Here is a 576,716-nt window from a genome sequence, read left to right as displayed (position 1 = left end):
AAGTGATGGAACTCCTGGAGCACCTGGCGAGCGAGGTCGTGTACCACGCCCCCAAGAATCCCGCGGCTTTCCTGGCGAACGCACTGCGGGACATGCTCGAAGCCAGGACCGGAGACGAGCCGGTCGAGTGCATGTTCGTTTCTGAAGAGAGCCTGAGGGCGTGTTTCCGACTCATGGACCCCTTGGGCACGGGCCAGATCAGCTGGAAGCAGGCGACATCCGTCCTCGAACTCATCGGCCTCAGGGACGTCCCGGTTCCGATTCTGATCCAGGGACCAGTCGACGAAGACCTCTTCGTGAGGATGACCAAAGAAGCGTTGGCGCTGAGGCTGCCTCTGTCGTGAATTCGGACTGATTCGCGCAGGCCTTAGAGCACCTTTGTCTGTACGGTTGTGACCCCCCCCCCCCTCCAGAAGAAGACTGAAATCGCGTCCAGTTAATAAAAGCCACTGGTTATGTGTCAACTGGTTCTTCATTATTAGAAGTCGAAACACGGGTGCTCAACCTTTAGGAGAGTGCGGGCCACTTCACTGATTCGAAAATGTGTTGCGGAACACGCAAGTGCTCTGCAACTGTGTGAGCTGGTCACTCAAGTGGCTTGTAATTATTTTGCCGTGGGTCGCTTAAATGATTTGGGAATGTGCCGCGGGCCAGTTAAGCCCTGTGGGAATGTGCCGTGGGCCATTCGATCTGGAACTGTGCCACGAGTAAATTGAGTGATGCGGAACTGCATCGCGGGCCGCTTGCAACTGCTCTGGAACTGTGCCACACGTCACTTAAGTGATCTGTAAATATGTGATGGGTCACTCAAGTGATTTTTAAATGCACCTAGGGTCACTGAAGTGATCTTTCATTGTGTTGCGGGCCACTCGAGCGAAGTGGAACTATAGCACGGGCCACTTAAGTGATCTGGGAATGTGGCACGGGCCACTTCAGTCATGTGGGAAAGTGCCGCGAGCCGTTGGAGTGATCTAGAACTGTGCCACGAATAACTTATGTAATATGTATATGTAATTATAGTAATATGTATTATAGTAATATGTAACTGCCCCGTGGGTTTCTTGGAACTGTATCACACGTCACTTAAAAGTGATCTGTAAATAAGGCGCGGGTCACTTGAGTGATATGGAACTATAGCACGAGGACTTGAGTGATCTTCGAATGTGTCACGGATGACACGTCACTCAAGTGATCAGTAAATATGTCGCTCACGGGTCACTCGAGTGATTCGAATGCCGTGGGGCATTTGAGTAATCTAGAACTGTGCCATGAGCATCTTGAGCGATGTGAAACTGCCCGCCCCGCGGGCTGCTTGGAACTGTGTTATGCGGCACTTATATATATATAAGTGATCTGTAAATACGTCACGAGTCACTCGAGTGATTTGTAAATGTGCCGTGGGTCACTTGAGTGATCTGCAAATGTGCCGCGGGTCACTTAAGTAATCTTTCAATGTGCTGCGGGCAACGAGCGATCTTTAAATGGTCCGCGGATCACTTAAGTGGCCTGGAAATGTGCCGTGGGTCACTTGAGTGATGTAGAGCTGTTGCACGGGCCACTCAAGTGCTAGGTAAATGTGCTACGGCCCGTTTAAGTGCTCTGGTACTGCACGGCGGGTCGCTTAAGTGATCTATAAATGTGCCGCTTAGTTAAACTTTACAAGATTAGGTTTGAGGTCGCGGGCAACATCAGATGACTCCGAGGGGCCACGTTCGGCCCGTGGGCCTTAAGTTGAGCATATATGAGTTGAAATACCGTAATTTCACACAACTACGGTCCAAACGCCCGTGCTCACTAAAACATCGATAACCGAAATGCCAACAACATCCGATGGACTGTTTAATCACTAAAGCAAAGAGCATAGATAGTGTGATATGGAGATGTTGGTGATTACGACGCCCTCTATCCGATACTTTCTCGCGAATCAGCTGCTATTATAAAAAAAATAATAGAAAATTGCACTTTACTCTCAACCAGGGCCGTCTTAATAGTATCATGGGCGCCCGGGCCAAGTGGTTTTTTGGAGGCCCTATATGGTAAATCCTAGAAAATTTCAACTGGATTTCATTTTTGTGAGGCCCCTCTTCTCTTGAGGGTCCCGGGCCGTGCCCGGGTGGGCCCATGCGTTAAGCCGGCACTGCTCTCAACTGTGGTCCAACCATTTTTATGGACCACAAGCTTCCGCTCGCGTGGATTTGGTAATCTGAAAATTACTCGTCGATACATGGGGAGGAATCATTCAAATGTTACATGGGGGGGAGGGGGGGGGGGAGGAGAAGGAGGGAATCACAACATTTGAACCCCTCAAGAACCCCTTGAAGTGAAAATGCAATAATCGTGTCTTCTAGCGTGTATTTTTTTTTTTTTTTATGGAAGGGTGCTCAACCTTCTGGAGAGTGCGGGTCACTTCATTGGTTCGGAAATGTGCTGCGCGCCTCCTAACTGATATGAAAATATGTCGCGAGCCACACCGATCCAGAGGGGGGCGATCGCCCTTCCTATAAGAGGAGGATTTTTTTTTTATTACAAACAACAAATTACAAGATACATGTACAAAATGCAATACATTAATACAAATACAACGCCCAACGAGGTGGCTGAGAAAAAGGTGCCCATAAAAATATGGATGTCATACATTTCTAAAATACAGCAAACCAAATAAAAATGCCATCACAAACATTATAAACAATATATACACGTGATAAAATATTATACAATGCCCATAAAGGATATTACGGTTGTCTTATTCTAAGTATGGACAGAGCTTCTCGATTTACCCCAACATGTTTATCGTATTTCTTTTTAAACGTGTCAATTGTGTTACAATTTACTACCTCCGGGGGTAAGCTATTCCATTTATTAACAACCCTATTGGAGAAAAATTCCCTGCGACACCATAACCTCGCATTGTCCCTTACCAATCGATACTGGCGTCCCCTGGTAAAAGCAGTCGATTGGCGGTGTTCATGGTCCCTCCTCTCCATCCCGTTAAAAATTTTGAACACTTCGATCATATCTCCTCGACACCTGCGTTCATCCAATGTAAACATATTCAAAAATTAAGTCTCTCTTCATAACTCAAGCCCTGTGTGCCAATAAGGACACGCGTAGCTCTTCTCTGCACCCCTTCAACCAAGTCTATGTCCCTCTGTATGCATGGTCTCCAAAACCTTACAGCATACTCCAGTCCATTACGAACTAAGCCTCGGAAAAGCGGAAGAATGACTTTAGGAGACCGCGATGAGACCTTTTTGAAAATGAGACCAAGCATTATATTCGTTTTTTTTGACCACCGCTGAACAATGTTCAGAAAACCTAAGTCACTCGTCAATGAGAATTCCCAAATCGGTGACACTAGTTGTATCCGGGATAGTGACACCATTCAACTCGTAAGAGAACCGTGGGTTGTTCGAACCAAAATGAGCGACCATGCACTTATCAACGCTAAACGTCATGATCCATTCATTTGCCCATGCTGTAATTCTGTTTAAGTTGGTCTGGAGCAACTCCCTATCGCTTTCATTCCCGATTACCCCCCCATTAGCTTCACATCATCTGCGAATTTGCTAGTAATCCCATCGATACCCTGATCGAGTTTATCGACAAAAAGTGAAAAAAGTATGAGACCAAGGACACTTCCTTGAAGAACTCCACTTGTGACACCTGTCCAATACAAACCAAATACAAACAAGTGATCTGGAAATGTGTGACCGCTGTTCTGGACCACGATAAGGAGCGGGTTATGTGATCGAGAAATCTCGTGATGTGCAACTGAAACATTTAGTAAATGTGTCGCGAGCCGCTTAAGTTATCTTAGAAAAATGTCACGTTCCATCAGCTGCGAATAAAGCCAAGGTGATATCTCCAGCAATAAATGAAGTGCAGGTGGGACATCACCACAGTGTGGTAAATGAAGCTGAGGGGCAGGTGCTGATGTAGGGCGATATGTTGGGAGGAGCGATCTATTTGTTTAAGTTCGTTGAAACGTCACGCTTATTTTACGGGACAGATAAGTTTTTTTTCCGCCCTCCTGTTTTCGCTCTTGGGAGGGGCGATCGCCACCATCACCCCCCCCCCCGGATCCGCGCATGCATGAGCGTATCATTCAATTTCGATTGTTGGAACGGAGAAATAGAGGTGTAATCCTTTAAGTTTTTGAACGAAATACATTGGGTTTTTTGACAAACACACAACAACCATTGTGTTTTTCAGAGTTTCGCAACCGTTCTTCGGAAAGTTTCCCTCGACTTTTTGAAATCTCTTGAATTCTCAAGACGTTTCTCAACCTCGGCAAAGACCCCAATTTCACGCACTGCCTGTAATCAACAGGTGGCGCAATGAAAAGAAAATCCCACATCGCACTCCCATTCACAACTGCGTCGAATTTATAAGAAAACAATCGAAGCCGGATCGCGTCATTAATTCTCTCTTTTCGGCTGAACAATCGACAACGAACCATGGTGTCGAAAACGCGAGTTTCATTCTCCGTGTTTATAGTGGTGTCTATTGGTGTCTTGGTCCGTCCTGGTTCTTCCGACGTCGACGACGTGTGTACCCCGTACGCGAAAAGCGTCAACGAATTCGGATCTCTGCTCATGCGCGAGTACACGAAGACCGAGGACGGCAACATCTTCCTGTCGCCCTTCAGCGTTTACGTCTCCACGGCCATGATGGCCGCCGGTGCCAGGGGCAACTCCCAGAGGCAGATCCAACAAGCCTTCGGTGTGCCCTCCTCGTCCAGCAGCAGTGGCGACGTCGGCGAGGGTCTGCTGACGTGGGAGGACGTGAAGGAGTCCACGAAGAGGATCGTCGAGGCGGTAGCGGAGTCCCGAGGTGAAGACGGGGAGAACACCTTCGGGATCGCCAACGCGATGTTCGTGGACAAATCCGTGGACGTCAGCGAGAGATACGCGGCGGAAATCAGTGATTTCTTCAAGGCTTTCGTCAAGCAAATGGACTTCAAGAACAACAGGGAACTGGCAAAGGATGAGATCAACCAGTTCATCTCGGAAGTCACCCGGGATATGATCCCGGAGATGTTGTTCAGACCGCTGAACCCGCAGCTGAGGATGATGCTGCTGAACGCTATCTACTTCCGAGGGAGCTGGACGTATGAGTTCGATAAGAACTCGACTCACGACGCGGTTTTTGCCGTTACGCCTGGGACGGGAAAAAAGGTGAGCCCGATTCTGTCAATCACGTCAACAAGAGGTATATTTACGGACAGGGCCGTCTTTAGAGTATTATGGGCCCCCGGACCAAGTGATTTTTCTGAGGCACTACCTGGCAAATTCTCGAAAATTTCAACCGGTTCTCATTTTTGTGAGGCCCCCGGACCGTGCCCGGGTAGTCCCATGCGTTAAGACGGCACTGTTTACGGATGGGGAGGGGGCTTAGTGGGCCACCCGGGGCGGCAAGTTCTTAGGATCAGAGATATATATTGAACAGGGAGGTTGGTCAAGAAAATTAGAGTAGAATGGGAGAAGCGTGGAAAAATGTCTATAAATAGCCCATAGGCAGTGCCGTCTTAATGCATGGGCCTATCCATGCACGGCCCTGGAGACCTCGGGATAAAAGAGGCCACACAACAATATGATTCTGGTTGAAATTTTCAAGACTAAGCATGTAAATTTGAATGGCCTTGCACATGGATGGTAAACCCATCAATACGCGCTTGCCGAGGGACTTTTTCAGTATGTGACAAAGCGAGTGACCTACAGAGTTTGCACGCATATGAGTGACCAAAAGAGTGCCCTTAGAGAGTAAGGGACTAGGTTAGCGAGCGACCGAAAGTAAGGCCTAGAGAGTTTCCGAGCATGTGAGTGACCAAAGCAGTGACCTAGAGTGTGAAGGAACAGGATGGGAGCGGCCCAAAAAGTGCGTGGGCATGTTAGTGTACGCAAAAGAATATTCTAGAGAGTTTGAGCATGGGAGTGACCTATATAGAAAGCGAGGGAAACAGTCAGTGAACGCCAAAAGAGTGTGACCTAAAGGGTGAGAGACGATGTCGGTGAGTGACTAAAAGAGCGATTTAAAGCAGCGGTTCTCAACCTTTAGAATCCCATGGTCCGTTTGAATTATATTTTCAGTGGAAGGACTGGATATAAACACGACTTTTGTCGTCCACTCACCTGGTCCCTCGCTTTCTATACCAATCTTTTGGTCGTTCACATGCTTGCACAGTAATTAGGTCATTCAAAAGCTTGCACAGTAATTAGGTCATTCAAAAGCTTGCACAATAATTTGGTCATTCAAAAGATTGCACACTGTTTTGGTCACTCATATGCTTACAAACACTCTAGGTCACTCTTTCGGCAGCTCACTGACCTGATCCCTCGCTCTCTGGGTCAATCGTTTGGTCATTCATAACCTTGCACACTGCTTTGGTCACTCACATGCTTCCACACTGTTTTGGTCACTCACATGCTTGCACAATAATTTGGTCGTTCACATGCTTGCACAATAATTTGATCACTCACAAGCATGCAAACACTCTAGGTCACTCTTTTGGCTGCTGGTCCCTCGCCTCTGTGGGTCACTCTTTCGGTCGTTCACATGCTTGCAGATACTCTAGGTCATTTTTCTGACTGCCCACTGACCTGATCCCTCGCTCTCTAGGTCAATCGTTTGGTCATCCACAAGCTTGCACATGGTTTCTGGTCACTTCCATGCTTGCACATTCTCTGGGTCACTCTTTTGGTCACTGCCATGCTTGCAAGTTTCCTATGAGTTACTTACCCCGACCCGGAGGTTCATACGGAGGTTCAGCATTAATTTTCTCAATTACAAAAAAAATTACATATGTTAAAAAATGTATACATTCTATCCCTGGGAGCACCATTGGCCCCCCCGAGGTTAACAATTCACCTTACAAAACAATTTACTTCACATTACAATTAAAATGACAAAACAAAAGATAACTACTACTATTACAGCTTACATTATACCTCGGGCAGCACCATTAACATCACGCGAGCAGGAATTCGATGGCCACGAGGTTATTACATTAGGACATCATTACTGCTTTAATAAATATACATTAATATACATGCGTCTTATTAGTCTCCCAAATGTTGAATATATGATCCATTCATATTACCTGACATCGACTGGAACATACACTGACGCAAACCAGTTCGAAATAATATAAATTTATTCAAATAATATGTTATGAATAAATAAAATTCCTATAATAACATGAATATATTCAAATATTAAAATGAACAAAATTTTAGCATGTGGCTATACACACAACACTTGCCATATGCACATTGTTATATTTATATTGCTATATGCATGTATACTGATAATATTTACACGCTATCCTGAGCCATATTTAAATATATATATATTGGAATGTTAGTGCTTGTGAAGGTTATCTTCTCTCTCTGGCTTTCCCAATATTCGCATTGATATATATGAGATGTTGGGTGGTGCCACTACCTTTGTTGCAGAAAATGCACATCATCCATGAAACCTAGCTTGAGCAATTCCTGTAGCACCATGTTGCGTGAGTAATTGATTTATATAAAAGTCTCCTTGAATTCTTGTGGTGCTAATCTTAGGGAAGATAGCGTATGTGACCCTTCCTTTGTTGCTATCATCCCAATATTCTTGCCACTTTTTAATGTTTTCGTGGTGTTCTTTAACCCAATGTAGTTTTGTATTAAATTTTTTAAAGCTCTTCTGCATTATTAGCATTCTGTAGTTTTTGTAATTTGGATTAGCGATTGCACATAAAGTTTATTTTGAATCTGTATAGATGTGGGCCTCGTATTTTTCATTTCCAAGGATATGTTTTGCCACATTGTATATTGCTAATAATTCTGCCAAAAAGGACGGTACTATTGTCTGACAATCTGTACATTTTTTCCGATGTTCTTTTGTTTTCATGATAGTACGTGTACGCACAGCCCACTCTGCTTAACATTTTGGAGCCATCTGTACAAAATGAACGTATGTTATTGTCCTTATAGTATTTTCGTCCCTTTCAATCTTGATTCTATTCCATGGTGGAATATTAGAGCAGTCTGGCTCTTGTATTTGAGAGTTTGTCCTTCAAATTGTGTAGACTCTTTCAATTTACTGATGTTATACCATTTTATTCGATTTTTCAGAGTAATGTTGATTGGAGGTATTCCTGCTAGTGTGAACAATGCCTCGTACGAAACCGTCGAATAGCATTTCGTTATATCTAACAAGAATTGCCTTTGTATTTGAAGAAGTTTGTTATTATGTGTTGTTTTGTCTTCAAACCATACTTCGTATAACCATAAATTATTTTATTTTCTATGTCTTCCAAATAAATCTTCTTTAAAACTTCCGGCTTCGTACCCCATGTTGCCCGCGAGTTTCTTTTCAATTCGTGATGTTTTTTTCCTTTGATATAGTGCAGATGATCACCCCATGTGAAATTCCGGTTCAGTATTACTCCCATGTATTTTAAAGCTGGTTTTGTATAATGGGAAAATTGGCCAATCTGATTGACGGGAGGCTTTTAGTTTTCCTCTTTTCTTTACAAATCGAAAACACGCACTTTTCTTTGTTGAATTTTAGTCCAAAGATGTCAGCCCGTTCTTGAGTTTTCATGAGTATATGTCTTGTCTTTTTTATAAAGTGTTTGGGGGGCACTGCCGCAGAGACCATTATCAAAATATCATCGGTAAAGGCCTGTATGTTGACATCTTTTCCAGGGTTGATTTTCAAGGGTTCGTTGATAGCCAGATTCTATAATGTCGGCCCTAGGACCGACCCCTGAGGCACCCCAGTGTTGCATTTATGTATTTTCCCATTCTCATTAACGATAGATCTGTCCGTCAGATAACTATAGAGGTATATGCTGAATGTCAATCCTTGATATAATGTGTTTAAGAGGAGTTATCTTCAATGCGTTGAATGCATTGATTATATCAAGTGATATTAGACAAACGATTCGATCTCGCCTGAAGTTGCTTTTGACTATATCTTTGACATTTTGGAGGGCGTCAATAGCTCCTTTTCCTTTTCGGAACCCATATTGATTGTGCTGAAATATTCCGTTCTTCTGTACATAAAATTCGAACCGGTTACCTGTACATGTTTCAAATATATCTTGCCGATATCTGTTAAGAGGCAAATAGGCCTAAAATTAAAAGCTTTTTCCTGGCCTATGATTATCTTTGGGATATATACAGCTTTTCCTTCTTTCCATAGCTGTGGGAATATTCCTTTCTGTACGATATTGTTAAATAATGAGATCAGGTTTTTTTTTCCTGTATAATATAATTTCCATATTGATTTCGTAATGCCGTCTGGACCTGGTGCCGCGTCTTTTCCTATAACCTTGAAGATTATATCGATTTCTTGCACTCCGATGGGTTTACACTGTTCAGAGTCTTGTACAGAATCTGTCTGAGGATTTTCATTCTGATCTTCCGTTTTGGTTTATGAAGTAATGGGAATTCAGCTCGTCAATAAGATCCTCTAGGCTGTCAACTGTTCTTCCCGTAGGTAGCACCGCCTTCTTCATATATCCTTGGGTAACGGTTTCTTGTTCATCAGTATTCCATATCCTTGAGAATACTCATTACTTTTGGTTATATATCTGATGTATGCTTTAAAAGAATTGTTTTTAGTTTCTTTGATCAGTTTCTTGTATTTGTTGTATTCTGCTTTATACAGAAGTAGAAGTCGGTTTCTCTCTTCCACGTTTTTAATCTTTTGACATCTTCTACGCAGTGCTCGTACTTTACTTCTTTGTATTTGCAAATTGCTGCTCCACCACGGAGTTTGTCTATTCTTGTTTATTGTAGATGATTGACATGTTTTAATAACTGCTCTATGCATGTTTTGTACGTATTGTTCAAGATCAGCATCATCTCCCACTCCTATGTGTTGCTCCCACGTATGTTCGATTTTTTGCATGAAGACTTGATTATTAATATTCAAGTTTATTAATATTTGCAAGTTTCCTATATCAATCTCTTTGTCGTCCACTGACCTGGTCCCTCGCGGTCTCTTGGTCAGTCTTTTGATTTTTCACATGCTTGCACAATGTTTTGGTCACTAGAATGCTTGCCAACACTCTAGTCACTCTTTTGGCTGTTGGTCCCTCGCTCTCATTTGCCGCCCTGGGCCATAGCCCCTTAAGCCCCCCCCCCCTGTAAATATGCCACAGGTCTCAAATTATGTCTTCTTTTCCCCCCCCCCCTGTCATTCTAGGTCAAAATGATGTGGAAGGAAAACCCACAATTCCCGTATTATTCCGACGACTACGGCGACAAGTACCTGATGATGCCGTACGCGGGAGGAGACACCGCAGCGATATTCGTGTTGCCAAAATTAGAGGACCAACTTCCAGACATGTCGAAGATCTCGGTGTGTGACGTCCTCGGCAACATGGACCTCGGCCACCCGGTCGACCTGGGCATCGTCGCGATCCCCCGTTTCAAGTTCGAACACAAGAAAGAGCTGGTCGACGTTCTCGCGGATATCGGGATCAAAGACGTCTTCGACCTGAATACAGCCGACTTCTCCGGGATCACCGGCAAGAACGACCTTCACGCGTCCCGCGTGGTCCACAAAGCCCACATTCAAGTCGACGAGGTGGGCAGCGAGGCCGCCGCGGCGACCGTTGACTTAATGTCTTTCAGGTCCATAGGGTCCTGGAAACCGCAGTTCTTTGCAGATCGGCCTTTCCTGTTCTACATCGTCGACCTGAAGAATAGCATAGTGATGTTCGCGGGGCGAGTCGTTGATCCGATGCCCTGAGGACGGACCATACGTCCGGGTCTCCGCGCACGACCGACTTCCTGGCTGTAGATAAACAAGAACTAGATGGGCATATCTGTTTGAATTGAACTGCCTGTTACTCCCATTTGCATTACGCGAGCTCTCGATTTCTGCAGCTTATTCATTACTATTAAATATTTATGAATGTAAACTATTTTTGAAACTTATGTGTTCACTTTTCCCAGGTAATTCGAAGCCGGGAGGAGCGGTAATGGGGCAACCCCTGTCTACTCGTAACTAAATTTTTGTCCCCTTTCTAAAGTTTCTGTCCCTCCCGCTCTCATCCGATGGCTTGTGCCCCTACCCCCCCCCCTCTTATCTCAATTTCTGCCCTAATAACCGCTCTAATTTGAATTCCTTCCTTCTATCTATCTTATCTGAAGTTCTCTTCCCCCCCCCCCAACCACTCCAATGTTAATCTCTCATAGAGTTTATATTACTGGAGGGAACATCCAGCCGCCGCGACGGCAGTGACATCAAACGCAAGGAAATCACGTGACTCGGTGAAAACAAACTTCCCGCCTGGAAATTTGCCCCGCCCATAGAAATGTACAGTTCGGTCTCTAAATATTGAGTTTGAAAGATTAAAAAAAAAAGATAGAGAACTCATCTAAAGATGAAAAAAGATTAAATTATTTCTTTCATCAATTCTGGAATTTTCTGTCATTAATGCTGAAATAATTAATTCTTTCATTAATGCAAAAATTATTTCTTTCATTGATTCTAAAATTATGTCTCATTAATTCTGGAATTACCTCTTTCATTAATTTTGGAATTATCACTTTCATCATTGCTGAAATTATCTCTTTCATTAATTCTAGAATTTCTTCTTTCATTAATTTTGGAATTATTTCTTACCTAAATTCTGAAATTATCGCTTTCATTAATTTCGGAACTATTTCTTACGTTAATTCTCGAATTATCACTTTCATTAGTTTTGGAATTATCACTTTCATCAATCTGAAATTATCTTTCATTAGTGTTTGAATTATATCGTTCCTTAATTCTGGAATTATCTCTTTCCTTAATTCTGGAATTATCACTTTCATCAATCTGAAATTATCTTTCATTAGTTCTCTTTCCTTAATTCTGAATTATCTCTTTCCTTAATTCTGGAATTATATTTCATTTATTCCCGAATTATCTTCCATTAATTCAGGAGTTATCGCTTTTTCTTTCATTAATTTGGAATTATCTCTGTCATTTATTCTAGAGCCTAGTGTCTTTCATCAATGCTGAAATTATCTTTTTCTTTAATTCTGGAATTATCTTTTTCTTTAATTCTGGAATTATCTTTTTCTTTAATTCTGGAATTATCTTTTTCTTTAATTCTGGAATTATCTTTTTCTTTAATTCTGGAATTATCTTTTTCTTTAATTCTGGAATTATCTTTTTCTTTAATTCTGGAATTATCTTTTTCTTTAATTCTGGAATTATCTTTAATTAATTTTATTATCATTTTTATCAATGCTGAAATTATCTCATATTAATTCTAGAATATTTTCTTTCATTAATTCAGGAATTATCTCTTTCATTAATTCTAGAATTATCTCTTTCATTAATTCTAGAATTATCTCTTTCATTAATTCTAGAATTATCTCTTTCATTAATTTTGGAATTATCTCATCGATGCCGAAATTATCTCTTTCATTTATTGTTTTAAATTCCTGTGGATGCCATAAGAAAATAACGGGAGATTGTGTTTGTTTTCACCGAGTCACGTGATCTTCCGACGAATGATGTTGCGGGACACCGTTCTCAGCACTGCCAAGGCGGAGACCGCTGACGTCATACTCTCTCCAGCAATATAAGCTGGATGGAATCTCCGCCATCCGCTGTTATCTCAAGTTCTAACCCCCCCCCCCCTTCCATTCCACTCTTATCTGGATTTCTGTGCTGTTCCCGCTGTTTAGTGTAAAATAGTCTACATTAAATTTCTTCCGCTGTTTTCTCATTTGAGTTTTTGTCCTTACCCGCCTCTCGCGTCTAAATTTCTGCTCCTTTCCTTGCTCTTTTCATAATTTCTGTTGCTGTCTCCTGAATTGCCTCTATCCATTCTTTTCATAATTTCTCTCCCTGTCCGCTATTCGGGTTTTCCTAGGAGCAGGTTTCCTGTGCCGCGCGCAACGTGATTCGCCCAGCGCGACACGCCGTCCACTCACCAATAAGAAAAGCAGCATGGCTGTTTTCCTACAGAGCGCAATACGCCTGACGACAGCGCTTTACGTCGGGCGTGATTGGCCGACTGTTTATGGAGGAGTCAAAATGCGTCGTGCGCCGCGGTTTTGCCGATATTCTCTTCACTCTAGTGTGTTTTCGTTCCCTTCCCTTCAAACCGGAGCATGCAGACGACAGAATAGCTGATGCCAAAGCCATATACTTTACATAGCCGCCCTGATCTGACGCGCCTCGCTAGGAAAACACAAACGCGTAGCGTGATTATGTAACACGTTTCTGTCTGTGCGAAATAGTCTAATTCGATTCGCGCTGCGCAACGAACCTATTCCTAGGAAAACCCGGCTTTATCGCAATTTCTGCTCCTTTCCTTGCCCTTTTTTTGAGAAATTTCTGTTCTTCCCGCTCACACATGAATTTGTGCTGCTCCCTCTATCCTTTGTTCGACTGCTTGAAAAAATTTCCCTGATCTTTTCCAAATTTCTGACCCATACGTACCCCCTTCCTGCCGTCTTCTGAACCTTTACCCTCCCCTCCCCTTCGTTAATTTCTGATCATTTTCTCAACTGGCGCCTCTTATCCTTGCTCTTACTTTGAAGTCCTACCTTTCTTGTTTTCAACTAAATTTCTGCCTTTTCTGAAGTTTTGACCAGCCCCGCCCCCATTTTTCTCTGTCCTATTTTTCCATTTCGTAGTTACAAAGTGTAATTTACGAGTAATAAACCCGACAACGCTCTTCTTCACTGTAATAGGAGCATATAGGAAAAGGAAGCGGACTCTCTTATGCTAAGATGGCACTGCATAAATCCAGGGCAATCTTAACGCATGGGCCTATCCAGAATGTCCATAGGGGTCTTACATGATGAGATCTGGCACTATGTCTTCGGGAATTAGTAAATATGTAAGCTATTATTTCTAGTAATGCATTTGGTTAGGTCCATGATGTTGAGATGCGTATGGATCTCACCCTCTTCCCTCCCCCCCCCCACAAAAAAAACTACATAGTAAGGGTCTCGTTCCTAGTTGAGGTGGGTGGTGGGGGGGGGGTGTACGGGCAAAAAATGGTTAAGAAATACTAGATAACATCATCGAAAGCAAGTGGCATTCCCGGGGGCGTCTGTTTTAGACTTCGGACAGACCTTTTAAACATATGTACCCACCATCGGCCCAGGAGAGGGGACTTGTGACTTTCACGGACCCCTTGTCAATAACATGTATAAAAGCCATTATTCCATTACAAAATATTATTCAATTATGTACAGTATATAACAATAATTTGTTTTCTCATGGACCACCCGAAATCTCTCCAAGAACCCCTGGTTAAGACCCTAGGATATTGTGTGGGCGTTCCGGAAATTGAATGCCCTCGCAGAAGGTATTGAATTTTGGACGTACTTTTGATCCGCTGTTTGAACATTTCATGGAATTCGCTCTGCAGGGCTTCGCCGTTGATCTCCGAGGCCCGGCGGTGAGGACCACATCTCATCATCGCTGATGAAGCAGCACCGTTATTACTTAGACGATAGTAATGACCACGTATCATCATCATCACTGTGTTGTAATCCGATGGCAAGGTCCCTATTTGGGTATCCGCAGCCGCCATTTCGATCCCTTTTTCTGGATCACTTCAATTTTTAATCCCAGCGAGAAAAATTATATATAAAAAAAAGAGCGACACACGCGACGACACACTCATCACGTGATCTTCAATTTCATCATCACCTCGTCAGCCCCGAATCTCGTAAACATATTGCTCGGAAGCCGACATAACATGCAAGTCTCCGAAAAAAATCAAGGGATCCTTGTAATGACGGAACACTTTTCGCCTGCCATTTACAAGTTTCGAAGCTGCCATGCATGGCCCCCACATCCTGAAACAGGGCCCCTAGGCTGGGATTTTTTACGGGCCCTCCGACCAGACTTTCACTGGGCCCCCTTTATGATGAATTTATAGCGTGAAAAACAAAAAAATGATTAAAATCCTCCCGGGCCCCAGGGCTGGAGCCTTGTCAGCCCACCCCTTGTGGGGGCCATGCTGCCATGACCATAAATGTAACGTATGTTACGGGACATATTCTAAACAGAGATATGCTGGGACTCATGCTGCTACCTGTCGGGCAAAAACAAAACAATTTGTTCTAATTCTCCGGATGATGTAGAATTTGTCATCTTTAGTAATTATTCTTTGGGAAAGATCACAAACTGTTTTCTTATCGCAAAAATGTATTTACAATAATAACCCCAGAAGGCATGAAATGCACTTACACTGGAAAAGGTGGGACAAATGAACGTGCCTGGCAACCCTGACAAGAAACCTGCGACTCCTGCTGCCACCTATCAAACAAAAAAGAAAACTGGTTTTTTTAGGTGAAGCATGGATGTGTTCGATGTGGAAGGTCCGCATCAGAAATAGGAGTTTTGCATGTTTGGTGCAAAGAGATATTGATTACAAATTTACTTACCTTCACAGGAGCTAGAAACTTACCCCCCCCCCCAACAAGGAATCCCTTTAAAGGGCCCAAAAATGCCCTCCTCAAAAAGTTTTGAATAAATTACCACTAATAATGCACATTTAAAAAATATGCACAAAATGCAGAATTATTATGGGTCACTCAAAAATTGCAAAAATTAACATTTTCAACATCAATAAAGGCCAAGAATGAAATTAAAAATCCTGCAACCCTCAAAGTCTTACAGCGACGTCATTCAAACAACACAAGATTGGATACAGCCGAGGTGCTGGCTGTATCAGCACCTCCTACAAAATATAAGGCCTCTTTAGAGTGTCTGCCATAAACGTCACTCGGGCTACCTAGCAAGTTTGCCACATTTTAAAACACAGCGTCCTATTTCGTTTCTTCTTATTTTGGCGTAGAATCTTCCTGATTGGCTCACAAATACCGCATGGTGATTGGATGTGGGGCCATAGAAATCGCCAATTCTGAGCCTGATCATTTCTTCTCCTTACAACGATGCATTTACAGGAGAAGCACGTATCGAACAGTGCTCTGATGATCGTACAGTAGAGCCGATCTAACCGAACTAGCGGCATGAAGCTAGGCATCGTTCCGTACCCAGTCGGACTCACTCTAACTGAAATATTGTAGGGTTTAAATTATATTTAATCTAATTTTGTAATTCTACCCCCAAACGACTTGACTAAATTCCCATAATGGCACTTGAACTGAAGAAGCAACCGATATGTTTCTTTCATGGACACTCGTTATCCCCGGGCAACAAAGCATGGTCCACCATGGCGGAAACCTTTAGCAACCAGAAGGTTCGACCAGCGGTACAGAGCCAAGCTGCCGTCAAATACCTCGCTAGAATTGCTGAGCATTTCACCCTTTGGAGACGAGTCCATCCACGGAACATGTCGGGTCACTTCAAGACTCACTCGTGCCCTGCTGATGACATTCTAGAGAAAGCCTTCCTGGTCTACCTGGAACTCCGGAGACAGCCGAAAGATGGCAGCACGCTCCAGCTAGAGCTTGCAATCCGGCAGAACTTCGTTCAACTCCTCCGAGCCGACAGCAGCTGCTTTTTCAACCAGCCGTCGCGCAAGGTAGTTGCAGAAAACTACTACACGAGGATAAACGAAGCAATCTACCAAATTGTCCGGAAGCGGGACAAAATCCCGGAGTTCCTCGTACCCGCCCCAGCGAAGGTGATCCCCCCAAAAAGCAGTGGTGAAAATCAAGCTGCAAAAGACAACAACACGCCTCAAGGACTGAACGTCCCCGCAGATCTCGCACAACCAGGCAAAGCCCCTGAACGATCTGCGGACAAACCGGGAACCAAGACCGGAGAGAAAGGCGAAGAAACCACCGTTAAAGCCTCCCCGGACTCCCATCCGACGGCGGCACCGGTTCAAACTGACCAATCGCACGCTTCTCCAGAAGACGAAGCCCCGCCCACAACGGTCGGCGATCAAGACGGCCAGAAGCAGCCGGTTCCTGAGCGAAGCAGGCCCTCGCTACTGATCCGGTGCGGTCGACGATGGCGCACGGTGGCGAAAAAAATTAAGGACACATGCAACGCCGCGTGTGAAGTGAAATTCTCGCGTGGCGATTACAAAATCAATTTTTCGGACTCTAACGACCGTGACAGAATAATCGAGTTCCTGTCCAAAGAGGAAATACCAATTCTCAGGCAGTCCGCTCAAGCTGCGGACATTTTCAGCGTAATCTTACGCGGACTCGATTCAGCAATACCAGCTGAAGAAATACTTCAGGAACTTACTGATGAGGGCTTCAAGCCGATCAGAGTGACCCCAATAAGATCACGAAGACGAAGGATTCGGTCCAAAATCCTACCCTTATGGAAAGTCGACCTGCCCAACAGCGACGAATCCAAAGAAATATTTGGACTCAAGCAACTTCTCCTAGTTGCTATTTCTGTCGAGAAGCACCGACGGAATCCAAATCGAAAGTCTCCGACACTTTGCTTTCGCTGCTTAAATTGGGGTCACTCTGGTGTCTCGTGTGAGCTCCCTCAAAGATGTATGTTTTGTCCCGGTTCCCATGACCGGAAGCAATGTCCCAAAAAGCGTGGAATTGATCCCCCTGAATGCTGCAATTGTGGTGAAAACCATCCAAGCACCTCGAGAAAGTGCAAAGTGTTCAAAAGTGAACTTGCAAAAATGAAGGGGAACCTCGAACACCAGGAAAATCCCACGTCAGACGCCGAGACCATACATCCCGCGATTTTTCGAAGATCAGGGAAAAATTTCAAAAATCCAAAATATATCCCGAGGAAAGTTTGGGAAAGCTTCCTAACCCACAAGAACTCGAACCTTCAGAAAAAAGCTGCCACAGGCAATTCGAACCTCCCCGCTGACAGCAGTGATGACAAGCCACCTGCATCTACGGACTTGGTGAAGGAAACCAGCGGAGCAGAAAAACACAAGTCCCAGCCTACGGACTTTAGCCACCCTATCGAGAAGGATGACAACTCGAGGCTCCAAGGCGTGAAGAAAAAGACTCCGCCCCGACCCAGAACCGATGGCACTGGGCATGAGTGCTCCCCGGGCCCATCCGGACCTTATGACGGCAGCGCAAGTGCCACCTCCTCCGACCAAGTAGAAGCTGACGAAGCTCGTAAGCCCGCCTCCCCGGCCTCTGTCTACTCGCCCTCGACATCGTCAACGTCCTCGGACTCGGACTCTGAATCGTCCGCCAGTCTCGACTCAGCACGGGACTTATTCGACTTTGCCAAGGCATGCATTCAGGATTCTGTCCAGCAATGCTCAAAGAAAGAGAGACGAGCAACTCTGCAGAAATTTTTGAAAGAGGCAGATCGCATTCTCGGCAGATAACCGAAGAGAATGAAGGAGCAAAGAAGCAGCTCCCATAACTAGCAACATTAGCGTTGCATATTCTATCTTTTTCTTCATTTCATCTTCCCATCCTTTTCGAGAATATTTTCTAAAAAATTCCCATAAAAATTTCAAAACTTAAAAACTTTCAAAAAAAAAAAAAAAAAAAAAAATATATATATTTTATTTTTTCTCTTCTCCATCTATCGCTACGAACTTTTTTAATATGACTAATTCTATTCCTCTTTTTCTTCACCTTCTAATTAATAATTTTTAATAAATTGTATTTTTGTGTATTTTCATTCCTTTTCAGCCAATCCCTGACAAGCAACTCTTCCGACCAATGAGGATGAGACACGACGAACCAAGATGGCGTCGCAGAAGCAGTCCACTTTACTTTTCCTGCCGAAAATATTAATAAGTAATATGACTAATAAGTTCGGAAAGACATGTTTGATTTTTCCTGGTTAATTAATTTAAATTAATTAACGTTGACATGCTCCCTAATTCTGACATACCACACGCACTTCACAATCCACATACATTTGCACCCTTGCCTTTCTCTTCACAGTGGTCCCCCGCGGGCCGGTTCAGAAGGCGGCAGATGTCTGAAAACAGATAGGCCCCGCCAGAAATCTTTTTAACTTTGAACTTTGAACTTTGAACTTTGAACTTTAACTTTGAACTTTGAATATTCTGAGGGAAAACGGACTACTTACTGACGTCACAAGCAGCGTGCGGAGGCCTTCTATCTCTATGGTGCTGGCTGTATGGGGGGGGGAATTCCCTGCTCGTGCCAGTATCATCGTTGGGAGGAAAAGAAATCATCGGGCTCATAATTGGCGATTTCTATGCCCCACATCCAATCTCTATGCTATATTTGTGAGCCAATCAGGAAGATTATACGCCAAAATAAAGAAATGGAGAAACGAAATAGGATGCTGTGTTTCAAAATGTGGCAAACTTGCTAGGTAGTCTTAATGACGGCGCAATGGTGGTCGAGTGGTCATAGTGACGGACTCTCATCGCGAGGACCCGGGTTCGAACCCCACCGTCACCATAGTGGTGGTCGGCTGAAGTTGGTTTTCTGTGGTTTCCAACTTCAAGGCGCGAATGCGAGCCAATCTCCCCGTTAAAAAGTCTCGCCACAGAGAGCAACAGGCCTACAAACAGCACAAATGTAATTCAATTATAACACTTCCCTTCTGAAATATAGATGGCAGCACTGAAAAATCAAACACAACACTACATATGCACTCAGACTGTTAAGCCCCGTTCACATGTACAATAAAACAGGGAAGTTCCCGGTAACGGGGATTTCCGCTACAAACCGTTCACATGACGCTAAGTTTATGCCGATAATCCCCCCCCCTTCTTTCCGGAAGTCGTCACTGGTTACTTACGTTGACAGAGTGGGAGCCATGTTCTGGTTTGGTGGTGGCGGTGGTTACGTAGGTTGAACGGAAGCGATTGATTCAAGATGGTTGACGAAGGAGCTTATAGCAGTTTTCGCGGCGCAAAGGATTATGGGATACAAGGTCGGTGTCGACCTCCAATCCACCCCCAAGTAAGATGTGCTTTTTTTTTTTATGAGCCTCTCTCCCACCTTTTTCTTCCCTACGAGGGGAAAAAAGTTGTCATGCCGGTAATTACCACCAAAGCGACCCCCAATCTTGCACATGTGAACGGGGCTTTAGGTACACATACAGTTACACCTCCGGCACAACTCACTAGGTAGTAAATCGCCCATAAATGGTGATAGACCCGAGTTGCGCTCGGTTTGAAAGAAAGAAAGAAAAGAAAGTCTTAATGGCGTTTATGACAAACAGTGCAGAGGCCTTCTATCTCTAGAAGGTGCTGATCAGCACCTCCTAGATACAGCACAGACAGAGAAAGAGAGGGAAAAAGGGGGGAAAACAACCAGAGTTTCTAGGGGGAAAAAAGCTGGAGAAAAGAGGGAAAAAAGTTTTCATAAGATAAAGAACCCGAGAGATAAGTAGCCAACTTTCCCATTCTAAATAATTTTTTGTAGCTTTAATAATTGCATTATGCCGCTAATTTTTTGTTTTTATGTGTTTCTGGGTGAGATGAAATTTACTCTTTAAACTTTTTCATAGTTTTTTGAGGATGACACCTTTGGACCCTTTCCTTGTGAGACAAATGGAGCAGCTTACGATATAATGAGAATCCTACGTGGTCGTTTGCTCTTAGAAAAAGGGGATGCGGTTCCAACGTTACATTGTTAATTTATATACTATTTTTGTCATATTTCAATAGTACATACATATAGATATTTGTTTTAAATTCTACAACAGTCATATCAATATGTTGAAAGCCAATAATGATCCAACAATGATGTTGAAAGCCAATAATGATCCAACAATGATGTTGAAAGCCAATAATGATCCAACAATGATGTTGAAAGCCAATAATGATCCAACAATTATGTTGAAAGCTATATGTAATAGCGCATATAGTTTCTACTAATTTAAATGAAAACCTTGTGCAGCTCGAGCTGCACAGATTTTAAAAGGAAAAATGGTCCAATGTGCTCTGAGCAAAGGCAGAAGATCGGTATTCTCATATGTGGACGGATTGGTTGTCTTAGCACAGGGGCAGGAGCTGTCGAAAGGAAGGAAACGCGAAAGTATGGAGGACCCAAGTTCACTTCTACAAATCGTGACAAGAAGGAAAAAGTTCTGAACATTGATTTTACTGCCGGAATCATAGCTGTCACGAAAGAAATTAATGAGTTCTGTGTTACGGACCGCGTAGTTGGAATATACGCAAACAATATCCTTCGATTTGTAACGGATCTATTTGCTAAAGATCTGGTTGGACAGATGAACGTCGTGACCGTTGAAAGTATCCGAAAACTTTGCCGGAGAACTATGCTTGTATGCTGATATCGCTTGCAGTACGTACGATCACTTCCGATGACGATACTGTGCCACCGCTTCTTGGTATTTGCGATACGCCTCACTCTAATCGTGGTCTGGGTCTCAAATTGGAAGGAGCCTTCGTTGGTGAGGTAAGTCACATGATGTCTGTCTCTCGGAATGATTTCTCCACATTATGAAAAGTTATCGTAGAGATTGTGCCTGGGGATGATGTTTGAGGATCAATGAATGGTTCCACTTTTTCTTTTCTCCTCCCTGCAAGGACTTTTGGTCCTGGAGCAAGACTCCGAAGCAGCAACAAAAGAATGTGACGATGATGTCTTTCCCGATACGTAAGATCCACCAGTAACTGTCCACTAGATTGGATGGACTGTGATGTTTCATGGGAATATTTTTCTTCATATCACTGTAATCATTTTTTCTTTTTGCTTCTGTCCCGCCCATTTAACAGAACTGTGATGTTTGTCATGTTGTTCTGTCCTGACAATTTCCACTCGATGTTAAACACTTGCTGTCATCTCTGCTGAGTGCTTGCTTGTGCCATGTATGTTTTCTTTCAGGTGGCAGAAGAGCTGAAGCGAGTGATTGGCAGTCGACATGCCACGAGTCCACGGGACAGTGAGCAATGATGACATGGACAGACACGAGCTGCTGGAAGGGGACGGACGTTTGGTTCCATTCTGTTGCTCCTTTGGGCGATGAGTGGCGTTCTTTCGTGGGCTGGTGGAGCCGAGGGCCGCCGAGATGTTTCTGCTGGGTCGGAGATCTGGTGGTGCGATACTGGCAGGCGGTCCACCTGTGCTCCTTCTTAGCCGATGAAGGTTTCCAGGAGCTTCCTGGAGTGTGGCTGCTGCTGCTTGGAATGGAGTGGGGTCCAGGTGGGGGCGGACCAGGTAGCTTGCGAGTCGGGGGATGTTCAGGTGTGTTCTTTCAACATGGCCCAGCCGCAAGGAAATCCGCTTATATCCCTCAAGGGACAGAGCGGGGACCATTATTAGTGTTATGTTATATTCACATTAATCCTAGAATACTTACACAAAAAAAGGATATAAAACTGCATATTAACTGCCCATAACTATACTAACTGCCTATAAGTATTCTAGGGTTAAACAGAGTTCAGCTAATCGCTGAACGACAACTCATACGGTGCCTATGCGTACTTTATTATGAGACCGTGTAAGTTTCGGGACGATTAGACTCAATTCGGGTAGACAAACAGCTGCTTATTGTGTAAAGTATCCCATTAAAAAATAAATTGGCGTTTGTAAACTTCATAATTTTATTCACAATAATGTACAGTGAAACCTGTACGAGATGGAACGTCAAAGGGACTGAAATAATATTCCCTTTTAGACAAATTCCCGTTTTATAAAGGTGCAAATCAACGCACTCATCATTGTACGGACATTTTGATTCAGTTTGAGACAGGTTTCCGTCTCACACAGCGTCCGTCTTAGACAGGTTTCATTGTATAATTAAAATATAATAAAATTAGTATTATTTTCATAAATATTCTTTGCTTTTATGGTCAATTAATGGAATTTCATTTTTGCTCAGAAAGCAATGGTAGCGCACTGCGAGGGTATACGCAGAACCTTCCTTTGGAGGAGGGACGCGATAAGGGATTGAAGAGAGAGAGAAGGGCTGTGTAAATTTCAAGTTTTTCCGCAAAAGTAGCAGTCTACGTTGAAAGAAAATTTACCAAAAATATTTTTAAAAATATTTCAATATTTTTAGTTTTCGATAAACAATTTGTGATTGGGGGACACCCCCCCCCCTCCCGCTGCAATAGGGCCTCAGGGGTGGCAAAATGCTTCGCACCCGGGTGGCAGGTAAGCTCGAGCCACCCTGCTTCTAACCTATGTATAATCCGTTTCAGGTTAACTTTGCAATGAAGGGGAAGCTACGAGGGAACCGCATCACTCGTTGCTATGACAACGAAAGCCGCTTAGCCAATGTATCGATGCGCGGCCTCGGTAAGGTATGGCCGATTCTCGCCAATCTCACTGAGAAAGATCTTTTTTTTTTTTACGTGTTAAAATTTCGAAAAACATAGTAATATTTTTCTGCAATATGTATTTCTCCCTTCCCTCGGCTGGAATTTATTTATAAAAAAGAATTCCAACACCCATAATATGAAAGCAACGTATAATTTTAAAACACTGTATACATTAACCCGTGGCTCTCAAAAAAGCTTGGGGATTTTTAATTTTTGTTTCTTCAATTTTTATGGAAAAAATTAACGTTAGAAACGTTAAATGAAATTTTTGAGGCCAATCAAAAAGAAAAATTAATTAATTAAGAATAAGCGGATTAACTCTGTTTTCACACGTGTATAAATGCAGGAATAGCACCAAATAATAATAATGTTAGTCCTGCACCGTGTATTATGGTATGGGGCGGTATTGGATATCACTCTCGCACTCCTCTAGTACGCATTGCCGGTACTTTAAAAAGCCAGCGCTACATCTCCGAGGTGTTGGAGCCACTTGTCCTTCCTTACCTTCAGGGCTTGCCCACAGCCATATTACAACAGGATAATGCGCGACCACACGTCGCACGCATTGTCCAAAGGTTATTCGTCAATCGCCAGATTGAATTGCTTCCCTGTCCAGCTCGCTCTCCGGATCTTTCGCCGATAGAAAACATGTGGTCCATGGTTGCTCAACGATTGACCCAGATTACATCCCCAGCTGCCACACCAGATCAACTTTGGCAACGCGTGGAAGCTGCTTGGTCTGCTGTACCCCAAGAACACATCCAAAGTCTCTTTGAATCAATGCCGAGGCGTGTGGCAGCGGTGATCTCCAACAATGGCGGCTACTCTGGCTACTGATTTTGGCAGGAACCACACTTCACAGAAGTCTATAAATTTAATCATTTGATGCTTGGTCAACATGTTATCTACAAAATAAATATTGTTGCGATATCTCTTGTCTTTCTTGGTGTTGCAATTTGGGTGGCCAGCAGTGTAAAATACGTGGAACAATCACAAATCGGTGAAAAATAGGGAGTGAGAAACTGATGTATTCGGATTGAATTTTTTGTGAAAATAAATTGAAAAGGAGTCGACTTTTTTTTTTTTGGAAAAAATAGCTTGAAACAGCGATTGAAGGGGTTTTTGTTTTTTTTTGTTCTGTGGATGAGCTGCAATTCGCTTAGTTTGACCCCATTTTATACGTTGTCGGAATCCTAGGCACCGAATCTTGGGGGAGGAGACCAAAGAAATAGAATTTCATGGAGGAAAAACGCCACGGGGAAAAGTCAGCTTTTATTGTGGCATAACCAGTGCCGTCTTAACGCATGGGCCCACCCGAGCACGGCCCGGGGGCCTCAAGTGAAGAAGGGCCTCACAGGAATCAAAACTGGCTGAAATTTTCGAAAATCCGTTAGGTAGGGTCTCTGGAAAATCACTTGGCCCGGGGGCCCACGATGCTGTTAAGACGGCCCTGGACATAACTTCAAAATTTCTTAAGGGAAAATTTTGTTTTTAGCGCAAGATGGTGCCGAATTGAAGAATTTCGGCATTTTTGTAGCAGAATGTGCACACGAGGGAAAATTGTCAAGTGTAGCAGACGTCTGAAATTGCAGCAGTTTGTAGCAGATTTTCCACTCCCGTGGACAATGTGTGTGTGCGTGTGTGTGTATACCCAAGGGCGTAGCGGGGGTGGGGGGGACTTGGGGGTCTGGTCCCCCCCCCCCTGAAATGTGAGAAAATGACCGAAAAAAGGGAAAAAGATGGCCAAATCCATTGTTCTGTCACTTTGATCCCCCCCCCCCGAAATGAAAGTGGTCCCCCCCCCGAACGAAATTTCTGGCTACGCCCCTGTGTATACCGACGATGATCGGACAAAAAGCCATTACATGGAGTGAGCATGGGCGCCCAAAGTCATCTGATGTGTGTGGTCCGCGCGACTTCAAACCTCAAAAGATTGTAGGTGTAAAGGGGGGCCTTAATTTTGTAAAAATGAACTAAGCGTCACCGTTCCAGAGCATTTAAGTGTCCCGCGGTATATTTACAGATGACTTGAGTGTGAATCTTTTTCTTTCAAACCGAGCACAACTCAGATCTATCTCCATCTATGGACAATTTACAACCACTTGAGTGAACCGCGGCACAGTTCCGGATCACTCATTACTTACCTCAAGTAACCAGCGACACTGTTCCAAATTAATTACGCTGTCCGCGACACGCACGTTTCACATATCAATGAAATACCCCGCACTCTCTTAAAAGTTGAACACCCATAAGAAGCTTATTGTAGGCATTTCGAGCCAATACAAAGACCCTTCAGACTTCCGTATAAATCGACGAACGCGAGGTTCGAGAAATGGAAAATCGTTCAGACGAAAAACCACCACAACGTTTGGACTCGTGAATACGAAGCGACTCGATACCTTCTGAAGGACATGCAAAGCTCTCTTCTAGTTCCAGTTGGAAAAGCGCCGACGAATCTTTTGAAAATGCCACATGCGTAAGTGGAATTTTTAATACTTTTCATTTTCATTTACTGGGGCTCTATGGGATTTGTCTCTCAATCTCAGCTCTTGAAAAAACTTTCCTCTTCCAGGACGATCCAGAACTGCCCACGAATCAGCAAGATCTGCTGGGAGACGGACGGTGAGAGCGAACTCAGGCTATCCGAGCGATTGGAGCTGGCCTTGGCCTCCGAAGAGCCGATAATAGTCATCTACGTCCATCACCTCGGCGAGACCATCCTAACGTGGCTGAAGATCAAGTCCGTCCTCGCCCACGCTGGGACATTGATGTGCCTCGGCTCTCTGGGGTGCAGCCTCGCGTTCCCGCCGAGCGCGTCGCACAACATAGCGTTGCCACTGTGCGTTTTCGGCGCTTCGTTTCAGACCTTCCCTATGTGGGCTTTCCGCAGGGATCCGCTCTTCAAATACAGGCCCGTGAAGGTTGATCAGGACAAGCAGCTCAAGGTCGTCGACGGCAAGACCGGAGACTGTAACAAGCCGTATTCGCTGATCCTCGTCAGGCAACCGTCGTGTTCCGAGTGCAAGGTCAACTACTTGATGTCCGCCTGCGCCATTGGCCTATGCGCTTGGAATATCTATAACGCATTCCTCCGTTGATACTTTTGTGTTGTTCGTATTTTCAATAAAGTAGAATCGTTTCATTTGATTCCCACAGTTCTTCCATGCACAGAGTCTGTAATGCAACGTTTCTCAATAGGGGTGACGCGGAGCCCTAAGGTTTTTCACGAGAAGTTGCGAGATTTTCCGCGAGAAATAAAAATTGCAAGAAATTTGTGATGTTCTAGGGCAGTGGTTCTCAAACTTTTGTCTTCTGCAGCTCCCGTGTCCTAGTGAACATACACCCGTGACTGCCCAGAATGGTTAACAAACAGAGAACCCCCTTAAAATTATTAAATAGGCAAACAGAAAAAGGGACAGCTCACTGTGGCGCCACAAGGAGCCGTAACGTACACCTGAGAACCACTGCTCTACGGCATCGTTTCTCAACCTTTTTATCTAAGGCGGCCGAAGATATCTTCAGCCGTGAATGGAGCTGAGGTAGTTATCTTCAGCCATAAATGAAGCGGAGGCAGATATCTTCAGCTGCGAATGGGAGGCAGGCGAATTCCGGGCGACGTGTCGGAGAAGCGACTTATTGTGTAGATGCATTGGATCATCCCAAATTTTACGGAGCAGACAAATGTATCACATATTATTTGGCTCTTGAGAGGGGCGTTCGCCCTCATCGGCGCCCTCTGGATGTCCACTTGATTGAGGATCATTGATCAATTTTGTCGCACCACGGTCATTTTCTGCACACGAGGGCTAATTAGACCGGGACCTACAATTTATTGCCGATTCCGAACGGCAGGCTTGTTTTTTTATACTCATCGAGAGGTTGGTGCGCTAACCCCTCGATGGGGGAACTCCCTGCGGTAGCAATTTTTTCTGTTCTCATGTCGCAGTTTCTGTTGTACCCGTGTGTCAGGAACGTTTTCTGACAATGACCAACCCGCGACACCTTTAAACATGCTTTGGTACTTTAGACGAGTATCTTATCGACCGGGCTACCGCGCCCCCTTGATTGAGGAGACCCACGAAATATATCTTTTATTGGGGCCTACCAAAGATCCCAGCCCATGGATCTTTGGTGGTCATGTGTCTTTGATGTTCTGGAGCCCTGTTCTTAGCTGGAAATAACACCTTACATTGAGGAAAGTGATTTTCTGGATGTTATGCCAAAACGAATTGTTGGCAAGAAAAGTTGTCTCCTCTGGAAATCGAGCCCGCGTCCTCTTGCCCTTCATTTCCCCCAACATTATTTCCTTCAGCGCACTTGCCCGGTATGCAAGAGGAGTCGGGTTCGATTCCCAGAAGAGACAAACACCTTTTTTGTTTGTCTCTTCTTCCGCGGATCTGTCTATACACCAAAGTCGATCAGGATGCCCACGGACCACATAGCACAGGTGTCTTTAACGCATTGCGAGCAGGTCCCATTTGGCCCCCCGGAGCTGTCCTGGCCCGCTGATAATTCTCAAAAAATGGTTGAAAACATTTAAAAAAGGATTAATTCTAGAATAAATGAAAGAAATGATTCCGGAACAAATTCATGTAAACTCGGAATTAATGAAAAAATAATTATTTTCAAAACAAATAATTTGCGAAAAAAAACTATTTCGGAAATGATCGAAATTGTTAATAAATAAAAGAATGAATTTCTTCAATTATTTTTGTGTCTGTTCAACTCTGGGGACCTCCTATTACGATGTCACTAAGTTACTTGAGTTGGTGGCCTACGGGCTTCGTGGAATGTTCCAATTTGACCCTCAGTGTCTGAAAGGTTGAAGATCCCTGACATAGCGGCTAGACAAGACCAAGGGTTTTGAACATATGGATCGTAACCCAAACATGGTCATGGGGCTTCCAAGATGGGTCATACAATTATGCTTACACAGTCCTGTTATAAATGCATTTATTGAATCACTGGTGTCACTGATTTCGAAAAACAAACAGTTCCATATGTCGTGAAACTTATCTTTTACTGATTTTGGATCACGGCTGGAAAAAGGTTAAGAACCCCTGAGCTATACAATAAATACTGAATTGTCAGCCACGAACTGCTAATATCATGATCAAGTTTAACGAACAGATCAGCGATCTTATAATTACAATAAGTTATCCACACAGCATACAAGAACTCAACTTACACAATACTTTAATATCTCATAGTTTCTATTACACATATTGCGGATAAATGACACGAATGATTAATGAATGTGGGTATCAAAATGAAGCAATAACTATGAATAGAAACTTCAGCTAAATGTAGGCATAATTACAGAAGGTAAAAAAAATAAAAACTTTTAATAAAACTTACGAATACAAATTGGTACGATTGCTCTCATACACGTATATCATCATACGTATTAATGAAAAATTATGTACATAACTCAGTTAACTGTTTATCACACCGCTAACAAATGGTAACAGAATCATGTTATATAATAAAACTTACACCCGAAACCAAAAGATTTAGACACTTATGTACATAACAAATGGATAAGCTACGAATATCGTCACGAACTGGTCGATCCAGGTTGAACAGCAGATGCTGATGACCGTTGATACTCACTCGCTTTACGCAGTCTAGCAGCCCTGCTCTTCATCAGGTAGAAATATAGAGATGAGCACATGACTCGTAGGAGAATTGCAATTTTAGGTAGGATACCAGACAGAACTAGCTCGGAACTCCTGGAGACTATGCATTCAAGGATGGCGTCAGCAGCTTCTTTCGGGTTCATTCCAGATGCTGTGGTTTGATCCATCACTAATGGTACAAAAAACATTTAAAAATTTGTGAGATTTAAAAGATTTAATACCATAGAAACATGTTTAGAACTGCAGGTTGACCATAATTATTTGGAATGTAAAGAAATCAATATCTTATGGTTACGAGAATGTCATTAAGTAACAAATTGATGTGATATATCTTAGAGACAGGGCCATAGTGTGCCTTCTTGGGGCCCCAAGGCAGACTTCTTCTGGGGGGAGCCCTTGAAAAGGGTAATTAATGTGCAAAATAAATGAACATTATATGTTGTGGGGTCCCATTCGGCAATGGCTCGGTTGCCCCAGCCTAGTTATGGATCTGCTCAGAGAAGTAGCAAATACTTTGAAAGAATGTTAATAGATGACAGCATTATCCAGCTTTATGATATTTATTTCATATCAACTTGTAGCATTCGCAAGCATGTATAATTCAGTTTCAAAATGGTGCTCAATGATTGTACGACAGAGGATCCCCATGCTTTGTGGACAAAAGGACTTGATGCAAAAAAATAATCACAAAGAAATATTTCCTGTTTACAGAGAGAAGTGTTTATCACATAAATCAGTGCACAATTGGATCGAGAAACTTTCTTAAGGCAATTTCAAAATTTTGTGACAATGATCGAAGCAGGCATCCCAATTTGATTGAAACAGAACCAATAGTGCAACAGGTGGAGGAACTGATTCGGGCTGATCGACATACAGCTGGCTCAAAACAAGACACAGTTCAAAAATTTGGTTGGAAACTTCAACATCAACCTTACAGAACCAGACTTAACCCCAAGCGATTTTATATGTTTAGTCCACTAAAAAACCATCTTCGAGGCAAACACTTTACAGATAATGAAGAAGTTCACAATGAATTCCTAATGTGGCAGAGACAGCAACCCACAGAATTTTATGCAGCTGGTATTGGGGCACTGATAAAACGATGGCACAAATGCATAAATACTGGTGGAGATTATGTTGAGAAATAAAAACTGTTTTGAAGTGATTATCTCTGCAAGTTATTTTTTTAATCACCTTTTGTGAATTACTTAATGACTCTCCTATGTATTATTTAGATGATGAATAAAATCTGTTCCGATAATACAAAAATTTAGAAGCAAGAAAGTGCAAAAAATATAGAGCATGGGAAGTACAACTTCGACCCCCAAGAGGATTCATCCAGACCATGAGAGTTGTTCTTAACAAAAAGATCAATCTACACAACATGATGATAGCACCAGTTTGTCGGAACAGGGAATTTGGTTGCAGCCATTTAAACCCATGCAGTTTGGACTCGATAATGAGACTGCATCCAATCACATTTGATTGTATCCATATTCACTAAAAATTCTTAGATTTTTTTCTGACTTGATTAAAATGTGATTCAGACATGTGTGTGTATATCTGACATGCGTAATCATCTTCCTCAGTCGACTTATATGCTCCTCCAAATGGCAGTGTCCAAACAGCCAGCATCTGAACAGCCTGGGTCTAAATTTCCCAGCACCCAAACATAATGTACTGCCAGTTTGTGTTGCCATGAGCTGCAGCCATTTCGGACACTTGGTTTGCAGACTGAAAAGATAATGCAACCCTGATTTAGAGTATCATGCTACATATGTGTGTTGATAACAATGTTACAGTAACTTTACCCGTTACTGTCCGGAGAGGTCTCTAAATGTGAAAAATGTTAAATTTTTAACCTTTATCTGTGATCATCATAGGCGGTAGGCTGCAGTGATCATGGCCAATCCATCCAGTCTTGATTTTTGCCAAGCTTTCCCGGGTTCCGGAATGGCATAATATTTAAATATGTAAATCTTGGTAGAGTGATGTAATTGTTTTTGTTTGTATCAATTGTATTGTTGATCAATTGTTTTGTAATTCATTCACCTCGATGTCAAATGGTTCGATAGTGGAAATCTATAGATCAATCTACTACTGATCTGAAGAGATTATCACTCCAGGGAGACAACAAATCCTTTAGTGAATTCAGGAACATTCCTAGGTGCAGATTGCATTGCCTACGTGTCATTAGACATGTAAAAAAGAATTCTCTATTACATGAAGTACCCACAATTATCAGCATGTTTTACGTTTCTTCTAATGGAAATATTTCCATGTAGATTCTTGGGTTCCTTTGCATGTGTATGTGTGTGCCGATTAGCAGGGGAAGGTGACATGCTAAGCACAAACTCCCTGAGAATCACAGCACATCTGTCGATGTGGAAAAGAGGACTATTTTCCTGACTCCCAAAAAATGTCATCAGTTGGCAAGATAATTTAGAATTGAAATATTTTGCTAAAACTCTAATTTTAAAAGCTTTAAAATATTGAGTCTGGAAGAAATTAAATTTAGAAATTAATTGTAAATGTCAGTTTAATCGTTGGAATAAAAATTGATATGGTAAAAAAGATATTTTGTATTTCCTTATGTCGCCTGCAAGTAATTCTTTAAACAATGTTAAACCAACCGGAAATGCAATAAATGAGCTTTATTGCAAACTCAGTTTTCCGTACAGTGACAGTCAGCTGAAGTAGGTTTTCTACAGTTTTCCAACTTTGAGGTGAGAACTGGTCTCACATTTAAAAAAGTATTTCTGCAGAGAACAGGAAGCCCTGCAACATGATGCATATGTCATATGAAAATTCAAGCGCATTTACTATCTTCACTTCACAGTATGGAAGACAGATGGCTGCACCTGCAGAACAATGAAACAAGTGCAATTCTCGCAACATAAACACATTAGGGGGGTCACACATACGCTCAGAACAAGCATTCCAACGTGTACCGATTCGTTAGAAATTCCGCAGAAGAGTGCATGTACGGTTTAGTAGTATACAAATGAATAGGAATAACAGTGAAGTTTATTCCATTTAGAGAAACTCAAATGGAAAATAGTAGTCCAGGGAAAATAGACCCTCAAAGAACAAGTAGTCCTTTGAGGGTCACAAAGTGGGTGTATGTGTATGTCCATTTTTGTTTATTTATTATGTATTTTTGTCTTGTCATCTGTCTTTCCTTTGTATTTTGTAATGTGTTCTGTTCTGTCCAATTAAAAAAAATATATATATTACTAGGAAAAGAAAAATGAGAACTCACTTCCATATTGCGAACCATCACTTGTGACCGCATTGACAGAAAGATTCGTCTGCACATAGCCGGGACTGACAACACATATGTGGATGTTCGTGTGGCCAAGTTCAGACTTGAGTGTATCAAAGAATGCTTGCATCGCATGTTTCGATGCCGAATCTATAATTCATTAATAGATACGGGTTCTGAACACTAAATATAAGCACCATAACGAAACAAATCACATAATTAATACTCACTGAAAAACGTTGCATCAAACACAGATGCAGTGGAACCACTCAATAATGGACACTATGAGACCAAAATTTTTGTCCGCTAACAGAGAATGTTTGGTTAACATGTAGCAAAATGCATTGAGGCCCTGTTCCATAGACACAAAAAAAGTGTCCATTACTGGGAGACGTTAGCTAACAAGGAGTGTCCGTTATGAAGGTCCCACTGCATTACTCATTTTGTATGAGAGAACACCATAAACTAGGGCTGCAACTAGGATATTTGTCTGAAGGTCCCTCACCTTCTACTATGAAACTCTATATAGATCTATAAAACTTTTTTTTTCTTTGCATTGTTATGAAATAAAACCAATTTTTTTTACAGTATAGTCCCTATAATACGAGTCTTGAAACTGACATTCTGGATAATCTGAGGTGTTAGAATTTTCAAAATTCTTTTCAAAACCTGTTTTTCACAAAGGCTGAGTTTTGTTTCATTTTTCTCACAAATGCAAGTAATTGCACAGACTGGGGTCTCCGTTAGATCCCAGGCCCATCTACAGTAAAATTTATAGTGCAAACAAAATTAATATCATAGCCCTCTTGGGCCTGGAACCCCTGTCAGTATTCCTTAACCAGTCTAAGGGGCTTGGCAGTTGTGTAATGAATTAAGCCGTTTAATTAAGGTGAAAAAATAGGTCAAAGTAAGACACCCCCTGCTTCTAAGAGAGTCATTTTCTTTTACTTTTCAAATAATCCAAGTTTTCAGCAATCTGAGGTGATCTTGGTCCTGTTTACTTCGAATTATCGAGGAAATGTTAGACGTCGACCAGGGCAAGGTCAGCCACGCGCCACTACAGCAACTGATGACCGGTATGTACGGTTAACAGCCCGTCGAAACAGAACAGAGAAAGCTACTCAGCTGCAAAGACGGTTGCTCTTGGCAGCAGGACGAAGGGTGTCCAGCCAAACAGTACGTAATCGGCTTCATGAGGGAGGGCTCTATGCACGTAGGCCAATGGTCTGCATTCCGTTGACCCCATGCCACCGTGCGGCCCGAAGAAGATGGGCTGCTGAACATCGAGATTGGGAGCAACATGATTGGAGCCAAGTGCTGTTTACAGACGAGTCCCGATTCAGTCTGGAGTGGGACACCCGGCGTGTTCTGGTATGGAGGGACAGGGGCATTCGAAATAACCCCGCATTCGTTCGTGAAAGGTCACAATACAGACGAGCTGGTTGGATGGTATGGGGTGGAATCAGCATAGGCTGATGTACGGACCTGCATATCATTCGGAATGGCACTTTGACGGCCCGAAGGTATGCAGACGAGATACTGCGACCTCATGTCATCCCTTACGCTGGAGCCATTGGAGATTCTTTGGTTTTCCAGGATGATAATGCCCGACCACATAGAGCTCGTCTGGTGGAGAACATGCTTGAAGCTGAAACAATACAGCGTATGGAATGGCCAGAATGCTCTCCTGACCTGAATCCTAAATTTTGGTGTCCCCCCCTCCCAAAACTGCTGCCGGGAACAGTTTCAGTCCTGCCGCATACATCGCGGATGCTGTTGGAGTCGCCAGAAGTGTTGTTGCAAGGCTGTGGAATCGATTCCAAGAAACAGGAAATGTTAGACGTCGACCAGGGCAAGGTCGGCCACGCGCCACTACAGCAACTGATGACAGCTACGGACGACGCATTGCTGCGTGACCAAGGACGCCTGTTACTGTCCGAGACTTGCAGATTGCACCTCTTGAGGAGTGGAACAGTATTCCCCAAAGTCTGATCGATAACCTCATCGCATCCATGGCAAACAGGTGTGCAGCAGTCTTAGCTGTTCGAGGAGACCACACGCCCTATTAAAACTCATGCATCATGTCTAAACAGTACTTTTTTTTTATCGTTTACATGTAACCAAATTGTTACCCTAAATCATCTTTTCATGTTTTTTCCATATTTTCAAAGAATTAAAGCTTAATTCCAAATTTTTTTAAGTCTTTTTTCTGTATTGCGCATTGATACGCGTGTACTATCCATTGTATGCCAATACGTGGCTGTCTCTCACGGTTTTCTTCACTTTTTTGCTTGCTCCCCTATTTGTTTTGAGCAGTGTATTTGCTAATATCTAACAGTAGGGTTACCAGATATCCTCCTTTTTGATGTTATCTTAAACGTTCACCTATGTTTCAGAAAATTTGTCCCTTTGTCTACTTTTTCACGTTTTAGGAATTCTTTTTCTTCTTCCTAATGAAATTTTTTTCACTTTAAAATATTTTGTCTTTTCATTGGGATGAGCGTTTTTGTGTTTTTTTTCCTTTTACCAAATAGCCATTGAAATTTTCAGAATTTTTGTTTTTGCTATCTTCAGAGGTTTTGTTTTAGTTCTAGGAAAAATTACTGTTGTGGCCAATTTTATTGGTCAGAATAGTGGTGCTATCTGTTACAAAAATTGGGAAAAGTGGCATCACTAAATATACGCACGAAGGTGTCCTCTCAGTTTTCGAATCAAGTAACCCTACCTAACAGTCCAAGTTTGAATACAGTGTTGTCTGATTTTTTAGATGCTGCCATCTATATTCATAAAATATTTGTTGCACTGGGGTGTAAAAGACCCTGATGCAGGCCTGCTGGAACAGTATTCAAAAGCTGGAAGAAAACTCTCCTTGAATGACAAGGAGAGCTGCAACAGGCCATTTCAGCAAATGGAAAGAATATTTGGATACAATTTAAACCGCAGGAAATCACCCTGCTGTGATAAGACAAGAATTAGAATGTGGTAAAAAAATAACATTTTGTAAAATCCATAACAAAATAAACACACTTACATGAAGAACGAAATGGAATAGCAATTTTCCCTTGTATGCTGCTAATGGCAACAACGTGGCCACTGTTTTGTTCAATCATCGATGGTAATAAAGCTGTAAGGAGAAAACCTAATTAATACTCTTACTATTACACACTACAATTATAGCTCTAAAATTGATATTGTGACAGGGCGGACTGTTGAGAAAGCTCTAATCTGTATTTTCTCTTTTTCTAAATATGGGAGACGGATGGTAGCATCAGTATTGCATGAAACAAGCCTAACTCTCATCACATATAAGGCTACACATACACACACACAAAGCATTCCTACATGCAGCAATTCATTATTGATTCCGCAGTAGAATGCGTACAAGGTGCATGTGCGATAAAGTAGTATTGATGCTCTGGTTGCTTGTTAAACAGGGGTAAAAAAAATTGATCTCTTCATTACAAGTTTTGCTTCACTAAAACCACATCTCATAGGACAGAATGGGAGTCGCCATAGGTGTAAAGTTATTGGAAATGTTGGGAGGGCTCAAACCCAATATTTCTTTAGGTACATATGGAGATGTTGGCAAATATATATTGGGAGGCTCAGGCCCATGGACTATATACACGTTTATGCCTATGAAGCTTATAGTTATACAGGGTGATTCAAAATTCAATGTACAAACTTTTAAGGGAGGTAGAAAACACCAAAACAGATTTTTCCATAGGAATGTATCACTTTTTGTTTTTTATGCATAACTGTGGATGGTAAGAACTTTGAGCACTTGTTGTGAAGCAATGTATACACGTACCATCCTCATGTAAAGTATAACTAAATAAAGAGACTTTCCACCAGGGGCGGCTTGTGAGGGAAGCGCGACAGTGTGTGATCCCCTTGAAATTTCAAGTCATTAATTAATAATTCAAATGGATTTGGTACCGACTTAATAATATTGATTTTTTTTTTTCAAATGAATGTTTAAATTAGAAAAGAAATATTTTCAAAAGGCACTGATACAAAATTGTAACGTAAAGTACAGGTCATATGATCAAGGTTTGGCAGAGCTTTCCATGGAAAGATACATGTTCTTTCCTCTTTAGGCACTTTCCGTCATGCGGCCAAACGAGATACCCTTATCACTGAGGAACATATGAGGGGAGAAAGAGGATAGTTAACACAAGTTATTACACTCGTTTTGGACACACACAAAAAAAAATGTGCCCCGATGTTGATGCTGCCATCTATCAGCTATCGTTTAAATCTGTTGTATCTTTTGCATTTTTTAAAATTTGAATATATTTGAATATAAAAAAGTAATTATATGCTTAGAAAACTTAATCATTAAAATATAATAAATCTTTTAAATTAGAATAATAAGAGTATGAATTTTTGCAATTTGCAAAAAAAACCATTGCCGATGGCAACTGCTGGACCTAAATAATGGTTTCCGACATTGTTAAGATATCAATAAGGCTCATTGAGTTTTGAATCACTCTGTATAACATCAACTTGACATATATTCAGTTATATCTACTGTACTTGTCGGTGGAAGATTCGGTTGAATTCCTGCTGAGAACCACAGCTATTTAAACTAGAATCATCTCATTTTTGAGCCAGCCCCGAAAAAAAAACCAACATTCTTCAGCAATATGATTTCGTGAGAAGAAAAATCATTTGTAATGATTAATGTGTCTATGTCACAACTGTGTGAAACCTCTCTATCCTCTTTTCTCACAATTAAACCAGGGATCTTGTGATAAGGAATGATTCAGTTATCATTACAAGTTGAAAAATATCTACTTATTTACATTAAATGAAATAACTGAGTAGGTTCTCATTTTAGTTGTCAAAAGATTATTGAGTTAATAAACGAAATCAGTCAAACAGAAATAGATGTAAAAAAGCTAATGTTAAAGTACAATCTAAGCATAATGAAATGAATGAGAAATAAAATAGAATTCATCTATTAACGTACCTTTCGTGAGAGCGACCGGTCCAAAATAGTTAGTAACCATAACTCGTAAATCCACCTCAAGATCTGTTTCAAGGGCTTCACCACGGGAACTTATGCCACCGTTGTTAATTAAAATGTCAATCCTGCCATGCACCTGCAAAGCTTCAGCCGCTTTTTTTGGGATTTCCTTAAGTTCTTCAAGGTCGAGTAAAACTATAGCTGGCTCATGGCCAGAATGATGCTGCATACATGAAAATTGTAATGAAACTGATTACAACATGCCATAAACAAAGTTAAATCGGTTCATAAGCCTAAAAAAGTGTCAAAGTATCTTCTCAGCGCGAATCCTTACTTACTATCTACACATAATGGTGATTATTGTAATTAATGACTTGCCTGAGACATCAGATCATTTTTCACCCGCTCTAGAGCATCTTTTCTTCGTGCTGCCAAAATCACTTTACATCCAGCTTTGTAGAACTCATGGGCGAGAGCTATACTTTCAAAAAAACAGAATTTGATCAACTTTACAAATGCAAAAAAAAAAAATTTTACAAAATATTCTTGTAAAGACTAAAACGAAATGTGGGCTACAATAAGATATACAGGGTGTTCTGTTAATTCATTGACAAACCCAGAGGGTTGTTAATGAACATCAAGAGGAACAAAAATTGTAATGGAGCATAGTGTTGCAAACCCTGCTGAGAGGGTGAAAATTGTGAAAAATACATGCAGGTTTCGACGTCACGCTGGAACAACAAAAAGTACAATAACCACACAAAAAAATTTATTTCATTATTGTTTATTATAAGAGTTGTTGAAATTGACGGCTGCTAACATCATTGCACAGTCTAAAATGGCATAAAAAAGATTCCCAGATGTGCATATAAAAGCATACCAGGTATGCTTTTATACAGACGATACTCATCAAAACAGACAACTGTTACATGAGTATCATCTGTACAAAAGCATACCTGGTATCTTCGAGCACGCGCTTCCAAGAATCGTTTTTATGTCATTGTAGACTGTACAATGACGTCAGCAGCAGCCATTTCTAAAAACTCTTTTAATAATAAATCAAATAAATTTTTTTGAAGTTATTACTTTTTGTCATTCCAGTGTGATGTCGATGACCTGCATGCATTTTTCACGATTTTCACCCTCTCAACATAGTTTGCGACACCATGTTCCATCGTAATTTTTGTTCCTCTTGATGTCTATTGACAACCCTGAGTTTGTCATGTCCATGGGTAAAATATGGAAAATTAATACTCTTTTGGTTGTGCGACATTGTACTAGCGAATCTAATGCATATGAGCAAACATTCATAAAAACGTTAAGTGAATTGAATAGCATATGATGACAAGCTTCTTGAAACGTGTATCTTTGAATTGTACAAAATGAGTACCAGATAAAAGCAAACACCATAATAAAGCATCTCTTTCCTCAGTTCGCATAGGAAAACTGTCTAATTTCAGAATGTTTTGCAATTGCATTAGATAAATATCTCTATAACATCGAAATTACCGCTACCGTAGAACATTTATATTTTAGGATTTAAGAGCCATAACAAGATGAGAGAAGTCATGAAATTTCAACGCTGTGAGATAAACTGTTTAGGTGCAATCGCATGTCAAAGTACCTTTGCGGTCAAAATTACCACTTCCGTCGTTCTATTATTAAAGAAACAATGCATGCTTTATTCCAGTCAATACAATTTATTTGCTATTAACCCTCAACTGCCACGAGTGTGCAGCGTCGTCTTAACGCATGGCCCAAGGGCCTCAAGAGAAGAGGGGCCTCACAAAAATGAGAGGTAATTGATGTTTTCGAGAATTTTCCAGGTAGGGCCTCAGAAAAACCAATTGGCCCAGGGCCTATGGTGCTCTTAAGATGACCCTGTGAGTGTGTATATATATATGCCTTACGGAGTCTATGCATTAACTGTCACAGGCATATTTATATGGTTTTACAGCATGTGATATAGGATTTCCTATATCACGGAAAAAAATATATCACTGAAGTGCAGATCATTTAAGATTTCATCGGCAGTAAAGTGGTTAAATAGCTCAAATATTTAAATAAATTTTATTTGTTAATGTGTACAGAGCGGAATATATTCTGCTTCTTACCTTCTCCTAATCCTGAACTAGCCCCGGTGATCAAAACAACTTTATCCTGAAGTGCACGGCTCTTGAAAACTTTGTTCTTGAAATGGGACCTGTAAAGGTGATACACCAGCCAGGGAAACGCCAAAGGGAGCGCTATTCCTCCGATCACCAAGCGAGCCCAATGAGACATCGTAGAGCTTAAAACCTGCAGAGAAATATGTTCGGTCTATTATCAAAATTAATTCATCAATATAAAAAAACCAATTATATTGCAGAAAGAACGATCAAATAATTTATATCCTAGAAGCAGATAAATCCTTATAACAATATAGTTCTCTCCTGTGCCTTGAATATCGTTATACAGTGAAACACCTATATAACAACACTCCGATACTCAAGGGACTAGGAAAAATGTCTTGTTATAAAAGAGTTATCTTTATATATTGGGGATATATATACATATAAACACTATGAAAAGTGCATTAGAACCTAAAAGTCATACCGTTATATGAGCTATTGTCGTTAAAGAGTGAATCATTACATAGAATTTTCACTGTATAGCAGGGGTGAAAAGCTTTTCAGTCCATGGGCCAAACATGCCTCAAGGTCATTAGGGAAAATATTTTATCTTTACTCTTTTTCTCGATCAAACGTTGAACCTGATGGCAACCTCCACAGTTGTAGACAAGTAACTTACTGGAATATTACAAACCCACAGCGGTCGAAGAGGTACCACTCCATTCAAATAAGTGCTTTAAGGTAAATTTTTGTTGTTAATTGAATAATTCTCACCTAAACATCACTAGTCAGATCACTCAGTGTTGGCTAGAGGTCGTTAGACTTCAAGGAGCCTGTTGATCCGGTGTGATCAGTAGACATTACTCCTGACACGATCAACGGACTGTTTGTTGTGAAGTGACATCACTCCCCAGTGCTACCGCATTGCAGCTCCACCGTGATAAAAGAAATCCTGAATATATGCAAATCAGCAATGCGATCAATGGTGATTGGTCTGCTCTTTGTTATGAAAGGCAGTTCTTCCACTTGTAATTCTGTTTTACTTGAAATCAGCCATACTCCAATACTCGCTGGTTAACTCCACCTGGAGAGTTAGGATGCCATAGTTTGGAATGTCCCTGTAATCCTCAAAGTTTCTGAACTCCTATTAGGCTGCTTATTCATCATGTAAGCCCTACCAAGGTAAAAAAACGGACGAGGACTTCAATATCCAGATACAATGAACTGACTCCTGGTGAATGGAGATATGGGCCGACGACTTGTTGATATCAATCTTTGCCAAAATTTGTAAAACTTCTAAATTGAATTTTTAAACATTGTGTAAATTAAACCTAAAGTGTAATTAAGTTCTAATTCTCGACTCTTGTTGTGTTTGCTCACGATGCTTATTTTATTTTTAATGCCAGTTATAGCAAATCATCAAATTACCACCACGCCACTCAGGTGGGCCAAACATGCTGCTGCTACTACTGCTATTTAATAGTACATACACCTCGTACATATTCCTCTACGGAATTTCTAACAAATTGGTACATGTTCGAATGTGCGACCTGAGACATTAAGTTTGTTTCTGTATAATGCTTGTTATGTGTAGTGCTGCCATCAATTTTTCTAACTATGAGTGAAGTGTAATAATTGAATATTTGTATCCATTGTAGGCCTATTGCTCTCTCTCTGTGACGAGACTTTTTAACGGGAGATTGGTGCCTCGTAGTTAGGAACCGCGCAAAACTTCAGCCGACCACCACTGCGGTGACATTGGAGTTCGAACCAGTGTCCTCGCGATACAAGTCTGTCACTATGACTACTCGGCCACCACAGCGGCTAGACATGGTATATTTCTGCTTAGTTGAATTTTTTAAATCAAGAATTAAGATTATTTACATGACATATAAATTATGTTATGACTCCAATATCAATAATTAACTATATTCATCTCACTTTTGCCAAACATACAGTATAGGGTTTTTGTTGAATTGCATTCATACTAACTGTGCCCATCGTTTTAATGCGTCTGACAATTTTTCACCGATTTTACCTATAGTTGGCAACTTCACTTGCCTCTGACAATTGCTTTGGGGCCATTCAAGTTTACGCAAGCAGATTTTCAGCCATTTTTGAACCCCCCCCCCCCTCCCCCTTGTCAGCAAAACACTGACTCCCCCCCCCCCCCGTCAGCAGCTTAGAATATTTCATATCTTCAAAAAAGGGGTGGTTGATGACGTAAGCAACCTTCAACCCCCCCCCCCTCCCCTTGTCATCAAAAGTCAGCAAATACGAAACCCCCCCTCGATGCTGACGTAATACTTGAATGACCCCTTTATTACAATTTTTTTTTTTTTTTTTTTGCTCTGAATGACAACTTTACCTGTCATTGAAACATTTTCGAGTTGTAACTGCCAACTTTAGTTGCCTTTGACAATTGTTTTGGCTGTAATTGTCATCTTTACTTGCCTTGTTTACATTTTTTTGGCGATATCCCGTATCTTTATGAAAAATATACACACACATATGTATGGCCAGTCTAGGTATTTATCACATTGTGTGTATTGATACTTTCCACGGAAACAACTCTTACGGGCCGTATTTGGCCCGCGGGCCGGAAAACGCGCACCTTAGTACAGGGATTTCAATGTAACAACGCAACGCCGAAGCTATTGCGGTTAAGGCCTAGAAAACTACTTTAACCAACACAAGTTAATACCAATGGAAAAAGAGTAAGAATTTTTAAATAATTTTACAAAAACAGATCGAATAATTAATTATAATTATCATTTCAAAATAATTATAATTCTATATACAGTCTAAATAATTTGTTATTAAACCTCCTCAAAAAAAAACTTACCCACAGGACGTTTGTGTTGTTTTGGGCGGCATCAGCTGATTTTTCAAACACAGAGTCTTGCATCATTACCATCGATATAATATCGATACAATTCAAAATATTTACAGAAATAACAATCGTTATTAACAAAATAATTGGAAATTAACAACCCTCTTTTCACAAAATTGAATTATTTTAAGCTCCTCAAAAGACTCGCGCAAGTTGGTAGAAGAAAAATAAAAAGGCGGTTATCGCAGTTATCATATTTATGTTATCTATTCATTGTCTTGACCTTGATTTTTTTTTTCCTCTCGAGAAGATTATCAATATTATTTAATAACAAGGAACAATATCAGGAACAAACGAAATAATTATGATGGTCTTTGGGTTGTTTGATTGTTTTCGAAAAGAAAATAGTTGTGAAAACAACAAGCAGGTTTACGTGAGATTATGTTTTAGTAAGCTGACCATATTTCATCGAGAAAAATGCGGAGATTTGGGATTTTCAATACGGGAAAATACAAGAAATCGCTAGAGATACGTAAGGGGCCGTTCAAGTATTACGTAAGCAAATTTTTAGCCATTTTTGACATCCCCCCCCCCGTCAGCAAAATTTCGTCATCAGCTCTGCCCCTCTGAATCTTAACTTATATTTTCATAAACGGTGGTTGATGACGTAAGCATTATCCAACCCCCCCTTCCCCCCCTTGTCATCAAAAGTCAGCAAATCGGAAACCCTCTCCCCCATCTATGATGACGTAATACTTGAATGGCCCCCTGAATTTCAAGAATAAAAAGTCCAAATTGCGCCAAAAAAAAATTGCAAATCAAAAATTTTGAGTTTTATTCACAAAAAATAAAATATTTCACGTCAACAATTTTGCGTTCAGCAGCAAAAAAAAAAATAATAATAATAAATAAAAATTGCACGTAAAAAATTTCGCGCATTCATCCTTAAAAATTTTTCTCAAATCAAAAATTTTGCATTCATTTTCAAAAAAAAATTTCATTCTTCTACAAAAGTATTTTTCAAATCAAAATTTTTGCTTTCACAAAAAAAATTGCATTCACTTCAAAAAACAAATTTGCATTCACTTCAAAAAACAAATTTGCATTCACTTCAAAAAACAAATTTGCATTCACTTCAAAAAACAAATTTGCATTCACTTCAAAAGACAAATTTGCATTCACTTCAAAAAACAAATTTGCATTCACTTCAAAAAAAAAATTTATTCTTCTACAAAAATATTTTTCAAATCAAAATTTTTGCATTCACTTCAAAAAAATTGCATTCACTTAAAAAACTTTTTGTACTCACTTCAAAAAAATTGCATTCACTTCAAAAAACAAATTTGCATTCACTTCAAAAAAAAATTTTATTCTTCTACAAAAATATTTTTCAAATCAAAATTTTTGCATTCACTTTCAAAAAGCTTGCATTCACTTTAAAAAAAAATTCGCATTCACTTCAAAAAATGCATGCATTCATTTCAAAAAATGTTTGCATTCACTTCAAAAAAAATTTTTATTCTCCTACAAAAGTATTTTTCAAATAAAAAATTTTGCATTCACTTTCAAAAAAATTTTTAAAACAAAATATTTCCAAATTAAATATTTCGCATAAATTCGCAAAATCAAATGAAAGAATTTTGCATTCATTTGCAAAAATATTTTTCAACTAAAATTTATTAACAGAAAAAACTGCAATTAGAAAATTTTGACTTTATCTACAAAAATTTAAGTAAAATATTTTTCAGCTGAAATCGTATTTATTCGTGGAAAATAATTTCAAAAACCAAAAGTTTTGAATTAATTCGCAAAAGCACATTTTTTGAATCAAAAATTTTGTCTCCACTGGCAACAATATTTCTCATAACAAAAATTTTTGCATTCACCCACAAAGAAATTTTCAAACAAAAATTTCGCATTTGTTCACAAAAGTATTTTTTGAATTCAAAATTTTTATTCCTCTACAAAAATATTTTTCAAATGAAAAATTTATCATTCACTTTTAAAAAAAAATTTCAAATCAGAAATTTTGCATTCACTGCTAAAAACCTTTTCCAAACAAAAAATTTCGCTTTCATCCGCAGAAATGTTTCTCAAATTAAATACTATTTTGCATTCATTCACAAAAAAATTCAACTCAAAAATTTTGCATTCATGCAAATTTGTTTTTCAAATCAAAGAATTTTGCATTCATTTCAAAAAATATTTTTTAACTAAAATTTTGCATGTATTCGCAGAAAAAGATTACAAATCAAAAATTCTGCATTCAATTGCAAAAATACTTTTCGAATCGAAAATTTTGTATTCATCCTAAAAAATAATTTTTGACCAAAATATTTTGTATTCACCCGCAAAAGTATTTTTCAATCAAAAATTACGCGCTCTTCCCACTAAAAAAATTAACTTGAAAATTTTGCTTTCATTGGCAAAAATTTTGCCTTCGTCTGCAAAAGTATTTTTCAATTCAAAAATTTTGCATTCATTCGCATAAAAATTGCACGGCATATGTCTTATACGGTAGTCAAATTCGTCCCAAACTTTTACGAGCATGTTTGCATCCACTGCGAGTGGATTTCTGTGGACTACGTGCGAAACTCTCGGATGCGGTCCACATTCTCGTCTGACATGCGGAGACGGCCAGGGGATTTCCCTTTACACAGACAACTCGCGTCTCGGAATTGTTTATACCAGCGGTTCTCAACCGGTACTCCGCGGAGCCCTTGGGGCTCCGTGTGCGCTTCCCAGGGGCTCCGCGGCCACTCGAGAATAATAAAATAAATCAATAAATTTGATTAACAAACAAAAAAAGAGGCCTAAAGGATGCCGCAATATAAATAATATACTAAAAGGGGCTCCTAGTGTTAAACAGGGCTCCGCCAGAGAAATTATTCACTGAAAAGGGCTCCGCGAGTCAGAAAAGGTTGAGAACCGCTGGTTTATACCATTGCCTAATGCTCTGAGCGGTAGGAAGTTCAACACCAGGGTATTGTCGACGAAAAGCACGATGAAGAGAGTTGTTACTGACTTACACTTCGCGAAGCTTAGAACACAAAACGATTTCTGTTGTGCAGTCGCCATCTTGACAAACACTGAAGTGGTGGCCGAAGGAAGAGCGTTAGCGCTACCTGTCGGCAACAGCGTGAAACCATGGGCGGAGATACGGAGGCGATCCCCCAGCGTCAAAGGTGAAGGTGGAGTCGACTGATCTAATGTATATATGTATATATGAACTGACGTCATCATCATCGTGCCCCCCCTCCAGCAATAATGCCCTCCCCCAGACTTCCAAGTCTATCTCCGCCTATGCGTGAATATATATATATATATATACTAGGGGGGCTCTACCCCCCCCCTTCCGCCTTTGGCGGCCAACCCCCCCCCCCCCCCCACTTCTCTTCACAACATATCTTGTTCATTTCGTCCAACTTCATCAGCGTGCTATGGAAAGAGACGTGTGAAAGCACCAGCTTACTGAAGAAGCGAATTTTAATAAAAATAATGATAAAGCAACAAAAAAACAAATGAGATTCATCAAGCACACCCAGAAACTGGGGCCCCAGATTCAATTCGCTGAATTTTAGTGGGGCCCACACTGGATATATCTCGGGCTACCGATGTGTTGCAAATTTTACAATGTTAAACAACAAAAATCAATGAGATACATCCAAGTGCCCCGAATTAGAACCTATCAACATTCCCATGGAGCACTGACCTAGAAGCTTGTCGGACACACCCCTGTAATGGGCCACGAAAATTTTTCATTTTTTTCAATTTTGCAACGAATAAAAAAAATCCAGGGCCCCACATCCAGGAGCGGGAACACGATACGCAGATTTTTAGTGGGGAATCCAGACTGGATTTATCTCGGTCTTCCGCTGTTGCAAATTGTATAATGTTAAAAAACAAAAAGAATCAGATTCATCCAGAGCAACCTGTAAACATGGGGGCCCCCGACTTGGAAGCTTGTCGGTCATCCCCCGCTGCGATTGCCGTGAAACATTTTCATTTGTATTCGTTTTACCAACGAATAAAATCCAAGGCCCCCAACCAATTACCCGGGACACCAATTCGCATACTTTTAGTGGGGCCCCAGACTGGCTTGATCTCGGGCATCCGCTGTTGCAAATTCTACAACAGAAAAGAATGGGATTCATCCAGGGCCCCCAAAATGAAACCTGTAAACATGGGGCCCCGACTTGGAAGCTTGTCGGTCATTCCCCGGTGCGAATGCCATGAAAATGAAAACTTTTAACTTTCCCATGAAGGTATACGTACAATCCCCCCCGGGTACCCCGACCCTGTGTGTTGGGAGCGCTGTTGTTATATGTATATTATACATATACATACCTCTCGGCATGACCCCCCCCCTCCACAAGGGCAGGGCTGACAGGACCAGAACGATTCTTATCACTTTTTGATTTTTCACACTATAAATTAACCACAGAGGGGCCCTGAAAAGCTGGTTTGGGGGCTCGCCATCTAAATTCCAGCCTAAGGGCCCTGCTGTAGGATATGGGAGCCTCTCGGTACATGCACATAACATGGTCCCGATGGGTCAAATGGGTCCCAATATGTGCTAGAGTTAAATGAATACTTGACCCAAAATCGTAACCGACTTCCGTAACACAAAAACGTAACAGATTTGCGTCACTCAAAAACTTCACCCACTTCCGTCACGCGGTTGCTTAGCAACAGGCCCTTTTCGAGTTTGTGGTTTTATATTATAGAGTAGATTATATATATATATATTTCCCTCTTTCTACCTATACACTATTCGATCAAAACGGGTTAAAAGCTGAATAGTTATGATTTTTTTTTTAAATCGGATGATTCTTTTTGAAACACCCTGTATATTCATAGTAATAATTGTATTTATATGTCTGAAATGTATGTCTGAAATATGGGAGGAGATACAATGCCTCTCGCCCCCCATGTTAGGGGCAGAGCTGAATGATCTATTGTGGCATCTCTGTATGAATTAACATAATCTTCATCGTGCCCCGCCCCATCCTCATCAGGCTTATCTAAAGTCTATCATTAAAATCAAAACGGAAGTTTGAGAACCACTGCAGTAAAGAATAAATAATACTTGAAGTAGGTATAGATGCCTCGTTGAAAATGAAATGGGCCATTCTAATGATAATCCACAATAATTCTTTTGATGATAATCCACAATTTTCGGTAATACAGTCGAATCTCATTTTAACGAATACCATTATAGCGAAAATCTCGTTTTAACGAACACTTTTTCTAATCCCTCAGATAAGTTTACAACGAAGTGATTTCTCCGGTCTCTTGGAGCTCGTTATAACGGGATTCGACTGTATTAAAAATTAGAAAACAGGTAGTTACCATTCTCGCACATAGGTATCTCTCCCATTTTTACACACTCTCTAGGTCACTCCCATGCTAACACAATCAGGCGCTCACTGTCTAATCATACTCCAAGTCACTCTTTTGATTATTCACATGCTTGCACACTGTTTTGGTCACTCGCATGCTTGCACATGCTGTAGGTTACTCTTTCTGTCACACATCGGCCTGATCCCTCGCTCTCTAGGTCACTCTTATCGTCACTCACACTTTCTTAGCCACTGACTGACCAATACCCTCTCCCGACAAAGGGGGAGCCGACAGGGCTCTAGCCCTGGGGCCCGAGACCGTTATCATTTTTTTTTTTTGCTTTTTCACGCTATAAATTAACTACAGAAGAGGCTCGTGAAAAATCTGACCGGAGGAACGCAAAATATCCCATCCTAGGGGCCCCCGCTGCAGGATGTGGGGGCCCATGGACTGATCTAATCCCTCGCTCTTTAGACACGGGTTGATTTATAGTTTTACCGCCCGTGAGCTATAACCCGCTTAACCCCCCCCCCCGCTTAACCCCCCCCCCCCGCTTCTCCTCCTGTGAATACGCCACAACGGTTTTTCGGTAAGTCGCTAACATTTTTGATCACCAAAATTTTGTAGACACTCGGAACAAAAAAAAACTTATTTCACTGTATTCAATCAATTTTTAATGATTTTTTTCTATACTTTTGTTCATGATGGATCTTTCGAGCATGATGTAATTTCGTCGTTAGTTAGTTCTGACGAAATACGCGTGCATTAATTTGACCTTGATTAGACTTAGACGCGCCAAATCGAGAAGTAGACTGTTCTTCCCACAAGGCCACTCATTTGAAATTGCCATTTACAAACATGTAATACAATTTGTTTCATCGTTGGTGCACCCTGCCGTTAAACGTCTCAAACAGATGTCCAAACAAATTGAGGTATTGACGTATGTGGATTGCATCTGTTAATTCAATTAATTTTTCCTATTGCCTTAATTTTTCCTATTTCCGTTGCCGACGGCACATAAAATAAATGTGGGAACGTCGCCTGAACACTCTTCTTGTTTGGCGTCTAAAAAGGTAAGGTGTTACTAATTTTTTTTTTTTTTTTGGCTAAAATCCCTAGCCAAATGCTCAGTGATCATATACCGATGCACCCTCCCCTCTCCGAAAATAATAATTGCATGCTCAGGGTGCATGGTTGTTCCTTACAACCATTGAGCATCCGCTCAACCACGACTCTGCCGGTACTACAATACCCTCACTGAAGCTATGGCACTTGTGCAGTGCTTCCTCAAACTAGGGCCGTATGGCCTCCTTGTGGGTCCTGGTAAAAACCGTCCTGGTCGATATTAGTTTCAGCCAGTTTCGACCATTTCAAGTGGTCCAAACTCAGACGCCATCAAATTTTTTTTCCTAAAAAAGTTACCTGATACTGCCTTAACAGCTCAATTAAATTAAAGACTGAAGAAATGAAGTATGAATATTTGAATGTCAAATCAACATCCTAACTATCACTGTACAAGTTGTATTGAAGGAAATCACCCTGATATCATGCATAAACTTGCCGTAAGGGTGCTCTTCTTTTGGTGATGGGTACAGGCAGTGCTCGCGACTAGAAAAAAGTTGAAGAGACCTCTGCTTTACCGAATAAAATTCAAGATTATTATTTATAACACAGGGAAGGTTGACAATTTGACCAGGACACTGGCAAAAATGGTTATAGCAGCCAAATATGGTCTTGAAATTGATTTAGTAATAATTTCAAATGTTTATCCTATTATTTTTATTTTATTAAAATCATTAAATAATCAAATGATATAAATAGTCTAGTAGTTGTAGAATCTGCTGTCAGAGCTACAACTAGAGACAAAAATTTGCTCTATCACCGTGTGTTAGGGCCAATTTTGGCAATCCTCCCCCCCCCCCCATAAATTTGGACAGAAAAACTGTAAAATCAGTGCCCTTCCTGATCCAGTGACCGGGGCACGGGGATCCCCCCCCCCCGCCGTCTTATAGTTGCGATCTTACCTGCTGTGCGAAAAGGGTCGTATGATATTATAGCACCTCTATAAGAAACTACTCGTTAAAAAATTAGTAACGGAAAAATTGGTTGCTGTTTGTTTCGACCATTTGAAGGCATCTATAGTAGTAAACCACTCAAAATGGTCAAAGCTGACCACCAACCAGGACGATTGAAACAGGTTTTCTGTATGGTTAGAACCACACTTGGTCACAATGAATACAACCCTGCTTTTAAAAAAAAACCATATTCTGATGCTTGTTAACGGTAAAAACCGATCTTAATTTTAAATTTAATATGAAAACACCAAATAGAGTTACATAAAACTACATCAGTACAGTACTATTTCAATGTACTTCAATACTTTGACCACTTTTAGCCGGTTAAAATCATTTTTAGCCAGTGGCCTGGTAAAAGCCAATTTTGTCCGGCTAAAATTACAACCCTGGATCCTGTGATATCCTACAGGTGCCGCGGGTGAAATCAAGTGAAAGATGAGCCCCGAAATATGGTCAAGGAGGCCACAGAAAGCTGCGAAAAAAAAAAAAGTCGGATGTGAAGACCTAAAGCCTTTAAGGCTGATATTACGCTATTGCTAGAATACCTTTTTAACGCATTCTTCCTCCCCCCACCCCAATATTTCTAGATTAACAGTACAGTAAAACCCCTCTTAACGGGCACTCCTGAGATGCGGTCACCTCTCTTTCAAGGCCAAATAGTATTATTTCCCCAATAATATTTATTTTGTAACAAAAGTATGCATTTCAAACCCCTTATTAACGGCCACCCTCTTTTACGGACGAATTTTTGTTTTGTCTCGCCGATGAGCGCAAAAGAGAGGTTTTACTGTTCTTTTGAACATTATCCCCTGAAGTATTTTTCCGAAAAAGGAGCACAACCTCGCACGACCTGCGTCAGACCGGGAAGCAAGAAAGGATCCCCTTTCGCACAGCTGCTGATGCGAGCGCGCAAATGTTTTCGGATTGGGCAACCGCCCGTGGGGAAAACGCTCGCCGTACATTCGTGATGCCTCTGTGGTACTTCCGTTTTCAGCTCCGTAAATGAAAGGCATGTTTGCTTTTTCAGTATTACTAAAGTGCGTCATTATCTCGTACGTTACAACTGTTTCACGCTGGAATTACTTCACAGCGCTGGCGTCCGCACCTTTTATTCACGGTGACGCATACGGTTTCTTCTTCTTCCCCAGGTTACATTTGAATACATGGTGTTTTTCTCCCGATAAATTTCAACAGGAATGCCGTTTTAACGTTTGCGGAGCGGCCGTTTCGGAACGCGATCGCGTGTTTGCGTTTCATGTTAGACAATGCATTCTTCGATGCTAATTGTTTGAATTGGTGTGTACTATCACCTCTCAAAGTTATTCCCATCTTTTCCGAATCACCCTGTATAAAAACATGTATTAATTGTACATTATTATATACCTAGTAATTAATATATTATTATAATAGTATATATATTAATTATATACCCTTTTTATTCTCAGATTATTTTCATACGTAAACTTATGTTAATTGCATATTGTACATCCCAGGAAAATATTTTATAATTAAATACAGTCCACGCTGCTTAATGAGATCACATCTGGACTCGGGGTTTCAGAAAACAATTACCGAATGTGATAACTATATCCGAAAAAATCCCGTTTGCAAGTACGGCGACTATGCATCCCGTTTGGTTAAATGGGTCGTATAGCGATCAGCCATTGGTAAAACGTGGCAACTTTCCTACATAATTGCTTGCAATACAGGGTGGGCAAAAAGTCCGTAGAAACTTCAAAAATTCATAAAAACTGGAAAAATAGCCGAAATAAAAAACGGTTTGGAGGGTTAGCATCACTAGGTCACTGGAATTCAGAAAAAAAAGGACTCAAAAACAGCCGATAGGTGGAGCTGACGTACAAAAGTCAAAGAAAAGATACGCAAATAATGAACAGAATGCCTCCAGATGTTTTATTATAGCAGTATGTGTTCCACATGACAGGGGATAACACATTGCAGCACAAATCCAGCAACGGCAGAGTGCAGCAGGTCCACACACACACGGTTTACAACGGTGAACTGATTGTGGATTAGGAGCGCAAGTTCTTATTCAACCGTCTCATTTGCATATTACCACCGAAGTCGTTCGTACCAGCGCCACCTATCGGCTGTTTTTTAGCTATTCCTCCCCCAGTCTTAAAAAACTTCCCGTGACCTAACGATGCTAACCCTGCAAATCATTTTTTATTACGGTTATTTTTCTTGTTTTCATTCGTTTGTACGGACTTTTTGCCCACCCTGTATGTTTTTATTTTCTTTTTATTCTAGAACGAGACTAAGCTAAACTCCTGCACTTATTTTGTTCAGCCATTGAGAGGTGTTAGAATGAAACGGTCTAATATATTATAATAAATTACTTCTTTTGATGTATAATACGTTCCATAGATCCCTTAAGAAAGCCTCTCGGAAAAAGAAATTTGAACGTGGTCAACTGAAAGAAGAAATTGGGTCCCAATTTCTTCCATTTTCCCGTTTCTATTTCCAGTTTCTTTCACCCTCTCGAAAGAAACTAAACCTTGGTTCCAGAGCCCTTGAACGATCCACGGCACATTTCCAGAAGATCACCCAAGTAACCTGCGGCACTTAATCAAGTGACCCGCTATACCCTTTCAAATCAATGAAATAGGCCCACACTCTCCACCAGAAGGTTGAGCAACTTGTATATATTGATTCTTTATATTTTACCTAAATTTTCTTTAAAGGAGTCTTGGTGATGAAGGCTTTTGCGAGTTTGTGTGTCTCAGTCCTGGGAATAATCTTGACATCAGCTCAGAAGTCCAACATACCGGGTGAGAATAATAAATGGTATCTATTAGCAAATACTGTATTTTTTTAATAGGTATAACCGGAATCGTAAGGACGGTCGTTTGACTCGTATGACGATGTTAATGTGTGAATAATCAAAAATAGGTTATAATTTATGCAAAAATAAAAAAAATATATATATACATGGATGCTTTTCACTCTTGAGACTTTATGCTGACTTTAACTGATGATATGCTATAATCCGCACAGCCTACATTCTGGCCCTGGACCTTGAATAGCGTGACTTTTTTGGCAACCTCTCCTTTCTAAACTGACTCCCATATAAGATATGTAAATCGGATTTTAAAAAAATTCAGTGAACAGACAGGTCCCTATTCCAGCCGCGAACCATGAAATGCTTTGAACACTGAAGAGCCGGGATGCACCACCTCGTGGTCATTCAGAAAAGATGGGAAAAACTTTAAGAGGTGATAAGTACACACCAATACAAACAACTGTCATCAAAGAATGCATGGTCTGACATTCGAACGCGCTAGCGCGTTTCGAAACTGCCGCTCCGTAAACGTTGAAACGGCATTCCTGTTGAAATTTATGGAGACTAAAACGAGACCATGCATGCAAATGCAACCTGGGGAAGAAGAAACCGTATGCCAATCTGCGTCACCGTGAATAAAAGGTGCGGACGCCAGCCCTATGAAATTATTCCAGCGTGAAGTTATTCCAACAGTTGTAACGTACCGGATAACTTCACAGGGCTGGCACCCGTGCCTTTCATTCACCGTGAAGCAGATTTTCATGCGGTTTCTTCTTCTTCCCCAGGTTGCATTTGCATGCATGGTGTTCTTTTTCTCCCGATGAATTTCAACAGGAATGCCGTTTTAACGTTTGCTGAGAGGCCGTTTCGAAACGCGATAGCGCGTTTGCGTTTCATGTTAGACCATGCATTCTTTGATGACAATTGTTTGGTGTGTACTATCACCTCTTAAAGTTTTCCCCATGTTTTCTGAATCACCCTGTATGCTGCTCACAAATGGGTTCCATCCTGCTCGTGAAGGATGTTATCCCCCCCCCCCCCCAATAGCCTTTGGTAGCCATATCGGTTATGCTTCCTTGAAAAGGTTGTGCACGGGGCCGTCTTAACGCAAAGGCCGAACCGGGGCCCTCATAAAAATGAAATCTAATAAAAAATTTCGAGAATAATCAAGCATTCGAATTGGTAGGCAGGCATTGCTGGTCAGTTGGGGTGGGAGCCTCAGAAAAACACTTCACCCGGTAATCGCATGGTGCTCTTAAGATAGCCCTGGTTGTGCACCCTCCTGCTCAAAAGCGATATTGTTTATTATTTAAGATTGGATTGTTGTGCGCCATGCTTACGTGCACATTATTAATTGTTATTATTATCATATTATATATATATATGCATACACATATTATCATATAAATTATATTATCAGTATATACGTGCTGTTACAACAGCACGTTTTGTTTTGATGATTTGATCACGTGGTTATTTTGATGATTTTTCCAGATATCGAGCCTGAATTTTTGGACGAACTTTTGACTGATAAGAGATACGATGAATTCAGTGTTCGTAAGTATAAATTTTCCGACGGTTGCATGAACTATGCTATCAAAAACAATAATTTTTCTTCAACGGGGATAAACCATACGTCCCGTCCCACCGTTTTTCAAAAAACGGTGTTCAAACTTATTCCGCTTTGAATTATGACCAAAGATGCATATTTCTTTTTCCCAATAATTGTAGTGATCCAATTTCCTTTTCCGTTACAGTAATGGGAATAAGAAACTCTTCCCTCGTCGATCCAGACTCAGGTAAGATACGATGAGGATATGATACATTTTCAGTGCAGTAATTAAAGTCGCTTATTATAGGTCTCTTCCAACGACGAGAATGGGCTCGGATACGTCACGTGATCCCAAGAATCAATTAAGCAACTTGTTCAAATCGCATTGTATTTGAATTCTAAGCAAATTTTTCTCGTTCTCTCAGTACTGTTTTGACATACTTAAAAATTGACTTGCAGCGCCAAAACAAAACTAAAGTTTAGCGACAAGTAGTGATTACAGTATACTGTTTTTTTTTTTTTGAAACCGAGCACAACTCAGGTCTATCGCCACGGGCAATTTACTACCTAGTGAGTTGTGCCGGAAGTGTAAGTGTGTGTACCTAATAGTCTGAGTGCGTATCTAGTGTTGTGTATGATTTTTCAGTGCTGCCATCTATATCTCAGAAGTGAAGTGAGTGATGTGAAGTGACTGAATATTTGTACTGTTTGTAGGACTGTTGCTCTCTGTGGCGAGACTTTTTAACGGGGAGATCGGCTCGCATTTGCGCCTCAAAGTTGGGTTACAGTATACTGTTTTTTGGAATCTTTTGTTGGGAAGAATTCTCCCCAACAACATAGACCAGAAGTGCACAACCTCCGACCCACGAGTTAAATTGGCTCGCCATATTTCCTTCATAAAAATGCGGAAATAGGAGATCCATACGTGATATCGCCAATTATTGCAAAAAAATTGTCAAAGGCAAGTAAAGTTGTCAATTAAAGCCAGAAAATTATCAAAGGCAAGTAAAGTTGTCAATTGAAGCTAAAAAAATTATTAAATTCAAGTAAAAATGCCGAAAGGCTTTTGACTTGCTTTGCCTTTCTTTTACTTGCTTTGCGAAAATCGCCAATGGCGGGAAATAGAGGGCCGCAGAGTTATAATGGGTGAGTCACTGAAAAAACGTGCATGATTGGCAAATATGCGAGTTGAATGCGTTTATATGACTATAATTTTTTATGATAGAGTCATAATTATAGGATAATAATAGGATAATTTAAGAGTCTTTAAGTAAACCTTGCTTTAAGTAGGAGCGAAGAAACATGACATTTCCTAGAAAAAGTTGGGACGGCCGAAATTATACGGGACTGTCCCGTAAAATATAAGTCATATTACACAAGTTTCTGGCTCACGGTCAATCAAGCCAGTTACAAGGTTGTGTAACCCCTGCTGTAGACCCCTTTCTTCAGGGGAGCGTCCCCGAGTCCAATCTGGTTGTTGGAGGATTATACCATAACATCAACTGCATTGACTTTTTCTTACCCGTTGCTTAATTTACAGGAAATAAGTCAGAACCATTCCCTCTCATGCATGAAGGTAAGAAATCATTATCTTTTTTTAAACGAATAAAAAGCGATGAGATAAAATCATGATTATATAGTTAACTAAATTGTCTCATAAATTATTTACATGCGAGTATGTGATCATAAAACAAAACTTTACCCGTCGTAGGATTGAAGTTTGGGGACATCTTGGAAGATGAGAGTGCTGAACACGGAGAAGAAGTGATTACCTATTCCTAGATGGTTTCTAATACTAATATGAATAATTACTTTTGTTTTCCATGGAACTAAACAATATATAGTAATATTAAATAAATATCTAGTTTAATCTAGTCTTTTATCCTTTCATTCTCCAGTCACATGAAAGTATTTTTAAAAAAGTCTTCCCACAGAAAGCAAGCAAAGCACCTTCAAAACGCAAGTTCGGGCATAAGCAACTTCCTCTTTTAATATGGAAGACAAAAAAAAGATGGCAGCACATAACGCTGATATCATAAATACGTCAGGACTACACGCATATACACACCACACACTTAACATTTTCTTTCAACATATCAAGAAGTTGTAGCTTCCGAATTCAGAAGACATGTGACAACATTATTTGAGCCGCTGTGGTGGTCGAGTGGTCATAGTGACGGACTGGCATCGTGAGGACCCGGATTCAAACCCTGCAGGCGACACGGTCGGCTGAAGTTGATTTCCTGTAGTTCCCAACTTCGAGGCACAAATATTCAATCATTACACTTCATTGACTTAAATTCTGAAATATAGATTAAAAATCATGCGAAACACTAAATACGCACTCGGACTGTTAGGTACACACACTTGCACTTCCAGCAAAACTCGCTAGGTAGTAAATTATCCATGGCGATAGACCTGAGTTATGCTCGGTTTGAAAAAAAAAAAAAGAAAACCATTATTTGAAGCATAAAAAGCATTCCTCTGAAACAAACTTATCATTAGGTACAGTCGCGGATCCAGGAAGATGTGTCGGGAGGGGCCAATTGTGCAACTTCGTTGCATCATCCCGTATTTTACGGACAGAAAAAGGTTCCCGATATTATTCGGCTCTTGGAAGGGGTCAATCGTTCCTATGCCCATCCCCCCCCCCGTACGTGAACAAAGGCTGACATCTTAGCTGCTAATGAAGCTGAAGTAAATATCTTCATATCTAAATGGAGCGAAGGCAGACATCCTCAACTGTGAATGGAGTGGAAGCATGCATTTTCAGCTGCTATTCAAAGGGAGGCAGACATCTTCAGCTGTGAACGAGCCGGGGCAGATATCTTCAGCTTCGAATGGAGCGAATGCAGACATCCTCAGCTGTCAATAGATTGGAAGCAGGCATCTTCAGCTGCTGATGAAGCTGATTCAGATATCTTCAGCAGTGAATAAAGCCGAGGCAAGTGAATCCTGCGCGATATGCCGGAAAAGTGACTTATTGTAAAGGTGCATTGCATCATCCCGTATTTTACGGGACAGAAAAATTTCCGTTACTGTATAGTATTTGACTCTCAGGAGGGGTTATCGCCCCCTCTGGGTACGCGCTTGATTAGGTAGACAACACATACACCCACATTCCGGCATGTACCAATGCATTGGAAGTTTCCCTGAGGAATATTTACGAGTTGCATTTTGCGGTTTAGTAACAGTATTAGCAAAATGTGTACGAGTTGCATGTACAATTTCGTAGCATATAATTAAGAAACCTTACATTTTGACACGTGTAGGGAGGAAATATAGCGTCCCGTGATTGGTCGCAATGAATGACAAAGAAAACAATACGTCACTTTCGAAAAACAGTGATTTCTTTTTTCTTTCTTTGCCTACCGTTCTTTTCGCTTTCTCGCGTGGTGTTACGGAAATTTTCTTCAAATTATATCTTATTTCAAAAATTTCGCTGTTTAATTTTCTTTTAAATTCATCAAAAGAAAGTGCCTGCAACCACGCGAGAAAGTAGAAAGCACGATAGTCAAAGTATAAAATAGAACCGCCATTCCTATATACTTTCGTCTAAAACTTCACCAAGAACACCGCCAATGGGAACGTATCGCCACCGTTCTCCCTCCCCCCCCCCCCAACCCCCACTGCGACCGATCTAGATTTCTTCCTTACTCGTATAGATGTATAGTTTGTTAATAAGCTTTCCGGCACGCGCCAATTTGTTCGAAATTCCCTCTAGTAATTGTTACGAGAAGCGTGTTCGGTTTAGTCTCGTGAAAATAATTCAAACTTGTATCAAAAAATTTCAGGAACGTCAGGGTCTTCGTTTCGACAAGAATAAAAGCTTGAAATGGCAAAATGGGATAGTCCCTTACGTGATATCTGAATCATACAGTAAGTGATTACTGACAGTGACTATTTCGATTGAACCTGGAGGAATTTTTAGCACCCAAAGAGAGACTGAAATCTAGACACGTGTTTCTCTCCTTGTAGGTGAAAGCGCAACGAAGAAAATTCTTGATGCCATCAATATATGGAATTCGAAAGTTAAATGCGTGAAATTCGTGCCACGAGGACAGGAAACCGCTTACGTGATGTTCTTCTCGGGAAGAGGGTAAGTTGCACGTTGAACATTGAATATCATTCTCAAACTCCAATGCATTATTGTTTTCAATGGTAATTTATTTCCAATACACATTTTTAATACGTTGTTACTCCCCTTTTAGCTCGCTTACTTACGTCTAGAAACTTTTTTTTAAAGCCGTTTAATGTAATTTCCTACTGTTTCACTTCAGCAAAGGTGTTCAATGTGCGTTTCTGTGCAGCCTAACACATTTGTATTCAGGTGCTATCATCTGTCTCAGTGGTCGTCATCATCCCCCACAGCTCCCTTGCCATGACAAGTAGTAGTCAAGTAGTCTCCAAAGTAGTCTCAAAAATAGACCATTCAAAACTCTGAGTAGGCAAACATCAATGCCAACAGCTCACCGCGACATCCTTGACAGAGGTTTGCGACGCCCACTAGGAGCCCAGATGCACACTTTGAGAAACGTTGATCCATCCTCCGATCAGAAGCGAGAAACTAGTTCAGCTAACAAAATTAAGACGAAACTGAAGGTGACTCCAATTCCGAAGTTGTTGGGTTTTTTTTTGGGAGGGGCAGCATCGCTTTAGAGTTATACCTCCATTTTAGTCACCACCAGCTTGCGTTCCATTAGATATGCGTAAAAAGCTTGTGTTGCGTATCTCCTATGAATGTGTTAGAGGTGCATACATCCTTTATAATGAATAAGAGGCTTGCACAGCTCTTTCCCCAGTATGCATTTAAGGTATACACGCCCCTTGAAATGCGTTGGAGCTTCGCCTCACTATTATGAATCTGTTCAAGCCGTACGTACCCTTTGATATGCAGGAGGCTTACTTTCTCTTAAGAACGCGCGGGTGCACGTAGGCATTGAAATGTGTCGGAGGAGGAGGAAAGTTTAATTCTCTCCCCTTTTGATGATAGGTACAGGCAGAGTGCTCGCGACTAGAAAAATGTGGAATACCTCTGAGTTATACGTACGGATTGAAATGCGCAGGAGTCTCTTCCAAATCCCAAGAAATGCGATGTGAGACTTGGAAATCCCCCCAGAGATGCATAGGAAGCTTACGCACCCCTAGAAATACGTGTAAGACATGTGTATTCTAAGAAATGTATAAGAAACTTGCCGATCCTGAAAAGACGTCGCGTTATGCACTGTCGCTGAGCTCTATCTCTCGTTTGTCAATTGGATAACAGGTTGTAATGATTTGCGATGCAAGCAACGCAATACGTACTTGTGGTGATCCGTCGCTGGTCGGTACATCAAATATACTGTACTTGCGTTGCGTTGCGCTTCTTAGATTTTTTTTATAGCAAAGACTGTGGCGCTGCGATCGCTAATGCTTTGAATGTGGATGGGGTGGGGGAGGAAAAGAAGAAAAGCAAAAAGTGTCCGGGCGTATTTATTTATTACCCCTCGGCCGAAGCAAGGCTTGAAGCACAAGAGGCTTGCGCATCCCCAGAGATCCGTAAGAGGCTTGTGCATCCTCCAAAATCCGTAAGAGGCTTGTGCATCCCAAGAGATCCGTAAAAGGCTTGTGCATCCTCCAAAATCCGTAAGAGGCTTGTGCATCCCCAGAAATTTAGAGGCTTGTGCATCCCATGCATTCCCAGAAATCGAAAGGCTTGTGCATCCCCCGAAATCCGTAAGAGGCTTGTGCATCATTCGAAATCCGTAAGAGGCTTGTGCATCCCATGCATTCCCAGAAATCGAAAGGCTTGTGCATCACTCGAAATCCGTAAGAGGCTTGTGCATCCCCAGAAATTGAGAGGCTTGTGCATCCCGTGCATCCCCAGAAATCTAGAGGCTTGTGCATCCCCCGAAATCGTGAGGCTTGTGCATCCCCCGAAATCGTGAGGCTTGTGCATCCCCAGAAATCGAGAGGCTTGTGCATCACTCGAAATCCGTAAGAGGCTTGTGCATCCCCAGAAATTGAGAGGCTTGTGCATCCCCAGAAATTGAGAGGCTTGTGCATCCCCAGAAATTGAGAGGCTTGTGCATCCCCAGAAATTGAGAGGCTTGTGCATCCCCAGAAATTGAGAGGCTTGTGCATCCCCAGAAATTGAGAGGCTTGTGCATCCCCAGAAATTGAGAGGCTTGTGCATCCCGTGCATTCCCAGAAATCGAGAGGCTTGTGCATCCCCAGAAATCGAGAGGCTTGTGCATCCCGTGCATCCCCAGAAATCGAGAGGCTTGTGCATCCCCCGAAATTCGTAAGAGGCTTGTGCATCCCCCGAAATTCGTAAGAGGCTTGTGCATCCCCCGAAATTCGTAAGAGGCTTGTGCATCCCAAGAAATCGAGAGGCTTGTGCATCCCCCGAAATTCGTAAGAGGCTTGTGCATCCCCCGAAATTCGTAAGAGGCTTGTGCATCCCCCGAAATTCGTAAGAGGCTTGTGCATCCCAAGAAATCGAGAGGCTTGTGCATCCCCCGAAATTCGTAAGAGGCTTGTGCATCCCAAGAAATCGAGAGGCTTGTGCATCCCCCGAAATTCGTAAGAGGCTTGTGCATCCCAAGAAATCGAGAGGCTTGTGCATCCCAAGAAATCGAGAGGCTTGTGCATCCCCCGAAATTCGTAAGAGGCTTGTGCATCCCAAGAAATCGAGAGGCTTGTGCATCCCCCGAAATTCGTAAGAGGCTTGTGCATCCCAAGAAATCGAGAGGCTTGTGCATCCCCAGAGATCGAGAGGCTTATGCATCCCCCGAAATCGAGACTTGTGCATCCCCAGAAATCGAGACTTGTGCATCCTCATAAATGCGAAGGAAACTCGTATACCAATTCGTATTACTGAGCACAATAATCGACGCTTTTCAATCTTTGTCTTTTTACCCGTTCTTTACCCACACTACTGATTATTTTTTATTACCACAAGGGGGGTGGGGCACGCGCAATATTGTTTTACAGCAATATTCTGATTCGATCGTATTGATTTCGTTTCAGATGTTATTCGATTGTTGGTCGCAATGGTCATCAACAGCCGATATCTCTGAGTGATCCGGGCTGTATCTGGACGGGAACCATCCTCCACGAGATGGAACATGCGATCGGAATCTCTCACGAGCAAAACAGATGGGATAGAGACAGCCACATAAGGATCCTGTGGGGGAACATTCCCCAAAGTAAGACATTTTGTGTTCTTAAAGACGGAAACTTTAAACCCGGAAATTTCACCCCTGGAATTTCGCCTGTTCTCTGACCGTATGAACGGAAAAGTGAGTGACTGTAAGTTAATGACCAAGTAAGTGACCAAATGATCAAATAAGTTGGACATTTAACCCTGACATTTGGCCTACCCTGGGCATATGAATGACATATGAGTCCAAGTGAGTTGTACATTCAGCCCCAAATATTTTACACCCGACATTTCGCCCTTGTATAAACATCATGTGGGTTATGTCACTCACTTGGTCATACAGTAACTCACACACTCATACGGTCACTCACTTGCTCACTCATACGCACTTGGCCATCCATCCGATCACTCACTCTGTCAGGCATACGGTCACTCACTCACTTGGTTATTCACCCACCCACTCACTTTGCTTCTCATCAAAGAAAACATCCTCATCCCATTTAGCATCGAAAGATACACGCTTTTTGGCCTATTCACGTCGCTTTTGTCTGCGCCATTTTATAAAAGGGAAGGTTTTCATTTTAGAGTTTTACATAACTAGACATTTTTGAAAAAAAAAAATTATCACACATTAGGCACAGTTCGACGTATGCAAAAAGCAAGTTTTGTTCCTTCTGAATTACATCAGAGAGATTTTTTTTTCTACGTAAAATCTGTGAATAATCGTCTTTTTGTGACGAATGATAAGAAAAAGAAGCCTTTTGCGCAAACTTTCAGTCCATAATTTTCGGGCCCATTTGCGAAACTGTAAGCAACAGTCTTCAATCTCTTTTGATTCGCTCCAGCAAATTCCATGACCAGGCATCGCAGTAGTTTCACCGAGAGCAAGCTTTTCACGATGTCCAATAAATACGTTGTTTTCTTCTTCTTCTTCACATTTTCTGAAAAAAGTTCGATTTCATTGCTCATGACTGATCAAAACAGTCTCTGATGGATGGTCCGCCAACAAGAGAAAAAATGAAAATTTCTTCGACGGCAGAAAACGCGTGTCTTCAGAGACGCCCTTACGGGTGTGCGACAGTTGCGGTCACACTTACGGCAACAATAATTTTTTTTTCATAAATTCTGAATTTTCATCCATTCTGGAATTCTGAATTTCCATCCATTCTGGGAATCTGAATTTCCATCCATTCTGGGAATCTGAATTTCCATCCATTCTGGGAATCTGAATTTCCATCCATTCTGGGAATCTGAATTTCCATCCATTCTGGGAATCTGAATTTTCATCCATTCTGGGAATCTGAATTTTCATCCATTCCGGAAATGTGCATTTTCACCCTGGAATTATTTTCTTTCATGAATTCTGAATTTCCATCCAATCTGGAATTCTGAATTTCCATCCAATCTGGAATTCTGAATTTCCATCCAATCTGGAATTCTGAATTTCCATCCATTCTGTAATTATGGATTTCCATCCAATCTGGAATTCTGAATTTTCATCTATTCTGGAATTCTGAATTTTCATCCATTCTGGAATTCTGAATTTTCATCCATTCCGGAAATGTGCATTTTCACCCTGGAATTATTTTCTTTCATGAATTCTGAATTTCCATCCAATCTGGAATTCTGAATTTCCATCCAATCTGGAATTCTGAATTTCCATCCAATCTGGAATTCTGAATTTCCATCCAATCTGGAATTCTGAATTTTCATCTATTCTGGAATTCTGAATTTTCATCCATTCTGGAATTCTGAATTTTCATCCATTCCGGAAATGTGCATTTTCACCCTGGAATTATTTTCTTTCATGAATTCTGAATTTCCATCCAATCTGGAATTCTGAATTTCCATCCATTCTGTAATTCTGGATTTCCATCCAATCTGTAATTCTGGATTTCCATCCAATCTGGAATTCTGAATTTCCATCCATTCTGTAATTCTGGATTTCCATCCAATCTGGAATTCTGAATTTTCATCCATTCTGGAATTCTGAATTTCCATCCATTCTGGAATTCTGAATTTTGATCCAGAAAGAAATAATTCTGGAATACAAGATATACAGAAGACTGGATGTTGTGAAGATATTTATTATTTGAGATGTTAATTTTTTAAGGAAGGAAAAAACTCATCTCTGCCTCTACCGGGAGTCGAACCCGGGTCCCTCGATTATATACGCTCGCATATATACGCTCTAGCGAAGGAAAATCTCTATCTCCTCTGTAGCTTAGTGGTCAGAGCACTCGTCCGGCAATCGAGGGACCCGGGTTCGACTCCCGGTAGAGGCAGAGGTGAGTTTTTTCCTTCCTTAAAAAATTAACATCTCAAATAATAAATATCTTCACAACATCCAGTCTTCTGTATATCTTGTATTAACAAGTAGAGAGCGACATTCATGTCATAATTCTGGAATACTGGATTTCCATCTTTCCTAGAATTACGAATTTCCATCCATTCTGGGAATCTGAATTTTGATCCAGAAAGAAATAATTCTGGAAATCCGCATTTTTCACCCTGGAATTATTTTCTTTCATGAATTCTGAATTTCTATCCATTCTGTAATTATGAATTTTCATCCATTCCGGAAATGTGCATTTTCACCCTGGAATTATATTCTTTCATGAATTCTGAATTCTTACATCCATTGTGGAACTCTGAATTTTCTCCCCCAATTAATTTCCTTATTTTTGATGTATAAATTTTTGTATGTCCACTCCTCCCTCCCACAGAATATGCGAAATCCGAAATTGTCAAAACACGCCTCGGACTCCCACAATTATTTTCCCACCGGGCCCCGCGTCTCGTAAGGGCACCCCTGCGTGTCCTTATACTTTTTTTTTTCCAGGTATTAAGACATTTACTATAATTTCAAAAAAAAAAAAAAAAAATTCAGAAAAGTACAGCGCCCATCAAAATTATTTTCAGTGCCATGTTTAGTTGTCCCCCCTCCCCCACCCCTGCAGATATCACTCCACTCTAAACTTTTCATGCATCTACAAGCACAAGTTTTAACGATACGGTGGTTTTTCGGTTTCCTTAAGCACTTTACGATCAAGGACGTAATATTGCGGCCAAACGCCAGTGAAATAACTTAAAAAAAAAAGTTCTCTCTGCTCATTTTGCCTCCCCTCATCATTCTGCTAACTATTTTTAAACTATTTTGCAACCCTACGAAAAAAAAAAAGTAGATATTTTTACCTCCTTGAAATATATCCTTCTACTATATACATGTAGGAGCGAAAGAGAACGGGTAGGTGAGGGTGAAAAGAGAAATCTACTTACCAATTCTATCTTAAAGAAGTAGTGCAGTATAGGGGTCATTCAAGTATTACGTCAGCATCCGGGGGGGGGGGGTTGGATTTGCTGACTTTTGATGATAAGGGGTGGGGTTGAAGGTTGCTTACGTCATCAACCACCCCTTTTTGTAGATATGAAATATTCTAAGCTGCTTACGAAATTTTGCTGACGGAAGGAGGGTCAGTGTTTCGCTGACTTTTGCTGACAAGGGGGTCAAAAATGGTTGAAAATCTGCTTACGTAATACTTGAATGGCCCCATAATAGAAAAGTATATAGGAGCCGTTCAAGTATTACGTAAGCAAATTTTTAGCCATTTTTGACCCCTCCCCCTCCCTGTCAGCAAAAGTCAGCAAAACGCTGACCTTCCCCACCCCCCCCCCCCCGTCAGCAAAATTTCGTCATCGGCTCCGCCCCTCTGAATCCAAACTCATATTTTCATAAAGGGTGGCTGATGACGTAAGCATTATCCACACCCCCCCTCCCCCCTTGTCATTAAAAGTCAGCAAATCGGACAGCCCCCCCCCACCATCGATGATGACGTAATACTTGAACGGCCCCATATCTTATGCTTATCTATTATACTTGTGCTTTCCTTACATTTATTTGTTTTTTCTAACTTTCTACTTTTTTCCTTTCCTTCTACTTCCTTTCTCTAAACATGCGGTTAAGTTAGGACAAGGTTGCCATACTCATCACCGATTCGTCAAACAGAGATCATCCAAATTTCTTGCCAATAGCTTGTAAGCGAAGGGGTAAAACTGTTTTGCTACCGCCTTTTATATATTGATGCCTTTTCTCTCTCTCTGTTGTGTTCTTCCAGAATGGAGGTCTCAGTACAAGAAAACAAATCCGAAAGAATACGGCCTGCAAAGGAACTACGACTTCTACTCCGTGATGCATTATGGCGTGGAAGCTCCTGGAGGTTCGCACAAGAAAGCTTACCAAGTACTCAACAACGGAATCGATGAGAAACGCATCGGTCAAAGGGACAACTTCTCTGAAACTGACCTAAACAAAATAAACGATCTTTACTGTTGATCTTCTATTCATTTTTTCCAAATACAAAAAAAATCGTATTGCATCATTCGAGGCCAAAGTCTGTAAAGCAGCGAAGGGCCTTCCCCCCCCCCCGCCCCGCCCCGCCTATTGCTGTAGATTGTGCCGCTGTGGTGGTCGAGTGGTTATAGTGACCCAGAAGACCTATCGAAAGACCTCGTCATCCCGCTGCTTGTTAGCGGTTGAGATACCGCGAATGAATTATCTGCAAGCATGTGAACGACCAAAAGAGTGACCCACAGAGGCGAGGGACCAGCAGCCAAAAGAGTGACCTAGAGAGTTTGCATACTTGTGAGTGATCAAATTATTGTGCAAGCATGTGAACAACCAAATTATTGTGCATGCATGTGAATCGAGCTGTGGATCGAGATGTGAATCGAGCTGTGGATCGAGATGTGAATCGAGCTGTGGATCGAGATGTGAATTTGCCGCTGTGGTGGTCGAGTGGTTATAGTGACGGACTCGCGATGCGAGGATCCGGGTTCGAACCCAACAGTGGTGGTCGGTTGAAGTTGGTTTTCTGTGGTTCCCAACTTCAAGGCGCAAATGCGAGCCGATCTCCCCGTTAAAAAGACTCGCCACAGAGAGCAACAGGCCTACAACGTTACAAATATTCAATCATTACACTTCACTCACAACTAGAAGTATAGATGGCAGCACTGAAATCTCATACACAACACTAGCTACACACTCAGACCGTTAGGTGTACACACTCACTTTGTTCCAGACTCTGCCACGAAGCTGGGCTGGAAGAGATCTCGGCAACGGGATAAGTCCGGTGGCAGAGACCCTGGCGTTCATTCATTCATGCTGTAGATTGTGGCTTTTTACGTAAATCAGATTTGAGATCCGATTGATGGAGGCCAAAAAATTAACGAGGTCTCGAGAGTATAACAAATGACTTTTCTCGTTCACTTTTCTCTTTCGAAACAATATGTAACCCCACCCCCTCCTACATAGGCGGAAATTACGGTCTTGCCGCCTGTGGAATATACAGGGTGCTTCAAAAAGAATAACCCGATTTGTAATGCGTATATTATTACGAAAAATATTGAGCACAGACACTTAAGATTAATTTTATATTACGATCATAAAGTTTTTTTTACAAATCAAAATAAAGGTTCTCAGTATGTGTCCACCTTTGGATGCACGGCATATGTCTGTACCAGTGTTTCCCAAAGTGGGAAATATCGCCCCCTGGTGGGCGATGGAATGGTTCAGGGGGGGGGGCGATAGAACCTACTGCTTTAACATTAGATCCTATGGGTTTACTTGAGTTGCGATGAGAGGAAAAAATTTCTGATGAAGGGGACGATGGAACAAAAAGTTTGGGAGACTATGGTCTATACCAGTGATTCCCAACGTGGGCGTTAACTCCCCCGGGGGCGATGGAATGTTCCAGGGGGACGGTAGAAGCTACGAGTATAACATAGGATCCTATGGGTTAGATTGCGTTGTTGGGGGCGCTGGGAGAAAAAAATTTCTGAAGAAGGGGGCGATGGGACAAAAAAGGTTGGGAAACTATGGTCTATACCAGTGTTTCTTAACCTTTTTAAGCTCATGGCCCCCTATACATCACATTTTTTCTCGTGGCCCCCCCTATCCAATCCAGGGCCCCCCTCTACCGTCATCCAAGAGTGAGATACTTTCTATTTTTTTATTATGAATATGGAACTTTAATAAATCAAATCAATCTTTGGAATTCCGGATAAGAACGGATTGAAATGGTGGATTATCATCTCTCCCAGGAGTCAAATTATAAGGCAAAAAATGGTAAGTGTAAAATTCGGTACGATCCAACGATAAATAATAATAATGCAGGATAATCCGACCTACACATCAACCGTTGCTCTGGCGGCCCTCCATACTTAGCTGGAAGTAACATCTTACATATGAAAATCATAGTACCAGATCCCATATAGTGCGGTCCCCCTCCCTCCACTATAGACATGAAGACCCGGCCCACATAGACCCAAGGGTTAAGATGCCCCTGGTTCTATGGACGGATCTGATGATTTCTGAAAGTAGTAATATTTTTCAACCGTTTCATTTTTAAAGCTTTTTCTCTTCACAGCTCTCTATAACTCCCTTCACCACCTGTCGTGGATCAACTTTCTTCTGATTTCCTCCTGTGGCCCCCTAGAATATCCCAGGACCACAAGGGGGCCATATGGCCCCAGGTTGAGAACCACTGGTCTATACCATAGTTTCCCAAAGTTTTTGTTCTATATCACCCCCTTCATAAATATTTTTCTCCCATCGGCCCCAACTCAAGTGAACTTTACCACCTTTCTGCCATCCTAGGCTGGTATTTTTTATCACTCACACCTCAAATTTGCCGCCATGAACCCGCTCAGCGCACACGCCCCATCCCCCGTAAATGCGCCTCTGTCTCTGTTTCGGTCGCTCATATGCTTGCACACTATCTCTAAGTCACTCCCTGCTCTATTTCATCGCTTTCTAGGTCACTCTTATGGTCATTCACATGCTTGCAAACTGTTCTCTAAGTCAGTGTTCTTCGATATTTTTCTACTGGCGGACCGGACCGGTGACATCCAAGGGTGTTCAGGAAAGCGGGCCACTTCATTGTTTTGAAAACGTGTCGCCACTTAATTAGATGATCTGGCAATGAGCCGCGTGTCACTTAAGTCAGCGTTTCTCAATCTATGGCCCGCGGACCTAGGTGGTCCGTAGGCAGGCTTCATACAATTAATTCACTCGTTGTAATTGATGTTTGTATGGGTTCAAATAAAATTATGCCTCCATGCTTAGATTCGCCATACATCATCGAAGAGATTGCAGAAAACTGCAATCCTAGATACGGGATATCACGAAATTTTGCCGAAAATTGAAATTTATTGCTTTAAATACACTTTGCTAATTGCTGCTGAAATTGTTGAAGGGTGCGGAAATCGCAGTAAACACGAATGTATTCCACGGAGAATGATACATTCAAATGATCGGGTGACCATATTTCATTGAGACTAATAAAATTCGGTTAACTGGGATCTTAAATAATAGTCCGCAAAATATACGGGACATGCCAATTGTCATCAAATATGTTGTCACAAGTAGGCACAATCACCAATCGTAATTGAAATTCCCAAAAAAAATCGAAGACTAAATGTTAAAATTGACAAATATAAGAAATGAATATTGCCATAATTATCATGGCATAATTTACATATTATGAAAACGCTGTGCCTTCACGACTTTAGTAAGTACGTATTATAAATTGAAATAAGTATCATTGAAAAAACGGGACGGTATGAAAAAAATAGGAACAACGCAAATTACTGGAATGTCCCGTAATACGGGATACAAGTGGTCCGTTAAATTGTTTCAAACATTTTACTGGTCCTTCTTTTCAGGAAGATTGAGAAACACTGGAAACACTGACTTCAAAGTGACCTTCAATGTGCTGTGTGCATGGGCGAAGATACAGGGATCTCTAAATGTGCTATGATGATCTGTAAAAATGTCACGAGGCACAAGTTAAAACACGTTTTTCCAAATCCCCTACTGTTCATAGGCACCCTAGTTTCCACAGGTTCACATTGGCATCTGATAATTATTTACCAAGATTCGGTAATAAATTTGGGTAATAGTTCCCGGTTCTCAGCGAAAAATTTGCATCTGTGGCCTCCAGGCACTTAAACGTTGACGACCACTGCTCTAAAATATCTGTATTCATGGGACCACTAAGGTCTGTCAGGGCAAGCGAACCGCTTATCTACCCAGGATCGGAACTACATACTATTTTGGGTGTGCCGTCTGTGGGCTATACAATTTTGCCGTCCTTTTCCCATGGTGCTGTAACCCCCTCGGCCCCCACCCACTCCTGTAAATGCACCTCTGCCTGTTAGTTACTCTTTCTGTCATTCACGTGTTTGCGTACTCTCTTTTCCTCTCCCATGCTCACTCACGCTCTACGAAGGGCCGTCTCAAGAACATCATGTGCCCCTCGGGCAAAGTGGTTTTACTGAAATTGTAGAAAATTTCAACCAGATCTCACTTTTGTGAGGCCCCCTCTTCTCTTGAGGCCCCTGGGCCGTGAAGCCCTGGGCCGTGAGCCCATACGTTAAGACGGCACTGACTCTACGTCACACTTTTGGCCATTCACGTGCTTGCACACTCAGGGGCGTCGGAAATGTTTCGAACCTGTGGGTGCTCGTCTTGAGCTTTATATTGGAAATTACGATTTGTCAATCAATTCTGGGGGTGCTCAGACCCGAGCCACAAATTACCGTGGGTGCTCGAGCACCCACAGCACCCCCGGCTCCGACACCACTGTGCACACTGTTTTGGTCACTCACGTGTTTCTACACTCCCTAAACCACGCTTTCGGTAGCTCACAGACCTCGCTCTCTGTGTCGCTCTTTTGGTCACTTCCATGCTCACGCACTCTATAGTTCCCTCTTTTGGTCATTCACATGCTTGCATGATCTCTCGCTCTCTAGGTCGCTCTTTTCCTAACTAACATTTTCATATATTCTTTAGGTCACTATTTTGGTCACATGCTGACCTGATTCCTGACTTTCTAGGTCACTCTTCACATGCGACACAGGCTCTACACCAGGCATCTTCAATCCGTTGCCCGCGAGCACCACGGTACTCTTTGAAGAACCCAGAGTGCTCGATACTCGTGCCCAATTTCTTGATCAACGTCCCAATTGAACACCTTTGTACAAATTACATTAAAACATTAAAATCACATTGATTTCAGGCATACGTATGTCGTAAAAGTGCTCTTCTTTTGATGATGGACACTGGCAGTGCTCGCAACTAGGAAAAGGTTGAAGATCCCTGCTGTACAAACTCACTCACCTAGGTCCCCGCTGTTTAGGTCACTCTTTTGGTCGTCCACATGCTTGCACACGCTCTAGGTTACTCTTTCGGTTATCCACACTGTTGCACACTCTTTTGATCATCCACGTGATTGCAAACTCTCTAGGTCAGTGGTTCCCTACCTTTGCGAGGAGCCCGCGGCCCGGTTTGATTAATTTTTTTGTGAGTTGAAAGCCCAGTCAAACACACGACCAACAGAAAATGAATGAGGAAAAATGAAACGGCTAATCACTCGCGGCCCGATATGAATGATGTCACGGCCCGACGGTCACTGCTCCGGGTCATTAGGTCATTCGTTTGCCCTCACTAGGCAGAGGTGGATTCATGACCTTCTTTTATTCTACTAGCTTTCCCGGCCACTATCATTTCTCAAAGTTGCCTCCCTGGGCTATAGCCCACTAGGCGCCCCCCCCTAAATGCACCACTGGCCGTAGCCAGTGTGAATTTCGCCTCCCCCGGGTGATTTTGAATTAGTGGTTAATGGAAGAATTTATAGCTTCTTCCGAGGGGCCGTCTTGAAAGAATCATGGGCCTCCAAGGTAACTGATTTTTCTGAGGCCCCTGCCTGAATATAATGAATCGCTCAAAAATCTTCATACTTAATCTCGAAAATCTTTACGAGATCATCATGAGACCCCCCCCCCCCCTTCCGGGCAGTGCCTCGGTGGGTCCATGCGTTATTAATGGCACTTCTTCTTTTATGGCTCAGCATCCGGGACATTACATGCACCCACCATGGTGTTCGCGAGCACCGCAGTAGTCAATGCTTATGCGAGATTTCGTGCTTGCGAGCACTTAATCGACTCTTCAATTTGAATACCTGTAAAAACTGCATTCAGGAAGTACGATGAAATGCATATTTCAAGTAAACGTGGCCTTGAGGCATACACGCTATACTTATTTAAATTATTTCGTCAAAATTATTGTTTGAGATCACGGGCCACATCATATTAAGGAAAGAGATAATTCCAAAACTAATGAAAGAAAAATTATAGAATTAAAGATATAATTCTAGAATTAATTAAAGAGATAATTCCAGAATTAATTAAAGAGATAATTCCAGAATTAATTAAAGAGATAATTCCAGAATTAATTAAAGAGATAATTCTAGAATGAATTAAAGAGATAATTCTAGAATGAATTAAAGAGATAATTCCAGAATCAATGAAAGAGGTAATTTCAGTATTAATGAAGTGATAATTCCAAAATAATTGAAAGTGGTACTTCTAAAATCGATGGAATTCGAGAATAAATGAAAGATAATTCCAGAATTAAGGAAAGATAATTCCAGAATTAAGGAAAGATAATTCCAGAATTAAGGAAAGATAATTCCAGAATTAAGGAAAGATAATTCCAGAATTAAGGAAAGATAATTCCAGAATTAAGGAAAGATAATTCCAGAATTAAGGAAAGATAATTCCAGAATTAAGGAAAGATAATTCTACAATTAAGGGGAAAAAAAGAGTTAATTCCAAAATTAATGAAAGTGATAATTCCAAAATTAATGAAAAAGCGGTAATTCTAGAATTAAGGTAAGAGATAATTCCTAAATTAATAATTCAAAATTAATGAAAGAGATAATTCTGGAATTAATGAGATATAATTTCAGAATCAATGAAAGAAATAGTTCCAGTATTAATAAAAGAAATAATTTCAGTATTAATGAAAGAAATAATAATTAATGAAGGAAAATTCCAGAATTGATAAAAGAAAACTTCCAGAATTAATGAAGGAAATAATTTCAGGATTGGTGAAAGAGATAATTCCAAAATTAATATTTCAAAATTAATTAAAGAGATAATTCGAGAATTAATGAGATATAATTTCAGAATTAATGAGATATAATTTCAGAATTAATGAAAGAAATAGTTCCAGTATTAATACACTGTTCCATTCATAATATTGGTGCTGCCATCTTATCTGAAAAATACTAACTATATATGTGGTGATGACGGTTTTTTTTAAAAAAGCAGAATACTTCATTCAGTGTGGTTCCTTGTGAGTGAAGCCAAAAAACTGAACTAGGTGTTTCAATTCACGGTTCAGCTATTTTTTCGGTACATAAGGAGGTGCCCAAAACAAATAGCCTTGTTAGAAGCAGACGACAAGTGAAAAGCGAGTTTCTCATTTTTTTTTTAATTTAACTACTGCTGCTGCCATCTTATTTTTAAAATAATAACTATTCATATGGTGAAGCTTATTTTTTAAAAAAAAGCAGAAAACTTTATTCACTTTGGTTCCTTGTAGTAGAAACCCATGAACTGAACTGGATGCCCTAATACACCGTTCAGTTATTTTTCTGGTACATCAGGAGGCGCCCAAAACAAATAGCTTTGGTAGAAGCAGACGACACGTGAAAAATAAGTTTTCCTCTTTTTTATTCTACTACTGCTGCTGTCATCTTACAGAACAAATACCAACTATATATAAGGTGAGCTCATTTAAAAAAAGCAGATTACTTCATTCAGCTGGTCAACGCCTTCTAGAGCAAGGCCAAGGGCGTAGCAAGGCGGGGGTGGGACCGGGGGGACTTGGGGGTCTGGTCCCCCCCCCCCGAAATGTGAGAAAATGACCAAAAAAAGGGAAAAAGATGGCCAAATCCATTGTTCTGTCACTTTGGTCCCCCCACCCCCGAACGAAATTTCTGGCTACGCCCCTGAGCAAGGCTTCAGCTGCTTTAGAAGGTATTGGTCAGACTGGATTGTCCTCCATTAATTTTCTTTCATTAATTCTGAAATTTTCTTTCATTAATTCTGGAATTTTCTTTCATTAATTCTGGAATTTTCTTTCATTAATTCTGGAATTATATCCTTTATTAATTATTATTTCTTTCATTACTTCTGGAATAATTGCTTTCATCAATTCTGGATTTGTTTATTTCATTAATGCTGAAATGTTCTCACATATCCACAATAGAGGTTCTTGGAGGTGGGGATGGTTGTGGTGGTCGGGGATCTCCTTTCGCGGGCCGTGGGGGTCTTATGGCGGGGCCTTGTCGCAGGTGTCGGGATGGAGGGGGAGTCGCACTCGCGGTGCCACCCTGACTTTGTCGAGCGGTGATGTACCCGATGATTGGAGGTTTGGGTGGGGGGGGGGATGTGGTAGTGCTGCTTGGGGGTTGGCGGGGTTGTCCTGGGGATGTTGGTCCGACCCAGGTGTGCTTTCCCGGCCGGCTTGCCAGTTTGAGTTTCCTCCTGCACGCCTACGATCTCACGACCAATAAGTTTATATCACAAAAGCGACAGAGCCTGGGTGCGCTCGGTTTTAAACTAAACTAAACTATTACGTCAGCATCGGAAAGTTTTGGATTTGCTGACTTTTGATGACGGGGGTAGGGGAGTTTGCAGGTTGCTTACGTCATCAACCACCTTTTTTTGGAGGTATGAAATATTCTAAGCTGCTGACGAAATTTTTCTGACAAGGGGAAGAGGAACGGCCGTCTTTAAGGCATCATGCCCCCCCCCCGGGCCAAGCAATTTTTCTGAAGCCCTACCTGGTCCATTTTAACTGGTTCTTGTTTTTTTGAGGCCCCCGGACCTTTGTACGGGTTGGCCCATGCGTTTTGACGGCACTAGGGGGAGGGGGTCACTGTTTTGTTGACGTTTGCTGACAAGAGGAGGGAGAGGGTCAAAATTGGCTGAAAATCCGCTGACGTAATCATGGCCCCCACATCCTGGAGCAAGGGCCGCTAGGCTGGAATTTTTTGCGGGGCCCCGTCTGACTTTTCGCGGGCCTTTCTATAGTTAATTTACATCGTAAAAAAGCAAAAAATTATGAGAATTTTCCCGGGTCCCAGCCGTGTCAGCCCAATACCTTCTAAAGCAGAAGGTGCTATAGAAGGTGTTGGTCAGCCCCGGTCTTGTAGGGCCATGGACGTAATACTTGAATGGGCCCTGAACAGTAAATATGAAGAGAAATACGGGTTATATGGTCACGAAAAATTTTACTTTTACAGTAATTTTCCTGTTGATGGTCGTCTGTCGCTGCCTCCTCGTCGGGATAAACTAGAAATGTTTTGTATTGATTGTGTATGTATATATGTACATGGAGGAAACAAAGCTCGATGGGAGGAAAGAATAAGGAATGTATCATAACCTCCTTGGTGTACGTACGTGCGTGAAAAATGAAAGTGGGGTTGTGTTTACTATATGAGGGGACATTGGCGCAATTATGATCGAAGGTTCGTTAAACTTTCCCCAATTTTTCACGCCAATCTACAATTTGCACTTTTTTTAAAATTGAATTATACTGTTGTCCATAACAATTTCAAAATTGCATAGTAAAGGTAAATAATGGGCCACTAGAGGATAATTAGTGAGTCATCATTTCAACTTGATGTCATATATTTTTTTTATAAGGCTTGTAGCCCAAGGTGGCAAAATTTTCATAGTCCTACAGCAGGGCTGGAAGAATTGAAAAAAAAAAAAATGTATGCGCCAACCAAATTCCTTAGGACGCCATTGAATAACCAAACGAGTGACGAAGAACCTGTGCAAGCATGTTAGGGACCAAAACAGTGTGCATACATATGAATGGCGAGAAGAGTAACCTAGAGAGCAAGTTACTAGATCAGTGAATGGCGAAAGAGTGATAGCAAGCTTCTAGGTCAGCAAAGGACCAAAAGAGTGACGTAGAGTGTGTGCAAGCTTGTGAGTGACCATTCAGTGGGCAAGCATGCAAATAACTCAAAGAAAGTGAAGACCAGGTTAGTGAGCATCCAAAATTGTGATCTAGTGAGTGTGAGACCATGGGAATGACCTTGAGAGTGAGATTCACAGTCAGTGAGTGACTGAAAGAGTGATCAATAAAGTTTGCTAGCGTATGAGCAACCAAAAGAGTGATTTAGATACATACTTATGGGAGAAGGTGTGCTGAGCAGGCCAGTGTCATATTTTCCCCCTATCTGTGACATTTCGAACTGATCTATTTTTCTTGGTGGCGAATTTGAGGAATCAATTGTCAAGAAAATTCGACTAAAATGAAAGAAGGGCAGCAAAGTTTGTGGGAACAGCTGTCGTATGGTCCGCCACTTGGCGATTATTTGGCGCCACACATGTCTGATGGCCTGACGAAGAGTCGCCAAGGCCGTCAGACACTACGTACGCCGAAAAAAAAGCGTGCAAAACATAATAGAAACCACCAAGCATAAAAATATAAAAAAATATCAGTTAAAAAAAAATTACACCTGACCCATTTTTTTAATAATAAAAAGATCGGGGCATAAGGAATTCCGGGCATAAATATTCCATGCATTAAAACTAAAACCCGGACCCTTTTTTTTAAATAAACGGATCCGGGCATGTTGAATAAATAAATAAATATTCTATGCATTAAAACTAAAACCCGGACCCTTTTTTTTAAATAAACGGATCCGCCGGGCATGTTGAATAAATAAATATTTATGCATTAAAATTAAAACCCGGACCCTTTTCTTTAAGTAAACGGGTCCGGGCATGAAAAATTCTGTAGGTTCATTTTAAATAATAAACCGATAAAACAGAAGGCATGGCAATGGATGAATAACTAATAAATACAACGAAATAATAAAATGGTATGATACAACCTGAGCAGTAGATAATCCAAATAACTAGAGCTACAGAAGGGAGGAATAATAATGAGAGAGAGAGAGACGCGCTGGAAATGGAACAACGGCTGCTTAGAATTTTTGAAAAAACGCGGTGAACAAAAGAAAAATCCTGTTTGTTGAAGCTAGCGCCATCTAGTATCACCCAACGAAACCGGAAAAGTGTTAAAAAATACAGCAACCCAGAGAAGCATTATGACGGTCTTGGCGACTTATCGCGAGAAAAAAGTCGCCAAAGTCGTGGCGGACCATACTGCATCTGTTCCAGTTTGTGTAACTCGCACAGTTGTATATAGGGCGACGGCAAGATTGTCCAATCGCATTGTAAGTTTATCTGCAGTCTCACGCTTCTCTGTTTGTCAGTAGACTCCGCCTGGGAAATTGACAGCCTCTGGTCTAGCTTTGCCATCATTGACTTTTCCTGACATCCACCCTGACCGTTGCTTGATTGTAAGGCTACAGAACGCAAAGGATTGGTTGATGGGTGATGATCTACTGGCTTGAGATTGTATCTATTGCCAGGACTAGACAATACTAGCAGTTTTCAATCAAAATTTGTCAAAATTGAAATGTTTAAATAAATTCTGTTAATTAAAATCAATATTTTAAGTTTGTAATCTCGACTTTAATTGCTTCATTGTACTTAAGATCCTGGTTGTGACAAGTGGTCAAGTGATTAAGTTTATCTCCCCTTCTCCCCCACCCCCCCTGAGCGTGATATTTTCGCTGCAATTTTGCCTTTATTATTCATTTATCTGCTCTGTGTAACTTTTTCCCCGCTGCAACACAGCATCACATTTTCCTTCCCATCTGCAGCATTTCGAACTGACCTGTTTTTCTTTGAATCCTCCTTCCCATGTAATCTTTTCCATCTACTCCAAAACAAAATTGTAAGAGAAGTAGTTAATGACAGTTTTCATCATTGTTTATATCCCCTAGCAGCATTCTTTCATATGCAAATATTTTATTGCTTGCAACGTTTTAATATCTTGTATGAATTTTATTCGATCAGGTGAAAAAATATGGTGAATGAGCATAATCTCACACACATCGTCGTCACTTGCTCTCTAAGGTGCAATGACTGTTACGTACAGTGCTGAAGTAGCCACCAGCAGGGGTTTCGGGTGTTTCTGGAAGCTTTTGTTCAGGTTTGTATATCTCTTATCAAGTCTTTTATGTCTGTGCATCAGAAATGTTTGATGTGAATACTTTTTATAAATCGCCATGTTTTTGAGCCACTCACTTTGAATCCAAATAACTTCTAACAATACATGGGAAGACAGCTTTCAATACCTCATTGGTAAGATTGAAGTTTTTAGTGGTGAGAGTTGGATCTTTACAGGACATCATTGGACAACAGAGTACTAAAATTGTCTTGCCACGTCCCAAAAAATCGTGTAGCTTAGGACCTGTGTACTTTCCCATCATGTAATGTGCTGTTCATTTCATCTTTGCAAGTTCTACATGAACATAGCGGCATAAAAGCCAATAAGGAACATTTAAAAAATAAATCATTGTCCAGAAGCTGAAAATTTTTCAGTTTTTCTCAGGAAAAAAATTTATGTGAGAATCTTGCGTGATAGAAGGGAAACTTCTAGGTTTTTTGTTATAAGTCTGATTTGACATGACTAGATTCACCTCGCCTCACATCTATCTTTTACTGGTTGCAAGATATTGAAGCATGGGACACCACTCCAGCTCTAATCCAATTTCCTTTTCTTCCAAACTGTGTGCATCACTCATCTACTATCTCTAAAGGGGTTGTTCTGTGATTCCAGCGGTGTCATGGGGTAGGAAAAGGGGTAATAAACTGTCTTTGTCCAACACAAACCACAAAATGGTTCATTCAATCATTTTCAAGGGAAAGAAAAACGTACATTATTTCCATTCCTCTGTTTCACTTTTATCATTGAGGGAAAGGTGGTCATTTCCGCACCTCCATTTCACTTTTTTCGACATAAATCTGAAAATTCACTACCCTGCCTAAAGAAGTTCCACTTTAGTAATGGGAGATACGTGATGGGATGAAACCATCGAAAAGAATTTGAGAAGAAGTGACTTTTGGGTTTGGGGATACACCGGAAATTCCAAAGTCACTAATGCTCAACGTCAAATGCTTTATCAGGAGCTTATCTAAAATAGGCATTTTATCAAATTTACTATCTCTGGGTATTTTTATTATCTGTCATATAAGGAAGACCCCAGATACATTATTGTCTACCTTCAACATTCCTGCGGAAAGCTGAATCAGTGCTTTGGAAATAATGTCATAATCTGTCCATGCATGAAATGAACGATCCACATTAAGCCATCAGAAAATTCTGGGTTTTCATTGACCTGCTTTGGGGCAGTTGATGGCTCTGTCTCGTAACTCTATTGGCAAATGTTGCTTCTAGACTGCAATGAATTTATGCACTCTTGGATCCCCAGTCTATGCAAGTTCAGCAAACAACAACAAGGAAACACACAGAAACAGTTTTTCACTTAAAGATCCATTAATAACCATTTAAGTTTTAACATTTTTTTTTTTAATATTAAAAAACATTGTTTGAAGACAAATATTCACAATAATGAAGGACCCGACACATTTCTGCAGTCAGAGTTGCCGTTATCAAAAGTTTTGACTAGAATTATGCATAACTCAATCTTAAACTTCTGCAATGAAACATCCAAACATCCATTGTAATGTCCATGTTGGGCCATCTATTGGCTAAGACTTGACAAATCATAAAATAGTTCAGTCACTGCATAACATATCAATTAGACGACAGCCAAGTATGATGCAACATGGAAATCACAATGAATCTTCATTGTAGAAGTTTAATATTGACAGATACAAATCATTTTAACCCTTGATAACGGCACCCAAGAGTGCTAAAACATGACTGGTTCTTTGTAATAGTGAATACTTATTTGTCTTCAAACATTACTTTTAATTGAAAATGTTTTCAGTCGTAATAATAGTCAAGTGTATTGGAAAATCATTGTTCTGCTATCCTATGTTGCATGATGTCTTTATGGATATTACTTCGGATTTGATTACTTCACGAATTCGAAAGTTGTTTTAATGCTTTCTCATTGCTTTAACATAGTTTGATTGCTGTGAGTTTATTGCCTTGAAAATTACCAATGCATAGTAAAAGTCACCAAGTATTTTATACCTTTACAGGTGGCGAGGCAGCATATATAAGCTTCTTTGGCCAGATCTGTGTTTGTACTTGTCCTTGTATTATTTCTTAAGCATAATCTACCGGTTGGCTCTGTCTGAAGATCAAAAACGGTACGTTCATATCATTCCTGTGCATCAAACTTTCTTTCCCACAACACAAAATTAATTGCTTGTTTCAGTTCCGAATGTTGCGATCCGATATGCAAATCGGATGCTGGCAACACTGATCTGCTGTGATGACATCATTATCGCGAGCCACCTATATAAAGGAAAATCTTCCTCTGCACACACACACACACACACACTTCAGTTCTGCCTTCAACTCAATATCACAGCACTTTGCTCTTGTGAAGAAATGTCTTAACTTTTAACTGTTTTTAATGTTAATAGTTGTTTATACAGCAGAGTCTTGCTTATCCAACATAAAGGGGCCGGCATAACGTAGGATAAGCAAAAATGTCAGATAATAGGGAAGGGTTAAGAAAAAGCCTATTAAACATTGAATTATGTTTAAAATAAACTGAACTTACAGTTACAGAACATTCTGAAGTTAAATACAGTACTTAAATGGTTCAGTCCTTTGATGATTTAAAGAAATTTTTGACTGTTGTCTACTTTCCTGACGAGTGTCGTTTTTTCACTGCCAAGTCTCATCTTTGCCAGTCAGCATCTTTGCATCACCATTATGTCGATTCCTGTAGCTTCTTCTTGTTGCTCAGTGTATTTGATTGCAGTTTCTAGACATAACTCTGTCATTATGTGAAATTCTGAGAGGCTCAACAGTGGGTGCTTGATTTCAATTGTCAATTTTGCTGTCATCACAATTGACAAGAGCAAAAATTTCTTCATCAGTTATTTCATACTGATCATCATTCTTCATCCAACTTTCGATTTCTTGCCAAAATTCATCCTCACATCCAGGGATATGTTTCATTAAAGGTAGAATGGTTTCTTCGGCTTCATCTGTGCTTTCTGTTTCCATACTTTCATCATCTCAAAGCATTTTTCTTACATACACTTGTAACAGACAATAAACTGATTTGCATACAATGATAAACTGCACTTCACTGAGTAGTGAGATGTGACAATGAGTAAGTGACGGTGGGGCGAATGACAGATGTGTGAGTCATAGTGTAGACAAGCGTGGACCACTGTAATTGGGGTAATTAGCTGCGGTAAAGTTGGGAGCAAAAAAATTGACTATGCTCATGCTCACAACTTGCAGCTCTTGTTGCCAGTTGATGTGTTTTTGTTTTTATTTTGTGTGTGTGTATTGTGGAATAGGATAAGTGAAGGTCTTATAAACGAGATTACTGTATACTGAAAACACACACTATATCAATACAATAAAAAAAAATTAGTTCTTCACCACATATTGATAATCAATATTGAGCCAGATTCAAACAAAGATGACAAAAGTAAAAGACACACAAGATTAGATGTTAATTACGACAGCCAAATATCACATTTCATTAAATCACAGCTATTAGTGACGCATGTGGATAAATTGCCTAATAATAGCACTATCATGAGTGGGTACCGTTATTCAATATGTTGCTGTTCAAAAAAAAAAAATTAGGGTAGGCTGTGTCATAACACTGCTGCAAGCTTTTAACATGGATATGTTGTGCTTGGCATCACAAGCTTAATGTGAGTTGTCGCTATTGCATTAGATCAGGAAATGATATTTCATTTTCCAGAGGGAATAACCAAATTTGCCAAACAGCCAGCATCAATTCAGCCTTTTGACATCTGAGATTGATGAGATGACATGTATCTGCTTTGACCATATGTCCCATACTGGTTGGAGATGATTGGCGACTTGATGCTAATCGCGATGGCTTACAAAATGTCGTTTTATGCACTGGGAAAAATCCCTACAATTTTACTTTTCTTTTATATTACATGTTTTTCAAAAATCCCTTCTGCATTTATTTTTGTAAAAAATTTGGATCCACTCAAAAACCTCTCTAATTCTCATTCTCCAAAGTTGGCCGCTATGCAATAGTTGCATTTGTAATTCTGAAGGTTTTACCTCTAATGAAAATAAAGTTGCAAATAAATTTTAATTATATTCTCACTAATGAATCGCTGCAGAAGATTGAAAAAGACGCACCACACCAATTTTGACAGAAAGTTGTTTTGGCTACTGTGGAGAGAAAGGAAGAATCTTTCCCTTTTTGCATGGGTGGGCGTCATAGAAAAGTGATAAATGTCACGGTGAAAAGGCCATAATAAGAGATACATTATGAATGCAGATTTTGTTGTCTATTGCAGGAGTTCCATGGGTTCCCAAACTTTTTCCACCCGCGTTGACCCACTTTCCTTAATCAATACTTTTCTGCGGCTCCCCTGAGCAGTTTAACAAAAAAATCTCATCGAAAAACCTTTGTCAGGGCTGCATCTCCACGGTGCTCCTGACAAAGGTCAGAGGCACTGTTTGAGACCCATTTGGGGGGGGGGGTCGGGGGGGCAGCTTTCTCTTCAATAATTTTCTTCAAAGCCTTTAGAAGTTTTCTAGCTGCCTCCTGGTCGGCAGAGGCTTGATCGCCAGTGATTTTTACATTGTGTGATCTGAATCGTTTCTTAAACCTATGAAACCAACCTTTACTTGCATAAAATTCTGATGAAATAGAGGTTTCGCCAGTCCTTTCCTTATGGAAGAGTTACATTTTTTGCCTTTTGTGTTAAAATATTACAATCAATTGGAATACCTTTTTGTATCAGTCTTGTACCCACAAAAACAGCATTTTTTGTACGTGAAACATATGGATCCTGTAGGCACTGCAAAGTTTTGACTGCCATGGGTGCAGCTACATATACGGCTGAACGAATTTCAGATTCCGTTTTCTGGATATATCTCACCGTAGATTCGTTGATTCCATAATGGTGGACCACAGCAGGTATTGATTTACTTTCGCTAGGCATAGTTTTCGTCAATATATCCAATTTTTCTTGTCAAGTTCACTTATATTTGCCTTTTCAAAGCATTATCAGTAGCACTAGAAGAATGAGCCGTCCTAAACAAGCATAACTCAAATTTTGCAAACAAAACATGTGAATGATGATTGCTGAGTGTGGTCAAAAACAAATTTTCCAATAAAGGGAAAAAACCGCGAATTATGGGGGGGAGGGGGAAGCCGACTGTATATATATATATATGTTTGAGTACATGAGTACATGTTTGCATACATTGAGTACATGTTCTTTGCCCCCCTGAAAAAAGTTGAAATGACGGCCCTGTGAGAACCCCTGGTCTATTACCTTAACAATGATTAAGTTCAAGTGAATAAAGCTGATTAGTTGCCATGGAAACAATGTGTATTAGATTAAGAAGACAATAACATCAAAGACTTAACATTATCCCACTCATCTCTAACTCAGATGTCATTCTTTTATGTATGGCACCATGCAAAATGCAGTCGATGCTCGTTATAACAACCCCCTGTTATAGCGACCATTCCATTGGACCAGTAGGACAAGTCGCAAATGTTTTTAAAGAACGACTATTATATATATGTTTTATTCTCAATATAACGACCCTCCCAATATAACATCAGTTTTCGACAAGACAAGGGGAGGTGTTATAGCGAGCGTCGACTGTATAATATTTTATACATCTGTAAATTACGAGTATTAAAAAAAATCTTTTTTGTAAAATCTTTTTCAGATTTTTTGAAAAAGTTTCATTGTACTGTAGTACATACGGTGATTTGATTCCAGTATCTTTTGTTCTTGGGTTTTATGTGGCGCTTGTTGTGAAACGTTGGTGGGATTCTTTCAATTGTATTCCGTGGCCGGACTCCTTGGCATTTTTTGTCAGCGCTTTTCTCCATGGCCAGGTATTTATCTTCTTTTTTTTTTTTGCATTATTATAAAATTTAATATTTAGTATTTTTGCAAAATATAATACATAATGAAAATGTATTTAAATTCATGAATATGAATACAATGAAACATTTTTATGCAGTCACCTGGGCAGCTCGATCACCACACAGCTGTGGCACTAGTGGGTCTAGAGCAGTGGTTCTCAACCTTTGTGAGCCTGCGGCCCAGTTTCATTCATTTTTCTGAGTTGAAAGCTCAGTCAAACACACGACCAACAGAAAATGAATGAGGAGGAAAAAGGAAACGGCTAATCACTCGCAGCCCAGTATGAATGATGTCAGGGCCCGGCGGTTGAGAAACGCTGGTCTAGAGCTCGCTGTTGGGAAGTGTGATTTTTTTTTTTTTACACTGTGAATAAGGTGACCATATGTCTCCCATTGTCCGGGACAGTCGCGGTTTTTTTGTTTGTTCCGACTTTTTTTTGAAAAGAAATATACCCCAGTTTTTTCTATTTTTTTGGTCAAAGTTTTCTTGAATTTGTTATTTAATCAAGAACATTGATACAAATAATTTTCAGTAGATTTATTGAATGTAATTTCATATTCGCATTTCTCTTGGGGGGAGTGATCACCTTCCCCCAGAGATCCGCACCTAAGCTGTGGTGGGCGAGTGGTCATAATGACGGACTCGCATTGCGAGGTCCCGGGTTCAAACCCCACTGGTGCCACAGTGGTAGTCAGCTGAAGTTGGTTTTCTGGGGTTCCCAATTTAGAGGCGTGAGTTGATCTCCCAGTGGAAAAAGTCTCAGTGCAGAGAACAAGAAGCCTGAAAATGGTACAAATATTCAACAATCACATTTCACTCTCTTCAGAAATATAGATGGCAGCACTGAAAAAGCCATATGCAACACTGGATATGCACTCAGACAGTTAAGTACACATACTTCCAGCCCAACTCACTGGGTATTTAATTGCCCATAGATGGCGATAGACTTGAGTTGTGCTCAGTTCGAAAGAAAGTCACCTGGGTAGTTGTTCTGTTTTTCAGCAATGAGCTATAGTGTGCATATATGCATGCATTTCTAATAGAGAAGTATCATCTTTGACCGATCCTTATGAAATCTTGCATGTAGCAAGCAGAACATAACTTAAACAATGGATTACTGTAAATTTCTTTTTAAAATTGAAAATGCCAAAACTTGTCAGAGTACTGTCAATACAAGCAATTTGTTCTATCCTCATGATAGAACTTAAGAGAAGCCATTTTTTCTCACCTGTAGGGAAGAAAAACTAGCACTATTGAATAGCATGCTCCTCGTAAATATTCCTCTAATGAACTTCTAACGAATTGGTACATAAACTATGCATTGTTTATGCAGTTGGAGGAGTTGTGTCTGTGGTGTATTGGATTGAACACTTGCCTGGACTGCATTAGGTCCTGGATTTGATTCCTGGGAGAGACAAAGAACTTTTCTTTCCGAAGTTCATTCCAGCACTAATATGCAGAAGATTGCTTTCTTTGAATTGGTACTCGTCCGAATATACATGTCATGTGTATGTGCGTACCGTACCGAAGATGAAGTTTGTCACTGAGGAATGCTTGTTATATATTGAATGTCACCTGTCTTCCAAATGCAGGACCAACAACGTGGCAAGGTAGTTTTGTCGTGTATTCATGTGTGAATTTTAAATTTTCTGGGTTCTATTGCTGCCATCGTTGTGCGGTGGTAGTGACGGACTCACATTTTTAGTCTCCTGAACTGAGTCCCGGGTTCACACCCCGCCAGCGACACAGTAGCTGTCAGCTGGAAATTGATTTTCTGTGGTTCCCAACTTTGAGATATGTGTGAACCAATCCTTCTGTTAAAAAGTCTCATCACAGACCCACAATGGTACAAATATTCAATCATCACACTTTGCTCGTAGTTTGCAAAATAGATGGCAGCACTAAAAGTTCATGCATGGAGGGACATTATCTTCAGTGTAAATCTCCTTATACAGGTTGTTAGCTTCGGTCCTAATGAGACATAAAATAGAATATACTCAATCAATATATCAATTCTTTTTTTCTTTTTTTTTGGTATATAGCAGGGATGCTTAACCTAAGGCCCATGGGCCGAATGCAACCCGCGAAGAGGTTCCATCTGACCCATGAAAGGTGTTCTGGTAAAGTATCCATATACACGCAACACAATAGATGCATAGGCTGACCATATTTCCTTTATAAAAAATAAGGGAAATTGTGATGCTTACAGGTTATCACAAATTATTGCTAGAAAAAAATTGTCTTGGGCAAGTAAAGTTGCAAATTGTGGCCAAAAAATTGTGAAAAGCAAGTAAAGTTGCAAATTGTGGCCAAAAAAATAATCAAAAAGTAATAATTAATACTTATTCATGAAAACAATCTTAATTCTTGATCTCAATAATTCAAATGAGCCTTGTTGAAAATAAGGAAAACAAACAGGAAATTTTATGGAAAAAGTTAAGATAACCAAAATTACTGAATGTGTCCTGTGAAATACAGGTCACCCTACATGTATGTTTCTGGCCCATGAGTGGCAGAATCACTACTACATAACCATACGTGCTCACATTCCTCTATGGAATTTCTAACGAATTGGTGCATGCCGGAATGTGCATGTACGTGTTGCAAACTTAACGTGAAGTTTGCTCCTGTGTAATGATGCTTGTTATGTCTCGTGCTGCAATTTGCCATCAATATTCCTAACGGGCAGAATTACTGCATATCTGGTCCATGGACTGAAAAGGTTGTGCACCCCTTTATATTATTTAATTTACCAATTTCATGAATTTTTCTGTCTACACTTGGAAGGGAGAAAAGTGTCTCACTATAAACCAGTGAAAACTCCACTCTCACAATTCATTGAAGTAGATCGCCATTACTTTAATGGACTGAGTAGTGTAAGACTATGAAGGTATTTTTAAATATATGTGCTAATATACATTATATCATACTTTATGCATTAACTTCACCCAGGCAGTATCAGATCATTTTTGTCAGTTGTCAAATAAATGGATGTCAGTCATGTTAGCAATGTATTTGTTCCATTAATTTTTTATTTATTTACTATGTTATTATTTTATGAATTGACGGATTTTGTAAAAAAATTAATGTAAATGAATTATTCCATATAGAAATTAAGATTACTTTCCACATTTACTGAATATTTTTTGTTGTAATTCTCAGGATGACAGAGGTCGTTTAATGCGTAGAAGTATCATGCGCTACGCAAACCTTGCTTTTATCTTCACCCTGACATGCATTAGTCCCTGTGTCAAAAAAAGGTTTCCCACCATGGATCATTTAGTTGAAGCCGGTTAGTGAAGATCATGTTCTTATATCATTTTTTGTTTTATAAAGGTGCAGAATATTACTTCTTACAGTAGCCTCTTGTTTCATTGTGCCCTGTTATAATGTTCATTGGGATATTATACACGTTTTATTGGAAGAGCTGTTAAAAATTTAATTAACATCAAAATCTAAAAATTTTTATTGGTTATGTAGTGCATGCTGCTTAATGTGATCACGTTTGTACTCAGGTTTCTGATAACAATAACTGATTGATAACTATGTCCAAAAGAAATTCAAGAGAGTATGTAATGGTCATATGTCCAATTTGATTGTACGGGACAACTCAGTTTTTCTTTTTCCACATAACTGGTTGCAAAATGTTCAATCGTGTACTTTTCATTTTTTCACATTGTTCTAAAACAATATATCTTTGCTTCAAGCCAAAATCCTGCATTTATCATCATTATTTAGCCATTGTGAGGAGTTGGAATAAGATTGTTTAATGTGTTTTATGAATTACAATAACTTTTTTAATCTACAGTATGTTCCCTGGGAAACTCTTTCGGCCGAGTAACTGGGAGTCTGGTTAAATGAAAGAAATTGACCAAGAACTGAATGAAGGGGTTTTTTTTAACACTAACATTTGTCTCCACTATAGATAGGCCATTGTAAAAGTAACTTCATACAAACAGATTATAGCTGCTACTACTGTTTCCAATAGGGTATTGTGAACAACGTGTGTGTGTGTGTGTTTGTTCACAAGGGAGAAGGTGCACGTTCTGATCTCCAACATTGTCTTGCAAGTTGATAATGATGACTTACAGGAGAGGGAATGGGTCTGGTTTAATCTTAGCTTCAAAATGCATTTTAAAAAATTTTTGACAAAAATAAATATTATTCCCAAACAGTAATGCTAATAAATAGCAATGACATTAATAAATAGCATTGAAGATACTGCAAAGCCGGTGGCAATTTGGCTTGTCTTACAATGCTATGTCTCATTGATTCCATGGATTGACTGACTCTCTCGTGTTGTCCACAGAAACAGGGAAAATAGTGTTAGGGACATTATGTGTGCAATTAATGTGTGATGAGGGCAGTGTGTCTCCAGGACTATTGTAAGAGAGGAGCCAAATCTGGAGCAAAGGAGAAAAAAGAATTGCAGAAAAATTTACAAAAAATGTTTAGTCTGTAAAATTCAAACTATAAATGCATTGGATGGAATAATTTGCAGATAAAACTGCACCTTTTGATGCATTTCATCTAGGTGGGAGTTTTTGGGGTAGTTTTACTGATGTTGCTTATGCCTTGGAGGGACACCAGACCAGTGTCACGGATGAAAATTTCGTCTGGAGCCGCCCCGAATGTGTTCAATCACACACACACACAGTTCATCATATTTATTTGAATTCAGACCTACTCAGGTTGGCATAATGTTGGGTTTGTGGTCTCTATTTTTTTTTCTGAGTCTATATGTTTCCTGATTAAAAATATTTTTATACAATGACAGTTACTTAAAAATATGTGATTTTATGTCAAGAAAATGACTCAATTGAAAATTTGTGGCTCACGATGGAATAAATAAAATATGCTTTCTAAGAAATTTTCAGTGAGTAGTTTCATTGATCAGTCCTTTCTCTTATCGATAAAATTTGGTTTGGATGATTTTTTTCTTGACCCACAGTACATGAAATTTTCTTTCTGTATATTATGCCGAATTGACTTCAGGAAAAAAGTTTCCATTAAGAGACAACAAACTTTTCTTTCAAAATTCACCTCAGCATAATATCCAAAAAGTCTCTTGATTAAAGTTAGTTTTGGTTTGTTGAACTTGAGGTTTTAATATAACTATTGGTTCATTCTCAGGTATTCTTCTTCCCAATGAAAAGAAAATCTTTGAGCAGATGAAAAATACCACTTCACATTCCACATACTGGATGCCTCTAGTATGGGCTTCTAGTATCGCCACTAGAGCACGCAAAGAAGGCAGAATCAGAGATGACTTTGCTTTAAAGACCGTTGTTGATGTGAGTAGAGTTATATATATATATAGGGTGATCCAAAAGTCACAAGACTTTTCAAAACTTAACAACTTCTTAAATATATACAATGGAAAGGTGCGGTTTTCACAGAAATGCTTAGGATTTTATTTTTCATAATAAAAAAAATCGGAATAGTTCCGTTTTTTTCAACAGATGGTGCTATTGTATAATGTCAAAAAGCACTTAACATGCATTTCATAGACAGATGAGTTCATTGCGTAACATCCGCACAAGGATGTTGCTCAGATTTTTTTCAGATTAAGATTTTGTTGTGAGAAATGTTTCTGTTCAAAAGTGTGACATCATCCTTGATCTGTAGACATTCTGTCTTTGCGAGAAAAGCCTTATTAGTTAAACTGCAGTTTAACTAATAAGGCTTAACTAAAAACCTTTTGTTAAACTGCAGTGTCATCTGTTGAACAAAATCATAACTATTCCAATTTTTTTATTATGAAAAATAAAATCCTAGGCGTTCCTAAGCATATCTGTGAAAACTGCATCTTTCTATTGTACATATTTAAAAAGTTAAGTTTTCAAAAGTCTTGCGACTTTTGGATCACCCTGTATATTTTGTCTAGTCTAAGGCTCTGGTTGTTAGTTTTCATTAAGTTCTGTATTTCTCTTCATGTTCGATCCCAAAAACATGCCACATTGAAATATTTCAAATGATGTTTTTTCGATGAGAATTTAGTTTTCGATCTTGTACTAGTAGAGCTTCTGTTTTCTGGGACAGAATGTAGTAGATGTCATTCAATTAACATCCCAAAGCATTCATTAACCTTTTACCGGCCGAATTCAGATTCCAACTGATTTTGATTTTTTTTTTTTGTTAATTTCTCCTTCTGATTTTTTAGTTAAGAGATATCAATCGAGAAATTGAAGAAAAAAAATTTCCCTATGCGTTTTCTTGAATGTTCCCAATTGGGAACATTGGCCGGATCTGACTAAACATAATTTTCGCAGTGAAGCCATCTTACAGGATGATGCAAAATTTGTCATAATTTAATAAATTTATTTAAAAAATTAAAGAATATACATATAGAACTTTAAAAATGATGGAAATAAATTTCTCTCGAATATACTCAAAAGGCATGTATATTTGGATTATAGTAAAGAGCTTATGATGAGCTGAAATGCTGGTCTAAAATTCACAAAAGAATACATACACACGGGTTTCGGTTTTTGTATGGATCCCTTGGTAAGTTAAAAGATATTATTTAAAAATATAAAGAGAGAGAAAATATTATTTACAACTCTGGTACCTAAAGGCACAGGCTCCGATGACTGCTTACTAGCATATACTTATTTTATATGGAAAACCACATTGTTTGAGCAAATCATCCAAATTTTAAATCCAAAGCAAATCGGTTTTCCTCATATAAGCATCTTACTTGAATGATGAGCGTAATACGGTACTATTGATTCATCGATGCTTAGTTTATCATAGAACAACCCAAACCAAATGTGTGTGAATTTTTCATTTAATTCATCATAGATAGTCAACTTATTACCGGGTTGTAAGAAAGAGTTATCCATCAAATGGAAGTTATTTTTTATGTCTAAAGTTATTTCTCAGCATAACAGTGGGGACGATCGGTACTGCTGTGTCTACTGAAAGTACCCCAGTAATAATTTTCACTTGGTATTCTGTGATACCCATTTAGCAAAACCAATCCAAAAAACTTTGCGATTTTTTCCCACTCAATTTTCAAATTCGATCCATGTTGTGCGACATAAATATTTATCATCTCAGCCAAGTAACTGAGGTACTCTTGCGATAAAAATTTGAAAAAAATATCAATCGAGTTGGCTTGCACTTAGCTCAGGAAACTTATGACTGATTGCTTCAGTAGGTTCACTTATATTTTTGTCGAATGCAGTACTTTTTTTCCACTTCGGTTGCATGAATTTTAGTTTTTTGGCACTTGACACATGATGTTTTCTTATTTTTTGACTGGGTAATTATCTGATCTTTGAAAGGCAATTTTGATGTAGAAGGCATGTTGATAGGATCTGCAAATTCACCCACAAATGAACTACGTGGTGATCTTAAAACACAGATATCCACAAACACCTGCAGGAACGACCGGGCCGAGCATGTTGTCATCGATATCTTCCTTATCTGTAACCCGCTCATTTTCATCAGGCAGTAGCTGGCACATTTCGAATTCTTCATCAGAGAGATGTGATATATCAGAATCCCCCAAACTCAGTCTAATAAGCTACTAGTATAACAAAAAAGATGGTAAAAAGAAGTGTAGAAAATCACAAGACCAGATATCAACTGAGAACTGAAAGACCAACATACCAACAAAATATCGCAGAGGGAAGGCGAGGGGGGGGGGGCAAGGTGAGTCACAGAAAAAAGGGGGTGCTGCATGTAAACATCGGAATGTGAAATTTGATACTTTTCCTTCCTTTTGAGACACACCAGAGAGAGGGAAAAAGCAATAAATTGTTTTTGAGGAATGCCACTCCTCTGCATTGCACTTAGAATAGTCAGTAGTGGCCAATGTTCCCAATTGGGAACAATCGCAGGAAAAGTTCCCTGGAATTCGAACAAAATTTTTTTTTGTCTCATTGAGCATTTCTTATCATTCTTGGCAATATTCTACAATTAAAAAAAAAATTGAGATGCATGTATGTTTACAAAAACTATTTTAATAATTAAAACATAAACTTACAGATATTTTGCCTTGAAAATGGGTGATTTTAGAATAATAAATTGATATGATAAAAGCTGAATCGAATAACTTTTGTCTTTTCTAAATTAAGTTCAGAACCTTATATGTTCAGGGAAAAAAAATCAGTTATTTTCGTGAAAGAGAAATATTTTTTTTGAATTAATCAAAAGTATGTTCCCAATTGGGAACATTGGCCGTTAAAAGGTTAAAGGATTTACAGTTACCTTTGCATGTCTATAGCAGAAAATTAATGATAAGTTAAAGAGAACATGCAAATGTCATTCTCTGCACATTATTACAATATTATTCAGACTCCTTTCTTTTCAAAGAATATATTCAATAAATTTATCGTAGTTATCAAATAGATCACCTTAGCAAATAATTTCTTTTACGTATTTAATTTATACTGTTGAAATCTTTCTCCGTATGTGTAAATACCATCTGCACATAAGAACATATCTAGACTCTTGAAGTAAAAATTGTCAAATGGGTAAACATATTGAAAAGGAAGTCTCCCCCACCCCCTCCCCCATGGGATTCACTGTACTTTTTAATTCAATATGATATAGTGATGATATAGTTGAATTTTGGATATTTGGTGATATGTTTGTTATTTCTTGCTATGGCAAATATTGCTATTAATTTTTTTCCCCATTACTCATTTAGGCTCTTGCACATTATCGATCCTTGTGTGGTGGTCTCTTCAATTATGACTGGATAAGCATTCCTCTAGTTTATACTCAGGTAAATGTCATGCTACATGTATTTTTCTATATTATTGTTTTCCAAAGTGAACAATGGAATGGGGGGAACAGAAGCTATGGGTAAAGCATAAGATCCTATGGGTTAGCTTAAGTTGAATGGGGGGAATAAGAACAAAAAAATTGAAGGAGGCGTAGAACCAAAAAGTTTTGGAAAACTCTGATCCACATTATTTAATTAAATTTTATTTAAATATGTGTAAAAAAAAACTCTTCAAAAAATTTTTTTAAATTTTTTTAAGTTATCAAAATTTTACAGTCAAGGGAAATCATAAAACAAATATCAGAAATTATTATATGCCAACAAGTTTCTAATCCAAATCATACATGATAATTCTTCATGGCATAATGGAAAGAGCATTATATTTAATTTCTTTCAGGTCGTGACACTAGTTGTGTACACATTTTTCGTGGCCACTTTGATGGGAAGACAGTATCTCGATCCGTCCCAAGGATACAAGGGTTATGAAGTTGATTTGTACATTCCGATATTCAACTTCTTGCAGTTTTTCTTTTACATGGGATGGCTAAAGGTAATCCTGATTCCATCGCAAATCCTTAATTCAGGAATTGTGAAAAGAAAGCAATGTGTTTCAATGTCAAACTTGATATTAAATTACGTGTTTTCTTCTTGTCACAAATAAATGCCTATCTCTTGCAGTTTTTCACTGCGATAATAATGCTGTGTAATTTTTTGGTTTAAGGTAGCGGAAACACTGGTCAATCCTTTTGGTGAGGACGATGATGATTTTGAAGTCAATTGGGTGATTGACAGGGATATTCAGGTAGTCTATGCATTTACTATTGTTATCACGTGCTCAAACATTTATCTTCCCCCACATCTCACTAGTATTGCACAAAAATAATTTCCTAAATCATTGTTTCCCATTTTGGAATAGTTTATCGCTATATTTCTTATTTTGCATATTTGAATCGTTTTAGGTCTCTTACTTGATTGTAGATGAAATGCATCAAGAGCATCCAGAACTCCTGAAAGATCAGTATTGGGATGAAGTTATGCCTGATTTGCCTTACACAGCAGCTGCCATGCCTTTCTACTCTGAGCCACCGCAAGGCTCTGCTGCTTCATTAGTGCAAGTTTTGATCTTTTGTACTCTCAATGGTTAATTTATTAATAGGTTAATCAAAAATTATTTTGTTATCAACTCTAAAATATATTACATGCATATAGTAGTTCATGTTCATTATATTAACTGCTTTCTGTAATTCTTTTAAGAGAAGGTATACAGGGTGTTTCAAAACTCATGGCACTTACATTAGGGAGAAGGTGATAGAAGACAACTATGCAAGCACAAATCTCTGTATGACCCATGCGTGGAACTCAAGTGGTAAAGCACTAGAGGGTGTTTTCCATTGAACACAGTATTGTTACAGATGGCAGCACGATCGCAAAACAAGCACAACTCAACAACAAAAATATATCAGGGCCACCCATACACTCATAACACACATTCCAGCATGTGCTGATTCGTTAGAAATTACATAGAGTAATAAAATATGTACGAGGTGGATGTACAGTTAAATAGTAGTAGTAGTGAATGCAATAAATATGCTGTTCACAACATGTCATTTGTGCTGTGGATCACCGACAAGATGGATGCATACAAATACAACGCCACAACAGACAAAATGCCCAACGAGGTGGCTGATAAAAAGATGCCCATAAAAATATGGATGTCATATATTTCAAAAATACAGCAACCCAATTAAAAATGCAATTAACATAAATTATAAACAAATCAGGAGAAGGCAACATGTGCATTATATGTACTGAGGCTTCAGATGGCAATGCCAAGGAAACCCAAAGATTGTACCAAGAACTTTTCTGACAAGACGTGTCATTAGGGATAATCTTTCAGCGTTTCTATCAACCTTTTACCAGACCTTGTTGCCCAGATTTCTGTAGCTGCTGGTATCATATGAGGCATGCCTGGTGTTTTTTCCAATGTTCAGTGGTCACTACATTGATGGTGTAAAGCTTGGATCACTGTTGAGCAGTTGCTGTGATGTCTCTGTGTAATTGCAAGTTTGTTGGATAAAAACATTTTTGTTAAATTCATTGGTCCTTCATCTTCCTTTCATTCTGTCTCTGTCTTCCTTATTTCCTCATCATTTCGTGACACAGTGTGTACTGTTCTCTAGCACTAAACCCCCGTAAGTTCTATGCATAAGTTTTGTGGTGATTTTTTGCTCACCTAGTTTTGTTCTATCACAACTGTAACATATATGCCATGAGTTTTGAAACACCCTGTATACAATACATAATTTGCCTGCTCCAGCTGAGATTTTTTTTATGCATTTACATTAGAGTAGAAAACAATTATGTCTCCCTCTTTTGAGGTTGAAACCCCAGACTACCACCCCCACCCACCCAAGAAAATCCTGCTTACACCACTGAAAAGTAGATCAGTTTTTTATTTTTTACTATTTCAGTATGATTTTCCTTCTTTAGATGTTTTTCCTCTCCAAATAACAACACTGTTTTTTCTGAGACACATTTGCCTGGGTGAATCGCTCTGTACAAATTGATAGAAATACCAGCTCAGAAAAGTTGTTGTGATTACTTGTCTTCAATATACATGGTTCATGAATCATAGAATAAAATAGGCTTCGTAACATCAGTAACAGAACTCAGCTAATGTTTATCAATTATTTTAGTTTGAATATCCGGGGTGAATGTAACCATGTTATTCTGAGATGAAAAATTCTTGTGGTTTGTTCTGTCTTCCCACAAAATATGAATTTTTTTTTTAATGTTCTTGTTCCCTGTATAGCATTTGGATCAAAAGAATAAAATTCCAGACTTATTTAAGAGTATGACACCCCGTCGCATTTTAAAAAACACTCTGAATTACTTTGAAAGTGTTCCTTTATGAAGCAAATTTTCAGCATGTGTCCACAATGCATTTTGTTTTTTGTATCAACAGTTATGTTCCTATGGATTGTTCTATTACTCTCATATACCCAGGGCCATAGGTCCCAGAACCTAGGGGCTGAGGCAATTTAAGCTCCCTCCCCAATAAATTTTATAAGTGGGCTGAGCCCCCCCCCCCATAGTTTCTGGGGAAAAAACAATGCATTGTACCTGCCTCCTCTCCTGCGTACGTGCTTGAGTCCTGTATATACTGGATGCCCAGCAAGTTTCAGCCCCCTCCAATGTTTTCTTCATGCCGGCGCCTCTGCCCAGGACAGAGTGGTGGATGATAACATCTACTTTCAGAGACTCTGTTCCAGATCAATTGAATCTATGAATATTCCGATAGCATATTCATATTTTAAAGAGTTTTTCTTTATATTTAGAGCGTTATATTTTGGTATTCATTTTATAGGGTTCCTGCTCATGAAGCAGAATTTGTTCCACTTGATGCATTAATGGAAAATCCAGAAGATGAAGCATTAGAAGAAATAAAAGTATGGCTTTTAACTTTCACTCCCCCAGTGTATTGAAATCTCAATGAGTTGTGCTTGTTTCATGGTCTTGTTGGTGCTGCCACCTGTCCTCCATACTTTAAAGTGAAGATTGCATAAAATGCTTGAATTTCATGATATGCAATTATCACATTGTAGGCCTGCCTGCTATCTGCTGAGAGATTTTTTGCAAATGGGAGACCTACTTGTATTTGTCCCTTGAAATTGGAAAACTACAGAAAACCAACTTCAGCCAACCACCACTGTGCCTGCACAATGCCTACGTGACCACAGAGTGGCTATGCATTGCTAATGCTCTCCTGAGACATATGAAAAATAAAATTATAGAATGCCGCTGTTCAGTATCTGATAAACTATCTTTACTTCAGAAAATGGAAGACAGCATGCATACGGAACAAGCGCGACTCTACAACATAGATACGTTAGGGCCACACATTCATGCAGAACACACTTTCCGGCATATGCCAATTCATTAGAAATTCCGAAGAGGAATGTGTACGAGGTACATGTACACGGTTAATTAGTGTAGTAGTATCTAATAAACTGTAGGTCGTAGTCTAATTAGCTGTCATGTACAAAAAATGACTGATGTTTGACAAGAGTAATCAAAATAGCAATAATTCCTTAAATATGTGGTGCTAAAATTCATTAAAAACTGTTTGGACACATTTATGATTCGAGAATAAAAATTATCTCGTGCTTGTCATATATCGAAGCTTAATTTCTTTTTTATTCAGGTCAATGCCGGCCCAAATAAACCAATTCCAGTTAGTGCAAGTGAAGAGAGAAGCCGGAAAGGGGCTAATCTTTACACCAGCTCACAAAGCAGCATTTCAACTGGATTTGGACGCTCATTTCACCCACATTCCCAACAACAAAGATCGGTGCTATCGCTACTTCACCGTCTGTTTTCCCGTGACAGTGGTGCTATAGGTAGGTTTGATTACTATTTTTTAATCATTTGTATATATACTCAGTGGCCAAAAAATTACGAACACTCCTCACTCAAACTTCAACTTGTCCATACAGCACGTGCTCCGACCTAATAAACCGTATTTGCTGATAAAACGCTTTCTCCTGGTCGGAAGCACCAGTTAGCATTCCAATTTGCCTGTTCATGGAGAAAACAAGATCTAACTGACTTTGAACGCGACATGATTGTGAGCGCCAGAAAGGGTGGTTCCAATATCTTCGAAGCCACTAACCTTCTTGGTTTTTCTCATACGACATTATCTCGAGTCTTCAGAAAATGACAGCTAAGCCAAAAAACTTTGAGAGGAAAGTCAAATAGTGGACGGAAATCGCTTGTGAACAAAAAAGGTGCCAGACGACTGACACACATTGTGTGCAGCAACAGAAGAGCTGCAAGACAACAAATTTCAGTGCAAAGCATATTCGTACGCTCTACAAGATGGATCTTAAAACGAATTGATTTTAATAGCTAGTGACCAACAAGTCTTTTCGATTTTGCTGCAAAACCAAAGTGAATAGTTTTTGTGTGCTTGAGAACGTCAAAATTGGATACTTGATGAGTGGAAGAATGCTGTCTGGTCTTACGAGTCAAGATTTCTTCTCCGTGACTTTGATGACAGGATCCGTGTGTGACACAAGCAGCACGAAGCCATGGATCCTGCATGCCACATGACAACTGTTCAAGCGTGCGGCAGCAGAAACATGGTCTGCCAAGTGTTTTCCAGTTATACTCTTGGTCCCTCATTTCCTTTGGAAACATTCGTCAATGTCAACGCCTACCTCCACATCGTTGCTGACCATGTGCACCCATTTATGGCCATAATGTTTCCTGATGATGATGGCTATTTCTAACAGGACAATGCACCCTCCCATGGGGCTGGCATTATCTCAGTTTGGTTTGAGGAACATGATTCAGAGTTTCAATTGCTTCAATGGCTCCCTCAGTCAACCGATCTCAACCCAATTGAGCATTTGTGGGATGAGGTTAAAAGGTCTGTTAAAAGCTCCGAAACACCACCTTCTAATCTGAGGGAATTAAGAGCTGCCATTTTGTTAGCATGGGCTAATATTCCTCCTCAATAGTTTCAGCAACTTGTAGAGTCCATCCCTTAAAAAAATCTGCTGTCATCAAAGCCAGAGAAGGTCCCACATGTTGTTAGTAGTGAGTAGCAAGGTGTTCCTAATTTTTTGTACACTGGGTGTACATACGTGAACAATCTGGCATATAAGATAATTTCAACCAAAATAATGTTGCTGCTGTCATTATTGAAATAATTTATGCATAATAAAAAAAATGTGTGAAATTAATGTTAATTAAAAATGCAGGGAGCAATATTTCTCTCCAAAGTGGTCAGAGCAAGCCAATGAGAAAGGAAAGCAATGATGCAACACCATCTAGTCCACCATCACCATCGGATTCCAGAAGCCAGCTGCAGGGCTTTCCAGTAAGTGCTGTGCTTTGATCATTAAACTTTGATTGTTTTTCCCTCAGAGGATCCCCCCCCCCCATCCTAGTGTTTAATTTTTTATCAATATTATTTTCCAGGATGATATTTTCCATCTTTCTGATCTATCTCTTGCTGAGTCGAGAGCCACAAGTGGTGTTCAAAGCCCAGGGAACATTTTCTGGAATTTTCCTGTTCCAGATTTTTTCAGTCGACTAAAACCAGAGCAGCATAATGTAGCTTCGCGTCATCTCCATAGTAAAGCTGGCAGTCCTCGGAAACTCGACTCATCTGATGATGAACAATCACGAAATAATATCGCTTTAAAGAAGCGCAGGACTCAGAGTTTCAAGCAGTTTTTCAGGGCAGCCGGGAAACTGAGAAGCTCCCAGAAATCTCTGATTGAATCTTATCGCTCAAGAAGAAGCTCAACATGCACCGTAAGTTAGAGTTAATTTGAGTCTATTAGTGTTAATTGGTTAATTAATTTTTATCATTGAATGTTAATTTTTACGGTTGTAGTAGAGTTCTTTTTAAGTCTTAGTAAAATCTGAACAATATATTTTTGCTTCTATAAATTTTGAAATAAATTTTCATATATACAGACAAATGCAGATGACACAGAATCTATAATATCGGATATGAATACTATAGGGAATAATAGAAGTGGTCACCTCAACTCTACTGCTCTTACTCCAGAACGCCTTAGCAAAAGTTCCATTGATTTAGGTAATTATACATTGTTAGTGGTGTATCATGTTTTTTTTTATTGTTAATAAATTCTTATTGAAGTTATTTATCGTAATTTCATTTATTATTTAAAATTTAAATTTACCACCTCATATTAGAAATGTTACATAATCAACAAACCATGAACATGTTATGCACAGAAGGACAACTGTGAATGGAAAGCAATTTTTTTTTTTTTTTTTTTTTTTTTTTTTTTGCAGTGTAAGCATTATTTTTTTCTTGTTAAGGAAAATTAACTTTCTATAAAAATGTCCTTTTACAATTTTGCTCAAATATACACCCACTTACACAAAAATCTCCTACAAGTGATATTGTATACATATATACCTCTTCACTAATACAGTAAAACCTTGTTAAGTCGTCACTCCGGTTAAGTCGTTGTTTTTCTTCAGGCCCTTCCAGCTTTCATAGACAACAGTTTTATTAAACCGTTTTACTCATCGCTAATTTTGCTTAACTTGTCACCATGAAAAAGTTTGATAGAGAGGAACAGATTATTTTTATGGCACCCACTAAAAAAATGGCTTTGTTAACAGCATTGCCATATGCTTAAAAGTTACCATAAAAGCCTATGTACCAAAACAGGACCGTTTAAGTAACAAAAGTTACGCTGGGTGAAGTTCATTTGTCGACTAAGGTTTTTGAAACATTAGGGACTGTTCGAGCTAGACCTGATTTCAGTATAGACCCCCCACTAATTTAGGGCTTCAAATTTGATTACCTTGTAGTTGTATCATGAACTACTGATGAAAAATTAAAACACTAAAATTAAATTTCATGTATATGTGAAATTAATGTGCAATAGAGTTCTGTTGTGAAGAAAAGCTACCTATCCTTACAGTTGCTCTGATTAGTCTAAAATAAAAATTTCTGGTATAAATCAAAGTGTACCAGTATATTTAGCACAATATAAAGTGGTTAGTGGTTATATTGACGGACTCGCGATGCGAGGATCCAGGTTTGAACCCCACAGTGGTGGTCGGCTGAAGTTGGTTTTCTGTGGTTCCCAACTTCAAGGCGCAAATGCGAGCCGATCTGCCCGTTAAAAAGTCTCGCCACACGGAGCAACAGTCCTACAATGATAAATCATTCACTCATAGTTAGAAAAACTGGTGGCAGATGGCAGCACTACACATAACAAGCATTACAGAGAAACAAAAAAAACTTCACATCAGGTTTCACTACACGTACACGCACATTCCCGCATGTACCGATTCGTTGGGGGTTCCGCGGGGGGGGGGGGGTGTGTGGGTGGGGTGCATGTGTGGTGTAGCAGTAGTAGGTAGGGCCTCCAAAAAATGGCTCGGGGATCCATGATGTTCTTAAGTCAGCCACCTCGTTGGGCAATTTGCCTGTTGTGGCATTGTATTTGTATTTGTATTGTATTTGTATAAGTTAAGTAATAAAAGATCAAAAAAGCCAAAAGATTTCTATTATTTTTTCTTTTGCTACCTATAAATTTTATTAATATTGTAATTTTGATTCATATTTTAATGTTATATTAGTTTAAATTTATATAATTTTCACAATATTGCACATTGAAACTGATGGCACTTCACTTAAGTCGTCATAATTTTTCGATAACATGAGGTGATGACTTATAGAGGTTTTACTGTATTAATAGAAATATGAAAAATAAATAAATAGTGAGAACTATGTATTCATCAGCATTTTAGTGCTAAGAATTGATAATTTCATGACACCCATAATGTAATAATTTTTTTTTCCTATTTTTGCCATTTTTTCCACTGTCCTGGCAAAAACCCAAAGATTCTAAAATTTATGAATTTTTTCTTTCTTTCAAAAACAAAAAAAAACTTTCAATTCTGCTTTGCAAACTTCGCATTCCATGCGAATTTAAGCAGTAATTTATCCCCCAAATGCAGGATCACCATTGCACCCTGTCATAAAAATATATTTCAATGTGTATATATATTTTTTTCAATAATTCACACTAGTTTTTTCCAAGAATTAAAATTTGTAATTCCAAAGTAAATTTTAATTAGAATAAAAATTCCAGGTAAAGTTAAACAGCGAAGCAGTGAGACGATTCAAAATCTAGAAGAAAAACAAGAGGAAGACGGCAATGTTTTTGAAATGGATGAGGAGTCCACCCCTCCTGCAGTCGAAGGAAAAAGTGTTAAACCAATACTCGAGAGAGAGCTGAGTACTCATACACTCATCGCCTCTGATGATGATGATAGAAGCAGCAACTCTTCATCCAATGATGTCACAGAGAGGATCAATCCACAATTCGAAGGGAGTTTACCGACAGGTACTTTCGATGGTTCTCTCGACGACAAAAAGATCATGAAGAAAGACCCTCCAGAAATTGCCTTCCCAAGCAATCGTCCGAAACGAGCCGTTAGTTTGTTAGTCCAAGGTGCCGGCTTGTACAATGGCCTCCACAACATACACAGTCACAGAAAACAACGCTCGCAAGAGGTGATAAGCGCTATTGACAGTTCACACAGTCCTCCTGGCAATAGGAAGTTGAATCTGTTTCTGAGGAAAGATTTTTTTAACAGAAAGTCTGGCAAAGTTGCCGTTGCCAGCAGAAATGAGACGTCAGCGATTCCTGTGATAAACAATGAAAATCACAGTGCACTGGGAGCTTCTTTGCAGCAAAATGATTGTAAAAGTTATGTTGATGGCTATCAGTGTTCAACCAATGTTTGAACTAGAGTATATGCATCATTGATCATGTAGGTGTGTGTGTATGTTTCAGGTATTGGTTAAACAAATTTTCAGCGCTTTTTTTTTCTCTTCTAGCTTTTATTGCGATTTGTGCGTTTTAAAAATTCTATTTTGTGAAGAAAAATTATGATAGTTTTTTTTACATAAGCTTCTATTGGCTTTGCGTAGATTTATCTATTATGGAAGTGCTGTGATGAGTCTCTTAGTCTTCTCAGAATCATTATGTGATACATTCCATTTTTGTAATCTTGTTGCTGTTTCCCCCCAATAACATTGCTTTATGGAATACTTCGTTAAATTATTGTATCATATATATCTAACCATTTCCATTGAATTTATATGGATTAGTGATTGCCTCTGACTAAATATCAAAGTGCTTTGATGCTTTTGTAGGAAATTGAAAACAGTACTGAGAGAGAGAATATAAATTATCGGTTATATTGTAGTCAAAATTTTTATGCTCTCCCAGAACCACTGACTGTGAATTTGCTGAATACAATCAATGTGGTATTTTTTTGTTTTTGTTTCAAAATTGTTTCTGATAAACTTGTTGCAAAAGGAATTCCCTCTTTTCTAAAATCATCAGTTTTATTCTTCTTTTCCCGTCCAGTTATTTCATACTTGTCAAGTCTCCCAAATTTTCTGGGAAAGCTCCTGAATATCTACTCCATTTTCTGGACTCCCGAAAAAACGAAAATCCTGTCGAACCCCACTTATAACGAAAATCCTGTCGAACCCCACTTATAACGAATAAAAATTTTGGTCATTCCCCATAGGAGGCTCGATTGATAGATTGTATTGGCTATGGGGCCTTGGAGTTTGTTATAAAATGGTTTGATGAATACTTTCAGTAAATTTACTGTCAGTAGTTCAGGGGACATAGTTCATATCCCGATAGTTTGTGTATATATATATATTTGCATCCAAATTTTATATATTTCCTGCATTGTGACAAGTACATTCCACTACAAAATGAACCGTAGGCGAAGTAAAGTTAATAATTAATTCTGATTTTTTTCCTGATTGTTGTTTCTCATAATGTGATTTTAAGTAGTGGATGTTGCATTCTTGAATACCTAATATCAGTTATTGTTCTCAGCCTTTCCTACTTTAAGCACAAACTAGAGAAATAAGTATATTCATAGGTAGATGAAATTGGTGCTTCTGTCAAATTTTTATATTCAAGTATGTCTGTGAATGGGCTACTTATTTTGGCCAAATGTAGTTAGTTTTTGTTTTTTAATTTATTATTTTATTTTTATTGTACTTTTTTTTTATAATCATTGTGCAATAATTGTAATCATTTTTGAAAATTTTGTAAGTAGATTTTTAAATTTAATTTTAATAATTTATCAGTAGCAGTTGCGTTGGACCTGTTTTTTTACTTCAGCTACTGATTTCATAAACTGTGATTATTGTTATTTGTTTGAACATATAATTTTTTTTTTCAAATTTCAAAATCAGAATAGAGGTTACCATAATTTCCTGTGTATAATCAACGTCAGAATGAAATCCACAGATGTGCCAATTTCACTTCTTTGAGAAAGAAAAGTGTCTTAATATAATTCTCATATGCAGATTTCATTCACCAATATTAAAATAATAAGGAAAGTAAGGGTCTGTTGGGATCATATGCAGGAAAATGTGGTAAGTTTTGTATATTTTAAAGACTCTCTAATCTTGTGCTTATAATCTTGCATTTGACCACATATGTGCAGTGAAACCTCCCTACAACGATACTCTATATAGCAAATCCGTCTACGATATTCTTTCAAGTCCTGTTTGGAATTGTCTATACTCCAATGCAGTGGTGTCAAACTGGCAGCCCCCAAAGGAACTATTGGCTGCCCACGACATCCCAATAAGATCCTAACAATATTAGTTCGTTTTTTTTTTTAAATTTAAAAAAATTCAAATTCATGTCAAAAAATTATGAAACAGAATTAATCACTAGTGACAGCCACTGCTTATATGATATCAGCTACACATTTGAAAAAAATGTCAAGCATTTTAGTGACGGTTCCTTGAGTTAAGGAATTGATGATAAATGCTGCAAGAAATGTCTGTCATAAATATGTTCAAGTATTTCTCATATTTTTTATACTGAGAGACGTATTGTAGTCAGAATAATAGCAGCAATAGGTGATAATTTGTGTGACCAGTTAGAAGTAATAGCCTTGAATATACTGTGTTTTTCAATAGCCCTCATTGAAACTTCAGGTATTCAAGACATGGTTCAAATGACTGTTTCCTTCAAGCTTGTGATGGCAATATGAACATCAGTAAAGAATTTTTAGTAATATATCCTGTTCGTTAAACCACAAAAGGGGAAGATATTTCTGATGTCATAGCAAAATGTATCAAATTATGCACTTAGAAAAAATATCAACTTCCTTTGAACAAACTCATAGCAGTGAGAAAAATGATACGACAGCAATTGCTGACAAAAATGTAAGTTTTGCTTCAAGACTTACAGCAAATTTGAAGGAAATGTATTGAAACAATTCTGTTTAAGTGCAATTTTTCCATTACGTCATTTATCAGCAGGTCCTTTGCTGCAAAGAGTTGGAAATAAGCAGTAGCATTCTTAAGCCTGTGACGAACACTTTGAACTTCACCTTATTCAGAGGCCTCAAGCATCACTAATTTCTTAATTATTTTGAAAGTGAATTCGAGAGGCATCCTCATTACTAAGAAATATTTTGGTTGTCTTGTCTTGAGAGGTTCTAAAAAACATTCTACTTTCGAACGATGTAAAACTGTTCTTAGAAATGAATGATTCAGATGTTTCGTTTCATGAGGATAAAACATGAGTGTGATATCTAGCATTCTTAATTGATATTGCAGGACATTTGAAGGACTTTAATATCCAATTAGAAGGGAAAAATCAGCTAATAACACATATTTTTTATGCACTGACAAGTTTTTATGTGTAATCAATTTTTATGTGTAAATTAGATTAGCTCAAAAGACATTTAGAAGAGAATATTAACAACTATTTTCCCGTGTGTCAACAGTTGATCAATAAAAATCATGGTTGGTAGATGGAATAAATTTTATGGTTTATTTATATATAAATATATATATATATAATTGTTCTTTAACTTCCTTCAATTAACAGTTTTTAAATGTTTATGTATATTTTTTATTATTACTCAAAAGTTTTTTAATTACTATTCAACAAAATTTTAATTACTAACTAACCAATTTTTTATTTACTAATTTTTAATAATTGGCAGCCCACACTTCAGATGTACTGTATTTTAACATGCAGAGGAGAAATCCTGATTTTTTTTGAATGAAATTCGGAAAAAAGTGGAAAAGATACATCTGTAATACTATCTATGCATAAAGAACCCCCTCCTATTCTTGGGACCCAATTTTTGGCAAAAAGAGGTTCCTTACCAGGGCCACAACTGGGCCGGGGGCGGAGAGAGAGAGAAGGCAGGTCTGGTGCCCCGGACATTGGATCCGAGGAAGTGCGAATTCCATCCTCTCACCTATCCTTCAACATTACAAGGGTCACCAAATTGCGTATTTGCCCCCTTTCTAATCAAGCATCTAGTTACAGTCCTGTTCCTTCTAAACATTAAAATACTTTAATTTTAAAGCAAATGGTTCAAGTGAGTTTGACACCCTTGCTTTAATGTTAAACTGCTGCCTCTCAATCTAATGAAAATCCTTCTACAACAATATTTTTTCTTGGTCTGCTGAGTATCATTATATCAAGGTTTCACTGTATAGTGTGGCATATTAGATTCGTGATGGAGTGCAGTGAAGGTTTCTTTCTTTGAAGTGATGAAACATGAAAATATTCTGCTCATACAAGCATATATACAGGGTGTTTATAATGAAAGTTCCTATACTCTATAATGATATAGAGTCAAATACAATCACGTCCGTATACTGCCAAAAATATCTTAATGAGACCATGGGAGAGATTCATGTAACAAAAAAAAGTTCAATTTTCCACCACCAGGTGAAAAGTGACACTTTTTATTGCATTTTCTTTTCTTTCCTTTTTTTGCATAAATCTCTCTCCATTGGTCTCATTAAGATATGTGGAAAATTTAGCAGTATTCTGATAAGTTAGTTTATTTTATAATTATAAACACCCTGTATATGAGGTGTAGGAAACATTATAAAACAACTTCTAATGCCTTTATTTCTTGGGTGGAAAAACAAAAATTTATTTAAATTAGATTAATGCTTTCTCATTAAATTGAAAACCTGCAAACATTATAAAGTTTACAAACAAATAGGGAATCTTGTTTTGGGAGAAAACTGCATTTTTATGAAATAGACTATAATTCAGGCCTGCATTACTCCAGGCCATCCAGTAATCCAGCATTTTCAGGCAGTGTCTTGCATGGAAGAGGGAAACATGTCACTGGATGTTTATGTGCGGAAGTTTATATTATGTAATTTTCAGTAAAAAAGCTGCATTGCGCAAAATCACAGAAAAGTTTTCATAAAAAACGCTAAGGCTTTATATAATATAATTTTCTTTCAAGAACTGAAAAAAATACAAATTTCTTAAATACTGGGTTCAAACCGAGGATCCTTGGAGGGACTTCAAAGGGTCTGAGTTTTTGGATGAGACAGGGGGTCTGTGACTATTTTAGTGACTCTAGGAGGTGTCTGTGGAACATCAAAAAGTCGAGAACCCCCATGTTCTATACGTTTAACACGTCAGCACTGTCTGAAGAAGTTTCAGGGCCTGGAGATTCGCTAGGATCCCTGTGAGCCTCAATTTAAAAGAAAACTCAATTAAAGGTGGGGTGATTTAGCATCTACAAAGGTATACATTGAATGAAAATTCAGAATTAAAAAAGTAACAATTTCCAAATTTTTGACAATTCAGGATTGTTTAGAATACAGAATATTGTTAAAAATTCAGATTTCCCATAATTTGGCATTGCTCGTTCCTGAGCCCGTATAGAAGGAGGGACTTTTTTGCCCTTAAACTTGCCTTTCCCCAATATGGGAATGAATTTTTGTTCAAAAATTCATTCCCAAGTCGAAAAATTGTTTCCTTTATACTTAAGTATGTAACGTTCATACAAAAAATGTCATAAAAGTTAATTAAAATCCCTTAAAGTTAATGAAAAAAATTATTAAATAGACTGCGTGTTTGGATTTGCGGCAGTAAAAATAATTTTTGAAGTTTTATAAGCTGCAGCTTTATCATCGTAATTCATATGTGTGTGTTTTTTTTTAACTACTTCCCAGTATGTAACCCAATCTTCATCCGATATGTAATCATAATGCTGGATTATAATGAGAAGCTACTGCAATTTCTGTCCAGAGAAGCAACCTGTTGTTTATAGCTTGTTAAATTTTGAAAAAAAGAAGTGTTATACGGTATCCACTTGTAGAAATTTGGTGCTAATGTTTTCTCAAATTAACATAAATGTAATAGTGAAGTTCGCTGATAGTTGCCTTATTTCGCTTTTTTCCTCGGTTAGGGTAATTTGTATTGCTCTTGATTTCTTACTGATAAATAATGTTTGGTTCCCATGACACACGTCTAGCAATTTATGAATGACTTCTTCCAGGGCTTGACAAATCCCAGTGCGTCTCATGGTGACATAAAAACATTTATTGGTGCCTAAATTTTTCTTTGTGTAGTTACTAAATTAGAGTCTGAGAACTGCACAAAATGCTTGTACTGTATATCAGCAGTGCTGTCTTAATGCATGGGCCCACTCGGGTACCTCAAGAGAAGAGGGGGCCCCTCACAAAAATGAGAACAGGTTGAAATTTTCAAAGAAAAATTGCTTGACCCAGGGGCCCATGATGCTCTTAAGACTGTCCTGTATATCAGCATATCTACCAACATGAGAGAGGGTCACTATGCTCTGGAAAAGTCAAAAGAAATATTATTTTAGACCTGTTTTTCTCGAGTAATAAATTTTTTGTCTCCAAAACAAATTATTCTGGCTCCTAGGTTTTTTCTTACAATTTGTCAAGCCCTAGCTTCTTCGAACTTGTTCATCCAATCCTGGCATATCCTTCAGCAGGAAGAAGGGGGAGCGGGAGGTAAAAAGGACTGGAAAACCAAAAAAATCCTCAAATTGTAAAATGTGCTTGTAATGCAAATCCGAACCCAAGGTAGCTTTCCATGTAACGGATTGATTTTTGAAGCACATATCCCCCGCCCCCATCTCTTTTGGTGGGAATTGCAAAGCAGAGACATACATGCTGGTCTCACAACTTGTGATCCAGCAAATCGATGAACTGACAAAACACATCATGGGAACCTCACTTAACCAGAATTTCTTTTCGACCACAATGTCTTTTCTTATGATGCTTCTGATTATAACATTTATCCTTATGAGTTTTTCTCTCGATGAATTCAAACTGCTGTGATCTGTACAGAAACAATACATAATTTTTTTTTTCTCCCATTTCGAACTTTTCATACAAAGAACTATTTTGACAATTGGAATAAGCATTAGAAGAAAATGTAATTTTGTTTGCTGTTGAGAACTATCTTTATATAAAATGTGTCATATAAAATAAATCATATTCACATGGTGACATTTTTGCAGATCATGCCATTTATATATATATATTATAGATGTCTATACGTGCTTTTTGAATGTTCAGATATATATGATATTTATTGGACGTTTAGATGTTTACTTCTCATCTGTCACACACTAATGTTCATGCCATTGCTCAAAAATATGTGTTGTTATAAAGAAGAAATGTCTATTTTTGTTTCCTGGATGTTGATATTTTTCATGAATATGCGTTCTGCCAGGTTAATGAAATTCACAGCCAAACTAATGAATGTTCATTATGCATTTCAAGTCACACACATGTTTATTTATTTTGATTATATGTATTTAATAGTCATCAAAATTTTCTGCCTATAATATGTCGAGCGTTTCCCTATTCTGATCAGGTTTTTGAGGCCAGTATCTGATAAATAAAAGTTTTTCACTCTACTAAGCTATTGTAGACTAGAGTTTGCCCCTCAATGTTTCAAGAACTCCAATGATTGACAGCAGCAAGAGATGTTTGCTCATCTTTGAGACTTTTGAGGTCTAAGCGGATGTTTGTGCATCGACTCAGCTTGGATGGAACTACCCTGTTGTGATTGGTCATTAATCGCTGAATGTGGGTGACTGATTGAGTTCACTATCTGTCAGTCGAATAAATACATCATTTTTCTATATAGTCTTCTTTTTTGATGCACTTGGGCCAGAAGTTTGTGAATTTGTATAATCTTCAGAAAAGAAGGTTTTCCAGTTCATCACAAACCATGTACGTATAGGCACCATTTCTCGCTCAACCATGTAGACACTGTTTCTCACTCTTCTTTGTCCTTATACAAGTTGACGACCTCATAAAGCATCTTTGAGTTGTCCAAAAAAATGGGTATCCCAGTACCTGAAAATCCAAGTGGATAACGATTTCAACATACAGCTGGCTATGTAAGAGTGTGCATTTTCATTCACCAACAAGATAAATTTCAGCGTTTGGTGCAAATTACTATATCCAGTCATACATGTTTTTATGTGGTAGAGTACTGTATTGTGTTGTGCAAGCCTCTGTTGAATTTCAGCTACTGACACAACCCCACTGACTTCGCAGTGGTGGCCAGCTGAAGAGCTGAAGTTGGTTTCCTGTGGTTCCGAACTTTGGGGCATGAGTGTGAGTCGATCTTCCCATTAAAAAGTCTTGTTACAGAGAACAAAAGACCTACCATGGTACAAATATTCAATCATTACTTTTCACTCATTGTTAGAAAAATAGGTGGCAGCACTAAAATTCAAGTATTCTGACTGGTAGGTACACATTCGACACAACTTATTTGGTAGTAAATTACCCATGGCGATAGACCGGAGTTGTACTTGGTTTGCAAGAAGAAGGTTCTTAGTACACCTTCCAACTACAGAAATTATATCGCTGCTCTTTGTTCTTCTTTAATGCATACTGCCAGCATAGTGGCCAGGTCTGTGAATGGCACAGAAGCAAGGAAAATGATGCCATCAAGATAAAACACGACCAGACTTTATGCATGCATGCACAGGAGACAGGCTTAAAGATTTCATATTTCAAAACTTCCAATAATTTTTTCAGTTGCCATCTTCAGAGAATACATATCTATATATGAGCACTATCACTCTTGGGTTGGTTACCAAATCTTTATGATTATTTAAGGGGTGGATTGGCACCACTATTCCACACAATATGCTGATTTTTGCCATATTATGAAAAATTTTAATTATTGCTCATTTTCCCAATATGGATGGGGCAAATAAATTTTTATACAACAGATCTTTTTTTACTTCGCTTTAGAGTATAAAAGGGATTCCAATTTTTTTTACACGATTATTATGCCTGTAACCCATGTAAAATATGCTTATCAAATTGAGCAGATTGCGATGATTGTTTGTGGAAAAATGAGAATATTTACTGCAAAAATGACTTCAAAGTCTTTATCCATGTTCATTCGGGATGGCAGCATAGTGTTTGTATGTAATAAGCTGTGAAATTTTGATAAAAAAAAAGAATTATACGCTCTCTCTCTTACTCTAAACCAAAAAGCTGTTGTGATGATTGTAAAAAATTGTCCAAATGATGTTTACGCTTCAACAAATTGCAAAAAATTAGCAGTTGTATGTATTTTTCCCCCGATCATAAATGTTGTCTATAGCTATTTTGCAAAAGATTATTTTTTTGTATCGAAACCGATTGTATACAGATTGTCTATTCGAATGTTGAACATATTAAGCCAGAAAGGATTTATGAAGAAAGCGTTAATGAATGAGCATGTGTGTAGCTTCAGTATGTTGTGTGTCCCGTTTAAGTCCAGAATCATGCAGTTGATGTTGTAAATAGATCTACAGTGTCAGTCATTTCATTTGCTGAAGAACAAACACCACATTATGGTTTTTATTGGAGTTCGAGTTGTTGCAGAACAAATTTAATCAGTCATTCAAAAAATAGATGACCTATTATTAGTCCATTGATGCCCATGTATATGATTACGGGAAAAGTATTTTCAACCATATAAGTTATCTTTTGAAACTGGATTAGAATCATATTCCGAGTATTGAAGGTTTTTGATGGCCATGTTCAAATTGGCTTCTAACCAAAGTATGTTCAAGTTCAACCTCCCGATCAGATTACTGCAACAAAACGATGGTGACTGACAGCACTTTGAAGTTGTGTACTTGTATTTAATTTTATTATATACTGTTAGTTTTTGCGCACATGTATTATCAAAGCTGTGATGAGAGTTATAAGGTTTATTCATATTACTGTGTTATATTGATTTAATTTTTGTTTTTCTTGTGTATAGAAAAGCCGGATTCGTCCCTGTTTTGGGTATCTTACACATATATCAGTTGTCTGTATTATAATTATTCGACAGGAATTTGTATTATCGCTTTGTATAGCCTTTCTTCTTATTTAGTACATCAAGACGTGACAAATCCTAAATCACCATGGTGACTAGAAAACCACTTAGAATTTTTTTATGTGTGATTGCTAAATTGGGCAACACGTCTTTTATTGGGGGAAGGAGATATATTAAGTCTCGGGAAAACTCGAAAAAAAACAATTATTTGATTTAAAATCATTATTTTGAAGATTCTCAAGAATTATTTTTCTTGACCAAAAACTGCTTGGCTCCTAAAAAACTCAGCTGGTGCCCAGTTTTTGGGGTTTTTTTTTTCAATTTGTCAGTCCTTTTTGTACACATGATTTAAATAAAGAATCGTAAAGTAATTTACATGATAATCATATCTTGTTGATTCAGTCTTTTAGTGTTGCGCTCGTCATTTTTCTCTTTATTCAAGTTTGTGTATCACCCCGAGTACACAGTATTACAATTAGTAGTGGACATTTGTTTGTATAATTAAAGTATTAGTTTGATTATGATATGTTGCAATGACAAATCGGAAATCATTTTTGTTTTTTTTTTATTTTGCTTTTGTATATGTTTGTGAATTTGTATATGATGAAAAGTTCCTGAAATTACAAGTTAGTGATTCCATTTGTGATTGAATTAAAGTACATGGTTTGAATACCAAGACTGCATAGAATAACAATCATCAGCCTGAGGGGTAATGTTCTGAACCTTCTGTGATTGGCTGACCTTCACTATAATTGAAATGTACTCATTTCTAGTCAATGCATATTTAATTTTACTTTTTTTTGTTTTGGAATGTTAACTATTTTGATTTGTTATTTTAGCAAAATGCATAGTGTGTCTGAAACGTTTGCTGAATAACCAGATCCTTTAAATTCAACTCATGTGATATTTGTACATATTTGGGTGCTGTTAAGAACATCCCTATGCAGGGTCGAAACTGATAAGTACTGCCCCCCCCCCCACCTCACTGGGAGTCGCTGTATTATATGATTCTCATGGAGCCTTGCTTTTCTCAGCATACTCGGATTGGACCAGACTCCCAACATTCAAAAAACTGGTGTGTGTGTCCCGATTTTTTATTTAGCATGCCCACTAATGCAGGGGAATATGGTACGTACCCTTGGTGATTTCTTTCCTCTCCCCCACCAATCAAAGAACTCATATCTGCATATGCATCCCAGTGGGAGACAAGAAGGGGTGCTAGTCTATGCTGTCACAATTGTTTGGCCATTATCTGTCTTAAGGGCCTCTGCATAGCAAATTTATAGTGTAGAGACAGAAAAGAAATATTCGCCAAATGTTTCAGACACAGCTCATGTCTTTTGTTTTACCTTTATATTCCTATGTGAACACTCATTTTTTGCATTTATACATATGTGCGTGTGTATTTTGTTTTTTTTAAATTATTTGTATTTCGTATGCATGTGCTCAATATTATTGGCCGATGTGTGATGAGGTATTTGGAATCGAAGAAATAGATTCTTATTGCTGTTCGAAGAAAACATTGGAAAGAAACTGAATGGTATAGAGATTGTGGGGACATTCAAGGCTTTACCCGAAATCCACCCATTATAAATTTTATATACTAAGCTATAGTGACGTAAAAAGTTTTATTGGCCTTTTTTCTTGAAGGTCTGTTCAGGGCAGAAATCGGTCTATACTAGGTCTAATTTAGTTTCAGAAGTGATGTAGCAGCTCGCCTGTGCCAGAATAACTGATTTTAAAAGCAGTGGAGCAAATTTTACAACAATGATTCATATCAGTTTTTAAAATTGGATTGTTCGCATGGGAAATGAAGGGAAAAAATTATATCCGAGCAGCGTTACATCTATATTGATGTATCTCATATATGATAAGGTAAAGCTTCCAGAATGATATCACAACTCTATAGTTGCAGATAGTTCTTATCTGCCGGTAGTGTAATGATATAACTGTCTATACAAAAAATGTGGTGTGATGATGATACTAAAAAATAGAATATATATATATTTATGAAATTTTTTTCAGAAATGTAGAGGGCACTACAACTTTTATCGTTCGAAAATTGCAATATTTTTTTCAAGTGTTGCGTGTGTTTTGTTTAACATATTTCATGCAATATGTTTTTTGTATATTTGATGGCATGAATCGTTTTGTGATGCTGTCGTTAATTTTTTTTACCCTCACCGCCAAAAAAATCGAGGCTTTTATTGTTATTAATTTGTTTTTTATAAGCATTTGAATTGCTTGTATGAAGCGAGGCTTTTTTTTCCCTTCTCGCATTTAGCAATAAAACTGATATTATTGGATTTTTTTACTTGCCTTCTATGTTTATCGTGTACGCATATCTAATATCGCTCTCATATCTAATATACGAGTATGATGATCATTTTTATTTGTAACAGTTCTTGTAGTGTTTTATATATATATATATATATACAAATTTTGTACCGGTTTTCAGTAGTGGTCTTCGTCCACTATTTTCAAGGCCGCAGCTAGAGGTAAGCAGGCAGGTTTCGTGCCCCGGGCGTTGGACCAGAGGGGGCACAAATTTCATTCTCAAACCTTACCTTCAACATTACAAGGGGGCTCCAAAATGTGCACTTGCCCTGGGTGACCAAGCATCTAGTTGCGGCCCTAACTGTTTCGAATCAAACACATGTTCATGCTGAGCTTACATTAACTGCTGAAGCCAGACGACTAACTGACTTACTTGTTTGGAAAGTCAGGGAAATGAAAAATAGGGTAAATATAAAATATTTGGCAGAAGACAAACACACACAGAGGAAAATATGCAAATATTTGATAGAAGTCTGGGAAATTCTGTGAAGAGAAAAAAGTGAAAACATTTGGGAAATTAAGATTATTATATTTCTTTCTTCCCGAGTTTTTGTCAGGAAAGAGTCAGGAAAATTTCGAGTTACGATCATGGAGAGTCAGAGCATTTTTTGATTTTTGGTCAGGAAGATTTTTGAGGTTTTGGTCGGAGGTGGAAAGGAAATTTTTCGGTCAGGGAAAGTAAGGAAATTTTTTTATTTTTTTGGTCAGGAAGATTTTTAAGGTTTTGATCAGGGTAATTTTTAAGTTTGGTCAGGGAAACTTTCGGGTTTTGATCAGGGAAAGTCAGTAAGATTTTTGAATTTGTGTCAGAGAAAATGAAAATTTTTTAGTTTTAGTCGTAAAAGTAAGGAAGATTTTCGAGGTTTTAATCAGACGAATTTTTGAGTTTTGGTGGGGGGTGGGGGAAGGAGATTCTTTGGTTTTGATTCAGGGAAAGTAAGGAAAATTTCCAATTTTTGGTCTGCAAAGTCAGTAAGATTTTTAAGGTTTTCATCAGAGAAAGTTAGGAAGATTTTTGAATTTGGGTCAGAGAGAAATTATTCAGCTTCGGTGAGGGAAAGTAAGGAAAATTTTTCATTTCATTCAGGAAAGTCCGGAAGATTTTTTGAGTTTGTCTGGCAAATTTTTGAATTTTAGTCGGGAAATTCGGGAAGATTTTTTGGGTTTTTGGTCAGGGTAATTTTGGAGTTCCGATTAAGGAAAGTGGTGAAAATTTCTAGTCATATACTCTGAGGTCAAGCACCAATCGATAAAGAATCTCATCGATGAAAGGTCAATGATGGACATTTCAACTGAAGCTCCGTTTCAGTTTATGTTACTATAGAAGTTCCCTGCCTGCCATAGAATATTAATGAATATTATAGAATATTAATGCCGAGAAGCAACAACCACACCCACTTTCTTGACTGAATGGCCAGTCCAAAAACGCAGTTGTGTAATTCTGAGATGTTCACCACATGGCTGGTTATGTGACGGTCAAAATAGAGTGTCATGTGGCGGGGTGTTCCATTTTTTTATGCACCGAGATAATCTGTCACAACACTTTCATCTGGCGTTTGCAAATGAAACAGATGCGTACAGGGATTCATTTTCGGTCATTTCTAATTATGTAATGCCGTAGGGATAACGAAAGATAATAATCCTGTGAATAATAACCGCGATCAGTTTCACATGCCACTCAAATTAACTTCTTGCAGGTGTCTCTCTCTCTCTCTCTCTCTCGAGATTCTTCGAGAAGGTTGGTAAACTTTTGGATCCCACCTCCTGTGTTTGGGGCGATTTGCTGGTCACGTGAGGGGTCATACAAGAAACACGTGATCGGCGAATGCATTCATTAACTCCGTTCGTCTTTAAGGATTATTCTTGAAGTCAGGGGATCGCGTACATGTGTAATCAGTGATTCCTCCTCGACTAAAACGAGCTTTCTTGGTAATGTAGGATGATGGACGGGCCATGAAAAAAAAAAAAAAAAAAGAACCTCGAACCCCATCAATTTGTTGCGCTGCAAGGTTGTTATTTTTTTTTTTTTGGCCCGACCTTTCTGGGAATGATGGCCCTGGGCGTTATTTAGGATGAGGTTAAAATAATTACGAACAGATTCGGAGTCGATGCACATTTGAACGTGATGATGAGCTGCTTCTCCTTCGAGCCCAAGAAATACCAGACCCCGTTCTCCATCAAAGAAATAACATGTTCCTAAATATCGTCTCGAGTGTCGTAAGCCATTGCCGAGTACCTTTTTTTTTAAACTTCCTAACAAGAGCTAAGTTTTTAAACTTAAAAACAAGAGTCATTTGGCCCGGTTGGTGTATGTGTGTGGCACTTACGTTAGCCTATGCCAAAATCTTCTGCATGTTTCTGATGACATTCATTGAGATGGCGGTCTCATTAGTATACAGCGTTAATTTCAGTTTGGGATCTGCTGAAGGCGGGGGGGGGGATGATGGTATAGACAGTGTCCGACAAACAGGTCACAACTAGAAACGAAAATTTACTTTGTCAGACCAGACAAAGCCCGTTCTCTGTCCCCTTCCGGGATATCAGCCCTTTACCCGTGTGGACCGAGCCATGCTGGGGGAGGAGTGCCGCTAGAGAATCGCCAGCGAGCGCCCTCTCCTGACACCCCAATCCTCTGTCTAAGTCCTAGCTGCAAGCATGCCGCCTGTTCCTTTGGTTCTTGCACCCCCCCCCCCCCACCATTGCAGCGTCATCCCCACTCCGGAACAAGCCCGAACACCGACCGCAAGGTCTTCCGGCCACACACCCCAGCGAACTGGTCCCGCAATTCCCCAGGTCGCTTTATTGGCAATGTAAATTTAAAATTTACTCCGTTGCCCATGGCCAGTTATCCATTTTTGCGCCCACCTGTTAATTTGAATATTCAAAATAACGGGTGGGTTAAAAAATAGATTAAACTCGGGCTAACGCTCTCTTCAGGGCCGTCTTAAGAGCATCATGGGGCCCCAGAGCCAAGAGATTTTTCTGAGGCCCCTCCCAGCAAATTCTCAAATTTCAACTGGTTCTCATGATTGTGAGCCCACCCCCCTCCCACTCTTGAGGCCCCCAGGCCCATGCGTGGAGGCAGCACTGCCTCTCTTAGCTTCGGCCCTCGCCTTGACGCATGAGCCCACCTGTTTTGGAGAACTGCATAACGATGAAATCTGGAACTATGATTTTTGAAAATTACAATAAAAGTCCGTTATAATGAGTATGGCTCTGTGGGTGCTTGGCTTTAGCGTTATATGACAAATTTTTATTTCTGAATGAATTCTGAGGGTGCCCGCACCCCCGGTTCCAACGCCACTGTATGGCTTATAATGACAATCTCGATATAACGAGTGCTTTGCAGGTGATTGTCAAAGAGCTAATGTTACAAAAAAACTCCCGTTATAACGACAATTTTTCCGTGATTGTGAGCCGTCTTTATAACGGACTTCTACTGTATTATGCGAATTAGTAGGCTGTACTTCCGTCTGCGTAGAGTGCACCACAACATCACTTTTCGCGGGTGTTGCATGAAATTATGACGGCCACACCATCAAAATGTCCGGTATGAGGTCCTCGCTCCAGGATGCGAGGAGGGGTTCTGAGAGAAACACACTCGTAAACTTTAGTATGGTCTCGAAACTGTGCAGTTTTTCAACTACCTTCATAAGCTTTATAGCTACCTTTAATTTTACGTAAGTACTGCTAGTCTAGTAGTAGTGCCTTGAAATAGCCGGATGACTCTTCCACCATCTTTAACTCTCTAAGCGGCACAGCGGAAATCACTAAATCCAGGGGCGTAGCCAGAAATTTCGTTCGGGGGGGGGGGGACCAAAGTGACAGAACAATGGATTTGGCCACGAATAAAGCCGCCCGCTTTTCGTTTGCCGAAATAATTGTACCATCAATATAAATACGCGGAATATGAAACAACCTAAACCAAAATAGTGATAAACTATGTATTTTAACACAAACTTGTCGACATTTTGAAACTTTTTCATCGATTTCCAGCAACCCTGATGCAGAAGTGTAAAATAGGCGGTGAAAGGGTTAAAATAAAATTTCTCTCTAAGAATATTATGCTTTGTTTTTTTTTTTCTCCTCCTCATCCGGTGATTTCAGTGAATTTCTGTAGCTGCGGGGTACATGAAACGGATAGACATCCCCCAAACGCCGCCGCTGCTACTTTGAATAAGAGGAATTGGATAAGAAAGTCTTATCTTTAATAACATTCTTTGATCCTAGGGATGGTAATTGGTGCCAGAATCGAGAGCGGGAAATTCCAGGACGTTCCAGAAATTATACACGCGCTTTTCTTGAAGATTCCGTTACTACTTCTCCATCGTAACCAGTCTTGCGCAATTTTCTTTTTTTCCTTCCTCATCATTCAGTTCTGAGAAATGAATAAATCTGGTTTTCTTGACGGGTATAAAATAAAATTCAAGAAACAGGGTTCCCTTTCCTTTTCTCCTCTTAGTCCGCGACGTTTCTTGGCACGACGATCAACCAAGATTGCCCAACCTGCAAATCTCTCAGACAAGCATGTGGTGTTGTGGCTGCGAAAAGATGACATGATGCAACCAACGTCACAGGTGAGAGAACTTGGCTGCAACATTCCCTCCTCTACCGGTAATTATAGGGAGTGAAAAGAAGATTGTTTCATGAAAATGGCCAAAAAAAAAAAAGAAAGAAACGTCAGGTGTGTGCCACGTGGTTTTTAAAGGAAGCTGCTATCTTTAGGAATTCCTAGATGGAAACGGGAAGGAAGCAACGACTTTCTTTAAGACGTGTTCCGCTGCTGAGGTAAGGAATAAACACATTAGATTTCAATCGGTTAATGACAACGAGTTCATTGAATGGACTCTCAGTTCAATTAGGAAGGGAGTTACCGCTTCTGAGTACCCATCATTGTCAGCTACAACTCTTCAAAAGAAGACAAAAAGCCACGTGATTGGCAGTTTTCCGGGAACATTTTGTTGCCATCAATGAGAAGATATCTTCGTGGTGATTCTGGGAACTTGAAGGATACCAAATAACCATCGTAGATCCCGACTTTTCGAAGTTGAAGTTTCTTTTTGGACAACGAGATTCGGATTTTGCGACAAGATCTAGAACTCTTGGTTCAGCTGATGAAGAATAAAAAGAAACGAGAATACTAATTACTTTAGCAACATAGTAACTCCTATACATTCGTTTCCCGCCCCCCTTCTTTTGGTACGCGTATCACAGCTCAGTTTACGAGCAGATGACATGATGTCGTAATTGACCCGACGACCCACTGACACGAATAGTCTGTGATCTCTCAAAAAACACGCCCAGGCGTGTCTTGTTCCCTGTAATGCAAGTGTTTTGTCACATTCATATTCGGCCTATCTTCCTATTTCTCAAGACCTTAAAGAGCGATTAGAGATATTTAGCTCATTTCCATACCACCGATGACCCTCGCAGAGAAGATCGGATTAGAATGAAATACAGGATATATTCTGATTCATCGCTTCTTTTAGTGCACGTTCACCATCATTCAATGAATGTTAATATTGGTATTTATGTGCTTTTGGGGTATCATTCCCAGTGATTTGTTGCATCAGCATAGTAAATTGTGTCAATATCTTCTGACCTTGAAGCCAAAGATCAGAGTAGGAAATTGCTACAGATATCAATCAAAAATAAGTTGCCGATTGTTTTTCCGTGTCTTTGGTAAATTAAAGAGAAAACAAAGAGGAATCTGTTTCTAGAACATTTCGAAAAGAAATATCCAGATTTATGACTTCCTTATTAGAAGGCAATACGTCCATTTCAAATATTTATTTTCTTGTTTTTGTTTTTTTTTGTATCATTTATTCCAGCATTAGGGAACGATTGTCCATGTCTTACGTAATAATAAAGAGTGCACGTAATATTACACGTAATGATCCGCTCGGTTCTAATTCATTCAATTATGTGATACGATATTATCATGTTTTTCTGGTCCTAAATTCGGATCAGGGAAAAAAAAAATCCTTCCCGTCTCTAGGAAGCCATTCCCAGTTTCATGTAATCCTTGAAACAATTCGATAATCTCACGGAATCCTTGACGAATCCAGTCGAAAAATTCTTTTCTAGCTCTGAAGGGAAAATTCTTGAAAGACTCGATTCAGTCACTTGGTTTCCTTGAGAATTCGATCCGGTTTCGAGCAATGGTATGGTGATGTCACATATCGTATAAAAGCCTTTTTCACAAGCTTCAAAACAAGACCAACCTCAGATCTGTATCTGGGGAGAGTCTCTCGTAAATCACCCCTAAATAACGAATTTCCGATGTTTTCTAAATCAATTTTTGATCACATTGTTCCTTTTCTGGCAAACAAAGGCCGTTGTTCGCTTGTTCCAGTGGCATTCGACAAGGGAACGAATAAGAGAGCATATCACCGGCCATTTTGAGGTCACAGACCTGTTTTTTTTTTTCCTTTCACAGCCCCAAAATGGACGCCAACTGTCCCCTCCTCCTCATTTTTTATTTGTAAAAGTCTACTACTTGTACTATAAAAATATACAATAATTTCCGCTTCGTTTGAATACATATACGTACATGTGTTCTCGTTTCACCTGACGGATGCATCATGGGAGGAACGAGCAGTTTTCTCTACTTTCTTCCCACGAACCAGAAAATACATAATAATACCACAAAAAAAAAGCACTGGGTTTTTTTTTTTCTCTCTTTTCTTTCAAATGCATATATAAAAGGTAGGATATTCTAATGGTGGCTGGATGGACGGTGTTGGTACGATCCAGTTCCTTGCTGTTTTAACCGGTGCAAACTGGATTCTAATACACAGGTTGAACTTATCTGAGGGTTCTTTTTATTTTCTTTTTCCCCCAGAAAAAAAAGAACGGGGTTTATTTTTCTTCTTTCTTTCTTAAAAGAGCGGAGAGTCATAAGCTGGTACATTCTGCAACGCAACAAAGGAAATTCTCATGGAAGATACTAGTGTATTTATTGGCATGATGGCTATGAACGTGGCGGTAAGAAGAGAAGAAAAGCCTGTTATCCGTTTTAAGGGAAGGAAAATGGTATTTGCATCAACAGGGCTGATTTTGTTCAGGGTCATAACTAGGATTTTTGCCACCCGGACCAAACATGATTCATCAATTCGATAATTTTGTAACCGCCTATAACTGCCGCCCCCCCCCCTCTAAATTTTGCCACACGAGGCAGTTGCCCCCTCCCGCATCCCTCTAGTTCCAGGGCCCTGTTTTGTTACCCAAAAATTAAATAGGGTTATCACAGAACTGCAGAGTATTCTGAATTGAACTAAAAGCTCATCCATGATGTTTCTGAAAATATATGGTTTCACGGCATAGGCGTCGGAAGTGTTGCGAACCTGTGAGTGCTCGTCTTGAGCTCTATATAGGAAATTTAGATTTCTGTATAAATTCTTAGGGCGCTCGAGCACCCACTGCTCCCCCTCCCGGCTCCGACGTCACTGGTTTCGGGCACGCCAGTATTTAGGGTCTCACGCTTCCATGCCTAATCCAGCTTAAAGGAGATTCAAGTTATAGCATATTTCAAAATATTTTTAGAACGGGAAATTTGCTGTTATTGAAATTTCGCCCACACATTGTACATGCCTAAATACATCCATGGGTGCAGGTTTCTGTGAGACTTTTGGAGTGATATGTTATGGCAGTTTAAAAACAATGGGTGATTGTGCTTCTTTGTTTTCGTTAAGATTGTCTAAAAGACTCGAAAATATTGTTTTTCGAGATTAGGGGGTCATTCAAGTATTACGTCAGCATCGAGAGGGGGGTTTCGGATTTGCTGACTTTTGATGACAAGGGGGGGGGGAGGGGGGGGGGTTTGAAGGTTGATTACGTCATCAACCACCCCTTTTGAAGATATGAAATACTCTAAGCTGCTGACGAAATTTTGCTGACAGGGGGGGAGAGGGTTTAAGTTAGGTATTCATAGGGCTATCCTTAAAGACATTTTCGTCTAAACTTTAAGAATCGTAAATTGGTATTCGAAGCGATGCCAGGAAATGGACATTATCAAAACTAAACTTAAGAAATTTTTGTTAATATACTTTTAAAATCATCGTGGGATGGAGTTTTGTTATGAGTTATTAGTGTTAGGCTATCCCAATGCTATCAATCAGGGGCGTACCAACACCACCACCAATAGAAGAAGGCCTCCGCTCGAAGCTTGTGACGTCATGCAAGAAGGCCATTTCACCTATAGCCATTGGATATACTGCAAAAAAAGGTAAAGATATCGCATGCGTCAGCCTGCTATATCCAATAGTTGTAATTGAAATGTCGTTCTTCAGTGACGTCACGTGAAAAGTCGGGCTGGGGGGGTGGGCCGAAAAATATCCCAGCCTAGGGGTCCCGCTCCAGGATGTGGGGGCCATGGTGTTGGGCGTACGCGGGATCGACCTTCTAGGGACGGGGAGGGAGCAAAAGTAATTTCTTTCAGAGAAATACAGTTAAAAACTTTCAAAAAGCGCATTTAAATTAACAGAAATATAAAAATAGCATATATAAAAGTACAGAATTTTCTTTCAAAATTTAAAAAAGAAATTACGAAAAACATTTGATGTATTTTTAGTTTCTGGTCAGCTAGAGGGGGGGGGGGGTTTCGAGTTCACTCTACCCCCTCCCTCCCCTCCAGCGTAGGCCACTTCCACATCTATGACTGAAATCTACTGCCAAAACCTGAACTTCACAAAAAAGAGTAGCGATATATAGGGCTAGCAAAAAACCAGAACGAGACTTAGCGATTCCACGATTTCCAAAGATCATGATGCTTTCTAGGTCCAATTTATTCACGGGAGTAAGTTGGCCATTCACCCAGGGCTCTCCATAAATTAAGAGCACCAAATTTTAGCAACCAAATTTGCTGATTGGTCAGATATTTCATTCTAGATGGCCAGTATGCAGGTGTGAAGGGTGCGATCGCACGGGGCCACAAAATGTCGAGGGCCGTAAAAATCACCGAAATCACTGTGGATCAGTGCGCCTCGTCCCTCTCCACCATCTTTGAATGGGGAGGGGCGGGAGCTTTATTTTTGACAGGATCCCAAGCCAAGACTTTTAGCTCTGACTCCTTAGACTAATATTTAAACTATTATAAACTATAAATTTCAAGAAAATTTGTATTTTTATGTATAAGACCTAACTTATGTAAAACACCTAAGGCTCCAGAGCAGTGTCGTCTTAAAGTATGGGCTCGCCTAGACACGACCCGGGGGTCTGAAGTGCAGAGGGGCCTCACGAAAATTCAATCTGGTTAATATTTTCGACAGTAAGAATGTAAATTAGTAAACGGGCATTTTTAACCACGTAAGGGCCTCAAAAAAATCACTTTACTGGGGGTGGGGGGCATAATGCTCTTGAAACGGCCCTGCCCCAGAGCCCTGCCAGCCTTTTCTCCGGGGGTGCCATGGTCTTAACAACACCATGTGCCTTCGGAAAAAGAGATTCTCTGAACACTTCTCCTTATTAGACTTATCATATTAGACTTTTCACACTTGAAAGAGAGAGAGAGTATCAGGCCATCCCAATTCAAAATATTTTTTCCACCTGAACCACACCCAGTGGGCCTATGCCCACGTGTTAAGACGGCCCTCCACTCTGGAATCTCCTCGAAAAGTTATTTGACGGGCCCAAACTCCGAGTATTTTAAAGGGTCGCCCATAAATTGATTATCGGTGCACGTATAGGGCAAAAATTAGTCAATCTTGCAGATTGACTAATTTTTGCCCTAATCCTTCATCTCTCGTGGGCTGGGGAAGCGGCATGCTCGTATATATTAAAAAGGGCCGCAAAACTGTTCTCTCACCGGGCCGCCAAATGACCAAGTCCGGGCATGGCTGTTTACTAAGTCTCAGCAGTAAAATTTCGATTCTGGTTTAGTCTATGACCCCAGGTCTCAATCTAACGCTTTAACCATTCTCCACCAAAGTCCTAGTTTTGATAGAGAATTCAAATTTCAACTTGGACAAGGATGTTAGTATCAGTAGCTACTGCATCTGTTGAGACGGAAAATGGAAAATGGGCCGTTGCAAAGTAGGAAAAGAAACCAATTTATATCTCACGACATAAGGAGACCATTCATTTGAAGTAGAATCTTAGCACATATTTCTTAAAATAGCAACACACTTACGATATCCAGACTGTCTCTTTGTTTATTCAAAATAACGGAACACAGATCTTTACATTCACCTTATAACGTAAATCACTAAAATAAATCACTCTCGCAGGTACTGAGGCGAGAATAATCGTCATAAATCCAGCACCAAGGGTAGTTCATTCACCCCCCTCCCCCTTTTTTTTTGGCATTCGAGCCTACAGCAAGAACTGATCCATAAATACAATAGCAAATACGCATTTAGAAAAGCAACCTTAAACCTCAGCATCGTGAACCCATCTCTGACGAGTTGATCAATTCTGATATCAATAGAAGGCCCAATAAGTTATCGAGTAGTTAGGGCTCGACATTGACTTGACGGGTCTCTGGGTGAAGCAGATATTAGGAAGTCAAAAATGTTTGATTAATCGATGCTTATACCCAGGCCGGACTTTAAAGAAAATCAGGTGCGAAGCAGTTCTGTCTTAAGAGCATCATGGGCCCCCGGGCCAAGTGATTTTTCTGGGGCCCTACCTGACAAATTCTCGAAAAATTCAACTACTTCTCATTTTCCTGAGGCCCACTTCTCTTGAGGCCCTCGCGTTAAGGTCCCATGCGTTAAGACGGCACTGGTACGCAAGGGCGCGGCCGCACCGGGCCACTAAATTTCAGGGGTCGCAGCAAAACGGGATAAAACTGATTTGATTACATTTTGACTTTAAAAAATGACTTTAATTTACGTTTCGACTTAAGAAAGCGATAGCTTAAAAATGTTGTCCAAGACTGAATTCAGACATCTATGACCTAAAATTCAGACATCGAACCTTCCGGTCTAGGGTTGTGACAGAACCTGTTTTAAAGGGCTGTTTTTGCACCGGGCAGCAAAATACTTAATCCCGTCCCTGCTTATACTGCGAATTTCTTCGAGTTCGAGAGACCCTGGACAAACACTCCACTTACCCATTAAATAATCGGGCCTAACTTGTTCTAAACGTATTCTGCATCTTCCGGTCTGAAGGACTATTTCAAGGTCCGTGAAATATAACCTTCACCTTAAATTTTTATTGTTTATTATTAAGTACGCATTTCTCTGTCTGTCTAACCTACTTATAAGCCGTAGAAATATTTCCAGTAACGCCCTGATTAGATAAAATGGTAAGGCGTTTTGAATGTTTCCCAACGCCGTTTAATTATATATCAAAGAAAATCCGCATCACCTTCATTATAACTTATGCGGTAGAAAACTGACATTCAAAGAATACAATTTATTCAACGCGATAGGAAAAGGGGATATAATGATGTACTCCCAATGATATTTCATTCAACGTAGTTGAGAAAAGCTTCTACTTGAAACGATATTACGATGATGTAATTTCAGAAAAGTAATAGGAAATTCTGATTAAAATATCGTGAAATAGATTACGTTGGCAAATTGACTTATAACGAAATTTCATGCAGGGAAAAAATAATTTAAATGAGACTTTTTTAAAGCATCGAAAGGCAATTTAAAAAATGAATAGAAAGTTGTAAAAACTAAGAAAATAAATTATATGAACAAAATTTAATGAAGCAAAAAAAAAAAAAAAAAAAAAAGAATGTGAAGAAATCAAGGAAACAGTTATTTTCCGGATATTATGCTGAGGTGAGCTCGGAAAAAAAAGTCATCACGTCTCCGCCGGGACTCGAACCCAGGCCCTCTTGCATACCGGGCAAGCATGCTACCATCTACACCACTGGAGACACATGAATCTGCCTTCCTAATTTCACGCACTGTGTCGTGAGGAGCTGAAGTAGAGGAGCTGACACCCTAAAAATACAGGGTGTTTCAAAAAGAATCATTCGATTTAAAAAAATCATAACTATTCAGCTTTTTAATGCGTTGTGATCGAATAATGTATAGGTAGAAAGAGGGAAATCTCGAGTTTCACGCTGTTGCCGATAGGTAGCGCTAACGCTCTTCCTTCGGCCGCCACTTCAGTGTTTGTCAAGATGGCGACTGCACCACAGAAATCGTTTTGTGTTCTATGTGAGTCCGTAACAATTGTTAATCGTGCTTTCCGTCGACAATACCCTGGTGTTGAACTTCCTACTGCTCAGAGCATTACGCGATGGTATAAACAATTCCGAGACACGGGTTGTCTGTGTAAAGGGAAATCCCCTGGCCGTCACAGCATGTCAGACGATAATGTGGACCGCATCCGACAGAGTTTCGCACGTAGTCTACAGAAATCCCCTCGCAGTGGATGCAAACATGCTCGCAAAAGTGAGAGTAGACTACCGTGTAGACATATGCCGTGCATCCCAAGGTAGACATATTGAGCACCTTTAATTTGGTTTTTAAAATAACTTTATGATTAGAGCCCTTTAATTTAAAATTAATTTTAAGTGTCTATGTTCAAAATATTTTTCGTAATAATATACGCATTTCAAATCGGGTGATTCTTTTTTGAAACACCCTGTAGTGGAATAGACTATTTTGAAAAATTAAGAAAAATTAAATATTTGAAGTAAAGAATTTTTGAAAATTGAGAGAAAAATCGATTCGTGGAAGTAAAAAATTTTTAAAACATCAAGAAAAAACTCGGTTATAACGACATCGAAGATTTCATAAAATTTTGTCGTTATAACCGAGTTTGACGTTTTTAAGACAGTTCTTGGCGAAAAATATAATCAGAGGCAATCAAATATTGTGCATGTAGTTTGTATTATGATTTGGTTGGCCATGTTTGGTAACGGAAAATTTGGTTATTTATACGGGACATCGTGATTCTCACCAAACGTGTTGCCAAATGTCGGCGAAAATGCCAAATATATCAAACACAGTGCTACAGCCAGTCTGCTAAAATGTATTTCATGTGCAAATTACACTCATTCCTGATTCTAGTAAAGATTAGAAATCAAAGCGAGCTTCGTTGAAAAAATGGGATATGTTTATAAGTGTCGGGCAGGGCAAAATACGAAAATGTATTACAGTCGACTCTCGTTATAACGCTTTCACGTTACAGCAACCATTCCATTACAACGACAGGATAAGTCTCTAATGATTTCGTGTAAGAAATGTCCTATACGTTTATCTTTCCATATAACGACCACCCAATATGACGTCCGTTTTTGACGGAACGATAGAGGATCGTTATAATGAGCGTCGATTGTAGTTGTCATATTAATCAACAAGCCGGAAAGTCATACATGCAATACATCTTATTTTTCAACGTTGGGTATAAATAGAACAACAGACGTTGAAATAGACAACAGACATTCACAGACATTCATCCCTGAATGTGATCAGCCCTAATCTTAGGAATCTCTTGGGAAAACGTCACTGAAACGGAAACAAAAGTGACGAAAAACTTGTCGTTGTATCCAAGGTGGTTGCTTTTCATCGACGTTAAAATCAAGGTTCATTAACATTATTACCTATGGCTGGCATTCTCAACCTGTGGGTCATGGGCCATAACTGTGGGATCATGCGGCTCCGGCTCTTGAGGTGGGTCGTACGATCCGGTTCTGAATCCATTTGTTGCACCACTGGTTTCAGAGGCATCTCAACGATTTCGGCAGAGAACCCCAAACTAGGCCCTCTCGAGCCATGATTTTGTATACTGTATTGTTATGGAGAAGTCCGCATCCCCAAAATATAGCATGGTATTATTACAGAATGCACAGAATCCAGAATTTCGGGGAAAATTCCAGAATGAATGGAAATTCAGGAAATAATTTCAGAATTATTGAAAATCCAGAATTTAGATAGGGAATAATTCCGGAATGAATGGAAAAATCCAGCATTTAGGGAAGAAATAATTTGAGAATAAGTTTGAAATTCATAATCTAGAAAAAAAATGATAATTTCAGAGTTAGTGAAAAAGTTTTCAATAATTTGCGGCCTTTTTGATTTGGGGCGTTAGGCCAACACCTTCTAAAGCACCTTTCTCTAGCTGAAGATGGCGCTGGTTAGGTTCGGGCCAAAAAATCTTTCAAGCGGCTTTGGTTCGGGCCCTGTTGGTCCACCTGCTGAGACGCCATGGACTGTTAAAAAAAAAAAAAAAAATTTCTGTCATCTCAGAAATTTATTTTATTAGAATTTGAAAATTCTAATAAAATAATCAGTTGATTATGTTAAGAGAAATCCTACTTTGGGAATCAGTCCGGACCCCAATTCTTGACGTTATAGCCATGGCCCCCACAAAGGGGGCTGACAAGGCTCTAGCCCTGGGGCCCGGGACAGTTCCATGGCCCCCACATCCTGAAGCAGGGCCCCTAGGCTGGGATCTTTTACGGGCCCCCGGACCAGACTTTTATGAGGCCCCCTTTATGATGAATTTATAGCGTGAAAAAACAAAAAAATGATTAAAATGCTCCCGGGCCCCAGGGCTAGAGCCTTGTCAGCCCACCCCTTGTGGGGGCCATGGACAGTTCTCATCATTTTTTGCTTTTTCACGCTATAAATTACCTACAGAAGGGGCCCCGTGAAAAGTCTGGCCGGGGGGCCCGAAAAAAAGATTCCAGCCTGGGGGCCCCGCTCCAGGATGTGGGGGTTATAGCCGAGTTTTACTGCATCTTGAATTCGAGAGAGAGAGAGAGAAAGGACATTCCAGAGAGGAATTCCTTCCTCCGTCCCCCGTCAATGCCATTACAAGGAGGCCGCAAGAAAAAAACAAGAAAGAAATCCGAACCTTCCATTCTAGAAGCTTCTTCTTCTTCATCCCAACAAATCCCCCAGACGTTCTTTCTCACAGATCGATATCATGTCTCTCTCTTTCAGATATTATTGTTATTACATTTCTCTTTTCAGCTGCACAGCGGGGAAATAAAACACAACCCTTTTCAACTCCCTTGACCTTGGAGAATATCTTCAGCGGAAGAGAGAAAGAAATACACTGTGCCATGAGTGGGTAGACTTGCTTGGTTGGCATTTAAAACATAAACCCCGGTAGACTGCGCGATTGATTCCCGTTCCCAAGGACGGGCTCAAGTATTTTGCGGCCCTCTAAAGCAGGTTCTGTCGAAACCCTGGGTTAGAGGGTTCGATGTCTGAATTTTCGATCGCAGATATCGGAATTTCAAGTCTTGCAAGATGTCTAAGATTTTCAAGATGTCTACATATTAAGTCTTAGATGCGTGATTTTTAGGTCTTTAGATGTCTGATTTTTAGGTCTTTAGATGCACGGCCACCAAATGGGTGGGGCTGACAGGGCTCCAGCCCTGGAGCCCGGGACAATGCTCGTCATTTTTTGCTTTTTCACGCTATAAATTAACTATAGAAGGGCCCGTGGAAAGTCTGACCGTGGGGGCCCGTAAAGGATCCCAGCCTAGGGACCCTTCTCCAGGATGGGGGGGGGGCATGTTTAGATGTGTGATTTTCAGGTCTTTAGATGTGTGATTTTTATGTCTTTAGATGTCTGATTTTTATGTCTTTAGATGTCTGATTTTTAGGTCTTTAGATGTCTGATTTTTAGGTCTTTAGATGCAAGGCCCCCAAATGGGCGGGGCTGACAGGGCTCCAGCCCTGGAGCCCGGGACAATTCTCGTCATTTTTTGCTTTTTCACGCTATAAATTAACTATAGAAGGACCCGTGGAAAGTCTGACCTTGAGGGCCCGTAAAGGATCCTAGCCTAGGGACTCTTCTCCAGGATGGGGGGGGGTGCATGTTTAGATGTCTGATTTTTAGGTCTTGGATGTCTGAATTTGAGATCTTAGATAGCGGAATTTTAAATCTTAGCTGTTTAAATATTAGGTCTTCGACGTCTGATTTTTAAGTCTAAGGCCGGTATTACACTATAAAAGTTTGATAAAATCCCTTTTATAAAACTTAAAAAAATCCAACCAATAAAGCTCATAGGTTACATTCGAGCGAATGCAACCGGTAATCTTATTGGCTACATTTCTTAAGTTTTCTAAAAGTTCTTTTGTGAAATTTGGAAAATTAAACCAGTAAAGTGCATTTGTTCGAATGTAACCTATGAGCTTTATCGGCTAGATTTATCAAGTTTTATAAAAGAGATTTAATCAAACTTTTATAGTATAATTCCGGCCTTAGATGTCTGATTTTTAAGTTTTTACATGTCTGAATTTCAGGTCTTAGATGTCTTAGTTTTATGTCTAAGATATCTGAATTTCAAGTCCTGGACAATATTTTAAGCTATTGCTTTATTGAGTCAAAATGTGAAGGAGTCATTTTTTTTAAAGTCAAAATGTAATCGAATCATTTTTATCCCGTTTTATGGCCCCTAAAATTAAGCGGCCCGGTGCGGCCGCGCTATTCACACCTGCCAAAGTCCGGCCCTGTTTATTCCCTCTCGTAAAGAGAGGAACAGGTCATACTATTCTTTTCTGAGACTCTATTGATAATATATTAATTAATAAATGCTGTGAGAATCGATCAGTACAGCCGTCTTAACGCATGGACCCGACTGAACACGGCCTAGGGGCAGAGCCGTCTTAAGAGCATCATGGGCTCCCGGCCAAGTGCTTTTTCTGAGGCCCTACCAGGCAAATTCTCGAAAATTTCAACCCGATCTCATTTTTGTGAGGCCCCTCTTATCTTGAGGGCCCCGGGTCGGGCTCAGGTGTGCCCATGCCTTAAGACGGCACTCGAACCGGGTCAGTGAAAGGCCCGAAGAATGACCTAGACCCAGTGAATGTGTGAGCATAGGAGTGATCAAAATAGTAGATAGTGTGAGAATTAGAGTAACCTGGAGAGTGTGTGAGTATAGGAGTGACCTAGATGATGTGAGAATTTGGGTGACTTAGAGAGTGTGTTAGCATGGAGTGACCAGAAGCGTGACCTAGAGCGTATGCAAACATGTTAATGACCAAAAGAGTGGCCTAGAGACCGAAAGACCAAAGTGACCAAAAGAGTGACTTCCGAGAGTGCGTATGGGAGTGACCTAGAGAGTGTAGGAGCATGGAACTGATGAAAAAAATGAGCTCGAGTGTGCCCAAGCATGTGAATGGTCAAAAGAGTGATCTAGACAGCGAAATAACAGGTCAGTGCGTGTGACTGTCAAAAAAGAGTGGCCAGGAGTATGTGCAAAGCATTTGAATGCCTTAAGCGTGTGAAAGCATGTGAATGACCTTAAGAGTATGAAAGCATGTGAGTGATCTTAAGAGTGTTAAAGCATGTGAATGACCAAAAGAAAGAGCAAGAGACCAGGTTAGTGAGCAACCAAAAGAATCACCTAGAGCAAGAGACCAGGTTAGTGAGCAACCAAAAGAATCACCTACAGCAAGTGGACAACCAAAAAGAGTGACCTAGAGCATTTGTGTGTCCAAAATAATGTGCAAACAAGTGAGTGCCCCGAAAACAGCGTGCTAATCGAAGCCATAATGCTGAATAGGGCTCCTCACTGAAAACAAAAATCGTGTAATCACGGAATAGCGGTACATTTGCGAAATACGCGCCCGGAACGATTCTCATCATTTTTTGCTTTCCTCTCACACGCTATAAATTCACTATAGAAGAGCCCGCAAAAGATCCCAGCCTGGGGGGCCCCGCTGCAGGATGTGAGGGGGGGGCCATGACCTCAGCCCAGGAATCACCGGCTGAAGCTTTACGAACTTTTCGGACACTTCGAAGAGATCGAAGAAAGGTTCAGGTCAAATCACTCTTGTCGAACTTTCATGCAACTCCCTCTATCGACAAAATTTTTCCCTGTACCAAAAAAAAATCGTGAGAATAACTTTTTCGAAAACCGCATTCAAATCTTCCAATTAATTTCTTTTTTTTTTCCAATTTCTAAACTATTTACGAATTTATGGGGCACCCTGTATGTATACGGTGATCTTGTCGGGATAAGGAAACAACTTCAGACTGGAGCGTGACTTTGACTCAAGACTCCCTAAGCAATGTAGGCATTAGAAAACATCACGACTGTGTCATGATCGCAATGCTTCCTTAACTGGGGTAAAATAATTAAGGCCGAAACACACTACACTGACGTGAGATAGTTTCACGTCACGTCAGAGACGTTGTGAATCCTTATGTGGAGTGGGAATTCCACGTCGCAGAATTTCCACGAATTAGAATTCACGTTACGTCAGTGTAGTGCAGGCTAAGACGCCTTCATATAAAGGGGTTCTAGTGCAGGCATCTTCAACCCGTTGCTCGCGAGCACCACGGTGCTTTCTGAAGTCCCCACAGTGCTCGTTGCTCGTGTCCAATCTCGTGCTCTCGAGCATCTGAATGTTCCAACTAAATATCTTGTACATACTGCGTTTTAGGATTGAAGTCATCCTGATTTCATAAATTCGTATGTAGAGCTTGCCGAAAGGGTGCTCTTCTTTTGATAATGGATAAAAGCAGTGCTCGCGACTAGGGATAAGGTTGAAGACCTCAGGGTGTGGGGTATTTTTCGGCCTTCAACTCATACAGCGGCAATACCGACGTATCCCGGGTTCTCGAAACTCAGTACCGTTGTAAGTTTTCTTCCCCTAAGCACATTTTTACCTTTCCCCACCCCCCTCACTCCGGAAATCGCTCAAAGGGTTAATTAAGTTAGTTGTATGCTCATACCGGGGGCCCGCAAAATTCGAGTGTCCCATTTGCTCAGGGGGGGGGGGGAAATTAGCGAGTCTCCAACATGAATCACGTAGGCCGGGCCGATGAAATTCCAAAGAGACTTCCCAAACTTCTTAATACGTAAACAGTCAAAAATAATTCGATACCAGCAAATTTACATATTTGCGAGTCATCTTAGCGTTTTCCACCCGTGCGGATGTCAGTCAGTCTGTTTTAGAGGACGATGACTAAACAAAATGTCATTCACAGGTTCAAAAGGCGCGCTGTGTGCGGAAATAGAAGTGGAAAATATACACTCCCTCCTTCTCTCAAATACATTTTTTTCGTAGTAAACAAGATGTCTCAGCTTCAACTGATTTGATTCTGGAATTTTCATCCGTTCTGGAATTATTTCTCTCGTTTTTCTGAATTTCCATCAATTCTTGTATTAATTCTTCCATTAATTATGAATTTCCATCATTGGGATCTTTTTTCTTTGATTGATTCTGAATTTTCATTAGTGAGTAGATATTTCATCATCCCTGTCTCTCTTCTCTGTAAATTCTGTGATAATGCACGAGTTTTTGGAGATGCCTGATTCCCCTCCTTCACTAAATATAGATAGATAGATAGATAGAACCGCTCACAGCCCCGGACTGATGCAAAGCACCTTACTTCCGTTACCTCAAAAGAGGCAGAGTTGTGTCGGAAAAGTTAGCAAAGATTTACAGTGGTGGCTCCCCCTTGCCCCGTGCTCGCAAGTTTCGAATTACTCGCGTCGTTCTCCCCACGAAGACAGCCATCAACTCGATGCAACGTACAAGCCATTTGACAAAAATGGGTGACTGAATCCAATGACTAGGGAGAAAAATTGCACGTGCGCCCAGTGGCACATGAGGGCCGAAGACCGCAGCCTGGGATTTCAAAAGAAGGGTGGAAAAGACTTGTGGACAAGAAAGAAGAAAAAGAAGCTGGCATGTTGAAGTGGGAGAGATTTGAGAATGGTCTAAATACACAATGCATACAAATTACATATATACAGCGCCTCGACTGTGACGGGAAACGAAGAAACAAAGTCTCCGTCCACAGCGCTGAACAGTGTGTTCTGCTCGCTCTTCCCCTTACAGAACATGCAATATATACACACATAGCCCGCACTGCGACGGGAACAATCAAACAGAGCCTCCGTTGACAGTGCTGGGCATTCACATTTGAATTACATGCATACATTATTTACTTTACAAAAATTTCCCTTTTTTACACTATTGGGAATGCACATAAACATTACTATGAAGGTAGTATTGGGTACAAATATCACCTTGAGCTCATACAAATATTCAAGGATACAAAATATATATGTGATTATATATATAAAATATATAATCACTAAATATATGAAATCGGGGCTAAAGAGCCCCCGAAACTGTTTTCGCGCCCGAGGGCGATTGGCCCGTTGTCTGATAAACGCGGCACTGGTGCAGATCCAACGTCATCACGTGCAAAAAAAAAAAATTATTCCATTTTTCGGTCCGATCTATTAGATCGATTGACGCGTTCGATTGAGTCACGTTTTTAGGCTGAACCGGATTCTTCAAAGGTATATGATGTAACAATCTGACTCTGATCGCGATTCTCGCCACAGACAGACACAACAAGAAGGAGGAGGGGAAAAGAAGCCAAGCAGGAAGTGTATGGGAACAAAATACTTGCAAGAAAGAAAGAGAAAAAGACGTTCTGTCTCAGGATCCCGAAAAGAAAACGCATTGGACACCATCCAAGGAGACGCGGACAGACTCATCGCCGTCGTGTGGTAACACAACAACAATAATAATAACAATACAGTACTATAATAATGAACTCGCGGGGGGATTTTAAATAAAGAAACGTGGCCTTTTTCTTTGTCTATCGGTCTTGTGTCGCAACAGCTGTCACTCGAACTATTGCATGGAATGCGATGAAATAGTACCTTAAACCATCTGAATTCTAGCCGGGACAATTGTCGTCAGTCCTGTAACTGACGGCAGGCAGATGATTAGTGTCCACTCAACGACGTCACGCCGGGGACTATAACGAGATACCCGTTGTTATTATTAGCCATACTAGCTACAATACCCAGCGCTGCCCGGATTTTTTTTTCAGTTGCTAGGCGGATTGAAAAAGTGACAAACCATTATAAAGGAATGAACTATTATGCATAATACTGGCAGCATTAAAGAAGTGACAAACCATTGTAAAGGTATATGCAATTATGCACGTCTGAAACGCATTACTAAGGAACTCCGGTAACCGAAGTAAACATTACGAAAGTGATTGTTAAGGTCCAGGAACTATTGTTACCCGACAGTTTTTATGCCCATTTCGGATATTTCCGCAGCTCTGACGAACTTTTAGGCCGAGCACATACTCGGGAGGAGAGAGAACAGGTAGAAGCGAGCGTCGAAAACTAATGCACTGTTTTGTTCTGCGCCCCACATACTCGGGAAACGAGACTTGGGGGAGAAAGAGGCACGCGACTCTTTCAATCCGGTTTGTTTCTACCGCGAGGTAAAATCAAACGCTATTTGGGGATTGGTCAGTTTTCTCCATTTTTTTTCCTCCTTTTTCTCCTGAAAAAAAAAAAACTTATGAGGGAGGATCATCACACACACACACACACACACACACACACACAGTATCACACCATAGCCCACTAAACAATTATGTCTAGTCGGCCGTGATCACACCCATTTGGTTTGGAGGGAGTGTTTCGGATTTTTTTTCGATTTTTTTGGCGCTCTCTCTTGTTTGCAATTCCAATTGTGCTTAACCTAACCTATCCTAATTTAAAAGTTTGACGATTGTTGTGGTCGCATTTTACGGACTAATTCCTCTCCCGACGTCGATATTTTTCAAAATTTTATTGAGACACTTCGAGATATTTCTCAAATTTCCACCCATCCCATTGCGCCTATTGCATGGAAAACTACACTATAATGTGCAAGAGAACTTCTCTGTGACGAACGAACAGGGCTGCAATTAGCAGGGGTGGGGATCTGGTTTTCCGGGCGTAGTATCAGAAGGGGCGCGAAATTCCATCCCTTCAATCGTCCCTGAATAGCTTCTAATACGAAATGTACTGGAATGGCACATAGGCACCAGAACCGTGGGGGGGGGGGGGGGGTGAGGCTATTTCAGACTCCCCAAATAAATTTTGTTAGGAGCTGAGAACCCCCTTCCCCAATTAATGAATAAATAATGCGGGGCCCTGCATCCTTCTACATACGGGCTCGAGGCTCGCCACGAGACGACTGGCAACTTTCAGCCCTCTCAATGTTTTTTTTCATGCCCTGGGCAGCAAAATGTAGAGGGTGGCACATTTCTGGCGGAAACCGAAAAACCACTATAAAATCATTACGCAGTCGTGGGACAGAAATATCATGTCTCTCCACAAACACATAAAAATCTTGTAGAAAGAAAACTTTATCTATATACTGTCTATACCAGCGGTTCTCAACCAATGCTCCATGTGCACTTCCCAGGGGTGCAGTTGGTCCACTCGATTAAAGTAAGATGAATTTTATAACCGAATGAAAAAAAAAAACGAAGCGTGTGGGGCCAGGGCCGTCTTAAGATCATCATGGGCCCTCGGGCCAAATGATGTTTTTGAGGCCCTACCTGGAAAACTGTCGAAAATTTCAACCACTTCTCATTTTTGTGAGGACCCCTCTCCTCACGGCCTCCGCGCCGTGCCCGGGTGAGCCCATGCGTTAAGAAGGCACTGTATGGAGCTCCGCGAGTCAGAAAAAGTTGAGAATTTCTGGTCGACACTAATTTTATTCTCAATACGCACATGTTCGTAGAATTTCAAAAACTTTGTAGGGATTTGTCAACACGTTGATGGATTAGCAGGGGTTCTCAAACTGTGCGTGCCAACCCTTTGTCAGGGGAGCAGCGGCGCAGAGTGGTCCTGACAAAGGTATTTCGAAGAAATGTTTCGCTTATATGTAACTGCCCTTCATAAGGGAAAGTGGTGGCGCGGGTGGAAAATGTTTGAGAACCCCCCCCTGGCTTTTAAGGAAACGGACAAACACCGTGACGATTACCCATCGCTTACTACCATTACCGAGAGAAACATGGCGTTTCTGATTTTCTTTTCTCTTTTATTTCATTGTACTGAATATCTTTTATTTCCGTGGATTTGAATTGGAATGGCGTGTGTTATGAAAGAGACCCGAATAAAATACGAAAACATCTCACACAATATATATCTCCGTATTTCTTACAAAATCGAAACCAGTTTATTTCAACATCCGTATTTTCATTGAAATTTGTTATGCACAGAACATGCCGGATATAGGAGGAATCTATAATTCTAGGATGCCATAAATAATGGATCCACACTGATAATTTGTGATTAGGGGGGCAATTCAAGTATTACGTAAACAGATTTTCAGCCATTTTTGACCCCCTCCCCCCCCCTTGTCAGCAAAAGTCAGCAAAACGCTGATCCCCTCCCCCCCGTCAGCAAAATTTCGTCAGCAGCTTAGAATATTTCACATCTCCAAAAGGGGGCGGTTGATGACGTAAGCAACCTTCAAATCCCCCCCTCCCCCCTTGCCATCAAAACTCAGCAAATCTGAAACCCCCCTCTCCCCCCCCCGATGCTGACGTAATACTTGAATGACCCCTTAACAACCACGTATACATACATTTATCGACAATCATTTTCAGCCACTCACCTCGTTGGGCAATTTGTCTGTTGTGGCATAGGTATTATGTATCATTTGTGTTGCGCGTGTGAGAAACTATTATACTATTACTAAATACAAGCGAGTATTAAGAATAATGAGCATTTCATTGTCTTCTCTCACAAATGTCAAATGATCGGAATCCAGTAGAGGTTTTAATGTTGTTTATTAGAGAGAAGAACACTGAAGAAATATATACTGTGAGGAAATACATCACGGCAAAGCTTGAAGAATTTCGCGCTGCCTTTTACTGGCATGTTTCGCTCTTTTCATTTCTGCACAAACATTGCGTGTTCATTAGTTCTGTTTTAACGGGAATTTTTCCAACCATGGATGCATCTCCTTAGAAGCAAAATTTTACAATTTGGAATTGATTCCAATTCACCAAGAAGTTTGATCGTACTTTCAGGGAAGTCTAATCTTGAAATTTTTATTGCGATCAAAGTTTGTTACGTTTAATTTAAAAAAAAATTCCCAAAAAAAAAAGGGTGGCTCTGCAGCACAGGGCCCGGAACTAGAGGCGGACGGGGGAGGAGGAGCAACTGCCCCGGGCAGTAACATTTTGGGGTGGGAGTTTTAGCTGCGAACAAAGAACACGGTTCTAAAATTATCGAATTTTGAAGTTGGGGAGGGGAGGGGGGTGACAAAAATCCTACTCACGACGACCATGCCGCAGCACTCCATTCCAGGACAGGGGCATACGCATGATTGTCCTTTGCAAGAGGCCAAAAAAATTTTCTTCCCAAGCAATTCTAGTAACCACACCAACACCAAACATGGCCCCCGCTCTGTCCCTTGCGGGATATAAGCAGTTCAAAATTTGAGTAACCAACCTTTAAAAAGCATTTAAATTAACAGAAGTAGATTCAAATGGTATATAAAAGGTATTTTCTTCCGATGTTTTATTTTCTTTCACCGATATATTGAAATCGTTCCTAATTCTTGGTTAGCTGAGGGCAGTGCGTGAGCCCCCTACGCCCTTCTCTTGCGTACGCCTCTGCCCCCTAGGATGCCGTGCATAGGGATGAGTACTATCTGCAGCTTTTTTTTTTTCTCTAAGAAGTTGAGATAGAAATAAATTGTTCCACAAATTAATTTGCAATAACAATTTTTCACAGATTTATAGATAGATACATATTCAAAGGCAGCAACACGCAAAATACCCACCGATGGGGCTGAAACAGGATGCCAAATTCTTAATATATCTGCTATGCAGTAACCTCATATGAGAGCAATGATCACGAGAAGAAAAAAGTTATAAATTAATGATACACTGCCCGTAAAAAAATTACGGTTGTGCCTCATTGAGGTATACGCATTTTTATTCAGTGCCTATATCTTGATTGAAGTGTAATTATTTCAATCTTTATACATACTATGCAATAATATTCGAAATAACGGTTTGATACAAGAAGTCATTAAAAACATATATCAGGACTTGTATTGTTTTGAGGATTAGCGCGTTTATTGGAAGCCTCCAATATTGCCAAATTGATTGATTTGGCATGAACAGGCTGCTAGAGTTACTCATGGCCCCCACATCCTGGAGCAGGGCCCCTAGGCTGAGATATTTTGCGGGCCCCCCCCCCCGACCAGATTTTCACGGGATGATGAATTTATGATGAATTTATAGCGTGAAAAAGAAAAAAAATTGTGAAAATCGTCCCGGGCCCCAAGGCTGGAGCCTTGTCAGCTCACCCCTTGTGGAAGCCATGGAGTTACTAGTCGGGACATTACAGCATTATCTGTGTTCCTGCCCTCACACTAAACAGTTCCATTTCGGCCACATTCCGGATAATGGAAAGCTTTGCTGGAAGCGACGAGTACTTTAGAGCCCAATCAGCTTCGGCCGACTTCGCCAGCTGACCCAATTCCTGGACAAAAATCTTCATCATATCCATACCAAATGGGTTGGCACGAAGCGTAAACGAGGTGCTGATGACGACTATGTACCAGCTAGGTGCTTTCGCCCGGACCCTACTAGAATATACGATCTGCGGCCTCGTCGCTGAAACCCATCTACTGAGAGCCAAGCGAAGTTGCACCTATCGACATTTTGTACTGACGAATGTCTAATCAAATTGTAAATTGAGATTATATTCCAGAGACAATCAATCTTAATTAGTCTTGGCGATACTACGGTTATTCAAATCAACTCTTTACTATAAGATGAGCGTCATCTGGCGGTTATACCTTTCGGAGTTCTTTAATTTCTTCCTCCGTATATTATGATACGTCCATTGACGAACACTGATTATATGTGAATTTATATGTGCAATCTATATGTAATGTTTTTATTTATTATTCTGAAGATATTTAATAAAATTTCCAGACACACCCATCCTCCGGGAACGCTTCGATATCTCAATGAGATGGGAAGCGGGGTGTGTTTGGTTTTCAAAGATCAAAGGTAGAGTTACTACTGGCGGGATGTCACATTTCCCGCTCAAAGGCTTCCTTCAGAACCCCTGAGGTCATTTTCACTCTCCTCCGCCTCGTCAGTATGCGAGGGCACCTCTACCTAAAGCCCGATGCATTTCCTCTTTTGTAGTCGCACTCTTCGCTCTCCTCCCGGGTATGTGTGCAGCCATAGTAGCCCATCATTCGATCAGTGTCTTGTTTGTATATATGCAAAATTTGGCGACGATCGGTCTGAAATTGTGCATTTGTATGGAGAACATACACACACAGAAAATAAATTTTATATACAGTGGAACTTCGGTTAACGAACACGTTCCACGAACGTGCTCGTTATTTGAATCAAACTTCCCCGTAGGAAATAATAGAAACGTGGATAATTCGTTCCACAATTATTCATTCGCATAAAAATGACTAATAAAAACGGCATTCAATCAATAATTAAATACAATAATATTACACTAAAATGTACATAATATAAATAACGCCATTAATAAATATACAATACGATAATGTTTACGAACATGATTGACAATTAACTTACTCTAAACGACGAGAGAAAGGAGGGCCATCTATCGTTTAGGACAATTTACAGACTCTCCTTGTTGTTTGCAAACTAATTTTCTTACATGACTTTCAAAAAGCTCTTTATGCAATGACAATTGCTTTTGTTTTTTACTTTTTTAGGAATGTTCGTTGGACATTCATTAATTGCTCGCACACTGCTACAGCTTTATTTGGGTGGTTCTTTTCTACAGAGTTTTGCACAGATTCCCACACATTCTACACATCTCTTCAATCTCATTCTATGTGAGGGACTCCTCCTTATTTCTCTTCCTCAGACGAGATACCGTCCATAAACTCTTGCTGGTGTGCGTGCAAAAAGATGCATCACTTCATCTACCGTCAACTCCTTGACATTTTTCACCACTAGTTCTTGAATGCCATCCCCGTGCACCCTCAGTCCATGGTCTTCCCCAATCACACAATGTCTTCGACAAGTAGTGGCTCCTGTCCATGAACTAGCCCTTCAAAGTCACATTCAATAATGCAATTCAGCCCACATTTTTTTCCCACAAGCAGAATTTGAAAAAAAAAGAAACTTCAAACGCACGTACGCATGCCAATGCTACATCTAGTTTGTATCGTAAATATTCACATTCGCACGTGTTAATTTTCCGAGTGAGGCAGGCTTACCGGAGACTTTAGGGGAGAATATTACCCACAATTCCATAACACGTGTGTGGGCGGAAGCAAAAAATCTTCAGCTCAGTTGCGATAACGTAAAAATAAAAACAAAGAGCAAATTTTTGCTGGTAATGCGAGTCATCGCTCGTTAACCTCAGCAATACTATTTGCCAGAGTTGTTGAGTCATAGTGACGGACTCGCGCTGTGAAGTCCCGGGTTCGAACCCCACCGTCGCCACAGTGGTGGTCGGCTGAGATTGGTTTTCTGTGGTTCCCAACTTCAAGGCGCGAATCATAGGCGGAGATAGACTTGGAAGTCTGGGGGGGGGCACGATGATGATGATGTCAATTTATATATACATATATACATTAGATGAGTCAACGTTATTGACGCCACTATTCTCCACCCATGGCGCGAATACGAGCCGATCTCCCCTTTAAAAAGTCTCGCCACAGAGAGCAACAGACCTACAAACAGTTCTAATGTAATTCAATCACAACACATCACTCACTTCACTTTTGAAATATAGATGACAGCACTGAAAAATCAAACACAACACATAACATAAGCTGATGCATCTACATAAGCTCTCAGACTGTTAGGTAGGCACACAGTTACACTTCCGGCACAACTCACTAAGGTAGTAAATCGCCCATAGATGATGATAGACCTGAGTTGTGCTCGGTTAGAAAGAAAGAAAGCAATACTATTTATAACTGATATCAATAAACTGGTTTTTGAATGAACACACCAGAAATAGGGGCTTCAACGGAGCCGTCATAGCTCATGGGCCCCATCACGGCCGGGGGGGTTTCCGACCTCATCATGAAGTGATCAGTTACAATCATTTTCTAGAATAATTAAGTTAAGTGACAGGTTCTTCCAACCAGGTAAAGAGACCCCCCCCCCAAAACATAACTTTTTCCGGAGGCTCATGAGGCTGTTGAGTTGACCCTGGGCTTCGAATGCCCGGAATTTAATGATCCATAGAAACAGTTGGAATAAGGGCTTTGAATGAAAGTAGCTGTGCGTTGAAACTGAACGAGAGTTCCTGGAGCTTTTCGAATGTAAGCAATCGAATGTTGAGGTGTTTGAATAAAGGCAACTGCATTTGGGTTTAAGCTTCGAATAAAAGCACCAGCACCGAAGTTCAAGCTACGAGTAAAAACAACCGGAGTTAGGACTTCGAATTAAAGCAACGGGAGTTAAGACCTTGAATGAGGGAAAATCTGAAGTTCAAGCTTTGGATGAAAGTACGTTATTGAAGTTGAGGCGTGAATGAAAGCACCTACAGAGTAAGGCTTCTAATGAAGGTACTCAAAATGAAGGATTTGAATGAGTGCCATCCAAACACTAACAATTTGATGTGGATTTTTAGACGCGCTTCATATCAATATTAGTTCTGATAATAAGAACGCTGCAGGAGACTGGAAAGAGAAATGTTACCTGCAAGAGCACTGCTAGCATCCAACGACGACACCAAACACATTAGCTCAACTTTGTGTCATTTGTTTTTATTCCCTATAGGGCCTATACTGAAAACCACGAGGAGCGCACAAACTTTTCAGCTTAACCCTTTAAACGGCGCAGCAGAAATCACTAAAACCTCCTTCAAAATGCCACATCTTCTTTAATGAGAAAGACCTTATGCCAATTTTCGCTAGTAGGTGCAAACCTAAGGAAAGTGTTCCGTTGAGAAATCAACTTTACAAAATATCTGGGCTTGTCCATGTTAAAATAAGAGACTTTCAAAGAGGCCAGATATCTCGTCATTGACGTTAAATTGGGTGTCACGACCCTTGAAGTCGTGTGAATGAAATATTTTACAAATATAATACAATATATTGAATGAAATACTTTTTTGAAGTCATTTTCAAAAATTTGACTTCAAGGGGCGTGGGACCCCCTTAAAGGGTGAAGTGCTTTTCACTGCCCAGAGAGAAGGATTTCTAAAAAAGGTCTTGAGAGAAGACTTTCTTCCACAGCTATAAACAGTGCCACCAGCTTCATAATAGGTGTATACAATCACAAGAAGGGCACGTTAGCCCAGGTCGGAAAGATACCCGCCTAAAGTATCAAAGGATGTTTAGAGGTGTCGCGAGTTCGATACCTGGTTCGTCCTTGACAGAAACTTTCCTGACGCAGGGGTACAACAGAAACGGCGACATGACCACAGAAAAAAAAAAAAATTTCTACCGTAGGAAGTCCCATACCGAGGGGTTGGTGTCGCAGTTCAGTCATCCGACTGATGGTTGGGGGGACAGAGTACGGTGATGAAGGCGGATGGATCGGGATGTTTTCGTTGGTCTCTTGCTCGATGGTGAGGTGACGTCGGGCCACCCACCCGTGCTCCTTGGCGGCCGGCGGGGGTTTCCGGGGGCTTTGGGGGGTGTGATTGCCGCGAGTCGGGGGCGATGGGGAGGGCCCGGCGGGGTTGGGTCCTGTGGCTTACGGGCCGGGGATGCCTGCCGGCCCCGGACATCAAGAGAGTTTTTCCCAGCATGGCCCAGCCACTAAATAATCTGCTTCAGAGCAGGGACTATGACTGGTGTTAGTGTTTGTGGGTCCTTTGCGTGGGTCGGAGTCCGGTGACGCGATGTCGGTCGGCGTTCGGCCCGTGGTCTTGGTCGCTGTGGTGGGGGCTTTTTCTTTTTTTTTCCAGCATGGCCCAGCCGCAAGGTAGCCTGCTTATATCCCACAAGAGACCGAGCGGGGGCCATGTTTGGTGTTTGAATAACGAGGGGTTAACTCACCAACCTCTCGATGAGTATAGAAAAAAAACCGATGTTCGGAATCGGCAATAAATAGTAGATCCCGGTATAATTTGCCCTCGTGTGCAGAAAATGACCGTGGTGCACCAAAAATGATCAACCACCATTCAACTTCACTATAGTTCGTTTCAGGTTAACTTTGCAGTGAGCGGGAAGCTACGAGGGAACCGCATCACACGTTACTATGACAAGGAAAGCATTTCAACCAATGTATCGATGCGCGGTAAGGTATGGTTGGCTGATTCTCGCCAAAAAATATCTCACTAAGAAAAATCTTTTTTTCACGTATAATGGGGTAACCAATATTTTTCTAATTTAAGAATTTTAAATTCATAAAGATCGGTTCAAAACGATATTTTTTCGGTATTTCTTTTTTCAAATCACTGAAAAAAATTGAAATACTCTGCATGAAATGATCATCATAAGCCTCCGATATATGGGAACTATATTTTGCGGTGTGAAGGAATACACTTTCTACCTTTTTCTTCTCTGCAAAGTTAACGTGAAACGGACTATAGTCTTCGCAATTGCTTGCGCACTCATCAAAAAGATTTTTCAAATTCATTCTCATTATACTTTTGGGATTATCTTCTCTATCAGCTGCCTCGAGTTAAGACTTTCCATCATGGCCCCCACAAGGGGGAGGCTGACAGGGCCCGGGACGATTCTCATAATCTTTTTTGTTTTTTCACGCCATAAATTCACTATAAAGGGGCCCGTGAAAAGTCTGGTCTGGGGGCCCGCCAAAGGTCCCATCCTAGGGGCCCCGCATCAGGATGTGGGGGGCCATGCTTTCCATCGCGTACAGCTTAAAATTCCAAATCAAAATATTCCGAGTATGTCTTAAAAGCACTGCAACTCGTTTGTTCCCGACACATTATGACAGATGACCATTTCCGCGTCCCGTTCCGATTCCTCGAGATCACGCAAAACGCATAATGTCACTTCCGGGGTTAAAGAAACTCCCTTTAGGAGAAGAAAACACACACGAGCTTAAAATATACACATTCACACTAATACGCTCGCACGCACATAGGAGAACTGGCTGTACATGGCGTCGTTCCTTTCAACAAATTGCATAATATTTGACAACAACAAAAAAGAAACTCTTAATCTCGAACACAGCTAACGATCGTCTCCTTGCACAAGCCAAAAAATGAGAGAAAAATAGGATAAAAATGTCGAAAGGGTTTTCGTTTCCATTTTTCTTTTTTTCCCGCAGTGACAGGAACGAATAGTTGAATGACCCAAAATGTAATGGGAAACAATAAATTGCGTGACGGCTGTCAATTATTATTACCATGTCCTCATGATGATAATGACGTAAAACAAAAAAGAGGTTTCTGGTCGCCCGTTACCGTAAAATTAGGAACGAAAATAGAATAACCCTCTCGTCTTTTATTATTATCATATTCTAGTTCATATTTTGTGATGGTCTAATACGTACTTGATCGGCCATGCGTGGACCATACGTACGGATCTTGTCCATTCTTGGGGGGGCCTTGTTGACGATAGAAGAAGGCCCGTAGCCCATGTATCTTGAATTTACGCATTTTATGTTCTTTTTCCCTTGATCTGTTACGGATAGTAAATAATATGTTCCGCTGATTGTTTTCCATCGATCGACATTCGGATTTGTTTGAGAGTTTCCGTGTCCGATATACACTGATCAGAGAAACGCTATAGGGGTTGTGCGACAGGTGAGGTCGCACAGGGCCACGCGGTTTGGGGTGGGGGAAGGGGGGGGGTCTCGCATTTAGGGTAATACTGTGGAAGTGAAAAAAATATGCATAGTCAACGCTTGTTATAACGATCCCACGTTATAGCGTCCATTCCATTACAACGACCGGTAGGATAAGTCCTAAAAGTTTTCACACAACAACTATCATATGTGTATATCAAGGAAACAGTTATTTTCCGGATATTATGCTGAGGTGAGCTCGGAAAGAAAAGTCATCACGTCTCCGCCGGGACTCGAACCCAGGCCCTCTTGCATACCGGGCAAGCATGCTACCATCTACACCACTGGAGACACATGAATCTGCCTTCCTAATTTCACTCACTGTGTCGTGAGGCGCTGAAGTAGAGGCATTAGTAGCCTCTCTTAACTTCAGGAAATGGCCCCCGGGTGGGACGGTTTAGAGAGATATAGATGGCTTTTTTCTCAGCCAGAGATATCAAGAAATATCTTGCATACCGGGCAAGCATTGCAAGAGGGCCTGGGTTCGAGTCCCGGCGGAGACGTGATGACTTTTCTTTCCGAGCTCACCTCAGCATAATATCCGGAAAATAACTGTTTCCTTGATATCTCTGGCTGAGAAAAAAGCCATCTATATGTGTATATGTTTTATTTTCGATATAACGACCCTCCCAATATAACGTTTCCGACGGGGCGAAGGGGGTCGTTATATCGACCGTATATGAAATATATTTTCAATTCTGGGATTTTTTTCCTCTCAATAATTCTGTAGTTCCATCGATTCTGGAACTTTTTTTTCTTCCATTAATTCTGAATTTTCATTAATTCTGGGTTGTTTTGTTTTTCTCTCTCATCAATTCTGAAGTTTTATCGATTCTGGGATTTTTTTTTTTCTTTTATAAATTCTGATTTTTCACCAATTTTGGGATTTTTTTTCCTTTCATCAATTCTGGAACTCTCTCATCAATTCTGATGTTTTTATGGGTTCTAGGATTTTTATCTATTCTGGAATTTTTTCTTACATTAATTCTGGAATTTTTTCTTACATTAATTCTGGAATTTTTTTTTCAATTCTGAGATCTCTTTGGTGGGTAGATATTTTCCATCATTCCCGTGCATTCTGTGGAAATTCATGGATCTATTGAATGTCGATTCTCCCCCTCCTTCCTCTACAAAATATATAAAATCAGGTCTAAGGAGCTCAGAATTTATTTTCGCACTGGGTCCCGCGTTTGATAAGGGCAGCCCTGCACTGATCCATCTTTCAAGGTTCCACTTTTGGATCAGGTGATTGTGGCTCAAGGAATGAGAGAAGGCAACTTTTAGACGAGAGAAGATTTTTGACGACCCTGGGTCGTCAAAAATCTTCGTCGATGAAAACAGTCATTTTTCTGGGGGAAAGTTTTTATATATTCTTTTGCTAATTGACGCTATAATTATTAAACTAAAATTATGTTTTCCCAATAAAATATTATGATTTGAAATAGATTTTGTTATACTGCGTGATAAAACAAAACTACATTTCCAAATCGGTTCCATTTCAAAACCCAATATCCATTTTCTCCCTTGGTTTTGGTCTTAAATTCCAGCGTGGTTTTGTTCTTCAATTTATAATCAGTCTTTATTGTTAGTTCCAAAAACTGAATATTCCAAGCCTTAATTAATCAGCGTTTATTCCCGGTGCTTCCATTCCAAGCTCATATTAGAGGTGCTCTCATTTCACGCTTTAATAGGCTTTTGTTCCAAGCTCACATATTCGAGGTGCTCTCATTCCGCGCTTTATAAGCTTTTATTCCAGGAGCTCTCATTTCAAGCCTTAATAAGCCTCAACTTGGTGCTTTCACTAAGAGCTTTTATTCCAGGTGCTTGCATATTCCATGCTTACAAATACAAATTGCAATTTCCGATGGCCTTGATTTTGATGATAGGTCCAGGTCTTAGTAGTGTTAGTTTAAATAAGACAGTTCTGAGTAGTTACGTAGACCGTAAATAAAGTTAAACTGCAATTAAAAAAAAAAGCGCTACTTTTCTACTTGGTGGCCAAAAAAAGAAAAATCAACTATTTTTTTACATATTGCAGTTTTCTTTTATTCCACGATCCATGTAACCTACAATGCCAAGTTTCAATGAAATACGTCGATCAGAACAGGCACTGGTTGGGCTAGACTAGCGTCAGTTTAATTATAACCACCCAGTACATCCACGTCAGGGGGAAAAAAAAAATTCATGCTTCTAATTACTAGAGCCCGGATTATATGCACTAAAAAAGTGGCAAAATATGCTCCAAAAATATGCAAATATGCACTTAAAAATGCAAAAATAAGCACTTAAAAATGCAAAATGTGCACTTAAAATGCAAAAATAAGCACTTAAAAATGCAAAATGTGCACTTAAAATGCAAAATGTGCACTTAAAATGCAAAAATAAGCACTTAAAAATGCAAAAATAAGCACTTGAAATACAAAATGTGCTTTTAAAATGCTAAAATACGCACTGAAAATAACAAAATATGCATTAAATACTTCAGAATATGCACTAGAAATCTTGAAAAAGTCAAAAATTCCGAAGTATGTACAAAAAAATGAGAAAATATGCATTAAAAAAATTACCATGCAAAAAAAAGCAGATATGTTTTTAAAATGCATCATTTCTATTTCTTAGTGCATAGGTATTCATTTGTAAAAAATATTCCCTCTTTCAGGGTGATCAGCGAATAAGCCCTTATTTCAAAATTAAATATCTCTACAACAAAGATCAATGGAACTATGCGGTAAACGGTACGTTTATCAGCAAAACTGTAAGAATGTTGTACAGAAATTTCGAAAATTTAGTTTTTTTTTTAAATTTTTTAAAATTAAAAAAAAAAAACAAAAAAACTGGAGATTTTGGGGTTCCGAAAATCCTCATTTGTGTGAAGAGAAACCACTGCATTCGCCTAATAGTTACTGCATGGGCTGCGGTATGCGCCATGTGTGCTGACAAATTGTTCCAAAATTGTAACGTAACGTTCAGTAGTAATCGTTTCTCGCACGAAGAAGGGGCCGATGATAATGCCTCTGGCGCATACCGCAGCCCGTGCAGTAACTTTAGGCGAATGCAGTGGTTTCCTCTTCACACAAATGAGGATTTTTCGGAACCCCAAAATCTCCAGTTTTGTTTTGTTTTTTTAAATTTTAAAAAATTAAAAAAAAACCTAAATTTCCGAAATTTTTATACAACATTCTTACAGTTTTGCTAACAAACGTACCGTTTAGCGCATAATTCTATTGATCTTTGTTGTAGAGATATTTAATTTTGAAATTGTATAAACAATATTTATTTGAAGAATAATAATAAAAAATTGAGTGAGATTAAATAAACCTAGATACTAATTACATTCCAATAGTTTATTTTCTTAAAGTATTTCAAAACAGGGAAGTCATGACGAATAACTTTTGAAAAACATTTGTGTTGTTTTCTTTTTTTAATGTGAAACAACAAAATCACACACAAACGGAAGGTGTTCATTGGGAATAGCATGTGTATAAACACTATCGTCTCACGGCAGAGAATTCGTGGGAAATGTTGATTATACATCCAAAAGATTCTGACGTGTGTTTCCGGCCTTGGCATTCAATACGACGTCGAATTCAGCTCAATTTTCCTTTTTTTTTTCTTCAGCAATACATGTATTTGAATCTGTGTCTCGTACGGATTTTCGTAAACAGCTGACGTTCGTGACACATTTTTTATTTTTCCCCCTGTTTCAGCAATTTCCTCCGACATAAGCGTTTTCATTTGCTTGTCTTTTCTTTTATACCCATTCCTGCTGCAAATAAAAAAACGCTCGTAGATTCACACTAGGCTCGATTCGGCCTAGGATCGGTTCGTTTCGAAGCTCGTGGAAAGATCTTTTTATTGACATGAAACACGCATAGTTTCCTGTAAACATATTGTTTCTATATGACGCATACATTTGAAATTTAATGAAAAGTTTGCAATATTGCATGAATTTTGCCGAGTGCAGCAGTAGTTTGAAATCCACTGCCACAAATATTTTTCGGCATTCGATAGAAGTCAGCTTGAACTTTTTTTTAACTCGAGGTGTTTTCATTCGAAGTTTTAGCTCCGGAGTCTTTCACTCGCTCGAATCTTAAACTCCAGGTGCTTCCATCAGAAGCCTGACTTTCAGAAGGTTTCATTTCACAAACTCTAACCTCCAGACGCTTTCACTTATTCGAATTCTCGATTTCAGATGCTTTTATTCGTAGCTTCAACTCCGGACGCTTTCACTTATTCGAATTCTCGATTTCAGATGCTTTTATTCGTAGCTTCAACTCCGGACGCTTTCACTTATTCGAATTCTCGATTTCAGATGCTTTTATTCGTAGCTTCAACTCCGGACGCTTTCACTTATTCGAATTCTCGATTTCAGATGCTTTTATTCGTAGCTTCAACTCCGGACGCTTTCTCTGATTCGAATCCTCAACTCCAAACACTTTCTCTCATTCGAATCCTTGTAATCTCTTCATTCGAATCCTTGTCATCTCTTCATTCGAATCTCATTTTCGAATCCTTCTATAATCTCTTCATTCGAATCTCATTTTCGAATCCTTCTATAATCTCTTCATTCGAATCTCATTTTCGAATCCTTCTATAATCTCTTCATTCGCATCTCATTTTCGAATCCTTCTATAATCTCTTCATTCGCATCTCATTTTCGAATCCTTCTATAATCTCTTCATTCGAATCTCATTTTCGAATCCTTCTATAATCTCTTCATTCGAATCTCATTTTCGAATCCTTCTATAATCTCTTCATTCGAATCTCATTTTCGAATCCTTCTATAATCTCTTCATTCGAATCTCATTTTCGAATCCTTCTATAATCTCTTCATTCGAATCTCATTTTCGAATCCTTCTATAATCTCTTCATTCGCATCTCATTTTCGAATCCTTCTATAATCTCTTCATTCGCATCTCATTTTCGAATCCTTCTATAATCTCTTCATTCGAATCTTATTTTCGAATCCTTCTATAATCTCTTCATTCGAATTCTTCGAATCTATGATTCCAGGCGCTTTCTCCTATTCGAATCCTTAATTCCACGAGCTTTCATTCTAAGCTCTCTTACTAGAATCCTTAATTCCACGAGCTTTCATTCGAAGCTCTCTTACTAGAATCCTTCACTCTTGGTGCTATCATTCGAATGTTCAATTTCTTAGTTTTATTCAAAGCCCTGTAGGTTTTATTTGAAGCCTCAATTCCAGATGTTTTTTGCATCCCTTTCATTCGAATCCTCAACTCAAGATAATTTCTCTTATTCGAATCCTGAAATCTACGTTTCGTTCTTTATTCGAAGCTTCAAGTCGACATGCTTTCGTTTCAAACTATTTGAAATACATTTCATTGCAAAAATCGAGAGGACATTTTCAAAAGCTTTCAGTATTTTGAGTTTACCGTATACTGTGCATCCTTAGTGACTAGTAGCGCTCGGATATTTATGACATGACATATATTTTTTTATGACAAGTCATATTTTGGGCATTTTCGAGCTATTGGTCATATTTTAAGCATTTTTCAGCAATCAGTCATATTTCAGGAACTTTCAAAAATAAAATTATCACATTTTTTGGCCATTTATCACCAAAAAGATTGATTTGTAGGCAGTTGCTTTGTGGTTGTTGTGTAATAAGCATTGTGATGGACTCACATCGCGAGGAACCAGATTCGAACCCCACCGAGACGGCATAGTGGCGGTGGTGGGCGACTCAACATTGAAAATTCCCTTTTAAACTCTCATTTCGGTCACAATTTATGCCCGAGCTTGCACTGAATTCGGAGTTTCAACTTTCGGGAAAATCACTGCGCAGACATGAAATATGAATTCCGACTGAGTTCTCGTAGAGAAATGGCCGCCGCGGGAATCCGAATGTACGCGTCTACATAAATAATACAAGAGAAATTTCACGAGTCGCAATGCTTTCGCACAGCTGTAAATACAGGCGAGTCTCGATTAAAGACCCTACATCGATGTTCGGTATTTTTCTGAAATGTTCCTAAAGATTCTATTTTTCGGATATAGTCAATAAAATTCTCATTTATTTCCCTTCCACGCGCTGCAGACACTTTGGTTCTTCTACTAACGGGGAACGAGAGAGATGGCTATGGAATGTTCTCTCTTTTCCCAAGGTTTCATCATTACTGAACAGAATAAACATCGAGAGATGTCTCCGAGAAGAGGTTTTTATCTTCTTCTCCTTCTGCTTATGGAAATGTTATTAACGTCGAAGTCTGTTCTAGAGAAGAAATTGCATTTCACAGAACAAAAATAAACATGACGGAAAAAGAGACAAAAAGAGCAAATATCACGGGGACAAACAACTCCATAATACATAGTATCATTTGGGTGCCTGACACACAAATGGTCGTACTATTTACAGAATATATTCTCAACCCATAACCCGCGGGCCAAATGTGACCCTCGAAGTCATTGAAAGGCCAGTCGTAGTCCAGGCTCTGTCCCTGGTGGGATGTAAGCCCCGGAAGGGTTGGACCACGCTGGGGAGAATCTGATCTGTATAGTGACTCACGGACAGGGCCAGACTTAATCATTTTGCGACCCGGTGTGCAAGAACGGTTTTGCGGCCCACTTTAATATTTATATGCATGCCGCTTTCTTCCGCCCACGAGAGATACGATAGGGAGTAGGGTTAGAGGTTAACTCATTTTTGCTCTACACATTCACCGAAAGTCAGTTTGTGGGGGGCCCTTTAAGAGACTCGGAATTCGGGTCCGTCAAAGAATCTTTCCGAAGAAGTTCCGGAATGCAGGGCTGTCTTACTGTCTTAATGAACGGCTATTCAGGCGGATAGAGACAATCATATTAACAAAATTCTAGAGACGGACAGGGGCCAATGCGGGGGGGAGGGGCTGATTGGCGGCCCTTCCCCAGAGCCGTCTCAAGAGTATTATAGACCCCCAAGCAAAGTGATTTTTTGAGGCCTCCTTTACATTCTTAGTCTCGAATAACCAAGTTCTGGTCTTTCAAAGCAGTTATAGTTTAAAAATGTTCAGTTTTACGACCCTTAACATTTTGCGGCCATGGGCAATCGCACCCTTCGCACCTGCCCATGTCTGGCCCTGTTTACGGAACATTTCTAGATCATTCGAGGGAGCCGTGGCATATTTACAGATCACTTGAGTGATGTGTGGCACAGTCTCAGAGCACTTGAGTGACCCGCGGTGCAGTTCCACATCACTTAAGCTACCAGTGCAACGGCCCCAGATCATTCAAACGGCCCACGGAACGTTTCCACATGACTCAAGTGGCTCCCGGCACATTCTCCGATCACTTAAGTGATTCATCCGCATATTTACTGATCATTTCAGTTGCCCGCGACACGTTTTGAAATTAATGAAGTGGCCCGCACTCTCTTATAGGTTCAGCACCCTCGCATTACAGACATTACAGAATACTCGAACGGCTACCAAGGTGTCGTTGAGCAAAGCCTCCAAAATGTTTTGACATTAGAATTTTCAATAAATGCTAATTGGTTAGTCAGGCTTATACTGTATTTGTATCTAAGCGTGAATGCAAGTCAGGCATCTTCGACTCGTTGCTGGCGAGCACTACGGTGCTCCCCGAAGTATCCATAGTGCTCGATGCTCGTGTTCGATTTCTTGCTCGCGAGCACTTGATTAACGTTCCAATTAAACACCTTGGAGGAACTGCATTCAAGGATTGAAATCGTTTCATGCATTCGTATGTTAAACTTGTAAGGGTGCTCTTCTTTTGATGATGGGTATAAGCAGTGCTCCTGATTGGAAAAAGGTTCAAGACCTCTCATGTAAGTCTTGAGTGTGCCGATGATATAGTTAGGAGGGTTCCCCATACGACTACACTGATTCTCTTGTGAGTTTATCTTGCAAACAAATTTGAAGAAGTGGGGGGGGGGGTGTCCTAGTTAAGCGGAATTGACGAGATATCGCGTCTCCTTAAAAGCCTCTTATTTTAACATTGACAAGTTCACATATTTCGCAAAGCTGATTTCTCAATGGAAAACTTTTACCTATACAAAATAAATAAATTAATTAATTAAAATAAAAAATAAACTGTTATTGGTCACACCGGAAAAAAGATGGTTATGGAAGTGGTTCTCAAACTTTTTCCACCCACGACTCCCTAGGCCAGGGTCTTCAACCTTTGTCGTGTATCGAGCACTGCCTATGCCCATCATCAAATGAAGAGCACCCATTACGGCCACTCTCTGACATATGTACGCTTGAAATCTGCATGATTGTAATCCCTTGAATGCAATTTTTACAGGGTATTCAATTGGAGCATTGTTCAAGTGCTCTCCAATCCGAAATCGGGCACGAGCATTGAGCACTCTAGGTGCTTCGAGAAGCACCATGGTTTTCGCGAGCAACGGGTTGAAAATGTCTGCCGCAGGCCTTGTCATCGTTTATCCGAGGCTCCCCACAATATTCTGGAAAATATTCATTTCGGATACACAACTCCTCGTGACGCCCCTGACAGAGATTGGCGACGCAACACCACTGGGCTATAGGTCACTTAGAAACATTGGCGTACGTAACGTAAAAAACGTAACCCCCCCCCCCTTGAGAAGAAAAACATAATTGAAAGCCCCCCACCCCTTGAGAAAATTCTACGTACGCCTACGCTTGGAAAATCAATGGCCATCGGTCATTTGGAAAATTCCCAGCTATCGGTCATTTGGGAAATTCCCGGCTATTAGTCCACCTTTTAAAAAGTCGGTGGCTATCGATCTCATATTTTAAAAAAGTCGATGGCATTTAGTCTTCTTTTTGGAAAACAAATCAGTGGGTTGTCAGTGACTTTCAAGACCGTTCATCGGTCACGTAAAAAATTAGCGGCTATTGATCTTTCTTAAAAAAAGTTGATGATGACTAGTCACAAAAAATCAATGACTATTGGTCACTTCAAAAACGCGGTTTTGAGTAATTAAAAAATCGGTGACTATCAGTCATTAAAAAAAATCAGTGGCTATCAGTCATTTAAAAAAAAATCGGTGGTTATCAGTCATTTAAAAAAATCGGTGACTATCAGTCATTTAAAAAAATCGGTGACTATCAGTCATTAAAAAAAATCGGTGACTATCAGTCATTTAAAAAAATCGGTGACTATCAGTCATTAAAAAAAATCGGTGACTATCTGTCATTAAAAAAAATCAGTGACCATCAGTCATTTAAAAAAATCGGTGACTATCAGTCATTTAAAAAAAATCGGTGACTATCAGTCATTAAAAAAAATCAGTGGCTATCAGTGATTTAAAAAAAATCGGTGACTATCAGTCATTTAAAAAAAATCGGTGACTATCAGTCATTAAAAAAAATCAGTGGCTATCAGTGATTTAAAAAAAATCGGTGACTATCAGTCATTTAAAAAACAAAAATCAGCAGCTATAGTCAACTTTTGAAAGGATGGTTGCTATAGGCCACAAAAAAAAAAATCAGTGTTTCGCCAACGCGCGAGTTGAGTCTTCTTTCAAAATAAATGGCTATTAGTTCTTTTTTGAAAAATTGGTGACAAATCGATCACTAAAAAGAATTAGCGGGTATTGGTCTACTTTAAAAGGAAAAATAGATTGCTATTGGTCACTTGGACCCCAAAAAAAAAAAAACCAAAAAACAATGGCTATCAGTCCTCCTGTAGCATAGCTAACAGCACTCACTGCAAACTACTGGCAGAGGCATACATCCAATTAGAAAATGTATCCAAATAACGTGTGAACCTCAGATAAGTCATTCATGTAGCAAGAGGTTGTATACGTAGTTATTAAAATATTTAAAAAAAAAAAAACTTGTTATATGGACACCCTGTACTTGAAAACGTAATTAGAAAGTTGCTTCACTGTCTCTCCTAGGCAAAAAAAAAGTTTTTAAGTGCATTATTCTTTGAATTCAAAAATTGAGAAAAATTGAGGAAAAAAAAACAGCAAAAAATTTTGGCAACGCTTCTTTCCTTTATTCATGCCGTTCTCTCTTTCAGTTTCTGAATTTTTCTTGAAGGTTGAACTTTCAAAACAATCGGGTTTGTATGCGTGTTTATACATTACATTTGTCTCCATTATAGGTGAGCCATTGCAAAAGTAACTTCGTGCGTAGATGGATATTAACGGCTACTACTGTCTAAATGGAACATTGTGAACCGAGTGTGGAAACGATTATCGACAGGAAAGGGTACACTTTCTCGGGTTGATAACGATAATTTATATATCGGGGGGGCGGGGGAGTCTGGTTCAACCTCATCGTTAAAATACGCAAAAAATAATAACATAAACCGAAATTCTGATAACTATAACGAATTTTCTTCCCCCATGTAATTGGTCTGTCCCGTACTTTGCAAAATTCATAACAATACCCGAATGATAATATTATCCGTGATTCTAATAAGCAGCATATGCTGTGTTATTCAAATGGACTCTTTCAACTAACTTCCAGTAATCCGACACACCTTGGTCTGATATGTGCCTGAATAGCGAGAGTCTACTGTACATATTTACTTAATTACATTTTTGTTATACGATTCCAGAATGTCACTGAAGCTCTCGCTCTCTGGATCACTGTCATGCATAGGCGAAACGTAGAATTTTCTCAAGGCTCGGGGGGTTCGTTTTTCGCTGGAAAACTAAAAATCTCCACCCTTGATAACTCAGCCCCTCGTTCCCAATGCTCCCCCATGCTTACACACTCTCAAGGTCACTCCCAGGCTCACACACTCTCTAGGTCACTCTTTTGGTCGTTCACATTCTCGCACGCGCTCTAAAAAATCGCTCTTTCGGTTACTCACCGACCTATAGTTCGTTTCAGGTTAACTTTGCAGTGGAGAGAAAGGTAGAGAGTGTACTCCTCCGCCGCAAAATAAAGTTCCCATAAATCGGAGTTTTATGATGATCATTTATACAGAATATTTCAATTTTTTTAATGATTTTGTGAAAAACAAAGGAAAAATATCGTTTTGAACCGATGTTTCTTCGTTTGAAATTTTTAAATTAGAAAAAAATATTGTTTACCATTATCCAAAAATCTATAGCAACCACAACGACATTTTCGCGGTATCCTAGAAATCGTCCATACCTTACCCAGGCCGCGCATCGATACATTGGTTAAGAGGCTTTTGTTGCCATAGCAACGAGTGATGAGGTTCCCTCGTAGCTTCCTCTTCACTGCAAAGTTAACCTGAAACGGACTATAGTTTTTTTCTCTTTAGGCCACTTACATTCCTGCAAACTCTAGGTCACTCTTCTGACTTGGTCCCTTGCTCTCTAGGTCGGTAATTGCAGTTACTCGCATGTTTGCAAACCATCTAGGCCAGTGTTTCTCAACCACCGGGCCCTGACATTAGTCAAATCGGGAAGTGAGTGATCCCGTTTTATTTTTTCCCTTTCGTTCCTCTTAGTCGTGTGTATGACAGCGCCTTCCACTCACAAAAAAGAAATCAACCGGACCACGAGTTTCCAAAGATTGAGAACCACTGCCTAGTTTGATCACTCACTCACCTAATCACTCGCTCTTCCGGCAGGGTTGATTTATATTTTGACGCCCCCTTCTCTTATTAGTAGTCTGATTTTCTTCAAATTTGTCGCCCGTGGGCCGCTTTGCCCCTGCATCTGTAGACACGCCTGTATTTGGTCAATCACTGAAATACACCATATAGCTCTTCAAGCAGATGCGGTGTTTTATTGTTCTTCTCCCACAGTCTAGCCTAATTTTCTTGACGCTTTTCCGCTTTTTTTTTTCAAAATTGCCACCCTGGGCTACAGCCCACCCCGTATTGCTCAGGGCCCGAACTTTTAAGAAGCGTGCTCTTTGGCATATTACATAAACGAGAAACATGTAATTTGGAAAATATAAAAATATCATATTGACCAATAACGGAAATTTATATTAACAGATAAACAATCGGCTCAAAAATTATTAATTTTTTAATTTCATATCAAATAATGATTAATCACGTGAAAAAAAATCACTAACACGATCATTTTTTCTCCACAATCCACGTGAGTTATTTATAAACACGGGATTTTTTTTTTTTTCCTTTTGGAGAAACCGGCGATATATCGTCGTTTTCCCAATCATACACACACAGAACAAAATAAAAAGTGCATACAGTATTATGAATCATGCAATTAATACACAAACATATTCCAGAAACCAATCATACACATATACAATATATAGTCCTTCCAGGATAAATTTTTCCACGTATTCGTATCCATTTTTTTGTGATATTTGCCGAGTGTGTGTGTGTCTCTCTGTTAGTTCATCTCGTTCCTAGAGGAGGAGGAGGAGAAAAGGACAAAAAAGAAACGGGGCGGCATAATCATCATCATCATCAGCCAGCTCGACGCGCATCGCAACTAAATAATGCTGCAGACCCAGATAGCGCATGCTCGCCAACATCATCCCGAAAACGCCTGCAACAAAAAAGCAGCCACCGCCGCCACCATCAAAACGCCGCTCCGCTCGCAACTATATAGACGGGTGAAATTGACATACTCCGGGGTTCATCTCTCTGCTATAAAGGAATCGCCAGTTTTGCGTGTTTGAGATCACTTCTCTATTATTATCTGTCTACTTTGTACATTTCGCTGATCAATTTCATTCGACAAGAAATTGATCGATTTCTTCACGAATCGTCCAAGAAATAAGGAAATAAAAGCATCTCATCTCTCTCTCCATCTCTCAAGATCCTCCATAAGCTGTTACTGAATCAGACGTTTTCCGTAACAGGTAAGTCGAAATCTGACGTAAGAAATGTATTTCGTATTGTCATTATTCATACGCCACATTTTGGAAGAAAAATCTTACAATTTTTTTTTTTTTTTGATAATATTTTGCATTTTTTTGCCATTTTTTTCTCTTTCTAATTTTTCTCTCATATAATCTTTCTGAATTTTTTTCTCATAATTTTTCTAAATTCCTTTTGATGATTTTATCGATGACATTTTAGTTTTTGTTTTGTTAATATTTTCTGAATTTTTACCGATTTTTCTGAATATTCCTCATAATTTTTCTGAATTTTCTTTAATAATTTTTTGGATTTTTACTGACAATTTTTCTGTATTTACATATTTTTTCTGAATTTTCTTTTATATTTTTTCTGAACTTTTACTGATAATTGTTCTGAATTTTTTCTCATAACTTTCCTGAATTCTTTCTAATAACTTTCCTGAATTTCTTTTGATAATTTTTCTGAATTTTTATCGATGGCATTTTCAATTTTTTTATCAACATTTTCTGAATTTTTACCAATTTTCCTGAATATTTCTTATTTTTCTGAATTTTCTTTGATAACTTTTCTGAATTTTTGCTGAAAATTTTTCTGTATTTCCCATATTTCTCCTGAATTTTACTGACAATGTTTCTGAATTTTTTCTCTGATAATTTTTCTGAATTTTTATCGATGGCATTTTCATTTTTTTATCAACATTTTCTGAATTTTTATCGATGGCATTTTCAATTTTTTTATCAACATTTTCTGAATTTTTATCAATTTTCCTAAATATTTCTTATTTTTTTAAATTTTCTTTCATAATTTTTCTGAATTTTTGCTGATTTTATTTCTGTATTTCCCATATTTCTCCTGAATTTTACTGACAATGTTTCTAAATTTTTTCTCATAATTTTTCTCAATTTTTATAGACAATATTTCTGAATTTTTTTTATATATTTCTGAATTTTTACTGACAATTTTCCTGAAGTTTTACCGATTTTTCTGAGCATTTATCATAATTTTCGTGAATATTTCTCATAATCTTTCTGAATATATTCCTGATTTTTCCGATAATTTTTCTGAATTTTTTGGCAATTTTTCTGAATTTTTTGACAATTTTTCTGATTTTATACTGATGAATCATTATTATCAGACATGGCGTTTATAGATATTTTTTTAAAGCGGTAATAATTTTAAAGAGCGATTCGAACTCTGACAAGTTTTTATGATTTTTATCGTTATGTTTTATGCACATCAATATTATATACAGTACAACTGAGATATGTCCCCCTTATAAATGAAGAAAACTGGCATAGCGGGATCCTGGGATCGCCATTCAAAAATGTAAAATAAATCGGTGTCTAACAAGGGGGGGGGGGGGACTTGGGTGTCTGGTCCCCCCCCCCCCCCAAATGTGAGAAAATGACCGAAAAAAGGGAATAAGATGGTCAAATCTATTGTTCTATCACTTTGGTCTAACCACCCGAAATGAAAATGGTCCCCCCCCCCCCGACCGAAATTTCTGGCTACGCCCCTTGGTGTCTGAGGCTGCATATAGTTATATTTATTAAGGAAAATTTATGTGGGAACATTCTTCTCACAAGAGACTGACACCACCAGACCCAGACCAAAATTGATCCCCGCTCTGTCCCCATAGGGGATATAAGCTGGTTTGCCAAAAGGGCATGGGTCAAGGTGTAAAAACACTGGCCGTACCCGACGAGGAAAAATCAAACCATCGTACACAAAATGGGTGGAAATACATAAGGTAGGTGCACAAACGCACATCGCTAGCCATGCCCCCCCCCCCCGTACATCCTGGACATGGGCGGGCCCCCCCCCCCCAGCGTCAAATGTGGAGTCGACTGATCTAATGTATATATGAACTGACATCATCATCGTGCCCCCCAGCAATAATGACCTTGCCCCCCCCAGACTTCCAAGTCAATCTCCGCCTATGATCCTGGAGCAGGGCCCCTTAGGCTGGGACCTTTGGGGGCCCCCAGACCAGACTTCTCACGAGCCCTTTTATAGTAAATTTATGGCGTGAAAAACAAAAAAATGATGAGAATCGTCCCCCCCCCCTCCGCCTTTGTGGAGGCCATCTCGCCAACAGGCCACGAATGGGCCCACAAAAGGAAAGAAGAAACTGACAGGGTAGGATCCAAGGATCAACGTGCAAAGAAAATCGGTGGATGGAACAGGCCATTGGCGCACGCAAAGGGGGAGGGGGCTCTAACCCCCCCCCCTCAAGCCAAGATTATAGTGTTATTCTGCAGAAAAAAACGTAAACCCCCCCCCCCCGAGAATAAAAAATTGAAACCCCCCATTGAGAAAATTCTGCGTACGCCTATGGAATGGGCCATAGGGAATCCTTAGAGAGGACCCGCGAAAGGGCGCTATTATTATTACTTTCAATACGGTGGAAAAAATCGCTATAGAAGCCCGTCAAAAATTCCCTTCAGAAGGGGCCCCTGGATATTTTAATTTGATAATAATTTTACAGGGTTTTGCACTTTTATCGTTATGATACGCATTATGAAAATTAGGTAGACATGTCCAGGGCCGCAACTAGACACTTTGTCACCCGGGCAAGCACGTATTTCGGCGCACTCGTGTAATGTGAAAGGAGCATTTAAAGTGTGAACTTAGTGATCTTATCTAGTTCAGCGCCTGGGGCACCAGACCCGCCTGCTCCCCCCCCCCCCAGTTGCGGCCCTGAAAATGTCCTTACAAGGTCAAAGAGGCTGCCAGAGTGGGATCCAGGTATTAAAAAAAAAATCAAAAATCGGTGCCTGGCACAGCAGACTAGCGCATAGGAAATTTCCGGAGGCTCTATTAAACACGGGGGCCCAATGATTTTGGGATCCCTAAAATTTCAACACCATACATTCATTGACTAACCGAAATTTTTTTTACCTTAGTACAGGGGAAAGAGAGGGGGAGGGGAGCATAACTTCTGCTTTGCGCAGCAAGGCCGTCTTAAGAGCATCATGGGGGCCCACGGGCCAAGTGATTTTTTTTGAGACCCTACTTTCCTTAAAATTCTTGCCTACAAATTTGCATCCTTACCCTCGAAAATTTCACTCAGATTTGGTTTTTGTGCCCCCCACCCCGCTTCTCTTGAGGCACCGGGCAATGGCCGAGTGAGCCTCTGCGTTAAGACGTCACCGTTGCTCAGGGTCCCCATCATACCAAGGTTCTTCCCCTGATTTTATACTTGAAATTTATTGAAAAATCGGTACACAAGAGCCAGTAGAAAATTTTGACGGGGGGGGGGGGGTGGAGAGCCATCTTAAGAGTATCATGGGCCCTCGCGTCAAGTGGTTTTTCGGAAGCCCTACCTGGTAAATTCTAGAAAATTTCAACCAAATCTCTTTTTTTTTTAGGCCCCTCTTCTCTTGAGGCCCTCGGGCCGTGCCCGGGTGGGCCCATGCGTTAAGACGACACTGAGGGGGTGCCCTCGCTTTGGATTCTGTGGCTGTGGTCCCTGGGTTCGATATGAGCGTGATTTATGGATATTTTTATATGGTAGTTTTAAAGGGTCCATCAGAAAAGAGTTTCTCCCAGGGCCTAATGATTTTGAGGCCCCATCAAAATTTAAATTGCATATGTTTGTTGACTAACCAAAAAATCTAAAAGTCACAGAGGGCCCTCATAATTTCTGCTTTGCCCTGGATCCCCATCATATCAAAGTTGGGCCCCTGATTTTACACCTAAAATTTATCATTGGAAAATCGGTTTATGAGCCCTTGGAAAATTTCGGACAGGGGGAGGGCCTTGCTCTGATTGTGGTGTGATCCCTTAGTTATTTTAATATAATATTTAAAGAGTCGATCAGAAATGGAAGCCATGGCGATTTTCATTTTGTCGCATAAAAATTAGTATAGCCAGGGATGTCCCAACATCATCATCACAGGGCAAGTGGTGGGGACCATCACTTTCCCGAATTTCAAGTGATGGTCTAAGAACCCCCCCCCCCCTTATACCCAGTTCGAAATGCCAGCGCGCCTATCAAAGAACATACTCATTCTTAAAAAATGATAAGGCCAGATATAATTATCATGAGAGACATTAAGGCTTCCGGGTCAGACCCATGTGTGTCCCCCATGGTTCAATACAGTACTGGTATTTGCCCCTGGGTATTTACTATAAAGAAAACTAGGACTGGATATCGACATTTGAAATTGCTTACATCGTTAAAAATTCTGGTGTAGAGTGAACCCCCTTAGGCTTCTAAAGCCCTTCCCCCACCTCACGCAGAGCCGCCGACATGTAGAAAATATTTAAAACATTTGTGGAGGGGGTTGCTGAAAGCAGTGCCGTCTTAAGGCATGGGCGCACCCGGGCACGGCCCGGGAGGCTCACAAAAATGGGATCTGGTTGAGATTTTCGAAAGTTTGCCTGGTAGGACCTCAGAAAAATCATTTGGCCCGGGGGCCCATGATGCTCTTAAGACGGCCCTGGCTGAAAGTTGCTGGTCGTCCCGTATAAACGAGACTCAAGCGCGCTACGAAGGAGAGGGAGGGTGTGTGTATTCCATTGTTTTATCCGAAACTATTGAGGAAGTTTCAAAAAAGTGGTCCGCGGACCCCCCTCCTTCCCCCCCATCCGGAAGAAAATACTGGAGTGGGGGAGGGTATCCTATATGTGTTTCAACGTTAAAAAGAAATTAATGAAAATGTGCAGTTTTTTTGTTTGTTTTAATTTCCTGCTGTGTTAAGGTGGGGTCCTGGGTAGGTGTTGATTGAAAAATGCACTTATAGGGTATCAAAAAGATTCGGTAAAAAATCGAATTACGTCAATGGTCATGCTCACTCTCGAAAAATCATAGCACCTAATCTCATCCCCATTGGGGAGGGGGGGGCCTCCTATGCCCTTTAGGACCCTTGGGCCGTATACCCCATGCACTAACACTGCCCTTTTATTGTTTGGTACCTATTTTGAACACATTAACAATTTCGAACATTCTCCAAAAAATGATAGAATAGCTATATTTTTCCATCTGAGCGCAGTCTATGCAAGGTCTGTTCCTCATAAGTTCGGGCCCCCGAGCAAATATGGATTTTTGGGGTCCCTTAACGCGTAGTCTTTTGTGAGGCAGAGGTGAACACAAGGGAAAGGGCATGTAGACTGTACCAAAAAACAGAAAAATCGACCAATTTTTGTCCCTGGGCACTTGCCCTGTTTGGCCTTGCGGGAAAATATACCCTGGTCTATACGCAGTTCGGGGCCACGTTGGAAATCGCAATGAAGCTGTTAAAATGTTTTACGGGGAAAGGCACAGTCTTTGAACAATTTTTGGTGATCCCGACTTTTTTTTCAAATTCCCTGCAGATTATCAGTAGGCCTTTTTATTTCCCGATCATCGGAACTTCTTGCGATTGGCGATGGCCCGCATTTTTCCCTGGATGAAATATGGTCAGCAGCCATTTCTTTTATTTTTAATAGCGTATCACCCGTCTAATAGACCTTGTGACTTCAACTGTGCGGTCTTGTGGGAATCGCGAGAACCTGGGTCCGATCCCTACAGGTGACATAGTGTTGGTCGGATGAGAAGTGTTGGCTTTTCAACTTCAAGGAGCGAATGCAAGCACACACATCTGTCCCATCTGAAAAACATTTTTCTCTCCTCAGAGCAGGCAGACGCACTATGCACAAGACTTGAGACACAAAATTCCCACACCTGCCACTCTAACTACCAATTCGTATGGTGGATGGCAGCACTTCCAACACATAACCCCCCCCCCCCGGACGTCACAGATATGTTCAGGGAGCAGTGTGTATGTTCGTCAGGGGTCCTCTGGGACTTCGTGCCCTGCCATGAGAGCTCACGTTTCTTTTTGTAGGACTTTCTGACCTTACCCGATAATTGCCAGGGTAAAGAAGTGAATTATGGCAAGGGCAAGTCGCAGCTGCCAAAAGTTGCATTCCGATTCCCATCATCTCCAAAAAAAAAGCTAAGCATTTGTCATACAATACATTCGTGTTTGAGCCTTGGCTTTATCACCCGAGGCCGCAATTAAGGGGGGGGGGGAGCAGTTGAGAGTTGAGTCTCTCTGTGATGACTCGGGCATCAGACCTGATTTTTTCATTTGAGCGCTCATTCAACATCGAGAAAGGAGTCCAAAAATGGACGTTTTGTCCTGGCTGACCCGACTTTGGCCTAAGGGGCGATTTGAAGCTAAGCAGGCAGGTCGGGGCCCCTCTTTCTAACTAGGAGGACAGAGATAGTCGGTGATACAAAGAGTAAAACAAGCCTTTTTTAACACTTTAACTGTGGAGTTTTTTGGCCCACCAGTAAAGAGGATAAATTTTCACTTGTGGGCTATGACCAGGGCCGTAGCTGGGATTTTTGCCACTAATACAACTTTAAAATTCTATAAGGTGTTCTTTGTTCCTACCTAAAACAGCTCCCCCCCCTAAATATTTCCGCCCAGGGCAGTTGCCCCCCATGGCCCCCCACATCCTGAGGCAGAGCCCCTAGGCTGGGATCTTTTACGGGCCCCCCGGCCAGACTTTTATGAGGCCCCCTTTATGATGAATTTATAGCGTGAAAAAACAAAAAAATGATTAAAATCCTCCCGGGCCCCAGGGCTGGAGCCTTGTCAGCCCACCCCTTGTGAAGGCCATGCCCCCCCCCCCCACGCTCTGGCTATGACCTATAGTTTTTCTGAAGAAGACACCATTGCCTTATACGTTGGTGACTTCTTAATATTCTTGGGGGGGTAAAGTATATCTACTCTCTCCATATTCGTTTTTCTGTCAATGAATTTGTTTCCCGCGACACCGTTGTATCAAAGCCCCCCCCCCCCAAGAAAGTCTATCTAGGAGGCTTTGGTTGTATGCCCTTTCTTCAAAGTGGCCCACCAGTTGGAGTTTCTTATAAAATGACCTGCATTACATTTGTAAATTTACAAATCTCACCCAATTACTTAAAAGGGAAGCTTACTGCCCAAAAAAGCCTGGCAAGAAGAGGCCACTGACTTAACTGAATTAGAGTTACCAGATTTCGTAATTTAGAAATGAGGACACGTGAGCACACACTCTTGGGAACGTCACTTACATATTTTCACAACAAATGGAGCATCTGAACCAATAAATAACTACAACAATGCTGTGCTCAGATGCAAAGTTTGCTCACTTTTCGACATTTCACAATGGCAAATTTGCAAACAATATTTTGCCAAAATGCGATACTGTGACTTTTTGACTTATTACAATTTTTGCCTTCATTGTTTTTTCATAAATTGAAAGAAGAGACGAAATTTTGCCACCTTCCAAAATTTTGACGAATGAGACTCTGGAATGCGAACAACTCGCATCTGACAGCCTGTCCCCAAAGAACAGCTGCAATCCACAACTGAAGAGCAATAAGCTGCTTGTGTGGCAATCTTCACCCATGCCAGGCTAGTTCCCTGCCAAGCTAGTTCGTCCCTGCAATCTGCACCCGGATTAGCGTGTCCCCCTGAATCTGCAACCTGGGCTAGCATGTTACTGCATTCTGAACCAGGCTAAAGTGTCTCTGCAGAGCAGCTTCTGCAATCAGAACTGTGTTAACATGTCCCCACAGAAGAGCTCCTGCAATCCATATCTGGGGAGCAGCTTGAGCAATCTCCACCCGCTTTAACCTGACCTTGCAGGGTAGCTCATGTAATCTGTACCTTCATTCATTAGCGTGTTTCTGCAGAGAAGCTGTATGCAATCTGCATGTGTCTCTTCACGCCCTATTTCTATTATATAAAGTATAGTTTTTAGCGATTCAAAATTTTTTCCCTCCTTCCAATGAGGAACTTTGATGCCTCTCGGGAAAGCTTGCCTTTCAGGTAGAGACTCCTTGGTCTATGCTTTTTGTCTATATAATATATTGTAACTTTTTTTGGGAAAAGTGACTTGTGACGTTTCTCCATCTGAACACAAAATTGTTTTCTGAGAAACAGAAACACATTTTTATTTTATTTTATTTATTTTTATTTTTAAGGGGGGGGGGGAAGGGGTTATTATTTAATGGAAAGATAAGTACAGGGCCCTGGCTGTCCTTATCAAAGAGTGTAAATATTCATGGGGCGGGAACCTACACACATTTGTTTCACACTGCAATTTTCTTTTTTCTGGAGAGAAGGAAAATAATTCTGGAACCCTGAAAACGAGTACAAAACTGCGAAATTTCAAAAACGCGTGTGAGGACGCTTGAAATGACATAAAAAATGAGGACGTGCCCTCATAAATGAAAATGCCCGGTGTCTCTAAACTAAATATCAATGCCTAAAATACAGGGTGTTTCAAAAAGAATCACCCGATGTGAAATGCGTATATTACGAAAAATATTGAACACACTTAAGATTAATTTTATATTACATGGCTCTAATCATACTGTAGTTATTTTAAAAACCAAATTAAAGGTGCTCAATATGTCCACCTTGGGATGTACGTCTTATGTCTATACGGTAGTCAAATTCGTCCCAAACTTTTGCGAGCATGTTTGCGTCCACGGCTGCTGTTGTGCGTATCTTCAGTTCGACTAATGTAGCTGGAAGGGGAGGCACATATAAACGTAGTTTTTTATAACCCCTCCACAAGAAGAAATCGCACACTGTGAGGTCCGGCGATCTTGGAGGCCAGTCAGAGGCGGATTTAACGGCGCGAGCATCGGGCGCGCCCAGGACCCCGAAAACCCTAGACCACTTTTTCTAATTTAAGTGGGGGGGGGGGGGGTCTAATATTTTGCCTCAGCTCTTGCGCCCGAGGCCTCAACCGACTAAAATCCGCTTCTGAGGAAAGTAATGTTTAACTGAATCGTCAGGTCCCGTACGACCGATCCATCGGTTAGGAATTCGATTGTTCAAAAATTCTCGAATGTCCAAGCTATTGGTGGTGCCCCGTCCTGCTGGGAAATGAAGTCGCCCGAATCGGTTTCTAACCGTGACAAACACCGAAGTGGCGGCCGAAGGAAGAGCGTTAGCGCTACCTGTCGGCAACTGTGTGAAACTCGAGATCCCTCTTTCTACCTATACATTATTCAATCAAAACGGATTAAAAGCTGAATAATTTTTTTTTTTTTAAATCAGATGATTATTTTTTGAAACACCCTGTACTATCTCTTAGCTAGGTATGGGCTCAGCTCGCTGTCTCCCACGTTAACTAATTGTGATCATAAGCGTAACATTATTGAAAATTTTGGGAAAGCTCAGAATTATTTTGGGAGTGAGCTCAAACCTATATTTCTATACGGTAATATGGAGAGATGACGGCAGGGTACAAGTTTATGCAGGGTCCTCAGACAGACATCCTCTTTTAGGAGGACATGGCCTCTTTTTTGACATCATTTCAAGAGTCTTCCTTTGTTTTAGAAAATTTGCCTTTTGTCCTCCTTTCCAGGTTTTTCCGGAATTATATTTTTTTTTTCTAGGGAATTTTTTTTTTTGCAGTCTATTTTTATATCTCTTCATTGAAATGAGTGTTTATGTGTTTTATCCTCCACACGCTTTGACCAATCCCCGTCGAAATTCGCAGAATACAAGAGTCCAAGCAGGGCAGATGCTGTTCTAATGCAAACTACACTCAATACTGATTCTTATGCCTCTGATGGCAAAAAATCAACTCTCAAAAAAAAAGAAAAAAAAAACTTCTGAGGGCAGAGAAAGAGAAGCTCCTACCTTGCTTCAGGCAAAGTAATAAAACTGACCAGACCGTGGGAACAATTGCTCATGGTAAACGAGGAGAGAAGGGTCTTTTTTTTTTTTTTCTCCCCTCCATAGTGGCACCATCTGTTGTGCGAATTCGGAAGTGATGTTACCAAGGGTGTGAAGCAAACATCTTCCTTTCTAAACTTAGTCCTATGATTGCGATTAGTTTAACACAGGGTTGAGATCTTAAGTTTTGCAGCATCGTCTCAAAGAAGGGACAGGCTCTGACCTGAGATAGATCTGGGCAAAGCAAGCATTGGGGGGGGGGGGGTCTTCATGACTAGGATCAGATGATTAGGGGTCATTCAAGTATTACGTCATCATCGATGGGAGGAGGGGGTTTCCGATTTGCTGACTTTTGGATGACAAGGAGGGAGGGGGGGGGGTTTGGATGATGCTTACGTCATCGACCACCCTTTATGAAAATATGAGTTGTGATTCAGAGGGGCAGAGCTGATGACGAAATTTTGCTGACAAGAGGGGGGAGGGGTCAAAAATGGCTAAAAATTTGCTTACGTAGTATTTGAACGGCCCCTTAGTCAGTGCACATATGTTCGAATTTGGGGTCCTGGGAAAAAAAAAGTTACCATTCACTCAATCGGATATTATGCCCAGGCTCAAAGTGTGAAACTTGCATTTCTATGCATACCATCAATTCACAAGCATCGCACCAGATGAGATAGATGGCTTTTTTCTCAGCCCGAGATATGCAGGAGGCCCGGTATGCAAGAGGGCCTGGGTTCGAGTCCCGAGACGTTCAGAGACGATATGACTTTTCTTTCCGAGTTCCCCTCAGCATAATATCCGGAAAATAACTGTTTCCTTGGTATCTCGGGCTGAGAAAAAAGCCATCTATCTCACTCTAAAACCGTCCCACTCGGGGGGGGGGGCATTTCCTGAAGTTAAGAGAGGCTACTAATGACCAGACTTGCCAACTGTCCTGATTTAGGCGGGAGACTCCGGATTTGGTAAAATTTCTCCGTATTTTGGCAGAAAATTAGATTCCACGCGAGCTTTCAAGTAGTCGTGACGTCAATGACTGCCGTCGTCGTTATGGAAAACACCCATAGAGGACAGCCGTGGTCATTTCCATCAAGCAGCCGTAAAAAAACAAGTCTCGGTGACCACATTTAAGCAACTAGCAAACACGTGACTTTGTTTACGTAGCGTTTATCGGAAATCATTTATCAGGAGCATGAACTTGGTTGCCGAAATTCCTGTACAATCGTTATTGTATTCCATTGACAGCCCGTGCGGTAAATACAAGTTTTTTTCGTCAGCAGCTTTGCGTTTTGAAGTTTCTTTTTAATTGATTCCTCCGATTAAATATGTCTTCAGAAAGAAAATATAAAACTTTAAGCTATTATAAAGCTGAATATAAAGCTTTTAAGAGTTCACATACCCAAGGTTATCAATCACTGATAGCATCCACGAAAGGAAACACATGCTTTATGAACAGTATGTAGATGTGATTTCTCTACTCTGCATGGAATTATATTCTGCTCGGGGCGGGCAATGCAGAACCTTTCTGGGGGGGGGGGGGTGTAACTTAATTGATTAAATAAAAAAAAATGCCTCTACTTCAACGCCACAGGGCGTGAAATAAGGAAGGCTGGGTCATGTCTCCAGTGATGTAGATGGTAGCATGCTTGCCCGGTATGCAAGAGGGCCTGGGTTCGAGTTGATCCCGGCGGAGACGAGATGGCTTTTCTTTCCGAGTTCACCTCAGCATAATATCCGGAAAATAACTGTTTCATCGCACCAGATGTTTTTCTATGTCTGAAATATTTGCGAAACCTAATTGAATTTTTTCCTTGATTTTTCAGATTGGCAGTTTACACTCGAAACCAACTTTGGCTGATCGCATTGTCGCCCTTAAAGCATTTAAATGGAAGTTATGAGTAATTTCAACAATATCCTTCCAGCCAACGGAAATATTCTGTTCCTGCTCACTGTGAAATGGAACACCCTAATGGGACTCTACCTGATGAATCAGCTCGACACTTAATTTCATGTCTGTGACAGACAGTCATTGACAGTTTAGTGCGTGAAAAAAAACCAACAAAAACAAACAAACTGTGGCCACACAAAATCATTTGAAAAGACTATTCCGCATCCATGTTCTGCTGAAAGAAAGCGTCGGCAGATTTGGTGAAAGGTCAAGTCCACCATATATATGTACATGTGCTACGAACTTGCTTTTTTGACTGTATGAGATACAAAGGAAAATATTCACTCGAGGGAACTCTATTCACATTAAAAAAAAATTTGTTCTTATTTTGGCGCTGGTTCTTTGGTTGCATCTGATAATTAAAAAATTATTTCTTTTCGTGAAAATTAAAATTCAAGATGACAGTAACATATTCGTTGAATGTCAGTAAGGCACGGCTGTGTGGCTTCGCTAAGCTACTCATTAGGTGGAGGGGAAGTATCTACAAGTTACTCTACAGGGAGATGATCATTTTCTGTGGTCTTTACTACAGCCTGAGTTTCATATATCGCTATGTCTTCAATGAAACTCAAAGAGGGTGAGTAGCACTTTCTTTTTCCTTCTTTGTACTTCTATCATATCGATACAGATTTTTATGACGATGAATAATCAGACATTGGTATAGGCCATGGACCGCACAAGCACCATTTATGCCCATGGTTCATACACAAACCAGTGTAAATTAGAATTCTCAAATTTAACTTGAATAGGGTATTTAATTGAAGAATCAATCATGATCTCACAAGGAACTGGGTAGAAATGCCTGGTATAAGCCGACTGACCCAGGCTCGTTACTCTCACAGGGGGAAGGTCGAAAAGGTTTCAGTCCTTGTAAAATCAACCCAATATATTTCATTCTTCTTCAGCAAATTTACTAGAAAATTCAGTCACAACCATTTCATACTTACTTCAAGTATATTTCTATTTATCCCTACTGCCCATAAATATTGTGATGTTGGAATTCGGCAAAAATTGTAGGCATGAGAATGATGTCCACGACTCTATACCACAGGTTTTGAAACTTTTTGCTGCAGTAGTTCCCCCTTAAGCTCTCTCTCCCAAGCAACTTTTGCAATCTGCACTTATGTTAGCGTGTCCCTACCGATCAGCTTCTGCAATCTAAACCTGTGCTAGCCTGTCCCCAAAGAACAGCTGCAATCCACAACTGGAGAGCAATAAGCTGCTTGTGTGGCAATCTTCACCCATGCCAGGCTAGTTCCCTGCCAAGCTAGTTTGTCCCTGCAATCTGCACCCGGATTAGCGTGTCCCCCTCAATCTGCACCTGGGCTAGCATGTTACTGCATTCTGAACCAGGCTAAAGTGTCTCTGCAGAGCAGCTTCTGCAATCAGAACTGTGTTAACATGTCCCCACAGAAGAGCTCCTGCAATCCATATCTGGGGAGCAGCTTGAGCAATCTGCATCTGTGTCAGCCTGTCCCCGCAGAGAAGCTCATGCAATCTCCACCCGCTTTAACCTGACCTTGCAGGGTAGCTCATGTAATCTGTACCTTCATTCATTAGCGTGTTTCTGCAGAGAAGCTGTATGCAATCTGCACGTGTCCCTTCACGCCCTATTTCTATTATATAAAGTATAGTTTTTAACAATTCAAAAATTTTTCCCTCCTTCCAATGAGGAACTTTGATGCCTCTCGGGAAAGCTTGCCTTTCAGGTAGAGACTCCTTGGTCTATGCTTTTTGTCTATATAATATATTGTGATGATATTCTTGTGATGTGTATATGGATTATCCATTTTTTGTCTTTTTTTTCTTTTGTTCAGGGTATTCGAGAAGCTGACAATCTACTGTGAAGCATTTACAAATCTCATTCCGCTTTCATTTGTGTTGGGGTTTTATGTGTCAATAGTTGTAGGGCGATGGTGGCAACAATTCCAAGCTATACCTTGGCCTGACAAGTGAGTAAATTCAATTTCAATCAAAAATGAAACATGTTATTAGACCAACTTTCACCATGATCACCATCTTTCTCTAGAATTAAAAAACCAAAAAACTCATTTGAATGGTTATTTTTGGCAACCAGATAAGCATGTACTGACTAATTAAGATGCGCTTATTTGCTTATCCTGTATAAGCCTGCATCCATCATTATTTGGAAAAAAAAAAAGAAAATCATGTTTGTTTTCGGAATATGCGTAAGTAACTAGCTATGCTTTCTTTTTTTTTCTCTAACTGCAAGTGTTAAATGATCACTTGCTTTTTAGGTCTTGTATGCTGATCGCAAGTTATGTTCACGGGTCCGATGAACGAGGGAAGATCATGAGGAGAACTCTTGCAAGATACCTTAACCTCCTCACAGTTCTAACATTCCAAGCAGTGAGCACTGCTGTCAAGAAGAGGTTCCCGACCCTCGATCATGTAGAAGAAGCAGGTAATGTTTTGTTTATTGCATTATTGTGCTTTTAGATTTTGATGGTGTGTATGATTAATTACAGAGAGAGAGTGTGGAGATTAATTACAGGTTAAGGGAGTCCCAACTATTAGGCGTGTCTTTCTCTGGGTAGACTGCAAAGATTTTGGGAGAAGGAAGAACTTCAAGATACAAGAACTTCAGAATTTTTTTAACCATTCTGTGGTAAGCTTTTTTCAAAGCAATACTTTGATAGAAATAGGCGCATAGAGGTGTGAGGGAGCATTAAAATATTAGATGCTCATTGGGAGGACACATTCAGATATCGGATGCTCATTGGGGGGCACATGTGGAAATTGGATACTCATTCGAGGAAACATTTGGATATTGGATGTGCTCATTCGAGGAAACATTCGGATATTGGATGCTCATTCGAGGAAACATTTGGATATTAGATGCTCATTGGGAGACACATTCCGATATTGGATGCTCATTTTGGGAGACACATTTGGATATTGGATGCTCATTAAGAGACACATTCAGATATTGTATATATTGTTTACAATTTTTTGTTAATTGCATTTTTAATTGGGTTGCTATATTTTTGAAATATATGACATCCATATTTTTATGGGCATCTTTTTTCTCAGCCACCTCGTTGGGCATTTTGCCTGTTGTGGCATTGTATTTGTATATTAGATGCTCATTGGGATGCACATTAGGAAATTAAATGCTCATTAGGAGGCACATTTAGATATTGGATGCTCATTAAGAGACGCATTCAGATATTGGTCACTCATTGAGAGACCTGTTAAAACACTCACTTCAGAAGGTATCAGACACTAATTAGAGAATGCATTCAGATATTGGACACTCATTGAAGGATATCATTAGGTATTGGACACTTATTTGGGACGCATTCATATATTGAATGCTCATTTTGAAATGCATTCAGGTGTATCAGTCACTCATTGAAAGACCCATTTAGACAGGGGAAGCTTATTAGGATATACATAAAGATATTAGAAGCTCATTTCAGAATGCATTTAAATATTGGACTTAATTATCAAATGCATTCAGATATTTGACGCTCATTGGGGGCATGTTAAGATATTGGACACTCATTTCAGAATGCATCCAGGTATTGGACATTAATTGTGGAAGGTATTTCAGATATTTGACGCTAATTAGAGATGTGTTAAGATATTGGATGCTTATTGGGGAACTCATTCAGATATTCGATGCTCATTGGAGTGTGGTGGCAGAAGCTGTTCGATACATTGGATGATTAGGAGAGCCTCTACAGCAAAAAGGTTTGTGAAATCTGGAGTCATCAAATGTTGAACTTTTCAGGTCAATCTCTTCGCTTCACAAGCATTGCATATGCTAATCAAAATAAGAACACTTGTGTAACAATTCTGGCATATGCTCTAAAGTAAATCGGGATAATGTTAATCCTTGAATAAAGTATTTATTCCATTCACAAAAATCATGCACAATCCTTGAACATTCTTGAGAGCTTAAATGAGAATCATGTTGGCTGTGTGAAACTGATTGAAGACGCCTATTCTAGATCATTCCGATTTAAAAAAGAAATGAAAATGCCATAACTTTTTGATTCAATAACAACAGAATTTCATTCGCACTCTTCCAGGTCTGATGACGAAAGAAGAGAGAAGAGTATACGATGAGATACCCGTGTCTCATGGTAAATGGTGGGTACCTGCTCAGTGGTTTTCTTCATTAGCCGCCAGAGCAAGGAAGGAAGGCCGCATCAAGGATGACATACTACTTCAAGATCTTCTTCAGGTTTGTGAGCCGTTGACTCTTCCTATTTTATTGCGACATCTGATCTGGACAATACCATTGTACGAAGCTTCATAACTTGGAAGCTTTTGCTTCAGTTATTCATGTAGTTTTTCTTTTACTCTGACAGGAAATGCATGTTTTCCGAGGAAATTGCGGGCTGCTTTTCAGTTATGATTGGATCAGTATTCCATTGGTGTACACGCAGGTCAGTATATATATATATATTAAGCTTTACTCCTATAAGACTATTATGTTATGTTATAAATAGTCAGAAAATTAGCCATTTTCATATTGATTGTTGACTAAAATTCTGAAATTTCTCTTTCAGGTTGTAACTATCGCTATCTACACGTATTTTCTTGCAACTTGCATGGGTCGTCAGTATCTGGACCCGGATAAGGGCTATCCTGGTCATGAAGTTGATCTGTACATTCCAATATTTACTATTCTGCAATTTTTTTTCTACATGGGTTGGTTGAAAGTAAGTAAAAGTTTTGGAATACAATAAGCGCTTTCATATCTGATAATTTATAGCCATTTTTAATTGGAATGTTGATCAAGTGTTCGCGGGCATGAAATTTACATGAGTATTGAGCACTCTGGGTACTTCAGGGCACACCGGGTTGAAGATGCCTGTTCTATTTCATCAGATTCTAGAGAAACTGTGCCACCAAACAAAATTTCCTGTCTCTAATGGGGAAAAAGGGCTCTCTTGACTCTTTCTTGCCCGGTTTACGCTCATCAGGGACACACTCTCAACTTTTTCCTTTTTACTTTCATGCAAACCTGTTTTCTTGGCACAGAGGTTGAATAGAAACTGCGACAAGATGACCTACAACTATTTCTTAACCATACATGTATCTCATACACATTACTCTGCAAAAATTTTAATGAAGTGGTATATGCTGGAATGTGTGGCCCACCTAACATATTTATGTAGTCAGAGTTACACTTGTTTGTTCCGTGTTCTGCTGGTGTTGCCATCTGACTTCCATATGTTGAAGTAAAGATGGTAAATGCTTGAATTTGCATGTTATGTAAGTATCACATTGAATATCTACCTGCCTTCTGGTGAGAAACTTTTTTAAGTGGGAGACTGGCTCATATTCGCCTCCAAAGTTGGAAAACTGTAGAAAACCAATTTCACAGCTGATTATCACTGTGCGGTCGCACTGAAGAGCATAGTGCTACTGCATCAAGCCCCCTTCCCATGAGGGGTTTGCACACTGACCTCTTAGCAAAACATAAATGAGGGGATTTTAGAATTCTCTGTGCCATTCAGAATTGGCAATGAAGTATAGGTCCCGGGGGTATAATTAGCCCTGGTGTATAGAAAATGACAGTGGTGCGACTGTAGTGCCAAAGCTTTCTCCCACAAGTGATTCAGGAGGCATAATGCGAGTCTGTTTGACATACAGAGACCAGGTGGATCTTCCTGAAATACTTATTCATTGCTTGTCATTCCAAATTAAGCAAATAATTTAAGTATGAGCACAAGCACGCATAGTGTGGACCCATCTTAAGAGCAATAAAGAGTTCTCTCTTCTGATGCCATGACTTTTCATTGTTTTCAAGTTTCATAAGTTTTCATTGTTAATGAGAAGAAAGTCAGGCAACTACTGTCTCAATAACGACTAATTATAAAGCAAAAAAACTCTGTTGGCACTCAATAATTAACATTATAGGATTAATGTTAATATTTGAGGTGACTATTATTGCCATTCACACTCTCAAAGTAATACAAATTTGAAAGTGATTTATGTATACCAAAATCAATGGCTTGAAAAAAGCATTATGAAAGAAAATCATGACGTCAAGTGTATCAGAATGCGTTGATCTAATAGCCGATTTCTCTTAATGCAGGTAGCTGAGCAGCTTATAAATCCATTTGGTGAAGATGATGATGATTTCGAGCTAAACTGGTGTTTGGATAGAAATTTGCAGGTATAAAAATCTCTCTATTATATTAATCTAGCTTATCGATCACATTAAAAACTCTCACATTGGATTTTTCCCTCAATTTTTACCTGAATATTCTCTGAAATGTTTCAGATATCGTTCATGATAGTCGATGAAATGCATGCAAAGCATCCTAGGTTGGTTCGAGACATGTACTGGGATGAACTTGAGCCGCAGCTGCCATATACAAAATCGTCATTCATGATGAGGACTCAACCTCACCTTGGCTCTGCTATCAACTTAGAGTATGTATATCTGGTGATATGTATTGCAAGCGATAAGCAGACACTTATTATCTCATTACAGACAGAGATAAGGCCTGTAAACAGGCTTGAAGGTCATACATGTGAATGTTTCAGACCATAAGAACAAAAGAAAAATAATGTTAAAGATTATAATAAGACAATCAATGGTTCAGAACATATTTCTAGACTATAACGGCAGATTTTCTCGCACATTGAACATTGTTACCTATAAAATCATGCTCACATGTATTTAAACATGTTTTCATTATTTTGAATTCTGAACGTGCGTCAACTATACTAATATTTAAGGAAGATATTTTTTTCCGCAAAGTCAATGAAAGTAAGTATGCAGAATTTGATAGGATTTGGTAAATTCATACTTTGCACAAAATAAATCAAGAAATCTTTTTAAGATGACCACTTGGCATTCTGTGAAATTGTTGCTATTTACGGAGATGATCCTCTGATGGAGGTTGCGAGATTGTAGCAGACACACATACGAAAAAAGAATTTTTAACAAGAGAATATAAACGCTCGCTCTGCAGCAAGACCAAAACGGAGAGGCAAAGGTAACTCATATCCCGAGCAGTAAAGTTGGGGGCACTTTAATTGATGTTTACAGGAAGGGGGGGGGGTTATTTGCACTTCTCGTTATGGCCATGTCCCATGGTCCCCAGCTTTTATCTATGATTGCTCGACAATATGATGCTCTGCGCCCTTCAATTGACTTTCACTCGCAATCCTCTTCCTTACACCCAGTATTGTTCTGACTAAAGTGGGAACCAGAAAAGATCAAAATCAATGGTAAAATGGTAGTCTCAGTCACAAGCATTTACGACAGCAGACCTCAGATCTATTTATATCTATAACTTTTGTGTTTGAATCATTTTCTGATGCTGTCTCTTCCATTATGCTGCTGTTAACTATTCCGTTTTCCCATATTTTCAAACAAGATAATTGGGAGATAATGGGAGAAATAAATTTGCCCCCCCCACCCCCCCGAGAAAGAAAGACAAAAAAAATTTTCATTTGAAAAAAGTAGCTAGTAGCTTCTCTGTAGTTTCCACACTTTGCCGAAATATTACTGGACAGATAACTCTTCCCCTCCTTTTTTAAAAAAAGATGTGTCTATTATTTTATCTCAGAATAAGTTGAAAAGAGAGGCAAAGGCTGTTTTTCAATTGACAAGGCAGTGCATTTTAAAAATGAGTTTAGCTTCAAATACATTATCCCCCTCTGCCTTGCTATAGTTCCTTTTAACCCTGTGTAGGTAACATGGCCACCATAATGGGCTGCAAGAGGAGATCGGCCCAAGGGTGATACTCAGTCCTTATCTACCTATGAATCTGTCTCTGTAGTAGGATGCAATTTTCTTGTATAACAAACAGTTAGTGACTAATTTATTAGCCCCATAATGGAATATTTAACTTGGCCATGTTTTGCGCCCCCCCCCCAAATCGTTTCTATTCTTCTTGCCATGGACCTTACGAGATACTGGTATGACTTGAGAGATCGTGTCTTATGAACTACACTCTTTGTTTTTTTTACATTTTTTAACGGTTCTGGACTCAGCGCTGTCTGACATCCCTTTTGAGTGCATCTCATAAATGATCAATTGAATTAAGATAATAAGCATCTGTAATCTGTCCCATGCTCCTGACATGCGTTAAAAAATTTTCCTACTGTGATCATTGGTTTTCAGGGGGGGGGGGGAAGAGAAATTGATATCGCTGGTGAATGACAATACACAAATACTGTTAGACATTCAGACAGCTTTTCATTTAGTGTTATCTCCAAAGCTAAAACCAATTGAGGCACAGTAGAGAATAGCAATGCGTTACCAAGAATCCGGAAAGTCTTGGCGATTAGTAAATACAGATATGGAGAGCTCAGAAGCCAATCAGTGCGAGTCAATAAGCATCAAGGATGAGATAAAAGGATCTTTTAAAGGGCCTTTCTACTCCATGTTTAGTATAAGTGGAGCTATTTGCTTTTGCAATATAAAGATAGGGACTTGAATGCTTTGGCAACTGAAAGTTTTAATAATGAAAAAGCACTTGCAATACAAAAGCAATTTTCAGAAAACTAACTAGCCCTGATTGGCTTCCGAGCCCTCCATATGCAAATTGACACTGGTCTGAAACATGCACTAATATTAGATGCATCCACTTAATTGAAAATTTGCTTGTAGCAAGAATTTCTGTTAAAGTATGTATTGAAGATGATTTGTTTGATAATACTATCTACCAAAGCATTAAATGTTTTTTTTTTTTTCAGTGTTGATCCAGAAGATGCCGAATTTGTTCCGATGGAGACAATTTTGGAAGAGGATAATGATGATAATAACTATAACAGCCCACCACAGAGTCCAACTAATGAATTTTTCCAACCGCCTGGATTTCGATCAGTTATGGGCAGCAAATCTAATCTTGAGAATGATGGGAATGATACCTCGTCACAAGCAGGACTTCGGTTGTTCTCAGACTTCCGAGGGTCAAAGCTGTTGAACATGATTATCGGCTCAAGTGCGGAAAATATTTCAGCCACTCCCAAGAAAGACACTGGCTTGTTCCCAGGCTTCATGTTGAAAACACCGAACCGCCGTTCCCGTACCAGTTCTATCGCCGATAGTCTCAATGACCATGCTCTGGATAAGCGCAACCTAGACCACTATTCCACGGATCATCCGACAACTGCCAGAGAAGAAATGCGCCACCTGGTTTTGGAGATACCACCTGACATCAACCCTCCCGACAACCATTATGGAACATCGCTTCTTATCGAGGGTCACCCAAAACCACAGGAACACAACACTCCAAAGCATGCAGCAGATGGACCGGACGAGGGGACACCTTTAACATCGTCGCACGACTATCCTGAGGACGTTGAGAAAGAGGAAGAATCACCAGAAAAGAACGAGTCGCCATACGAACCAAACTCCTCTCAAGAAAGCCTCGGCCCTTACCCAGAAAGCAACCAAAGCACAGTGAATAGTTACGCAGAACTTCTGCAGCATCCCAAATAATTCAAGTGAACTTCGCCTGTAGCATCCCCAACTTATCTCTTAATATGTACAACCAAAAGGCATTCATTCCCCCTTTTGAATTTCATCTAAATTTTTCAGAGAAATTTAATAACTATATATTCAGCATTTCTTTAAATATACTACGAGGCTTATTTCTCAAAGAAATCAAACATATCAGATAAGCGAAACTGGGCCATTATTGAGCTGACAATCATATCGTAAATTGTAAGGATTTATCGCACTAATTGATCAGTCGTCGAATGCACAAGACAGCATAAGCCTTATGTAAATAGGATAGCATTACTGGAAAAAAATTATTCCTCATCAGAAACAAACGACAATACTTAGGGGAAACTACAGGCGAACTCATTTGAAAACTTTGAAAAATTTTACATTTTCCTTGCTATTTTCGAAAGTTTTTTATCCAAAAGTTCTTCTCGTAAAAAAAATAGTAGTTGAAACTTCGGTACCTCACTTTAACACATCAATGCTTCATTATTCTCGTAAGAGTATCTAGAAATATCGTACTTTCGTCATTCCCCCTATACCGATTTCTAAACTGCTTTTCCATGTGCCATCCATCTAAAATCTCTGCCAGCCAAAAAACCATAATAATCGCGAAAACTCTCTACAAATGCATTTCTTTTTTTTCTCCTCGTATGTGTATTTTTAAAAAAACAAACGAAAACACTTTTTAAGGTCCTTTTTGATCCCATCGAGCTTTTTAATGATAGGTTCTCGATTTATATTCTGGCGACACGAATTAGACATTGAATTTTGATACAGAATCGGCATCTCGCTTTCTAACGCCATTTAGAAAAATATCTACTTAATTAACACATTCCAGTGCATTGTGATTAATGGCATTAATGCATTTCTTTTTTACATTTGGAACTCCGGTTACGATTCATTCTTTTTTTTTTTTCAGTTTAGCATGCTCATCAGTGTCTAATTTTGCTATGTATTATATTATTAGTGTCCGGCTGCAGCCTGTCTGAAGCGTAATTTAAAATTTAAGACATAACATATATTTCTAAGCATGTAACAAATGCTTTATGTATAACTCCCTTTCGGTCATTATTACTTATATGGGAATATTTATGTATTGATTCGGATTGTGTATACCATGTGTATGAAGACGTTTTTCGTGAATTCTGCAGATATAAAGTTTTCATTTTTTTAAAAAATTAACAAGCGAGAAACTTATTGATATTTACTTCAAATCTCTTCTTATCGTGCAGGACTTCTTTATTATGAAACACCAGTTATGCTGATGCTTTCATTACCTGTACCATAACTCTCATGATTGTTACCCAACGCTTCACATTTAGTCTTCGTTGATGACTATAGCGGCGAGTCTGTCACTGTACGTCCTTTCATAAAGTTTAAACATCTAAACACAGAACGATAGGACTTGTAATTTACGACTGACTATATTCAAGTAGATTTTTCCATATCTGCTTTGTTCGATTGAATCCAATTGCGATCCTTAATTATAGAGATTTTATAAAAAAAAGTTATATTGAATTTTTTCACGTTAGTCCTCTATATAGCTAGTTAAATTAAGCTTCTCTCATCACGTATACGATGGTACATTTGCCTTGTAACAAGGTGTTTTTCGTTTTCTTTTGCTACTAAGCTGGATATTTTCGAGAAAAGCGGTCGATGGGTAGAGTTTGAATCACACGAGCGAAAGAGATTTGCGATGTTTATACAAAATGGAATGAAAACTTTGAAACTGAGAATTTAGATTTTTTCTTTCATTTGACCGGAATGGATATAGATTGGCGAGATTTTTCATATTTATACTTATATATATATTCATATATATTTGTGGGGTGAGTAAAAGTATTTTGCACTGTGTCGATGTCTCTCGTATAACCGATTTCATGATATTTACAGCATTAATAAACGACAAAATTTTCTTCTTTATCAGAAGGAAAATACTGAAATCAATATCATAAGTGTTAAAAAGAATTAAAATTAAGGATTCTTAAAAAAAACAAATATTCAATTACGATATTAAGCGATTTCTTAGTTTATTAATGCTGTAAACATTATATTCATGTTCCCGTGTAGTTTAGTGAATATTAGTGTAACAGGAAAAAAAAACTAATTTTTAGATTACTTAGTGTTATTTTTCGAAATGTTATTGTGCCTGTTTATTATCAGTATTCTATCCCGAGATATCTCATTCAAAACGATAAGCAAATGTTAAATTGCAGGAGAGAATTTTTAAGAGGTAATGTGATAATGAGTAACCTGTGATAGTAAAAAAAAAAGGATGTAAGAGAATTTTTTTTGTGGCGACGCACTAACTGTCAATTACTGGAAAAAAAACAAAAATGGACGTTTCTAAACTAATGGTGGCTAAAAAAAGTGTATGTATGAATGGGCATGCCATGAGCTCTTTAAAAAAAAAACGCCTCTGAAAAAAAAAATTATGCTCTCCATATTTCATGTATTTCACTTGCCTTTCGCCAAATTTCATTTATTGCTTTGTGTGTTTGTGACCTTTTTTTTTGAAAAATAAAAGCATCTTAAACACATTTCACTTTGTGTGTTTTTATATCAATTCTTATAACTATTAACAATTTTCTCACATCATGTCCAGAAATAGGTGCGTTCAAAAAAAAAATTGGATGATCGGCTTTTCCCCCTTGAAATGAAATGCAAATCGGAATTACGTTGTATGACTTCTATTTATGTAGCTCTTGGGACTGAGTTAATTTTATAGGAAAAGAAAGGGTATATAATATGCTGCTTACCGAAAGGAATTGATTCAAAGCTAAAAAAAAGTCGGACAGTAAATTTTTGTTTTTAATTTAACATCATTTTTCTTGAAACTTTGGAAGTGAGGGAAATACATTAGGTGAGGGACAAACAGATACAAGTTCTCTCACCAATTTTGGATGACTAATGACCGACCTAATGCTGGCTGTTTGGCAAATGTTGTCTTTTCCTCGAAAATGAAATATTTTTTGCGATTTGACACAATGTTAGCAATTCACATTAAGCTTATAATGCCATTTCGAGGACTAAAAACAAAGAACAGTCTTTATTTCTGGTTAAATTCTTTAGAAATTTTTTTTCCAAAAGTAGGATTTTTTTTACAATCATAATAGAAATTCGGGAGACTTGGCAGCTATGATGTACAGTGATATATATATCTCGGCTAACAAAGATAATTCATTCTGGAATCATGTTTGTTAGCCAAAGCATGATGTCCCCATAGGTTTCTATGGGGAAATCATTTAATACATTCCAGGTACTGCCCAAAAAATAAGTTTCTGTTAAAACATCAGGAGCAATTAAAGGCGGAAAAGCTTCAAAATTTGATAAATGAGAACTTATAAGTAGATGAGATACTGAAGAAAGATCTTTGTATTTTATACAATATACACGAACAACACCAGCTTTAGTAGACTAAGGGTATGAAAATAACACACACTGATTTCCAATTCTGTCTATTGCCGCCATTGAAGATTGGTGCACAAAACCTGAATTCAAAATTTTTAACCAATCCATAACACTGCTGACTAACAGAATCAGAAACCAGTGTGCACTAACTTTAGTACCCTAAAGTTGGTGTTGGCACAACCCAGTCGAGTTCGTAGGTGTCCCCCATCCATTAATGCTTTGATGGGCTCATTTCAGTATCTGCTATCCTTCCCCAGGATCAAACCAGTGGACCCGGTAACCTTAACGGTGGTAGGCGAGCATCTTACCACTGCACCACTCAAGCTGTACCTACACACTGACATCATCATGTCCACCTTCCTCAAGACCTTCACGTCTCTCATGTCCGCCTATGAATCAGTACATGCTTTAAATTCATCTCAATGCCCCCTAAGGGCCTGCAGTAGAAAGGTTGGGAACCACTGGATTATCCTGTACTCTACATTTTTCTACGGAATTAGCAAAAACATGTACCAGTACATACTTGAACTAAATCCCAATTTATTATACATTTATTATGGTTCCAATTGAGATAGAAATAAAGTTATTCACAGTTCATATACACTTTTTCACTTCAAGATTTTCAAAACAATTAAAGAGCTTTGAGAAAAATTTTAAAACTTGATAAAACTATTAAAAAAAATCGTTAAAATATTTCCACATAAAAACAAAAAGAACAAAAAAAAACCATACATATACACTAAAGAAACAACTTGCTACGAAACTTTTATGTTTGCGAGTGTTCCGACATCCGCCATAAAACGAACTCTGTGCTTCACTTGCCCAAGAACAGTCATGTCGATATTGCTCTGATTGCCGGATATCGAAGTCAGTTGTTGAAAGACTGGACTTGACTCATATAGTTCTAGGTCATCTAGGACATAGTCTCTGATGACAAGTCTTGTTTTCCCACTGCGCATAAGTTGAAGTTTTCCAATGTATCCCTCAACTGCTTCAGTCCATGAAGGAATTTCATTTGCAGAAGACTGGAGAGGAAAATGGTAGTCATAAATTTGATTAGCGTCAATACGAAACACAGTTAACAGAACGTATAATATACTATAATTTCCCTGCATAATGCCTGTTTTTGTGGGTTTTTGCACTCTTCATACCCCAAACTCTTTCAGCAAGAGATTAAGGTGAATAAAATTAAATGGAATAAATAATTGATAACTTTCGTGCTATTTGGTTGAACTTGGTCTGAACATCTTTTTTGCATTTCGCTTACACGAATGACGACTATTTTCAACAAATAAGTCTCTTACAATGTCTGGCGAGATACAAAACTTGGACTGCTTGCCAGTACTGTGAATGAAACATCAAAAAAGAAAAAAATTCAACCATGTTGGCCTAATAGCCTGAAAGTTATGTATTGTTCTGGTAGCTACAAAAGCCTTGTTTGTAAAAGGAATATCTGTAAAACATTTCCGATTTCTCCCGAACCTATTTCCAAGATAAAGTTAAGAAAGATAAGCAAATATTTATGCCAAGCAGAAACGAAGATGATGCATGTGAATTTTCTTTCTGAAGTTAAGAAAGAAAATTCACATGCTTCTGCGGGGAATCAAACTACCAACATCTCGCAGTCTGGGCAAGTGCTCTACCATTAAGTTACAGAGGACACATTTTCTTCCCTTAGAAGTAGTGTTTCGCAAAGTGTGTGTCATAGCGAGCTGGAAATATTGATGTGTGTCTATTTATGATTGAACTTCAAGCACAAAACCTTCAAGTCTTGAAGGGTTTTTTTCTATGAATACAGAATATCTACTAACCAATGTTTCGTCAACCTGAGGCCCATTCCTTTGTAATCCTGAGATAATCCGGGGGGGGGGGGGGCACAAGTGAAAATTGAGTTGAAGGGGAGCCATGACAGGCTGCTAGGAGGCCACAAAGAGCTTTGAAAAATATTCAGATGTACAGAAATGAAGCTTCAAGCGAAATATGGTGGGAAAAAGTGTGACTACTTCCAAAATGATGCAGAACTATCCACGGAGCCAGGGTCGTCTTCACATCATCTAACTAGATACAGCCCATGACCTTGAGCGTGTAGGACCACCCCCATGATGATGAAATTTGATTTTTTTTTAAAAACAAGTATATACATTTAAACAAAGGTACTTCCAGGTTGTACACAGGCAGAGCCCTACCCCTCAATGCTGCTAAAATGGTCCTGCATAGAACCAGAACCATCTTAACACATGGACTCATCCAGGCATGGCCCTGTAAAGAAAAAGAAAAATGATAATAACAGTTCACATACCTGAATATTTGAACTTTCACTGGATGGTCCCGGCATTGCATTCCTTTGAGAATTATCATCCAGCTCGCGATTTTGCAGGGGACGCAGGATTGTATCGGGAAACTCAAAAAACATCAACTGATCTTCTATAACAGAAAAAAAGAAAATCAGAATTATAAAATAAACAAGGAATGATCTCATGCGGCACAAGAATTTCATATTGCCTATGTAGTGATAAGCAGGGCCAAAGTCAAATTCTGGCACAGGAATGGCTAGCTACGGCCCTGATGACAAGTACAATGAATAAGTGTAATGTTCCTAAAACATAAATTCATAAATATTGCATATCATTACCGAAAGTGCCACTTGAATTGAAGAAAAGATCTCCAACGCCCTCTGGGATATTTTCAACTTCTGTTTTGCAGCAGTGCTTGATGAATTCGTGATTCCACCCAGCTTTGCTTCCTGGAATTAACGAATAATATTATGTGCAATAGAATAGCACTAAACAGTAATTCGCATATGAAATTGATAAAAGCTAATATTTATAATTAGCACGGAAATTCTCGGCATATTTACCTTTATCAACCTTAACCTTCAAATCAGGGTCTATTTTCAAAGGAAGGCATACAGGCGGTTCATAGTCATCATCATTATCATCAGGATCATACTGTGGAGAGAGAGTTTCGTCTCAATTCCCTTGAATAAAACACAAAACTGATGGCCTTTCAATCAAATTATATATTTGAAGGACCAGACATACCCTGCTTCACATCTCAGAGATATTTGTAACGTTATTTCAATCCCCAGCACAAAGGTCTGGGTTTTACTTTATTTGTAGTAATTTTTACATTTGTATGTTTAAAAATGTGAATGAATATTTACCTTTTAGTTCTGTTTGTGGTTGCTTATAGCGATCACAGCTGATCATCTCGTAAAAGTTGACATTTTAGCATGTGTCAATTTTAAACTTTGAGTGTTCTGATTATGCAAACTTTCTTTGTTTGTTTGAATGGGATGCAAGTTTATTCTTTCAGAGATGGGGCAGTTATGTAAAGCAGTTACTCTGAAATTTTCTTTGTTTGAGATTGTTAAAAATGCCTTGTGATTAAATTTCTCTCTCACTTATTGTTGCTTGTTTGTCTTGACATGAAGGTTCAACATTAACATTTAGTGTCTCGGCACATGGTTAGTCACCGGCTGGTCTGGGGTATTTTAATGAATTAAACAATTTTTACTTAAACCAATGCATATGTTCATATCGAATCCATTGAGCTATGGTGGTTGGTAAGCCCATATGACTGTTGACATTCGTGATGATTCACTCCAGTTGACTGCATAAAATGAGGACTTGTTGCCAGAAAACGATTCAGTACCCAGTGAAAACCAACAACCATGTGACTTGCCCTTACGATGAGATCGGCTACTTCACTGAGACTTACTTCATGGTTGTCTTCCTTGTTTCGTTGAGACCTGCCTCTTCACAATGGTTATTTTTCCATGTGCCATGCTCCTTAGAGTCCTAGATCAACATCACCTGATGAACCTACGACTGCTGGAAAGCTCGAGAATTCTTCAAATTAATGGATGTGTACAATCACCAGACTGATAGAGAAGTCACAGGATGCAAAAAAACTTGTCCCAAAATTTACTGATGAAAGAATGCTACTTAATCAACAAGCCATACTATTTTCTCTGTAAATCTTGAGAATGAATTCTTAACGTGAGCGATTTGATGTGTGAATTATTTCATGAAAATCTGGTCAGCAATCACTTTAAGAAAAAGATTAGTTGGTAATTGTAAACTTAATGCAAATAAATTACCTTTGGTGAAAAATTGTATTATATGTTTTCTCGTTATTGTCTATCGATCAAGATACAAAAATAAGACGAGAATTGTACTGTGTGGTACATATTGAAAAGTTCCCAAAAGATGAGTGTATCCAGAAATTTCATTAAATAAATGACGAAAAGAAATCAAACACAACATATGGTCGCAAATATATTGAACAATAAAGGACCGGACACAACTAGCTCCCCATCGAAGTGCATGGTCACATATACAGCATCACATCCTTATATCGGTATAAATTATAAATCGTAAACCAATGCCGAATCGTCACAATAAAATATTCTATAAACTAATCAGCACTATTGATTGAATTCATGAGCATCACATTTTCACCATCATCAATCAGTTGTTCAGATGAAACATCATCCATCAACAGACCTTGCCATGCAGACTGATACCAACAATCAAACTGATATGTGTAAGCTGAACAATAGATGACTGTGATTAGCTGATTTACTCTGCGATTCAAAATTTTATATTTATTATTGACAATCATTCGATGGCCAGGTTCTTATGGGAGGAACTATTTGCTATCATCGTATAATCTTGTTTATAATTTTGATTGCCTATTGGCGTTTGTTGTTTCGATTTTAATCACCTGTAATATGATTTTAGATTGATGATTGTCTTTATATATATTTTATTTATTTATTCATTTATTTTTTGTTGCCTTCGTCTGAGGCGACAATGTTTTGTTGTTTATAATAAAACTTCCCAGATACACCCATCCTGCGGGAATGCTTCGATATCTCTATGAGATGGGAAGCGGGGTGTGTCCGGTCTTCAAAGGCCAAAGTCCTTGCCATCAACTATCTTCGATATTATCTGGATATTAACATATTGACACTCCTGAACAGAGATAGTGCATGATATTAAAGATGACGCAATAAAAATATACAGTCTAAGTTCGTTTTTGCCAACTTGAAAGGACTTGTGAACATTTATGTCGTAAAATCAAAAGTTCGTAAACGGAAAGGATGCTCAAAGAAATAGCATATTGTTTGGCACCAAAGAACTAGTTTGCAAGAATGTGTCAGTAAACTCAAGCTTCATATTTGAACATCTTCCGGCTCAGACTATTAAAATAATGGTCGCTCTCATGACACTTTCTTTTCTTTCAAACTGAGCACAACTCTGGCCTATTGTCACGGGCAATTTACTACCAAATGAGTTGTGTCAGAAGTGTGCATACTTAACTATCTGAGTGTATATATAGCATTGTGGCGGGTTTTTCAGTGTTGCCATCCATATTTCCAAAGTGAAGTGTAATGATTGAATATTTGTATTGTTGTAGACATGTTGCTCTCTGTGATGAGACTTTTTGCTTTGTTGACTTTACTAACTTACTAGTGTTTTTTTTTAAATTTTTTTGGCGCATAGCACACCGTCTTTGCATTTTATACACAATGTCATGTTCATCAGATGATCTGACCTCTATTCCACTTACAGTAGGGGCTTCGGATGAAAATTCAAATTCTCCTTTATTTGTAGAAGAATTCACTTCCATTTGAAATTCCTGAGGGGGGATATACAATGTGTGGTGCCCGACCCACTTCTCATAAAATTCTGCATGTTTTATCAAACATGACAAAACCAGCAGGTTAAAAGCATCGCTGAGCAACTTCTACTACCATTTATTGGTTTTTAGTTGTGTCTATAACTTCCTGAACATTTGTCCATCACATCAACACCTGATTTCTTCATTATATTTTTTTCACGATTCGAGGCACTATTACTTTGATTTTGTGAGCATATGGCTATCTTTTAACATATGGACCAATGGTTCTTGAATGTAACAGTACAACTGCTATTACAGCCCAGTAAAATGTATATACCAAACCATTGGATTGATAATCTTCTTTGAATCATCTTGAAAAACAAGTTTCAGGAACTTTTAACACATCATCATCACATAATTTATCTAGCATTCTGCACACATCAGCCGGAGCTGTTGTCACGATATAATTTTTGGAAATCTTTTCTTTATCCCAAGTTCAATAGTGGGTAACTAGCATATATATCTCAGTTTGACCAATTAGTCTACCATTCGAAACAGTGTGACAAGAAAAACAAAACACACAAAATATAAACAATTTAACCCAAAATGGCCCACTCTTCTTTTGTCTGTAATCTCATCTTACCCACAATTCGCTCCCTCTGCACGACAGATAAACGGTGGTTAAAACAAGACAATCAAAGCAGCCGAACACAAATCAAATACGGGCCACAAATCCAAGACTAGAAAAGTCTCCATCTTGCACATACTTACATCATATTCATTGTCGCCATCACTGGAAAGATATGGTTCAGTTCGCTCCTCTTTCTTCACTTTTAAGTCAGAATTGGACGCAGAGCTAGACGAGCGTGTCGATTTTGATATAACTGGCTTCACTATTGGTTTGGTATCATTCTCGAACTTAACACCTAATGAACAGAAAGCACAAGAATATACCAAACAACACTTCTCAGCGTTTATACTCATTTTTGTAAAAAAAAAATTCTGACATTTCCAGGTTTTTCAGTCACGTTTTCAAAATTCCAAGTAATGCTTTAATAGAAAATGTAATATAAATTAATTATAATATACATATAACTGATTGCATGCGTGTGTGTATGTTCTCTATACGAACCTACAAATTTAGATCAATCGATGCCAAATTTTGCTCTATACCAAATGGGCCCTGACTTGAATGCTTTAAAAGTTTGCCAGAGCAGAGCAAATGTCCGAAATTGGCGAAAAACTGTCAGGCAACAATGGTTTCTGGGCCTCAACAATCATTTTCGGATTGTTTATTTTGGTTCCCTAGCAAATGCATTTCAGACTTACATAGCTGCCACCTTTGGAGAATGAGAATTCGTGAGGTTTTTATGCAGATCCGAATTCCGTACAAAAATAAATGTAAAAGGAATATTTTAAAAAATTTAAGAGATTTTTTATTAGTGAAAGGGGAATTTTAGGGATATTTTCCCATTCCGAAAACCATGACTTCATTGCAAGCCATCGCTAATCATGGTAAACCAGTGGGCTCAAGTTCTCGCGTTAATTAAATTACTTCTCAAAAATCTCACAAACCAAAAAATCTCCGTCGGGCCCGAAACAGGACATATGGATAAAGCTGATACATGCAATCGTGCCAATTTTGAATTTTGAAAGATCAGATTGACACTTGATGATTAGCAAATTTTGTGTTTTCACCCCAAAAACTGATTTTTTTTGTGATTTGACGAAATGGTGAAAATTTACACAACGCTTATGAAGCAGCAGTTTTTTTTCGGGTAAATTCTTGGGCAATAATTTTTCCCTAAATATAGGGATTTTTTGCAATCATGGGCGAAATTTGGGAGCTATGCGTGTATATGCTTTTACAATTGTTTGTCACTCCTTTAGTAATGCCAGTACTATGTATGATAGTTTATGCCTTTATAATAGTTTGTCAATTTTTTCAATCCTCCCAGTAATTGAAGAAAACGCGGGCAGTGCTGGGTATTATAGCTAATTGATTATAGAATTATTTATATTAATTATAAAATTATTTATATTGATTATTATCATCATATCATAATCATAGATTTATTATTACATTTTTTTATACACGCATTTATGCATTGCAAATACACCTGATGGAAAAATGGAACGCAAGAAAGGAATGCAAGATTTCCCTTTTCTGTAATATCACTGTCTGGTAACATTACCTTAAAAAATTTTCCAACATCCTTGAATTATTATAGGATAAGTGATCTTTTTTTTTTTACTCACTCGTTTTTGGTGAAGCTTTGATTCCTTGTCCGAATACAGCACCAGGCAACTGAACATATTCTTTACGGGCTCTACCACGCTGATGTGCCTTGGAATTTGGTGACGATTTTGGCTGTGATGACAATGATCTGCTTGTCCCTGCAGTTTTATCAGTGGAATTTTCTGTTCTGAAAAAAAAAGAAGAAACAATTAGTCGTCACTAAATATCTTCTTTGTATAGTGAGCACCAATCACTTTGCATGTCCAGCAAGAATCACTGTGTAACGTTATTTGATACCCCCAGAATGTAGTGTTATTCCAATCTCAGTGGAATGTAGCATTACGGCAATATCCGTGCAGGGGTACGGTCAGGGCCACAACTAGGGGGGTGCAGGCGGGTCTGGTGCACCGGGCGCCGGACTGGAGGGGGCGCAAATTTCACTCTTTAACCTCTCCTTCAACATTACGGGGGCACCAAAATGCGTGCTGCCCCGGCTGACCAAGCAACTAGTTGCGGCCTTGGGTCTGGTTTTGGGTGTCAAAATGCATGTTCAGTTTTGTTCTATTCACGATCTGTCATGTAATTGGCAATTGTGGCCAATTAGTCTCATTATGTTGAATTAATAAACAAGCATGTTTTATCTTTTGTCCTTCAAGAGAATGGCAGTGGACTTCCGTTGGAAAATAATAGAACCTTCGTATGTTCATTTTGTCATAGTCTTCAGCTCATGCTGGGTGAACCTCGCCAGTTCATCCAGTGTGTTGCCAATTTTGTGTTTTACAATTGAAATATTTCTTTTAATCATGCATGTTTATGTAAATTTGGAAATATGATTAATGGCGTACTAGTTTTTTTTTTTCATTTGCGATGGAGTGAACATGCTTTTCTTTTATTCCATGGAAGAAACCATTTGTAATCATATAATACTGATTGAGTACAGGATAAAATTCCCATTCAAATCGCATATCTCTATATACGTTGGTTATGTGATTGTATTTTACTACCAGTTGTTTTTAACTCGGCTAATTATTTTAATAAGGGGCCGTTCAAGTATTACATAAGCAATTTTTTAGCCATTTTTGATTCCCCCCCCCTTGTCAGCAAAATTTTGTCATCAGCTCTGCCACTCTGAATCCAACTTATATTTTCATAAAGGGTGGTTGATGACATAAGCATTATCCAAACCCCCCCCCCCCCTCTTGTCATCAAAAGTCAGCAAATCGGAAACCGCTTCCCCCATCGATGATGACGTAATACTTGAACAGTTCCTAACGTAATATATTTTAACGTAAGTAATTTAATTATGCAACATAATAATGTAAATAATATAGCCAGTGATTGCTGCCTGATGTTTTGCAGGTCAGGACCTCCATTTTATGTTAATTAATTATTTCTCTTTGATTGTTTGTAGCTGCCGCTCAGACATCATTACAGATGACGTTTGGGATTGTGGTCTGTATCCGATCCTGGTGATGGTGTATTGACACCTCCTTCCTCTTATACCACTGACCAGCATAATCAATGCGGTGCTGAGATGTATAACTGCTTCCCTGCTTTGGGTGGTTTAAAAACTACAGAGAACTTTAAGATGATCGGACACGTGGATTTCCTTTTGACTTGCTGATATGTGTTTCTGTTGTCATTGGGGCCATCCGAATATATCGTCAGCAAATATTTAGCTATTTTTGACCCTCCCCATCTTGTCAGCAAAACTCCTACCCCCCCCCCCCCCTTGTAAGTAAAATTTTGTCAGCTCTGCTCCCTACATCCTAACGGATGTGAATCCAACTCCCTAATCATTCGATAGGGATACAGGATAATATTGGATTTTTTTATTTTATTTTTTTTGGCGCAAGGACCATCTAGGTCAAGCTGCGCCAGATAATATTGGTGGGATCAGAGACGTATGTAGGGGGGGTATATAAGGGGACTCGTGCCACCCCGCAGATCAAAAATTTATTTGTTTAATGGAAAAAATATTTTCAATAAAATTAAAATTTTGAACGAAAATACCTTTACATGTTATTACCGTCAAATCCCATTATAACGGGGATTAGAAAAGTGTTCAAAAAAATTAGATTTTTTTGCTATAACGGTATTCATTAAAATGAGATTCGACTGTATAATCAAAATTTCTGTTAATATCAATTCTATTTGAAGGGTAAGATCTCGGAATTTTTGTTTAAGAAATTAATTGCAACCCACCCTCTAAGCCATGTATGGTAAACCCTTGGCCTGCACACCAAATGTGGCCCTGAGGTTATCTGATGTGACCTGCCCCCTCAAACCTAATTTTGTGAAAACGAACTAAGTGGAACATTTACAGATTGCTTAAATGACCCGTGGCACAATTCCTAAACATTTAAGCGGCTTGTGGCGCATTTTTAAGATCGTTCAAGTAGGCCCATAGCACATTCCCAGATCACTTAAGTAACTCGCGATACAGTTCTAGAGCACGATCCGTGGCACATTTAGAGTTCCCATGCGTGGCATGTGGCACAGTTTAGAGCACTTGAGTGGCCCCCCAGTGCAGTTCTACATCACTCAAGTTACCCACTGCACATTCTCAGATTACTTAAAAGACCCGTGACATAATCACGGATCACTAATATGACGGTAGTATCATACATCATGTGGATCATGGACCTGTGCAGCACAAGTGGCCCAAGACACATTTCCAGATCACGTGGATCCGCTAAGTATTTAGAGATTACTAAAGTGGCTCTGTAGAGGATTTATCAATAAGTAGAATGTTAGTTCAGGTGCCTACAAACTAGCAAAAGGTTTTACTCGTTTTTGACGCACCGACTTAAGAATATTTCATATTTTTATGAAGGTTTGTTGATGACGTAAACATCATCCAAACTCCCTCCCCCTCCTTTGGCATCAAAAGTCAACAAATCGGAAACCCTTCCTTCCCCATATATGTTAACGTAATAATAAATTACCTCATTCGTGTTCCTGTCCGACATTCAACCTGCTGCTTATGATGATTACCCTGTAAGCTGACCTTTGTTTCTTTCAAACCGAGCACAACTCAGGTCTATCACCATCTATGGGCGATTTACTACCTAGTAAGTTGTGCTGGAAGTGTAACCGTGTGTGTGTACCTGACAGTCTTTTTTTTTTGAGTGTGTATGTAGTGTTGTGTTTGATTTTTTCAGTGCTGCCATCTATATTTCAGTGAGATTGAGTGAAAATTCTCTGAATTTAGTGATGTGTTATGATTGAATGACATTCGTACTGTTTGTAGGTCTGTTGCTCTCTGTGGCAAGACTTTTTAAAGGGGAGATCATTTGCGCCTTGAAGTTGGGAACCACAGAAAACCAGCTTCAGCCGACCTGAGCTGATCTGAAACGATGAATTGATATCATGTTAAAAGTCCATTAACATATAGAAAAACAGAAAAGTCTTTGAATACGGTATGGGCATTACAGACTTGAATATTTTTGTCGTGTGTTCATGTCGATTATGACCAGATTTAACTGTGGAAAATGTTTTGAAGTAATTTGAAGCCGAGGCGTACACATAACACAAATTTATTAAACATTTTAGCACAAATTACCAAGACACAAATATAAGACAACTAAGAATCAGACAAACTGAACGTGAACATGCTTCTCTGTGTGAGTCAGCGAGTGATACAGTATATATGAAAGATCTTCGTCAGGAGTTGGGGGGAGGAGAGTTTAGTTTTAGTTCCAGTCTCAAAGTCAAACCAAAACCAAAGATGTTCTTCGTTTTTGCGGTAAACAGTGTCCGCCTCAGTACCCCCCTTCCAGTGACTAACGACACAGTCTGACAACATTATTGAATCTGACAGGATAGCGAACCTGTCTTCCGGAACGCGTGAAGCGGTCTGGTGGTTTCGGAAGCACATTAATTTTGGGACTCACTGTATTCGAAATTGTAGTTGTAGCATCCTCATTCACTGTGAATGCAGGTTTGATTCGATCGATACATACATTTGTTGGTTTTCCATCTATCAGAACTTTAAAGTTCTTTTCTTTTCTGCTGATCACCGGAAACGGTCCGGAGTAGGGTGCTTGAAGCGATGTTCTCAACCTGTCATGTCGGATAAATACATGAGAACAGGTGTTTAATGCTTTATGTACGAACACATTATTTTTGTTATGAGAGCTTGTTGGCTTCGGTTTTAATGCTCTCATGTGTTGCCTGAGGTTTTCGATGAACATGGACGGATCTTGAATTTTGTCACTCGAATCGTAAAAATCGCCAGGAAGACGCAAGGAAGCACCGTAGACAAGCTCAGCTGGTGTTGCACCTATATCTTCTTTCAGTGCTGAACGAAAACCGAGAAGAATGGTTGGAAGGACTTCTGTCCACTTGGTGGTGTGGTGAGCCATAATTGCAGCTTTTAATGGACGGTGAAAATTTTCGATCAGCCCATTTGCTTTTGGGTTGTACGGTGATGTTCGCCACTTTTCCACACCTAGAAGAGCAGCAAGCTGAGACATTAGTCTTGACTCGAACTGTCTGCCTTGATCAGTTGTTATGCGGTCTGGTGTGCCGAATCGGGCAATCCACTCAGAGTAGATTGTCTTTGCGACTGTTTCAGCGGTAATATCTGAAATCGCATATGCTTCCGGCCAACGTGTTACGCGGTCAATTAAAGTTAAACAATACGTTTTCCCGTTTGATTCCGGCAAGGGTCCCACAAGATCGCAATGAATATGTTGGAATCGTGCAGTTGGCAGTGAAAATTTTCCTAATTCTGATTTCGTGTGTTTGTGAATTTTAGAACGTTGGCAATCAATGCATTGGCGTGCCCACTCACGAACATCTTTATTCATAGACTGCCAAACGAAACGGTTACGTATAAGGTCAACAGTACTTCTAATACCTGGATGAGAAAGGCAATGTAAGTTTAGGAAAACTTGTTTGCGAAATTTAGCAGTGACATAAGGTCTTACTTTTCCAGTTGAAAGATCGCAATATATTTGAGAATTTGAATTGGGCAATTGAATTAATTTCAATTGCAACCCAGTATTAGTGTCTGAAATGAGTTGTTTCAGTTGTTCGTTTGATTTTTGATCATTACTGAGTTCATCATAATTAAGAGGCTGGGGGACAATAACCTCACTTATGCGCGATAGTGCATCGGCAGCTTCATTTCGCTCACCTTTTAGATACTCGATATCAGTAGTGAATTCTGATATGTAAGAAATCCACCGTGTTTGCTTATTCGAGTAAGTGTCCGTTGCCTTACGAAAAACGTATGTTAATGGACGGTGATCTGTAACAATTTTACAGTTTCTAGCCTCTAGCATGTGTTTAAAAAATTTAACAGACTCGTATATAGCTAATAGTTCACGGTCAAAACTTGAATATTTCATTTGTGTAGGTGTAAGACGTCTTGAAAAGAATCCCAGGGGTTTATATTCTAAATTCTGCATTACACTTAAGGTAGCTCCAATTGAAATTTCGCTAGCATCACAATGAAGTATTAACTTATCTTCATTTTCTGGAAACACTAGCGAAGTAGCGTTTAGCAAAGCTTCTTTTGATTTTTCGAATGAATCTAACAAATTTTTAGACCATGTAATGCGAGATTGATCATTTTTCTTTTTAGACCCTTTTAATAGGTCAGTTAATGGTGCTAGTACTTCAGCAGCATGTGAAATGAATTTCCTATAGAAATTTAGTAACCCCAAGTATTTTCTGAGTTGCACCAGATTTTCTGGACGTGGATAGTTCATTATAGCTTTTACCTTGTCGTCCAAAGGTCGAACACCACCTGCTGATATTTCGTGACCCAGAAAGGAAATTTGTTGTTGACCAAAAACACATTTGGAAGCATTTATGTTTAGTCCGTACCTACTAAACCTTTCCAAAACAAGTTCTACGTGCTTAATGTGATCATTTTCGTTTTCAGAAAAAATTAAGACATCGTCTAAATAACTGACAGTAAAATCGAGACCTTTCAGTACCTCATTCATAAATCTTTGAAATGTCATTGGTGCACATTTCAGACCAAATGGGAGATATAAAAATTCAAAACTACCAATGGGAGTAGTAACGGCAGTTTTTGGTACATCGGATTCATTTATCGGAATATGATAGTATGCCCTTACTATATCAATTTTGGAAAATATTTTCTTTCCGTGCAGAACATTAGTTATGTCATGTATATGAGGTAATGGGTACCTATCTGGGACAGTTATAGCATTCAAGCGACGATAATCACCACAAATTCGGTACGTTCCATTTGATTTCGGAACTACATGAATTGGAGAAGCCCAAGGTGACTTTGATGGGCGACAAATTCCATTATCAATCAAATATTCAAATTCTTGTTTAACTGCTTGTAATATTTTTGGATGCAGCCTTCTAGGTTTACAGAAAATTGGACTTCCGTTTGTTTCAATAAAATGCTGAGTGTTATGTTTTGGAGGACGGGAAAACTGCGGTATTGGATTTGCCAAAATTGGAAATTGTTCAAAAATTTTATGATATGGTGATTCACCAACAATCAATTTCACTGTGGGTACTGCAGCATTGGACAGTACACCTTTTGTTTGCATGTTAGTGATAGAGTCAATTAATGCTCTATTTTTTAAATCCAACACGAGTCCGAAATGTGTTAAAAAATCAGCACCAATAATAGCAGTATTGACTTTTGCAATGAGGAAAGTCCAACGAAAATTTCGACGAAGCCCTAAATTTAGCTCTAAATGTTTTTTTCCGTATGTTGGAATTTTCGTGTTGTTGGCTGCATAGAGAAAATGTGAAGAACTGTCCTTCACATTGGGTGACACAGGAATGCAAGAGATGTCACTACCCGAATCGATTAAAAAATTACAATTTGTCGCTTTATCATATACGTAAAGTCTACATTTAGTAGGACCTGCTGCTGCACCGGAAAAAGTATGCTGTAACGATGCAGCAGCGTGCTTTAGTTTTTTGATTTGTATGTGCACGGCTGGTAACACTTTGTTGCTTTCTCACCAAATTTATTATGATAGAAACATAGTGTTTGTGTAGTATTGAAGTTACGATTTCTAAAATTACGGCTGTTGCTTCGGTAGCGAGAATGAGTACGCCCTCTTGAATAATTTTCATTTTTAATTTTCGTTGACAAATCTGCAATTTGAATTTTTAATTGCGATATTTCACTACGCAATTGTGCAATATCAGATTTCACAGAATCTGATGAAGGGCCTGACTGTGAAGAAAGCGCAGAAATACTCGGTATTGGTTGTATTTCGGAAATTTTATCGGCTAGTGTGGCCAACTCAGTTAAATCTGCAGTTGACACTGATAAAATGGCCTGAGAGTTCAAAGGTAACCTTTCCATCCAAATAGTTTTTAGAAAATCTTCAGTTACTGAATTTCCTGCCAGCTCTTTCATTTGTCTCAGTAGAGAGGATGGTTTCTTATCCCCAAGAGTCAATTCAGACAACAGTTTGCGGATTTGTATCGATTTAGAATCTGTAAACTCAGCGATAAGCCTTTTTTTAAGTGCTTCGTATTTGTTTTCGGCTGGTGGATTAAGCACCAAGTCTGAAACCGAATGAAGCGAGTCGGCATCTACAGCTGCTAAAACAGTGTTATATTTCGTTATATCGGAAGTTATTTGTGCTACTGCGAAATTAGCTTCCACTTGCACGAACCATGAAGCAATATTATTTATCCACATTGGAGGTAATTTACAAGATACCCTTGCGACCACCGTGGGATCCGTACCGTCATCCATCTCGTAATAACAATAACGAAATAGATGGGGGAAAACGAAGATAAAATTCCAACTATAAAATTATTTTATGCAAACAATATTAGAATTTTACAGGAAAAAAAAATATATAAAGGCCGGAAGATTAGCGAAAACAGTAGCTCACCGTGAGAAGATCCCATCATGCCAATGGAAACAGAGGGAAAATAATCCAGAGCTTGGAAATACGACCAAAAAGTTTATTCAGAAGGTTCTGTTCATTTGAGAGTCACCACTGAAGCCGAGGCGTACACATAACACAAATTTATTAAACATTTTAGCACAAATTACCAAGACACAAATATAAGACAACTAAGAATCAGACAAACTGAACGTGAACATGCTTCTCTGTGTGAGTCAGCGAGTGATACAGTATATATGAAAGATCTTCGTCAGGAGTTGGGGGGAGGAGAGTTTAGTTTTAGTTCCAGTCTCAAAGTCAAACCAAAACCAAAGATGTTCTTCGTTTTTGCGGTAAACAGTGTCCGCCTCATAATTGATTAACAGTGTGAACAGTTTTAACTTTGCGAATGTGAATCAATGTTATATTGTGAAAAATTTACTTACGTCTATTCTTTTTGCCTTATGTCAACTTGGGGGTAAACAAAAAGAATCTGGGAGTGTAAGTTACCTTACAGCTGTTGCATATGTCAATAAAAAGCCGCTCACATTCATTGGTTTCAGCAGATTGTGAAATTGCCAAACAAACTGCCGGGACATGAACGTTCAGACGAGGGAGCAACTACCAAGAAGGTAAGACTATTTCAGGTCGAACTTGGGCTTGACAAATTCTGGATGGTCACTGTGACAAGAAAATTGGTATTGAAACCTAAAACTTTCTATAAGTGAATTGCAAAGAATGACACTAAAGTTTCCTGACTTCATGACAGTCATGCCTTTCAACATACGTAGGGGCCAGTAAGTCTCACAAAAATGTTCGACCCTTATTAGAGTGCAGGCAACCTCATTGATTTGAAAATCTGTCATGGGCTACTTAATTAAGTAATATGTAAGTGTGCCATAGGCCAGTTTAGTGATCTGGAATAGTGCCGTAGGTCACTCGTAGTCTTTTAATGTGTCTCAGGCCACTTACTGAGAATATACTTCGTTCATCTGTGGGTATGCAGGTAACAACTTAAGTGGTATGGGACTGTGGCGCATGTCCTCAAGCGATCTGAAAAAGTGGTGCAGGCTCCTTTAGTGATCTATAAATATGCCATGGGCCACTCCAGTGATATTAAAATATGTCATGATCCACTCAGGTGATGCAGAACTGCTACACCGGTCACTTGAGAGATCTGGAAATGTGTGTCACTTAGTTCATTTTTACAAAATCATGTTTGAGGTCGCAGGTCACATTAGATGACTCCAACAGCTATGTTTGGTTCACAGATGCTAGATTAGTGAGAGTCGGCCCAGCATCCTTAGTCCTCCCCAGCACGGCCCAACCCACACAAGTAAAAGGCTTATATCCCGGAATGGGCCAGGCCTTGTATAGGCCAACAGATTAGTGAAGAGTCCAATGTTCATAGGGTAAATAAGTTTTATTTGAAAATAAAAAAGCTACTCACGCGGCAGACTTTTTGTCTCTCCGAATGGGAATATTCGGCACAAACGTTCTTTTTGGGGTACCAACGAGCGTCAAATCTCTAGGAGTCCTGATGGAAGGCAACCTATGAAATGCAAAAAAAAACATTATCAATATAAACTTGAAGAATATCAAAACTAAAACAATTTGGTGTTACGGAACACTGCACACACTCAGATTAATAATCAATTTCATGGCACTCCCCTCTAGTCTTTTTGGTAACGGCAAAATCTGGGTCTAATCTATACACGAAAAAATTCACTTATGATAGAATGTAACGAGGTGAGCTCAATTATTTGTTGCGAGGAGGTCAGGAACCAACCCACAATTACTTAAAGGACAGATGTGCCAACTTTTGGAGTCCAGAAATCTAGAGATTCTCAAAGGGGTGGGGGAGGGTGTCCCCACGGCCGCCATACTCCATAATTAAAGAAAAGTGCCGCCCCCCAGGTAAGTCCTGAATACTTCCCTGAGCAGAATATAGCAATGCAAAAAATTTTCAGCTCAGTTTTTATGATACCTGGAATGTCCCCAGTTTTACTTTCAATACAACCACATCTGTCAAGTTTTTTACGCATGAGGTTGGCGTGTGGCAGCAACAGTGAAGAGCTCCCATAGATCATAGCAGCTACCATAACCTACAGCAATCGCAGTCACTAACATTAAGCAGAATCCAGACCAGCTGCACGATGCCAAGCCAAACCAAATAAAAGATGGTTCAGAAACATGGCTGAGGATGCAGTGTGGGTGATTCTTACAAAACTAATGAAACTGGGGTGAGAAAAATCTACATATATGTTGAATTTAGTGAGGAATTCGCATAAGCCGGCAAACTGATTTTTCAACACATTCCATATAAAAAAATGAAAAAGACAAACAAAAATGAGTTAGGCTGATGCCAGGCAAGCGTGATTATTACAGCAAGCTGAAGAGGACAGAACGCACAACCAGTTGTCAGTGTAGCGCTGTTTTTCAATGGAGAGAATCCATTTTGTAATAGAGAGAAACCACTCATCCATCAAGAGTTGGGCGATTTTGCGCCATCTACACTCATTCAACAGCTCTAGTAGTAACTCCATCCCACAAAGCGTACTTCAAAAATGCAGTTAACGTTAACATTACCTTGCAGTTAACGCTTATAATACTTCTGCTAAAGTCAAGAGAAAATCTAATTTTCACCTAAAACAGGGAGGAATTTTTAAAAATTCTGGAGGGTGGGAAGAAGGGCAAAAAATATGGAGTTTCTCGCCTAAATCTGGAGAGTTGGCAGGTCTGAAAGTATATGACACAGCTAGAGATGTAAAATTCTCGACATTAATCTTTAGGAGAAAAACTCTGGAAGGACTATTATTATAAATTACTGGGGAATATTCTCTTATTGAAAATAATAAGAATTAGTCTCAAGTTATTGGTAATAGTCCTTAAGTTGAGAATATTCTCCTCGATGAAAATATTCTCCAGTTATACAAGTCCTTCCATAGAGTATTCTCAAGAATATATGTAATAACATGTATTACAATAAATCTCTATGAATAACTCGAGAATAAGTCTCATTATTTTCCATAAGAATATTCTCTAGTAATTTACAATAGTAGTCCTTCGAGAGAATATTCTCTGTCCCCGTCAAGAAGACATGAATATTGAAGTTTGTAGCGCACAATATTAAAGTTTAAAAACAAGAAAATGAAACCGCTATGGCTGAATTGCACAACTCCCAAAGAAATATGAGCGGTACAGAATATAAGTGTATGTACATTGAAGAAAACAACAGTTCTGTATCTTCTTAGAATGAAGGTGATTGCACAGGGCGATTCAGAAAAGATGGGAAAAAAATATAAGAGTCGGTAGTACACACAAAAACAAACAATTTTCATCAAAAAATGCATGGTCTAAAATGAAATGGAAACATGTTACAGGGTGCGCCATTATCCTGTACGTTACAATGGTTGCTCGCTTGAATAACTTCACAGGGCTGGCATCAATGCCTTTTATTCACTGTGACACAGATTTGCATATGGTTTCCTCTTCTTCTCCAGGTTACGTTTGTATGAATAGTGTTCTTTTTCTCCTGATAAATTTCAACAGGAATAGCATTTGCAGAGGGGTCATTTCTAAACATGCTAGCGCACTTGCGTTTCATGTTGGACCATGCATTCTTTGATGACAATTGTTTGTATTGGTATGTATTATCACTTCTTAAAGTTTTTCCCATCTTTTCTGAAAACCAACTTCAGCCGACCTACCACTGCGGCGACAGTGGAATTCGAACCTGTGATCTCGCGATGCGAGTCTGTCACTATGACCACTTGACCACTACCACAGTGAGCATAGACTGTTATTTATAACCTTGATCCCTTATTTGGTCTGAGAATGTTATTATTTTTGTGATTAAGTGGTTATCATCATTTTTTTTGTTTTTAACCACCATAGTGTCATCCCCTTTCTCGGTGATATGTTAGCGATTTTTTTTCTAATGCAAGAAAAATGTCCAAAAAGCATGACTCCGTTTCACTATTGGCAACTTCTCGTCATGCTTTCAAACGTTTTTCTCGCCAATGATACAAAAATTCGCCAACTTACGATAAATGTCACAAGTTTGGCAATCTTTCTAAAAAAAAGTTTCAATCCTGAACATTTCACACATGATGAAACTATCAGAAATAAAATATAAGGACCCGCTAATACTCCTGTTGGTCAGGGAAAGGGGGACCCGCTAATACTCCTGTTGGTCAGGGAAAGGGGGGACCCACTAATACTCCTGTTGGTCGGGGAAAGGGGGACCCGCTAATACTCATGTTGGTCGGGGAAAGGGGGATCCGCTAATACTCCTGTTGGTCGGGGAAAGGGGGACCCACTTATACGTCTGTTGGTCAGGGAAAGGGGGACCCGCTTATACTCCTGTTGGTCAGGGAAAGGGGGATCCGCTAAACGATGTGGAGGGAATGTCTTCAGCAAATATTTAAATAAAAAAGCAATTCGGAATTGAAGCCAGGTTTTCCTAGGAGCAGGTTTCCTGTGTCGCGCGGAACGTGATTTGCTCAGCGCGACACGCCGTCTACTCACCAATAAGAAAAGCAACATGACTGTTTTCCTACAGAGCACAATACGCCTCACAACAGCGGTTTACGTCGGGCGTGATTGGCCGACTGCTGAAGGAGTCAAATGCGTCCTGTGCCGCGCGTTTTGCCGATGTTCTCTTCACGCGTGTGTGTTTTCTTTCCCTTCCCTTCAAACCGGAGCATGCAGACGACAGAGTAGTTTATACCAAGGCCATATACTATAACATAGCTGCCTTGATCTGATGCGTCACGCTAGGAAATCACAAACGCGTAGCGTAATTATGTGACACGTTTCTGCCGGCGCGAAATGGTCTAATTCGGTTCACGCGGCGCAAGAAACCTATTCCTAGGAAAACCCGGCTTTAAATGATGGAGTGCCCACATACGTACCTGGCATTACGTCCCATCGGAAGTCCCCGCATACTGATCGCTCCCCTTGGAAGTTTGTTGACATCGACGGACTTGTTCTGGGCATCTGATGCTTGGTTTTGATCGTCGCTCATCGTCAGAACCCGTCTTTCTAAACGCTAATAAAACATACACAAACCCACACGCTGAAATCCTAAACAAACAAGGAGGCAAGATACCGACGGCTTTGACAAAGATATTGTTCAGTACAATAACTATTATACAGGGCTTTCGGCAAACACTTCTGATGGAGCAAACGCAAACATGGAATTTAATGCTGACATCTATTATTTAAAAAAAGAACTAAAAGCTGTTAAGTTTTCAGAAACTAGAACTACTTTAAGACTATATAGATGACAGAAAATTAAGGATAGATATTTTGTTTTTTCCTCTTGCTCTTGCTTTCTTTCAAATCGAGCACAACTCAGGTCTATCACCATCTATATGGTAGATTTACTACTGAGTTGTGTCGGAAGCAGTGATGGTAACCTCGTCAAGCAAAATTTCCCTCGAAAATTTCCCTTTTGACTAAATTTTTCCAACGCATTCCGAAATTTGTGCTGCCATCTATCGGTGGAAATATATAGGCAATTATTTTACACTAGAAGAGCATTATTTTGCATTTATATATTTTTTTCAACAAAAATTCTTTTGTTTGATGACCTCTCAAAATTTCCCACAAACACCGAGAAATTTCCCATATGGACCAATTTTGGCCAATTTTTCCCACGAGTTACCATCACTGGCCGGAAGTGTAACTGAGTGTGTACTTAACAGTCTGAGTGCATATGAAGTGTTGTGTTTGAGTTTTCAATGCTGCCATCTACATTTCAGAAGTGAAGTGAGTGATGTGTTATGATTGAATTACATTTGTAGGTCTGTTGCTCTCTGCGGTGAAACTTTTTAAAGGGGAGATCGACTCGCATTCGCTCCTTGAAGTTGGGAATCACAGAAAACCAACTTCAGCCGACCACCAGTATGGCGACGGTGGGGTTCGAGCCCGGGTCCTCGCGATGCGAGTCCGTCACTATGACCACCATAGCGGCTTCCTCTTGGTCAAAGCCCCAGCTTCCAGTATGTCAACAAACATGGCGGTCTCGCTTGTTAGATTTGCAGCCAGGTAGACGGACTGATCCCAGAAGGAAAAAAATGGTACAAGAGTGACTAATTGCATTGGCGTACGCAAGGGAAATTGAGCCGGGCCAAGATTATAGTGTTATTTTGCACTAAATAACTCCCCCCCCCCTCAGAGGGGAAAAAAATCTGAACCCCCCCCCCCCCCCCCCCCTCGAGAAAATTCTACGTACGGCTATGACTAATTGGAATAAATACCCCCATTCCGAAAAAATCAAGTGTTTCTACCCCAAAAGAACGGTAAGCAACGCTAAAAATGTGAATTTTTGATAAATTTTTGTTTTGAGCATCTCGATTTAACTCAGGGACGGATTAACCATTAAGCAAAATAAGCACGTGTTCAGGGCATCAGTACAAAAAAGACACCACAAAAGATATCAAATGGTATTTTTTTTAATGTACAATTTTTTCTCAACATCGATCATCCGATAGAAGATCCTGAAATTTTAAGAACACTTGTGATTGTATAGTTGAAGATCATTATCACAAGGATGGCACAAAAGATGAGAAACTAATAATATTGCAAACTAGACTTCACATTATTGCTGAGTTTATCGATTAGCTTTTCACAATTTTCATAAAGTACGCCCAGGGCTGTCTTAACATTATAATACGTCCACATACAAAGCGATTTTTCTGAGAGAGGCACTACTACCTACCTATTTGCATATTTACTCTTAAAAATCGGAACCAGATCAAATTGTTACTTGACACCCCGGTGTCAGAAGTGCCCAGATGGGCCCATGGAGTAAACTACGTTCTACAGAATAAGGACATGATTTTTGTGCGTCATTAGTGGATCAACTGTGTAGTTTGATCTATAGAAGTAACGGTGATGTGGCCTGGGTATCTTTCGGCTTGACGGCCATTCTAACATTCAATGGTTTCTCCTTAGAGTGTTATTACAGCATTTATCTCATCAACCGTTCGTCGTAGTGGTATGGTTCCAATTTTAAAAATTCTCAAAATGTGACCAGTAATCACCCTGTACGAGTTTTGAAGATGAAAATACACTGTACACAAAATTAACAAAAAAAATGTATACGACCCCCCCCCCCGTCCTCTAACTTCCAATTTAACAGTTGTTGCTCTTTCTCTTCTGAGCCCAACAAACAAATTACATGTTTTTAACTGCATTATTCCCTGAGATATTTAAATTCAAAAATCGGAGACGAGTCCGGGCTTAGAAGAATTTCGCGGCCCAATACAAAAAAAATTTTGCTGCTCCTCTAAAAAATTTTACGTAGTTGCTCCCCGACTTTCAAACTTTTCGAGTTAAGAACATAAATTTTGAAGGGGAAATGTTTTTTAAGAAAGAAAACGCATTTTATTACTCAATTTTTTTTATTATTTCAGGAACGCGTTGATAGTCTGTATCGTAATCAAACACGATCCCTTGAGAGGAATGACATTTAAATTAATTTTACAAAATTCATAAAATATTAACAACATTTAGCGTGGTCCACCTGCTGACACTTCATCGTGGCTCGAACCATATTGAACAGAGAAATTTTTGTCATACTTTTAAAAAGCGCTCCATCATCGTTTTATCAAATATATGTTGCAATTCTTTAACTTTGATCATTTTCGAATTTTTCATTGCTGTTTTTGTTCAAGTAATGTACATGTAAGGAATCAAGTACTGGAATTCCATGAACCCCCCGCCCCCTCCGCATGGGGGCTGACAGGCAGGCTCGTCTTAAGAGCATCATGGGCCCCAGAGCCAAGGGATTTTTTGGAGGCCCTACCTGAAAAATTCAACTACGTCTCGTTTTTCTGAAGCATCTCTTCTCTTGAGGCCCTTCGGGCACAGCCTGGGGATAGAGGAGGCATGCGTTAAGACGGCACTGCCTAATGTTCGCACCAGGCGTCCTCCTTTTTCAGTTTTGAATCCGGTAACCCTATCTGAAGACCACATAATCCGTATTTTCCCTTATTTGTTCGATCATCCATATTGTCCGTATGTTTTTGTGGAAAGAAATTATTTTTTCTACATAAAATCGATTATTGCAAATGTAAGAATTTTGTTACCGAAATTTTCGTCTCATAAAAAAATTTTATGCTAAAAAATAACAAACTCTCTCGCTTTTCATCATCGCATGAGTTGCCTAAAATTTCGAGATTAGATGGCAGACCAACAGCATATAAATCAAGCCTCCATCGAGCTTATATTACTGGAGCGCGGGGCTAACGAGAAAGAGCCCCGACTGGAGCGAATATAACGTCAGTGGTCTCCCCCAACATCTTTCGTCTGAAGGTCACGTGACTCGGTGAAAATACACACAATCCCTTAGTTATTTTCTTATGGCATCCACAGGAATTTAAAACAATAAATGAAAGAAATTATTTCAGCACTGATGAGATAATTCCAGAATTAATGAAAGAAAATATTTTAGAATTAATGTAAAAGAGATAACTTTAGAGTTAATGAAAGAGATAATTTCAGCAGTAATGAAAGAGATAATAATAAAATTAATGAAAGATAATTCCAGAATGAAGGGAAGAGATAACTCCAAAATTAATGAAACAGATAATAATAAAATTAATGAAACAGATAATAATAAAATTAATGAAACAGATAATAATAAAATTAATGAAACAGATAATAATAAAATTAATGAAACAGATAATAATAAAATTAATGAAACAGATAATAATAAAATTAATGAAACAGATAATAATAAAATTAATGAAAGAGAATTACAGAACTAAGAAAAGAATAAATCCAAAATTAATGAAAGAAAAATTCTAGAATTAATTAAAAAGATATAATTTAAGAATTAAGGAAAGCGATAGTTCCAAAATTAATCAAAGAAAATATTATATGGAAGATATTATTCCGAAATCAGTGAAAGAGGTAATTTCAGCATAAATGAAGTGATAATTCCAAAACAATTGGAAGCGGTAACTGAATTAATGGGAGATCATTTGAGAATAAATGAAAGATTATTCCAGAATTAAGGAAAAAGATTATTCCAGAATTAAGGAAAAAGATTATTCCAGCATTAATGAAAGATAATTTCAGATTGATGAAAAAGTGATAATTCCAAAATTAATGAAAGCGGTAATTCCAGAATTAAAGTAAGAGATAATTCCAAAATTAATGAAAGAAAACATTCTGGAATTAATGAAAGAAGACATTCTAGAATTAATGAAAGAAAACATTCTAGAATTAATGAAAGCATTCTAGAATTAATGAAAGCATTCTAGAATTAATGAAAGCATTCTAGAATTAATGAAAGCATTCTAGAATTAATGAAAGCATTCTAGAATTAATGAAAGAAATAATTTCAGCATTGATGAAAAAGTGATATTTCCAAAATTAATGGAAGAGATAATTCCAGAACTAATGGAAGAGATAATTCCAGAATTAATGTTATATAATATCAGAATCAATGAAAGAAATAATTCGAGAATGAAGGAAAGAGATAATTCCAGAATGAAGGAAAGGGATAGTTCCAAAATTGATGAAAAAGATAATTCCAAAATTAATGAAAGATATAATTCCAAAATTAATGAAAGATATAATTCCAAAATTAATGAAAGATATAATTCCAAAATTAATGAAAGATATAATTCCAAAATTAATGAAAGATATAATTCCAAAATTAATGAGATATAATTCCAAAATTAATGAGATATAATTTCAGAATCAATGAAAGATATAATTTCAGAATCAATGAAAGAAATAATTCCAGCATTAATAAAAGAAATAATTCCAGCATTAATAAAAGAAATAATTCCAGCATAAAGAAACAATTTCCGCATTAATGAAAGAAATTATTCCAGTATTAATGAAAGAAATTATTCCAGTATTAATGAAAGAAATTATTCCAGTATTAATGAAAGAAATTATTCCAGTATTAATGAAAGAAATTATTCCAGTATTAATGAAAGAAATTATTCCAGTATTAATGAAATAAATAAATAAATCTTTTTTCACCTTTAGATGAGTTCTGTATCCTTTTTTAATCTTTCAAACCCAATATTTAGAGACCGAACTGTACATTTCTATGGGCAAATTGCCAGGCGGGAACTTTGGTTCCACCGAGTCACGTAATTTCCTTGCATTTGACGGCGCTGCCGTCGCGGCGGCTGAATGCTCCTTCCAGTAATATAAGCTTGATGCAAGCCTCAGAATCTGTCGTCTGCTTCTCTCCAGGTTACTTGTTTTGGACGTCTCCTTGTGTCCTGAAAAAATTACTGAGCTGGAAGTTTGAACTACCAGTTCTGTTTGTGAGCTTAGCTTGTAGGGAACCGACTTCTTGTCTGTCGTCTGCTCATTAAGAGGTTATTTGTTTTGGACGTCTCCTTATGCTCAAATGAATTAACCGAACTTTCAGTTTAGATTTCCAGTTCAGTTTATGAGCTTCGTTTATAAGGAACTGAGGGGAATAAAGAATATAGTTTTTTTTATTCAAACTTCATCATCACCACATAAGTTACTTTTAAATTTGAGATTAGATGGCAACACATTACTATAAAGTCACTGAACTATAAGTAAACTTTCCTTATAGCTCAGTGTTGTGGAAAAACTTACTTTTTACGATCTTATCTATCGTCTGCTTGTGTGGAGGTCTTTTGTTTTGGATGTCACCTTGGCTCTCGAAAAAGTAACTGAACTGGAAATTTCATGTTTCATGTCAGTTCATAAGCTTTGTTTATAAGGAGCAAAGCTGAATGAAGAATTTAGTTTTTTTATACCTGAGCTTCATCACCTATAGGACGTACTGGCCTAGCGAAAAGACTGGATGCATTTATCGCAACCACGTCCTGCAGCAGGGGTCGCTATGCTGGGACATTAGAGGCCAGATTTTTCACTGGTCCCTCGATAAAGAATTTATAGTATGAAAAAAACAAAAATTATAAGAAACTAGGCTGAAGCCTTTGAGCCGCCAAAGAGGCCGTGCGACCTGTGCAGCCACATGGGGCACCTCTCTAGGAAAGGATGCCAAATCCGAGTTGGAATGTAAGCAAAAAAAATTTGTTGAGCTGAGAAACGTCATCGGGGGCACCAAAATTAGGTGTGTCCGGTCTTCAAAGGTACATAAAGGCCACCTTAAGACCCGGGACCACAACTAGAGGTTTGGTCAGCTGTGTCAAGCAAGCATTTTGGTACCCTCTTGCAATGTTAAAACAGAGATTAAAAGGTGAAATTTGTTCCCCTCTGGTCCAGCACCTGATTTACCAAACCAGCCGGTCATAGGCGGAGATAGACTTGGAAGTCTGGGGGGGGGGGCGGCAAGATGATGATGATGTCGATTCGTATATACATATATACATTCGATCAGCCGACTCCACCTTTGACGCTGCCCCCCCCCTTATCTCCGCCCATGCAGCCGGTTGTGGCCCTGCATAAGCCCTGTGGCGAACTGATTATTCTGAGCCTCCTTCCTCCTATCTGGCTAGAAAAAAAATACCTGCCTACCATTTTTCTTTTGGCGTGTTTATTCACAAATTTTTCTATCAGATCATACATTCACGAGGCCCCTCTTTCTACAGTTGAGACCCGTCTCCTCCCGGCCGTGCTTGGGCACGAACGCACGACCCCCTGCAGCGGTTCTAATCCGCTCGTGGGTACACAAACTTCCTTTGTGTTCGCTGAAAAAACCGATTCTTGGTGGGTCCAGTAAAAACAGCTCAAGAATAGTTCGCAACACCGTACAAATTACTGAACAACCAATTGCGAATGCTTTCATTGCATAATCTGCGCGCTAGTGTATACGTGCCTTAAGATGACACTTGCGAGAAGAGGAGGAGGGGCATAATCAGCCCATAAAAATACTTGTCAATAGGGAGTCGATCATAAAATTCTTATCGTAAGTCCGGTATTACTATATAAAAGGTTGAAAAAAGTTCTTTTATAGATACTTGAATTGAACTTTATAGCCGCGTGATGAGTTCTGGTTACAATTTACAGTAGTTTGAAGACGAGTATTTCCAGCTTGGTGAGAGAGGGCGGCAGAAAAATCACTTTGCCAGTGCGGGCCTACGGTCAACACCCCCTATAGATAAGATTATCTATAGGGGGTGTTACTATGGTGCACTTAAGACGGTCCTGCGGGGGGGGGGAGGGGTGCTGTATTCCAAAGGATAGAACAACAAACTCTCGATCATGTTATCCCATCTCTATCGGCCATTTTCCTCGCATTTTGGGTAGGGGAAATCCCCCTCTTTTCACTGTGGTCTAGTAGACGACTAATTTTATGGGGGCACCGCAAGGTGCAGATCCAGGCAACACTCCCTATAGATCAAATCTTATCTATAGGGGGTGTTGATCCAGAGAATTGAGTAAGTTCGTTATATCGTCCCGTATTTTACGGGACAGGAAAAATTTCCAATATTATTCGGTTCTTACCTATCGCCCCCCTCCTCCCCCGATCCGTACCTGAGCAAAGGAAGACATCTTCAGAGCTGCTGTGAATGGAGCAGAGGTAAATATCTTCAACTGCGAATGGAGCAGAGGTGAACATCTTCAGCTGAGAATGGAGCAGAGGTGAACATCTTCAGCTGAGAATGGAGCAGAGGCAGAAATATTCATCTCGGAAAGAAGCTGAGGCAGGACGTCTTAAACTGCGAAATGAGTGGCGGCAAAAATATTAAGCTCCGAACTGAGCGGACGTACAGACATCTTCAGTGGCGAATAAAGCCTAGGCAGGCATCTTCAGCTGCGAATGGAGTGAAGGCAGGCGGATCCAGGGCGATGTGACGGATAAGCGACTTCCTGTGTAGATTCATTGGATCCGTATTTCACGGGACAGACAAATTTCTCCCATTCAGCTCTTGGGAAGGGGGATCGCCCCCCGTCTGGATCCGCACTTGGGCACTGCTCTAAGAAAGTGTGAAATTCGAGTTGAAAAAGTGAGCTTTGCGGACAAAAAAAAAAAACCGTGGGCAGGGGACACCAAAAAATAGGTTCCGCACAAGTACAGATTTCTTCTCGAGTCACCCCTGTTCTTAACGCATATTGGTGCATCAGACCAATACCTTCTTCTTTAGAAGGTATTGATCAGACCCCCTCCAGAAGCAGGGTCGCTGTGTCAGATTTTTTAACCGGACATTCATTGCTCTGTAATGAATTTATAAAAAACCATGCATCCCGTATTTTTAAAATTTAATTTTTTTTTCATTCCTTTTCTCTCCACTGTTTCAATGCTTGAAGAAAAAAAAAACTGTGTTGTAAAATATTGTGAGGGAGAGAAACTGAAATAATGTTAAGATTGAAATTGATCTGTCATCTAGATGTTGAAAATTTGAATTTTTTTAAGATTTTCCTTTGTCTAGATTCAAATTTTTCGGCATGTCATGAAACAAGAATATTTATGTATGATGCAGGGTATCGCTGGAAAGCTTGTTTTATTTCCCAAACGGAGGTGATAATTTCAAAATTGTATGATGTAAAATGTGTGATTTAATATCAAGATTTTTGAAATCAAATTATTTCTTCGTTTAGACTACATTGCCTGAACTGTTGTCCAAACAACTTCAGTAGAAGTTTTATTTTCTTATTCTGTTTTTCGGCACCCTGAGTGGATAAAAGTAGGAATGACGTTTTTTGCGCATCCAATGATCGGGTGAGGTTCCTTAGATACTGCCCCCTTTATATAGTAGGGAGAGAGAAAATCTGTCTCTTCTGGTAATTTCTGTCTGAAAATTTTTTGTGTCTAGTCATGTGAAACGTTTGAGATCTAAAGTCTGAACTCTAAAAATTAAATAACTTCACGAAACTTAAATCTCTGCGTGTTGACATATTTTCTTTGTGTGATTTAATTATTAAGGTTAAAATGTGTTCTGGTGCATATTTGATCAGAAGAATTACTCACCGTGGTAAAGGGTTGTTATGGGCGTAGTGACAGCATATTGTACAACCACTTTACTGATCATCGGCCAAATAAGTTGAACATAAAGGAAAGTCTATCTAGTTAAAACCCATTCATTGAAAAGTTAAAACTAAGGATTTAAATAGTTTTTTTTTGGGGGGGGGGATCTGCCACTACATAAATTGATGCCTTTCAACTCTCTCAAGCCAAATCTAATTTCATTTTCAAAAATAGAGTGTGTAACCAAAAAAATATCACTTTAACAATGTCCCCCCCTATGCAGTGGGGCCTTGAGGAAGCAGATTTATAGTTTTGCTGCCTTTTTTCCATTTTAGTCTAATTTTCTTAACCTTTCATTCCTAAAAAATTGTGCCTATAGCCTGCTAAACCACCCCCTTCTCTCTCTCAATACCCGTCTCTAAATTACTCGTTTGGTTGCTCATATGCTTTCACACTCTCTAGGACACTCTTTTGGTTATTCCCACGATTACTTTCTAGGTCACTCTTTCAGTTTCTTACTGACGTGTTTCCCTGCATTTTCCAGGTCCCACTCTCTCATAATGTAACTCCTTTTGTCGCTCACTGACCCGATTCCTTGCTGTCTAAGACATTCTTTCAGTCCCGCATTATGGCTGTACACTCTTAAAGTCATCTCCCATGCTTGTGCACTCTCTAGGTCACTCTTTTTTGTTTGCTCATCGACCTGGTTTCTTGCTCCCTAAGTCGCTTTTTTTATCACTCAAACTTTGTTACTAACTGACCTGTGACCCTTCTCTATATGTCATTCTTTTCAACATTGACATACTTGCATACTCCCAAGGCCACTCTGTTCATCCTTCGCTCACTGACATGTTTCTCAAGTCACTGCTATGCTTGTACACTCTCAAGATAACTTCCTCTGTCACTCATTGATCTGATTCTTCGCTCTCTAGGTCCTTCCTATATAAACAAACCTTCTTGACCACTCTTTTTGTGATTCTCCCTTGCTTGCACACTATTTTTGTCATTCCCCCTTGCTTGCACACTTTTTTGGTCGCTCAAACATACTTAGTTCCTTGATCTCTTGGCAAAAGTAGATTAGGGTTTTGCTACCCTTCTCCCACTTAACCATTTCTTGATCACTGATTTTTTAAATTTGCAGCCCTGGGCTATAATTTGCCGCACCTGCCCGGGTGCACCCAAGTTAAAAGAAGGCTCTGAAGGGTTTATACATTCAGAAATAAATGGATGAAAGAACGAAATGGGTGAAAGAACACTCAGTGTCCAATTTCTGAATAAATACCCTCTCTAAAAGATGAATAGATATCAAAATAGGCTCTATTCTGGTTGGAAAAACTATTTTCAATTTTTTTTTTCGTGTATAGTAGCAATGGTAAATTTTTTCTAACTATCAGGGTGCTGTGATCAATGGCACCTTAACCTTTTCACAGAATAAATGTTTCTGGTTGATTCTGCAGCATGGCTGCAACTAGATATTTTGTCAAGGTAGGGTGTTAAATTATTTTGGCACTCCCAAATATAATGTAGAACGATTAGTTAAAAGGTGAATTCTGCTGCTGTTTATCCTAGTGCTCATAGTATCCAACACACCTGCCACCCCCCCCCCCTCCCCAGTTGCAGCCCTGCTCCTCAGTATTTTGGATTGGAGCAACACTAACCACAGAACTGTTTGCCACTTTCAGAATTGTCTTGTTACCAATCTGGCTCATTGCCAGCTGTGATTTTGTTTTGAAGGACATAAAAGAATGATATATAGCACCAAATTCGGAGGCTGCTTCTTCACATAGAGAGCCCCATGCTCTTAATCTCTTTACAATACTGTGCTGCTGTATTAACTAAATGCCAGGCACAGGCAAATTTTGCCCCGATATTGTATATCACATTCTCAGAGCTTGGAGCTTCTTTTGCGACACTTCCAGTTCAGTTGACCACCAGGTGCTTTTAAATATATCTGGCACCCGTGATCTGTTGCTGCGAGGGAGCAACTAGTAAAAAAAAATTGAGAAGGTCTGCCAAGGACAAATATGAAATACACTAATAATTTACATTAAATACACTCAAAAATAATTATCCAGTATTAAATATATCGCCAATTTAAAACCTGAGACAAACAGGAAACAACTATAGTAGTCCAACCTCACACCAAGAAATCAGTTCCACTGGATCTCTCGGGGTCATATGAAATTCAACTAAAAATCTCGATCCAAAAAAACACATTAAATTACACTAACTATATACACCCCCCAAAATACATGAAATACAATTTACTTAACAGGTCCTCCCTCCAAAAAAAAGCCCATGGCACGGATCGAGGAGGACTGGAAAGGAACCGCAACCCATTGCCCTATAAACTAAACATTGTGACACAAAGGTGCTGAAATCTACACCATCATCACAAGGACAAAAAAGCGCCGTGGTAAATGCTATCAAGAAAGAATTTAAATTTTGAATATATGAGTTCTGACTTTGTTAAATCACTCGTGACACCTATCGCTGAGTAACTGGGAAACCACAAACAGTCAGTTGTGTTTCTATGGAACCATTCTTACCGATCACCAGATTGATGTCTGACAACCTTGGGCAGGCACCAAATGACACGACTTGTAATAATTATTTAGGTGAGAATTATATATATTCAATTAATGACAAAAATTTACTTCAGAGCACTTATTTTGAATGGGATGGTCCTTTTCCACCCGCCGAAGGCCTGTACCATTACACAACACCCTATATTACCCACCTCTTCTATTACTTGACGCTTAATGCTTGCTATGTACCAAAAATGATCATCAATTCGACACTCATGAATCTGCCATATCAGAGCTAATACCATACCTCTACGGATACAAATAAAATTGAAGAACAATTCTTCCTCATTAAGGATTGAAACTCTTGAAGGGAACATTCTTGAATTTTATACAAAAATTGCCACGTTTTTAAGACAAATAAATTTAATTGGTCGAATGGTCGACGCGTTTCGGCTCTTCAATGGAGAGCCGTCATCAGGACTTCGTGGTGAGAATTCACACGAATGAGTCGTGGAAGAGTGAATTCTCACCACGAAGTCCTGATGACGGCTCTCCATTGAAGAGCCGAAACGCGTCGACCATTCAACCAATTAAATTTGTCTTAAAAACGTGGCAATTTTTGTATAAATTAAAACCAGGCAAAGTTACTCATTTTTTGTAATAATTCTTGAATTTGGCTGAGGCCCATGATGTTTCACATTTCTCTTTGTACCTCTGAAATCCTACATTGACAATCACAAAATCATCTATCACAATATATGCACACTCTACTGATTTTAGTTGGTCAGTAAACACCCAGTATTACGCACACGCAAAAAAACTGATAGCAATAAAGAATATCTGGCAACCTAAAAGTCTTTATGAACTGGCTTAACATATGTATCTACATAAATGAAAGTTTTTTTTTGTGACTAAAACATGACATGAAACATTGCGGATGAAACATGGCAAATTATACAAATCGGACATTCTCTGAAAAAGTCAGCTTCAGCAGGGTATATTGAAAAGTATGAGGATTTCCTTCTCGTGCTGGGTCAGATAATTTGTGAATGAATTGTAGCTGGGAAAGTGTGACAGGGTCGTCAGGTAAGACATCAAGTATTCCTTGAAATTCACGTCGTGCATAGGATCTTGCAAAGCATCCAGATCATTCCCCACATCCATTTTTTGCGCTGAGTCTGGGAAATAATTGAAATGTATCAATTTGCATAAAAGAAACGGAGACACAATCATAGAGAGAGAGAGAGAGATTTTTCTTTTCTTTTTTTTAAATTAAATCTTTGATAAAGAAAAGGCATTTCTTGTACACTAATGAAAAAAACATAAGTCACGCTCACTTGTTGTCTCCATAGACGAATTCTGCATTTTATTTTCTTCTTCTGCAATCTGGAAAAGGGAGAAGGGAAACGCGTTATCGTCACCAAAAATGCTGCAAGCTCTTTCATAACTTGCTAATTGATACCATGCCAATAAATACTGTATAAACAGGGTGTCCACTATATACCAAAAGCAAAATTTTATGACTTTTCAGGGACTTTTTGGGTAACTTTTTTATATTCGGCAAAATTAACCATACTGGACTTATCTTATATCAGTGATTCTCAAATTGTGAGTAGCAACTCCCTAGGGAGCTTATGTTAATAAAATTAGGTGGTTCTTAATAAAATGGGGGGAATGCGAGTGAATTTACAAAATAAAAAAATACAGTTAAATTCCTCTAAGACGACCACTAGCTGTTCTGTAAAAAGGTTGCCGTCTGTGAAGGTGACTGCCATATGACAACAGGAAAAACACATTTCAAGGCATGTGTCAAAATACCAGTTTTCAATGTCAGAAAAAATCTTATGCTCAATTTATTTACCCTAAACAGTCCCTAAAACAGATACATATACAGTGAAACCTCGCTAGAACAATACTTGATATAAAGATAAATTCCTGTACAGCGGTATTTTTTCAAATCTTGTTTTGGAATAACCTATAGTCTGTAGTTAAGCTTCTCTTGATACAAAGATATTCTTTACTCTGATAAATCCCTCCATAACAATCATTTTTAAGAGGATTTTGAAACCGCTATAACATTTATTATTTATTTTTTGCTCGAAATATTCTTCAGTATATTTTTCAACTAATCTCACATGTTTCAGTTCTTCCGAGGACATCTAATAATATCGGTATTGGGAATCACATAATCATCGAAAGTGTTCGGTATAGTTACTTTTTGCGTGATTTAGCAAAGTATGTATTGTGATAAACCTCTTTATGGGCACAAGACACATATAACTGAATTTATTTCATCAGCTAATCAATTAAAATACTTTGCAGAGAAAAAATATTCAAAAGCACATTTTTGGTGATACTAATAACATTGATTTAGAAAAGTTGCCAACAGCAGCATAAATTTAATGACACATGATGATAATGTTGCCTCTTGATAGAATAATTCTTCTACAAAGATACTTTTTCTTGGTCGAGTATTGTCATGTATATCAAGGTTTCACTATATTTTATACAGAACTTGAAATACCACTGACTGTATATAGAGGTGAGTGCAGAATAGGGGTGATTTTTGTATTATGTCTGGAACCTATTGTCCGTTCCAAGAAAAACTGGCCAGGAAGGGAAGTTGGCTGAGGAATACAGGTGGCCGTCTTAGGAAGTTTCACTGTATTTGATAAAAAATCTATTTTAACATTTCACAACTTTCAGCAGGGCACGATGATGTCCACATATATAGGCCTACACACCAGGGTTTGGTTTTTGACATGACAAGCGTCAAAAACAGGTTTAAACTGTCAAACTGTAAAAACCATCAAAAACCTATAAATGAATGCTTTTTGATGATGTTTTGAACACAATAACATGAAAAACTTACTTTTTTGTATATTGCAATGTTTTATTTTTAAATATCAATTTATTACCATTAAAACAAAATACTAATTATAATTTGCAATTTTGAATTTTTCAACGTAAGAACATATAAAATATAATTTTATGGTTTATTTATCTAAGCTATTCATTACCTGCGTTCAATTTGCTACGCGGAATAGAGCTGCTTATTCAAAATATGTATGATAGGGCATCAGAGTTGGGTTTTTTGACATCAGAAACTAAATCTGTATTAAAACAGTAAAAAACTCTGTCAATGTTGTCAAATAGTTTTTTTTAACCTGATAGATATGCTAAATAACGAAACACTTGCTTTTATGTAGATTGACGAGTTTTATATTCGGAATTATAATTAATAAGAAAAAAAATCTATTTTGATATTTTAAACTTTGTGATCAGCCCAAACTATTATTCCATGTAAAAATTCTCACGCAGCATCTGTTAATATACTAATTAAACTCATTTATTTTCACCTGAAAATTTCTTAGAGCTCAGCGTGTATAAATTCACAGAGTTTTACAGAGTATTTTCAACAAAAGCAGAGCTGACAGGACTTGATGCACAAAGCATATGTTTTGCACATTTAAATGCAGCTTCAATTGGAAAACCACTGCATTATAAATGCTAGTAAATATACCATACCATAGTGCACAAAAGTAAGAATAACTAAGTTTGACTAAGGATAAGTTACAGGAGTTTCTCAAGTTTCATGTACAAGATAGCATTGCCAAATTAAAGGACATTTTAGTCCTACAATTTAGTATTTTGATTGCTAGATATACTTCAATGTTATGCACAATAAGAGTATCATTTTAAGTATCGGTGATTATCTAGATAATTTAATAATATCAGAAATCAACATTACATATATGATGTAATAAACTTTTTTAAACACTTATCTGTTGAAAAAAAAAAGAGTACATCAGATGGTTTATACCAATGCACACATATAAGCAGTTGAAGAAATTTTGGAAGGTCAAGAATAATCTTGAATCAGAGATTGTCAAATCATTCCCCATAGTTTTCCCTTCAGTGTTTATGTTATGCTTTATTCAAATTGTATATTTTATAATAAAAAACCATATATATTTTTGTGCAAAATAATTCTGTAGAGAGTAAAAAATTATTTTAGAATCATATTAAATATTTATTCTTTGTATAATATAGTCACTTTCAACATTACATGCAATTAATGTGTGTATTTCCAATGGGAATTTTTATATTGAAAAGCAATATTTGAGGTTTTTGACAGTTTTTGACGGGGGTTTTGACATCACAGATTAAACCGTGATTTAAAAGGTCAAAAACTGCCATGTGTCAAAAACCTGCCACCCCTGCTTCACACATATATACTTTGATCAACCATACAAATCTTTGATGCTTGTGTGGGTGGGTGGGTGGGGGGGGGGGGGGGGGGGAAGGAGACACGGTCTCAACCGTAGGGAGGGTGCTGAGACTGTCACAAATTACTATTTGTGCTTGAGTGCCCACAACACCCCCAGCTTTGTGGTACTGAGGACTGGGTTGTAATTCTCATTTGTAATTGACTTTACCAGGTTATAGGTCTCATTTGAATAAACTATTGTGACCACAAAATGATTGTGGTGCTGCAGAAATGAACAAATTGTAAATACAAGATATACAGAAGACTGGATGTTGTGAAGATATTTATTATTTGAGATGTTAATTTTTTAAGGAAGGAAAAAACTCATCTCTGCCTCTACCGGGAGTCGAACCCGGGTCCCTCGATTGCCGGACGAGTGCTCTGACCACTAAGCTACAGAGGAGATAGAGATTTTCCTTCGCTAGAGCGTATATCTATCTCCTCTGTAGCTTAGTGGTCAGAGCACTCGTCCGGCAATCGAGGGACCCGGGTTCGACTCCCGGTAGAGGCAGAGATGAGTTTTTTCCTTCCTTAAAAAATTAACATCTCAAATAATAAATATCTTCACAACATCCAGTCTTCTGTATATCTTGTATTAACAAGTGGAGAGCGACATTCATGTCATAAATTGTAAATAGATACAGTTGAACGTCATAAAATTAAATTGCTTAACACATTTCGCCACTTTACATGAAACATGTATTGGGTCTCAATAAAGTAAATTTAAAAAATTTTATCCAATAGCAAAAAATTTAATCCCTGTGGAATAATTTCCTTGGTCCCATTTATTTTCATGTAACAAGGTTTGACTCTGATAAGAGGAATTTTCTTTATGTTGCAAGATATTGCTTCCCATATGCAGAGATACACGAGAGCATTAATGGGTCACAGTCCCCGCAGCATCAAAGATTTATGCAGTTGATCAAAAAAATATATATACAGTAAAACCCCTCTTAAGAGACACCCCCTTAGATATGGTCACCCTTCTTTTACGCCAAAATAATAATTTCCTCTTGTATAATAAAAGTATGCATTTTAAACCCATGATCAACAATTCCTTTCTTTTATGGACAATTTTTTTTGTCCCTGCCAGTGTTCGCAAAAGAGAGGTTTTACTGTATTAACATCATCATCATGCCTCGTCGAAATTTGTGAAAGATTAAAATATTCACTTCTTTTATTCTTTTACCAAATATTTTTACTTTGTAAATTCACTCACACCATTCCCCCTTTGCATAAAGCCTCCCAGCCGTGCCCACATTTTATTAACAGAAACTCCCATAGGGGGTTGCGACTCACAGTTTAGGAACCACTGATATAAGAAAACAGTCCAGCAAGGGTCATTTTGTCGAATGAGAAAAACTCACCATTAAGTTGCCAAAAAGTTCCTGAAAAGCCACAAAATTTTGTTTTTGGCATAATAGTAAACACCTTGTGAACTGGAGACTTTTTGAAAATGTGAACTTGCTCTTTTTTTGCACAAAATGTAGACACAATGATGCTAACACAAAGAGCTTTGCTGCCACAGCAATATTAGCACTTTTGGGGGAGGGGCATGATTGTGTCAGAAAAAATTTCAACCGATAAAGGAAACGAAAAACAGACAAACTGAAGACCAACGAAATCAAATGTTTGTGTGTTGGCAGCTGGTAGTTGCTTGGTTAATATTCTTGGAATTCCCTCCAACGAAGCAGACAGTACTTGTTTTTAGTGAGGCAATATGAAAATGAGCAATTTACTAATCCTTCCAAAGGATAAAGAATATGGGTCGTGGATGATCTTCAATCAGCTAAACAGAACACAAAAATATCCTCCTCACACATAACAATCTCCTAAGTTAAGGAAAGAATTAGGAAAAAATGTATTTCCAAGTTTCAGCTTTTATCAAATTTTTTTGTTTGCATGCAAGTCAAAGAAAATAAATTATAGGAAAAAAAAAAAACCCTGGGTATTTTTGTGTAATTTTGTTTTCTAGTTTAATATAAATGCGGAAAAAAACCCCCATCTTTGCTCAAGGGCAGGGGGTTTGAATCCACCTCCTTGCATACAACAATGATTTCGACTTGTATAACCCCCACTTCAAAAGTAGCTAAAATATAGCAATCCTGATCACATCATAAAGAATGACAGGAAAATTTCATGCACTGTTTTTATCACTGATTCAATTCCCCCTCCCTTCCGTATCAGTGATTTTGGATGTAAAAAAAAGAAACCAACTCACATTTGAATCTTCATCAGCCACATATAAATGGTACAATTCTTGAATCAAGATTTTGTGTATCTTGACTACGAGCGGAATTTTCTCCAATTCAGAACCTTGATCTGTAAAAAATGAAGGGGAGCAAATAATATATTACTCAGCTGTTTTTAACGACAAAACATGGAATGTCTCAATCGCAAATTACTGAAGATTTAGGCACACACATGTGAAATATAAACACACACAGACCAACCATAACTATTAACAAAACGAATCAATCGACTAAAACTAAAACTGCACTAAACCAACTAATACCAACCATTTCCTTCTAAAAAAACTTACTTTGCAAACATTGGGAACGCGTTCTCACAACATTGTCCATTATGAATTTCGGATCTTGGACTTCTATAGCCATTATGTTGGCATCGTTTTTTGTAATGCAGTATTCCAATATCTTGCTCAGTGAGTAGGCACTAAAAAAGTCACATAAAATCAAAATTTGAAGGAAATCTAAATAAAAACCAAACCAGACCCATCATAATGCATCTATGTGATTACAGTGAATGATTACCCAATGATTTGCGACAAAATGAAAAATTTCCTACACTTTCTACAACATGGATGCACAAACTTTTGCAGGCAGCCAATTTAGCCCATTTGAGAATGCCGTCTAGCCTGAAAAGCAGCTTATTTACTTACTAACCATATAATGCACTGGTCTATGGCCACGGGGCAATTTGCTACCATTTAACCTCTGAACTGAAGAGGTGACTGTATCAGAACTTTTATTACGGAAACTCAACGGTGCATTTATGCAAATTTTGTGCACATTCAGGTGCTGCCATCTATCTTTCACAGATTAAACTGGTAATGGGGTAGTATTCTCATGCGTGTGAGTGCAATTTAAACCATAAGTAATTAATTAAAACCTTATGTGCCAAGTAAATATATAATAATTTCTTTGTTAGTATTTTCAATGTACTACTCAAAATGGCATATTTCCCAAGCTATTGGAAAAATGTGATAATTAGAGTAATACCTAAAGCTGGCGAACCGGGGGCATCTTCACATAGCCATTATCAAAATTAATTATACAAAAAATACATTTTGGATTTTATGGCGAGGAAGAGGGGAGGGCAGTGCATTGACCTTTAGGAGGATCTCATACACACATGGAGTCTACAACATCAAAAAGGTTGGAAAAAACTGTCACTGCTATGAATCAATTATAAATAGTTACAAACACATCTCACCTAACTTGGCCATCTTTTGCTCCCAGAAACATGTAATGACAAGAGCACCATTTCATGAGAACGTAGTTAAGAGCAGACTGTCCATCGGGATAAGTGACACTAGCTAGCAAATTTAATGTGCTCTCCATATTTGTCAGGAACATCCTGCTGAAAATCATCACCAATGCCTGAAAATAAAAATAAAAAACAGTTTCTAGAAGAAAAATATATGATTTTATTTATTTTTTTAATTCTTTGCATGAAATGCAATTACTATATTATTACAAAAAAAGAAAGCAAAAGTTCTTAGTGATATATGGCTGAACCCCCCTCCCATAGCACCCCCTTATAAGTCCCAGAAATTGTCAGTGAATAAATCTTCCATACAATTTGTTATAACGCTAAACTCATTATAGTGCCAGAATTCTGCTAAATAAATGGTACAGTTGAATTCTACTGCACTTGTTTGAAAAGTATAAGAGAATTTAAGAATTACAATTTTGAATAATTAGTAGTAGCAAAACAGGAGAAATCAGCAAAATGTGAAAAGCCAATGATGACATTTTGAGAGAAGTTTTGCTTTCAATACAATGTCATATTTCTCTCAAGGTGACTTCATTCGTTTTAATGTATTGTTGATCGTTTTAATTCACAAATCTCTGATGATGTTAACAAAACAACGTAGCATTTTTTTAAATAACAATTCAGGTAAGTTATACGCAAGCTGATTTCTTACTTGAGTAACAGAAAATGTTTTCACGAGTTGCATTTTATTCACCATCATCCTGAAAAACTGATCGGTCATGGTTCCGAGGCAATCCTTGTAGATTAGAGAAGAAATAAGGTCACCCACGTAAGTAGCGGCACTTTCAACAGTGTTTGGATCCAGTAAAATTTCTATCACCTACAAAGTTTGTGGAAGTTTAATTTTCAGAAACAAAACAATGAGTATCTGTCAATTTAGGATATATATATCAATGAAACAACAAAAATATTCATATTGGTGAATTTGAAGCATGACTCCATTTAAACTTGATCCATTTTGTTTCATAAAAGAAATTCTGAATTACATTCTTAAATGTAAATTTATCTTTCTGTAAAACAGGGGTTCTTAACCCTTTGTGTTCCAGGACCTGCCCAATAAAATGAAAATCCAAACCCCTATACAAAATAATATTCAGTATGTTAAAATAATATACTAATTCACCTTGACAAAATATCTAGAAAGTCTTTTTCCTAGATTTGTTGTAAGCTGAGAAAAAGACACATCTCGCTTTGAATGGACTAATTGTTTTCTCATCCAAGTTTATGAACCCTCGGAAATCTCTAGAACAGTGTTTCCCAAAGTGGGCAATATCGCCCCCTGGTGGGCGATGGAATGGTCCAAGGGGGTGATAGAACCTACTGATTTAACATAGGATCCTATGGGTTTACTTCAGTTGGGGGGCGATGAGAGGAAAAAATTCTGATGAAGGGGGTGATGGAACAAAAAGTTTGGGAGACTATGCTCTAGAAGAACCTCCTGTCTGGAAGCAATGTTTCTTTTAACCTGCAATGCAGTGATTATAGACTACCACGCATTATCTACAACTCTTTTTCCCCTCAAGAACTTGTAATAAAATAATAAAATTTTCTTAAAATTTATGAAAATATTTTTTTATGAACAACAGATGACATTGTTATGAATGAATTTTGAATATATATTTGAGAAAAAGTTTACTTTCTTTACAATGGAATACATATCCACACAAGCAGATTAAAGGAACACCAATGGGGACCTGCTACTTGAGCGCCCTTGCCAACCTCTATGAACAAAAATGCAAACTGCAATACAGCTTTGTTGGCTTTTGTTACATTGATGATCTAATCATTTTCAACATATGAAATTTTAACAACATCTACCCTGAAGAGCTTTCTCTGAAGGAAACCACAAAAGAAGACAATAATGTTCCTGGATATAAAAATTTATAAAAACAACAATAAATGGGAAACAGGAGTTTATGACAAAAGAAAAGACTTCAATTTTTCTGTTAACAGTTTAATCCACTGGCATTCAAACATCAACACCAAAATATTCAGAAACATACTTATTTCACAAATTTGTAGATTCAGACACATTTGTAATAATAAACAGGAATTCAATACAGCACTCCTCAATCTTTTCAAAGCTGCATCTGGCAACAGTATTTCAACTGCCTTTTTCAATGGCATTTTAAAAAATTTCTCCAAACAAAAAAATGGCCCCCCCCCCCATAAAGTATGCCCGGTGATTTTTGACTACATTTTTGGACTTTTTAATTTATTCTTGACTTTTTTCATAATCTTTGTAAAATATTCCCTGTAATTATTGTATTCCTGTAACTTTGTATATATTTTTCTCATGCTTCCTTGAGCTTTTAATCTGAAGCTCTGTATATATATTTTTTAAAATTTTTTCATTGTCTTTTTTCCATCTAACATGTTTCTCGAGAAGGCAGACATAAGGGGAACAAGGGTTGACATTTTTAATGCAATTAGGCATAGCCACCCTTCAGAAACGCCTACACTTTTCGAACCAAATGGGGGTTCCCTCCGATGACGATCCACTCTATAGGTTCTATTTCACTCTCATAAAATTCAATTTCGTTCTTTTTTCTTCTTAAAATAATTCTTTTTTTGGGTGTATATCTATATAAAATCCATATTAGCTGTGATCTTATGCTATTTTTTTAGCAGTAATATATATCTTTTTGGCTGTGATATATGATATTTATGTATATACAGTATCATGGCAGATGGCAGCATTATAACAAGCATTTACACAGGAACAAACCATGTTACAACATGGACACACACATTCTAACATGTAACAATTCATTAGAAGTTCTGCAGAGGGATATGACAGAGGTGCATGTGTGGTGTAGTAATCTATATAAATAAAATTGATTTTCTGTGTGTGTTTGTGTATGTATGTTCTCTATACAAATATACAATTTTAGATCAATTGTCGCCACATTTTGCATATATACCAAAAGGGACTTGACATGAACGACAGACTACTTTAAAAGTTCGTCAGAGCTGAGCAAATACCCAAAATAGGCAAAAGAATGTTGGGCAACAATGGTTTTTGGGCCTCGACAATCACTTTTGGAATATTTACTTTGGTTACCGTGGTTCCCTAGCAATGAGTTTCAGACATGTATATGCCTTTACAATGGTTTGTCACTCTTTTAATCCTGTCAGTACAGGTATTATAGTTTATATGCCTTTACAATGGTTTGTCACTCTTTTAATCCTGTCAGTACAGGTATTATAGTTTATATGCCTTTATAATGGTTTGTAACTTTCTCTATCTGCCCAGTAATGAGGCTTTTTGAATAGGGACAGGCAAAGGATGATACCATCAGGAACGGCATTTCAACTTATTCCGGGGGGGGGGGGGACATGTACTCAATGTATGTATATATATATATCATTTTTAGTGTATTTTCAAAAGCCAGGGGGACAACACCCCCCAACCCTTCCAAAATGACTGCCCTGATCCCCATAGAAATCAGTGTTAAAATTGCAGATTTTACTGTAGAAATGCTGAAATTTAGTAGGGTTTCCCGCCACATCAATAATTTTAAAAATTGAATTGAATTCTCGATTTTTGAAACATTGAGTTCGCTTGGAGATATATGAAGCCTACAAAATTGAATATGAAGTAATTAGCCGGACCTACTTTTGAATTGGATATCCATGCAATAATATTGATTTCAACTTTTTATTTATATCTTCTCAGGCATGACATGAAATTTAATGTCTCTGTATGCCTTTCAATATTCAACTGCATAAATTCACATATAGTTGAGGATGTTTTAAAATTAATTATGCGCCCATAAAGTACATCGAAGAAATTTCACAGCTTTAATTAAGCATTTTTTGAAGCAGAAACAAGCAGATGGATAAGTTGAAGTTAGAGAAAAAAAAAAAAAAATCAAAATACCTAGCACCCGTTGAAATGAAAAAAAACCCCTTAATTTCTACGTTTCTTTAATCTAGATTTGTTTCTTTCATGAGTCACACAGGAAGTCGCCATATTGGTTAACCTGGACACAGTTTGTATGTCCCTCAAGAAAAAGAGAGGGAGATATCACGTGATCCAAATAAGCCTGATTGAAGAAAACCCGGGCAGCACCGGGCATTATAGCTAATATATATCAGATATAGTATAACTAATGCAGCTTATTTTAAACTACATAATAATTGATTTATGTATAAATACTGTTACAGTGATACCTCGAACAATGAAGATAAGTCATTAAGGAATAATGTTTGTTAGCTGAAACACAAAATTCCATAGGTTATTTATGGAAAATTGTTTAATTTGTTCCAGGTACTGCTCAAAATTTAAATATAAGTTTTCTATAAAACACCAAGGAACACTGTGAAAAAGACAAAAAATGATCCAAGGCTAAAATGAACAGCTTCAAAATTAGATAAAAAGGATTTTTTTAAATTTTACACTATATGCACAACCAACACCAGCTTACACCACCTTCTAAAACTAGTCTTGACACAACCTAGTCGAGTTCATAGGTGTTCCCATCCATTTGCTATTTGGACAGCTCAATTCTGTGTCTTATACATACAGATGGAAAAGATAATCTCCTAAAATGACCAAACTGTTCAGTATGATGCTAAGAGTCTTGCACTGAAAGAACGTGTGCTTTGAAGACATAAGCTCCTTTTATTATTATTATTTTTTTTCAATGCATTTTCTATTAGCTTAATCTTTCATTTTACATGGAATGGCCAACAAAATTTAAGGAAAAGAAGTGAAGGTAAACTGAAAAAAGATTCTGAGGTGGAGATGAGTTAATCGGGCTTGAGTAACACTGATTCTGATGATTGCTGCTAAAATTCAGCTGACGACACAGCTATTTTATATTAGCGCATGCACTTATATTAATGAAATGTTCGTTAGCTGAGGCAAAAAAATTGGGCATAAAACTATTGTTCGCTGAAAAATTTGTAAGTCAAGGTATCACTGTATTTGATACTATACAATTTTTTTTAACTCTATTATTTCTTACATTATACATCAAATTACATACATTGTAGATGTATTGGAGTCCAGTACGACCCTCTGTATCTTGCCACATAGCTATTTGGTCCATTGAAGTCAAGATAAACGCTTGAAGACATTCACATCCATTCTACAGATCAGGGCGAGAGAAAAAAAAACCTCCATCAATATAAATCACTTTAATAGACATGAATTAGGTTATTCCAATTTAGTATCATCAAATAAAATTTAAAATGTGCAACAAACTAGTTGCATCTTTACCAGTTTTACGTATACCCCAAATAGTTTGATGAGGTAAATAATTTTCAGCTAATTGCGAACTGGATACACAACCTCTTTAGTCCATGGGTCACAAACATATGGGTGATTCTTATGAAATTGACCTAAATTGTGCCCCCTGCAATTTACATTAAACATATTTGACACAGAACTTTTTTTTCTTCACTTTGTACTTACATTCCAGTTTCTGACAAGTGTGTGTGTGTTGTCACTGTTTCTAATTTTTCCATCAATAGATTTTTAAAATTTGCTTGATAAATTTTCATTTTTTAAGGAAATAAATGTCCTTTTCCTGGTTGTCCCCAGCGCATTTTTCAAATTTTAAAATAACTTTCTACCCTAAAATATACTTTTTTTTTTCAATAATATATATTTCTAAGGCCAGTATATTTTCATATTTCATATTTCCATAATTTTAAATATTTTTTATCAATAGCGTATTGTCGAATGAAAAATTTCCCTAGCTTCTTTTTTCCATTTGTGACATTTGGAAACATTGATTCATGTTCTACAATGGCAGTTGCCACCTATCAAATTTTATGCTGAAAAGGTTAAGAAGAATGTAGCCATCACTTGAACTTCCTCTTAACCTTTTAAGGGGTTTTTAAAAATTTTCTGATCCACGTTATAACTGCCACATTGGAAATAAAAGCGTGTTAAGAACCCAAGATTCGGGTGATCGAAATAAAACAGATCAAGTTTGATGAGATATTTTGGGTTTGCAGCTGTAAGGGTTACACGGTTATACAAATGAAAAACGAAATAAAAATGCAAATCAGCACTTGTCGAAAATGGAGATTATCAACTAAGATAGATGGAACATGTTGCAAATGTCAAGCATAAATATCAAATTAGAGCTGAAATAGGCAAAATGCCTCATCAGATTTGCCTATCTCTCACCATGATGAAACGTGAATTTTGAATAAACTTCACTGCTCGCTTTATTTTATTCATCAGCAGATAAAGACATGTCCCAAAGAATTTTTTTGATTGACATTTATTTTTGATAATTTTTTCTATTTTTTATCCAATTCAATACACACCTGTATAAGCCCCCTCCTTGAGGGCTAATGAAACAGCAAAAAATTTTAACTATTCGATATATGAAAATAAATTTGTATTTAAAATCAGTGTATATAAGCCCCCCCCCCTCCTCCACCAAAAAAAAAATAGACACATTTTAGAGGAAAAAACATGTGTCCAAGATATAAAAGTTACAATGAAAAATAATTGAAACCTTCAAAATGTTTTTTAGTCCCCCCATTTATTCTGCAGCCATTTTATGAACAAGCAATAATACATTTTCCCATGGTATTAATGACTACCGTATGGGCAAAAAGTATTGGTATACGATATGTTCAGTCTGCTGGCTGGATGTGGGAGTTGGTAACCATTTGTGGGGCAAAAACGGGTGTATTTATTGTGCTAAGTGGATGGATGCTTTTCACGCAAAGCCGTCTTCATACGTGGGGTCATCTGAATACTGCTTGGAGAGCTCTTGGTGCATGGGGGGGGGGCTTATATGACCATCCATAGCATTTACCATAAACTGAATCCAACTTTTAGTGGGAGGACCCAAATGATGTGAAGATGACTCTGTTTAGGTGGGTCGGAATTAGTGCACATGTGCTAAGGGAGAAGGTATAAAACCTAGGTTGAATTTTTCTTTCTAAAAAACTGACCCCCCCCCCCAATACAGAAAAAAAAAATTTTAAACTAAAAACTGATTATTCACGAGTATTGAAGTATTTATGATGATGTGAGGAACACCTTTCGCAGGCTGGATGTATGGGGTAATTCTCCATACCCCCTTTTGAGCTGCTGAAGGTTGTGCAATGCTTGAGATAAACAAAAATAAGAATTTTTTGAAAACCATTACCTGGAATACCGAACTTTCATCAGCATGCAAAACACAATAGACAACAGCAGGGAAAGCTTGTGTTATCATTGCCTCAGATAAAGGAAGAGGACTGTGTTTCACCATCGTCTGCAGCATATCCAGCGACACCTTAAGAAAAATGAGCAAAAATGATGCAAGGGATCCGTTTAGTTTGAAGGAATTTATGATTCTGAATGCAATTAATTGTTGTGCTGGATGGACATTCATAATATACAGTGTGTAGAAGAACTTGCTTCTGAATATTATTAAAGGATGTAAATGTTATACTAAAAGCCAGGAGACTGGTAAATCCAAAGTTATACCAGCAAAACCTATGATTTACCAAGTGTATTGGTAAATTTTAAGTCGAAATAGATCTCCAGAAAATAAGAATATGTATTATTATTAATCAATTAATTTAATTTTTTGAACTGGGGCCATTCAAGTATTACGTAAGCAGATTTCAGCCATATTTGTACCCCCCCCCCCCCCCGTCAGCAAAATTTCGTCAGCAGCTTAGAATATTTCATATTTTCAAAAAGGGATGGTTGATAACGTAAGCAACCTTCAACCCCCCCCCCCCGTGATCAAAAGTCCGCAAATCCGAAACCCCTTCCCTCCCCTTCGATGCTGATGTAATACTTGAATGATCCCACAACAAAAGAAGTCAATCATCTATGGATTTTATGATTAGTTAGTATAATTAAAATTAGCATGCAACTAGTTAATAACAAATTATTAATTTTTATTACAAACTCATAAAAATGTGTGTGCTTAGCACATGCATCATGTGATAAAAAATGCTGACATTTACTGAACTGATTTGGAAGAAGCTTGAAATGGGAGAGTTTATAAGTATTTTTCTGTCATTCAATAGCTGACCTGTTCTATCAGTAAAACTAAGTATTTACCTTTGCCATTTATTGAAGTTTTTGGACTATCCCATGTGACGTTTACATTTTTGAAAACATTATTCTAGAGCGGGGTTCTTAAAATTTTTACACCAGCGGCACCCCTTTCCCTAATCAATGCTTATCTGCAGCTTCCCAGAGCAGTTTAACAAATAATCTTTTTGAAAAACCTTTGTCACGTGGCGCCCTTGGCAAAGGTTGGCTGGTACACAGTTTGAGAACCACTATTCTAGAGGTTTGTTGTACTTACATGCAGCTAAAAAAAAAACGAACTACTTGATCAGAAACATTCAAGCCCGAACAAAAATGTCAAATGAACTAATAAATCACTACAAAATAACAAAAGTTAAAAAAGAATGGTCAACAAAAATGATGAAGATTAAATGTTTTTATCAACTAAGTAGCAGCAAAAGTTGGTTGGTTTTTCAAATATGTAATCAAGGCTAGATCTGTTTGAGATGTGACAAGGGAAGACAATTTTTTTAAACAAACATTCAAAATTAAACAGATTATATATATATATATATATATAAATATAAATAAATAAATAAATAAATAAATAAATATATATATATATATATATATATATATTTTATGATTATGAAACTGATAAAAGGATTCTCTGTTGAGATGGTACTGTGCTGAACTTCAAAGGGTTACTACAGTTGATGACTGTTACAATGACTAGTCCCTCGTTCCATAGAAAAAGGACAAAAGAGATTATATACAGGGTGTCTTTCTTGTAAGTGCTGATGCAGCCTTCATCTCATCAACCATTCATTGCAGAGGTATGATTCCAATTCAAAAAAAAAAAAAAAAACCTTCAAAAGGCTTTCAAAAATTACCCTGTACCAGTATTGAGAGTCAAAATACAATGAACAACAAAATAAAAAAAATCAAAATTTTTATATGGTTCACCTGTCCTCTAACTGCAAATTAGAAAGTTGCCCTGTTTTTTCTGCGGCCAAAAAATCCAAGTTTCAAAGTGCAATATTCGCTAAGATATTTGAATTCAAAAATTGGAGAAACATTGGTAAAAACACAGCGTAAATGAGGGAAAAAAGCATTGTCTGTTAGTTCTTGTTATTCAAATATCTTAGCGAATATTGCACTTAGGAACATGGAATTTTTTTTCTGTTGGCCTCAGGATATACACTGCAACAACTTTCTAATTGGAAGTTATAACACACAGGAGGGACCGTATAAAATTTAGATTTTTTTATTTAGTTACACTGTATTTTCACTCTCAAAACTGGTACAGAGTAGTTTTTGAGTGCCTTTTGAGCATGTTTTAAATTGGAATCATACCTCTACGACAGATGGTTGATGAGATAAAGGCCACATTAGCAATTACAGAACACCCTGTATATTTGGGAGGGGTCATCATATTGAGTTTTTGAGGAAAAAATTAGCATCTTAAGAGAATTCAGGCGTGGACAAAATGAAAAAAACTATATTCATTTTGTTCTTACTTAAACAATTGCAGCGAAAATCCACCAGGTTGGAACATAAAAATAAAATTTCAATAATTAATTATGCATGCACCTATGTACCAAATTCTTTAAATATTAAAAACAGATTTTGCTCATTTCTTTGCAAAAAGAAGCATGGCAGAGCTGAGTTTGGCAATCCTATATTGGATTGAATGGTCTTGCAGGTCCTTAAATTGGATGAAAAATAACATGTGAGGGGAATAGGAAAAAATTTCGGACTTGTTATAATGGAAAAATCGGTTGTTATAATGGAACAGTTGCAATAAGACATGATCGTTATGACGAGCTTTGACTGTAACGCCATGTTAAACACAATCAAGAATAAATTTTAAATCTTCAAAAGATATTTTTCTACTCTTTGAGGGGAGGGAGAATAGAAAATAGAAAAATACTTACAACTTGCAATCCCGGAGGAAGATTTTTATCTTGTTGCTGCATTACTGACAGAAGCTCAACTAGTAATGTTTGTTGAAGAGATTGCAGACAGTATGGATAACAACAAAGATGTTTAACAATTTCTTTGACGTTTTCCAATAATGTAGGATCTGCAAAAGCAAAATAAATTAAAATCATCCAAAAACAAAATCATTTGATGCAGAGAGAGAGATAAACAGAGAGAGAAGGCATAAACACATAGAGTTATTTTATAAAACTCGAAAACTTTTATTGAGATAAGATTAGTTCAAGCGGTAAGACAATTTCCTTATTTTTTTTTTCAACCTCTTAACACTCCTGATGCAATGACCTTTTCTCGAAAAAGACACACAATGATCAATGCAAGCCATAGATACAACTTACCACCACTCCGTTTCCAGAAATTAATTGTTAATGGAACAATTTTTTGCTCAATGCTGCAGGTAAAGTTCTCGTCCACCTACAATATGAATTTTGATGAATGTAAAAGAACTATTTCAATAAGATTTCATTCAGATCATCTTGTTTCTTCAATCATCTTTAATAGATGCAAAATATGAGAAACGGGATGGTAACCCATACCAAAAAAAAAGGATGTGACTACACTACCAAAACGCACTCTGAGGTGTCACTAATTCAAAAACTGTGCAATTATTACTGGGATTTTTCCTACCGCAGAAGTATTATTTTAACCCATGGAACATGGATAATATGATTTGACAAACATATGGCTACTGCAAAAACTCTCTATTCTGAGCAACACAACAATCTTTCATCTTTTGATAAAAAAACACAGAGGCAAAATAAAAGCCATCTGGGTTATAGGTCCTAGTCTAATTAACCTTCATATGCGTGAAAACAACCACCATTTGAAAAAAAAATTTACAGAATAAAATATAAGGAAAATGAATTACCATTTCTAAATATCACTAAAAAATAAAAATTCAAACTTCACAGGAAATTAAATCTATAGGCGTTTCTCTCACTAAGAAGCAATGTACACAAAGTATTATCTAAAGCAGGGGGGTCTTCAACCTTTCAGACACTGCGGGGCCAAACTAAACTTTCCATGTAGTCTGCAGGCCACCCAGTCATTCCTGTGGTATTCTCAATTATTAAACTGGTTTCCATAAATTTATTGAACACTTTTGTTTACTCTGAATTTATTACTTTCGTTGAGTTTTTGAATTTTTTGGCAAATAAATTCCTTTAATTTATTAATTAATTCTTTTTAATCAATTATTTCTTTTTTTATTAAACCTGAAATTTGTCCCGATAATTCTGAAATTATTTTTTTCAAAAATTGTTAATGTTTTTCATCGAATAGTTACTTTTAACAACTCCGCGAAATTATTTGTTTCAGTATTCTGCAACAATTTTTTTTATTAATTATAAATTTTCATCAAATACAAAATTATTTTTTTCAGTAATTCTACAATGAAAATGAAATTTCTTTCATTAAGGTGTTTTTTTAGCCTTTCTGTAAATTTTGTAATTATGTATATCTTTTGGATGCCGAATTTGGCCTCTCGGAATATGTAGCCTATAAGAAATCATACACCTTAAAAACCGTTTTGGCTCAGGGTCCCCTGAATTCGTTATGGTGGCCCCTTTTAATGTATTAAACACGTAACATCACTATTGAATCTAGAAAGCATCTCAGTTCTGAATACAGCAGTACAGATTTCAGTGGCCAGAGATCTTTTAGCAATTTTTTTATATTTTTTGGAATTTAATTGTTTTTCTATATGAAATAACTATTTTCTAAAAATGGTTGTGAGCCACAGCAAAAAGGTCGGAGGGCCACATTTTGTCCTCGGACAATGGGTTGAAGACCCCTGATGTAAAAGATTATGCATCAGCAAAAAAAGAAAAACTAACAAATCTTTACTCACAGAGATCACCTTGGCTATTGACTCAACAGCAAGATTCAACAATTCTGATGAAACAAATAGCGAGGATGAGCGCTGTTGTACGAAAATGAGCAAGTCTTCAAACATAGATGGAAGATAAGGTAGCAGAACTTCTGGTTTTTTAGTTGATTTGAAATGATCACAAACTCTGAAGAAGAAAAGGAAAATAAAAATCATATAATAAAAATCAAAGGTAAATTGTAAAGTTGAAATTCCTGGAAATTAAAATTGCTTAAGGTGAGGCAACAATGTTAAAAATGTCTAATATTATGGAATGCAAAATATTTTAATATTGTAAATAACATAAAATGTTAAAAATGGCACCATCCATACTGAAATGTACAGAACATCCAATTTCATTGGCAGTTAGTATTGTTAAATTTTAATGCCTATCAATCAATCATAAACTACATTAAATCAGCAATTACAAGAATTGTGTGTTATTCCAGTTCAGACTCTAACTTATTAGTCAATCCATAGGATCAAATGTGGCATCTGTAGCTTTTAACGCTCCCTCCTTCCAAGTGACGATAATGTACAGGTTGAGAAAAACTGGTTTAGTTCACATCAGTCTGATGATAATAACCATATTTTTAAGGTCACTGAGCTTGCTTCACTCCAAAACAAAATAACTTCTCCAATTTTTTTTTCCAAAAAAAAAAAAAAAATCAAAAAATTATTCTAAAAGCATGTCTGTTACAGTAGAACCTCAATTATCCTCCCTTTGTTTATCCCGAACTCTGACAACTGATGATTCTTTCTTTATAATGGAGAGGAAATTATCACTAAAGGCTGGAATCATCCTACCAATGGAAAATGAATGCAAAGAGATTTCACAAGTGCAAATTAAGCAACAATAATGCTTCTGAGTTATCCGTTAGCGCAGGGGTCTTCAACACATGACCTGTGGGGGGCCACTTTTGGCCCAACAAGCTCTTTCTGAATGTGTGTGTAGTAATTCAAGCCAGCAACTAGGCTGTTGCAACCGGGACACTGCGCCAGAGCCCCCAAGCTAAATGGGGGTGGGGGGAAAGGCCTACAAAAAAGTAACACTTATTTTGCATAATAATAACCCTTTAGAGTGGAGCCCACAGAAGGCAAGCTACAGCCCTGTAGTAGTAGCCTACAGTCCTCATTAAAATGTTAATTTTGCCTTCAGTGTCAAAGAAGATGCATGCTACAGCGCAGCGCTTCTCAACCGATGATCCACATGGATGGCACAGATGGTCCACAGGAAGACTTGAAATTATTCACCCATTGTAATTGATATTAATAATATTCATATGGTTTCAAATAAAATTATACCTCCACACTTAGGTCCACCATACATCATTGAGGAGAATGCAGGAAATTTTGATCTTAAATACGGACTATCCTTAAAATTTACCTAAAAATTGTACTACATTGCTCTAAATGCATTATGCTAATTACTGATAAAATTGCTGCAGGGTGTGGAAATAAATGGCTGCCACAAATTGCAGGGAACAAAAATGTGATTCACAAAAACATACTCAAATCATCTGATGACCATATTTTATTGATGAAAATAAAATTTGGTAAACTGGGATCTTAAACAATAATTTGTAAAAAATGAACATTGTGAATTGCCACCAGAAACATAGTCAGAAGTAGGCACAATCACCAATCATAATTAAAATAAATAAAAAAAATGAGGACAAAAAGGTGAGATGAAACAATATGAGATGAATATTTATAATTTTTGCCATATTATATCATAGTATAACTTATGTTATGAAAACACTGTGTATTCGCGACTTCAGTAAATTTATAAATTCAAATAAGCATCGCTGAAAAAACTGGAAAAAAAAATCGCTGGAATGTCTTGTAATACAGGACATACAAATGGTACATTAAATCATTTCAGACATTTTACTGGTTCTTGATTTCAGAAAGATTGAGAAACACTGCTATAGCAGAATTGCTTGGTTGGAGCAGCAACAACATTACAATTTATCATAAAGAATGTTGATAAAAATCTTTGTGACAAATAAAGTTATGTTCTAAAGTTTCCTCAATAAAAAGTTAGGGAATGAAATACACTTCAATTTTTTTTCATTTTCTTATAATCATGTTAAATACTATATACACATCCACTCACCTGCACACTGCTCTTGCAGCACATACTATAATACATTGATGATAGGATTGTTTAAGTCCATTGACAACAGCTTGAAGAAAACTGCAAAAAATAAAATATACAACCAGTGTAGTTGATTATAAGATGAAATCGTGTGAATTGTTTAATCTTCAAAAATGAATTGATTATGATCGAATATTTGAAAACAAAAACATTTTTTTTTCTCCCCTATCAATAGCTATATAATATATTTAAAAAATATACTAAACATTAACTCAAGACATAGTATAAATCTCATAATCATGTTCAGGGTATTTTGTTTTTCTAATTTTGGCTCATAATGTGAGGAAAAGTTTAAGTATAACTCCTCTAATTTTTTTTTAATCTTTAAACTATCTCCAACTAATCAAAAGGTGATCTTGAGTCCAAAATATTTAAACTTGACAGACACTAAGTTTAAAAATATGTTTTTTACAACTGCTCATAACATTAAAAATGCAAAAAATTAAAATTAATTAAAACAATTAAACAATTGTTTTTTTTTGTTTAAAAATTTGTTTCAAAACTAGTGGGTGGGGGGGTCAACCTATATACTGTAGTAGTACCTCCCAAATCTGGATACTTTCGCAGATTTATTTTTTTTTTTAAACCAGGGACTTTTGATGTCTTTTCTCTTTACCCAAATTCTGTTTTAGTTTTCCCTAAAACATTGGCTATTTCATTTGTTTTTTGTACCGCTTACTGTTGGTGTCCACTGCGATTTCCTAGCTTCTGGGGACAAATGATTTGTAACTGTGTGTTTCAATGAATGTAATTAGTCAGAAAGTCAGCTTTGACATCAAAAGAGAACTTTCCTTTCTTAATTTCATGTCTGAGCTCTATACCTAACCTTAGTGTTTAAGAACTTGCCCAACACTATTTTTTTGCTAAGTGAATTTCTGAACATGCTTAAAATGTCAAGTGATGTGGCAGGTACAAGCTGCAAATGGAAACATGATGCTTTATGTATAAGTGAGAAAGTTGAAATTTAAAAAAGCTAGAATGCTAGAACACCACTACGAATATTGTGAAGAGAACACATGGAATTGTAAAATCTATTGTTTAGGATCTTCAGAAACAAAATATATATACCACATTCCAAAAACAAATGTTTTTTTCCCTATGAAATCAGAATTTCTGGTGGTTGAACTAATGATTACCCAAAATGTTTTGTTGACTGCTGCCCATTTGACTAATCAAGATTTGACTGTATTATCATTTTATACCACTAAACATAAGAAAACTGCAGTTGAATCAACAATAAAAAATGAAAAGCTAAAGTAAATATGGTGTAAATCAGGGATGCTCAATCTTTTTGGTTTGCAGTCCAGAAAACTAGTGTACTTTTTGTGGGCTGGATTGAACTCCTTGGTGGGCGACAGGTTGTGCACCCCAGGTGGAAATTATGAAATAACCTTTTACACCTTTCTTTGGCATACATCTTTGCAAAATACTAATTAATTATGTACATATACATACATATATATGGTCATTGTGGAATTGTAATTCCACTAGTAAACTAAGATGCAGTATAACAGGGTTCTGTTGTGAAAAATATATATGGATAAATAAAAATATAACTATACATTTGAGTCGAACCAACACCCATGAAAGTCAAGTAGCAACTTCCAGCAGCCAAACATCTGCCCAGCAGAAAAGGAGAGACTGAAACGATAATCAGAATGGCAAACAAACATGGCATCAGATAAATATCGGAAGGGGAGGGGATTAAAGGGCATCTTTCTGTGTTGCATTTAATTATTTATTTCAAGAAGTTCATTATAAAAGTAACTTTTCTTCCTGTTGTAGTGTCTCATAATAACAGACTTTTAGTGTATGTGTTTGCATCTACATAGGCTTCTCTCTTGAATTCATGAAATGTGAAAATAATCATTCATACCCAAGGTAATCAAAGCACTAATCTAATTCTAAATAAACGTAAATGCACAGCTAGTTAATTTTTATCCATATGCAATAAAAATGTCACAAGTTAAATACTATTACTTGACCCTACACAGGGCTGTATTTTCAACTTTTTCCGGGGGGGGCAAAGAACATATACTCAATGTATGTGTATATACACACCATTTTTAGTGTATTTTCAAAAACCGAGGGGGCAGCAACGCCCCGACCCCCGAAATGACAGGCCTGACCCTACATGCACCTCTTACACATTCTTCTAGGGGGGATTTCTAATGAAATGGTTGCATGCAGGAACATGCTGTGCATGTATATATGCGTATTCCTGATGTATCCATGATGTCAGTTATACTTGTTTTGTTCTATACTGGTGCTGCAATCTGACTTCCATATTTTGGATTGAAAATAACAAATGTTTGAATTTATGTTGTGTAAGTGCCGTGTTGAAGGTCTGCTTTCTTTTCATGGAGAGACTTTTTCACACACACAAATTTGAGACAGACTCACATTCCAGCCTCAAAGCTGGCAAACAACAGAAAACCAGCTTCAGCCAACCACCACTCTGCCACCAATGAGGGTTCGAACTGTAAGTTAAACACTGAGAGATTGCAATAATAAAATAAATATATATACATATATGTACATGGAACTAAGCACATTTTCCCCCACTATCGAATTTACACTTCGCCCTCTGAATATGAATCAGTAATATTCATGAATTTATCAAAGAAAACAAAAAAAAAAACTGTCATTCCTTGTGTAGTGCATATTTAACTCACCAGCTGTACACATATCTTTCAACAGCACAGACTGTAAAAAGCCAGTTATGTCAAACTGCAACTTCTGTGCTAGCAGCTGATCTGTCACATATTCATGAACAATTTCTAATGCAACCATACAAGCCTCATGGATTTTCCACCTAAAAGATAAAAATGTGTTTCAAATTTCAAAAAAATATGTCATATATTTGGCAACTAAGTACTTAAGACATTAACATACAATTCTCTCACAATATTCATATTACTCAAAGTCTCTCCTAGAGTATGAATTTGGGAAATGCAATAAAATGTTCTATAAACACCTATCCAAAGTATCCACACTTTTCATTACTGAAAAAAAAGGATTTGGAAGAGGCAAGAGCCTATTGAAAAAACTTGTCCCATATTACTCTCAGTTATCTAACACACTCAGTTAACCATCGCCCATTTTTATTATAGAAAACATTTAAACAAGATTTCAATTTAGGGATGTCACCAGGATTTTTTGTAGGGGAGACGGGGCAAACATGATTTTACCACAGCTTCTTGCACTACTACTACTAAACCACACATGCATCTTGTCCACATTTCTCTGCACTTCTAATAAATTGGTATGTTAGAATGTGCGTGTATGTGTAGTGAACTTGACGCAAAGTTTGTTTTCTACGTAATGCTTTTTAGGTGTAGTGCTGCCATCTGCCATCAGTTTTTCTAACTATGAGTAAAGTGTAATGATTGAATAATTATATCTTTGTATGCCTGTTGCTCCGTGATGGGACTCCGCTTCCTCCACTGTTATTCAATTCAATAATTTCACAATGCTATTTTTGTTCTTTTCTAAATCTTATTGCTCCCTTAAGTTTACCATCCTGGGCAGTTACTCCCCTTTGTGCCCCTCTCTCGAGTTCCCCCCTTGTTCCAATTAATCAAAACCCCTTTCCCTTTTTTTCACTACCTTTTATCTCATCTTCCAACATTTGCTACTGTTAGCATCTATTTATTTTATTTCATAGTATTTATACATACTTATAGTTTACTTCTCATAGAATGGAACTGTATGAAACATCAAAAGGCAAACAATATTAGATAGGTTTTCCATTTTATAAAAATACACATCAAATCTTAGCATTAAGCACTAATCATTGATGGGACTATCCTTTGATTCCATCCAAGACAGGTTTCTGTCTTATACAGGTTTCACTGTACTTAAAGTTTAATGTTTGTACACCGAAAAATGACAGTGATAACATATGACAACTGTTATCCATCGATTTTGATTATATAACATATCTCTGGTTCTGTGATTGTTGGGTAATAATCAGAAGTCTATTGTACTTCACACATTACACTTCCAATTTATGAGCAAATTCGGCTGGCAACCAAAAAATATTCAGAATAGAGGTAATTTTTCTTTGCATTTTCAAAAAAGAAAACTATACCATTGTTCGTTAGATGGTCTTGCATCAATTTCTTGCATGCAGCGAACTATAGATGCACATAGCCCAACTGCCATTTCCTCTTTAAATTGCAGTGCAATCAGCTGAAAATGATAAATGGCACAGATGAAAAAATAATGAAATTTTCGCTGCATAACATAACTCTGTGTTACTACATACACTATTTGATCCACTCTCTAGGTCAGTGTTTTTTAAAAGGTGTGCCATAAAAAAATTCTATAGGACATTAACTACCTTATTTCCTAATGAAATCCAACACATAATGAGTTCAAAATTTATAACAGTAAGTGCAAAAACCTAACTTAAGACCTTTATGATATTGGTGTATTTAACTGAAAATGCAGAATTTAGAGTAATATCTTGCCTGAAAGGACAAAGCACGTAAGCAATACAGTTGAATACTGGGGTGGAGGGGGCCCAAAAGTAACCAGAATTTCTTTTTTACAATCTTTTTATTCATTTTTTTTACACAAATTTTTCAATTCCCTTGAAAAAGTACTCTCCATTAAAGCTAATGCAATTGTCAAGTCTTTTCTTCTATTGTTAAAAACATTTTAAAAATCAATTCTGTTGTGATGCTGGACAGTGCCTCCATCATTTTTGGTTGCACCTTATCCTTGGCAAAAAGCTTTCATTTCAGGTTTTTCTTCATTTGTAGGAATAAAGAGAAATCACATGTAGCTAACCAGGTGAACAATCCATGTAAAGCACAGGTACTGTCATCATAACTGTTTCTTATTAACAATCGGTGCACTGTGAAGGATGTGAGAAACCTAGCATTGTCATGACGCAAAAAACAGTTGCCTGTCTCTCACAAATTGGGTCTTTTCTTCGCACACTGTCGTTCTTGCAATTAACATCTTGCACAATCTTCTTAGCAGTTAGCTTGTAAAAAAGCATCTGTACATTTTTCTAGGGTAATAGTGTGCCTTCTAAGACCCCTGGGACGGCTTTTTTTCTTGAGGCGGCTCCCTTGAAAGAGTTATTATTACGCAAAATAAGTGCACATTTTTTATGGTGCCCCAGTTATTCTTGCCTACTTATAGGCCTGAATTTTACCTATAGCAGCATTCCTGTAAGCTGTTTCTAACATCCAAACAGTTTCTGTTGCTTTTCTTCAGAGTAGGAAGCAAAGCTTCATAGACCTACACTGTTGACGTAAGTCTGCAATGACCAAAAAATGAGGAACAGTCTAAACAGCTTCCACCAAAAAATTCACGGATCCCAAACACAACCCTCCCAAGCAACGACACACACATTGACTCAGGGGGAATGGTTTTAAGCTTACCTAAGTGGGAAAATCGTGTACTATGGATGCTCAGCTTACCGTCAGGCGATTCCAATTCCTTTGGGTACCCCCAATATCCTGATTTTTAACATGCAGTAAATTTGTTTGAAAGGATATCTTAGAATATTTTTTTACTTTAAATAACCATTCTAAACAACAAAGAAGTTACAAGATATTTTTTATTTCATTTATAATTGCTTTAGTTTTGATAATTCATCTAGGGATTCTGAATATTGATTAAAAAAGTGCAATATTTATCCTTTTTTTAACTTATTATTTATGCACAGGTGTTAACTTTTATCCGGCCCGTCAACTCGACCCCAATATAAATATTTGCCGCCATCTCCATAATATCTACAAAAATACTGGGTTTGAAAGACCCCCCATCCCAAATATTTACAATAACTTTGCATTTGTGCGAATCAATTAGTTTCAGATCTGTACTATGCAGTATTATAAATAAAAACCAATCACAGCTGGGATACTTGAAAGTAGACTTAGAAGGTTATGCATGCCTAAAACTTGACTTAGCAAAAAAGAATTAATGTGCAAATAAGTATTATACAAAAACTTCAACCTCAGATATGTAAATAAGTTTTGTATCAGGAGTTTTAATTATCAATTAATAACAAATAATTAATTAACATTAATTGCAATAAATTGTTTATATATTAATAATTAAATCATTAAAACTGTACTTTTTGAAAATCTCAATTTAAGCATACTGCAGAAGTTCAACTGTAGGTGCAGGTGTGCCACGAGATAACAAGGTTGAAAAACACTGATCTAGGTGTATCAAATAAAAACCTCCAGAAAAGCAGGGGTGTTTGTTGGTGGCCTTCTAATGGTTACTGGAAGGTAGTTTGGATGTTGGCAGTGCCTTACCTCTTCTTGTCATCTGCAGTAACTCTTGTCTGCACTAAGAGAGCAACAGGTGCACACATCCGTTGCACAACAGATACATTATACTAAAATCTCTGGCCAAAGAAGCCGTAAAACTTAAACCGTCTGAAATTTCGAGGAGGCCCTATACATGCACATTCAGGGAAGAAACACTCTCCAAAAGCATACGCGTGATTGGCATAAAACTGGTTCACCAGTAAGCTATGGAATATCTTTCCAACAGTCCAGATTTATTCCTGATGTGACTACCATTGTCAAGGCTCCCACTCAAAAAATTAGAAAAAATAGGACAAGCCCCCCTTCCCCCCAGCCAACACAATCATAGCACAACAGAAGAAAAAAACACTCAAAAATTTATTTTTCTATTTTTTAAAAAAAAGTTAAAATGAAAAAAATTTTTTTTTTTTTTCATAGCACTTATTTCAGTATCCTATCAGATTTACTCAAGCCAAAGTGAAACAACAGAAATGACTTGGTAAAAATTTTTTTTTATGGAAAACAGCATACCAACATCCACAGATAATTTTTTTTGTCTCTCTTCACAATACATTACTTTTTTTTCTAGGAGTCTTCCAAAGTTCAGTCTGTCAACTCTCTTCCACAATAAGCAACAAATTATGAGAAGACATGCAAGTTTAAAAATAGCACTCCTTCAAGACCAATTGCAAGGTTCAATGTGAATAAGTCAAGGTGAACCTGATAGTTTTACTGTTAATAATTTTTCAAAAGGATTTCATTAATATTTATAACTATTGGATTAGATTTTGTGTTTAATGGCACAAAGACCAATAAGGTTCAAAATGTGTCAAAAATTTTTTATAACTATTCAATGCCAGCGTTATCTATTTTAACAAATGAAGCACTTTCATTTCTAGCTCTTTGCAGAGCTTTGTAAATTCTGTTTATGCCTGAGCATGTACTAAAAATACAGAAGACAAATGAATGCTGGAGGATCATCAGAGTCACAAAACTTAGAAGAGACTTATGTATCCAACTTCTTTGTTAGGCAAACTAGTTTCCCCTATACACAAAATGCACACAACAATTTTGAAGAATGAATGTTAATTACTGTACAATGAAGAGTCCAAGACCATGAAGTAGTTAGAAATTAATTATTTTTTGGGTTAGATAATACCAGGGAAGACCAACGTATGTTGACTCAAAATTGCAAAAAGGAACCATGGCTAAACATGTTTCAGTTCAGAACTATATGAAGTTCCTTCATCAGTAGCAAAGAAAGTATTTTCACTATTCTTTCTTTGCTACTGATGAAGGAACTTCATATATTTAGTTCTGAAACGCATTTAGTCGTGGTTCCTTTTTGGATTGACATATGTTGGTCTTCCCTGGTATCGTGAAGTGTAGTTAATATAAAATTATTTTTCCAAACCAAATAAAAGTAATGAATGCTCAAAAAACATTAACACAAAATGAGTTTTTGAACCCTTAAACTAAGCAAGAGAAAAATTAATAAACCAAATGGTCCACATACATCAGGCATTTTCAATCCATTGCTTACTAGCACCATGGTGCTCCCTGAAGCACCCAGAGGGTTCAATATGCTTGCATTCGGTTTGATGCTAACGAGCACTTCATCAATGTACCAATTAAACACTTTGTACAAATTGCATTCAAGGAGTGAAATTGCCCTGATTTCATGAATTTGTTGAAACTTACTGTAAGGTATCCTTCTTATGATGGGTACAGGCAGTGCTCGCGACTAGAGAAAGGTTGAAGATCTCTGACATACACCACCAACCCCCCCTCCCCCAAATAACCTGAAGATAGATAAAATTTCTACTTTGGCAGAATCATTATTTCAGGACTGGACAAACCCCATGTGTCAGGTCACTATGGCGACTATGGCCCCCGTAAATACTGACAGTTTGATTACATTCACACACTATTATATGCAACCGATTGTGTACAGCAGTGCATAAAAATTTGACTCTCAAATTCCCTGGGATGCCTGTTATTAAATGGCACATCATGATACTGAGAGTGGTGTGCAAAGGTTTACTGAAAATTTTGGAAATAGTGTAAAATATTTAAAGATATAGAAGCTTTTGGGTTCTCTGCTGCATCACTATATATGCAATAATTTCATGTTGCAAATGAACATCATGATCAGCCCCGTAGAGCTTGTATGGTGTGAAAGAGTATATTCATCAGCAAACTATTCAGCGCATCAAGTGGCCAGCACCATTTTTATTAAAGAAATATCATCAAATATGTTTTGGATGTACTAAGTAGAGTTGTTGCTAGCTCTCAATTCTTCTCTTCCTGAGATCCTTGCATTGAGCACAAAAGCTTTGGGAGAACAAATGGCTTTTACTTCTTACTAAGCTCATGGACATCATCAATGGCAACATGTAACATTGCTATAGATACTGTATATTGCTGCTTAGGTGATGATCACAGATGCTTTAATTATACCAAACTGGCACATCTGATCTGTCACTTCAATACATCCACTATTTTAAAAAATATAACTGCTTGAAATTCATTTTTTGGATAATTTTACAACTTTGGCCAAATTTCATAAAAATCCATAATTGATATATTGATAAATATAAGTACTTACAATAGATTTTTTCTTAATTTGTGGAAACCAGTGCATTATGCTGACTGTAAAAGTCAATAGATGTCTAGAAAGCTTAAGTTAAGCTAAAGAATAACTTTTAAAAATGTATAAGGAAAAAAAATTACTTTAAGAATCTCTTGAGCTAATAGCCTCACAGAATAAGCGGATGGATTTCCTTGCTCACATTCACCAAAACGTTCTACATCTGTATTCCATATGCGTATCTAAAGCAATGCATTATAAAGATACGAAACACACATAAATAACAAACATATACATGATATAGGTCTCTCACAGAGTTATGAAGTAAATGGTATAAAAAGTAGTGATTGAACTTTAATGTGCAGCTCAATACAATACGTAGCCACTGCAAAAAAGGGATATTAATTTCATCTTACAAAATATTCCACATTTTCTTGATTCCCATAATTTATATATTCATTTCAAACAAGTTTTGAGCAAAACATGCATGTTTCAAATAAGGAATTTAAATGTAAACTCAAAATATGAATTCTGAGGGAAAACTTGAAGAAAAATCTACAGTGTAACATTTATATTGTACAATGGATCAATGATATAACAGGAACATGTACAAGTGGCAAATTACTAAAAAGTTCACAAAAGGCCTCAACTGCAGTTGGCCCTCTCATTAACAAATTGAATATTTGAACAATAACCATTGAATTTTGGAGGAGCTGGTGAATCACGTTTGTCGGTTTCTGAATGTGAGGAAACTATTTAAAGTGTAAATGTAAAGAAATTTCAGAAGTAATTAATTGATTAGTTTTGTCATAAGTTATGCAGAATATGTTTTACTCTCATTAAGTGGAAGTGATATTTTATACTAAAGAACTCTTGTATTTGAAAAAAACCTTCTATTTAAATTTTTTTTATTAATTCTCACTAGAATCAATATAGGCAGATCCTACTTGTAAATGAAATCTCTGTCACAGGTTTCTGAAAAAAATTCTTTATCATATTGAGGAGTAAAAAACGAATCTTTAATTGACTTACAAAGGAGTTTGTAATAAGTTAATACTGTATCTCTAGGCAGATGTAAAAATCACCATACGGATGAAGTCATTTTTAAATCATAGAAAAAATACAATACAAACGTACTTGTTCTTCAGTGATCTGCATGTTAAAAATCAGGTGGTACACGAGACTTGGAACAAATTTTAACAAGTCGGCTCTGCATTTTGATGAATTTTCAACAAGACAGCTGATAAAATCTAGTATACTCCTCACCAGACTTTCAAATCCCTCTGATTCCCCTGTTTAAAAAAAATGACAGTAACCCGAAAAGATTAAAAAAAAAGAGAACTATGTTTGTAGTGATTTGAAATGATAAGTCATGAAATATATGGTAAAAAAATAAGTTTTTTCACAAATCAATATCATAAACTTACCATCAGAATCTACTTCATCATTAGATACTTTAGCACCCCTGACACTAGCATTGATAAATCTGTAATTTAAAGTCAAAGACAATTTTGTCAATGCAGAAAGTTTGCATGAGTATTTGCACAGACACAATTAGTCAATACAACTTATGTTCCTGCTTAGTATGAGTAATTTTTGAGAATTTAACATTTTTTTTATATTAATAATGCTAACATTTCCTAGATACAATGTTTGAAATTTTTGCTATTCCCACTTACAACGGTCGAAACATTAACATCAGGCTTTTTCTTCGCTTGAAAACAGCATAATTTTTTGCATTCTTCACAGGTAAAGAAATAAAAATGGTGAATATTTGTGTGCTAGCGATAAACAAATATGTAAAAACTAGAGGTGGGGGTTTTCTTTAATGCCATTTTAGAAGCCGGTTATTTTTTCGGCATAAAGAATCGACTGGAAAGTATGTTTCTTTTTTTCAACAGTTAGGCACAATAATAATTTGTGAATTTTTTTTTCTCACTTTGTCTCATTTATGTGAAAATGATTTTTCAAACTTCAGTTGCATTACATATTCAGGGAAGTTCTTTTCAACTGACATACATATCCCATACTCCCTCTTTTGCGGTCATCTGGAAATTGTCAGACTAAATTACATAATCAATTGAATTGTATTTTTTATTTTAGTTACTATGGGGATGTTAAATGTATTTTCATCAGAATAAAAAATGTATCATCTTCTATTTTTCTGTTAAATTCTAACTTATTATCGTGATACAAAGATTTATGCATGAAATTGTTTTTGGTTCAATATTTCAAAAGTAATTTCTCATGAAATGCTGGATCAACATCACATAGTAGAAAATTCATGGCACAAGATGAACATTTTTTGAGTGTTCAGTTTGCATGCACAATAAAACCTGTTTATGAACGAGAAAAAAAAAAATCTGTGTTCTTTTTTTTTACATTTCGTATTGGTACTTATAGATAGATGTTAATTGGCTATAAGTAGAATACAATTCAGTTATCAATATTTTTTAATGCTTGTTATTCATAAAGGATACAGATGAGAGCCATTTCCTAATGAAACCAGTGTATGTTTGAGGGCATTTGGAAGCCATACAGTCAGCCTCTCATCACACTTGATGAGTGTTTTCAAAGCCTAAAGAAAGGGAAAAAACAGTTATTGAAATAAGAACAGTGAAAAATCTCTTTAGTGTATTTCCTTACTCTGATAAAAAAAAAAAGGCTTGCTCAGCTATTTTAAGTTAAAAAAAACACATAATACAAATCCAGAGAGCCAAAAACTAAGGCTCTTACTGAACATTAAGTAATAAAAATGGAGTATATAATTATAAGAATGAGAAATTGGATGAAAATAAATTATTGATAAAATATCGATATGCTACGTGACAATTATACATGGCAAACGGTGGTAGTGCAATTAAAAAAAAAACAATTCAATGATGAAACATATGAGGTTAAGAGTTGAAGGATACACAGAATCAAAATGAATAAAGGCGAATTATATGTGCACAAATACTGGAAATTTCAGTGAAATATTATACATTTTGAAAGGAGGTAAGATTTGATTAGTTTTGTTACAATAAGAACCTGGAGATGATTGCTCTTTTATTTCTAATCTTATCTTGAGGTACATTATATGACCTTGACTAGCGTCAAGTGGGAGAAACAAGTTAACATGTGCTTGAAAATATGCTATTTCACTTAGTTTGTCTGCACCAAAAGTAAAGTATATAAATTTCAAGTATAATCAAAAATAATACATGTTGTAGTAGTGTCAACTATCGAAAATGTGTATGTGTGACATATATATATGTGTGCGTGTGTCATCATCATGCTCCTTCCAGTCTATCTCTGCTTATGTGAAAGCATAATTTTTCTAGCTTCTGTTTCAATGTAAATATTGGAGTTATGTCAGCAGTACGGACCAGGAAGGAACAAAGAGCAGTAGGTCCAATTTCTCTGTTCAGAAGGTGTGCCAGGGCAAAAATTTATTGAAGACTTTCATCATAATGCAGTGGGGGGCATGCTCTAGCATGTGGAAATGTGTATTAGTGGATCAAGAATTTTGAAAGTGGCCAGACAAGGGTGATGCATGAATAGGGGGAGCAGAACACTTGTCAACTTCTTCCACTACTGGATGTTAAGATTCATTAAGCTCAAGAAATGGCACTGGTTTAACCTCTGCTTCACTTAGGCTGATTAATAGAGGTTCTGCTGCAGTAACTGGAAATATATAAGATATATACAGTGAAACCACCTATATAATGATACTCAAGAGACATGAAAGAGTTATTGTTATAGGTGGAATATAATCACAATGGGAAGTGCATTGGGACCAGAGAGTAATATTGTTGTATAGGTTGATTATCATTATAGAAGATATCATTATATAGGATTTTCATCGTATATATGTGAAAGTATACATACAAAGTTGCTTACATTCACGACATCTTTTTTTAGACTATTGGAAATATGGCTGTCAGGAATCACCAGTGATTGAACCAGAGCGTCTGTGAATTCTGGCAAATTTGGCAAGTGCTTATTCAAGGTTTCCTATAATAATAGCAATAGGATTAATTTTTTTTAATTGCATAAAAATTTCTTCGCTATTGAGCTTTGATTACCCCAAGTTTTCCAGTAATCCAACAGATTTTTAAAGAAAAATAATAGTAAATTCCCAAATACATATCGTATGTAATTGCAATCATGTTCAAATAATGTATAGAAAAACTTTCAAGTGAATACTGTCGATTTCACTTAATATAATACAATCACTTTTGATTTTTGATGATTCAGTCCATTAAGTAAATGATTACATTAAACTTAATAGTGAAAATATCTGGCTTTCTCTTCACATTAACTAAGGTTGTCTAAACTTTTTCATTGAAATTTTCAGTTTTCTCAATGAAACTCACTTGGATTTTCAATTTTAAATGAGAAATCAGGGATGAAGATATTCAATTATAAACATTCATCATGAATTTTGTCATGCTCAAAGGCCCCCCCCCCATGAAATATGTTTTAACGTTGTCCCCCATAGTAGGGACACCTGTTTACATTGTTTTCATGGGTTTTGGAAGAATGCTTTGCTTGTCCTTCAAAGTGTTAATTCACTGCAATTGGCTGAAGCTCTTTATTTACCACCACCCACTGACAATTTTTCAACATTTTTCCTCATTTATGACAAGAATTGGCCATGTCCCGTGTTTCCATGTTTAAAAAATATATTTCCCATATTTTTCTTGGTGAAATATAGTAAGCCTAGGCATGCCCCCCCCCCACATCCTGGAGAAGGGCTGCCTAGGCCTGAATCTTTGACGCCCCCCCCCCCCCCCAAGTTAGACTTTTCACAGGCCCTTCTATATTCATATCATAATGATTCATAGCATGATGATAATAAAAAAACCATGTTAATTGTCTCATGCCCCATGGCTGGAGCCCTGTCAGCCCGGCTCTTGTGAGCGCCATGAGCCTAACTATCAAACCAAGTTACAGCCATGTGCCCACAATAATGCAACAAAAGTCTTAACAGGTTTTTCTTGACCATCGGTTTTCAAGTTAATAAAGTCAAACTCCATTATAGCGACATCAAAGATTCCATTAAATTTTTTTATTATAACCTAGGTGTCATTACAACTGAGGCTCACATTTTCAAGACCTTTTTTGACAAAAAAATAGAATCAGGCAATCAAATGCCTGAAGTTTCAGATGAAGAAAATTGAAGAGAAAAATATAGGAAATTGGGATGATTAACACAAGGCATCACAAATTCTCGCTAAATATGACAAAATTACCAAATATTGTTTATAAATAATCTCCTGCTATATTATAAAGATACAAAATACACTCCACACCACTCAAAGCAATCACATTAGGACTCTGGGTTTCTTATAACAATAACCGAATCATAACTATATTCGAAAAAGTCTTGTTTGCAAGGGCAGTGACATATGGTAAATGGGTATTGGTAAAAAGAGACAACTGTCTCCATTTTCCAACACAACTAGCTGCAAAATGTTCAATCATTCCATTTTTTTAGTTTATTCTAAATGGTATCCTGCTTTTTTTTTATTCTGCCATTATGAGGCATTAGAATGGAGCTGGCTAATGCAGGGTTTCTCAACCTGTGCTCCATGTGCACTTCTCAAGAGCTGTCTATGGCCCCTCTAGAACAATAAAATAAATCAGTAAATTTGATAAATAAATAATAGAAGCCTATGAGGAGATCCGTCATTGAAATTATGTACTAAAACCGGCTCAGAGAGTAAAAAAATGTTGAGAATCACTGGTCTAATGTATATCACGAATTACATTATTTTTATAAGGGGCCGTTCAAGTATTACGTAAGCAAATTTTTAGCCATTTTTGACCCCCCTCCCTTGTCAGCAAAAGTCAGCAAAACGATGACCGCCTTCCCCCCTTGGCAGCAGCTCTGCCCCTCTGAATCCTAACTCATATTTTCATAAAGGCTGGTTGATGGCGTAAGCATTATCCAAACCCCCCTCCCCCCTTGTCATCAAAAGTCAGCAAATCGTAAACCCCCCCCCCCGATGATGATGTAATACTTGAACGACCCCTAATGTACATATGTGTTGTAGATCCCTCGAGAAAGTTTCTCGAAAAAGAAATTTGAATCTGGATAACTGAAAGAAACTGATGAAGAACTGGAAGAAAAGGCTTTTTTCCATTATAGGAAGGCCATTACAAAAGCAGCAACACGTACATGAATCACAGCTAATACTACAGCCTGACCACGACATCAAATATGGAAATATTTGCCAGGAAGGAGGGGGAAGTGAACACCTTGTCTCATACAGTCTTGCAGACTGATAATGATATCTTGAGGGGGGGGGGATGTGTTTAGTTAAACCTTAGCTTCAAAATGGTTTAAGTTATGAAATTTTTTTTGCTCAAAGTCCTGATAATTATAAACAAATTTTCTCCCATATTATAGTATTGGTTTGTTCCGTTCTTTGCAAAAGTGATAACAACACCCAAAGGGTAACATTATGCATGATTTTAATAAGCGGCATCAACTCTATTGTTTATAAATTATCTTCATGAATCTCAACTCTGGCGCAAAAAAAGAGCAAATCCGCTAAAATGTATTTCACAGGAAAAAAATTAACTCAGCAAATACATGAGATGAATATATATGGTCATATTCATCATAGCACAATTTATAAAGCATACAAAAATTACTTTTATTCCTGATTCTAGTAAAAATTGGAAATTAAAGTAAGCTTCATTAAAAAAGGGAGATTTTTCATAAATAAAAAAATAGTAGGAGAGAGCAAAAGACCTTAATGTTTTGTATAGTGGTCATGTCAATGAGCAAGTTGGAACACCAAACAAGCAGTAAATCTTTATCTCAATGTTAGATATAATTAGAAAAACAGATGAACACATTTCTTGAATGTAATCTTAAGAATTTCTTTGAAAAATGACACTAAAAAGGAAACAAAAGCAAGAAAAAATTTGTTGCTATATCCAAGGCAGTTGCTTTCCATCAACATTATAAGCAAAGTTCATTAACATTATTCTCTAGAGAATCCATCAGGGCCACAAATTATTCACATCATAGCTGAGGTGTTGTTATGATCAAGTTTGACTGCACTATATGTAAAGGCAGGGATGCTTAATGCCTGTTGCTCCTTATGCAATTTCCCTTGCCATCCTTTGAGATTTCATTCCCGTCAAACGTTCTGTTTCCTCATTACCATAAACCACTGCTGATGAATTTTGAGTTAGATGAGTTTAACCAGTCAAGTGGTTACGACGGCATTTGCCGACGCGCAGACTTTTCTGTCTTTTTCACATAGATATGACGAAATAATTTGTCGTACATGTGCTGCCATCTCTGTACAGCCATCTTTCTACTTTATTATCTCATCACTAGATGGAGTTGACAATTATATTTCAAAGTCTGAGATTATTATTACTATTATCTTTGTCATGCTTTGCAAAGCTGCATCCCCATCGTTTTTGTTTCAATTTCCAACTGCCTTGCGAAGATGCATCTGTTTTATTACTCATATATGTTTTAGCAAAGGTTCAACTACTATGGTTCCACATAAATCCATCAACAGCATTTCTTTTAGTCACAGGACATTATGACCACCCCTCCCCACTTTTAGGGTGTCATATTATGTCTCGACACATTCGAGCTATAAAAAAACATGCTATAAAAAAATATTTTAATATTTCAAACTTCTAAGAAAAGGAAAAAAAAGGGGAAAAGCGCGAACATTTTCAAAAAAAAGTGGGCACTGCGGGTAAGGCTCGGAGAAATTAATTGGACAGTTGACTGGTTAATGGACCAACTGTAGGATTACTCATCATAAAGTACATTCACAACTTCTTTCAAAGAATTATTAAAAAAAATATAGAAAATAGGGAGATATATATGGGACAGTCACTTTCTTATACAATAAATTACTTAAATTTGTTTTGTTTTTTTCAATGTATGAAGCTGTTAATGCTTAACATTTGTTGCTGAAAAAGGAGATTTTCTGTATTATAACATGAAAAAAATCATTTTTCACTATTCGAAAGTAAGTGAATACATTTAATTTTATGAAGTAATTTTTTAGTTTTATTACTCTTTGGATGAAAAATTAGATGAATAATAGTTAAAAGAGATCAATTCTGAATACATTCAAGCATTGGCATTCAGCCTAAAGTTTTTAATAAATGAACTAACTAAAGGAAGAAATGGGACATCCTAATCTTATTAGTTTCTTTATTCTTTTGAATGAATCTGTAATAACTTCTACTCCTTGAACAGATACGATTTATAGTAGGAGATTATTTTATTTAAATGTTATATCTGGTCACAAGAATATAATTTTTCAAAGCTTTATCAATATTGTGGTTGTGATTTAAAAATAGGTCTTCTAATTTTTAATTCACAATTTAAATCTATCAGAATTCACTATTAATTAAATTTTCACTTTTGTCCCAATCCTTTAATTAATAATTGAATTAATATGGTTTGGGTTTTTGATAAATGAGCATAGTAAGCTGCTGAGATTTCAACTAACCAATGATTTTATCAAGCAAAATTTACAGCATCACACAAATCATTCCCCCATCAAAAAATTTAAATATTAGCGCTATCAGTTTTGATGGAAAAAGAAATTTCCTTTACTACTTCGATTCAGCTGAAGCAATTAAACTAAATAAAACAATCTGATCTAGAAGATTTCAACACAACTAAAAACTTACTTCATTTTCTATCATCATTGATACAACTTTGACACAGGTAGCAAAAATCTGAGCAGCTCTGCCACGAGTCCTTATGCTGTACTTCTAAGAAATATAAAAACCAACGATTTTGCATCAGCATGTTTTGTTACAGAGGGATTCATTTTTTTATTGATTCGACAAAAACCCACCAAAAATACAATGTATGGTACATATGCAAAATATATAAATGATTAATTTCCAGTCAAATTTTACTCTTATTCTTACTTGAGTGTTGGTGAAGACCTTCAACATCAATGGAAATATTTCGGGAGCTACTTTAGGTATTTGGGTTTCGCTGATGTAATGCGAGATATCTGAAATGTTTGACAAAAAATTAACAATTTAAATATAATGATCAAAATAGATTGATCATAAGTTTGTTTTAAATGAGTTTTTCCTCATAACACAGGTTTCTCCAGAGCAAAACAAAATTTTCATCATGAAATGCATTAATAATTGCAGGAACCACATGTCTGATGTTTAGACATGTGGTTCCTGCAATTCAATAAATCTTAAAAAAGATTTATTGAATTTGATCGACTGCTAATTCAGATTCGAAGTATTGACAGAGAATTTTCAAGTTATAAATTTTTTACTATTTCAACAGTCAGTATCTTTTCAACAACAGAGCTTGACAAACTGGGGGAAAAATTAGATGTTGGTATAAATCTCACATTTATACCTCTCACATTAGTGATCCAGAGTGGATTGGGGGGTGAGTTTGGAAACAGAAACCATATATGAAAATAATGGTTCTGTCCCATAAAATGTAGGACGTATTGTCATATAACAAACTTTCATCATACTAAAATGTCTCTTTTTCCTCACATCTTCCCAGATCTGCCTGGCAATGATTTTGACAACCTGTACTACTTAAATTTGGTATTTAACTGAAAAAATATGATATTGTAACGGGTTTAAATTGAATAGATAACTTATTTAACTTGAAACTTCAGAATCTCTTAACTAAATGAACTTTACTTTAAATCACAGTTTTCATTCTGTTGCATTGCTTGAGTTTTTGGAACATGTAACAGAATGGGCAAATAAGCCGAAATTATTATTTCACTAAAAATTTAAATGATTGATAAAAACTTTTATTATATTTTGAAGCATATCTCCATATACTATCACTTAATGTTGATATAGATGGAAAAAAAACAATTATTTATGATAATGATGTAACAGACAGTGAAAAATCTGGCACTAGATATAACATGAATCTTAAGTCACTTTTCAAAAGTCAAATCCAAAATTGTTGAATGCATTAAAAGTAAACCTTTTAATGAGTTCAAAATATATCAATTATCTGTTATCAAATCTATTTTGATGTAAAAATATGTTTCCCAAATGACCGTAACAGAGTGAACATTTTAAGATGGGAAAAATTTTGGGATACAAACAAGAAAATAGTTTTTCATAAGGAAAAAAAAGTATTTTTTTCAAAATTATATTGCCATTTTTTTTATGTATGGCACGTATAATTAATATTAATATAATAATGATTATGTGATTAATATAATGATTACAATTAATATAATAATAACTACACGTGATTCCAAGTTTTTTGGAAAATAAAATTTCAGATTTACACCAAGTCTCCTTGTTTAACACTTTTTTCAAGCTAGGGCAGCAAGATTTTGGGGTTTTGCTACAAACTGATTTTTTTAAAAAAATTTGATACCATCTGAAACAAATTAAGAAATACCATATGACCAATAATTAAATGAAGAACTAAAAATGAATTAAAATTACTGCTAGAATGCTCTGAAATTTTGTAAAAAGAATTTAGGAAGGATCAGGGCTTTTGTTTTTTACATCAACAACCATGGCTCTATTTATTTCATATACATATTTGGTATCCGATTAAATTGACCAGAGTCGCTCCCAGGGTTGTGCCCCCAGTTGCGGTCACACGAGACCCCCCCCCCCCCGCTTAAAGTAGCCCTGCATGTATGGTAATACTAAAAAAAATTACATTTTTTTACAAAAATAGAACAAGGTAGTTATGCTTCAATTATAAAAATGATAGATTATTCCAAATAATACGAAAAATAAATCAGAATTATTCGCAACTTGAAGAAGCCCCACAGATCATTTTCTCTACTAGTTCTACATCTGGCAATGGTAGCCATGGAATCGACCTGATTCTGAGGGTCTACTAGCATTTTCTTTTGGGTTTGAAATCAATTTAACTTGGATAATAATGTAGTTATTGTAAACTTTTGTTAAAACAATAGGCGGATTAAGTGCAGCCAATTTTTCAGCTAGTTTTGAACTCTTAATACCTTAGTTTCTAATTATTTTTCCTTTCTTCCATAAATTATAAATGCTTTTTTTAGTGCCTATTTTAAGCATTTGTAGTGCTTTTTTGCCTGCCTATTTCAACCATTTTTAGTGCCTGAACTTCCGGGTTCTAGTGATAAGAGTTCTAAAACAAAAACTAAATAAGGAAAAACTTTTTCAACAATTTTCTAAAACTGAATATTTCAAATTGTTCACTATACATCACTGGGCAATGAAAATTGCTATCAAACTAGTAATAGTTAAAAAATAGGTGTTAACATAAAACAACCTGCAAGCGCTCGCATGGTACCATGAACAGCGCCTGTCTCTCCGCTATTCAGATTCCTTATAAAAATTTCAAAGAGCTCTGGCCATCCTTCAGGCCAGTCTGTTTTAGCGATTGCTGAAATAGCATATGCTACGCTGGAACGAATCTGGCTCTGAGGGTCGCAAAGTCCAGCAGGGAGAAGTTGGCGTATGACTGCTTTGACCTATACGTACAAGAAATATGAAAGTGTTCATCTCATATTTTGAAATATTCATAAATTTTGTGTTTTAACATAGTGCATTTATTACTCTAGGCCGCACATTCTCAACCCATGGCCCCTCCCAGGGGTGGAACTGCCAGGATTCCAGCCCTGGGATCTGGGACAATTGCCATCATTTTAAGTTTTTCATTCTATAAATTCACTAAAAAAGGGCATGTGGAATCTGTGACACGCGCAACCTCAAACCAAATTTTTAAATTGAACTGCATGGCACATTACCAGATCACTTAAGTGACCTGTGATGCAGTTCCACATCACTCAAGGGGCCCACTGGGCACATTTCCAGATCATTGCAGTGATCCACTGCACATTTCCACATCACTTCAGTGACATGCAGCACGTTTATGAATCACATTTTCAAACTAATGAAGTGGCCTGCACTCTCCAAAAAAGTTGAGCACCCTTACTTTAGGCAGCTGCCTCAAGGTGGAATGTTTAGAGGAGATGCATCAGAAATGCATAGCTGCCAACCTTGGAGAACAAGAATTAGGGAGAATGAAAATTACAATATTTTCACATGCAAAATCTTTAAGAAAAAAAATGGAGTCTTCATAAATGAAAATTAAACCCCATGGGGATTTTTTCCCCCTAAGTAAAATCATATCGTGGCAGCCATCACTAATTATAGGCCAATCATAGTCCAAAAGCAGGTTGAATTACATAAAATTGCCATCTGGTCCAAAAATGGGACAGATTTACTCAAAATGGAATGTATGGCCGAAATCATATCATTGTTTAGTAAATTTTGGCCTTTCTTTTTACCACAAATCATACATTTCATTTTGATTTGATGCAATGGTGACAATCTATGTACAATTTATGCACACAACATGGTACACTTTTTTTGGAGAGAGAGAGAGAGAGAGAGAGAGAAGCAGCATTTTTGGGAATACTTTTTGTCCCCAAAAGTAAGGATTTTGATCACGATCAAAATTCAAGAGATATAAAGCATTTCGGGAGTAGAAATTTAGGAGCCTCCTGGAAAATGTGGGAGACTAGGCAGCTATGCAAATGTTACGAGTTATGACCAAATTTTTTTCTTATTAATGATATAAACTATTAATTTCTATTAATGACAAGCAGGCAGGCACAACTCTATTTTACGTCTGTTTAGCTACAATGTCTCGTCAACTGATGCTTATCTTGGTCAGGGGTACACAACCTCTAGTCTACAGGCAAAATATAGCTCGCCAAGGGGGATTCCATTATGTTTGCAAATAAAATTGCAATTAAAGCCAAAAAATTGTTAAAGGTAAATGACGTTGCCAATTACAGCTGAAAATGTTTTGGAGGTAAGTAAAGTTACCAATTTCAGCCCCAACATTGTCAAAAACAAGTGAAATTACAAAAAAAGAATATATAATATCTTAACAATTGATAATTACACAACATCCATATAATGTAATATGCAGACATGCCAGCATTAGCTTAAAGCTTGTCGGTAGTGATGAATGTTCAGCTTTGCAATGGGGGATACCCCCAGGACAACATAATCATTATACAAGAAAACAGGTTTTTTCACAGTTGGGATCGAGTAGAGCCAATATCTTCTATAGCAGAAGGCCTTCGCGCAAAGCTTTGATGTCACTGAAGTCGTCCATTTCACCTGCTCCCATTGGATAAAGCAAGCAGATGTATGCAAAATATTTACCTTTTTTTTCCTATATATATATATATATATATATATATATATACATATACAATGACTATAGGTAAAATGGATGGCTTCAGTGACATCACAAACTTTGCGCGGACACTTTCAGCTATACAAGGTGTTGGTAGAACAGAGGGTTTAGATATGGCTTTAGATTGCCTGTTGCACACAGACAAAATAGATCACGTCCAAGTTTCTCTTCTCTCAAACTTTCTCACATGCATATACGAATTCATCGTTACAGTAAAGATCAATGCAATTTTATAAAAAATAATAATAAAAATAAGTAAACACAAGAAATTCAAAGACCTGATTTTTTAAAACCAATTTCTGTAGTATTGAGAGTGTGAGAGAAGTAGCTCTGTAGTTCATTGCGGCCATCTTAGAAACTATGGACAATCTGTAGCAGTTGGCAACTCTGAATATGTATTTTTCTTCTTTTTTTTATATTTTTGCCATTTTTACTACTTTTCTGCCACTATCTCAGTAAAAAATTCATTATTCCCGGCAAAATCCCAACCCTGGTTATTATTAATCTAAAATAATAGCATGAAATTACCTCTGATTTTGTCTGTGGTGATTTGAATTTGTCAGTGTATTCACACCAGTGACATTGCACATACTGTCTCAGAATAACTGATGCCAACTGCCTTATCGGTAACGATGCTTCTGCGTTGAGAATCAACTTTGTCAAGTAAATGGCAAACTCTAGAAGTGAAAAAAAGGAACGCAAATACACAAAAACTATCATACCCATGAGATTGAGCATCAAAATAGAAAATCATCCTCAAACAACAGTTACGAGTCATTCCGAATGTTTTTCGGGATACAAAATTGCTACAGATCAGCAATTTTTTTTCGTTTTTTAATTCTATTTCACTCCATCAAAATGCCATTTATAGTGTCTGGCAGGTTGACAAATCAAAATAATAATAATTTAGTTGACGGGGCTACACAAAACTCTGACATGTGGGCCATCAGGAAAAAAAATCACCCAAGTGTCTGGGATAGAACCCACTCTATCCAACCCCTCAAAAACTGTAGATAAATAAAGAGAAGCGATGTCACTCTCCGCTGTTCCGAAAGCCTGGATAACCAAGCGGAGATCGAGATGTAGTTCGGAAAGAAAATTCACATTCCTCGGTGGGGAATCGCAGCTGCAAGGAAGGCTTATGCTCTAAGGAAGGAAAATGCCTGTCTTCTGTAATTCATTGGTTAGAACACTCACACGGACAGTGAGAGATTGGTGGTTTGATTCCTCACAGAGGAATGTGAATTTTCTTTCTGAATTACATCTTGATCTCCGCTTGGTTATCCAGGCTTTTGTACTTCGTACTGTAGCTAAATGTTACCGATTCTTCCTTGCATTTCCAGATCACTTCAGTACATGCAGCACATTTACAAATCACGTTTTCGAACTAATGAAGTGGCCTGCACTCTCCAAAAACGTTGAGCACCCGTACTTTAGGCAGCTGCCTCGAGGTGGCATGTTTAGAGGAGACGCCTTTGGATTTTCAAGAAATATACATGATTAAGAAACAGCTTCAACAACCATTGCAATGGGCCCCAAGCATAAAAGTAGTCATATTCATTACAGACATAAAATGGCTTCGCTCAAGGCCACTTTCACTATATGCAAAGCTCAGGCTGGAACTACTAAAAACAAAAAAGTATCCAGTCACTCGGGACAAACATCCTATTGGTGCCCAGAGGCAGATTCGTGGTTTTATCACGCGTGGACTTTTTGAATTTTGTAGTTCATTCTAGTCTAATTTTTTTTACCACTGATTTCTCAAACTTGCCACCCTTTCCTTGGGTTTCCGGCTCCTGTAATGGAAGCACATGCAATGGAAGCATTTGCAATTGGTTGTTCAGTAATTTGTACGGTGTTGTGAACAATTCTTGAGCTGTTTTCACTGAACCCACCTGGAATCAGTTTTTTCATCGAACACAAAGGAGAGAAAGGAGCACAAAGGAAGTTTGTGTGCTCACAAGCGGATTAGAACTGCTGCAGGGAGTCGTGCATTGCGAAATCGGCGTGCTAGTGTATAGACGTGCTTTTACTGACCTGATTCCTCATTCTCCTGGTCACCTGTTTGGTTGATCACTGACCCTTTTGTCTTACAAACCAAGCATAACTCTGGTCTATCACCATGAGCAATTTACTGCAGAATCAGTCGTTTCAGAAGTGTGCACATGTACGTAACAGTCTGAGCATGTGCTTCTAGCGTTTTGCATGAAATTTTGGTGCTGCTATCTATTTTTCAAACTGAGAGTGAAGTTAATATTTGAAATATCTGCACCAATGTAGATCTGTTGCTGTATGTGGCGAGACTTGTTAATGGGGAAGATCGGTTCTCATTCATGTCTAGAAGTTGGGAACCCATAGAAAACCTCCTTCAGCTGAAACTGGTCTCTTGCGCTCTAGGTCCCTCTTTCGATTACTCATAAAAACCAATCAACACCAACCAAATCTCTTGGAGAGGCTCCTCCCAGAGAGACCTTCCCACCGGAGACCAGACAACATTTTTCTGTGTCCACCTCTCCCCATAATACCCAGAAAAATAAGTTTCCTTCAAATCCCTTGCGTTTCAGTATTTAAGACCACTTTTAGTGGCATATCTAGGGCAAGAAACTGGATTTCCATTTGCTTGTATGAGATCAACTTCTGTTAAAAACTGAAGCATTTCTACATCAGATTAGAACAAGGTCCCTAGGCTGGCCCCCTTCTGTAGCAAATTTTTAACATCACAAAACAAAAAATGGTAAGAATCATCCCAGGCCTTGAGGCAACAAGTTTACCACACACCATTTCCAGTCATATATTGCCATACAATTTGCTACCAATTGAGTTGGGTCAGAAATAATGGTGCCATCTATCGATGGTCGCTTCAGGTTTGGCAAGGAAAAAAACATGTTATCTCTGTTCTTCCCAAGGACTGAATCTGCAGATCTAACTGCAACCTATATGATGTCATGCATGGGTCTAAAGAGGGTGATGGCCCAAGAGCCAAAAAATGAGAAGACAAATTCTGTCTTGCAAAATATTTATTTTAACGGGACAATTTAACGAAAATAATGGTGTCTCTCTTAACTAATTTACAGCCAATGCCTTGGTTTTATTCACAGCCCAAGATGTCTGCCTTCACTCCATTCAGAGCTGATAGTATCTGCTCGATTTCATTTGCAGCTGAAAATGTCTGCCTCAGCTACATTTGTTTTGAACATTGGAAAACTGGACACAGCCCACTTCACATCTCAAAGAGAGGCTACATTACATATGGAGATGTCTGCTTCTGCTTCATTCTAGGCCCATGCTCACACCCTCTCTAGGCAACTGTTTCGATCATTCACATGGTTGCAAACTCTCTAGGTCACTGAGTGACCTAGTCCATCGTTTTGTGAGCAGAGGATTCATTGTTAACAATACAAATTTTGCAGCCAGTCCCCTATTCTAATATTCTTAGCCACCCATTCCTTAAATTTGCTGCCCATCCAAGCTTGGAGCCCTGGGCCAGGGCCACATTTAGATGTTTGGTCACCTGGGGCAAGCACGCATTTTGACGCCCCTCCCCTTGTAGTGTTGAAGGTGTTTCAGAATGAAATTTGCGCCCCCTCGGGGCTAGTACCCGGGGAGCGAGACCCGCTTGTTCCCCCCTAGTTGCGGCCCTGCCCTGGGCTATAACCCGCTAGGCCCCTCCCCCCATGTAAATGCTATTAATACAAAACTCATGCAGCAGTCATAACCAAATGCACAAGCGTGGATCTCTGATCTAACACCACCAGAGGTATGGAAATGAAGAAAACATTGAGGGGGAAAGCACTATTTTGGGGGTAGACGAAAACTTGGTGACAGAAAGGTACACTGTATATTTGGAATAAACAGAAAACATTTTGTCACGATTTGGTGCAACGCTGCTCGGTAGTGTTCATCTAAAGGGCTAAGATTCATAAGCAGGGTTGTGTCACATTTGGTGATTACTTTTTGTTGTCAACTGATTAGGCCTAACTTGGTGCTCTTTGGCTCTTCCAAAGTTTTTTATTGGCAACAATAATTTTTTCTAAGTCAAAGTGCATGATAAAAGAACATGATCATGTTATGTTCGTCATTATTGAAATTTAGTGTACCCTCTTTGTCATCACACATTTTTTGCTTGTGAGTTTTTCAAATTTTTCATGGATGAGCATTCTTTAGTTAAACGAGAGAGAGCATCAGTTTTTGACAGAAGTCGATGTGATACTCGCCAAAGAAATTATAGTTTCGTGCCCGAAATGTGCATTTGAACAGCGATCACACCAAGAAATTTGGTCGCCATTGGGTTTGCCAGAATAGAAACACAAAATCCAAATGTAATGGGTGGATAAATCCTGTGGTCAACCTTAGATGGTTACAGAATTTCTCCTCGCAATGTTTTAGCTTGACAAAAAAAACGCCAATTGCTGAATTTCTTTTTTGTCTGCAATCTTGATTTTCACCACGTTTAAGATGTTTGGCGAGTAAAAAAAAATCTATACCTCCTTGGCGAAACTGGAAATCACCAAATTTGGCGCAACCCTGCTTAAGGAATCTTAGTCATATAAATATTTTAATTAAAAGAAACAATTTTATTACCATCTTGGGTTTCCAAGAATCCAATCTGCGTTTCGCCTTTTTCGCGGAGCTCTTTTATTGGCGATAAAACCGCATGAAGAGATTCATGAACTGCTTGGCGCAACTTTTCTTGAGCTTGGGTGGAACTCATCTTTATAATTGTTTCTTTCTAATATTTCCAAACTACACCTGAAATGAAAAACACTTTCGAACTTGGCGGCCATCAAAAGTAAAAGGAACAAAAAAATGACTTTACAATAGGCGCCAATTTCCTCAAGAACGAACTTTTTTTTTTTTTTTGCATCGCACTGATTCACCCCCCCCCCCCCCGGGCAAAAAAATAATCATTTGAATTATTTAAACGTGATGTATATCATTATTTTTTAAACACTGCCATGACTTTTAGGGTTGAAAAAATTTCTACTCCTTACAGACAAATAAACCTGACCATATTTCATTAAAATTAGAGCGGCACATTAATGTTAACCTTGTCAAGCCAAGCTTCAAGACTTCCCCTGAAAATCACCGTTTTGATTGGCGTGATCACATTTGCCGGAAAGAAAGTTGGGATTCAAACTACTGGACGTTGTCGATTATCGCTAAAAAATGATGCCAAACATAAGAAAAGTTGCCAAATATTGCTGAGATCATGGAAAATTGCCAATGGCAGGAATGGAAGTACGGAGGTTTTTAACAGCTGGCTGATGTGGATGATGAATTTGGAAAAGAGAGAAAATTCAACTGACTTGCGGGGAATCGAACCTACGTCCTCTCATATGCCGAGTGAGCACCCTAGACCCAGTACAGTCTTAAGAGCATCATGGGCCCCCGGGCCAAAGGATTTTTCTGAGGCCCTACCTGGAAAATTCCCGAAAAATTCAACTACCACTCGTTTTTCTGACGCCTCTCTTTTTTTGAGGCCTCCGGGCAGTGCTCGGGTGAGCCCATGTGTTAAGATGGCACTGCCTAGACTAGTGTTTCTCAACCTTGGCAAGCCCGCGGCATGGGCGGAGATACGGGGGTGATCAGATCTAGACATCATCATGACCTTGCCCCCCCCCCCCCAGATTTCCAAGTCTATCACCGCCTATGGCCCTTTGCCCAGTTCCATTTATTTTTGTGAGTGGAGGCTCAGTCAAACACAAGACCATTTGAAAATGAATGAGGAATGAAATGGCTGATGATACTCGCGGCCCGGTATGAATGATGTCAGGGCCTGGTATCGGACCGCGGCCCAGAAGTTGAGAAACACTGCCCTAAACCACTTGACTTCAAAGGCGAAGTAAATATTTCAATCTTTCCTTGGAGCTTGTGTGCACTGAACGAGACCGTAAATGGCAGTCGGACATAATTCAGGCTAAACTTCAGTCGCCAAAGCTCACAATTTTTGACACTGCCACCAGATGACGACTTCTGAGGAGGATGTCATTTTCACGCTATCCATACAAAGTTTTTTGACAGCTGGTTGACGTGCAGATGAATTTAGGAAGGAGAGAAAATTCAACTGCCCTTGTGTGTGCGGGAGGAATTGGAGGACTGCCTGAATTAGGCCCGACCGTCCATGTACGGTCCACGTAAGTAGGGAGTCAAAATACGGGATAACGGGACATATAGTCATATCAGTGACAGCAAATGAAAACTATGAAGTGACATCACAAACAGTGGAATAGGTCGGATTAACCGGATTTGTTTCATTTATTTAATTTTCTGTTTCTCTCGTGGTGTTTTAGATTTAGTTTTTCAATTTTTCTTTGAGTATTTTTCAAAATTTTAATATTTATCCACATCCATAATGACGTCATTAAAAAGTTCAAATATGGCGAAGGCGGGGTGAAAGCGTTTGATTGGATGATATGCGTTAAGCCACACCTTTCTTTTGTTTTCTTTCCCTTCATTTGAAAAATCGTATATCACCAGCTGTACAAATAATACCTTTTTTTTTTTTTTAATTTCGCTTTATTTATAGGGGGGATTGTTGTTTATTTACACCATCTTTTAAAGGGAAATGTGGTGAGTTTTAATTGTTTATTTTTTTAAAGACATGTTATAATTTTTTTTTAAAAACGGGAAATTTAATTTAATGTTAAAAGCTAATAAAAAGTTTTGTACAAAAATGAGCGTCAACAACCTGTTGCTCAATATGTTTTCAAAGGTTTGTTACGTGATACATGTTATGCATGAAAAAAAAAGAAGGAAAAATTTACAATTTTTTAACATGAAATTTTTTACTGAGCATTTTAAAAGCTCCTGATTTTGAGGTGCAAGGATGTGTGGGGGGGGGGGAAGCGGCAGGGATGACCGGAAGTGTGTGAGACCTGTGGGTGCTCCTGTGTGATTTATGTACTAATTGCACGGCCCCCCCCCCCCATAGAGAATTTATAGTGTGAAAGAAAACAAGAAAATAATGATGAGAATTGTGTGGGGGGAGGCGGCCGTGCTCGAGCCCTGCCAGCCCCACCCTTGTTGGGGAGGGGGGGGTGTATGATTAAATGGCCATTTTTGTATTAATTCCGTTTGTGTTACCAAATGTGCATTCTCGAGCATCCACAGCTCTGACACCTGTCGGGTCATTTCAGGCCCTAGGTGCAGAAGAAAATATCGCCTCCTCCCCCCCCCCCGGAATTAGAAGAAAGTTGGGGTTTTAAAGGGGGCGCACACCTGGTTCCCCAGTCAATAAATCTGCCACTGCTGTAGGGGGAGAGAGCAATGCCTTCTAGAGCATGGGCTCTTAACCTTTTGTGTTCTTATATTTCTGTCAACAAGATGAAGTTCCAGGATCCCTCTTGCCAATAAGTTGAACGCTGCAGACTTCTTTACTTTTTTACCAAACACCAACTCCAGCTATATTGTAATTTGCTGCCATTAATGAGTTGAGTTCGAAATGAAGGTGCCATCTACCAGTGATTGCCTCAAGCTCGTTAGGAAAAATATTAATATTCTATCCCCGGTTTCGAATCTGGTACCTGAGGCAACCTTCACAATTGGAGACGAGCATCTTACCCCCGCTACTCGGGTGATAGACCTCTGGACTTAATAATCTGCACATAATATAAAAACAGTAAATTATGTTCTCATCTAAGCTCAGACTTCCAAGGACCACCCAAAGGATCTGTGGACCCCTGGTGGAGAACCACTGCCCTAGTGTCAATGACTGAGCAGACTGATCCAATATGTACCCCTATATCAGTAGAGTGTCATTGGAGCCAAAGTTGCGGGTCCTGAGCACCCATGTCACTCAATGCCACGGATTAGAGCACCTCTAGAATTAACACTTCAAGGAAGCAAGGGACTGATCTCACTCCAACTTCTGCTAAAACGGCGTGACAAATCACAGGTTGCCATGACTAAAGAAATCTTATTGGCATTTAAAATTTTCTATAGATGATTATTAGCTCAGGCAAAAGAAATATTCTTGGCTCCTAAACCATTTGGTGGGCCTTTTTTTCTTGATTTTTCAAGCTCGGGATCAATATATATATCTCGTTCTTCCATTGCAGAAAATGTCAGAGTGTATAATTCTTTGTCACATTTTTCAAACAGAGTGAAAGAAATGATGTTTGAATTAGATTTTTCCCCTTCATCGATTGATGAGAGGGGGAACAGTATGAAAGGCTGAATGAATGAACGCCAGGGGCTCTGCCACCTGACTTATCCCGTTGACGAGATCTCTTCCAGCCCAACTTCGTGGCAGAGTCTGGAACAAAGTGAGTGCACCTAACAGTCTGAGTGTGTAGCTAGTATTGTGCTTGATATTTCAGTGCTGCCATCTATACTTCAAATTGTGAGTGAAGTGTAATGATTGAATATTTGTTACATTGTAGGCCTGTTGCTCTCTGTGGCGAGACTTTTTAACGGGGAGATTGGCTCGCATTCGCGCCTTGAAGTTGGAAACCACAGAAAACCAACTTCAGCCGACCACCACTGTGGCGCTGGTGGGGTTCCGTCACTGTGACCGCTCGACCACCACAGTGGCAGTATGAAAGGCTACAGGGTTACAATATCGTGCTAGTGGTACACGTAAAAGAAACGATAAAATACTTTAACCTTTACAGCTGAATATCATTTGCTTAAGAAGTGTTAATAAAATTAATACAAATATCCTAATCTCCTATATAAAACCCAATCTAAGCAGCACCCATGGGTCTGAAACATTTCTGAGACCTTTACGTCAGTAGGCCTATATGTGTAGAGAAAGATGTCCTCTCCCTTGTTAATAAAATATATATACCGTATATACTCGTGTATAAGCCGACCCTTCCACTTCAGCACCACCAAAACCGCAATAAATTGAAAACCTGTGCCCAAAAAATCTGTGCATTTCAGAGAAAAAAAAATCTTATATTTTCATGCAAAATGAATAGCTTACGGAAAATTACAATAGAAAATGATTCACAAACATTTTAATCCATTTCTTCTGAGTCTCCGAGCTCATTGTAATCCATCAGATCATCATGGGGGGGTGCGGCACCTTCGTTTTTATCTTCACCTGGGCTATCATTGCCATTGTTCGGTGGAAACAGAATTCCACGCTTCATGTACCCATTGGCACACCAGGCCAACATTAAGTTTCTTCAAGGCACCACTTTTTGTAGTTTCTTTATCATCGGAACTCATCCCTTTGATCCACAAATTCCTCAAATAGTCTTTGAAAGGCTTGTTGATGCTCACATAAGGCTTTACAATCGACATTAACCTGGTATCAAAGCCAATGATGTTTTAGATTTCTTTGCCTCGTCTTTGACATTATCGGGGGTTTGAACATATTCCATACCAATAATGCCGGTTTTTCGAACACTGCTACAAAAATGACTACTGATTGCGGGAGTCGATATTTTCTGATCAAAAACTGACCCGAGTATAAGCCGCCCCCCCCCCACTTGAATGAATTTTTCCACAAAAAAACTCGGCTTATACACGAGTATATACGGTATATGGAAAACACTGGGTGCGCGTGAAGAGCTTTTGATGTTTAGGAAAGGAAAATTCATCTCTACTGTCATGGGGACTTGAACCTGGGTCTCTCATATGCTACCGGTAAGCTATGAAAGCAGATAGAATATCCCCTCCTTTGAGTGTATATGTGCTGAATGGCTCAGTGCGATAGACAGCTGCAACATTCCACTTATAACTTGCAAATCACAACAAGGCCACCAGATGGTGATGTGTATATATAGAGAAAGACATTCTTTCCTTCGTGTTAATACAATATATATGGAAAACGAACTGTGTTTGGAGAGATACTGATGTTTAGGAAAGTAAAATTGGTCTCTGCTGTCATGGAGACTCAAACTTGGTCTCTTATATGCTGGATGTCCATTGCACAGAGCCATTCAGTATACGCTCCAAGGAAGGAATATTCTGTCTACTGTCATATCTTAGAGATAGAGCATTGGTCCAGCATTTGAGAGAGCAGAGTTCGAACCTCTGTGAGGCAGAGATGAATTTTCTTTTCTTCACACAGTCAGTTTTCCATATGTATTGCAAGGCTTATATGCGCTGAACATCACTATCATGCAGCTCACCATTACCCAGCTTTTCAAGCCTATCTCCACTTGTGCTTTAAGGACAACTAGACAAAAGATGTTTGTGTTGTTTGAATTTGTTGCTCCCAAAAGTATAGGCCCTGTCATAGACGGAGGTACCAAGGGCAATGCTTCCTTCCCATACCACAAAAGATAATGCTGGTCGACTGAATTAATAAATGCATGTGCATCGATATCACACTGTTTCTGCCAAACTTTCAGGTCTATCTTTCCTTATTAGCCCTGGATAAATTCTCTATTTACCAGACATAAATTACTGCGTAAAATGTTTGTTTAAACACGAAAACATAACCTTAATAATCACAATGAAATTAATTATTATTTTTTTTGTTATCCATATCAGAAGTAGTTCTTATAATGCAGAGAAGATAGTGAGATTATACCCTACCACCAACATGGAAGATAAAGAAGATGTTCAAGGGAAATACTCTTTGGCTCAGGTATTTGCTTTTATTTAAATTTTTGTATGTCCAGTACATTTTAAAAATTATAAAGTGCATTAAAAAAAATTGTGCTCAACACAAAAAGCAGCACGAGTATTCAATGCGCATTTGTGTTCTTGCCACAGTGATATGCATGGATTATTTTTGTATATGGTGATACCTCAGCTATATAACAAAGTCAATTCATTCTGAAATTCATATTTGTTAGCCAAAAAAGAAGTTCCCATAGATTTTTGTGTAAAATTATTTAATTCGTTCCAGAAATGGCTGAAAATTTGAACGTAGCTGTCATAAAACACTACTACTAAACCACACATGTACCTCGTCCATATTCCTCTGCGGAACCTCTGACGAATTGGTACATGCGGGAATGTGCGTGTACGTGTAGTGAAACCTGACGTGAAGTTTGTTTTTGTGTAATGCTTGTTATGTGTAGTGCTGCCATCTGCCACCAGTTTTTCTAACTATGAGTGAAGTGTAATGATTGAATAATTAATCGCTGTAGGTCTGTTGCTCTCTGTGGCAAGACTTTTTAATGGGGATATCGGCTCGCATTTGCTCCTCGAAGTTGGGAACCACAGGAAACTTCAGCCGACCACCATTATGGCGATGGTGAGGTTCGAACCCGGATCCTCGCGATGCGAGTCTGTCATTATGACCACTCAACCACCGCAGCGGCTGTCATAAAACACTAAGAAGCACTGTAAAAAGAAGTAGATACTGACCTAAAAGCTGAGATAAACAACTTCACTATTGGATGAAGGAGAATTTGCAGGAAGATGAAGTACTGAAGATCTGTTTATTTTACACTACATAAATAAATAACTAAAAACCAGCTGTAGTATGCTTAAGCTCTGTTACGAATTTTGTCATTGATCTCAGTATCCATGCCTGTATTTTATTTAATCTAAGGCCCCACTCATGTCCAGCCTGGTCTAATAGTAATTTTTGCAAATATTTGCTTTTAGTGTTTGCCTCTCCTGTTGCAAGCAAGCACCAGCAGCATAGGCTGGCCCATCTTCGCCTAATATTTCTTGGCAAATATTTGTTTCCAGAACACTCTCAAAGACTAACATGCATTGTTACTGTTGGTGTTTTTCGACCAATGTGTGGCTAGATGGATTGGAAAATTGGGAAGGAAGGAGGCTATCTCTCTCCTTTGACTTAGTGGAGGCTGGAAAGTCCTGGTTGTTCTCTTCGACCAGCTTTCCAATACCTTCCAGGCTCCAACATTTGACGATCATTGCCAATGGTAGAGCGGCTACACTACTCACCTAGGACCAACTTTTGGGCATATTGGGACAGGCTGGACATGAGTGTGGTCCTATCTTTGGTTTGTGCTTGCTTATGGTTGAGAGCATATATGTTAAGCCCAAATGTTAACAACCGATTCACATTTCATCCTTTTCTCAGGAATGTCAACCTATGAGTATGTCCCACCCGGGCATGTCCGGGGCCCGTGTAATTATGAGATTTGACACTAGAATTTTTGAGATTAAGTATGTAAATTGTTAGAATGTGACACATTACTTCCAGCTAGATCTTCCTGGAATATCACTCTGCTGGGGAGGGGGGGGGGGGCTGTTGAGACGGTTCTGCCATTTTCGTCGAATTCTCTGGGAGAATCGTTGGATGATTTTTCTGACATGGAAATTATCACCTGATATTCAGATGCACCACATTCCCAAGGGTACCATGAATGTAAATAGTTTGGGAGAGCATGGTCAAGATAGTACAGGGTGTTCTGTTAATGAACCAACAAACTCAGAGGGTTGTTACATAGACTAAAGATATACTAGACTGCACACGCTGTTCATAAAACTTGTCGAACGTGAAGAAAAGATAAGCAGTATTGTCGGGGAAAGAACGGGTTCTGCGCTATTACATTTGGCGCGTTTTTGCAGAACCCTCGTAGTGATTTCGTGTTAACGCTAGGATGTTGCTGTAACGAAATTTGACTCGATTAAGTTGATGAAAACTTTCCTTCAGTTGTTCAATGAATTTCATTCATTCTTTTGTAAAATATTTAGGGAATATCAGATTTGGAAAAAAAATCAATTCTATAATATAAACAAATATTGAAAAACTAAAACTTTTTATTTTCCATTAGGGATAATTTCCTAATAATTTAAGACTTTTGAGTTTTCAAATCTTATTTTGATCCTATCTCTTAGCTCTATCGCCAATCTCTTATATACAGTCTATATTTCATTTATATTTTTAAATATTCTCTTTGCCAATTTTAATTTCAAAAATTTATTTTAACTAGGGGTTATTAAAACAGAAAAAATTATCTTCCAAGAACATTACAATTACTCTAATCATACATTTATTATTAGTATACAATTATAATGCATCATATTATGTTATGTAATGTAACACATTCACACTCATACCATATTCAGTCATGAAACATTCAAATAATAAGCAAAAGTTTCATTTCTATCATTCCTGAAAAATCTTTTATAACCTTATCACACAAAAATGTAAACACTTACATAATATTTCTGGAATAAAATATATTTTTCAAGAAAATTACAAAACCTTATCATCAATACTTTTTCTAAATGATAAGAAATGAAATTTCATGTAGAGTTCAGTCAAACCTCGTTAGTGTGTCACCCTTTTAACACATCACTCCGCTTACCGGGTCACTTTTTGGAAGTCCCAATTGTCCTCGGGCAGAAATCGGCACAGCTATGGCTTACTCCGTTTAACGAGTCACTCCACTTACTAAGTCATATTTTTTGCTCTCCCAAGAATGATGCATTAACAAGGTTTGACTGTATATATGTAATAATTTCAAGTATTTAACATCTGAGGTACACATAGTGACTTCACGTCTTAACTCAGATGGTCCTAATAAAGATATTGACTTAAAATTAATTAATCAATTAATTGATTTTCTTGTTTGAGGGCAATTTCACATACAACAAACACAAATTAATCAATAAAAAAATTTCTTTTCTGTGATAGTTTTATCTCAGGCTTGAAGAGGGATAAAAATATTACTATTTTTAGAGGTAGTTATACATTTTGATGCAAAACTGCCATTATCTAGAGGGTGGGGGTGAGTTTTCATTACATTATATTTAAATAAAATATTTGTCATAAATTCCTCATTCTGAAAAGCATATTTTCTTCAAGTTGAGCGAAACTCGAATGAACTCGCTAGCTCGCCAAATCTTGCGGAGATGCATATTTCAGTTGAAACTTAATAAAACTCATTACTTCAATCATTTATTACCAAAAAATTTTATTAAAACATTTAATAATGACTTGTGACATTTGAATTTTAACAAAACTTGGAAATTTAATTGAATTAAATCCAAAATGGAATCATAGAAAACAGACTACGTCAGAAATCCATTGAATCGTCAATTTAATATTCCAATTTTTAATTTTTAAGAAGGGAAGCAAAAAAGTATTCCTTTGTGTGAAAGGATACTGGTCCCCCTTTTCTACACCGTTCAGAACATCAGAAAGCTGCGCAAGTGTTGTCCATTCTAATCCAAAATAAGACAGCATGTGGAGATCGTCGTATGAACAGCCATAAGGAAAGCATTGCCAGCGAGATTCCCTGACCAGCCTTTTGACCAGAGTCACGTGACTCCGATCTTTTCTTCACATTGTAACCCCTCGCGCGCTCTCTATATTATTATTACTCTGTGGGTTGCTAGTAGGCGTCAAGAGAAACAAAAATTGCAATGGAACATGGTGTCGCAAACCACGTTGAGAGGGTGAAAAACGCGTGCAGACTCTGAGTCCAGAAGAGATGGAAGGTGGATGTCAGTTGGTCGTTGAATGCGTTCGTGGGTTCACTCACCATATCTGACGTAAGCAGCGTCACGAAACGCATGCTCTAGTGTAGGATCACGCGCTGCGGACGACGTAAATTAGCACTATTGCGGTAGTAAGCACGTGTAGCAGTTAGTTGTTTGTTTCAATGAGTATCGTGATGGCTGATTACACGAACGGGGAATACGCTGATATGCATCTGATTTACGGTCGAGCAGATGGCAATGGGTGTTTAGCACAGCGGATATATCAACAGCAATATCCGATGATCGCCACGATCGATCGACTACTACGGGAGACTGGGACCTTCCACCCAGCACAGTGTGATGCAGAGACACCGCGCAATGTAAGCACTCCTCCGACTTTCTCTCTATGGGGTCAACTTAAATCACTCATTTATGCGACGCCTGTGGATACTTGAGGATCTCATAGCGTGGATTGTCGTCGCTGCGGCAGACATCAAAAGCATACCTGGTATCTTCGAGCGCGTCCGGAAATCGTTTTTTTGTCGTTGTAGACTGTGCAATGACGTCAGTGGCCGCCACTTCCAACAACTCTTGTAATAGTTAATCAGATAAATCTTTTTGTAGTTATTATTGCACTTTTTTTGTCGTTCCAGCGTGACGTCGAAACCTGCATGAGTTTTTCGCGATTTTCACCCTCTCAACGTGGTTTGCGACATCATGTTCCATTGCAATTTTTGTTCCTCTTGATGCCTACTAACAACCCTCTTAGTGTGTCGGTTCCATTAACAGAACACCCTGTATATAGTATTGCTTACTGGTTGTAGTTTAGTTTACAGTTAGTAATCCCGATTATAGCGTGATGGTAATTACCACGTTTTTAGCAAGTGTTGAACCTCTTTGTAAAGCAGATACAGTGCTGTCTTAACTCGACTAGATAAAGATAGGTTGGCATTCATCACAATTTAAGTTATTTTTCTTTAATGCAATGAAACTTTTACGAAACGAAACATCAAGAGACTGAAATAATATTCCGTTTTAGACCGGTTTTTTAGATTTCCGTCTTATAAAGGTGCAAAATCAAAGCGCTAATCATTGAACAGATTTTTTGGAAAAAAAAATCAACTTTTATTAACTCTGGACTTCATAAAGTATAAAATTAGCAAAAATATTTTAACAATTTTACCTCTGTATAATAAATTTTTGTTCCATGTATGACACTGCACTTATTTTGTTCCGTTCGATCATTTGATCATTTTTGTCGCACCACGGTCATTTTCTACGCACGAGAGCTAATTAGACCGGGACCTGCAATTTATTGCCGATTCCGAACGGCAGGCTTGTTTTTTATAGACTCCTCGAGAGGTTGGTTCGCTAACCCTTGGATGGGGGACTCCCTGAGGTAGCAATTTTTTCTGTGGTCATGTCGCCGTTTCGGTTGTACCCCTGTGTCAGGAAAGTTTTCTGACAAGGACGCACCGGGTATCGAATTCGCGACACATCTAAACATACTTTGGTACTTTAGGCGAGTATTTTATCGACCTGGGCTATCGTGCTCTGGTTCCGTTCGAGACAGGTTTCCGTCTCGTACAGTGTCCTTCTTAGACAGGTTTCATTGCATTTATAGATTTGTTGGAATTATCAATTGCAGCTTTTTCGGAACGCGTTTCTCTGGTAAATATTTTTCTAACAAGTCTAGTGAGCATCTCGCTCACCATCTAGTTATATCTTCTTTTTCTTCCGGTATCCCGGGAAATGAAGTTGAGTTCTCGGTAGCATTTTTGGCGCCCGATTCCGTTAGAGAAATATTAATCTTATCGATTTGAACTATTCCGGTAGAGAAGATCAAGTACTACACTGCTGGCTATCCAAAATGCGACATCTTGAACGTGCTGCGCTATATGCTTGGAATTTTTATCAGAGAAAGTAAATATGAGATGAGCAGAGTAAAATATGGAAATGAGTAAATCACAAAATCAAAAGGAATGTACTCTATTTCATGTTTTACAAAGGGCTCGTTCTATTAAAAATCGACCAAAAACATCGAGAGTTAGTTGCAATATGATCGACTTGGATTTTTTTAAAATTCGGTACACGTACAGGTGTGGTGAGGTATGTAGGCTATATCTCGTAACAATACCCAAAGTTTCAAAGACCTGCATACCTCGACGCACCTGTAAGTGAACCGAAATTGAAGAAAATTCAAGTCAGTCACATGCAACTAACTCTCGATGTTTTTGGTCCATTTTTAATGGAATGAGCTCTTTATAAAAGCATGAAATAAAGCTTATTTCCTTTTGATTTTGTGATCATTTGCTCATCTACATGTTTACTTCCACTGTTAAAAATTTCAAAGATGTAGCACAACGCTTTCAAGATGTTGCATTTTGGAGCCAGCAGTGTATATGACTGCATCGAAAGACTTTCTTATGAGCTACCCATATATGGAGCAGGAGTTTTTAACCCGTTTTGTACCATTCCACTTGCTCCCTTGTGCCAATAAAATGAAAGCCACAGACTCGTATGACGGATAATATTCAGCATGTTATAATGTAAAATAAGCTGATTGTTTTTCCATTCAAGATCACGGACTCCTAAAATCTCCCCCCAAGGACGGCTGATATAGAACTTGAAAACGAAATATCCTATGTTTTTGATGAGAAATTGCTCATTTTTTTCTTTCTTATTCATCAACTAACTATATTTGGAACATACAATTTCTTAATTTTCCTTAACGGAAAACAAAAGTTCTTACGATTTTCAAACGCATTTCGCTTGAAGTCAGAACATGAAACAGTTTTCGGAAATGATGATAAAAAGTAGAGACGCAGTTGAATCGAATGAACTGCGAGGTCACGATTCTCTCCATCCAGAGAAATATATTACACATTTTCCAGTGGCGTATGTAGAGAAGATACGATGATTCCCCCACTTTTCATTTTTCCTTTACCTTTGGGGAATGTGTAAAATTGTTGCACCTGTTTAGTAAGTCGTTCAAGGACATTTTTTTTTTCAAATAAGCCTTTTCGTCATTTGACCTTTAAGGAATTACTATATATTTTTCTTTTCTTTGATCCACTTCGCCGCGAATTTCGAATCATTCTCAATATATTTTCACCCCCTTGGAATATTTGTCCATGGATCCATGATTTTTCCAGTAGCAGATTATCAATAATGTATTTCTTTTATTTATTCCGATTTGGTAGAATGAATAGCGAACTTGAAATATAGACTCGTATAAGAAGCCGCATGTTTGGAAAAAAAAAAAAAATCACTCGTCGGTCAAAGTGGAGCGAGAGCCGTACACACCACTGAGAGATTTGCCCCCCTTTTCTCAAGGTGTTTCTAATTCTGGAAACGTCAATCCTCATCACGATTTACATTACCTTTGTAATAACAGTTTAGGTTTTTGTTGCCTTGAGCGCGTTTAGCGGTAGATATACAACGTGCTGAATGAAACAGCTTTTAAAGTGTTTCCCGTGCAGTTAGCCTCGGCCTGTGTGTTATATATGTATACGTGAGCTCCCATTCTCGACGTTCTTAAGAGCGTTTTTTCCCCCCACCGACTTCAACTTATTCGAGGAGTGGCACTAACAGGTGAAAAAAACAGCCCAAGGAGGTCGGTAAGTCATGCAAAGATAATAGCTGAAAGGCTTTTTATCTCTCCTTTATTTACTTGAATATCTTTCTTAATTGCTCTCTGTTGAGAATGATTTAGGTACTATTGAGTAAAAAGAAAACTCTCTTTTTAGAGTAGAGTTATTGCACGGAAGCTTTACTGAATATTTTCAGTAAGTTCTTCAGATTTGATGTGAAAATATTTCGATGAACGTACTGTTGTATGATGTATTTTTTCATTTTTGTTAATCACAAAGCAATTTATTGCTAGTGCTATAAATAATTGAAATTCCTGAAACAAAACTTAATTAGTTATCTGAGCTCGACAAAGTTGTAGAATACATTTTTTTTGGACAAAGGGACACTCGTTTAAAGTTTTTTCCAGGGGTTCTAACTATTATCAGTTTTGTTTTTAATATTTTTAATCACCGGAAAACTGGTTTCACATAAGTGTGATACTAGCCCCATTATATATGTGATCATTATATTTATCGGATACGTACGAAAGTTTAGCCTCATGTTCAGCGTACCAGGCTTGTGCTAAGATCCCGGTGATTTTAATAAAAGCATGGTCATTTGGAACTGGCTTTAAACCGTAGCTCCCGGTCTATGTAGCTCGTGTGCTCATATTATGACCAAATCATCAACGAGATTTAAAGATTTCACTCTGTAATTAACTGCTGGATGGATGTGTTGAATCGATGCTACACAATATCTTAGTGTACACGGAATAACACCGTATGACATGCAAATGCATGTCACTGTATATTCAGCTGATTTATCTATGATGAGTATGTTGTCTTGGTTCTGTTGGGCTCATCTTAAAACAGCTGTTTATGCAGTCTTGCATATGTTACTAGTTATTTTACATTTGCGTATATATACTGCGCGAAAAGTAAAAAACCGAAAACATGCTGTGTGGTGAAGCAAAAGCAAAAAAAAAATTGTCATCACCTTCACACTAATGTTCCGCCAAGTAGGACAGTACTGTATCACGTTCAGATTGGAGACTCTTTATCTTTAATGTACCGCAGGTCTTCCACCCTTTTCGAGTAGCAAACGTGCACTCCTGGCACAATCTTTTCGGTTTGCGACACAGATATGCGAGATGATTATCGCTCTCGGGACACAAACTGGTGAATAGGTGCCTATCGTGTTTTGTGTATTAGCATATTTTTTTAGAAATAGCTTTCGTGTGGGCTGGATGAATTCTGTTTGTGATTTTCTGGCCGCACTTGGGCTGTGTACCAGAGGTCTATGCCTTTAATCCGAAGAAGAGATACTTGCTCTAACTAAAATCAGCATAATGTGCTAACACCTGAGGGGATTGCTTCAATTGAGGTCTCGATCAAACAACGCGCGAGTGGGAAATGACAAAAGTCCAGCATTCTAGGATATTTCGGACACCACCGAGTTGCTCAGGTTGAAAATGGCTGCTATAACTAATGCATCAAATCAGCTTCCCCTCCCCTCGTACGTCGCATCTCTCTCTCCAGTGGGCGATATCGCACACTTTGGGAAACACTGATCTAGGAGGAAAATAATTCCTGTACAGGCGACAAAAAGAATTGTTTTTAAGAATATCAAATTAGATATAAAGCAAAACATTAAAATGTCCATGAACAAAAATTGAATTCATAATTTTTGCTCCAACTAATGCTATAGCCAGTTCCTCAATCGTATTTTCAAACTACTACTAATGTACTAATTCGTGCATGCACCTCGTAAAAATTCTGGAGAATTTTATGCAATTTGCACTTATTGGTGCATTCCAAAATTTACACGCGCGTATGCGTACCTTAAGGGTTGTGAGAGTGGCAGGTGCCTGAATTTTCATGTTTGCTTAAGTATCGTGTTGAGAAGGTCTGCCTACTTTCTCGACCGATTACCACTGTGCCGCCTGCGGGCGTACTTCTAAACTGCCATCCACACGGGGAGGGGGGGGGGAAAGGAAAATCCCTGTTTTGTGCGACACCGATGAAGTGATTTCAAGCCGTTGAACAATAGCAGTCACCGACTATTTGTTCACTCCCGATTTGACACATGACGCTATAATGAAACGCGATTTTTATCATCGCAGAAACATTGTGCGTTTGTCAAAAATTTGGAAAATAAAAAGCTATAACACGTAAGTGATATCGAGATACGCGTTAATTTGGTTTTGTTTTTTCGCTTATCCCTTCACTGCTCTGATGGCTGCAGTGATATCGTATTGCATTCTATTTTTTTTTGCCGTGGATTCTGCGTAATTAGATTTTCCTCTTATTTGACGATGTTCCAGTATGCGTGAAGGCCATGGAGTAATAATGTTGTTCGCACTACATAAACAGCTCCACATAGTATTTTTTTTTCTTTCAAAACACATTTTGTGTAATTTTTTTTTTCTTCATATACTGTCACTTTCTTACCTTATGTGTGTGTGCGCTGCTATGTGAACTTGAGCTTCCTGTAAACATCAGGAAAACGCGTTTTTATATTTTTGTTTATTCTCGACTAGCCATGTTGTTTCCTGCATGAAAGATGCGTGTTGAACAGCGATACGAGATATTGAGGTTCCCATTTCCTCGCAAAACTAAACTATTTTGCGTATCGATTTGTGTTTTTTCGAATTATGGTGGATAATCGATTATTTAATAAAAATGCGTGAAGTCTGAAAAAACTCGGAATTGTGAAATTTTTGAGGGACCTACACGCAAACTAAGCACATATTTGGAAAGCTCAGAAAAAAACAACCTATAACGTCACACCAATTCTATTGAAGTATCTGGATTTAATGGCGAACTACAGGCGCTGAAAGATTGCTGAAGTTCAAAATCGAATTGTCGCCAAAATTTTTAATTGCCAATTCTGCAAACACCCTTCTAGCTACAATCGGTCAAACTTACTAAAAATTTGCCCATTCCGCAAGCTTTCGAAAGAGCCTACAATAAACCAAATTGGTCATCTAGTTCAGGAGAAATTTAGTCGTTTGTTTGCAATACATCACTGAAATCTACGTTCGTCGAAGAAATTTTAGTAGGTTTTGGCGACAATTCGATTTTTCACTTCACCGATCTCTCAGGAGCTTGTAGCTCATCATTAAATACGGATATCCTGTAGATAGAGGAAATTTCCCCTTGTAGGATTTTTTGTGCAAAATGCAAATTGCCACCGAAATATCTGTAACCGCCAATCCGAATTTTCGTTCAATATATACTTCGACAAACGCTGATTTCAGTGATGTAAACAAAAGACTATAAATTTCTCCTGAACCACAAAACCGATATAGTTTATTGTAAGTTCTTTCGAATAGCTGGTGGAATGGACAAGTTTTTGGTAAATTTGACAGATTGTTGCTAGAAGGGTGTTTACAGAATTGGCGATTAAAAATTTCAGCGGCAATTTGATTTTGAACTTTGCGAATCTTTCAGCGCTTGTAGCTCGCCATTAAAACCAGATATTTCGATAATGTTGGTGCCACCTTATAGTATTTTTTCTGCACTTTCCAAATGTGTGTTTAGTTTGAGCGCAGGTCTTTCAGAAACTCCACAAATTCTGGTATTTTCAGACTTGACTCATTTTTTTCCATAATAGAATTATCCACCGTAACTCGAAAACGGTTTGAGATAGGACCGGGTTGGTGGGGTGTTTCGTGATCCATCTATCATCCTCTTGAGCTCGTCTATCACCAAAGCCTCCTAGATGTACTAGGAGGGTATTTTCTAAATACTACTCCTGTAGTATCTTGGGAGGCTTTGCTTTATCACACCCCCTTTCATTTGGCAGAATAGGTCGGATTCGCCACCCAGTCACCTGTATGGATGTAAAACGGTAGTGAGTGAATTGCCTCTGTGATGATGGGCTACTATTTCACCGTATGTACACCTAGTAAACGTTTGGGAATTTCTTACGAATTGGTGCATGCCGTAAAATTTTGTTTATCCGTTTTTTGTTTATTTCGTTTATAAACGTATCTATGATGTCAGAGTTATGCGTGTTTCGTGTTCGAAAAAGTGGTGCTATCTGTCTTCTATATCAGAAATGGAAGTGGCAGATGCACACTCGAATTCGTGTGATTTGTATTCAACGTTTTCCCAATTTTTTTTTTCCACTTGTCGACCGGATTTCCTCTACGTTCGGTAAGGCAATCTCACATTCACCAATGGCACATTTTTGAGATTTTGTGCTCACGGAATCAGTTCTACCGTGCGTGGCAGCGTATAGGGAAGTGATTTTATGTAATTATCGTGTTGAAGGTCTAACTTGCCCTTTCTGGAGAAGTTTTTTTAATGTTGTGATAGACTGGGGTTTGTGTATAGTTCGTGAAGTAAAAATGACAACACGCGTTTTGTAGAACTGAAATCGTCATTACATGTCAGTTAACAGCTTTTCCAGCATGTCCTGGGTAATCTATCTGTTATGCGAAGAATTATCTCTGGGCACGAAAGGAGAGACTACAGGTTTTTTTATTTACACAAATATTGTAGGCCTAGGGCTATACGAGAGAAGGTTTTTGATTGTCACAGATATTGTTGTGCAAGTCGGTCGTTGGAAAATTAATGATAGCGGAATAGAGTTGGTTCCAGTCAGCTAGGGTATGAGGAATGAAGCCAAATATTTAAAACTGTCAGTAGAAGCAAAAAATATGATTTAATTTTTAGGGATGGTTGAATCTGTTAGAGAAATAGGATGGCTTAGAGTGCCAGAAATATCAGTTTAGATCAGCGGTTCCCAAATACTTAATTGTGGACCCCGCAGAAATCTTGAATATTAGACCATCAGTCGTTGATAAAGCTGGTGGATTTATTTTGGATTGATTCTAATTTGTCGATATTGCTTAAGGTGTAGGACAGAGGTCTTCAGCCTTTTTCTAGTCGCGAGAACTGCCTGTACCCATAATTAAAAAAAAGAGCACCTTCACCGCAAGTTTTTATACAAATGCATGCAATCAGGATGATTTCAGTCATTGAATGTAATTTGTACAAGGTGTTTAATTAGAACTTTGATCAAGTGCTCACGAGCGTGAAATCGAACATGAGCATCGAGCACTCCAGGTGGCAGTGCACTGTGGAGCACCGTGATGCTCGCGAACAACGGGTTGAAGATGCCTGGTGTAGGAGGTTCCAGAATCCAGATGCATAGCAAAGTACCTAAAAATGTAAGCTTGGTAGCAGAGAAGTCGAACATTTTGCGAGTAAATGAAATCTCATTTAACCTCGTGACTAAACAGATCCGCAGAGTTTCAAGCAGAACTTTTTTGGCTCTCAGATGTGAATCGTATATTGGAATAGCAGATGTGAACGCACATGTGGTCACAATTGCACTGTTAGTGCAACTCCTATTGTTCACATTGTTCACACAGCGATGCCATCTGGAATCCTTTTTTAGAATGACGAGACAATCCGTGCTCAATATACATATGCAAGAGCTGTTATATCCTCCCGTTGCTAGCTTGTCATGGAAAGTAGTTTGATTTTTTTCAGTACGTACACCTTATCAAGTCAGTTACAGGCAGGGCTGCAACTAGATACGTTGTCAGCTGGGGAAAGCACGCATTTTGGTGATCTCGTGTAATGTAGAAGGAGCAATTAAAGTGCAAATTCGGCTCCCCCTGTAGTCCATGGCACCAGGGCCGTCTTAAGAGCATCATGGGCCCCCGGGCCAAATGATTTTTCTGAGGCCCTACCAGGCAAATTTTCGAAAATCTCAACCAGATCCCATTTTTGTGAGGCTCCCCTTTTCTCTTGAGGCCCCGGGTGGGCCCCATGCCTTAAGACGGCACTGCATAGCACCCGTCCCGCCTGCTCCCTATTAGTTGCGGCCTCTGGTTATACAAGACACAAGGGCGTAGCCGGGGGGGGGACTTGGGGGTCTGGTCCCCCCCCGAAATGTGAGAAAATGACAGAAAAAAGGGAAAAAGATGGCCAAATCCATTGTTCTGTCACTTTGGTGTCCCCCCCCCCCGAAATGAAAGTGGTCCCCCCCCGAACGAAATTTCTGGCTACGTCCCTGACAAGACATAATGGAATTTCTTGATTACTGAATATGAATCTTAAAAACTTGAGATCGTAAAATAATGGCGTCGTTTGTTATAGTGTTAATTATTAATCAATTAATTATTAATTATTAATCCACTCCTGTTTTGGCATTGTGATGTTATCTAGAAATATAGTAGTTAAACACTAAAACCATTAAAAAATACCGACTGTAAAATCAGTAATCATCTCGTATTACCTGGCGCCATCTCTTATCCATAGCAGGAATTACATTTTCAAGATCTTCAGAGTTTAATGCTTTTACTGCTTCTTTAGCAATAAGTATATAATAAGCCGGAAAAGAATATATTTTTTCAGATAAGCTACTGATCGTCAAAGTCAGATCGAGATCATCTGAAATCAAAAGTCAGATCATTATAAGAAACGGTTCTCGGTCATTCCCTCACTAAAGACAGGGATAAGTTGGGTTGATTAAATGGTGTGAATCTGAATTCAAACGTCATGGCGTGTGAAAAATTTGTATAAAAAAAAATTTCAACATATCTTGACCTTTTCCCTTGCCGCATGATCACCATGGTGTTAAATGCGTCAACATGCCCAGCTTTGATTCTCAGTTCTGGTGTGGATGTTCCAATTGAGTTCGACTGCAGTATGACAAATCAGTCGTTCCTCCATGGGCCACCATATCTTGATGGTGTGAGATGATTCTTAAATTGCCATCATCCCTATTCCCTTATACCAATCATGCTTCAATGCACAACCGTATTCAATTGGCAGAGCGATGATGGAAGGGGGGTACGAGCTGTTACAGTCCCATCTGCGGCACCCCGATATACGAGTTAAGGTTCTAGGAAGGAAGGAAGAGCCGAATTATACAGTCGACGCTCGTTATAACGACCGCCCACGTTGTAGCGACCATTACAACGACCGGTAGAATGAGTCCCAAATGTTTTCATAGAACAACTATCATATATGCTTTACTTTCGATATGACGACTCTCCCAATATAACGTCCGTTTTCGTCCATATCGAGCGTTGACTGTATATGTTACTGCTAAAGTCCGAAATTGGTCAGTTCCGTTGAATATTGACCCTGCCAATGTAACTGGCTTTGGCCAGCCAGTTCTCGAAAGTGGCCGGAGATTCCTAGCCAAAGTCTGATAGCAAAAGACCAAGTTGTCGTATTTTTTTCGTGATAATGAGTTACAGTATATCCAGGTTAGCTATGGCAACCCATCAAACCGCAGTCACGATGCTGTAATCATTCCTTCCACAAAATTTGACAGAAAAAACTGGATTCCGGGACCAAAGCCGGAATCATTTCTGAAAATCGGACTTTGGCCAAACCTCTCGACTATTCCGCGAATTGGCCGCACTTCAGACTTTGGCAGTGACATGTACACATAGGAAAAGATCCATCAGCCTCCTAAACTACTTGCCAATCCTACGAAGCAAGACGAGTAGTTTTCTCCTTTCCGAGACATCACCCTTTACCTGCGGCTGTGGCAAATGAGCCAAGCTGTTACGGCGAAGTTAAGACGTCAAAACGAAGGATGTCATTATTGTAACCCGTGCAGACCTTTGAGCTGAAGAAGCAAGTGGAGGCACGGTCTCACTGGCCCTCGTTGTGTATTACAGAAGCAAAGCTAAATGAAAGATGCGGAAGTTTCATTAATGCGCCATTCATATTATATAATATATACAGTATGTGTTAAATTGACCATGCCTTAAATTTCCAAAATTTCATCAGTCGCCATAAATATGTCCAAATGCTCGGCGGTTGGCATCATATTGCGCAATGTGAAAGAGCAACACGACAAGCGTAAATCATGAGTTATTTGACATTTCTCTTTTAAAACTGAAATTTATCTTTTAGCTCGGCAAGAGATAAGCCTTTCGGGATGATTTTACAACAGAATTTTATCTTATCCTAAAACATCGAAACGCTTCTTATAGCATTTCGTTGTGCCGCGGATTATAGTGGGAGAGAATTCTTCCAACTCTAGTTTCATATCAGGTGTCAAAAAGTGCCTTTTCTTTTTTCGTTTCGTTTTTCTAATATGTACACACATATCTCGTTTTCGGCTTTTTTTTTTCTTTTCTCAAATAGATGTGGTGATGATGATAAGCGCACGCTGAGTGCTCGTTTGTTTATTTTATTCGATTATGAAGAAAAGATAGCATTTTAGAATTATTTTTTTTGGCTCCCTTGTGCCTCAGTTTGAAACTGAGCAATAGAAACGATGACAAGCTCTTTTGGAAACCCTTCCTTGTCCAATATAACTAAGGTTTGTGCACAAATTTTATTTCCTGAAATTTAATTTTTTTTTCTAGTTATTTGTGCTTTCTCTTGTCAATACACAAGAGAAAATTGTGTAAAATTTTCAATTAGTGGGGGGGGGAGGGGTTTCCGATTTGCTGACTTTTGATCACGAAGGGGTTTGGATGATGCTTACGTCATCAACCCCCCTTATGAAGATATGAAATATTCTTAATGACATCTTTTTCGGTGCTCCAAAGACGGGGAAAAAAATCCCCTTTCGATAGTTATTGGGTACCTGAACTAACATTCTCCCTATTGATGAAGTCCTTTACAGAGCCACTTTAGTGGTCTCTAAATGTTTCACGGATTTTTCAAGTGCTCTGGAAATGTTTCCAGGCCGATTAAGTGCTCTGGAACTGTGCCACGCATTGCGATCCACAATTTTGCCACGGATCACTTAATTAATCTGGGAATGTTCCGCGGTAATGCTAGTGATGTAGAGCCGCACTGGGGCCCGCTTAAGTGCTCTAAAATTGTGCCACATGTCACTCGAGATCTCTAAATGTGCTACGGATCATTTAAGTGTTCTTAAACTGTGTCGTGGGTTACTTAAGTGATCTTTGAATGTGAAAGTGATGTTTGAAACCTACTTCAGTGATCTGAAAATGTGCCACGGGCCACTTAAATGCTCTGGAATTGCGCCACGGGTCATTTAAGCGATTTGTAAATGTGCCGCTTGGTTCATTTTTACAAAATTATGTTTGAGGGGCAAGCCACATCAGATAACCTTCAGGGCCACATTTGGTCCGCTTGTCAAGGGTTTACCATATATGGCTTAAAGGGTGGGTCGCAATGAATTTTTTAGAGAGAAATTTTGAGTTAACCTTTAAATAGCATTGAAATTAACAGAAATCGGTTATATTACCATATAAAGATATTTTCTTTCGAAATTTTAATTTAAAAAAAAATATTTTTTGTATTAAAAAAAATAACTTTTTTTTTGTCTTGGGGGGGGGGGGAAGATTCGCACGGGCCCCCATGCCTCCCTCCCGCGTACGTTTCTGATCCCACCAATATGCATTAGGAGGTGGGGGACAGTGATGACGAAATTTTGCTTGGGGGGGGGGTGTCAAAAATGGCTAAAAATTTGCTTACGTAATACTTGAACGGCCCCTCATGCATGATGTCTGTATGTTTTTGTTTCCTTTTGAGTGAAAGATTTATTTTTCCTTTCTTTTCTTTTCTTTTTTGAGGAAACAGAAGAGAATCGAATGCACTTTTCTTTATTTCTGTAAACGTGCCTCTGTTTCTTAGTTACTTTTTTCATCACTAGGGCTCGGATTTCTATATCTTTGCATATTCCGCTATTTTTACGTGATAGAGCATATTTTCGCAATTTTAAGGCGTATTTTGCATATTTTATAATTTTCGATAATGTAAATTTTTTCCTCGCTATTCTAATTCCACTTCACACTGGTTTTTCCGGTTGCTGCCTCTGAGGAGAACTCCTAGGGCTAGGATTTTTACACTAAAAATTGAACGTCGTTGCTGATGGGTAAAAAATCCTGAAATTCAGGTTTTTCAACCATGGCATTGAATTTTTGAAGTATAAAAATACTAGCCCTTCAAGGACACTGGTGTGTGGCTGTAAATAGATTAATCATCTGAATCGGTGAGGGTAACGCGTGGGGGAAAATTGGATAAAATTGATAAAGGGGGGAATTTTTTAGCGTTTGTGGAAAATTTTGAGAGTTTTTATGAAATAAAAATAATTACTTATTTTGATTTTATGCAATGGTTTTCTAAAGCTAAATATACTTGGTTAGGTATTTTCACCTATAGATGGCAGCACATTAATTCTGAATTAGTAGGGAAAAAATTACTCAAAAGGGAAAAGTTTTTGAGGAAAATTTTGGCTGGATGAGATTAATTAGTAAAACGAAGAATTTTTGTTCATACACTAAGTAATGGTTCAAAATAATTTGGATTGCATCAACACTTCTCATTATTATACTTAAAGACATATTACATATTGCTAAAACTAATGTTATTTGAGATAGGAATGAAATGTTTTTTTAAGACTTTTTTCGTTTTATAAGGCATATTTAGTTTTTTAAGAGCATAAATGCATTTTTTATAGAGCATATTTTGGAAGGTTTTTGAGCATAAAAATTTTAGCCATATTCATCAATGTTGATGTGTCCCCTTCGCTCTGTAGGGCACATTTTGATCACCCACCAGAGCCGTCTTTAAGAGCGTTATAGGCCCGGGAAAAGTGATTTTTCTGAGGCCCCTATCTAGTTAGAAACATCTGATTACCAATTTATATACTTTCGGAAATTATTACAGAAAAGGGTCTCATGATCATGAGATCCCTTTCTGCACTTGTTTGAACTCTGGGCCTATGCGTTAAGACGACACTGCCATTCACAATGTTTGCAAACCTTCTATCTTACTCATCGATCTAGTCCCTTGTTTTTTAGGTCACTTTTTTTTTTGGTCACTCACATGCTGTCGCACTGTCACTCAAGGGCTTGCAAACTCTTTAGATCACCTCTTTTGGTCACTCACATGCGTGCAAACTCTAGGTCGCTCACCGACCTAGTTTCTCGCTCTCTGGGCAGAGGCGGACTTATAGTTAGCAAATTTCGGCGCCCTTCTCCCATTTTACAAATACAAATACAACACCACAACAGGCAAAATGCCCAGCGAGGTGGCTGAGAAAAAGATGCCCATAACAAATATGGATGTCATATATTTCAATACGGATTTTTTTAACCACTCATTTCTCAAATTTGCCACCGTGGGCTATAGCCCTCTGTAAATACGCCTCTCAATGACATCATGTTTGTGAGCCATACCGTGCCAATAAAGATGTTGAGAGGAAGAGGGGAGAAGAGGGATGGTAATACCAGAAACAATGAATGAAACAAGAATGTGGGGCAAGTGTGCGTTTTTTGATGTCCTAATCTAGTAATTTTTCTAGAACTGTCAAATGAAGGCAAATTAGGAATTCGGTTTCTTGTCCGATCCCTGGCGCACCAGAAACAGCTTTAAAAATAGTTTATTATATTATTTAATTATACTAATATAATAATTTTAATTACATTAAATAATGATGACTCATTACTGACTTATAAGAGCTATAATGTGAATTGAGTTATATTACACAATCAGGAACGGTGAAATGACACTAGAACACAAAATGGTGGTCTTTTCTAAAAGTGAGACGTATACACGAACATTCCGCTTGTTAAACAATTGCGGGGTTCTTTTCTCTGAGTAGCTTTATCGCAGTCCTCTATTGTAAAGCCCTGCCAGCCCTACACAAGAGTCTTCTTTAGAGCGGCAGGTGAGGCTTTGCACCCGGGCTGCAGGTAAACTCGAGACCACCCCCCCCCCCTTCTTTGCAAGGGTTACTGTGAAAGTAAAATTTGGGAATCGCTGTAGTAGACTTGGTATGTAAAAGATGTGCACGTTCATTTGTATATTGAGAGAATTCACGACGGAATTTTCTGTGCCGCATTTGCGAGCGTGATGTGTGTGTGTGTGTGTGCGCTGCAATGTATACCAGTAGTAGGCCCTTATAGAATGCACTCTTTTACGTGATTAATCTTGAGAGCAATTGTGCTTGTTTTATGCACGCTATGGAATGTATAACAAAAGCGTTACGTGCGTAAAAAAAAAAAGTGCTTATTCAAATGATTGTCTCATGATGTATCCTGTTGTGTGTGTGTCGTCGTCGTTATATAAAATGGTGTCGCCAAAGGTCATTGTGTGAATTTCCTGTCGCTCCCGGTTTCTTGGCCACTTGCCCATTGATGACGACAGTTCTTCGCCATTTTCCTCCGCCGAAATCGTCTCGTGTTAAGGTCGGAGGTCGGGACAGTTCTGTGCTCAGATGGCAAAATGTTATTAGTCACTTTTTTCCAAAAAAAGGTGTTGATTGTGTTTCACAAGACACAACAACCTGTTTCCCCTGTGTATTGGGGCTCAAGGGGGTGGGGGTTATGATGGTCCCGTTGCTCCATATCTGTACCTGTGCCTACACGAGTCGGTCATAACTCCATGGAGGAATTGCACAATGCAAAGTCATTTTAAGAGTGCTGTGACCTCAACGGGTCGATACCGTGCGCATAGAAGTTACCGATGATGGTACCGTTTGGTGCAGTTCATATATTATTTAACCCCTTCACGTGCAGACTTTCGACAACAAATTTGGATGTCGTACACTTAAACTAGCTGCCGCTGTGCGGTTGGGTGGGCATCGTGCTGGACTCTTGTCCTGAGGACCCAGGTTCGAACCCCGTTGACGGCACAGTGGTGGCCGACTGAAGTTAGTTTTCTAATGTTTTCCAGCAGCTTCGAGGTGCAAATGCGAGCAGGTCTTCCGTTCGAAAGTCTCTCCGCAGAGAACAGGCAGACCTACAACACGATACTGACATAAATGAAAAATCCAAGCACTTACCGTCTTCATTGCAGAATATGGAAGACAGATGGTGGCAGCAGCAACAATAACATGAAACAAGCACAATCCTGACAAAAAAAAAGAATAAAAAAAACGTTACTACCTTTTTCCTATGTATGTAATACTATTTTTTTAAATTGTCAAACCATAGTAAGGGAGAAGAAAAGTACAATTTTCTGTTACAGGGTTACCAAGAAGGAAGGGGGTAGAGAACTCAAATATGCATTTCTTCTATTCACACTGAGCGGAGATATCTCCCCCAGTAGCACAACGATATAGTACAATATCTGGACCATATTGTTATACATCGAAATGTCAGAGGAATATCAGATGTCTCATAACTATGATATAGAACGCGATCTTGTCCTATATGGTGCAAATTATTTATGACATTAATTGATCAAGTCTTTAATTTTTCAGTCGAATATGTATATGATTCCATGTGAATAATCTCTACTTTGAAGGACAACAACTTGGGACAATAAATTATTTTAATATAGTTTGAAAAACATAGATCTATATCGTGAACCTGACAAAAGATCTATATCAGATTCTCGATATAGACCTGATATAGATCTATCAAAGAAGACATAGCTCTATATCCTGAACATGACATGCATCTATATCGTCAACCTGACAAAGATCTATATCAGATTCTCGATATAGACCTGATATAGATCTATCAAAGAAGACATAGCTCTATATCCTGAACATGACATGCATCTATATCGTGAACCTGACAAAGATCTATATCAGATTCTCGATATAGACCTGATATAGATCTATCAAAGAAGACATAGCTCTATATCCTGAACATGACATACATCTATATCGTGAACCTGACAAAGATCTATATCAGATTCTCGATATAGACCTGATATAGATCTATCAAAGAAGACATAGCTCTATATCCTGAACATGACATACATCTATATCGTGAACATGACAAAGATCTATATCAGATTCTCGATATAGACCTGATATAGATCTATCAAAGAAGACATAGCTCTATATCCTGAACATGACATACATCTATATCGTGAACCTGACAAAGATATATATCAGATACACAATATGCTGATATATCAACATATTGTGCGCATTTAAATAAAAATATTGCCTTCAAATAAAAATTTGGAGAAAATTTAGAATTAACCAGGTGGGGCCCACCGTGTTAATAATAAAATTGTACTATCGGTAAAATTTTTTGTTTGAATGGGAATTAAAAACGTTTGAATGAATAATTTTTCATATGAAATTTTGATTTTAATAGGATTAATTATGTTGATATACATCAAAATCATTTCGTCAGTTATAATGGAATCCTTACTGTGTATGTTTTACATCGTAGATGTTGGTATTTTAGGAGGAGCAAGAACTTATCCACCGTAACTTCAATTGCCACTTTATAATTGCACATATTTTTTTAATTTAGAAAAATTTGCTCTTGTTTTTGTTGTATATGTGTGTTTTTCTTACAATTATTTATTTTTTTTCCTTTGATTTCATTTTCTACCATACTTTGAGAGTTTCAACTTTTTTGTGTTGCACATTTTTTATTCTGTATTTTTTTGTTTTATTAGCATAAATTAATAATTTTAAATAAATAATTAATATACTACACAATACATTAATTTGTTTCTTGTGTTTTTTGTATTATATATAATTTCCTTAATTATAATATAATTTCTCAATTACCTGGCTCAAAATGATAAATATGTCTAACAATTTTTATTTAGTTATTTTTGTGCATACATGAAAATGAATAAATTTGAAAATACAAGTAAAAAAAACCATTACTTGTGAATTAATGTTATAACAATCACCAATAACCAGTGCTGTCGTGGTGGGTTGGTAGGATACAGAGTTAAAGATGGGAAGAGTTAGGGTACATGAGTTCAAACCTACCCACCTTCAGAAAATTACATTTTTTTAAAAAAAAAAATTTCTTCTGAAAAGGCGCCATCTATCGTCCAAAATTTGAAATATTTGAATATATCACATTCACGATATACACTGCTCAAAACAATTAGGAGGAGCACATGGTTTTAACAAAATTACGCAAAGATGTATACCGATAAGTAACATAAAATTAATCATCCATAATTTAAAGCCTAGCAGGAAACAGAAGAAGAAAACTTCATATGCAAATCAAAGTTCATGACGTCAAAAACCAGAAAAAGGAGATAAGGGCAGAAATCGGGATGTTGCAGAAGCGTCTGTTTTACTACCGTAACTGTGGAATTCGATTGCGCAGTATTTTTTTTTTTTTAGACAAGGTGACTTGAGGATGTCTCAACAACGTGATTTACCGGAATCCATGGCATGGCGTGTTATAGGCAGACTGAAATCCGGGCAAACACAACGTAGTGTCGCGGACGCTGTTGGAGTCGCCAGAAGTGTTGTTGCAAGGCTGTGGAATCGATTCCAAGAAACAGGAAATGTTAGACGTCGACCAGGGCAAGGTCGGCCACGCGCCACTACAGCAGCTGATGACCGGTATGTACGGTTAACAGCCCGTCGAAACAGAACAGAGAATGCTACGCAGCTGCAAAGACGGTTGCTCTTGGCAACAGGACGAAGGGTGTCCAGCCAAACAGTACGTAATCGGCTTCATGAGGGAGGGCTCTATGCACGTAGGCCAATGGTCTGCATTCTGTTGACCCCACGCCACCGTGCGGCCCGAAGAGGATGGGCTGCTGAACATCGAGATTGGGAACAACATGATTGGAGACAAGTGCTGTTTACAGACGAGTCCCAATTCAGTCTGGAGTGTGACACCCGACGTGTTCTGGTATGGAGGGACAGGGGCACTCGAAATAACCCCGCATTCGTTCGTGAAAGGTCACAATACAGACGAGCTGTTTGGATGGTATGGGGTGGAATCAGCATAGGCGGACGTACGGACCTGCATATCATCCGGAATGGCACTTTGACGGCCTGAAGGTATGTAGACGAGATACTGCGACCTCATGTCATCCCTTACGCTAGAGCCATTGGAGATTCCTTTGTTTTCCAGGATGATAATGCCCTACCGCATAGAGCTCGTCTGGTGGAGAACATGCTTGAAGCTGAAACAATACAGCGTATGGAATGGCCAGCGTGCTCTCCTGACCTGAATCCAATCGAGCATGTTTGGGACATGCTCGGACGACGCATTGCTGCGCGACCAAGGCCGCCTGTTACTGTCCGAGACTTGCAGATTGCACTTCTTGAGGAGTGGAACAGTATTCCCCAAAGTCTGATCGATAACCTCATCGCATCCATGGCAAACAGGTGTGCAGCAGTCTTAGCTGTTCGAGGAGACCACAAGCCCTATTAAAACTCATGCATCATGTCTAAACAGTACTTTTTTTTATCGTTTACATGTAACCAAATTGTTGCCCTAAATCATCTTTTCATGTTTTTTCCATATTTTCAAAGAATTAAAGCTTAATTCCAAATTTTTTTACGTCTTTTTTCTGTATTGCGCATTGATACGCGTGTACTATCCATTGTATGCCAATACGTGGCTGTCTCGCACGGTTTTCTTCACTTTTTTGCTTGCTCTCCTAATTGTTTTGAGCAGTGTAGATCTATTTAAATCTGACTATGCCTTTTTTAGCCACAACGATATCGTAGCCTGATATAGATCTATATTGGAAACTGAAATTTTACGATATAGATCTATATCTTAGTGCTACTTGGGTCGTCCCTGATGGTTAAGGGGGAAACGTGTGACGGTTATGACGGATGTGGAAAAATACTTGAATGGGAAATTGTTTGTCGTTGTAAAAAACATCTTTAAAAATCGTTTTATCTCATTCATCAGATGACATTACACTTCTCCCCGTGCACACCTTGATGGCTGTCGTATGGGGAGACTGACACAGTGTTATCCTAAAACAATTTTGAAGAGTAATTTTAGTAAGTGTTTGAGGATGTGACCGTGTCCATGAAACAGTTAAATAGAGCGCGAGACCCATTTTCTTAATAAATGTTCTACATCTCCTCCATCATGGTGGCCACTAATGGCGTGGTCGATTAAAGGACTTAGGGTTATAACATTTTTTAGATTTAAAATACTGCAGTTTTGCAGTTCCTCAGGAAAAGCTTATCTTAATCATAATACCATTGTTTTCTTTTGAGGATGTGCAACCCCTGGTGCATAGGTGGATACAGTGAAAAAAAAAAGTGTTTATGTGGCGTAGGGGGTGGAGGTGGACATTCGTCCGTTTATTGTGCATCCTTTCGGTGATTGCCTTGATGTGGAGCATAAGCGGCTAAAGGCTGTGTGTGTGTGTGTGTGTATCTCAGACCTCTGTAGTTGCGCAAATGACGAGTAGTTCCATAAAAAGAAATAATTTGCATTAACACAAAAAAGTAAAACAGTTTTTTGGGTTTGCGGCATGTCAGAGAAATCAAAGGGAAAAACGAAAGCACACCCGAACTTTCCCTAATAAGCTATTGTTTATTTCACCCATAGCATTTTTGGAATTCAGCGCTTTACATGTATCTCGGGATAATCTTTTTTCAGATAATATCCTGTAAGACGTCACGTGATTGGCCTCGCTATGACAAATCTCATTGCCAATCATTATGTAAGAATTTTAAAACGCGCATTGAGTGGAATTCCATAAAGATATCTGGTCGGAATCAAGCACTACAGCGGGACTTCGGTTAACGAGTGATTCGCATGACGAGCAAAGATTTGAGCAACTTTTGTCTCGGTTAACGAGCGATGATTCGCATTAGGAGCCGAAATTTTGAGCGTTGTTTATTTAGTTTCACGTTATTACAACTGAGCCGATGGTTTTTCACTTTCGTCCACGCATGTACTGTGGAATTGTGGGTAATATTCTCTAGTGCAGTGTCCGGTCATCGTACCTCACTCGAAAAACGAACACACGTGAGAACGTGACTGTTTACGATACGGAATTAGATGTAACATTTTAACCACCCGTACGTGCGGTTAAAATTGTCTTTTCAATTCTGCTTGGAGAAGATTGTAGGTTGATTACATTATTGAACGTGACCTTGAGAGGCTAGCTCATGAACAGGAGCCACCAGTAGTCGAAGAAATTGTGTCCTTGGGGAAGACGATGGGACTGGAGGTGAATGAGGACGAAATTCAAGAACTAGTGGATGAGCATAGCTAGGAGTTGACCACAGACGAACTGATGAGTCTCCATTGCGTGCAACAGCAGGAGCTAATGGATGGGATGGCGTCTGAGGAAGAGAATAGAGAAATGAGGAGGAATCCCCTCACTTCAAATGGAGATTAGAGATGTGTTAAATGTGGGAAGCCGAGCAAAATTTTGTAGAAAAGAACCAACAAAATAAAGCTGTAGCAAAGCGAGCAATGAATGCAACGACGACTGTGAAATTTCTCATTTCCGAGAAATCCTAAAAATGACGCAAAAGCAAATGTCATTGGATAGGTTCTTTTTCAAAGTCATACAAAGTAATAAGTTTGCAGACAACGAGTCCTAAACCATAGCTTCCCAAACATTTTGTTCCATCGCCCTCTTCAGAAATTTTTTTCTCTCATCGCCCCCATCTCAAGAGAACCCATAGGATCCCATGTTATACCTGTAGCTTCTATCGCCCTGGACCGTTCCATCGGCCCCAGGGAGTGATATTGCACACTTTGGACGATAGTCTCCCCCTCTCTTTCGTCGTTTAGTGTTCCTTAACCTTTTTCAGCTCATGTCCCCCCCCCCGTCCTATCCAGGGCCACCTCTACCCTCATCCAAGAGATACTTTCTATTTTTTATTATGAATGAAATTTTAATAAATCAATCTCTGGAATCCTGGCTAGGCACGGATTCAAATGGTGGATTATCATCTCTCCCAGGAGTCAAATTATATTGTAAAAAACGGTCTGCGTAAAATACGGGACGATCCAACGAACATGCACGATAAATCTGCCCTTCCAACATATCAACCGTTGCTCTGGCGGCCCTCCATACTTAGCTGGAAGTAACAGCTTACACATGAAAATCATAGTACCAGATCCCATATAGTGCAGTCCTCCTTCCTCCATTATAGACATGAAGACCCAGGTCATGCCCACATACAGGGCCGTCTTAAGAGTATCATGGGCCCCCGGGCCAAGTAGTTTTTCGGAGGCCCTACCTGGTAAATCCTAGAAAATTTCAACCGGATCAAAAGAGACTCCTCTTTTGAAGCTCGGGTGGGCCAATGCGTTAAGACGGCACTGTCCACATAGACCCACGGGTTAAGATGCCCCTGGTTCTATGGACGGATCTGATGAATTTTGAAAGTAGTAATATTTTTCAATCGTGTTTCACTTTTAAAGTTTTTCTCTTCACAGCTCTATGACTACCTTCACCACCTGTCGCGGATCACCTTTTTTCTGATTTTCTCCCGTGGCTCCCCTAGAATATCCCAGGACCGCAAGGGGGCCACATGGCCCCAGGTTTAGATTTTTAGGGTGATTTAATTTGTAAACCTTATTGTATTGCATGCTTACTTACTGCGTTATTTTGCTATAAGATTACTGTACTGTGTGCGTGTGTAATATATTATACTAGGGGGGCTCTGCCCCCCTGCCGCCTTTGGCGGCCAACCCCCCCCCCCACTTCTCTCCCGGACATATCTTGTTTATTTCGTCCCACTTCATCAGCGTGCTATGGAAAAGGGGAAAGGGACGTGTGAAAGCACCAGCCTACTGAAGAAGCGAATTTTAATGAAAATAATAATAAAGCAACAAAAAACAAATGAGATTCATCAAGTATCCCCAGAAAACTTCCCCATGGGGGTCCCCAGATTCAATTCGCTGAATTTCAGTGGGGCCCCCACACTGGATATATCTTGGGCTACCGATGTGTTGCAAATTTTACAATGTTAAACCACAAAAATCAATGAGATACATTCAGGGGCACCGAATTACAACCTGCCAACATTTCCATGAAGCCCTGACCTGCAAGCTTGTCGGACACCCCCCTGTGAGAATTTTTCATTTTTATCAATTTTACAACGAATAAAATCCAGGGCCCCACATCCAGTAGCGGGGACACAATACGCAGATTTTTAGTGGGGCCCCAGACTGACTATATCTCGGGTTTCGGCTGTGGCAAATTCTACAACAGAAAAGAATGAGATTCATCCAGGGCCCCCAAAATCAAACCTGTAAACATGGGGCCCCCCCGACTTGGAAGCTTGTCGGTCATCCCCCGGTGCGAGTGCCATGAAAAATTTTCATTTGTATTCGTTTTACCAACGAATAAAATCCAGGGCCCCAAAATGAAACCTGTAAACATGGGGCCCCCGACTTGGAAGCTTGTCGGTCATCCCCCGGTGCGAGTGCCATGAAAAATTTGTATTCGTTTTACGAACGAATAAAATCCAGGGCCCCCAAAAAATTACCCGGGACACCAATTCGCATACTTTTGGTGGGGCCCCAGACTGGCTTTATCTCGGGCTTCCGCTGTTGCAAATTCTACAACAGAAAAGAATGAGATTCATCCAGGGCCCCCAAAATGAAACCTGTAAACATGGGCCCCGACTTGGAAGCTTGTCGGTCATCCCCCGGAGCGAGTGCCATGAAAAATTTTCATTTGTATTCGTTTTACCAACGAATAAAATCCAGGGCCCCCAACCAATTACCCGGGACACCAATTCGCATACTTTTGGTGGGGCCCCAGACTGGCTATATCTCGGGTTTCGGCTGTGGCAAATTCTACAACAGAAAAGAATGAGATTCATCCAGGGCCCCCAAAATCAAACCTGTAAACATGGGGCCCCCCGACTTGGAAGCTTGTCGGTCATCCCCCGGTGCGAGTGCCATGAAAAATTTTCATTTGTATTCGTTTTACCAACGAATAAAATCCAGGGCCCCAAAATGAAACCTGTAAACATGGGGCCCCCGACTTGGAAGCTTGTCGGTCATCCCCCGGTGCGAGTGCCATGAAAAATTTTCATTTGTATTCGTTTTACGAACGAATAAAATCCAGGGCCCCAAAAAATTACCCGGGACACCAATTCGCATACTTTTGGTGGGGCCCCAGACTGGCTTTATCTCGGGCTTCCGCTGTTGCAAATTCTACAACAGAAAAGAATGAGATTCATCCAGGGCCCCCAAAATGAAACCTGTAAACATGGGGCCCCCGACTTGGAAGCTTGTCGGTCATCCCCCGGTGCGAGTGCTATGAAAAATTTTCATTTGTATTCGTTTTACGAACGAATAAAATCCAGGGCCCCCAAAAAATTATCCGGGACACCAATTCGCATACTTTTGGTGGGGCCCCAGACTGGCTTTATCTCGGGCTTCCGCTGTTGCAAATTCTACAACAGAAAAGAATGAGATTCATCCAGGGCCCCCAAAATGAAACCTGTAAACATGGGGCCCCCGACTTGGAAGCTTGTCGGTCATCCCCCGGTGCGAGTGCCATGAAAAATTTTCATTTGTATTCGTTTTACCAACGAATAAAATCCAGGGCCCCAAAATGAAACCTGTAAACATGGGGCCCCCGACTTGGAAGCTTGTCGGTCATCCCCCGGTGCGAGTGCCATGAAAAATTTGTATTCGTTTTACGAACGAATAAAATCCAGGACCCCCAAAAAATTACCCGGGACACCAATTCGCATACTTTTGGTGGGGCCCCAGACTGGCTTTATCTCGGGCTTCCGCTGTTGCAAATTCTACAACAGAAAAGAATGAGATTCATCCAGGGCCCCCAAAATCAAACCTGTAAACATGGGCCCCGACTTGGAAGCTTGTCGGTCATCCCCCGGTGCGAGTGCCATGAAAAATTTTCATTTGTATTCGTTTTACCAACGAATAAAATCCAGGGCCCCAAAATGAAACCTGTAAACATGGGGCCCCCGACTTGGAAGCTTGTCGGTCATCCCCCGGTGCGAGTGCCATGAAAAATTTGTATTCGTTTTACGAACGAATAAAATCCAGGGCCCCCAAAAAATTACCCGGGACACCAATTCGCATACTTTTGGTGGGGCCCCAGACTGGCTTTATCTCGGGCTTCCGCTGTTGCAAATTCTACAACAGAAAAGAATGAGATTCATCCAGGGCCCCCAAAATGAAACCTGTAAACATGGGGCCCCCGACTTGGAAGCTTGTCGGTCATCCCCCGGTGCGAGTGCTATGAAAAATTTTCATTTGTATTCGTTTTACGAACGAATAAAATCCAGGGCCCCCAAAAAATTACCCGGGACACCAATTCGCATACTTTTGGTGGGGCCCCAGACTGGCTTTATCTCGGGCTTCCGCTGTTGCAAATTCTACAACAGAAAAGAATGAGATTCATCCAGGGCCCCCAAAATGAAACCTGTAAACATGGGGCCCCCGACTTGGAAGCTTGTCGGTCATCCCCCGGTGCGAGTGCTATGAAAAATTTTCATTTGTATTCGTTTTACCAACGAATAAAATCCAGGACCCCCCAACCAATTACCCGGGACACCAATTCGCTTACTTTTGGTGGGGCCCCAGACTGGATATATCTTTTGCTTCCGCTATCGAAATTTTTCAACGTTAAAGCAGCAAGAAAACAATGAGATCCATCAAGGGCCCCTGGAAATGAAAACTTTTTACTTATACGTGAAATCTTCCCCGGGTACCCCGACCCTGTGTTGGGAGCACTGCTGTTGTGTGTGTATATTATACATATATATACCTCTCGGCATGGACCTCCCCCCCCCCTCCACAAAGGAAGGGCTGACAGGGGCCACAACGATTCTTATCACTTTTTGATTTTTCACACTATAAATTAATCACAGAGGGGCCCCTGAAAAGCTGGTTTGGGGGCTCGAAATCTAAATTCCAGCCTAAGGGCTCTGCTGTAGGATGTAGGAGCCTCTTGGTACATGCACATAACATGGTCCCGATGGGTCAAATGGGTCCCGATATGTGAATATCGACCCAATATCGATATATGATATCATATCGATATATGAATGTGAATATCGATATATGAATCGAACCCACTTCCGTAACAGACTTCCGTCACTCGGTTGCTTAGCAACAGGCCCTTTTCGAGTTTGTTTGTGATTTTATATTATAGAATAGATTATTATTACGTTGTATTATTGATTGAAAGCCGTTTTTATTAGTCATTTTTATGTGAATGAATAATTATGGAATGAATTATCCGAGTTTCAGTTATTTCCTATGGGGAAGTTTGATTCGACCAACGAACGATTCGGATAACGAGCACATTCACGGAACGAATTAAGCTCGTTAACCGAAGTTCCACTGCATATGCATTTTCTATCTCGAATTTAAGAAGAGTGGTAATTGGGTAATTTCGTCATCGTACAGCCAATTAACGAAATATTCATGAGGTTATGAACATTTTTTTTTTTTCCTTCACTGTTTCTTTTCTAATGTCAGCTGAAATTGATTCAATGAACCTCATCAACTATATGTGCATCTGATATCATGTTTTGAAGTAATTTGTGCGTTTTTTTCCCCCTTTCACAATTGCTGGTAATAATAGTAACGAGGTAAATTTTTTCTTTTTGTTTCTATATAGAAGCGCCGCATGCTGGTCAGGAGCAAAGCCATAGCCATGAACGACCGGTCTGCCAATAACCGTTCTAGTCATAACAGTCCCCATCTCCAAGCTGTGCCCGAATCCGAGGCTATCGATCACCGTCATGCCATCGATGCCGACACTTCTAGTCTACCTGACAATGTTCTTAGGATGCTGGGGATCCTAAGCAGGTTCGATCCGTAAGTGTCATCATCATCATCATCATCTCAATTTTTTACTGACTGTTGAACAGCTTATGTTTTAGCACTGAATTTCTGATGATCCAGGTTAGTGGTTCTTAACCTCTTGCCGTAAGGGGTCGAGATATCTCGGCCTAGAGTAGATGATAGAATTGCATTCTAGAGCCGCTCTCATCATCTAGACCAGTGGCTCTCGATCTTTTTTCCCATCCCGCACCTCCCAGTACAATACGGCCTTTCATCCCTCACCCCCCCCCCCCCTTCCCTTGGATAATTCGTTTTCTTTCTGTTAGAAAAATTTGTTTTTTTTTGTAATTTATTGCATTAATTACATTATTTTTATCCATTAAATAATTCCTATGAACTCTTGTGTTTATTATTCAATTTAATTTTCGCTAAGGTTAATATTCAATTTTGGCATTTTTTTTATAAATTTTTTACTATTTTTTACTTTTTTACATTTTTCGAAATTTAGAAAAAAAAAATTCCAGGAATAGTTCTGATTATGAGTGTTCTGATAACTATTGTTAATGTTCTTAGGGGTCATTCAAGTATTACGTCAGCATCGACGGGGAGGGGATTTCGGATTTGCTGACTTTTGATGTGGGGGGGGGGGTTTGAAAGTCGCTTACGTCATCAACCACCCCTTTTTGAAGATATGAAATATTCTAAGCTGCTGACGGGGGGAGGGGGTCAAATCAAATGGCTGAAAATCTGCTTACGTAATACTTGAATGGCCCCTTACCCTTATTGATTCCAGTTGAAATAACGATGTATAAATGTTTGTTTAGCACTTGATTAAACTTTTCCACGTGTTTCTTGAGTCACGCTCACGACAGTATCAAATCTAAGAGCAGCATGCTAATAATACGAAGGATTCAAATGTAGACAAACATTTTAGGTATCAATAACACTGTTCAACTCTGATTTTGTTCTGAAAGATATTTCGGTGACTTTTGTATGATTTTGGGGCGCTGATTCCGAAACTGTCATTGGTTTTGTTAGATTGGCTCTGATTTGGTTTTGAGATAAAGTGAAAATTAAATTTAAAAGGTAATACATAAAAATCACATTGAAACTGTGTGCAATATAAATAAATACAGTAAATCATTGGCAGAGATATTTCAGTGATGTTAATTTTTGGGGTGCTGATTTCAAATGGCTCTAGTTTTTGAGATAAAGCATACTCTCAACGATGTCATTTGTATACTGTTTAGGGGTCATTCAAGTATTACGTCAGCATCGATGGGGGGGTTTCCGATTTGCTGACTTTTGATGACGAGGGGGTTTGGATGATGCTTGCGTCATCAACCCCCACTTTATGAAGATATGAAATATTCTTAATGACATCTGATTCGGTGCGCCAAAAACGGAAAAAACCTTTCGATAGTTATTGGGCACCTGAACTAACATTCTGCCTCTTGACAAGTCCCCTACGGAGCCTTTTTAGTGATCTCTAAATGTTTCACGGATTCTTCAAGTGCTCTGGAAATGTTTCCGGGCCGATTAAGTGCTCTGGAAATGTTTCTGGGCCGATTAAGTGCTCTGGAAATGTTTCCGGGCCGATTAAGTGCTCTGGAACTGTGCCACGCATCACTCAAGTGATCCGTAACTATGCCACGGATCACTTAAGTAATCTGGGAATATTCCCTGGGTAACTTGAGTGATGTAGAACCGCATCGGGGGCCGCTTAAGTGCTCTAAAACTGTGCCACATGTTACTCAAGGGATCTCGAAATGTGCCACTGATTTTTTAAATGTTCTGTAACTGTGTAGCGGGTTACTTAGGTGATCTTTGCATGTGAAAGTGAACTTTGAGGCCTACTTCCGTGATCTGAAAATGTGTCACGGGTCATTTAAGCGATTTGTAAATGTGCCACTAAGTTCCTTTTTACAAAATTAGGTTTGTTGGGGGCAAGCCACATCAGATAACCTTCAGAACCACATTTGGTCTGCATGTCGGGGGTTTACCATATAACATATATGACTTAAAGGGTGGGTCGCCATGAATTTTATAAACAGAAATTTTGAGTTCTTAACCTTTAAATAGCATTGAAATTAAAAGAAATCGGTTATAATACCATATAAAGATATTTCCTATCGAAATTTTAATTTTTTTTAAAAATATTTTTTTTTTCGTCTGGGGGGGGGGCACGAACCCCTATGCCCCCCTTCCGCGTACGTTTCTGATCCCACCATTATGCGTTAGGAGGTAGAGGACAGCGATGACGAAATGTTGCTGACAAGGAAGGGGGGGGGGGTCAAAATTGGCTAATACATTTGCTTACGCAATACTTTAACGGCCCCTTATGTACTGCAATTGAAATTTGATTTTCACTTTATCTCAAAAAAGTAGAGATTTTGGGAATCAGCGTCCCAAAATCATACAAAAAAATCACCGAAATATCTTGGAGAACATGATTTTTTTTTTTTTTGTTGAGCAGTGTAATATTTTTTCTCAATCGAAATGAAGTAGGATCGCTAATCAAAAAAAAAAAGAGAAAACTTTTTCAACGCAAATTTCGCATTGCACATTTTCCGCAAGTGAAAGCTTTGAAATATATGGCATCCATATTTTTATGGGCATCTTTTTCTCAGCCACCGCGTTGGGCATTTTGCCTGTTGTGGCGTTGTATTTGTAAGATGAGGTGCCAAAATATCAGTAAGTAGTTTTTTTTTGAGAATGGAAAAATTCAATTTTCATCACCATTTCAATTTTCCCGAACATTCAGTCAACATGTAATTTTTTCTCTCATCCTGCGCCCCTAAAAATGACTTCCGTGGGTACCTCCGGTTAAGAACCACTGATTTAGACTTCTCATTTGTGATCATATGCATGGAAATTGATTCTCCCCTGTTCAACTCAAAATTATTGGTTTTTTTTCTTTCCTCGAAGAGAAAAAATAATTATTACATATACAGATGAAGAGTGACTGGAAAAGGGGGGGGGGACAGGGAAAACCTGCTCCACTCATCTTTTTTCCCCCTGTCTTCCCCTCTAAGGGGCCATTCAAGTATTATGTAAGCAGATTTTCAGCCATTTTTGACCCCCCCCCCCCTTGTCAGCAAAACACTGAGCCCCCTTCCCCCCGTCAGCAGCTTAGAATATTTCATATCTTCAAAAAAGGGTGGTTGATGACGTAAGCAACTTTCAACCCCCCCCCTCCCCGTCATCAAAAGTCAGCAAATCCGAACCCCCCCCCCCCGTCGATGCTGAGGTAATACTTGAATGACCCCTAAATGTTTACAAAAATACCAGTTCCTGAGATATACTCATTGGTACCTCGACTGGATATAATTGGAATTCGTGGCAAAAAGACAATACGAAAAGGACTTAACTTTTTTATGGTATAACAACAACGCCAATTCAAAAGATGACAATAACAGCATAAATTTGGTGGTGACTGATGGTAATGCTACTTCTCGATATACAGTCGAATTCCGTTATAACGAACTCCAAGATACCGAAGAAATCACTTCGTTATAACGAAATTTCGTTATAGAGGAATTTCCGATTTTTAACATACGCATAAGTTTTACTTAATTAACATTTTAGAGGCAAATAATCCGTAATTTTTTTTTTTTTGCACAATTATTGTGGAAGCCAATGAAATAACAGTTTCCTCTAAACTCTAAAGTATACGCTATGCGCATGCTGAAACAAATGGTCCCAAAGGTTCTCTTGATCTGATACATATCGTTTTAGAGTTCCAAACTAGCTAAGGCTTCAGAAGGTGTAGGTACCAAAGCCTACTCTAGTGAAAGCTCTTCGTCACTGCTGTCCGCAAGCGATTGTTCAATTGTTTTCTTGTATCATACAAACGATATCGTTGTCTGTTAACTGTTCCGAAGGGAAAACGTCATCGTCACAGAAAAGAAATCGTCCAGCGTCCATTGGGAACTGACGGTTCTTTTGTGATGTGTTCTCGCAAAGGCTGCAAATCCGGTGGTACATCAGCTTTATTCAGCGTTTCACAGAATTATACTACGATTAAATGTACTTTTTCCCCCACCCATTACAAATGACTTTTTGAGTGACATCCTTCCAGGCTCCAGCTATCATATCTGTAGCTTGCTTGACGTCAGGCCTCACTATGATTTCTTTATTATCAAGCTGGAGAATACATCTCAGCAGTTGCTTATGGTATTTTCCTTTCACCACCTTAATTATGAATCGATTAAATGGTTGCAAAACAGACGTGCAGTTAGGAGGCATGTGTTCGATGTGAATGCACTCTGATTTTGAAAATTCAATGTGTGCCGTGCAATTGGCGATAAGAAGCAGGATCTCTATTTTTTTCGCTTCATTTTCCCATAAAACTTTACTAGAGGGCGTTCAAGTATTACGTAAGCAAAATTTTAGCCATTTTTGACCCCCCTCCCCGTCAGCAAAATTTCGTCATCAGCTCTGCCCCTCTGAATCCTAACTCATATTTTCATAAAGGGTGGTTGATGACGTAAACATTATCCAAACCTCCCTCCCCCCTTGTCATCAAAAGTCAGCAAACCGGACCCTTCCCCCCCCCCCCATCGATGATGACGTAATACTTGAACGGCCCCTAGCACCTCATTAAAAATTCTTGTAGTCATCCAAGCCCTTCGACTTGATTTGTAATTACAAGGCAGTGATTTCACGTTCTCATGCACCATGGATTCACAAATTTTCCAACCACCATAACTATTCTATTTTTCGGTTCCGTTCATGGGTTGCAGCAAAACAAAGAAGTTACAGTCCGCTTGGAGTTTTTGCCACCAATACTCTTGTCTTTTTTGAAATATCTAAGTTTTGTTAGGTAACAGTTGGAATCAAGATTCCGGCTTTGTGTGCGTTGAATACATCGGAAGGATCATAATGACTTTATCACTTTCGCTATTTCACCAGATTTACATTCATTCACATTTTCCATATCAACTGAATTACCCACAAATCTGTTTTGCTACCACGCCATACCGTTCTTTGAAATGATTCAGCCAGCCGACACTTGCTTGAAAGTTTTCGCATCCGAAACCTTTTTTCCTATGAGTGGTAACTGGCACATTTCGGGAACGAATGTCCTGAAACCAGATAAAGACAGCTGCACCCACATCTTGTAAATTCGAAAGTTACATCTTTTTCTTAGGAGATCCTATAACTACTGTTTGAATTTGTAATTTCGTCCGATTTTTTGAAAAACGTTGAAAGAGTAGATGGAGATTGACTCTTTTGTTTTTCGGAAATTTGTTATCGAGTTCGTTATAACGGATTTTTCATTTCGTTATACCGGAATTGCACAATACATTGTTGCTATGTAAATTAATTTGAAGGATTGGAAAAGTTTTCGTTGCAACCAGATTTTCGCTATAACGGTATTCCATTGTATAACGATAATCCCTCAACAACGATATTTTTTCTTGGTCCGCAGAGTACCGTTATATCGAGGTATTTTCCATTCAGGTCCAGCATAATATCCATTTTGAGTTTCATGAAAGCGGAGACTGTGGATTGTTTTGTTTAAATGGCAAAGAAAGAGTACATGACAGTGGTATTACCTAGTGTTGTTTTATCCGTGTTTGAGTTGTAGTTGGAGTACAGTTTATAGATTTCTCCTCGTTGGATAGGGGGTGTTAGTTTACAGGCTGTTGGTCTCAGGGCAAATTAGCTAACGCGAGAGGAAAATGACAGTAGTGTAACGATCAGAAATGTAATCAGTGTGTCGTTCCTTGAGAGTAAAAAATATATAAAAAGAAAAGGTGAAACTCACGGAAATTTGAAGACTTATTTACATACATTTGGCCTTTCCAAGCACCTCATCTAGGTAATGACAAAAAAAATTTCCCCTACACTGCATTAATGGCGTGGCATCGATCATATTTTTACCCTCATGAAATTTCGCATATACATGTGTGCAGATGTAAATTTCTCCGTTAACGTCGTTGTTTTTCGGGCAACAGAGGAATAAAAGGGTACATTAGCGTGATAACGCGTGCTCGGAATCACCGCTTCCTGGAAATCAGCTCGTTAATCATAAATGCGAATTTCGCATGGCATTATATGCAATAATCACGATACGTGATATACTCCTATGGATATGTGTATATATATAGTTTTTTTCTTCTTATCAATAATAGCCAACACATAATTGTAGGGGGTATAAAATATTTTTTTCCTCATTGCGTTAAATATTATGTCTATTTGAATCGTCGTTGCATGTGAAAACATCTGTAATTATAAAAAAAATTCTTACTTCGATCAATCTTCGTTGATTCTGCGATTGTGCGGTTTTTTGTTCCATTGAATCGCTATCATTGTTAATTCATTTGCATGTGAAGTGTGTGGTTATCTTGACAAGAATTTATATAAATTATTATGCATATGACGGGGGAAAAAAGATGTAAGATAATTTTTTTTTTTTACGATTTCGAGACGTGCATTTGTCGAGAAATAACTTAAAAACCAAAAGTATGAAATATGTATATGTACGTACGAAAGAGCAGGATTTTTTTTCTTCTCAGGTGTCTTCTCTTTTTCCCATAGGGTCCTGTTTTTGGGAAAAAGTTCTTTATTTTTGTGAAAATGATACATAATTTCGCGAAAAGTAAGTAATTTTCTGGGAGAAAGCTAGACGGTCTAGTTAATTTTATGCGAAAGAAATCAAATTCAAATTTCTCTCGTTGATTTGTATTTTGTAAAGGATTTCAGATTCAGAATTTTGTGACCGGATAACGGAGCCAAATTTTGACTGGACAGACCCCCCCTGAACTTTTGTTCCTAGTCGGGAAGCGGCTGCAAATAAGATCCGACTTTATTTGACTTGAAATTCCCGTGATAAATTGGGGAAGGGGGAAAAACTAAGAATGAATGATTTTCGATCGTCCATAAAATATGCATTGTTCGAATTTAGGGGCCCCGAGCAAATGCCTCTCCTGCCATGAGGAAATCAGATCCAGGCCGTATATATCATATACAAAGTGCAGAGGAAAGTCCATTTATTCTTTAATAACTTGCGAACTGCTGATCCCAGCAGCTTAATTAATTCCAATTAGGGAAAAGTATCCAGATAACGTTTAGACCTCCGGTACATCATTCATATTTCAAGGGGTTGTATAAAGTCGTCCCTTGGTATTTCCGCTGGGGGGGGGGGGGGTTACGTTCCGTGGATGGCTGCCGTGAATACGGAAAATCCGTGAATAACGCAAACATGAACTTGTGTGTTTTTTAGGCATCTCGTTTGTACAGCATATGCTTTATACGGAAGAAGTAGAACGGAAGTGGGAGTCCAGCGATTCTAGACGATGTTTCCTGAAAGAACATGATGTCTGTTAGGCGTTTCTTCTCAATTTAATTCTAAAGTTAATTTGTTAGAGTATTATAACAAGGATTCTTTTAGCAATTTTTTTACTTGTGAAAAACGTATCGTAGATGGGTCTATTTCATGGAAACAATCCATTGCCGATTTAAACTTACGAAGCCCTTGCTATGTTGTTCATAATGAACGAGTCTTCTCAATCTTAAACATCTTCATGGGGGGTATCGCTTCGGTTTCAGAAGCAGTCAACTCTATTGCTGTTAATTCTCTAATTTCTTCTATGCCTACATCAGTGAGCCCTTCTCCACAAACAATCTGGAAAAAAGTGTTTTCGTAGTCCAAACTTTTCTGTTTGGACTACTTTTTTTACAAAATACTGAGAGATGACTTATTCTTTCCTCGCAATGCTCACGGATTTGCAGATTTAATAATGATGGTTATAGTATGCAATACATGACATACATACCCTTTAATCGCACACACAGAAAAACCGCACTTTCTACATCAGAGGCATGTAGATCCAGGGCGTATAGTAGCAGGTACAGCAACGGCTGATCGAATTTTAGTGACGAAAGATTCATTGATGCCCCTAATAAAGGGAAACCACAGCAATGCAATGAAGCTAACTTTTGTCAATATTTCGAATTTTCCTTGTAAGTTTTTCACTTTTAGGAACATTTAGGCAACAGCCTTTTAGAAAATTTTCAGAAGCACTAGAAAAACCTTTCAAGAGTGATTTTTAAAGCCTGTAACGGTCAAGGCCGACCGTATTCACGAATATAGGTGGCGCGCCCGAGATTCGCTCTCGTGGCAGTCGTGTTCGAGAGTAGTGGGGAACGAAGTTGTTGTGATGTCGCCCACGCGGTGTATATGTTGTCGTAAGCCCGATTCCCCCCCCCCCAGATGTAAATTTTCAGTCCCTTGAAAATAAAAATATAGTAGTTTCAACCCTACGAGGCTACAAGCCTTCATTTAAACTTATATTTTGTTCCGATACCAGAATTTTCATCGAACAGTGTTTTCCAGAAAAAATGGGGAAGAGACCGCAAATATGAAATACGCGATAACCGAGGGCCGACTGTAGTTATTAAAATAAGAAAAAAAAACTTTTTATTTGGTCACCCTATTCTAAAAAACCCAATTAGAAAATGGTTGCCCTGTCTCTCCTGAGCCCAAGGAAAAAAAAAATCACGTTTTTAAATGAAATATTCGCTGAGATATTTTAATTCGAAAACAGCTGAAAATGAGGGAAAGAATAGCATAAGTATAGAATGCGCGTGTCCGTCAGTTTATGCGGTTCTTTCCTTCATTTTCAGCGATTTACGAATTCAAATATCTCGGTGAATATTTGAATCACTTGAAAACGTGAATTTTTTCCCTTTTGCTCAGGAGAGAAAGGGCAACAAATTTCTAATTGGGTTTTCGGGACAAGGTAACCAAATAAAAAGTTAATTATTTATTTCAATAACTATAAAACCCCTTGCAATATGAATAACGTATCTGAGGTCTAAACGTTATTTGAATACATTTTTCCAATTGTAAGTATGCCGTTAGGATCAACTTCTGACGAGTTATTCCACAATAAAGGGACTTCCCTATGCACCCTGTACGAACATCGTATTTGTTATTGATGAATCAAACATGCTGTAGCAAAACTTTCATTAAATACTTAGGCTGTGTCTGGAAAATGACGGTGAATTTTAACTATGGAAGTTAATACGTGAAAATTAATGCATCTTGCAATCGATCCCACGTTCAAAGAGTATCGTAGCCCCCGACTCTCGGAAAACTTATTTTCCTCAGGTCCCGTACCTAGTTGGAAATACCTGCCTACTAACTTGCATACTTTCTAAAATTATAACCAGATCTCATTATCATGATACTCCCAGAGCCATGCAGAAGGATATTTACATCTTTCCCATCCCTCTTTCATTCTAATTTTATGTTCTTTATACCCACCAATTTCTTAAACTTGCCGCTCCTCTGAACTTGCTGCCCTGGGCTTACACACTGAAGAGCCAAAAAAAACTGGTACACCTGCCTAATATCGTGTAGGGCCCCCGCGAGCCCGCAGAAGTGCCGCAACACGACGTGGCATGGACTCGACTAATGTCTGGAGTAGTGCTGGAGGTAATTGACACCATGAAATCCTGCAGGGCTGTCCATAAATCCGTAGGAGTAAGAGGGGGGTGGAGATCTCTTCCGAACAGCACGTTGCAAGGCATCCCAGATATGTTCAATAATGTTCGTGTCTGGGGATTTAGGTGGCCAGCGGAAGTGTCTAAAGTCAGAAGAGTGTTCCTGGAGCCACTTTGTAGCAATTCTGGACGTGTGGGGTGTCGCATTGTCCTGCTGAAATTGTCCAAGTCCGCCGGAATGCACAATGGACATGAATGGGTGCAGGTGATCAGACAGGATGCTTACGCACCTGTCACCTGTCAGAGTCGTATCTAGACGTATCAGGGGTCCCATATCACGCCAACTGCACACGCCCCATACCATCACAGAGCCTCCACCAGCTTAAACAGTCCCCTGTTGACATGTAGGGTCCATGGATTCATGAGGTTGTCTCCATACCCGTACACGTCCATCAGCTCGAAGCAATTGGAACCTAGAGTCGTCAGACCAGGTAACGTGTTTCCAGTCCTCAACAGTCCAATGTCGGTGTTGTCGGGCCCAGGCGAGGCGTAAAGTTTTGTGTACACGAGTGGGCCTTCGGCTCCGAAAGCCCATATCGATGATGTTTCGTTGAATGGTTCGAACGCTGACACTTGTTGATGGCCCAGCATTGAAATCTGCAGCAATTTGCGGAAGGGTTGCACGTCTGTCACGTTTAATGATTCTCGTCAGTCGTCGTTGGTCCCGTTCTTGCATGATCTTTTTCCGGCCGCAGCGATGTCGTAGATTTAATTTTTTACCGGATTCCCGATATTCACGGTACACTCGTGAAATGGCCGTACGTGAAAATCCAAATTTCATCGCTACCTGGGAGATGCTATGCCCCATCTCTCGTGCGCCGACTATAACACCACGTTCAAACTCACTTAAATCTCGATAACCTGCCGTTGCAGCAGCAGTAACCGATCTAACAACTATGCCAGACACTTGTTGTGTTATATAGGCGTTGCCGACCGCAGCGCCGTACTCTGATTGGTTCCATATCTCTTTATTCGCATACGAATGCCTGTACCAGTTTTTTTAGCTCTTCAGTTTATATAGATATAATGAATCCGAAGAAGCTTTTCAGTACCTATATAGTCGACCTCCTTTCTAAGAGGAATATAAATCGTATAGTTATGTGAAAAATATTTCCACTAATGAAATTATAATGAATCTCTCTATCATTAATGTAGATGACTAATAATAATAAAAACCTTAACGACTACATGTGGGACGATTCCGTGTGCTTCCAGATAAAGAGAGACTTTGTAATTTGCGAAATGTCTCGAAGTGTCTGGAAAGAGAAGCAGCGAAAAGAAAAAAGTGTCTTGTTTGTCTCTGGTTTGCTGTCGTGCGCCATTTGCAGTTCCCTCCTCAACACCTTCCCCCGCTTCATTTTTTTTTTATTCTGGAAAGATGTCACTTTACATGCTCATTTTACTCTTTCCTTGGAGGAGCCCATTGTGAAGTTAGTGAGTTAGTTGTCTTGCCGATGTGTTATTAGAAGGGGGAAAAAAAAGACTACTGTCAAAGCTTTAAAAAAAATTTTTTTTTTGCTTTGTAAGCTTGAGTTTTTATCAGCATAGATATCGTATAGCACCACCATTTTTTTTTTAATGTATAGAATTATTTCGGTCTGTATAACTCTTAATGTTTCTCACTAATCCCTTGTCTCGAGAAGTAGAATCAATGCCATAATTCATTTTATCCAGACCCTTTTCGTCTTTGTATCTCACAGCTTCTGCGCTTATCTTTCTTGCATTCTGTCTCTTGTAAGAGAGAGAGAGAGACCTCACATTTTTTTACCCCTTATCTGGCACTTCTATTGGTCTTCTGCCCTTCACCGTACCACTTTGCATTTTTTTTTTATTTGCTTTCGTCATCCGACTTGTATGTTCTTGTATGTGGAATAATGGCGCCTTGCGGTGAATCAAAAAAGTAAGTTCTCAATCTTTTTTTTTTAAATTAAGTCATTGAATTGAATATCTTTTGCGAAGAGGAACTACGGAACTGAGTTTTTAAGGAGTGGAAACATTTGAGGGATTTCGTTTTCTGTTTGGAAAAGTAATAATCACATCCTCGGTTACCGTGTTCCACAGGTTAAGTTACATGAATTTTTCAGCAATAATTGGCAATTTTATTCGGAATTGCATGTTTTTGGCGGCAATTGGCAATACATATTCAGGATCACTAATTTCCGTATTTTTTCCGATGAAATATGGTTACCCATCGTATTAGGGTTTGGTTTTTTTTTTTTATTTGTACCCATGATAATATTACCAATATCAATTTCACAATAAGGATAATTTCTCATTGAGTTAGAATTAAACTGTGAAATCTGTCTGAGAACCATCTTTACCATCGTCACGGACCACCTCTGGTCCACAGACCATAGGCTGAGAAACGCTGCTCTAAGTTGTTATGGAACGCATCTTGTACAATGAACATACATCGAAGGGTTAGAACCTTGATGCGTTAGAGAAGAGTTTTGTCATGGGGGGGGGGGGGAAACTCAATATCATTAGCATGAAAATAAGAGAAAATTCCAAACAAGCTCTGGTTCTAACCCTTCGATGGTATGTTCATTGTACAAGATGCGTTCCATAACAACTTAGAGCAGCGTTTCTCAGCCTAGGGTTTGTGGACCAGAGGTGGTCCGTGACGATGGTAAAGATGGTTCGCAGGCAGATTTCACAATTTTATTCTAACTCAATGAGAAATTATCCTTATTGTGAAATTTTTTGATATTGGTAATATTATCCATGCGTACAAATAAAGAAACCAAACCCTCATACAATGGGTAACCATATTTCATCGGAAAAAATACGGGAATTAGTGATCCTTAATATGTATTGCCAATTGCCGCCAAAACATGCAATTCCGAATAAAATTGCCAATTATTTGCTGAAAATTATTGGAATGATGGAGCTATTGCAAATCACTGTATTTCTCGAAAAAACGTTAAAACGTATTTATTACATTTCGTTCAGGAAAATTACGGAAAAGTGGGATCTGGAATACGGCGAAATTCAGAACATCGCCAATTGTCACCAAAAATATTGCTACCGGTTAGCAAAATCACCAATTATTTTTAAAATTGTGCTAAAAAATTACATATGGGAGACGGATAACTACTGTAAATCGCAGTGAATTGTAGTTGAAATGCAGTTCCCGAAAAAAAAAAATGCTGAAATATAAGGCAAATCTGTGGAATTAATATTTATTAGAGCTGGAAATCTATTAAAAATTTTCAACTGGTTAATCGAATTTTATTCGTAACTAAAATGTTAATTAATGCTATAAAAATGTAATTTATTCATTTCACGCACCTATTCGCTAGATGTAAACAAGTATAGGAATAGGCAATAGACTAAGAAATTAAGGCTGCCACTTAAAGCAATTTAGTGCTCGTATGCTGGACATATTATTACTTCGCGTCGCCGGCGGTTCTCTCGACGAACCTCCTGTCACCAGATCCGAGATCCCCGTCGTGGGGGATATCTCCCGGGTTGTTCTCCGAGGACTTGAAGATGGGCAAAAGTTCACAGGAACGAGGATTTGAGAACAAAGAAACGTCTTTATTTACAGAAACTAGAGGTCGTGCTTCAACTAGAGCAGCCTTCCGAGGCCCCAACATTAGTCACACCGGGCCGTGAGTGATTCTCAGTTTCATTTTCACCATTAATTTCTCGTTAGTAAAGTTCTGTTGTACGCGACTGGGCCTATTTCACTTACGCAAAAGAGATTTACCGTGCCGCAGGCTTCCAAAGATTGAGAACCACTGGTCTGAATCTTGAAATCTTACAAACTTTCAAAGTAGTTCCTCGATCATGTTTGGCTTTTTGTATGCAACATTTAGGTGAACGGTCCAGTATTGCTAGATATTGCGAACATACACAGACAGAAAATCGATTTTACTCACATAGATTGCACCAAAAAAAAAACAAGCTTATAAATCACTGCTCTACATCCTTATACAGGGTGATCCCATAAATTCGTAAATAGTTTAAAAATTTATAAAAAAATTGAAGTAATCGGTCAATTTGGATGTCGTTTGTGAGAAAGTTATTCTCACAGAGGGCTAGGTTGAATTTTCGTCAATAAAGGGCGCTGCACAAAAGCAAATTACTGGGAATATGTAAATCCGATTCCCCCTCTAAAATGCATGGAGTACGAGTACCGTTTCCTGTTACTGGCGCTTCCATAAGATTTTCATGGTGATGTTGACCATTGGTGGATATAGCACTGTTGGTGAAATTGTTTTACCTCAGCCACGAATCGCCAGCTGAAGCTTTACGAACGTTTTGGACACGGAAGAGATTAAAGGAAGGTTCAGGTTCAGTCGCTCCAGTCAGAATTGTTGATAGCGTCCTCTATAGACAAAAATTTGAAATACATTTTTTTTTAATCTCCACCAAGAAAAAATCCCCTTCGTGAGAATAACTTCTTTGCAAACCGCATTCAAATACAGTGAAACCTCGATACAAAGCTGCATTAAGAGTTGCCTCGATATGACGATACGGTCCAATATAAATATATTGTTGTAGAGGTATTATCGTGATATGGAGAGGCAGCAGAGTTTAACATTATTCATTTATTTATACAATAATGTTGGCCGAGGCCTAAACATGAGAATGCGGTTGATGGTGGCAGAAAAAAAAGTTTGGCGTGGGTGAATTAACAGCAGTGGTGGGGAGTTCTGGTTAAAAATGGTATGGGGGGGGGGGGGAAAAGCTAAATTTAAAGCAATTGGTGGAAGCGGAGATAGGGTTAATCTCTTAAGTGGATGATCAAGTCTACCGGAGAGATATGTTGGCTTGGAAATAATACCGGTGGTATCAAAATTATAAAGGCCATGGAGAATTTTAAAAAGCATGGTTAATCGGGAAAGAAGGCGGTGACTATTTAGAGGGAGAAGATTAAGTTCGCGTTAAAGTTCAGAGACAGACACATTGGAGGGCCAACTGTCGTAGATAAAACGGGTGAATTTATTTTGTATTGATTCCAGCTTCGCGATATTGCTAGCAGTGTAGGGGTCCCAAATTTCGGAGGCATAGGAGAGGACTGGAAAAATATAGGTTTGATAACAGAGAAGTCTAACGTCACGAGTAGAGTGTTTTAGATTGCGACGAAGGAAAAAGAGTTTATTGAGGCATTTTTGATATATATAATCGATGTGTTTATTCCAGCGCAGGTCTGCTGAAATGATAACACCGAGGTATTTGTAATGAGAAACCTGGGATATGGACGAGTTATTGAAGGAGTATGAAAATTCTAAAGGTGAGGTCTTACGTGAAATCCTCATGAGAACCGTTTTAGAGATGTTAAGAGGCATTTGCCATGTGGAGCACCATTGGGAGATGGAATTGAGATTGTGTTGGAGAAGTTCTTGGTCTGACTCGTGAGTTATGGTGCGGTACATTACGCTATCATCAGCAAAAAGTCTCGTGGTACAGTTGAGGGTTTCAGGGAGGTCGTTAATGTATATTAAGAATAGAATTGGGGACATTACTGATCCTTGTGGGGTTCCAGAATTTACGGTGGCCAATGGAGAGTTGTGATCTTTGAAATGGACAAATTGTTTGCGATATTTTAAGAAGGCTTCTAACCAATTAAGTAGTTGAACGTTTAGGCCGAGGGTGGAAAGTTTAAAAAGTAATTTATCGTGGGAGACTTTGTCATATGCTTTTGAGAAATCTAAGAAAATGACGTCAGTTTGTAAGTTTTTATCGATGGCTCCCGAGAGGTCATGGATGAAAAGGGCCAATTGAGAAGAGGTGGAGAGAGAACGTCTAAAGCCATGCTGATTAGGGAAGAAAAATTTTATGGAGTCAAGATGGGCGCGGATTTCCTTTGCTATAATGTGTTCAAGAATTTTACAGCAAGATGAGGTGATTGCAATAGGTCTGAAATTGAGGGGATCGGTAAGAGGCCCAGATTTATGGATTGGAATGATTTTGTTTGTTTTACAGTCAGAGGGTAGAATGGAGGAATTTAGCAATTTAGAGAGACATTGAAAATGATCAAAAGATAGTCAGCGATTTCTTCAGCACAGAATTTGAGAATATAGTTAAGGATTCCATCCGGACCCAAAGAGCGAGGTTTGAGTTTTTTCAGTAATTTAATAATGCCCTCCCTAGAGATAAAGATAGGGTTAGAGTTGTAAATAGAGTCGGTGAATGAGTATTGTAGGGGGTTGGGATCCAATGAGAAAACTGAGCAGAAGGCTAAATTGAATTCAGTGGCGATATCCACAGGAGAAAAGACGCCTTTAGTAGAGGTTTTGAGGGTGGGGGTGCCAGTTAATTTGGGACGGAGGAAGTTCCAAAACTTAGAGGGATTGGTTTTGAGGTAGTTTGGTAAAGAGTGAGAAAGATATTTAGTTTTATGAAAAGAAATGAGGAAATTTCTTTTCATAGATTAGAGTAAAGACACTTCCAAACGAGGCTTGAAAAAAAATATCACTGTAGAGGGATTTATATATCGTTATATCGAGTATTGTTGTAACGATGTTTCACTTTATACCAGTGCCTTCAATTTTTATCAATTTTCAAACTATTTACGAATTTATGGGTCACCCTGTATAAGCTAACTCGAATTTTTAGCCGTCATTGAAGTCAGTTTAAACAGCTTTCATGTACACTTTCCCTCCTTTCAACATTATCAAGGTATTGCCTTATTTTCGAGATATTGCAAAAATTTCGACTTAGGGATGGGGTTTTCCGTAATTTTTTTTAAACACATACAAGAGGAACGCAATATTTCCGAGTTGCAATAAAAATTATCCTCGCGTCATAAAGATCATACGTATAGGTGCTATTTACATGATTCGGGACTTCGTACGTTGAATATATATTACCTATTCACGGGTTTGTACTTACCCATAACACACCAGACAAAAACCGATATGCGGATACCGGCCTGTAATTTTATTTGGTTTCGGAATAGATGGGGATACTTTATACCCACTCTGAATATAAATGGGCTGGCCATCAAAAAAAAAACGCAAATAAATAGCTGTTTTCTGGATTTACCAACAACTTATTAATGTTTTCTGAAGGTGTTTTTTTCCTTTGAGCCCACGCTTTCATTTTTCTTTTTCTATGTTATTTATCCAATGAAAGATTACATTTGTACGCAACATATATTTTTTTGTGAAATTTGTCGTTTTTATGGGGTGATCATCCCCCCCCCCTCTCCTAACCAGATCGTGGCCCGCCGCTCTCTCTCAATGAAGATATTTTGGCAGGTGGTATGATCATCTCCTCCCAAGAGCCGAATTATAAGGGTAAAATAGGTCTGTGTAAAATATGGGACGATCCATTGCACATCACCCTGAGTTAAAAGAAGGTTCAGGTTCATTCGCTCCAGCCAGAATGGTTTACAACGTCCTCTATAGACAAAAATTTGAAATAAATTTTTTCTACCTCCAACCAAGAAAGAAACCCCCCTTGATGAGAATAACTTCTTTGCAAACCGCATTCAAATACAGTGAAACCTCGATATGACGATACGGTCCAAGAAAAATATATTGTTGTAGAGGTATTAGCGTTATATCGAGAGGCAGCAGAGTTTAACATTAGAGTAAAGACGAGGCTTTGAACTCTAGCCCAGCCTACCTTGGGGCTAGAGTTCAGTGAGTTTCCTTGGAGTTTTATGCATGCCCGTCTCAACGTCATGGGTTCCCGTGAAAAAGGGATGTTCTAGGGGCCCCATAGAGGGGGCTTCAAGTAGAAGCTTACTTTTTTTTATCTGAATACCATATATGATTGTGTAGGCCCCTCTATGGATATGAGGCCCCCGGGTCATAGGTAGAGTTGGTAGAGCACTCGTCCGGCAAACGAGAGATCGGGGTTCGAGTCCCCGTGAGGGCAGAGATGAATTTTCCTTTTCCGAAATATCGATATCTCCTCACTCAGCCAGTTTTCCGTATCTGTCATATCCATATGGTCTCGTGAGTGAAGATAGCACTGATTCTATGGACAGTTGAGGTGCATTCTGAAAGTAATCACATCTTTCCCCCCACCCACCATATTTCGCTTGAAAGCCTTATTTCCTCACAGTTCTTTGTGGGGGCCCCTTTACCACTACATAAAGGGTTGGCCCTTTCAGACCCGAGCATTAATTTTTCAGAAATTTCAAGATATTTTTGCATTTTTGATACTCAAAAAGACATTCAAAACGTAAATGTCAGCAAATTTTTATTTTTTCAAATTTTCATTTTTTCTCTCTGTGGAAAAAAATACTTCACTTTCAAATCTTTCAGCCAAGATGGTGCAGGATATATTCATCTTCGCATACAATTTTTTCCAGAATTTTATTGCTAAATTTCATGTAATAAATCACACTTTTCCCGGAAGGTGCTTTCTCCTGGAAGCCATCTTAAATATCCACTGGATGTGAAGTTCAACTTCAAGTGCTGCCCTTTGACAGAAGCTCCCAAGTTCATATTCGGGGCTTAACTTCCTGAGGTTATCCAGAAAAAAATGTCTACAGTGAGAAAAAGCAACCCGCACATTTGTGCATACAGGGTCTGAAAGGGTTATCCCTTTTAAACGGTTTTTTTTTTTTAATTTTCCTTATCCGCATTATAACTGCAACATTTGAAATTGCGAAACCTTCCCGAATTGCCGCGTATTTTAATATTTTTTTTCCGATCGCGAGCAGATAACTGCTTCCCCCCGCCCCCAACAAGAAAATTCACTCCACCCATAGCTTTTATTTCCCTCACTATGATACAAAAACGTGTGTGGCTTTCTAGGAAGAGGAAATACTTCTTTTGGGGAAAACATACTTTTGTATTTATACTGAGTGCATATATTTCTCTATTTTTCTCACTCTTTCTTATCTAAACTTGAACAGCAGCTGACTCCACCCACTAGCAATTGACTGTGTTGGAGAGGGGGTGGAAAACATGCTTTATTGCATTTTTAGAAGACGAAATATCTCGGGACGACAGAAATAAAGCAGATCAAGTTTGACGAGATATGTCGGGAATGCCTCTAAAAAGGTTAATGAAAGGAATCCGTTCTTTTGGTCTGTCCTCTGCCACAACCTAAAAAATATTTCGAAACAGAAAATATGTAGAAATATTCATGCAGAAATACGAAAATAATAGAAAATATTTCGGCAGTATTATCTCGCACGCAATTGAAATCGCTCCGAGTGTTGACAGAATCAGGAAGAATCCGTCATTCATGATCATTTTCTCTTCATGTAGACCTTCTATTTCCACTGATGGTATTGTTGAAACAACAATTTTCTATGTGTGTGTGTGTATTGTATTTTATCTTTTTGTCTCCGTATATGCACGTGTTTGAAATTTGGCACATGCGTGAATGTCAAATGGTCTATCAGGGGAAAGGAAGAGGGAGCCTTTTGTTTGAAAATATAATCTTTCTCGAATAATTTTACAGGTTTTCCTCTTTTTTCTTGCATTTAAATGGAAATTTGCTCACACGCAGGTAATTTTATTTGGCAGCCATTATGTGTGTATGTAATACAGACTTTTGTAATAATGCTTTTGATGATCATATAATCACCTGTTTGAAATTCAACTAAGAAAGAGCGTTGTTTACAACCATTATTGATACAAAAATGCCGTTTAAAATTCATTGTTCTCCCTTGAGCATTGCTCGAATCCATTTTTTTTTTCGATTTGTTGCGAAAACGCTGTTCGGAAAAAAATGATTATGTATGAATGGAGTTCAGAAACCAGTGTTGTTACAGGAACAGTATTCAGAAACTTTTTTATTGCAGGGACAGTGTTCAAAAACCTTTGTGGTCGCAAGAACGGTGTTCAAAAGCCATTCTTGTTATAGGAACTGTGTTCAGAAAGTATTGCTGTTGCGAGAACGATGTATTGAAACCATTGGTGCTGTAAGAAAGGGTTCAGAAACCTTTGTTGCTGCATGTACGGTGTTCAGAAACCATTCTTGTTGAAATTCGAAATTGAAATACGAAATAGCGTTGTTTAAAATCATTGTTGATGCAAAAACGTCGTTCGGAATATATTGTTTCCCAGTAGAGTGTTGTTCGAAACCATTATTTTTATTTAACAATGTTTATAGAAACCATTGTTGCTGTGGGAACGCTGTTCAGAAACATTGGTGATGCAAGAACGGAGTTCGGGAACCTTCGTTGCTTCAGAGAACGGTGTTCAAAAACTGTGTTTGTTGCAAGAACGGTGTTCAGAAACCATTCTTGTTTCAGGAACGCAGTTCAGAAATCATTGCTTTTACTTGAGTGTACGTTGAAACTATTTTTGATGTGAAGACATCGTTCGGAAACCCCCTTTCCTGCTGCAAGGAGAGTGTTTAAAAACCATTGTTGCTGCAGGAACGATAGTCGAAACTATGGGTTTTTTTTTAAGAACGCGCTGTTCAGAAACCATTGTTTTGGTTTTAGCAGGTGTGTTTAACATTTGGGGAATTTTTTTGGCCGCGATGGAAGAGGGAAAATCTTTTTTGGGCCACACTCGAAATGAAAACAGTAGCAGCTGAGAGCACTGGAACTGAATTCAGCATTCTGAGTCTGGGTTTGGTGAAGCTGTGCTCTTTCCTCCTATACTTGGCGGCAAAAGACACGAAATCTACCTGAAACAGTATCAGAATGATATGAAATATTTTTTCATGTTAGAGTTTAGAAATCGCTTATTGGGCTGCATTAATGTTCGTACACCCCGTGCTAAAATGCATTGTTTTATTGACTATTTACTTCCTACTTGATGAGCTGTTTGAGAAAAGCGGAGTGTTTCGGTCAGAAGATTTGAACGAGGAATAATTCCATCAATTTTCTTCATTATTTTAAATCAACTTGTTGCCAAGTGAAGGAGAAACGAGGCCAATCAAAATGGCAATTTTGTTTGTTTGGCTGTTGACCTTGATCCTTCATCTTTCGCCCGCGTCTTTTCCAATCCTCAAGAAATATGTTATTTTGTATAATATTCTCTCCTTCAAACTTATTTAGTGTGTTTTGGCGAATTCTTTGCCACACGGCCCTCCACGAGTGACCTTTTGAGAGATATTTAACTTCTTCACTTACAAGCGATTGGGAACGAATCGGATGCTCCCTATTTGGCAAATCGGTGATAAATATGGTAACCTTGTTCTAATCTAACCGCACGTTAAGAAAAGGAAAGAAAGTAGAAAGAAAAGAAAGAAAAAAAGCCAAAAACAAATGAGAGTAAAACAGTATAATAGATAAGTTGATAAGAATGTAGGTACAATATAGATATCAGATTTCAAAATCTACTCATCAAATAGATAAGTATATTTCAGATTTCTCTTTTCACTCTTACCCTACCTGTTCTCTTTCTCTCATAAGAAAGGTACACCATATCTGGAAAAAATATCTCTATCACTGTATACAAAAAATCAAGAGGGGAAAAATAGGGTTACAACAAAGCTTCGGGATGATGGGGAGGGGGGGGGAGAAAACAGAACTAGTTTGGATTTATTCCACCGGTGTTTGGACGCAATATTACGCCCTTGATCGTAAAGTGGTTAATATTCATCCAGATATATTGCATTTGATGATAATCATGTCGTTTACTACTCAAAAACGTACATGTATCTCGTGAATATTCCTAAAATAAACAGTAGATCTGGAAAATCTCTAACGAATTCCGGTACGTGAATGTACGTGTGTTCTGATGGCATATGTGGTCTTTAGGTATTTATGTTGTCAGAGTTGTGTGTGTTCTTTTTTTTCACAGCAAATCAACTCCGATCATATATCACCATACGGCAATTTAACACAGGTCTAGGTTGGGCTGGAAATATATCTTTTTAGGGAAAGTCCTGTTATACTTCCGTCCTCGTCTTGAGCACGCAGGAGACTTTCGCGGGGAATCCTTCAATATGCCCTCCATCCAGGTGGTCGGCTTAACCTCTATGGGGAATGAACTTTTCTCTGCCAATACTTGGTATAGAACCTGCTGACCCTGACGGTAGTAGCCTTTACGGTAGTAAACAAGCATCTTGTATGTGGCTCTCAAACGTTTGCCACCAGCGACTCCCTAGAGGAAATTTATTTGTGGCTGTCTTCCGCCCTTGTGATCTCGGCTCCTAGACCCTCGGCTTTCTTGCCATCTACCCTCAACGCTTTTATGACAGCAGTAGGGAACCACAGCTATCATAATAGTATGATTTATATGTTCTACAGTTTATATATACGGAAATTTCCCCTCCGACATTTCGCCCCGGCGAGTTTCGTTCCCGTTGTATTTCACCTGCTCTGACCTGATGAGCGACGGAGCGAGTGACCGTATGAGTGACCAACAGATGTGATCTTATAGTTAGTGTGGTTACTCATACGGTCACTTTCTTCGTCATTTATTCACACAGTTAATTGCAAACTCACTCGGTCACTCACGCGGTCATGACAGGTGAAATGTCGGAGTCGAAATTCCCGGATCTCATGTTCTACATGTTCTCGTCAATATGAATATGTCTAATGATATGAATCCCATCTCATGTCTAATCGAGGTGAATCGCTATTAATTACGCCGATCTTGTTTCAGAGATATTAGGGTGATTTTAGGGCCCTTAATCCGAATGTGGCAATTGTTTTATCCGATTGGCTCCAGTTTTCGAGATTAAAATGAAAATTATATTTCTCTCTCTCAATGGTATTACATCATAAAAATCGCATTCAAACTGTACGAAATGTAAATCACTAACAAACTTAATATCAATACATAAAGACCAATAATGTCTGATGGTGATATAAATGCAATGATATATTGAATGGAAGGGGAAAACAAATAGAAAATTAAAAGTAAAAAATTCCACACAAAAATTAGTGGGCTCGGACGGCATTGAAATAGTGAGAACATTCATTATTTCAAAAACTAGAGCCAGTCCAGCAAAACCAACGCCAGTTTTGAAATCAGTAGCCCCCAACATACCCCAAAACAGTTGAAACTTGAGCGCACGATTTCGTTGTTTTTAGCAGTGTTACGTATCGGCAATTATTTTGAACAAATCATTTCCTCCTAGGGCCGGATGTACCCATATGAATGCCCTAAGCGCACAAGTGATTTTGTTGTGCCCCCCACCCCGTTACTCTTGCCCTTAACGCATGGTCCGAGGGCCTCGACAATTAGACGTGTTTACAATTTTTGGGAGTAAGTATGCAAATTGGTAAGCTGACATGTTGTCTGGATGGGGGAAGGAAATCCGAAAAATCATTTTACTTGAGGCCTCATGATAATTTGATCTGGTTACTATTTTGGAGAGAATGGGTATATAAAAATTTGTAGGCAGGTATTTATAGGTCTCAGAAAATATTGTTCTGCCCGGGGGCCTATAATGCTGTTGAGATGGTTCTGGGCTAACTTTATGGAAATTGAGTGCAATCTCAATATAAAAACTGAGCATTAGCACGAGTTCTTGTTCGTAATGAACTTAATTTCTTTGCTTTTGTGGTCACCTTCAGGGCCGAATGAATGAATGAACTCCAGAACTTTGCCACTGGACGTATCATGTTGCCGAGATCTCTTCCAGCCCAGCTTCGTGGCAGAGTCTGGAACACTTTATTTTGTGTCCAAAAAAAAAAAAAAACGTACAAACTTTTACAACATATTTTCCCCGGACAATTGGGTACTGTCGCGAACAAATTTTGTGGTTATTACAGACGAGATGGGATCAGGAGTTGGAGAAGTTTCGGGGTTTAGTTAAGATGAATGTACACATATTAGGATGGAGGTATGTTTTAAAAGCAATTGAATTGCCCCCCCTCCCATGCCATCTCATCTGTTATCTTACACTTGTATCACACCTTCAAGGCCGCAACTACGTAGAAACGAAATCTTACTGTTATTTGGGGGTTCTATATCCATCTCAGCGCCCCCCCCCTCCTCCACGTAATTTTTAACGGAAAAGGAGTAAACTCGGTGCCCTTTTTGGCCCAGCTCCCTGGATAACAGACCCCCCTGCCCTCCCTTAGGGGCAGTCCTGGTCAACCTATCGATAAAGATCTTCAACTGTACAATCGGGTACTCTTAAAATTTTAGGATTTTCTACCGGATGGTTGATGCTGGGAAAAAAAACTTACATAAAAAAAAAAAGTGTATGGTAATTTTTTGTGGTGTCTCCCCCCCCCCCTTTTCCTGATGCCCTAAGCACGTGCTTATTTTGCTTAATGGTTAATCCGTCCAAAGCCTTTATCTCAATGAATCGACAGAGATAAATTAATTACGGCGGTAATGAGTTTTTTCTTGCATAAGTCATCTACCTTACAAATTTACTTTAGCGATAGCATTATCCGGCTGCCACACGTAATCGCGACATTTTCCTCGTAAAAGGTCTCGTCCAGGCGTCCAAGGAAAGATGCTTTATTGGACACTTTGCTTTTATTTCGTTATTTTATCCGTCCATTGTTTCGCAATATTTTCTCATTTTTTTCTTAAAATTAATATTCAATGGCAGAAGTGAATTATAAGGAAAATAAAAGTCTTGCATTTTTCTTCTTTTTCTGGGTATTAAACTCTGGTCCATTGATTTCTCAATTCGAAATGGTGAAGGAGAAAAAGTGTTACTGAGAATGAAGGAATGAAACTGAATGCGCAGTGACTTGCTTTCCATTGACAAAGAAAACGCGCCCGCTATTAATTTATCTCAAAATTTATAGATAGGGATAAATTTTATTTTTATTTTCACGAGCCAATGGTTCCAAAAAATTTCCATGCTTCGAATAATCCCCGGAAGTGCGTAGGAGCACATATCTTGAATTTTCACTTTTGTTTAAAATTACGTCACTTGTTTTTCTACCAGGGGCCGTTCGAGTATTACGTAAGCAAATTTTTAGCCATTTTTGACCCCCCCCCCGTCAGCTAAAGTCGGCAAAACTCTGACCTCCTCTTTCCCCCCCCCCCCCGTCAGCAAAATTTCGTCATCAGCTCCGCCTCTCTGAATCCTAACACATATTGGTGGGATCACAGACGTAAACAGGAGGTGAAATGCCGTGGTGCATTTCCAGAACATTTAAGCGGCCCGTGACACATTTTCAGATCACTTAAATGACCCGGAACACAGTTCCAGAACACTTAAGTGATACGCGACGCATTTAGAGATCCCTTGAGTGACATGTGACGTAGTTTTAGAGCACTTGAGTGGCCCCCAGTGCGGTTCTACATCACTCAAGTTACCCACGGAACATTCTCAGATTATTTAAGTGATCCGCGGAGTATAATTACGGATCACTCGAGTGATGCGTGGCACAGTTCCAGAGCACTTAAGCGGCCCGGACACATTTACAGATCACTTGGATCCGTGAAAAATTTAGAGAACACTAAGGGATCTGTAGGGGGACTTATCAATAGGGGGGAATGTTACTTCAAGTGCCCACAAACTATTGAAAGGTTTTTCTCTTTTTTGCCTCACCGAGTAAGATGCCATTACGAATATTTCATATTTTCATAAAGGGTGGCTGATGACGTAAGCATTATCCAAACCCCCTCCCCTCTTGTCATCAAAAGTCAGCAAATCGGGAACCCCCATCGATGATGACGTAATACTTGAACGCCCCCCCTCCCCATCGGAATTATCGATTACACGTATGTATTTTACATCCCCCATGAACGACCTAAGTTGTACCTCCCTTCTCCTTCCCGGGTACACGTACTGCATGCCACTTAAAATGAATCGGATGCTTGCTTTCACCTAGAAATGCGTTAGAGGCCTGGCTTGCTTCCCCCATAGAAATGCGTTTGAGCAGGGCTGGAGAAATCGCAAAGAAATCTAGGTGCTTAAAAATTTTTAGCCGAAGAAAAAGGCCCAAAAAATTATGCTGCTTTTGACATTTTCAAGGTATAGTGACCCTCTTTCATGTTCGCAGATATGCTGCTATAAATTCCAGACATTTTGTGCTGATCTCAGCCTGCAATTTAGTAACACAAAAAAAAAAAAAAAAAATAGGCGCCAATTCCAATTTTTTAGTCGCCATGGTGACCTGGCGCCTGGGATTTGTCTAACCCTGCGTTAGACGCTTACTTACTCCCGGGAATACGTAGGAGACCCGCTAGCGTCTAAAAGTGATTACCACTTGAAATGAATTGATGACTTGCTCCTAAAACTGCTTGCATCTGCAGTCTTGCATTTCGAGGGAAATTTTTAATGCATTCCAAGGGAAATGCATGCCACTTGAGATGAATCGGAGGCTTGCGTACATGTAGAAATACGTAGAAGGGTTGCTTACACCTAGAAAGCCTGCTTACACCTGGAAAGACAGGAATTAAACTTACACCTAGAAATGCATCGGGAACTTTTTTATCCTCTTACGGCAGTAATTCTGAAACTTTTGTCACCCGCGGCCTTTAAGGAAGATAAATTACTCTTCAATGAGACATCTGTGGTTGGGTTCGGTTTTTGAAGTCGAAGGCTTCCTTGCCCAATTAATGGTTCTTCTGCGGCTCCCTAGGATAGCTTAATAGATATCTTCCTTTACGTAAATAAGCACAACCGATATCCCCAGTTGGCCACGATGACCCTAGGAGCCGCGACGCACACTTTGAGAAACACTGCTTTATGGTGAGATTTGCGTATCCCCGGAAATTCATAGGAGGCGGTAAGGGGGGGGGGGTATCCCTTCATTTTGTGTTAGAACCGCTGTAAAAATTCAATTAGAATTTAAGATAAAGTCGTTGTGTCTCTTTTCCTCTTCATCCCTATCTTGGGCGATATTACGAGGAGTTACTGCATTAATTTTTGTTTTCAAGCTTTTGTTTTTAATTATTTTCCCATTAATTTTAGAAAGATTGTTTCTTGTGGAATTATCTCTTCTTTTTTGATTGTTCAGACTTTATTTTCTGTACTAAGAATTGATTTGATATGAATTTATTGGCAGTAGAAGGTGGAATTCTCAATGTTGCGCTTGAATCAGCTCAATCCTGTGATACATTTGTGTTTTCATAAACGTGGTAGTTTTTGTATGAATTAGTCTTGAATTTGTCTCTGGGATATACGGTCCATGCAATTATGCATATAACACATATAACAATTTTTGCGGACGATTACGGGTTCCACAAATCATTTCGTTTCATAGAGAAATGTCCTTAGATATTTCCAAAAAAATAATCATTTTTTCATACTTTTATGGGTCCAAGATTTCGTTTTTCAAATTCGAGTCTTTGTGGGTAGAGCCCGGATTACAGTCAAACCTCGTTAATGAGTCACTCTTCGGAGAGCAAAAATTTGACTTGGTAAGCGGAGTGACTCGTTAAACGGAGTAAGCCATAGCTGTGCCAATTCCTGCCTAACGAAAATTGGGACTTCCAAAAAGTGACCCGGTAAGCGGAGTGACTTGTTAACCGGGTGACGCACTAACGAGGTTTGACTGTATATGCAATGCGCATATGCATTTACATATTTTGATCTTTTTTTAGCATTAATGCATAAAATCAAAGAATTTTCAGAATAAATGCATATTTTTGATGGTTTATTTCTCAATCTATTTTTTAAAATAAATATTGCTTATAATATTTCCATAACATCGGGGGGGGGGGGTTTCCGCTGGTGGGATTTAATGAATTAATAGAGATGTTTGTACTACAAACTTTGTAGTACTTCATTTTTCAAATATCAACCGTTTTATTGTACCGTTTTGACCTTAGGGATAGGTCAAGACTATTCAATTTTTCAGAAATAGTGTCGAAATTCTTTTATTACTGGCCAGGATTACACTATAAAAGTTTAGAAAAAGCTATTTGATAAAACTTGTAAACAAACAAACAAACAAACTAATCCAAAACAAGCAAACAATTCAAGCATTTAGCGCGAATTGGTTGAATTTTGTAAGTTTTATAACAGAACTTTAATAAAAATTTTATAGTACGATCCCCGCCTAAATAGAAAAATATATAGAAGTTATTTGCATGTGCAGTATGTATATGTGGTATGTGGGGATATTTTTTTTGTAAATGAATGTGCATTAAGAAATAAAAAAATATACATTTTAAAAACACATTTGCTTTTCTTTTGCATGATTTTTTATGCATATTTTCTCATTTTTCGGTACATATTTCGGAATTTTTCAAATTTTCAGGAGTTTTATTTTAGGGTTTTTAGTGCATATTTCGGCAGTTTTAGGTAATTTGCATGTTATTAGAGCATATTTTGCCACTCTTTTAGTGCATGTAGTCTGGGCTTTATTTATAGGTAATATTGTGCTATAAAAAGTCCGTCCCAACCTTGCGGACAAACCTACAGCCGTGAGTTACATTAAATTACGCAACTTGGGCTTTTATGTGTAAAGAAAAAACCTGTTATTCCAATCCTATCTTTTTTTGGCGTTTGTTTTTTCCCCTTCAATTCTCTTCTTTTTTTCTTTTTCTCTTCTTGATTCCCAATTAGAAAAAATAACATTTCTTTTTATTCTGTTTCGGCGCCAATTTGGCGACATTTCCGTCGATAGCGGTCCTCCGGCTAAAAGAGAAGTAAAGTATGTAGTGGGGGTTAAAGAGAGGAAAAAATAACTTCAAAACAATCAATTCAGATGTATCCTTGAAGAGGTATTGAGGTCCTCCTTTGGTTACGACCGTGTGTGCTTGAATATTATTTATTTTTTGGATGTTGTGTAGACGACGGTGGATTTGCCTTCGTAGCGTTTGTGATGTTCTACGTGTGTGTGTGCGTGTGCGCGCGTATGTAAATAATATTCAATAAGGAGCGTGTTCCCAGGCCGAGAATCCCGGCTCTGCTTACTAACAATGCCAGTGGCGATCGATCAGTGGTGAGGAGTTTGGGTCCACAGCATCCAAGTCTACGGGGTTTTGATTGGATCGCCGTCCAATCAAAACCATGTGAAAAACGTGTTTTCTTTTTTTTCTGTCCGAGCTGCGTTCGAAATTGAGAGTGCTGCGATCCCGGGATTTCCCATACGTCCTGGGCAAACGAGTGCTTTTGTGTAGGTTTTCCAAGTGATTGCGACGGTCCCGGATAACGGGTTCGACCCCCCTGAATATTTTTTTTCCCGACCAGACTCTTCAACTTCCCTGGAAATGACGGACGTACAGGACCCGGAGCTGCATATAACGTCCATCGCTGACGCTGTAGTGAAATTGAAAGAGTTGCGAGAAAGGTAAAATAGACAGGGGAAAAAATTATAGCATTATGCATTATTATTGAATATTTCTTTCATCATGTGAACAGAAAATTTACATTGATAATACTTTTGGCTTTTTTATTTGTTGCATATTTGATCATTTTCCTTGTTATGAACTGTGACGATTCTTCTTATCGGTGCATAATAACAATCTTGAAGAACAAATTTTTTTGGTGATTATTCATGAAATGGAATTATTCGAATTGTTTCCATTACCAGTTATGTGAGGAAAATCGTTTCAATACACCTAATGATATTGATCGGAATTCATACTGCATGCATGATTTGAATTTTGTTTTCCCTCTCTTTGAAAACCTGTTGATTATACGCTGTAAAAATTTATATTCTTACTTTATTCTGGGGTGGGCGGGGGAATTGGCCTTTTTACGATGTGGTAGTTCCAATTGCTGCTTACTCAGAACTCTATGAACATAATTTAAATTGTTTTATTATTTAATGCTATTTTCGCCCTTAAGGGCGTGCGACAGTTGCGGTCGCACTGGTCCCCACACGCATTTATTGGGCTCCACACTCGAGGGAATTATTGGAGGCCTCCACCTATTTTGAAATTATTTCTTGCAATAATTCTGAATTTTCATCAATTCCGGAATTATACATTTCTTTCATCGGTTCTGAATTTTTATTGGAGCTCGAATTATTTCTCTCTTTCAGTTATGTTTAAATAAAATCTAAAATTTTCATTTATTTCCGGAGAATTATTTCTCTCATTACTTTAAAATTACCTTTAATGCTGAATTTTCATGAACGTTTGTGTTAATTTACGCAATAGAATTGTGTGCTTAAAATTTTTTGTATGGATATTTCTCAGCATTTCTGTTTATTATGAAATAATAGGTGCCGATTCTCTCCCCCCCCCCCTACACTCAAAATATATAAAATCGGGACAAAAAAGGGGAGGGGGGTTCTAAATATTTCTGGTGCACCGAAGTTGTTGTGACGCCCATGGCCTCGCGTCTTGTTGTAAGGGCGGCCCTGCTTCGCTATATTATTTTCTAAATTCAAACGGAAGAGGGTTAGTTGCATTCATCACGAAAAATTGGTCAATGAAATCCAACCGTCGACTGCACTGGGTAAGAACAGCGCAAAACTCTGCCGTTATGTCTTCTTTCTGATGAAATTAACCCAATCCCATATAAATTAAAATTTTCTATGGCAGTGGTTCTCAAATTCTGAGTCACGGATCTTAGGGGCGTCGCAAACCATTTTCAGGGGCATCGTGATGAGTTGTTGACATTGATATGTGCCGGTTCGGAACTTTGAAGATTATTGCTTTCTTTCCTCGTTAGACTACTGTAAGGAGCTGCGGAAAGACGTTGACCAGACCAAGGGAGCTGCGGTCGACAAAAGTTGGAGAACCACTGGTGTATGGGAATGATTCACAACCTTTGAGTCGTGCGCTTCCTAAGGCAGTGGTTCTCAAAAAATCATTTTTTGAGCTGTTCGAATTCGAACCGAACCATCGGGATTCGGTTTTTTTTTCAACGAGCACAAAGCAGTTAGCGTTGATGATTCGTTTTGGAAATCAGACCCACGAAAACGGATTAGAACCGCTCCAAGGGGTTCCAACGTTACGTGTTGGGGCTCACTAATGTATACGCGCTTTAAGGGTACGTGACAGAATATTCAGGGCTACGCAAAAAATAATCGGCAATGGTGGAAGGAACGAGTAAAGCAATTAAAAAAAAGTACAAAAATTTGATTACAGCTCTTGATACGTGTTCCGTCTCATTTTCGGAAATACGCAAGCCTCCTTATAAAACGCATTTTCTGGGGATCTTATACGTATTTCTAGGGATTAGAGAGAGAGGGAGTCCTACGCATTTCAAGGGTTAACCAGGCCTCTGCATTTCTATGGGGTGAGCAAGCCTTAATTCATTTCAAGTTACACGTATTTTTAGGGGTCAGTAGGTCTACGCCAAGGGTCATCAAACTTTCTCGAGTTGCGACCATTGCTTTTGCTCATCATCAGATGAAGAGCACCCTTTACGGGGAGGGTGCTCAGTCTTTAGAAGAGCCGCTGTGGTGGCCGAGTGGTCATAGTGACGGACTCGCGCCGCGAGGACCCGGGTTCAAACCCAACCGTTGCCATAGTGGTGGTCGGCTGAAGTTGGTTTTCTGTGGTTCCCAACTTCAAGGCGCGAATGCGAGCCGATCTCCCCTTCAAAAAGTCTCGCCACAGAGAGCACCAGACCTACAAACAGTACAAATGTAATTCAATCATAACACATCACTCACTTCACTTCTGCAGTATAGATGGCAGCACTGAAAAGTCAAACACAACACTACATACGCGTTCAGACCGTTAGGTACACACATAGTTACACTTCCGGCACAACTCACTAGGTAGTAAATTGCCCATGGCGATAGACCTGAGTTGTGCTCGGTTAAAAAAAAAAAAATGAAGTCTTTAGAAGATTGCGCCACTTGGTTTGAAAACATGTCACGGGCATTTACAGATCGCTTATACAAGTGACCTGTGAATGCGTCGCGGGCGACTAAGTGCTCTGGAAATGTGCCAAACGTCACTTTAGTGATATGTTAATATGTCGCAAATCACTTCAGTAATCTGGAACTGTGCCGTGGGTAACTTAGTAATGATATAGAACTGCATCACGGGTCACTTAAGTGGTCTGTAAATACGCCACGACTCCCTCAAATGTGATCTGGCAATGTGCCTCTAAGTTAATTTCTAGAAAATTAGGCATGTGGTCGCGGGCTACATCAGATAACTCCGAGGACCACATTTGGCCGCGGGTCATCGGGTTAAGCATGTACGCAACGCATGTATGTCCGAAATCTACATAATCGTTATTGAATGCAATTTTTACAGGGTGTTTAATTGAAGCGTTCATCAAGTCCTCGCGGGCACGAAATGGGGCATGAGCACTGAGCACTGTTGGTGCTCGTGAGCTACAGGTTAAAGATGTGTTATATAGACAGGTTGAAGATGGAAATATAGATGGCAGCGCTGAAAAATTTGACACAACACTAGATACGCACTCGGACTGTTAGGTACATACACTTACACTTCCGGCACAACTCGGTCGGTAGTAAATTGCCCATGGCGGTAGACCTGAGGCGTGCTCGGTTTGAAAGGAAGAAAGAAAAAGAACAGGTTGAAGGAGGCTGGTCTACGCGGATAAGCACGCTACTGATTCAAGTAGCACGTATTTTTAGTGGGTATATTTTTACCTACGCATGTCTAGGGGTAAGCAAGCCTCCACTTTTCAATAAGATAGTCAACACCGTGCTATAGATAGTGTAGAAACTCAAAATTTGGCTTAAGATCTGTTCAACATTTGAGGAGCTTATTTTCAAAAAGGAACATTTCCACTTTTGCTAAATTTACAGAAGAAGTGAAAAACGTATTCCTCCAGAGAACACGTTTGCTTTTAAAAGAAGTAGAAAATAGCCAAACACGTAGCATGTAGGAATGGTAGAGGAGCATTTGAATATAATGTTTCTTGATCATTGAAATTTTTTTCAAGGGAGTTAACATCATTTGAATTTTGGAAATGCTCCGTTTTTGAAAGAAAAATTAATGGAAATGTTACCTTTTTTTTGATTAAAATTTGAGCTGCTCAAGTCTGAAAAATTGGAAATTTCTACGTCAGATGTCAATTTTGGAAGGCTTTTACTAGCCCAGGAAGGTACCCTTATTGTCCTCTCGTCATTAACATAAGAAACACGATCAATGTACACTGGAACCTCCTATAACGGACACTGCCAACTGACAGACACAGTTTTAAATTACATCGACGGCACTCGATGTATCTTACTATCCATTAACGGACACTGCTCGTTAGCGGACAAAATTTTCGGTACCCCATGGGTGTCCGTTATCGAGAGATGAAAAATACTGAAGTGTATGTGAGAAAAGATATGTTCCCTTTGGATAGAAACGACTAACTTTATACATTGTAATTTCTTCCAAAAATATTCCCGTTTGAATAGTTCCGGTTGCATAATCTGACGGAGCTTATCCCAGATTCATGAACCGTTAAAAAGTGCATTTCGTTTCGGGAAAAAAAAGTGGAAATGTTCCTTTTTTGAAAATGAGCTCAATTATTAATTTGTATTGAAAACATACACACGCATCGGCAGGCAAAAAACCAATTATATGAAAGCAGGTGAGAGGCGCAATCTTTTTTTTAATTGTGCAAAAAGTATTATTGATCAGCTAGGGATGGGACGAATAGTGATTTGGCCGAATATCAATTTTCTTAAAATTCATCAAAATTATGAATGAAATTGGTGTTTTTAATTGGAAATAGAATTATTAGTAAATAGTTAATATTGGAAATGGAATTATTATCAAATGATTGATATTGAATTTTAATTGTGTAATTTATTACTTATACAACCGAGAGAACGGAGAAATCACTTCGTTATAACGAAATTTCGTTATAAAGGAATTCCAGGTTTTTGCATTGTTCCCATGTAAACTTATCTGGTGGATTAGGAAAAGTGTTCGTTAAAGCGAGATTTTTTTCACTGCAACGGTATTCGTTAGAACGGGATTCGACTGCATTATAAATTGATGTTGAAGAAACTGGTAATTGAAAGATTTTTATTGCCACGATACTGACAATCAAATTTAACGATGATGTACATTGTATTTTAATATTACTTATAGAATCAATTTTTTTTTTCAACACTCGTTACAATTTTACAACTAAGAAAATGTTAACTATTATCTACTCTCAACTAATACAGTCGAATCCCGTTTTAACGGATACCGTTATAGCGGAAAATTTCTTTTTAACGAACACTTTTCTAATCCCCTAGATACGTTCGTTTTCATAGGAACAATGCACAAAAACCTGGAATTCCTTTATATCGACACTTCGTTGTAACGAAGGAATTTCTCCGGTCTCTTCGAGTTCGTTATAACGAGATTTGACTGTAGCACAAAGGCCACAACAGACAAAATGTCCAACGAGGTAGCTGAAAAAAAAGATGCCCATAAAAAACACGGATGTCGAATAAATATCTAAACTATATCAAAATACAGCAACCCGATAAGGGCAATAAAAAACCAATAATTACGATAAACTATAAATATACTGCCCATAAAAAAATATGGGTGTCTAAGTATGAATAGCTTCTCGATTTATCCCAATATGTTTATCGTATTTCTTCTTAAGAGGCGGTTGGTGCACGCAAATTTTCCAAAAAACACATTTTCTCCAATTTTTCAATACTGTGAAATTTTCTGCGTCTGGGTTCAAGTTTTTGTTCTACCTGTACTAAAAATACTTTTTAAATATTTCAATACAAACTGCTGGCAGGCATTGCACGTGCTATGCATGTTTTTCACTAAAATGCGTTTTTCTCAAAACTAAGTTTTTTTTTTTTGTTAGATAAGGAACATTTTTTCGGACACCACTCATTCAGATGTCTTGAAACTTTGTCTCTCTCTCTCTCTCTCTCTCTCTCAGCACTATGGTGTCATATACTTTAACACGAGCTTTTTTTAGGGTTTTGATCGTTGGTTATGGTTATTTTTTTTCTTGAATTTTAACTTCGCCAAAAAATCGCCAAAATTTACCCATATTTTGTGCCATAAAAATGTTTTAAATAATTTTAATAAAAATTCCTCGTGTAACACAATTCCTCGAAATACACTTCAATCATATCTCCCGCCCCCCCCCCCCCCCCACACGCATCGTAAAATCGACTTATTTTCTTATTTTTCCTCTTTAGGTGTTCTTTGCCCCTTTCAGTAGCTCAATACATGTATTCTCTAGGTACATCCTTCAGTTAGTGAACCTGAATTCATGCTCACTTCCACCTTATTACAATAGGATTGTATTTTCAATTTCATGTTTTCCTTATCCTAAAAATTTACCCACAACGTCGACTGACTAACGACATAACGTCTTTCACTGAAAGGGACACACGCGTAAAATATAATCAATAATTTTTTAATTTATGGAAAAAATTCTCCAATTTTTTTAATATAATTTTTTGAAATTGGTTTCAATTTTATTGTCATTCAAAACATATAAATCAAACAAAAAATAAATCCATCGAGGGAGGATCCATACTGGTGGACACACCAATTTCATAAGGGTACAGTCAGTTGTTGTGCTTAGATTTACAGACATTCGGCAGAATACCTAAGCATTATTCGGCAAAAAGGGCCGTTCAAGTATTACGTCATCATCGATGTGGGGGGGGGGAAGAGGGGTTTCCGGTTTGCTGACTTTTGATGACGGGGGGGGGGTTTGGATAATGCTTACGTCATCCACCACCCTTTATGAAAATATGAGTTGGATTCAGAGGGGCAGAGCTGATGACGAAATTTTGCTGACATGGGGGGGGGGGAGTCAGCGTTTTGCTGACTTTTGCTGAAAAGGGGGGAGGGGATCAAAAATGACTAAAAATTTGCTTACGTAATACTTGAACGGCCCCAAAGGACCGAATATTCGTCCCAAGTCTAGTGGTCACTGGTAAACCAGTAAAATCGACCCCGATTTTAAATATTTTGTGGTGGGAGGGAAATTGGCATCGAAAGATCCACACACACACACACACACACACACACACACACACACACGCATTATAACTATATGGTTACCATATTCGGAGACTGAGAAAGGAGGACGTCTGCGCACGCATCCTTAGTGACGTCACTTATCCCAATTTTCCCAATAGATGCCGCCTCTATTCCGACCAATATGAAACCGTCCACAACACAATTTTTCGCAACTCTAAAACAGAATCACTAAAAAAAAGCCAAGACAAAAAAATCTTAGAATTTCGACTGTTATTTGTTAATGAGTGGGGAAAAAAAACACAAACAGTCATATCAATGAAGAAATATATATATTTCAAAGTGGAGGAAAGAAATTTCCCCAGAAAAAAGGAAAATAATTCCGGAAACCTGAAAAAAGCGAATTTTCCGAAACATAGGAGGACGCCAGAAATGACATCAAAAAGGAGGACGGGTGATAACCCTAGTTATAACAGAATTTTCAGGAATGCTATAAAATATCCACTCAAAAATGAAAGTAGACACAATTAGATGTAAATTAACACAAAAATTAATGAAAATTTTGAATCGATGAGAATTCAGAACTATAAAGAAAATTTTAAATTGACAGATAATTTCAAAATTGATGAAAAAAAATTAGAATCTAATGATTTGAGAAGTAATGGAAATTTAGAGTTGATGAATTAGAAATGAGAAGTAATTCAAAGGTATAGTTCCATCACCAGTAAAAATTCAGAATCGATGATGAAAGAAAATACCAGAATTGATGAGAGAAAACCTAGAATTATTAAAAGGAAAAATCCTAAAATTGAATAAATAAGGGAAATAATTCCAGAATCAAATCAATTGAAGTTCAGACACCTTGTTTTCTATAAAAAAATGTATTTGATGTAGGCCTATGTAACTTTTTTTCACTTCTATTACCGTAAGTGCGGGGCCCGGGTCGGACCCCATCCGGCGTCATCATCGATGGGGGGGAGAGGGTTTCCGATTTGCTGAGTTTCGATGACGGGGGAGGGGGGGGGGGTTGGATGATGCTTACGTCATCACTCACCCTTTAAGCCGGGTTTTCCTAGGAATAGGTTTGTTGCGCAGCGTGAACCGAATTAGACTATTTCGCGCCGACAGAAACGAGTTACATAATCACGCTACGCGTTTGTGTTTTCCTAGCGAGGCGCATCAGATCACGGCGGCTATGTAAAGTATATGGCTTTGGCATCAGCTACTCTGTCGTCTGCATGCTCCGGTTTGAAGGGAAGGGAAAGATGACACACAAGAGTGAAGGGAATATCGGCAAAACCGCGGCGCACGACGCATTTGACTCCTGCAGTCTGCAAATCACGCCCGACGTAATGCGCTGTCGTGAGGCGTATTGCGCTCTGTAGGAAAACAGTCGTGCTGCTTTTCTTATTAGTGAGTGGGCGGCGTATCGCGCTGGGTGAATCACGTTGCGCGTGGCACAGGAAACCAGCTCCTAGGAAAACCCGGCTTTAGGAAGATGAAATATCCTTAATAGCATCTTATTCGGGGCGCCAAAAACGAAAAAAATCTTTCGATTGTTATTGGTCACCTGAACTGACATTCTCCCTATTGATAAGTCCCCTACAGAGCCACTTTAGTGATCTCTAAATGTTTCACGGATCCTTCAAGTGCTCTGGCAATGTGTTGAAAAGTGCGGGCTGCTTAAGTGCTCTGGAACTAATGCCACGCATCACTCAAAGTGATCCATAATTATGCCACGGATCACTTAAGTAATTTGAGAATTTTCCGCGGGTAACTTGAGCGATATGTAGAACCGCACTGGGGGCCGCTTAAGTGCTCTAAAACTGTGCCACATGTCACTCAAGGGATCTCTAAATGTGCCGCGGATCGTAAAGTGTTCTGGAAGAGTGTCGCGGGTTACTTAAGTGATCTTTGAATGTGAAAACGATCTTTGAGGCCTACTTCAGTGATCTGAAAATGTGCTGCGGGCCACTTAAATGCTCTGGAATTGTGCCAGCGATTTGTAAATGTGCCGCTTAGTCCATTTTTGCAAAATTAGGTTTGAGGGAGCAAGCCACATCCGATAACCTTCAAGGCCACATTTCGTCCGCGGCGCAATGAATTTCTTAGAGTAATTTAGAGTTCTTAGCCTTCAAATAGCACTGAAATTAACAGAAATTGTAATAGCATATTGATTATAATAACAAAGAAAGGTATTTTCTTTCGAAATTTCAATTTAAAAAAATTCCTTTTTGGATGAGAATATTTTTTTCCGTCTGGGGGGGGGGCGCACGTACCCCTATGCCCCCTCCCGCGTACGTTTCTGATCCCACCAGTATGCGTTAGGAGGCAGTGCTGACGAAATTTTGCTGACAAGGGGAGGGTCAAAGTTTTGCTGACTTTTGATAAGTGGAGGAGGGGGGGGGGGGTCAAAAATGGCTAAAAATTTGCTGACGTAATAATTGAACGGTCCCCTAAGGGCAGCTAGCTCTGGGTGTGCGTAAAAAAAATCGCATACATTGGTTTGCGTTCATATTAATTGTGAGCGTTTGTCAATTGTAAAAAATCGCCATCTCTCTCTCTCTCTCGTTTTGAAAGAAAAAATCGTCTTTTTAATGGATTTAACGAACACACCGGGGTTGGGAAAAGATATATAATCACATTACTAAGAATGGCAGCGGTACTAATCACATTTAGGACGATTCGTGTTTGGTTCAGGGATTTCAAAGTGCTGAATGAACTTGTTTCGTTGGCTCTATCGGATTCTTTTTTTAAATAGCAAGTGCTTTTTTTAAATAACTACCTGAATAATTGTTACACCGTTTCTGAAAATGAAAAGAAACGTAGTAAAAATTATGAAACGAATTTTGGTTTGAACGTTGTTGCTACTGATTCTAGAGCGTTTTCCAAGTAACATTGGTGTCGTCGAAGCATTTCTGACAGTCGGAATAAACTGATTGTTTTCTCGTCTAGAGTACTTTTGCAGTCTAAAGCCGGGATTACAGTACAAAAGTTTTGTAAGAGTTCTTTGATAAAACTTGAAAAATGCAACCAATAAGCGTATCCGATTACATTCGAGCAAATGCAACCAATAGACTTATTGGTTAAGTTTTGAAAAAGATCTTTTATCAAACTTCTATAGTGCAATGCTTGCCTACGGGCCAAATTTGCGAGATGGGTATTTTGCTGGCATGAGCCGGATGGAACACCCTACGGCCCACGCGCCGGTGTTTGTGCTTCTCTCTATCTAGAACGTTTTGTTCAGAAACTGCTATTGTGTTGTGAAAATGCTGTTCGAAAAGAGTCCGTGTTGATGTAGAAATGCGCCTTCCAAAACCATCGTTGTCGTAGAAATATACCTTTCAAAACCATTATTGTTATAGGAAAATGCACCTTTCAAACCCATCGTTGTTGTAGAAACGCGCCTTTCGTCGTCGTAAAATTGCTTTCCAATGTGCACTACTCGTGCATCCACTGAACAATGTCCGAAAACCATGGTTGTCGTAGAAGTACGGTTCAAATACTACTCTTGTATCCAGAGCAATGTGAAATTGCTGTTCAAAACCGTTGCTGCCGATAATGAGTAGCTCCCCCAATAAGCAATTTTCTTTTCATTGTTTCTTTTCATCGATTAGCTAATTTTAATACATGCATTACAATGCTCAGTGTCTAAAGAGTAGCTTTACCAGTCCAAATTTGTTTCTAGGAACTTAGTTATTCAGTGACACCTTTAGGATATTTGCAGTTCGCGCGATTGCGTCCCCTTCTGCGAATTCGAAAACAAAACGACGCGTCATTTGGATGCTCAATCACTGTTTGCATAAAAATTGCGTTGTGATTTGGAATTTTATTTATGCAAACGGCTCTTCACGGCATTTTTTTTAAAGATATTCTACATTCGAATCCCGTTTTAACGAATACCGTTATAGCGAAATTCTCGTTTTAACGAACACTTTCCTAATCCTCCAAATAAGTTTACATAGGAAAAATGCAGAGACCTGGAATTCCTTTATAACGAAATTTCATTATAACGAAGTGATTTCTCCGGTCCCTTGGAGTTCGTTATAACGGGATTCGACTGTATTTAAATGCATCCTATTCACAGGCAAAAGCCGTGTATGTAATGTTTGTACATACATATTCAGCTGAAAAGTCGTGAACAGAGTTTCAATTGTTTCAATTAAGAGTGTAAATAACTCTGTATGTATATATACATGTAAAAAAAAAAAGGAATGTCCTTGACTTTCTTTTGATATGATTACGGGTAAGGACATCCGTTAAGCTGTTGACTAATGTGTTTCATCTTCTCGAATCCAAACGGCGTCACTGGAGTACGAAAAAGAAAAGCCAAAAAACAAAAATCGGTTTTTTTTTTCTCTTTCGGTGTCTGGTTCATCATTCCGAACTATTAAATAGTAATTAAACGAGTCGTGATGACCCGGTTACTTCTGGTACCTGCCAGTTCTGTTCGAATGAGTGGCTGAATAAGACGGCCGCGAGCCATACATACATACATCCCGCTGGCGATTCAGTCAGTCCTTTCGAATGTCTCTCCCATAACCCGGTTTATTTTTGTGTGACTGATTAGGTTTTAGTGCTCTGTATGTGAGGGCGATCAGCCTCTTCACTTTTGGTGACATTTCTGGCTTGCTCTCTTGGCCGTTCTTTTCTCTTTTTTTTTTTTTTGGTTTTCTTTTCTCCGAGTGTTGTATTCAGCTCCTTCCGCTCTCACAGATGAATCAGTATACGGTCAACCCTCGGTTTACAAACTTAATTCGCTCATGAAGTCCGTTCGTAATCCGGATTGTTCGTAAACCGAAACAATTTTTCTCATGAGAATCGATGTAAAGTGAATTAATCCGTTCCCGGTACCTCCGAAGTTTTCTCGTGTGAGTTTTTGCAGCCGCTCCTGTGCATAAGGGGTCATTCAAGTATTACGACAGCATCGAGGGGTGGGAGTGGTTTCGGATTTGCTGACTTTGGAGGACAAGGGGAGAAGGGGGGGTTTGAATGTTGCTTACGTCACAACCATCCCTTTTTGAAGGTATGAAATATTCTAAGCTGCGACGAAATTTTGCTGGGGGGGGGGGGGTTTCAATGTTTTGCTGACTTTTGCTGACAAGAGGGGGGGGGGCAAAAATGGCTGAAAATCTGCTTACGTAATACTTGAATGGCCCCCTAATGTGAAACTAGTGAAAATAATTAAAATAATAAGTCATTGAAAAAGTAACCACAGTATGAAAGTGGAGCGCTGGTTGAGAACCGCTGCTCTAGGGCATGTCTGTTTTCATTAATATCATTTATAATAATCCCAGTGTCAAAGCCAGGGCCGGAAGTAGAGGGGGCGGGAGGGGGGATTGCTCCGGGCTGCAAAATTTAGAGGGCGGCAGTTTTAGGTGGTGGGGACAAAGAACACCGTTATAGAATTATCGAATTTGAAAGTGGTTAGGGAGCTATAGCTTCTGACTGCAGGTCTGGGTTCGAATCCCGGTTCGGGTATTCACGTCTATTAACAAACTAACAAATTCCCTGGACAGATTGTAAAGATCTCTTGGGAATGCGTGATGATCACGTTAATAAAAAAAAAGTGGGGGGCGGCTGAATCATGTTCGCCCTAGGCGGAAAAATCGTAGTTTACGGCCTTGGTCAAAGCCCTGAAAATCTTTGCCCGCAACACAATCTTGCCACAGTATCCTCCAAGCTAAATTCATAGTTCGGAAAAAAAAAATTTCCTGCTAAGGCTTTGTCAATGATAGCAAATGCAATACGCACTTTGCAATATCCAATGTAGAATGTAAAAAATAATGTAATTTTAGAAGTTATTGAGAGAGTTGGTTTTATGCCAAAAAAATATTTCGAAGCATTTTTTTTTGCTTTTGAAAAAAGTTCTGATGTAGAGCTGCTTCTTGAAGTTCGAAACGGCCTGCAATGTATCACACAGTGGATAACAGGAGTCGTATTCGGTGGCGTAAACATTATGCAAAAAGTGAAATCAAATTAACTCTTCTTTCAAAAAAAAAATAAATAAAACCACGTGATCACAGATTTTTCAAACATTCTTCACTCGAGATTGTCCTTTTCGTGTGTTCGTGAACCGAATAATTTTTCGTAGTTCGCTAACTAAATTGTTTACGAACCGAGATGATCGTAAACCGAGGATTGACTGTTGTATGACTCATTTAGTAATTCGCTATCAGTTTTATTTTGCGTGTCGACAAACAAAGGAGTCTCGTTGTTTTCGGGTCCCGAACCCAATCGAAAAAACCCTTAACCCCTTCGCTTACAAGCTTTTGGCAACAAATTTTGATGGCCACTGTTTGACGATTCGGTGGTGAATCTGGTAACCTTGTCCTAATCTAACCGTACGTTTAAAAGAGGAAGAAGGGGAAAGAAAAAAAGAAGGAAGGGAAGAAAAATAAATAGAAAGGCAAAGACAGTATAAGGGGTCATTCAAGTATTACGTCAGCATCGGGGGTTAAGGATTTGCTGACTTTTGATGACAAGGGGGGAGGGGGGTTTGAAGGTTGCTTACGTCATCAACCATCCCTTTTGAAGATATGAAATATTCTATGCCGTTGACGAAATTTTGCTGACGGGGAGGGGTCAGCTGTTTTGCTGACTTTTGCTGACAAGGGGGGGGGGGTCAAAAATGGCTGGAAATCTGCTTACGTAATACTTGAATGGCCCCTAATAGGTCAGTAGGTAAGAGGGTATACAGATTTCTCTTTTTGATTCACAGTGAAATTTACCTTATTTTACACTGGAAATTTAGGCTTCGCTAAGTGTGTCAAATTTGTGTGACTACTTTTTTTCCAATTCCAATACGTACTACCAGATACCATAGTCACTTTCAGCTATCCACCTTGACATTGTGTGCATGTCAAGGTGGATGTGAATTTCAGGGGTTAGGAGCAATCTTAGCAGGTTCTGAGTCCTAGAGCTCAAGCACTTTTAATGTCCCTTGAATTAAACATTTTATTTGTGTGTGTCAATAAAATAATTTGCAATGATTCGATGAGGTTCTCATGTTTGGCTTGTGAGTGCAGCAAGACGCCACTGGTGGTGTTAACGAGAATTTCATGTTCGTTCTTGTTTCGTGGCCATAAAAGCGCATTGAGTTAGCAACCCCTTCAGGACGATAGTACTTGCATAAATCGCAAAAATTCAGGTTTCTGCCTCTGACTTCTAGAGAGAGAGATGGCAACACTTCTCCATTAAGTAGTCAAGCGGTTTGCGTAGTCTCCGCTAACATGGATCGTATAGTTCTGCGATTTCCATTCGGGGTGCGCGTCGGAGATTGAAGCAAATGTGCTGCATAAAAATGGGATCTTTCCAGCAAGGGTGTCCAGGGCCATATCAACACCTTCTAGAGCAAGCTTTCTGCTTTAGAAGGTATTGGCCATATGCGGTCCAGCAAGCAGTTCGAAACTTACATAACTGAATATTTTACTTATATTTTGACACTATTTTTAAATATGTTTCAGGTGTCTTTTGCCGCAATGTGTGGCAGGTACAGAGCATTGTGCTTGCTTTTTTTTTTTTTTTTTTTTTTTTTGACTAATAATAGTAAATTTGATACCAAAGTGATATCGTTTAGTTTCCAAATTTGTGATCCAAAATAGATTTTTTTTTTCGCTCAATGAGGTGAAACCCAAAGAATTGGGCAACTCCTAATGTCGTCATCAACTATTTTCAATTCACTGATGTATGAAGGTCTAAATTTTAAGAGGGACTGAGAGCTTTGTTTTATTCACAGAGTTCATGATTGTTTCTAGAGGGATTTTTGTCCATAGTTTTCCACGCTGACCAGTGCGCATGGGCGGAGATGCATGGGTGCCCCCCCCCCCCAGCATCAAAGGTGGAGTCGACTGAGCTAATGTATATATATGTATATGTGAATTGACATCATCGTGCGCCCCCCCCCCCCCAGCAATAATGACCTTGCCCCCAGACTTCCAAGTCTGTCAGCCCATCTACGTCCGTTCACCACGTGTTGGCTTCTTCCGGCCAAACATGGCTACTTACCGGCTGCACCACGAGAAAGTGCGGATTGGACCTTCAGCCTCTATTCCTAGTCGCTTCCTTCAAATCCTCATAAAGAAGCAATTGAAAAGCCTTCTCCTAGTTAACAACTAAAGACTATTCAACAGCCCGACTCCTAATTTACAGTAATATAAATAATATGCGCATACTGTGTGTTGCCCATAAAAACGTACCTCTCATTGTGCAGCAGAATCTTAGCTATGAGTTTTGTGTGTGTGTATGCCGCAGGGGCGTAGCCAGAAATTTCGTTCGGGGGAGACTAAAGTGATAGAACAATAGATTTGGCCGTCTTTTTCCCTTTTTTTCGGTCATTTTCTCAAATTTCGGGGGTGGGGACCAGACCCTAAAGTCCCCCCCTCCCTCGCTACGCCCTTGGTGTGCCGTGAGATGTTGGGAAGGTAAAAATTGATATAATTGCCAGACCTCAGTTTAATCGTTTTTTTTATGAAAACTGGTATGCATAGAAATCCGTTAACACGAGCCGGTTGCAGTCATTGGAACCGGTTCCCTTTTTATCTCGGCACGTGTCTGAAATTCCCTGCCATTTGCATAGAAAGTGTATTTTGGTTTTTCGATTCAGGTTGCGAACGATAATGTATGTGTTTTTACTGTTGACGCATATTAGCAATCGACAGCTACTCCTCATTGAGTCATGTCTTTTTGTTACGAATCAGTATCTTGTAATTGGTGAGCCATAACTGCAAAAAAAGGGGGGGGTGGAGTTTAGTGAGTTTACCGTCCCGTCCCCCCTATTTCGATGCCCTGGACTATACACGCGGTGCTCACTGAATTTTGTGATCTATTTGATAATCGGTTTTCCCACGTTCTATCGCAGTGTTTCTCAACCAGTGCTCCGTGGCCGCTCCAGGAAAATAAAAAAAAAACCAGTAAATTTGAAAAAAAATATATAAATACTTTTAAATAATAAAAATAAATCATTATCTTTGTTAAATAAATAAAACAAGACCTACGGGGCTCCACCATAGAAATTTTTTACCAAAAAGGGCTGAGCGAGTCAAAAAAGGTTGAGAACCATATTGTTGTCATAATTCCGAGCAACTATGATGATGGTGCGTTCATATCTTGCAGTTCTGTCTCTGGACATAGATTGTAATTTTTCTTCTCTACTTTTTGTTTTTTATATTCTATTGTTGATGTGTCATGTCTGGTTTAGCTGCTGTTTTGTGTATAAGCCTACCCTTTCATTTTACTGAAACGCTGAATCCGAAAAGTACCGTTATCTAGGTTTTAGATAATGTCTTGGTTGTATTATGTAACTATGACTTTTTAATGCATGACCAGTGTCATTTCCCAACATAATATCCTTCGAGAGGTTTCACTGCTACCAAATGAACGCTTGTTTAGAATTTTTATTGCTTGGATTGTTGGGCTAATAAAGAAAAATTACTGTGTAAATTAATATAAATTCATTGTTATATCTGTATAGTTGTCAGCAGACGGTCTGCACTGTTTCCTGTGCAGAACGATCAGAAGGTGGTCTGCATTGTTTCGTGTGGAAAAAGATGAGAAAAGTGTCTACATTGTTGTGATGGGAAGAAATACGGCAGGGGTCCACTGCCACTTAGCGTCAGAGGCGGAGCCAACTGATCTAATGTATATGTGCGTATATGAATTGGCATCATTATCATCATCATGCCTTCCCCCCCATAGACTTTCCGGTCTGTCTCCGACTATAATTGTTGTACAGAGAAATACCAGAAAACGGTCTGCACTGTTGCCTGTGGCGAAAGATTAGCTGACGACCCGCATTGCTGCATGTGAGGAATGGTCAGAAGACTGTCTGTATTGTTGCCTACGGTGAATGATCTCAAGACGATCTTCTCACTGTTGCCTGTGCAGAATGTCAGAAGACGGTCTGTATTGTTGCCTACGGTGAATGATCTCAAGACGATCTTCTCACTGTTGCCTGTGCAGAATGTCAGAAGACGGTCTGTATTGTTGCCTACGGTGAATGATCTCAAGACGATCTTCTCACTGTTGCCTGTGCAGAATGTCAGAAGACGGTCTGTATTGTTGCCTACGGTGAATGATCTCAAGACGATCTTCTCACTGCTGCCTGTGCAGAATGATCGAAAGACGGTCGGCATTGCTGCCTGCAGTGAATAATCTAAAGACGATCCGCATTGTTGTCTTTGGTGAGTGATCTGAAGACGATCCGCATTGTTGTCTTTGGTGAGTGATCTGAAAACGCGGTTTGAGTTTTTGTTTGTGGAGAGTTATCGGCAGGGCCATAGCGTGCCTTCTCGGAGCCCCCGGGGCAGACTTTTTCATGGGGGCCCTTTGAAAGTATTATGCAAAAGAAGTGTATTTTTGTGGAGGGGCATTTGGCCCGGAACTCGGGCAGTGCCCCAGTCTAGTTACCCGGGTTATCGGAAGACCTGTATAGAATTATTCGCGTGCCTCGAAATGACTCACATTGTTGCCCTGTGTGACGATTCGCGTGCCCTTGAATGGTTCGTCACACACCCCACGGGAATTACACGTACCACAGGTTTGGAACTGTTTTTTTCCCCCTATTTGAAGAGAATATTGTAAAATTCTGGTTCGAGGACATTTGTGTTATTGGTGTCGATACCGAGACGAAACTGTGTTTATCTTCGCAATTTTTATTTCGTGTCGCAACGTGCGAAACTTCCCATAAAAACACTATCTCGGGGGCAATAATTCTCGCAGCCTGACATTCTCTCACTGCAAGAGATAATCACAGATGTGTGGACTATGGAATAACATTGCAGTGTTTACTACTACCTGCCTGTCATTGATGGCGACGTTAGACGTTTTCTCATTACTTTTATAATAATTTCACCTCCCTCTCTTTGACATTCCTCTATTATTGATGGAACTGAAAACATATCATTATTCGGTGCATGTTTGACAACATGTTTTTCTCGCGTCGTGAAACTAATTCCGAAAATAATAACTACGTTATTCCAGAAAATCTCGACTTGTTTATTTTTTGGTGTTTCGAGTTTTTTTTTTTCACATATTTAAATAGTGATTTGCAATTTCTAGAATGAATCACTACTTTGAACAGATCACAGTGCAGCGGGTATTTTTTTGATGGTTCCCGATTTTTCGTGGTTTCCCTTATCACGAAGACCAGAATTCGAATTGAGAGGGTTCCTTGCACAAATTGAGCTTAAGGCTGCGCTCATAGTGAACCGAAGAGGTACGAGTTTTAAGAATTGCGACCAGGAAAAAAATGCATATGGGTGGAGGAAGAGATGTCCTCACATAAGAGGAGGAAAATAGAGAAAATGACCAGAGGGGTTCTGAAATGTAAGGGTGTGATGATGATCCCTCCGCAGAAGAGGGAAAGAAAAAAAAGGGAGAACCGGACCAATCAGCTGGGGATAGCGAAAACCAGCAGATCGAGGTGAAAACAAACAGGTGTGTTCACGTCGCGCATCTTGTTGAGTGGTTTTTTTCTCTCCTTCTCTTCGCATCTCGAGTAGTATGTGCGGTGTCGAAAGAAAAAATACAATTGTTTTCGTCGCTAGTATCTATTATACTCTTTCTTTCCTCTTGGTTGCTGGGTGGCCTAAGGGGGCTCCCCTCGACTGTAGTTCAGTGTTTTCCGAACTGGGCAATATCAACCCCCCAGTGGGCGATGAAATGAACTTCGGGGGGGGGGGGCGGTAGAAGCTGCAGGAATAATGTAAGATCCTATGGGTTTGTTTGAGTTGGGGGCGAGGGGTATTTTTTTTTGTTTTTGATGAAGAGTACGATGGAACAAAAAGTTTGGGAAACAATGCTAGAGTCAGAGATGTTTTAGTTCCTATTGGCATTTTTTCTCTCCCTCAAAATTTTCTACCTGGCCCATATCACCACGTATCGGTAAGAAAACGGATTTTTACGTACTGTATAAGAGCGTCTCTCGGAGTTGAGGGATACTTAAAGCTCTCATATTCCTCTTCCGGTGCAAATAGGTGAACTTGGTCACAGGCGTGCGCATAATTTTCTCGAGGGGGGGGGAGGTCAGATTTTTTTTCCTTCTGGGGGTGGCGGTGTTACGTTTTTTCCTGCAAAATAACACTATAATCTTGGCTCAAGGGAGGGGTTAACCCCACTCCTCTTTGCGTACGCCAATGAACTTGGTCCAAAAGCTAATTCCTCACTAGCGCATGCGAGAATACCGAATTTTCAAAAATTGCGTACTAGGTAGTACTTTTTTTAAGCATTCTTTAATAATAATGCGATTTGGGGAGGAGTATGCAAATTTTGAATGCTCTGGGAGAAGTGCATTGTCATCTGTAAGTTTTGGGAGTTCGGGTTAGGTGCGTTTAAATTCCAGTATTATGGGACCTTTATACTCGCAAATTTTAGCAGCTTTGAGTAGATTGTGCACATTTTTAGTAGCCAAAGGTAGACACATGCAAATGTCTCGGCTTTGCTGAAATTCTGAAATTAGCAGGTTTTAGCTGTTAAGGTGAGTTGTTTTGCGAGTTTTAGCAGCTGAAATGAGATGTGTGTGTGAATTTTTTCTCCCAGGATTGGCACATGCAAGTTTAGCAGTGAAAGGATAGGAGCGTTTTCAGATTTCAGAAGCTAGGATGAGTACGTGTGAGTTTTTCCAGCTCGGGAGTTTTTCCTAGAAAGCATCCAGGAGGATCTCTTCTTATCTCTGACAGTACTGGCTTTTTTAGACCAAGGGAACTAACCAAATTCTGCAATTTTGGGGGGTTTGTTTTAACGATTTTAGAAGCTGAGATGAGATGTTTATGAAGCAATGAAAGGGAGGTTCGCGCCGGTTTTTGAAGTCAGCCCAATGTAGGCACATGCACTTTTTAGCAGCATTTTAGCTGCTTGCGGAGTTTTCTCATCCCAGGGTAGGCACGTGCAAATTTTAACAGTGAAGGGAGGGGAGCCCTGAGCTTTTAGAAGCTAAGATGAGGTGCCTAAAGACAGGGCCTGTTTCTCATAAGTTTGGTCTTGGGCAAATATCAATTTTCGGGGCCCCTTTACAGATAGATTTGTTTGAGACAAGAGGGGGCCTCTGCCTACGCTGCAAAATCGGGGCCCTCATCACGTGCCCCGTTTGACCATGCAAGGAACAGGCCCTGCCTACAGAGCAGCGAAGGGGAGACGCTCGCCAAGTTTTAATCTTGCAAGAAGTCTCAAATTAGATGCATCAACGTGCTAAAGGACACACAGAGTTGTTTTTTTTTCCTGTCATCGGTTGAGACGATCTGTAGTAGATAACGATCGATCACTCAGCTTAACCCGACTTCAGCGCCTACTTTTTGCAGAAACGCCTTCAAAATCGAAACCTTTACTGTCACAAAATTAATTATTTCAAATTACAAAAGAGAAATAGTGAAACCGCTTTAAAAAGCCTGTTCGGCCTTCAGAGGAGAGAGAAAAAAAAACCCCGATCAGCATTAGGGCTTGAAATAATTCAGTGTCTATCGCCTTATAATTACCAGTACTCGCTGTGCTTTTTTATCTTCTGGTCAGGGGCACCACAGAGTACTTTCTGGGTCATGGGTAGGTGATGAGGGCTTGGTTCTTTATTTCTTATGGACAATGATTTGGACGCTCTCCATCTTTCCACCCATCCTAAGTTGAAAATCCGTGGTTTATTAATCACCCTTTGACTTGACTTACGTCCTTTTGTACCAACCTAGTAATCACCCTTTAATAGTATATTAGAAAACTCTAGAAAAATTATTCAACTGGGCTAGGTTAATTATATACAGGTAAGAGAGTATTTCTATTTTTCTCTTACTAAAAATTAAGCTGGGGGTGACTTATAATTTTGTCATTATACGATAGCCCAGTCTTGTAGTACTTTTTTTTTATTAATGTTGAAATTATTGCTTTTTAATTGACGACAAAAATTGCTTCAATGATGGCCCTCGATTCATTTTTTGTCCCTAATGGGTATAATATTAAGTACACTTAAATTCTAATACTTTAAATTTGGGTATGGAACGATAATTCGAATACTTTGCACCTGCTGTGTATTTCAAGTGCGAAGTGTGTCTGCTTTATAGTAGATGTTATCCGAACTAAAGTGTGCAATTGATTCCATCCCTTTTTAAAATTAATATATTGTCCCCCGCATGCCAGATGCATGAATGTGCAAATTCCCCCCTCCCCTCTTTTTTTTATCAGCTGGTTGGATACCTTATTTTTCCTATTTAAGTTTTAACTAAAACGTGAATGTGTATCCCGTATTGAAACGCATGTTACAAAACATTTTACATTTTAGCAAAATAACTTCCAACATGGGTAGAGTAAACATTTAAACGTCCTTTCCCACGTTCTTTTTTTGTCCAAGGACATTGCACATTCATTCTTCCGGCATGAGGGTGACGATATTTAACTACAACTTAATAAGAAGTCCACTAATTACAATTATTTAATAATTATAATTTAATAACTGAAAGATTAACTAAAATTAACTAACCACTATAATTAATAATTCACTCCGAACAATAAAAACCCGTGTTTAATGAATCAATCATCCAACATATTAGTTCCTGGCATTTATTAATTAATAATTAACTGATCGTATATTATCACGCTTTAATATCAACCCTTTAAAAGACATGTACTATCATCGTCGCACTACTAGTCGGAGGGGTTTCGAGGGTCGTCCCCCAACTGCGAACGCTTCGAGACGGGGGTATGTGGGCTCCGCCGCGGCCACAGCTCTCACTGTAGAGATTATTTTTATACTGATTCACACAAGATCGCACCGCCCCTACCGCAGGGAGACCCACTCCGAGGAGTTAGCGCACAAACCTCTCGGTCAGTATTAAAAAAAAAGACCGTTGAAAAAGAAAGACCAAAAGATCAACAAATTGTAGGTCCCTGCAGTGTTAACGCATGGGCCCACCCGGGCACCTCTAGAGAACAGGGGGCCTCACAAAAATTAGATCTGGTTGGAATTTTCTAGCATTTACCAGGCAGGGCCTCAGAAAAACCACTTGGCCCGGGGGCCCATGATGCTCTTAAGATGGCCCTGGGTCCCTGTTTAATTATTCCTTGTATGCAGAAAATGACAGTGGTGCAACAAAAATTATCAAATGATGATCCCGCCATCCCCGCGTGACATTATTAATTAACGATTTCGTTTTTATTGTCATAATTAACAATTAGTAACAACAATAATTAATAGTTGCAAAAAGTCCAATGGATGTAGTATTCCGCTATAAAACGAACACTTTCCACCAAGTAAAACGGATATTTAGTGGAAAGTATCCAATTTATATGTAGTAATTAATGTAATCTCACTTTTTTATTTTGTTCTTTACAGTCAAAAGAATCTGAATGAACCCGACGTAGAGGAGCAATTCGCGAAGTTATCCCTGGCTTTCAAGACTGATACATATACTCTGTCGAAGAGGCTAGAACTTCAACAAAGACAAAGGGATATCGCAGAAAAGAACATTGATTCAGAACTGAAGTCACTCAGGGAATCGCTCAATGTCAGTTTCACTTTATTCTCTCTCTTTTATTGTTTTTTAATTCAAAAGTCATAATAATGTTCCTTGAACCAAAACTATTACTTTAATTCTGGACGATACAGCCTTAACATTGTTATCTCAGATCTCCAATGTCTGAATGGGGGCAGTCTTTGAGGAGTGACCTATGACATGAATAGTATTAACATGATATACTATCATGTTACTTGATGATATACTTCATCGTTGTGATTCTTGAACTAAAAATCAGTTTGTTTAAACTAAGGCCAGCATATTTGTGAGTTGCATTTCTACTCATGTGAATTGATTTTCTGGTATATTCATGGAACAGATCAACAGGGCCGCAACTAGGGGGGAGCAGGCGGGTCTTGTGCCCCAGACGCTGGACCAGAGGGGGCACCAATTCCATTCTGAAACCTGTCCTTGAACATTACAAGGGGGCATAAAAACGTGCGCTTGCCCTGGGTGACTAAGCATTTAGTTGCGGCCCAGCAGATCAACCCGTAAAAAAAATTACTCCCTTAAGGAGGGACCCATTCATCAGAGGCCAATGACCCTTCTCGTTAGGGACATTAATGGCACCCATGTTGAGTTAACTGGCCAGACCACTGAAACTTGGAAGGAATTTGTGGATGATATCCACTAATCGAGCTTTTCTTAAGCTTTCTGAATCCAAGAACCAGTAAAATGTCTTAAACAATTTGACGGACCAACTGTGTTCCTGTATTACAGGAATATTTCTAATATTTACCAAGAGTCGTGAAAACACGCTGTGTTTTCATAATATATAAATCATATTATGATATAATTATGGCAAAAATATAAATATTCTATTTTTGTTTAAGGTTCAAAATTTTTTTTATGCAATTTTAATAATGATTGATGATTGTGCCAACTTCTAGCAACACTTTTGATGGTAATTGGTGATGCCCCGTACTTTACCTTTTTTAAGATCTCAGTTTACCGTATTTTCATGAAATTTTCAGCATCCCTTCATTTTCCCACCTTTCAGCAGTTTACCTTTCCTTTAGCAGTAATTAGAAAATTGCACTGAAGGCAGTAAATTACATTTTCCGGCAAAATTTAGTGGTGTCCCATGTTTAGGATCTCAATTTCCTCTTATTTTCTTTGATGAATCTAAGTATGACAGCATAATTTTTATGCACACCCAATATATATATATTACTAACATCAATTACAACGGTTGAATAATTTTTTCATTCAGTTTTGAATTGAATTATCGTCTGCCTGCAGACCACCTATGCCATCCTTGCAGACCATAGGCTGAGTAACGTTGCACTAATCCAATCCCATACCTGAAGTACCATGTAAGTGATTCCACCATGGCTAGATTTTGACATGATGGGCTTCCCTTCCCCCCTCGGGTAAAGCGAGAGTTAGGAGACTTGCAACTTGGATCAAAGACAGTTTGGTTTGTCAGTGAATTTAAGTTATTTAAATTTTGGGATCACTCAAAATCATGGCCCCTGGGCAAATGCCCAAATTTCTCATGCAGAAATCAGTCCTGAATTGCACAGAGGCTTACTGGAATATCATGTATGCTGCCATCCATTATTTTGATCTGACAGTATACACAATATTTATGCATAGAAGTTGAATTTTTTTACATGGCGTAACTTTATTGTCAAGGTTTTGATATTTGTGAAACTTCTCGCATTCTTGGAACTTTATTTCATTCATCAGTTATTTTAAGACTGTATATCATGTACATATAAACTTATTGGCTTCTTTTTCTTCTAGGCTCTCAATCAGTTATGCACTGACTCTGATATGAGAGAAGTCATAACCAAAACACAGCAGCATGTTGACATAGTTCAACAAACTACCATGCGAATGTCTAGTCGCGCTGAAACCTATGGAGCTATTCAGCAGGTAAACTTAATCCACCCTCTTTTCTCCATATTTCAGTTTGAAGTACCATAATTTTCGGTGAAATTAGACATCTTCAAAAGCTTTGTCATTGAATACAGCACAAGATACTGTTTTCGAAGTATGAGTCTTGGCTCTCAGGGGTATTGCCAAACACTATTGAGGGCTTTCTGCAGAGCAAACAATATATGTGTCGACATTTTGATTATAATTAGGAATTTGGCTCTTTACATGAAAATTTTCACAACTGTTGAAAACATCAGCAATGACTGTCAGGGCAAAAAGAATCGAGAGAAAAATTATCTCAATGGGGCATGGGTAAATGATTTCTAGGGCAAGGGAATTCCCAATGCCAAAAGGTTGAAAATCTCTAACTGTTATGAAAATTTGCTGTGGGTCTTCTTACGTGAATATTTTAAATTCATGAATTTGAGATATCATAACTCATATCGTGTACTTATATTGATGTGGAGATGTAAAATTCTCAAGAATAATCTTTAGGAAAATATTCTCTGGAAGAGAGGACTACTATTATAAATAACTTCAGAATATTCTTATAGATTCTTGATGAGAATATCCTCCTGTTACTTACAATTTAGTTATATATAATATCATTGAGAATACTCTCAAAAAGGATTATTTTTATAAATTACTGGGGAATATTCTCTTATCAAAAATAATAAGAATTATTCCCAAGTTATTAATAATAGTCCTTCCAGAGAGTATTCTCAAGAATATTTGTAATAACATGTTCTAATAAATGATCTCTATAAGTAACTTGAGAATAATTCTCATTATTTTTTATCAGAATATTCTCTAGTAGTTTCTAATAATAGTCCTTTGAGAGAATATTCTCTGTTCCTGTCTGTCTCCTTGTCAAAAAGACGAGAAGTTTGGTTTAATTTTTTGTTTTGAACTTTGAAAATTTATGTAATTTTAAAATAATTTTTGAAAGGTTTCAATCTTAAGGCTACTAAAATCGGCTCGCATAACCTAACCAAGCAATGTACAAGTTAGACAACCCCATACAAGTTAGACAAAATTAATGGTAATTGCTGTGCAAAGTTATCTAGGGGTCTCCTTATGCGGCAAGAATCTCTCAGGCAGTGTCCAAATGAGTCCATTCATTAGGAAGGGTATGACGGCTGTTGAAAGGCATTTCTAAAAAATTATCCATCCACACAACACGATAATTGCATCAGCTTAAGGCTGGAATTATACTATAGAAGTTTGATAGAAGATCTTTCATGAAACTTTTGTAATGTAATCCCAGCCTAAGGCTTGCAAATTATAGCCACCTCACATATCCGTCCAGCAGACTGAACATGTTATATAACTGTTTTCATGCTTTCTTGCTCATGTGATAGCCATCGATATGGTAGAAAAATGTATTATTGCCGTCTCGAGCCTGTTACCCAAATAAATGGGTAATTGAAGATTTCAATGATTTTAATTATTTTTCACCATGACTTTTAGAAGACTTATCTTAAAAATAGACATTTCTCTCTCATAAGCTGTCTAGTTTTGGGATTGGGCTTATATAAATGAATGCATATACTATGTCTCAGTGCTAATATTGCGGCAATATTTTTAGTCAATCTCAACTAATAGTTTTCCTTCATATGAAAATTTTCCAGGAAGAGCGCATGAATTCTGCTTTTGAAACGATGTTGAATTATGTCGAACATCTGAAGTTGGTTTATGACAAAGAACACATCGAGTTAGAGGAATACAGACGCCTACTTGCAGAACACAACCTTCTACCAGAGGAGAAGAAAGCTGCAGAAGCAGCGGAAGAGTCAAAACGGATATTACCTCCACGATCACATTCACTGTCGAGTTCGTCGAAACCTGTGAGTTAACCATTGACGCAGTTTTAATACGTATCATGTTCATTATTTTACTTGGCATTTACGGAGTGGTTCAATTATTTTGCATGCTGATAATTCCGCCGTCAAGTTCTTTGGAATTTTCCTAAATTAAGATACATGAGAGGATTTTGGATTTCCTCTCTTCGATATCTTCGAAGTTCAAAATAAATTTAACTATTTTTTCTTACTATGGTCCTGTATTTCATGTTCTTTCTTTTTTATCTCTCATCCGAAGTAATAGGTTTATTTCTTGAAACACAATTAATAGACGCCTCTTGTATATAAAAGGTGCTCGGAATAACTAGTTCGCCTTCATCGGTGATGGTTTATATAAATACTAACATGCTTTAAAACTACGACAAATGTCTTGAACCAATCGACATTTACTAAAAAAATGCATGATGGGAGTCTGCTTACTGCGATGCAATATATATAAAAGGTGAGTTTTCGATACTTTGTGCTCTGCTTGTTATTTTTCTTACTGATATGTTTTAACTCTTTTCCTCCCAATATTTCATGTTTTACAGTCTGGTCTGTTTTTACGGATATCAATGATTTCAGCGTAGAATTATCAGATTAAGTGTGGTATTCTATTATGCGGCAAACCATTCAATTACCGTTTAACACTGTTAGTATAGTTTCTTTATGAAATCTCTAATGAAGGATCAGTATTAATAACTCTCCTGGAATAAATCAGACATAAAATGAAATAAAAATTGTATTGAATTACAATGATCCCAGCAGCTAAAGTTTTTACTTTTCACCGCAAAAGTTGGCGCCCTCTATGGGCTCAACAGAGAACCAAAATAAAATAATTAAATGTACGTACTGAAGACAATTTAAGTACTTTGAGGCCAGTACCCATTCGCCTAGGTTTTTTTGCCAAGTCTTAACTTGGCGCAGGGCCATCTTAAGAGCATCATGCTCCCCCCAGGCCAAATGCGAGTTCTGAGTTCCTACCAGGCAAATTCTCAAAAATTTCAACTAGATTTCATTTTTGAGAGGTGGTGCCCTCTTTCCGGGCCATGCCTTAAGACTAAGCAACTTAATGACTTTGCAACATATTTGCTGTTGATTTTAAATGTTTCATCCAATGAATGTATTTTATACATAGTAGTTGATGTGTGTTATGTTGTGTGAACAACTGTTGATAGATATTCGATTAAACAGGGAAAAGTTGCTGCACTTATTTTATTAAGTGGAGTAGGTTTACATTATCTATACCGTATGGGAGAAATTTTGGTTCCAGTGGATTATAATTCCAAAAAAGTGGGATATCCGTTTATCTATTCCTGATTAAGCAGAGCCAACTTTTGTTTGTTTTGACACCAATAAGCTGCGGGAAATTAAGTGAATCGGCCTCGTATCCTTTACTTTTCCAATAGATGTGCTCAATGATTTTCATGATTAAAACAAATGCAATGGAACACTGTAATGCACTTGCAATCTTATGGTATATTAATTTATTATTTAATTACTAAACACATACAATCTTTCCCAGGGGTTCACAAACACCCTTGGGGGTTCCCTGGAAAGGTTTCAGGGGTCTGTGCGAGCTTTGATGAAAAAACGATTAGCCTATCGTTTCTGCATTGCTACATGCTAAATTATTCTGTAAAGGGGTCTTCGGCCTTCATCTTATTGGTACAAAACATTAAGAATCGTTGCACACACACACTAACTTAACAATTATTTCATTATTGAAGACATATATCAGTCTTCACCAGGTGGCAGCATATAGAGGACACATGGGAGCATTTATTTAGGAGTCCTTCAACGCAATTACATAAAATGAAAATTCAGGCACCCGTCATTCTCATTGCCCATGCAAACCTTGCGACAGCTGGGTCTTGTCTGGTCTGACAAGACCTAGGTTCTGTCCCTTCCGGGATATTAGCCCTTTACCTGTCTGGGTCAGGCCCATTGCCCCAACAAGGGTGGGACTGGCATTCCGCAACTCTGCCCCGGAAGTCCCCAGATCACTTAATTACAGTGCTGGTCTCACTAGTTTCAAGAAAGTGTTTTCGTCCAATCAAAAATACTGCATTGTGAATCGCTTGTCATAACTGTTCAGGATATTAAAAGTATGTTTTACTTCCCTTGTAGGTGTTCACCAGGACAGGAAGCCTCGGCACATTCATACGACCACCTCTCAATGATAACAACAACAGAGAAGCGGTAATTTCTTCAGCTCCCATAATTACGGTCAGACCATCTCTTGTGTAGCTGTTGCGGTGTGACTTTCGTTGTTTGTTCCAAATTGTTCAGTGATTATATTTTTATAATGTTGGAGGAAAATAAAGACTTTTATATTACGTTTCGTATCATCTCATTGCATTATTCATTAAGCCTTAATCTCGCTTTTATAGAGGGATGTTTGATTTTATCTTAGTATGCAAGTTACTGCTTGAGTGTCTGCAAACCATCTTTTTACCGTTTGTGTTCCAGAGGTTTTTTCTGTACTTCATGGTACTTCATACTTTCTAGCACCACCTCCCAGTAATCATGATTGCAGGAAGGCCCTAGATGTTGGCTTTTGTGTTTATAAGCTATTGTACAGTCGAATCTCGTTATAACGAACTCCAAGAGACAGGAGAAATCACTTCGTTATAACGAAATTTCGTTACAAAGGAATTCCAGTTTTTAGCATTATTGCTATGTGAACTTATCTGGGGGATTAGAAAACTATTTGCTAAAATGAGATTTTCGCTATAACGGTATTCGTTAAAACAGGATTCGACTGTACTTACAAGCTATTGTATCTAAAAACTAATATCTAGGGGCCTTCCTGTGATCATAAGGGTCTGTTATAACAATGAAATACTGATTTTTTGATTTTTTTGCATTGTATCAATGTGTTTAATATATATGAAATTTCATTAAAATTTGTCTGGAGATAACCACAAGTCGATCATGCACATTTCTCTCAATTTTGAACATAAGTGTTTATATCATCGTCCTTATGCCAGTAACATGAATGTGCAAATTTCAAAAACTTGGAAAATGATGTTTGAATGTTTACTCTATGGACGTGTGTTGTTTTTCTGAAATGTTTCATAACATGTGTTTCAATGGGGGATACATTCACATTTCTGGCAAAGTAAGTTATCCAACCAGCTGACAAACCCCAAAAATGAAAATTTGCGCATTCATATCTGTGGCATAAAGGGGACAATATATTATATCAATTGAGTATGCCGAAAATGATTTTGACTCCCGTAGTGAGGGGGTGATATGCTGATTGAGACACAGGAGAGCTACGAAAACGAAATAGGGTCCAAAAAGAGCCATGATAGGGAGGGGTTTAACTGGTCTAGAAAAGAAACACTGGTCTGGAATGCCTTATCTTCTAGGGGGGCAGAGTGGGGGCCACAGTTGGTCTAGAATGCCAAAGTTATCTCCCTCATTAGGCCAGTCATCCACTTGAAGCGATAAACAAGTCGAGCGTATTTGCTGTGCATGTATTTGCAACATTGATCCCATTGCATAGAAAGTACTAGAACTTCATCCATTAGCAGCGATCTTCAGCTAATGATTTCTGAATACAACAACAGACAGCAAAAATTTCTGACTCTAATGGGATCTCGCGCCTCTTGCAGCATCTGTGCACAGTGGGATTATTCATTTTTTTTCGTGCCACTTACTTCATTATTTTTTTCCTCCCCTCAGTTTCTCTCTTTTGTTGTTCCTTGTGTGGATGCTGAAAAATTTGTAACTCGTATTCATGGATTGTGATGGCAAGTAGTAATCGATTAAATATAATTATTTACAACAAGAACGCCTTATGTTTGTGCTGGATGGTCTTACTATGTATGGACAATAAGTTTTCTAAAAAATTTTTAAGGTTTTCCAATATTTCCCCAAGATTATTTAATCAACACACTCATCCACATGGAGTGTGAATGTCGCTTTCAATGGATGACATCAGATGCCCTTTGTCATCTGTTGCCGCTTGCCACGTGTTGTCACTTCCAGCGGACAACTGGTCTTACAGCAATTGTAATAACAACCAGTAGTTGAAAGTACCTTCATGACAAAAACTGCTGCTGATGCACGTGGATGTCATAAGAATTTTTTGATTACAAGCAGGGCCGTCTTAGGAGCATCATTAGCCCCCCAGACCAAGTGGTTTTTCTGAGGCCCTACCTTATAAATTCTAGAAAATTTCAACTGGATCTCTTTTCTGTGAGGTCCTCCTCCTCCTCCTGAGGCCCCGTGAAGTGCCCGGGTGATCCCATGTGTTAAAACGGCACTAAAAATCATATATGTGGCAACTAGATAAGTTTTTTTTAGTGTGCTATTTCGCTTTTTACATCTGTATTTTCATGTTGCTGATACATTGTTGTAATATGAGGTTAATCTTGTCTTACATGCTAAGTCGGCTTGGAAACCCGTTTGTGAGGTTATCGGAGAGTAAAAATAGGTATGTTCTTTACTATAAATCGAGAAGTTGTGTTTTATAGTTTATCTCTGATGACCGCAGCAGTTGATTTTTTTTTATTAAATCATCAAATTGTAGTAATAATTTTATATGCTCAGTCATTAGTCAGTAAAATAATATCTTTTTTATTTGACGAGGCATGTCGCCGCCAATAGTGTATCTAATAGGGTATTGTTTTTATTTTTTAGGAACCCCGTTCTCGACTTCTTAGTTACGTGTGTCTGCTCAACACCAGCTCAGAATCCAAAGGATCCCAAAATGGTTCTGCCCAATCCATGAACCCATCTCTGTCGCCAAAGAGCCGCAGGGCTTCCCTCCCGGTAGGACCGGTGTCCAGTTCTGTCCAACAACATTCTGCTGTCGCTGCTGCTAATTTTCACGCTGCTACTTTGGTGTCTGATTTTCATCTCGATAACGGGAAGATTGGCAGGAACGAAATAGAAAGGTTTGCATTTGTAGTATTATTTGTAGTCTTTTGTATCTATTTTTTGTGGCTTATGTGATTCCAAGATGAGTTTTATGTGAACGCGTAGAGGTGGATTTGTGGTTTTACCACCAGGGAGCTATACAAATTTTGACTGCCTTCTCCTATTCTAGTTGTGTTTTCTGGACCACACATTCCTCAACTTTGCCACCCAATTCTATCTCTAAATTACTTTCATTACATTACTCACACGCTTGCACACTGTTTTGGTCACTCGCATGCTTGCATACCACTTTGGCTACTCTCATGCTTACACACTGTTTTGGTCACATTCTTTTGGTCTTCCATTAACCTGATCCCTTATTCACTAAGTTACTCTTTTGGTCATCTCACATGCACATTTTCTTGGTCAATTTTTTTTATCACTCTTTTGGCTGACCTGGTCCCTCGCTCTCTAGGTCACTCTTTTTTGTTCATATGCTTGTCAACTCTTTAGATCACTCACTGACCTGGTTCTTAGCTATCTAGGGCACTTTACTCTCTAGGTTACTCATTCAGCCACATACTGACATAATCACTTGTTGCTCTAGGCAGAAGCAGATTTATGGTTTTACGGCCTATGGGCAAGTTGGTCAACTCTTCTGGTTGCTGCCTGACCTGGTTCTCCTCTTTTTGTTCTTTTTATCCCCTTGTGTACACATTCTCCAAATCACGGTTTTTGTCAATCGCCCACCTTTTACCCTTGCTCTCTAGAAAACTGTTTTGGTCACTCGCATGCTGGCAAACTGCTTTGGTCACTCGCTTGCAAACTGTGTAGATAACTCTGCTCACAAACTCTAGGTCACTCACCCACCTGGTTGAACCCTCTTTAGATCGCTGTTTAGGTCACTCACATGCTTGCAAACTGTTTAATATCAATCATGTTCTCACAAACTGCAGGCCACTGTCATGCATACAAACTGAGTAGGTCACTCTGCTTACAAAATCTCTAGGTCTCTCGCTCACCTACTCCCTTGCTCTCTAGATGTGTGTTCAGATCACACATTCTTGCAAACTGTGTGGATCACTTACATGCAAACTGCGTGGATCACTTACATGCAAACTGTGTGGATCACTTACATGCAAACTGTGTAGGTCCCTCAAAAATGTTTGCAAACTCTGTCACTTCTTTTGTAACTCATAGACCTAGTCTCTCACTCTCAAGGTCACTCGCCCATCTGGTCCCTTACTCTTTAGATCACTGTTTAGGTCACTCACATGCTCACAAACTGTGTAGGTCACTCACATGCTTGGAAACTGTGTAGGTCACTCAAATGTTTGCAAACTCTCCGTCACTCTTTTTTTAACTGATTGACCTAGTCCCTCACTTTCTAGGCAGAGACAGATTTATTGTTTTGCCGCTTGTGTGCGATACAAATATTGCCGCCCTTTATCCATTGTACTGATTTTCTTGACCACTAATTCTTCAAATATTCTATGCTGCTTTGAGCTATAGCTCGCTAAGACCTCCTCCCCACCCATCCAGGTACATATGCGTGTAAAGTAGCATTAACTATTCCTAAATTCATTTTGTATGAGACGTGACTGGAAGTAGAATTCAGGAACAATTTGTTACATACACATTGTATTTTAAGATTCTTTTCCGTCCTTAACTTTCTTTATTCATGTATTTTACCAGGAAAAAGTCAGTCAGCGAATCAGTGTCCTCGAGGAAAGACTCGTCTTGTTTCCAGTCAAGAGCAGAGAGTAGGAAGAACTCTGAATCATTCGGGAACCATGGAGAATCGATCGCTTCTCTGGACAGTGAATTGACGGCACATAAAGATAGTAGGTATGGTTGAATGTAACGTTGATTCTTCATTATGATGGTCTGTTTCAACCCCACCCGCCTAATACTAAAAAGAATCATAGCCAGTGGTTTCATTGAAACTCTATTGATATCTTCATCTCAATTAACAGCAGTTAGTTGATAATTATACAGGTGGTTTTTTTTTTCTGTCCAGCTCTTCACCTGTGATTTGTACCAGAAACGCTGAAGGTGATGACGAGTTCACTGACAAAGGAGAAAGTAGGATTACCGGTGACTGTGAAGCTGACTCGTGTGATTCTTCCAGTGAATGTAAAGAGATAACCATTTCGACCAAAACAAACTGCCTGTAAGCGAGTTTCCTTCTTTTTTTTGTGTTGAAATGAGTGCCCAAAATATTCGTTACACTTTTATAATTTCAAGAAATGAGTTGGGGAGGGGCAGGGGGTTTAGAACTTCTAACCCGGGGAACCAAGTGATGCCTGTCAAGGATTTCAGTCGCTGTAGTGGTCGAGTAGTCATAGCGATGGACTCGCATTGCGAGAACCTGGGTTCAAACCCCACCGTCACCACGGTGGTCGACTGAAGTTGTTTTTCTGTGGTAACTAACTTTGAGGTGTGGATGCAAGCCGATCTCTCCATTAAAAAGTCTTGTTACAGAGAGCAACAGGCTTACAACCATACAATTATTCAATCATTACACTACACTCATAGTTAGGGGTCATTCAAGTATTACGTCAGCATCGAGGGGGGGGGAGGGGGTTCCGGATTTGCTGACTTTTGATGACAAGGGGGGAGGGGGGTTTGAAGGTTGCTTACGTCATCAACCACCCTTTTGAAGATATGAAACATTCTAAACTGCTGACAAAATTTTGCTGACAAGAGGGGGGGGGGGGGTAAAAAATGGATAAAAATCTGCTTACGTAATACTTTAATGGCCCCTTAGACGAATTGACTGCACTACACGTAGCAAGCATTTCACAGAAACAGACTTCACAATAGGTTCACAATACATACATGCACATTCCAACATGTATAAATTTGTTAGAAATTCCGCAGAAGAATATGCACGAGGTGCACGAGTGGTTCAGTAGTAGTTGCCAGGGATTTGGATGCGGCCTGTGGAAGGTGTTCCATTAGACAAGTATCAATACACACACAACATGATAAATAATACCTGGGTTGACCATATTTTCTTCATAAAAATGCCAAGAAATGGGCAAACGCAGGAAATCATCAATTATTGCCAAAGGCCAACTGTAGTTTAAATAAATTGTCAAAGGCAGTTTTTGTTCCCAATTATCTCCAACAAAACTGCCAAAGGCAATTTGTTCTGTTCCCAGATATTGCCAAGAAATTGTTAAAGGCAAGTTCTGTTGTCAACTACAGTTAAAAAAGAACTGTCAAAGGTAAGTTTTTTTGCCAATTATTGCCAGAGGGGCATGTTCTTTTTTACATTTATTGCCAATTAATGCTGAAACAAGTTGTCAGAGGCAAGTTTTGTTGCCAATAATATCTGAATGAATGAATGCTAGAACTCAGCCACTAGACTTATCCCATTGCCATTATCTCTTTCAGTCCAACTGTTGATGCCAATTTTTAGCTATAAGATTTGTCAGAAGAAAGTTTTATTGCCAAACTACTACTGCATATTTCTAGGTATATCAAAGAACAGAAAGTAAATTCCAATCTACTGACTACTACTAAAGCAGACATGCACCTTGTGTATTGCTCTGCGGAACTTCTAATGAATTGGTACATGTTGGGATGTGTGTGTGTAAGCATAGTGATGTGTAAGCAGATGAGCGACTGCTGAAGTACGAAAGATTGGATAACCAAGCGGAGATTGAGATCATCTGTTCACTCACTAGCTTCTTGACTGACTCACTTGATCAATTACTTGCTCACTCACCAGCTCCTTGACTTAATTGATCATCTGCTCACTCACCAGCCTGTTGCTTATCCGTTTTCCTGATGTCAGCCTTTCTCGGAAGGAAAATTCATATTCCTCTGTAGGGAATCGAACCACCAATCTCATTGTCCCGGCGAGTGTTCTAACCATTGAACTACAGAGGACAGATAGTTCAGCATTCATACATATGCTTAAGGAAGGAAAATATCTGTCCTCTGTAGTTCAATGGTTAGAACACTCGCCCGGACAGTGAGAGACTGGTGGTTCGATTCCCCACAGAGAAATGTGTATTTTCTTTCCGAACTACATCTCAATCTCCACTTGGTTATCCAGGCTTTCGTACTTCGCATGAACAGCGGAGAGTGAAATCGTTTCTCTCTATATGACTGATGAAGTGTGAAGGAGCTGATGAGCAAGTGGGTTAGTTACTCACTCATACAACCTACTCACCCACAATTTTGCTAGCTCATTCAATCACTCAGATTCATTCTCTTGCTAAATCACTCACTGGTGACAAATTGTTGTTGGAGAATTGTTTGTTGGTAGTTGATCCTTAAGTAAGGATCATATAACTCCCTAAGCAGAGATTTTTTTTTTTAAAGCAATTGTGTGTGGTAGAAATTCTCCAAATTTGAGAACTGAGAAAGAATCGAAATCGAGTCGAAATTCGGGATTGTCTCGGGGTCAAAGAAAAAAAAAATTGGATAAGAGCTAGTAGTTATAAAATAAAACTTTTAAAATATCATTAATATCGTCAAATTTTTTTGCAGGTATCATCTGAGGTTGTTCAACCTGAATTTGCAGAATGGAATTCTACACTGGGACAGCGGGACTGTATTCCTCCACTTCCGCTACATGCTGAGCGCATTGCTGGCTGTTGCAGCTCTGTTCAGCCTCATCGTGACTTTCCTTCCGAATAGAGTAATCTCATATTAAGAAGTAGGTTCGTTCATAACTGCTGTGAATATTACAGTGAACTGAAGGAAAACCTGCGCAACCTCTGCTTTCCCAGAGTGGTCTACGATGTATATGTGTGTTGTTTTTACAAAGTCTGGAGTCATTTTCTCTCTTCTTGTGGAAAATAATATATTTCACTCGTTACGATGTATAATAATATTGTGCTTTTTTTAGACTTATCTAGCTGCGCTAGAAGTATTTTCCTATATCCTGGATGTTGCTTTTATCTGTATTTGCATACAAAAGAAAATTCAAATGTTCGGAACTGATTATCCATCTTAACTTGTGTCGTGACCGGGTGAAACTTAACATTGTCAAATAAGACGTCGGTGATAATATTGAAATAAAATGATTCTTGATGGAAAATTTGACGTTTCTTTCAAAAATCTTGCTGGAAATTTATTCGAAGGATATATATATCGATAAGAAGACCGATTTTGATTGTAATACTGTCGACACTGAAACAAGATTTGCCTTGCAACTTGTTCGTACCTTTAACTTGGACACCACCTATACAAATATTAAAATGTCTGAAATTTGCATAAGTGAATGTATTGCTTACGGTTTTGCCACCTATGGGCCACACAAAGTTTCCTCTCCCCCCCCCCCCCCCCCGTCTGACTTTCTTGACCACTCTTTCTTCAAATTTGTCGTCCTATGCTATAACGGACTTGACCTCACTCCTGCATGTCAAAGTCACTATCACATGCTTGTTCACGCTCTATGCCTGTGCTGCGAGGTGCTAAATCAGACGTGAAATTACAAAAAAAAAAAAAAAAAAAGACCAAATTGTAGACTATGGCAACAGGATGAATCTCATCTTTCCCTTGTTAATCACTCGCTATAAATAGCATAGGTGCCAATTCCCAGACTTGAAAAATCTAGTTTATCACGTGATGACACATTCCGTACCAAAAAACATGTCAAACAAATATAAGGGTAAATTCTCTCACTTTTTAAAATTTCAATGGATGACCATATATAAGCCCTGTTTTTCCAGGACACATTTTTCATTGTTCTGATTTTTTTAGCTGTAATTAGCCACTTTTCTTGCTTTTGGTATCATATTTTGTGACAACTACCGATTTTTCCTACTTGCAATAGTGATTACACATATTTTTCCTGAGAAAACAGTCAACCTGAAATTGCAAGGACAGTTTTCTTTAGGGATTTTCCATTCAAACAATTGTATCCATGTTGCCTACCAAAAAAATGGTCGGAGGTCCCACATGAGTAAAAATTTTCTCTACTCTGTCCTGGCTCTAGGTCACACTTTTGGTATTTTATTTTTTGCCAGTCCACAAATTATTTCATTTTTCACCGGTCGGTCCGCAGTTGAAAAAGGTTGAATGTTGTGTCTGTCACTTGTGGCCAGCAGAGCTCTTTTTGATAATGCATCTTTAGAATACCTAATGCATTTATGTTACCAGTGCTGTGCATGTATTTGTTCTACTGGTGTTGCCATCTGCCTTCCATGCTTTGAAGTGAAAATTTTCTTTTCATGTTACACCGGGGCAGCAATTTTTCCCCCCTAAACTGTGCCAGAATCCAGATTATGTTTGATGCGTGTGTCAATCTATGAATTTTAACATGTCGACCAAATGTCTTTTTTTTTTTTCAGGATAACAGCATTCTCCCTATTCCTGCAAAATGTCGTTTTCAGCTGTGCTCTTATTTCGTAAAAAATGTTCAGTTCGTCATTCATGTGATAATTAAGTATGTACGTATATTGGTAAAGTTCATCTTGTCACGGTGGACATGAATGCTGGAACCAGAGGCCTGAGAGTGCTGGCACTCCCCCAATAAGTTTCTTAAGAGGGCTTAGCCAACACCACCTATAGAAGAAACCCTTTTCGCATGAAGCTTGTGACGTCACTGAAGGCCATCTCACCTCACCTATAGCCATTGCATATACTACAAAAAAGGATTTTAAAGATTGCCATATAAGTGAGATGGCCTTCAGTGATGTCACCAGCTTCGTGCTGAGACCCTCTTCTGTAGAAGAGTTGATCCACTTTGCCCAAGAATATTTAGAAGACACCAACTCATTACCACCTCATTTCAGATCTTGCCATCCTATGCAACAGAAACTTTCGTCTTTTCGCACCTATGTAGTGAGAGCATTTAACATCTGTTCAGATCGGAACACTTTAGACCATGAACTTGAAACCATCAGAGCAATTGCGATAGACAGGGGGTTCAACACCAAGATTGTTGACGAATTAAATAGAAAATTCTTGAAACCGGCACGAGGAACCACTCTAGAAAATATTACAGAGAGACCACTCGGAGAAAGTGTAGTCATACCCTACGATCCAATACTCTCACTGAAGATCAAACAGATTCTTAAAAAGTTTAATCTAACAACCATAGGATGTGCCCACTAAAAACTTCGGTTTCATGCCCCCTAAAGATGCTATACCGCAGAATAAACAATGGGGCATTTATTACATTCCATGTGGTGATTGCTCTCTTGGTTATATAGGACAGACAAGGAGACCCATAAAAGCAAGATTAAATGAACACACTTGCTGTGTTAAGAATCAGGAATGTGAAAAATCGACCATCGCCGCTCACTGTTGGCAAGGCGGCCACAAATTCAAATTTCAAGAAGCGAGTTTTTTTCACAAAGTCAAGTCCACAGTTGATCTAGATTTCTACGAAGGCATATATATTCGGGCCTTCAAAAATATACTAGCGAACGATAATAAATCTACACCCCCGATCGCAACACCATGGCTTAAATTCATTTTGAGTGGGAATTACAAGAAAATGGTCCAATCAGGATGCTGCATTAGTATCTCACGCAGGCTCACAGCTTCATTCTGACCACGACGTTTGAAGTGAACAGACATACTTCTTCCGCTGAGCAACCGAGCGTGAAGATTTAGTATTCAACCCAAATGGGAAACTCGGTCAGCGAAACTAGTGGTTAAATTTTTCCTCTGAAGACGGCACCCATTGGTGTTGAAATGCATTAGGACTTTTATTTTTTGTGTATTTGCCTTATTCGTTGGTGTCTTCTAAAAAAAAAAAATACCTTCTGTAGGTGGTGTTGGTTTAGTGTCTCCCCCCCCCCACAAGAATTCATGGATAAACAATGTGATTGTATCATGTCCCCCATGTGGACAATCCTCAATTTTATACACAAGGTACATCCAGAAACTATGCCCAAAAATGAAAAAGTAAACAAACGCATAAATTATTTTAGGAGCAAAAACCATACACTGAAATACAGGGTTGGCCGCTTAAATGGCCATTAGTCATAAGAAAAAAGATTGTTTAAAAGTTCGAGAGAATTTCCTTGATTTATGAAAAAGCGTTTGCATGCCACGATTGGCCATCCTTTTGTTAAATGATATCAATACAATAAATTCACACCCAGTCATAATGATACGAATAAAACCATTTTAATATAAATCACATTTCTCTACATGAAAGAAAAATTACAAATCACGAAATCCTTCCGAAGTTCGACAACCAAACACAAAAAAAAAAAAGAAACGGCCACAACTAGTGGACTAGTTAATCATTAAAAAAGAGCAAAAAATGTACATCATCAAATATAAAAAAAATCGCAGAGACGAGAACTTCTGTTATAGAAGATAATGTTGATAAAAAAAACTACAAAAAATCTACTTTAATGCCCGAATCGCCTTCAATACTACCCTATCTGCATTCTACGAGCAAATGATCAATAACAATTTCTTTTCCCACTGGAATCGCTGTTCTTTCGAACTTGGCTGAGATAAAAACCTTAAATTTAGATTCTGCTTAAAGTTATTGGATCATAAGTTCTGATAATTCGAAGATTGGTTTCATTCCGTATAAACGTTACATATACATTGTACGGCTATATTCTTAATATAGATGGCATTATATTGATGGGAATGCACTATCGAGGAAACTGATTTCAAAGACATTGATTGCTGCTGATTCAGCAAAAATTAAATTTATGGTATCGTAAAGGCTATTTGATTCTGAATCGGTCGTGAGGTCAATAAATGATCAATACAGTCATGTATGTCTAAAATGTTTGGGGAACGCTCGATAAAAAAATACTTACCGAGCCAAGAGGATCCTGGGGGTTCTACAGATTCTGTAGGAATCGGATAAGAAAAGTCCCAATTTCGTCTCTGGGGGAGCAGAGGAGATCACAATGACACTGTTTCTGTTACCTCTAAACATGACCAGGAAGTTAGAATTCCGAAACTGAGCCACAGTTCCTCAGCTGGAAATCATCTGATCACAACACTGTGTTTTCGTCAATGCTCTTGTGGGAATGACACATGACTATCACAGTTAACCCACTGCTGGCGGTTAAGCATGATCAGTGTGAGTGGTAAGGTCACAGTGCTGTGAAGAAACAAGCAAATACCATGCTTTACTACAAATTTAAGACAAAGATGCAAAAAAAAAAAAAAAACATGCTGCCTTGTGGGATGCAAACTCCAAGCAGAAAATGTGCCACACGATTTCTCCAAATTCATAAAGGAAACAGACATTCACTTGTTAGTCACCCTACCTCTCACAGTGACAGCAAACAACAGGTTTACCCTGATGCAAGACAGCCCAGTGTTCTTCAACCCCTAGTCTGTGGGCGATCGATGTCAGTCCCAAAAAATTTCTCCCGATACATGTAGCGACTGCAAAAGGCATGATTTAAGAAATACTGTCTCTAAATTTATTATCTTTGTATTTGCCGTTTGCAAATTATTCCTCACATTTATTCCCTGACAGTCCAGAAATTATTTTTTAGTCCGTCAATTATTCTCACTATTCCATATAACTATTTGGTCTGCAAATTATTCTGAGATTTGCGGACCACAAATCTCATTCCTACTATTCGTTTATCTTTTGACAGCGTCCACAAATTATTTCTTCTACTTGTTTGTCTTTTCTGGTTTCTCTGTGCAAATTATTCCTACCATTTATCTATCTCTTTTGACAGTCTGCAAAAATTATTTTTCTTATATAATTATTTTTTATGGTCCACAAATATCATCAATCCTATTTGAATTTTTTGCTGGTTCGCAAATTATCAAACATATAAATTCTTGCTGGTCCATGGGTGAGAAAAGGTTGAAGAACACTGTGCCAGAGGATACTTCTCTGGATAACGACACTCACCAATATTGCCATCAAAGATATCGAAAAATTTCAGTCACACCTTATACTCATGTATAAAATGTTCAGACAACGCCAACTGCGAAGTCAATACCACAACTGCTTCATTTTAACATTGAAACTTTCTTATTATGCCACCAGGTGCACAAAGACACAACCCAGGTACAAAAATGGAAATAGAAACATTCTTGCCACACTAAAGATTGTGATTTACGATTTTGGGACACATTCGATTCCTGCTGATATCGAATCTTAATAGTCATATATGAACTTGAGTGAAAAAAATTTCTCTTATTTCAACAGGCAAAATACATTTTCTACAACTTCTAAGAGCATAAATAACTGCATATCAATCTCTGCAACACACATAATCAATTGTATAAAAGGATTTCAGTCATATAAAAATGTTAGAATTAAAAGAAACGAACTTCAAACAATATTAAAACGTCAAAACTTGAAAACGATTAAAACTTGCGATGAGCAGTTAGTCTGTCACAATAATAATAAAAAAGGAACGATTCTGATAGAAGTTTCAAGGCACCCTGTTCCATTATCGCCATTATATGAAGGCACTGAAATGTCTAAACATTGGTTGAATCTGAAGTTTAAAAAAAGAAATTAGCATCAGGAACGATACTAAAAAAAATTATTTTCGTAAGTTATCGATATCGATTTAAAAAAAATGTTATCACAATTTACCAAAGGCACACAATATCGTTAAATATATATATGTATATAGTGACTAAAAACTTCCCGAATAGATTATATAAAAACACTACACAAACAAATGAACGACGGTAAAATATATATACACAAAAATGTGAATCAAATTGTTTCCCCCATTAAAAACAAGTTACTTTGTGTGCAAAAAATAGTCCAGGTTATATTTAGAAATTTGTGACGCTATTGCTTCTGTTGAATTTGCCGCCAACGACCCGATTGAGCCTGGTCTCACTCGTGGATTCTTTCAAGGGTAGATTCCGCAGGTACTTGGAAGCTTCTTGCAATTTTCTGTGAAAAAAATAATAATTTACATTAGTTTGAATATAAGAAATGCACAAATATCCCAAAAAGATCTGCAGAAAAACTCGGGTGACCGTGAACAAGAGAAACAGCAACAGCAAAAACATTAAGCTGAAACTTCGAACTAAGGGTCAGACTTCAAATGATATGTCCTTGTTGAAATTGAAGAGCTGCGGGGAAAATTCACCCATTAAACTGACATCCATGATCACGAGTCATAAAAATGTGACAAAAGGTCCTTCTGGAGATTTCCCAAGTGCTACCAAGACTGAGTTGGGTGGGAGGGGATGGGAGAAGGCTACTGGTATGCAATAATCGTCAAATACTGGAGCCTAAAGTAAGGACTTGACAGTATACACAGGGAATTTATTCACATATCTGCAATAACAACCATAGATGGTTTAGAGGCATATTTAAGGGGGGGGGGGGGCTCTGTAGGCTTTAGCACAGGGCAGCAAGTTTGAGGGAGAACGAGTAGTCCAGAACAGGCATAAGCAGATTCAGGATTCCCTCCCCCCTTAAGTGAAAAAATTATATTATTGGCAGAGGTGGACAGTTACCCTCCCCCACTATCCACACTTTCCTTCTCCCCATTCGAAGGGCTTGTATCTGCTTATGGGAACAGGAAGAAAGATGAATTGGTATACTCAGCGGATCATACAGCCATGAATCATGCCTCAGAAAATGTCCCAATAAAGAAGGATATGGACATGCTCAGAGTAGGGTTCTTACATCTTTTGTGGTCCACTGATCCTCCTTGTACCATGAAAATGAGGACCACAGACCATTTCGAAATAATATTCAGTGTATTATATATGAGTTGTCTTTTCAAACAAGCTCATAGATCCTCCGAAATCTTCCCAATGGGGTCTGTGGATCCCTGGTTAGGAACAACACCGCCTTAGAAGAAGCAGGACCAGAAAAGTCATGCGTGCTTAAACGAAGTCAATTTTTGGACGAATCAAAGTCACAGATCTCAAGGCTCAACATTAACATGTGAAAAATGTTAGGCACATGGCCAGGCTATAAGTTCGACTAATCATGCAATACCTTTCACTGGCACATGATGAGTAAAGCCACTATTAATCACACATGTGCCTTGTACACATTCCTTTGCAGAATTTCTAATAAATTGGTACATGCAGAAACGTGTGTGTGTTGTGTGTATATACAACCTCTGACAAAGTTCGGTGAATAGTCCTGTAACATTAACGTAGATGAAATGTTAACGAAAGTTACCTTACTGTCCTTCGAAATAGTCACTTCCCATTACTATGCACCGCTGAGATCTCCTATACATGTCCTGGAAACTTTGCAAGAAGTCTTCTTTTGGGATGGAGTTCAAAAGCCTCGTCACATTTCGTTGGATGTCAGGAACATAGTAAAATCTCTTTCCTTTCAAAGCGAGTTTGAGTCGTGGGAATAGGAAGAAGTCTGGAGGATTGAGATCTGGCGAGTATGGTGGATGTTCAATTTGCACCACCCCCTTTTTTTGCCAGGAACTGTTTGACGATATTGGCTGTGTGAGGGCAAGCATTGCTGTGAACAAGAAACCATGAATTTTGTTGTGCGTACTGAGGTCGTACCCTGCGTAGACGTTTCATGAAACGGGTCAAAATTTCAATGTACCTTGCAGCATTCATTGTCGTTCCCTCAGGTAGAAATTACTTGTGGATTTTCCTGTTCTCAGTTAAGAACCAACACACTAAACAAGCACTTTGTAAAACAAGTCTTTCACGGAACACAAACGACGCTCAAATGAACAACGGTGGCGGCAGATGGTCAACACCTGCCGCTACGCATGTGCAGCGTTTTGCTTCGCCAGTGTTGCCAGATCGGCCATTCTGACTTTATTGTCAGAGGTTGTATATATGTTACTACAATGTTATTTGTGTTGCCAGAGATGTGCTTGTTTTGTGTTCTTACTGATGCTGCTCTCCTTCTTTCATATCTTGAAGTGAAGATGGTAAAGCTTGAATTTTTGTGTTATGTTAGTGTCATGTTGAAGGTCTACAACTGTTGAAGGTTTGGGGAAACAGATTTTCTTCCAAATAGGAGATCAGCTTACATTTGTGCCCCAAAGTTGAAAAACCGCAAAAAAAACCAGCTTCAGACAAGCGCTGCTGTCAGCATTTACAATGCCTTAATAGTTGTACGAGATATAGGGTATGCCAGGTCCTTCACCCAGTTGGCATTTATAATCCAGCCCAAGCTCACAGGATGGGATCACGAAATAACACATTCACAGTGATAGAGAATGCATGGCATTATCTTACACAGTGAAGTAGAGTTTTATCTTCTTCACACACAAGATCATGTGGAGAATCTGTACAGCCGATATTGTGTAAATGTTTCGCTAGGTCAGCACGACCAGCGGCTGTGAACTTTTGAATGAGTTTCCCAATCAATGAAATATATCTTCTAGCTATATTCAGCTGCGCTCCCGAAGTCTGTAGCCTTTAGCTTCATTGCAGATTGTGTTTAATACTGCATGAATTATAGGGTCCAAAAAATTGTATTAAAAAAAGAAAAAAAAAAATCAATTTTTCAGAAATAACTTTGTTTTGTGGACTTGAAAGGCTACAAGGATGATATAGAGCAGTGGTTCTCAACTTGTGGTACTGGGATACTTCAAGGGGGCCACGGAAGAAAATGGAGAAGGGGCCATGACAGGGGGTTTGGAGAGCTGAGAAGAAAAATTAAGGTGTGAAGAAATAAAGATTTTATATTAGTGACTAACACAGTGAGAGAGAGAATCCAACAAAACCACCCATAAAACCAGGGCCTTCTTTAGGGCATGGACGCACCCAGGCATCACCGCCTACATTTTGCAACAAGTTCCCTAGGATGGGGTTTTTCTCAAGTCCCCGGCTAAATTTTTCAGACCCCTTCTCTATATGAAATTTATTGTCTGAAAAATGATAAAAACCATATTAGGCCCCGGGCTGTAGCTCTGTCAGTCCAAGTCTTGTGAGAGGTCATGCCCATAAGTGACCCCACCTTATGATATTTTGTATAGTACAATTAATTTTGAAAATAAGTAGGAAATATGTAGGCTGTTTATTTCCAGCTAAAGTATGGGACTACCATAGCATCACTTTGCCTAAGGAGGGGACACCATGATATCGAGACGGTCCTGATAGAACTCGGACTAGCGGGAAGATCAATAAATTCAAGGCTAGTGGTCTGGAGGCCAATTTTCTTTGCAAAATTTTCGTTCAGTACAAATTCACTGAAAAATCATTTCAATACATATAAAGTGTCTTGCTTGTAGATGAGATTTGAAAACTCTGGGTAGGACGGGGAGCCACGAGAAAAAAGTATGGTTCAAAGGGGGCCACGGGGAAAAAAAAGGTTAAGAAACACTGATATAGAGCATCGTTCTTCAAACGATGGTCCGCAGACCAGTACCATTTTGCCCAATTTAAAAAGCTGCTAGGTAATTTTAGATTTAATTAATATCGTACTGTCTTTTGGTTTTGGCCATTGGTTTTTATTTCTATCTTAGCTGTCAGCAGGGGGGGACAAGGATTTATCTTTCCCCCTTTTTTGCTGGACCCATTTAAATGGGTTGGATGCACCAAATGATCTTTTATTGACTTTTTTTATCGGTCCACAAATCATTTTCCTATTTGCTTTTTGCTGGTTCTCAAAGGCTACTACTAACCTGTATATACACTGCACTTCATACACACTCCTCTGTGGAATTTCTAAAGATTTGATACATGGCGGAATATGAATTCTGAGTGCATGTGTAGCCCTAATGTATTTATGTTGTAGGAGTAGTGCTTGCCTCATGTTGTTGCTGCCATGTCTTCCATATTTTGTATAATAGTAAGTTTTCTATAAGTAACAATGGTTTTTAGGTACATGAATGAATGAACGCCAGGGTCTCTACCACCAGACTTATCCCGTTGCCGAGATCTCTTCCAGCCCAGCTTCGTGGCAGAGTCTGGAACAAAGTGAGTGCACGTAACAGTCTGAGTGTGTAGCTAGTGTTGTGCATGATATTTCAGTGCTGCCATCTACACTTCAAATTGTGAGTGAAGTGTAATGATTGAATATTTGTAACGTTGTAGGCCTGTTGCTCTCTGTGGCAAGACTTTTTAACGGGGGAGATCGGCTCGCATTTGCGCCTTGAAGTTGGGAACCACAGAAAACCAACCCCAGCCGACCACCACTGTGGGGTTCGAACCCGGATCCTCGCATCTCGAGTCCATCACTATAACCACTCGACCACCACCGCGGTGGTTTTTAGGTACAGTAGACTCTAGCTAATCTGGCACATATCAGACCAGGGTGTGCCAGATTACTGGAAGTCAATCGAAAAAGTCCATTTAAATATTATAAATGTTTTAGCACATATGAGCAGTGATATTTTCCTCTTTTATGCACAAAGAAGCCTCATCTAAAAACGTTGTATTACTGGATGGACCAGACTAGTCCACGGCAGGATTATAGGATCTACTGTATTAGATATTGGACATCCTTTACGGGGGGGGGGGGGGGGGGGAGTTGAAGTAGCAACACTCCTGATGCAAGACTAGAAATTCTAGACAGTTAATAGAAAAAATGAACCAAGTCTCAGATTCAATAGTTCGGCAGTAGATTGTGAAATCACAACTTCTTTAACATGAGACTCAATGACAATGATAGTGAAATCGTTTTTTCTCAAATGAGAAAAAAAACTAGTTAACTTGCACCAATTTGACACTTCAACCCTCTCATATATATCATGTACAAACTATCGGTATCATTTAACATTCCAGGTTTTAAAAAAAATGCTCACCTCGATAGGAACTGATTTTTCAGCTTCTCTACATTTAACTCCTTGTTAAGCTGTGCCTTCGTCTTACAAACATAAGGTACTAGCGTCCTGTGCTGGAGCAGAGCGATACTGGATGGGCGCTTCTCTGGATCTGGGTCAATCATCAGCTATAACATTTTATTAAAAAAAATATTTATAAGTAACAATTTACTTAAAACATTTGAAGCTTTACAGATGATCAAATTAAAATATGCGGGGGAAAATATGTCACCTTTATCAGATTATTTAAATCTTCTGAATAATTCGGCAGGTACGTGATGTTCCCTTTCCTGATATCGTGCCATTCTGAACCGTTTTTGGGTAAAGAACCGCCTCCGCCCTGCAAAACAATAACAATATAAATTGTCACAACTTGGACACGAGCGTGACAATGAAACAAATACTGTAGTACATTGATAAGGATTTTTAAAAAAGCTAACAGGTAAACATGATATAGTTTTCTTAATAAAAGGGTATAGTGGCATAAAAAAATTGTATGTTGATACGGAAAATTAACTCACGGTTTCATATATAGACAGCCCCAAAGCAAAGATGTCAGCTTTCGGTAAATGACTGTAATCATCATTCAGTATTTCGGAAGGCAGGTATCTGCAGTCACCCTCTTCTACTTCAGGATTGACTAATGAAGTCACGTGGCCTAGATCGCCTGCAACGAAACATTCAGCAATTGTTACAAAAATAAGTAAAAGTATGACCTGTTAAGTTTTTCAGAAATGTCAATATAATTGGGCTCAACATATTGGGGGGAAAAATAAGATGCCAGCAAAGTTTCTTGGCAACTACTCGTATTCTTTTAGTAAAATGGTCCAAAACAATGGGTATTTAATTTTATTGGGACTAAATGATAGAATCTGGAGATTTTAACAAGGCTATGAAATCTGAAAGCATTAGCTCCCTATGGCTGTATCACAACAGACCAAAATCCCAAGGAAAGTGACCAAAAATTCTATTTACTATAAGCCAGGCCATAGTAAGGCAAAATTAGACTGTAACTGCAATAAATACGGGGGAATATACATATGTATATATTGTTCCGGATAATTTTCCACAAGACTTCGGGATTGCAAAACAAGAAGCGGTTCGACGGACAAACACAGATTTATTTACAGAACAGCAATTTACATGTATTTACAAGCTAATCAAAGAGCTAACAACTTTCTCTCAAAGTTTAAACACAACTGACTGAATCTTCTTGTGTCTCTCTAGCCTGTCTAGCCTCTCTCAGTCTGCCATCTCGTGAGTGCCACGGTATTTATAACCCAGATAGAAACTTCGAGAAAAAGAACATTCCACAAAATTCTATTTCACAGTTTCCTAGTCGGCTGCACTACCGTATGGAGGGGCGGGACTTTCTAGATTTTTCTCTACACGCCCCGCCAGTTCTCCGCCAATCGCATGTTTCTGCGCTTAGACTGAAACCGCCATCAACCGATTTCGATATTTCTGAGAGCCATCGAACAAATCCCGCCCCATCTATCGCCTACAGATCGTAACAATATATATATATCTGACAAGGCAATACTGACCTTCGAGAAAAAGAACATTCCACAAAATTCTATTTCACAGTTTCCTAGTCGGCTGCACTACCGTATGGAGGGGCGGGACTTTCTAGATTTTTCTCTACACGCCCCGCCAGTTCTCCGCCAATCGCATGTTTCTGCGCTTAGACTGAAACCGCCATCAACCGATTTCGATATTTCTGAGAGCCATCGAACAAATCCCGCCCCATCTATCGCCTACAGATCGTAACAATATATATATATCTGACAAGGCAATACTGACCTATTTTGTACGTGACTTCCTCTTCTACGATTTCCTCATCTTCAAATCCATCATCCGACAGATCGACCGGTCTGACACAATCCGATTTTGTGTTCCGCGCAATGAAAATATTCCCTACAAAAAGAAGAAAGATCCAGATGTAAGAGACACAGAAAAACGAGCAACAGTCAACTTTGTTTAATCTCAAAAACAAATGCTAGAGCGAGAACGAAAAATATATCCTTTTACCTGGTTTTATATCCATGTGGGCCAATTTCTTTGAATGTATGTACTTTAAACCTTCTGTGACATGCAGGAGGATTTGCTTCAGCTCCGCCTCGCTGAATGAAACACCCGATGCCTTATTCTGCTCTATCACATCAGCTAGACTTCCACCTGCAAAATACAAAATGTACATAAACTCAAACAATATTCACACTCGGCTTTTACTCCTGATTAAATCGCAACTGCTCATTAATAGCCAATTTGTTCATAGATGCAAGAGCACTCACCGTTGCAGTATTCATTCTGGATCAGCATGTGATCATCTTCGGCCCAAGCTGAGTAATACCTCACAACGTGCGTGTGCCAACCAAGAAGAGCATGGGCATAAACTTCGTTTAATGCTCGGCGTCTGTAAGAAAAATTGATCATCATTGTTATCAAATGGGGAAAATGTAATATCAAAATATCAAAGACATTCTGACTTTAGGAGACCCTGGACAAAGCAAACATCACACAGTCGAACCCAGATTCAAAGCCAATACCAATTTCATATATAATTTAACCCTATATCAAGTCAACAGTCGAATAGGTTAGAATTCCTATGTGGGAGATTGGTTTACTGAAAATATATCGCTAAGCATGGATTAGCATTAAATCGAGGTTTGGCTGTAAATATGAGACTTGTTATTGTCATCTATGACTAGGGCATAAGCCACTCGTTTGGTTAATCAGTAAACATGTTGAAATCGGGTCATAAATCTTTATCTGAATATAGAAAAAACAAATACACACGCAAGCAATGAACATTTTTTTAAACAGTTTTTTAACAATACCATTTTTTAAATACCATACTTGTATCCTTATAAATATGTGATTCTGTGAATTTGATTGAGTAGGTAAAGCTTCTTTTGATTGGTACGTAGGACTATCCAACAAGTTCTCGGTTGCAAAACTTACCTTTTGAAAAGTCCACGTCCAGCGAATTCCAGAGACTTACCTGTGGAGACGTCCCGAAGCATTTCTCCAATGAAGATCAGTGCTTTATAAAGAAAGCCATTACTCACTCATCAGCTGTTCCTTTGAGAGGCTTTCTTGACTTCTTCAGGGCATATTCACACCCGTCAAGCCTGTGAATGCACCTATAGACACTCCCGAATTCACCAGATCCTATTTGACATACTTCGAGGAATTCCGTGGCATATCTTGATATATTAGTATCCCGTATCCTCTGGAAAATAAAAATTGGAATAAATATATGCACAAGCATATGTATACAATAACAACACACATACAATAGGGTCTTGATAATCTGAAAGGCATGCGGCACAGGCTTCTCAAATTACTAAACATTGGGATTTTCTGAAAAACAGAAAACAAAAAAAAAAAGTCTCAAATTGTTTGAATTTTCTAATATATAAAGTTAGATTCTTTGGACCAGAATACGATACTTAAAAATAGATTTAAAAAAACTCGTAATTTCATACTTTCAGTGGGTGAAACTCTTCTTCAATATCCTGCTCGGTATCATCAACCAGATCTTCTAAGCTGCCTTTTCCTACAGATCTGCAAATATAAGGAGCAATGACCAATCAACAAATCGTCACATGAACTAATCGGAACACAAAAGGTTTTAAGAAAATTATCAGCATCACACATGGCTAATACATTATAAATTTAGAGGAATGCACTGTGTGTGCAACGACAGAGTAAAAATTCAGTGCCCCATACCTTGTTCAGCGCATGTGAATGAACGTGCATTTAAATGCAGTAAAAACCGATCAAACGACGACCAAGCCATAGCACACGCAATGGTTTGACAAAATTTTACAATGTGCGTATATACCCATAAACAGGACCTAAATTGACTAATTGAATCCAATCAATTCTAAAAGGCCGACTAAATTGCATAGTTTCTTTTCAAGGAAAAACACTACTTAAGTCATTGTAAATAAATTTTGAAGTCAAAGAAATAAATTTTTCACTAAACTGGTGCCATCGCGAGTAGAAAATACTATCATCCGATGCTAAAGGAGTGGGTCTCTTCCCTCCGTATCTTGACCCTCTTTCGTTTTGGCAGATATGCTGCTATAAATTCCAAACATTTTTTTTAAACACAAATTTAGAGTAACCGCGCAAAGAAAATTTTAGGTGGCAATACCAATTTTTTAGTCGCCATGGTGACCCGGGACTTGTCCAGCCCTGTATTAGACGAATGTCAAACTTAAGTGGACCCGCATGTGATTGGTTCATCAAAGGAGCTTGTGTTTCGGCTCTTTGATTTTGTTTAGCCAAGGCTATGGTTGGAATCAGTTTGCGCATGGGAAGGAGGGAAAGAAGAGAAGAGGAAAACAAAAGCATGGCGAACAAAAGTCAAAGCGAGCGAACCTATGTAGCCTTAAGACTCCAACTCAGGACGAGAATTTCCCATACAGAGTGTTTTAGGCACAGATTTTTTAGTCACTAAACGAGGACTGGAATTTGCCAAGACCCAGATCAGACCAAAAGGCATGTTTATACTAAAATCAAATACCTGAAATAAGCTTGGATAACCATATTGCAATAGCTCCTCTTCACACCAAAACCACAGCTGAATAAGCCTGGATAATGTGAACTCATCGAACAGCAGTGAAAAATCACAGGAGATCCCTAAAAAGTCCACAAAGATGAAGACTTCCCAAAAAAAAAAAAAAAAAAAAAGACTCGGCTCAAACTAGCTGACTGGCGCCAAATCCGGATCCCGTTACCTCACCAAATATCCCAGCTGTTGAGATCTTTGCACACAAAAAATCCTCTCTATTTAAAGGGTCTCTAAAGAAGGATCGGAACCCTCCCCCCATTTCAAACAAAACTTACACCTTTATGAGCAACGGCCACAAGCCCTAGACTGGGCAAGCCCTCTCGAAACTTTCCATCCGGAGGAGGAAGGGGGGACACCCCAAGAGACACGCGACTTGTACAAAAGAGTCAGGTAAGGTACACCAGGTGAGAGACACACACACACTGGGGAGGAAGTATAAGAGGAGGCACATACACACAGATGCCACATCCTGCCCTACTCTCGCGAACGCATCCATCCATCCGATCTCCTTCATACAACAAAGACATAAATACGCATCCGATGACAACAATAGTGGCACAAATAGGTGCCAGAGAAGACATCGCATTGAATCGCGCGCGCGTGCCGCGAGAGACGGTTGAAGACGGCATACGGACAACGAGATCCACACATAACCGACATTTCTACATCCCTTCTCCATCCTGTTCCGGAACAAACAAACGCTAACTTACGTTGTGTGACCGAGAGTCGCTGGAACAGCTGACGTGTGGAACCCCTTTCCCCCCCCCCCCATTCTTATCCATCAACGACCTCCAAGACGATTTACTACCAATTGCGAACCGATTGTCGTTACCACTGATGCATCCTACCCGGGCTTAACCTTTTGGAGAGTGAGTGCGGGCCGCTTCATTGGTTTCGAAACGAGTCGCGGGCCACTTGAGTGATTTGGAAACGTGCCGCGGGATACTTAACCCTTTGAGCGGTTTTCCCGATTCGCATTATAATAACCACATTGAAAATGAAAGCGTGTCAAGAACCCGAGATATTTCGGGGTGACCGGAATAAAGCGGATCAAGTTTGACGCGATATCTCGGGATTGCCGCTGTAAGGGTTAAATGATCGATAAACTGCCGCTCAAGTGAACTGTAAACGTGCCGCGGGCCACTCAAGAGAACTGGGTGTGCCACTGGTCACTTGATTTGGAGATTTGCTCCGGGTCGCTTAAATGATCTGGAAATAAGCCAAAAGCAACTGAAGTAATCTTTCGATTTGCCACGCACCACTTTAGCGATCTTATATTCCCCTTTCGAGGGGACACTTAAATGATTATTTATCGCGGGTCACATCAGATGACTCAGCGGGCCATGGGTTGAGCATATATATGTTGGGCATACAGAGTACAAACACATGAATTGCTAGGCAGCCCTCCTCCCACCAGAACATCACTTTCCACGGGGGGGGGGGGGGGTGCTTAGAACACACATGTCACTGTCCTGTCCATTCATGTAAACACTAATATTGGGCATTAAAAAAACATAGGTCGATTGTTTCAACCTTCAAAGAGGGAGGGGGTTCTCAGAGAATCGCTCAGGGGCCGGGGTCCCCAAATACTTTTGAGATTGTCCGAGCTTATCAAGGATCAAATTAATAACGTGTAACAAAATGTCTTGATGGAAGTCCAACAACATCTGCTGCCTCATAACGACAGTGACACCTGGCGACGATACAAAAAAAAATCCATATACACTTCATATAAAGGGGGGGGGGGGGAAGGATTCATATACGCCCTTCTATACACATTCAGAATCCCCCGAACCCTGGATCAACCAACAGCTGCCGACATCGTCTCCGACCCGACGAACACCCCCTAAAAAAAATCGGAAACTCACTTGTTTCGAAACAAATCCTCGATCCAGAGCATGAAATAATAATAATAAAAAATGGGAACAGCTGCAACCACAACACCACCACCAGCTGAACTTGAACCAGCTGGAGCTCCCAACGGCCGAAGGAAACATTGTCTGCCCCAAAAATAACGATAATGTGTGCGTGCGTGCCTCTACATTTAGTGGGGGGGGGGGGGCCTTCGCTATCAACTGCCGGAATTTTCGCTGTACAAAATCCGTTGGATCAGAGAAAAACATGTTTCTTAACATGGGCTTTGAAAAAGCCAACGTTGTTTACTTCCTTGAAGCAAACACACATATTTATTCAGCATCCATCATAGGTCGTTGGTTCCTCTCGTTGGCCCACGTGGCCACCAAGATGACGACGAGATCTTGCGAGCTCACCATTACCTTTTGGCACCACCAACGGGGCCGGGGGCCCCCTCCTTTCACCCGCTAGTAAGGATGTAAACATGTAGCAAACATGTAAAAACCCACTGCAGAATATGCCGACTAGAAAATCGGGGGCCCTCCCGTCGCAAAACTTCCATTCAATAGACATAGGGCCATAACTATACTGGGGATTAATCAGAGAAGCGCTCGGGCTAGCTAATCAGATGTATAAATATTATAATTCGAAGGGTCATCAGCCCAAAAAGGAAATCTCATAGTTTAGTCTCAGATTAAACTCGAGAAAATGCATTCGCTACTCTACCCGTTGGGCCCTGGAGTCGAATACGGGGCTCCCGGGTGATACAAATCAACAAGAGGAGAGAGAGAACGAGCAAGGTCCTCTACATCAAAAATTCTCAATTTTTTAGAAATTGCGGGCGACTTCAGTGATCGGGAACAGCGCCATCGCAGGTCACTCAAGTGATACGGAAATGTGCCGTGGGGCCCGCTTGAGTGATCTGGAAATGTCCCGCGGACCATGCAAATTATCTGTGAATATGCCGTGGGCCTCCTAAGTGACGTGGGACTGCCCCACAGGTCACTTCAATAATATGGAAATGTGCCACAGGTAGCTTAGTTCACTTTTGCAAAATTAAGTTTGAAGGTCACGGATGACTCTGAGGGCTGATGAGTTGAGCCTGTATACTCTACGTTGAAGAGGCTGATGAGATTTCAGTTTCGATGTCTGGGGTATGAACATTACATTTGAAAGAAAAATCAATAACTGGTCCAGGGGCCCCCCCCCCACTGAAGGATGCAGGAGCTACCAGAGCGCGAAATCACAATCACCCCATTATATTGTATTTATCCGTTTAAAACAGATCCAAACATCTGCTCTAAGTGGGGGAAGAGAAGTCTAATACCAATAAAAAAATTTTTTATTACATGCTTAAATGGGGGAGGGGGGCCTCTGAACACGCTTCAATTACACAATGGCTACTTCCGGTACAAGCAAACCGGATATCGATGTCAACATGTAAAACCCCACTGCAGAATATGCCGACAAGAAAATTTGGGGCCCTCCCGTCACAAAACTTCCATTCAATAGACATAGGGCCGTAACTACACTGGTTTAATCAGATTCAGAGAAGTACTCGGGTTAGCTAATCAGATGTATAAAAACCATAATTCGAAGGGTCCCTGACGTTAATCTGTCCCTTCACTGCCTAAATAGGTGTTAAACATTACGCGCGAAAAATATTTTGTCGGCCTTCTACAAGTGTTTCTTCAACTTCTTCTGCCCATGGCCCTCTTGGACCCATATTTCTATCTAGTGGTTCCTCTGTCTTATCCAGGTCCCCCCCCCCCATCCAAGAGCGAGGCCCTTTTCTACTTATCTAACTGAATCAAAATCTAAATTTATAATGAACAAACATTTTATGAATGAGATAGATCTCTGGAGCCCTCGGCCAGGTATTGATACTGAGAGAAGGCCTCCCTCCCAAGAGCCGAATCAAATTGGAGGGGGGGGGGAAAGGGGAATAGGTCTGCGTAAAATATGGGACGATCCAACGAACCTTCACAATAAATCGAAACTTCCGACACATCATCATCACCCTGGGTCACACCTACCATGGGCCGGTGAGCTACATCCTTGTCGGAGGCTTTATACGTGGTCGTCCCGACATCATGGCGCCCCCAGCTGGAAGTAACATACTGTATTTACATACTTATCGATTTGAAAATCATAGTACCAGATCTCATCGTGTAGGCCTAATGTGGCCTGGTCATGCCCGCAAGAATCCATAGATTAAGATGGCCCTGGTTTTATGGTCCTCCACTTTATTCTGGAAAGCAGTCACAATTTTCTCTACCATATTTCACTTGAAAGCTTTATTTCGTCACAGCTCTCTATGTGCCCCCCCCCCCAATACCAATTATTGTGGCTCCTCCTCCATTTGATTTTCCTCCGGCCCCCTTAGAATATCTAAGGACCACAACGAGGGAGCATATGCCCCCGGTTGAGAACCACTGTTCCACAATATATATATATATATATATATATATGTATCACCCCCCCCCCTACCCGTAACAGTCTTGTTCAAGAATCAGTTACTAGTACAGTTTGAAATTTTCTCATGTTATACGAGCTCTAATATGCTGCGGTCCGGTGTCGCGCTGGACTCACGATACAAGACGCAGCCACGAGTCACGGCTCTGCAAATTTCAAGTCACAGCGAGCAAACAGACCAGTTCCTGAACAAACAAGATTAAAGAACGGGCACGTGTTCGTTACGAAGAAAGTGGAGGCCCCTACAATCTTTACACACACGTACAGCAAACAAAAGGCCATTTTTCGCATTAGGGGCAAGAGATAAGAGAGAGAAATCTAAAAAACATGAATTTAAACTGTCTGACACGACAGCTATAGCTAACTAACTATTCGCAATTGCAACAATAACTATCCTAACAGTGGCGTAAAGTGCGTTAACCCGTGGGGCGCTAACGCCCTCCTCTGATAGTTAGCAATAGTCGACGATCACGCTTCTCATCCTTTACTTTTTTACCCACTTGTTCTTCCTCAATCCTTAATGAGCACTTTTGATCTCTCTCTCTCTCACTAACGACGAGCACCCGATCACACGAGTTTGTTCAGCGGAGGAAAGGCGATTGGCTGATCTCATCAGCACCAGTTACTCCACTGCTTTCGGGCTTCCTCAGGACACATGTTTCCCAGAGGTAGCTGTATTTTTCTGATGAAATGCCAGGCTCCGTCTGAAGGAGTAGTTTTCCCCGCGAATGGTTCGCGGATGCCTCTGAAGGAGGGTCCAAAGTTGAGGAAACGCTGCATTCGAGAAACTAAAGCAGCGTTTTGATTATTTCGTTTTTAAAGAACCCTTTCAGGTTATATCCCTGTTCTGCGTAACCCCTACAAGCCTAGAACATTGTGGGAATCTATAATGTCGATATTCATTTCTATTTCTCAAGGAACTCATAGTGATGAGGCTAGCGGACCCCTGGTTGAGAAACACCGAGTTAAATGCATTGAAGTGACTGAGCGAGAATTTTTTCTCAACTTTCTCAGTCAGTGCGTAACTGAGAGGTTCTCAATTTGTAACCAGAGCCGGGGGGGGGGGGAATCCACAATATTTAAGTGACTATTAAGAAATTTTAGTAGTCACGGTAAGTCTTGGTAATGACTGATCACCTAGGAATACGCACTGAGGGGATCGAGAGGTCTTATGGTACAACGATAGCTATTGGAAAAACATTAAAAGGCAGTGAAGTAACTGGGACTAAAATCTCCGTCTTATTCTTAGGGATTCGGACATCCCCAACCCCACATGATTTCGAGTGGCACCCTAAAATTGACGGGACAGACCAGTTGGAAATCACGCACCTTTGCTTTAGCTCAATAAAATCCATCCCTCAAAATTAGTTGCCAAACCGAAGGTGGGGGGGGGGGATCACCTAAAGATCGCTTTGAGGGAGGAGGCGGGTTCTTAGCATTGCTGTCTTAACGCATGGACACACCCGAGCACGGCCCGGTGCTTCAATGAGAGGCCCGACTAATTTGTCAGGTCACCATATCCCGGTGTAACCAAATGGGTCCCGAATTCTCAGATTAATTAATTAAGGCGTAAAAAGTTGGTCTTCGGCTAGATAGCTCCTTAATTATAAGCACAGATAATCGAGCGGGGTCCTTGGGTATAACAATATCTAATTGACGAAACACAACACGAAGGGGGGAATCCAAACCCAGCGGAGTAACCGAGCGTGAAATTTCTATTCAAACGCAGTTCCCACGACATTTCAATAGCACAATACGATTCTCACATAGCCGATGGAGGGGGCGGGGGAAACCCCGATGAAAATAGGAGAAATTCCGCAATATTTCGAAATCCCAACGAACTAACAACGAAAAATCCCACGGAAAGAAAACATCGATGGATAAGACTGAGGAATTAATAGCTAAAAACGGCTATTTTTTTTTTTTGCCACTTATCTCTAGAGAGCCATTCCACCTGTGTGCGTCATCATTATCCCTAAGAGTGGTATAACGTAAAAAAAAAATAAATAAATAAAACAAATGGTGAATCGTCATTTATCGTGTCTGAACGTGAATGAACAGCTGTTCGGAATAAAAAAAAGATTCATTCAACTGATTATTCCGTCTTATCAAAAACTGAGTGTTCACGTGCCACCGTTTCTATCTACATCCATGTAAATATATAAAATGTTCGAAAAATAATCTTTCCCTTCATTAAAAACTAGGAAGGAGGAAAAAAAAGTTAGCAAATGAGAAGAATTCCAATCAAAAATATTACGACTGGAAGAAGTGCAACGACCAGGAAAATTCGCTATATTTTGTACATAATTTTGAAATATCGGATGCATTTTTTTCTTTTTTTGAAAGATTACAAGAAATTTCAGCCAAGGGGGTGCCAACGATATCTTTACACAGTTCCTGGATGACTCACTATGATAAAATACGCCACGGACGTCATTCTCAAGGGGGGCTTTCCGTGACGTCAGTCCTCAACCGAAAAACTTCGATGACGTACACGGACCGGTTCGCTCAAGTCTCGTCTTCTAATATAATCTATAATTCTTATTACTGCTTAAGTATCCCACACCATGGTCCGGTGACCAGATGACCCATTTTTCCAACGAATTCCAGAACGCAACGGTGCATCTGAGGAGTTTCGTCCTCGGGTACGTCGGGCCCAAGCGGGATTCCGCTTGGGCCCTATAGCAATATACCGATCATCAGATGGGGTTTGTAACCCTGGTTGACTGAACCCATGTCTCCGGTCAGCTGTTTGATTTGCTTGGGAATTGTTTTCGTAATCGGTATATTGCTATAGTAGCTAAGCTGAATCGACGAGCGACCTCCACAACTGTTACTGCCAAGGTTGCAATATCACTTGGTAAGACACTATCTGCTGGTACTGAGTGACGACGGCTCCACGTGAAGGAACTGTGGAAACGCGAGTACCAAGCGTTTGTGTTCCACTAACCGTGCAATCTAGGTGTGGGGGGGGGGGGAAGATTAAAGTGCTGTCGTAATGTTATATAAACCGTTGCGTACCTAAATTTTGGAAGTGAGTGTAGAAAAACATTTCAGAACTAAATCAAGAGAAATAATTTCAGAATTGATTAAAATTCTTCCTCTAATGTTGGATCAAAAATTTTAGAATTGAATTTGCATTACTTTCGCTGATCACAGCTGCTGAAGAAAGTAATATAGCATAGTGCCAAAAATCTCCTTCTGCAAGAAATGCAGGGCGGACGAAAAGTCTTGGACACATTTTAAAAATTAGTAACAAATCAACCAATTGACATTAAAAAGTATGATTTGTACTAAAATACTTATCGTGGTCTAGAGCTTCTTTATTGATAAATTTAAAAAAAGTTTGAATTTCACTCAAGGGTGGCGCTGTGAAACAAAACAATTTGACATAACACATAAAATGAAACTCAAACAGTACAAAAATGAATGTTTATGACAATCTGCCATTACACAAAATTACCACATTTCAGCATGTGTGCCCTTTTACCCATTCAGATGTTGCTCGAGTTCGAAAGGGTGATCACATTACAATGTCATAGTTTTATGAATGAAAATTGTCATAAACATTAATTATACACTGTTTGGGTTGTATTTTATGTGTTATATCAAGTTTTTTATTTTACAGCGGCACATGTCAGTGAAATTTGAAATTTTTTTAATTTATCAAAAAAATATCTCTACGACATAAGTATTTTAATGCAAACCGCAACCCATTTATGTCCATTGGTTGATTTGTTATTCATTTTTAAAATGTGTTCAGGACTTCTCGTTTACACTGTATAATATCTTTTATTTTATAAAGCCTTCCAAATAATTTTCAAACTTCAGTTTTTCCCCTTCACCGCATTTTCCCCAAATATTTAACATTTTCCGAGAACCTTTATTACTAGAGCCCGGAAGTTCAGGCACTAAAAAAAGTAAAAATTGGCAGAGGGGAAAGCAACAGCAATGCATAAAACAGGTGATAAAGAAAGTTTATAATTAATTTAAAAATCATTAAAAATTAGATGCACTAAAGGTCTGAAAACTGGCAACTTTTTTTGTCACCCAGCATACTGTTTCAATTACAACATATTTTACCAAAAGTTGATATTATGACAAAAAAGTGTCCACGGTTAAACCAGAGGGGATTTGATTGAATGATGGGTAATTAGATAAAATGCAAAATAATGCTAGCTAAAATTTAAAAAAATAATAATCATATCAAAATCAATGTTGGTCAAATCAAAGACATCGTTTTTATCACCCATGATAACGGAGAGTTTCTCAGAATTTTCAAATGTTAATCTTCACACGCTGTCAGTCTGAATCACTTTGATGTAGATGGATATTTGTATTTTAAAAACAATATACCACATATTCTTTCCAGTGCATTTATGGTGTAAATGAAACAAAATAAGAACAGCATATGCCCTCAGAGCTAGAGCTCTACTGGCTTTCATCCAGTGAAAACATGGTTCATACTGTTTGTAAGTGAAAAAGATTCAAGGATTATTCAAGCACTTTTCCAGGCAAAGTTAAAAAATTCTAGGACATTTTGAGGGTTGATGAAAATTGTGATTGAAAAAATAAACTTAAATAAACGTTTTATTTTTCTATTTATATTCCACATCCAATCACTTTAAATTTCGAGTTTGAAATTTAAAATAAGTGACAGTATTTAAAACAAATGCTGCCTGGCAGTCCAGTGGTTAGGGAGCTAGCTTTTGACTGTGCAGGTCTGGGTTCGAATCCCGGGTGGGGCATGGATGTCTACTAACACTAACAAATTCCCTGGACAGATCACAACGATCTCTTGGGAATACAATACTGATCACATTATTAAACGCTAATTTATAAAAGATATAATTTTCGAAACAGTTAAAAAACTTGATGAAAAATCAAAAAGCATATACAATCAATTCATGATAAATCAAACTCTGGTGGCTCGAATATCTCTTAACGTGGAAATCAGCCAAAGAACATTTTCGGCGTCTTATTGTTAAAATTTTCCCTTAACTTAAAGTTCCCTTCCTCTAAGTTTTCAGGAATGAGAGAAATTTAAAATTAGCATTTAGCAACAGAATTCAGCACTTAGAAATTGAATTGACCATTTAGCAACTATGAAGTGTGGAAGGGGAGGTGCACATTTTGACCCAATAACTTTTCGCGACTGAAAATGCTTCCAAGCACATGAAGTTTTTGACCCCCAGAAGAAATTAACTGCATAAATCCCAAGAATAACGTCATCGTAGCAATCGGAAAATTGGGATATTGCAGGGGTTCAAAAAGCAGAAAAATATTTGGGAGCTAGCCCGATTTTGTAGGAGAGCTAAGCAGGGCATTTTGCTCAAGGAAAACGATCCTAAATATTTTTTTTTTACTTTTCCTATGTTAAAAGATGTAGCATAATGGCAATTAAATCGGAAAATGTTGTGTCACTCTTACGGCTGAAATGTACTACACTGACGGGACATGATTATCTTGTAATGTCAGAGACGTTGGAAATTCCGATTCGTGGAAACCTTGTGGCATGGAAATTATGTTACTCCCTTGTCACACAATTTAAATGAATCAGAATTCACAATGTCTCAGACATGATGTGAAATCACACATCAGTGTAGTGTGTTTCGACCTATAGACATTTACCACTTTAGCAACCACATTTAGAAAATTTTAGATGCCAATACCAATTTTCTAGTCGCCATGGCATCTGGGATTTTTCCCTACATGTGCGATTACTGAATTGGGCTCAACCTGTTAAAAAAGATATCTATCTTAAACAGAATCAAAAGATGTCTCTGATGATTAGTATAATGATATTGTTACGAAAATTATGTAAATAGCCTTTATTTATTATGTCATTATTTTGCCTGTAAATAGTCACACACACAATTTAACACATTTCTCTGTAAATCTTGCCAAATCAACGACAAACTAATCTGGCAATATCATGATGCTACAGGATCTTTCAGGAAGCTTCCCAAGTTTTCTTAACCTGCATATAAGCGCCTGCATAGTGGAACTAGAAGGCAGTTTGTCGAGTTTTAACAAGACAAAAATAAAATCAAGAGAGTTCTCTTGCATACATATGCGAAGCCAATTTTAAGCGGCTTTCTGTATTGTCAAATCGCTGCTTGTAAATATGTGTACATAGTTGTCCCGTAAAATAAATCTCTGTTGTCCTTTGTTGTGATAGACGTTATCCGGAACAATATGAACAGTTATAAAAACAGAAACCACTCTGATATAAAAAATATTTCGGCCCCTCGATGTTCTGTTTCATATAGGGTTCACCGTACATTAGGGCTTGACAAAAAGAAATTAGGTGGCAACCAAATTTTTAAGCAGCCAAGCATAATTTTTTTTGAGAAAAATGACTTGAAGTAATCCTATTTTTACTTTTCAGAGCATACCTGGGGAATTTTAGCCACTAATTCTAATTTCTTTAGCGGCCACAGCCACCTGGGATTTGTCAAGCCCTGCTATATGCATGAGCCGTTATTCAATAAGCAATGGAGATTGAATATAAACACATGAATTTAATCAAACTTACTCGTTACATCCTGTTAAGCCATTCTCCCGCCTCCGCTTGGCTTTCGAACTCAACCACAAACCAGTCTTTGTGAAAGGATTGATGTTAGCCTCGACTTTCTGAGCCGATTGTGGCCTGACCCTCCTGGTCTTGATGAAGCTGTTATCGTGGTCATCACAAAAATCAGACTTCGGGGCAAAAAGTCTAGACCTGTTCCGACGCTGTGCCTCTACTGTCGTTAAACGTGACTGGTGGAGGAGACTCTTCGGCGACTGCGGTGATCCGAACAACCTCAGGGCTCTGACACCTTTGTAAGGTGGAGTGCTTCCCGTTGAAACCCTCTTGGGATATTCACAATCTTCATCTTCTTCCTCTATGCTCTTGTGATGACTGAAATAAACAGTAAAATATAAATATAATGCAAACAATCATATGCAATCATTACAGATACCCTGTAAAACCAGTTATGACTGATTTCAGGGAAGTGAAAATTTGCTCTGCTATATATCTGATATCATAACGCAACCAAAAATTTCACATGGCGTATCCATGGGGGGAGCTTTAGCAAAATGCTACAATGCTAATGTAATGATTGATGGTTGGATGTCTACTCGCTTCGTACCTCTTGTACGCATTTTTGCAAAAGTGGCTACTACTTCTTTCGAATTCTACGATTTTCTTTCGCATTTTGCAAAAAATGTGACCGGAGCTTAAACCCTGCAGTACCTGCTCATTCTTGAAGTCCCCAAAGCAGAATATGCCGAAATCTGTAACATACGTAGCAGAACAATCTGGAAGAATTTCAAGAAAACACTATTATGGGAACTTTTACTGCAGAACATTTCCAGTCAGCAGAGGGCTCGTTGCAGAACAATGCAAAACATTCTGCTTTGGGACTTGAGGTTCTCACGAGGCATCCAAAACAGCCACGTTAAACATGTTTGATAGAGAAGACATCCCCCAAAGCAGAATGTTTTGCATTGTTCTGCAACAAGCCCTCGGCTAACTGGAAATGTTCTGAGATAGAAATCCCCATCAACCGTATTATGCACGGTGCCCCCGATAGCCAATTTATAGTGCAAAAAAGACAAAATAAAAATGAGGTTTAAGTCAGGTCCAGAGCTCTGCCCTCATGGGGAGAACTAAGCATCCTGCAATGATTGACATACCATGATCATGATTCAATGCAAACACTCATGTTACAACAAAAGCAGAGAAAAATTAATAGAGCAAAACACTGGTACTTGATTCAACAGCTCTGGCTATCTCGCCCTACCAGTCTCTACTGGCAGGATTTGCAACATCCAGTTAACTATTTTCCCTATATTATTATAAAAGGTGGATCTGGTGCATTCTACGGATTACAGTGAAAAAGCATTATGTTTAACGTTGATAAAACACCCTGTGAGTTCATGGATAAAGATTGAGGATAAAATATTCACGAGGCAAAAACGATTATCTATATTTGTTTACATGCAGTGCCATTTCAACCAAGGGCATACCCAGGATCTGAACTAGAGGGGGCAACTCACTGGTACTAAATGGATACATCTATGCTATGTGTGCCAATTACTATATTTTAATGTCTCTTCTGGGGGGGGGGGGACCTGCCCCTCCTGCCCATGAACTCAAAACCACCAGGGGGGGGGGCCTGGGACAAGAGGTTTCTTTTTTTTTTTTTTTTGCCTCCCTACTAAACTGGAAGTATCGGTTGACCATGGGTAAGGAGTCTTGAGCATCCGAATGGCGCTGCATGTTTCAAAAGATGTTACAAAACATGGTATGTGCACCACACCACAAATTTGATTGATAGGGCCTGACAATGCCAGCACCTCGCTTGTTATCGATACAAAGTATTAACAAAAAAGTTTGGTACCACACCTCATCACTATAAGTAACCGGGACCGCAATGGCATGGTGGTAAGATGTTTGTCTACCACCGTGAAGGTTGCCATCAGGTCCCGGATTCAAACCCAGGAAGAATATAAATAACAAGGAATTTTCCTTAACAAGCTTCAGGTGACCATTGATGGCTCCTTTATTTCCAATCCAATTCGTTTTACTCATGTAATTCACCGCATGGCAGTAAATTGCAGTATAACGATATGGCCAGAGTTGGTGTGTGATGAAGTAGTCACCACAAATTCGATTGATTTGGCTTGAGCACCACCACACTTGATCATGACATATACTTCACAAGTTAAACAATCTCATCACCACAGGTAAGGGGCCCAGAGCACCCTGTATACATTAATGAGAACTTGTGTTACAAATGGAGGATATTGTGAATTGGCTCATTGGGGAAAGAGGCATGAGAAAAGTATCCAAGGGATATTTGTATAAATGCAGGGCTGCTTCAACAGCACCTAAGGCAAGAGGGGTTTCTCTTAGGGCCTACAGGGCTGAAAAGTGTCAGCTTACCGATTCAATCGGAGCACCATTGGGCCCCGAGCACCCTGCGTACGTGAAAGAAAAAAAATTTTTTTTCAAACACAGTATGTACTACTCACCACGAATTCGACTGATAGGGCTTGACGATGGCACCGCGACGCTTGCTGTTGTTGTGATGGTGGACGCATTCGCCGACGGCAGAGTCCGTTGAGGAATCGAGGTGATCGCAACTGCCGTCATCGGAATTCGGAGAGGACGAGTGGCGGATCGGACTCGCGCTGAAATTCAAAGGCAAGTGTCCATCCTCGCTGTTGATCGGTGAGACGTCCTCGTCGTCACTGAAATCTAATCGGGACACGATCCCTTCGTCTTCCATTGCGGCAGCGGCACGGAAGAGCATCTTCGGCTTCAACGACATATCGACAGACGACACTGACATCAAAGCAATTCTCACGCACAAACACTAAGCTAAAAATAATGAAATATTACGCACGTAAAAAAAACATGTGTAAAAAAAACAGATTATGGAAAAAGTCCGAGCCCCAGGGACACAACAGCCATCAGTGACGAGACCGGCAGTTTTTACGCGCCTTATGAAAAAATAAACAACAATAATACGAAAAAAACCGATAAGAAAATGGCGCTCAAATCCGCACACGTGACACCAGCGGACCAATCACGGACCGTTATTCCGAATATGGACTGGCAACCCTTTAAACTGCCAACTACGGCAATGTAGCTCTTTAAAAAAGAAAAAGACGGCGGGAAATAATTCAAATTTTTATGCTGTTTCCACCAATTTATGTTTCTCGCGGCGTTGTCCGTGGACCGAAAATACGCATTCAGTGAAGTGTGGTGGGTTAACCACATTATAAAAATCACAGAACTAATGAGAGGAAAAAAATTCCAGAATTAATGAGAGGAAAAAATCCCAGAATTGAAGAATTCAGAATTAATGAAAGAAAAATCCCAGAATTATGAAGAATTCAGAATTAATGAAAGAAAAATCCTAGAATGATGAGAATTCAGAATTAATGGGGAAAAAATCCCAGAATTGATGAAGAATTCAGAATTAATGAAAAAAAATCCCAGAACTGATGAAGAATTCAGAATTAATGAAAGAAAAATCCCAGATTGATGAAGAATTCAGAATTAATGAAAGAAAAATCCCAGAATTATGAAGAATTCAGAATTATTGAAAGAAAAATCCCAGATTGATGAAGAATTCAGAATTAATGAAAGAAAAATCCTAGAATGATGAAGAATTCAGAATTAATGACAAAAAAATCCCAGAACTGATGGAAAATCAGAATTAATGAGAGGAAAAGTCCCAGAGTTGAAAATATATGCAGTAAAACGAAAACGGGACAACCCTCAAATGCGGTCACCCCTCTTTTACGACCAAATTATAATTTACCCTTGTATAACACATGCATTAATTTCAAACCCCTGATTAACGGTCACCTCTCTTTTTCCGACGGATTTCTTTGTCCCTCCGGTGTCCGCAAAAGAGATGTTTTACTGTGTATTTCACTTCTATTTACTGGTAAGTGAAGGGCCCCCAAACCGTGGGGGTGTCGCCCCCTATCATTAAGTATTTTATTCCCACTCATCATAGAATATATGCTTCCTCCCCCTTCATTCTGCATCTGTAGGGCCTCTAGGCTGGGATCTTTGGTGACCCAAAGAACAGATTTTTCCTGGCCCCCCCCCCATCAAAAGTAAATCATCATAGTGTAAAAAAAGTGATGAGAAACATCATCCGTGGGCCCCTGGGTAAGAATTTTGTCAGTCCCCATACCTCTGTTGGGCCCCCACATGGGAGGGGGCTAACAGGGCTCTAGCCCTGGGGCCTGGGACGATTATCATCATTTCTTTGCTTTTTCACACTATAAATTAATTACAGAAGGGGCCCGTTAAAAGTCTGACCGAGGGGCCCGCAAGAGATCCCAGCCTGGGGGCCCCACTACAGGATGTGGGGGCTATGTCTCGGGCTGAGCGGAAGCAGGGGAGACCAAATCCGAGTTGAAAGAGCAGAAAAAAAGCTTTCTCGACCAAAAAAAACGTGGCAGTGGTGTGCCAAAAATAGGACCCGCTCGGGCAGGGCCACAACTAGGGTGGAGCGGGCGGGTCTAGTGTCTCGGGCGCTGATTCGGGGTGGGGGCAAATCTAAGTTTCAACTGCTCCTTCTACATTACATGGGGCACCAAAATGCACGCTTGCCCCGGTTGACAAATTATCTAGTTACGGCCCTGCGGACGGGTTGAGATTTTTTCTCGAGTTACCTCTCGGGTAGACGTGAGAGTAGCTGGACTCCTTGAAGTTCAGAGGGAAGGAGAGGAGGGGGTCACTGTGATGAGAGATGATGATGTCAATTCCGAGGAAAACAAATATATGCCCCCCCCCACACGCATCGACGCCCACGGGGCTAGATTCAGGGGGGGGGGGAAGGTCAATCTTTGCGTATGAGACAGGTTGCGCGGTATTCTCAAATGCATCAGTGGCTCTTCTGATGAAAATATTTGAGTTGTGATTCTCGAGATTAATCATTGAAATCAGTACTCCCGTATTTACAGGCTAGCCCCCCCCCCCCTTCAGAACATCACCCCGAGGGCTTCGAGATGCTGTTGAAACAGTCCTGCCTAGAACAAGTGGCCACTAAGCTGGGAAATTTTGCGGGTTCCTTGTTCCGATTCTCTGCTGAATATTCCATAGTAATTTTTTTTAAAATCTATAATCTTATATATAAATGTGAAAATATGTATGTATGTATGCTCTTTATACAAATCTACAGTTTTAGACCGATCGTCGCCAGATTTTGCATATATACCAAACAGGTCCGGGATTGAACCGTAGGCTACTTTAAAAGTTCGCCAGAGCTGGGTAAATGCCCGAAATGGGCAAAAAACTGTCGGGCAACAATGGTTTTGGGGGCCTCAACAATCACTTTCGGAACGTTTACTTTGGTTACCGTGATTCCCAACAATGCATTTCAGACGTGTATATATGCCTTTACAATGGTTTGTCACATCTTTAACGCTGCCATCATTACAGTTTATTCCTTTATAATGGTTTGGCTCTTTTCCAATACTCCCAGTAATTGAAGAAAACCCTGGAAGCGCCAGATATTTTTGCTTGCATGTATACAGGGTGTCCTGTAAGTGCTAATGTGGCCTTTATCTCATCAACCACCCATCGTTGAGGTATAGTTTCAATTTAAAAAGCGCTTAAAAGGAGTTTGAATAATATTCGCTGCAGAAGCTGGACATCTGACGTCACTAACAACAGAGAACAACAACTACGACGATAAAACAGGGAATAAAAATGTTCTACGCCAGCTGATGAACTCAATGCTTGCCTCAAATCATCAGCACTCTACTTCACCAAACACCAACTCTGGCCATATCGCTACATTGCAATTTACTGCCATTAGTGAGATGGGTTGGAAGTGAAGGTTCTGTCTATCGGTGGTCGCCTCGAGTTTGTTAGGACATCAACACTCTGGCACGAAGCTAAAAAATTATCATTATCCACCAACATGCGAGTTCAACTGCAAAATGACTCAGCACTGCTATCATTTTCACATCAGTTGATAAAACTTGGCAATGGAAGAATTCCCGTAGACCCAAGCACTGGACTGATAACGTTCCCAAATGGATTTTGCCAGTTATTATATATATAAACTCAGTTCAAGAACTTGCAGACAAAGTCTTCCCAAACATTCAACAAAATCACCGAAACCATGAGTGGCTTTGTGAGAGTGCGATTCTGGCACCGAAAGATCAACGGAAAAATCCTAAAAATTATTCCGGGAGACTCCACATCTTACAAATCGGTTGACACTGTCACAGACACAGCGCAGACAGTTCTGTATCCTGCAGAATTTCTGAACTCTTTGGATATTCCGGGTGTGCCACCACACAATTTGACCCTCAAAGTCGGAGCACCTGTAATGCTTTTAAGAAATTTGGAGACACCGATACTCTGCTATGGCAACAGACTCTGCGTGAAGAAATTGCACAATTGCATCATTAAAGCAACGATTCTAACTGGATGTTACGAAGAAAAAGAAGTCTTCATTCCACGTATCCCAATCATCACCGAAGAAATGCCATTCACTTTCAAGCGATTACAGTTCCCGATTCGTTTAGCTTTTGCCATGACAATCAACAAAGTGCAAGGCCAGTTGTTAGCAGTGGCAGGTATCAACTTACTTGAGCCCTGTTTTTCACACCTTTTCGTCACCTGTTCGCGTGTTGGTAATAGCAAAAATTTGTACATCTGCACACCAGATGGAAAAAGAAAAAATATTGTGTATCCACAAGCGATTGCCTGAAGATTTTAATTAAAATATTTAAATATAAAAGTAATTTTCTCTTACTTGATGCAGAAATTTTTTTGATTAAGAAGTAATTAATAAGCTATACATATATAAATTTTTTACGGGGCGGGCAACGTCGCCGGGTATCAGCTAGTATGAATATAAAGTCAATTTGTTGGCCCCCGTAACCAACTCGTGTGAAGGTGGCACCTATCCTTGTATGATTGCACCTAGGGAGGGGGGGGGGCCATGAGTGAGGTCAATATTCCCTGGACTGGAACGCTCGAAAATCAAAGTAAGGTCCCTATTATAGACTAAAGATATATTATTCTAACTCTGCGGTCCCTATACAGTTCATTCGAGAAATCTTGAATTTATCCCCTCTTCCACTTTCTTTTCTACGAAAGCTTTCATTCAATATAGGAGAAGTTCTCCATAATGGGAGAGGGGTCCTCTGTGGAGACTGATTATAATTCTACATTTATTTATAATATTAATGAGTATTGTTGAACAATAATCAAAGGTATTAATTAATAAGTTATTGAATATTTTCAAAAACCATCAGCTTATCACTTATCATGTGATTTTTAGTGGATACTCCCCCCCCCCCCCCCCCCCCCCCACGGAAGAGACTGACGGAGCTCATCGTTGAAGCCCACGATAAATATTATTTTTATTCATATGCATTTTTTGCACTTTAAATTTGGGAGAAATGGGCAGGTGAAAAATCCGGGGCCCCCCACTAAAGATACCTGCCCAAGGAACCCCGTTCTACGGGGGAGGGGCAGAAAGACACATTGTCAAAAAAAAAAAATTATCACATGGATAACGAAAGATCACATCCACGATGACTCAGGCATGTCTCACTTTTAGGTGCTCCCACGCTCGTATCATGGTTTCGCAGGGGTTCACTTCTTATCTCCCGAAATAATACACAATATAGTATAGATGGATAAGTAGAACCTTTTGTTTTGTTCGGTGGAAGAGACAGCCAGGGAGAGAGATAAAAATCACGGTTGTGGGAAAACACAAAAGCAGTGATGACTGTATTTTGTGTGAATCGCGCCAAGTGCTTCCGTCTGTGCGGCCCATTCATGACCATACCGTTATCACTACGTGTACGATGAGTAGGCTAATCTATTTACTGCCCGTTAAACGTAAGACGCAACTTGGGACAGGTGCGGATTTTACAGCAGGCGCCGTGCCGCAAAATATTAGATATCGATTATGGCTTATTACAAGAGCGTACCCAGGATCTGAACTAGAGGGGGGGGGGCGCTACTCATCGATATTAAATTGATACGTCTGTGCTGTGTGTCAATTGCTACACTTAATTTCTCTTCTGGGGGGGGGCAGCCCCCCTCTGCCCCTCGCTAGGCATGCCCATGGCCTATTACATTTTGGCTTTAACTGCTTAACGGATCCCAGCTCGATATTCTGTCGAATGCTTGGGCAGTCGATTTAACAGCTTCAACGGATATCCCGGAAGGGGGCACGCGGGAACGAAAGTGCCTGCCCCATTAATAGAATTACTCTCAAAAATTATGGTGCGAATTTTATTATAATTTCCATTTTTCGTAAGAAGCACCGAAATCCGCAATGACAAATGGGACATTTACGCCCTTTATGCATCTGTGGCTGCCGGGCTCTGGTGGGCCCCCGTATTCAGATGACTCCGACACCTCAGAGATATCAAAGGTTATATTTTTACACGGTATTAGCAAATACGTAGGGACCAGGTGCTCGCGCCCCCCCCCCCACGCAGGGTTTAAATATCTTTCCGCCGCCCCCTCGTTTTATCTTCCTGCTCTTTATTTTTTTTAGTTTCTGCTGCGCCCCTTTCCTGAATTTCTGTCTTTCGTTGCCCTTTTCAAAATTTCTGTCTTTTCTTGTCCTTTCCGGAATTTTCCCCCGCATGTTTACCAAAGTTCTGCCCTTATACTTGTCCTTTTCTTTCCTTCTTGTTCTTTTCCCTTATTCTCAGAAATTTGTTTTAATTTCGCCTCCCCCCTCCGCCCTTTTCTAAATTTCTGTCGTTTTTCCGCTCTCCCTCCCCCTGGTTTTTCATCAATTTCTGTCATTATTTTCCGCCCTTCCTCATTTTCTTTTCGGCTTCCCGCGTCCCTGGTCAAAAATATTACACATTTTTCACATACAGAGAATATATATATATATATGATCCATATTCGTCGCGTATCCTAAAATAGGAACAACTCGTATTTGTTGTGGGAGGGGGATATGATTTTCACACACACACACGGGACAACGGACAAACTAAGGAAGTAACGGCGACTCAAATACACGGAAGTGCCGCGAAAGCAAACACTTCCGGTTATAGTCCCTGTCCACACAACACGTATACGATGTTCAGACAGTAACGGAATTTCTATAGGAAAGTATAAATACTTGTTTTCTTGTTCTCACGTATCAGGATGTGCGAAAGATTCCGAGGGAGTGACCACAACAAACATTTCCGTACAACCGATTATTTCCCTGATGTACATGACCCTATAGGGCAGGGATTCATCTTCAGAATTTTAAATATCTCGCGGCTCCTTCATTCGATATCGTGGGACCAGGGCCAGACCTTGAATCTCGCGAACTAGGCGGCCGCAGAAGGCGCCGATTTTTTAGGGCGATTTTTTTATCACCAAAATATTATTCGCTTACACTTGAAGAATGTCCAGAGCCTGGGTGTCTCGCGGTTTCTCCAGCCCTATTAGTAAACTTTCAATATGCGTACACAGTTAAGCCACATTAATATAGCGATATGGCCAGAGTTGGTGTTTGGTGAAGTAGTCAAGTCACATTATTGTGACCAACCCCTATGTTTGGCATAAGTTGAGTTTAGCCAATGAAATAAGGCAAGAATCGTGAGTCGATTTGGTATAAATGCAATGTGGGATGCAAGCATTCTGAAAATGCATCAGTCGTAACTATCACAGGTTAAACATACTATTAATCAGATTTTGAAGAATAGGACGGTTGTCAGCATCTCAGCAAAGCGTCAGAAAATGTCCGAAACTGGATCATTAGCTAAATATTTGTGTGGTGATAAGGACCGTCTTTAGAGTATTATGGGGACCTCCGAGAAAAGTGATTTTTTTTGAGGCACACTACGTGTCCAAATTCTTGAAACGTTCAACAAGATCTCATATTTTTTAGGAGGCCCCCTTCTTCTCTTGAGGAACCATCCCCCGGGCCGTGCCCGGGTTGGCCAATGCGTTAAGACATCATTGGTGGTGGTGCCTTATGAGTGTACCTGGGCTAATAGAGTCGCTATGATCGTAAGAAGTAAAGACATCGGAGTACCGTGGATGCAAGAGGTGAATATCGACCGAGAAGTTGCGTGATGGTCGATCAACACCCTAGCATTGAGCAATCCACTGTCCGGGACGGATCTTGGGCAGCACGGGGTTCCAAACTCGAGATGAAAGGGAGAAAAAGAAATATTTTTGTTTTACAAAAATAGGGCCCGCACGAGTGAATATTTTGTCTCGAACCGCCCAAAAACGGTAATACGAACGAAATCTCGTGGCCATAAAATTTCTAAAAATTTCAGAAATACCGTGGACAAGGTCCCTGTAATGTTCCAAACTTGGAGAGAGAATCGACCATCAAATAATCTCTCTATAGAGCTTTCACTGCTTTCGCTACGCATTTTCCAGCTAATTGAATGATACAGACTTACAGGGCCGTTTAAAAAGTATCGTAGCCCCCAAATGGGGAAAACTTATTTTCCTTAAGTCCCTTACCTAGCTGGAAATACCTGCCTACGAACTTGCATACTTTCTAAAATTATAACCAGATCTCATTATCATGATGATCTCAGGGCCATGCAGAAAAATATTTACATCTTTCCCATCCATCTTGGATTCTAATTTGATGTTCTTTATACTCATCAAATTCTCAAACTTACCGCTCCCCCAAACTTGCTGCCCTGGGATTATATAAAGTCCGTTTAGCCCCTGTAAATACTTCACTGGAGCCATATTCAAGTGGTCCCGTGTGTCAACACAGCACTACGACCTCCAAGCCATGACTCCTTGAACGGGGGTGGGGGGGAGGGGCGAAGAATATCCGAGGCTGTGCATGGCGAATGCCCACCTTCGCCCTCCCGCTTGTGTTCAATAATACAACTTTTTCGCTCGAACTTGAAACTTGAAATGCCAGACAAATGTCCACGTTAATGTTACTTACGAAACCTCCAATGCAAAGGGCATCTGTCCTCTTCGAAGGCCACCTCTGTACGCTCCCAGCGTCTTATCATATCACTTTCAGACCACCTTGCAGTAGTACGGACCTTTTACAAAACCATTTTTCTGGATATAAGCTGGTGGTCACATTAATGCTACTTGACGCAACGAATCCATATCTTATGTTTTAGTCCTTTACTCTCACGCACGCACCCCCCCCCCCTCTGGGAATCACATCATAAGATGAAATTAAAAAAGAAAAAGAGCAGGACCCACATCCATGGTCCGGTCCCCCACAAGGAAGGTTGACAAGACCCCACGGTCTCCAGCCCGGGGGGGGGGGGTCGAGATGATTATCATCGTTTTTTGTTTTTGTTTTCCACTCAATAAATTCACTATAGAGGGGAGGCCCATGATAAATCTAGCCTGGAGCCCGCTAAGATCCCCAGCCTAGGAATTCTGCTGCAGGATGGGGGAAAGGGGCGGGGTCATTTCATCGAACCATAAAAAATTATTAATTATTTCATAAAAATGAATATTTTTTTAATCGAACTCCGCAGCAATGTTTATGCTTATAACCTCATTAAATAATCAGGAATCAATCTGAAGCGTGTGATATTATCAGTTATTATTGAAATGACCTTATTTGCATAATCAAGAAATCACCTCATGACCTTTCTTTCTTTCTATTTTGTTCGGACCTCACTCATGACCTTCGAAAAAAAAAAGGCAATCTCGCTGACTCGACACCAACGGTCGTAATAATGGACTCAAATGACCCTTTTAATAAACACTTTCCGAAGAAATTTGCTCGTTGAAAGATCGGGCCACGTTCGTGTTTTGGGCGCGTGCCTCCCTCCCCTGTTTATCTCGTAAATAAGTGATTATCGATTAACATAAAAGACAAAATGGTGCAAAGTTTAATGATTCGGATTAATTAATTCCGTTATGCAGATAAGGGGAATTCGGAAGGAGTAGGGTTCAGCACCGGAATGGTCATTATTGATCTCGATAAAATGTCTGAGGGTCAAGAACTTCATCATGGTCATGTCATGTACAATCACTTTCCTCACTTTATCATGACCAGAAGATGACCTCGATTTTGCATACTTAATTATTTCAAAATTGCGAAGCGAAAATCTTTCTAAGACAGTGGTTCTCAGCATTCGGAAGATTGCACGTATGTGGACATGTGGTGACCATATATGACCGTACATTTGTATTTGACACCGGCTGAGTAGATGACCCATTTCTTTTTATAGCATAGGTTTTCCCAGCCCGTGTACAATCTCGATATAAAGCTTTGCCTTTTACCAGGGCCGTAACTAGGATTTTTGCCACCAGGGACAAACCATGATTCAGCCGCCCGGGGCAACATTATTTTACCTCCCCAAAACTTTAAAATTCAATAATTTTACAACACGGTGTTCTTTGTTCCCACCTAAAATTGCCGCCCACAGGGCCGTCTTAAGAACGTCATGGGCCGCCGAGCCAACTGATTTTTCTGAGGCGCTACCTGGAAAATTTTCGAAAATTTCAATTAGTTTCCATTTTTGTGAGGCCCCTCTTCTCTTGAGACCCCCGGGCCGTGTCCGGGTGGGCCCATGCGTTAAAACGACACAGGCCACCAGCCCCTAATTTTGCCACCCGGGCAGTAGCGTCCTGCTCTCCCCTCTAGTTCCGGCCTTGTCTATGACACACAGGTTTATTTCGTTTGGATGGGGATGAGTAGATTATATATACTCATTTGTTTTTATAGGGACTATGGCACACATCCAAATCGGTCATGCACCGAGTCTGAGTAGGCGAATCGTTTCCTTTTGTAGCTTAGCTTTATGCAGATTGGGCCGAGGAGATGATACATAGCTTTATGCAAATTGGACATGTGTGTGTGGGCTGAGTAAATCATCTATTTCTTTTTATAGCATAGCTTTATCCAGATTTTATATGAACTGAGCAGATGGCTCAGTTTTTTCTTTGTATCATACTCTTATCCAGATTGCACACGGGCTGAGTAGATGCGATTTTTTTAAAGCAAAAGCTTTATGCAGAATGGACATGGGCTGAGGGGCAGGCCCGTAATAAGGCTGGGGCAACCGGGCCAACGCCCGGGGTCCCGAGCCGAATAAGGGCCCGAAACCCTCCCTTTTCTGAGTATAACTCTTTCAAGAGGGCCCCCCTCGTCAAGAGAAAGTCTTCCCCAGGGCCCCAAAAAAAAGCACGCAGTAGTTGAAGGGTATGACTCAGTTCTTTTCATACGGTCTATGGTACATATATCCAGATTGGCATGGGCTGTGTATTTAACCTTTTCACCATTTATTTTTTTTACAGTATAGCTTTATCCAGATTTTACATGGGCCGGCATGGGCTCAGTAGCTGATTCATTGCTTTTCATAGAATGTACAACCATAGATATATAATAAATTTATATTGTAAAAACCGAGGGGAAAAAATTATTTTTTGGTTCCCGCGGGACAAAGGCCCGGGCAAAATACAATTTTTTGGGAGACACGGGGACGTCATATGTCTGGAAATAGAGATTTCAACCATCCAACAAGCCGTTATTTCACCATGAGTCATCGTCGCATGTGAGAGTTCCAGAATGACGTTATCTGCTGTGAAGGGGATCAGGTGAGAGTTCCAGAATGATAGGGGATCGTACAGGTGGAGATTGGTCACTCGGTGGCGTAAGATTATGGAGGGGAGTGGAAAGATAAAAGAATTTGAATAATCCACTCTTTGGTCACCTAAGGTTCACTGACGTCATACGACTGATGAGTCAGCAGTGACGACAACTATACCTTCGAATGCTGTTGAGTCATCCATTTGGGTACTTAAGAGAGTACCTAAGAGAGAGATAACGCGATTCACTTTCCATTTTTCTTTGCCATCAGGATGCCAAATATGTAAACTGACATTTGTCATAACATTACCACATGAAATATTAAAAGCCCTCTCCCTTTCCACAAGAGTGGGTTGACGGGCAAGAGCCGTCTTAACAGCACCATGAACCTCCCTCCCGGGAAAGTGACATTCTGGGGCAGGGCCGCCCTTACCAGATGCGAGGCCCGGTGGAAAATAATGGCAGGGTCCCTTACCCCCGATATTTTTTCTTTCTGCGAGAGAGCAGGGGGAATCAAAAATTCAAAAAATGGAAATCATGATAATTCGGAATAAACGCAAAAAGAAATATTTTTAGAATTGGGGAAAATTCAGAATAAATGGAAGAAATAGTTTCAGAATATTGAAATTCACAGAATTCCAGAATAACTATTTCTTTCCAGATGGAAATGTATAATTCAGAATTTATGAAAGAAGTTATTGCTGCCATAAATGCGGAGCCTCATAATACATGGGGCCCAGTGTGGCCCGCATCTGTCGCACACCCTTAAGGGCGGCTGTGATTCTGGGGCCCCTACACTGATGGAAGTACTGCTCTCACTAACTTACACACCTACTCTTGAAAATCATAGTACCTATATAGAGTAAAACCCATCGTAACGGTCAACCCCTTCTTTTGCGGACGATTTTTTTTGTACGCTATGTCCGCAAAACTGGGATTCACTGTACCAAATGTCATTGTCACGAAAACACTTTTTACCCCATATACTTGAGTCCCCCCAAAATAGCAGGGCTGACTGGGTTCGGCCCCGGGATTATTTTCAACATTTTTTTGTTTTTTTTTGTTTTTTCATACCATGAACTCCTCATAGAGTAAGCCGTGAATAGCTGAGGACCGCCGGAGATCCCGGCCTAGTGTTTCTGCTCCAAGATGTGGGGGGAAGCCTATACGTTGAGACGGCTCTGGATGGGCTCTGGTACTCTCTCCCTCCAAAAAATTTTCTTACTGTAAATTTACCACAAAATCAACACATGTAGTCTATATCACTAGGAATCATTGTGTCCCAGGGACCCGTGGAAATTCTTATCCTTAATTTGCCTGGTAATAGCCCCTGAATATCCTGGTTTAAGGTTCAGATACAAATTCCTATCCGCGAACTAAGAAGTTGGGGGGGGGGGCATTGAATGTCTCGGCTTGAAGCTTTAAAAAATTCCTGATCAGGGCTGCTGAAAGTCCTGGGTTACAGGTTCTCTCCAGGATGTGGGGACTCCCACCCCCTTTCTTGTGGTTCTCAATTTCGATCCACAAACGCGAGCCGAGAGCAACAGACTTACATCGGTATAAATATCTGTGTAGTGTGGTGCATTCCTTATCATGGTACACTACTTATTTTGCAGGTTTGCTGATGTTGGTGCATTGCCGATGGTGGTACATTGCGTTTTGTGCTGTATTTCTCATTGTGGTGCACTGCATATAGTGGTGGATTGAGTATTGTGCTTTATTACCGATGGTGGTGCTTTGTGTGTTGTGATACATCGTATATAGAAAATCACTACTTAATTTGCTGTATTGTTGATATGGTGGTGCATTGCATATAGTGATGCTTTACTTATTGTGCTGTAATGGCTATCGTGGTGTATCACGTATGTATTGCAGTGCATCGAGAATTCTGTCGTATTTATGATGGCAGTGCATTGTTATCGAAATCAGAATGTGAAACTGGCAATTGAATGACTATTTTGCAGGCATTCGCAGTGCCTGAGGAATATTTTGCTTTATAATTAAAGATGTGACGAGTAGTTAGCTCCATTGGAGGAGTTGGGGGTGGGGGGGGGGCTGGACGCCGTAGGTGTCAGGAGGGCTTTGCCCCCCCCCCCCCCTAATTCAATCAATACACTCATAGTTTGAAAAATAGATGGCAGCACTACAAAAATAATTAACGCACAATACTAGATGCGCACTCAAAAACTGTTAACAAGCACCCACTTCCGGCACAACTCACTCGATCCTAAAGTGCCCATGAGGATCGTGCGCTGATCCAAACCGGGGGGGGGGATGGGGGGACCTCCTCGCCCAAGATAATAAAAAAAATGAGGGAAAAAACTTGATTTGAAAAAACGAGGGAAAAATTTGATTTGAAAAGAGATAGGTCGCAACGAGTTATGGTGAACGGGGAATTCTCTGGTTGGACAGACGTCACAAGTGGAGTTCCTCAAGGAAGTGTCCTTGGCCCCCCTACTTTTTTCACTTTTTATCGATAAATTCGATCAGGGTATCGATGGGATTACTAGCAAATTCGCAGATGATGTGAAGCTAATGGGGGTAATCGGGAATGAAAGCGATAGGCAGTTGCTCCAGACCAACACTTAAACAGGATTGCAGCATGGGCAAATGAATGGAGCATGACGTTTAGCGTTGATAAGTGTATGGTCGCTCATTTTGGTTCGAACAACCCACGGTTCTCTTACGAGTTGAATGGTGTCACTATCCCGGATGCAACTACAGTCACCGATTTGGGAATTCTCATTGACGAGCGACTTAAGTTTTCTGAACATTGTTCAGCGGTTGTCAAAAAATCGAATAGAATGCTTGGTCTCATTTTCAAAAAGGTCTCTTCGCGTTCTCCTAAAGTCATTCTTCCGCTTTTTCGAGGATTAGTTCGTCCTGGACTGGAGTATGCTGTAAGGTTTTGGAGACCATACCTACAGAGGGACATAGACTTGGTTGAAGGGGTGCAGAGAAGAGCTACGCGTGTCCTTGTTAGCGCACAATGCTTGAGTTATGAAGAGAGACTTCATTTTTTGAATACGTCTACATTGGACGAACGTAGGTGTCGAGGAGACATGATCGAAGTGTTCAAAATTTTCAATGGGATGGATAGGATGGACCATGAACTTTTAGTACACCGCCAATCGACTGCTTTTACAAGGGGACACCAGTATCGATTGGTGAGGGACAATGCAAGGTTATGGTGTCGCAGCGAATTTTTCTCTAATAGGGTTGTTAATAAATGGAATAGATTACCCCCCGGAGGTAGTAAATTGTAACACAATTGACACGTTTAAAAAGAAATGCCGCTGTGGTGGTCGAGTGGTTATAATGCCGGACTCGTGATGCGAGGATCCGGGTTCGAACCCCACAGTGGTGGTCGGCTGAAGTTGGTTTTCTGTGGTTCCCAACTTCAAGGCGCAAATGCGAGCCGATCTCCCCGTTAAAAAGTCTCGCCACAGAGAGCAACAGTCCTACAACGATAAATCATTCAACCATAACACTTCACTCATAGTTAGTAAAACTGGGGGCAGATGACAGCACTACACATAACAAGCATTACACAGAAACAAACTTTACGTCAGGTTGCACTACACGTACACGCACATTCCCGCATGTACCGATTCGTTGGGGGGTTCCACGGGGGGAGGGGGGATGCATGTGTGGTCTAGCAGTAGTAGGTAGGGGCTCGGGGATCCATGATGATCTTAAGTCAGCCACCTCGTTGGGCAATTTGCCTGTTGTGGCGTTGTATTTGTATTTGTATATTTGTATTTGTAAATACGATAAACATGTTGGGGTAAATCGAGAAGCTATCCATACTTAGAATACGACAACCATAAGTATTCTTTATGGGCATTGTATAATATTTTATCATGTGTGTATATTGTTTATAATTTGTGTTAATTGCATTTTTAATTGGGTTGCTGTATTTTTGAAATATATGACATCCATATTTTTATGGGCATCTTTTTATCAGCCACCTCGTTGGGCATTTTGCCTGTTGGGGCGTTGTATTTGTATAAAAAATGGGGTTGGGGGGGGGGAAATGATTAAATGAACCTAATGGTGTCTGCCTTCACTACATTCATAGCTGTTGATGTCAGTCTCGCTCAATTCGAAGCTAAATATTTGTCTCTACTGTTTGCCATCCGGAACTGGAGACATCTGCCTCGCCTTTATTTGCTCTGAAGATGACCGCCTTAGCTTCATTCTACGTTGAAGATGTCTGCCTCTACTCAGTGGTGGTGGAGCTGGGGATGCTGTGGGTTCTCGAGCGACCACGTCAAGTTATGGCATGGGTCTGAGCGGCATAAATTAATTCATAAATCAAAATTCCTACGTCAAGATCAAAACGAGCACCCGCTAGTTCCGAACACTTCGACGCCCCTTGTTCCAGGAATACCCCGTGAATCATGGTTTCGCACCACGAGAAAAACGATGTTGGGAAGACTATGAGAATTAATTTTCTGAAATCGGTGACCTCTTCTCGAAGTACCATGAGAATTACGTTCCAGGAAAGGCTATGCGAATTATGTTCTGGAGAAGTTCGTGGAAGACCACGGTAAAACCAAGCTCCAAGACAGTGATCTAGTTCTGTGCGTCATTATTGGAATAAATGTCTTTTGAATAGCTCTAGAACAGCGATTCCCAACGTGGGGCATTAACGCCCTCTTGGGAGCGGTGGAAAGTTCATGGGGGGGGGGGCGGTAGAAGCTACGGGTGTATAACATAAGATCCTATGGGTTAGATTGCGTTGGGGGCGATGGGAGAAAAAAATTTCTGAAGAAGGGGGCGATGGGACAAAAAAGGTTGGGAAACTATGGTCTAGAACAGTGATTCCCAACGTGGTCGATAAAATGTTCCAGGGGGGCGGTCGAAGCTACGGGTATAGCATAGGATTCTTTGGGTTAGATTGTGTTGGGGGGGGGGCTGGGAGAAAAAGGGGGCGATGGGACAAAAAATGTTGGGAGGAAAAACAAAAAAGTCTAGAACAGTTTCCCAAACTTTTTGTTCCATCGCCCCCCTCTTCAGAAATTTTTTCTCTCATCTCCCCCCCCCTCCCCCAACGCAATCTAACCCACAGGATCCTATGTTATGCCCGTAGCTTATATCGTCTCCCTGGACCATTCCATTGCCCACTTTGGCAAACACTGGTCTAGAATTTATTTTTCAAGACCGCGGGAATCAATATCAATTAGGAAGGCTAGGGCGAGTTTTGATGGCGACGACTACCTTGAAAAGGGATAACGGGAATAAACTTCTAGGAGGAGAGAGACCACGAGAACCTTTTCCCGATCAAGTTCTGGAATCGATTAAAATTTTTAACTACTTAATTTTCAACTGATTCATCAGAAAATTTTAATGGACTAATCCAATTTTTATCGAATATTTTTCGTAACCATATACAGTCAAACCTCGTTAGTGCGTCACCCGGTTAACACGTCACTCCGCTTACCGAACCACTTTTTGGAAGTCCCAATTGTCCTCAGGCACAGCTATGACTTACTCCGTTTAACGAGTCACTCCGCTTACTAAGTCATATTTTTGCTCTCCCAAGAGTGACTCATTAATGAGGTTTGACTGTAATTGGTGGCTTCTCCATCTTCCGAAGATTATACTGATTTAATTTTTTTTTACTCGCAGATCACTAGTTTCGGAAAAAGATTATGTATATTGAAATTCTTATATATTGAAGATAAAATCTAAAAGAGCTTTCAAACCGAACACAAGTCCGGTCTATCGCTATGGGCAATACACGCCCGAGTGAGTTGTGCCGGAAGTGCGATTGTGTGATAGGCGTACGCAGAATGCAAGGTGGGGGGGGGGGGGTTCAATTTTTTTTCTTCTCGGAGGGAGGGGGGGTTACGTTTTTCCCTGCAAAATGACATTTTTCAGTGCTGCTATCTATATTACAGAAGTGAAGTGAGTGATGATTGAATATTCGTACCGTTGTGGGCCTGTTGCCCTCTTGCGAGACGGAGATCGGCTCGCATTCCCACCTGAATCTAATAAAATCCAAGACTACGATGAATTCGTAATGCGATTGATGCCGTTGATCGTAGACCTGATATTAAGAATGGATTATGATACGAATTTCGAAACTAGTTACGGGGGCAGAATGCCAATGAGGAGTACAAGGGATCACATGAAATCGCTTTACCGATTCGGAGTCATGGCAGTAGACTAGTAGTCGCTGTTGGAAGTGCGAGCCCAATACTTCTAAGAATCGGAAGTGACCATCCAGGCCCGCAAACAAGAACGTAGCAGTCTTTCAAATTAGAATGCGGAGTCGCAAAACCACAAGCTAGCTGGAATTCTGTTATAGCGGTAAATTATTGGTTACCGTGGGGCTTCGGTTTTTAAATATGAACGAATGTACCTTAAATTTCTGAAGTTTTTCTCGGAAACTAAAGGGGGGGGGGGTGGAGGACGAAAGACAGGGAATGAAAATGGATAATGATACGAACTTCGAAACTAGTTACGGGGGGGGGGGAACGAATGTTACTGAAGAGGATTTCAAGAAAGCATATTAAATTGCGCTAAGCTATTCGAGGTCGATCTGGTGGTAAAGTGGCCGCTGTAAGACTTGCATTAACAATGTGCGTGCTGAAGTGCAAGGCCAGCACTGCCAAGATTAAGGCTAAAAGTTTCCGTACAGGTTACCAAAAACAAAGATGGCAGTGGCCGTCCATACCCGCAAATACGAACTGAAGTGGCTATCCAGATCCTTTAAATTTGTCTGCGGGAAACAAACTGAAATTCAACTGTCGCTGCAAATTATTGGTTACAGTGGGGGCTCCGTTTCTTCGAATTTAAACGAATAACCATGGCACATTGGCTTTTCAAGTAGCCCCCACGCGAAGAGACTGATCAAAAGTGGCCGTCCAGGCCTGCAAAAAAGAATGACCAGTCCCTGCAAAGCAGCTTACGGTATTCTAAACCCGTAAACAAGGCCCGAATTCATCTATTGCCACAAATTATTGGTTACTGTGGGGCTTCGTATCTTTGAATTTTAACTAATATGCGTTGCATTTTTTTTCTCGATGACTACGAACGGGGGAATGGCGGAGGAAAGACAGAGAACTAAAATGGACCATTATAAGAAATTCGAAACTATCTATGGGTAGAATATCACTAAATAGTGCAAGAAAGCGCATGAAAGACTTGCGGTTAGACAAGTTCGTCTATCGGTAACAATTTGCATTCTGAAATGAAAGTTCAATATTCAGATTAAAAGTGGCCGTTCAGGTGCGTAAACAAATAAAGTGACAGTCCAGGTTTTCAAATGAAACTGACCTTCCCAATAAGTTAGGCCATTTGGCTTTGTAAATTATTGGTTACCGTGGTGCTGCGGTTCTACAGAAATTTAAGGCATATTCGTTCAAATTTGAGTTGTCTCTGCATCTAAGGTGGGAAGAATGTGGGGGAGGAGAGACAGAGAGAGAATTAGAATGGATATTGACACGAACTTCGAAACTAGTTACGGGGCAGAATGTTACTAAAGAGGAATTCATGAGAGCACATGAAATTGCGCTAAGCGATTTGAAGCTGATGTAGCAGTAAACATGCGGCCGTTGTTAGACTTGTGGTAACAATAAGAGTACTTGAGTGCAAACCCAACACTTGATCGAAAGTGGCAGTCAAGGGACTACTGCTAAACCATACATGTACCTCGTCCATATTCCTCTGCGGAACCTCTAACGAATTGGTACATGTTGGAGTGTATGTGTAGTGAAACCTGACATATGAAGTTTGTTTCAGTGTAATGCTTGTTATGTGCCGTCATCTGCCACCACTTTTTTCTAACTATGAGGGAAGTGTAATGAGGCAGTCGAGGGACTGCGAGCTCAGGTCTGCAAACGAGCACATAAGTGACCGCAAAGACCCGCAAACAAGAGCGGTAGTTCAGGCCCATCAAACTAGAATACGGGGGACTCAAAACCGCAAAGTTTGCAGTGCCATTTAGCCCCATTACCGTGGTGCTACGTTTCTTTGAATTTAAACGAATGTGCATGACATTTTTGTTTCAAGAAGACCTCACGTGAATCGGAAAAATGTTTTGAGCAACTGATACACACCTTTACATAATGTCCGCTTGACTATGCCGACAATTTTTGAGAGAAAATTTGATTTTTGTTTTGAATAAACCCCACGGTAATCAAAATACATAAATAGTGGCCCACTTTTGCTAAATTCTATTTCGCTTCCTGTGGGGTTTCGTATCATCGAGTTTCAATTTAGTACGTGCATGTTTCGAAAAAAATTAGAAGCTTAAAGTGTTGGTCGTATATCAATTGGCCATTATTTTCCCTATACTTACATGATAATGTAAGGTTATCACGATTTTAGCTTATTCGAGAATCTTCTCACAAAATAGAAATCCTTAATCATCAAGTGAAAGAAAGATACATGCGATTTCATTCTAACCTCGAAAATTTTGTTCTGCTTGACTTAAGCTTGGATGTTAAAGTATCAAATCGGAGTGGGTGGGGCAACTGCCCAGGCTGAAAAATTTAGGGGCCGGCAGTTTTAGGTCGGAACAAAGAACAGCATTACAAAATTATAGAATTTTAAAGCTGTGGGAGCGGAAAAATAATGCTTGCCCGGGACAGCTGAATTATGTTTGCCCCGGGCGGCAAAAATCCTAGTTACGGCCCTACACTACACTCATAGTTCGGAAAATACAGTAGATGGCAACACTAAAAGGAAAAATGCACGCATATTACTAGCTACGCACTCGCATTCAAACTGTTAGGTACACAAGCATCCACTTCCGGCACAACTCTCTAGGTACTAAATTGCCCATGGCGATCATGTGCGGAACCAGAGTAGTGTCGTCTTGGCCAGGGAATCATGCCCCCGGCCAAATAATTTTTCTGAGGCCCTATCTGGGAACCCTACCTGGTAAATTCTAGAAAATTTCAACGAGATCTCATTTTTGTGGGGGGGCCTTCTTTCCCCTTAAGGCCCCGGGCGTTAAGACGGCACTGATCCGGGGAGGGGGATAGGAAAGATCTCCCCACCCAAGATCCAAAAAATGAGGGGGAAATTTATTTGCCCCGTAAAATATGGGATGTTTCAACGGACGTAATGGTGCCTGCCTCCACTACCCCTACATTCACAGCTGAAGATGTCTGTCTCGGCTACCGGCTACATCAGTAGCTGAAGATGCCCACTTCAGCTTCATTCTAGAGAGACCATAATTTTCCCAAACTTTTCGTTCCGTCAATTTTTTTCTTCTCATCGCTCTCAACTCAAGCCAACTCATAGGATTCTATACTAAGCTTCTACCACCCCCGTACCCTTCCATCGCCGCAGGGGGCGACGGTGCCCGCTTTAGGATTGTGAGGATTCAGAGGAAAGGAGGCGGGAGCGGGGGGGGGGCAATCGTCCTCTCCAAGAGTCGAAAAATTTATCTGTCCCTTAAAATACAGGACGATTCAATGAATCTAAACAATAAATCGCCCCTCTCTACACATCGCCCTCCCTACATTCGGCGCCTGATGGTGATAGATCGGAGCTGCGCTCGGTTTGAATGAGAGGAATTATGTCGGAATTATTATTTTTCGAATTGAATAGCGTTTGTCTTTTTATTATTCACTTGAAACTTCTACCACTGGATGGCGCATCCAGAAGAAATTCTTTAGTCATTTCAGTCTACAAGAGCCTTTTGTTCCCACTATACATGCACTCCAATAGCCACATTGAACCAATTAGCCGATAATTACTCCCTGATGTTTGTAGGAACCGCCAAAAGAGATCACCAAAACGAGGCTATTCTTCGCCAAAAAGCGACAAAAAAGTGTCCACTCACGGATACGTTTTTCATTACATTTCATTAACATTCCCACCATCTGCCGGGGCCCCACCCTTACAAGACTCGTGGCCCGGAGTGGAAATGATTAAAACGATTTCGTGGGATGAATAATTTTCTCTAATTTTTTCAACATGCTTCAGATTAAATTTCTAGTTTTCCTCGTGTATTTCGTTTGGCTTCGGAACTGAAATCAAGTTAACTCAGAAAAGGTTCTCAAATGTATCACTAGAGGGCGTTAAGGTGGTTACCTGATTATACATGCTTAGAAAATTATATTTTATCGTACTTCTATATATTGCTCAATGGTGCTCAACTTTTTGGAGAGTGCGGGCTTCTTCATTGGTCTGGAAATGTGTCGCGGGCTACTTAAGTGATATGAAATTGTGCCAAGGGTCGCTAAAGTGATCTAGAACTGTGCCGCGCGGGGTCACTCGAGTGATTAGTAAATGTGCCGTGAGTCGCTAAACTCATCTGTGAATTTACCACGGGCTACTTAAAGTGATCTAGCAGAGTGCTGTGGAAACTGCCGCGGTTCACTTAGTGATCTGTAACTGCGCCGCGGGCCGTTAAATGATCTGGAACAGATATTCCCATCCCCGATATACATGAGGAAAAACCATTGTTTGACCCAATGTGTTTCCCAACGCTGGCAATACCACTACCCCCCCCCCCTCCGGGGGCGGTAGAAGCTTTGGGTTTAATACAGGGTCCCATAGGTTGTTTTTTCGAGTTGAGGGGGGAGATGAGGAGGAATTTTTTTTGGTGGCGGGAGGGTCTATGTGATTTTTCGACACGACCCCTGCAAAGACTCGTGAATTCTTTGCCCTAACGGCCGGCCATTTACCCGCGGCTTCTACTGCTTGATCCCTCGCCAAGATTTGAGTCATGTCTACTGAAGCGCGGACTCCAGTACCATCTTGACGCATGGGCCCACCAAAGCACGGCCCTGAGGGCCTTAAGAGAAGAGAGGTCCGACAAAAATGAGAATCGGTTCATATTTTCGAGAATTCGCGTGGTAGGGCCACAAAAAATCACTTGCCCCGGGGGGTGCACGATGCTCTTAAGACGGCCCTGGCGGACACCTCTGACCAAAAAACTTATTACGTGACTCCGAAAGAAAAGTAATCTTCTTTGTGATTCCCCTTATATCAGGGATTTTTAATCTATGGGTCGGGAACCAAACGTGGGTCATTTGACCCAAGTTTGGTTCCCCCTTCTCGGAAGCCCCTAGCTAGAAGGGTCGTACGAATCGACTTTATAGCCAGGGATTCTTCAACAATGGGTCACACGACCCAAACCAACACCTTCTAAAGCACAAAGCTAAAAAAGGACAGATCTAACCGAATAATGCGCTTTCGATCTAACTAAAGATAGCGCTGCCCGAACCCAACGCGAAGTGTCTGTCTTTGTAATTCTTGCTGTAGTGCTGCCATCTTCCATCTATTTCTCGAAGTACAGTAGAACTTCGGTTGATGCGCTTAATACGTTCCACGAACGTGCTCGTTATACGAAACGCTCGTTATTCGAATCAAACTCCCCCTTAGGAAATAATGGAAACACAGATAATTCGTTACAAAATTATTTATTCACATAAAAATGACTAATAAGAACGGCATTTAATCAATAATACAATGCAATAATAATAATAATATATAATACAATAAAATGCATATATTGGATGAGCCAATGAATTTTCAGATATATTTACCCCCCCCCCCCCGCTCTCACAAAGGAGTTACATTTTGGTGCGCCTTCAGAAGAAAACATGTCTTTATGGAGGGAGTCCAGTCCAGAAAAGGGCAGACCACACGGAGAAAACTGGAAAACTTATACGCCTTCTTGAACATAACCAAAACGACTACATGCCTATCAGTGCCGTCTTAACGCATGGAACCACCCGGGCACGGCCCGGGGGGGGGGCCTCAAGAGAAGAGGGGCCTCACAAAAATGAAATCCAGTTGAAATTTTCTAGGATTTACCAGATAGGGCCTCCGAAAAACCACTTGGCCCGGGGGCCCATGATACTGTTAAGACGGCCCTGGTGCCTATTGAAGCTCGTCCACAGAGTAACAGAAAACCCTCTATGGCTGCTTCGTCAGAGGAAGACTCAGACGAGGTGGAGGAATAAAGTGATAAAAGGACGCTCAACAGTGAACCGCCCTCCAACACATCCGAAGATACGTTTTCAACTCTCTATGAAAGCCAACGACAAGTACCGACAACATCCAGTGCCGTCTTAACGCATGGGCCCACCCGGGCACGGCCCGGGGGCCTCACAAAAATAAGATCCGGTAAAAAATTTCTAGAATTTACCAGTTAGGGCCTCAGAAAAACCACTTGGCCCGGGGGCCCCCGATGCTCTTAAGACGGCCCTGACAACATCATCTGCCCCCGAAGTGGCACAATGTCGCGAGGCAGAAGATGAACTGCACACACTGTGCCCCGAGGAGGCGAATGAAGCAGTTTCTGACATTCTTGTAAATAATTGTTAAATATGATATTTGATGATGAAGAAATTCTGGAGAGGTAGGGCTTCGCTGGTTGGTGCGCATGTGCAACATCGGGAGCCACAGCTTGGTAAGGAGCCAGATGGCAGAACTGCATCAAATCAGGTCGGAACGAGCGGCCCACAGGGACACCACTAATGCTAAGCTGCTTGGTGGGAGGGAGGGAAGGGGACTGGATAGTGCCCTCATCATGGATAAAAAGAGGAAAGAGGGCTGGATGTGCCGGACCGGGTGGCCTTCGAATGTATCTCGAGGGCTTCCCGGTCGGACACCTTCAGCACTCTCCAGCACGGACCAACTCAGCCGAGTAAATGGTTAATATCCCTAGCGGGACAGAGCCAGGTCCCTGCCTGATAAGAAGAAGAAGAGATATTTACCTTAGCCCGCGCCTGTAATGGGCTAGAAATCAGTGAACCTTCCTCTTTCGGGGAGGGCGTCTCAACATCATGGGTCCTCAGGAAAAGGGATCCGGAACTTTCGCCCCCGACATCTCGCCTCTGGAACGTTTCGTCCCCGTTACATTTGGCCCCCGAAAAATTCACACCTGACATTTCACCTGCCCTGAACGTATGAGCGACCGTATGAGTGATTGACTATATGAGTGACCATGTGAGTGATCGAGTGACCGTATGAGTGATCGAGTGACCGTATGAGTGACCAAGTGAGTGTGAAATGGACTGTAGGAGTGCGTTAGTGACCGTATCAACTAGTGTGCAATTGACTTTATGAGTGAATGACCGAATGGCCGTATGAGTGACCGAATGAATGACCACATGAGCGACCAAGGGATTAACTGTGTGAGTGATCAAGTGAGTGATTGACCGTGTGAGTAACCAAGGGAGTTACTGAGCGATGAAACATTCGAGTGAATGAGTGACCAAGAGTGAGTGACCGATTAAATATTGTGTAAGTTTCCAAGTGAGTGACTGAGTGATTGAGCATATGAGTGACCAAAGCAGAGACTGAGTAATTAACCGTATGAGTGACCGAGTGACTGACCGAATGGACGTATGAGTGACCAAGTGAATGACCGCATGAGCGACTAAGTGATTAACTGTATGAGTGATCAAGTAAGTGATTGAGGGATTGACCGTGTGAGTGACCAAGGGAGTTACTGAGCGATGGAACGTTTGAGTGAATGAGGGACCAAGAGTGAGTGATCGATTAAATGCTTGTGTAAGTTTCCAAGTGAGTGACTAATTAAATACTGGTGTAAGTTTCCTAGTGAGTGATTGAGCATATGAGTGACCAAGGGAAATACTGAATGATTGAGCGTATGAGTGACCGAGTGGCTGACGTAATGAAAGACCGAGTGAATGCTTTAATAAATTTCTGAGTAATTGAGCATATGAGTGATCAAGGGAGAGACTGAGTGATTAACCGTATGAGTGACCGAGTGACTGACCGAATTGCTATAAGTGACTAAGTGAATGACCGCATGACGGACCGAGTGATTAACTGTATGAGTGACCGAGTGTCTGACCGAATGGCCGTATTAGTGACCAAGTGAATGACCGAGTGGCTAACTGCATGAGTGACCAAGTGAGTGACTGTATATGTGACCAGGTGAGTGACGGTACGAGTGTCCAAGTGAGTGATCAAGGGACTGACCGTGTGAGTGACCAAGGGAGTTACTGAGTGATGGAACGCATAAGTGAATGTGTGACCAAGTGAGTGACTGCATGAGTGACCGAAAGACTGATAAAGTGAATGACCGTATGATTGACCCAGTGAGCGATTGAGTGATTGACAAAGTGCGAGGATGGAGTGCCAGCAAAGATGATCCTCCTCATCCCCTCCCTTTTTATAGGTTGTTACGTAGCACTGAGTGACCAAGTGACTCACACTTTAATGGATCCTAAGAATTTGGAATTTTCAGTTGAAGCATAAAATATTTTTCCCAAATTTACGTTGCTGCGAAATGTTTCAATATAAGAAGAGGTATTACCGTCCTGAACAAAAACATTGAAATCCCCCCAAGGGGTACCTTTTCCCTCCCCTCCTAGATATCCCCAGATGGGTTTAAATAAAAACCTTCTTACTCTTAGGTTCACCATGCATCATCGAGGAGAATGCAGGAAATTGCAATGCTGAATACGGCTTATCACTAAATTTTGCAAAAAATTGCAATTTATTGCACTTATATGATCACTCACAGGGTCAGAGCAGGTGAAATGTCCGGGGGTAAATTTTCATTAAATTTATCTAATTTCATTTTCATTTCTTAACTCGATCACTCATATATTCACTCACTTGATCACTCATGTGGTCACTCAATTGGTCACTTGTACCATCATTCATATGGTCACGCGTACGATCAGGGCAGGCGAAATGTCAGGGGGTAAATTTCCGATTCACTTGATTACTGACTGGGTCACCCATATGGTCACTCTCTTGGTCACTCATACCCTCATTCATATGTTCATTCATACGGTCACGCGTACGGTCAAGGTAGGCAAAATGACAGGGGGGTCAATTTCCGATTCACTTGATTACTCACTGAGTAACTCATATGGTCAGGGCAGATATATATAATTCACTGATATTAGGGCAGATATATGATAATTCACTGGGTCACTCATATTGTCAGGCCAGGTGAAATGTCCGGGGGAAAATTTTCAATTCATTCGATCACTCATGTGGTCACTTGTACCATCATTCATAAGTTCACTCATACTGTCACGCGTACGATCAGGGCGGGCGAAATATCAGAGATAAATTTCCGATTCACTTAATTACTCACTGAGTCACTCATATGGTCAGGGCAGGCGAAATTCCCGGGGATGAAACGTGCCAGGGGCGAGATGTCGGGGACGAAATGTTGGAGGCGAAATATCGGGGGCAAAGGTTCCGTGAACCTCAGGAAAAGTGCAGGGTCGTATTAAGAGTCCCATGGGGTTCCCCCCCCCCTTGGATACAGTAATTTTTCTAAGGCCCCCGTACTTGGATAGAATTGCCTGTCTAGTAGGTCTATGCTATTCACATATTGAAGCTCTCGAAAATTTTGACTAAATATCGTTATCATGAGCACCCCTTTCAAACTTGAGACCCCCCGGGCCGTTCCAGGGTGGGCCCACGTTTAATACGGCACTGACAAAGTGTTCTGGAGTCACCCGTGCTTGGTTGGAGAGAAGTAATAGCTTACATATTAATTACATCCAGAAATTTTAGTACCAGATCTCATAATGTGCCGCCCCCCGTTATAGATATGAGGGCCCGGGCCCTGACACGACCACCTAGATAACTATGGTTATATAGGAGGTCGTGGCCCTGAGCGCGCAGATTTAGATGGTCTTCGTTAACTGCTGTGCTGGATTCAGAAAGTATTAACATTTTCTCCCACCACATGAAATCTATCACCTCTCTCTCTAAGGGCCCCTCTTCAGCACTTGTCTTGGTTCCCCTTCATCAAATTTTCACCTGTGCTCCCGCACCTAGAATATCCCAGAGACGCTAGAAAGCCATATGGCACCACGTTAAGAACCACCGCAATCTAACATGCTAATAACATAAATCATTTATCTGAAATACCTGCTGCCACCTAACGAATAAAACTAATATGATCTTTCAATTGACAATTTAAAACGTTTTCCGATTGGTGAACTATATTGAAAAAATAATATAATATAATGTGATAAAATATTTTTATAAATAGTAATATTTATTAAATTATTAAATTTTACTTCAAAATTTTAACGGTTGATATTTTGGGAAAGTAAAATAACATTAGTAAATTTACGAAGCTAGGCCGTCCATGGTTTTGGGAGGACACAGTTTGATTCTAAATTAGTGTCGTCTATGTCTCAATTTCCCATTAAAGTGATAGACGGCCGCGCTTGATAAAATTTACTAGTTTTATATTACTTTACATAAATATCGACCGATAAAATTTTTCAGTAAATTCAATAATTTTATATATATTATTGTTTCTTAAAATCTTATCAATATGGTACAGTATTTTTTTATTACTTTATTACGCTCTTCAAAAGCCGGTCAGTGACTTCAATCGGAAAATTATAACAGTTTTATTCGATAGGTGACAGCAAAAGTTCCAGTGAAATGATTTTTCTTTGCATGTTGTATAATACTTTGACCTTTGAAGACCAGACACACCCCGCTTCCCATCTCAGAGAGATACCGAAGCGTTCCCGAAGGATGGGTTGTTGTATAATACTGCAGTTGTTCGCAACCTGATGCCATGTGGCCCGTTTGTGGCCCTGGGATATTCTAAAAGGGCGGCATAGATAGAAAGGGGGAGCCACGACAAGTGCTGAAGGGGGCCACACACACAGAAAGAAAGGTGAATAATTAGAGCTTTCAAGTGAAATATTTTGTACAGTATATATAATGTAATAACGCCATAAACAACATGCGATATGATAATGTATACAAATTAACTTACTCTAAACAACGAGAGAGAAGAGGACTATCTTGTGTTAGACGATTTACGGACTCGCCGTTGTTTGCATTTTTATTCTTTTTGTGTGATTTTAAAAAGAATTGCCACACCAATGACACTTGCTTTTTGCCTCCTTTTTAGGATTTCTCGGAGATGGGAAATTGCATTGTTGTTAGACAGATTTATTGCTTGCTTTACCGTGCTTGTATTTCATTGGTACTTTTCTACAGAATTTTGCACGGATTCCCCCATTTTACACATCTCTAATCACATTTGAAAAGTGAGGGACTTCTCACTTTTTTTGAAAAATTTCTTCTCTCTCTTCCTCAGAAAAAGATACCTTCAATATAAGCTCTTGCTGCATGCAATGGAGGTCTGGTCAACTCTGGTACTCCAGGGACCATACACATGAGAAGCCAAAATTTTTCCTTTGCTTTCATTTGACCACTGTGGAACAAATTCTGGGTGAGGGAATGTCCCCAATAGAAGAGGGCTCCCAGGCTGGGATCTTTTGCGTGGACCCTTAGTAAGACTTCTCACGGCCCTTGTATAGTTAATTTATAGCTGAAAAAAGCCAAAAATTATGAGAATTGTCCCTTGTCCTATCAGTCCAGCCCTTGTGGGGAGGCCATGGCTTAGGGAACCAAAATGTACACTTGCCCCTTGTGATAGAGTACAGGGGCGGCGCATTGTACAACGGGGCGCCGCTCAAGAGGGGGGGTGCTGAATCCTAAATGTTCCGTTGGCCGAAAAAAAAATCAAAGAAAATGTTTTCTGTCTGCTCTGGAGGGGCGCAATATCCGAGATGAAAGAGCTAAAAATTTTTTTTGTTAGGAATTGTTTGGATAAGTTGTGAGGGAGAAGCATCACCCCCTCCCCCCAAGGGTAGTGCTGACAGGGCTTCAGCTTGGAGCTCCGGGACTAAATTCTTATAATTTACTTTTTTTTCCACACTCTAAATTAATTGTAGAAGGATCCTCATGGAAAATCTCCAGTCCAGGGGTCCTGACGCAGGATGTAAGGGGCTATTTCGGGGGGGGGGGGGCAATTGGCAGGAGGCGCAAAAGTCCCACATGGGTGCAGATTTTGTCTTGAGCAGAACCGATAGCTTACATTCTTGTTTCTGGTAATACGGTCAGAAACCCTGTCTATTTTCTCATCGAGGTACGACTCAAAAGTGCCACGTTAATTACTGTGTATACATTTTGGGGGTCTTAACTAAAGTCTACGCTGCCAGCCCTTAAAACCTGCCACCCGGGAGTGCCGCACCCCTTGCACCCTCGCTTAAGCCACCACTGGTACCAACAGTGCACAAATTAAGAAACCTAACAGTGACATATAATATGTGTGTGTTCGGGAAAGAAATGCTCAAAAACGAGTGCTTTATTTAAATTTATAATTATTTATTATAATTATCACGATTCTACGGGGACGACGACTTGAGAACAGTCGCGGTAGCCCGTGGAATGCGTCACAATTCCGTTGTCCGGTCGAAGTTCCCTCGAGACGACGCTGTTCCCATCATTCGTGAAGTAACTGCTGGTCTCTATGAACGATACGTTGATGCGATGGACGTTGGTCGCGTTGTCCGACCCGTTGGCCGTCACCACACAAGACGAAACACCGGCGGTAATTTTTTCAGGGTGGATCTTCTTGGACTTCAACTCTTCACGCCAAGATGTCGCCTGTGATTCAGAAGAAAAATTATTACTGAAATTTATTATTGGAATTTTGCCATTTTGATATTGGAGTTGATGTACAGGGTCTCCCATAAATTCGTAAACAGCTTAAAAATTCATAAAAATTGAGGGAATTAGCATGAGGGGAGGGAAAAACCAGGGTTAGTTGACATAGTTTTTATCTCTTGATTTTTCTATATTTTCCTTTGATATAGTCGAGTCCCGTTTTAACGAATACCGTTATAGCGAAAATCTTGTTTTAACGAACACTTTTCTAATCCCCCAAATAAGTTCACATAGAAACAATGCTAGGTAACTTGGAATTACTTTATAACGAAATTTCGTTTTAACGAAGTGATTCCTCCGGTCTCTTGGCGTTCCTTATAACGGGATCCGACTGTATTTACATAGAGTGAAAAGAAATACTTTCCCGGCAGGAAATCAGAAAACTCTTGCTGTCCTCCGTTCTGGTTTCAGCTCCCATCAAACTGAAACAACTACAATGGATGGTGGTTTGACCGTCAAACCGAAAGATACCCAGGCCACATCGCCATATGGCAATATCGGCTCATTGTCTTCACGGACTGGATAACTCTGTCAGACCCAGGCTCCTCTGTCCCTTCCGGGATGTATTTGTGCTATTGGCTGATATGGCGTCTGTGGGATCACTTTGTCTTCTATCTCCATCTGCTGCTCATTATTTTCTTGACTTTATTTATTCTACTTTTGTTTTTAAAAATCTCTCTGATCCAGTGTGTAGCATTTTTAGCAGCTGGCCCAACCATGTGCTTTAGATGTGCAGTTGATTTACATAGCCGCAGTGCGGTCGTGTGGGCATCGTACTGGACTCTCGTCCCGAGAATCCGGGTTCGAACCCCGTTGACAGCACAGTGGTGGTCGGCTGAAGTTGGTTTTCTGCGGTTTTCCAGCTTCAAGGCACGAATGTGAGCCGATCCCCCATTTGAAAAAGTCTCCCCGCAGAGAGCAGGCAGGCCTACAACACGATACTCACAGAACATGAAAATTCAAGAATTTCCATCCTTACTTCAGAAAATGGAAGCCAGATGGCAGCATGAACACGAAACAAGCGCAACTCGACAATATAAATACGTTAGGGCCAAGCATACACTCAGAACACTCATTCCGGTGTGCCGATTCGTTAGAAATTCCGAAGAGGAATGTGTACGAGGTACATGTTCGGTTAAGTAGTGGTTAATTTACATGTTGTCAAGTAATGAATGGGAGCGCCGATTTCACCACAAAGGCAATGATCTGTTCATCGTTTTTTGAAGCGGTGAAGGTAATTTGGAAAAGGTCTGTGATTGGATGTAAAAAATACAAGTTCTCTGCTCCACTTCTTTTTGGGTTGTATGAAACTTTTGGTGCCATTTTGTGGACACTTCTTCCAGTTTTGGCGTCATTGCATCGGGTTTGCCATAGATTGGGTATTTTCTTTTCTTGACTTTTGTTTTGCTGTAGATGATGGTAATAATTTAATTAATTGTGTGCCAATTGATTGTCGCCGCTTTGGCTATTGCGTCTGCTTCTTCGTTCCCCCACTCACCCACGTGCGCTTTGATCCAAGATATGCGAATTTGTGGGCTCTTGTGGAGGACTTGCCGAATATCCCTAGCCATGGCATGGATGGTCATCGGTTCTGTATTGCATATATTTGAAAGGCTATCACTATAGATTATAGTTGATTGTTGGAATTGTTTTACTTTGACCAGTTTCGCTGGTGATTTGACCACTAGCACTGAGTATTCACTACGATGGAAAAGAGAAGTTATATGCCAACTAGCCCTGGTCTCGCCTATTTCAATACGGTTCGGGAAAAAGTAATTCTCACGAAGGGGTTTTTTTTTTAGGGAAAAAAAACTCAGTTCAAATTTTTGTCGATGGAGGACGCTGCACGGAAGGAAATCACGGGAAATATCTCCTATAAAATGCAGGGCGTACGATTAAATTTTCATTTCCGAAATTTTTTGTTAAAGGCGCTTACATCGTGATGTTGTTGGCTTTGGTGGATGAAGCACTATCGGTGATGGTTTACCTGTCACGAATCGTTGGCTGAAGCGTTACAAACGTTTCGGACACAGATGAGATTGAGGAAAGATTCAGATCCAATCGCCATCGATTGGCTTTCTTACAGAGCTCTCTACCGAAAAAAAATTGAACTAACTTTTTCCGTAACAAAAAAATAAGATTCCCCCTCGTGAAAATAACTTTATCTCAAAATGCATTCAAATATGTACTAATTCCTTCAATTTTGTATGAATTTTTGAACTAATTTTGAACCCCCGTATATCGAATGGCAACGAGAAATAAACAAAAAACTTACCGCAAGTTTGATTTTTTCCAAATTGTTTAAGTAGAACGCAAATGCCACAGGACGAATGTGATGACAGAACAGGATTTGCGTAGCGAACAAGAATACGCCCTAAAAGACGAAAAAATACGTTGCGTAATGCGCTCACGAGTACAGAGGGGTTTGCATATATGTGTAGGAATATATGACCCATTAAAAAATAACGTAAGGCCCGTACCTGAAGCCCGTTCAACGTGACGAAAAAATATGCGATCCACTTAGAACCTGGTTGAATGCCTAGTCCTATGAACCATGTCAGGCCTAATATGCAGGTGAGAGAGGCTGCACCCCTCACGCGCATCCTGTGGGGGGAAATAGGGATGCAGAAATGAATGTCTGAATGAATTAATTAATGGTGTGTAATGACTGTAATGAACATCAAAGGACGTTTGCGTGTCAATACCTGAGGTTCTCTTTCTTCTGCTTGATGCTCCGCCTCTCGTAGATGTTGGTCCTGCTCATCCTGCTGGCTGCTCTCAGCGTCATCAGGAACACCATGAAGTTGATCTGGAATTAGAAAAAGAATAGGCAATCATAATCAGAGGTGCATTTATGAGGTTTCGCCACCAGTGTGCGAAACAGTCCCCTACAGGAATTTTGCCACCCTTCTCCCATTCTAGTCTAATGTTCTTGACTCTTTACTCGAATTCGCCACCCTGTGCGATATCCCGCTTTCCTCCCCCCCCCCCCACCCGTGTCCCTAAAATTACTCTTTTAGTCATTCACATGCTTATACCGTTTTAGTCGCTCTTAGTTACTCACTGTTTCGGTCACTCACATGCTCGCACATTGTTTTGATCACTCACATGCCTGCACACTGTTTCTGTCATTCAAATGCTTTTGCGCACGCTCTAAGTAAATCTCTGACCTGGTCCCTCACGCTCTAGGTTACTCGTTTGGTCATTCACATGCTTGCTCACGCTCTAGGTCACTCTTTTGGTCATTCGCTGACCTAATTTCCTCACTGTCTGAGCAGAGGTGGATTTATTGAGGGTTATATACAATGTTCACCACCATTGTCCCACTGTACTAATTTTCTTGGCAACACAATCCTCAAATTTGCCACCCCTCTGTACTCGCTGCCCTGGGCTATAGACCGCTAAGCACCTATGTAAGTATGCCGCTTAAGTCGAATCATAGTTCCAACATTCGGTTGCGTTTAGACTGGGGTATTGTAGGGTGTTTTCAAATGCAAATACAACGCCACAACAGGCAAAATGCCCAACGAGGTGACTGAGAAATGTGTGAGACCGTGTGTCATGTGTGGGGGGAGCTTGAGTGATTAGGAAATGTGTAGCGGGCAAATTCGGTAATCTGAAAATGTATGTGCCAAAAGTCACTTGGTGACCTATAAAAATGCCACGAGCTTCTTAAATGATTTGCAAGTGTACTGTGATCCACTCAAGAGTGATCTCAAAATATGCCTCTGGCCAATCCACTGATCTGGAAACTTGCCAGCTAGCTTTTAGGTGCACCTCGGATCGCTCAAGTGATTTGGATATGTGATATTAGCGGCTTAAAGAATACGCAAATGTGCCGCGAACCACTGGCATAATTTCTAAATGTGCCGCAGGTCTCACTCAAGTGATTTGATAATCTTCGGTGAACCACTTCGGTGGCTTGGTAATCTTTCACGGACCGCAACAGATGACTCCGAAGGCCACATTTGGCCCGCGGGCCATGGGTTGAACATGTATGGTGTATATACAGTCGAATCCCGTTATAACGAACGCCAAGACACCGCGGGAATCACTTCGTTAAAACGAAATTTCGTTATAAAGGAATTCTAGTTTACCTAGCATTGTTCCCATGTAAACTTATTTGGGGGATTAAAAAAGTGTTCGTTAAAACGAGATTTTCGCTATAACGGTATTCGACTGTATAGTGACATTATCGAAATTTCAGCATCACGAAAGCGTACAGTGCACATCGAAAATGAATAGAAAAAAAAATAAATAATAATAATAATGATCACGTGATACCGTGACAATCAAGACGATTGGTCCACCAACGGCCCATACCTGCCCACCTTCGGTCGAGGGCCAACAGCTGTGGGAAAATAAATTTAAAAATTTGTTAGTTACATGCATATTGAGATGAAATACACAGTACACACATCGATTCCATTGCACGCGTGCATTTTACTCACTATTTTTCTCTGATGAGGAAATAACTCCTCTTCAAGCTCGTTGCCACCACGAAGACGAAAGGAAGACCTGCAAAGTACTAACACCATTTAACAATGCACACGAATCCAATAAGTACGCAACGGTATACTCCCCCAGGGGGGTTCTTAACCCTTTCTATAGCCACTATCCAAACTTAACAAGAACAGCTTCGTGACCCACGGGACGTTTTTCAAAAATAGTGGAACCAGTGACGCAATAAGTGATTATAGGTGGATTTGTCGGAAGTAATATGGGTCGTGACCAATAGCTCAAGAATCTCTGTCTGTAAGTGGATTTCTACGACCCTTCTCGAAAGCTCCTGCGACCGAAAATTTTTGCCCTGGGTCGTATCCTATATCTAAAGAATTTCTAGTTGTAAGTGGACTCGTACGAATCATTTCGGAAGCCCCCTTGTGAGTCAAGTTTGGTTCGTGATCCATTGGTCAAGAATCCTTGACTGTAGGTGGATTCGTACGACCCATGTTGGAATCCCCTATGTATCAAATGTGTGCGTGTGAGTTGTGTCTTATATTGCAAGAATCCTCGGCTATAAGTGAATTTGTACGACGAATCTCGGAAGGTCCTGCGTATCAAGTTTGGGTCGTGTCTCATATCTCAAGAATTTCTAGCTGTAACTGGATTCCTACGACCCATCTCGGAAGGGTGCCTCTTGCCATGCGCGGATTTAGGGAGGGACGATTTATCTTTAGGTTCGTTGAATCGTCCCGTTCGTATTTTATGGGGCAGATAAATTTTCCCCTCATTTTGGCTCTTGGGAGGGGAGATTATCCTATCGCCTCCTCTGGATCCACGCATGAGCCGGGGCAGAAATCTTCAGCTGTGAATAAAACCTAAGCAGATATTTTCGGCTACGAGTGGAGCCGAGGCAGACACCTTCAGCTGGGAATGGGGGTGGAGGCAGATCACTTCGAATAAAGCCGAAGAAGATATCTCCAGCTACAATGAAGCTGAGGCTGAAATCTTCAGCAGCGGATCTTCAGAGGCAGACATATTCAGCTTCGAATCGAGTAGAAGCCAATCATCAGCTGTGATTGAAACCGAGTCAGACAACTTTAGCTACGAATAAAGCCGAGGCAGACACCGTCATCTGCGAATGTACTGGAGCCAGACACAATTAGGTACGTTGTCTCATCCCGTATTTTATGGGGCATATAAAATTTCCCCTCATATTTTTGGTGATCTCCGGATCCGCGCATGCTCACTGCGACTCAAGTTTTGGTCACGACCCATAGGTTAAGAACCCCGGATATGCACAATCGGTATCAGACCTCGCAACACTCACCATACGCTAAGGGGCAGATCCACTTCATTTCTATCTCTTTGATTTCGAACACGATAATCACCCGCCTGTACAGCAGCACCGCCTCCATCAGCATCCACATGAAGGCGCACAGTACGAAATACTGCAGTACGCCCGATATCACGGTGCACATCTGAAAGCGTAAAACATTGATTTAGATTGGTACAAGTAAAAAATGATTCCTGTGTAATTGTTCCTCGAACAAAAGATTCGGTGCGTACCTGTCTGTCGTGCCTGTCTAGGGCTGTCTGTACCAGTACGTTCACTATGAGGAGACACCCTGCCAAGTGGCACGTGAAGACGTTTCTTTTCGTCCGGAGACATCTGAGAATGAAACGAAGACGGCAGATGATGAGCTAAGAGGGAAAAGGGGGTATTTCAATGGGAAAATAATTATACAGGGTGTCCCGTAAATACGGGATTCTTGTGGAACAAGATTCCATCACCCGGAAGGAAGACAGCAAGTGTCCAAAAAAGAAACATAACTCTACGAGTAAGTTCTCGAGTAAAGCAATGCAGTCGAACCCCGTTATAGCGCTCCCTCCCTCGATGTCGTGCCGATTCCCCGCTTTAACGCCAGAAATAAACAAATATTAAATTTATAGCCTTTACACGTGTCAAACCGTGATTCTTTATAACGCCAAACTCGTTATAGCGCAAAGTGAATGGTGGCTTGCCCACTGCCATTTTTACACACTCTCTAGCGGATTTTTTAGTCGCTCACTGACCTGGCTTCGCTCTCTAGGCCAATCCTCTGGTCACTTCTATGCTTCCAAACTCTTGTAGACTCCGCTTTCAATCACTCACATACTTGCACAATCTCTAGGTCACTGTTATGGTCTTGCCTTTCTCCCATTCTATTCTAGTTCACCTCAGCACATATTCCTGAAATTTTCCGCTCATTCGAACTTGTCGCCCTGGGCTATAACGGCTCGCGAAGCTGGGCCCAGCTATCACTTACTGATTCAATAAAAAATGCTTTTATTTTTCGTTAATAAACTTCGAAATTCAGTTTCTCCCAAAACTCTGCCTCTTGTGACGTCTTGCTAGCTTTTTTGCTCGCAGTAACCAATCACCGGCGTGCTAATGCTTCCTGTGTTACTAAGAAAGTAGGGATTGTAATTACGCAAAACTGGTTCTTTGGACACTTCTATTTGAAGCGCACAGTTTCGTTCTACGGAATTTACGGCACACCCCGTGTAATATTCTTTTGTTAAGTATCCAGGAAAAACTTACCTGACAGAAGTGAAAGTGATGATGATCAGCGTCAGGGCTACCGTCGAGAGCCCGCAGCAAACCATGGACAAGATATTCAGGGCACGTGTTTCTTCTGGAGTGAACTATCATTCGAAAATATGAAATTTATATAAGTCCTTTAATCGCAGAACAAAAAGCCCTACAGCGGTACATGTATCCGATCATTACACTTCACTCACAATTTAAAATATAGGTGGCAGCACTAACTTAGACGGCCAGCACGCTAGATGTGCATGCAGACTATTGGCCACACACACACCTCCAGTACAACTTACTCCTCAAAAGAGGGTAGATGGTAGCTCGAATTGCCCGCAATGGTGATAGACTGCGGTTCCATTCTGTTTAGAACGAGAGTGCTTAACCTTCAGGAAAGAGCGGAGCCACTACATTGGTTTGAAAACATGTCGCGGGCCACCTAAGTGAGCTCTGAATGCGCCGCAGATCACTTGTCGTATGAAAATGCGTGCCGTGGGCTGCTTTATGGATGTGAAACTGTGCCGTGGATATTTAAGTGATGCGGAACTCCACCGCGGGCCACTTAAATGCTCCGGAACTGTGCCGCAGGTCACTAAAGAAATATGTAAATGTGCCGTAGATTACTGAATGTGCTGCGTAGATCATTTAAGTGATTGTAAATGTACCACGTGCCGCTTGAATGATCTGGAACTGTGTCGCGGGATACTCAAGTGGTCTGTAAATAAGTCGTGGATCACGCAAGTGATGCGCGAATAAGCCGCAAGTTTCTCAAGTGATATAGAGATCAGACATTCAGTGCTGCGGACCACTTAAGTGTTGTGCAACTGCACCGCGGGTCATCTGGGGGATCTGCAGCCTGAAGTGAACCGTAAATATGCCGCGGGGATGATCTGCAAATAAGCCGTTGCTTTCTTAAGTTAGAAATGCACTTCTAAGCACACGAATGTGCTTAAGTTTGAATGTGCAGATTAGTTCAAAATTAGGGTTGAGGTCGCGCGGGACATATCAGATGATCCTGATGGCCACATTAGACCAGCGGGGCCATGGGTTGAGCATGTATGGTCTAGAACATAGTTTCCCAACCTTTTCAGAATTTTTTTCCTCCCATCGCCCCCCAACGCAATCTAACCCATAGGATCCTATGTTATACCCGTAGCTTCTACCACCCCCCTGAAACATTCTATCGCCCCCAGGGGGCGTTAACGCCCACGTTAGGAACCACTGGTCTAGAAGAATTAAGACTAAGAAGACCTAGAAGTCCCCCCAACTGTGGGTTCTGGACTTTGCTACAGCTGTGAATTAGGTATCGCGGGATTCTGTCTGAATGATAAATCTTTTTTTTAACCGCAAGAAAATCTTTGTGGTGATTCCTTCGACATTTGGAACTTCAGTGCTTCCTGCGCGTATCTAGAGATATAAATGATTCCTCACATTTGTTACTGTACGCAAACCTCTCAAAAATTTTAACGGAAATCAAACTTCGTACACACACTTCTAACATGCCGAACACTGAAGAAATCCGTGCACTTCTAGGGTCATGAACGCTTCCCGCTGATTTTAGGAGCACGCGTGACATATCTGTGAACTTCTGCGGGAGGGGGGGGGGTATGAACGTTTCTTGAGCATGTCCAGGAGAACTTAAGACTTTCGTGCACTTCCAATACCTCCTAGGACGTAGTATCTAGGGCGTAGTAGTATTTAGGAGGTATGAACGCTTCTCATGAATTTCTCGCAGAACTCAAGACTTCCATGATGCATTTCCAGAAGCGATTAAGACTTCCGTGCACTTCTAAAAGCAATTACGACTTCAGTGTACTTCTATGGGCATGAAGTCTTTCCACGCATTTTTAGAAGCATTCAAGACTTACTGGAATTTCTAGAAGTATATGCAAATCCCACACTCATTTCTAGGAGTACACACACCTTCCACGTATTTCTAGTGATACGCAAGTGCCTTCTATGCATTGTTGGGTAATGTACACTCTGTTCCAAATGGAATTCCAAAGGGAGGCTTAGAAGATGCATAGTATCTATATGAATGCTTCCTGCGCATTTCTAGCGGTGCACGAAGCTGGTACAAATGTTTGAGTTGTGTGTGTGTGTGTGTATACCTGCCCTTCTCATATCTAGTGGAAAGCAAGCCTCACGAATTTCTAGCAGCCGGTAAGCCTCCCTCACACACACAAATTTCAAAGCATCATCTCCCACTAATCTAAAGAGGAAAATATGTACTTGCTTATCTGGGATAAGTAAGCCTGCTCATTCAAAGGTGCGGGAAGTATGAAAGGTTGGAACCAACCTCGGCTCTCTATAATTAGGCCTGATTTCTAGGTCTTAGTGTGGTGCGTAAACTCAAAGACATATCCCCCATCAAAAGTGTTTATAATTAATTAATTGAATTTAAGACTGATTTTCTTTTCTCCTACTTACCTCACTGCCACCGGTGTCCATAATGACTGCGAAGTTGGTTAAGTGGTCACATTCGCATTCAGTGTAAGACTCGGTGTGTACCGAGATGTGGCATCCTTCCGTGTGCCAATACCCATATTCGCCAGCCCTGTGATGGATACAAATTGTTAATAAAGCGATGAATAACAAATCGAGATCAGTTTTGGATCCATTTGAATCAAACTGACCCACAAATAGCCCATACTCACGAGTCGTTGACGAGAAGAAACACGCATTTCGGCCGTCCTCTATTGATAATGCTTTTATCTTTGTGCAACAGCCTCACGATGACTTTGCTGCCGTGGGGCAGGCTGTAGGAACTCTTGCATTCGGTCAGGCTGACGCCCACGACTTCGGAATTGACGAGGTAGTCGGGGGAGCTGAAACGACATGATACGCAATATATACTGTGATTTACGGAAAATTCACCGCCACGCTATTTACCGATAGAAAAATTAACAGCTAGGAAAATTCACAGATAAACAATTCACTGACAATAGTTCGTCACCAGTGAGTGAGTGACTGAAAGAGGTGATGAATGAGTTGTTGAGACATGATGTCGCTGCATGAGTAATCGAGTGAGTGAGCGAGTAACCGTGTGAGTGACCATATGAATCACAGAGTGATTGAGCAATGAGTAACCGTATGAATAACCGAGTGAGTGACCGTACGAAGGAAGTGTGAGTGAGTGAGTGACCGTATGAAAGAAGTGTGAGTGAGTGAGTGACCGTATGAAGGAAGTGTGAGTGAGTGACACAGTAAGCAATTGAGTGAGTGACCGTATGAAGGAAGTGTGAGTGAGTGACACAGTAAGCAATTGAGTGAGTGACCGTGTGAAGGAAGTGTGAGTGAGTGACCGTGTGAAGGAAGTGTGAGTGAGTGACAGAGTGAGTAAGCAATTGAGTGAGTGACCGCATGGGTGACTCGCTTACTTGCTCACGCACTCGATCATTTGCTCTCATGATCACTTGCTCAACTATGTAGCATCATCGATGGATTGTTTGTCGGTGAATTTTCTAGAGGTAAAATGTCACGTGGGTGTATAGCGTAATGGTGAATTTTCGTTTCTGTGAATTGCGGGCAATGGATTTTCCGCACACGACACGTTGCATGTAGTATATCCCATGTGGTCTAGTGGTTAGGATTCCTGGCTTTCACCCAGGCGGCCCGGGTCCGATTCCCGGCATGGGAAATGTTTCTTGTTAAAGAGCGCAAAACATCCTAATATGGTCTCCCTGAGCGGTCATGTCTGTCTGTATGTATAATATCACTAGGTACAGTCGGTCCCCTTTAAACAGATATCGACAATTCAAGCACACAATATCCGGTTAAGCGGAGTATTCGATTATGCGGGGGAACACTTAAATAGCTGTTTCACCGTTAGTACGGTTCGTGTACTGGGAACTGATGAAGATCAACATTAGTAAAGCTTCTGGAATAAATCTAACATAACAATGAAATGAACTTTTGTGACGATTGGTGAGGTGTATACGAAGCGACGAACATGAAACATTCCTTTATTCTGCATTAACATGCGAAACACACATCCATTCGTGATGAAGGTTAAAATCGAACTCTCTAGAATGTCTTCGTCTCTCGATACAACTTAAATCTCACGTGTCTCGTGAATAAAAGTATTGCTGTACATCCTTGTTAACAGCTTGCCTGTTACATACTCCCCCTCTGGTTTCGCGGACGTCCCGGCAAGGAACCAGCAATAGGCGTTATGGGAAGTTGTTCAGTGTTCTTGTTAGTTCCAACTTTGAGTGGTCGTCCCTTCTTTCGTGATGGCACTACGGATACAGCATCCGGTTTCGCACATGGTGTGAGAGCAGAAGTACAATATACGCTGACAGAGACACCCGATTTGGCCGGATCAGCGACTATGTACCTCGTAGGCGATCTCTGGGCTAGCACAGGGTACGGTCCATCTCGTTGTGGCGTGAACTTTGTCGACCAGTTCTTCCTTCGAGAACTCGGTTTGGAACCGTTGTCAACATAACCTTTGCGTTCATCCCGTTTTTGTTCCACTTTCTGCTTCACAGAAACTCTTGTAAGGCTTTGCATGGGAGTCAACCTGTTTTCACGACTTCTTTGGGCATGGCTGCGACTTTCTGATCGACGCGCGTTAGGGGTTTGATCCGAATATTTAATGCCGCTCCCCCTGCATTTATCGTTCCCTTCTCTAGCACTGCTTATACTTGTTTGGGTCCTTGACTCATGGAAGCTATTGCTAGACGTTATTGTTTGGCTTGGCATTTTACAACGATGCAGTATGTGATAATATCCTGGTGATCCTGGACTGCGTCGCCTGGCACCGGAAAGTTCGACTCGTTCGTTCCTGCGGAAACGTAAGTCTAGTACTTGCCTGCCTGTCGGAGTAACTCGTGGTTGCCTTTGCACCGATTGGTGATGAAAGCTTCTTGCGGATCGGTGGATTTCGCTATGGACAGCAGGACGTGGATAGCCAGAAACATGACGTGGATAGTCACGGACGCGACCTGTTTGGTTCCTGAGACGTCTAGACCGATCCCACCGCTGAGGTTCCGATGCCATATCACCATGGTGAACTTCGCCTTCGGGAGTGTCTCCTCCCCCTGGACTGAAAAAATTTTCATTCTTTTTCCACGACCTGTTCAGCACTTGTTTCCGTTGCTCTCCTTCAACTTGTCGTAGTTGGCAAGAATTCAAGTTAACATGCTCTACTACATGTTGAACAGTTTTAATCGTAGACTCGTTCACAAAGTGGAATCGCTTCCGAGTATTTTCCCCGAAGAACCATTGCCTTCGCTTGAGATCCAACACGATACCAGCTTTCTCTAGAAAGTCGATTCCCAAAAGAGTTCTGTTACCGACGATTCCAGGAAGAACTATAAATTTCGTCCTTAGTCGCTTCCATTGGATGTTGACCAATACCGTTGTGGTCCACACATTCACCGTTGATTGCTGTCCGTTTGCAAGACGCATCTCGATAGTTTCCTGATGGAATTTGGCGTTTTGCTCTTTCAAAATACGATGCAGAGTATCACTTGCGATACAGTGCGTAGCACCGCTGTCGACACAGGCAGTTCCCACTTTGCCATTTACATGAATTTTTAACAATGCTACGGGTTTTGTTACAGAAGAGCATAGATTCAGTTCCAACTGACCAAACTGAGCGGTTGTCGCTGTCATTTCGGGATTACAGGTCGGACACTGCGCTCTAATTACCCCCGGATATCCACATCCATAGCAGCTTAGAGGTCGCTGTTCATCCAGGCTGATCATGGGAAGTGTCTGTTCATCTGCATGAATCACTGGTTTTGATGACGTCCATGGATATTTCCTCGGTGTTTGCTTTCGACGACCCTCGACATCGTACTGTTGGTTGAATTTCTTTGGGAAAGTACTCCTGGCATCTTCATACGCGTCGAGTTTCTCCGCTAGTTCCGATGGGGAGATCAACATGGCCCATACATCGATGAAATGTTCTTTCACTTGTGGAGGGCACTTCTTCTTCATCTGATCAGCTATGACTAGATTAATCAAGTCCTCGAATGTTGTGACCTTAACTTCTGTTAACCACCCTTCAAGATACGTTTTCAACTCAAAATAAAAATCACGCCATGAACTCTCCGAGTTCTTCCGATGCTCTACAAAAAGCTGTCGAAATCTGTCCGCATGTAGCTTAAATCGCTTTAAGTTCCTTGAGATACCGATAGTCCTTGAACTTCTCGTCAGGCTCCCTGGCACAGATCCTAGCCACCTCCTTCGGTAAACTATTGATGAGATACGTAATCCACAATTCTTCCGGAATCTGGTGTAATCCCATGTGTCGTTCGAACAGGACCAGGAACAGTGAAATGTCATCTGATGATTCAAAACGCGGAACCGACACTTGAAAGTCCCGATTTGTCACAGCCGGTCGAACGGAAGCTTGGCACTTCTCCGCTTCTATCCTCAGTCTCTCGAGTTCGAACTGCATTTCTGCTCGCCGGTTCCTCTCTTCGGCATCTTCCCGTCGAATTTTCTCTTCAGCTTCTTCTCGTCGAATTCTTTCTTTCTCTTCGGCATCTTCCCGTCGAATTCTTTCTTCTGTTTCTTCTCGTCGAATTCTTTCTTCTGCTTCTTCTTGTCGAATTCTCTCTTCTACGAGGGTCTGTAGCACTCCTTTTGCGAAGACCTCATCGTATTCTTTACTGGACGTAATCAGCTTCTTCAGCTCTATCACTTTCATCTCGGGTTCGGTAGGTTCGCCCATCTCTTCGGCAAGGCGACGGAGTTCGTCTTTTCGATATTTCGCCAAGTATGCCATTTTCACTCACTTGGTACCTAATTAGGATGTCCGCTTAGCTAAAAACACTCACGCGTCTATTTTAAACGTTGGGCGCCAATGTGACGATTGGTGAGGTGTATACGAAGCGACGAACATGAAACATTCCTTTATTCTGCATTAACATGCGAAACACACATCCCTTCGTGATGAAGGTTAAAATCGAACTCTCTAGAATGTCTTCGTCTCTCGATACAACTTAAATCTCACGTGTCTCGTGAATAAAAGTATTGCTGTACATCCTTGTTAACAGCTTGCCTGTTACACTTTCTTGTTTTTAATTTTATTTGTGCACCAGCACTTTTATAGTTTAACTTTTCTAAAACTTCTATAGTGTAATGCCGGCCTCTCTTACTACAAATATCATCATATCTCTTGAAAAGATTTTCAATCTCATGCTAATTCTGGCTTATTTTCCCGCACATACTGGAAAAATGCTATGTATAATAAAATTAATGCCAAAACCCGGTCAACCTCCAGCTTCCACATCATCGTATAGGCCTATCGCTCTTCCTTCTCACCTGTCCAAGTTATTCGAGAGGGTGTTCACTGCAAGCCTGAACGAATTTACTAACGAATTCAACTGAGGCCGAATGGAACAGTTTGGTCTCAAGGCAGAGTACGGAACAGTTCATCAGCTCGTTAGGGTGATCGAATGCCTTCAAGCAGCTAAAAATTATAAAGATTACTCTGTTGCAGTCCTTTTAGCATGGGCGGAGTTTCGGGGGGGGGGGGGCGTCAAAGGTAGAGTTGACTGATCTAATTTATATATGTATATATGAATTAACATCATCATCATCGTGCTCCCCCCAGCAATAATGACCGTGCCCCCCCCCCCCCCCAGACTTCCAAGTCTATCTCCGCCTATGCCTTTTAGACATAGCACAGTCGAGCTTTTGATAAAATTTTGCATGAAGGGCTGTTTTTCAAAATGATAAATAGGGGCTACCCCTCAATAGTAATCAAATTTTTGAGTTCATATTTATCTTTTCGGACATTTCAGCTCAAGATAAACGACTCATTATCAGAAGAAAGACGTATAACCGCAGGAATTAACCAAGGTTCCAGCTTGGGCCCGAGGATACAAAATATTTTCCATGGATGGCGCTAAGTTACCTTTCGCATCTAAGGCCAACATGTACAAACTACAACGATTCCAGAATCGCATCCTCAGGCGCTTCGCTCTGGAGCACCAAAATGTTTCCATCTCACCGATTTGAAGTAGTCGTCCATGTATTCACACATCATGGAACTATCTCGAAACTACTTCGAAAAACAAGAAAGGATGTGTCACCAAACATCAGAGAGATCTCCAATTTTGATGGTCGCGCGGTCATAGTGACGGACTCACATCGCGAGGATCCGGGTTCGAACCTCACCACAGTGGTGGTCGGCTGACGTTGGTTTCCTGTGGTTCCCAACTTCGAGGCGCAAATGCGAGCTGATCTCCTCCATTAAAAAGTCTTACCACACCACAGAGAGCAACAGGCCTACAACGATAAATCATTCAATCATTACACTTCACTCATAGTTGGAAAATCTGGTGGCAGATGGCAGCAGCAGCAGCACTACACATAACAAGCATTACACAGAAACAAACTTCACGCCAGTGAGTTTCACTACGTGTACACGCACATTCCAACATGTACCAGTTCGTTCCGCAGAGGAATATGGGCGAGGTGCATGTCTGGTTTAGTAGTAGTATATGTATTTGTAAATATTCACAATAATTCTACTTTTATGGCAATGTTTAAGACAGTCTCATGAACGAAGACATGCAATGTGTGATAAACTGGTGGATATAAGACAATTTTCCGCAACAAAATGTTATTTTATTCATTTTTTTCTTTCCCCCCTTCAAATATATTATCATTTTATGCCCTATTTTATACCAATGCAATATTGTGTTACTCCATGATGAAGGAGAATGGGGCTCTGTATAACGTTCAACGGTCACTGTCACGACTGTATATACGACATTGTTTTTCAGCCCATGGCCACCTTCCTTAATAACAGACAAAAATTTTATAAATACGATCGACATCTGTAACCCTGGGCCAGGCACTGATCCAGAACGGGGGACCCCTCACCCTGGGCTACTACCTACCCAGGGTTGGAGTTCAGTGAGCTTCCTCCTTTTGGGGATTTATGCATGGCCGCCTCAACATCATAGGTCCTCGGGCAAAGTGATGTTCTGTACCAATACTTAGCTGGAAAAGTAACAGCTCACGTATTTACATATATTCGAAAATCATAGTCCAGATCTCATCAGGTAGCCCTTCCCCCCTTATGAGGCCCCGAGTGGATTAAAGCGGTCCTGGTTCTATATGAACAGCTTCGCTGGATTCTGAAAGTACAGTAAAACCCCCTTTTTAACGGACACCCTCCAGATTCGGCCACCCTTATGGCGAAATTATAATTCTTTCCGTGTAATAAAAATATGCATTTTAAACTCTTCCATTAACGGTCAACCCCCCCCCCCTCTTTAACGGATGATTTTTTTTATCCCACCAGTGTCCGCAAATGAGTACTGTATAGTAACATTTTCTCCCACCATATTTCACTTGAAAGCTCTAATTCTTCACAGCTCTCCGCGGCCCGTGTCGTGGCTCCCCTTTCATCCGATCCCTTAGAATATCCGAGGAACGCGAGGGAGGCCACATATGGCCCCACATTGAGAACCACTGCTGTATGATTATGCAGAGCTAGTAATTTCGTTACACTTACGTATCATTATCCGGGCCATACATCATCTCGTCTATGCCCCTGAAAGCCATGCCGACCCCGAAATCCATCGGGTCTTCACAGGGACTCTCGGACTGATTTAGGGCCGCCTTGCCTGGAAGTGTGACCATGCCGACGAGTTCGTCGTTGATCCTGAAGCTCAAGTTATTCGACGTGTCGTTGAGGACGAAGCTCTTCAAAACTGCTCCGGATAGAAAAAAAAACATACAGAATATTATAACAATTAATCGATATTAATTTCAAATTGATATTTTTTAAAATGTTCTTTTCCATGCAATAAGTAAAGCCAACCAATGTTTTCGGCTTCGACTTTGGCGATTTTTCGTCCTTCTAATCTCTCGCAACTGATCGTGGACAACCATCCTATGTCTTCTACGCAATTGATCAAATCGATAGCCGTCTTCTTGACGGGCTCTTCAGGCTAGATGAAGAAATTATATAGAGAGTCATCATTGCAGTAAATCAATTAATTACATCTGATGTAATTACATATGAAATATAAGCAGGGCCGCAACTAGGGGGACGGGGATGCTCACGCGGGTCTGGTGCTCCGAGCGCCGGACTAGAGGAGGCACGAATTTCATCCTTTAACCCAAGTGTGCTCAACCGATGTCCCACGGGCCAAATGTGACCCTCACAGTCATCTGATGTGGCCTGCGACATCCAAATATTGTAAAAAATTAACTAAGGGTATATTTACAGATCACTTATGTGACCCTTGGCACGTTTACGGAACACTAAAATGACCCATGACACATTCACAGAGCACTTGAGTGGGCCCGTGGTGCAATTTAACATCATTAAGCGCCTCGAAACACATTTAGAGATTATTGAGTGATCCGTGAACGGTTCTAGAGCACTAGATTGCGACCCCCACGCATTTCCAGATCACTTAGGGCCGGATTCACCGACATGGCTTAAACTGTAGTCACAACTTTTGGATAAGAGATCAACATAGATTGATTGAAAACCTGAATTTAACCAATCCGTGGTGATCTCTTATCAAAAAATTGTGACCATCGTTTAAACCATGTCAGTGAATACCGCCCTTAGGTGATTTGTGGCACATTTGCAGAGGAAGTGGGCCCATGATACAGTTCCACGTCACTCAAGTGGCCCGTGATACATTTACAATCACTCAATTGACCCACGACATATTTAAATTACTTAAATGACGTGTGGTGCAGTTTCAGGGCATTCAAGTGGCCTTTTTGGTTCATTTACACATCACTCAAGTTAATTATGTGCAGTTCTACATCACTCAAGTGAAAACGGCACGTTTCCCAGTTGTGGGGTTAATCCAACGGTGCTCCACTTCTTAAGGCAGCCAATGGCGGGCTTCTTAAGCGCTCTGGAACTGTGCTGCCGATCACTCAAGTGATTTGTAAATATGCCACGACTCCCTTTAAATTATCTGTAAATGTGCCGCGGGTCACTCAAGTCACGTGAAAATGTGCCGTGGTCTGGAACTGTGTCACGCCTCACTTGAGTGATTTTCAAAGGTGTCGCGAGTCACTTAAGTTGTGTGAAAGTGTGGAAAAAGTGTGGAAAATTGCCTTAAATAATCTGGAAATGTGCCACGGGTCACTCAATAGATCTGTAAATCCGCCACTTGACAAAATTAAGTTTGAGGTCGCAGGCCACACCCCACATGACCCCACATCAAATGACTCCGAGGGCTACATTTGGCACGCGGGCCATGATGGATTGAGTATACATGCTTTAACCCCCTTCACGCTCAACCGAAATGTGGCCCTCGCAGTCATCTGATGTTGCCCGCGACCTCAAACCTAACTTTGTAAAAACAATAAATTTACGAACTAAGAGGCAAATTTACAGATCATTTTAGTCATTCGCTGTGTAGTTCCATATCACTTAAGTGGCCTGCGGCGCACTCCCAGATCACTTAAGTGACCCGCAGTATACTCACAGATCCCTTGAGGACCCGCAGTATACTCACAGATCACTTGAGTGACTCGGTTCCAGAGAATTTGAACAGCTACGACGAATTTTCAGATCACTGAAGTGACCCACGGGACAGTTTAAGATCGCTTGAGCGGATCGTGGCACATTTTCAGACCACTCAAGTTCCCCGCGGTGTATTCACAGATCACTTGAGTGGTCCGCGGTAAATTTATAGATAACTTAAGTGGCTTGCGGTACGTTTTCAAACAAATGAAGTGACCTGCAATCTCCAAAAAATAGAGTGTCTTTGCTTTAATCTCTCCTATAATATTAAAAGGGGGGGGGGGGAAGCATAGGCGGGGATAGACATGAAAGTCTGGGGGGGGGGCACGATGATTGCTGGGGGGGGCATGATGATGATGATGATGATGATGATGATGTCAATTCATATATACGCAAATACATTAGATCAGTCGGCTTTACCTTTGACGCTGGGGGGGGGGGCATGCCCCCCGTATCTCCACCCATGGGGCGGGGGAAAGGCAAAATTCGGGCTGGGTCCGACTGACTAAGCACTTAGTTGCGGCCCCGAATATAAGATAGTATCTTGGTTCTTACCGATGACAAGTTTGGCTGTGGTTTGGACCCGATGAAATTGCTGAAAGTTCCGACGGCGTTTTCCACGAAATCTTTGAGGCGTCTCTCGTTCTTCAAGCTCGGCTTCACTCTGTGTCCACGACCTCGGAATTGCTCTTTCATTCGGTCGACGTTCTTGAAGATGGTCTTGACGTCCTTGAAATTGATGCTGTTGCAGTCTGCGGGACCTTCCCTTATCGGTCTTCTTCTCCAACTAGAGCTCCGGTTCTAAAACAGAACGAAAAGGCGGTTGATCGGTTTCCTTCTGAACATCAATTTAGCGTCGCAGTTTGAAATCATAGGACTAAGCCGCCGAGGCCACACTCGCGTCCAGCCTGGCCTAATAAGTTCCAAAGTTGATCAAGGGCGAGTAGTGCGGCCACTCCGCCATTGGCAATGATCGTCAAACTTTAGGGGGAGGGGGGGGGCTACTTATTTACAAACGGTCTAGTCCACATTCCGAGGAATTTCTAACTGATACGCTGTATTTCCAAAAGTCGGTGTCCTTTTTGGAGTTTAAACATTTTTTCGAATATTTAGAAAAGTACTGGGTTACTCTTCCTGAAGTTTCGGTAACGTGAACCCTATGGTTGTACAGTGAAACCTCTCTGGTTAATCATGGGTTTGAAATGCATATTTTTGTTATTCGGGGTGAAATTATAATTTAGTCGTAAAAGAGAGGGTTATCGCATCTGAGGAGTGTCCGATTAGAGGGGTTTTACTGTGCTCCCATTTTCAAGTGAAATTTTACTGCCGCTGAGGTGGTCAAGTGGTCATAGTGGTGGACTCGCATCGCGAGGTTCCCTGTGGTTCCAAATTTCAAGGAGTGAATGCAGGCCGATCTTCCCCATTAAAAAGTCCCGCCACAGAGAGCAACAGGCCTATAACGATACAACTATTCAGTCATTACACTTGACTAATAGTTAGAAAAAATTGATTTCAGATGGCAGCGCTGCAACAAGCATTACACGGAAGCACACCACGTTATGTTTACAGCACGGACACGCATATTCCAACACGTACCAATTCATTAGAAGTTACGCAGAGGGATATGGACGAGGAGCATGTGTGTGGCTTAGTAGTGAAAATTCACTCACTAGTGCATTTAGGGAACCGGTAAAAAATTAAATAAGGAAAAAAATATATTTTTGGCCAACCCTGTATCAGAAATCGCAGTAAATGACTTGTAGCTATAAAAAATATCTTACCAAATTTTCAAATTGGCGAAAATATAAATGTATTCCACAAAGATTACAATTTTCATCGCAATGTTTACAACATGCCGAGTTTTCTACGAAATTTACAGAAAACATGACGCTATACGTGTGACCTATTGTATAGAAATTTAAAATGTGACAAATTATTATTCACTGAGATATGAGTGTTTTTAATAAATGATTATTAATTGAGCATGCGCATGAAATATAAATTTTGTTTTTCCATAATTTGATTGCCATATATATATATACATAGTGCAATTTACATGAAAATTCCAGCCGGACGGTATTTTTGAAAGTAGCTGAATGATGTAGATTAATTCGTATTTCGATTATTTTCTGTTGTTTCATTGTTGACTTCAGTCTGTTCATTCTGACAAAATACACGCGTGTTATTTATGCTAAAACTCTTTTCTTAGGGTGTGAAACCATAGGCGGAGATAGACTTGGAAGTCTGGCGGGGGCACAATGATGATGATGTCAACTCATATATATATGCATATATACATTAGTTCAGTCGACTCCACATTTGACGCTGGGGGGGGGGGGGGAGTATCTCGTATACGGGGAGTATCCCCCCGTATCTCCACCCCCCCCCCCCCCATGTGTGAAACACAGAGCGTCCGTATTTCCGATTCTGGAAACCCGCATCGTCTCCGATTGGTTAAAAGCCCGAATTTCAAGCTAAAAAAGTAGAAATTCGGGGTTTTAACCAATCGGAGAACTATATGTTCGCACCCTTACATAGCATTAGTCACGCGTCATCTCTCATTCGCATAATGCTGTGGGCTTATTCTCGAAATAATCAAACAATAGAGAATAATCTTATACCAATTTGTGGGAAATCCCTCATTATTCAGTTACTTCCAGTAAGTTTCGAAATTATTACTCACTGTATCATCGGTATCTTTCGGAATTTTCCCGACATTCGGCTGGAATTTACATTAAGTTGTATTAACATCTGGCTATCAAATAATGAAAAAAAATGGAATAAAAATTTTATATTCTTTGCGCATGCGCAGTTAATAATCACCTACTTAAAATACTCATACGTTATTCAGTAATAATTTGCCACATTTTAAATTCTTTGCGCAGAATGTCACATGTAGGCCTATAGTGTCTTGTTTTCTGTAAATTTCGTAAAAAGTTTTACGAAATGCCATAAGCGAAAAACACATGCGATGAAAATTGGAATTTTTATAGAAAACATTTATATTTTCGTGAATATACGTGCTTTTCTCACGAAAATGAACAGTTGCTCGTGAGCACCACGGTGCTCTCTGAAGCACTTAGAATGCTCGATGTTCGTGTCCAATTTCGTGCTCATGAGCACCTCATCATTGTCCATACAAATTGTATCTAAGGATTGAAATTACCCCGATTTCATGCATTCGTATGTCAAACTTGCCGTAAGGGTGCTCTTCTTTTGATGACAGGTACAACCAGTGCTCGCGATTAGAAAAAGGTTGAAGACCTCTGCTCTAACCCCACCGTGTGGGACACCCTGCAGAGGCAATATTTTTCTGTGGTCATGTCGCAGTTTTTGTTGTATCCCTTTGTCAGGAAAGTTTCCTCACAAGAATTGAATTGAAGCATTGAACTCGTGACATCGGAAGTCTGCACATCCTTTGGTAGTTTAGGCGGATACCTTATCGACCTGGGCTACCGCGCCCTTGATCAAAGACATTTTTTTTCTTATTTAATTCTTTATCGGCTCCCCTAAATGGTGAGTAAATTCTTACTGGAAATAGTGAGTACCGACATCCGACATGGGATATATATGACCGAAATTTCAGAACCGAAATTCGTTGTGTTTTTCTAGAAATTCGAGAATATGTCTAAACTCAATGTCTAAAAAAAGGACACCGACTTTTGGAAATATAGTGTAAGTCCCCCCTACGGAGTATGTAACAACACATACAGGGAGTAGAGTAATGTTAGAAGGTATTGTAAGGCTGGTCGAACAGAACGGCCAGGATCTTTAGCTCCCCCACCCCAAGTCAAAGGAGCCGCTATCCTTCTCGATATTCCAATCCATCTGGCCACACATTGGTCGAAGAACGCCGACAGTCACAACAAGGAGAATGTTCTGGAAGCGAATGCCTGGCTGAGCCACTATGTAGCCTGCTTATGCCACTGGTGTTTCATTGCGTCGGGGGAGGCAAACATTCGCGAATGACTATTGGACCAGGCTGGACATTCACGTCGCTTTAGCTTCAAACTCACTTTTGCCATACCACTCGTCCCATTGAAACATGGAGGTGTACAGAACATTTCAGGCCCATCCGGGTCGAATTTCAAGGTCGTTTCGTTGCAGTACCATCGAACCATCCCTGGAAAAACAAAAATGCGGCAAAATCTATTATATTGAAATCAGTGAGAAAATGATAGCAAGCCTTTGAAGCTATATTTTCCAAAATGTAAGAGACACTAACCATAGTTTTTGATTGTTATGAATATTTTCCTGCTAGTTCTCGGGGGAAATCACAAGAAAACTATAGATTGAATTGGTTCTCACCTTTGTTGCCATCAGGACATTCGAGGATGGCAGTTTCGCCAGCTTTTGTTTCCGGCCATTGCAGGCCTTTCTCCCGACAAGGTTTGCACGTGTCAGGTACAACAACATGAGTAGGCGTCGTCACCGAATCTTCGATGGGATTCGCGGTCTCACTGGATCTTTCTGTCGTTACCGTCGTTGATGTAGAAAAATAAATGTCCGACAAGCATTGTTTGACCTTCTTACGAATTGATTCCGGCCACTTGCTCAATTTCGTCTTCAAACAAGCGTTTAATGTTTGCATTTGATAGCATTTGAATAAAATTTTCAGTTCTTTCTCTTTTATCCAAAAAGGCCTGTTAAACGACATCAAAACTAAATAAATGAGAGAAACTGGTGAAATGCCAAGATTTTTCTGATGAAGAACATAAAGCGCATGGCTAGAAAATCACATTTTCTTGCCATTTCACTATTGGGGAGAAAATTCTGGGTGAGGGTATGACCCCCCCTAAAATCCTAGAGCAGGGATCTTTTGCGGGCCTCTCAGTTAGACTTCTCACGGCCTTTCTATAGTTAATTTATGGCATGAAAAAGTAAAAAAATTATGAGAATTATCCCGGGCCTTTGTGGGGACCATGGGTGAGGGAACCGAAATGCACGCTTGCCCCTTCTGATAGAGTTCTGGGGTGGCGCTTGACCATGAGACCCATTGCGGCCGTACGGTGCGTCGTTCAAGAGGGGTGCAAATGTGCCACTGGCCGTTTAAATGTTCTGGAATTGTGCCACGGGTGACTTAAGAGATCTGTGAATGTGCCACTTAGTTCATTTTTATAATATTAGGTTTGGGGTGGCGTAATATTTGAACGGCTCCTTATGAGTCATCTTCTTATCGTTATCATGGCTAGGGCTGGCAGGGCTCCAGACCTGGAGCCTGACACAATTACCCATCATTTTTTCTTTTTTTCCCACGCTATAAACTTACTATAGAAGGGCCCGTGAAATGTGTAGCTCACCAAAATTGTTAGTTCAGGGGCCCTGCTCGAGGATTTTGGGGGGAGGGCAATGATCGTTCATTGGGGGGAGGGCAATGATCGTTCATTGGGGGGAGGGCAATGATCGTTCATTGGGGAGAGGGCAGGTTCGAATCCCGTTGATGGCACAGTCGTGGCCGGCTGAAGAAAATTTTCTGCGGCTTTACAAGTTTGAGGTGTGAATGTCAATCGTTCCAAGGCCGCAACTGGGGGGGGGGGGCGGTGGCAGGTGGGTCTCGTGCCCCGGGTGCTGGACCAGAAGGGAGGGGGGGCTGCAAATTTCATTCTCAACCGTCTCCTTCTGCATCACACGGGGGGGGGGGGTGGCGCACAAAATGCGCGTTTGCCACGGGTGACCGAGCATCTAGTTTGTGAAAATTCCCAATGAAAATTCAGTCATTTGCCATTTTTAACAAATAAAGTATATATACGAAACTCACACGTAGTAGTCCAGGCATACATAGTTGAAGGTGACTTCCGAATCTGTTAGGTCATGTTTCATCGCTAGAAGAGAAAAACGAGAAATCAAAATAAGGCAAGATGGGAAAAGTTATGTAGCAAGGGTTCTTAACCAAGTGCCCTTTGATCAGTGCCGTCTTAACACGTGGCCTTACCCAATGGTTTATGTACTTACCTGGATGGGGGGGGGGTGTCTTAGCGGGCTATAACCAAGGGTGGCAAGTTCAGACGGACAGCAAATGAGAAATGATTGGCAAAGAAAGGGCGCGGAAGAATTTGCATAAACCCCAATGAATCCACCTCTGCCCAGACGGCTATGAGGCTAGGTTAGTGAGTGAGCAGAAGAGTGACTTGGAGCGTGATCAAGCATGTGAATGACCAAAAGGAGTGATTTAAAGAACGAACCAGGTCAACGAGTGACTAAGAAAGTGGCCTAGAGAGTTTGCAAGCCCAGAGTTAGCCGGTAAGGGAGCGACTAAGAGAATGTGCAAGCGTGTGAATGACCAAAAGAATGACTTAGAGCTTGTGCAAAGGTGTAGATGGCAAAAAAGAGTGACCCAGCAAGGAACCATGCCAGTGAGCAATCAAAAGAGTGACCTAGAGCGTGTGCAAGATGTGAGTGACCAAAACAATGTGCAAGCATGTGAGTGACCAAAACAATGCGCAAGCACGTGAGTGACCAAAACAATGCGCAAGCACGTGAGTGACCAAAACGATGCGCAAGCATGTGAATGACTAAAAGAGTAACTTGAAGAGTGTGAACAGGGAAGTGACCAAAAGAATGACTCAGAAACACAAGTGTGATTGCCGGAGCGGAGGGAAGAGAGTTGTCAAGAAAGTTAAACTAGTATGGGAGAAGGGCGGCAAAATTGGTGTAGGCCCGTATGCGGCGAAACCATAAACGTGCCTCTGAGCTTACCCGGGCACGGCCCGGAAGCCTCAAGTGCAGATGAGCCTCATGAAAATGAGCTGTGGTTTAAATTTTCCAGATTACGCATTTAAATTAGTAGGCAGGCATTTCCAACTAGACAGGGGCCTGAGAAAACTCCCTTTGCCTGAGGGCCCATGACACTTCTAAGACGGCTATGCCTTTGATAGGTTTCGGGGGGCATGAGCTTACATGTGCTAACAACTGAGGGCTATAAAATTAATAAATATTACTCTGTAAAGGGACTCAGTCTGTGTGTCTTTCATTTTATTCGCTCAAGAAGAAGCATATTTATGGGGGACTTAGCGGGCTATACCACAGGGTGCATAGGCGGAGATAGACTTGGAAGTCTGGGGGGGCACTGTCATTATTGCTGGGGGGGGCGGCACGATGATGATGATGATGATGTCAATTCCATACGTACATATACATTAGATCAGTCGACTCCACCTTTGACGCTGGGGGGCAATACCCCTCCCCCCCGTATTTCCACCCATGACAGGGTGTCAAATTTGAAGAATGAGTGGTCAAGAAAATTAGTAGAATGGGAGAAGCGCAATGGAAGCGATAAATAGCGATGGAAGCCTTAGAAAAATTTACGACATGGTTGAGAAAACATTAATTGACAGTCGCAGCAGATAAAACAAAGTTTCTATGGATATCTTCAAAAAAACCTCCCACCATCAGAATGCTTGGAAAATCTATAAAAAGAACAGATGTATTAAAATACCTCGGCGTGTACTTAGATTCTAGACTAACTTGGAGTCCACACATAGAAAAGCAAACCGAAAAAATTAATAAGCTTCTTCTCCAGCTCCAAAACATCGGCGGAGCGAAATGGGGAATCAAATATCGACACCGACGAGTTCTCTATTGGACAATAGCAACACGAATAATGGCTTACGCAACACCTATTTGGTACGCAGGCGCAACCAACTCCATGCAACAGGAATTAGACTCAGCCCAACGTAATTTACTATTATATATCACAGGAGCGTACCACACAACACCAAATAGCGCATTATATGTCATTACAGGTTGTCCGCCTTGGAGCCTATGGATGAATTATGAAGCACAAATGGGTCTATTGTTACGTCTACACCGACTAGCAAAGAGTATCAGAGACGGGAAAAACAAATAACTATCCACCCATCGGAAGACCTGCATCAACACCAAGTATCTATCGGGAATAACCAGAACAAAGAAATAGGAGGCCAAAGAACTCATATATACACAGATGACTCGAAAACTATCTCCGGAACAGCATCGGCATATGTAGTAGCGAAAGATCATAAGATCATCGAGTGCTGGAGTAGTAAGCTAGAAAACGACAATAATATCTTTCAAGCTGAATTACTAGCGTTATACATGGCAACCATAAAAGCTCAAGAATTCCAACAAGCAACTATAATCTATAGCGATAGCCTTTCAAGTATATATGATATACAGAACCCGATGACCATCCATGCTATGGCTAGGGAAATTCGGCAGGTCCTCCACAAGAACCCACAAATTCGCATATCTTGGATCAAAGCGCACGTGGGTGAGTGGGGGAACGAAGAAGCAGACGCAATAGCCAAAGCAGCGACAATCAATGGTGCACATTTAATTAAAATATTATTACCATCATCAACAGCGAAACAAAAGGCAAGAAAAGAAATACTCAATTTGTGGCAAACCCGATGGAATGATGCCAAAACTGGAAGAAGTGTCCACAAAATAGTAAAAGTTTCATACAACGCAAAAAATTGGAGCAGAGAACTTGTATTTTTTACAACCAATCACGGACCTTTTCCAAATCACCTTCACCGCTTCAAAAAACGAGAAACAGATCAATTGCCTTTGTGGTGAAATCGGCACTCCCATCCATTACTTGACAACATGTACATTAACTGCACATCTGAAGCACATGGCTGTGCCCGCTGCTGAAAATGCCACACTCTGGATCAGAGAGATTTTTAAAAACAAAAGTAGAATAAATAAAGTCAAGAAAATAATTAGATGGATAGAAGACAATGAAGACAAAGTGATCCCAAGGATGCCTTATCAGCCTATAGCACAAGTACAAACTGCACCACCTCGCCGCTCACTTCAAGAAAAAAGAAACTGATCAACTACAAAGAAGACTGACTGATAGCACAAGACCAGTATAATGTCATGGAAATCGAACGATTCAAATTGAGGATGAAATCGATTATGAATTTTATCTGATTTATTATTGATTTCAATATGTGATTTAAGACTTTATATTCGAATTAAGATTTAATATGGAATATATAGGATTATATGCTTGATTTCCGATTGTATACGTAGATTTGTGATCTCGCAATTGATTTTATACTTAGATTATGATTTTACACTTTGATTATGATTTTATAGTTGTTATGATTGTAATGTACAGTATATTTTGTAATGTATGCTTTTTTATGAATAAATTGCTAGAGGTATCCATTCCGTGTGGACAATGAGCCGATATTGCCATATGGCGATGTGGCCTGGGTATCTTTCGGTTTGACGGGAGAAGCGCTACACAATTTTTATAGGTCAAGGGGGTAAAAACCACAAATCCACCTCTATCTAGAGAGCGAGGGACTAGGTCAGTGTGTGACCAAAAAAGTTATCAAGAAAGTGAGCGAGTGACGAGAAGAGTGACTTAGAGTGTGTGCAAGCATGTGGGATGGTCAAAACAATGTACCGGCATATGAATGATCTAAAGATATTCCTAGAGAGTGAGGGACTAGATCGATGACCGAAAGAGCGTAGTATCTGTGCAAGCATGTGAGTGATCAAAAAGTGTGCAATCGTGGGAGAGATCAAACATTGTGCAAACACGTGAGTAACCTGGAGAGTGAGGGACCAGATAAGTGAGTGATCAAAAGTGTGACTTGAAGAATGTGTAAGCGTAGGAAGGGCAACAGCCAGTGAACAACTAAAAGAGTTACCAAGAAAGATCGCAAGCATATGAATCATCCAAAGGGACCACTTAGAGTACGACTGAGATCAGTGAGCGACCAAAAGAGTGACCTAGAGAGCAAGGAATCAGTTCAGCGAATGACCAAAAGAGTGATCAAAAATGACCATGTAAGTGTTCAAGCATGGGAGTGACCAAAAAAAGTGACTTAGAGAGCAAAAGAAGAAGGCCAGTGAGCGATCAGAAAGTTTGGAAGCATGTGAGGGACAAAAAGAAGGGCAATAGAGAGCAATAGATCAGGTCTGTGAGGAATCAAAAGAGTAACCTAGAGCGTGCTTAAGCAAGTGAGTGACCAAAACAATGTGTAAGCATGTGATTGTCCGAAGGAGTGAGTACCCGTTCAGTGAGTAACCGAAAAGTGAATAAGAAAACGTGCAACCATGTAAGTGACCAAAAAGTTACTTGGAGACGGAGGTGGGGGCTAAGCGGGCTGTAGTCTAGGGCGGTAAATTTGAGGAATGAGTGGGTAAAGAAAGATGGACTAGAATGGGAGAAAGGGAGGTTGGCAAAATTTGCGTAGCCCACAGGCGGAAAATCCATGAATTCGCCTCTGGGTTCAAGGTGAATGCAAGAGGTTAAGAACCGCTGTGTTGTAATGAATTCCAGAAAATATTCATTTTTGACAAAAAAAAAAAAAATCATAATCGAATAAGTTACAGTCAAACTCGGCTATAACGACCTCGGTTGTAACACCTTGGTAACAACGTCCATAATATGCGACCTCAGTTTTGGTACCCATGGAGAATAATGTTAATGAACCTTGCTTATAACGTCGATGAAATCCAACGGGCTTGGATATAATGGCACATTTTTACCACTTCGATTTCATATTTCCTAAAGAGAATTAGCATAAAAACTCTTAGAAACTTATAAAAATTCCTAGAAAATTATCACAAATTTCCTAGAAGTTATAAAAATTCCTAGAAAATTATCACAAATTTCCTAGAAGTTATAAAAATTCCTAGAAAATTATCATAAAAATGTCCCGTTTTTTCAGCGAAGCTTGCTTTGATTCAAATAACTAAACTCAATTATGAAGATAATTTGCATAATTTATAAATTATACTGTAAGATTTTTTTTCACATTTAAAAATGTCTTTGGAAACGTCGACCTAACGACAAAATTTCAAAGAATCTTCGATGTCGTTACAACCAAGTTCGACTGTAATTAATAAATTTACTGAAGAATTTACAAGAGCACTTACGTATATGAAAAAATCCGACTTCATTCAGGCCGAGGCAATCTGTGCAGGAAAACGCCACGAATACGACGAATATTTTCGATACGTTCATCATAAACAGTGCGAGAAAATTGAAGACCAATATGGCGAAAATACACTCAGTCGAGGTCGACAAAAGCCATATGGTTTCTCTCAAGGAGGAATTTCCGGACCGGCATCGAGAGTATTTGACAAATTCGAGTGCGTTCCCATGTTCATTTAACGCCTAAAAAGGATTTATAAATTTCTTATATACGAGGTTAAGACCGATATCTTATAAGGCTTTTTGTTTGCTGTCGATTTTTTCCGAGTACCTCAATATACGTGGTTGATTTCGAGCGGAATTGTGTAATTAACGATAAGATAAGCATATGCGCGAGAAGTAACAGAAGCATATGCGCGTATTTTACATTGCATTATTAGTCTATTTCAAAAGTTTAAACACAAAAGAACAGAGCCTCCCTTAGCAGGGCCGTTTTAAGAGCATCATGAGCCCCCTGGCCAAATGTTTTTTCTGAGGCCCTACCAGGCAAATTTTCGAAAATCTCAACCCAGATCCCATTTTTGTGAGGCCCCCCCCCCTTTTCCCCTGAGGCCCATACCTTAAGACGGCACTGTCCCTTAAGTGTGGTCGCACAGGGCCCCGCGCTTTGCGAGGCTCCGCATCCCGGAAAATTACTGGAGGCTTTATTTCACCAATTCTTAAATTATTTCTCCCAATAACTCTGGAATTGATAATTTCATTAATTCTAGGATTATTTCTTACCAAGTATTCTCTGTGATTATGATAAATTCTGAAATTATTTCTTGGTAAGTTCTGGAATTGAGAAGGAGGTAGATGGCATTTTTTCTTTCTGACCAAGATGTCAAGGAAAAAGGAAATTTTCTGGATATCATGCCGAGGTGAACTTGGGAAGAGAAAAGTCATCTGGTCTCCGCTGGAACTCGAACTCAGACCCTCTTGCGAACTGGGTAAGCATTCGGCATATTTAATATGGAAATATATATATGTTGTCCAGGAAATATATATATGTTTCTTTCAATTCTGGAATTATTTCTTAAATTAGTTCTGAATTTTGATGAATATTCTAGAATTATTTTTTTGTTAATTCTGAATTTTTATCAGTTCTGGAACTATTTCTTTCACTAATTCTGAAATTATATCTTTCATCAATTCTGAATTTTCATTATTTCTGGACTCATTTCTTTCATCAATTCTGAATTTTCATTATTTCTGGACTCATTTCTTTCATCAATTCTGAGTTTTTGTTGTACTTCTTTCATTAACTCTAGAATTATTTTCCCGATAATTCCAGAATTTATTTCTCTTTCATCGATTCTATATTTCTTTCATGAATTCTGAATTTTATCGATTCACGAAAAATTTCTTTCATCAATACATTAATTATTCTTTCAACAGGTCCTGGACCACGCGTCTTCCCTCGTTGGCTCTGGTGAGCTCTCCGCTGTGGCCAGGCTAGGTCCTGGACCACGTTTTCCCTCCTCATTGGCTTGTTGGCTGAGGTGAGCCTCTGCCGTGGCCAGGCCAGGTCCTGGGCCACGCGTCTTCCCTCGTTGGCTTGTTGGTTCGCTATCCGGCCAGGTCAGGTCCTGGACCACGCGTCTTCCCTCCTTGGCTTGTACGCTCGGGTGAGCGCTCCTCCGTGGCCAGGCCAGGTCCTGGACCACGTCTCCTCTCGTTGGCTTGTTGGCTAGTGTGAGCCCTTCGTGTCACATTGGTCCGACCAGGCGCCAGGTTCTTTCAGCATGAGGGGAGGGGGGTTGTTCGATTATTCAAAAGCTCCTCAGCTTTTGGTTGGGTGCTTGGCAGTTTAAACACTGATCATTGGGACTTTGTTTCTTGGTTACTCTTTCACTGGATCATCCTATTTGAAGTCAGAGTCTTCCCATGTTTCGACCGCTTCTTCTCTCTCCGATTGCTCTCCCTCTCTGTCGTATTCTTCGTCTTCTAATTCTTCTATTTCCTGGGAGAGTACCCTATCGACGCTGTCTTCGGCTTCTGCCCTTGGTCTCAGTCTTCCGCTCCTCCTCAGGTGTTGCGTTTCATGTGGAGTCTGGATGGTCTCATCCCTCTTGGTGTGGAGATGTTCCTGGTTGGATTTCCAGGAATTTAACCAGGTCCTTGATGGTTTCCAGGGCTTTTCCATCTCTCTCCATCTTTTTGACCCATTCATGCTCCAACTGAGGAGCGGCTTAACCAGGTGGAACTCTGAGGTCTTTTCGCATTCTGTTGCGTAATGCAATGGGCTTCCGACTCCTCCACACAGGCACTTGTCATTGTTTGAGATCCGAAGCGGGGGAAGTGGGTGGGGAACGGCCCGTGGCCCGAGAAGAATATCGTCTTCTCTCTGCTCCAAGATCTCTCTCTCCACTGTATTTTGGCAGGACCCTATGGATTAACTTCCCATGTGTGGCGGGGTGGTCCCAGAATTTCTGCCACTCTCCAAGGATGTGAATCTTTATTATCCTTTTTGCAGTCGCTGCTGGAATCTTCTTTTCCAGGAGGATCGTACGGCTCAAGGTTGCTGCCTTGGCCAATCGGTCCGCCTCCTCGTTCCCTTTTTCTCCGACATGGCCACGGACCCAGTTCAATTGGATGTTTGGATTTTTTAATAGAGCCCTGCGGACGGTCCTGGCGTCCTCGTGTCTCGTGAGGGGGGGTCTCTTATGGCTTCCAGGCTGGATCGGCTGTCTGTGTATACTTTGGACTGGGTCGTTGTGTTTTTTCGTGCTAATTTCCCGATTTGGACCACTGTGCGTCGCCACAGTGGTGGTCGGCTGAAGTTGGTTTCCAACTTCGAGGCGCAAATGCGAGCCGATCTCCCCATTAAAAAGTCTCGCCACAGAGAGCAACAGCCCTACAACGATAAATTAATCAATCATTACACTTCACTCATGACTGAAGTATCTAACTCATAGTTAGGAAAACTGGTGGCAGATGGCAGCACTACAAATAACAAGAATTTACACAGAAACAAACTTCACATCAGGTTTTACTACACGTACACGCGCATTCTAACATGTACTAATTCGTGAGAGGATTCGTTATATGGACGAGGTGCATGTGTGGTTTAGTAGTAGTAGTGTATAGTGTATGAAACGTCGAGCACCTGCCAACAGCCGCCCGATCTTATATACCTGCACGATAAGAGTTGTTTCTCCGATACATCGCCCTGGATCCGCCTGCCTTAACTCCGATCGAGGCTGAAGATGTCTGCCTCGGGCTCATTCACAGCTGAAGATGCCTGCCTTCGTTCCATTTACAGCTAAATATGTCTGCTTTCGCTCAGGCGTAGATTCGAAAGGAGAGCCAAACAATATGTGAAAATTTGTCTGCCCCGTAAAATACGGGATGATTCAAAGAGCTTCAAAAATTCGCCCCTCCTGACACATCCTCATGTATCCACGCCTGGTTGTTCGACGGTAGCGTACGCAGCCATATAGGCGTAAAGTTACTGGAAGGAATAAAAAAATTTTGGGCAGGGGGGCTCAAATCCAATATTTCTATAGGTACTAATAGATATAGTGGGGGAGGGTGGACCACCACAAGTTTACGTCTATATGCTCAGCAATTTCTCAAATGGGGGCTTTCCTTTGTTGCAAAAATACACCGTAACCTCTGCTTCGAGATATGGTGTTGAGGATAGCTGCATATACGCCAATATTGTAGTCGGGTGCCCGTCTTTCTCAAAAAAGCTTCATCAAATACGGTCAACGATCGTTATAATGATTCCCATCGTTCAATCTAAAATAGTCGTTATATTGGGTGCGGTCGTTATATGGAAAGGAAAACACGTGGGATACCGGTTATATGTAGGGTTACCAAAAACTGAGAAAGGAGGCCACTGTACTAAAAAACAGCCATCACGATTTTTGACCGAAAAACGTCACTTTGCCTTGTTAATACGACAGATACGGGAAACTGGCTGAGTGAGGAGATATCGATGTTTCAGGAAAAAAGGAAAATTCATCTCTGCCTTCACGGGGACCATAGGCGGTGATAGACTTGAAAGTCTGGGGGGGAGGGCACGTTCATTCTTGCTGGGGGCACGATGATGATGATGTCAATTCATATACACATATACACATTAGATCAGTCGACTCCACCTTTGACGATGGTGGAGCAATGTTCCCCACGCCCCCCCCCCCCCCTCCGTATCTCCATTCAACATTCTGCCAATGACATCAGGGCCACCAGATAGCGGTATTTGTAAATACGACAGATACGGAAAACTGGCTGAGGGCCGTATTCACCGCCACAGTTTAAACCACGATCGCAGGTTACAGTGACGTGCCAAAAATCCTGCTAAAACAAAACCATTGATTGATTGATTGATTACAGTGACGTTCACTTCAAAAACGGTATTCTCCGCGCCTGAACCATGGCTTAAAAATCAGTTTTGGTGGCTGGATCTGAACCACCGTATTTGGTGGATCAGTAGACGAACCACGGTCTAACGCATGCGCAGTGAGTGCTCGTAAACAAAAAATAATGGTCGTCATCCGCGTTGCCTGAATTATTTCGAGATTGTAAGAATGTCATACTTTATTTGAAAATGAAACGATTATTTTGAAGCAATAATTTTCTCATATAGGATGACAGTCTTCTCTGAGGTAGAGGATATGGATGCTGATTCAGCCTTGCAGATATTTTTGAAGCCCTCCGACAAGTGCTGAAAAAAAGGTGAGTGACGATATTTTTTGTGATTCCAATAAATAACTAATTTCATATTCATGGGCGGAGATACAAGGGGAGAGGGCATTGCCCCCCCCCCCCAGCGTCAAAGGTGGAGTCGACTGATCTAATGTATATATGTATATATATGAATTGCCATCATCATCATCATCTTACCCCCCAGCAATAATGAGCGTGCCCCCCCCCCACACTTCCAAGTCTATCTCCGCCTATGTTTATATTTGTAGTGGAATTATAATAAAGCATACATATGATCGGATATCGAATTATGAGCAAATTTCATGATAAATAATTTGATAATAATTTCCCGTCAATGTCGAAAATTTAACATTCGTACGATAAAAACAATCCCATAGCTGATATACAGGGTGATTATAAGAAAACTATCCCGACATATGGGCCCCTAACTATCATACCATTCACAGAAACTGAATGAAATTTTGGCATAAGGTATTTTGATGTATGCGCTCAAGAATGATATGGAAAACAACAGTGTCACTCTAACAGTTACGGTTACAGTGAGAAAATTTCGAAAATATCAAATGGCAACACCAAGTTTTTTGTATTAAAATGTGATCTCCATTGTGAAAAACCCTAAATAGCGTTCGAACGGCAACTGTAGCACGAAAATCATCGGCGGTAGATAGGCTAAAAGTGAGGACAACCAATAAGGACAGAGAAGCAGCATAAAATAAAGCATTTTATTGTGTTTTCCACATGACCTTGTGGAGGACTAATCAGGCCTTGTGGGATCTCAGCCGAACAAACGGTGTGACGAATGAAACGAACATTGATGCTCTGGTGCACGGCAAAGTCCTTTTTCCTTGCCTAGCTCCGGGGATTTTCGTGCTACAGGTGCCATTCCAACGCTATTTAGTGTTTTTCAGTATGGAGATCGCATTCCAATACAAAAAAATTGGTGTTGCCAGTTGATAATTTCGAAATTTTCTCACTGTAACCGTAACTGTTAGAGTGACGCTGTTGTTTTCCATATCATTCTTGAGCGCATACCTCAAAATACCTTATGCCAAAATTTCATTCAGTTTCTGTGAATGGTATGATAGTTAGGGGCCCATATGTCGGGATAGTTTTTTTATAATCACCCCGTACATATATAATAATTATTAAAAAAAAAATGCTTCTGTTGTTTCATCCTCTGATACTTTGCTCTATGGATAAAATTCGATGCTCGCCAGTTGTTCAGCTCGTATGGAAACTAATTATTTTGAAAATGTACTGGGTTTATATTGAAAATACTATAGAGAGCAGCGATTCTCCGAAACTGGATGCCGTGATCGGTGTGAATTGCCGTGGGATATTTTGTTTATAAAATTATACTGAACGTGTTAATAGGGCTATGACTCCCAATCAGTACGTCATGGCAATTCAAGGTGCCGTGGAAACAGGGCCGGGACTAGAGGAGGCAAGGGGCCAACCAACCCGAGACACAAAATTTAGGAGGTGGCTAATTTTAGGTAGGAAAAAAAATACCGTTATAAAATCATATTTATAACGTTTATAAATTATCGATTTTCACCGTTGTGAGGGGGGGGGGGGGTAGCTAAATCTCCCGCCCTGTTTTTTCAATTTTCTTTTTTTAAATTTCAAATTTATTTATAGTTAATTAATGGGTGGGATCTTTTTTAATTGAAAAAATAGTTATGATAATCATTCTCTCAAAATATTTGGAGCATCGAAATTTCGGGTGTTTTCCGTAATTTAAATAAAAATGGATTTAAAACGTTAGATTTTTTTAATAGAATTTCTTTTACAAAAATCTTATAAAATTTGTATAATCACTGAGATTATAGACCATATTAATTGAATATTTTAGTTACCGATAGCTAATAAGGGAATTTACAAATACAATACAAATACAAATACGACGCCACAACAGGCAAATTGCCCAACGAGGTGGCTGACTTAAGAATAACATGGATCCCCGAGCCATTTTTTGGAGGCCCTACCTACTACTGCTACACCACACATGCACCCCCCCCCCCCGCGGAACCCCCAACGAATCGGTACATGCGGGAATGTGCGTGTACGTGTAGTGAAACCTGACGTGAAGTTTTTTGTTTCTCTGTAATGCTTGTTATGTGTAGTGCTGCCATCTGCCACCAGTTTTTCAAACTATGAGTGAAGTGTTATGATTGAATGATTTATCGTTGTAGGACTGTTGCTCTCTGTGGCGAGACTTTTTAACGGGGAGATCGGCTCGCATTTGCGCCTTGAAGTTGGGAACCACAGAAAACCAACTTCAGCCGACCAGATTCTATATTCTATTATACTCTATAATTTATATTATAACTAAGGGCGGTATTCACCGACATGTTTTAAACTATATTCACAATTTTCTGATAAGAGATCCACACTGCGATACCCAAAGGTCGCTTCAAAAGTGATTTCTTGAGAAAATAACCCCAGTACACGCGTTCATGTTACTGTGTCATTTGAAAAAGAAAAAAAAAATGTGTACGGCGACCTGTTTTCAATGAAAAAAAACACGAAAATCCCGAAAGGTAAACAATGGAATTTCATAGTCGAGTCGTTTTCTTCATCTAACAATCCAATCAGCATCAAAGAATCCTCTCTTTACACGATCCACTGCACTGTGGATCGTCCAAAGAGAGGGTCGTCTCTATCACAGGGACCATCCACTCCACTTTGAATACCGTCCTCGCACTCACTATTGTTTGCATTTTTATTCCTTTTGTGTGATTTTAAAAAGAATTGACACACCAATGACACTTGCTTTTTGCCTCCTTTTTAGGATTTCTCGGAGATGGGAAATTGCATTGTTGTTGGTGGACAGATTTATTGCTTGTTTTACTGTGCTTCTATTTCATTGGCATTTTTCTAGAGAATTTTGCACGGATTCCCACATTTGACACGTCTCTCGAATCACATTTGAAAAGTGAGGGACTTTTTTTGAGAAAAATTTCTTCTCTCTCTTCCTCAGGAAAAGTTACCTTCAATATAAGCTCTTGCTGCATGCAATGGAGGTCCATCAGTTCGTCTATGGTCAACTCTGGTACTCCAGGGACCGGACACATGAGAAGCCAAAATTTTTCCTTTGGTTTCATTTGACCATTGTGTAACAAATTGTAGGTGAGGGCATGTCCCCCCCCCCCCCCACTAGAAGAGGGCTCCCAGGCTGGGCCCTTAGTAAGACTTCTCACGTCCCTTCTATAGTTAATTTATAGCGGAAAAAAACCAAAAAAATACGAGAATTGTCCCTTGTCCTGTCAGCCCAACACTTGCGTGGGGGGGGGGGCGCATGGCTTAGGGAACCAAAATGCAAACTTGCCCCTTGTGATAGAGGACAGGGGCGGCTCATTGTACAACGGAGCGCCGCTCAAGAGGGGCTGCTAAATCCTAAAAGTTCTATTGGCCGAAAAAAAAAATCAAATAAAATTTTTTGTCTCCTCTGGAGGGGCGCAAAATCCGAGATGAAAGGGCAAAAAATGTTTTTGTTAGGAATTATTTGGATAAGTTGTGAGGGAGAAGCATCACCCCCTCCCCCCCAAGGGTAGTACTGATAAGGGTCCTGGGACTAAATCCTTATAATGTACTTTTTTTTCACACTCTAAATTAACTCTAGAAGGGGCCTCATGGAAAATCTCCAGCCCAGGGGTCCTGACGCAGGATGTAAGGGCTATTTCGGGAGCAATAGGCAGGAGGCGCAAAAGTCTCCCACGGGCACAGATTTTTCTCTTGAGCCGAACCAATAGCTTACATTCTTGTTTCTGGTAATACGGTCAGAGGCCCTGTCTATTGTCGTCGAGGTATGACTCAAAAGTGTGATGCCACGTGAACTACTGCGTACATTTTGGGGTCTTAACTAAAGTCTACGTGCTAGCCCTTAAAACCTGCCGCCCGGGTGTGCCGCAACCCCTTGCACCCCCGCTTAAGCCGCCACTGGTACCAACAGTGTACAAATTAAGAAACCTAACAGTGACATGTGTGTGTGTTCGGGAAAGAAATGCTCAAAAACGAGTGCTTTATTTCAATTTATAATTATTTATTATAATTATCACGATTCTACGGGGACGACAACTTGAGAACAGTCGCGGTAGCCCGTGGAATGCGTCACCACTCCGTTGTCCGGTCGAAGTTCCCTCGAGACGACGCTGTTCCCATCATTCGTGAAGTAACTGCTGGTCTCTATGAACGATACGTTGATGCGATGGACGTTGGTCGCGTTGTCCGACCCGTTGGCCGTCACCACACAAGACGAAACACCGGCGGTAATTTTTTCAGGGTGGATCTTCTTGGACTTCAACTCTTCACGCCAAGATGTCGCCTGCGATTCAGAAGAAAAATTATTACTGAAATTTGACCACTACCACTGGGTGTTCACTATGATAGAAAAAGGAAGTTATATGCCAACTAGCCCTGGTCTCACCTATTTCAATACGGTTCGGTAAAAAGTAATTCTCACGAAGGGGTTTTTTAACGAAAAATATTGAATGAGTTCAAATTTTTGTCGATCGAGGACGCTGCACGGACGGAAATCACTGGAAATAGGCAAATCATCTCCTATAAAATGCAGGGTGTACGATTAATTTTCATTTCCGAAATTTTCTGTTGAAGGCGCTTACATAGGGTTTTCATCGTGATGTTGGCTTTGGTGGATGAAGCACTATTGGTGATGATTTACCTGTCACGAATCGTTGGTTGAAGCATCACAAACGTTTCGGAGACAGATGAGATTGAAGAAAGATTCGGGTCCAATCGCCATCGATTGGCTTTCGTACAGAGCTCTCTACCGATAAAAATTGAACTAACTTTTTTCGTACCAAAAAAAATTAGATTCACCCTCGTGGGAATAACTTTCTCTCGAATTGCATTCAAATATATAATAATTCCTTCAATTTTTTATGAATTTTTAAACTATTTACAAAATTATGGGAAATAATCCGCGTATATCGAACCCCCGTATATCGAATGGCAACGACAAATAAACAAATAAACAAAAAACTTACCGCAAGTTTGATTTTCTCCAAATTGTTTAAGTAGAACGCAAATGCCACAGGACGAATGTGATGACAGAACAGGATTTGCGTAGCGAACAAGAATACGCCCTAAAAGACGAAAACATACGTTGCGTAATGCGCTCACGAGTACAAAGGGGTTTGCATATATGTGTAGGAATATATGACCCATTAAAAAGTAACGTAAGGCCCGTACCTGAAGCCCGTTCAACGTGACGAAAAAATATGCGATCCACTTAGAACCTGGTTGAATGCCTAGTCCTATGAACCATGTCAGGCCTAATATGCAGGTGAGAGAGGCTGCACCCCTCACGCGCATCCTGTGGGGGGAAATAGGGATGCAGAAATGAATGTCTGAATGAATTAATTAATGGTGTGTAATGACTATCAAAGGACGTTTGCGTGGTAATACCTGAGGTTCTCTTTCTTCTGCTTGATGCTCCGCCTCTCGTAGATGTTGGTCCTGCTCATCCTGCTGGCTGCTCTCACCGTCATCAGGAACACCATGAAGTTGATCTGGAATTGGAGAAAGAATAGGCAATCCTAGTCAGAGGTGCATTTATGGGGTTTTGCCGCCAGTGGGCCCCTACACGAATTTCGCCACCCTTCTCCCATTTTTGTCTAATGTTCTTGACTCTTTACTCGAATTCGCCACCCTGTGCTATATCCAGCTTTCACTTCCGCCCCCCCCCCTCGCAAGCACACCCGCGTCTCTAAAGTTACTCTTTTAGTCATTCACATGCTTATATAGTTTTGATCACTCACATGCCTGCACACTGTTTCTGTCATTCACACGCTCTGACCTGGTCCCTCACTCTTTAGGTCACTCGTTTGGTCATTAACATGCTTGCTCACTCTCTAGCTAATCTTTTGGTCACTCTGAGCTATCTGAAAATGTGCCGCGGGCCGCTTGTGTGATTAGGAAATGTGTAGCAGGCAAATTGAGTAATCTGAAAATGTGTGTGCCAAAAGTCATTTGGTGGTCTATAAAAATGTCACGGGTGGCTTAAGTGATTTGTAAGTGTACTGTGATCCACTCAAGTGATCTCGAAGTATGTTTCTGCCCAATCGAGTGATCTGGAAACGTGCCAGCTAGCTGTTATAAGTAATCCGCAAATGTACCACATGCCACTTACGTCAACTAGAGTTGTGCCGCGGGTCACTCAAGTGATTTGGATATGTGATATTAACGGCTTAAATAATCCGCAAATGTGCCGCGAATCACTGATATAATTTCTAAATGTGCCGCAGGTCACTCAAGTGATTTAATAATCATCGGTGAGCCACTCGAGTGGTTTGGTAATCTTTCACGGGCAACATCAGACGACTCCGAGGGGCCACATTTGGCCCGCGGGCCATGGGTTGAACATGTATGGTGTATAGGCTATATAGTGACATTATCAAAATTTCACCATCACGAAGTGTACGGTGCACATGGAAAATGAATAGAAAAATAATAATAATAATAATAATGATCACGTGACAATCAAGACGATTGGTCCACCAACGGCCCATACCTGCCCACCTTCGGTCGAGGGCCAACAGCTGTGGGAAAATAAATTAAAAAAATTGTTAGTTGCATGCATATTGAAATGAAATACACAGTACACACATCGATTCCATTGCACGCGTGCATTTTACTCACTATTTTTCTCTGATGAGGAAATAACTCCTCTTCAAGCTCGTTGCCACCACGAAGACGAAAGGAAGACCTGCAAAGTACTAACACCATTTAACAATGCACACGAATCCAATAAGTACGCAACGGTATACTCCCCCAGGGGGGTTCTTAACCCTTTCTATAGCCACTATCCAAACTTAACAAGAACAGCTTCGTGACCCACGGGACGTTTTTCAAAAATAGTGGAACCAGTGACGCAATAAGTGATTATAGGTGGATTTGTCGGAAGTAATATGGGTCGTGACCAATAGCTCAAGAATCTCTGTCTGTAAGTGGATTTCTACGACCCTTCTCGAAAGCTCCTGCGACCGAAAATTTGCCCTGGGTCGTATCCTATATCTGAAGAATTTCTAGTTGTAAGTGGACTCGTACGAATCATTTCGGAAGCCCCCTTGTGAGTCAAGTTTGTTTCGTGATCCATTGGTCAAGAATCCTTGACTGTAGGTGGATTCGTAGGACCCATCTTGGAATCCCCTATGTATCAAGTATCTGTGTGAGTTGTGTTGAAACCGAGGCAGACACCATCATCTACGAATATACTGGAGCCAGACACAATTAGGCACGTTGTCTCATCCCGTATTTTACAGGGCATATAAATTTCCCCCTCATTTTTTGGGTCTTGGGAGTGGCGATCGCCCCCCGGATTCACGCATGCTCACTGTGACTCAAGTTTTGGTCACGACCCATAGGTTAAGAACCCCGGATATGCACAATCGGTATCAGACCTCGCAACACTCACCATACGCTAAGGGGCAGATCCACTTCATTTCTATCTCTTTGATTTCGAACACGATAATCACCCGCCTGTACAGCAGCACCGCCTCCATCAGCATCCACATGAAGGCGCACAGTACGAAATACTGCAGTACGCCCGATATCACGGTGCACATCTGAAAGCGTAAAACATTGATTTAGATTGGTACAAGTAAAAAATGATTCCTGTGTAATTGTTCCTCGAACAAAAGATTCGGTGCGTACCTGTCTGTCGTGCCTGTCTAGGGCTGTCTGTACCAGTACGTTCACTATGAGGAGACACCCTGCCAAGTGGCACGTGAAGACGTTTCTTTTCGTCCGGAGACATCTGAGAATGAAACGAAGACGGCAGATGATGAGCTAAGAGGGAAAAGGGGGTATTTCAATGGGAAAATAATTATACAGGGTGTCCCGTAAATACGGGATTCTTGTGGAACAAGATTCCTTCACCCGGAAGGAAGACAGCAAGTGTCCAAAAACGAAACATAACTTCTACGAGTAAGTTCTCGAGTAAAGCAATGCAATCGAACCCCGTTATAGCGCTCCCTCCGTCAATGTCGTGCCGATTCCCCGCTTAATTCCAGAAATAAACAAATATTCCATTTCTAGCCTTTACATGTGTCAAACCGTGATTCTTTATAACGCCAAACTCGTTATAGCGCCTGAATTCCGCAAAGTCTCGATGTGTCGTGAACGGTGAACCCTGATTTAACGCCACCGTCTGGTGGCGTTAAATCGGGATTCACTGTTCACGACATCATCGGGTTCACGTGCATCGAGAAGACAATAATAACGGCTCGCGAAGCTGGGCCCAGCTATCACTCACTGATTCAATAAAAAATGCTTTCATTTTTCGTTAATAAACTTTGAAATTCAGTTTCTCCCAAAACTCTGCCTCTTGTGACGTCTTGCTAGCTTTTTTGCTCGCAGTAACCAATCACCGGCGTGTTATTGCTTCCTGTGTTACTAAGAAAGTAGGGATTGTAATTACGCAAAACTGGTTCTTTGGACACTTCTATTTGAAGCGTACAGCTTCGTTCTACAGAATTTACGGCACACCCCGTGTAATATTCTTTTGTTAAGTATCCAAGTATCCAGGAAAAACTTACCTGACAGAAGTGAAAGTAATGATGATCAGCGTCAGGGCTACCGTCGAGAGCCCGCAGCAAACCATGGACAAGATATTCAGGGCACGTGTTTCTTCTGGAGTGAACTATCATTCGAAAATATGAAATTTATATAAGTCCTTTAATCGCAGAACAAAAAGCCCTACAGTGGTACATGTATCCGATCATTACACTTCACTCACAATTTAAAATATAGGTGGCAGCACTAACTTAGACGGCCAGCACGCTAGATGTGCATGCAGACTATTGGCCACACACACACCTCCAGTACAACTTACTCCTCAAAAGAGGGTAGATGGTAGCTCAAATTGCCCGCAATGGTGATAGACTGCGGTTCCATTCTGTTTAGAACGAGAGTGCTTAACCTTCAGGAAAGAGCGGAGCCACTACATTGGTTTGAAAACATGTCGCGGGCCACCTAAGTGAGCTCTGAATGCGCCGCAGATCACTTGTCGTATGAAAATGCGTGCCGTGGGCTGCTTTATGGATGTGAAACTGTGCCGTGGATATTTAAGTGATGCGGAACTCCACCGCGGGAAACTTAAATGCTCTGGAACTGTGCCGCAGGTCACTAAAGAGATATGTAAATGTTCCGTAGATTACTGAATGTGCTGCGTAGATTATTTAAGTGATTGTAAATGTATCACGTGCCGCTTGAATGATCTGGAACTGCGTCGCGGGATACTCAAGTGGTCTGTAAATAAGTCGCGGATCACGCAAGTGATGCGCGAATAACCCGCAGGTTTCTCAAGTGATCTAGAGATCAGACATTTAGTGCTGCGGACCACTTAAGTGTTGTGCAACTGCACCGCGGGTCATCTGGGTGATCTGCAGCCTGAAGTGAACCGTAAATATGCCGCGGAGATGATCTGCAAATAAGCCGCTGCTTAAGCACAAGAATGGGCTTAAGTTTGAATGTGCAGATTAGTTCATTTTTACAAAATTAGGTTTAAGGTCGCGGGACGTATCAGATGATCCTGATGGCCACATTAGACCAGCGGGCCATGGGTTGAGCATGTATGGTCTAGAACATAGTTTCCCAACCTTTTTTGTTCCATCGCCCCCCCCCCTTCTTCAGAATTTTTTTCCTCCCATCGCCCCCACGGCAATCTAACCCATAGGATCCTATGTTATACCCGTAGTTACCACCCCCCTGAAGCATTCTATCACCCCCAAGGGGCGTTAACGCCCACGTTAGGAACCACTGGTCTAGAAGAATTAAGACTAAGAAGACCTAGAAGTCCCTCAACTGTGGGTTCTGGACCTTGCTACAGCTGTGAATTAGGTATCGCGGGATTTTGTCTGAATGATAAATCTTTTTTTTAACCGCAAGAAAACCTTTGTGTTGATTCCTTCGACATTTTGAACTTCAGTGCTTCCTGCGCGTTTCTAGAGATATAAGTGCTTCGTCACGTTTGTTACGGTACGCAAACCTCCCAATATTTTTAACGGAAATCAAACTTCGTACACACACTTCTAACATGTTGAACACTGAAGAAATCCGTGCACTTGTAGGGCCATAAACGCTTCCCGCTGATTTCAGGAGCACTCGTCACATCTGTGAACTTCGGGAGGGGTGGGATGGACGTTTCTTGCGCATGTCCAGGAGAACTCAAGACTTTCGTGCACTTCCAATACCTCCTAGGACGTAGTATCTAGGAGGTATTATCTAGGGCATAGTAGTATTTAGGAGGTATGAACGCTTCTCATGAATTTCTCGCAGCACTCAAGACTTCCATGCAGTTCTAGAAGCGATTAAGACTTCCGTGCACTTCTATGGGCATGAAGTCTTTCCGCTCATTTCTAGAAGCTTCCAAGACTTACATGAATTTCTAGAAGTATATGCACATCTAGAGGCGGATTTAACGGCGGGCGCACCGGGCGTGCGCCCAGGGCCCTGACTTCTAAAGGGCCCCAAAAACCCAAACTTCACATTTCTTTCTAATTTAAGGGGTCTCGACCGAATTTAATTCACCATTGTGCACATCCCACGTTCATTTCTAGGAGTACACACACCTTCCACGTATTTCTAGTGCTACGCAAGGGCCTTCTATGCATTGTTGGGTAATGTACACTCTGTTCCAAATGGAATTCCAAGGGGAGGCTTAGAAGACGCATAGTATCTAGATGAATGCTTCCTGCGCATTTCTAGCGGTGCACGAGGCCGGTAAAAATGTTTAAGTTGTGTGTGTATACATCTGTGTGTATACATCCCCTTCTCATATCTAGTGGAAAGCAAGTCTCACACGAATTTCTAGCAGCAGGTAAGTCTCCCACACACACATTTCAAAGGATCATCTCCTACTAATCTAAAGAGGAAAATATGTACTTGCTTATCTGGGATAAGTAAGCCTGCTCATTCAAAGGTGCGGGAAGTATGAAAGGTTGGAACCAACCTCGGCTCTCTATAATTAGGCCTGATTTCTAGGTCTTAGTGTGGTGCGTAAACTCAAAGACATATCCCCCATCAAAAGTGTTTATAATTAATTAATTGAATTTAAGACTGATTTTCTTTTCTCCTTTCTTACCTCACTGCCACCGGTGTCCATAATGACTGCGAAGTTGGTTAAGTGGTCACATTCGCATTCAGTGTAAGACTCGGTGTGTACCGAGATGTGGCATCCTTGCGTGTGCCAATACCCATATTCGCCAGCCCTGTGATGGATACAAATTGTTAATAAAGCGATGAATAACAAATCGAGATCAGTTTTGGATCCATTTGAATCAAACTGACCCACAAATAGCCCATACTCACGAGTCGTTGACGAGAAGAAACACGCATTTCGGCCGTCCTCTATTGATAATGCTTTTATCTTTGTGCAACAGCCTCACGATGACTTTGCTGCCGTGGGGCAGGCTGTAGGAACTCTTGCATTCGGTCAAGCTGACGCCCACGACTTCGGAATTGACGAGGTAGTCGGGGGAGCTGAAACGACAAGATACGCAATGTATACCCCGATTTTAAGGATGATTTTTTTTTATCCCACCACTGTCCGCAAATGAGAGGTTTTACTGTAAAGTAACATTTCCTCCCACCATATTTCACTTGAGAGCTATAATTCTTCACAGCTCTCCGCGGCCCCCTTCACCACTTGTGTGTGTCGTGGCTCCCCTTTCATCTGATCCCTTAGAACAGTGGTTCGCAACCTTTTTCAGCCCGCGTACCCCCAGCTGGCTCGGTTCCTTTCCGCGTACCCCCAATCCCGAATCCTCCAGACCCCCCCCCCCCCGCAATCTGTTTCACCCATTACAGTTTTCGAAAAACTTCAAAAAGAGGTAAATGTTGAATTAAATGAAATGGTCTATTTTTTCATTACTCAGCGTTTTTATTTTTCAAGTAAGCAAACAAATTAACACAAAGCTTGTGAAAGAAATTAATGTGATGTTTGGGACTGTATTGAATTACAAAGTTTCGAAAAATTAAGCTCAAAAGAGGATAAATGCAATTTCAAATCGGGAGCGCGTTCAATTTGCTTCGATATTTATTTTTTTATGTAAGTATACGAAGAAAACGCCCGTTCAACAAGCTCCGTGCTAACAGACGGCAACAAAAACGTTATGGCTTTTCTAGAAAGTTCACTGTATTCGTCATGGCGACGAGCCCAAAAACTGACTAGGTTCACCATTCCCCCATTGAAGAGGATCTTCAGAGGGATATTTGATGAGAGCTCTAGCGATTTCTCCTTTTCTGGAATCGACAATGAAGCCGGTTCAAAATACTCTTCTTTGAAAGGATTAGATGTCCACCGATCACCTATTTCCGGCTCTGAGAAATATTTTTCAAACGAGGATTTTAATCCTTCCACGTTGCTGACTGTTAAATTTAGCTCAGCTTGTGACAAGAAATCGTGAAGTGTTTCAAACAACTCCCAAAAAAAGGGCTACCTAGTGCCGAAAATCGAACAGCAACGTCAGGACTTAACCCCGGGACAACCACCTAACTTCGGTGTGCAAAAGCAAAGCGTTGTGAATGATGTCCATGTCTTCGCACAACAGTTGAAACAACCTGTAGTTGGTAGGATTCACCTAGATAAAGTTAACAACCTTGATCGCTTCATCAAGAATGTTTCGTTAATTTGGAGACAACGGTTTCAATGCAGCGATCTCTGTTAATATAGCAGTGAGTCCATTTCATTTTGTGAGCGACTTCTGCCACGCGTGCACGACGGCCTGAGTAGCAACCTTCCGTGGATTTTCCTCCATCTGTTGTGAGCCCAATGCATTTTGACCATTGAATTGTTTTCAACGAAGTAATGATTAATTCCTTCAAAAAAGTCTTTAACAGTCGTACGACTCCTTCAATGGGTAACAAATGCAAAGATTTACTTCGAATTCTCTTTCAAGTGCTTAGCAATTACAAGTAGCGCAATATTGCGCGACGTCGGTACTTTCGTCGGATTGAATAGAAAAAAAAAAATTCACAATCTTTGACGTGATTAAAAGCCCGTTAACACGCGGTAAGTGATTAAGTTGGTAACTAAATTTTAAGTTTCCAAGTACGTTGCAATATATGCAGACGATTTATGGCTGTGCTCTCAGCATCCTGTGACATGGCCTGTATTCTTCGAGACACCGTATAATTTGGCAGAGGTATTAAACTCATTATAAGAGCACTTTCCTCTGCAAACATGCATCTGACAGCATATTTTCACCAATAGTGTGATTTTTTTTCCTCGTCTCGCAATACGATAGCTAATGTAGTAGGAAGTTTTGGTAGCTTTGGCAGAATCACTTTCGAAAGATTCAAAATACGTTTTCACGTTTACAGGTGTACGGTGTTTCAGTCCGCTTCCGCACAGATCCAATTTTTAGCCGATGATCCATAGCGTAAATCACGTGAGTTGTAGCTGCTTGGTAGAGAAGTTGACGTAGAAAATTGGGGAATAACGCGCACATGTCTCAATACCAACACCCAACACAACACGAATTACTTCTTCGCTTTTATGCGCAGCCCGGCATGTGAAAACAATCGAATCTAAAACGCCGAAGAAAAGTGAGCCGAGAGGGAGAAGTGCGTGAATCACGATCATAGGTTGGGCACGGGCCGAACCTTCCAGCGGACGCTCTGCTATAGAACATTTTATTGATAGGGAAGTCAATATATTACACCTGACAATGGTAGTAAAAACCTCTACCTAATTTTGAAAATTCTTTTTAATTTTTTAAAATAATTTTGTCCTTTTTTTTAGATGGGTGGCCGCCATTACCATTTTCTTTACACGCACTCCCGGTCGGGAACCGCTGCCTTAGAATATCCCAGGACGGCGAGGGATGCCACATGTGGCCCCACATATGCAGAGCTAGTAATTTCGTTACACTTACGTGTCATTATCCGGGTCATACATCATCTCGTCTATGCCCCTGAAAGCCATGCCGACCCCGAAATCCATCGGGTCTTCACAGGGACTCTCGGACTGATTTAGGGCCGCCTTGCCTGGAAGTGTGACCATGCCGACGAGTTGGTCGTTGATTCTGAAGCTCAAGTTATTCGACGTGTCGTTGAGGACGAAGCTCTTCAAAACTGCTCCGGATGAAAAAACATAACAGAATGTTATAACAATTAATCGATATTATAATTTCAAATTGATATTTTTTAAAATGTTCTTTTCCATGCAATAAGTAAAGCCAACCAATGTTTTCGGCTTCGACTTTGGCGATTTTTCGTCCTTCTAATCTCTCGCAACTGATCGTGGACAACCATCCTATGTCTTCTACGCAATTGATCAAATCGATAGCCGTCTTCTTGACGGGCTCTTCAGGCTAGATGAAGGGATAATATGGAGAGTCATCATTGCAGTAAATCAATTAATTACATCTGATGTAATTACATATGAAATATAAGCAGGGCCGCAACTAGGGGGACGGGGATGCTCACGCGGGTCTGGTGCTGCGAGCGCCGGACTAGAGGAGGCATTTTATTTTATTGGAGGAATTTTATCCTTTACCCAAGGGTGCTCAACCAATGTCCCACGGGCCAAATGTGGCCCTCACAATCTGATGCGGCTTGCGATATCAAACCTAATGTTGTAAAAATTAACTAAGAGGCATTACTTAAGTCACCCTTGGCACATTTACGGAACACTAAAATGACCCATGACACATTCATAGAGCACTTGAGTGTCCCGTGGTACAATTTAACATCACTAAGTGCCTCGAAACACATTTAGAGATTATTGAGTGATCCGTCAACAGTTCTAGAGCACTAATCGGCGGCCCCTACTCATTTTCAGATCGCTTAAGAGATCCGCGGCACATTTACAGAGGAAGTGGGCCCATTATACAGTTCCACGTCGCTCAAGTGTCTTGTGACTCATTTACAATCACTCAAGTGAGCCACGACATATTTACAGATTACTCAAGTGACGTGCGGTGCAGGTTCAGGACATTTAATTGGCCTGCGGTGCATTTCCACATCACTCAAGTTAAGCATGGCACAGTTCTAGATCACTCAAGTGGCAAACGGCACATTTCCCAATGGTGGGGTTAAACCAACGGTGCTCCACCTCTTAAGGCAGCCAGTCATGGGCCACTTAAGTGCTCTGGAACTTGTCGTCTCAAGTAATTTGTAAATGTGCTACGACTACCCTTAAGTGATTAATGTGCCGCGGGTCACTCAAGTCATGTGAAATGTGCCGTGTTCTGGAGCTGTGTCACGAGTCACATAAGTGATATATCGTGGGTAACACGAGTGATTTTCAAATGTGCCACGAGTCGCTCAAGTTGTGTGGAAGTATGAAGAAAGTGTGGAAAATTGCCTTAAGTAATCTTGAAAATATGCCGCGGGCCACTCAATAGGTGGTAAAGGTGTCACTTGGCTGATTTTTACAAAATTAAGTTTGAGGTCGCAGGCCACATCCCACAGACCACATCCCACATCAAATGACTGGATTGAGCATACATGCTTTAACCCCCTTCATGCTCAACCGAAATGTGGCCCTCGCAGTCATCTGATGTTGCCCGCGACCTCAAACCTAGCTTTGTAAAAACAATAAATTTACAAACTAAGAGGCAAATTTATAGATCATTTAAGTCATTCGCGGTGTAGTTCCATATCACTTAAGTGGCCTGCGGCACATTCCGAGATCACTTAAATGACTAGCAGTGTAGTCACAGATCACTTGAATGATTCGCGCACAGTGTGAGAGAACTTACACAGCCGCGACGAATTTTCAGATCACTAAAGTGACCCACGGGACAGTTTTAGATCGCTTGAGCGGATCGTGGCACATTTTCAGACCACTCAAATTCCCCGCGGCGTATTCATTGATCACTTGAGTGGTCCGCCGTAAATTTACAGATAACTTAAGTGGCCCGCGGTACGTTTTCAAACAAATGAAGTGGCTTGCAATGTCCAAAAAATAGAGTGCCTTTGCTTTAATCTCTCCTATAATATTAAAAGGGGAGGGGGGAGCTTAGGCGGTGATAGACATGAAAGTCTGGGGGGGGGGGGCTTGATGATGATGATGTCATTACATATATACGCAAATACGTTATACGCTGGGCCCCCCCCCCATGCCCCTCCGTATCTCCACCCATGGGGCGGGGGAAAGGCAAAATTCGGGCTGGGTCCGACTGACTAAGCACTTAGTTGCGGCCCCGAATATAAGATAGTATCTTGGTTCTTACCGATGACAAGTTTGGCTGTGGTTTGGACCCGATGAAATTGCTGAAAGTTCCGACGGCGTTTTCCACGAAATCTTTGAGGCGTCTCTCGTTCTTCAAGCTCGGCTTCACTCTGTGTCCACGACCTCGGAATTGCTCTTTCATTCGGTCGACGTTCTTGAAGATGGTCTTGACGTCCTTGAAATTGATGCTGTTGCAGTCTGCGGGACCTTCCCTTATCGGTCTTCTTCTCCAACTAGAGCTCCGGTTCTAAAACAGAACGAAAAGGCGGTTGATCGGTTTCCTTCTGAACATCAATTTAGCGTCGCAGTTTGAAATCATAGGACTAAGCCGCCGAGGCCACACTCGCGTCCAGCCTGGCCTAATAAGTTCCAAAGTTGATCAAGGGCGAGTAGTGCGGCCACTCCGCCATTGGCAATGATCGTCAAACTTTAGGGGGAGGGGGGGGGCTACTTATTTACAAACGGTCTAGTCCACATTCCGAGGAATTTCTAACTGATACGCTGTATTTCCAAAAGTCGGTCTCCTTTTTGGAGTTTAAACATTTTTTCGAATATTTAGAAAAGTACTGGGTTACTCTTCCTGAAGTTTCGGTAACGTGAACCCTATGGTTGTACAGTGAAACCTCTCTGGTTAATCATGGGTTTGAAATGCATATTTTTGTTATTCGGGGTGAAATTATAATTTAGTCGTAAAAGAGAGGGTTATCGCATCTGAGGAGTGTCCGATTAGAGGGGTTTTACTGTGCTCCCATTTTCAAGTGAAATTTTACTGCCGCTGAGGTGGTCAAGTGGTCATAGTGATGGACTCGCATCGCGGGGTTTCTTGTAGTTCCAAACTTCAAGGCGTGAATGCAGGCCGATCTCCCCCATTAAAAAGTCACGCCACACAGAGCAACAGGCCAATAACGATACAATTATTCAGTCTTTACAGTTCACTAATAGTTAGAAAAAATTGATTTCAGATGGCAGCGCTGCAACAAGCATTACACGGAAGGAAACCACGTTATGTTTACAGCACGGACACGCATATTCCAACACGTACCAATTCGTTAGAAGTTACGCAGAGGGATATGGACGAGGAGCATGTGTGTGGCTTAGTAGTGAAAATTCACTCACTAGTGCATTTAGGGAACCGGTAAAAAATTAAATAAGGAAAAAAATATATTTTTGGCCAACCCTGTATCAGAAATCGCAGTAAAAGACTTGTAGCTATAAAAAATATTTTACCAAATTTGTAAACTGACGAACATATAAATGTATTCCACAAAGATTACAATTTTCATCGCAATGTTTACAACATGCCGAGTTTTCTACGAAATTTACAGAAAACATGACGCTATACGTGTGACCTATTGTATAGAAATTTAAAATGTGACAAATTATTATTCACTGAGATATGAGTGTTTTTAATAAATGATTATTAATTGAGCATGCGCATGAAATATAAATTTTGTTTTTCCATAATTTGATTGCCATATATATATATACATAGTGCAATTTACATGAAAATTCCAGCCGGACGGTATTTTTGAAACTAGCTGAAAGTAGCTGAATGATGTAGATTAACTCGTATTTCGATTATTTTCTGTTGTTTCATTGTTGACTTCAGTCTGTTCATTCTGACAAAATACACGCGTGTTATTTATGCTAAAACTCTTTTCTTAGGGTGTGAAACCATAGGCGGAGATAGACATGGAAGTCTGGGGGGGGAGGCGGCACAATGATGATGATGTCAACTCACATATGGTTTGCCGCTGTGGTGGTCGAGTGGTTATAGTGACGGACTCGCGATGCGAGGATCCGGGTTCGAACCCCACAGTGGTGGTCGGCTGAAGTTGGTTTTCTGCGGTTCCCAACTTCAAGGCGCAAATGCGAGCCGATCTCCCCGTTAAAAAGTCTCGCCACAGAGAGCAACAGTCCTACAACGAAAAATCATTCAATCATAACACTTCACTCATAATTTGAAAAACTGGTGGCAGATGGCAGCACTGCACATAACAAGCATTACAGAGAAACAAAAAAACTTCACGTCAGGTTTCACTACACGCACATTCCCGCATGTACCGATTCGTTGGGGGTTCCGCGGGGGGGTTGTGGGCGGGGTGCATGTGTGGTGTAGCAGTAGTAGGTAGGGTTCGTAGGTAGGGTTAAAAAGGGTTCGGGGATCCATGATGTTCTTAAGTCAGCCACCTCGTTGGGCAATTTGCCTGTTGTGGCGTTGTATTTGTATTTGTATATTTGTATATACATTAGTTCAGTCGACTCCACATTTGACGCTGGGGGGGGGGGGGCAATGTCACCCCACGCTCCTCCCTCGTATCTCCCCCCACGAGTGAAACACAGCTCGTCCGTATTTCCGATTCTGGAAACCCGCATCGTCTCCGATTGGTTAAAAGCCCGAATTTCAAGCTAAAAAAGTAGAAATTCGGGGTTTTAACCAATCGGAGAACTATATGTTCGCACCCTTACATAGCATTAGTCACGCGTCATCTCTCATTCGCATAATGCTGTGGGCTTATTCTCGAAATAATCAAACAATAGAGAATAATCTTATACCAATTTGTGGGAAATCCCTCATTATTCAGTTACCCAGTAAGTTTCGAAATTACTACTCACTGTATCATCGGTATCTTTCGGAATTTTCATGACATTCAGCTGGAATTTTCATTAAGTTTCATTATACATCTGGCAATCAAATAATGAAAAAAATAAAATAAATAAAATTTATATTTCTTGCACATGCGCAATTAATAATCATTTACTTAAAATGTCACATTTAGGCCTATAGTGTCTTGTTTTCTGTAAATTTCGTAAAAACTTTTACGAAATGCCGAAATACCATTGCAACCTGTTTTATACTCACCGAGAGGTTGGTGCTCTAACCCAAAAGGCATATTCGACCCATTGCTCGCGAGCACCACGGTGCTCTCTGAAGCACTTAGAGTGCTCGATGTTCGTGTCCAATTTCGTGCTCGCGAGCACTTGATCATTGTCCATACCCTCCTTGTACGAATTGCATCTAAGGATTAAAATTACCCCGATTTCATGCATTCGTATGTCAAACTTGTTGTAAGGGTGCTCTTGTTTTGATGATAGGTACAAGCAGTGCTCGCGATTAGAGAAAGGTTGAAGACCTCTGCTCTAACCCCACGGCGTGGGACACCCTGCGGAGGCAATCTTTTTCTGTGGTCATGTCGCAGTTTTTGTTGCACCCCTGCGTCAGGAAAGTTTCCTGATAAGGACGAACCGGGCATTGAACTCGCGACATCCGAACTCTACACATCATTTGGTATTTTAGGCGAATACCTTATCGACCTGGGCTACCGCGCCCTTGATCAAAGACATTTTTTTTCTTATTTAATTTTTTTATCGGCTCCCCTAAATGGTGAGTAAATTCTTACTGGAAAGCGTGAGTACCGACATGGGATACATATGATTGAAATTGAGTGCATATGTAGTGTTGTGTCTTGATTTTTCAGTGCTGCCATCTATATTTCAGAAAGAAAGTGAGTGATGTGCTATGATTGAATTACATTTTTGCTGTTTGTAGGTCTGTTGCTCTCTGTGGCGAGACTTTTTAACGGGGAGATCGGCTCGCATTCTCGCCTTGAAGTTGGAAACCACAGAAAACCAACTTCAGCCGACCACCACTATATAAACGGTTGGATTTGAACCTGGGTCATCGCAATGCGAGTCCGTCACTATCGCCACTCGACCACTATAGCAGCGGCTGTATTATTGGAAGGCAGGTCGAAAAAGAATGGCCAGGATCTTCAACTCCCTTCACCTCCAAGTCAATGGAGCCACCTTCCTTCTCGATATTCCAATCCATCTGGCCACACATTGGTCGAAGAACGCTAACAGTCACAACAAAGGAGAATTTTCTGGAAGCGACGGAACATTGGACCTGGCTGAGCCACTTCGTAGACAGCCTATGCGTCGGGGGAAGCAAGGACCAGGCTGGACATTCACGTCGCTTTAGCTTCAAACTCACTTTTGCCATACCACTCGTCCCATTGAAACATGGAGGTGTACAGAACATTTCAGGTTCATCCGGGTCGAATTTCAAGGTCGTTTCGTTGCAGTACCATCGAACCATCCCTGGAAAAACAAAAATGCGGCAAAGTCTATTATATTGAAATCAGTGAGAAAATGATAGCAAGCCTTTGAAGCTACATTTTCCAAAATGTAAGAGACACTAACCATAGTTTTTGATTGTTATGAATATTTTCCTGCTAGTTCTCGGGGGAAATCACAAGAAAACTATAGATTGAATTGGTTCTCACCTTTGTTGCCATCAGGACATTCGAGGATGGCAGTTTCGCCAGCTTTTGTTTCCGGCCATTGCAGGCCTTTTTCCCGACAAGGTTTGCACGTGTCAGGTACAACAACATGAGTAGGCGTCGTCACCGAATCTTCGATGGGATTCGCGGTCTCACTGGATCTTTCTGTCGTTACCGCCGTTGATGTAGAGAAAAAAATGTCCAACACGCATTTTTTGGCCGCCTTGCGAATTGGTTCCGGCCACTTGCTCAATTTCGTCTCCAAACAAGCGTTTAATGTTTGCGTTTTATTGCATTCGAACAAAAATTTATGTTTTATCTCTTCTATCAAAAAACGCCTGTTAAATGACATCAAAACAAAAAAAATGAGAGAAACTGGTGAAATGCCAAAATTTTTCTGATGAAGAACATAGACGCATGGCTAGAAAATCATATGGAGCGCTTTAAGTAAAACATGCACAGCATTTAGCAAGCCGTTTATAGAATTCACGCATGCCTACTAGGATTCATTACTTTGATTCTACTTACCTGTTCAGCTGAGAAACTAAGCAGCCTAGCTGGTACTGGCGGTACCGAACAGCCCAGTTTGAAAAGGTTTTCCCGCATAAAACCATAATAGTGCAGTATTCGAGGCCAAATTTTTAACGTTGTGTGTGTTATATTAGATTCTTAACATTTCCATCTGTTAAATTTATTTGTGTTGAAACAAATTTCGTCCTCTTTCTAGAGATTCAGGGGGGGGGGGAAAGTAAAACATTTTCTGATATATATATAATAGAGGAAAATTGTATTCTGATAATAAATTTATTATCAATAATAGAATGTTTTAGCGTTACATACGTATAAAGTAGAATGTAATTGTTACTTAATTGTAACGCAGAATCAATAAATGCAACTATACTAAATGGAGATATAATTGTAAAAGATGTTGCAAACTCTTATGTTGTAAAAGAATTTTAATTTTTGCTATTTGTTGCAAAGTAAATCACTTTAGTGAAATTGAATTATTTAATATTGCAGATATATATTGTGGGAATATTGGTTCCTCTACCTAAGTAGAGGAACCAAGACGAGAGCTCAGTGCTCGGTACTTCGCACCAACTAGCAACGGCATAAATGCAACTACATTGGTATATTTGTATTAAGAAATTGTAGTATAAAGTGATGGTCATCCAACATTTATTTAGTAATGCGTTACTGTTGGCCTTGTAGGCCTATGCAAGAGAATGCGGTTGAACATGACGTAGGTATTGTTTTATATTGTACTAGTGATAGTGGGAGAGTCTACAATAGAGTTGGGGAGTTTGTTCTATTCACCAATGGTATGGGGAAAGAAGTTGTATTTAAGGACGCATGTGTGTGTCCAAATTTATTGGCAGAAAAACGACCAATTCATCACCTGTTACACTTGTAATTGCTGCCATTGCAACTTATTATAGTCATTTCTGGGTATCATACGCCTGAAGGAACCGCGTTGGGGACCACTGATATGAGGTGGTCGATTTCCGAGCTTTCCAGATAGGGTCCTTGTCACTTATTGCAGCAATATACCCCACTGATTACCTTAGTAAAGTTTTATGAGAAATGTTTAAAGCATTAATCCAGGGGTCTTCAACGCATGGCCCTCACAATTTTTTTGCTGTTGGTATTTTCAGAAAATGGTTGAAAATAATGAAAAACGATTGATTCTAGAATAAGTTGAAGAAGTAATTTCAAAAGCAATGAAAGAAATTATTTCGAAATTAATGAAAGAAATTATTTCGAAATTAATGAAAGAAATTATTTCGAAATTAATGAAAGAAATTATTTCGAAATTAATGAAAGAAATTATTTCGAAATTAATGAAAGAAATTATTTCGAAATTAATGAAAGAAATTATTTCGAAATTAATGAAAGAAATTATTTCGAAATTAATGAAAGAAATTATTTCGGAATAAATTTTAGGGTTTTTTTGAAACAAATAATTTCAGAGTTAGTGAAACAAAAACAAATCAAAGAGAGGAATAATTTCGAAATTTCTGATAGAAATTATTTCACAATCAATAAAAGTATAACTACATTATTATTGAAAGAAATGACCTTTGAAATGAGAAATTTCCTTGTCCTATTGACAAGGAAAATATAATTTCTCGGAATTACCGAAATAAACAATTAAAGAATCATTTAAGGTGATTTCAAACTAAAATTAATCTTATAATTAATTAATTTAATCAGTAATTAATCAAAAACTTCTTCAGAACTAAGGGGAAAATACTGCAGAACTAATTAAAATTGATAATAAATAGAAGAAACAATTTCAGAATAAATTAAAGTCTTAAATTATTTTTGTCTCTGTTTAACTCGGGTCCTCATTGGCTCCTTGTATTAAGCTATCACTAAATTACATGAGTTGGTGGCCCGCGGGGAATCGTGGGAAGTTTCAATTTGGCCCACCATATCTGAAAGGTTGAAGACTCCTGCATTAATCTATATATCGTTTTTTTGCACTATTGAATTTTGTTTTTGATTTCTTCGCGTTATTTTTGAATATTTTTGTGCTATAACATTTTGTATATATCTATGTGTGAACAGAGAAGCAAAGTAGCATACAAGAAAGAATACGACAAATATAAAAGACTCATCAAAAAACAGAAGAAAGAAACATTTCGAGAATATCTGAAAACAACAAATATCACAAATTTGTATGGAAAAAGATACAGATTCTTTATCGATGATGAAAAATCCAAAGACATCAAAGGCCGAATGGAGCTAGCGAATGGCACTTTAATAACAGACTCGGCGGCAATGCAAGAAGTATTAAACAACTACTACTTCCCATACAAGCAGCCAGTGAAGTCTTAACGCATGGGCCCACCCGGGCACGGCCCGGGTAACTTACCAGGTAGGGCCTCAGAAAAACCACTTGGCCCGGGGGCCCATGATGCTGTTAAGACGGCCCTGCAAGCAGCAAGAAGAATTCGAACTGTTTGGAAGAAATGAAAATGAGCACTTTTCGAGGAGGTTCAATCAAATGAAATACTTCCAATTCTGGAGGAGCGGAAGAAAGACCAGAGAGCAACAGTCCTACAAACTGCACAAATGTAATTCAATCATAACACATCACTCATTTCCCTTCTGAAATATAGATGGCAGCACTGAAAAATCAAAACACAACACTATATATGCACTCAGACTGTTAGGTACACACACAGTTACACCTCCGGCACAACTCACTAGGTAGTAAATCGCCCATAAATGGTGATAGACCCGAGTTGTGCTCGGTTTGAAAGAAAGAAAGATGGCTTCAGAAAAATCCATAATCAAACTATTATGCAAGGTCAAACCACAACTCATGAAATACAATAAGTGTCTTAAAGACGGCATTTTCTCAAACAATTGGAAAGAAGGTAAGATGTTTACCTTCCCAAAAAATCCACAGAATTAAAAACAATGTGAAAAACTACAGACCACTGTGCTGATTATCTGATTGGGGGAAAAACTTTTGAAAGGCTTATACACTCAAAGAATAGAGTTTTACCTGGAGAAAAATGATAAACAGTTTGCCTTCCGTAAGAGCATTAGTGCTATAGATGCCCTGCAATGGATAAAAGATACATTTATAGAAAATTTCCAAAAAGACAGATTAAGTTGTATAGTATCACTGGACATCACAAATGCCTTAGACTCCATCAACACTCAAAAAATTAAGAAAATAATACAAGGACTCGAAATACCGGAATACACCTTAAAAGGGTTTTATTCAGCTATCGAGAGGATAGAAAATACTAGAGTGAAATATAAAAAATTATAAAAAATATAACGTTGGAGTTCCACAGGGCTCTGTATTGGGCCTATTGCTGTGGAATCTCGCCGTCAACGAGATAGTGAAAGTACCTACAGACAAAACGATAAAACTCCAAGCTTACGCAGATTTCATAATTACTTTAACAGTGAATGCTGCAAACCAGTGCACTGCAGAAGCGAGAAACATCTTAGAAAAATTGAGAGCACGGGTAGATCATTTCGATCTGAAATTTAACATATCCAAAAATGTATTTACTATCTGCAAGGAAAGAGGGAAAGTAAAAAACATACCCTCTCCATCAAAATGGGAGGCCTAGCCCTAAAGTATGTGACCACAATGAAACACCTACGCATTCAAATAAATAGAAACTTTACCTGGACGGATCATCTTCACTATATCCAAAGGAAATGCACTGAGAAAAACCCAAAAAAAATTCTCAGAAAAGGAGAGGCAGTTGGGGAATAACAGCAGAGATTTTAAGGAAAATTTACAATTAATGAATGTATAGAGGAAAGTTATTATTTACGGTTATGAAATTTGGTACAACGACCAAAGATGACAAAGGGAAAAATTGATAACAATACAGAGGGAAATGCTAAAAATCATAACTTAATTCTGCAAGACTGTGTCTAACGATGCTATGCACGTGTTGGTGGGGATACCACCTATAGACATCAATCTACAAAATCTGATAAGAAAAATACAAAGTAACTCATCTGAAGAAAACACAATCAATATTAGGAAGATGTATCTCGCACATACAGACATGGATGATAATAAAAATTGCCTTATACCTCCTTGGCAGAGACTAAGAATAGAATGGAGCAAAAATGAAACTGATAAAGCCATCCATTCAATATACTGATGGCTCGAAAATAACTGATAAAGTCGGTTATGCAGCAGTTCACTATAACAACAATAATATAGTCTATGAAGGCATGGTTCGACTGAACCATGGCAGTACAGTGTATAAAGCCGAAACGGCGGCAATAAAAGACGCTATAGATCATATTAACAATAATAAATTGGAAGGCGCCCACGTCTATAGCGACAGTCAATCAGTACTATAGACATTGAGGAAAAATTAATAACAAAGATGAAAACATACATAACATGAAAATTTTAGGTGAAAAGAACAAAGTAATCTTCCGTTGGATCAAGACTCATAATCGGAACGTAAGAAATGAGTATGCAGATCAAAAAGTTGAGGAGGCAACAGAGAAGACTGAAAGAGATGCAATTGTTAAAAATCTCATCGATACAATTGAAAAGCATGGCAAAGAAATCCATAATAGAAAACTGCCAGCAACATTGGGACTTTTCACCAAATGGGAGATTCACCTACGGAATATTTCCAAAAGTATCACTGAATATGGTGCAGGGCGATTTCCACTTTAATCAAGTTCTGACACAGCATGGCGCCTTTGGGGGAATACCAAGAAAGATTTCATAAAAGATCTACCAAATTCATCTTTTTGTGCGAAAGTGATCAGTAGTGTGAAACATCTGATATATAAACGCGAAACTTGGAAGAAAAACAGGGAAGATATCAACTTTAAAAATGAAAGTATCACCATTCTGGCACTAATAAAAAACAAAAAGACTGGATTTCTCATAAAGCAAATAATGGAAAAAAGTGTAGAGTACTATATACATATTTCATAAATGAACTATGTATGCTACTAACTATGCCACTGTAATAATATGCTTATCTTTTTCTTTTATGTAAAATACTTATTGTAAGCCACAGGGGCACCAGATTGCTGTTCGCGAGATGTTAATGGTGCTCCCTGGGGTAAAGTGTGTATGTATGTATTTTTTGGATAGAAATAAATGCTCCCTCTGGGGAACCCCCGTATGGCGAATAATATTCACCGGGCCGGGGTTCAATTGACCGTTCCGGACAATTTCCCCTAGACTTCGAGATTGCAAAACAAAAAGCCGTTCGACGGACAAATACAGATTTATTTACAGAACAGAAATTTACACGTATTTACAAGCTAATCAGAGAGCTAGCAACTTTCTCGCCAAGTTCGATCACAACTGACTTTTCATCCAGTCAGTTGTGACTGAACACTATGGTCGAAAATTCGAGAAAAAGAATATTCCACAAATTTCTATTTCGTAGTACCAGGTTAGTGGTGCCACTGTCTGGAGGGGGCGGAACCCTCTGGAATGTTCTTTGCCAACCCTCCACCAGTTTTCCACCAATCGAACCGAAAAATATTGGAAACTTTTACCTGTCCCGTAAAATACGGGATGATCTAACGAACTTACACAATTCGCTTCTCCCCACACATCGACCTGGTCTGCACCTGGCGGTGCCCCATACAGCCGCGCAGGTCACACGGCCAAAGAACCGTCCCTAGTTAAGAACAGCGATTATGGTTTATTTTCTGAATTGTTCCAACTCTGCTTCAACATTACAAGAGGGTGCCCACATACTTGCTTGACACAGCTGACCAAATCTCTAGTTGTGGCCCCGCGTTTACGATGGTATTAAGGTGGCTTTGATGTACAAATGTGTGTCGGCAGAAAAGCGAAAGACATCTCTGCTCATGCGGGATCTATTTTTGGTGCTCCCGATGACGTTTTTTGTTTACTTTCAAACTCGTATTTGGCTCCCTTTCCTAGAGAGGTGCCCCATGTTGTGGCACAGGTCGCACGGCCTCTTAGGGGGCTGAAAGGCTTCAGCCTAGTTTTTTTATAATTTTGATTTTTTTCATATTATAAATTCTTTATAATATGAGTGAAAAATCTTGTGAAAAATACTAGTGAAAAATCTTGAACAAAGATCCCAGCCTAGCAACCCCTGCTGCAGGACGTGGGTGCGATAAATGCACCCAGTCTTCCCGCTAGGCCAGTACGTCCTATAAATATTGTATCTAGGAAGTAATGAGTCCCGTATATACCGGGTGACTCGAAACGTTACGCCGTCCGCCAATAGCTGTTTTTTTTTGCCTTGTAGCGTTTGCAACGAATTCACGATGACACTAACAATTTTAAGGGAATTAAAATTAATTTAATACTCTAGAATACTTCAAGACATTCATTTTAAAAAATATTGTTCATGCTACTATTTACTTTCAATATCAGAAGTGGCTTATGTGGTGATGACAAAGTTCAGGTATAAAAAACTAAATTCTTCATTCAGCTTTGCTCCTTATAAACAGAGCTTATAAACTGACCTGAAAGATCAAACTTTCAGTTCAGTAATTTTTTCGAAACACAGGGAGACATCCAAAATAAAGAACCTCCACACAAGCAGACGACAGGTTAAGATCGTAAAAAGAGAATTTTTCCACACTTCACTTTAATTGTAATGTGCTGCCATCTAATGTCAAATTTAAAAGTGACTCATGTGGTGATGATGAAGTTAAAAGTGAAAAAAACTATATTCTTTATTCCGTTCAGTTCCTTATAAACAAAGCTCATAAACTGAACTGGAAATTTAAACTAAAAGTTCGGTTATTTTATTTGAGCATAAGGAGACGTCCAAAACAAGGAACCTCTTAATGAGCAGACGACAGACAAGAAATCGGTTCCCTACAAGATGAGCTCACAAATAGAACTGGAAGTTCGAACTGTCAGTTCAGTAATTTTTTTCAGGACACAAGGAGACGTCCAAAACAAGTAACCTGGAGAGAAGCAGACGACAGAGATTCATCGAGCTTATATTTTAGTGGAGGGAGCATCCAGCCGCCGCGACGGCAGCGACATCAAATGTGAGGAAATCACGGGATTCGATGGAAACAAAGTTCCCGCCTGGCAATTTGCCGATAGAAATGCACAGTTCGGTCTCTAAACACTGGGTTTTAAAGATTAAAAAAAAAGGATACAGAACTCATCTAAAGGTGAAAAAAGATTAAATCATTTATTTCATTGATACTGGAATCATTTCCTTCATTAATTCTTGAATTTTCATTCATCAATTCTGAAATTTTCATTCATCAATTCTGAAATTTTCTTTCATTAATTCTGGAATTTTCTTTCATTAATTATGATTTCTTTCATTCAGCATTTCGGGGAGGGGGGGGGGTGCCTAAATGAGTGGTTGCCGTGGCTAACCAAGTATCCAGTTACGGCCCTGCCAATAGGTATTTCATTTCTGATGAATCACCGTTATATTGGGTATTTTTTTCTTTTAGATACATACTCAAGTTTGTAATTTACACCTCGTAGCATTTCCATTACTTCCATAGATCAAACCACACAGTTGATCCACTAATGACCCACAAAAGTCACGTCCTTATTCTGTAGAACTTGGTTTACTGCATGGGGTCCATCTGGGCACTTCTGGCACCGGGGTGTCACGTGACAATTAGATCTGGTTCCGATTTTCAAGAGTAAATATGCAAATAAGTAGGTAGTAGTGCCTCTCTCAGAAAACTCGCTTTGTATGTGGGCGTATGATAACATTATCATACTAGACTTCACATTATTGCTGAGTTTTTCGATTAGCTTTTCACAATTTTCATAAAGTACGCCCAGGGCTGTCTTAACATTCCTGGGCGTACTTTATGAAAATTGTGAAAAGCTAATCGAAAAACTCAGCAATAATGTGTGTGAAGTCTAGTTTGTAATATTATTAGTTTCTTATCTTTTGTGCCATCCTTTGTGATAATGATCTTCAATTATACAATCAAGTGTTCTTAAAATTTTAGGATCTTCTATCGGATGATCGATGTTGAAAAAAAAATTGTACTTGTTAAATTTAAATTAACAATTAAAAATTGTTAAAAAAAATACCATTTGATAATCTTTTTTGTGGTGCCCCTTTAGTACTGATGTCCTAAAGCACGTGCTTATTTTGCTTAATGGTTAATCCGGTCCTGGCGATGGTGGTACGTAGAGAAGTCGTTGCTGGAATTTCCGAGCCAGGTCCGTCCTGACGATGCTCACGTTGTCTTCGGTGTCGATGACCATCCTGCACGGCAGTCCATCAACCTCGCCTCTTACGAGGAGTCCGTGGTCTTCTCCTCCGTGTAACTGTGAGACGTGGTATATTCGGCATGGCGCATGTTCCGTACCGGTAGCTGCAACTGAGCATGCTCTCCGCGGGTGGCCTTTTCGTTGAGTTTCAAGCTTCCCAACGACTTGTCTTCCTGGGTCCCACGATCGTTCTTAGCACTCTTTAGAAGTTCTTTCATCTCTCTGATGATGTTCGCCCTAGCGTCCTCCGCAACAGAGCCTCGGACCACTCGTCGTTCTCCCCCCCCCCGAAGCTTGACGGGCTGCCTCGTACTTTATGGCATAGACAAGAGCACTGCTCCTGTCCTTGTATTCGCCCAGACGCAGTGCCTGCTGGATGTCCGGATCATTGACGACATCGACGAAGCATTGTGGGATCAACCCCTCCATGATGTCCGGCGGGCAATCCGGGTACGCTAACTGCGAGAGCCTTTTGGTGTCCATAGCCAGCTTTCTGCTGCCTGTAGGTGTCGTCTAGCAACAGCGTCCATACCTCAAGGTGATAACCTTGAGCTCTTGTTCTATGGGCGCTTATCGGACCTTTTGAACCACCGCCGTGCGGTATTGATCACAGACGCAGGTAAAGCTGAGAAAGAACTTCAGAAGGGTGCTCCTCAGGTCTCATGTTCCGGCCCTTTGTTATGGAATCTTGTTCTTGATGAGCTGTTGAAAATTAAGTGGCCCTCAAATGTCAAAGTTCAGGCTTATGCGGACGACCTTTTGGTGATTGCATCCGCCCCTACTGTCAAGGGATGAGGCGATCTAACAGAGGAAGCCCTCAGAACAGTGTCAAATCGGCTGCACAAATGCCTACCAATTTGAACAGTGTCAAATTGGTAGGATGTGTATGTATGTACGTATTTTTTTTTTTTACATTGAGAAAATAAATGCTCCCTCCGGGGAACCCTCGTATGGCGAATCATATTCACCGGGCCGGGGTAAGTTACTCATATATCTGTGTGTGTGTAAAATTCTTGGAAGTACATATTTAATTGTTTTATAAAGTTTTCTCTGACACGATCCCACCCCTAGACAAGGGCAACGGTTGATATTGGCGAATGTCTTTAGAGCGTGGGCTTTGGCTGTGTTCGGTTCAGGGGTGGCTCCAGCTTACCTGCCGCCCCTAATGACGACCAGTGGGGGGGGGGGGAACTTAGTGATATACCAGATTTTATTTTTTTACAGAAGAGAGCGAAAATGTGCGTAACCATACGTCCCGCTTTTGAAGTAGATTATTTTTTTTTGTTCCAGAATTATTTTACCATTCTTAATATAATGCCAGATAACTTACTCCTTTAAACAGCACTCGTTTTTGTGAGCTATCATCACTTGTCCTGTAAAGATGATTTGTAACGAGGTTATTTTTACAAAGAAATTTTTTTAAAGGTGTTTCTGGTACTCCAGGTACCGGACAAATAGGAAGCCGAATTTTTCCTTTGCTTTTTATTCGACTATTGTGGAACAAATTCTGGACTAGGGCATGTCCCCCCCCCCATCCTAGAGCAGGGCCACCCAGGCTGGGATCTTTTGCGCCCCAGTCAGACTTCTCACGGCCCTTCAAAAGTTCATTTATAGCGTGAAAAAGTAAAAAAAATTATGAGAATTATCCGGGACCTTTGTGGGGGGCAATGCGTGAGAGAAAACCAAAATGCACGCTTGCCCCTTGTGATAGAGTACAGGGGTGGCACTTGGCCATGCGACACCCATTGCGGCCGCACGGTGTGCCACTCAAGAGGGGTGTAAATGTGCCACTGGCCGTTTAAATGTTCTGGAATTGTGCCCACGGGTCACTTAAGAGATCTGTAAATGTGCCGCTTAGTTCATTATTACAAAATTAGGTTTGGGGGTGGCCAACCGCATCAGATAACCTCGAGAGCCATATTTGTCCCGCGGGCCATGGGTTGACCATATATGGCTAAAAGGATGGATCGCAATGAATTTCGTAATGAATTCGAAAGGCATTTTGAGTTCTTAGCTTTCAAATAGCATTGATGTAAACGTATTTTCCTCCGATATTTCTTTTTTTGCATGAAAAAAATACATTTTTGATCGTCTGGGGAGGGGGGGAGCGCATAGTGGGGCCCGTGCCTTCCCCCCCCCCTCCGCGAATACCTCTGATGTGCGTTGGGGGGGGGGGACAGAGCTGACGAAAGTTTGCTGACTTTTGTTGACGGGGGAAGGTCAAAAATGCCTAAACATTTGTTTTGCCGTAATACTTGAATGGCTCCTTATGAGTCATCTGCTTATCGCTAGCGTGGCCGCCCACAAGGGCTGGAGCCCTGCCAGGGCCGGGAACAATTACCCATCATTTTCTGTTGTTCCCATGCTATAAACTTATTATAGAAGAGACCGTGAAATGTGCAGCTTGGGGGACCTACCAAAAATTTTAGTTCCCTGTTCCAGGATGTGGAGGCCAATGATCGTAAGAGTCCAGGTTCGAATCCCGTTGATGGCGCAGTCTTTGTCGGCTGAAGTTAATTTTCTGTGGTTTTACAACTTCGAGGTGCGAATGTCAACCGTTCCAGGGCCGCAACTGGGGGAGGTGGGTCTCGTGCCCTAGGCACTGGACCAGAAGGGGGGGGGGCGCAAATTTCATTCTCAACGTCTACTTCAACATTACAGGGAGGGGGGCGCAGAAAATGCCAGGTTGCCACGGGTGACGAGCATCTACTTGCGTCCCTGAATCGGTCTACCTTTTGAAACATTCTCTCCGGAGAAAGAGAGCAGGCATATACCTCTTCAACCCGAATCTTACCTGACATGAAAATTCAGGCATTTGAAATTTTCACGCGCGCACGCACGCATAAACACGCTAGCGCGAGCAAGTGGCTTCTCACTTTATAAAAGAAATAAAGTATACATACGAAACTTACATGTAGAAGTCCTGGCATGTATAGTTGCCGATGTCTTCCGAATCTGTTAGGTCATGTATCGTTGCTAGAGGGGAAAAACGAGAAATCAAAATAAGGCAAGATGGGTGAAGTTATACTGTGCGGGGGTTCTTAACCAAGTGCCCTTTGATGAGTGGCGTCTTAACGCGTGGGCTTACCCAGTGGTTTATGTATTTACAGGGATGGGGGAGGGGGGGGGGTCTTAGCGGGCTATAACCAAAGACGGTAAGTTAGTACGGGCAGCAAGTGAGGAATGATTGGCAAAGAAAATTGGTAGAATGGGAGAAGGGAGCGGAAAAATTTGCATAAACCTCAATAACTCCACCTCTGTCCAGACGGCTACGGGGCTAGGTTAGTGAGTGACTAAGAAAGTGACGCAGAGAGTTCGCAAGAGGAATGAGTGGGTAAAGAAAGATGGACTAGAATGGGAGAAAGGGAGGTTGGCAAAATTTGCGTAGTCCACAGGCGGAAAGTCCATGAATTCGCCTCTGGGCTCAAAGTGAATGCAAGAGGTTAAGAACCGCTGTTATAATGAATTCCAGAAAATATTCATTTTTGATTTAAAAAAAAAATCATAATCGAATAAATTACAGTCAAACTCGGCTATAACGACCTCGGTTGTAATGATACCCTGGTAACAACATCCATAATATGCGACCTCAGCTTTGATTCCTTTGGGGAATAATGTCAATAAACCTTGCTTATAACATCGATCAAATGCAACGGCCTTGGATACAACGACACATTTTCCGACACTTTGATTTCATATTTCCTAAAGCCAATTATTACGAAAATTCTTAGGAAATTATCATAAAAATTCTAGAAAATTATCAGAAAGTTTCTAGAAAATTTTAAAAATTCTTAGAAAATTATAAAGTTCCTGGAAAAATATCATATATTCCTAGAAAATTACCATAAGAGTTCCTAAAAAATTATCATAAAAATTCCGAGAAAATTATCATAAAAATTCCTAGAAAATTGTCATAAAAATTCCTAGAAAATTATCATAAAAATTCCTAGAAAATTATCATAAAAATGTCCCGTTTTTTCAGCGAAGCTTGCTTTGATTCAAATAACTAAAATTAAAGATGAAGATAATTTGCATAATTTTATAAATTACACTATAAGAATTTTTTTACTCCCGTAAAATAATTTTGAATTCCGCACGCACGCACCCCCCCCCCCCCCCCCACACACACACACACATATTTGCCGTAGAACTTTATTTCCCGCCAAGAGTTGTTTATAGGCAATAACTGGCAATTTCGCCTACAAATAGAAAAATTTTCGTTAAGAAAAGCCGATTTCGCATGTTTAATGACAAAAAATTTTCCCGTATTTCTCATTCTGAAATATGGTCAACCACCCCTGATCACAGTGAAATAATTTTTGTTTTGTATTTGATTGCACCTGAGTGTATTTTTCACATTTTTAAAACGTCTTCGGAAACGTCGACCTGACGACAAAATTTCAAAGAATCTTCGATGTCGTTACAACCAAGTTCGACTGTAATTAATAAATTTACTGAAGAATTTACAAGAGCACTTACTTATATGAAAAAATCCGACTTCATTCAGGCCGAGGCAATCTGTGCAGGAAAACGCCACGAATACCACGAATATTTTCGATACGTTCATCATAAACAGTGCGAGAAAATTGAAGACCAACCAATTTGGCGAAAATACACTCAGTCGAGATCGACAAAAGCCATATGGTTTCTCTCAAGGAGGAATTTCCGGACCGGCATCGAGAGTATTTGACAAATTCGAGTGCGTTCCCATGTCCATTTAACGCCTATAAAGGATTTACAAATTTCTTATATACGACGTTAAGACCGATATCTTATAAGGCTTTTTGTTTGCTGTCGATTTTTTCCGAGTACCTCAATACACGGGGTTGATTTCGAGCGGAATTGTGTAATTAACGATAAGATAAGCATATGCGCGAGAAGTAATAGAAGCACATGTGCGTATATTACATTTCACTATTTAGTCTATCTCAAAAGTTTAAACACAAAAGAGCAGAGCCTCCCTTAGGTGTGGTCGCACAAGGCCCCACGCTTTGTGAGGCTCCGCATTCCCGGTAAATTATTGGAGGCTTTCATCAATTTTTAAATTTTTCCTTCCAATAATTCTGAATTTTTATCACAATTCTGGAATTAATATAATTTCATTGATTCAGGAATTAATATAATTTCATTGATTCCGGAATTAATATAATTTCATTGATTCAGGAATTAATATAATTTCATTGATTCAGGAATTAATATAATTTCATTGATTCAGGAATTAATATAATTTCATTGATTCAGGAATTAATATAATTTCATTGATTCAGGAATTAATATAATTTCATTGATTCAGGAATTAATATAATTTCATTGATTCAGGAATTAATATAATTTCATTGATTCAGGAATTATTTCTTTGATCAATTCTGGAATTGAGAGAGATATAGATGGCTTTTTTTCTCAACATCTAGATATCAAGGAAACAGATATTTTCTGGATAAAAATTACGCCGAGGTGAACTCGGAAAGATAAGTCATCTAGTCTCCGTCGGGACTCGAACCCAGGTCGGTCCTCTGGAAAAACGGGCAAGAATTTTGCGATATATATAGAAAATATCTGTTTCCTTCAATTCTGGAATTATTTCGTTCATTAATTCAAAATTTTCATCGATTCTCGAAAAATTTCTTGAATAATTATGGAATTATTTCTGTCATCGATCCTGGAGTTATTTCTGTCATCGATTCTGGAATTATTTCTGTCATCGATCCTGGAGTTATTTCTGTCATCGATTCTGGAATTATTTCTGTCATCGATCCTGGAGTTATTTCTGTCATCGATTCTGGAATTATTTCTGTCATCGATCCTGGAGTTATTTCTGTCATCGATTCTGGGATTATTTTTCCATTAATTCTGAATTCTCATTGATTCTCGAAAATTTTCTTTATCAATCCTAGGATCATTTCTTTCATCAATTTTTGTGCTAATTTACAGTTGATTATGTGCTCCAATTTTTTTGCATGGATATTTCTCAGCATTCCTTTGCACATTCCGAAATAACAGATGCTTTATTTCCATCCCCAAAAAATATATAAAATCGGGGCAAAGGGGGCCCCCAAACATTTTTGGTGACTCGGGGCCCCGCTATTATTATTTTCGCACCAGGCCCAGCGTTTGGTATAAGGGAGGTGCTGCACAAAAGAAATATTGCAAATACGAAGAGAAATCAGTAGCAAATAAACTTTTGATATTTTGCTAATTACGTATCTTAATACCATGTCTATAATTTACACGAAATACCTCAAGTGAAAATTCAATCATGATTTTTGATACAAAATTAGATAAGCATAACATTAAGATAGCTTAATGGAATACATGAAATCAGTTATGTTTTCCTGTGTCTAAAATCACTTTGAAAAAATGGGTTTCCATTTACGGAAATGGTTTTTGAAGGATTTCTGGCTCCAGGGAATGGCTCTAAAACCCTCGATAGCAATATTGAGTTCCTGCAAAGGATTGTATTTGCTCTCCATATTCTCAAACTTCATGGGTTAGAATGCTCATGATTCATGCAAAAATGCCACAAAGATTCCTTATTGGATTCATATCCAGACTCAATTCTTGCTAGTCAAAAGCTAAGAAACTTTATTGGTGAGAGGCTACTGTTTTGCGCATATTCGAGCATTTGTCTTGCTGAAACTCTGACTCGGATTTTTAAGGAGTTCGTCAAATGGTAGCAAATTTTTGTCGACTTCTTCCTGATTCTTCTTCGAGACATGTCTTCCCTCAATAACTGAAAAAGTGGTCACCACCTTCTGAATCAGCGATTATGAGCAACCCCATCCATCAATTCTGAATTCAGTATCCCCCCCCCTTTTATACACCTGCACGATAACTTGTTTCTCCGATACATCCATCGCCCTGGATACGCCTGCCTTCGCTCCGATCGAAGCTGGAGATGTCTGCCTCCGATTTATTCGCAGCTAAAGATATCTGATTCCGCTTCATTCGTAGCTGAAGATATCTGTCTCTGGCTCATTTGCAGCTAAAGATGCCTGCTTTCGCTTCATTCGAAGCTGAAGATGTCTGCTCCTTACTATATTCATAGCTGAAGATGTCTGCCCCTATATCCATAGCTGAAGATGTCTGCCCCTATATTCATAGCTGAAGATGTCTGCCCTATATTCATAGCTGAAGATATTTGCCTCTGGTTCATTCGCAGCTAAAAATGTCTGCTCCACTCCATTCACAGCTGAAGATTCCTGCCTTCGTTCCATTTACCGCTAAACATGTCTGCTTTCGTTTGGGCGTAGATCCGGAATGAGAACGAAACGATATGTGAAAGTTTGTCTGCCCCGTAAAATACGGGATGATTCAAAGAGCTTCAAAGATTCGCATCTCCCGACATATCGTTATGGATCCGCGCCTGGTTGTTGTGCGGTAGCGTACGCAGACATAGGCGTAAAGTTATTGGAAGTACTGGAAGGGATAAAAAAATTTTGGGGAGGGGCTCAAACCAAATATTTCAATGGGTACTAATAGAGATAGTGGGTGGGGGTGGACCAAACACAAGTTTATGTCTATATGCGGAGGAATTTCTCAATTTCTCAAATAGTGGGGGGGGGGGGGCTTTCCCTTTGTTGCAAAAATACACCTTAACCTCTGCTTCGGGAGGTGGGTTGAGGATTGCTGCATATACGCAGTGTTGTTGCTGGGTGCTCAGCTACATGTTATTAAAATTACTCGCCGGCTTTCTCAAAGAAGCTACACCAAATACTAATGTAATTGACCAAAATGTAATTGACCAAAAGAGTAACCTAGAGAGTGTGTGAAAGCACGTGAATGACAAAAAGAGTGGTCTATAATAGTACGTACAAGCATGTTATGATCTAAAATAATGATATAGAGCATATGTAGACGTGTAAATGATCAAAAGAGTGACCTGTGAAGCAACAAGGACCAAAACGGTGTGTAAGGATGTGAATGACTAAAAGAATGACTAGTGTGAGCATTTGAATGATAAAAAAGAGTGACTAGTGTGAACATTTGAATGATAAAAAAGAGTGACTAGTGTGAACATTTGAATGATAAAAAAGAGTGACTTAGAGAGTGTGTGAGCATGTGAATGACAAAAAGAGTGACTTAGAAAGTGTGTGAGCATGTGAATGACAAAAAGAGTGACTTTAGAGACCCAGTGTACTTGCAGTAGTGGGCGGGGGTGTCAAACGAATCATAGCACAGGGTGGTGCATTCGAGAGAGTGAGTAATGCAGAGAATTAGACTGGAAAAGGGAGAAGGGCGGCCAAATTCGTGTAGCCCACAGACGGCTGAATCATAATGGCCTCAGTCAGGGGCGTAGCCAGAAATTTCGTTCGGGGGGGGGGGACCACTTTCATTTCGGGGGGGGGGACCAAAGTGACAGAACAATGGATTTGGCCATCTTTTTCCCTTTTTTCGGTCATTTTCTCACATTTCGGGGGGGGGGGGGACCAGACCCCCAAGTCCCCCCCCCCCCTGGCTACGCCCTTGGCCTCAGTTAAAATAGCGTCTGCCTTGCTTGGAGGCGATTTGGATTGTCGTGTTTTGTGAAAATTTCGTCGGCGATTGGTCGAAGCGTGTAAGAATGGGTATGTGTGTGCGTGTGTGGGGAGGGGGGGGGGGAAGGGAGGAGAGCTATACATTTTTATGTTTATTTAACGGGAAAAAAATTTTATTCTGAAAAACAGTTCCGGAAACATGGAAAAAGAGGGCAACGGGGCCCTAGTTTAGTCTTAAAAATTTGATTGACACTTGATTGTGCTGCCATCTGCAGCTAATACCAACAACGAATAGTAAAAAAAAAAGATTGAATTTCATATACAGTATATAAATACGATAAGCTGATGTGATTGCCATCCATGAGAAATTAAAAATTTTAAGAAGTTCTATATCATCATTCAATTCAAAATTTTGAATTAAAATTACATTAAATTATTTTATAATTGAAGTTTTTGGTACAAATATTTAAATTGAAGTTAAATCAGTTTTTTGTCAATCGTAAAAAAAAGTAAACTTCTTGATAAAGTTTACCTTCCAGATTATTGGAAAAATGCAATTATAAGGGTTATACCGAAGCAAGGAAAACCAAAAGAGTACTGCAATTCATACAGACCCATCGCTCTTCTCCCACACCTGTCTAAATTAACCAAAAGGGTATTTGCAGCAAGATTGATTAAATTTATAGAAGATCACAATCTAGCCGGAGCAGAGCAATTTGGTTTTCAAAAGAGGTCACGGCACAACAAATCAACTCGTGAGGGTTGTGGAATGTCTTTGAGAGGCTAAAAACTACAAAGACTATGCAGTAGGAGGTTTTTTAGATTATAACAAGGCAGTTGATTGCATTTGGCACGAGAAGCTCCTACTGAAGATGATCAACAGAGGTTATCCCTCGATAATCATAAAGTTTTTGCGATCATACTTACTTTTCAGAACATTTCAGGTCAAAATAAGAGAAGCATGTCCTTCCAAAAAGTGCATTAAGGCGGGAATCAATCAAGGATCAAACTTAGGACCTATATTACACAATATTTTTATGGATGATTATCCGCAGGTGCCTAAAGGAATTCTATCTTTATATGCTGACGATGTCCTCATGATATGCACAGATAGGAAAGCTTCTAAGGCTCTTAGCAACCTCCAAGAGCTGATGGAAGAAGTAGAATACTGGAATTTAGTAAATAGGGCCAAATTAAATGTTTCAAAGTGTGTTTTTATGTGGATGACAAATAGATTCCACAAAATTCTTACTTGTTTATTGAACATCAAGCGATTGACTCAAGCATAGTGACTAAGTACTTCGGAGTATACATTGACACTCGCCTAAATTTCGAATATCATGTCGAGCAAGTGGTAAAAAAATCCCAAATCGCAATGGAAAGTCTCCTCCGCTTCTGCTACCTAAAGTCACATGTATCACTAAAGAACAAAAAAATTATGTATGAACAAATTATCAGACTTGTTCTTACATATGGTGCACCGGCTTGGGCTTTCGCTCACAAAAGCAATATTTACAGCCTCCAGAAACATCAAAATTATATTCTCAGGAGATTCACAGGTGCTCCAAAATACGTCAGACTAACCGACCTCACGCTGATCTTCAAATTCCATCCATCCACAAATATATAAAGAAACCGGCCAAAAAAGTACTTTGAGAAGCAAGATGCTTCAGAAGTGGATATTATCAGCTCAGCATCCAACTACCCAGCTGAACAGAAATTAACACAGCCAAGACCAAAGAATATCTTGGTTACAAATTTTAGGAAGGAATTTTAATTGTCGTAGAACAAGCAATAATGGTTAATCATACAGAAGTTATGATTGAAAAGACCTTGTATTTTTATTAATAATGTACCACAGTATAGTATAGATAAATATTACTATAAATAAATTTCATCAAATTTTTGTAAAATGATGGAAATGTTAATCACTACCGGTCAATTCCATTTTCGGCATTGGTAGAGTGAGAATAGTTTATGTAAATACAGTCATTCATAAAATGAAATATTAATTGAAAGGTATAATGATATGAACGCTTTGTGAATTATATAACCATTTGTTATATGCGACCTAATCAGCATAGATTTTTTAATCTACACTCATGTCCATAAATTAAGGATAATTCAGAATCACACGGAAATCGAAATCTAAAGTAAAAATTTCACCTGTATAATTATCACACACATCTGCAAGAATGATATGCAAATTTCAGGAAGCCACCAGATGATGCCGATAGTACGTCACAACGACGAGAGTGTAAGAGGGGGGGGGGGTATATAAGGAATGGTGGCAAAGAAGTGAAATTGTTCACAAGAGTTCTGTAAGGCGCTCAGTGCCATAAGCGAATAGTTATGACACAGAAGACGCATGTGGATGATTTTTTACGTGGTAGAATTATCGGCCGCCTGGAATGTAGGCGTACTCAGATGGAAGTATCCGAGGAACTTGGAATTGCCCAAAGTGTCATCTCTAGGCTTTGGCAACGATTCCAAGATAACGGAAATGTCAGTAGACGTTACAGTACAGGTTGCCTCCGAGTTACAACGCCAAATGAAGACCGGTATTCGGCAGTAACTGCCAAAAGAAGCAGACGAAGCACAGCATCCGACCTGTCTCGTCAGCTATCTGCAGCCACGGGTACCACAGTTTCAAGGCAAACCGTGTACAGACGTTTGGGAGATATTGGTCTATATGCTCGCAGGCCTGTCAGATGTGTTCCGCTCACGGCAACTCACTGTCGGCAGCGATTAGCCTGGAGTAGAGAACATGCAATGTGGACATCGTCACAGTGGGCTTGTGTGATGTTTTCCGACGAGTCCAGGTTTAACTTGCAGTCTGATTCACGTCGGACTTTCATATGGAAAACGCCAGGTACCCGTTACCACCAAGACAACATCATTGAACGACACCGTTACGGTGGTGCAGCATTGCTCGTTTGGGGTGGAATTATACTGGGTTCCAGAACAGATCCGCATGTTCAAACCGGAACCATGAAAGCCCAAATTTATCGGGACATCATTCTGGAACAACGTGTACGTTTGTTTAGGGGTGCCATGGGCGCAGAATTTGTGTTTATGGATGGCAACGCCCGTCCTCACCGAGTAAACATCGTAAACGAATGCCTTGAATCTGAGGATATAACCCGTATGGAATGGCCAGCATTCTCACCTGACTTGAATCCGATAGAGCATGTGTGGGACAGGCTTGGCCGACGAGTTGCAGCCCGTCAACCTCCTCCGACATGTGTACTGGAACTTCGGAGAGCATTGTTTGCTGAGTGGAGTGGTCTTCCCCAAGATCAGATCGATAATTTGATACTCAGCATGCCTAGGCGTTGTACGGACTGTATTTCATCGCATGGGAGACATACAATGTATTAACCATCATACCAACCATGCAATAGTAAGTTTTTGTAAAGGAGATATTTTTTACAATTGCTCCAGGGAGCAAAAATCGTAGTTTTATGAATGGTATCATACATACACCATCGTTTTTGTTCTTTATCTTTTGTTTAATAAATGGGTTTTATGAATAAGTAACGTTTGTTTTGTTTCTGAACCTTTATTTGCCGGAGCTGGCATTATCCTCAATTTATGGACATGAGTGTAATATAATTGTCAGATGTTCAAAAGTTACATAATATGATTCTGATGGGACTGTGAGGAGTGTATTGATTTTTTGTAAATTCTAATGGCCATTTGTAACCTTATAATCTATTTTTCTATTTTATAATTATATATTTTTCAAATATGTTTGTCAAATGTTTAGAAATCACATTGAATGGTTTTGGTGACATTGTTGGAGTTTTTCATGTATATACACATATCATTTTTTGTCTAAATGGAAATATATTGCAAAATATGCTGTAAACTTATGTTGTAAAGCATTGGTAAGTTTTGCAATTTGTGGCAAAGGGGGTCACTTTGTGAAACTGATTTGTTTAATATTGTAGATATTGAGAATATTTGCAATCGACGAGATTTATTTTTGAAAGCAAGTGTAATCTGATGGGGTAGAAGATGTTTTAACCCCTGAAAACTGTTAACAGGATATTGATATTTTTTTGCATTAGTGAGAATATTTTATATATAAAGGGTTATATGTAATTTTAAAAGAAAAGAAAAAAATTACCGGTGGTTGCTTTTAAGCAACCATGCTGCTCTTAAGACGGCCCTGTCTGCAAGTTATTTTAATGTGAGACTTCTCTCTTCTGACCTCTCTTCATACATACGGACTGACATCATGACCCCCCTCCCCTGATCAGAGGGCGTCTAGGCTAAGAACACGAATTTATATCGTGAAAAAATTCATGGGAATCGTCCCTGTCCCCAATACTGGAGCCCTGCCAGCACCACCTTGCTGGGGGCCCCATGATCTCCACCCATGAGCAGCATGTTAGCATTCCTTGAACAATCCTGTATAACAATATAATAAACAATAATGATAATAAATAGACCTTGAATAATAATAGTTTGGGTTTTCACTTCCCCAGCACCCCCCAGAGCCAACACCAGCTATAGCAATAAATGGTCTAGCAGATCTGCTACAGCTGGTATTGCCAGTGCACATATGGGATCCACCCGTGTACGGTTTGGAACCCTAGATTATGAGTTTTAGTAATATGATTTTCGAAAGTGCATGAATATGGTAGGCATGTACTTCCAGGTAAGTGGGGGGGGGGGGCCCAAAACATAACTTTTCCTGGAGGCCCCCATGATGCTGTTATGACGGTCCTGCTCATCACGTGTGACTGTAGGCATCATTTACATCATGCATGCTCAACCCAGGGGCGTACGCAGAATCGTCATGGGCGGACATACGGGGAGGGGGGTGACGTGGTCACAGGTGGAGTCGACTGATCTAATGTATATATGAGCTGACATCATCATCATCGTGCCCCCCCCCCCCAGCAATAATAACCTCGCCCCCCCCCCCAGACTTCCAAGCCAATCTCCACCTATGAGGATCGTCCATTGGAGGGGCCAGAAAAGGCATTTTGGGGGGGGGGGCAAAAAAATTTCATTTCCCAGAAATTTTGGGTTACCGCCCTTCAAAAAACATTTAAATTAATAGAAATTGGTTAATTATAGCATATAAAGGATATTTTCTTTCGATATTTCACTTTTTTTAACCGAAATATTAAATTTTTTTCTTCTAATTTTTGGTCACTTTATGGGGGGGGGGGCACGGGATTCCTATGCCCCTCCTTGCTTACGTTTTTTTCTAAAAACATGGTTGCGGACCAAATGTGGCCTTTGAAGTCATCTGATGCGGCCCACAACCTCAAACATAGTTTTGTTAAGCGATCTGTAAATGTGCGACTTTATTCGTTTTTAAGTGGCCCGCTGTGAAGCAGGGCCGTCTTAAGAGCATCATGGCTCCCCCCCCCCGCAGGCTAAGTGATTTTTCTGAGGCCCTACCTAGTAATTTCTCAGAAAATTTTCAACCAGATCTCATTTTTGTGGGCCCCCCCCCCCCTCTTCTCTTAAATCCCCGGGTAGGCCCATTCCTTATGACGGCACTGCTGTGAAGTTCTACGTAACTTGATTGACCAGCAGCACATTTACAGATAATTCAAGTGACCTGCGCTACATCTAGGGAAACTCTGTCTCTTTTAAGGTAACGGAAGTAAGGTGCTTTGCATCAGTCCGGGGTTGTGAGCGGTTCTATGTATCTATCTATCTACATCTAGGGAGCAGAAAAGAACGGAACGATCACGACCAGGCTCTGTCGCTTACGTGATCGCTAGAGAGAACCACGCCATAGTTAATACAAAGGCCTTTGACTTTGTTGATCACGATAAGCTTTGGGATATTCTTGAAACAATGGGAGTGCCTAACATCAGAAATCTATATATTAACCAAGAGGCTCTTGTGGCTGTTATGATCCATCGAGTTGAGTCGTCTCCTGGCGTACCTTCTTTAGTTGTGCTAGCTTCATTCCGGTGCTTTGCAGCACCTCTTGTCTTTCCTGTTTGATTATTCCCGTCGCAGTGCAGGCTCTGTGTGTTTTTTGCGTGTGTATATTACATATTCTGTAAAAGGAAAGGGAAACAAAACTACCCAGTACTGTGGACGGAGGCTTTGTTTCTTCGTTTCCCGTCGCAGTGGAGGCGCTGTGTATATATATTTTGTATATATTTAGACCGTTCTCAAATCTCTCCCACTTCAACATGCCAGCTTCTTCCTTCTGCCCACAAGTCGTTTCCACACTTCTTTCGAAATCCCTGGCTGCGGTCTCCGGCCCTTATGTGCCACTGGAGCACGTGAAATTTTTCTCCCTAGTCAATTGGTTCAGCTGTAGATTTCAGTCAAATGTCTTGTATCGAGTTGGCTGTCTTCATGGGTAGAACGACGCGAGTGATTCGAAACTTGCGAGCACGGGGCAAGGAGAGCCACCACTATAAATCTTTGCTAACTTTTCCGACACAACTCTGCCTCTTTTGAGGTAACGGAAGTAAGGTGCTTTGCATCAATCCGGGGTTGTGAGCGGTTCTATCTATCTATTAACCAAGAGGCAAGTGTAAGAACAAATTATGGACTAACTGAATGTTTTGAAATTGAAAAGGAGTTCGGCAAGGATGCGTTCATTCCCCAAGCTTATTTACACTCTATGGAGAATATATAATAAGAGCATCAGATTTAGAGGAATTGGAAGCAGGTGTTAAAATCGGAGTTACAGTGATCAACAACCTTAGGTATGCTGATGACACAACTCTGGCGGCAGAATCTGAAGAGGACTTGAAGATCATTATATCAAGAGTAAAAGAGAAAGCTGCTCACTTATCAACAGTAAAAGTGAGAAGCTTGGAATCTATCAAAATATCGGGGCGGTCTCTGCCCCTTATGGGCTTACGTGGAATTTTTCTCCCTAGTCATTGGGTTCAGCTATCCATTTTAGTTAAAGGACTTGTATGTTATCGCGTTGATAGTTGTCTTCATGGGCAGAACGAAGCGAATCATCCGATACTTGTGAGCACGGGACGGGGGGACGGGGGCACTGCCATGAATCATTGCTAACTCTTTCAAACACAACCCTGCCTCTTTTGTGGTAACGGAAGCAGATGGCTTTGCATCAGTCCGGGGTTGTCAACGGTTCTGTCTATCTATCTAAATTTAAAAAATAAACACACACACACACACACACACAAAATTAGGATTATAAATGCATTAATCTTTCCTGTCACGATGTAGGGGCGCAGCAGCCCGGTCGATAAGATGCTCGTTTAAAGTACCAAGGGATGTTTAGAGGTGTCGCGAGTTCGATACCTGGTTCGTCTTTGTCAGAAAACTTTCCTGACACGGGTACAACAAAAAACGGCGATTTGACCGCAGCAACAAACTGCTACCGAAGGGAGTCCCCCGTCGAGCGGTTAGCGCACCAACCTCTCGATGAATATAAAAAACAAGCCTGCCGTTCGGAATCGGCAATAAATTGTAGGTTCCGGTCTAATTAGCCCTCGTGTGCAGAAAATGACCGTGGTGCGACCAAAATGATCAAATGTATGGATGTGAAAGCAGATAAAAAAAAATAACTGATGTCTGAATCTTAGTGCTGGAGAAGGATGTTCCGAATTCCATGGACAGCTAAAAGGACAAATACATCGGTTATCGAAGAAGTCAGGTAACAGAAACTATCTTACTGCAAAATAATGTTGAAGGAGAGGTTTGAAAATAAAATCTGCGCCTCCTCTGGTCCAGCGCCCGGGGAACGAGATCCGCCTGCTCCCTCCCATCACCCCCCCCCCCCGGTTGCGGCCACATCTGTGTTCAAAACGTTCGTAAATCTTCTGCTGTCGATTCGTTTCAAAGGTAAAACAACTTCGCCAAGAGTGCTTTATCCACCAATCTCATCACATTGAAACCTTATGTAAACGCCGCAACAGGAAAATTCAGAAATGCGCTGTTGAAACGATAAATTTCCTTTCCGAGAAATTTTGAGTTTACCACCCTTCAAAAAATATATGAATTAACAGTATTTTCAGATTGTTTGTCCGGGGACCACGATGCTCTTAAGCCGGTCAGGATAAGTCCCATAGCATATGCTGGAGGGGCAATGGCGGGCCACCCACGCTTGTGGCCAGGCAGTAAGTAGCCATTTCTGGCAAGAATTTGCATTTCTGCCCCTTCTGCCCACTCAGGCCCATTTCCTCCCTTCCAAGTAGGCTCTGTGCAGTTGCACCTGCAAACCCAGCAAATCTAGAACTCTTGGAAAAAATTCATTTTTCGAGTTAATTCTCTATTTCAAAATTTAATAATTTTTTGTTAAATCACAAAAATGCTTGACATTATAAGTGTTTTGTTCTTAAGGTGATGGGGGGTCTCACCGTGGGCCGTCTTAAGAGCATCAAGGAGTCTACCGGCCTAAGTGATTTTTCTGAGGTATCGTACCTGGCTATAAATGTCTTGCCTACTACTTTGTATGCTTACTCTCCAAATTTTTAATCAAATCGCTATTTCCACAAGACCTCTCCCCAACACAGTGCCGTCTCTAAGAATGAGCCCTACCGGGCACAGCCCTGGGGGGGGGGGTGGCTTAACTCCTTGAACTGCTATTTATTTCCATGCAGCACTGCTCATACATACAATTTCATGGCGAGCTGGACTCGTCACTCGCAGTTCAAGGGATTAAGAGAAAAGGGGGTCTCAGAAAAATGAGAAGTAGTTAAATTTTCCGAGAAATTACCACCAGGTAGGGCCTCAGACGAATTACTTGGCCCGGAGCCCAATGATGCTCTTAAGTCGGACCTGCCTCCCACCCTCAGAACTTGGGGCCCGGCACGTGCCCGTCTGGGCCTGTGCATCAAGATGGCATTGGGTCTCACACCTTTTAACATGATGAAAATGTCTCAGAAACTGTGCCCTAGTAGAAATGTCATTAAAAATTATTATTATTTATATATTGATTTATTTCAAACTTGATACACATAGTATGTTTAGTTGTGCATACTAATGCTATGAAAACATTATTTTTTACATACCTCTAATACTTATTTTTTTGCAGTTTTTGAAATATTAAGATAAAAAAAAATGTACTGTGAACATGAGGTTTTAACCTATTGGGTCGTGAAGCAAACTTGGGCCACAGGGGCTTCCAACAGGCCCGTAGCCAAAAGTTTTTGAAAATCTCTTCACTTTCATTTTTTTTTGGGGGGGGGACACACCAAAGTGATAGAACAGTAGATTTGGCCATCCCCCCCTTTTTTCGGTTGTTTTCTAACATTTCGGGGGAAGGCAGAACCCCCCCAAGTTTACTCCCCCCCCCCCCGCCCCCCGCTACAGCCTTGTCTTCCAAGATTGGTCGTTCATATCCACTATAAGAACCAGGGAATTTTGAGCTGTGGGTCATTATCCAATCCCAATTACAGCTATGGATTCTTGAGCTATAGGGTCGCGACCCAAAATTGATTTGTAGGAGCTTCCAAGATGGGCCATTCAATGCCAGGCCCTGTTCAGATTCAAAGGGTCCTACAAATCCATTTACGGCCAGGAATTCTGGGGCTATGGTCACGACCTATATTTGATTTGTAGGGTTTTCCAAGAAAGGTCGCATACACCCCCCCCCCCCCCCCATGGAGCCAGAGATTCATGATTTATCGGTCACGACACAAATTTGATTCGAATGGGCTTCCGAGATGGGCCGCATAAATCTTACATGCAGGGGTTCCGAGATAGATCGTACAAAGACTTCAGTAAGGGTTTCTTGAGCTAAAGCCGGATTTTCCTAGGAATAGGTTTCTTGCGCCGCGTGAACGGAATTAGACATTTCTAGACGAACTTAGAACATTTCGCGCCGGCAGAAACGTGTTACACAATTACGCTACGCGTTTGTGTTTTCCCAGCATGGCGCATCAGATCAGGGCGGCTATATTACAGTATATGGCCTTGGCATTATCTACTCTGTCATCTGCATGCTCCGGTTTGAAGGGAAGGGAAAGAGAACACAAAAGAATGAATAGAATATCGGTAAAACCGCGACGGATGACACATTTGACTCCTCCAGAAGCAGTCGGCCAATCACGCCCGACGTAAAGCGCTGTCGTGAGGCGTATTGCGTTCTGTAGGAAAAAAGTCATAGCTTCTTCTATTTTGAATCAATCAAAAACTGATCTCATGTTACAGGGTGTCCCATAAATTCGAAAATGGTTTATAAATCCATAAAAGCTGAAGGAAATTGGTATATATAGGGGTGAAATATGGAAAACCACAAATGACTGCACAGGAAAGAACACGAAACACGCATAACCCTGGCAACAGGAGTAAGAAAAAGGGCCATACATACACTCAGAACACGCATTCCGCCAAGGAACGTGAGCGAGGTGCATGTACGGTTACGTAATATATATAAGCCTCAAACACACAAAAGTACTCGCATCTATATATATTTGGCAACTAGACAACCCATAACAACAGGATGTTTAAAATAAACTTATGGATACAATTACATATGCCGGGCGTATTGTACAAAAAGAAGGGTAATATATATAAAAAATTACCTAGCTGTAATATTAATTATTATAATTACAAGCACTACGGTTATTTTCGTTATAAATTTTTAAACACATTAATGAAACAGTCCTAAATATATGGAAAATTGATTCTACTAATTTTGCTAATGAGATATTGCTTGCTGATATAATTATTTGCTCTTTATCTATATTTTGTTTTTAGTAGATGGCGCAGTGCAGAAAGTAATACACGTGTACAGTTGAACCTAATTATAACAGACTCATATAATGGACAGTTTAAAGAAATAGTAATATATACAGTGTTATCTCACTACAACAATACTCGATATAACGATAAATCCTTCTACAACGATATTTTTTCAAATATTGTGTGGAATTGCCTATAGTTTAAAGTTAAACTCCTCTCGAAACAACGATATCCTTTGCTACGATAAATCTTTCTATAACGATATTTTTTTAAGTGATTTTGTAATCGCTCTCTCTCTCTGCGGCGATAATTTTATTATATTTCACTCAAACATCACCATCAATATATTTTTAAATTCCTCAGGGTGAAACAACGAATCGAATTTTACTCGCCAACAAATCAATCGGACCATTTTGGCGCAAATAAAATGCTTACAAATGAATCTAATGGTGGTGCTAATTCGAAAGTGATGCCAACAACAACATGAATCTTGTGATACCTAATGATATTAATTCCAGATCGGTTCCAGAATTGGACCTGAATCTGGCTTCAATAAATCTCTTCTATGTCCAGTGCCGCAACTAGATTTTTGGTCACACGGGGCAAGTGCGTATTTTGGCACACCCTACTAATGTTGAAGGAGAGGTTTCAAAATAAAATTTGCGCCCCCTCTAGTCCAGCGCCAGGGGCACGAGACCAACCTGCTTTCCCCGGTTGCGGCCATAGATCGTACAAAGATTTCAGCCAGGGTTTCTTGAGCTTCACGGGTGACTCGTGCAAATCCACTCATAGTCTTGTTATCAATGCACTGGTCTCACCACAATTTCAAAAAATTAATAGTCCCGCGCGTTATATGATTCGATATTTGTGAGCACGGGGCAAGGGGAGCAATCACTATAAATCTCTGCTAACTTTCCCGACGCAACTCTGCCTCTTTTGAGTTAACGGAAGTAAGGTGCTTTGCGTCAGTCCTGGGTTGTGAGCGGTTCTATCTATCTATCAAGTCGATGTAATATACGAGCCATTTGACTAAAAATGGATAGCTGAACCCAATGACCAGGGAGAAAAATTGCACGTGCGCCCAATGGGGAGAGGCTGGAGGCCGCAACTTGGAATTTTAAAAGAAGTGAGTTGAAGATTTGTGGGGCAAGTAAGAATATGAAGTTGGCACATGTTTTGAGGTAGAAGATTCGAATCAGACCAGATTAGTCTGAATCTAAATACACAATATGTACAAAATATATACAAGGTTCCGAGATAGATTGTACAGAGATTTCAACGAGGGTTTCTTGAGTTATGGGCAACGACGCAAACTTGATTCGCAGGAGCTTCGCGGATGAGTCGTGCAAATCCACTCACAGTCTTGTTATCAATGGACTTATTGCGGCACTGGTCTCACCACAATCGAAAAATGAATAGTCCGCGGGTCGCGAAGCTAATTTTTCTGTTGATTTTGGGTCGCAAAGGTGAGAAAGGTGAAGAACCCCTGCGCTAACACCTTGCGCACATGATAAAATGACATGACATCGATTTAATTGAATGAAAATGATCCAAAATAAAGGGAAATGTTCGGCTTATAAAATTAGGAAAAAGATTGAAATTTCATCTACCCAATCTTAGTGAAAATTAAAATTCAATTTTTAAGATCTAAAAAAAATAATTTAATATTTTTTTTATAAACCAACTATTTATGAATAATATAAATCTCAAATATTTTGCCTCATTTTAAGAAACTGAGCAGTTTCCTTTATTTTGAATCAATTACATTGATCTCATGTTATAGGGTGCCCCACAAATTCGTATAAATATGTTTAAAAATCCATAAAAACTGTAGGAAATTGGTACACTCAGAACACACATTCCGCTAAGGAACGTGAACGAGGTGCATGTTCGGTTAAGTAATAACAGCCTCCCACACACAGTCTTATTCATCTCGATTTCCAGAGAAATATATTCGTGCCTGTAATATCACGACGTCTAATTTCAAGTACTAAATGTGGCAGTAGATAAATTATAAAGTGTTAATATTATATATATTATATTAACTTACTGTAACATTAATTACTATAATTACAAGTAAAATGATTAATTTCGCTATACGTTTTTCAAAAAATTGATAAAAAATTTTCTAAATGTAGAAGAAAATAAATTATACTAATTTTCCTAATGAGATATTGCTTGTTGATATAATTGTTTGCTATCTATCTCTATTGTGTTTTTAATAGATAGCGCAGTGTGAAGAAAAATAAAGTTATACACGTGTACAGTTGATCCTAATTGTAACAGACTGTTACATAACGGACAGTTTAAATGCATTGTAGTCACAAAAAACATTGTTGTAAAGTTTATTGTTTATGTATGAAAAACTGAAAACAAATTAATTATGTGAATTGGAAATTGAAAATTTCAAAACTTTAGAATGAAAAAAAAACAAAAAAAACGAAGAATTCAAAAATGAAAACGTCGTAGTGAAAATGTCTAGGGTTCTCATCAGGGGGAACAACCGGACATTGCTTTATACAGAACGTTTCTGAGAGCATCCCTTGGCCCCCACAAAGCCTGAACAGATGCTCGATCATCCGACATTCTGCTGTAGTACCATTGAATTAAAAAATATAGAAGAATCAAAATAAATAGCCAAAACGAAGTTTTTTGCAGAAAAGTTGCGAAAAGTTGCAGTTGCTAGGCCTTGCACATGGTATGTAATTGCACCTTTTGTATCTATTTTACATATTTTTATACATTGGATATTGGCTGCAACTTCGCTATTTTTTTAAACTTCATAAAAAAAACTTCGTTTTGGCTATTTATCTTGATTCCTCTATATTTTTGAATTCAACGATACTACAGCAGAACGTCGGATGATCGAGCATCTATTTAGGCTTTGGAGGCCAAGGGATGCTTCCAGTAACGTCCTGTGTTAAGCCAATGTCAGATTGTCCTCCCCTCCCCCCGATGAGAGCCCTAGACATTTGGCTACGACTTTTTCATTTTTGAATTCTTCATTTTTTTTCATTCTCAAGTTTTCAAATTTTCAATTTCCAATTCGCATAATTAATTTGTTTCCAGTTTTTCATACATAAACAATGAAACTTTAAATATATATGTATATATGTTAAATTTTTTTTAACCACCATTGAAACTGGATGTCATGGATGAATATTTAGAGATTTCAATAATACTTTTATTGTTATGTTGAGCCTTGTTATAATAATAATGAGCCCATCTTTAATGGGGGACCTACATTTTAACATGCTAAAAAACTTGCTTATGTTGAAATATATTACTAAAAATATCATTTATCGATTGATTTATTTCAAATTTTTACCACATAATACATGCTATGGGATAGTATATTTGACTGCATATGATATCCCGTGCCAGTACAAAATTTCACACATGTCTTATACTTAATTTTTTTGTGCAAATTTTCAAAAAAAGAAAAACCCTAATTAAAAACAGTTTCGTGAAAGATAAAATAATATGAAATAAACGTAATTGAACAAAAAATTATTCAAAGTAAAGAGAGCGGTTCAGTTCATAAAAATGACGAAAAATATTGAGATTTTATCGGCTCATTCTTATTCAAAATTAAATGTTAAAAATTTAAATGAAATTAAATTTTTTTTATAACCCAAGCACGGTATTTATGAATGGATCTAAATCTTCTTCGTCATTTCATGAACCGAACAGTTCCTTTGATTTGGATCAATTTTTAATCAATTTCATTAACGTCATGTTATTTTTATCATGCGCGCAAGCTGATTTCAGTGCGTTTTTTAAATATTTGTAAAGTTTAATTATTATATAATTTTACCACGTTTAAAGGTATAAGAGAGCCCTTAAACTTGTTTCGGAAGTAAAACATTTACAGAATAAAGGGAATCCTAACACTAAAATATATATATTTATATAAAAGAAAATTTCCTCTCGAAGATTTTTTCCCCCGAGATCATTCCAGAATCATCTGGCATTATTACGTCACTGGCGACGTCAGTATATGACGTCACACGCGTTGGAAGAAGAGAATCTGAGTCTGGGTTACCAGGAAATCTCTATTAGCGAATTTTTTGGCGTGGGAATTCAATAATCTATTAAAGGATTTTCGAAATAAAAATAAATAATGAAGTTTTATGGGGTTTTTTCCCGTGTGAATATTGAGAAATATGTTAAATTTCTTTTTAACTGTCATTGAAATTGCATGTGATAGATGGATATTTAGAGATTTCAATGATACTTTTTTATTGATTATGTTGAGCCTTGTTATAATAATATTGATAATGAGTCCATCTTTGATGGGGAGACCCTCGTGGTTCGGTGTTTAAGGGGGTAACGAAAATTTATACAGAGAGATTTAAGGTTGCATACCTCCAAAAAGAAGCATTTTAAATTTGAGGGAAATTAGATCATATATTTATTTGTTTTTAGTTGAAATAATTAAAGTTTCTTAATTGGTGAAATAAATTATTCCGGAATCAATGAAAATTCTAGAATTAGCGAAAAATAATTCTAGAGTTTTAACGAAAGAAGTACGACAAAAATTCAGAATTGATGAAAGAAATGATTCCGGAATTAATGAAAGAAACACTGCAATTCCAGAATTAGTGAAAGAAATGATGAAAGAAACACTGCAATTCCAGAATTAGTGAAAGAAATGATGAAAGAAACACTGCAATTCCAGAATTAGTGAACATTCGGCATTAATCAAAGAAATAATTACAGAAATAATGAAAATTCAGAATTTACGAAAGAAATAATTTCAGAGTTAGTGAAAGAAATATTTTAAAAATTAATGAAAGGAAATATTTTAAAAATTAATGAAAGGAAATATTTTAAAAATTAATGAAAGAAATATTTTAAAAATTAATGAAAGAAATATTTTCAAAATTAATGAAAGAAATATTTTCAAAATTAATGAAAGAAATATTTTCAAAATTAATGAAAGAAATATTTTCAAAATTAAAGAAAAACATTATTTCAGAATTTATGAAAACATTTATTTCAGAATCCATGTGTTCAGAATTAATGAAACAAAATATTTTGGGAGAAATGAAAATTAAGAATTAATATGCAGAAAATATTCCTGGATTCAAAGAGAATACAGAATTAATGAGAGAATCAATTTGAGGACTAATGAGACGAACAATATTTTAATCGATAGAAGGTATAGTTTTAGAATGAATAAAAGATACAATTTCCGAATTAATGAAAATTCTGAATCAGAAGCAATTCCTGAATAAGTGAAAATTCAGAATCAGTGAAATAAATAATTTAAGAAGAATAACTGAAAAAAACTGTAAATGCTAATTCAGAATCGGGGCCAGTTCAACTAGAATGAACTAATAATAGAAATAACTTATTTTAAAATTCCCGTTCATTAAATTTTTTAATTTTTCGCAAAATACTGTAGAATAAAATTTAAAAAAAATTATTTTATTTATATAACTTTGAATTAGGTTAAATTTTCAAAGTTATGGTTGTTTAATTTAAATCAGGAAATAGTAGACCATTGCTGTGCATTAAAATAGAAGCATCATCGGTAGGGATGCTTAATTTTCGTATTTGTAATGCGAAGTTTGTCATTTTTGATGAATAAATGCGAAAATTTGATTTTTCTACTTTCCCGCAAAATTTTGGTAATTTACACTTTTTGTGTGAAGCGAAAATAGGAAGTAATTTTGCTGAGTACTTATGAATTTTAGAACTTTCAATAAAAGTACAATGCTTCAACACTTTTCTGCGTCATTAAACTACTGTTGAAAAAAATGGTCCGTAGGTATAGTCCGTTTTTGAAAATGAATGGGAAATTTTTGATTTTTTTTTTTTTACGAATGCAAAATTTTGCATTCAGAAAATATTTTGAACGAATGCAAAATTTTTGATCCGAAACATTTTTTTGAGAACGAATGGGAAATTTTGGATTCGGAAAATATTTTGAATGAATGCAAAATTTTTGATTTGGAAAATATTTTTAAGAATGAACGCAAAATTTGATTTGAAACTTTTTTCGGATGAATGCAAAATTTTGGATTCAGAAAATATTTAGAATGAATGCAAAATTTTTGATTTGAAATTCTTTTGGCGAATGAATGCACGGTTTTTATCGTGAATATTTTAATTTTGCGAATAAATACGAAATTTGCGAACTGAATTTTTCTTCCTGCGAAATTTACGTATCTCTACTGATCGACATTTCTTTTTCCCGTCTTGGCACTGAAAACAAGGAGATTGGCATCAGTTTTCGTCGCCAAAGTCACTTCCTGCTTTCGCGGCAACCCTAATAATGACGGAGAGGAGAAACCAGAACTTTCTCGATCTTTCTCTGTGGCTTTAAATACAAGGCGGGAGCAGCTGTTTGGCATCAATCGAGTCTCGCTCCTGAATCAGTTGTTTGCTATTGACTGCCTAGCATTGACTGCGATCACGCTTATATTCAATCGCAATTCCTGAATATCTTGAACGCTGTTGACAGTTGTTTGAAATTATATTTCGTATTTGAAATCATCGGTTTTTTTGTGCCAATTCAATCGTTAAGGACTTTGAATATCGACATGGCTCCGAAATCACCGGCTATCGGCATCGACCTCGGAACGACGTATTCCTGCGTCGGAGTTTTCCAGCACGGACACGTCGAGATCATAGCCAATGACCAGGGCAACAGGACGACTCCGAGTTACGTCGCCTTCACCGACACCGAGAGGCTCATCGGCGATGCGGCAAAAGCTCAAGTTGCCCTCAATCCCGAGAATACGGTCTTCGATGCGAAGCGGCTCATCGGGAGGAAATTCGACGATCCCAAGATCCAGGCCGATATCAAACACTGGCCATTCAAGGTGGTCAGCGAGAGCGGCAAACTCAAGATAACCGTCGACTACAAGGGTGAGAGAAAGCTCTTCAATCCCGAGGAGATCAGCGCCATGGTGTTGATCAAGATGAAAGAGACCGCCGAGATGTACTTCGGCCAGAAAGTGACCGATGCTGTCGTCACGGTTCCGGCTTATTTCAATGACTCTCAGAGGCAGGCCACGAAAGATGCCGGAAGAATAGCTGGACTGAATGTGTTGAGGATCATCAACGAACCCACGGCTGCTGCCCTCGCTTACGGACTTGACAAAAACCTGAAAGGTGAGAGAAACGTTTTGATCTTTGATCTTGGCGGTGGCACGTTCGACGTTTCTATCCTGACTATTGACGAGGGTTCATTGTTTGAGGTCAGGGCCACATCTGGAGACACCCATCTAGGGGGCGAGGACTTTGACAACAGGATGGTGAATCACTTCATCGAGGAATTCAAGAGGAAACACAAGAAAGACCTGCGACACAATCCCAGGGCCCTGCGAAGACTGCGCACTGCATGCGAGAGGGCCAAGAGAACGCTCTCGAGCAGCACCGAAGCGAGCATCGAAATAGACGCTCTATTCGAAGGAATCGATTTCTACTCCAAGATCACTAGGGCAAGGTTCGAAGAACTGTGCATGGACTTGTTCAGAAGTACCCTCGAACCGGTCGAAAAGGCTCTTAAAGACGCCAAGATGGATAAGAGCAGCATCCACGACGTGGTACTTGTTGGCGGATCTACGAGGGTCCCGAAGATACAGAAGCTGCTGAAGGACTTTTTCAACGGCAAAGAACTGTGCATGTCTATTAATCCGGACGAGGCAGTGGCCTACGGTGCCGCAGTCCAGGCCGCCGTGTTGACTGGTGATACTAGCGACAACATAAAAGACGTTTTGCTCGTCGACGTGGCACCCCTGTCCCTGGGCATAGAAACTGCCGGTGGTGTCATGACTAAGATCATCGAAAGAAATTCCAGGATCCCATGCAAGACATCACAGATATTCACGACCTATTCCGACAACCAACCGGGTGTCGACATCCAGGTGTACGAAGGCGAAAGAGCAATGACCAAAGACAACCATCTCCTGGGCAGGTTCCAGCTGTCTGGTATCCCACCGGCTCCGAGGGGTGTCCCCCAGATCGAGGTGACATTCGATCTGGACGCTAATGGCATCCTTCAGGTTTCGGCCATGGAAAAGGGAACGGGCAAGTCCCAGAGCATCCGAATCACCAACGACAAGGGACGTCTATCCAAGGAAGAGATCGAACGCATGTTGTCCGAAGCCAAAGAATACGAGAAGGAGGACCAACAGCAAAGAGAGAAGATAGCATCCAGGAATTCCCTGGAGAGCTACATCTATTCCGTCAAGCAGGCCGCAGAATCCGCTCCCGAAGACCGCCTGTCCGCTTCGGATAAAGCGAAGGTCAAAGAATGTTGCGACTCTGCCATAACGTGGATGGACAACAACACGTTGGCCGAGAAAGACGAGATCGAACACAAGATGAAGGAAGTCCAGTCCGAACTCTCGCCCTACATGATGAAGATCCATCAGGCTGCTGGAGGTGGAGCTAATGCTTCCACTGGCAACGCAGGCTTTTCCAGTGCCGGACCTACTGTGGAAGAAGTGGACTAAGTGAAATGATAGTGAACTTGTGACTCATGACTGTGATAGATATTTGCGTGTGTATCATCGGGAACAAAGTGTATATATGAACAATATATAAATTGATCCTTACAGTTCCTAGCCTACCAATATCATATATGATCAAAGACTTTGGTATGTACTGTACATATATTTTGTTAGTTTTAATTGTGGTCATGTAATTTATGTGCTGAATATATATTAAATTTTAAACATAATTTTTAAACTGTTGAGTAATTTTCTTTGAGTTTTGCATACTATTAGGAATTGTGATAGAGTTGAATGGATTAAGGATTATAATTTGTTATGATTAATGGCATTCATCATCAACTATATCTGCTACCAATTTTAAATATTGCTCAACTTAAGGGGTCTCACTACTCTTCAATTTATCAATCTCGACTAAAGGCAAGTATTTTTTAAAAAATGTTGAATTTAGATCTTTGAAATTTATATATTAAAAAATTTTTTTTTTTATTAATTCTAACGGATAGTCAGATATCAAAGTCAGAGGTCTATTCTGTTAACACATGTCGACTAAACTTTCCTGCAAAAATTCAGAATATTTAAGACAGTAGTTTTCTTTAACGGACGAGCTGAAAAACTGCAATCTGAGAAAATCGTGTTCAGAGTGTTTTTTCTAGTGTACGTTGACACTATAATCCACAGTATTTCTTCCTTTAATTGAGAAAGAACAAATTTATAGCGATTGACACGAAATTTTTAGTATTTTATTCGCAATCGATTGAAATATTTTTTGAAGTCATTTTTGAAAATTCGACTTTTTCAAGTCTAAAGAGTAGTGAGACCGCTTAATGGTATACGTACGCATTAGCACATCAGTCCTGATGGCTGTTGCACATGGCACTCAAAAGTATGGCATTTCATAGACTTAACATGCAGAAAAGGAATTGGTTATGAAAATAATAAGTTTGTTGATTCATCAAAAGCTTTAGCACACCAAAGAGAATATAACTATCCGACAGGCCTGTTTTAACACTATCAAAGACTCTCAGGCAAAGTGATTTTTCTGCCCTTCCCTCGCTATGGTCCCAAAAAGGGTGGGGCTGACAGGGCTGTACCCCTGGGGCTCAGGACAAGTCTCATTATTTTGCTTTTTCACGCTACAAATTAACTATAGAAGAGCCCGCTAAAGAACCCAGCCTAGGGGCCCCCTTCTTCAGGAGGAAGCCATGCTCTCCCTCGCCCCTACCTTTGGCTAGAAATACAGTCGAATCCTGTAATAACGAATTCCAAGAGATCGGAGAAATCACTTCGTTATAACGAAATTGTGTTGTAAAGGAATTCCAGGTTTTTTTTATTGTTTCTATGTGAACTTATCTGGTGAATTAGAAAAGTGTTCGTTAAAACGAGATTTTCGCTATAACGGTATTCGTTAAAACGGGATTCGACTGTATCTGGTTACCCAGATATTTCTAGATATTTACATATTCACCGCCGAGAGAGAGAAAATTTCCATGAGGCCCTTACTGCATTTGGCCTTGCTCAGTTGGGTTCATGGCCCCATTAACACTGCATTGCTATCTGATGATAATTATATTTAATATGACAATGTAATGTAATGTAATGTAATTACTGTATATGTTGCATCCAAAAATTATATAAACCGTATTTTATCGAATTGTTGTAAAATAACGCGATAGATGGCAGCACACGCCAATCACCATTGGATGAATATCTTTGTGAAATGGCCGACTGCGAAATGCAACATCAACTCCATTGAGCAGGGGCAAAGCCTCCTAGATACTATAGTATAGCAGTTCTCAACCGGTGCTCCGCGCAGCCCTTGGAGCTTCTTGTACGCTCCTCAGGGGCTCCGCGGCCGCTCGAGGAAAATAAAATAAAAAACAGTCATTTGAAAAAAAAATAATTATAATTACTTTAGAATAATAAAAATAAATCAGTATTATTTTGCTGAATAAGTAAAAAAATAGGTCTACGGGGCCCCACCATAGAAATTATATGCCCAAAAGGGCTCCGCGAGTCAAAAAATCTTGAGAACCGCTGCTATAGTACATCTAGGAGACTAGTAGAGGCGTTGGCATTGCCCCCCCCCCCATACCGTGGAGCAGGGTCCCTAGGCTGGACCAGCATAGTTGAACTCCACACGGACCCTTCTCTATAGTGAATTTATAGCATTAAAAAAAGATAATGATTTTTTGATGATGGTCCCGAGGCTTGAGCCCTGTTATCCCTACAACTGTGGACAAAGAAGCCCTTCTTGAGGGGGGGGGTGTACGACAGGTGCGATCATCTTAAAAATTTCGGGGACCCCATGTATGGGAGTGAATCCCACTTCTAACGTTTTCTAATAAAAAAAAACCATCATGAAAAAAGTTTTTAGCGGGAAAACGCTTTAAACGGGAAATCTCGATGAGTATTATTAGTAAGAGTTTGGACCACGAAAATTAGTCGTACTAAGCGGGAAAGAGTTCTAAATGGGAACGTTATAAGCGGGATCCATTGTAATTTGTGGAGAAGTGGAATCTGCGCCCACAAAAATGTATACATTATTGCAGAATACATGGGAATGATGAAAAATACCCACAAAACAAAAACAAAAAAATTGATGAAAATTTCGGATGGATGAAAATTCAGAACCGGAGAAAATTTTCAATTGATGAGAGAAATATAAATACCGAAACTAATGACAGTTAAGCACCCGATGAAAGAAATAATTTGAGGGCAGATGTAATTTCAGAACAGATGAATTGAAAATAGGAAAAAAAAAAATTCCAGAATTGATGAAAATTCAGAGTTAATGAAAGAAATAATTCCAGAATTTTTGAAAAAAATGTTTGCCAAAATTAATAAAATTGTTTTAGAATTAATGAAATAAATAATTCCAGAATTAATGAAATGAATAATTCAAGAATTAATGAAATGAATAATTCAAGAATTGATGAAAATTCAGAATTAATAAAAGAAATAACTCCAGAATTTTTGAAACAAATTTTGCCAAAATTAATAAAATAATTTCGGAATTATTAAATTTTTTTTCTTTTAATGGAAATTCGGAATCGATTGAAATAATGTTTGCGGAATGGATGGAAATTCAGAATAAAAGGCAAAATACAAAATTAACTGCAGAAAAAAATAATCAGATTTGATGAAAATCTAAAATTACTGCAAGAAATAATTTCAGAATTAGAGTGAAAGCCTCCTATGGTTTACCGTGAGAGAGGGGCCGCACAAAACGCGGGCCCTGTCCGACGGCACCTGTTGCACACCCGGTGCCTTCTTAACGCGTGGGCCCATCCAGGCACGACCCGGGGATCTTCAAGAGAAGAGGGGGCCCTCACAAAAATGAGATTTCGTTGAAATTCTCTAGAATTTACCTGGTAGGACCTCAGAAAACCCACTTGACCCGGGGGCCCCTGATGCTTTTTTTTTCTTCAACCGAGCACAACTCAGGTCTATCGCCATAGGCAATTTACTACCTAGTGAGTTCTGCCGGATTTGTATAAGTGTGTGTACCCAACAGTCTTGAGTGCTTATCTAGTGTTGCGTATTAGATAAGCGCTCAGACTGTTAGATACACACACTTAGGCCCATGACTGTTAGGCCCATGATGCTATTAAGACGGCCCTGCGCACACCCCTAAGGCCGGCTCTGTGTGTGCAGAGACATACAGTATTTTCCTGAGTATAATCACTGGTGGCGCGCATTCACATAATCCGCATTCGAAATTTGAAATAAAAAAGACAACGTATATATAGGCCTGATTACCGTATTATGCGCAGGATTTAAAATAAATAAAAAATACTTACCGTGTGTTTCAATAATCAGTCCATTGGTACGCTAATAAATGAAATTTATTTCCAAAACAATAGCATTATTTACACACAAAACGAAATTTACAGTTCAATCAAAAACCTTCACAGACTCATCTGAATCGAAATTATATATAAGCGCAACAGTTCATCTAATTTGAAAGAGTCTGTCCTTCTCATCATTCCTTCTCATTCATTCTCCGTCCTTCTCATCAAGAGGATTTTCATTTTCAAAGTTGGAATCACTCGAGTACAAAGTTTTCTAGTCCACATTTTGTGAATGAACTCTTAATAGTTTTTATAGTCACCTCTTTCCAGGCATCACTAACCCACTAACTAGCATACTTTAGCATAGGAAGCTCGGCGTAAATTTCCGCCTTTTGTATAGGAATGGATTTCTTTCCAGTGAATCGACTTTTCCCAATAGGCTCTAACTTTGCTTTTAAACGACCTTTTTTATTCCTGAATTTAAAGGCTGCAACTTCTTAGTCGAACAACCGGGTATGACTGAAAGAAAAGCACCGCAGTTTCTGGGCGCGATGGCCCAGGTCGATAAGATACTCGCCTAAAGTGCCAAAGGATGTTTACAGGTGTCGCAAGTTCGATACAGGGTTCGTCCTTGTCAGAAAACTTTCTTGACACAGGGGTACAACAGAAACGGCGACATGAGAACAGAAAAAATTGCTACCGGAGGGAGTGCCCATCGAGGGGGCCAACCTCTTGATGAGTATAAAAAACAAGCCTGCCGTTCGGAATGGGCAATAAATTGTAAGTCTCGGTCTAATTACCTCTCGTGTGCAGAAAATGACCGTGGTGCGACAAAAAAAATTATCAAATGTGAACCGCAATTTCTGATTGGGTGTGATATAAAGCAGCTACATTAGAAGAAAAAAATCCGTCACTTGACTGGTTGTGGCATTTATTAGCGGCTTATTACATCATTTTCTACAGATTGTTCAGCTCCACTGGTTCAGAAATGGAGATTCCATCCATCGTTGGTCACCCCAGGCTCGGTAGGTAACGAACTTGTTTCGAACCCGTTGACCTTGACAGTAGTCTTCGTAATGTAAGACAAGCATTTTACCACTGCGCCACTCGGGTAGCGTTCTGAGGTGGTCATCCTCCCAAGTACTAACCACGTCCAATGATGCTTAACTTCGGTGATCGGACGAGAACCGGTTTTTTTCCGCATGGTATGGCCGTTGGCCCGTAGGGAACAGCTAGAACTCCTTGAAGAATCTTATCTATATCTGATAAATCTAGGCGCGTCAGGAACAGAGATTGGCTACATCGATAATAATAACTCTAAGATGGCGGATGAGTCCGTCTTGCATTGCAAGGAGCCCTCGTTATAGTGTGTGATATTTTAACCATACTTCAGTTTGGTTACCTTCCACTACAAAACGGGTACTTTGCACTTTGAGAATACTAAACCCAACGGAGTTTTCACAACGATTAACTATCGCAATTATTAATAATTAATTACTCAACTATAAATTAATTTTAGAACAATGTATAAACAAATATATACAGTTCTCTCGCTCATATTTTGAAAAAAAAGATTACCACATCTTGCCCGCGATATCATTCGTTTATCTTTGTGAATCAATATAAAGAAAACTACTGTACTCTAGTGAGAGTTGGGGCTACTCCCTACGGTTGTGGAGGTCATTTGACGGGCTTCTAAACTGTATCGGACCACATTGGACTAGTAGTCCGATAGTACTCGTCTTAAAGAGCATAAAAGAATTAATATTAAAACTTGATAATAAACGATCAGTGAATTGTGATTTATTAATTAATGAGTGTCAGGTACTAATGAGTTCATGCTGGTCAATTGTTTCATCAAAAACGGGCTTTTACTGTTCGGAGTAAATTAATTGTAGGAGTTAATTCTGTGGTGTTTCGTCAGAACATGACAACTCCAAAATCACATTTTTGGAGATATAAGCATTTTCATTTAAAAATCAGAAATAAAGCATACAAACACAAATATCATACATCAGCATGTTGTTTAGCCGTACACGCGTATTTGTGAATTTTCTCACTTCGAATTAGTTATAATTGGCAAGACTTACTACTAGATCAAAAAGCCATTTTTTGGAGATATGTTCTGACCAAACAGCACAGAATCAATTCATTAGTTAATTATTATATAATTATAACTACTAGCGGACGTTCAATTTGGTTTTTGTGTGGTTGAACGAATAAATTTCAAGCGCATCTGCTGACTTTGCAGTGCACAGTTCTAGAGTTAAAATGCATTAGCATATTCACGTGCTATTCAGTGCTTGCATTATTAGTTATTTTATGTATAAGAAGGTACTTAGTACTAGAAGTTGAACTAACTTCTTATACATAAAAATTTAACGTATGTAAATATTGAAAGATTAGTGATTAATCTTAAAAAAATGTCAGATGGATTACTTACGCACATCTGCTATATCCGCAGACGGTGCGCCATATGATATAGATGGTGTTGGCAGTATTCTCGCCAAGTCGAACAAGAATAGTCCATAAGAAAGACTGTGACGTTACGGAGGACGGGGGGGGGGGGGGGGTGCATGTGTGGTGTAGCAGTAGTAGGTAGGGCCTCCAAAAAATGGCTCGGGGATCCATGATGTTCTTAAGTCAGCCACCTCGTTGGGCAATTTGCCTGTTGTGGCGTTGTATATGTATTTGTATTTTGAGAATATTAAATCCGATGGAGTTTTCGCAACGAATAATTATCATAATTATTAATCCTTAATTAATCAACCATAAATTAATTTATACAATAGTATATAGACATATATGTATACGCATCGTGATCGCGATACCATTTGCTTCTTGTGCGAATGAATATAAAGATAATTATTATACTGAGAGTTGGGGCCGGCTCCTATGGTCGCTGAGCTGCGAAGCCCTGGTCTCGCCCCATTTGCAGTTAAGGGACGACCCGAAGCCCCTCCGTGTATCGTATTACATCGGCCATGTTGTCCGATAGTACATCTCTCAAAGAACAACACAAAAGAATTTATATCAAAACGTGATAATATAGGATTAGTGAATTATTATTGAATTATGATTATTTTGTAATTAATAATTGTCAGGTACTAATGAGTTCATGATGGTTAATTTATTCATTAAAAACAGGCTTTATTGTTTAGGGTAAATTAATTGTAGTGGTTAATTAATTCGTTAGTTGATTATTCAGTAATTATAATTACTAGCGGATGCTCAATTTGGTTGTAGTTGAATGCAGGGATGGCTTAAGCGAGGATGCGAGGGAGGGGGGCGATGCACCCGGAAAACACGTTGTAAGGGGTGGCAGCTTTGGCTTTAGTTAGACACCAAACTTTTTTAAAAAGTTAAAATTCTAAAAATTTGCATGACCAGAGGCGGATTTATGATTGTGGGCTACAAAAAGTTTGCCACTTTTTTCTCATCTTAGTCATATATATTCTTGACCATTTATTTAATAAATTTTAGCCCGCTCAGTACGGGACTATGTTTCTCGGTCAGGTTTTTCGTCACTCTTTTCTACACCTTTTTTTTCTTGATCTCTCTAGGTCACTGTTTTTGTCACTCACTGACTTAGGCCCTTGCTCTCTTGTTCAGTTTTGGTCACTTACATGTTTGCATTGGACACTTTTTAGTCACTTACATGCTTGCATTGGACACTTTTTAGTCACTTACATGTTTGCATTGGACACTTTTTAGTCACTCACATGTTCCACACTGGTTTTGGACACTCACGTGCTTGCAAACTCTAGGTCATTCAAAGACCTAATCCCTCGCTTTCTGAGCAGAGGCGGTTTTGCAAATTTCAGCGCCCTTCTCCCATTTCACGAATTTCCTTGTCCACTCATTTTTCGAATTTGTCGCCCTGGGCTGTAGCACGCGAAATCACCCTGCAAATAGGCCTCTGCACATGACATCATGCTTTTGAGCTATACCTTGTCGACAAATATGTTGATAAAACCTGTGGGGAAAGACAGCTTGGGACGGTAATACAAGAAACAAGAATGCACTCCATCACATGGGGCAATCGCATGTTTCGGTGCTCAAATCTCATCTAGCAATTTTCCTGGAACGGTCAAATGAAGACAAATTAGATGAAAACTTCAGTTTCTTATTAGTCCGGGATCAGCTAGACTGACAACAAGACGCGTTTACACAGAGATCCAGTCGGTTGCTCAAGGATAAGACCTGGAACTTACGCTGAGCCACTTAACGACATGAATTAGGTGCCATGACAGGCCTCCAGATTTTTCTTTTTTGTAATTTTGCATTTACACATTGTGAATTATATTTCTGAATCTCGAATGAATGCATATTGTCAAAACGATTGTAATGCATAATGATCGAATTACAACGATCAAATTTATATTGGAGAGAGATTGAGGGCCCTCAATCTTCCTCCTTGTCTTTCAGAATTTTCTCCGGGACGAGCGCGCCCTCTGGGGCAATGAGCTATAATCCCCGTGAGTGACAGAACTGAGCTCGGTCTGTTCGAAACCTGGGGCATCAGAAAAACGGGCTTTAAAATAAATTCTTTAAATAAAAGTCGCTCTTTACAGGATAAGTGTCAGTAACGAGACTCCTGACCGAACAAGACCTGTAACGTGAATTGAGTAGCCTGACATAATCTAAAAACGGAAGGTGGGACGTATGATCATTCACATGTTTCTTAGTAAACAACTATGTGGGTTTTGTTCAGTTTCCCCTGTCAACCTCCCGCAATACCCTTGTTTAAAGAGGTAGGTAAACTTGAGAAGCCTGCGTATGGTCTCTCTCAAAACAACGTTTGTGGTGCTATTAACAGGAGAAATGACTTTTTGTATTGAACTTTATATACATAAAAATTTAACCTATATAAAAATTGAAAGTTTATTAATTAGTAATGTGAAGTGATTTTTTTATAAATTTTAATAGAAATATTTGAAAAAAACTTTCAGATGCACTTTCTAAAGATTAATACACCTTATGTGCATATTCTCATTTCTACAAACGCATCTATCAAATTTTTTTCAATTCTTTTTCTAAAATGAAAATGTTGACAACAGATAGCAGCAACAACAATAAATATGCACCGTGTGCTGTGCAGTGCCTTCACCTAGGGTTACCAACCGTCTTCCTTTAGAGAACATCATCCTCTTTTTTGATGTCATTTTAAGCGTCCTCCTACGTTTCGGAAAATTTTTCATAGCGGCGCCATCTAGTGTAAAAATTATGACAAGTGACGTTATTAAGGGTGCGCGCAAAGTCGTCCTACTTTCGCAGTGTTCGAATTTGTTAACACATCCTCACCAAGTCGAACAGCCCCCATTGAGCTTATATATTACTAATAATATGTAGTCGATGCGAACAACACCACAAGAAAATCTGTGTCACTAGGGTTACCATGTTCGAAAACCGAGGTCTTATTTTTATGAGGCCCCCGGGCCGTGCCCGGGTGTTAAGACGGCACTGGTTCCAAGTGCAATATTCGATGGGATATTTGAAAGCAAAAGTCGCTGAAAATGAGGGAAAGAATAGCATATGTAGCCAAGGGCGTACCCAGGGTCTGACTGGGGGGGGGGGGGGCAACTCACCTATTCTAAATTGATACGTCTGTGCTGTGTGTCAATTTTGCGGGATGCAGCTGTCCCTCTCTGCCCCTCGCTTGGTACGCCCATGTATGCAGCGTAGAATGAGATTGTCCCTTAGTTTATGTGGTTCTTTCCCTCATTTTGAGGCCTTTTTGAATTCAAATATCTCCGTGAATATTGCACTTAGAAACATGAAATATGTTTTGTTGGCTTCAGCAGTGACAGGCCAACAACTTTCTAATTAGAAAGCCACACTGTATTTTCACTCTCAAAATTGAGGCAGAGTGGTTTCTGAACACATATTGAGTTGGAACCATACCTCTACGACGCACAGTGGTGCGTTTTGCGAAAAACGTGGTCAAAACTCTGTACTCGCCTTGAAATTTGTCGCACATTCTTGAGAACTGTTTGGAACAATAAATATTATGCTAATTATATGGTTAAAGGGATTTTAAGGATATGAAATGGATAAAATACGATATGTTTGCATTATGGCTATTGATAGAATTAAGTTAAAATAAGCGTAAAACGTAATTTAAACACAGAAATTTATGATAAAAATTTGTAATGGATGAAAAAATGTTTCTGGTCGTGGTCTGGGTGTAAAATCTTATGGCCACTACTATATATTAATTGTGTTTCGTAATAATATTATAATCATAATTATGATTTATTAACAACTAGCTATAAGAGCCGGCGTTGCCCAGGTTTTCTCACCATATGCGAGCATTGAAGAAGTGACAGACCATTGTAAAGGAATATACATGCCTGAGACGCATTGTTAGGGAACCACGGAGAATAAAGTAAACATTCCGAAAGTCATTGTTGAGGCCCAAGAACCATTCTTGCCTGACAATTTCGGGCATTTGACCTGTTTTGTCGAACTTTTACAGTGGCCTATCGTTCAAGTCGGGTCCTGTTTCGTTTACGAGTATACGTAAAATTTGTTCACAATCGATCTGAAATTGTGGATTTGTAGAGAACATATACACACAGACATACAGAAAATCAATTTTACATACATAGATATCGCTCAAATAGTCAAAACTAGTTTTGGGTTATTTTGAAGATGTTTTGCGGCAATCTTAAATTATTATTTTTTTCGTTGTTTCTCCCATGCTAGATATGAATGGATGAGAAAAAGTTATTAATTCGCGCATCACATCTTGATAATTTTTTCGAATATGTTCAAGTTTTTGATGTATGTGCTGTTTCCTTAATGAATCAGTTATTGTCCTCCTTGTTCTCTCATTAGTCTCAGCAAATTCTGATATGTGTTTACCACCGATTCTTTGTGTGTACAGTACTTCGCAGAAAATAAGAACTTTTGTTAAGATCAGTCAAGATTTGCAATTCACTTTTTACGTTTTCTGTACACCCTCCAAATTTTACTTAATTTAAGCATTTAAAACGTCATTCTGTGTTGATTTCTTTACGCGATTTTCTAAATCGGTGCATTGCTGTCTAAAATTTGAGCTATGATTCTTTATAAGTATTTCGTTAAAAATCCAAATTTTTTTTAGAGTGGAGCACCTTGAGTTTGAAACTAAAAAAGACAAAAAAAAAAAATCTGGGGCATGTTTTGCAGCTTTCAATGTTAAAGCTCAAATAATCTGCAATTATCAGAGCAATAATCTGCCATTTTTAAAGAAATTTTCTCAAATTCAAATCTATTCCGCCTTTGTACAGGCAAGCCTCAGCTATGGCATGTTGAAGAAAAGTCGCTGGGGTCAGCGGAGTAGCAGATATTAGCAGCTAATTTCACCTTTTTCATAATTTCAGGATTTCACATCAGGTCACTTGTTTCTACCGCCACTCACAAAAATGAACTTTTTTTAAAAATGACTTGGCATTAAGAATAATTTATTTTTTAATAAAAATATCAAAAACGAAATTCAAAATGTATTTCTAAGTTGCTAACACACTCGAGAGAAAAGAAATAACTGCCTAAAATTCCCCGGAGAGCTACGAAATTTCTGAATGAGAGCTGCTTTGTAAAAGGTTTAGATTGATGTGCGGTATACTGCTACTTGAATCACCACATTGGAGCTCCTTCTGAGCGAAAACTAAGAGGTGATGAACGAAAAAAAACATACATCGAGAAGCCGGGGGTTATTCACTCTTTATCTGTGAAAAAATCAGGGTCGAACGGCAAAACCTTTTTTTTGGGGGGGTTTTGGCCACGATTTTCACAAAATCGACAAAGGCTGAGTGAAGACTTATACGGGACACCCCGTAGGTTGATACTACTTTACCGCACACCAACTCTAGTCATACATCGCCACATGGCAATTTCCAGCTAGTGCAGTTGGGCGCGAAATGAAGGCGCCATTTATCGGTGGTCGCCCCAGGATCGATAGGTAAAGAATTTTTTTTGATGTTCTTTTGGCTGGGTTCAAACTCATGAACCTTGACGGCAATCTTCATAGTGGAAGACGAGCATCTTACCATGCGGGCTTGAAGGTTGATACTGGTCTTCTGAATGCATCACGTTTCTTATTGATCCCAGCTTTTCCTGGCATGCCAGGAATAGACCAGAGTGCAGCATGTTAAAAGCTGGTATCTCATATTTTTGCGGCATGCGAGTTAATGGGGGGAAACGGTGTCCACACAGTATAAAAGAAATAAATCACGAATTTAACTGCAGCACCAGAAGACTGTAAGTCAAAATTGCACCCGTCGACCCGATGATCAGATACCTCTTGAAAGTAAAAATTTTCCAGCCAGTTAAAGCGACGTATTCCTTCTGTATCGCCTCCCTCAACACATTGATTTTCCGCCTAGAATCTTCGTCGCGACTGCCGCACTCGTGTTCATAAATCTTGTTCGTGACATCCTTTAGACTCATGCCTCCTTCATAGACTTGAGCTGCGAAGTAGCAAACCGAGTAGTGGGACACTACGCGAGATATTACCAAGAGGTATGTAGTCACGCAGGTGGATATAACGCTGCAGAAGTACAACGTGTAGCCCAGGTTCATCGAGACCCAAACGAACATGATTATAATATTGATCATCGTGAACAACAACACTGCTGAACCGAGAGCTTCTTCGATTGTTCGAAAAACGTCTAATACGCATCGATAGGTCACCAGCAGGGAATCAATAACCTCAACGTCACTCACGTGACTTTTCATCCGACGGAAAGTTGATAGCACAGCCATTTTATAATCCTCCAATAAATTCGATAAATCAATGCACGCGGAGATGTACAGAATGGCGAAGCAATTGTTGGGTATAATGTAAGACATGTATCTTACTATTTGAACTACGACCAGAATTGCGATGTGCAGCGGCATAAGCGCGTCCGCATCAAGACCTAGTACCTTAATGACGTGCAAAGATCCACTGTTCCAGTTTCTTTCTTTGTACTCGAGAATTCCAATCGCCAAGCTACATGCGAAGAAGTAAACAAAGTTCAAGGCAGAAAACACATGCAGTCGTTTCGCCGGAACGTCCCTACTCCTGCCATGTTTCACGGTTATCCGGTTTCTCACCTTCCGAACGGTTCTTACCAGAAGGCGGATGAGACCGCCATTTCGGTAAATAAAGTAACTGAATCCCATTCTCAAAAAGCAAGAAACGAACACCACGCCTACCGCCGTTCGAGATACTTCACTAGAAGTCACCAGAAGATACGACCACACCACCATCACCACCACAGGGTCGATCTGCATTATAATATTGAACGCGATCAGTAGGATTCTATTCAACAGGCTGCGTCTGTTGTTGATGCCGCTCGCGATCCACAAGATCGGTTTCACAGCTATTTCGGTGTAAGTCGTTGGGATTCCGATTCTGTTCATACTCCATCTTCCATTCCTATCCACTTTCTTGAGCACAAAATCCTTCGGGAAAACCGACTTATTCATTTCGGTTCAAGTCCCGTTTTGATAATCTAGATCTAAATATCCTCTTCTTCTCCTCCCAAATTGTATCGAATACAAATAGCAAAAACGATGTACAAAAGTGATCTCGATGGGTTTGTTTGTGGCGATCTTTTCACCATGGCACCCTTGAAACAACCAACTTATATCCTCCCATGAGAACAGAGCAAAGGGCCATGTTTTTTTGGTTTGGTGTACAAAGATGTCTGCATGGTGTTCCTAAGCAAGGGAAAAAATAAGCAATATAAGCTATTATATATACCATCTATCTGTTTTAATCTGAGCATATAGCTTCGGTTCCCCAACAAGAAAGAAATTCATTGACATGTCAAAGCAAACGTTTGCATTGCCGAAATGTATGTGCAAATTCAATTAATTTCTTGCAAATATACGAATATTTGTCATAGCACATCTTTACATTGTATTATTTGACCTTTTCCATAGTCTCTTTGGCAGTTCAATCCATAGATCTCCATCATTCTGTCACCGTCACAAAGGACTTATTAAATGTGAGTGCGTGCGTGATCCACACGAACACAAGAGGGTATTCATCTCGGTAGTCAGTGCAAAGAAATAATTAAGAGAAGGGCCTATGACCGGATCTACACTATGGCGATACACTATGGATCTATATGTATGTACTATGGCGAAAGATGTGTTTTGTGAGTCAGTGAATACGTATTCGTTGTTTGAATTTTTTTTCTTTTTGGGCTCCAAATATTAACCAGCCCTCCCCCCCCCCCCCCACCTCACTTGCCCATGTTGAAATCAAGCCCTGGTCTTTTCACTCGGAGCAGGCAGCCACGCAACACGATACTTACAATACTCATTTTTCTGGTATTATTTTAGTTTTTCAGAATTTTAAATGAAAATGGATTTCTTATTAATATTAATAAGATCTTGAAATAATCGCTTTCAATAAATCTTGAAATTATTTTTTTAATAATGATATAATTTGATGGCTTTCGATGTTGTTTTCTCTCTTCATCTTATTGAATCGAATATTTTCACTCCGAGAATAATCGAATCACTTCTACGAGAAATCCCATCATGTTCTCACATATTATTTGGCCTATCTGCTGCTGATGACGTTCACAGTGACGCTTATGGGCGACGTAAGCTTCGTTAGTGTGTGTGTGTGTGTGTTGAACTTTAGAGAGGAAAGATAAGATAGTTATCGGACTTTCTTCAAAAAATTAATAAGTCAGACGGATAACCAACGATACCGTTATCTCCCAGAAGTCTCTACAAGTATCGTTCGATTCAGATCTGTTCTTCGAAGAGATAACCAAAAAAATAAATCCGCAACGAGCTTCTCAATCATAAGTGCTACTGTCCGTCGTTAGGCGGCGATTCATCAAAATTCATACGATTATATCGATCGATACATCAAAATTTACGCAGGCTCGTAAACAGCAGGTAAGGACCACATTTTATTTTTTGCATTTCAAAGTAATGTATGGATCAGGGCCGCCCTTATGGCAATCCGGGGCTGCAACTGGAAACGTAAATTTCCTCTGACGCCCGGAGCCATTGTACATTTTGGCTCTCCCTGCCAGTAATTTTGAACGGAAAAAAAGTAAATTCAGCGTCTTTCCTGATTCAGCATTCGGGGTACCAGACACCCCCCCCCCCCCCCGCGATGCCCTACCTTATTTGCGGCTTTGGAGTTTGCGACACTTGCGGTCGCATCAGGCCCCCACGTAAAAGGGAGGGGTCGCACTTAGGGCAGTAGAAGTGAAAAAATATATATCAAATTCATTTTTGTTTTTGTAGTGAACAAAGGTGTCTGAGCTTATTGGCGGAGATATACGGGGTTGGGCAATGCCCCCCCCCCCCCGTATTAAAGGAGAATCGGCCTGATCCAATGTATATGCGTATATATGAACTGTCATCATCGTGCCCCTCCCTCCCGACTTCCAAGTCTATCTTCCCCTATGTCAGAGCTTCAAATTATATATTGGTACAGTGTAATGATATATAATACAGTCGAATCTCGTTATAACGAACGCCAAGAGACCGGAGGAATCAATTCGTTATATCGAAATTTCGTTATAAAGGAATTCCAGGTTACCTAGCATTGTGCTTATGTAAACTTATTTGAAGGATTAGAAAAGTGTTCGTTAAAACGAGATTTTCGCAATAACGGTATTCGTTAAAACGGGATTTGACTGTATAGGTATTCTGAAATTTTTCATAAATTCTCAACTGAAATATTCATTATTTCTAAAATTATTTCTTTCATCAATTTTGAATTTCCATCAATTTCGGAGTTATTTCTTTCATCGATTCTGGAATTATTGCATACAGAAGCAGCTTTTGCTAATCCAGAACGAGGGCCGCAACGGGGAAGGGAAGGTTCCTTGCGCCTTGGTCCGAGTTCACCATTGAACTTATCCTTCCACATTACAAGGGGGCAATAAAATTCGTGCTTGCCGCTGCTGAAGAAGCATCTAGTTGCGGTATCCTCCATAGCGGTCTTACTCAACTCGTGGGCCAACTGAACCTCCATGTGCATGGGAAGGGGGCGTCTTTTTTTAACACATTAACTGGTGGGGTTATTCGCCCACCAGTACAGAAAAAAAAAATGTTCACTCGTGGGCAGTCACCTTTTGTCAATGATTATTACTCCCGCCAGGGCCGTCTTAAGAGCATCATGGGCCTGCGGGCCAAGTGATTTTTCTGAGGCCCAACCTGGAAAATTCTCTAAAAATTCAACTACTTCTCGTTTTTGTGAGGCCTCCCTGGCCGTGTTCGGGTGGGACAATGTGTTGAGACGACACTGACTCCCGCAACACTTTTGAATTCACTTTTTCCCAGTGTGAACCACCAGTTGGAATTTTTTATGAAATGGTTTAAGGGAGGGAGGATCTTATGAGAGAGAGAGAGAGAGAGATTGATATCACGTTCAGGTATCTTCTGGGATAACTATGTAATTTAGTGGGCAGGTACTTCCACATAAAGGCATTCCCTAAAACATCACTTTGACGGGAACTAACTGTGTTAGACGTCGGTCCATGTGATTATTAGGACTATGATTCTTATGCTCTAAAAATTGCTCCATAAAATAGGCATTTATGCTCTTAAAAAACTGTAAATATTCCCTATAAAATGAAAAATATGTCCTAAAAATTATTCATCTCAAATAACATTAGTTTTAGCAAAATAATATGATAATGAGAAGTGTTGATGCTGTCCAAATTATTTCGAACCATTACTTGTTCATTTGCATGAAGAATTTTACTATAACTAACCTCATCGAGCCAAAATTTCCCCCAAAAATTTACCTTTTGAGTAGGGTTACCAACCGCACATTGCAATTGTGATAAAAGGCGGGGGGAACATGCAGTTCCTGGGAGTCCGAGAAGGGGTCGTGATGGCGTTGTCGTTGAAGGATCGGTCTCTGCTTTTGGAACTTTTCTACAAGAACGGTGACTGTGTGTGTGTGTGGAATCTGCATTAAAGAAATTTCCTAACATTAAAGGGTATTTGAAGCGGCTCTGGTCCGATGTCTGCAAACGGTCTAAAGAAGATGATTGCTAAATTCGAAGAGACGGGTTCGTTTGACGTGCAATTGCTTCGACGTCAGTGGAGCAAGTGGCTACAGCATTGCAGGAAGCCTCAAGCAGTGCTTTGGCAACGTGCAGTGCTCGGGGAATCGGCCGAACTTTGGACATGCCTGTCAGCACGGTTCGTAAAATTTTACGAAACATCATGCAATTCTATCCATACAAAATTACGCATGTTCAAGAGTTGTTTCCTGCTGACCTGCCAATACGAGAACATTTCGCCCACCAATTTCTTGCTCGGATGGAAATGGACCATGCATGGCCATGGAACATTTTGTGGACAGACGAAGCCCATTTCCATCTCCAAGGTTCTGTCAATGCACAAAATTGCAGGATATGGACAAGAGATAATCCGTTCCAAATGCAACCATTGCCTCTTCATTCTCCAAAGGTCACTGAGTGGTGAGGGTTTACGGCAGCGTTTACAAATGGTTGGCCCATTTCTTTTCGAGGAGATAGGTCCTTCGGGTCCTGTAACCTGTACCGTCAACGGGACACGGTATGAATCTCTTTTGCGCAGCCAGCTCATTCCAGCAATGCAACAGCACGGATGTGTGGATAGCACAATTTCCATGCGTGATGGTGCTCCTCCGCATATTAAAGCACCAGTGAAGCAACTGTTGAATCTCCATTTTGGCAATGACAGAGTTGTCAGTCGTAATTTTCCAACAGTTTGGACGCCACGATTACCTGACCTGAACCCTTGTGACTTCTGGCTGTGGGGTCATTTAAAAAATGTTGTGTACAATGGTCCAATGGCAAACTTAGCTGAGTAGAGAAACCGCATTACGCAACACATTCACGATATCACTCCTGATACACTTCGATCTGTTGTGCGCTTTCGGCTCATAAGAGAAAACGGTGGACAGTATCATAGGCAGAGATAGATTTGAAAGTCTGGGGGGGGGGCGCACGATGATGATGATGATGTAAATTCATATATACATTAGATCAGTCGACTCCAGCTTTGACGCTGGGGGGGGGGTGGCATTGCCCCCCGTATCTCCACCCATGGACAGTATATTGAACATTTCTTGATTAGCAGCTAATTTACCACCTCCGTTTCCTGATGGTTTCATCACTGGTTTTCCACGATTTTCTTACGGTCACGTCTTTTAATTTGCAGCTTATGACGACTACATGCCATCTGTCGGTCAATTTTTGAACTATTTTTCTCTTTTTTGAAAGACAAAATCCCGTTGCTTCATGTATATTCAAGTGTAATATCAGGTCATTCTGACCAATGGTTATTTTTTTACAGCCTTTTCAAAAACGAACTTTAATTATAATCACCCTGTATTTACAGCCATACACCAGTGTCGTTGAAGGGCTAGTATTTTTTATGTATTTTTAGTATTTTGCAACAATCTAGTGTCATTACTGATTGGTTGAAAAACCTGAATTTTAGGATTTTTTTACCAATCAGAAACTACGTTCCATTTTTAGTGCATAAAAGTCCTAGCCCTAAGACCTCTTGTCAGAGGCGGGGACTGTAAAAACCAGGATTGGAATAGCGAGGAAAAAATTTACTTTCTATCGAAAATCGTAAAATATGCAAACTGTACCTCAAAATTTTGTAAATATGCAAATACATATAAATCCGATTAGTGATTACTAGTAATGCAAACTAATTATATATATATAAATATTTCAAACAAAATACTTTGTTCTTTTTTGGTACTCGCCTTATTTTGACATATGTTGCCCAGTGTGGGCTCATGCCAGTTCAACAAAAATGAAACGTTTACAGACGCAGCTGAACATGAGTTTACTAGTGCTCCCTGGTATGTAGGGGGGGGGGGGGAGATCTTGACTTGCCACTAATCCTGGGCTGTATCAAGGAGTTTGCAAATGCTCATTTTGACAAGCTACGGTCTTCTGAAAACCCGCATCTTAGAGAAATTGTCTATTGTGACTCTAGAATCCCCACAGTACACAATCTAGGCCAATGGACGTGCTAAGCGTGGATTGGATGACGAATTGATGTAATTTTCATGATTATTTTTATTATAAAACAATGTATCAATTTAATATCCGTTTTATTTGATATTACACATGCTGTGATCGCAATTCAAGAGAAGCATTTCTATATATATATATTTTTTTCACAATTAATCACAGTTATCTCATTTATTCATGATTTGCTCTTGCATTGTCTTATTTGTGCATAGTTTGCAGTTGCATTTTCTCCTTATTTTTGCAATGCCAGCAAATTGGTTATTTTCCATATCTTGGTTATTGTTATAATTATTACTTTTTATTTTTTTGGATGAACAAATAATGCATCAAATTCATGTGATATTGCAATTGATGTGATTATAGAATACAGAGATGGTGTATGTCATGTCTTCATTATAACTTTTTCTTTGATGCTCTGGATTATGGTTATATGACTGATGCCGGTTCTACAGTGCCTGCACTGCCGAGTGAACTTGTTTACACAAAAAATTTTGGCATGAACTAATCTTTTATTGATTTAAACATATCTGATTGGTGTCTCTCGATTATGTAAAATTCCATAATGTTTGGGATTTTTGGGTAGCATATCATCAGCTACTTCCCTTATGACATTTCCGCCTTATTTCTTCGACTGTGTTGCGTTTTATCTCGATGTGAGCACTCATTTCGCAAAAATTTGTAAAGAATACTCACATGGCTCTTTCATTCTCTACACATACATACACTATACAACTTACACACGTGCACAAACTTGTCTTTTTCCTTCACATACCACCCCTGGTGATCCCAGACAGCCTACAAAGGCTAGGCGGCGACGGAATGTTCAATTCTGGTCTATTCTGGACTTCACCTTTGGTTCGTGGTTCATAGATAGCACACAAAGAAATATTTTATTACAGATTACAGACCAATGCGTATTTATCCGCAGCTTTTCTTCTTTTTTGATGGAAATATAGTGATGATAGAATGAATATTCTTGAGGAAATAACTCGTAAGAATAATTTAAGAAAAAAATAATTGATGGCGCGTAAACATTATTACCCATTTTTCTAAAAAGCCCTTGGGGACATTCAAGTATTACGACAACCAGGGCCGCAACTAGCCGGTTGGTCACCCGGCGCAATCGCGCATTTTGACGCCCCCATGTAATGTTGAAGGAGAGGTTTCAGAATGAAATTTGCGCCCCCTCTGGTCTAGCGCCCGGGGCACGAGACCCGCCGCTGACGGGGGGGGGGGGAAGGAGGGTTTTAATCATGATCACGTCATTAACCACTCTGCATGACAATATTAAATATTCTTCATAACATCTTTTTACTTCGTGTATTTTGTGTGTAGGCTATTTATTCACTACTCGCCTGAAAAACTTGACCGCTCGTGGGGTGTGGGCCCGCCTCACGCTATAGTCAAGACCCGACATATCCTCAATAACTCCATCATCGCATCGGTAGCTAATCAGGAAATTATACTAAAATGAATAACATCTCTGGAATTTACCCTGTTGAAGAAGACGAGAGCTCAATGCTCGTCAATTCGCACCAACTAGCAACGGCAATATATACCACTCCATTAATCATAGTTCGAAATTTGAAGCACAAGCTAAAATATAGCGTGTTCGGTCTGTAATCAATGCGAAAAATGATTCCTGTGCATACGTAGAAAAGTTAAGTACATCGGTGTCAGACGATGGTGGTCAGATTCACTATGTATAGTATTTTCGAAGGACAATCCAGAGAGGCCTACGCCAGGGCCGTCATTTCAACTTTTTCCGGGGGGGGGGGGGCAAAGCACATATACTTAATGTATGTGTGTGTGTATATATATATATATATATATATATACAATTTTTAGTGTATTTTCAAAAGCCGTCCAAATGACGGGCCTGTGGCCTACGTAGGATCTACCTTTGGAGGCAGGGACGGGCTTAAGTATATTGCGGCCCACTGCAAAAACAGCTTAGCAGCCCTCTAACAAACAGGGTTTTCCGATCCCTCAGTGCCCATGGATACCCTGGTGAACGTCAGGTTTACGTTAGAACCCGATAATGCCTATCAAACTATTATTTCATGGTCGTAAAAAAGAAATATCGGCAATAAATTGCACGACAGTGCCCGCTGCTCATCGGAAAAACTGCAAATGTGCTTGCCCCTCAGGCACTCAAAGGTTGCGACTATCAGGGCTTGATAATCGTCTTCGCCGTCGTTGGGAACGGACGTGCTATTATCGCGCTCCGCTCACCAATATCAATAAAGATATTATGTTTCTTTGATATAAGTTCGTAGGTTTTGGACGTTAGTGTTAGCAAACAGTGTATACTTTTTCCCGGGTACTCTCAATAACGTTGTTTTCCTTCCATTTGGGCCTATTGTTGTAGTGTTAGTGTTTTGAGATAGTTAGCTAATTCTAATAAGTATAAATTGTACTTCGTAGCTTAATACTTTTTTTAGAGGGTGTTGTATTCTTTATATACATATTTATTTTATTCTTCGTGATTTAGTGCTGAGCATTCTACTTTACGTAATTTTTTCGTATAATCTCTTACGTATATTTTGCATAGTAATGTATTTTACATTATTTTAATTTCCAGTTAACGTTTCTCATTTTCGTATTGTTAAGTATTATTATTATTATCTAGCTTTAGCAATAGTGTTAGTATGCCTCGACCTCGACTAGTGTTGTGTAGAGCTTGCGACGGGAGGTTTCCCTGGTCTAGGGGTATAGTAGCTGATAGTTTCAATTGTAAAGGGTGCTTGGATAGAAAAAGGCTGGAACACGAGGTCGAAGCTTTACGGGAAAAAGTTAGGGTGCTAGAGGGTCCGGTTATAACGGACCCTCTGGTCGTCGAGCCACCTGTTGATGAAGAAGCAATCTCCACGAACAACGACATTTTGGAGGGCGAATGGGTGGTCGTGGATGAGGTAGAGGGGGATAGTGATAGGGGTTTAATCATCGGCGATTCTATGGTTAGGGAACTTGGGAACCGAGTGTGTAGGGATTTTCGGGGTTTCGAGCGCTGTTGTCTTCCTGGGGGGAAGATTGGCAACGTTCGAGACGTTTTTCATCGCCGAAAGTTGCCCTTGCGGGTGATTCTGTGGGTGGGAACAAATCAGGTAGGAGCGAATATTAGTGAGTCTCTGTCAGAATACCGGGATTTACTATTATCCGCTAGGGAGGGGGGTTCAGATGTGGCAGTGATTCCAGTGCTGCCAAGGGGTAGTAGGGGATATAGGAGTAGGATCCACCAATTCAATATAGGCCTGAAGGACATTTGCTCCTCACTTGGGGTCACGTTCTTGGAGCTTCCCGCATTTACCGATAGGTGGCTTCGTTCGGATGGGATCCATCTAAATAAGAGAGGGGTCTGGGAGGTTTACGATAGTCTTAGGTCAGGTTTTTTACTCCCAGACCACGTAGTCGGGAATGCGGGTTAGTTAATGATAATCACAACAGTACTGACGGGGAATTACCCACCTCTGACTTGGATGGCTTCTCGATTGACAACAAACCACCGGGCAAATTAAAATGTGTGTTAATAAATGCCAGGAGCTTGGGTAACAAGAAAGATTTTTTAGAAACTATGATAGTTGTGGAGGACTTGGATCTTATAGCCATTACAGAATCTTGGGCAAGCGATGGGGATGAATCTTTCTTACACATCTCCGGATACGATACTTTTTTGAGAAATAGATCTGATAGGAAAGGGGGTGGAGTGTTGATATACGTGAAATCATGTTTGAAGGCTAGAGAGTGTAACGTGCAGAGAAGTGATATTGAAACCATATGGGTTGAACTTGAGAACAAAAGACGTCATAAGCTTATTGTTGGGGTTTGTTACAATCCACCGAATAGGGATCAAAATTATATCGCCAAAATGCATGATGAAATTTCCTACATGTGTAAGCGAAAGAGGGTTCTCATACTAGGGGATTTAAATTACCCGGGTATTGATTGGGAGAACCTTTCATCTGGAAATCAGTATGAAAGAGACTTTCTTAAGTTGGTGCTCGAAAATTTTTTGTATCAGCATGTATCAGAAGCCACTAGGGGTACTGCTATTTTGGATTTAGTTCTTACTAGTTCTGAGGATCTAGTTGAACATGTTTCGGTGGGGGAAGAGTTTTCTTCCAGTGATCATCGTATCGTCAGATTTCTCTGTAACTTTTCCTCGGGTAAGGTTGATAACAAAAGACTGGTTCCTTGTTTTCGGAGAACTAACTTTGATGTTTTGCGAAGAAGGTTAGCGGAAGTTTTCAAAGACCGGTTGGAATCAGTAGGGGTGGTAAGTCAATGGGAAGAATTTAGTACGAAGCTGTCCTCTGTTTTGCACGACGTCATACCCTTTGTTCGAAAAAAGCGTGTTTGTACATCACACCCTCTATGGTTCACGGATAGCGTGCGGAACCTTTATCTTGAAAAGAAAAGAGCATTCAGAGAGTATAAAAGTGGACGAGGTGACCTATCATTGTTTACTGATAAAAGAAGACTGTTGAAGAAAGCGATAAGGGATAGTAAAAAGCAAGTTGAATCTAGGTTGGCAGATAACATTGGCTCTGACCCAAAATCATTTTTTCGATACGTCAATAATGGATGTAAGGGGACAGTTGGCCCCCTCTCGATAGGAGGCTCAAAAGTAGAGAGCAATGTAGGCATGTGTAGTGCTTTCAATGACTTTTTCGCGTCGGTTTTTAATGGAGATAATGATATTCGATATACGGGTGTTGCATGGGGTAATAAAACGCTCAACGATATTCAAGTGGAAGACGTGGAGGTCCTAAATCTTCTAAGAAATGTATGTGCAAGCAAAGCACCAGGACCAGATGATATCTATCCCAGGGTTCTCAGGGAAGGTGCTAATGAATTGTTGGGGCCAGTCGCACAGATATACAGGAGTAGTGTTGCTGAGGGTATCGTCCCGAGAAATTGGAAACTGGCTAACGTTGTTCCGATATTTAAGAAGGGTAGTAGAGAAGTGGTGTCTAATTATCGTCCAGTGAGTTTGACGAGCTCCCTCTCGAAAATTTTGGAAATTATCATCAAAAGGCAGTTTGTGAAGTGGATAGGCGAGAATAATGTATTGTCGGATAATCAGCATGGGTTCAGGAAGGGGAAGTCATGTGTAACTAACCTCCTTTGCTTCTATGATTACGTGACTAAGGCTTTGGGTAAGAGCAAAAATGTCGACGTTGTTTACCTTGATTTCCAGAAGGCATTCGATCGGGTCCAACATGGCAAACTCTTGAAGCGTTTACACGAGATTGGAATAGGGGGCAACTTGCTGAATTGGATAGAATCGTGGTTAAGAGATAGGTCGCAACGAGTTATGGTGAACGGGGAATTCTCTGGTTGGACAGACGTCACAAGTGGAGTTCCTCAGGGAAGTGTCCTTGGCCCCATACTTTTTTCACTTTTTATCGACAAACTCGATCAGGGTATCGATGGAATTACTAGCAAATTCGCAGATGATGTGAAGCTAATGGGGGTAATCGGGAATGAAAGCGATAGGGAGTTGCTCCAGACCAACTTAAACAAGATTGCAGCATGGGCAAATGAATGGAGCATGACGTTTAGCGTAGATAAGTGCATGGTCGCTCATTTTGGTTCGAACAACCCACGGTTCTCTTACGAGTTGAATGGTGTCACTATCCCGGATGCAACTAGAGTCACCGATTTGGGAATTCTCATTGACGAGCGACTTAAGTTTTCTGAACATTGTTCAGCGGTTGTCAAAAAATCGAATAGAATGCTTGGTCTCATTTTCAAAAAGGTCTCTTCGCGTTCTCCTAAAGTCATTCTTCCTCTTTTTCGAGGCTTAGTTCGTCCTGGACTGGAGTATGCTGTAAGGTTTTGGAGACCATACCTACAGAGGGACATAGACTTGGTTGAAGGGGTGCAGAGAAGAGCTACGCGTGTCCTTATTGGCACACAGGGCTTGAGTTATGAAGAAAGACTTCATTTTTTGAATATGTTTACATTGGATGAACGCAGGTGTCGAGGAGATATGATCGAAGTGTTCAAAATTTTCAATGGGATGGATAGGATGGACCATGAACTTTTAGTACACCGCCAATCGACTGCTTTTACAAGGGGACACCAGTATCGATTGGTGAGGGACAATGCAAGGTTATGGTGTCGCAGGGAATTTTTCTCCAATAGGGTTGTTAATAAATGGAATAGCTTACCCCCGGAGGTAGTAAATTGTAACACAATTGACACGTTTAAAAAGAAATACGATAAACATGTTGGGGTAAATCGAGAAGCTATCCATTCTTAGAATAAGACAACCATAAGTATTCTTTATGGGCATTGTATAATATTTTTTCATGTGTATATAGTGTTTGTAATTTGTGTTAATTGCATTTTTAATTGGGTTGCTGTATTTTTGAAACATATGACAACCATATTTTTATGGGCATCTTTTTATCAGCCACCTCGTTGGGCATTTTGCCTGTTGTGGCGTTGTATTTGTATTTGTATTTGTATTAGAGAACAGATTATCTACCCAGGGCTAAAACTAGATACGCTTTCAGTCGGACAAGCATGCATTGTGCCTACTCCGTGTATTCTGAATATCTTTAAAATAGGAATTTAGCGCCCTCTGGTCCAGCTACAGGGGCACAAGATCCACTCGCACCCTTCTCGATCTTAGCTGGGTGGGGGGGGGGGGGGGTGGCTGTTAAAACCCTAGGCCAGAGGGTTGTTTGTCCGAACTTTAGGTTTTAACTTTAGATTTTTGAATTTTAGACCTTTCATTCATTCTGGAATTATTTCTTTCATTTATTCTAGAATTAGTCATTTTTCAATGTTTTCAACCATTTTCTGAAAATGATCGGCGGCCGTGCCGTCGTAACGCATGGGCCCACCCCCGAGTGGGTCTTAAGAGAAGATGGGCCTCAGAAGAATCACTTGGCCCGGGGGCTCATGATGCTCTTAAGACGGCCCCTGATCGGCGGGCCACTACAAAAAGCTCCGAAGGCCAAATGTGGTCCGCGGGCTTAGGGCATCAGTACTAAAGGGGCACCACAAAAAGATATCATATGGTATTTTTTTTTAATGCACGATTTTTTTTCAACATCGATCATCCGATAGAAGATCCGGAAATTGTAAGGACACTTGATTGTATAGTTGAAGATCATTATCACAAGAATGGCACGAAAGATGAGAATCTAATGATGTTGCAAACTACACTTCACATTATTGCCAAGTTTTTCGATTAGCTTTTCACAATTTTCATAAAGTACGCCCAGGGCTGTCTTAACATTATCATATGCCCACATACAAAGCGACTTTTCTGACAGAGGCACTACTAAATTGCTAAAAATTCCTACCTATTTGCATATTTACTCTTGAAAATCGGAACCAGATCTAATTGTCACTTGGTTGCCAGAAATGACCAGATGGGCCCCGTGCAGCAAACAGAATAAGGGCATGATTTTTGTGGGTCATTAGTGAATCAACTGTGTAGTTTGATCCATAGAAGTAAAAGAAATGCTACCAGGTGTAAATTACAAACTTGACAATGTATCTAAAAAGAAAAAATACCCAATATATATAACGGTGAATCGTCAGAAATAAGATACCTATTGGCAGGACCGCAACTGGATACTTGGTTAGCCGACGCAACTACTCATTTAAGAACACCCCCCCCCCCCCCACCCCGTAATGCTGAAGGATAGGTTGAATGGTTGAATTTGCGCCCCCTTTTGTAATGCGCCTGGGGCACCAGCCTCGCCTGCTCACCCCCCCCCCCCCACCATTTGCGGCCCTGTCTATTGGTAATATTATGGCCATTATAAGATTGAATGGTTTCTCCTTGGAGTGTCGTTACAGCCTTTATCTCATCAACCGTTCGTCGTAGTGGTATGGTTATAATTTTAAAAATTCTCAAAATGTGACCAAAAATCCCCCTGTACGAGTTTTGAGGATTAAAATACAGCGTACACAAAATAAAAAATGTAAATTTTTGTACGCCCCCCCCACTCTAATTTCCAATCAGTTGTTGCTTTTTTTCTTCTGAGCCCAACAAACAAATCACATGTTTTTAGCTGCATTATTCCCTGAGATATTCAAATTCAAAATCGGAGACAGGTCCGGGCTCGGAAGAATTTCGCGGCCCAATGCAAAAAACATTTTTGCGGCTCCCTCTAAAAACATTTTATGTAGTTGTTCCCGACTTACAAACTTTTCGAGTTGCGAACATAAATCTTGGAGGGGAATTTTTTTTCAGAGAAAACGCATTTTATTACACTAATTTTTTTTCATTTTTCAGGAACGCGTTGATAGTGTGAATCGCGATCCATTGAGAGGGAACGGCATTGAAATTAATTTTACAAAATTCATAGATTATTAATAATAATTAGCGCGTGGTCCACCTGCTGACACTTCATCGTGGCTCGAACCATATTCAACAGTCATAAAATTTTGTCATACTTTTAAAGTGCTTCATTATCTCTTCATCAAATATACGTTGCAATTCGATAACTGATCATTTTTCGAATTTTTTATTGCTATTTTTGTGTAATTAATGTAAATTAATAGAAGTAAAGGAATCAATTACTGGAATTCCACGACTTCCACAAGAGTAGGGCTGACAGGCAGGATCGTCGTAATAGCATCATAGGGCCCCCCCCCCCCCGAGCCAAGATATTTTTTGGAGGCCCTACCAGGAAAATTCTCGAAAAATTCAACTACGTCTCATTTTTCTGAGGCACCTCTTCTCTTGATGAACTTCGGGCACGGCCCGGGGTGGGGGAAGCATGCGTTAAGACGGCACTGCCTAAGGTTCGCACCAGGCGTCCTCCTTTTTCAGTTTTGAATCTGGTAACCCTATCTGAAGACCACATAATCCGTGTTTTAGCTTATTTGTTCGATCATCCATATTGTCCCTATGTTTTTGGTGGAAAGAAATAATTACTTTTTCTACATAAATTCGATTATTGCAAATGTACGAATTTTGTTACTGAAATTTTCGTCTCATAAAAAACTTTCATGCCAGAAAATGACAAAGAACTCTCTATCTCTCTTTCATCATCTCATGAGTTGCTTGAAATTTCGAGATTAAATGGCAGCGCCAACAGTAAATAAATCAAGCCTCTGGAGAGAGTAGGACGTCAGCGGTCTCCACCTTGGCAGTGCTGGGAACTGTCCCCCCCCCCCCAATATCTTTCGTCGGAACATCGCGTGACTCGGTGAAAACAAACACGACACCCACCCACCCCCCCCGTTATTTTCTTATGGCATAAATAGGAGTTTAAAACAATAAATGAAAAAATAATTTCAGCATGGACGAGATAATTCCAAAATTAATGAAAGTTATAATTTCAGCATTAAAAAAAGATAGTTTCAGCATTAATGGAAGAAAATATTCTAGAAATAATGTGAGATAATTATAGCATTGATAAAAGTGATAATTCCAAAATTAGTGAAAGAATTAATGAAAGAGATAATAATAAAATTAATGAAAGATAATTCCAAAATTAGTGAAAGATAATTCCAAAATTAGTGAAAGATAATTCCAAAATTAGTGAAAGGTAATTCCAAAATTAGTGAAAGAATTAATGAAAGGGATAATAATAAAATTAATGAAAGGGATAATAATAAAATTAATGAAAGATAATTCCAGAATCAACGACAGAAATAATTCCAGCATTAATAAAAGAAATAATTTCAGCATTAATGAAAGAAACAAATCCAGAATTGATGAAAGCAATTATTTCAGAAGTAATGAAAGAAATAATAATTAATAAAGGAAATAATTCCAGAATTAATGAAAGAATATTCAAAAAATAATGAAGGAAAATTCAAAAAATAATGAAGGAAAATTCCATAATTAATGGAGGAAAATTCCATAATTAATGGAGGAAAATTTGAAAATTAAAGAAATTGTGAAAGAATATTCAAAAAATAATGAAGGGAAATTCCAGAATTAATGAAGAAAAATTCCAGAATTAATGAAAGAATATTCAAAAAATAATGAAGGGAAATTCCAGAATTAATGAAGAAAAATTCCAGAATTAATGAAAGAATATTCAAAAAATAATGAAGGAAAATTCCATAATTAATGAAGAAAAATTCCAGAATTAATGAAAGAATACTAAAAAATAATGAAGGAAAATTCCAGAATTAATGGAGGAAAATTTGAAAATTCAAGAAATTATGAAAGAAATGATTCCGGTATTAAATGAAAATAATTTAACCTTTTTTTCATCTCTCTTTGCATGAATTCTTCTCTCTATCAGTTCGGTCTCTAAGTATTGGGTTTTAAAGATATGTTGAAAAAACATATCTTTAAAACCCAATATTTAGAGACCGAACTGTACATTTCTATGGGTAAATTTCCAGGCGGGAACTTTGTTTCCATCGAGTCACGTGATTTCCTTGCATTTGATGGCGCTGCAGTCGCGGTGGCTGGATGCTCTTAGAGGAGAAATATATTTTTTATTTCTCCTCGATGGGATGCTCCCTCCTGTAATATAATCTCTGTCGTCTGCTTTTTTCCAGGTTACTTGTTTTGAACGTCTCCTTGTGTCCAGAAAAAATAACTGAACTGGCAGTTCGAACTTCCAGTTCTGTTTGTGAGCTTAGCTTGTAGGGAACCAACTTCTTGTCTGTCGTCTGCTCATTAAGAGGTTATTTGTTTTTGACGTCTCCTTATGCTCAAATAAAATAACCGAACTTTCAGTTTAAACTTTCAGTTCAGTTTATGGGCTTCGTTTATAAGGAACTGAGAGGAATAAAGAATATAGTTTTTTTCACTTTGAACTTCATCATCACCACATGAGTCACTTTTAAATTTGACATTAGATGGCAGCACATTACTATTAAAGTTCAGTGTGGAAAAATTCACTTTTTACGATCTTACCTGTCGTTTGCTCGTGTGGAGGACCTTTATTTTGGATGCCTCTTTGGGTCTTGAAAAAATTACTGACCTAGAAGTTTGATCTTTCAGGACAGTTTATAAGTTCTGTTTATAAGGAGAAAAGTTGAATGAGAATTTTAGTTTTATATACCTGAGCTTCGTCATCACCACATAAGGCACTTCTGATTTTGAAAGTAGATAGCAGCACCAACAATATTTTTAAAAATGAATTTCTTAAAGTATTCTAGAGTATTAAATTAATTTTAATTCCCTTTTAAAATTGTTAGTGCCATTGTGAATTCGCGGCAAATGCTACAAGGTAAAAAAAATATATCTATACTGCTATTGGTGGACGGTGTAACATTTCGAGTCACCCGGTATATACGGATTTTGTCATGGCGTAACGCAGTGACAAAACTGTTCATGTGAACATAATAATGATTCATTATCAGGATTTCAAGCCCATCGGAAAATACAAATAAGGGGCCATTCAAGTATTACGTAAGCAGATTTTGAGCCATTTTTGACCTCCCCCCCTTCTCAACAAAAGTCAGCAACATACTGATCCCTTCCCCCCCCCACCCCCCCGTCAGCAAAATTTCGTCAGCAGCTTAGAATATTTCATATCTTCAAAAAGGGGTGGTTGATGACGTAAGCAACCTTCAACCCCCCCCCCCCCCCTAGCATCAAAAGCCAGCAAATTTGAAACCCCCTCCCGCCCCTCGATGCTGACGTAATACTTGAATGACCCTAATTAGATTTTCAAATAAGAAAATTATCAATTTGTTGACTTCAATTTCGATACGGTGAAAATCTGATATTTCGTTGGATGACAAGATGCATTCAAGCGGCTTTTTGGTTCGTAATATGGCCGCTCTCTCGCAGGCGAACGAAGCAACGTGCGAGTTGGCTTAAACACAACACAATATTTCACATAATAGTCCGTACTATATTTAATATACAGGGCGCATAGGTAACGAGGCATATGACATTTCAATGGCGAACTATTGGTTTTAGAGGCATACTTCCAGTTGGAAAAAGTACCCGAATAATGTGTAGTACTCAGATATTTGATTCATGTTGCCAGGGGAAAGAAAGAAAGGGTGGGGAGAAAAAAAGAAAAATGGCCAAGCTTCCTATCCAGCAAGATTCAAAACTCATAGAGAGGAAAAACAGGCAGTTTGTCCTTTAATTTTTTTTTCCTTCGTGTTCGATATTTACGGGGGAAAAAATCAGAAATCTATATAGGAGGTTTTTATTCCTGAATCAATTCTGTGGGTGCTCTGCCCCGTTCTACAAGAGATTGTGGGTGCTCGAGCACCCACAGCACCCCCGGCTCCGACGCCACTGTTACTCCATTTTTCTTTAAACCTCTTCTATAGTTTGTGTCAGGGCCTACTGTCACCCCGAAGTCCCCCACCGAGATTACATGAGGCACTTTTTTTATTTCCTTCCTCGTGTTAATGTTACTTGAATAGCGGAAAAATTGCGAAAAACATATAATATGCATTTTTTGTTTGAAATTAAATTTTTTTTAGTCAGAGTGACTAAAAAAATTTAATTTCACAAACTTCTTCGTGGCCCCCGTATCAGTAGCCGTGGCTCCCCTTTTGCCAGATTTTCATCCGTGCCCCCCGCCCTGGAATATCCTAGGGCCCCCATGAGGTCATATGCCCCCCCCCCCCCCGATTGAGAACCACTGATTTAGATTACCGTCACGTGTTGTAGTTCGTGTGTCGTGTCTTAGATGGCAGCACAAGTTCAGATATTTTGGAGCTACTTTTGACTTTGTGGATGATTTTGCTGGAATATATATATTTTTTTCTCATGTTTGAAGACCTGGCAACCCTGATCACGTGGTTTCTTTCCTCAACCTCCATCAACAGGTTTCCCCGCACAAACTTTTTGATAAAGAGTTTTTTCAACGCTTTTTTTCGAAATTTCTAGGTAACGTTGATAATTTTGAAAACAAAATTCAATTGTTTCAATATTTGTTTATTGATGTTTTAAAAACAATTGTATAAATATGGACTTTGAGATCTAGTGTTTATAATATTCATTGATTGGTCAAAGGGGGAATCACCGGATAATTCGCATTACATGGGGCATGGCCCTGGGACCCCAGGACGATTCTCATCATTTTTTGTTTTTTCACTATATAAATTAATCAAAGGGCCCGTGAAAAATCCCAGTTTGGGGGCCCTTCTCCAGGATGTAGGGACCATTACGTGGGGGGGGGGGGGCGATAAACAAGTATGGAAATTTGATTTGCATGAATCATGCCCCGGAGGCTGACAAGCTCTTCGGTCCAGGGCCGCAAGTAAATGCTTGGTCACTCGGGGAAAGCGCGCATTTTGACGTCCCCCTTGTAATGTTGAAGGAGAGGTTTCAGAATGAAATTTGCGCCCCCCCCCTCGGGGTACGAGACCCCCCCCCCAGTAGCGGCCCTGCTTTGGTCTTGGATGAATTTTTGTTTTGCGTCCCTTCCCCCCCCCCCCCCATAAGGTTAGGGCTGTCAGGGCTCCATTCGGGACCAAGTGATTTTTCCAAGGCCCTACCAGGCAAATTCCTAAAAATTTCAACCAGATCTTCATTTTTGCGAGGCCCCCCCCCTCTTTTCTTGAGGCCGTGCCCGGGTGCCCCCATGGCAGAAAAATACTTCGTCACTCGGGGCAAGCCGGAATTTTGCCCCCCCCCCCATCCTGCATGTAGAAGAAACATTTTAAAAAAATGAATTTGGTGCCCATTCTGGTCCGACCCGGATGCTTCTCCCCTCCCAGTTGCTGCCCTGTCTGCGCCTAAAGAAGGCATTGCCAAAGCCTTGGGATGATTTGTACAATTTTTCTTCACACTGTAATTTCAGTATGGAGAAGCTCAGAAAAAAAAATCTGAATGGGGCGTCGATTCCAGCCTGTGAAAAGGGGGGGGGGCGGACATATTGCACCTAAACATTTTAGTATAGGGGGGGGGGGGGAGGAATTCAGCAAAGGGTAGCAGGTTTTGCTGTCAGAGTCGGATTTGTGGTTTTGCCACCCTCTGTCTCAGTCATTCTTTGTGTCATTCACATGTTTGGACACTTTTTTTGGTCACTCATTTGGTCATTCACATGTTTGGACACTTTTATTTTTGGTCATTCACTGACCTTGTTCCTTTCTCTAGGTCACTCATGTGTCATGCTTATACAGGGCCTGTGTTTCTCATGAGGAAACGGGTGCATATCCAGTGCCCACAAATTTTCAGGACTTTGAATTGGCTGCCTTTGCTATCTATTGTGGACATTACCCTTCTTTCCCCCATGCCTTTGCCTTGGGAGCACCATATATATATATATATATGGGCGGCCCGAACGTATGAGAAACAGGCCCTGCTTACACACTTTTAGGTCACTCCTATACTTCAACACACTTTAGGTTGCTCTTTCTATCGCTCACTAACCTGGTTCGCCACTGTCTAGATAACTCTTGCTCATTCGCATGCATGTATGCACACTTATTTGGTCATTCACATGCTGTACCAGTGGTTCTCAACCTGGGGAGCCCCTTTTTGGTTCTGTGATGTTCTAAGGGGGGCCATGGGTGTACCCATTGGCAGGGAGATGACGGGAGAGTCATGACAAGTGGTGAAGGAGGCCTACAGAGGGATGTGAAAAAATAAATCTTTGAAGTGAAATGAATATATTGTGTAAAAAAATGACTATTTTCATACTCCAGCAGCTTGTGTTACAGTTACTTGCAGTTACGGGGGACTTGTGTGGCAGAGGGGGGGGGGTGATTTATTATGTAGGGTTGTTTGGATCGTCCAATATTTTACACAGACCAATTTTTCCCAAGATGGGCCAGCCCTGGACCATCGAGCGGGATGAGGGGGACCCTGCACCCAAAGCCCCTATCTTTGGCTCTCTTCAAGCCCCTCCCACGAAAGGGGGAGAATGGTCTTGGGTGTCCTCTCTAATAAATAACTTTTGTTCAGTACAAAAAAAATTAGTTTTCACTAAATTCAATTTAGTAAGTAGAAAGGGTTTGGCGCCTGCGTGAGAGTGTGGAGGGAGTGCACAAGAAGAAAATGTAGTCCTAGTTTATTGTGGGTTAAATGTTTTTGCAATTTTTGTTATCAATATAAAAAAAAATAACTGTTATTTCGTTTAGGTAACTATTTCAAGATAAAAGATGGCAGATGAAATTCTTCTGATCGGAAGCGGAGGCAGAGAACATGCACTAGCATGGAAATTAGCCCAGTCTAATCTTGTTAAACACATATATGTTTCACCAGGCAATGCTGGCACACAAAATGGAAACAAGATGTCAAATATCAGTAAGTAGCCGCTGTTTCTATTTTACACACTCTAGTATTTTACACACACACATGTAGGGGAAACGGGGACAAAACCTGGTACCGAATGTTTGAGTCTGCATTATTCTGAAACGAAAAAAAAAATTTGTGCAAAACTTTGTCATACAATACAGCTTCAATGGATATAGTGGTGGTTGGCTGAAATTGGTTTTCTGTTTTTGGCAACTTCGATTTACAAGTGTGAGCTGATCTCCCCATTAAAAAGTCCCGCTGCGGAGAGCAACAGGCCTACAACAATGCAATTACTTAATCATTACACTTCACTCATAGTTAGAAGAATTGATGGCAGAGATGGCAACACTACACATAACAAGCATCACAGAAACAAACGTCTTGCTAGATTCACAATATATACAAATACATTCCAGAATGTACCAATTCGTTATAAATTCTGCAGAGCAATATATAGACGAGGTGCATGTGATGTTTAGTAGTAGTGGCTTCAATGGGTATTGAACCACCTGAATATAGGTGATTTTTAATGTGAATATGCTTTTTAAATCATCTGACGATACTGAGAGCATTCGCAAAATGTTGTGTGACAAAATTTTTCAAATGCTCATATTTCAGGAAGTACCCAACACACATCGAAAGCAGTGGTATCATCAGATGCACATTGCAAAGCTGCATTCAATGGTATCCCTCTGGTTTGAATATCTCTTCCTGTCTGGGCACCAACCACCGATTCGTAACAAATTTTTTGCCATCATATCTTGAGCAGTTCACAATCACAACAAAAATAAATGACATTGGTATAGATTATTAGCTATTTCAAAGACAAAACAAATGATAATGAAATTTTGGCAATAATGTAAACATAATGATTAATTTCATTATTTCAGTACCTACCATGCGATTCAAGGCACAAAAAACATATTCACGTCAAAACTTGCAACTGTGTCTATGAAAGCCTACGACAATTTTTTTACGCTAAAATTTTAAAATTTTCTTTAATTATTAGTCAAATAACGTTATAGCGAAAATCTCATTTTAACAAACACTTTTCTAATCCGTCAGATAAATTTACTTAGGAAGAATGCAAAATCCCGGAATTCCTTTATAACAAAATTTAGTTATAAGGAAGTGATTTCTTTGGTCCCTTGGAGTTCGTTATAATGGGATTTGACTGTATAATTTTTTTTTTTTGGATAAAGGAGCAAATACCAGGTTTAACCGGGTACACATTGAAATACATACAATAATATTCATCAATTAGTTTCTTTAAAAAAATGAAAAATTTGTATTTGTCGTTCAAGTTATATACATTTCACTTTAAAATGTAAGATCCTTCTCCATTTATTAGCTTCCAACTACTGAAAAATTCAAGTCATAGTTTTTCTCATGTTAATTGTAAACCCCCCCCCCCCCCACATTTAAAAGTGTCATATTGCTCTGTATTCGAGCATACTTTGCAGCCCAGTCTCTACAAATATGGCACTGTGGGGATACATTCTTTTTTATTGAACTGTGCATGCATAATGTTCATTGCAAAATATACAAGTTTTAAAAATTATTGTCTTCTCACGATCATCCTATTAAAATAGCTTTATTACTACAATTTTTATTTTTTTCTATTGACTTTATACACTTACTTTTTCTTGCAATGGCGTTTATATTTCTATTAGTGGATAATGGAAATATGTATCTGGAGTTTCTTTATATGTATATTGAAGTACTTTTTACGAGGCGTATGTGTTATGGTAAATGATAGTAATCCATGGTTTTAGCTATTCATCAACAGGACAAAAAAAGAAGGAAAAACTACATTCTTGAAGATTTTTTTGACATTATAGTGACAGCTTGATAATTTTTAGCTCATTGTATGCAAATAGTTTTTATATTTTTAACATAGAGATGTGAGGTGAGAATATTGTGAGAATATTCTCCTGAGTGTAAAAATTTGAGAATACTCAAGAATATTAATTTTTCTTGGAATTTGTTTTGCCAATTTTGTTTATACTATGAAATATAAATCAGTTTCCATTGCCTGATATTTGAAACAAAGCAATTTTTGGTATAACCACCCCAATAATGACTTTTAGTTTGAGAATATTTTGACTCTTGGTCATGATGAGAGGTTTTAAAAGTTTGGTTATGAATATTTTAGAAACCTTTGAGATTAAAACCTTAAAAAATTATTTTGAAATTAGATAAATTTTCAGAAATAAGTTCAAAACAAAAAATTAAACATCACTTTCAGTCTAAAAAGATAGAACTGTTGTTTTTTTTCAATGTACATACACTCAAATTCTCTATCACTCGTATTTCTTTAAAAGTTGTGCAATTCAGCGATGTTGGTTTAATTTTCTCACTTTCAAACTTTAATATTGGGGGCTACAAACTTCAGTATTCCTGTCTCCTTGACGGGAAGAGAGATAGGAACATAGAATATTCTCTCAAAAGACTACTATTGTAAATTACTAGAGAATATTCTTATCAAAAATAATAAGAATTATTCTCAAGTTATTTATAGAGATTATTTATTATTATACATATTATTATATATATTCTTGAGAATATTCTCTGGAAGGTCTTCTATAACTGAATATTCTCATTGAGGAGAATATTCTAGAACATTCTCTAGAAGGACTATTATTAATAACTTGAGAATAATTCTTATTTTTGATAAGAGAATATTCCCTAGTAATTTATAAAAATAGTCCTTCAAGAGAATATTTTCAACGATATTATATATAACTAAATTATAAATAACAGAAGAATATGCTCATCAAGAATTTATGAGAATATTATCAACCTTCCAGAGAATATTCTCAAATATTCTCCTTGATGTTCTCCTAAAGATTATTCTCAGGAATTTTACATCTCTATGGTTTAACATTAGCTGTTTGACGATCACTCCTCATAGCAAGATACAGATTATAACAGACTTTTTCTGTATTTCAGTTTTTTTATATGTTTTTGAATTGAGAATAATGTTTTATTTTGATCTAATTAGTTTATTCTAATTTTTTTTTTCAGGTCTGAATCTGAAGAGTCACGCAGAAATCATAACATGGTGCAAGTCTCATGATATAAAACTAGTTGTTGTTGGACCAGAAGACCCATTAGCAAATGGTACAGTTCTTTTTAATTACGATAACTCATTATATTGCAAGTGTGGGGGGGGGGGAAGGGACATAAACAAAGACTATCCAAGTTTCAATGTCAGTTATACTTTTAAAAGTGGCTGTCTAATAAATGTGATAGATACATCCAATGCCTTGTGTAAGGAGGAGCTACCTGTATTTTTGATTTTTATTATAATTTTATTAAGGAAAGACAACATTGTACTTATGAATGTATGCCACAGCTGTAATTTGGGCACTAGTCAAGATCTATATGAAGTTTGCTTACACTGTCCTGAAGACACTAGATGATCTATAGCTGCCAAGTCCCCCCGATTTCTGCTCCATCTGCCAGACTTGGAAAAATTCTTACATCTCCAAAATTTTTACCATGTTTGGAAAAATTCCTTATTTTGTGAAATTCATTATTCCCAGAGAATTCCCCCCCCCCCCCCACAAATGATGTGACATGCATTAATTTTTTTTTTAATGAAAGAAATGGATGAGGTAGTTTTGAATTTTGATTTGTTCAATTTTGGATGCTCTTACACATTGTACAAAATATTCAGGTTGATTTAGAGAATGGAAGATTTGATTTCGAGTTTCAAAAAACTTAATTTTTCTTACCTGTTCATGGCGACCGCAATTATTGAAATAGAGACATCTGTTGCTTTTTTGAGATTCTTTTTTTTTGTTGTTGTCCTCTTCATGAGAATATTCAAGTTGTGAGCTTATTCTGTACTTTTTCACCAACCTTCTTCATCCGTAAGGCAACTACCGTATATACTCGTGTATAAGCCGACCCCCCCCCCCTCTTCAGGACCACCAAAATCGCAATAAATTGAAAACCCGTGTATAAGCCAACCCCAAAAAATCCATGCATTTCAGAAAAAAAATTCTTATATTTTCATGCAAAATTAATAGTTTTTACAGAAATTTACAATAGAAAACGATTTAAACTTTTTAATCCGTTTCTTCTGAGTCTCCAAGCTCATCGTAATCCATCAGATCATCATAGGGGGGTGCGGCATGTTCGTTTTTATCTTCATCTGGGCTACCATCGCCATTGCCACTTTCAACGAGGATATCATCTTCATTTCCGTCCATCGCATTGCTGATGCAACACTTTTTGAAGGATCGGATGATAATTTCAGTGGAAACAGAATTCCACGCCCCATGTACCCATTGGCTCAATGGGTCCAGGTTTCTTCAACGCACCACTTTTTTTTGTAGTTTCTTTATCATCAGAACTCATCCATTCGATCCACAAATTCTTCAGTCTTTGAAAGAGTTGTTGATCCTCACATCTAAAGGCTGTACAATCAACGTTAGCCCACTTGGTATCAAAGCCAATGATGTTTCGATTTCTTTGCCTCGTCTTTGACATTATAAGGGTTTTGAACATATCCCATACCAATAATGCCAGTTTCTCAAACACTGCTACAAAAATGACTACTGATTGTGGGGTCGAAATTTTCTCATCAAAAACTGATCCGAGTATAAGCCGATCTGCCCCCCCCCCCACTTGAGGAACGAATTTTTCCATAAAAAAACTCAGCTTATACATGAGTATATACGGTACTTTTTTTCATATAGAGTTGAATAAGCAAATGTGGATTTTGTTTGGGCATGGAGAAAAATGTCGCTAAACTACACTGCTGGCCACCGTAAATGCAACACCCTGAAGGAAGCATGCAAATAATATGAAATTTGCAACATGCATTAGCGGAGGTGAGATATGCAAATGATTAGAATTTCAGCTCAGACGCACATCACGCGCGCCTGTAGCGCCACTTCAAAGCGCTATTTAAGGCTTGGAGATTTCAACGATTTGAAGTACGGCAATTGTGTTGTTCTTGTGGTTTTTTCAAAAAAACGATCAATTATGCCTCGTAGAAAACAGCGATCATCTTTTGATCAAGTATCCGAGTTCGACAGAGGAAGTATAGTGGCCTACAGAGATTGTGGATTATCTTTCAGGGAAATCGGTAGTCGTGTTGGACGAAACCAAACAACTGTAATGCGGATATGTGATCGTTGGATGCAGGAGGGTACGACGGAATGACGTGTTCGATCGCATCCACCTCAGTGCACCACTTCACGTGATGACAGGCGTATTGTGCGTATGGCAGTGACGGATCGCTCAGCCACATCACGAACCATAGCACAGCACATTCAGTCTGTATCGCATCATCCAGTGTCTGCGCGTACCATTCGACGCCGTTTACAGCAGAGTGGTCTGTCCGCAAGACGTCCATTGCTTCGTCTACCCTTGACGCAGAACCACAGACGTCTCCACCGCCAATGGTGCGATGAAAGAAGGATGTGGACGGCACAATGGAATGAAATTGTCTTTACTGACGAGTCACGCTTCTGTCTGCAACACCACGATGGTCGGATTCGAGTCTGGAGACACCGTGGAGAGAGGATGCTGAACAGCTGCGTTATGCACCGCCACACTGGTCCTGCACCTGGTATTATGGTATGGGGCGGTATTGGATATCACTCTCGCACTCCTCTAGTACGCATTGCCGGTACTTTAAAAAGCCAGCGCTACATCTCCGAGGTGTTGGAGCCAGTTGTCCTTTCTTACCTTCAGGGCTTGCCCACAGCCATATTTCAACAGGATAATGCGCGACCACACGTGGCACGCATTGTCCAAAGGTTCTTCGTCAATCGCCAGATTGAATTGCTTCCCTGGCCAGCTCGCTCTCCGGATCTTTCGCCGATAGAAAACATGTGGTCCATGGTTGCTCAACGATTGACCCAGATTACATCCCCAGCTGCCACACCAGATCAACTTTGGCAACGCGTGGAAGCTGCTTGGTCTGCTGTACCCCAAGAACACATCCAAAGTCTCTTTGAATCAATGCCGAGGCGTGTGGCAGCGGTGATCTCCAACAATGGCGGCTACTCTGGCTACTGATTTTGGCAGGAACCACACTTCACAGAAGTCTATAAATTTAATCATTTGATGCTTGGTCAACATGTTATCTACAAAATAAATATTGTTGCGATATCTCTTGTCTTTCTTGGTGTTGCAATTTGGGTGGCCAGCAGTGTACATTGATATTCCAAAATAATAATGCTAGAAAGACAATGTCTGAACCAGAGAAGTGAATGGGATTTCAGCAGTCTGTGAAAAAGTTGATTGCTGCATACCCTCAGACTTTAGTATTTCCAGGGTAGTAGGATTTGCATCTGCGATTGAGCTCCTGGAAACCCCAGACTTGCTCATCCACCATATTTGTGCGAAGTGTGGCATCAATATTATTGGTACAGCCAATAGCTGTTTCCTATGCCAGTTTTTTTTAATGATTAGAAGTCGCTTTGAACAGAAAACTGGTTTTGTTACTCTAAGATGGAGAGTGATGAGGATGAGTACTCTCTGTATATTCAGGTGCTTCAGCAGATGCTAAGGTCATCTAAGATCCAGTAAAACTCCAGCTGCCCATGGAATTTAAAAGCCAGTGTGTATATGGGACTGATAATGAAAGCTTCTTACTCAGTGCCACAAAAAAAAAAATTCAGACTTTGTTAAATTGTAATTTTTTTTAACATTTTAATGTAGGCTACGTATTATATTTTAGAAAAGATCAATAAATCATGGTATAAAGAAATGAATGATTAAAAGTTTGCTAGGAATTCTGAGGAAAGAGAGGTTTTGTGAATGTCGGTATCTAAATCAAACTTTGAATTATCCAACACTTTAGGGGAAAAATATCAATTAAACACAAAATCAATTAAGAAATTTAAACACTTAATTTTTCTTCATTAAATTGAATTAGAAACTCGAGGAATTCTTAAAATTCAAATTAGCCAAGTAATGGGTAGTAGGATTTGCATGGTAGTAAAGACTAATTATATTCATCCGTGATTTCAGTGAAGATTATGAATTAAACTGAGCTTCATTGAAGAAACAGGACAAATAAATATAATGATCTCCCTGCATGTATACAAGAAACTGTATTTGGAATTTGGGCCCTGATTTCTTTATTATTTCAGGCATATCAGATTCTCTGACAAATGCCGGTATAAAATGCTTTGGACCATGTCAGAAAGCAGCAAATATCGAAGCAAGCAAACTCTTTGCAAAAGAATTCATGGACAGGCACAACATACCAACTGCCAAATGGCTTCGTATTACCAACGAAGATGAAGCTCGAAAGAATATAGTCAAGTATGCTTATTTAGGTTTTTTCCCTTATTACAATACAATACTTTATTAGTGAGAAATGAGGAATACAGAAAAAAAGGGGAAGTGGGGGGGGGGGCTTATACTGGCAATCACAATTTACAATTTGATATGAAACTTAAACATACAACTTGTTGTATAAATAAATTAATAAAAAGATTAAAAATAATTAACAGAACATGAATGAACAGAAAGAGTAAAAAGAAAAAAAAAAAACTAAATACAATATAACTTGATTGGTCATGGTGGCCAACCATGCTCCATGATTCCTTCTCATTCCTGTGATTTTATTGATGCTCTGTGTTTTTCACAATTATTTGAATGTGTAACAGCTTTTTTTTTTTTATTGAAGAGATTGATCTTTGTTCTTAGTTTAAATGTCAAATAAGTGATTTTTTTAAATCAAATATTTTCTTCACTTAACTTTTCTTTATTTGTTATACATAATCACGAGAAAGGAAATAAAAGGAAATGAACAAAATTGTCTGAACAAATTCCATTTCTTCTTCCAAGTGTTTGTTAGACCTTGGGAAGATTTATCTTGGAATATACAGAGTTAAAAAATCATCTGAATGTATTCACGAGCACTTAGCATCTGCATCCACCCACCTTTTCACAGTAAAATTTCACTTTCACATAATTATTCTTTTTTTATATTCTGCAAACAAATATGCATTGGAAAATACTTGGTAAATACTAACTAACTAATGGAAATCAATTAAAAATCTGATTAATGCAGTGAAGATACAGCTAAATTTAGAAATTTTTGAATTCAAAAATTTAGCTGTGTTCAAGTTAAATAATATTCAAATTGGTACGAAACTAAGTGAACACATGCAAGTTTCATAAGAAAGTCTGTGCCCACCCTTTTACAGCAAAATTATAGATTCCTCAAGTATAAACATTTGGTTAATCCATGGCTCCCACAAGAGGGCTCCAGCACCGGGATAATTGTTCTTCACTCTAAATATATTTTTTCATGCTTTAAATTCATTATAAAAGGGCTGCTGAGAAGCCTGGCTTGGGGGGCCCCACCAAAGATATCAGCCTGGGGGAGGGCACTTCTTCAGCATGTGGGGGCCATGGGTTGATCTACAGTATTGGTTTTCAACCCTTCAAAGTGCAAATGCAGGCCATTCTTTCTGTTTTAACGAGAATGTTGACCATAAGGAAAAACAGGTTTGGTCTAGTACCACGAAATGCTCTCATATCGGATTATTTAATATTATTAGAAACAAAATGTTTGGTCTCTTGAATTTTATTACTGGGTCTGACTATAGTGTTCAATTTTTAGGTTTAGAGAGTGAACCATTTCATTGGTTTGAAAACTTGTTGCAGGTGGCTCAATTAAGTGATCATCTACTTCACCACACACCAACTCCAGCCATATTGTTATAGCGCCTGAGTGGCACAGTGGTAAGATGCTCGTCTTCCACTTTGAAGGTTGCCGTCAAAGTCCATGGGTTTGAATCCAGCCAAAATAACATCAGAAAAAGTTCTTTACCTATCGAACCTGGGGTGACCACCGATATAGATGGCACCTTCATTTCCCATCCAAATCCACTAGCTTGAAATTGCCATATGGCTATATATGACTGGAGTTGGTGTGCGGTAAAGTAGTGGCCATATCGTTATACTGCAATTTATTGCCGTTAATGAGTTGGGTTGGAAATGTAAGTGCCACGTGTCAGTGGTCTCCTCTAGCTCATTAGGGAAAATGTCTTGTTATCTATATTCTTCTCCCAATTGATCCTGGGAGCTGAAGATGGTAGACAAGCATCTTATCACCATGCCACTCAGACACCTCCAAGTTCATTTGGTTTTCAAGGAGATTAACTGATCAGCGCTGCAGGTAACTACTTGCATCGGTTATGTGATCTTTATATGTGCTGTTGGTCACTGAAGTGCTCTGGAACTGTGCTACACACTGATCTGTAAATAACCCGCTTAAGTGGTCTGGGAATGTGCAGTGGGCCACTCAAGTGATGTGGAACTACACTGCAAGTCATTTAAATGATCTGTAGATGTGCAGCAAGTCACTTGAGTGATCTGGGGGGTTATGTCATCGGCCCTTCATGTGATGCGAAACTGTACCACTGGTTTGATCTGGAAATGCGCTGCTTAGTTCATTTAAAAAAGTTAGGTTTGAGGTCCTGAGCTACATTAGATGACTATGGGAGCCACATTTGGCCCTCTGGCCATGGGTTGAGTATCTATGATAAATTTAACAAATGCAATTTTTTGATATTAGTGCTCCAATATATATATATTTTTATAATTTTGTGTCTTATAATTTCATTTGTTGGTGTTTGCAGTGCATCCTTTGACGGTCTTGTTGTGAAGGCGAGTGGATTGGCTGCGGGCAAAGGAGTCATTGTTTGTGACACCAGGGAAGAGGCTGTCAAAGCTGTCACTAGCATGAAATCGGTCTGTATCAATATTTTAGTGTAAATTTTTAATGAAAATTACATATCGCTTTCCTGTGTATGACCATGGCTCCCACAATTGTGGGGCTGGGGACAATTAATTCTCATCATTTTGTTTTTCACATTATTAATTGACTATAGGAAAAACCGTGAAAAGTCTGAATGGGGGAAGGGGGTTCAAAAGAGCCCAACCCTTGGGCCCTGCTTAAGGATGTGGGGCCATGTGTATGACACTTATCTTTTGTGTCTTGATGTGCACAGCATCAAGAGGTGTTACTGTATTTTTTATTGAATTCTGTTCTGTTGAATTCTCTTTTCAATTTGTTTGCATTATTTCAGGACAAAGCGTTATGTGCTGCCAGTGAAACGATTGTGGTGGAAGAGAAGCTCGATGGGGAAGAAATTTCGGTTTGTGTATTTGTTTTGTTTTCATAAATATATTTATGTATTATTTTGAGAGCAAAGTCTATCAGTGCACAGGGGTCTGTCCAGCCAAAATTTCGGTCCATTTTCTGGACCTGAGAAATGGACACTTTACAAAATAAAAACTATTGAAACCATAAATTTGGTATTTCATTTCTTTTGTGATATTAATTAGGTTTCTTTGCTTTCCACAAAGTTACTTATTTTTCACAAAATTAATGATCCTTTCCACAAAAATAAATTTGTACAAAAACAGGATCCTATGAAAAAAGTCTGGACAGACTCCTGGTACAATGAAACCTTGATATAATGATACTCTGCAGATCAAGGAAAAACAATGTAGAGCACTTATTGTTATATAGAGAGGTAACATATATTCCCATCATGCACCACTGAATTTATGCTATTCTCGCCATCTCTTTCAAGTCGGCACTGCTAGTGCCACCAGAAAATGCACTTATAAGAATTTATTCGCATCAAAAAGCTGTTTAAGTTAATTGATAAAATTCAGTTGTTTTGCTACTATAAAGAAGTTTACTGCATTGTACTTTTGTGTACTACTCAAAAAATAGTTTCATGACTGTCACCTGGCAGTCCAGTGGTTAGGGATCTGCCGCTGCGATGGTTCAGTGGTTATAATGACAGACTCGCGTCGTGAGGATCGGGGTTCGAACCCCATTGTCACCACAGTGTTGGTCGGTTGAAGTTGTTTTCCTGTGGTTCCCAACTTCGAGTCGCAAATGCGAGCTGATCTCCCCATTAAAAAGTTTCGCCACAGAGAGCAACAGGCCTACAACGATTAATTATTATCACAAAAATGAGAAACTTTGCCTGGTTTTAATTTATTTCAAATTATTTTGATTTTGATAAAGCGTTCATTTTTAAAAAAGCAGCACACAATTCTGAATTGAATTTTCTCGAGGGATACTTCATCAGAACATGCCAGAATTTCCTCGTTAATGAGGGAAGAAACACGCCACCTATTTTGTCAACTTGGACAAGCTTTATTAACCTCAGTCGTGACAAAACTTTCAACACTTTGCAACAGATGGCTCCCCAATTCGCATTCAAAGACCACTCGGACTCAGCAAATACAAAGGCGAACTCTTCGGACGACCAGATGTAAACATCACTCCTCCACGACTCATTCGTGTGAATTCTGACCACGAGGTCCTGATGACGGCTCTCCATTGAAGAGCCAAAACGTGTCGACCATTCGACCAATTGAATTTATTTGTCTTAAAAACGTGGCAATTTTTGTATAGATTAATTATTCAATCATTACACTTCACTCATAGTTAGAAAAACTGGTGGAAGATGGCAGCACTACACATAACAAGCATTAAACAGAAACAAACGTCACATTAAGTTTCATTACACGTACGTGCACATTCCCGCATGTACCAATTCGTTAGAGGTTCCGCAAAGGAATATGGACGAGGTGCATGTCTGGGTTTAGTAGTAGTGGTTAGGGATCTAGCTTCTGACTGTGCAGGTCTGGGTTTGAATCCTGGTTTGGGTATGGATGTCTACTAACACACCAACAAATATCCTGGACAGATCGTAAAGATCTCTTGGGAATATGTGATGATCACATTATTAAAAAAAATTAATTAACGCTTTCAGGGGGCACATTGCATAAAATACTGATGATATTAGATGCCCTCAGAAAAACAAAAACTGATTAGGAATTTAAAAATATATTGAAAGTAATTTTCGCAAAATATAATGAACTAGCACTATAGGGATTTTAAAATCTCTCTAAAAATATCATTATAGTCTGTGTAGCAAAGACAAAAGATCATGAGAGCAAAATTAAAGGATTGCAGTCAAAGTCAGTGTTGCCAACGTATGCAATGATACATTACTTTTCTGCCTGTATATTATGCATCACCAGTTTCTGAACAATCCTAGTGAATTTCTGACAAAATAAATATTTCAATTTCGTTGCAGGTTCTCTGCTTCACAGATGGCAAGACAATATCTGTTATGCCTCCATCTCAAGATCATAAAAGGCTTGGCGATGGTGATAAGGGGCCAAATACGGGTGGCATGGGTGCTTATTGTCCTTGCTTTCAGGTGATAATTATTTTTAAATACATAATTTTTCCCCTCCAAGTACATAAGGATTGAGGATTGAAAATTAAAACTTTCAAAATAATTGATTTTGCGCTCATAATTCGTGTTTCTTAGAGAAATTATGTGGAAATTTCATTTAGCATTGTTTCCAGTTTATAGACATGAACAAGGGTGTTCAACCTTTAGGAGAGTGCGAGCCACTTCATTGATTTGAAAAATGCATTGTGGGTCAATTAATTAAGTGATCTAGAACAGTGCAGCATCTTACTTGAGTGATCTGTAAATGTGCCACAGGTTTCTTTAGCGCTGTGGAATTGTGTTGCGTTGATTTTTACATATGTTGGGTGGGGGATCACTTAAGTGATCTGGAACTGTGCAACGGGCCACTTGTGGTATATGAACTATGCAGCGGGGTCACTCAAGTGATGTGGAGCTGCACAGAAAATCAGTTGAATGATCTGGAAATGTTAGTGGCCACTTGAGTGATCTGGGAATATGTCACAGGTAAATCCTAGTGACCTGGAAATATGTTGCAGGTCAGTCAAGTGATGTGGAACTGCACTGTAGATCACTTTAGTGACCTGGGAATGTGCTTCTTAGTCAATTTTTGCAGAATTATGTTTGAAGTCACTGGTCATATCAGATGGCTCTTGAGGGCCGCATTTGGCCTGCAGGCCATGGGTTTAGCATGTTTGACCTAGAACTATATATTTTTTGTTATTAATGGTATAGATATGTAATAGATAGTATAGAGATGGAAAGTGAAAATTAATTAATTCACATTTTCATAAAGGGTGGGTGGTGAAGTAATCATTGTTTAAAGGCTCCCCCCCCCCCCACTTATCAAAAGTAAGCAAATCCGAAACTCTCCTCTCCTTGTTGCTGATGTAATACTTGAATGGCCCCAATTTAATATGCAGGGCTCCTACTTTTCCTACTTTTTGGTAAAATGTCCTACTTTTGTCACCAAAACCTATCAACAAAATTCATATGATTGATTTTAATTCAGAAGGGGGAATCATCAATATAATGCCATATAATAAAAATGTAGTAGATTGCAATTAATGATTCTGCCAAAGCAGAACTTGTATTGTTTTTAAAGTTATTTGGGAGGGGGGGGGGGGTGTATATCGACCATTTGGTGATTTATTAATTTTTCTTTTGTTTAGTTTGAGGGTTCAACAAGCAGAGTAGTGATTAAAAACTTCTGCCTGGTTGAAAAATAATTATTTTGTATTTACTACTTCATGGTCTAAACAATAACATTCATCATTCAAAATTATGGTGCACATTTTGTGTATAGGTGAAACAACAGTTTGCATAACAAAGCAGTTGGGTACATAGGCCTATTCTAGGTTTTGTGACTCTAATTATACGCAATAGCGTTCAATTGTCTTCTGTATCTTTAGGGCATGCAGAGCCATAAACAATATTTACAAGTCTCAGCAAAGAGCTAGAAATGAAAGTGCTTCATTTGTTAAACATGATTACACCGGCATTGAACGCTAAAATTTAAATAAAGGCACAGACAATACAGTAAAACCATCTGGTCCACCTTGACTTATTTATATCAGGCCTTGTAATTTATGCGTTTTGCACTGTGCTCTTTGAAGTGGTCTCGAAAGAGCGTCATTCTTAAAAAATTTACATGTCTTCATAATTTTCTGTGTGCATTGTGGAAAAGAGTTGACAGATTGGACTGTAGAAGACTCCAAAAAAAAAAAAAAAATGTATATTGTGAGGGGGAGACTGAAAAAAACTATCTGTGGTTGGCCAAAAATAGTTTTTGTTACCAAGTCATTTCTGTCATTTTCCTTTAGCTCGAGTCAATCTTACGAGATACTGAAATAGTGTGCTATGATAATTTTTTTAAATTAAAAAAAAGAGAAAATTAGGGATAATTTTTTTCCTAAAAATGTTTTTAGGGATTTTTTATATTATGCTATGATTATGTTGTCTGGGGGGGGCACATTCCTACTTTTTCTAATTTTTTTAGAGGGAGCCCTGAATATGTATGTAAAAGTCTTTCGTGGCTGTTAAATGCTTCTCCTGTTCTCATATCTGTCAGGTTCCTAAAGAGACTATTGAAGATGTCAAAAAATATATACTGCAAAAAGCGGTGGACGGACTGAAATCGGAAGGTTCTCCATTCGTGGGTATGTTTTTGCATTAAATTTGTTCTTTAAAAGTTTTTCTGAATGACGTGGCTCGATAAGACTTTGTATGTATGGTCATTGGAGATCATTTGAAAGTGAAGTATAGATTTCTATCGATCTTGAAGTGTTATTGATATTTTTTCAAGTTATCAAAAATGTGAAAGAAAATATTTTATACACAATATATATTGTGTAATGTAAAATTATATATACTTCAAGACTTTTTTACTTTTTTATGTTGTATAAAAATTATTTTTTAATCAAAATTACTTTTTCATGTTGTTCATGTGTCGTTTTATTAGTGTGAGGGCATTCGTATCATTATTTCTGTTCATATTTTTTTATGCTATTCTTTAATTTTCATGTAAGTTTTCAATCCGTACTTATATTTTGTCATAGTTAGCCAATACAAGGTTTTGTTCAAAAAATGTCCCCTTTTATTTATAAAAAAATACTTGTATTCGGATACAACGATGTTACGCTAATCTTTTTTTGACCACACACTTTTCCTAATGATTCTGCCTCTGTCTGCAGCAGTGTTAAAACACCTTTTCTCAGATGGCATGCAACTGGTTGATCACATTATGCAGGATGTCTTCTCTGGACTGAAATCTGGTCCTTTTCAGGGGCGTTTTCAGCTTGGGGAAGAACCAGAAGTGGCACTGAGCCATGTCTGGAGAGTAGGAAGCTTGATGAGTTACAGGTGTGTTTGGCCAGACAATGCTGTTTTAAATGTGAAAAATGAGCGGGTGTGTTATCCTAATGGAGCTACCAATTGGCCGCGGATCCAGTCATTTTTGTGTCTTACATCATCATAAAGGCAACACAGAACCTTTTGGTAGTACTCCTTAGTGATGGTTGTGCCATGTGTGTGTGTAGTGCATATTCGTGATGAATCACGCTATTGGAGTTAAAAAAAAAAAGGCACTCAAAATGTCAAAGTCCAACCTGCCTTGATTTTTTGCCCTCTGGAATGCTTCTATTATGATGACTACAACTTGGTTTCTGGGTCATACCCCACAAACCCAGTACTTATCGCCTGTAATCATTGTGTTGAAGTTGAGATCACTATTCACAGTGTCGACCATGTCTTGTGCGATCTCCAAACAGAGTTGCTTTTACTTGATCGTTAGCAACTTTGGCATGAACTTCACTGAGATTATACTGAAGCCCAAAGCCTCAGTCAAAATGGAACAAACAGATGATCCAATGCTTGTCTTGTCTGTAAGCTGTTCTGATCCTGATTCAACGATCCTGCATCACCAAGGTCCTCACTTGGTCAATGCTAATCTCATTTTTGAATGTTGAGGGCCTACCAGAATGTTCTTCCCTCTCCACTGATGTGCTGTACTACTCCTTTATCTGTGTGGTGCCCATTATTTCTTCTCCCAAAAACCGGTTGAATCGTACGGATTGTTTCCACTTTGGAATCACTAAGGTTTATATAAAATTGAATGCAGTAGCATTGTTCACAGGTTTTTCTGTCATTTTCCTCAAAGATAAAAAATTTGACACGACACCACTTATACTTTTTCACTCATAGGCAGTCAGTGGGCGACTGACAGCTTCTACAAGTAGAAGAAAATTCCAGCATGCACAATCGGATCACCTACATATGTACACCACCACACCTCCCTAGCATTTGTTCACTCATGAAAAATCATGGCCAGATATTTTTCAAACAGACCTCGTTCATACATTATGATCAGAAATCTTTCCTGGTTACAAGAATTACAAGATTAATTACAAGAATACAATTACAAGAATTTTTTGCCGATGTGATTAACAGAATGGGTCAAGCAGTGGTCCATTTTCTAGGAGGTAAAAATCAAGAATATTTTTCCGCATGAATTTTAGATCGATAGTCCCTTGCTACACTGCACTCAGCTGTAATGCCTATTCAGATATTTCATACCTTTATTAGAGCTGCTTAGCACATGATAGAACCTGTTGAATTCTCTGTGATGATTTGCATGCAATACATCAAAAAATATATATACATTAGATAAGTCGGCTCTGTCTTTGCCGCTGCTCCCCTCCTCCCACATCTCCGCCCATGAATGACAGGAGTTTTCAGTGAACAAGTCTTCCTTGTTTAAGAATTACTAGTCCTCAACCAAGATCTAATATAATGCCAAACTTGTTATAGCTCCAAAACTCTGCTAGGTAAATGATGGCATTGCATCAAGTTTGACTACAGTTGTGACTGTATATGGACTGATTACGACCATCATTGATTCATGCAATAACATATTTAAATTTACTTGTTTCAGGAGTTCTTTATGCTGGATTGATGTTGACAAGTAGAGGACCAAAAGTTTTAGAATTCAACTGTCGATTCGGCGATCCCGAAACTCAGGTGGGTAAAAACAATTTTTCTCTAAAAAACATTTCATTATGAATGGGGAAAATTGTTTACAATTAAAAAATTTCTACTGTAATTTCTTGCGTACAACCCACAAACTATAGAGAAATGAATTTTTGCACTCTTCGGAGAATGCTCAACCTCCCTCTGACAATGGAATGGTTCGAAAAAGCAGTAGAAAGGTCCAAAAAGGCAATAGAGACACTGTGGGTATAATATAGAAACCTATGAGTTTACTTGAATTGGGGGGTGGGGGGGGGGGCAATTAGATTTTTTTTTTGTTAAAGAAGATGGAACAAAAAGTTTAAGAAACTGTGGTTTAAAGCATTTTGTTACACAACTTTTTGAGGATGCATCTAGTATTGTCAGAAAATTTAAAAGATGTATTCAAGTCAAAAAATTGTTTGAAAAAGCTTTATAAAATAATCGTTTGTGCATATGCTTTGTAGGTCATATTACCTCTCCTGAAATCTGATTTATACAGAATCATGCTTTCCTGTGTTGATGGGACTCTGAATCAATTCGGTCCCATAGAATGGCACGAATCCAAGTTTGCCGTTGATGTTGTTGTTGCAAGCGGAGGTTATCCGGGTAGCTATCCCAAAGGAAAAGTAATCACAGGTAAAAAAATAGATGTCTAGTAGATTTTAAAATGTAAAATTTCAATGATAAAACCCGAAATATAAAGGTTATATGCTCGCATTGAAGCTCTAATGAAAATTTTCACATATCCATAGCTAGTAATAATTATTTTTGATATTTAAGGCTTGGAAGCTTTAGAAAGAGAAGGTATTATTGTGTTTCACGCTGGAACAGCTGTGCAATCTGGTCAGCTTGTGACTTCTGGTGGAAGAGTTTTAGCAGTGGTTTCTGTGAACGAGGATATTCGTGCAGCTTCTGCGAAGGCAACGGATGCAGCTAGTAGAGTTCTGTTCGAAGGCGCTTTTCACAGGAAAGACATCGCCCACAGGGCCATCTCAAGGTATTCGTGATTTATACAAAATTCTGGGACATCTATTCATTGTCATGCAGTTGACGGATAGGAAAATTCTCAAACATAGATTTCACCAATTAGAAAAATCATTCTGAGAAAATGCGGAGACAATAGTTCTCACCAGTGAGTGAGTGACAGTGATTGAGCAAGTGAGTGGCTGAATAAGTTGGTGAATGAGCTAGCAAATACAGACTGATGAGTGAGTAGCCATATGAGTGACAAAGTTAATGAGCAATTGAGTGAATGCCAATATGAGGGACTTATTTGCTCACCTACTCACTTTCATTTATTCATCTGCGTACTCACTTGCTCATTCACCTACTGACCAGCTTTCTCATTACTCACTCCCTCACCTATCCAGTCACTTGCTCAATCATTAATTCCCAGACTCACTCATGACAGTTACTCATTCGCCTGCTCATCCACTCACTATCAGGGGTCTGTCCAGTTGAAATATGGGTCCGTTTTCTGGACCCTTCACAAAATTGTGGCCCTGAAAAATAGACTCTTCACAAAATACAAATTTATGAAACCGTAAATTTGGCATTTAATTTCTTTTGTGATTAATTCATGATTAATTAACTAGATTATTTCGCTTCCCGCAAAACGACTTATTTTTCACAAAAATAAGGAAAATTTTCATGAAAATAGGACTTCCAAAAAAAGTCTTTACAGATTCCCTGACTATGTCACTTTGTCGATGAATTGCTGTCTGTTAATTTTCCTAGCACTGAACTATTATGTACGTGAATTGTGTAACAGTGAATTTTCCCAGCGGTAAATTTTCCTTTCATTGAATCGTGTGGCTTTGAATTGCGGCCTGTGAACTTTCTGGCAATGAATTTTCCACACGATTATTTCTAGAGAATGAGGGTAGCATGGGAAATATTATTTCAAAGTAAGTGCGTCTTGCGCTTATATTTGCAGATTAAAATTTGTGATTAGTTACCTCATTTGATATTCAGTGAAATCTTGTTCAGGTTTTCCAGCTTTTTTACATGAATCTGTTGCTCACTCAAAAAAAACTATTTCATCTGTTTGGACATTAATATTCAGTCACAGTCAATAAAGAATGTTAAATTATCAAATGATAAAATAAGTTAATTGATAGTAAATCACGATTATTATCATTTTAATGTTATTTTTCATGTTCATTGCCTAGGAGAGATAAATGTGAATCGTAACATTTGAAAAAAGGCAGTGGTGGGATTGAATTCTACGTTTCTGTAATTTGAGCACTCTTGACACACCAAGTTTTTTGCTGGATCTTTTTGCTCCAAAGGTACCAGCAAAGAAGAAAAAATCATTTGATTGGTTCTTGCAGGTTGTGTCAGAAAGGCATGACATACCAGAGTTGTGGGGTTGACATTGAAAAGGCTGACAATTTTGTATCGAAAATCAAGTCTTTTGCTGAAGCCACAAATCGATCTGGAACTGTTGGCAGCATTGGTGGGTTCGGTGGTGTGTTTGATCTCAAGGCGGCTGGCTACAAGGATGCTTTATTGGTCTCTGGTACTGATGGTGTTGGTACAAAACTGAAGGTAAGGTCATCATGTTTGGAACAGTTCAATTTGCATCACTTGAAAATTTTCATGCAGATATTTTTTTTATTCGCCATGAATGTAAGAAATTTTTTTGTTACGCATATTCCAGATTGCTCAAGCTTGTAATAAGCATGATACAATTGGAATCGATCTAGTGGCTATGTGTGTGAACGACATCTTAACGCAAGGAGCGGAGCCATTGTTTTTCCTTGATTATTTTGCATGTGGGAAGCTCAACACTGATATCACAGAACAGGTCATCAAGGGTATTTCAGAAGGATGCAGGCAAGCAAATTGTGTTCTCTCTGGTGAGTTTAGAGTCAAAATCCCATTCTCATTTAGATCTGTTTATTTGTTAGTTATCAGGACTTTGGTTTATGCTATCATTTTTTTTTTTTTTTTGTAGAAAGTTTTTTCTGTTTCTATATTTTGAACCAGACTCATTTTTCCCTATAAGTTATCATTATTTATCTGCAAGACTATTAGAAGGCTCCCTCATAGGAGCCAATGCTTTTGATTTACCCGGAAGCCTTCCGATTTTTCAGCCTTATTAAAATCTTCCAGTCAGAAATCAGATTCTTTTGATTTATCTCTATAGAAAAATCCCTAATAGTCCTCAAATTGTGCTTTGTTTGAATGGAAAATCCCAAAAGAAAATACTCTTCCAGTCCTTACAATTTCAGGCTGACCCCGGTTTCTCAGAAAAAATATGAAAAATGACGATTTGAAGTACGAAAAATCAGTGATTTTTGCCTAATATTATGCCAAAAACATGCAAAGTGGCCAATTATTGCTAAAAAAATTGCTGAAGTTGTCCCGTTCAACCAAACAGGAAATATACGACCATCATACTTACAACCAGGATTTTTTTCAAATATAGTTATCAATCGGTTATTGTTATCAGAAACTTAGAGCCTCGATGTGATCACATTAAATGGCATGCACTGTATTTTTTTTTATTGCCATTTGTGCTGCCACTAGCAATTCTTCCATTTAGATGTGCATGTAGACAGAAAGCAGCCATTTTTCTGTTGGTTTTCGTAACTTTTTTTTAAATTTCAGATTTCTTGCATGGATATTATTAAACCACATACACACAAAAATCTTTTCACAGGTGGAGAAACGGCTGAAATGCCCGGAATGTATGATGGTGATGAGTATGAACTTGCAGGATTCTCTACTGGAGCAGTTGAAAGCGAATTTCTTTTGCCTAAGGTCAGCGAGGTTCAAGAGAATGATGTGCTGATCGGATTGCCGTCTAGTGGTGTTCACAGTAATGGCTACAGTATGGTGAGGAAGCTTTTCGAGGCAAAGGGTTTCTCTTACCAGCAACCAGCCCCTTTCGACGAAACTGTGACCTTAGGCAAGTTATTTATCATCCGAATTCCAGTATTTTACTTTCACTAATCACCATTAAGTTCTTGTATTTTCAGACCGATATTCAGCTTGGAAAGCAAATAAGCTATAATTCCATGAGCCAAAGTGAACAGAAACTTATTGACTTCTTTCCAGACACCAACATCATGGAAAATTATAATTGATCTTAGGTTTTTAATCAGTAACAGCATTAAGTTTATGAGGATTAACTCCAATAGTCCGAAAATTGATCAGTTTGACCCTGAATCTTGTGGGATATCTTAAGAAGGGAATGGAGTGATAGGAAAAAAAAATTTCTGACAAAAAGTTGTAAGACAAAAGTGAGAGATTGGGAAACCCTGTTCTGGTTTCGATCATATATCCAACAGTCACAATAGTGGTAGGGTAGATTCAGATGACTTGTATTAAAAGTTAGCTATAAAATACCCGGCGCTGTCCGGTTTTCTTTAATTACTAGGAGGATTGAAAAAATTACAAACCATTATAAAGGAATTAGTTTTTATATATATACTGGCAGCATCAGAGAAGTGACAAACCATTGTAAAGACATGCACATGTGAGAAACCCATTAATAGGGAAGCGTGGTGACCAAAGTAAATATTCTGAAAGTAATTGTTTGCTCGACAGTTTTTGCCCAGCTTTTAAAGTAGACTATTGTTCAATCTAGGTCCTGTTTGGTATATATGCAAAATTTGGTGACAATCTGTATAAAATCGTAGATTTGCATAGAGAGAACACACTTATTTTTATAGAGTTGTGTATTTATTATATGTATGTTTTCTTTTAAGAAGAAATTATGTGAATAACTATTCCATGAAGCTATTTAATTTTGTGCATTCTTTTTAACAAAGGGGAAATGATTTTTAAAATCATTCAATTGTAAATCCAGTGATATTTAGTAATATTTTATGTGCATGTGCATCATTTCAAGTCACATGCACGACTGGGCATGTACATTTTTGGAGATTTATCCAGTCCTGTTTTTGCACCCCCTGGTTTACAGTGATTGATTAGTGAACTGCAAAACTCACATGATACATGAAATATTCTGTTTTTGTACTAATTTTTTCCAGAGAAATTGATCGTTGTATGAATTATTCATATGATTCTATTAACAGAGTAGTGAATGAAGTAATAAATGACAAATCAGTGAACAAAGCGAGAATTTCAAAAATAAAGTCTCTTCATATTTTTTCAGGAGAGGCGCTTTTAGTTCCTACTAAGATCTACGTGAGATCTGTTCTGCCGATCATGAAACAACGTCTCATCAAAGGAGCTGCTCATATCACAGGAGGTGGACTCACAGAGAACATTCCAAGAGTCTTACCTGCACATCTTGGAGTCACTATAGATGCATCCAAATGGACTGTGCCTCCTGTTCTTAAGTGGATCGCTGCTGAAGGTGATTTTTAGTATAGTTTTTTCAATTAATCAGTATTATTTATTATTTTGGTTATTTGTGCTATTGATGACCAATAAAGCTGTTTTTCAGAGATGTAATTTTTATGGGAGAGTTCCTCTTGAAGGAATGCCATCATTGATATCAATTAATATCTTCAATGTCTCCGTGCGCAATGCTAGTGGTTAGTATCACCAGCAGATGTTTGCAAGTCTAATTTGTTCTATAATCGCAGCATGCTCATACAGTGAAATCTCTATAAGCAATACTCTGTGAACCAAGAAAAAATATTGTTGTAGGGGAGATTATCGTTCTATCAAGAGGCAGTAGAGTTAAATATTAGACTATAGGCACTTACAAACAAGACTTGTAATGGTCAAAACCAATCTTCACCACAAATGTAGGTAGCACCAGAGATCGGCTCTTGTGGCCAGTGCGTTCAAGAGTATTTGGAACAAGGAAAAAGTTGTCATGGCGTCCACACATGCTGTGTGTTTTTGCAGTTGCTGTTTCTTTTCCAATGTAAGCCCTATTTTGTTCAAGATTTCTCTGAACAGCCATGTCTACAAATTGGCATCTAACATGGGGGCTTGAACCCATGGCCATGATATATTGACCATTGATATGGACAACAGCCTTTTGGGGAAACCGGACTGGTTGCTTGCAATTTTTTTGTGGTTATGAAATGATAAATAATTGCTTTTATACTTAGATAGGTTCTTGCACGAGGAAACAAATATATGTGTGCGACAAAGTGAGCGTATCTTGTTCTGATCCAATTTAAAATATGCACATGAATGTTCTCAACATTTTAATTTTCTCTAGGAAACTTGTCGAAAAAGGAAATGCTCAAAACTTTCAACAGTGGGATTGGGATGGTGCTCATTGTGAGTCCGACACACGTAGAGTCTGTCCTGAAGCAGTTGCGGTCCTGTGGAGAAGTGGGAGAAGTTATCGGCCGTGTCAGGTCAACTCATGAAGGTGTGTATACAGGAAAAACAAAAATTCTTGCTACTATAGTATTTTTGTATTTAAACTGAGCTTGAAAAAGAAAATGATTTGATGGTTTATTTCTTTTCGAAATTTTTCTCACATTAAATGAAATCAATGGGCTTTCTGAACATTATGCCGCAGTGAACAAGAAAAATACTTTTTCCTGTTCGCTTCGGCATGATATCCAGAAAACCTGTTGATGCCACATATCTTAGCTGAGCAAAAATTCACCATTCATCTTTTCTCATGTTGCCTGTAGGTGAAGAGAGAGTCAAAGTTGAAAATCTTAACCTTCCTGTCGCATCATTACAGAGTGCAAAACGAAAAATTGGAGTTCTCATATCTGGATCGGGTAAGTGAGAATTTGGTGTAGATATGTTATGGTCCAAGTATCTGCGCAAAACAACTAGAATTCAAAGTTTGGGTGATGTGCAAAGATGAGGAATTCGGACCATAACATTATGCACAAAAAATAATAAAAATGCCAGCTTTTTGAAATTGTAAATGTCAGAATCTTGCATCTGTAGTTTAAAAATCTCATTTTTTTGTTTTGTTGTTCATAGGAACAAACCTGCAAGCATTAATAGACCATACTCAGAATCCAAGTAACTTCAGTGCCGCAGAAATCGTCCTTGTTGTATCTAATGTACCCAATGTCGAAGGTTTGAAACGAGCCGAGAGAGCTGGAATCCCCACCAAAGTAAATTCATTTTTCTCTATAAAAGTGACTTGCTGACTGGTGGCTCAAGCCTATTCGCCGTCCGGGTGCAAAGCTTCATTTGCTGCCCATAAAGATGACCCTGGGGGGGGGGGGGGGGGCTGGCAAAGCAAAGCCCAGGGGACCGTGGGATAAACCTATTTTGTTCTTAGAAGGAAGCTGCACACTATTGTTTGTACCAAGAAAATCTGTGTGACCATATGTCCTGCTTTTAAAGAAAATGTTTTGTTTTCATGTTCCAGAGAATTATTTTACCATTCATGATTGTGCTAGAGATAACTCAATCCACAAAGCAACTATCACTCATGAGTCATCACCATTTACACTTTTCCTGTAAAGATGATATATAGTGAAACAATTTTTATTAAGAAATTTATTTCAAAGGCTTCAGAGACAGAATAAGTGAGAAGCCGAATTATACTTCCTTTGCATTTATTTGACTGTTCGGAGAGCACCGAAATGCACACACACTTGCTTGTTGTGATAGATTATATTTTTGCTTCTGATATTAGCATCCCAGGTCCCGTCTTTTTCCCTAAGTTTGCTCAGCACCTCCTTTGTCAGCGTGTGTAGCTTGGTTTCATGGGAAGTTTACTGTTAGAAATTGTAAAAAAACTTTTGTGTCCAACTAAAGCCTGAACTGCCCCCGGGTGCACCGCACCTTCGCTTAAGCCGCCCCTGCTTGCTGATACACTCCTACATTCATAAAGACACCCATTATTAATGATATGTAATTTTTTATTTTCCCTGCTGTTGTTTTCTTAACATTCTAGCATCCTCATTTAGTTTTCTTACGACTAGAAGCAAAAAAAATTTTTTTTCATGAATTCAATTGATATTTTATAATTATTATTCTTTACAATTTCTCTTCCATCAGGTCTTGAGTCACAAAGGCTTCAAAAGCCGAGTTGAATTCGATATGGCCGTCAACGACCTGTTAAAAGGCGCTGGAGTAGAGTTCATATGTCTGGCTGGATTCATGAGAATTCTTTCAGGTTTGTTATTAGTTTTCATAATTTATATCGACTAGACGCTTTAGTCCCGGGGTGCACAACCTTTTCAGTCCTCGAGCCAGATATGTGGTGATTCTGCCGTTTGTGGGTCAGAAACTTGTGTACATAGGGGTAACCATATGACATGTAATTTTACTGAACATTCATTCCTGTAATTTTGGTCATCCCGACTTTTTCATAAAACGTCCAGTTTTTTCCATAATTTTCAATGAGATGCAGTTGAATTTCTGAATTCAAGAATTGAGGTTATTTTCAATTATAAATAAATTTCATATGAAAATTTTTTGACTAATTGACAACTTCACATACCTTTGCCAAATTTTTTAGCTGAAATTGGCTACTTTACTTGCCTTTGACAATTTTGTTATGGCTGTAATCAGCAATTTTACTTTTCTTTGACATTTTTTTTTTCAATAACTGGCAACTTTGCTTGCATTTGACAAATTTTTTTGACTATTTGACAACTTCGCTTGCATTTGACGGTTTATTTGACAAATTTATTTGCCTTTAACATGTTGCTGTAATTGACAACTTTACTAGTCTTCGACAATTTCTTTTGTCTGTAATAGACAATTTTACTTGAATTTTTTTTGTTGTTATAATTTTCAACTTTCATTTGGCAATTTTTTTTTTTTGTGATAACTGATATTATCCCAAATTGATTTTGATTTCTTGTATTTTTATGAAGGAAATATGGTCAGTCTAGGCTTTTATTGTGTTGTGAGCCGGAGGTTGTGCACCCCTGCGTTAGCTTATTTAAACTTAGAGTGTCACTAAATTTGTCATAATTTATGCTTAAGTCTGTAATCCCAAAGGCTTTTCTTTGGCCCGGGAATGACTAACAAGTTGCTGTGTAACAATTAGGCCCTCCTCACACGGGGAAACTAAAATCGAGCTCGAGTTGCTTCAACTTGAGAGTTGAGTTGACTAGAACGAGTCGAGTTGCCCGTTCTCCCTCACACGGCGCTACTAAAAAAATATTCAAAGCCCGGGAAACTGAGTAAAAACAGCACACTCTATTAGTTTTCCTTCTTATCTTCCGGTACTATCTTGTTAACCGGGTTAGGAAAAATCGAAACAAATAAATAAGAAAAATAATTTCTATTATATGTGAAATTGCTACAGAATTTCAGCTCACAGGTAAATACAAAATTTCATTATTTAAATTGATATCATTTTGAAATGACAATAAAATGGTAAAAAATAGATAATTTTTTAGTATAATTTCATTTCATTTGGAAAAAAAATCGTCTGTTTTTCCCTCTATAAATGTGCCTTTCAGTACCTATATATGTTGGATTTAATATATTTTTATTGTTTATTAGTTAAAATATTGTCACACAGAATTTTAAGTAGTTTCATGAGATGAAACGACGAAAGCTGGTTCCCAGAGGCAAAAAATAAACTATAGGCAAAACTAGAGACAAACAACACATGAATTGTTGTTTATGTTTCAGGGAATGATTTTCCCCGAATACTCCCACACACAGATGTGCGTGTACGTGACCTAGATTACAGATATTCCAAACAAGGGGGAAAATCAGGGACCATCCCTGTGGAACACGTGCGTGCTTGTTTAGGTACATGTAAAAGTAGACAGTATTTTCTGCAGGTTCGCCAAGGCCGTTTTAAGAGCAACATGGGGGCTCCCAGCCATGTATTTTTTTTTTTCTGAGATCCTACTTGGCAAATTCATTTGGTTATTCCTGAAATTTTTTACCAGATATAATTTTTGTGATGCTCCATCTTCTTTTGAAATTGCCCCCGCGGGGGAGTGCCCGGGTGGGCCCATGTGTTTACCACGGACCCGTCATCTAGGGGATCAGGGGGCTATTGCCCCCCGGCTTTCAAAAATACACTATAAATAGTATATATACATACATACAGTGAGTATATGTTCTTTGCCCCCCCCCCCATGAAAAAAGTTGAAATGACAGTCCTGGTTTACCATTTCATTCAGTAGCGTCAGAGCCAGGGGTGCAAACTCAAGCACCCACGGTAATTCGTGGCATGGATCCGAGCACCCCAGAATTGATTAAGAAATTAAACTTTCCGATATAAAACTAAAGACGAGTACCCACAGTTTCGAAACAATTCCGACGCCCCTGATTTCATTATAATTTCAAAATAATATCAGTTTAAATAAAGAAATCATGTATTTACCTGTGAACTGAAATTCTGAAGAAATTTCATTATATCCTTTCAACTGATAATTTATTATATATATATATATATATACTCTGGATTGTTTTTCAATATGAGTCCAAACTCGCATGACGAAAATATGAAGGAATGCCAAAGGTAGTTTCTCTAGTTTCTTCAACAAAAGTTGGCGGCGACTAGCATGTCAGTCACCAAGTGACCGAGTCGCGTTCGATATTTCGTCGCCAAGACTCTAATTTCCTCGTGTGAGGGCGTCTAGGGCGATATACGTACTGGTCTCCGGGAGACGGTTTCTCTTATCAGTTGCCGAACTGTAGTTTCCCCGTGTGAGGAGGGCCTTACAGTCAAATCCTGTTGTAATGAACTTGAAGGCCCTCCCCCTGCTCTTGAAGTTCATGTCAACAGGATTTGAATAATCTTTATTGATAATTAAACCTGATTCGACATTTGAAACTCAATTGTTTGTTTTAATTATATGGCCGTGTATGTGAGGCATGCATTGTCATGTGACTGACACTTTCAACAACAGGCCTTGGTACAAATCACTGTATGTACTTCTATGCTGTAAACCAGTTTCTTAACTTTTTTTGCCTATGGCCTATATTTTTCCTTCATGGGCTCCTCTTCATAGCCAGGGCCTGCACACCCAGAAGTGAGACCCTTTCTACTTATAGAATCAATTCTTTTGAAATAAATTTTTTGTGGGAAATTTTTTTTCGGGGTTGGTTTTAGGACCCCTTTGCAAGGATTAATAGAAAATTTGCCACCACACAATTCACTGATGGAAAAATCATTGGGAAAACTCAGACAACAGTTCGTCACTAGTGAGTGTGTGACAGAGTGATTGAGCAAATGAGTGACTAATCAAGTTGGTGGATGAGCTAGTGAATAAGCTAGTGAGTATCCTATTTCTTTACCTAGTGAGTAACCTAGCTTTCTTCACATGAATGAGTGACTGTGTGAGTGTCCAAGTGAATGGGCGACAGCAAACCAATAACTATATAAGTGATCAAGTTGCTAGTTATTGAATTATGAGTGACTATAACCCCTATAATCTAAATAGCATTGAATATATAAATTAATAAATTTCTCTTTAGATAGAGTATGACAATGTAATATCATAAGAAACCATACTGTTTGTGAGTAAGTGCAATTTTAAGGTGTAATTTTGGTGGTGTTTTTCAGGTTGGGTAAAGTACTGATCGTGGGGCCCCTTGGGTAAAGTAATGCTCTCTGGAAGACTCCACACTTGGCTGGAAATAACAGCTTACATTTCTACATACTTTCAAAATATATCACCAGATCTCATTATTTAGGCCCCTTCCTGACACGAAACACAAGGCTCTCGGGCCATACCTGGATGGGCCTAGTTCTATCTACAGTTTTGTTGGATTCTAAAAGTAGCCGCACCTTTTCCCACCATATTTTACTCAAAAGCTTTATTTCTTCACATCTCTGTGCCTTTTCCCATAAACCCTGTCATATCTCTCCCTTCACTTGATCACTTTTCACCTATGGCCCTTTAGGACCACAAGCGTAGTAGGTGTAAAGTTAGAATTTTTTGTTTGGGGGGGGGGGGTATCTTCTTCGACCACCTGCTTATCTGTCTCTTTATTGAGACCAAAGCTGCATTAAGAGTACAAACTTAATGCAGTAAGAGAGTAGTAAACTTACAAGCGGCTTTGATTGAGACAGAGTGGCAGGCTATGTGTGATCTGGTTAAGAGCCCCCCCCCCCCTCAAACCCAATATTTCCATATTTATTTATTGAAATGGTGAGAAACATATTTATTTATCAATATTATAGCCGAATTTGTCAGGATTTGGCAAGGCCGACTGCTGAACGTCCATCCCGCACTGCTGCCGTCATTCAAAGGAGCAGATGCTCATAAACAGGTCCTGGAAATAGGTGCCCGAGTGACAGGATGCACTGTACATTTTGTGGAGGTAAGTTTATATGTGAACATTCTCTCTCTTGATGAATCCAAAAGTAACTGTAATAGTTCTCTGATGGGTGGGCCTAATGTAGCGCAGGCTTATTCCACTAGATGTCTCTCTTTTATCAGTTTGGCGTGGATTTTCATGGGGCTGCACAATAAATTTTTTTATGTTAAATGGACATCATTTCTTCAACGATTTTTGGGATAGCTGAAAAAGTTGAAACAATGCACAGCTTTGAGATTCTTCATGTTGGGGAATGGGACCAGCATAAGAAACAGTTGTAATGCTTGAAATAGCTTAAAAGGAAGAAAAACTATAAGTTTGCATTGCTTGTTTCAAATTTTCTCTTGCAGGGTGACCCTCTACCTCATACTTATTCAAGCAATGGCTTGCAAGCCAAATGTGGCCTGTGACCTCAAACCTAATTTTGCAGAAATGAACTAAATTTACACACCACTTAGGGAAGTCATCATGACATATTTACAGATCGCTCAAGTGACCCATGGTACAGTTTCATAGCATTCAAGTGGCCTGTGTTGCATTTACAGATCGGTGGTTAAGTTATCCGTGGCACATTTAGATCAAGTGGCCTGCAACATATTTACAGATCTTCAAGTGCATACTTGCCAACTGCTGCAGAACTTACATAGTTTCTACCATAAAATACAGAACTATAGTAAACCGTGAAAAACACATTTCTCGTAAGAGGCATCTAGCAAGAGAAGTATGTGCTACCACAAATCTAACCAACGTGAGAAGCATTCCAGTTGCTTTCAGATGCACGTACATATTGATACGTCTGGGCAGGGCTGTAACTAGGATTTTTGTATCTTGTCATCCTCACCGATTCAAAATCCAATAATTTTACAACAGTGCTTTATGTGTTCACCTAAAATTTGCCGCCCGGGGCAAAAGCACCCATTGCTCCTCAAGTTACGACCTTGCTTCTAGGTAATTCCTTTTATACCAGTGCTAAAAAAATTATTGATGTTTTTCTTTGTTTAGGCTGAAGTAGATGCTGGCGCAATCATTGAACAAGCTGCTGTGCCCGTGAATGTGGGTGATACCATACAGACATTACAAGAACGAGTGAAGAAGCTCGAACATCAAATATTCCCTAGGGCTTTGGAACGACTTGCAAGAGGTCAAATATCGAGAGGCGCTGATGGGAAACTTGTTTGGAACTTTTAAAGGTTTTTTTCTTCTTTTAAACGAAATTGTTATAGTACAATCAAAAGAATCAATGTGCCATTTTAATTGTTGAACGCTATAAAAATAGAGTTTTTGATATTTTTACAATACTTGTTATGACAATAAATATTTTTTCATATAATGTTTATTTTATACTGTCTGAAGTAGGTGCAGATCCAAGGAGATTTGTCGGGATTTAGTGCAGTTCGTACGATAAAATTTGTTCTGTATTATCTGGCTCTTCACGGGAAGGCAATAGCCTCCATCTAGATCTGCTTGGTCTAAACGTTTTTTTTTTTCATATACAAGGTGAACACTTAAGTCCCTCAGCCTCAAATTACTGGCAAACCGCTGATCCTAGAAGCATACTTCCAGTTAGAAAATGTATCCAAATAACGTGTAGACCTCTGACAAGTCATATATGCTGCAAGCGGTTGTAGTGTTATCAAAATAAAATAAAAAAAATTAACCTTTTATATGGTCCTGTCTTCTTCTAGTTATAAAGTCGTTCCCGCCTCTTCTGAGGCCAACAAAAGACATTTCATGTTTCTAAGCATTATATTCACCAAGATATTTGGATACAAAAATCATAGAAAAGTAAAAATATGCTGACTAATGGACAAAACACTTCTTTCCAAACTTTTGAATTCAAATGTCTCAGTGAATATTGCACTTAGGAACATGAAAATTTAGTTGGCCTCAGGAGAGACACAGCAAAAACTTTCTAATTGGAAATTAAAGGACGGTGTCCATAAAAAAAAAAAAATTCAATAACTATACAGTCCCTTGCGATATGAATGATTTATCTGAGGTGTTGCACATTATTTGGAAACTTTGTCTCGAGGATCAACAGTTAGCTAGTAATTTGCAGCCAAGGGACTAAGTATTGTATATACAGCTGCTTATCGCATTGGTAGGTAATAAAGATCCCCCCCCCCCTCATTCAGAAAACAGTTAACCTATTTATATGAGTAAATAATGTCGCTTTCTGAACTTTTTCAAAATAGATTTTAAATTATACTTATAAGATCTTGTATTTGCTTCCAATGAACATGTCTCCCCTGAATAAAGCTCATTGAAACACCTG

General features: G+C 39.5%; 15 protein-coding genes and 1 non-coding gene across 22 annotated transcripts; 8 read left to right on the top strand and 8 right to left on the bottom strand.

Moving 5' to 3' along the window:
* Window positions 1-4,429: 4,429 nt before the first annotated feature.
* Window positions 4,430-10,921, top strand: LOC149078019 (serpin B6-like). The gene is made up of 2 exons (XM_089241425.1): window positions 4,430-5,177; window positions 10,201-10,921. The coding sequence occupies exons 1-2, from the start codon at window positions 4,458-4,460 to the stop codon at window positions 10,747-10,749; spliced, it is 1,269 nt and encodes a 422-aa protein (XP_089097551.1). The 5' UTR covers window positions 4,430-4,457; the 3' UTR covers window positions 10,750-10,921.
* Window positions 10,922-28,340: 17,419 nt separating this feature from the next.
* Window positions 28,341-42,252, bottom strand: LOC149078018 (dehydrogenase/reductase SDR family protein 7-like). 2 transcript variants are annotated; one of them, XM_089241576.1, is made up of 7 exons: window positions 41,994-42,252; window positions 39,152-39,335; window positions 37,416-37,513; window positions 37,041-37,260; window positions 35,097-35,189; window positions 32,063-32,215; window positions 28,341-28,969 (listed from the first exon to the last, which is right to left on the bottom strand). In XM_089241576.1, exons 1-7 carry the CDS (start codon window positions 42,063-42,065, stop codon window positions 28,719-28,721), a joined length of 1,071 nt encoding a protein of 356 aa, XP_089097702.1. In that variant the 5' UTR covers window positions 42,066-42,252; the 3' UTR covers window positions 28,341-28,718. The 2 variants fall into 2 exon arrangements, with proteins under 2 accessions (XP_089097702.1, XP_089097703.1); XM_089241577.1 differs by having other exon boundaries at window positions 41,517-41,997.
* Window positions 42,253-48,157: 5,905 nt separating this feature from the next.
* Window positions 48,158-65,273, top strand: LOC149078017 (zinc metalloproteinase nas-4-like). Its single transcript, XM_089241575.1, has 10 exons — window positions 48,158-48,397; window positions 52,102-52,188; window positions 53,694-53,756; window positions 53,957-53,998; window positions 55,292-55,327; window positions 55,463-55,515; window positions 57,546-57,630; window positions 57,730-57,850; window positions 60,763-60,941; window positions 65,011-65,273. The coding sequence occupies exons 2-10, from the start codon at window positions 52,113-52,115 to the stop codon at window positions 65,226-65,228; spliced, it is 873 nt and encodes a 290-aa protein (XP_089097701.1). The 5' UTR covers window positions 48,158-48,397; window positions 52,102-52,112; the 3' UTR covers window positions 65,229-65,273.
* An 8,874-nt stretch (window positions 65,274-74,147) lies between these two features.
* Window positions 74,148-102,572, top strand: LOC149078016 (uncharacterized). Its single transcript, XM_089241574.1, has 16 exons — window positions 74,148-74,274; window positions 76,691-76,826; window positions 78,848-78,958; window positions 82,518-82,689; window positions 85,883-86,012; window positions 87,854-88,014; window positions 91,380-91,457; window positions 91,855-92,007; window positions 92,179-92,259; window positions 92,417-92,568; window positions 94,825-94,906; window positions 95,662-95,857; window positions 97,223-97,341; window positions 97,443-97,781; window positions 97,947-98,070; window positions 100,112-102,572. Exons 2-16 carry the CDS (start codon window positions 76,756-76,758, stop codon window positions 100,768-100,770), a joined length of 2,628 nt encoding a protein of 875 aa, XP_089097700.1. The 5' UTR covers window positions 74,148-74,274; window positions 76,691-76,755; the 3' UTR covers window positions 100,771-102,572.
* A 53,721-nt stretch (window positions 102,573-156,293) lies between these two features.
* Window positions 156,294-180,270, top strand: LOC149078015 (bestrophin-2-like). Of its 2 annotated transcripts, none has more exons than XM_089241572.1 (10): window positions 156,294-156,654; window positions 168,150-168,851; window positions 170,092-170,226; window positions 170,533-170,699; window positions 172,333-172,487; window positions 172,615-172,692; window positions 172,816-172,968; window positions 174,351-174,431; window positions 174,540-174,691; window positions 176,969-180,270. In XM_089241572.1, exons 2-10 carry the CDS (start codon window positions 168,673-168,675, stop codon window positions 177,714-177,716), a joined length of 1,848 nt encoding a protein of 615 aa, XP_089097698.1. In that variant the 5' UTR covers window positions 156,294-156,654; window positions 168,150-168,672; the 3' UTR covers window positions 177,717-180,270. The 2 variants fall into 2 exon arrangements, with proteins under 2 accessions (XP_089097698.1, XP_089097699.1); XM_089241573.1 differs by having other exon boundaries at window positions 156,296-156,654; window positions 170,508-170,699.
* Window positions 180,271-180,523: 253 nt separating this feature from the next.
* LOC149078014 (uncharacterized) lies at window positions 180,524-201,982 on the bottom strand. The gene is made up of 8 exons (XM_089241571.1): window positions 201,773-201,982; window positions 198,307-198,408; window positions 189,024-189,190; window positions 187,536-187,690; window positions 183,994-184,084; window positions 183,769-183,879; window positions 183,436-183,560; window positions 180,524-182,161 (listed from the first exon to the last, which is right to left on the bottom strand). Exons 1-8 carry the CDS (start codon window positions 201,883-201,885, stop codon window positions 181,892-181,894), a joined length of 1,134 nt encoding a protein of 377 aa, XP_089097697.1. The 5' UTR covers window positions 201,886-201,982; the 3' UTR covers window positions 180,524-181,891.
* A 12,130-nt stretch (window positions 201,983-214,112) lies between these two features.
* On the bottom strand, window positions 214,113-231,125 carry LOC149078013 (importin-9-like). Its single transcript, XM_089241570.1, has 9 exons — window positions 230,983-231,125; window positions 228,183-228,311; window positions 226,053-226,154; window positions 221,711-221,878; window positions 220,996-221,162; window positions 220,085-220,215; window positions 219,764-219,864; window positions 214,610-214,658; window positions 214,113-214,450 (listed from the first exon to the last, which is right to left on the bottom strand). Exons 1-9 carry the CDS (start codon window positions 231,022-231,024, stop codon window positions 214,260-214,262), a joined length of 1,080 nt encoding a protein of 359 aa, XP_089097696.1. The 5' UTR covers window positions 231,025-231,125; the 3' UTR covers window positions 214,113-214,259.
* A 176-nt stretch (window positions 231,126-231,301) lies between these two features.
* LOC149078012 (importin-9-like) lies at window positions 231,302-261,998 on the bottom strand. Its single transcript, XM_089242086.1, has 16 exons — window positions 261,734-261,998; window positions 257,681-257,829; window positions 255,209-255,410; window positions 252,859-252,947; window positions 252,613-252,696; window positions 247,825-247,938; window positions 246,423-246,520; window positions 245,370-245,428; window positions 245,080-245,234; window positions 244,086-244,184; window positions 239,168-239,268; window positions 237,750-237,889; window positions 236,637-236,715; window positions 235,033-235,113; window positions 232,896-233,061; window positions 231,302-231,460 (listed from the first exon to the last, which is right to left on the bottom strand). The coding sequence occupies exons 1-16, from the start codon at window positions 261,861-261,863 to the stop codon at window positions 231,302-231,304; spliced, it is 1,905 nt and encodes a 634-aa protein (XP_089098212.1). The 5' UTR covers window positions 261,864-261,998.
* Window positions 261,999-263,597: 1,599 nt separating this feature from the next.
* Window positions 263,598-362,691, top strand: LOC149078011 (uncharacterized). Of its 4 annotated transcripts, XM_089241566.1 has the most exons (10): window positions 263,598-263,722; window positions 267,599-267,695; window positions 298,276-298,475; window positions 348,855-349,026; window positions 350,785-350,916; window positions 352,551-352,766; window positions 357,414-357,670; window positions 359,328-359,480; window positions 359,653-359,805; window positions 362,139-362,691. In XM_089241566.1, the coding sequence occupies exons 2-10, from the start codon at window positions 267,651-267,653 to the stop codon at window positions 362,302-362,304; spliced, it is 1,494 nt and encodes a 497-aa protein (XP_089097692.1). In that variant the 5' UTR covers window positions 263,598-263,722; window positions 267,599-267,650; the 3' UTR covers window positions 362,305-362,691. The 4 variants fall into 4 exon arrangements, with proteins under 4 accessions (XP_089097692.1, XP_089097695.1, XP_089097694.1 ...); XM_089241569.1 differs by lacking the exon at window positions 362,139-362,691 and having other exon boundaries at window positions 359,328-359,476; window positions 359,653-359,799; XM_089241568.1 differs by lacking the exons at window positions 263,598-263,722; window positions 267,599-267,695; window positions 298,276-298,475 and adding an exon at window positions 309,258-309,858.
* A 3,025-nt stretch (window positions 362,692-365,716) lies between these two features.
* Wee1 (Wee1 kinase) lies at window positions 365,717-391,724 on the bottom strand. Its single transcript, XM_089241565.1, has 11 exons — window positions 391,224-391,724; window positions 388,735-389,103; window positions 376,774-376,852; window positions 376,354-376,517; window positions 375,577-375,698; window positions 375,314-375,460; window positions 375,086-375,199; window positions 373,804-373,949; window positions 373,515-373,622; window positions 373,265-373,410; window positions 365,717-368,463 (listed from the first exon to the last, which is right to left on the bottom strand). The coding sequence occupies exons 1-11, from the start codon at window positions 391,541-391,543 to the stop codon at window positions 368,340-368,342; spliced, it is 1,839 nt and encodes a 612-aa protein (XP_089097691.1). The 5' UTR covers window positions 391,544-391,724; the 3' UTR covers window positions 365,717-368,339.
* Window positions 391,725-420,373: 28,649 nt separating this feature from the next.
* LOC149078008 (adhesion G protein-coupled receptor L1-like) lies at window positions 420,374-443,810 on the bottom strand. The gene is made up of 15 exons (XM_089242085.1): window positions 443,509-443,810; window positions 443,217-443,323; window positions 439,756-440,001; window positions 437,524-437,653; window positions 437,215-437,413; window positions 430,385-430,555; window positions 430,163-430,284; window positions 427,731-427,834; window positions 426,716-426,818; window positions 426,477-426,627; window positions 424,988-425,054; window positions 423,409-423,512; window positions 423,184-423,307; window positions 422,979-423,077; window positions 420,374-420,643 (listed from the first exon to the last, which is right to left on the bottom strand). The coding sequence occupies exons 1-15, from the start codon at window positions 443,789-443,791 to the stop codon at window positions 420,374-420,376; spliced, it is 2,280 nt and encodes a 759-aa protein (XP_089098211.1). The 5' UTR covers window positions 443,792-443,810.
* Window positions 431,296-431,367, top strand: TRNAE-UUC (transfer RNA glutamic acid (anticodon UUC)). The gene has a single exon. It is a non-coding gene; the product is annotated as a tRNA-Glu (tRNA).
* Window positions 443,811-458,849: 15,039 nt separating the features above from the next.
* LOC149078007 (uncharacterized) lies at window positions 458,850-460,305 on the bottom strand. Its single transcript, XM_089242084.1, has 4 exons — window positions 460,223-460,305; window positions 460,007-460,130; window positions 459,802-459,900; window positions 458,850-459,119 (listed from the first exon to the last, which is right to left on the bottom strand). Exons 1-4 carry the CDS (start codon window positions 460,303-460,305, stop codon window positions 458,850-458,852), a joined length of 576 nt encoding a protein of 191 aa, XP_089098210.1.
* A 980-nt stretch (window positions 460,306-461,285) lies between these two features.
* LOC149078006 (adhesion G protein-coupled receptor E5-like) lies at window positions 461,286-462,557 on the bottom strand. The gene is made up of 3 exons (XM_089242083.1): window positions 462,231-462,557; window positions 461,456-461,522; window positions 461,286-461,355 (listed from the first exon to the last, which is right to left on the bottom strand). The coding sequence occupies exons 1-3, from the start codon at window positions 462,379-462,381 to the stop codon at window positions 461,286-461,288; spliced, it is 288 nt and encodes a 95-aa protein (XP_089098209.1). The 5' UTR covers window positions 462,382-462,557.
* Window positions 462,558-509,442: 46,885 nt separating this feature from the next.
* LOC149078005 (heat shock protein 70 B2-like) lies at window positions 509,443-511,800 on the top strand. The gene has a single exon (XM_089241564.1). It carries the CDS (start codon window positions 509,677-509,679, stop codon window positions 511,594-511,596), a length of 1,920 nt encoding a protein of 639 aa, XP_089097690.1. The 5' UTR covers window positions 509,443-509,676; the 3' UTR covers window positions 511,597-511,800.
* A 14,145-nt stretch (window positions 511,801-525,945) lies between these two features.
* On the top strand, window positions 525,946-575,775 carry Gart (trifunctional purine biosynthetic protein adenosine-3 Gart). 2 transcript variants are annotated; one of them, XM_089241563.1, is made up of 21 exons: window positions 525,946-526,277; window positions 545,384-545,549; window positions 548,568-548,663; window positions 552,659-552,833; window positions 555,164-555,275; window positions 555,614-555,682; window positions 557,651-557,776; window positions 559,845-559,932; window positions 562,206-562,291; window positions 562,747-562,918; window positions 563,063-563,279; window positions 564,616-564,832; window positions 564,945-565,143; window positions 565,950-566,198; window positions 567,411-567,614; window positions 568,437-568,592; window positions 568,864-568,956; window positions 569,168-569,304; window positions 570,200-570,317; window positions 574,305-574,444; window positions 575,444-575,775. In XM_089241563.1, the coding sequence occupies exons 2-21, from the start codon at window positions 545,405-545,407 to the stop codon at window positions 575,627-575,629; spliced, it is 2,985 nt and encodes a 994-aa protein (XP_089097689.1). In that variant the 5' UTR covers window positions 525,946-526,277; window positions 545,384-545,404; the 3' UTR covers window positions 575,630-575,775. The 2 variants fall into 2 exon arrangements, with proteins under 2 accessions (XP_089097689.1, XP_089097688.1); XM_089241562.1 differs by lacking the exon at window positions 525,946-526,277 and adding an exon at window positions 543,078-543,185.
* Window positions 575,776-576,716: the final 941 nt, after the last annotated feature.

The sequence above is a fragment of the Pholcus phalangioides genome, unplaced genomic scaffold (genome assembly GCF_987345545.1).
Source record: "Pholcus phalangioides strain wild (caught in Gottingen) unplaced genomic scaffold, Ppha-v1.0 ptg000014l_1, whole genome shotgun sequence".
Lineage (NCBI taxonomy): Eukaryota > Metazoa > Arthropoda > Arachnida > Araneae > Pholcidae > Pholcus > Pholcus phalangioides.
The sequence above is the reverse complement of the archived record's forward strand: the minus strand, read 5'-3'. Positions and strand labels throughout refer to the sequence as shown.

Bases quoted from the DNA above. Each gene is read 5' to 3' on its own strand.
- LOC149078006 (XM_089242083.1), bottom strand. From the start codon at position 462,381: ATGTGCACCGTGATATCGGGCGTACTGCAGTATTTCGTACTGTGCGCC. The intron at 461,523-462,230 runs GTGAGTGTTGCG...AGTACTTTGCAG, and splicing joins GATCTGCCCCTTAGCGTATG to GTCTTCCTTTCGTCTTCGTG. The intron at 461,356-461,455 runs GTGAGTAAAATG...ATTTTCCCACAG, and splicing joins TTCCTCATCAGAGAAAAATA to CTGTTGGCCCTCGACCGAAG.
- LOC149078013 (XM_089241570.1), bottom strand. From the start codon at position 231,024: ATGCAGCAACAAGATAAAAATCTTCCTCCGGGATTGCAAGTT. The intron at 228,312-230,982 runs GTAAGTATTTTT...ATTTTTCTTAAG, and splicing joins TTCCTCCGGGATTGCAAGTT to GTGTCGCTGGATATGCTGCA. The intron at 214,659-219,763 runs GTGAGTTGGTTT...TCCCTTTTCCAG, and splicing joins TGGCTGATGAAGATTCAAAT to ATTGCAGAAGAAGAAAATAA.
- LOC149078008 (XM_089242085.1), bottom strand. From the start codon at position 443,791: ATGCAAACATTAAACGCTTGTTTGAAGACGAAATTGAGCAAGTGGCCG. The intron at 425,055-426,476 runs GTGAGTGTTGCG...ATTTTCCCACAG, and splicing joins GATCTGCCCCTTAGCGTATG to CTGTTGGCCCTCGACCGAAG. The intron at 423,078-423,183 runs GTACGGGCCTTA...TTCGTCTTTTAG, and splicing joins TCACGTTGAACGGGCTTCAG to GGCGTATTCTTGTTCGCTAC.
- LOC149078012 (XM_089242086.1), bottom strand. From the start codon at position 261,863: ATGAGTTCCACCCAAGCTCAAGAAAAGTTGCGCCAAGCAGTTCATGAA. The intron at 255,411-257,680 runs GTAATTTCATGC...TTGTACGTATAG, and splicing joins CACCACAGACAAAATCAGAG to GTCAAAGCAGTCATACGCCA. The intron at 244,185-245,079 runs GTACGTTTGTAT...GCATTGCTTTAG, and splicing joins TGCAGATCACTGAAGAACAA to ATACGCATATGGAATACAGA.
- LOC149078007 (XM_089242084.1), bottom strand. From the start codon at position 460,305: ATGACGGTGAGAGCAGCCAGCAGGATGAGCAGGACCAACATCTACGAG. The intron at 460,131-460,222 runs GTATTACCACGC...TTCCCCCCACAG, and splicing joins CAGAAGAAAGAGAACCTCAG to GATGCGCGTGAGGGGTGCAG. The intron at 459,120-459,801 runs GTAAGTTTTTTG...TCTGAATCGCAG, and splicing joins TGGAGAAAATCAAACTTGCG to GCGACATCTTGGCGTGAAGA.
- LOC149078018 (XM_089241576.1), bottom strand. From the start codon at position 42,065: ATGGTAATGATGCAAGACTCTGTGTTTGAAAAATCAGCTGATGCCGCC. The intron at 37,514-39,151 runs GTAAGAAGCAGA...TTGAAAGTATAG, and splicing joins TAGTTCAGGATTAGGAGAAG to CTCTCGCCCATGAGTTCTAC. The intron at 28,970-32,062 runs GTGAGTTCTCAT...TTGTACCATTAG, and splicing joins TGATGGTTCGCAATATGGAA to TGATGGATCAAACCACAGCA.
- LOC149078016 (XM_089241574.1), top strand. From the start codon at position 76,756: ATGACTGTTACGTACAGTGCTGAAGTAGCCACCAGCAGGGGTTTCGGG. The intron at 92,008-92,178 runs GTAATCCTGATT...TTTTGGTTTAAG, and splicing joins TTTACATGGGATGGCTAAAG to GTAGCGGAAACACTGGTCAA. The intron at 98,071-100,111 runs GTAATTATACAT...TAAAAATTCCAG, and splicing joins CAAAAGTTCCATTGATTTAG to GTAAAGTTAAACAGCGAAGC.
- LOC149078014 (XM_089241571.1), bottom strand. From the start codon at position 201,885: ATGAGCGACGATCAAAACCAAGCATCAGATGCCCAGAACAAGTCCGTC. The intron at 187,691-189,023 runs GTGAGTAAAAAA...TCTGTTCATTAG, and splicing joins CAAAGCTTCACCAAAAACGA to GTGTTAAGTTCGAGAATGAT. The intron at 184,085-187,535 runs GTAAGTATGTGC...CTCTCTCCACAG, and splicing joins ATGGCGACAATGAATATGAT to TATGATCCTGATGATAATGA.
- LOC149078015 (XM_089241572.1), top strand. From the start codon at position 168,673: ATGACAGTAACATATTCGTTGAATGTCAGTAAGGCACGGCTGTGTGGC. The intron at 168,852-170,091 runs GTGAGTAGCACT...TCTTTTGTTCAG, and splicing joins TTCAATGAAACTCAAAGAGG to GGTATTCGAGAAGCTGACAA. The intron at 174,692-176,968 runs GTATGTATATCT...TTTTTTTTTCAG, and splicing joins GGCTCTGCTATCAACTTAGA to TGTTGATCCAGAAGATGCCG.
- Wee1 (XM_089241565.1), bottom strand. From the start codon at position 391,543: ATGTCAGTGTCGTCTGTCGATATGTCGTTGAAGCCGAAGATGCTCTTC. The intron at 375,699-376,353 runs GTGAGTAATGGC...TTTTTCTTACAG, and splicing joins CTCAAAGGAACAGCTGATGA to ACGCCGAGCATTAAACGAAG. The intron at 375,200-375,313 runs GTAAAAGGATAT...TTCTTTTTGTAG, and splicing joins CCACATGGATATAAAACCAG to GGAATATTTTCATTGCGCGG.
- LOC149078019 (XM_089241425.1), top strand. From the start codon at position 4,458: ATGGTGTCGAAAACGCGAGTTTCATTCTCCGTGTTTATAGTGGTGTCT. The intron at 5,178-10,200 runs GTGAGCCCGATT...CTGTCATTCTAG, and splicing joins CGCCTGGGACGGGAAAAAAG to GTCAAAATGATGTGGAAGGA.
- LOC149078005 (XM_089241564.1), top strand. From the start codon at position 509,677: ATGGCTCCGAAATCACCGGCTATCGGCATCGACCTCGGAACGACGTAT.
- LOC149078017 (XM_089241575.1), top strand. From the start codon at position 52,113: ATGAAGGCTTTTGCGAGTTTGTGTGTCTCAGTCCTGGGAATAATCTTG. The intron at 57,631-57,729 runs GTAAGTGATTAC...CTCTCCTTGTAG, and splicing joins CGTGATATCTGAATCATACA to GTGAAAGCGCAACGAAGAAA. The intron at 57,851-60,762 runs GTAAGTTGCACG...ATTTCGTTTCAG, and splicing joins ATGTTCTTCTCGGGAAGAGG to ATGTTATTCGATTGTTGGTC.
- LOC149078011 (XM_089241566.1), top strand. From the start codon at position 267,651: ATGGAAGATAAAGAAGATGTTCAAGGGAAATACTCTTTGGCTCAG. The intron at 357,671-359,327 runs GTTTGCATTTGT...GTATTTTACCAG, and splicing joins GGCAGGAACGAAATAGAAAG to GAAAAAGTCAGTCAGCGAAT. The intron at 359,481-359,652 runs GTATGGTTGAAT...TTTTCTGTCCAG, and splicing joins ACGGCACATAAAGATAGTAG to CTCTTCACCTGTGATTTGTA.
- Gart (XM_089241563.1), top strand. From the start codon at position 545,405: ATGGCAGATGAAATTCTTCTGATCGGAAGCGGAGGCAGAGAACATGCA. The intron at 552,834-555,163 runs GTATGCTTATTT...TGGTGTTTGCAG, and splicing joins GCTCGAAAGAATATAGTCAA to TGCATCCTTTGACGGTCTTG. The intron at 568,593-568,863 runs GTGTGTATACAG...TGTTGCCTGTAG, and splicing joins TGTCAGGTCAACTCATGAAG to GTGAAGAGAGAGTCAAAGTT.